Consider the following 497,409-nt stretch of genomic DNA (forward strand, 5'->3'; position numbering starts at 1 on the left):
GCCTGTGAAGTTTTACATTTCTTTAATTGGCTTGGTTAATCAATTAAGTGAAATTCAATTAATGAATATTCTAGATTGTTGCATTTGGCAATCTGACTGCAGTTCTTTCCGTAGCAAAGAAAACAGCTGTCATTACACTGCCTTTTGGAGTACCCTGAAATAAAGACACCGAATCATCACATTTGCTGTTGTTATTGCTGTTGTTGTTATTATTACCACTATTTTTGTCTAATTAAGTTTCTTAAATATTTCCTTCTGGGCAGAGCGTGTTAAAGTTACTTTTTTGGTCATGCTGGCTAGAGGATTCTGGAAGTCATAGTCTAAAGAAATACAACATTTCCAGACTCCACAGTTAAGGTAGAATCTTGCAGTAAGGATGTATTTGATCCAATACTTTCTCCCGAGAAAGCCAATGTGGCAGAAGGAGGAAAAATGGTGAAACAGGACTGGGAAGACCTCCCTTCACATGTGCAGCTAGTTCAGAAACCCATTGGATCATTTTGAATCAGTCATTCTCTTTCTCTTAACATTGCCTACCCCACAATGTTATTGTGACGACAATGTCAAGGCCAATAGCTGTGTTCACTGCCTTGAGTGAGATTTAACCTGAAGAATGAGAAAACATCTTGTTCTAATCTACACTTATTTACCAGTGACATGAGCACATAAGTCTTGTACAATGAGGCCTCTGTTTGGAATCAGCATTAGTGTGTTTGGCAGTGGTGGTGTTTTACTCTTATTCCTCTGAAATCATTTTTGTTCTGTGGACTGGTTGAAAAGACAGGTCTTCACTGCAAAAGTGCTGAAGGAGCAATATGAAAATCAGCTCTGCTGTGTCATGAAAAGCGGAGCCGAAGCCACTGTGCCAGCTACAGTCTTTTGTTAACCGTAGATTTCTTTGGCAGAAATGTGCATCCCATGGCAACAGGATCAATCACTTGGAAGATGAGGTTGTTATTGGGAACCTTCCCCTCTAGCAACAATCTCTTTCTGCTTAGAACTTATTGGCTGATTTGGTTGTAAGAAATGACTGTCAGTGTTTGTGAAAAAAGAAAATGGAAAAGAGTGAGGCAAAGGTAGGATACATTGCATGGACTGTCCCCAAATGATGAGATAAGCAGATGCTTGGCCAAGTATGCTGGAAACACAGGTAACATTCTGTTAGTGACATATATAAGTGTAAGTCCACATACATCAACATATGTCCTTTTCTGTGGTTGTTCTCTTCCTCCCCTTGCAACAACCAAAACCTCCCCCTCTCCAAGATTCACGATTTCACTGAGATAGCACCCTCTCTGGCCATTCAATGACTGGTGGAGAAGAGAGAGAGAGAGAGAGAGAGAGAGAGAGAGAGTGCAACAATTTGTGGCTATGTATAGCCCCTGTATAGCTAGGTGCAGAACACCTGTCACAGTTAGCATGGCATAATGGTTTCAGTGTTGGACTATGACTCTGGAGACCAGGGTTCGATTCCCACTTGGCCAAGACAGAGGAATTTATCGCACCGGGGATAAAACGTTCCCTGATGCGTTCTAACGAGCATGAGCATGGGGACGCACGGAGCATGATGGGAACCCGATGGGGCCCAGAACGCGACTTTACCGCACAGGGAACGCCGCCGCCACCGCCGCGTGTTCCCGTCGCGTTCCCATCGGGTTCCAGGGGACGCCATTTCTGGGAACGCTTTGAAACAGTTCCCAGAAATGGCGTCCCCTGGAACCCGATAGGAACGCGATGGGAACGCGCGGCAGCAGCGTTCCCTGTGCGGTAAAGTCGCGTTCTGGGCCCCATCGGGTTCCCATCACGCTCCGTGCATGCCCGCACTAGTGCTTGTTAGAACGCATCAGGGAACATTTTATCCCCGGTGCAATAAACTTCATACCTTCTCAGACTCAGAGGAAGGCAATGGCATACCCCCTGTGAACAAGTCTAGCCAAGAAAACCCCATGACAGGATTGTTTTCGGGTGACCGTAAGTCAAAAATGATTTGAAGGCACACAATACAAATAGAGAGAACAGTTGTCAATTACATCATCCACCAAGTCCTCAAAAAGACACCAGCAGATGGCAGATGATGTCAAAGGACGTTATCACAGGGGGCAAAATTGGAAGTTTAAAGGGGTGGCAATACAGGGTCATCCAGGGATTAAGGACAAATTCGCAGCTGCTTATCACATGATGCTGCATGCAATCAAAAGAGAATCCAGGGAGAATGTGAGGTCATTCAGGAAATAAGTAAATTTGCAAAACTACCGTTTCCATTTTGCTTGCGAATTGACTCCTCTCACGTAATGGCTGCTGTGTGAAAATGCAAGCCTCCAGATGTGTCTGCTTTCCTGATTTCCCAAGCTGCCTTGCTGTCCCTTGGAGAGACTTCTTAAAGGGATATAAACACACTTCTCTTGCCCTGTTCTCTCCTCTAATTAAGGGCATAGCTGGTGGGAGAAGGCAGAGGGAGGGCATTTTGGAAGTCCTCCTGGACAGGAGGACATGCCCTGGAAAGGGGGGGCATTGGGGAGTATCAGCACTCACTGGAACCAGGCAGGTTTATGAAACCAGCCCCCTCCTTTCTCTCTCTCTTGTGTGTGTCTTTGTGTATGGTTTTACGGAGTTTGCAAAGGGAAGCCTCATCCTGCCTTTCTCTGAGTCACCTTTTGGGGCTTCTGTGGCAAAGAGGATTCTCTCTCCTTGCCCCATTGTGTTCCATCCCGCTCCCTTTCATTCCATGCCAAGCCCGTCCCTGGAGGCTGTGCAGTAATCTCCCTAGTCCATCACTTGAGTTCAAAGGGAGTAGATTTCCTATGGACGCAAAGTGTGCATTCATAGGAAATCCGCTCTCCTTGCAATGATTCAGGATGCTAGAGGGAGCCTCACTTCCCTGATGATTGAGGAAGTGTGCCTGGTTTTCAGACATGTGCACTTCCTTCACCTTTTAAGGACATTTGAGCCACATTTGACCAGCAATGGAGCCAGGTATGGAAATCTTCATGAGAGAGAGAAGTGGAAATATCTTGAGGTGTGGTGGATGATGAGGCCTAGAAAGTCACTCAGTCAGCCCGCCTTGGAATAGCAAAGGGAAGGGGGAGAGCATGAAACTCATGCCCCCTCATGCCATGTCAATCTCCAATCTCAGAACTGCCATCAGAAGAACTTTACACACTTGAGGAAAAATGGCATAGCAGTGCATTTGGGAGCTTATTCATGGGTTTCCCTCGTGAATGAATAGCTATGTTTTACCCACACTTGGAAGGCACAGCAGCAATGAGTAGGAGGTGACATTGTGCAGTGGCTACCAGGCAAAAACACTTTTATCCTGTTAAGATTCTGGTTTTTATCTTGGTGTGATAATCTCCCTAGTCCAGAGAGTCAAAATCCACTACACCACACTGGCTCTCCCCTGCATACTTCAGGCTTAATGTAGTATCTAACATAGCACCTGGGGCTATAGACCTGCGATTTGTCCTGGAAGATGTTATTTTTCTTTTGCCAATAGCCAATGTAGGAGTATATGTGTAGTGGGAAAGATATTGAGACCGTGATAGTAAGGTTTTTTAAAACTCTTTATCTCCTGCATTGATCCCCTATACCTGCTGTTTTCACGGAGGAAAATGTTCAGTCACTCCAATGGAAGCATGTAAATAGCAGGCATGAGGAGCTCAATCCAGACCACTACAAGAGATGAAGAGCTAAAAAAACCCATCCCATCATCTACACCAGCAGCAAAATGGAGCTTTCTTCCCTCCATCCCAGTCCTGGCTAGGAAATAACAAAAATGGGTAGTTTAGCAAAATAAATAAATAACCTATTTTGGCTTCCTGTATGTCCTACTTACTGTAGAAATCCTATAGACTCGTATAGGTTCCTCTGACATCTCTGTGGGTAGTCCAGTCATCGTGTATATTAACAAAACCAATAACTTAGCCTGTTAAGTAACAGTGCTGAGAAATATGAAAACAGAATATTGGTCAAGGGGGGTTGGGGGGGAAATAGGCAAAGTACAGACTATCAAAGGGATAAATCCACTGCTGCTCAGCCATTTTAATCAGGAAGCAAAAGTTCAATCCTGTCAGCCATTCCTAGCTGATTCAGTTCCAAGCTATAGATAATGTGAATTAGGAGGCTGTCTTTTTTTCAGTGCCCAAGTTATGAAAATCCTGTGCCAGTCATGAATGCTGTCTCATGGAACAAGCACTGCAGGAATGATAGTAGCAACAAATGCAACTTTTACATTTTGCCAGATGGATTGAGGCAGTCCTGGCTCCTGATCCTGGCATCTCTCTCTCTTCTCTCCCTGCCCTTGCAACCAAAATATAAATAATCAACAGGCACTTATCCCTTTTTTATTATTAGAATTGGCTGGATAGACATTATAAAGATGCCGGATTAACATTTGGAAACCTTTCAAGGGCGCTTTGGCTCCTGTTTACTCCTAAATGAATAATGACTATCAAATGCATTTCCCTAAATTCTTGTGTAATCAACATATAAAATGCTTCTTTGTCTCTATACTCAACATGATGTATCACTGTTTTCTTCAGGTGACCCTCAGCTGAGATGCAGGACAAATGTGCTGGGGGTGGGTGGTGGGTGGGGGGGGGCAAAGAAATGAAATATCCAATAATTTACTGTTTGAGTGCTTTTCTGGCCAACTTCCATTTACTGGGTGGTGACTATCAACATTGGTGATAGATATTTGAAGGAAAACAGGAAGAAATCTTCTGGATCAGTGGTAACCTGTTGCTGTTTGGTGAATCAGATCCAGTACTGGATGCGAGAAAGCGATCTGACTCAGCCAGTGTGTAATCAAGGAAGTGGTAGTTCAAAGTCTGGATAGTGTTGTATATGGCATGAAAACAGTGATGGCTTTGAATGATAATAATATCAAAAAAACTGCACAGGCAGAATAAACCAGCCTCCCCCCATCCTCTGGGTAGGCAGTCCAGACAATGCAGGGTCTAATCCCCACATCCAGCACAAACAATCTGGATGATGTCTGGCCTGTTTAGCACTAAACCTGGGGTATACACCCCTTGTAACATATTTTTAAAACTTGCTATTTGCTCCATATCTTACCAGAAGGTCTGGAGTCCTCCATTCTGAGGCCAGGAAACTCTTTAAAACATGTCTCACTATGCCATCTAGCATGGCAACTGGTGCTGCACATCACTCATTCTCAGGTCAGAATGATGTGTCCAGCCATGGAATTAATGCTAGTTGCCTGGTTCTGGCCTCAGAGCAAGTGGTGCGCGGCAGTGGCAGAACATGTGTGCAAACAGCCATCCAGCACTGGAATGGTCATGTGGGGAGATCAGAGCAGTCCTGGGGCTAGGAAACTCTGGACTGCTCCTGGCAAACACAGACAACACTATAGAGTTGGAAGGGATTTCAAGAGCCATGTAGTGTGACCCTTTGCCATGCAGAAACCCACAGGTAAAGTATTCCTGAGAGATAGCCAACCTCTGCTTCAGAATCTCCAGAGAAGGGAAGTCCATTGCCTTCCAAGATAATCCATTCTACTGTTGAGCAGCCACTATGGAGAGGTTTTCCCCACATGCATGCACGCACATGCATGCACACACACACACACACACACACCGGTGGCTAAAATTCTAGCAAATCATACCTCTGCAATCTAACCAATCCAACAGCTCAAGTGGGTTTAGTACAAAAAGAAAGAAAGAAAGAAAGAAAGAAAGAAAGAAAGAAAGAAAGAGATGATCCCTGACCCTGGTATTACAATAAGAGACCTCAAAGACAAGAAAAATGGCAGGAACACCCAGAATATTTAAATTGGCTTCTCACTTTGCAACTTCATTAGCAAAAAAGTGTTCTGATCTTACTTCAGTATTCCAGTCCCTGGTCTTTGTGAGCCCCCCAAAGGCTACAAGTGTAAGCACACTTGCTAACTAGAACCTAGAGGAAAGGGAACAAAAAGACAACACTGCATAACATTAGCCAACCTTCTCCAAGCAAAACCGGACAGTCACCTAACCCTCATGATCCATTTAGCAGATGCAACACAGGGTTATTTGTGCCACTACGACATCATCCCCAGGGACGTAGCCAGGATTTTAGGAAGGGGGGGGGGGGTCCAGACTAAGTGCCACCATTATATTAGGGCTTGGGTGCAGCGGCGCAGCAGCACGCACCATTCATTTTTCTAACAGAAGGGGGGTCCGGACCCCAAGAACCCCTCCTTGGCTACGTCCCTGTCATCTCAGACCCAGAAAATGAAGACATTCACTTCTGTGTTTGTAGATATGCCTCTTTGTGATTAGATTTTTAAAAACTCCTATGAGGATCCTGTGTGGGGGAATGCATGAAATGCCCCTCTTAGTGTAATATTCTGTTTCTCTGTCCAACAAACTTCATCAAAAATGAAGAACAAGAAGGGGATATGAAGTAAGACATGGTGCCAAAACATTTACAGCAGGATTGTGTTGAATGCTGCTGCTGCTACTCCAATATCTAGTCACACGTGAGCATGGAAAACATTAACCACATGTACATAAATGTACACAGATAGTTAATTCTAAAGCACAATATACCTCATTTTATTTTAATCCTTACAACAAAGGAAAATCAAGCTAGAAAAGGCAAAACAATATTTACACATTCTAAAGAGATATTTTGGAGAGACATAGAGCCAGTCTACACGTAAGCGTATTATGTGAATTGCTGCAAATTTTTGTACCTTCGTATCAGTACTTAATTGCCTTCAATTTCCTGCACAAATTCACATCTATTCACTCTCCCTCAGATGAAAATGCACAGCCATGCAAATCCATGCAAAGTGGATGGAAATGCAAAGCAGATGGAAATGTGCATCACTGTGGATACTCTGTTAAAACCACAAAACTTTTTTCAGCAGAATTTATGAAATCCTTCTCCCTGCCCATGCAAAGAACCCAAATTCCTCCAAATCACACATGGCTGGATTGCAGTCTATTCCATTTGAATGAAGAGTATTTTAGTCATATAGGCGGGATACAGACGGGCAGGGGAAGACGTCTTGGAAGTGTATTCTGCTGAATATGGAGCCTCCAGACCGCCCGCCCCGGGGGCGTGGCTCAGGAGATGGGGCTTCCACATGGGGGGCAGTGAAGACGCCTCACCTGGGGCCGTTTCAGACCCGGAGTTTCCAAACCGCCGCCTCGGAGGACGCTGCAAAGAGAGAGGCAGCTTCCTCACGGGCGGCCAAAAACGGGGCTTTTTTTTCTTTTGCCGGCTGGCGGGTGCGCAGCTGCGCAGCTGCAGCGCTAAGCAGTGGCGGCAGAAAGCCTATGGGCACATTTAAAGTGCCCAAGCCCCTTTAAAACTTTCCCCCCCACTCTGCCCAAGAACAATGGTGGTCTCTTGCCAGCTGGTGATCAGCTGGTGTTGGCATCCTTGTCCGCTTGCACTTTGCCAGTGTCACCAGCATCATAGATGCCTCCTCTCCTTTGGTCCCCACGCTCTTGCTGAATCTGCAATGCACAGCTACAGCTGTCTCCGCTGCCACCGCTGTCCCCCTGCCATCCCCCATCACCTCCCTTGTATATATGTAAATATTTACAGTTTTAGCGTTTTTTATTGTTAGGTGAAAATGGCACAGGAATGTGTGTAGGGGTTCACTTTAAAGTCCAAACTTTCCCCAATTCTAGCAGCGCATGCGTACATGTTGCTCTAGGGTTAGGGTTAGGGTTAGGGTTACGAGTCTTAAAATGCGCTGCAGCTGTGCTGCAGCTTCCACACCTGCATGGCAGCTGACGCTGCAATTAAAGCCTGACTGCAAACTGCGCATGTTCCAGGACCCCGACTCATTATGCGACGCAGCAGACACGGAGCTTTTAAATGGGCAACTTAAATTAGCGGCGTAGCAATTCTGGCATACCGGTGCAGCAGCTTACAGACGGAGCTGTGCAGCTGCGCATCAAACGGAAAAGAAGCTGAGAAAAGCAGCACCTTTTTAATGCCGCTTCTTCCCGCTTGGGGTGTGCGGGGGGGCGTGTTCATGGCGGCATTCAGGTAAGGGCCGTCTGAAGGCTCTACCTTCATGACGTCATGAATACACCCCTTTTTGCCCGTCTGTATCCCGCCATAGACAAGTTCATAGTCAGAATTTGCTGCAATTGTAAATGGCCTTGGGAGTTTCCTCTATATGTAATGCATTATATTCCTTAACTATAACACATACTAATCAAGGTGTAGCTTTGCACCAAGAATGAAGAATATGTGGTCCTCTAGATACTGTTTATCTCCAACTCTCATCAGCCCCAATCAGCATAGCCAGTCATGAAGTATGATGGAAACTGCAGTTCGACAATATCTGGAGAGTAACGGATCCTCCACCCGTGTCCTGTATCTTGTGCTTGGTTTCCTCGTCCATATAGAAGAAATTCGCAGATACATGATGAATGCAAAAGGAAGTCACCATAGTAGAAGAAAGAAAGAGAAAAACTGTTTCGTATAAGCAATCATGCTACTTATGGAATTTAATTTTGCTGAAAGCTGACATGTATTTATGTGTAAATCCTCTGTATATTATAAAAATAAAATATAAAAAATACATGATGAATGCATATTGCAGGTACAGTAAGCCTCAAAATAACTTCTCACTGAGCCAGCATGAACTAGGAGAGTGTTCACATTAAGCTTCTTCAGTCCTGCTGCTTGAGACACACTGGAATTCATGAAAACTTTTTTGGGGGGTGACTTTGATTTTATCAGAAAAGATTATTTCAATCTTTATTAACTCTGTTGTATTCATTTCTTCACTCAGTTTTATTCCTTGGTGACTGACAATATATTTACACAGGAAGCAAGAGCCATCACTTCTTTAACCAGCTTCAAAACGGAGTTGAAAACCATCCTGTTCAGAGAAGCCTTCCCAGGCATTGCATAATTGTCGCTTACTATTTGATGTTCTTTTGTTGTCTGTTTATCAAACCATTTCCTGTATTGCTATGTACTGTATATGCATTATCCTACTTGAGAGTATGTATTTTCCCTGGAAGAAGATTAACCATCCATTATGAAGCCAAGCCCTCCCTCCAGTCCATCTGCCTTGGTCCAGGCCTTGGAGGTAGAGAGGAACTGCTGGACCTCTTACCCTTCCCTCCACCGCTCCCTTCTCCTTCTGTGTCATGTCTTTTTAGATTGTAAGCCCGAGGGCAGGGAACCGTCTAACTAAAAAGATTGCATGTACAACGCTGTGTAAATTTACAGCGCTTCATAAATAAAGGTTAATAATAACAATAATAATAATAATAATGAACACTCGCTTTATGTGGCTTCCTTTATGTATAATATCCAATGTGAGCTGATTTTTAGATATTTGCATGAAAAAAGAGTCGTTGCATTGTATATGAGTACCTCTGGTAGATATTTCTTTTCTCGTAATCTAGGGGAAAGAAATGCAGGGCCTTTTGCTTTCTTTTTAAGTAAATCCATGCTAGTTGATAAACAGCTGCCAACAGATGGAAGACACAGGAACACAGCTCCACAGAGCAATGTGAAGAATTAAGCTGATAAAGGCATCCAGCAGGTGGCACCGTTTTCTTATTGTTCAACCATCTTAACTCTTACACAGCAGGGAAATCAATCTTTTTCAGCACGGCTGTTTTCTAAGTACACAATGCATAGATCAAAATGAGTGGCAGTAATAGGCGGAATCTGGGGTAATTTCTGGCAGACAGAACCAAATACAAGCAGTCTGCTCATCTTCTTTAGAAGTGATAATTCATTTCCCACCCAGCGCTGTGCAGTGTTGCAGGTGGAGAGATGTCATTGCTGGCCTCCAATGGGGAATGTAAATGTGTCAAAGCATGGCTCACTGCAATGGAGAGTGTAGGGTCTTAGCTGGGCGATTTTATAAGTTCCTACAACTCTCTCCTCTCCCTCTTTGCCTGGATATTGTCGAAGCGATTGGATCAATTAGAGCGGATCCCCCCTTCACAGTTTGGCTGGATGACTGGATAGCTGGATTGCCATTGACAGGGTGACCAGACACCCTCCTTTTCCAGGACATTTCCTACATTTCAACCTTCTTTCCAGGAGGAATTTCAAAATGTCCTCCATTTAGAGCATGACTAAGAAGCATACATTTATGTTCATATTATTGTTTTCAGCTTTTATTTTTGTAATGTTCTACATTTTTCTTGGATGTCTAATATTTTGCAATGACTTGCCCTCCTGCAAAAGGATGGTCATTTTGCAGATGAGAACCATTTCAATGAGGAGGGAGTGAAAGAAAGCCAAAGAATGTACAAATGTTCAATAAAATGGGCCCAAAAGAGTTGATTTCATTCCACTGACAATGGATAGAAGCAGACATGGAGGTGGAAACAGGGAAATGAACAAATCCATGGATGCAGCCTTAGTAGATGACATTCCACATCTCTGTCTCAGAGAAAGAGTATTTCCTGAATAAGTATTGAACACATGAGTTTAATGCCTTCTTGGTGCCATTGATTGTCTCACATCCTACTGTATTGTTGTACATGCCTTACTTCCTTGGAAGTCATGCAGAATATGATGGCCTAGCCAGGGTACCTCAAAATTGTAGCATTCAACCATTCAGTTAAAACCACAGTGATTTCCAACCACTTCCGCCTGTTGCGAGATTGCTGAATTCATGTTGCTATAATAGATTGAAATCCAGCATAAACCAGCTTTTGGCACAACACCACAAACGTAATGATTTCTGTATGCTTGCAGTGACCATGTGACAAAATATTGCCAGTGAGAGGCAGCAAACATGGCTTTGAAGTCAACATTGTCAACATAAATAATCATGTAAATGGGCCCTTGATTTAATTCTGGATCTACCACTTTCTAGTTCTCATATAAACAGACCTGCACACAACAATTGCAGAGGCCAGAATCAGCCCTCAACCTATGTACAATCATTCCATCCAGATTGTAGCCTTGCTCACACAACCTGGTCTGTCTGGATGTCCTCTTACCACAAAAAAGTGAGAACAAAAAAAAGAAGCCAGATAGACAAACTTTTACCAAATGCATTTCATGCCAGTTCTGGGGGCAAACTCATATGCCACAAAGTAAAGACTAGGCAAAAAGAAATGTAGTTGCTTGTTAGTTTGTCAGCTCAGCAGAATGTCCTTTTACACAGGAAAAAGATAAAAAGTAATTTTATATAGGGTCAGAATTTAACACATGACGTGCTCTCTAATCCTTTACTGTTCAGGGATGGGCAACTTCTGCCAAGGTTAGGGCTGTTTTGTATATTCCTAACCCACTGGAGGCTGCACTGGTTATTTCTGTCAAAAGGTAGCAGTGGCTAGTAGATCTGTTGCTGTTGCAGTAGCTGCTGAACATCAGTGGCTACTGCAACCACTCACTATGATGCAAGGGTTGGTCAAAATGTCTTTCCGGATACTGCCACATGAAACAAAGGATCCACTCTTCTGGACGCGAAAGGAAGAACAGCTTTGGTTTTGGCAGCAGCAAATGGGTGCCATGAAAGATACCAGAACAAGTTCAGAGGACTACATGAAGCTCACGGCCTACTTGTTGTTTAGCTGGTTTTCTGCCCTATAGATATATAGATATATTTGTCTTGTGGCCAAAAGCTTGGTTGTAGCCTCTATGCCCACTTCCTTGCCTGATCATTTCAGAAGCAGCTGTGAAACCAGTTCCTCATAACAAGCTGAGAATGAGAAATATGTTAATTTAATTGGCTCAAAAAGACTATGGACATTCATTAAAACAGCTCCTTCTCCATACAGACAATACCTGGTTCACTCAGTGTGCATCCTTTAGACACTTTACTACAGAGTGCTACATTTTGAGAGGGAAACATGTTGACTCTTGGGTTATCTCAAGCTAACAAAATCAAAATGAAAGGCTGTGATACAGTGTAACTTTTTTTTTATTTGTTCAGCTCTTTGGCCCTAAAAATAGATTGAAAACCTTATTAAACAGTTAACAAGTTTCACTCTTGGGGTGTTAATTTACTCACCCATGAGGAGCCAGTGTTTCATCATCTGTAGCAAAGGAGTCAAAGACAGAAGAGCCAACACACAGGGGAAACAGAAACCCAAAGCATTCAACAAAGTGGGGAGGAGGAGGGTAATTCAAATTCATGGTCTTTTTCTCTCTCCTTTTTTTGGTCTCTCAAAATCCCAGAATGTTCATGACATCCTGTCCAGATGGTAGTTTCTAAACTGGGATAGTTTTGGTTAAAAACATTCTATCAACATCTCATTTGTAGACACAAGAAAACAAGCACACCCTTGCTAGTGTTGCATCAGCCATTTGTGATCTTTTAGTAAATCACTCACATTTTGCTGTTTAATTGGAGCAGAAGGCAAACAAAATGCTACACAGACTTGGTAGCTGGGAAGGAAGAGTTGATGTAGTCTATGGGGAATCTAGGCTTTCTGTTTCCAGATGTGCTCTGGTTACAAAAGCATAAACCCACAGAACTTGGGCTTTATCGTATGAGACCCATTCTCTTCGCAATCACACTTCTCAATGAAAACAGAATTGTGTCTATTTTGAGTAATAGTCATTACTACGCATCTTCAAAATTGTGCCACTGGAGCTGCTGCCACCACCATGGCACTCTCTTCCTGACTCCACTTTTACCCAGCTTCTATGCACTATATATCCTACCTGCATGCCTTTTAGGGTTTTTTAAATATTTTTATTTTTATTTTCACTTTTTCATGCAAAAAAAGAAGAAAAGAAATAAAAAACAATTAAAGGGAATCAGCCTGGTTGGGAATAGTGAGGGTGAGAGAAGACAAAGAAAGAGGAGGGCACACTTACATGTTGATTTTGTCATATGCACACTCACACACACTCACACACACACACATACACATACATAAATTCCAAAAGCAAAGCTTGATTTTGACATTTTATTATGCCATTAGGACTTGAGCATCCAAGGATTTTGTTATCCCGGGGCGGGGGGGTGTCTTCCTGAAACCAAACCCCAGCAGATTCCAAGGGCCCACTGTAATCTCCTTTGAAAGGGCCTTGTAGGCAGCTGGTGGCTTCCCCATTATGGGAATGCTTTGTTCCCAGTGCCACATGGCCAAGAGGAGGAGGGGTGGCTTGCATAAATATACCTCCAAAGAACACCAGCAACACTTTGAGAAAATGAAAGCCTATGACTAACAGTATTTAATTTATTTTGTTCTTGTGTATGATTCTTAACACCATTGCCTGATGGAGAAACCAGTGGCGCTTTGAAAGCTTGCATCGTGAATTTGTGCATTTTGGTTGGTTGATTAAAAGTATCACTGTTTTGTGAATTTGGAGTGTTACTGTACTTAGTTATATGGTCAACATGGAATATGTTTTCCAATAATCTACCACAGTAATGGGCTGTGATTTACCCACAGCTTTCAGTCTGGCTCTCATATTACTATACCAGCCATAAGGGATCAGGATAAACACGTAACTTGCAAAGGGCAAACATTATCATTAGGCTGAATCAGATGACTGCCTCAAGCCAAGTTGATCTGCATATCATGAGAAAGCAGTAATGTAAGGTCGAAGGCCTTCATGGCCGGCATCCATAGTTTTTTGTGGGTTTTTCGGGCTATGTGGCCCAGGAATACCCAGAGAAGTGAAGACAAGCAGCCACTCAAAGGGAAGGTATTTTTACCATACATCGAAGGAGTCACAGACAGACTAGGCAAAGTGGTAAGGAAGCACAACCTTCAAATGGTTTACAAACTGACGAAGAAAATCCAGCAAATGCTTCGCTCAGCCAAGGACCAGAGAGACCCTCTAACAGCCGCAGGAGTTCACTGCATACCATGCAGCTGCGGACAAGTCTACATAGGAACCACCAAAGGCAGTGTGCAAACAAGAATCAAGGAACACGAGAGACACTGTAGACTAGGCCAGCCAGAAAAATCAGCAGTAGCAGAACATGCCACAAACCATCCTGGGCATAAAATACTGTTTGAAAACACTGAAGTTCTGGACCATGCGAACCACTACCATGTCAGGATGCACAGAGAAGCCATTGAGATCCACAAACATCTGGATAATTTCAACCGGAAAGGAGAAACCCTTAAAGTGAACAAAATTTGGCCACAAGTCCTGAAGAAGAGCAAAATGAGGATTCAGCAAATGCAAATAGGAAACCATTCAGAGTCAGGGGCTTTCCCAGCAGATAATGATCACCAATTAGCAGACACTAATCCTCGTTTGCATTAGCCTCCCATCAACACAGAACAATACACATGCAAATCACTCCTGCATTCCCAGGCTCACACAGTATATATACACCCAATTTTTCCAGGCAAAGCATTCTCTGAAGATGCCAGCCACAGATGCTGGCAAAACGTCAGAAAGAAACTCTGCTAGAACATGGCCCGAAAAACCCACAAAAAACTATAGAAAGCAGTAAATCCACAACTACTGTTATTAATTATTATGTTTTGGGGTTTTGTTTTGTTTTTGCCAGGGATAGGGAAAGGTTTCAGTTTCCTACATCAGAAGCAAAAAAAAAAAAAAAAAATGACCACACATGGCTCCTACACACCTAGGCTTGAAATCATTAGTTTTTCCAAGTCAGGCAGCAAAATGTCTTGAACCAATGGATCTGAACTTCCTTTGTCTATTGGTTATTTCTAGTGCCTTACATTTTATCTCTCTCTCTCATATTCTCTCTCTTTCAGACTAATAATGCTAGCTTCTTGGAAGAAGGTTGAGATGCAAATGTAATAAATAAATCCATAAGTGGTGAGCAGGTGCAGTTTAAGTGGAGATAATGTTATTGCTAGACCAGAGAGAGCTAGATTTTAATCACTATAGACTCGGTGGAATTACCTGCTACAATTCAATGCCCAAATGTAAAATAGGAGAAACAATAACATATCTCATATGAAGGCGACAAGAGAGACTGATGACACTAAGGCATTTAAATTTCAAGTGCTCTACATAATATTTAAACTTGTCATATTTTGTCTGCAAATAGAATTGTGCTGTTAATGTGTTTGAATGCCACCTGTATAATCCCTGCAAAGCTTACCTTTTTATTTCCTGCAGCTGGCAGATTAGCTTTTAGTATGAAGCTGATATTTGTTTGCTATTTATAGAGCACTTACAAAGATGAAGAAAAGAAGGGTAGTTCCTTCTCAGTGTTTTAGAACAATCTAAAGTATAGCAGGTAGGAGGGACAGAAGAGGGAAAGCAATAAATCTCCCATTTGCCAAAACAGTCAGTTTGTGTATAATATATACATTTACATACACATTTTTAAAATACTGCCAAGTAAGGAAAACAGAATCTTCCCACAGAAAAACATGCAGTTGTCAATAATCTTTTTTTATTTCCTCAAAGAAAATTGTGATTTGTTCATGCACTGACTCCCTGGATATTTAGTGTGAAAATGGAGCACATGTAAGGGATTATGAGCATTGACACTGGTGATTTGGACAAACATGGATTTGCTCTGCACCCCAAAAGTGTATTCAAGAAGTGCATTATCTGATTCTTGCTGTTTCTGATATCAGGCTAAGTTGAGAATATATATATATATATATATATATATATATATATATATATGAGAAGCAAATCTTGGAGGTATGTCAGCAAAGTGTTATAATTGTCCCTTGCCTTGTACTCTCCCGCCCCTAGCAGAACTGTACATAAACCCAAAGATTACACAACCATCCCATATACTCCTTCCAAAAGACACAGGAAGTAGGTCAGCACTACACTCCTGAAACTTCTCAGAGTACTGGTGTGCATCTAACAATACTTGGCACAGAGGAAACACCTGTGGACACTCCAGTCAAGTTTCCTTATTCATTTCCTTCTTAAAACAGTAGCCATGGCCATCCTTGTTGGGAGGCTCTAGGCCAGTGGTTCCCAACCTGGGGGTCGGGATCCCTTTGGGGGTCGAATGACAGTTTCACAGGGGTCGCCAGGAACCCCCTCAAAGCACCACTTCTCAAACAAAGGGCCTCCAAGCTAAACCCATTAAATCAGCAGCCACCTCCAGGCCCCTCAGTTGCTTAGCAATTGCCCACAGCGTCCAGTTTCTTTCCTCTTTCAGGAACATAGAGTTCTGCAAAAAGGAAGAGAGACAGCACAGCCAAAGAGTTCCAGTTTCACTTTGAACCACTACCCCTCTGCCCCTCTATGATGGGGCTTTCTGTAAACGTTTCTTGCCCAAGGCTCAATGCAAACCTATCCTAGGGCTTTCTGGGCAGGTTTCTTTAGAGGGGGGCGGCCATTGCTATCCTCTGAGGCTGAGAGAGTGTGGCTTCATGCCCAAGGCTCAAGACAAACCTATCCTGGGGCTTTCTGGACAGGTTTCTTCAGAGGGGGCTGGCCATTGCCACCCTCTGAGGCTCTTTTTGTGATTAATCACTATGCTTTACTTATTTTCAACTTGTAACAATGAAAATACAATTCATAACAGTAGCAAAATTAAAGTTATGAAGTAGCAACAAAAATAATTTTATGGTTGGGGGTCACCACAACATGAGGAAATGTATTAAAGGGTCACAGCATTAGAAAGGTTGGGAACCGCTGCTCTAGGCAATGTTGGCTGCATCTACACTGCTTTAACTGTCATAGATCAATGCTATGGAATCCTGGGATTTGTAGCTTTGTGAGATATTTAGCCTTCCCTTTCAGAGAGTGCTGCTGCTACAACAAACTACAAATCATAGGATTCAATAAAATGGAGCCATGGTCTGCTACCCCAGGATGTGGAATGACATTTCAGAAGAGATACAATAGCTGAAATCACTGACAGCATTTAAAACAACTTTAAAGACACATCTCTTCTGGCATGCTATCCAGTCAATTTTAACCTATGGCTTTTTAGTTGGCATATTTAAAATAATGCATTATATGCATGTATTTTATTACATTTATAGTATTGTACTTTAACTGTTTGTTTTATGTGTTTTCTTTTTTAATTGTATTTTGTATTTTACCATGTTGTACCCCGCCTTGAGCTTTGGCCATGGCTACTGTTTTAAGAAGTGCGGGGGGGGGGGGGGAGTAAACTTTCCAAGTGCTGATAGATCCCAGGTCTCAATCTCAAAGTCTCTCAACATTTTTAAAAGAAAAGATAATAGCAACAGCTTTGAAAGAAAGGCTTCGCAGTCACACAATTTTCCATTGCATGAACATTTTACTTTTAGCTTTGTAGCAGTATATAATGCTGACTGTTCATTTCCTGAATTCAGTAAGAATCCTGATGCAGAATTTGGTCTATTGAGAATCTCTGCTAAATACCTCCAGGTATATCAGCTTTTCCCAACCTAGTAGTGCCCGCTACAGTTGTTGGGACAACAATTCTATCATCACCAAGCAGTTTAGGTTTATTCTAAGCTTGTTTAAGTCTGGATAATATACCTGCAGGTACAAGCACATTCAGTCAATAACATTTGAGCTTCAGTTTAGACAGACATATTTTTTAAATACATTAAAACCAAATATTGGTAATAAAGAATTAGATAGATAGATAGATAGATAGATAGATAGATAGATAGATTTAAAAAACTACATATTGTTTGGACAACTACTGTAACATATGACAGGATGAAACTTTCCACAAATAATGAGGATTGTCCAACTGATGGTGCAAATACATTTCTCTACCGCAGTTTTTGTGGAAATGGGAACAGGGGGGAATGGCTCCCAAACTACCTGACAAACACTTCCCCCTTTTGAAGAAGTTAGTAAATATCAATACAGATATTTTAGCCCACCTGCATGAAGATGAAACATTTTAGTCACCCAGAGTCCTTTAAAAAAAAGAATCCACAAAGAACTAGACTTATATTATAAGCATTATTTAATATTGTCACCCACAAAATTGTAAACAATTCCCAAAATTCCAGCCATTTGCTATATACAGATTTTTCTTTAATGAGCAAAAGAAAACAAACTAGACCCAGATGGGGCCCCAAAATAGTCCTAATAAAGCTTTTTATGTGTGTGACTGTGATACTTTTGTTGTTGTTGTTGTTGTTGTTGTTGTTTCAGTCAATGTACAGTCGGCCCTTCTTATACACGGATTTTTTATACACGGATTCAAGCATACACGGTTTGAATATGTTCCAAAAAAGTATAAATTTACCTTGATGTTCCATTTTTTATTAGGGACACCATTTTGGTATGTCATTATATTTAATGGGACTTGAGCATACACGGATTTTGTTATACACGGGGGATCTTGGAACCCAAACCCAGCGTATAACAAGGGTCCACTGTAATGGTACCCACATGAAATTTTACACCAAACCATGATGGAGTGAAGCAAGAGACATGTGGTTGTTAGTAGGTGGACCTATCTGTGGGAAATTCACATTTCTTCTGTTGCAGGACAGTTGAATTAAATGGAGTTGAGAATTGTCCCACACTGCAATAATTTTAATTTTTGTTCTGTTTTATCTGATTTTATTTTCTGCATTGTTTTGCATTTTCTGGCCTTGGATGTTTGGGTGCAACATACAAACAGTCCTTTTGATATTAACATTTGAATACCCTCCAATGTGTTTGAATTTTTGGTGTAGCCAGAAAATGGCCCACAGCTTCCCCAGTGCAAGCTTACTTTTAAAAATTCTTAGTGCACAAGGGTTAAGCTGCGTTCCCTGTTGCCAAGACCATGGTTTTGCAAGTGCTCCTGGAAGACGTCAAAAACTGGTAGAGCAAGATGTTTGGCATATAAATGTAAAACTGGAGGTTAATAAGAGCAAATATATTTGTTCATGAGATTACCTCTCTGTGGTAGAGGGAACAGAGAGGAGATAATATGACTAGCATGAGAACCACGGAATGATTGCAAAGCCTTTTCTGACTCCCAATTCACAGATTTCAAATGGGGGCAGGTGCAAATTCAGACATGAGATAGATTCTCAAATTGCATAAGAAGAACATAAATAGTGAGACTGGGAAAGGTGAACAGGCTGGTGCTTTTATCAATACCTGCCCTTCAGGTACTATATTTTAAAAAGTCATCTATGAACTATCAGGTCTGCTTTAGCAGTTGATTCCAAAAGTGGCTAACTGGATGGCTGAACTAGGTGAACCTTGGGGATACCTTACAATTATATATTTCTAAGAATACAATATTTATTCTGCCCAACAAAAGCAGTGCCTTTCCAATGGTCCAATCCTATGTGCATGAGGCTTTATAAGTGCAATGGGATTCACCCCCAATTACGAGTAAGATTTTAGATTAGATGTTATTTCTGTTTAATGTAGAACTTTGTGTGGATACCAGGAAACCTCAGAAAACTTCTAATCTCTTGTCATCATCTGCAAAAAATAAAAATAAAATATTTTATTGGGATAAAAAATAGTATTAAAAGAACATACATGATACATATAAAGGCAGAAATATAAAAATAACCAAAGAAAGATAGAATAGAGATTGAAAGGAAAATAAAACAATTACTTCCAACTTTCCTAACCATGGTTATACCAATAAAGTTTTATTTCTTCCACTTATCCATTTCATGTTTTTGATGATCATTTCACAAATGAAATATTTCGGATAAGAGCTGACTCAGATGTCATTGTTATACCAGAAGTTGCCAATGGGATGTCCCACAACTCCATAAACAGGATTACACTGGATTAGCTTCAGTTGGTGAATAGACAAACTGCTAGGAAAAGCAAGGAAGACAATTTGTCATCTCAATCCCACTCCTTCTTGACTGGCCATCTAAGGAGAAGATGCAATTTGATTTCAATTACAATATATTATTATTTAATCTCTAGGGGAGGAAAGTTTTCTATCTTGTTGAAAAGAAATGTTGGTACCACCACTACTAAAATATAATCCGCCCCGTACACTCAGGTCAGGGGGTAAAAATCTTTTGAGCATCCCCAAGACAAAATATGTATCAACTGCGCAAAGGGCATTTTCTGTGGTAGCCCCGCAATCTTGGAATGCCCTCCCTGAAGAGCTCCGCTCAGCCCCCTCCCTGGAGTCGTTCAAGAAGAACCTGAAGACTCAGTTATTCCGTCAAGCTTTCTCCCACATGTCCTGACTGTTCCCCCTATGTGTACTGTTGTGTAGTATTGCTGTTTTGTATTGTTTGGATTTTTAACTCTTTAGTAATTTTGATTGATTCTATGTGGATTTTTAATAGTTATGCTGGTTTTAATCGGGGTGTTTTATTGGGATGATTGTTTCTTTTAATCTGTATTATATTATATTTGTACTGTCTGTAAACCGCAGTGATCGCAGGAACGGCGGTATAGAAATAAATTTTCAATCAATCAATCAATCAATCAATCAATCAAAAAAGCCCTTCCTTGGACCCCCTGGATTTAAACAACTATAGACCAGTATCAAATCTCCCTTTTCTAGACAAGATGATTGAAGGAACCATTGCCTGCTGACTCCTTGGTGACACAAGTTAGCTAGACCCATTTTAAACTAGCTTCAGAGGAGGATATCAAGTTGAGACTGCTATGGTTACCTTAGTGAATGATCTTTGCCTGAGCATTGTCAGAAAGGGTGAGTCCCTACAGGTGTTTTTTAACATCTCAGCAGCATTTGATACCATCAGCCGTGTTATTCATTTCCACTAAATCCAACAATTTCCTTAGGCAATCTTCTTGCTTTGGCATCTCTGTATATACAGTGGAACCTCGCCATACGCGGGGGATCCGTTCCGGATCCCGCCGCGTATGGCGATTTCTGCCTATGCTCGAGCCCCATTGTAAACAATGGGGCTCGTGCACGGCGGTGCGGAGGTGTGTGGGGTGCAACGGGCGCACGCGCGGCGCAACATGCACGCGCGCCCTTTCAACTGAATGGGACGCGCCGCCCCTTCTGCCCCGCGCACGCCCAGCGGCTTGAGCGCGTACGCTCAAAGCCGCTTATAAAAAGTCTGCGTATGCGGAGGCGCCACTGTATAACAGTATCACTACCATAATCAAATATTGAAGTAATCTTCCGTACGTCTTCTCTAGGTGTTCATATAGCAGTCCTAATAAAAACATTTCTGGTTTCTGTAAATTCACTTTCAAAATCTTTTTTATCATCTTATGCTTCGGCTGACACACCAGCTGCGCCCTTTCCTGGAAGTAAAGGACCTAGAAACTGTTGTACATTCACTGGTAACCTCACGACTTGATTTCTGTAACGCGCTCTACATGGGGCTACCCTTGTGCCTAGTCCGGAAACTTCAACTAGTGCAAAATATGGCAGCCAGGCTGGTCACCGGAAAAACTAGGAGCAACCGAATAACACCCATCTTAAAATCTCTTCACTGGCTGCCTATTAGTTTCCGGGCACAGTACAAGGTGTTGGTTATAACCTTTAAAGCCCTACATGGTTTGGGTCCAACCTATTTGAAGGATCGCCTGCTTCCATATAATCCGCCCCGCACCCTCAGGTCCTCTGGGAGGAATCTATTGCAGCCTTTAAAAACCAGACTAACTGCTATCTCCCAGATGGCCTTCTCTGCAATTGCTCCCAAACTATGGAACGGTCTGCCAGACGAGATCCGTCAAATTGCCAGCTTAGACAGCTTTAAAAAAGCTGTCAAGGCAGATCTCTTCCGGCAGGCCTTTCCTGAATAAAAGTGCCCAGCCACGGAATGACTGCCCCCCACATCATGTATCAGCCCACTGCTCTGTTCTCGCTGTATTTTTTATTGTGTTTTGAACAGATGTTTTAATTGTAACTTGTTTAATCCTGTTTTAAGGGGGGGGGAATTTGGGATATAAATTTGTAAATGTGGATTTTAACGTGTTGTAAGCCGCTTTGATTGTCCTGTCACAGAAAAGCGGGATATAAATAAGTTTTATTATTTTTTTTATTTTATGTTGCCAATATTTATTTGCTTTGTCACAAGTCCATCACATGTGATAAAAAGTCCCATTTGTTCACACTTCCATCACCAACTCAACATCCCTTCATACATTTTAGGGAGTTTTCAAGAGTTAAATATCTGTACATCATCTTATAATAATCCTCTTTAAGATCATAACGCAAAGTGAATTTTAGTCCCTTAGCCACATATTTCCCCATTAATTCTAATTCCAACAACTTATACATCTAGCCAATCAAATGTTCATCAGATGTACATAACAGTACTCCTGGTCTGTTGCGTGTAACAGAACAAGTCCTATGCCTGATTACTGGAAGTATGCTCAGTGGAAGGTGTATCTGAATGTGTTTAGAGCTACACTTGCAACTTAACTGTGCAATCCAGTATGTGTACTCAGAAATAAGCACCACTAATTTCAGTGAAGCTGGCTTCCATGCAGAATTCAAAGATATAGCTGTGTTAGTCTGGAAAATTAGAATGCAAAGGGATCTTGTTGCACTTTTGAGACTAATTGAAAGAAAGAAGTTGCTAGCATGAGCTTTCCTAGACTTGAGCCTACTTCCCCATGCATGTGACGAAATAGGCTCAAATCTACAAAAGCTCATGCTACCTCCTTTCTTTCGGTTACTGTAGTCTCAAAAGTGCTACAAGATCCCTTTGCATACTTGCTTCCAGGAAGTTAAGCACAAGATTACAGCCAGAGGTCACTTCTAGCAGTGTCAGTTAAAAGATATTGTACAACTATTCCATCTTTCCCTCTGTAATGAATTTTCTGCAGTAAGAAAAAATAAATAAAAGAAACAGTGGGAAAACACACGAGAGTTACAAATTTTTATTTATTTTATTCAAATAATATCACACCTTTCAATATGGGATCCAAGACAGCTTATGGTATATGATCAAAACAAAATATAAAATTATGATATCTGGATAGCTGCATCCACCAAAAAAAAATAAAAATCTATGAACAAGGCAGGGCACAATGAAAGCCTTTTTGGAGAGCACCCAGTACATACCAGTTTAAAGAAGCTTATTGCATATCTGAATGTGATTTCTGTGGAAGTCTACAAACCAGAATAGCTGGGTTACCATTCAAGGACTTTATTTAAGGATCATGGCAATCTCAAGTCTAGTTTTCATGGTCTTACTGTTATGAAGGAGGAGGATATAAAACATTGAGCCAGAAAGAAGTATTGCCTGAAATGTCTCTAATAAATTCAAATGAAAGCAAGGCAAATAACTGGTGTTGTAAATGATCATTGTAACTTGACCTCTCTCATACCTACCAGCATTTTCTTAGGACAACAAAGCTAAGAACATTGTATTACTGCTAATTATATCCATTTGTTATCAGCACTATTTTTGAATTATTTTGCTTTCAAGATTTCTATAAATGTCACATCTATTGGACCTCTCCCATTTTAGGGCTATATGTTCCCCACTGCTTCCATTTCCTTGCTTGTGTGTCCATCTGTATATGTCACATATCATGCATCTGATGAAGTGAGAACTAATTCACAAACAGTCCAACAAATAAGTTTGTTAGTCCAAAGAAGGTGGATAGGTGTGTGTAAATTCTGCAGAACACCACAGGGTGGCTTGCTTGGAAAGATCAGATTTCCAGACAGCCAGTCTTTGGGGGGGGGGGGGGGTCATTACAACCTTCTTTTCATCACTCCTCTAAGTTAATCATCATCACTCATCATAATTAATGACAGCTTTGTCAAGGATTTCTGATAAGGAAATGTATTCCTTCTGTTGACTCAGCTTTTACTGGCAAAACATGCAAACCTTTAAACACCACTGCACTCATCAGAGGGATTCAAGAAGATAAATGGTAACTGTATTTCAGTTTCAAAACTGATTACAACAGTGGAACAACAACTGAGTAGGTCTGGATTACAGGATTTAATTCTAAATCTTGCTGACATTTGTAAAATACTCACACCTCCAGGTAAAGTGCTGACAGATCCCAAGTCTCAATCTCTCAAGTCTCTCAACATTTTTAAAAGAAATGATAACAGCAACAGATTTGAAAGAACAGGTTTGCAGTCACACAATTTTCCATTGCATGAACATTTTACTTTTAGCTTTCTAGCAGTATAATGATGACTGTTCATTTCCTGAATTCAGTAAGAATCCTGATGCAGTATAATAACAGTCTAATCTTTCTGGATTTCACTTCTGTGGGGAAAAGCCAGTTCACAGAGTAACTCAAAAGCTCAAACTGAAAGGCAAGACAAAAACATACTGTTTTCTCTCTTAAGGTACAACACTACTGCATGTTTGCGTGAGCCTTTAAAAAATAAGGGCAATAGTTCTGATAATTTTTTAAAATGACAGAAAAAGTATGCATCCAGTCAAAATTTGACAGATGAAAAGTACTTCTTCACAGAGCACACCAACTACAGATTCGCTGTTTCAACAATCATCACTGCCAACTTGAACCCCTTGAAATAGCCAGTTGAGTAAGAAAATAAATCCTGGTTAGACTTCTGTCAGCTAAGTGAACCTTTAAAATCAGCCCCATCCCCACCCTGTCCCATTTAATACATGTTGTAACTATATTATTCAGAAGCACCAAACATACATTGTATTACCAAGGGAGATTATCTACTGCCAACAAGGTAGGTAACTTGGGCAGGAGTCAGCATATCAACCATGTTATTAGTGTGCACACCCAAAGCAAGAGCTAATTTTTTTCTTTCTGATGGATAACAATTATCTTGTAGCTTTCAAGAACTTGACTGAGCAGTTTTTGGATCTAAATAACTAGCTTTCCCTTATATAGATTTATACATCGTCTATAGAATGCATTTGTTTTGCACTTTATGACAGTCAACACTCAGTTTTGGTCTACTTTTGTAAGGATGGTAAACAGATATTGAAACACCAGTACAAAATGTAAGGCTAAGCTGGTGAATCAAGGATCCAGTTTTATTGAAAGAAACTCATTCCTGACTCATATGGTGACTATATTTCTGTCATCTCACTGTAGCTAGCAGGCTTTATCTGGTTAAAACAGCTGACAGGTTGGAACAAGCAACTGACAAATATAGTAATCAAAACAGGACATCTGTAATTCTGGAAAACTATCCCAAACACACAGACTGTGGGGCCTTTTGTTCTTCAATGTTGAGGCCAAACCCTGCTGAGCTTCTTTGAGAGACTGAGGAAATTTAAGACAGTCATGCCTTTCCTCCACCCAGATGTGGTTTGTTTCTTGGGTGGAAAGACCAGAGTTTGGCAACTCTTTTGGAAAACCACGCAGCCCAGTTCTTCTTTATCTTGTCTAAATTCTGACTGTGGTAACAACAACAAAAAAGATACGTGCAAATTGATGTGCCTTTTCTTGACCACTCTCAAAGGCTCCAGGCCTCTGTGGTTGGCAGTGGTCAATGTGCCAGTTAACAGATCATCTCAACACCACAGAGCAGAGTAAATTCCCACCCACCCACCTCTCTTGGCTGCAAGTAGAGTGTAGCATATGAAGCGTGCCACAGAAGGGCTGAAAATAATATCCATGTATCTCATCAGTTCACACCTCTGAAAGACATCAATACAATTTACCAAGTAACTGGCACAATAAAAAAGTTGTTAGCTTAAGCAGCTTAGAGTTTACTCCTACAGTTCCAAGAATTAACTGAGACGGTATCTGAAATGAACAATACCATGGGTGGGGATAACATTTTCATTTCTTACTTTGTTTCCCACTCACCCACCCCCAATGTCTCTCCTGCCATCCTTACCTTATTTTTTTTCACTTTGAGGTGGGGTGTGGCAATAAACAGTAGAATGACAGGCAAAAAAGAACAGGAGGTAGGAAGCATAGGGAGACGTAGTCTGTGGTGCTCTCTCATACTGCAGGAGCACACATAAGAAGAAAGAAAGCCTGCCTGTGCAGAAAATGAGAGGAGGGTAAAGAGTGGGTAAGAAAAATTGAAGGGAGAGGGATACATGGAGGTAAAGCAGGAGTGAATTACATGTAAGACTGGTGTGAGTGTGAGAACAAGGCAAAGACAAAACAAAAAGGTAGGACAGAAAGAGATTGGGGGAAAGAAAGGAAGTGAAAGAACCTAAGAGGGAGGAAGAGTGGAGAGATGAGAGGAAGCAGCCTTAGGAATAGTATGTGGCCATGCTTTGCTAACCCCTAAATATAAATCTATCAAGTATCATATTTGACATCACAAATGTGCTGGCCATGTTTTATAAACAAATGTGTATTCTATGGCTACACTGTAAAAACAATAATCTGGATAGGAGGGATACAAGAAAAGCAATGCAAGATTGTAGCTATCGACTTTGTACGCCTCATGTATCATCATGATTCTGCCTCTTTAGACATTATTGTGTAAAAGTTCCAACATGTCGTGACTTTTTTGTAGCTAGGAAAGCTACATCTTGTACTATGCCTGTTCCTAAAGAAAAACAGCACATGGGAGTTTAAAGAAAACAACTGGTATCAATTAAATAATAAATATTTTATTATTTATTATTGAACTCTTATCAAAAGACATGCACTGATCTCAACAGAATTTTTAAAAGACAAATGGTGTTAATCAAAATTTATTATAAAGGCAGAAATACTAGTAAGACTCATATGAGACACAACAGATTAGGTAGAACATGGAAATTCAGAAGGTATTGAGCCAAAATAGATAGTGTCCTATTGTTTGGCAACTACTTTTATACAGCTTCAAGGAATAAAACTGTAAGAGATTTCAGTTGTTTGCCCTCTCCTACTTATGCATACAAATATGCAAATTTTCCTACTTATGCATACACATATGCAAATTGTTAAATAAAATCTTGATTCAAAATATGCTTACTATAGACAAGAATTTCCTCCATGTACAATTAACAAATAATGACCCACTGCCTGAAATTTTAAGTAAAAGGAGGTAGTAGAGAATACTCTGGACCCACCTAAAATAATGAATGCCAGAATCCTGAAATCTGAAAAAGCCGTATAAAGTTATGGCAAAAGGAATGCTGTTGAACTTGAAGTCAGAAAAATTAAGTCAGTTTTATTAAAGTTGTTAACATTCTTCTGTCTTTCTCTCTTCAAATGTAGTGCAAAACCAACATTTGTTCTTCGAGGGAAATGATGCCTCTTTAGAACACCACAATGTCCTCAATCATCACTGTCACTTCCAGTTTCACTCAATTGAAGATCATTCCCTAAAATTAAACAAGGAGTCACACCATCAGCTAAAGCAAATATTCTCCTCCCAAAAACACTAGTTTCCATTAATTTTAAGCATTATATGTTATGAAACACTAATCAGATGTAAGTCAGACATATGTTGAGAGCAAAACATGAAGAACCAATTGTCCTGAGCAGGACAAACAGCTAATGGGAGCATTTTTCACTGGGAAACTGTACAGATGAAAGGCTTGTTTAAAGAACCACACAGTACTTGGATCCTACCCGTTCCAGAAGCTGCTTGTTAAAAAGTTAAAAGGAATGATAGATCACATTATGAATCTCCAGTGCCCTACAATCCTAATTCATTATGCTACAGTCACATGATCCACCAGATTACTATTTATCTTTCAACATTGCCTGGTCTTCCCTCTTGAGAAGCTGATATTAAACTTAAATTTGCAAAATATTAAACTTAATGTCAATTCCCATATATGCCACAAATCTTCGGGAGAGTCACATGCTGCCCCTATTAATTCCCATGAAAATCATGCAAAGGGGTTGTTATATCCTAGTTACATTTATATTCATTTATATTCTGCCTTTCTCTCAATAATAAGACTGAAGGCAGCCAACAACATTTTAAAAATAAAAAATTTAAAACTATACGAAAACTTTGATAAAAGTATAAATATAAATGTTAATTAAAAAGCAATTAAACAATTTATAAAGTTGAAACATTAAACATTCAAACCACTGAAATTCATTAAAAGATTATACAAACCATAAAACTGTCTGTCCCCTGTTATTGTCTCAAGTGGCAATTTATGGGGGGAGGGGGGGGAGACAACTGCAGAAGATTGGCAGGACACCACAGTGACAAAAGACCCTCCAGATACAACTCTTATAACACTTTTCCAGAAAGAAGTAATTTATACTGCATTCTAAAAACAGCTTTCATATACACCTTGGTACTACTACAGGATATTCTCATGGATTACTCTGAAGAAGAAATCTGCTTTCTCTTTCAGTATCATGGGATGTATGAATAAAAGCAGATATCTAAATATAAAGATACAGAACACTTACTATCAGAAGGACAGAGCCTCTTGAGCTAATTGCCTTATTTTCCAATAAGTTTTCTGATGTAGCTTTTCTAGAGTCAGTTCAAGGGTAGTAAATGGACTGTAGGGTTGCACGAAAAGACAAAGAAACCATGTGGCAATTTATGGCACCTGCAGTTTACCCACTGCCAGCATGGGCTCGCCAAAGAGAGATGTCTGGACCTATCCTATGTGGAAATGCCATAGGAGACTGAGCTTGTGACCTTCTTTACACAAACCAGGTTCTCTACGACTGTGCTATGCACTGTACACAAAGGGATTAATACTGTTAAGGGGCCACTTGCTGGTTGGTGGGGTTGAAGCCCAAGGCAGATGGAACTGCGACTGAGCCAAAGTTAGGCAAGTCTCTCCCTTTTCTCCCTCTATGACCCCAGCCTCTCTTCTTTTCCTTCTATCAAGTTTCTAGGGAAGAAACAAATCATTTTTGCAGAAGCCTGAATTGATCGCTTGTTAGGGCTTTTTAAATTAGGCCAAGTGCCACAGGCAGTCTTATAAACACAAATTTCCAACATCTATTGATATGTAAGGCTGTTGCATGACATTTCTCAAGCACATTGCACAACAAGCACTGAACTTGGGAGAATAAGGGTCTATTCCCCCCCAGGACTCCTAGGGACATTTTGGGCCATTAACCCCTTTTCAACCTGACCTACCCTCATAGGATTGTTGAGAAGATTGCTATATAAATTACCTTAAGCTATTTGCAGGAAAGACAGGATATAAACAAACGTAACATATACATAATTGATGGAATGGCTTCTAAAGTCATAATGAATACCCTTTGGGAAAGGTTACTTGTGCAGAATCTCACTCCTGTCAGACTGGTTGCAAGATAGTTCAAAGCTTTTCTTATTACTGATAGGTCTCAAAGAAATAGTAAAACAACAGGTCTACAGTTGTCAAAGGAGCCACTACTCTTACAAGTAGTAACAATTCAATATGGAACGTTGACGTAGAACATTCAATCACAAGAACCTACATCCAAATCCATGTCCCTGTCTTATTTTTCAAACTTACGCCCCTAATTCCATCAAAATGACTTCATGGAACTTTTTTTAAAAAAAAGAAAAGCAGCTATTGTAGACTGTTGTAGCTAACAAAGATTTTCACAGCACCTTACAGATTGGGGTGAGAATTGTGTGGCACCCCAGATGTTGCTGGACTGCAATTCCCAGTATCCTTCAACAATTAGCTATGCTGGCACAATAGATGGAATTTGTAATCTAACAGCATCTGCAGAACACGCAATTCCCACCTGTCTCAGATTAATAAATTCATTGTGGCTAAAACTCAGAAAAAGTAATTAAATTCATTCATATCCTCCCTACACAAAACATGAAATCCACTGGCTGCCTGATTAACAGAGAAGGATTAGAATTGGAGGAAATGCATCACATGGCTCTGTACTGGTTAGTTTAATTTCAGTATGAATCTTGTATTTCAGAACCAAGAGAGTAAAGAAAAGAAACACTGAGGCCCTACCCAAAATGGAGAAATGGAATGGGCCATGATTTCTTTAAGGAAGGAGACGCTTAGGCAGCCAAGCCCCTTTTAGGTCATGCCTTTTAGAGCTAAAGCCTGGCATTCACCACCCACCTCTCTTTACTGACCAGTGTACAAGCTGGAATCTTTTTGGGTGGAGGTTTTGTGACTCTTTTCAATTCTCCTTTAATCGTTACTGATTTCATTCTAGTATCTATTGTATTATTTGTGGTGAGCAGTAATGAATCCCTTTATATTCCTTTGGTATTTTTTGTTTTGCTAAGACCAGGGGTAGGCAACCCTTTTGAGCCGGGGGCCGGGTTGCTGTCCCTCAGACAACCGGGGGGGCCGAAGCCAAAAAATAAATAATTAATTTTTTTTTTTGAAAAATTAAATAAATAAATAAACCGGGAGAAATGTAGGACAAAATTTTAAATGGAGGGCACTTTTAAAATAAAAAATGGAGGACACGTGAAAAAATTTGCTGATTTTTAAAAAAATGTTAAGATAAATGCATGTTTCTGAGGCTTCTATAGACAATTGCCCCACTGTGCCCCTCACGCGAGACGCCAAAGGCCCCGGCGGCAATCGGTGGCAGGACCGGGCTGGGGCCGGTCCCAAGGCCTCGCCGGGCCGCATCTGGCCCGCGGGCCGCAGGTTGCCTACCCCTGGCTAAGACAGTGCTGTGTACTTGCATAATTAGATTTTTAAAATCTCTTATCCCTCCCCCACCCAGCTTCTCCCCCTCACTTCCCTTTGTCCATGTCCCCTTCTGCTTTACACCTCCTTTCTCTTCAGTGGGTCACACATTCACTATAAATCCCAGGGCTTGCTCTGAAACTAATGATTTAACAATAAACATAATTCTATGAACTAAAAGTTTTCAGTTACTGTACTATGGGAAGGAATTAATCTTCCCTTTTCTAATTATTAAGATTAACAAGTTAATTTTCAGACCTAACATTCCAAGCTCCAAATGGCATAAGCTTTTATGGAAGCAATCACTTCAAGGATTTATGCCATAATAAATTTATTAGTCTAAGGTACCATGATAATCTTTGCTGTAAAGGGGGATGTGACACAAAGAACACAACGCACCATCTTTAGATGGTTTTTAAGATGGCGTTGGTTGTATAGTTAATAAATGCACTCGCCTCTGAGCTTGCATCACATCTTCAAAATAAGAATGGTGGGATACAGACCGCCCAAAAAGGGCAGTCTATCCACACCTTGTTTTGCTGCGCAAGGGAGCCGCAGTGGACAAACCGCATGGCTCCCTCACACAGCAAAAAGAACCCTTAAAAAGTGGGTTCTTCTTGCACCGCGTTTGTGACGCCACAGTGCGTCAATGGAGCACTTGCGGCATCACAAAGACACTAGGACGTGAGGCCAGTATGGGCGGTGCGCCCTCGGCCAACTCCTAGTATGTGACGGGGGCGCACTTTAGGCCTGTCTGGAGAGGGACAATAATCCCTGTCCCTCTCCCTAGCTTCAATTCTGAAGTTAGAATGAATAATGGAAGCTTTCTGATTTGATCCAGCAGTATTGAAACATTGAGCATCTCAGAAATGTAGCAGCCAAGTAATCCCCCATCTTTCTTCCAGTCTTGGAACTAGGAGACACCATACAACTGCAGGTAGCATTTTTCTATACCTTCAAGGTTGCAAAGATGATGAACCAAGGGTTCATTATACTTAACAGATAGCAGTGAAAAACCAGCAGCAAGTGAAAACATGGAACCCTATCCATTCAGCCTTTCTCAGACTGATGCCTTCCAGATGTTTTGAACTTCCATTTCTCATCAGACCAAGCCAACATGGGCAATGGTTAGGAATTTCAAAGCTACAGTCCAGATCATTTAGAGGGCATGTGATTGATGAAAGGATTCTGTATGTAATCTAGATCTATGTCTGAAGGTAAACAGTTCTTACCCTAAAAATAGATCAGGCATTTTACTGAAAGCTAGGTCATGTTGTAATGAAGGGAGTTGCTTTTGAGATGTTTGAATCCGTCCAGAAAAAATTACTGATTTTAATTGCAGTGTATACAATTCAGAGGCTGCCAGTCCCATCTATGACTGTAAATACTATAAGCTACAAATCATCAGTGGCTGAAGTACCTTTTATCTTAGCTTCTTATCCCAACCTCAGTAGGCCAAACCCTTTCAATACAGACATGATTTAAGTTACATGAAAAAAGCTATAAAATCATGTGGTTTCCTTTCACATTCCTCACATCTGACTCAATCATCCTACTCTCCTTCATGCACTTACGTAGTGTGTTCATCAAGTGGCCACTTCCCTCTTGACTTCTGTGGTATCCAGCATCCATATCTGGGAAGACTCGTTGTGATGCCATCATTGTGGGAGGCTGTAAGCATTGGTGTGACGTTGATGAGGGAAAGGATGGCTTTGCTTCTTCATCTTCTGAATCACTGGAACTATTTTCACTGCTTGAGGAAGAGGATGAACTCTTTGATTCAGAAGAACTGTCAGAGCTACTCATTTCCTCTATAATTTTAGCTTCTGCCTTTAGCTCTGAAAGTAAGATTTAAATGGAGAAACAAGGCTTTTAAGATTAAGAAGACATTCACCAGTTTAATTACAGTCAGCACTCCATATCCACGGATTCTTTATCCACTGCTTGAAAATATTCAATATATATATATAAATATATAAATTCCAAAGAGCAAACCTTGATTTTGCCATTCTATTTAAGGGACACCATTTTACTATCTATTTTATTTAATGGGACTTGAGCATCCACGGATTTTGGTATCCATGGGAGGCCCTGGAACCAAACCACAGCAGATATCAAGGGCCCACTGTACTTTATATTCACAAGATTCAATTTTCAAAACCTAATTAAGTACAGGGGAATGAACAGTATGTAAAGACAAGTTTTGTATGCCAGTGTGGTGTAGCAGTTAGACTATTAGATTTAGAATGGACATGCCAAGTTCAAATAAATTCTTTGTTAACAAAAAGAATACACCACATGAAGGAAGAAGAAAACACCCAGACACATAGGAAACTATTAAATTAAGCCTTAAATATTTTGAATTGGAATATTTCTCCTAGTTTTGGGGCAGTATATAAGAATAATCCTTCCAGGCGGAAGGAATAAGACCATCAGGCTACCAGACTGCTACATCATAATATTCTTTAGCCAACAAATTTTCTTCTAAAAACTACTGAACTAAATTCAATGGGAATAAAGACATTTGAAAATTTTATTGGTACAGATAAAAGAAAATTATTATAGATTGATTTGGAAATGGTATTTGACTCCAGTGAGAATACATAATATTGATAAGAATAATTCAAAAAATTGTTGGAGAGGAGGCTGTCAAGAAGTAGGGTCATACATGCAATGCATATGTGGTGGCAATGTAAATATGTACAAAATTTTGGGGGAAAAGTGATATTAGAAATATAAAATGTTATGAATATAAAAATAGATATAAGACCGAGTATAGTTTAGTTATCATTATATAACTTAGAGAAATGCAAAAAAGAAGAAAAAGATTTGGTAACAAGTTTGCTTACAGCAGTGAGATTAATTATAGCAAGGCGTTGGAAAACGAAAATAAATGTAGAAGTGGAGGATTGGTATAAGGAGGTATGGATATTAGCGATTAATGATAAATTGACATGTAAATTGAAAGTTAAAAAGGACTATGGAAAAGAAATGATTTTGAAGGGATTTGGAAAGAATTTATTGAGAAAGCATTGAGAACTAGGTTTATGTTGCAGTTTTCTTTGAAACTTCCCTTGACCTCAATGAGTAATGGAAATTAATCTCCAACTGACTAGTACCTTGAATCCTTTGCATTAAATATAGGATGGGGCAAATAATTCTACTGGCTCATTCAACTGGATGGAATTCTGTAAACATATCTGTGCAGAATACTTGGTTGCCTACACTGATGAATGTGAGGTTGTAATAAATGGTATCTACTCTGAATGCTTTAAACTTTGTGTTAACCACTTTGTAAAGGGTGCTCCACCATCATGTTGGAAAGTCTATTCCCAGAAAAATTACAGATACATATGACTGAAAAGGATGTGAAAATCTCAGTTTGTGTTTGCATGCATTGAAGGAGAAGTTATAAGCCAGAAGGTGGGGATATCCAATCCCACTCCAATAGGAATCTGGAGCATCAGCCTAGTTCTCAGAGATAGTAAGCTAGGTGAGAATCATGTTGCTCTCTAGATGCTGTTGGGTTGCAACTTGCAGCATTTTTCACTATTGGCTATGCTGAATGAGGCTACTAAAATTTGGAATTCAACAATACCTGGATGGCAGCATAATTCCCACCCTCATGGTAAGTTTACATCTGGGCTTTGTCACTTCAGTCTACAAGTAGGACCTCACATTGTGAACTGGTCCTGTACCAAGAAAAATCCCTCCAACCACAAATCTACTACATATAGGAGAAGGCTAAAAGACCTCCCCCCCCCCGTAGGCATATATATATATAGAGAGAGAGAGGGGGGGGCATGTGCACGTATTTATGTTTTACCAAGAGCCCCCACTATCTGAATGATGCAGCCCAAAAAGGCTTTCCAATGAAAGCTTTTCAATGAAAATTAGGCCATAGACTATTAACACAAAAACTTCAAATTACAGTGGTACCCCGGGATACGAATTGACCGCGTTACGAAATTTCCAGGGTACGAAAAAGTTAGATTTAAAAAAACTGTTCCGGGTAACGAAAGATTTTTCGGGTTACGAAATTAATTTCAGCGCGAAATTCAAATCGGAAGCCGCGGCTAGCGGCTTTCCAGCGCCTTTTCGGGTTGCGAAATGTATCGGGTTACGAACGGCGCCGCGGAACGAATTAATTTCGTAACCCGAGGTAGCACTGTACAGAATAACCTTAAAGCCTCCAGAACCCCTTAATCAACAGCCATTTACAATTTACCTCTTTCAATATCATCCATAAGACAAGGTGGGGACATCTTCTCTTTTTGTGGAGAACATTTAACACTGTTTGGAATTTTATTTGCATTTCTCATTAGCTGTTGTTGCTGCTCAATACGAGACTGGACTTTACTGCTTCCTTCACCTCTGCAAGAAAGGATTTTTTTTTTAAAGTCACACACCAGGATGTTGTGGCAATGGCTGTACTTTTGTTTCCAAATGAATTTGGTACAACTGACAGTACAGCAGTACAAATGAATAAGAAAACTCTTATGTGAACGACTTTAACTAGTGTCATCTTCAGAGGCCTATGGCTGGGTGCCTCAAATGAGAGATGGACTTAGTGATGTGCATCCCACTACTCAATTATGGTATTTCCTCCCCAGAGAATCTTACTAGCACTTTCCTCATGCTGTTTTGGTGTCAGGTAATAACAGTTTTTAAAAAAGATTTAGGGAGCTAGTTATGTTTAGCCTGGAGAAGAGAAGGTTAAGAGGTGATATGATAGCCCTGTTTAAATATTTGAAGGGATGCCATACTGAAAATGCAGCAAGTTTTTTTTCTGCAGCTCTAAAGAATAGGACCCGGAGCAATGGATTCTAACTAGAGGAAAAGAGATTCCACCTAAACATTAGGAAGAACTTCCTGACAGTAAGAGCTGTTCAACAGCGGAACACACTCCCTCGGAGAGTAGTGGGGCCTCCTTCTTTTGGGGGGGGGGGGTTAAACAGAGGCTGATTGGCCACCTGTCAGGGGTGCTTTGATTGTGAGTTTCTGCATGGCAGGGGCTTGGACTGGGTGGCCCTTGTAGGCTCTTCCAAGTTTATGATTTTATGTGTTTCCAGGCTTTACTTCCTTAACAGAAAATTTGGTACCAGATGCAGTAATTATATGGAAAGAATAGGTATAGGTTCCTATACCATAAAAAGAAGAGCAATTTAGTGTGTTTCAGTAAACTGTCCAAAACTAACAATATGCATGTGTCAAATGGAACAACCAAGAAACAACCAAACCTGTGTCAAATGAAACAACCAAGCTTTGCATAACTAAACAAAAAATATTATTATTATTATATTCATCTGTATCCCACTATTTTCCCAAAACTGGAAGTAGGAGCAGCTCAACAATATTAAAAGAACAATACAATTTAAAAATTGTATTTTGAACAATACAATTAAAAAGTAAATTATTTTGAACTTTTTGGAGACCTCTTGAAAGTTTCTTTTAAAATGCATCGAGGAAGGATTTATTTTTCTTTCACCAACCTTCACCTTTCTTATGGTTTCAGTTTTGGTGGCCAGACTTTAGAAAAACACACACACATATAAATAATGCTATTCAGTGGGACATTGGTATCCGCAGACTTGCCACCTGTGGATTTGAGCATCCCTGGATAACAAGCCCCCGTTGTCCCCAATGGTGTTCTATGTGGCCACGCTGCCATTAGGAACAAGGGGACTTGAGCATCTGTGGATTCTGGTATCCGTAGGGGGAGGGGTCCAGACACAGAGAATATCTGCAGTCAAGAAATTATAAGAAGACCAAGAATGGGGAGGACAGCTATAAGAGAACTAGAAAATATTCTAAAATGTAAAGACATACAACTGAGCACGAAAGTTAAAATCATACAAGCCATTGTACTCCCTATTGCCATGTATGGATGTGAGAGCTGGACAGTTAAGAAAGAGGATAGGAAGAGAATTAATTCATTTGAGATGTAGTGCTAGAGAAGAGTGCTGAGGTTACCATGGACAGACAAGAAATCAAACAAATGGGTCCTAGAGCAGATCAAACCAGAAATCTCTCTGGAAACCAAGATGACTAGTTTGAGGCTGTCTTACTTTGCCACATCATGAGGCATGACTCACTGGAACAAACAATAATGCTAGGAAAGGAGGAGGGAAGCAGAAAGAGCTGAAGTTAGATAGATGGACTCTATTAAGGAGGTCATGATATGAATTTGCAGGACCTGTGCAGAGCAGTGGAGTCTTGGAGATGTCTCATCTACAGGGTTGCCATGGGTCAAGATTGATTTGAGGGTGGATAACAACAACAACAACAACAACAATATGCCTAATGTAAATAAAATGTTATTGCTAATCTGCCTAGGTTCCTGTGAAATAGCCTTCAACCACCATCACCAGAATTCAGGCAAATAAATAAACATGCAATAGTCGGCAGGATTCAGGAAAGTTGCTAGCACATGCTCACACATATTACATGAAATCAGATTATGCAGATTTAAAGCAACATGAGAAAGATTTAGATCTTAATTACTCTGGCCTAAAACAGTCCACGACTTCCAAACTTAAGTGCATTTCTAATATTTTTAGCTTGCTTTTTGAACTTGCAAAGTTTTTCATGTGCATTTATGTCATGCAACAGAACCTGATAAAATTATTTACTGGTTAAAACTAACTTTATTTTTCCCTAACAGTAAGTTAAGGAAGAAGTAGAATCTACTGACATGAGTAGATTACAGCTCCTGCTACAAGGCCTCAGTTGTAATTATTTCATAGGAATAGATTTATACAAAATTTCAGCCTAATTCTGAGTTCTTAATGCACGGATATATATCTATATTTGTGTGAGATGGAGGCTTCCAAGGAGGCCTAAAGTGCTTTATAGATTTTTCAGATGCTTACTGAAGGGACAAAGACAGGTTTCCATCTTGTGATTCAATGGTCTTCAGCAGATAGACGTCACAGCAAAGCACTGATGAGAGGAACTAGCCTTGGTTAGCTTTGGGCCCCTGCACTACTTTTCTTCCTCTAGCAAAGCTGTGATGGAGATTTGAAGCTTTTTGCTCCCAACTGCAACTAAACATGGTTTAGCATTCAGTGCTCCCCGCATTGTGATCGGACTTGTGGGGAGGGAAAGGAGACCATTACAAACTCAAGTTTTGCCTAGGATGCTTCCCATGAAGACTGAGATGTCAACATACAGCTATTCTTTAATCCCATTGCTAAAAATATGGTACTCAGATTTTTGGTTTTCCAACACAGACACACCAACACTTAATCATTATGAAAATGTTACATTGAGAGGAACAGCTTTTCCAATTTTCAACCTACCTGGTTTTCTTCACAGTGATATTGCTACTAAGCTTTTCTAATCTACATTCTCCGGTATCATGGTTGATTATCAAGATGCATTCCTTTTGATATTGCTTCTTGGAACCCTTAAAAACCGTTACAGGTGGAGTAGAACCCTATTTTAAAATCAGAAGACAATTACTTCTGCTGCTGATTTTTTAATCAGTTGAAACAGCTATATATGTTGCAGTTAAGAATCCTGTACATTCCACAACACTTTGTCCCAAGAACATTTTTTCAGTATTATAAAAGGAAGCTCAGGTTACAAAATGGATTGACTTGTCACAACAAAACCAATGCTTTAAAAATCTTTCAGGGTTATTTGCAAGATCTTGAAGTCAGCCCAGGGGAGGTTTGACTCATTCTCCTAGCTCATTATTAGTAGTGACTTTCAGCCCAGCTGCGTAATTACCATGCTTCCTCATTAGGAAACAGTCAGAAAGTGATTCCTTGCTGGCATCAGCAATCACAAACAACTATTAGCACAGACTGAACTATCACCTCATTTTGAGGAGAGTTTTTACCAATATAACATGGCAATAGGAAACTTTCCTAAACTAGATGAACTTGCAATTGTCATTCAGGCACATACTTTTTCCAGTTACATTTGATTAAACATTAGCACAACTATTTTCTATTCCTAACCTATTATTCCTTGAGAATATTTTGGTATCTTTCAAACTGAAGATGAGTCTATTTCAACAAAATCATGGCCTTCAACAAATTCTCATTTGCAAAAAATGTGAACATACATCAGAAGACCACAATTCTTTCTACCCAGAAACTAAAGTAAAGAAAGGATGCATCGCCAAGCAAACTATGAGGAAGGGAAATATCCCCAGGCTACTGCTCAACTGTTCCAGAAACACATGCTAGAAATATTAGATTTTTCTGTACAACCATAAGTAGAAAACATGATATTTTATATTTTAACAAAAGATTCAAAAAGAATGGTGCAAAAGTAAAGCTGTTCTTACTCAGTTTTGAACCATTTTTAAAATCACCCTTTACACTATACTGGATTCTTCATTTCAAAGGCAAATTCCAAGATTTTTAGTACAATTCCAGTGAAAATATTTATAACTGTAAACATATATAGCACACCCCAGATTAACCATGTATAATAGTATAATTTGTCCCAAACACTTTGTTTTGGGAATTTATCATTTTATAACTGTCTCTCAGATACTTCAAATCTTCCTTAAGCTGTAAGGAGTTCATAATGGTTTAAAAAGGCTGTCTAACACAGATATGCTTTACTTAAGTCTTCATGCAATAAAAGTCACTGTGGTTTAAGACATCAGCTATGCCTCTCCTTTCAAGGAATGAAGAAAGCTTACCTCAATATTTGGTAAAGTGATTGTCACCTGTTCACCTTTACCAACCTCAAGGTCTCCTTCACAAGATGTATCAATTGATGCAGGCTTGAAGTCATCTAAGAAAAAAAGAAAACAAACACTGTTCATAATTTTCAGGATTGCAACACTGATCAGGTCAGAAGAGGGAGAGAAATGCTGGTGTCTTTTCTAGTGATGCATTGTGTGCCACGTGTAGTTTAGACTCTTCCACAAGAATATGCAGAAGCTACACAGCCCAGAAGATTTCCTCACTACCTATTGTTTTCAAGCTGTAGTTTTATCAAATTTTGTCAAGTAATTTTAGATGGAATACAGCTGTTGATCTCTAACACATTATCAAGTTCAGGAAAGAATAGCAATAATCAATATTCACGAAAGAAAAAGTCTACAAAAGTTGACACTGAGTAGAAACATAAATGACCATAAAAACCAGGACAAATCAATCCCCTAACAGTTACACATACAACCTGAATTTAGTCCTTTCCAAAGGACTGTAAACAAAGCTTGTTTACTGCTGGGGCAATGTTGCTTTTTTGTGTAACATCTGTTGTGGTATTGACTGCTAACTGAACCTGTTAAAATACTTTGTACAATGTCAAATGATTATCACGTTTTAAATAAATACACCTCCACATACTTGGGAAATAAACTATGTTTAAGTTTCAACCCAAGATTAGCAATTTTCTTATAAAACAAACACAACTCTTTAATGTATAACCCTATATGTATTTATTAAGGGGTATACCTCAGTAAAGACCATAGGAGTTACTTCCAAGAAACCTACAAAGGACTATGTAGCAAATATTATTTATTGGTACCCATGGAAGAATGTGCATAGTTTTAGAGATGTTAATCTTTGATCCTGCTGGGCATAAAAGCCATGATTTTTGACAGTCAGTGCCTGAATTACTCTTCTAAGAACAGTAGAGATTGCAGAATTAAAGTGTATGGAAGAAAACTACACAGTCTACAAAAATATAAACACAGAAAGCTTTTCCTTCTTTTATATCCTTCATAAGCTGAACCATAAAAGCTGGTGCTATTGCTAAGGTGCCTTTTTTTAGATTTATGTGGCACAACCTGTTATTGGGTAACATCTGGCAACTCTCCTGACCATCTGATGCTCCTTTCCCTGAACCCAGACATTATCTGACAGGTTTCCCCACTTCACTACTGATCACCTCCCATTTAGGTTTGTTGATTTTTCTTTTTTTTAAGTGTTTGCTTCTTAGAAACACAACAGGTTCTTGGAGATAGTGGAAACCACTGAACAAAACTGGTATTTGGTAGGAATTTAACATCAGCATAGGGCTAGCTCTTACAAACCTTCTTTGGAGTTTATCAGACAAGGGAAATTGGAAGTATAATGCAATGGCAATCCAAACGCAATCATGGGGTTTCACGTTATTGCGTGATATCCTACCACATGCAATTTTGGGCAACGGCAAGTCAATTCAAACGCATCTTGAATTCACATAAATTAGCTGAACTAGCGAATTCACATGAATGCGTTCTGGCCTCACTTCCTTTTCATTCAAAATTAAGAGAAATTCCTCCCATGTGATAAACTCCTTTGTGAAGGCAATAATTTTTTCCCCAATTATTGACTCCTCACTCCCTCATTGCTTTTGCAAAACAGAGAAGTACAACTCTTACTCTTTCAGATTAATTAAACAAACACACAGCCCAAAGTGTCCCTTGCTTCCAAAATATCCCACCCAGCATTATTTTAAGCACAAATGACATTATTCTGCACTTTTAAAGATTGATATCACAGGTTTTCGTGAAGTAATAAGGGTGGGGAAAAGACAGATCTTGAAGTTAACTTGTAAGACGATTTTTGATTCTCAGTTGTTTAGTTGAGAATCTAGTAACGAAACAAGGCCATAAATGGTATCCCTGAAATAAAGCCAGGTTGGGGCAATGCAGACTTATTTATTTAGTGCTTGACATTGTGAGTCTTTGGCACCTGGCTCTCCTTACAAGGTCTCAGGGTTCCAGTCATATACAAAGTAGGACCTGCCACAAAAATCTGTCCCACGAGAGCCAACTATGAGTCTTGTGTAGAGTTATATCCATTCAATCAATGAGAGAATTCAAAGATATAGCCTTGTTAGTCCGTAGAATCAGTATGTAGAGAGATCTTGTCGCAAAAGTCTTACAGTCTCCAAAGTGCTACAAGCCCTCTCAATCAATGAGAACTTGATTAGGATTTCTGCAAGCGCCACTGATGCAAGAGGTCTATCTGAGCTGGGTGTTGCAACTGGATAGGGCCATTTAAGTCTTTTAGTTTTTTACACAGGCATCCTTTATCCCCTACTAATATGACTGACTATGGCTCACTCAAACTCTTCTCAATTTTAGGCGTTAATGAAGGAAACCTGAGGATCAAACGCTTTGTCATACAGCGCTTTCTTCTACCTTCTGCTTATTGCCAGGTGCTGGTGCTGCCACACTGCAGAATTACAGCATCTACACTGCCAAAACAACACAGTTCGACACCCCTCTAAGTGCTGTGGCTCCATCCTGTGCAACCTGTACTTTTAACAAGGTCTTTAGCCTTCTCTGCCAAAGAGCGCTGCTACTTCACAAAACCACCAACACGGCAATTCCATAAGAGTGGAACCGTGGCAGTAAAACTGCATTATTTCAAGAGTGCAGGTGAGCCCTTAATGCGCCGCTTTAACAGTCATGGCTCCATGCTCTGGAATCCTGGGACATTATCCTCCTCTGCCAAAGAGTGCTGCTGCCTCATGAAACTACAAACCCTGGGAACTTGTAGGATGGGAACATGGCAGTTAAAGCAGCGTCAAGCTTCATTATTTCCCGTGTGTGTGTGTGTGTAATATATATATATATATATATATTTGTACATATATTATACATATAATACATAAATGTCTATATATATATATATATAATTTGTGTATGTAGTATATAATATATACACATATTATATATATTTATATATAATTAGATTACATATATATATATTTATATCTATTATATAATAGTGTATCTATATATATATATTATATATATATTGTATTTTATTATATATATATATATGTATAATATATATAGATGTTTTTCATATTAAAAGTATATATATATATATATGTATGTATGTATAGAATACTTGACAGAACTACATCCCAGAGCCCCGCAGCGCTGAGCCGTGGCAGTTAAGGCGGTGTCCACCTGCCGTATTTCAACAGTGCAGACGGACCCTTAATAAACCGCTCTGGGCCCCACAACAAACTCCAACTCCCAGAATTCCATAGCCTTGAGCCAGGAAAAGAGTTAAAGCGGTACCAAACCGGGTTATTTCTCCAGTCTGGACGCAGCCTCAGAGGCCCCTCCTGCGCCCGCCCCCCCGGCGCCTCTCCAGCCTGACTCACAGCGCACGGTGTGGAAAGCACAGCGCGGCTGCCTCTCGAAACTCTCCCCGAGGAGCAGGACGCGTTCCTTGCAGTCGAAGAGCGGACGGGGCGCCCCGTTCATCCCCCTCCCCTCGCTCCTGCCTTTGCCTTTGCGACCTTCCCCAGCGACGCCTCAGTCGCGACTGATGTTCTCCTTTCCTCGGCCAGCTCTCGCTTCACAAGGCAACGCCCCCTTCCTCTCTCATTGGTCCGCTGAGCCGAAGGGCCGGAGGCGCTTCGGCTCAGCGGACCAATGAGAGAGGAAGGGGGCGTGGCCTTTGTGAAGCTAGAGCTGGCAACACTCTGCAATGGTCCCTAAGGAAGCAGGGCCGGTTCCTGACTGAGCAAGTGGAGTTTGCCTTTTTCCTTTTTCTTAATTAGCTGCGGGAGTCCGGCTAGCCCCGCCCCCGCCGTCGCTGTCAATCACCAAGGCGACGGATTGGCCGGTAAGAGTACGGTTGGAATTATCGGAGCGCGAGCGAATGTCGTTTATGCAAATCAGGGCGGAGGGGGGAGGGGGCGGAGGGGGTGAGCGCGAGGCCCTTTTGTGACGTCACCGTCGAAAAACGGCTTCATCACAAGGTCCAAAAAACACACTGCAGAAATAATCCAGTTTGAGGGCGCTTTAACTGCCCTGGCTCAACGCTAGGGAATTCTGGGAACTGTAGTTTTGTGAGACATTCAGCCTTCTCTGTCAGAGGGCTCTGGTGCCACAACAAACTACAGCCCCCAGGGTTCCCTAGCACTGAGCCAGGGCAGTTAAAGCAGTCTCAAACTGGATTATTTCTGCAGTGTGTTCTTTTTGGACCTGAGACTGCAGTAATAACAATCCAGTCTGACACCCCTTTAACTGCTGTGGAATTCTGGGAAGCGTAGTTTGTGGTGGCACCAGATAATAATAATAATAATAGTAATAATAATAAATGTTATTAAATTGTTTGTGTCACACGGGTGCATTACTTAATGAATAAATAATGAAACAAAAACTTTATTTATTCCCTGCTTTTCTATTGCCAGGGAACCAAAGTGGCTTACATCCAAAAGTCAGTCCAATATACAATGCACTGTACATATAATATACCCGGTTCTCCCCTCCAAAAAAGGAATTAAACGCATTACAATTAAAATTTGTCAATTAAAATAATTGACATTTGAACCCTATGTAGCCCTTCAGTTCTCCAGTCCAGATTGTACTGTAAAGCAGGCCTTCAGTTGTGTGGAGTAGCGCTGTACCTCCTGTGTCGTTTTGTCAGTGTATGCAGAGCTGGGCTTTCTGTATAGTTCTTTTGCCCTTTCCCCACAACTGTTAATCCTGCAAAGGGGGATGGCTAGTGAAGCTGGTGTTTGTAGTGCAAAAGCAGTTCCTGCTAACGTTGGCATGTCTGCCATCAAGGTAATGCTGGATCGTGTTGTGTTGAGTGTTTCCCTGCCCCCTTTGAAACAGGTGGAGAGGGCTAAGTTCATACTGAAACCAGGAGGACAAAGTTGGGGCCTCAGGTGTCTCTTCTTGTGTTCAAAAGTATTACTGTCTAACATGTATCCTTACATACAAAACATTGAACCATCTGTCTGTTAAACCAAAGGGCTTACCTCATTAATTTATGATCGTGGTAGAGAGTTTTCCACTATCTCTCCTCACTTGTAAATGTGTTTCTCCTGGGACATATATATATATATATATATATATATATATATGGTAGTTCATTTCTGTAGTCATAAAACCATTTTAAAGATGGGTGGGCAGAGGTGGTTCATGTGTTGCCATATTTCTAGATATAACTTTAAAAGAGTCAGTTGACTCCCAGTAATTATAAAAAGCCACTTTGTTTCAGCTTTGCCAGGCATTTGCAGTTATATGATAATAACTCCACACATGGTGAATCATGATATAAGGAATATCTGGTACTGATGTATTGGCGATCCGGTGTGGGTATATTTGTTCTAACTGGCGTCTGAACCCCAGGTTCCCACATCTTTTACATGAGATCGCTAAACCTGGGACCTCAGAAGCTAAACTGGGACCTCAGACTAGGACCCCTGCCATAAACGTATGTTCACAACCTTAGCTGTGAGCAAAACAAAACACATACACATACCTGTATTATAAATGCAAGGAGACAAAGTTATCTTTCAAAAAATAGAATTTATTTGCCTTTGGAATATTTTGCAATGTGAATTTTATCACCTACATTATCTAACCCACTGTTGTCCAACTGAAGGCAAATATCTTGCTGAGTTATTATTTCTTTCTTTTTATTAAAATGCAGTCCCCATGTACGAAATGAAGCCATTACCTGTGGATTCCAGAATATTGTCACTGGCCGCCCAGGTCACTGAAAGCTTTGATCAGGATGTTCCTGTGTTACTGCTGAAGCTGAAAGGTATATAGATAATTTATTCTTTTAGCTCAGGAATTGACAATATTCAACTGATGCTTCCTAAATTTTCCAGTGCCAGATGTTTCCCTGCTGCCCCTGTCACAAGCAGCAGTGTCAGAAGAAAACGTTTCCCCCCCATTTACATCAAGGTGTGGACCGTCCCCACTCCACATCCTGATCCTCATTCAAATTAGGTTTTCTGCTTTTATAACAAGGCGTGCACCTTGTTTCAATAGAAAATTGCTCTCCTATTGGCAAGGTCTGGAAGGAATAAAAGGGCCATAGGGGCTGACTACAAAACTCAACTACATATATTCCATTGCGGTTTTAGACTCAAGACTAACGTAAATTAACAGAATAGCTGTGTGTACTGAGCTTCTTATATTATAAGTGAAACTGAGATTCAGTATTGCATTTATCATGGAGCTCTGTCTATTGGTGGTTCTGGAAAGACCACCTGTCCTTCTTTGATATTTTGTTCCAATTTTTTATTAGTGAGATACTTGATTTTTGGCTAGCAAAAACAAGAGAACTTATAAGCATGGAGTAAGTTGGCTACTTGTATGTCTTCTAACACAGCAGCTGTAGGAATGATAGTCATAAAAGGACCAAGATCTTACTCAGAAATCCCCTGCAGATAAGGTCTTTCCCATTTTTGGTCCTTCACCATGTTGCCAATTATCAGGTCATATGCAATTACACTAATTTTAATAAATGTATTTAATATGAATAGTAGATCCTGATTAGGAGATATGTGAGTTCCTTCACAGAACTTGTAAGTCTTTTCAAAGAATGAGATGCTGAAATGAGAAGAAAGGTGATGCAGTTCCGCAGCCATTTGAATTAAGCCCCAGAAGGACCAGCAAGGAGCCACATATATGTTTGCTAGATTTCAGATAGGACAAGGCTTTTGTGCTCTTAAGATCACCATTGTAAAAGTTCAAACCTTTGAGACTAACTGAAAGATAAACGTTAGTAACATGAGCTTTCATAGGTTTGAGCCTACTTCCTCAGATGCATATTGTGTGTGTATGTGTGTGTATATACCTCTTCAGATCTCCTATCCATTATAGTGATCCCACAAATTTCACAGAGTTTTCTTAGGTATGGTAAACTCAGAGGTAATTTTTACAGTTCCTTCCTCTGAAATATAGCCTATAGCACTGGGTATTCATTGGCGCCTCCCATCCAAGTACTAATGAACGTTGACCCTGCTTGGCTTCCAAGATCAGAAAGGATCTGATGCCCTCAGAGTATCTAGCCCCCTTACATTGTCCTTATCTAAAAACAGGTCTGTTACATTCCATTCTGAAGAGGAACTGAGGGTAAGCCACAATAGCATTTTAGTAAGAGCAACTGTCAATTGCTAGAGAGCTACTTTCCAGCAAAGGAAATGTTTGTGGCCAAAGTTTGCTAATTCTAGCTGTGCAGAAGAAGAAAGTCTTACCCTCTGATTAGCAAAAGCTCATTTCAGACTCTATCTTGGTTTGTGGACATAATTCATGCTTGTTTAAAGCTTTTTCTGAACCTTAAATCTCTACTTACTTGCATTTCCCATGATACTAAATTCTTTTCTGTGCCATCACATTGATTTCTTTGTTCATCCTATCTTGGCCATCAAATATAATCTGTAGAGCAGGGCTGGACAACTTGTGACTGCAGATGTTATCGAATTGCATCATCCAGACTCTCCAGCCATAATAACTGATGGGAGTTGTAGTCTAATAGCATCTGGAAAGCCAGAAGTTGCCTACCCTTGCTCTAAGCCTTCTAGATGTGAGTTGTCAACTCATCTTTTTTGGCTTTTTATATGGCCTACAAGGCTATTGTTCGACCTCACTGTTAAGATAATGGCTATAGTAAGAAGGCAGAAGCGGCAGCAAGTGGGCCTGTGTGTTATCTGTTCGTGTTATCCTGTCGGAGGGTGTGTTTTAAAAGAACGGGTTAAGAGGTGATATATGGTTTTACGTGCTACTGGTTTTTTTTTATAGTTTTTTAACCTTTAACTGTATATTAAGTATTGTGTTGAACTGTTTTAATACAGTACTGTGATTAATTTAATTCCATTTTAATGTTCACCTTTTGTTTGGTTTTAGTTTTATTATTTTTTTGTATGCAGCCTGTAGTTCAAATTCATTCACAGCATAATGAATTGGGAGAAAGGCAGGATACAAATAAAATAAAATAATAATTTTGATGTGAATGCAGACTTTGTTGTTGTGTAAATCAGGGGCATAGATATTACAATTTGTTTTTCTGCCCTAGATATTTTAAGAAGTGTACCCAGTGGAAGTAATGAATTACAAAAACTTAAGCAAGACTTGTACTTCTATGATCTGGTTCAATATTGCCTATTTGTCCTTAAGCAAGATTATACAAGAGTGTTGGGAGGTTGGACTACTGCTGCCCAAATAGCAGAGATACTAAGGTAAAATACATCTCAGTTACAGTGCTTTATTCCTGAATTGCTTCCATCCTTCCTCTTTAAATTGTTGTATAATTGACAAGAGATAAAGGTGTATTACCTACAAATGCTAAGGGGGAAAAGACGTGCATTTGTTTTATCTTCTCAGCCTATGTTGTGTGGGTCTTGAGGTGAAAGAAGAACCTGAGGAATTTTACAGTAAGCTACTTCCTTCAGCTGTAGACAATCTCCTCTTCTTAGGAAAGCGCCTTCAAGCACGATTTGTCCGTGCAATCAAGGTATTTCAACTGGCTGGCTTATTGTTACGTAGTGGGACTGTTTTGTAACTAGTGCCTGTATTCATTAATATTGGACTACATAATAAAGGCATCATTGGAGAGATTCAGTTAAAAATTTATAGAATACAATAGAAAAGAACCAGCAAAATTATTTTTAAAATACACATATGTTTAAATAAGCTTTGATGATCGCACATAATTGAATCAACTCTTCTTTCCAGATATGGAGGTGGGAACGGAATTACAGAACCTAGAATCATAGAATCCTAGAGCTGGAAGAGACCTCAAGGGCCATCCAGTCCAACCCCCATTCTCCCATGCAGGGACTCACAATCAAAGCTCTGCTGACAGATGGCTATCCAGCCTCTGTTTAAAGACCTCCAAAGAAGGAGACTCCACCACTCTCCAAGGGAGTGTGTTCCACTGTCGAACAGCTCTTACTGTCAGGAAGTTCCTCCTGATGTTTAGGTGGAATCTCTTATCCTTTTACTTGCATCCATTGTTCCATATCCTATTCTCTGGAGCAGCAGAAAACAAACTTGCTCCATCCTCAATATGACACCACTGTACGCGGGCTCACCATACACAGACTTAAAGTCATGTGGACGGCAAACCCTAGTAGAGTGAATAGGGTGTGCACCTATGGTGTGTGCTACACCGTGGTGCACCGCAGGGGCAAGCCCCATTCAAACTAATGGAGCTTGAGCACACATTGTATTTGTCTCAAGTGGGGAGAGCTGGAACAGATCCCGTGCATATAACAAGGGCAGACTGTATATGGCAAGGGCGGACTTAAACAGGGTTATCATATTGCCTCTTCTCCAGTATAAACATACTCAGCTCCCTTAGGCGGGTTATAGACCGCCATGAAAGTACGCGCAGAGTGCGTACTAGGGTTAGGGAGGTGCAGTGCTTCTGCACCTCCCTAACCCTAATATGCGCTGTGCGCGTAAAAAATGACGGCGGCCGTTCCAGACGGCCACCGTCATGAGGACATCACGGCCGCGCCGCCTCTACACGGGGCGGCGCGGACGTGACGTCCTCGCTCCGCACCAGGGCGCCTAGGGCGCCCTTTGCGTGAACCAGGAAGGAGCTCCGTTTCGGAGCTCCTTCCTGGTTTGCGGCACCGCTTTGCTTCGCTGGGCGCAGCCTTCAGATGGCTGCGCCCAGCGAAGCAAGGGAGAAAGGGACCAAGCGGCCCCTTTCTCCCCCTCACCGCCGCCGCAGGGTGTCCTTGGGGCTTGAAGCCCCAAGGACACCCCTTTTCAGGCTGTGGGGAAGCGGCGTTTTGCCGCTTCCCCGCAGCCTGAAAAGCGGCGGATCGGGGCCTCAGCGGCTGCCGCTCTACACACTGAGGCCCCGATACAGCGGGGAAAGGGGCGGGTGCAGCCTGCCCCAAATGGGCGGTCTATAACCCGCCTTAGTCTTTCCTCATAAGGCATGGTTTCCAAACCCTTCACCATTTTGGTCACCCTTCTCTGGACACTCACCAGTTTGTCAACATCCTTTTTAAATTGTCAACATCCTTTTTAAATTTTGGTGTCCAGAACATGATTCACTTTTATCTCAGAAACTGTTTTGAGTAATGTTTGGAGGAACAGATGCCGCTAATATACCTGAGTCTAATATAATATGGCAATTTATAGAATCATAGAATAATAGAGCTGGAAGAGACCACAAGGGCCATCCAGTCAAGAACTCTTAACCCTAGCCCTAACTCTAAAAGTTGCTAGCCACTTCTGCAATTAGATCATAACAGAGATATCTAGTGTTTAGCTTGCAATTCCTAATTTAGAGCAATATTGTTTGCCATTTTCATTTGGTACATCTTACTAATGGAACAGTTACATGGGTTCACTTGGAAAGCTCTGACATTTTAGGTGTTGTTGTGTGCCTTATAGTTGTTTATGGCTTATAGCGACCCTAAGGCAAGTCTATAATGGGGTTTCCTTTGCAAGAATTGTTCAGAGGGGTTTTTCCTTTGCAATCCTCTAAGGATGAGATAGTGTGACTTCCTCAGGTCACCCAGTGAGTTTCCATGGTCAAGTGAGGATTCAAACCCTAGTTTCCAGAGTCATATTCCAATCCTCAAAGTAAATAACCATGCATAAAACACCCTAAACATGTTTTGACTATAAGGTTTTCTTTACTAGTCTGACAACTTTTCTCAAAATTTCTCTTATAGACATGTGCCAATAATCCTATATATTTTAAAATTATATTTTTCCAGATACGTGCATATTTTAACTATATTTTTGGTATCGTTTCAAAAGGGAATTGTTGGAGCAATTTTGCAGGGAACAACTATTAAGTCAAGGATATTTATTTATTTATTTTTGCCTCATCAACCAAGCCAACTGAAGCTTTTAATGTCTCATAACAGTGATCAAACCCTAAATGGAATTAGATGAGGCCTTGGAAGCCTTCCTCACCCCCCTCTATTGAGAACTGCTTTCCTGCAGGGGTAATATGTTAAGCTGTATGGTTGTGATGTACAGAGTTTAAAGGTTACTTTAGACTCTGTCTGTCACCAAAGTTCCATCTCTCCCTCCTTCTCTTTGTCTCTCTCTTCCTTCCTGCCTGCCCAGTGGTTTGCTCAGATCTGGGCAGATCACTGGAGAGGTCTGAAGTGATTGCTTACAAAGGAACTTTGGTCATTAGGCCACAGACTGCCTACCACTGATTTAGATAACTTGCATCCATGTTTCACTAAAACAAGTGTGATAATGGACAGAGTGAAACTGATGTCAGCAAACATTTTGGAAACTGAGCCTTGATTTATTGGTTTTTTGTTGAATCTTGAATATCCCTGGTATGCGATCAGCTGTAGAGATAGCCTCAGTATTGTCCACTGGTGCAGTTTTAAATTTTAAAGTTTGTATTAACATATTACATTTTAATTCATAATTGTTTTAATTGTGTAATTGTTTTTTAAATTTTAAATTTATACATTTTAACTCTGTACTGTTTTTAAATTGTATTGTTTTTGAATTTGCTGTTAGCCAATTTGAGTCTCTATGCTGGGAGAAAGGTGGGATATAAGATAATGATAATGATGATGATGATGATGATGATGATAGAGGTGAGCAGGAAGTTTGTGCCTCAGGAGCAAGGGGGAATAATTTGAGGCTTTCTAATTACTTAGGCAAGTATTAGCTTAAATCACCTTCATATGTAGATGTAATGTTACTCTGGTTGTGGAACTAATAGGATTCCAATTTCCACTCCATCCTATCATACTCCAATTGCTTCACCTTTGCACCAGCATAATGTTACCTTCCATGATGAGGGGGAGTGTCAAAATTAGTTATCCTGTTCAGCATATATAGCAAGCAAGTAGCAAGGTCAAATCTGTTTTCAAAGTGCATGTTCCAGGGATTGTAATGTTGTAATAGTGGGAGGAGCAGATTTCTTATTCATTTATGTTTTTGAAGGATGAAGACCGAAGTGAATTTTCACAAAGTTTCAAGATAGTAACTGATGCCCTCTGCCGGCTGTGTGAGGGGCATGCTCAACTAACAGGAAAAGGTAACGGAAGGGAGAGATCTGGATGTCCATCAGTTGGTGGAAAGGGGAGTGTTCTGATCAAATATTTCTTGTTTTGTTGTTTTCTTTTATTTTTGCAGCATATTCAGGAATAATGCTTTCTTTTGTTTGAATTAGCTTTCTTGTTTTTCTCTTAGTGCTTCAGAATGGACAGTTTCATCAACTGCTGATGACTGATGATGCTGAAACTTCAACTGTGATTATGTCGGTTTTGCAGAAGATTTTAAAGACCAACATGTTAAGTCACACCTAAATTAATTTTTCCTTCTAAAAGTTTCTCTTAATGATTTTTAAACAAAAACTCATCTTAAAATGCTGATCACTTTTCTTAAATAAATTGGCTCATTTAAACTCTGAATTTACTTCCCTGGACAGTGGATAATGTTGTAAGTGAAGAAGACTAAAATTGCAGGAGATGTTTCTGTGGAGTCACGGGAGCTTTCTGGATTCCTATTTTAGCTCCAAATTAGCAGCCACATAAATCTGTCGATATTACAGATGAATATAGAATGATGATCATAGCAAACACCCAAGGTTCTGAACATGTAGACTTTTGTGTTCATTTCTCATTGTAGACAATATATGTGTTAAAGACTAAGATTTTGTTGGGGGAAATTTAGACCCCTTTAGCAGTAACATCTAAAATAATCTTAAATCTGAAAAATGCTGTTCTTCTCCTTTTTAGGACAACATTGCTCTTGGAATCACTATATGCTATGTTCTGTACCAATGTCTCCTGCTGGATATTTTTTTTCAATTGAATAAGTGATATAAGTTTACCTACATAATACAACCAGGTTTTTTTGTTTTGTTTTGTTTGCGGGAGAGGGTTCAGTGTTTTGCCAGCTTGATAACAGATACCATGTAGCTCCATACACGTTTGTATACAAGAACTGGCTAAAATTCTAAATTTAGACAAAACGCCTTTCATTGCTTATTGTCTTAAAAGACTGATAACCCTTTGTGCTATCTATGAACAATAGTATCTTCTTATTTCTCTAGAAGGCTTGTTGTCAAGTTAGGTTATTATTTTCGTTTATTTGTTTCTTCAGTTTTGCCCTTCTTCAGTAACCACAGCAGTGTCCATGGCTGTTGTCCCCATATTATTCTCTCAACAACCTTGTGAGGTGGATTAGGCTGAGAACAAATGACTGCCCCAAGCTTGCCCAGAAAGTTTCATTGCTTAGTAGAGACTTAAACTTGGGCTGTTCAAGTCATATTGACTATTGCAGGGGTGGGCAGTTGTTACCCTCCAGATGTTGTTAGACTGTAGTTCATGTATTTCTTCACTATTGACTGTTACTATATAGGTGATGGGAGCTGCAGTCTAACATCTGGAGAATCTGCCCAACCCTGTTCTAACCACTACATTTTTACATTTTTCTGGTGATAAGTCCTTGAGAAATCAGTCTTATTTTTTCTGCAAGACACTTGACTGAATGTCATTGTGTAGAGTACAGCATTGGAGACAGATTTTAAAGGAACTTCTTGTGTCTGGTGCGATATTAGCTAGTTGGCATAACCTACTGTTTTCCCAGCATTCTTGAATAGAATCCGGCCACATATCTTTTATTTTTTGTAATTTCAGTGCTGCGTTACTTGAACTGGATGAAAAGTCCCTGCACTGCATTTTAGATGAACTTGTTTATAAGCTTTCCTCTTCCACCAATCCTGTCATAGGAAATGCAGCTATAAAACTGTTACTGTTGATCACAGAATCTGATGCCCAACTGTTGATGACATTAATTATCCGCTACAAAGGTTTGGCGCGCTGTTTGTTTTTTTGGACTTGAGAAGAATTCTAGAAAAATAAGTATTGCCATATAAGGGGTAATATTTCTCTGTAGTTCAAAAAGAAACAATGTCCTTTGTACAATCCAGCCCTCGAGAATCCTTTATAAAAGGTCATAATTGTGTATCCACTGATAAATGATAAAATGAAGTTATAAATCAAATGATAACATACTATACATTTGACTGAGACTTCCATGGGACTTAAGTTCAAATAGCACAGTGTGGATCTAGCCCTCTTTCAAAGAAGCCATGTTGAGATTTTTTTTTTTTACTACAGTATTTACATTTAATACCATGCTACTTTCATTTGATGCAAAAGACAATATCTTTCTCAAGATGTAGCCCAAGAAACTAACAAGCAACAAAACTGTTTATTTTTCAGTGTTGCCATGACTGAGAGCCTAAATACACCGGCACAATAGGCTGGCTTAGGGGCGGTGTGGGAGCATGGCGTTTAGGTGCCCAAATGGCGGGCAGGGTTGCAGCATTCCAGCGGTGCAGTGCTCGTACACTCCATGCCACAAAAACACTGAAAAGTCAGTGCCATGGTGGAAAAGTCATCCTTTTTCCTCCCCTTCTTGAGCTGGAAAAATGCCGAATCGGTGCTGTGGCACGTGATTTCTGCAGCCCCAATCTGGCACTTAAAGGGGCGGCATCATGCCTCCCCTTTAGATCTATCTCTGCTGGTCCTGAATTAATGTATTTGGGCTTCCAAAATTATTCTGACTTAGCTATTGGATTGTTAACACTTGTTTTAAACCATTTAACTTTTGTGACACCTAAAATCACATACTTTTTGGTAAGCCTAGGGTAGCTCTACAAGTTTACCTGGAGTTGAATGTCTACATCCAGCAAATTGGTCACTCTGTGTAACTTAGTAAAACTTTATTTGGTCAGTGCAATTATCTTGGAGGGACATAACAGGTGCATTTGTAAGCATGCTAGATCCAAGTATAAAAGGTTGTGATTCTTTCCAAGTGTTAATCTGGAGGCAAATGTGGGTTTACCATCATGCCCTTGTGAGGAGGCCTTTAGTTGGTTCAGCTCTTTTTGAATGTTTTGGCCCTTTCTTTCCACTCATGTATTTGGCAAGAAAGCATCACAGTTGCCTGCTCCTGCAAATGCAACTATAATTCTTTATTGAGGGACTGAGGAAACAGTGTTTTTTCAAAGCACCATGTTTATCTTGTTGTATCTCACTAATTAAGGGCTACAGACTCTTCTAAGCAAGCAGTGGACTGGCAAAGGATTTGATAGGTACCTCAACCAACTTTTGGACTTGCTGTATTCTGAAAACTACAAAATTCACAAAACACAGGTTTGCCTGAAATTTTATTTACTTATTCATGTAGTAAAAGTATCTTACCTGGTTCTAATCCATGTGTTATTTCTAAGTTTCCAACCAGCACTTGTTCAGTAAGTATTATAGGTCCAAGAGAACTGCCCAGAGCTCCTCAAATACTTAGTTTAGAAAATGTAAGCTCCAAAGCTGCTCCAGTATTTATTTTAGCAAATTGGAACTCTGACATTTAGCCCACAAAAAAGCCTCCAAGGCAACTTCTAGATGAAAAATACAATAAAATTAAGCTTGTCAATTAAACAATTAAAAGAGCAGCATGAAGGAGCATAACATAACTGGGTTGGCTTCAAAATATATTGTCATGGTGGGAAGCTTAAAAGCATGGTGGAATGGGAACATCTTTCGTGCCCTCTTGAAACATGAGCAGGAGGCCTGCCTTAACCTATGGAGAGGCTGCTGTTATAGCAGGTGCCTGGGAGGCGGCACCCGTTGTTTGCTTCCCTCCATGTAGGAGCAGGGAGGAACCATCTGAAGCTAGCAATGCTGGCTGGCATCGCAAGACTGGTCGGGGAGACTGGCAGGACTTTTAAGGCCAGACACACGTGGCTACCGCCATTCCAGCCCCCAGCATCTGAGTGAACAGGTTGATAGTATTGCAGCCTCTCCCTTGAGCTGACTTGGTAGTTAGGGTTAGTTACCCCCTCCATGGGATAGCAAATGATTTATGAGGGGGTAATTCAAATTATTTATGGCCATTATGATTGATGTATGATCACCTGTCATGAGTGATTTATGATCTCAACGTGATTGATTTGTGGCAGTGCTATGATTGATTTATGGCCCAGATTATATTTAATTATGATTAATATGATTGATGATCATTTGATTGATGACCTGCTTGATTGATTTATGACCCTGTCTGCCGAATGATTTATGCTTGGTGGGATAAGCTATTGTATATACCCCCTCTATTATGATTATGCCACCACATCATTGGTCAAACCGTTACGCTGTACACATCACCTCTATGCAAGTATTAAAGTTGTGGCCAGTTTTAACCCATTACACAGTGTCTGGCTCCTTCAATTCCGCTATAAGGGCTGAGTCATTTCTCCACCAAATACATTTGTAACAGGATATCATTTTTGACTCAGCAAAGTAGAAGCTTGATAAATTGAAAACTTCTCCAAAATAATGGTCTGATCACAAGGTATGGGGCAATGAAAAGCATTACAGCTGGCTTCATATTTTCAGTGCACCCAGTGGAAAAAATGTGAGTGATCCTTTGCCTTGTTGATTTCAGGGACTACAACAAGCAGCATGCATAATCCAGGCAGTGTGGAGAGGATTTCAGACCCGGAAAAGATTAAAGCAACTTCCAAAAGCAGTAACTACCTTGCAGAGGAATTTTAGGTAAAAATCGGGATTTATTTTATTAAAAACCAGTAGGTGCAAGCATCAAGGATGGTGTTAAAGTGAAATGGGAAAAAATATTAAGACTGAGTGGCAGCTGCATTATGAAGTACAACAGCATAAAAAAAATTTCCACAGTTCTTCATCAGTGGTGTTTTCCAGGGTTAGAAGATAACCTCCATTTTTATAACAATTAAAATCAGAAGAATTATAATCCTCACAAAACATGTTCACATATATTTGTATAATGTTGCACATGAACTCCACAAGATTTCATGTATGCATTATCATCTGTATGTTTTTCTATGTGGAAATATCCCACAGTCTGTAGTTTGTTGTATGAATTAATGTGGGCTAGATTCAGTATTCAAGCCTGAATACATAGTTTGTCCCATTGTGTAAAGGTGAAGACTTGATCTCATAAGGAATCTAGAAATGTAGATTTCTTCTTTAAATATACTTTCCTTTCTGATTCAGGGACACTTACTCTTTAAAAAAAATTATTTACATGGCTTCTGTTTTTATGGAAACGTATTTTGCCATGAAATACGTTTGATGCCTATTTTAAAGCTCCATAGTCTCATTACTGGCCTTGCTGTGAAAGCAACAGTGGACTGTTATTTTACTCATGCAGTTTCCATTCTAGCAGGAATGAATTGTAGAGAGCCTGTGCCCTTTTAGCATAAGAGCTACTAGAAAACTTCACTTGATAGCTGCAAAAAACAAAATTGTGGAGGTACACTGTACTAAATTTTTGCTTTAAACAGAGTGCACACCTTTTTAAAAAAAGTTCAAACAGAGGCTAATGACCACCTGTCAGAGATGCTGTAATAATGGATTAGCTGCATTGATAGGACTAGACCAGTGTTTCGCAAACTGTGGCCTTCCAGGGATTTTGGATTTCACCTCCCAGAATCCCAGGCTATTGGTCAATATGGCTGAGAGTTCTGGGAGTTGAAGTCCAAAACACCTGGAAGACCAGAGCTTGGGAATCACTGCACTAGTTGATCTTTTAAAGAGTCTTGTGGTTTGATGGCCAGCTGTGATTCTCCAGCTGTGTTTAGTCAGTGCTGCAAAGGAACATATTACAACATTTTTTGCCAGGGTCAGATTTTTAGCTGTGTTAGATTGCTCTGTGTTACAGTATTTAAAACTGGAAACCAGTTTCAGTGTGAAACTCACAGAGCCTCCAGTAATTACTAATGCTTTGTTGTAGGGCTAAACGAGAACGGGAGTTGCAAGATTTAAAAAAACAGAAAAAGGAAGAAGAGCTCCAACAACAACTGCAACTTCAGAGACAGAGAGCCATGAGGTTGTTTCATGAACGACAGCTTACAGTGTTGGAAATAGTCCATGCAGGTATAGGCATTGCAGTAGCACTTTTTTTTTTCCAAATCAAAGCTAATGTTCATTCTCCTGAAAAATTTTGTTCTCCTGAAAAATTTTATATATTCTGTTTCCTTAACAATTAATAATTGATGCACTAAAGGGCTTTCTTTAAATCTGGGTACATTATTGTCATAGGTTAATAGGCAGCAGAGAAACCTAGGGGTCACACCCTCCTTACTGTGTTCCCCCAAAACATATATTTCAAAACAGATTTGCTTTTTCCATTGTTCATTTCCTGTTTCCTTTGCTTCTGGGAGGATGCTTACAAGTGAACTGGGAAACACTTGTATCAAAGGGGACCCTCCACATTTCCTGGGGTTAGGGGCACTGGGCCCAGTGAAAGTGGAAATAAAAACTTTTTTTTTACCAGAGAGAATGCCTCTCTAAAAATCTCTAGGTCTTCCAGGGCAATTCTGTGGTCAAGATCTTCCAGACTTTGACCATGAAATTGCACTGGAGGACCTACAAATGCCTAGAGAAGTGTTCTCTCTAAGCATCTTTAGGTCCTCCCCACATGACTTTTGGCAGACTTTGACAAAAGAGTCATGCTAGAGGACTTTGAGATTTCTAGAGAGAACATATTAATCAAATCCATGAATAATCAAATCTGCAAAAGTCAAAACCACAAATTTGGAGGGCCAAGTGTAGTTTACTCTGTCCAGGTTTCTGGTGCATTTTATTATACCTATTTGCTTCAATAGGTGGCAGTCTTGACCTTATTTGCCCATGTCTGGAATGTATTCTTATTGAAAATTACACATTACTTAACCCAAAAGTGCTGTATGTAAACTGTTTCCTGTTATCTCACCTGTGTAACAGTTGAATGTGATGTACCATAAATTAATTTGGCCTCCCCCCCCCCCCCCCAAGGTATCTATGTGTTGATTAACAAAGAGATCTGTGACCTGCTATTTCAGCTGAACTATCTTGGCAACCACTGATTTTTTTCCTGTCTTGCTTTTGAGCAATAATGAAACCCAGATCAGTTCTGTTGCAATATTTGCTATCTTTGTCCTTTATCTCCTAGGTCAAGTAGACAAGCATATGCATGAAATGAAGGAGAAGTCCGCTATAACAATCCAAAGGTACTGGAGAGCATTTAAGGCAAGAAGAAATTTTCAGCAGCAAAAAAAATCTCTCCAGCAATATAAGGCAGCTGTCATCCTTCAGAGAGCAGTGAGTATTAAAACTAGGTGCTAATGTGAGACACGAATATTATAGACTTGTGTAATAATTTGAATTTGTAATTGTGCAGTTTGGGTTTAAACTGCTTTAATACTTAAAGAAGTATCTGTCTGAAAACTAAAAATGCAAATGACCTTTTTAAATGTAGATAGAGGAGGAGATGGCAACATCCTGGGGATAATAGCTGCTGATGCTTTCTAATCCTTTTTGCCAATTCATCAAAATATTATTCTATTCCATATGACTCTGGAAGCCAAGATTTTAAGTTGCTTTTGCAGAAACATATTCTCTAGCCAAACTGTGCTTTACTATAGGAATTCTCTTCCTGAAGAGAAGAAATTAGCATCATGCCTCTGCCTTTTCAGATAGTTGCAGTGGTTTGATTCTGGTAATAAGTACCTGAGAACAGGGTGCTGAATTAGATACCACATTTAACCTAAAGCAAGACTGATTTTTGATTTGTTTGATGTAGGGCTTTCTATTCATCCTGAAAACAAAATGAAAAAACAAAGGAAAAGATTGAAGAGTACAATATTAGAGAATAATTAGTGTCCATCTTTTCACCTCAATACTTGTTATAGTCCTGAGCTAAACTTGTGTAATTATGTCTTTGTTCAAACACAGAACACTGAACAGAGTGTTAAACTCTTGGTTTTGTGTCAGGAGGCACATACAAAGATAATGTTTTAAGACAGCTCATGTTTTAAACGAGTTGCAGAGCACCTATTCCTGAAAGATTCTGTGACTTTTTCTTGAAAGATTTTTCAGGTTCATCAGAGTGCGATTTGGTTATAAAAATGCAGATTGTCTAAATTGTTTTCGCCAAGTATCTTCTTATTTGTGTTTCTTCAGGTGCTTAAATTCTTGGAAAAGAGAAGGAAAAAGAGGGCCTATTCTCTCTGGAAGCAGCCCAAGTCTCTCTCAGATGAACAGAGGTTATCACTGCAGCAAAAAGTAGATGACTACATCAGACTGCACTCGGTACATTGTCTCCATCTCCTTACTCGCAGGACATTTTTTTCCACATCAATTTGTTGATATGCCCTGTATTATGTGGAGGATATTTGGCAAATACGGAGTTTATACCTGTCAGTGTCTGGATCCATAGGTCTCTGCTATTGTTCCACCTCTGCTGAATGTAGCCTTTAATTCACCCAGTGTTCTTCTACTGCATATTGTAGACAAAGACAGATGATGATGTTCAGTCAAGCTGCTTTCTAGGGAAACTTGTTTGCCATCACTGTTCTTCTCATTGGTGTGTTGAAATATCACAGTGAGGCATACCTCTTTAAAAATCTGGTTTATTGTGAATAAGGCAGAGTGGCAATGCATGCTGCCTAAGCATTCCTGCTGCAAACATGAACAGTTAAACAAATCAGACTCCCCCTCCATGGTACGGTTATCAAGTCATTTGAACCTGGTAATTCTGGCCTGTCTATCTCCAAACAAGCTGGTGAAGTAACAAACTGTGACTTATTTCTGTGGCTTGTCAGCAAAGAGACAAGCAGGGCCCATATGTCATGATAAGCATATCATAGATGGCAGATCCATGGTTCCCTTAACTGATAGGGCAATATGCACCAGTGTGCTACTTATAAATTATAACCCAGGTTACCTCTGGAATCCTAGCTTACCTAGTGGTGAGCAAACCCAGACACTGAGAAATGCAAGCCATGTGGGAATGTAGTTTGAAAGCCACCTTAGCACTAGTTCTCCTTCAGCATTAAACAGTACAGATGCTACAGGGAACTGAAAATGGTTCAATCCTATCCTAATGGCTACTCCTTTTTAAAATCTTATATGAGTCAGTGAAGTAGCAAAACATTAACAGTGGTTATAAACAGCTTCCAGACTAGCCTTGCTTCGTTTCTGATATTAAAAAGTTCTAGAAATGGTTGGGCATCTTTTTTAATTCCTTATCCAAAGTCTACATGAGTGTTCATATACACGCAGATTTAAACATGTTTAAAGAAATTTTTTAAAAAAGAACTCCAGACATTTAAGGGTTTGTGTGTGTTACCATTCAGCAGTACTGCCACAGGTACCACTATACAATAGGTGATAACAGGAGTTGTATATACATATGTTACCATAAGTTGTGATGCTAGGAGGTAGCTTTTTCCAAAAACTTTTTGAGCCTGAAAATCTGGCTAGACAAGGGGCCATGAGAGGAGTGATGAAATTAATGGGTGCTGAATATGGCTCTACAATATCATTTCTCAGTCTTGAAGAATTAAAATCAGTATGCAGCCTTTATTAGTTCTACATTCTTTCCCTAATATAACATGGAAGAAATGCATAAAAATCTGTGCTTTATATAATCTCAGAAAGTACCATGAATATACTCTTTTCTCTTTATTTGGCCTGAGAAACCTAAGATACTCGGTTTGCTTGGGGCTTTTTTTTAACCATTAATGTAATAATATGAATTTGCTCCTTCCTGAATTCTAATTAGGAAACTAAATTTATTCAGTGATGGATTGATAGCTTCAGGGAGAAAACACAGGAAGAAGCACAGTTATTAAATTTACAAGTGCTCAAGGAATGCAAATGTTGTGTTGCAGAGATTCACAAAGGTTTGAAGCTGATAACAGCTAATAGTGACAGGCGCCATCATTTTTCTCCAGGCCTCTGAGATGTCAGAAGAAATGAGCAGGGAACTTCATCATCAAGCCCAGGAAAAGCTGGCAAAGTATTTGCTGAGACAAAGCCAAGACCACAAGGCAAAGCAGCACAGAGAGGCGTTGCTGGCCCAGGTCCATACAGATGTGGATCAGCTGATGTGTATGTTTCCAGCTTCCCCCCCCCCCCTTTTTTTTTTTTTTTTTTTTTTTTTTTTTTGGTCTTGTTCACATCTTCTTTCCATGTGGATGAATAGTATTAGAACTAATTCTTACTTTTAGATGTCACTTCTCCGAGCCATAGCCTTTCTTTAGGGATCATCACCAGCTATGTGAATTGTGAACTACATAGCTGGTTGATATCACAACTCCTCTTTAAAATCTTTCTGGTCAGAAATGCTTAGCCATAGAAACCTAAGAAGGGTTTACCGGATCACACTAAAGGCCTATCTAGTCCAGTCAGACTCTTGGCCTGTCATATGCCTATGAGAAGCTGACATCAGGGCATGAGTGCAACAATATCCCTCCACTCATGTTCCACAGGGACTAGTAGACAAAAGCATGTATCTCTGATACCACAAGTGCTATATAGCCATCAGGGCTAGCCATATCCTCAAGGAATTTGTCTAAATCTCTTTTTAAAGCTCCCCACCCCACCCCAAGTTGATGGCTGTCACTATATCTTGTAGCAAATTCTAGTCTGAGTGTGGGCTGTGTGGAGATTTATGTTCTTTTTACTTGTCCTCTGTCTCCCTCATTCATTTTAAATTAATGCTGCTTGGTTCTAGTACTATGAGCAACGACTTAGGGAGCAGGGGATGTTTAGCTTGGAGAAAAGAAGGTTAAGAGGTGATATGATAGCCCTGTTTAAATACTTGAAGGGATGCCATATTGAGGAGGGAACCAGCTTGTTTTCTGCTGCTCCAGAGACTAGAACCCGGAGCAATGGATGCAAGCTCCAGGAAAAGAGATTCCACCTCAACATTAGGAGGAACTTCCTGACAGTAAAGGCTGTTCGACAGTGGAACACCCTCCCTTGGAATGTAGTCAATTCTCCTTCCCTGGAGGTCTTTAAGCAGAGGCTGGATGGCCATCTGTCAGGATGCTTTGATTGAGATTTCCTGCATGGCAGGGAGTTGGACTGGGTGGCCCTTGTGGTCTCTTCCAACTCTACAATTCTATGATACTATGAGAAGAGAGAAAAACCTATTTTCTCCATTTCATGTACACTTATATAATCATATCTGTCCTTACTCTTTCTTTTCTCACATGGTTTCTACACATGTAATCTTTCTTCATAGCCTTTGTCATTTTAGTTGCTCTTTTCCAGGTTTTTCACTGTTTCCAGCTCTATTCCTAACCGTGTATAGCTGGAAATAAACCACAGTACTGAGTCCTTTTGTGGGAATGGGTTTTCTGAAAAACAACACAAATCTTCACTATGCAGTACGGACAATTGTTTTGGTAACCTCACAAGACATTAAAATCCAAGGGAGCATCCCAGGGTAAATAATGATAATTTTCTGGGCTATAAAGATAAATCCAAAATCCATTTGCTCTCCCTCCCTGATAATTGTCCCAACCCATGCTGCTGTCGTTCCTCTATTACTTCTGTAGTCTTTAACCCAGCCTTATTATTTGTTTGTTTGTTTGTTTATTATTCTGATGTCAGCTGGCTTGCACTTCCAAAACATCCGGCTGCTGGAACTTCTGTGTTTCTGCCATCTTTAGGTTTCTCCGATTTTTACTCCCTCCTTCCAAAACAACAACCCTCCAGAAAAATTGTATAATCAATCTTTTCTGCTGATTTTTCTGTTCATGGAGACTGGGTTTGGAAATACCATGAACAGAAGCCTACAAAGGTTCATATTTTGAATGAGGAAAATGAACATGTTAATAGATTCCCCCATGCCTACAAAAACTGAACAGAAGAAAGTACTGATCTTCTTCAGACAAAATACAAAATTATGGTTTAGTGTTAAGAGACTGATGAGCTCAGGTTTGCTAGGTCCCATCTCATCTCTCCTCTGGCACAGCCAAGAAGAGACTGAAAACTTTTATTTCCATTTTTAACTAACCAAAATGTATTCTTATGTCTGAGTCCAGTCCAAGTGTAATTAATCTTAAGTATGGCTTTTGCATCACTTAATATACTAAGTGACATTCCCTATACAATGTCATGATAGAATACTGTCTTCACATCCAAAATCTGATGTATCAGACAAAATGGTGGGCCACTAGATTTGTTTCCCTGCTTCAGCACTGTCTCCATCTCTAATTCTAACAATGTGTACTTAGAAGTAAGCCCCAGTGCTGAGACCCTTTGTAGGAATGGCTGTTCTAATAAACATTGTATTCATAAACAACATGTGGCACATACTGGCCCTTTGTTAGAGCTTTTTGTTTTTTCTTTAATTGTCCTACAAAGCACAGAAGAAAAAACTGAAGCCACCGAACCTTGGGATGTTCAACCTTATATCCTATAGAAAAAATAATATTTGTAGCATGTGATTTTTTTCTCTTTTTTTACCATAGGTGCACCAAGTCTTGCAGAATCTACCTTGACAGATCTGAATGTCTTCGTGAGTAGATCTGTTCCTGTGGTAGCTAAAGCCAAACAATCACACAACAGCATGTTAAAATACACACGATGGCCCTGGTGGAAGAAAATTGGAGAAGAATTTTTTGATGAAGACGCCATCTCAGAAGATCTTCTGAATGTTGAATTGGGAGCTTTGTTTGTTGCAGGGAGTAAAACATAGTTGGGAAGAAGAAAACAAACTGTAGCTAATATGAGTGTGATTGTACCACTGTGTCTTCTGTGACAGAACCTATTCCAAGACATTATAGGGAGCAGTTCCCACAATATACTTAAATGAATGGCTGAGTGATTTATTGAATTAGTTTTGAGACCATTTCAAATTGTTACAAGTTTACCTTAAAAACAATTAAAGTTAACATCTTATATTAAAATAACAGAGGAGCAGAGTAAAACTATACAAATTAAACACACCGACCTCTTTGCACCACATTTTTCCTGAAATTCCCACCCTTGGATGCAAAGTGGGCCACCTTCAAAGACACAGAATGATTAGAACCACTGAAAAGAAAAGAAGTTTTTTTCAACACAGGCCAGTTGCTCTTACTGGACAGAAGGGGGCCCAGATAAAATTCCCAAAAGCTTGAATAACGGTGGCACTTGAATAAATAACATCTTTTGTTCTCTACTACTTGGGCACAGCATATACACAGCCTATGTGGAAGTGGAACACCTTTAAATCTTCCCTGGAAGAGCACTGAATCCATCACCTCAAACCAGAAAGGAGTGAAAGCAATGTGTATAACACACTTGAAAGGTTTCATTTTTATAAGAGTTCATTTTTCATATAATGGGTTTGTACTGAGGCAAACACAAATAATATTTTTATGTTTTTAAATTAAGACTAGATTTCTGTATTATAGCTGCAAAAGTTTGTACTCAAAGAATCTAAATGTTCAGTTCCACTAAATGGAAAATTCACTTATTAAAACTTGTATAATTCTGTTAAAGCAGAATTCTCAGTTTGATTATGGAGATAGGGGCTAGGTATTAAGAACGGAAAAGGAAAGAAAGAAATGGCAGCAACAATGGGAGATTATATTTTAATAGATGATAAGGGACAGCTTTGGAGTAAGAAGCATCAGTGTGACTTGGAAACATCTTAAACTCACTCTTGTTGGAATCTTGAATACTCCTTTTAAAACATTACATTTTTAAATGTTGAGAAAAATCCCTTTTTGTTTTAGTAAATTAGCATATAATGCTATCTTAGGTTAGATTCAGAGAAGGAAAAGGGATTTCAAGTAATTTGTGGATTGAAACCATATATATTCCAATGCAATTGGTACTAGTTGCATTTTTTTTGCTATAGGCCCAAATTCTGGGCAGTAGTAAGATTATACAGATTTCTCAAACAAAACATAAAAATACAGGAATTTTGATTTCATACGGCTTATAATGTCACATTTAGGCATTCATACAACTTTAAATATATGTAACAGGCAATCAGAGGTCCAAAATAAATTGTATATAACCCTTTTGGAATTTTCAAAGCACCATTGCTCTGCAAGCAAATGTTACAGCCTTTAAAACGGATGGGACCTGGCAGTCTTATGAATGTTGTTGCATTGCAAGTCCCAGCTGCCCAAACCTGCTTAGCCAAGGGTGCAGAGTGCTAAGAGTTGCAGTTCATCATCTGGTGGACTGAATAGTTATCCAGTTTGAAAAGCTGAGATAAAACACTGATTTTCAGATTCTAACCATTAAGCACACGAATGCATCTCCTGTTTCTCCTCAGTATTCCAGTTGGTTTTTAGTGCTAACAGATTTATTGAGTAGTGTGACCAAATCCTACTGCTGCTTCCCTCATCCCAAATTTGCCTGTTCTTCTCATCTGATTTAGTGTTGCAGTAAGCTTGGTACTACTTCTTTCACACTAAAATTCTATCTAAGAGTCCCTCACTAATGCAGCTTTTGCTAAATTAAGTTTTGCTGTAGGACTGCACATAGTCAACATATTCCTAAAAGATAAATTACCTGACATGAATTATATTTGCAATATATGCATTGTAAGAAGAGGGTAGGTTTTGACCAATAACTGCATACCTTTTTTGGTGAACCAGGCTTACAGTCTGAATCTAACATTTGATACACAACAGTTGTGATCGTGATTGTGGTAAGGCATAACAGAGATCAATTTTCATGGAAGCAGAACAGTACTTGCAGGGACATAATACCAGTAAAGATGTACCATGTTTCTTTTTAAATTAAAAAAATTACCAGGGGATGGGGAAGTTGTTATACCTTGCAGTCTTATAACTTATATGTGTATGGATGTGTGTGCCTTCAAGCCACCTGTCAACTTATGGTACCTGTTAGCCATAGTGCATTTTTCTGAATTTTATTGTGTGTTGTATTCTACATGACCCCCAATGGACCCTGCTATGCAGTCCGCCATAATCCCCAGAATGGCAGGACATGTATGCACTACACTCAGATGAGGTCAGCCTAATGGGACCTTTTGGGAACAATACCCCCAGGACTAGCCCAGCAGGTAGTTTGGGGGTCGCTAATGGGATCATCATCACCTCCAACAATCAGAAGAATGGGCTATGATTGTCTAAATGTCTCACCTGATGAGCCGACTAACAACTTAACTCCTTTCCCATTTCCCTTCTTTATTGACAGACCAGATTACCTCACCCCAGACAATCATACACCTTTGACCAGTGGCTAGTTTTAGCCCTTAAAAACCCCTAGAAATCTCTCCTCAGTGTGCTAGTTTAGATTTCTTGGGGACTCTGTCACTGTGATCTCTAGCCTAGCACCAGCACTTCCATTCAGCTAACGCTCTTGGAATGGCTGTGTCTCACCCTACTTCACCTAATTGGATTCCAGAAGCAAGCCTCGTCTGTAGTAAGTATCACATGTAGTTTTGCCTCAAACCTTTTCCAAGCTAACCCCTGATTTCCTGAGCCTTGAATGAATGAGTGTGTAATAGTGAATTGCTGTGTGATTTTCCCATTTAAATAAAAATAAATTTAGTTAGAGAAGTCTGCCTCTGTATTGTTTTTTTAGATCCACCGCCCACTCAGTATACAAGTGGGAGACGATTTCGTAGAGTCCTTGTAGCCCACCCCCTCAATTTGTGCTAAGTAAAATTCCCCTACAAAGATTTTGCCTACATGACCACAGATTTCATTGTGTTTTCTTAGGTAAAGAGTACTTAGGTGGGTTTGCCAATAACTTCCTCTGAAATAGTGTATAGCACCTGGTATTCTCCCATCCTACTTAGCATTCAAGATCATGGAGGATCTCTTGCCTTTAGCATCCTTTATAGTGGAGATGTGCCAACCAATATCCCAAGCTTTCCACTACCAAGTGGACTTCGCACCATTTCATATTCCAGACACAAAGCAAATGCTTATTTAAAACAGTGTAGCAAAGTACTCAAAGAGCTCAGCTTTTGTTTTTAGCATGTGTAAAAGCACTCTGAGAGCTGACTGGATAAGGACCTCCAGCAGACCTGATCCTCACTCCGCCTTTTGTGCTTTCTCTGTCTCCAGAGAAACTTGGCTGATTTCTTCTCTTGTCATGGCTTGTGTAGCCCACAGACTGGGAATCCTTGTTTTATGGATCTTTGCTAAAAGTACAGTGCTCTGTGCTCAACTCTTCATAATTATCCACATTATAGCATCTTTTTATCATGGGGAGATGTTCACAAAGGTGTCCTGCATTTTCTTGAAAGAAATTAACCCCTGGCCTTTGTTAAATAAATGATGAATTATAGCAGTGCCTCACCAAAAGGCTGTACATTGTATGCTAATAGCCTTTGCCACTTACCACTATTGAACTAGATTATAGACTTCCCCTTTGTAATCTGAGGTTTTCTGGATAATAGAGTATACATTTTTAACTCCCTTTGCAGTGCCTGATTAAAACTGCAAGAGTGTCAGTGGAGTTCACCTTACAGGACAATTTATTATTATAAACATGACTTTGCTCTTCTCCAAAGCCGTGTGGTCCCTACTGCCAAGCAGTGGCATTACTAAGGAGTGCAGGGGATGTGAACTGCACAAGGTGACACTCTAAAGGGGAGGGTGACACAACTGCTTCCCAAACACCTGCCTTTTGGCAGAAATGGACTGTGGCATTTACCTGTGTCCCTTTTAAGTGCTGAAGAAATGGGGTGATGCTCAGTGGGAAGAGAAAGGGGAGGCCCCGGTGTTTTGTTCTGTTTTTTTAATTAATTTTTAAAAATTAAACTTTAAAAATTATTCTTTTTTTTCTTTAGAAACATCACACTTCATCAAATTTTCATTTTAACCACATGAAACAATGTACATGTACATACAGGCGCATTACAGACGGTCCAGAAGGGGCCGTCTCGCACCACCACCGGTTGCAGCGTCCAGGAACCGCAGCAGCCAAACGGCGCGGTTCCCGGACGCTGTCAAGAAGGAGCGTGAAAATCACGCTCCTTCTTGCTCCCCAGAAGAGAGGCCGCGAGGCGCTAGTAGCGCACTCGCGGCGTCATTTCCGGGGCACAACGTGCGGACGCAGAGCATCCGTTACGTCAAGATGGCGGCGGCCGTGTGGAACGGCTGCCGCCATTTGTTACGGACTCAGTCCGTGCTAGGGTTAGGGGCATCTGGAAGAGACGCCCCTTTCTAACCCTAGCACAGACTGATTCCGTCCTAGGGTGCCCGTTTATAACGGGCCCATAGTTAGTCTGTGCATATGATACTGTAATTTATGCCATTACATTCAGTGATATACGGGAATTATGGTTTATGAGTACCATTAGTACAAAAAACATTACTAAGGATATGGTATGGTACACGAGAAGGTCAATGGGATGGGTGGCACAACTTGAGTTACCACACCGGGTGATGCCACCCATAGTGACACCATTGCTGCCAAGTAATCTTTGGAGCATCTTGCTTATATAACCCTTAATATAAAAAGATAAAAGTAGCTTTGCATTCTTGATCTGTTCAGTCTTGGATTACCTAGATTTAGTACCAACATCTTTCCTTTCGATTCTGCTAAATTCTTAATGCAAAATTCCATGCATGTATGTTGCACAGCTTATGTATTTTTGTGCCTCATCTTTCCAGCAAACATCTTTTTCTTTGAATCCACCACTGCAATGGAGAGGCTAAGAAAAGCAGAGAGACCTTCAAGGATGTCATAAAGAGGTTGCAATCCTGTGGTGACAGCAGTCATGAAGAATGGGAAGTCTTAGGGCAGATGGATATCCCTGAGGAAGAGAAAAATGATTGTTTAGATGGGCGCCATTCCATGGTGGTTGAGGGAATATGCTCTTCTGCTGAGGATAGGGGTTGGAGGGTGGATGTGGTAGTGAGATACAAACAATACAAATAGATAGGTCAGTACAAGCATTGGTTTGTAAAGGGTACACAGGTATGTAATGAATTGTCTGCCTGGTGTAAAGGGCGCAGGTGCATTGTCTAGATAACTTGGTAGAGAGTATTCTAGTCATGTAAGTGTTTGTAATTCACTTTGACACCAGTGTTGTGGGGAAATATAATTGTGAGGTCCTGGAAGCAGCATCTAGGTAGGAGTTAAAAACCAGGGTGTTGGAAGTAGCTTTCTTTGAAATATTATCTATTCCAAATGCAAGGCCCATTTAGATAGCAAAGTTGAAGATGTTTAATGTGTGGATGAGATGATTTTGTAAAGTGGTGGGATTCAGATTTGTTGGGAATGCGAATACTCTGAGAGAGGCTAGCCGTGTACAAAAGGCACAGACTTGATTTGAACTAGAATGGAACCAGACTGCTGCCATTTTAATGTTTAAAAGACAGAAGAGCATCTTTCACACTGAAGTCTCAGAGTTCATCCACCAAAATCTAGGAAGCATCATCCTTGAGGATGAAGGTGAACATGATCTGGTTGCTGGAATAGAAGGGAAGGAAAATGAGATTTTGAGCATGTGTTTGAATATGATTTATGGGATGCAGTGGCTCACGTGGCTAAGATGCTGACTCTGTTCATTGTAACATCGGCAGGTCGGCAGTTTGAGGCCCGAACTCTCATCACTAGTCCCAACTTCTGCCAACCTAGCGGTTAGAATGCATGCAAATGCAAGTAAATAAATAGGTAATACTTCAGTGTGAAGGTACATAGCGTTCTGTGCAATCATGTTGACCACATGATTACAGAGTAGTCTCGGACAATGCTGGCTGTTTGGCTTAGCAATGGAGATGAGCACCACTCCCTATGGTTGTACATGACTTGACAACCTTGTCATTGGGGAATACCTTTACTTTTTTGAACTTGATAGCCAGTCGTAGAGGTAAAGACGAAAGCAGCAAATGTATGCCCTGGAGACACCTCTAGGTATTTTTGTGTTAAAGCTAGAAGCCTGTGAACCAAAATGGGTGAAATGGAGTACTGGATATAATGAACATTATGTAAATTTAATGGAGTGGAGGTGGCTGGTGGGATATGGTCCTCTGGATACAAATTCTATAACAAATGCACGGAACAGAATACTACAGGTGATATCACTCTGCCATTGTGCCTTGTGACATATGAATATATTAAAAGCCTCAAAAAGGTCTTCTCAGAATCACTGAGTGTGTGACAATTTCACACTGTAAGTGACAATTTTCACTGTAATGATTTCATACTCACAAATGATTTAATACTGGAAACATCTCCCTGACTAAAATGTTCCAGGTGAGAATGAAATCAGAGAGCATCCAAAGAAGAAGGTGTTGCAGTAAGTGTTAACTTAAGTTATCCTTGCATTGGCAGAGTCAATATGTTTTAGTCATTAAAAAGCAAAAGATTCTACATATTCAGTATTTAGGAAAATACTGGGTGTGATCCATGATCAGAAATACTAAAAGAGAAGGGAGTTCATGAGCTATGGCGTTTCTTAAAAATGAAATATTGAAGACATTATTCCAAACAATTCCAGTGAGGAGGACAAATGGGAAGTGTTAAAGAAAGTTGTATAGATGTCTAAAGAACTTTCAGATGAGATAGGATTTAAAGGGGACATGCACAAGATATGGAAAAGGGGGAAAATCACTAAAGAAGAACTCAAACAAATAGCCGGCTCATGTAGGGAGAAAAGCTAAAGTGCAGAATGAACTCAGACTTGCTAGAGAGGTTAAAACCAGTAAAAAAAAAAGGCCTTTTTTGGTTATGTCTGTTGCAAAAGGAAAAACAAGGAAATAGTAGGGCCACTGCATAGAGAAGACAGCAAAATGCTAATATGAGAGAGAAAAGGCAGAATTATTCAATTCTTTGTTTTGGTCTTCTTCCAAAAGGAAAACAGTGCTCAGTCTGAGGAAAATGGAGCAGATGATGAAGTAGGGGAAATACAGCCCAGGATAGGTAACCAGGTAGTACAGGAATACTTGGCTACTTCTAAATGAATTCAAGTCTCCAGGGCCAGTGACACCAGATTAGGAGGGGCATAGCAATTATCCCAGAGGACATGATCAGAATTCAAAATGACTTTAACAGATTAGAGAGCTGGTCCAAAACTAACTTAACGAATTTCAACAGGGAGAAATGTAAGGTACTACACTTACCTGCAGTTTCTTTATCCTTTAATATTCCTTTTGCTCCACAGCCATCTTAATGATCTAACTACCGCCTTATCTAACAACTTCCTTATATTGGCACTGCTTGTTAGAACTGTACAATTGTATTCCCCATCACTGTGCATGGATATGAGAACTGGACAGTGAATAAAGCTGACAGAAAGAAAATCAACTCATTTGAGATGTGGTGCTGAGGATACCGTGGACAGCCAAAAAGATAAACAAATGAGTCCTAGAACTCTCCCAGAAACCAAGATAATTAAACTGAGGTGGTCCTATTTTGGCCACATCATGAGAATGCATGACTCATTAGAAAATACAATAATGCTAGAAAAGGAAGAAGGTAGTAGAAAGAGAGGAACGCTGCATGCCAGAAGACTAGACACAATCAAGGAGTCCTTGGTACTTCCCCACTTAGACATAATATTACATTGGATAGCACTATGGCTACCAGGGGCAGCTGGTGGTTTCCATGTCAGGGGGAAGTAAATCTACTCTAGGTTTCTGTATTAACTTTTAAAGATCTATCCAAGGTGCTGAACCCTATACCCCAAATAGCAGATTCACTGACCCATGGTGACACAGAAGCCACCAGCCACGACTGCTAACCATAGTTTCAAATTGTACAACAACATTCACATCTCACAATAGGTTCTGTTTTTCCCATAGTTTGAATCCATTACTCTGGGCCCCATTCTCTAGAGCTGCACAAAACAAAGTTGTTCCATTTTCTTTTCTTTTTCTTTTTAAATAAATTTGTATTCAGTTTAAAAAGAGTGGAAATGCATATACAAAGAAAGCATAGAGAAAAAAGAAATTACATACAAAGTGGAAAATTACTATACACACACACAAACACACACACTATAGTGTCAGTCTAGATATCGATATACTTTATATAATTGTATATATACATACAGACTTTCTTTGTGTTATTCTTGTGAGTTAAGGTGTCTTTGAATTCTTTATCCGTACCTTGCAATAAAAATTAATATAATTTAAACTACACCATATTTGTGTAAAATTATTTCTTACCTATCAAATTTCTATTGTATGCTTACTTGCTTTACGTAGTCTTCCCTTTTGATTTCAAAAGATACTTGATTTAAATAGTAAACTATTATCTTCCCATAGAGTTAACATAACCAATATAACCTTTTTCTTATAATTGATTCACCATTTCCTCTCTTATATCAATTTATATTTGATGTATGATAGATGATAGATAGATAGATAGATAGATAGATAGATAGATAGATAGATAGAAGCCTTAATAGGCAAACTTAAATCTATACAAGGCTCTGCTAATTTCCACTACAAGTAGCAATCTATCTTTGATATGTTAGGAAATTGTCTAGCTTGGCTTGCAAGGGGGGTTTGGTATCAGGACTGGAAGCACTAACTATACCAGTACTCACTGATGGAGACTCCGGGAGTGGGTGAATTAAGAGAACCTTTATTTGGAAAGAATATGAAAGAACACCCATAGGAGAGTTACTCATTCTAACCTCAAGCATAAAGAGCCAACTGAAATGGAAAAGTGAAAGGGGATAGTGGAGTCTGAGAGTCGGACTGAGGAGTAAAACCTACTTGTCTTGCAGAATGGTCCACTGAACGTAGCAGCAGTTCAGACAGCAGTCTGGGGGCGACAGTAGTTGCATGTTATGTGCATTCAAGTAATTTCTGTCTTATAGCAAACCCAAGGTGAACCTTTAACGGGGTTTTCTTGGCAAGATTTGTTCAGAGAAGTATTGCCATTGCCTTCCCCTGAGGCTGAGAACATGTGATTTGCCCAAGGTATCCCAGTGGTTTTCATGGGCCAAGCTGGGAATTGACCCATAGTCTCCAGAGTCATAGTCCAACACTCAAACTACTACACTGTGCTGGTTCCTATATTTAAAGCCAGCTATAGGCTAAAGTGATTTCATGGGAAACGAAGATTTGATAGACTTTTGGAAGGACAAAAATAGTTTCTGAGGCGGTGGATTGCTTTGATATCCAGAAGATGAAAAAGACTAATTTGATTGGTGGTAGCTTCATTGACTTTACAACACACCAACAAGACCTAGAGTAATTAAGGAATTATTTCCAAAATTAAGGAAGACATTCAGTACTCATAACAGTATACTATTGGCTGAGAAAAAGTGATTTACATGTTAATCTGTGTACTGTTCTCAGGGTGTCTATTTAATTAATGATCCATTGTCTGCTGGAAAATTCCCTGACCCTGGGTGGTTTTCATATGCATTTACTGGCTCTTGATTTGGGTACCAGTTTTTCAGGACTGGTACCCAAACTTTGTTTACTTTAAATGTTTCTTCTTTCCTGTTGAAGTTGTCCGGGTATTTATGGATTTCAATGGCCCCCCTGTGCAATCTGACTTGATAGTTGTTGGCCTGGTCTAGAATTTCAATGTTTTCAAACAGCATTTTATGCCCAGGATGGTTTATAACATGTTCTGCTACTGCTGGTTTTTCTGTCTGACCCAATCTGCAGTGTCTGTCATGTTCTTGATTAGTGTTTGAACACTGCATTTGGTGGTCCCTATGTAGACTTGTGGTCTCAACCCTTTTTCCATCTTGGAAAGGTCAAGCCTTATTCCAAAGGCAAACTGGGAATTTCCAATCCCTGGAAGAGCTTTTTACCTCAGACCAGTAAAACCAGTGCACTGCTCTTAACATGTCTTCAACTAAAAGTCATTTATTTGAACACAGAGCAACATTGAACTTTTAAGAACATACAGTTGGAATGAATAGATTGATAGCTGTCCTGGACTCTGAAGGGTGAACCAAACCGGTGTCTTGGAGTGATCTCTGGCTGCTCCAGCCCCAGTCGGCCGCTGATTGGCATGGGGCCACGGTGACCAGAAAGCCTGCTCTGAAAGTGGACCACCACCATGGTCCTTTTTGTGCCCTCTAAAGGGCATCACAGAAGCATTGGCACAGCTTTGTGATGCCCTTTTGGTGCTGCATCATGCAGATGCAGCGCCAGGACCACGCCATGATGCCACACACCATCTAGAACTGTGTGCAGCATCATGATACAGGGGGTGGAGTCACGGCATCCAGCGTGTGGACACTCTGCCGTGACTCAACCCACAGGCCGTCACTTTGTCCCTTTCTCTACCGGGCCTCAGCTGCTTATGAAGAATCTTCCTACTTAGCACATAACCAGGGAAGAATGATACCATATCATAAACCTGCTTCATCCAACCTGGTACACATTTAAGATAATTGGAGGTTTTTGTTTGTAATTAACTGGAAGAATGTATTGCTCATCTCTCCCACACCAAACCACCTCCTCTCAGTCTACTTAATTTTAAAGTAAGTGCTGCTGGGGAATTGTTCTCAAATTGAGCCTCTGAAGGACAGAAATTACAGCACTATATAAATAAAGGTCAATAATAATAATAATAAATTAGAGGAATAATAAACAACAGCTTTTCATTTGTTTGTGCACAGCATCTGAAGCAACATCAAATACATTTGGAAATTTAATCTGATCAGGCATGTGAAGTAAAGAGCTAAATTCTTCTTTCTGTATCAGGATCCAGACATAGTTCAAGAACAATTTAACCTAAAAGCTACTTGCTCCTCTCCGTGCTTTTTTTCCTAATAAGTTCCACTTCAGACCTACTCAAAGTTGAATTCTATGAAAGCAAAGGGCTCCCTGAAAAGCAAAGGGGACAATTCATGGAGATTATTTTAATAGACTGATGTCAATGGGAACAGTGTTCCATGCTCAAAATAACACTCCTCGATTATCACATTAGCAGGAGCATCAACAAGAACACATCTGTTTTGGAGAAATGACAACATTTTTCCAGGAAGCAAACAGACTTAATGTGTTGTAAATATTAAAGAGCAGAGAAGGTAGAATGATGTTTTTAACAACTGTTTTTGCAGCAGATATGTCATGTTGCTTCTCTTTTAACATTTACATGTATGGGCTTCTTTCAAAATTTTCTTTTGGGAAAATTGCAAATATTGGTATGATTACTTCAAAATAGCAACAGCAAGTACATTTCTATACCGCTTATCAGTGAACTATCACTCTATAAGCAGTTTACAATGTTTAAGCCAGTTGCCCCCAACAAGCTGGGTACACATTTTACCGACCTATGAAAGGATGAAAGGATGAGTGGACTTTTGAGCCCTCCTCTAGGACTGAACTTACAACCTTGTGGCTACAGTACTGGCATTTAACCACTGAGTCACCAATGGTTATTCTCTGTATGTCTGACAAAATGTTTGTAATACCCACTCTTCCTTTCCAACCACCCTTTTCAAGGGAAGGTCATACAACCAATTAATAATCAACTTTCCAGAAACCTCCTGGTCTAGTTTTCAGCATAGCACTGAACACTTGTAACCCTATGAACACTTCCCTCTGGATGCTCCGAGGAAAGCCATATTCTGTTAAAAGCAGAAGCTCATTCAACAGCCCTAAATATAATAAGGTAGTTCCCAATCCTGGCTCTGTAGACTCAGACACCATCACCAACCCCTGTCAGCATGAACTATACTAAAGGGTTTCTGGGATCTGTAGCCCAACTGTATCTGGGGATGCAGGGTTGGAAAACCACTGACAGTTAATCATGAGGTCTTAGTGAAATGGCTGTGTGATCTTTCAGACAAGGGCTCCTAGCTTTATCAAATAATTACTTTTCCAAAATAAGCTCCAGTTGGAATTGTAATGGACTTTCTAGCCATCCCTACTCTTTTGAAGTGTTTTGTGATCCATTCAGTCCACATCAGTACGAAAGGATGTAACGGGTCAGAAGAACAAAGGACATATCCTTTTCCCTCATCCCCCCCCCCACTTATTATTGGCTTTCTCAAGAGGCTGTGTTGGTTAAAGAAAGAATACTGTCCACATTGCAAGGGTGTCTATACAACTATAGTGGTACTGTGCTCTTTCCCTTATTCAGTAGGAACCAAAAGGACATTACTGTACAAAAACAAAACAAAACCTCCCCTCAGAAATAGAAAACCAAATTGTAATTCCACTCCTGAAACATGTCAAAGTTGCAGTGCCCCCCCCCCACACACACACAACTTATCATTACTTTAAAGGGAACAACCAAGATTTTCTCATCAGAGGAAGCCATATAACAAAATCCACTTTAATATGAAATTAAATATGGAATCCTGGGATTTGTAATTTGTTGTGGCACTAGAGCTCTTTGACAGATTTAGACTGAAAGAAACTGCCTGAGTTTCTAGTTTGCTAACCATACCTTTCTCATTCTTAAATTCCTTATTGCATTTGCCACTTCAAGGTTCTCTGTCCTACCCCATTCCATTTTGTTTCATTTTTTCCCCAGAGCTTTGTGGCTCATTGACTGGAATGCCAAAAAAAAGAGGAAACACTTTTTGCTCCATAGTCAAAAAGACAAGGAAAAACAGGTGGTCATCTGTGCACTTGCACAAATGAGTTGTCCTCTGCCTACCCAGAAAGGCTTGGAAATGTCTAATGCTGTTAAACATGCATGCCCAAACATGAATTCTGGATTTCCCCTCAGTTCTTTGTAGCCCATCACAGCAAAGATGTGGAAGAAATAAAAGAACACACAGGAGATGTAGAGCATGGGGTTCTGTGAGTTCCACTCAAAGGGTCATAGCAAAGGAGGGAAGTGTGTTACTGTATTACAGAACAGAGAAGCATGGGCTGACCAAACACTGCTTCTTGCCTTTAATGGAGGTGAACACGGTAGGAATGGATAAATGGTAAAAACTGAGTCCAAGAAACTGCACTGCAAATGTCAGTCAAGGACACCTCTGTGAGGAAGGCAGCTGAAGCGGAAAGTGCTTTGGTGGAATGACTTCATGATACCATTCAGCAAAATGTTGAAAGAAAACAAATAAAACTTTGCCAGGTTGCATCTAACCAAAATAAATAAATAAATAAATAAATCTTAGGGATCTATCTTCCTTAGGAATTTTTTAGTATGATCAAGGTAGAAGGCAAGAACCTTGACTTCTAATGTGTGGAGCTTGGTTACCAAAAAAGATTGTAGGAATTTAAAAAGTACCCAGCTTGTTGGGTGCAATTGGCTTACAGATTATAAACCGCTTAGGGGAATGCTAGTTCACCGATAAGCAGTATAGAAATGTACATGCTATTGCTACTGCTATAAAAAAAAGAACAGGCAGGACAATCTTTGGAAAAGGGGGAGAAGATGTGTCACACTCAGAAGAAAAAAGATACTAGGCTGAAGAACTTCCTTGTGAAAATATGTAAACACAGGATCATGATGGATTGCACAGAGCTCTCTGGCTCTCCTGGCTGAAGTAATGGCCAAAAAGAAGGCAGTCTTCTTTTTGAGGAAGCTAAGATTACAGGTAGCTTTAAGTTCAAGAGGCTTTGAAGTAAATCAGCACCAGTGCAAGTCCTAGGCAGGAACAGGGTAAGTACTGTATGTGGAGTGTACATATTCCTGAAAACCTTCGAAAAAGATTTGACTAATGAAAGGGCAAACCAAAAGCAGCCTAGAGAAGATGTGGAGTAAGCACAGCTGCCTGATACTTAGAATTTAAGAGAGGAAAGAGATAAATCTTTGTCTCTTAGGAAAAGAGTTAACAGGATCTGTCAATTAGTGAGATGAATTCTCAGCAAACCACTCGCTTCCAAAAACTGAAGGTACTTGATCCACTTCATATGATAGTAGTACACTGGGACCTTGGTATCCACTGGGGTTTGGTTCCAGGATACCAAATTCTGTAGATAAAAAATTATGTGGATGCTTGTCCCATTATATACAATGGCATAGCAAAATGGCATCTCTTATATGAAAAAAAAAACAAAATCAAGGTTTGCTTTTTGGAATTTATTTTTGGTGAATATTTTCAAACTGAAGTTGGTTGAATTCATGGAGGCAGAATCCTCCGCGTATATGGAGGGCTGAGTGTAATGTAAATTGTCCGCTTATGAGTGTCCCTCCATACATTGTTTAACATACTCAGGAAGGTTTAAAATCGACAAATTCTCCAAGCCATTAGATGGATAGTGTCCATGTTGCAAAGATGGATCTGCCTTCAAGACTGAATTAGAAGGTCTAGTATTGTGAGGAGACAAATATGGCAGTTGTTCAGAGAAGCAGAAGGTGAGCAAACCATAGTAGGCAGGGCCACCATGGAGTGAATGAGATACAGTTTGCACTGTTGAGGTGAAATTTCACTACAGTGTAAGAGACAAGAGGAAATGGGGAAAAGATAGAGAGAAGAAGACCATTCCAGTTATAGAGGATCTCTTCCTTGAGAGAAAATTGTCTTAAGAGGGCAAAGACCAGAAGCCAATTATTGACGTACAGAAACTCCATAACTTCTTGAGTGTGGAAGCATATTGTGACCATAAGCAAGGCATTTTGTAAAAACTATTGGTGCTAAGGCCACACTTAAGAGGACGATGCACTGCTGAATTGGTTAGATACAAGGAATCTGAGGCCTCTCCATGCTGAGGATGAACAGCAGTGTGGAAGTGCATGTCATATAGGTCCACCTTGGCAAACCAGTTAACCACTCAGAGGAAGGATGCTGGAGAACATAATGTTTTCAGAGTGATGGAGGTGTTTGTGTCTCTGAGGTTAGGAAGGGAACAAATACCATTGTCATGTTTTGGGAACATGAAGTATCTTGAAAAAAATCTTTCCCAGTACTGAGATGTGAGAACTCTTTTAATGCTCAAATATTGATAGAAACAGAGACTGCAGCCAGGAAATCAGAAGATTAAGAATGGGAAGGACAGCTATGAAAGAACTAGAGAAGATCCTAAAATGCAAGGATATACAACTGAGCACAAAAGTTAGAATAGTACAAGCCATTGTATTCCCTGTTGCCATGTATGGATGTGAGTGCTGGACAATTAAGAAAGAAGATAGGAGGAAAATCAGGTTATTTGAGATGTGGTGCTGGAGAAGAATGCTAAAGATTCCATGGACAGCCAAAAGAACAAACAAATGGGTTCTGAAGCAGATAAAACTGGAAATCTTCCTGGAGGCCAAGATGACAAAACTCAGGTTGTTCTTTGGAAACATTATGAGAAGGCATGAATCATTGGGAAAAAACCAATAATGCTAGGAAATGTAGAGGGAAGTAGAATGAGAGGAAGGCCACATGCGAGATGGATGGACTCTATTAAGAGATCACAAGCATGAGTTTGCAGGAGTTGGGCAAAGCAGTGGAGGACAGAGGGTCTTGGAGATGTCATCAGCAGGGTCGCCATGGGTTGAAATCGACTCGAGGGCAGTTAACACCAACAAAGAGTACATAAGACTGCAGAGCCCGAGAGTGTGAGCTAGGAACTCTTGTTTCAAATATTGTCTCAGCCAAGAACTCTGTAGATGAGAGCCAAGTTACTACTGATGCAGTGTACCCAAATTTCACTTTTCAATTTAAAGTGGTGTTCTTATTATATCTAGATTTTCAGCTAAGATTCTTGGCCTTTCAGATGTCACAGTTATACCACCATGATTTGTTTTAACTGCCATGGGTGCATCCTATGAAGTCCTGGGTTTGGAAGGGCATGAGGTGCTGTAGACTATGCACCTTACTGCACAAGGGCTCCAAGCACGGGACGAGAATGGAATAAAAGGGGCTGGGAACAAGCAGGGGATGAGTGGGGGATGCATTTTACTGCACACAGAAGTCCCCATTCTGTTCCCTTCCCTTCCCTTTCATTCCCAATTCGTTCCAGAGAACACAATATTTGAGAACTGTTCAGAACAGTTCTCAAAAATCGCCTCCTCTGGGACGGATTGGGAATGGAAGGGAAGAGAACAGAATGGGGACTTCTGTGTGCAGTAAAATGTGTCCCCCCACTCACCCCCAACTCGTTCCCAGCCCCTTTTTGACTGTTCTCATCATGGGCCTGGAGCCTGTGTGGTAAGGAACTGGAAAAACTACTTTTGAGTATTCCTTGCCTAAGAAAACTCTGTGAAAACTCTGGCAGAGAATGCTAAATACTCCTTCCTAAACTACAAATCCCATAATTCCAGACAACAGAAACATGGCCATCAATGTGGAATATAATGCTATAATTGTGTAGCATGAAAGGGCCTCTGTTTACTCTTCTTGATAGTCAGAGAAGTGTGTGGCTTCCAGGAACTGGATATTTTCCATGGTGGCATCTGGACCTTGCCTAATGCATTATGTTTTATGTGATAATTAAATATATATTTATTTGCTTAAGTCTTTGGTGATAGCTAGCCATTGTCATGGGTTTTAGCTATATTTTAATGCTTGGCTGTTGTTTTTGTTCTACTGCCATTTTATTGAAACATATTTTTAAGTAACATGCAAACAAACAAAAATCTTGTTAAATAATATTGGAGGGGAAGCAGAGTAAAAACACTTTGAATAAAAGCATAAAAATACATCATCAGATATCTTTGAACAATGTGAAGCAGTATGCTATGCTACATATTGGTTTCCCCCCAAAGTAAGATATGTCAGAAGAGATTTGTTTACAGGGTTGGGGTTTGAAAGTCCCTTAGTGACACTTAGTGTGGACACGTTCAGACAGTGTAAAGCCTTACTAGTGTTGGTTTTTTCCACATGCCATGGTTCAATGCTATTGAATTTTGGGGACTTGTAGTTTTGATGAGGCATGCCTAAAAGTGAATACTATACTGCAAATAGGTTATAGAACTAAAGGCTTCCTAGCTCATGTGGTTTGAGCACATTATAAACTTATTCAAACCCCGAGAATGAATTTTTTGTGTGATTTGTATCTCCTCTCTTGCTCCATCCTCTGATTTGTCAGTGTCCTCTCTCAATGTAGGCTTTTTGATTTGGGATTTTGGAAGCTTCCTGATTAGTACAGCCAAATTTTGAAAACCACAATCAGGGACAGCAAGCTTGTATTTTATCCAAATATTAAATTAGAGTATTGATTTCAGTTAACTCAATCTGAATCAGCGCTACATAATTAATACAGTTTGACAGTGCTTTAACTGCCATGGATCAATGTAATTGAATCTTGGGACTTGTAGTTTTGATGAGACATTTAGCCTTCTCTGTCAGAGGGTTCTGGTTGCCACAACAAACTACAAATCCCAGAATTCCATAGCATTCAGCCATGGCTGTTAAAGTGCTGCCAAACTGCATTAATTCTGCTGTGTACTACAGGCCTAGCAATGTGTATCTCTGTGAAATTAATATATCAGCCATATTCATAAATCACACATTGAGCACATTTCTGTCCCTATGAAAGACCCACACCCAGAAAAATGGTATTTTTGCATCTTGTTTCTTCCATATGAAAGGAAAAGATTTCCAAACCTCAAATAGGAGGTGTCCCTTCTAAAGCAAGGGACAAACATTCTGGCCTTCATGAGGGACATCCCTTATAATAAGGGACACCTGCCTGGCTATTCTAGAGAAAAAAATGTTTCAGATGAAATGAGCATTTGGCTAAAATACTTTGGTTACATATTAACATTAACAACCTAAGATATGCAGACAATACAATACTACTTGCAGAAATAAACAAAGATCCTGAACAAAGTCAAGGAGGAAAGTGCCAAGGTAGGATTAATACTGAACTTTAAGAAAACAAAAATAATGACAATGGAAGAACTACAAGAATTTAGCCTAGATAGCAGGAAATTGAAATAGTCAAGGAATTCTCATCCTTTTGATCAAATACTGGCTTGACAACAGTACATGTGAAAGGGATCTTGTAGACCACAAGTTGAACCTCAGTCAACAGTGTGATGCAGCAGCTTAAAAAGCCAGTGCGATTCTAGACTGCATCAATAGAGGTACAGTCACCCCTCCGTTATTGGAGACTTGGGATCTGCTTCCCACGCTTATCCGTGAGTGGCAGGGGGAGGAGGACAAAATGGGGGGTTGCTGCCATTCAAGCCAATGGGGCTTGAATATTGGCGGTTTTTGTTTTTGCAGGGGAATCTGGAAGGGATCCCCCACAAAAACAGACGGGTGACTGTATAGTGTCTAGATCGAGGTAAGTAATAGTGCTACTCTATTCTGCTTTATTCAGACCTCATCTGGAATACTGTGTCCAGTTCTGGGCCCCACAATTCAAAAAGGATCTTGACAGGTTGGAGCATGTCCAGAGGAGGGCATCAAAATGGTGAAGGGTCTGGAAACCGTGCCTTATGAGGAGAGACTTAGGAAGCTGGGTATGTTTAGCCTGGAGAAGAGATAATTAAGAGGTGATATGACAGCCCTGTTTAAGTATTTGAAAGGATGACACATTGAGGATGGAGCTAGCTTGTTTTCTGCTGTTCCAGAGACTAGGACAAGGAGCAATAGACGCAAACTATAGGAAAAGAGATTCCACCTCAACATTAGGAGGAACCTCTTGACAGTGAGAGCTGTTCAACAGTGGAACACACTCCCTTGAAGAGTAGTGGAGTCTCCTCCTTTGGAGGTCTTTAAACAGAGGCTGGATGGCCATCTATTGGGGATGCTTTGATTGAGAATTCCTGCATGGCAGAATGGGGTTGGACTGGATGGTCCTTGGGGTCTCTTCCAACTCTATGATTCTATTGATCAGAATGGAAATTGCTGTCAACAAAGCAGGAGAAGACTAGGACTAGGAAGGGCAGATGTGAAAGCACTAGACAAGTTCCTAAAGTGCAAAGATATACAGCTGAATACCTAAGGAAAGATAGTCCAAGCCATTCTATCCCCCGTCACTGTGTCTGGATGAGAGAATTAGTCACTGGAGAAAGCCAACAGAAAGAAAACCGGCTCATCTGAGATGTGGTGCTGGAGAAGAGTGCTCAGGTTTCCATTGATGGCCAATAAGACAAACCAATGGGTCCTTGAACAAAACAAGCTGGAACCCTTTGGAAACCAGGATGACTAAACTGAGGCTGTCATACACTTTGTTGTAAACTGAGATTGGTCACATCATGAGAAGGCATTAGAAAATGATGCTAGGAAAGGTGGAAGGCAGCAGAATGAGAGGAAGACTGCATGCCAGATGGATGGACTCTTTCAGGGGGGCCACAGTCCTGAGCTGCAGGATCTCAGCCAAGATGATCAAATTGAGGCTGCTGTCCTTTGGCCACATCATGAGAAGGCAGGACTCACTGGAAAAGACAAGGATGCTAGGAAAGGTAGAAGGCAGCAGAAAGAGTGGGAGACCACATGCTGAATGCCATTGGTTTCAAGTGAAGAGGCCATGGGTGTGAGCCTCCAGGACCCAAGCAGAGCGGGTGAGGAGAGGGGGACCAGAGGCACCACAAAATGGAGAACCTTCAAGAAAAACCGAGAGGGCCAAGGAAAAGCTCAGCCCACTCCTAGAAATGGAAATCCAGCCTTCTTAATCCTGCTCCAAATGGAGGGAGTTTGGGGATTCCTCCTGGACAGAAAATGGAGACATAGGAGGTGTATTGGAAAAGGACAAGGACAGGGGCTCTTGGAGAAGTCTCATCCGTCCCCAGGGTCACCATGAAGTGGGCAGCCAACAACAACAGGCTTCTGTAACCAACCTCAGCCTAGCCCTGCTCATGCCCTGCTCTCTGTCTGCCTGCCATCCCGGGAACCCTGGCTGCCACCTGCGCAGCATCAGCATCAGGTGCCTGATCCCGGCCCGAGGCCCAGCCCCCGCCCTCCTCGCTCAGCCTGGAAGGAGGCGAGCACCTGGCGGCAGCAGCAGCAGCACCGCCACAGTCCCCCGCCTTTCCTCTGCTGCTTTTGGGGGGATGGATGATTCTGCTCTTAAAGCCAGCCCTTCCAGCTGCCAGGAGCCAATCAGCGCTGCCTTCTCCCTGGCCCGGGGTTGCTGTGGCGACGGGCTAAACCAGGGGCTGCCTCTCCTCCGTCGCTCGCTTTGCAAAGACCACCGACCACCAGGCTCCTCCAGCCGAGGAGGAGGAGGAGGAGGAGGCGCCTTTGGCCCCAGCCAGGCGAGGCCCGGGGCTGCGCCGGAGAGCAGGGCCAGGGAGCTTGGGCTCCTGCGAGACAGGGGCCAGCTGGAGGAGGAGGAGGAGGAGGAGGCCCAGCCCAGGGCCAGGTAAATGTTGCTGAGGGTGGGGGCAAAAGCAGTGGGGAGGGGTCTGTCAAAGGGGGGAAGGGGAAGGCTGGCTTGGGGGTGCCCTGGTGCAGCAGCAGCTTCCTCCTTTGTGTGAGCTGTGCGCAAGCCATAAAGCCCCTCGGGAGGGAGGGAGGGGGCTGGGGGGGGTTCCCCCTTCCCCCCTTTTTTATGGCCAAAGGGGTGGGGAAGAGCTCAGGGAAAGCCCCAAAGTTGGCTCCCAGAGTTTTTCTCCTGAGGGAAGAAGGGAGGGAAGAGGCTCTCTCCCCTTGGGTTTCCCTGCCTGAGCCCTTGGGCTCAAGCCAGGCTGGCCTCCTCAGAGGAGAGCCAGTGGGGCAAAAGGCTGCCTGAGGCGAAGAGGAAAGGAAAGGCCAATGCCCAAGAGCTGGGGAAAGGACTTGGGGCATCCACGGGGGTCTGTGGGGCTGCAGCTCTCTCGGGGAAGGCATACGCTGGCTTGAAAGAAAAGGAGTGAAGAAAGAAAGAAAGAAGAGGCACCTGATGGCTCAAGATAAGCCCCTCAGCAGTGGGAAGAAATGCCCAGTGGTTTAAGCCAAGGCTGCCTTGCAGAGACACCAGGCATTGCATGCTCCACTGGGAAGTCTAGCAATACTTCGGAGAAATGCTTCTTTCCTTCTCTCTTGTTCCATGGCTTGGGTCCTTTCCTCTTTACCTCCGTCGAGTGTTTCTTAAAACACGCCAATAGTATGCTTTCCCACCCCCCACTCCAAGATTTTATATATATATATATATATATTATATATATTGTAATTTAGCCAGTCTTGTGGGAATTTACCATAAGAAGATTGTCAAAGTTGCCAGTGTGTTTCAGAGAAGAGCTTTGCAAGAGAAAGCAGCTTAGAGGCATACATTTTCCAGCCCCCCTCCCTGGCTGTATACTGACCCATGCTTGCCAGCCTGTAGCATAGGCTTTGCCACAAAGGCAAATGGCTGCATAGAGTGAAACAGAGAGCTGTGAGAGGTTAGTGAGCAGACCCAGCCTTTCCTCCTTTGCCTGCAGTCTGGGAATTGGTTTCTGCTTGAAACAGCAAAGAGAGAACACTTTTAGAAAATATTAATAACATCTTACATGGTTAGGGGTTTTTCCAGCCACCTTCCTTTTGCTATGAGGTCTGCTTCCTCACCTGCCATGCAGCCAACAAGGGCTGCATTCATATCGGATTGTCACATTGCAGAGGCAAGACCCTGCTTCTAAAATACATTAACTCCTTTCCTTGCTGCATCAACAGACTGGTTCTAGAGTCTAGTGACCAAGTTGTGCCTTTTATTCCTCCATTGTCCCCTTCCTAATGGCAGTTTCTAGCATTAATGACAAATTAATGAATGCCTAGATCACAAGCTACAGCTGAAATGACTACCAACGGGTGATGCATTTTCATTTCCTTGCAAGAATTTGCATGCAAGTGTTTGTCTAAGTACAGAATTATTCACACTGGTTCTATCAGTGTGAGAAGCACTGTTCTTTTCGGGTCCATTAAAAATGTGCATTTTTGTTCCGTTTTTCCTTTGCTCGACTGCATAAAGACTTAACAAAAATCGTGATACTTTGCAGCCACTCATTGAGGCATTTGCAGCTCAGTGTCTGTAGCAGACCAAAAAATACTATACATTTGCAGAGCGGTGAAGCAAAAAAATTGCATTGCATTTATGAATGATTGTCTCACATGTAGGATAGCTGATTTTGTACATGCAATAACTGGGATTTAAACAGGGCAGAAAGAGAAAGAAAGCTGAATAGCATCTCGCCCTTTGAATCAGCAGGATGTGAGTCATTTTTGAAAACCCATTCACAATTCTGATTCATAATATATTTTCCTCTCTGGGTGGCTTCTTTATACATATGGATACATATGGATTGGAAGTTCTGGAATGAGTTGGCAAGGTCATTTGTTTGACTGCCTGTGGGTAGTTATTTCATTGCATTATTTCAAAATGTCAAGTATGAATTTAATTTCAAAGTGAATCTATAAATAAGTAGCCAAAGCTAGAACTGCAGTTCTTCCTCTGTAGTTCCATAGCAGAACCTTTCATTGTAATTTTGTTGTTTACCAGGAGGCTAATATTTTCATAAAACAGGAAATAGTCTGTGATTGAGGAGACCCAAAATAAAGTCTCATGTCAAAAATAGGACTTGTAGGATAGCTTGGGGAAATTCCTGGCTTCCCATTCTTGTAGTTTTGTTTGTCATACAGGAATAACGATGGAGAGAGAGGTTTGGGATGCTAATGTAGCTATATAATAAAAATGTTAATAACAGTCATACTTTGCACTGAGAGTGTCTTCTCCTAATATCATTTTTAGGTATAACAAATCATGGTATTAGATAGTGAGAGGTTGTCTTCTGGTATGTCTATTACATTCTGGGCTTTCAATGAGTTCAGTTTTTATTTCAAGGAGCAGAACATAGTTAAATGATACCCAGATTCTGCACATAGACGGTCCCAGTTTAAATCCCTGACATCCTCACCAGAGAAGAAGAACAGGTAATGTGGAATGTCTCTGTCTAGGTTCTTCAATAACCACTACCAATTACAATGTACAGCTTTGGCCTTATAGAGAATCCAGTAGTCTGACTTGGTAGAAAGTAGCTTCTTATGTTCATTTGCTCATGATAAGTTATAGTAATGAATTCCTTGATGGTTGTTTTTCCCCTCCATATACTAAGAATAAACATCTTGTAGAGCTATGGTATAATGCTTTTCATATAGGATATTGCTGTAATTATTTGGGAGGGGTGGGCTCTGAAGAATGGGACTCATTTTTGCAGTTGTGCATGCTGCAGATCAGAGACAAGCAAGTCTTATGGTATATATATGTGTACTAGCTGCATTAATGCATCTTCTGCCCTCTTCTGCATAGCAGATGTAGGGAGTATATGCTTTGGAATGGTATAAAAGACCGAAGGTTCACATTGTATCATCTGTGTACAAGGATGGTGAACCATGTTTCTGGTTAAGTGCTGTCCTGAATTGTGTTATGGACACATCTGTATGGATTCAGTTATGTATCCCTTGCTTTCTGAGAATATGAAAGCTGAAGCTTTTCTTTTAGTACAATTTTGCATACCATTTGAGTGCTATACTTAGATTCACTGATTTTATTGTACAGTAGTGTCTTGCTGGCAAGAATACTTTCCATACCGATAAAATAGAAAATGTGGTGTGCACATTTGTGGGAGGCATATGATGAGGAAATGTGGTTTTAGAAAAAACAATTTATTTACTTAAAGGTGAGAGATGCACAATATTTTTGAAAGAAAGCAAATGCAGAGAAAGTCAGAATATAAGGTCTAGTACTTAAAGCACAGCTGATGGAGTGTTTGACTTATACAGCACAATACAAATAGGTTACCTGCGTTTTGCTCCAAATTCACACATTATGGAGATGTAATCCAGAGTTTGCCAGCAATCCCTCATAGAAAACATGATGATAGTTTCTCATTCAGTGTATGTATATGGTACGTGTTTTTGTGTTAAGATATATATTTAAGTATCTTAGAAATATATCTGAAAATGTAATTTGTGAAATGCCCCTGACACAAAACATTTATACATTACCATATTCTAAAATTAATCAGGAAGCTGCCTCTCATTTCTAAATGTTATAGATCAGTGATTCCCAAACTTTGATGTTCCAGGTGTTTTGGACTTCATCTCCCAGAAGTTTCAGCCGTCTTGGCCAATGGTCTGGGATTCTGGGAGCCAAGGTCCAAAACACCTGGAAGGCCATAGTTTGGGAATCACTGTTTCCTCTTCTCTTTCTATTTTCATTTTCAAAAAGTGTACTTTGTTTAGGTCAAGCTTTCCTAACCTGTAGCCCTGCAAATGTGAGGCCTGCAGTAGATAAATCTAGATCACGAGTTCCCAACCTTTTTGACTCATGAAGCCCTTATTTCTATGGCAGATCCCCTAAGAGGCCTACCCTATGTCTTACAAGTTAATGGTGCTTAGGAATATATATAAGAATATATTCTTATTCTTTCATTTCATTCAATTTTTATTTCTTTCCTTTTCTTGGGGCAGTCGCAGAACACCTGGGAAGTGTATATGGAGCCCTAGGGGCTCCTCAGGGTGCAGGTTGGGAACCCCTGGTCTAGATCTTCCTTCCCCTGTCCTAATACCCTTCAGATGTGTCGGAGTACAGTTGCTAGAATTCTCGGCCAGCTGTTAGCAGGAAATTCTGCTGGTTGTATTTGAACACATCTGGAAGGGATAATAGACAGAAGAAAGATGATACAGGAGATACTCATTTTCAAAGACTGAAAGTGGAATAATAGTTTTCTTTGGTGAGTAGACATACTGGATTTTATCCAAAGATTACTTTGTGCTAATGGAAAATCTTCCCCTAGTGTAGTGTGGGGACCATTTGGCCCTCCAGATGTTTTGGACGATAACTCCCACAGTCCCTTACCATTAACCATAGTGGCTATGGCTTCTAAAAGGCCAAACATCTGGAAGGCTAAAGGCTCCCAACCTTTGCTTTTGTGCAGTGGTTCCCAGACTTTGGTCCTCCAGATGTTTTGGTCTTCACCTCCCAGAATTCCCAGCCAGCTTGGCCAACAATCAGGAATTCTGGGAGCTGAAGTTAAAAACATCTGAAAGTCCATAGTATGGGAATCACTGCTTTAGTGCAAGATGAACTGCTCAGTTTTTGTTGATGCCTTGAATCTATTTTCACCATTAGTTTGTTGTGAATGGTCCCTCAGTCCTCAGTGTCAGTTTTTGGTGCATGCAGGAGGCTATGGGGGATTGGCCAAAAGAAAAAAAACGGTATCCTGCCTTGTACAAGTGGAAGCGTGCTGCACTAGTGGACCACCATCATGGCATTCAGGAAACCACCCCCTTTTTAATATCTTGCCTTAGTTTGTGTTGGTTTTGTGAACTTCTGTTCTTCTTCAAGCTACGTTCTGTGAAATCCAGAACAAACGTTTAGATTGTGTGATAAGCACGAGTAGAATAGACCTGTATAGATTCTAAGAGTGCTTACAGGATGCTGTGTATGGCGGGCTATAGACCGCCGCTTTGCGACAGTCTGCCGCCACCGCCGCTTGCTCCGTGCGGGAGCCGTAGCAGTCACACCGCGCAGCTCCCGCGCGGAGCAAAAAAGGAGCTCCATTCTTGCGGCGCCTCTGTGATGTCGCGAGGCGCCGCTGGCGCATTCGCGACATCATAGGCGCCGCGACACGTCTGGACGCTATGCGTCCGATACGTAAAGATGGCGGCGCCCGTATGAACAGGGCGCCGCCATCTTGTACGTATTCTATACGTACTAGGGTTAGGGGAGTGCGGAAGCACCGCCCCTTCCTAACCCTAGTACGTATAGAATACGTACTAAATGGCAGTTTGTAACCTGCCTGAGATACCAAGACCTACTTGCCAAACCTTATGTACTTCTTTTAAAAGTGAAGAGGGAAGCTATCTTTCTCTCAGGAGTGAATTGATCAGAATAGAAATGGCTTGTAATCTAGTCTAGTCAATTGCCTCTTGCCTGTTCATTCCAGGGTTGTTATTGTTGCATTCTTTCAAATAGTTTCTGACTTATGATGACCATAAAGTGAACCTATCACAGGATTTTCTTGGCAAGATTTGTTCAGAGGCTGAAGACGTTATCACATAGGGAGCTATGTTCGTCCTTCCCAAAAATGGTTAAAGTGGTGACATCCCAGAAAAGCAAGCTCATTTGCTAATGGTTATCACACACAGAGCACAACAAGAGATTAAAGCAATATTAGTTAGGGTCAGATTCGAATTTTGGTATCAAAAGGAAACAAACAAATCCCCATTGCTTGCTTAGAAATACCTTTTCTGTGCATGTTCAAAGCTCAATTCCACAAGTGCACACATACACATGCTCCAGAGAGGGAAGGGGAAACCAGGGGGGATCCTCTTTGACCCAAAAGCCTCAGAAACTGTGTGGGAGAAAGGTAGAATGAGGCTGCCTTTTGCAAACTCTGTAAAACCACAAAGAGAGACAAACAGACACACACAAGAGAGAGAGAGAAAAGAGGGTGCCTGCCTGATTCCACAGAGGGCTAATAAGTATCCTCCCTCTGCCTTCTCCCAGCAGCTGTGCCTTTAATTAGAGGAGGAAAAGCAGCCAGGGAACCTAAAGAGGGGAGTATGTGTGTATCCCTTTAAGGAGCATTCTCCCACTTTGGCACCGCAAGGCACCCTGGGAAACGAAGTCATCTGAGGCTTGCTTTCCACATGGCTGGCATGATGCAAAGGGAGTCAATTCGCAAGCAAAATAATAATAATATAATAATAAAGATTTATTTCTAGCCCGCCCAATCACAAAGAATCTGGACGGGTTACAACAATAAAATACATCAAGTTACAATAGAGTTATTTTTTAAAAAAATCAAACCCTAGACCTACCCCCCCAGACCTACCGGAAATGTAAATCCGGTAGTTTTGCAAATTTACTAATTTCCTGATTGACCTCACATTCTCCCTGCAATCTCTTCTGATTGCATGCAGTGTCATGCGAAAAGCAGCTGCGAATTTGTCCCTAAACCCTGGATGACCCTGCATTGGCTCCACTTTAAACTTCCACTTTTGCCCTGTGTGATAACGTCTTGAGGGAGTGTGACTTGCCCAAGGTCGTCCAGTGGGTTTTCATGGCTGCACATGCATTTGAACCCTGGTCTTTCAGAGTCCTAGTCCAATACTAAAACCACCATATCACACTGGCTGTGCATGCTAGAGCATGGGATTCCCAAAGTTTGGTCCCCAGGGATTTGTTGACTTAAACTACCAGAAGACACAGCGAGCAAGGTTAGCCATTCTGGGATTTATAATCCAGCAACATCCGGGAACTCAAGTCACTGAAATACAGGAAATTGCTGACTCACATAAACGATAAATAGGCATTCACTGATGCTTCCTCCTGCCTGTGTCTATGTTATCATTCCTAAGGTACTGATGCTAGTCCACATCTAGTACCATGAATGATGGCAGCAAGGAGGCAGTAGATTTTACTCAGGAGAGAGTAACAGTGGTAGACATGGGATAGGTTTTTGCTTGTTTTGAGTCTGACTTCCATAATTGGGATCAGGATATCTCCAAGGTCTTTTCACATTACACAGTTAGAGTACTATGATTCCAGTTTTACTCTCATGGTTACATCCTATGGAATCCTTGGGGGTTGTCAGTCTCAGCCTCTCTAGTGCCTCTGACCAAACTACTTATCCCAGGACTCCACAGGATGTAGCTGTGAAAGTTAAAGCAGAATCAGTGCCACAAAGTGAAAGATTCCTTGGTCTCTTTTTGGAGAGCTGAAGTTGCTTGGTTGGCCTTTGCCTTTCTTCCACTGAAACACTTGGTGTAGTTCTTATTTGGCAGTAGGTAAAGCATCCCTTCTCAGCCTGATACCAGCCTTTCTGGGGAGGGGGCATTTTTGTAAGACTGTAACATGCAGGAGGGAAAAAAAAGGTCATTATGAAGGCACGACCTTGTGAATATCTTGTTTATTATTTATTTCTTAATAGGAAGTTAGAAGATGCATATAATATCTGTGCTTTGGTTAGCGCTGCCTGTGTTGTGTGTGTGTGTGTGTGTGTGTGTGTGTGTGTGTGTGTGTGTGAGAACTGATCTGGATTTGGCACATGTTGCATACCTGTAGTCTCCCACTGTGGTATATGTTGTGAAGCTTGACATCTGAGGAGCAGGTGCCTGAATGGGGCTGTCTTTAGGGAATAACACAAGGCAGTAGGCAACCTTAGTGACCTTGTACAATTCTATAAATCCTTTATTGATTCTTACCGAGACCTATCCCAGATCAAGTGACAGTAATATTAAAACATAAATGCAACCACAAATAGCAAAAGGTCAGTGTGAATATAAGAGGGAAAAAGAAGAGGTTATATAGTGAGGGTATAAAAATATGCAAAAATTTGTTTTGTCATTCCTTCTGTATACTTGTTTTTAAAAATTGTTCATGGTAAATCTCTCTGCTTTTAATACTCCCATATCTATCTCCTTCGTAATGCTCCTGTTTTGAGCTCCTGTAGGTGCTTACTCTGAAATAAATCTCATTCAGTTCAGTTAGAACTTAGGTCCTGGTCTTTAGGATTTCATTCCTATTTAGATTGTTATATATAAGAGAAAGATATGCCAAAGCAAACAGATACATCTTCTAAACTCTCTGCTCAGAAAAGAAGCATGCATATGCACAGAACTATGCTATCTTTTTAAAGAAACCGTTAATGCTGATCGTGATGAAGTCACTACACACCTACTCAGTAAAATGTTGTCTGGCACAGTAGGACCAGCATACGTAAGAGCAAGACAGAAAGCAGTGTTTTCTCCAAAGCTTAGTGTTTGTGCATAATCCCTAACTTCCTAATAAATAATAAATGGACAGCGAGATGTTCCACCAGTCTTGTATTAACAATGATCTGGTTCCAGTGTAATGCTAAACTACAGGTTCAGTGTTACGTGAGCATGCTTTTGGCTTGTGTGGTGTCCCTACTGCTCATCTCCTCCAAGGCAGCCTGAGGCTTGCTTGCATGGCATAAAAACATAGTTTAGCATTATGCCTGAAAGAAGCCCAGCATATGTTGTGCTTGGTAATCTCATGTATTCCTTGAAATATGGCCAGACATAAGGTGCTACTTGATAGTTAAGAACTGTGCTTTAATATGGTCAGCATGGAATTTGATCACATAAAACCTTGCATTGAACAGAAGTGTTATCCTGTGATTGGGGGGAAGGGACTTTAGCTTTACAGTTGTTGTAGCCTACAACTCTGAAGGCTTGTGGGATCTGAAGCCCCAAACAGCTGGAAATCCAAGAGCTCGCCATGCCTACTATAAGTAGTGCCCAAAGGATATTCAGATCAGGGTACACATACAAAAACTGCTATTTGAGTTTACCCCTTAAAAATGCTTTTACTGTCATTTGCTGGTGGCAGCAGTGATGCTTATGATTTTTCAGACCAGTTTGTTACAGTGGGCTCTTGGTACCCTCTGGCGTTCAGTTCCAGGACCTTCGTGGATAACAAAATCTGTGGATGCTCGTCCCATTAAACACAATGGCATAGTAAAATGACACCCCTTATATAAAATGGCAAAATCAAGGTTTGCTTTTTGAAATTTATATATATTTAAAATATTTTCAAGCTGTGGAAACTTGAATCTGTGGATATGGAGGGTTGGGCTGTATAATTTTGGGGGATGAGTGGCTTTTTGGAAAAGTTCAGTGCTTTAGGACTTTCATCAGGGTGTAGTAGCAGCCGCATCTTGTCACAGCTCGTTAGTTCTGTGTCCTGTTATCACTCATTTAGCATGTGATGCAAATGCAGCATGATGGGCTCATACTATTGACTGAATTATTTTATTCACAGTCCTATAATTTAGATAATTGGAAAAAAAGAATTTTGAATTATGAAATCGTGGGGGTGTTATTTCTCCTCCTCCCCTTTCCCATTCTAAAGCAAGTTCTCTTTTTGTCAGTGCAATCTTTTGAAGTATTTATGAGAGTATGTTTTGGGCAATTGAGTGAATTTAATTAAAATCCATAGTATATTCTCTAGTGTTGTTTCACACTGATGAGATTTTTGGGAGATGAAAATAATAAAACTCAGCAATGGCCATGGCAGGAGCTCTCTGCTGGGGCTGGTTGGGAACACATTTTTTCCTAAATAGAAACAGAATGTAATTAAATTTTTGTGTACTAGATATTGCATATTTAATACTACAGGGCATAGTGCTAAAATAGCATTTTGTTGGGTATGGAAATAGATCTCTGTTTCATCTCAATTTCCGATCATTGGATTTTTGGGTACACTAGGCAACCAAGCTTCTGGGTGCATTTGTGCACATATTTTCCTATATTTGAATAATGGCAAAGCCATTTTTTGTACAGTTCATTTGAACCACATGGTCTGAATGGTTTTCTGATTGGACCCTTATAACTGGAAGCAGTATCTCAAGAATACATTGATCTCCTAGCCTTTAGCAAATACTGCCAATACATATTCAGAGCGTCTATCTGCAAAAAAGGCAGCTAGTGTTTTTTATTGTACAACAAGTGCTGTGATCTTTAAAAATCTAAAATGAATGTTATCTGCCCTTGTGCAGAATGGAAGCAGCTCTTCCTCTAAGACATTGACTGTGGCAGTGGAGTATTCCACTCAGGGACATCAGAAATGCACTGCATTAAAATAGAAAACCCTATCCATTTAAAAATTTTAATATTATTTGTTGTGAATGTGTAAACTGCTCTGTAGGAGTTAATGAGATCCGAAATTGTTCCTGCTCTGTCATTCCCCAAACTAAGAATTCTGTGTCTTTGTTGAGTGATAGTTGACCTGTCAGATCTGTGCCCTTTGAAATCGATACAGGACATAATAACAGCCCTCCTAATGAATGATGATGTCTATAGTACCTTGCTCAACATGTAAAGGATTTTTAGTGAGTAATTTTGGCAGAGCATCATTTTCTGAATGAGCAATTTGTTTACTTAACAGAGCATGTAGGTTCCGTCTTATAGCAACACTTGAGGCACATCTTGCAGAGAGCTTTCCTGCATTCCTGATTTGCCATTTTAGCATTAATGTAAAAGTTTTTTTAAAAAAACCCTGATGATTGTGCTGACTTTGCTTCTCTGTCCATACAGAGTACACCTGCTGAGCTGATCACATATAGATGCATGACTGCAGTGCAGATGGGTAGAATATTGGTAAGAGCAGAACACAGGCATGGGCTTAATAGTGGAAGTTGAGGATCAGATACTATCTAATATCCCAATTTAGTGGCAGTTTTATAAAACACTTTGAGGTCAAAGTTGTTTGCATAACTATTTAGCTGAACTCCCAGATTGGTTGGTCTTGCTGAGGTCATGAGGTACAGGACCAATTTTAGTTACTGAGGCTTTAGGATATATATATGATGCAGATAAGATGCTTTAGTGCAGCTTTATGCCTTCTTGAATCCTGCCCTCCTTAACTGGTGAAATCTAGCACAGATGGGTTGGCTGGATGGCTATAGGAAGTAGCTTATTCCTATAGCACATAACAGGAAGTAGTGCTTCCAGTTGCCTTGAAGGTGGCAGTGGTGTACTGTTTTTTGAAGAGTCCCAACTTGAACCTAGAGGACCTTGGACCTCTTAAACCATTACTAACCATGCAGGGTGATTAAAAGTGAGGAATTTGACTAGTGGCAGAAATATTGGATGCGTTTGGTGGTCCCTATGTGGTCTACAAACCAACGAGGAAAATCCAGCAAATGCTTCACTCAGCCAAGGACCAGAAAGACCCTCTCACAGCCACAGAAGTTTACCGCATACCATGCAGCTGCAGACAAGTCTACATAGTGACCACCAAACACAGTGTCCAAACAAGAATCAAGAAACACAAGACACACTGCAGACTGGGTCAGCCAGAAAAATCAGCAGTAGCAGAACATGTTATAAACCATCCTGGGCATAAAATGTTGTTTGAAAACACTGAAATTCTGGACCATGTGAACAACTACCATGTCAGGATGCACAGGGAAGCCATTGAAATCCACAAACACCTGGACAATTTCAACAGGAAAGAGGAAACCCTTAAATTAAACAAGGTTTGGCTACCAGTCCTGAAAAATAGCAGGATGAAGACATGCAAATGAGAAATCTGCCAGGGTCAGGGGTTTTCCAGCAGACAATGAGCACTAATCAAGCAGACACTAATCCGCTTTTGCAGACCCTCCCACCCTGAGGCCTGCCATCAGTAACAGAACAATACATATGCAAATCCCTCCTGCCTTCCCAGGTCACACAATATATATACCCAATTCCTTTCCAGGCAAGCATTCTCTGAAGATGCCAGCCACAGATGCTGCCCAAACATCAGGAAGAAACTCTTCTAAAACATGGCCACACAGCCCCCAAAACCCACAAAACAACTATTTATTTATTTATTTATTTTATTCATTTTTATCCTGCCTTTCAATATTGGGACTCAAGTTGAGTGACACCATATATGAGTACAAATTTAAAACAATACGAAAAGTAATAATACAAATATAAGATTTAAAAAACAATTAAACAATTTATGCAGTTCAAACACTAAACATTAAAGATATTAAAATGCATTAAAAGACTATTTACTATCCTTAAAACAGAACTGCACAGCATTAAAAGCCCAATCCTATTTAGTTTGTAAAAGCCTAGTGGCACTGAAATGTTTAGACCTGCCATTGGAAGGGGAGTAAGGGTGAGTCCTTTCTAGGAAAGGAGTTCCAAAGTTGGGAGCAGCCACCCAGATGGTCCTCCCTTGTTCCCACCCAATAAGCCTGAGAGAATTGTGGGTCAGAGAGAAGGGACTCTGCAGGTAATCTTAGTGCTCCTAAGGATCCTTCAAATAACTGGAACCCAAGCAATATAGGGTTTTATAAGCCATAAATTGCACTCAGAAATAGACCAGCAGCGAATGGAACTGTTGCAACAAAGGAGTTGTAGTCTCAGTTAAAAACCTGGCTGCAGCTCTTTGGGCCAACTGAACTTCTGAACACTTTTGACATGTAGCCCACATAGGGTGCATTACAGTAATCCAAACAAGATATAACTAAGGCATGTACCACTTTGGCCAGATCCAACTTCTCCAGGAATGGACACAATTTGTTCACCAGCTTTAACTCTGAGAAAGCAATCCTGGTCACTGCTGAAACCTGGACCTCCAAGATCAGAGCTAAATCCAGGAGCACACACAGACTGCAAACCTATGTTTTCAAGGAGAATGTAACCCCATCTAACACAGGTTGAATCCCTATTTCCAGATATTTCCCTTGACTGACCAGGAGCACCTCTGTCATGTCTATCTGGATTAAGCTTCAGTTTGTTTACCCTTATCCAGTCTATTAAATCTGCTTGGCACCAGTTTAGCACAGGAACAGCTTCCTTGGAATTTAGTGGAAAGGAGTAATAGAGTTGGGTGTCATCAGCATACTGGTGAGGCCTGGCTGCAAAATCCAGGCAATGGCTCCTGATGTTTTCATGTAGATGTTAAATAGTTTAGGAATGAGACTCAGGCAATGGTCAAGAAATTGAACAGAACCCAGCACCAGACTCCAAGGGTACCTCTCCAAGAAAGAACAGATCCACTGTAGAACAGTTCCTCCAAGCTCCATCCCAGAGAGGCGACTCAGAAGGATACCATGGTCAATGGTATCAAAAGCCACTGAGAGGTTCAGTAGAATAATAATAACCAATAAGGACACACTCCCCCATCCAGTTCCCTGTGTAGGTCACCCACCAAGGTAACCAAAGCTATCTCTGCCCCATAACCAGGTCAGAAACCTGACTGAAATGGATCAAGATAAGTCGCCTCATCCAGGAATACCTGGAATAAGAAGCCACCACACACTTTAGTAACATGGCAAAAAATGGCCATTTGGGGACTGGCCTATAAATATTTAGCATAGTAGGAGTCAGGGATTTTTCAGAAGAGGTCATCCTCCTTCAGGTGTGTCAGGACCCTGTCTTGTTGTAAAGAGGCATTCATGACTTCCCTTACTCACTCAACCAGTCATCTTCTAGCCTATTTGATTAGCCAGGAAGGGAAAATGTGGTGGCTCTCACCTCCCCAAGGATCCTATTCATATCCTTAAGATACACAGACTGAAGAGTATGCATCAACACTGGACAAGAATCAGACCAAATTTAAAGTGTTACTGTTAAGATATAGAGCCCTAAATGGTTCAACATCTATGTACTTAACTGCCTGATTGAGTAATGTCATCTGGAAAAGCTCTGATTGTGGTGTGGCCCATCTGGTTACCACACAATGTAGGGCTTTCTGAGCAATGGCATCCTGAATATGGAATTCCTTCCATTATGGACTGACTTGTCCTTTACTTGTTTATCTTTAACGTGCCTATTAAATGCATACTTGTTTGTATAAGATATCAGTTAACAATGTCTTTGCTTCTGCTTGTTTTATTGTATTTTAGCAAGTTGTTATTTTAAGTGTTTATTATTCTTAAGACTTGTGTAATTTGTAATTTTAAACTTGTGCTTTTAAGTGTTTGATTTGTGACTTAAAGTATGTGCATTTGTTTGTTTATTTATTTATGTATTTATTGTTACTCTTGCTGGGCTGCCTATGAGGAAAAGTGAAGTGTAAATCAAATAAATAAGTGTTTTTCTTCTCATGGTCAGATCACATCCTGGCAAGGCTTGGGTGTTCAATAGTTTTCTCTTTCTACAGGGTGAAGGACCTGATGACATTCTGTGCTCCTGGATGTTAATGGGCACAGTGGAATTTTCTGCTGGTAGGGTAGTTGCTTCTGCCTAGGGTTGCCATAAGTCAGGACCTCCAAAGTGGGACAAAAGTAGGACAACATTTTCAAATGTAGGACACATTTTTTTAAAATGGAGGACACGCGAAAAAATTGATGCTTTTTAAAAAATGTTAATATAAATGCATGTTTCTTAGGCATGATCAAAATGGAGGGCATTTTGGCATTATTCCTAGGTGGATGGCAGAAATGTACTTCCCTTTCTGGCCAACCCCCCTCCCCCCATTCCAAAACACACAACAGCACATTTGGGCATTTGCAAACTGACTCACACAGCTAGGTCTTTGCATGCTAATAATAATAATATTGATAATCATGGAAGGTCCCTTTGCAAACTCACTCACACTGGGGGAAGCCGAAAACATTCCCCCCGGCCCAGAGGCCTACCTTTGGTCCTCTCCTCTGCTGCCTCAGTCTGCCACTGTGCTGCTTCTGCTGCTTCTGCTGCTGTGGTGGCTGCTGCTCCTCTGCCCGCCACCTCAGTCCCTCGCCGGCCCTCATGGCCGCAGGAAGTAAACAGAGGAGAGTTCCTCCTCTTTAAGCTGGGTGGCCGGTGGGGTCAGAGAGCTGGAACAGACTCCTGAAGCAGGGGGCAGGCTGTTCTGCCTGCCAGCCAATAGGAGGAGCTCCAGCCTCTGACAGAGCCCTACATGCGCCCGCACAGAACTGTGAGTGTGGGCGCACCGGGCACAGGGCCCGGTTTGCGGAGCTGAACCGTGGTGGCTAAGGTGGCGGCGGTGGCCAGAGGAGTGACCGCAGCAGGCCACACAGCAACAGCTGCATTGGTGGCAGCGGTGGGGGCCGCTGCAAGAGCAGCCAAAGGCACCGCTGCAGCAGCGCACTAACAAAACCTGGGGGCAGGGGCAAACCTAGGACAAATGCCAAACCAGGGCGGGACTATACAGAACGGTCCAAAACCGGGAAATTCCCGCCCCCCCGGCGGGTTATGGCAACCGTACTTCTGCCCAAGTTTTGGCTGCTCTTCCGGGATGACATGGGCATTTGTTATAGTTGCACCCAAATGACCCCTCCCTTTCTTCAGAACTGAATTGGTTACTGTGGATCACCAATAATAATAATAGTTGTTGTTTCTTGTTTCCTGTGTTTTTAAAATGACATAACTGTTAGTAACTCAGCCAGCTAGCTATCTGGACTACAGTAACAAGTGCTAGCCTGTTGGGTGATCAGAATAATGAGTAAAGTAACTAGTTCCCTTCAAATAGTAACATTCGAAGCTCTGTCCATGTAACATTACCTCAGTTGAACTATCTGCCTAAAATGCTACAAAGCATTACTAAAACTGTCTCTGACTGAGTCTCTATTTGCAGTTTGGAAAGCTACTGTATGATTAAAATACATTAGCTTTAGCAGACTTCTGCCCCAGTAATAGTAACATCTCATTAATGTTTGTCTTTGCTCTAGGATGTTTTTAAAATCCACTGTTAATACTCTCATATACATTTAATATTAAGCAAGAGCTGAAAGCAAAATCTCCAGATTCCAAATAATTCTGGTATAAGACGACTTCAGGAGCCTGTATCTCTTCAGAGAATCCCGCATTCCATGGGCAGTGGCCTTTCACGCTCGCTTTGCATGAATCTGCACTATTTTAGCTTGGAGCTTTATTACAGTTGTTCTGTATAAGAGCTTTGTTAATGCCTTTTGGAAACTTCTTCTAGCAGCACTAATGTAGAAACTTGACATTTTCTGTACAGACAGAACTCAGAAGTTGGAGCTGATTTAAACACTGCAGCCTACAAGTCGTGGAAGCTGCCAGAAAGCATTTCCCTGTGGTAGTTCTCATAGTAATGTAATTTATTTCCCTTTTTAATCTCTCACCTTACTTATTGGCCCAGATGTGGACAGCAGCCCTCTGACAGCAGATGCTGGAAGACTGTGTGACCTTAGTTGGATGTGATAGAAGGAGCATCTCTTCGTATTAAAAGGAGAACCGTGCACTCAGTCTTTGCTATTTTCATAGTAAATGTGTAGTACTGGGGAACAGGAGTTGGAATGTTTCCTTCTCTAAATGAGTTTGTTCCCTCTCTTTTTTCACTTGTTCTCAGTGCTTGTCTATTTCTTTCACCCACTCAGAATTTTAGTGAAATAATGTGGTGGTGGTGATGATGATGATGATGATGATGATGATGATGATGATTCCATTATATTAAAAACTGGAACTCAAGATTTTTTTAAAAAAATGAAACAAAGTTAAAAAGCATGTGCAGAGAGATAAGCAAAAAAAAAAAAAATTATCCTGATCTTGTCTGATATGGGATGCTAAGTGTGGTCAGGCCTGGTTAGTACTTGGATGGGAACTACCAAAGAATACCAGGAGCTGCAAGCTACATTTCAGATGAGGGTAAGGATAAACCACCTCTGAGTATTCCTTGACCAAGAAAGCCCTATGAAATTCATATAGTCACCATAAGTTGACAAGTGACTTGAAGGCACAAGCACACACATGTTGAAATTTGCTAAATGCAGTTGAATTATCATTTCCCATTAATACTTTATCATTGTCTGCAAAAAGTTACTAAAGTTTCCATCACAAAGGATAGCAGGATATGTCTTCTCTCCTCTCCTTGCAATTTAGGAACTGCTTTGAAAGAGTATTGTGGGGAAAACAGTTTCTGGATGCTATATTGGACATGAAATGTGCCAACGTGGGCTTAATGTTGAACATCAAGGAAACAAAAATAATGGCTATGAAAGAACTACAGGAATTCATCCTAGATAATGAGAAAATTGAAATAGTCAAAGAAATCCTGTATCTTGAATCAAATATTGATCGGAACAATGACTGCAATCAAGAAATTAGAAGACTAAGACTGGGAAGTGCAGCTAATTCCCCATCACCATGTACACATGTGAGAGGTGGACAGTGAAGAAAGCTGGTAGAAAGAAAATAAACTCATTTGAGATGTGGTACTGGAGAAGCATGCTGACCATACAATGGATGGCCAAGAAGACAAACAAATGGGTTCTAGAACAGATCAAGCCCAAACTCTCCCTGGAAGCCAGGATGATTAAATTGAAGCTGTCATACTTTGGCCATATCATGAGAAGGCCTGACATTAGAAAAACCAACAATGCTGGAAATGGTAGAGGGCTGTAGAAAGAGAAATACCTCATGCCAGATGTTAGGCCCAATCAGAGAAGCCACAGGTCTGAGCCTGTAAGACCTGAGCAAAGCAGTGGAGGACAGGGGGTCTCAGAGATGTCTCATCCATAGAGTCGCTGTGAGTCAAGGTTGACTCTTGGGTAGTTAACAAACAACAAACTACTAATCTTCACTATAACGAGCACAGGACCATGCTCTTTATACAGGTTCTGCTCCTAGACCAGCATTCAAACTGCTATAGAAGAACGGTTTGTGCGGCTTCCTGACAACTGGCCATGACACCTAAGGTTAGCAATAGTGGCATTGGTTGACTTTTGTGTCAGAGGTGCAATGAGCAATAGCAAGTACATGTCTATATTGCTTATCAGAGGACTAGCACCCCCTAAGCAGTTTACAGTGTGTAAGCCAGTTTTTTGTGGGTTTTTCGGCAGAGAATGCTTTGCCTGGAAAGATTGGGTGTATATATACTGTGTGAGCCTGGGAAAAACCCACAAAAAACTATGGATGCCAGCTATGAAAGCCTTCGACTTTACATTGTAAGCCAGTTGCTTCCAACAAGCTGGGTACTTATTTTACCAACCTACAAAAGGATGGAAGGCTGAGTGGACCTTGGAGCCCTGCTTGGGATTGAACTCACAACCTTGTGGCTGCAATACTGGCATTTCACCACAGCGCCACAACTGACATGGAAGCCACCAACCTCCATTAATTAACAGATGTCACACAAATAAAAATCTATGACTGTGCACAGAAAACCAGTAAAGTGGTTGTAGTGGTGATGGATGGAAGGAGAAACATCGATTTTTTTTAAAAAAAAAATGGCAGTTTTTTTAAGCCATGAAGTCTGCAGTTTATAGCTTAAAACATCTAGCTATCTATGCTTCAATGCTTGTCTTCTGCCTCCTTTTTCCAAACCACCAAAGGAGAGAACTTTCATTCCATTGTGGAGTGGACATTTGTCCATTTTTTACAATTTGTGTTTAATTTTGTTTGTGCAGATCGATACAGCTACATTAATTTTTTGAAAACAATAGCATACAAAGGAGTGAGCAAACTCATATGAATACAAAGGTGTAATTAGCCAAATTTTGTTCAGAAATTTGGCTGCACAGAATAAATCAATCCTTGCTGGAATGTTTCGTCTATGTGAAGAAATGTGTTTTGCCTTTCTAGAAAATAAAATGATAGCAGCTTACTCCCACGTTTAAACAAAGCAATTGTTATCAAATGAAAGGGAGTGATCAGGGTTCTTTCTACTTCTGCTAATACAAAATTACTGCTGCAGTGGCAGTCCTCTTTCAGGCATGGCTCTCTCTTGATACTGTCAGTGAAGACCAATTTTCTGCTGAAGACCAATTTCTAGTTAGCCTCCATACGCAGGACATTTTTGAAAGTTCATGGCATTCAATCAACATTTTTTACAGCTTTCCATAACATGTGCATTTTTAAAATATACAATTACATATAAAATCAGTTATTTACTATATAAATGCACCTATGGTTTATTCTCACTGTGTGAAGAGAAGGGGCTTATTTTCCCTTGTCTAGCATATCAGATGTAATTGTGCCCCTCAGGAGGAGGATAGGTCTTCTGTCTTTTCTTTGCAGGCAGATATAATCTCATGAATGAGTGGGCGACTTTCATATCTGTGCTAAGCATAGGCGGAAAAGACCCCCCTCCCCCATCTAATATTGCCAGCTGCCAACCCAGAGATCCTGTTTGTGCTTTTAAGGGCTCATTCACAGAAACTCGTTTCCCATCTATTTTGTTGTGAATTTCACATTCTGCCATGAAAATGTGAGGAAAGGATAAGAGAAGTTTAGTTTCCCACAAGCAAAAAGGCAGTGGCTTATTGTTAACCAGATAGGGCCATCAGTGATGATGTTATGCCCAGCCTGTCTGAGTACTGAGGGGAGGACTCTGAGTCTGAGCTGGAGCCTCAGCCTGACCCTAGCTCTGCCCTGAGAACTCCAGCAGAAGTTGTGGCTTTAGAAGACAACCAGGAGCCAAACCAAACCCAGCAGCAGGACCTTCTAGTACTGTGGACATGGAGGCAAATCATACCTACCTTCAGCCAAAGAAAATCAGAAAGGCAGGGACGTAGCCAGGATTTTAGGAAGGGGGGGGGTCCAGACTAAGTGCCACCATTATAATGGGGCTTGGGCACGGTGGCGCAGCAGCACCCACCATTCATTTTTCTAATGGAAGGGGGGGGGGGGTCCAGACCCCAAGAACCCCCCCCCCCCTTGGCTACGTCCCTGAGAAAGGGCATGCCTCTGGTGCTCAAGGAGGCTTTATGAAAAACACCAGCTTATTCAAACCACCTGCACTAATGAGGACTGATGATAAAAAGCCTGAGAAGGATGCCAGAGCTTTTGTCAGACGTTATCTGAGTTCCCTGGAGAAAGCACCTTGCTTCCTGATGGTTCTGATTTCTCAGCTTGAACCTTTGGACTATGGACTGATCTGACCATGTTGCTCTTCTGGAACCCTTGACCTGGACTGCTTGACTTCTCTCTTAATTGACCTTTTGGCTTATACAGTGTGTCCGCGTCATATGCGGCTTTCAGCTGGAAGAGGTAATGGCACATGCATTGCAGGCACAAGTCTCATTGTTTTCAGTGGAGCTCCATCATATGCGGTATTTTCCTTACGTGGGATGGGTGGGTCCGGAATTGGTGGCGCAGTGGTTAAATGCCTGTACTGCAGCCATTCACTCAAAGGTTGCGAGTTCAAGACCAGCAAAAGGGCCCAAGCTCGACTCAGGCTTGCATCCTTCCGAGGTTGCTAAAATGAGTACCCAGACTGTTGGGGGCAAATTAGCTTACTTGCTAATTAGCTTACTTGCTAATTAGCTTACTTGCTGTTCACCGCTATGATCTTTGGAATAGCGGTATATAAATAAATAATAATTATTATTATTATCCCGCACGTAAAGGAAGGGCACACTGTACTCGGACTGATTCCTGACTTTGTCTGCCTTTGCCTGTATGTCTGCCTTTCGAGACTTAACTTGCTCCACAAACTCTGTGTGGAGTTGTCGTGTCTTTGTTTGGACTTGTTATCAGCTGTGACAGGTAGAGGAAATTATTGGAGTCAAATGTCCTCCCCCATATTTGTTTTACTAGAACTCTAAAGCATTGCAGTTGTCAGTCAACAAAGTGGAGATGGTTGGTGTATCTGAATGCTCCTCCATCTTGAAAAGATCAGTCATGGGGAGAAATCAGAGCAAGGCCCAAGAACATTTTTTTTTCAGGGATGAAGGCCAAGGTGGCAGTCCTTTCTGTTTTCACTGGTGGAAATAATCCAGATTAGTGATTGACTCTAAGGCTGCATCTACACTGCATAATTAATAGACTTCGATACCATTTTAACTGCCATGTCTCAATGTTATGGAATTTTTGAATTTTGTAGTTTTGTGAGATATTTAGCCTTCTCTGACAGAGAGCTCCATTTCTTGTTTGTACCACAACAAACAACAAATCTCAGGATCCCATAGGATAGAGCCATGGCAGTTAAAACAATGTCAAACTGCATTAATTCTGCAGTGTGGCAGCAGCCACAGTGGATTTAGTAATTTGTTGACAATGGGACAGGAAACTCTACTGTACCCGAAGGACCATTGAGCTGGTTCTGTTCTGTTTTCCATCCAGAGCTTGCAGAAAAGGTACTTTCTTGGACTAAACCTTCCAGAATTCACCAGCTAGCAATTCCTCTGACTTTGCTGTGTTTTTGGGAGCTATAGTCAAGAGAGGTAACTTATTTCCAAATTCTCCTTCTAGCACCTTGCTGCCATTTGGCTAATAGGCTTACCTGATAGTCTAATTGGACAAATGCTAAAGTGTCAGGTTGTCCTGTGGGTGCAGAATATTGCACATGCACACACAGGGCCTTCTGGAGCACAAAGTTTGGGCTTCATGCCTCTCTCAACCTTCTTGGTTGAACAATTGCCTCTCCCACTGTGCTTCTAATATGTTTACAGAAAGAAAGTACGCAGTGAGATCCAACCAACAAAAAAGCAAACACTACTGTTGCTGGGAGAGTAGCTTGGATGGATGGGAATGGCTGGTCAGGATAATCTTCAGGCTGGATGGAGGGCAAGGGCGACATCTGCTGCCATCCTCTCCCCCAAGTGTGCACTGTCTGAGGTGGCTGGGTAGCTCATCTTGGTCAATGATGGGATATAGCTAGAGGACAAGAGAAACAACTTGAATTCTGAGTTCTGACATTACCTTGCAACATGTCACTGGTGGGGGAACAGCAAAGGGAGTGCTGTTGCCTGGGTTCTAGGTTGCACTTTCAGTTCAGAAGGGGAAATGGTGAAGCCCCAGGAAGCATGGTCAGCATCCCACATCAGCAGTGTGATGCACCTAGAACATGCCACAATTGGCTCTGCACTGTTCAGGGATTCTGTGGCAAATGAATCAATGTGGAAAGTAAAAGTAGAAAGTCTTTTCCCTGCCCACCACGTGGTCAGGTGACATTAGTTGAGATAGATTTATTCACTGTTCACGTGGATATTGAAGATATTGAACTTGTTTCCTGAACATGTTGTTCAGCTGCTACTTTGTTATAGGCACAGTTTGTGTTCAGTGTAGTTCAGCAGCAATGGAAAATACTAGTGTGAACATATTCAGAGAAGTAAAGAGTTTGGGCCACAATCATTGAAGGCAGCCTTTGTATGGATGCTTTGGCAAAGAACCTCTGCCAAAAAAGAAACAGAGGGTTTTAAAAGTGCCCTTCTATAAATGCATGGCCATGCAAACGCAGGCCATTCACTTCTTTGGGTGTTGAATTGCTCAAGTTGGAGTGATAGAAGGGTACAAAGAATAAAATAAACTGAGAATAAAAAGGGAGTGCATGTTGAATCCCTGGGAGGTTGCTAAAATTACTTTATTTTAACTTTGACTACTGGAGGGGAGTCCTTGGGATGAGAACTGTGGCAATAATGATCTCATTTTGTCATGCTGTTTGGAGGGCTGTCAGCAGCGCTGTGGTGCTGGGAAAGATGAAGCACAGGATGACTCCCCTTATGTGCCATCTTCCTTTGCAAAGTCACATCAGTGGCAGGGGAGAGGACTGGGTGGTAAGGCAGAAGCAGCAGCTTCAACACATGCAGCAGGCAACACAAAAGATCCCAGGAGGCCACATGTGGTGTATGGGGGGTATCACTATAGGGTTTCATCCTATTTCCTAGTGCTCTTACCACATCTGTAAGAGGGGTGGGAATGATATAGGCTATATGTCCTTTTGGCAATGGTAATACTATTTCAACATTTTGAGAAGTGTTTGTTGGAGAATGTGCTTTAAGGCAGTAGTGCCCCCATCCCTGGTGTTACCTGGTGTTGGAGTCTGCCATGGGGAGACCAAAAGGGCATGCTGACCCCTTTTGACTTGTTGCAATGGCAGTCTTCCCCTGAGGAGACTGTCACCACCACAGCAAAGCCAGGCCAGGTGTGCTCTGCTTTCTCTTTGACTGTGGTGGCCTCCTTGTGACTGATTGCTGTCAGCCTTCTCTTTCACCATGGTGGCAGCAGCCTCCTCCTAGCAGCAAAGTCAGGAGGGGTGCACTCAGCCCTTCTCGCCTCACAGTGGGAGGAGGGACCAATCAGGTTTCACCCCTCTTCTGGGTGTCACTCAGTGCAGGCCACACCTCCCTATTGACACCATGGCCTTAAAGACAACATGGAAGCTGCAGGTAGTGCAAAATGCAGCAGCTAGACTGGTGACTGGAAACCACCACATAATATAATTTGTAAAGGTTTTGCACTATGGGAGGAAATGGGGGGGGGGGGCTTCTCTGCTGTGGCACCCCATTGATGGAATATCCTCCCCTTAGAGGCCTGATTGGCTCCATCACTGTCGCCATTCAAGTGCCAAGAGGAATCATGACCGTTTACTAAGGTTTTGGGGACATAATTGATTTAACCCAAATCTGCACATGTTAGAGGATTTAAATTGTTTAGACTGTTTATAAAATGCCTGTTTTAATCGCTGTTTAATTGTAAGGCATCTTAAGTCCCAGCATGGGAAAAAGGTGGGGTATAAATAAAGTGGTGGATGGCTTAAAGTGTTTTTAGCCTTGAAATTATTTTTATTGTTCTAAATTGGTTTAAACTGTTCAAATTGATTCTATTGTCCACCACCCTGAGCTCCTTGGATATAGGACAGGATATAAATGTTTTAATTAATTATTTAAAAGTAGCAAAAGGATCTGATGAGGCAATTAAAAGTAAAAAGCATATGGAAATTTCATGGTTATGACTTTTTTTCTTTCAGGTCATCCTTTCTCACTATGTTTGTAAGTCTGATACAACTGTTGTCTATAATAATAACATAGATCATAGTTAATTAGAATGATATGCCTCTTGAAAGAAATCTATATCACATTATGAATTATGCAGCAGTATGGTGTTTTTTTTTAAATAAATCACTGTAATGAAGTAATTGTATATCAGTGCTTACTGCGTGTGATATTTATTAACCAGTGTTTTGCTGCATTGATATCGATGGGGACTTTGCAGTGGGGAGTACTGAACATGGGATATGGGTGAAGACAGAATGATCAGAGAAGATGACCCATGGTCTTTAGAAAGCAGTGCACCTTGTATAGTAAAGGATGACTTCCTCCTGTAGTTAGATGTTCATTATAGTCTTCCTCGGATGTTCTTCTTCAGATTCCCCTGCTATCTGAACTACACTGAGGGATTACCTAAAATATAGAATCTTATCCAAAGAACACAATATTCTTGGAAGTTCTCCTAATTTATATCCTAATTTTCTACATCACAGATACAACCACAGACGTTCATAACAAAAATGCTCAATAAAACAAACTATCAAATAGATACATTAATACTTCAGTACATTACTTCATTTATTCATTTATTACCACAAAAGGAGGGGGAGATGAAGTAGTAGTAAAATGTGCCTTGTAGTAAAAATAATTTCACATCACAGGTATACCAAACAGTGAGATGCAGAAGTTGTAACATAATAATTTCTACAATGTGTGGCAATAGCCATTAACTTGGATGGCTTTAAAAGAAAATTAGTCAGTTTTGTGGAGACTGAAGACTACCATGGGTACTAATCAAGATGTCTCTATTTTTCTTTCAGGATTTTAGCCAACATACCTCTGAATAACAGTTGTTTGAGGAACAGTAGTAGGAGAGGGCTATATGCTTTGCTTATGGTCTTTCAAAGTGGTTAGTTAGGCACTGTAAAAAACAGAATGCTATCCTAGATATGCCTTTCATCTGATCTAGCAGGTCCCTTCTTAGGTTCATAATGTCTAATTTAAGTATCTCCTGCACATTGTTCAGGCTACACTTCACACGTTATGACAAAACATGTGTAGTTCTAAACAGACATACTTTTTTCATGTAGAAGAATAAAAGAGTGTGATATGGTCCTCAGAAAGCCACAAAACCTCTTTTTCATGTAATCATTTCTGATACAGGTTGAGTATCCTTATCTGAAAGGCTTGGGACCAAAATTGTTTTGGAGTTTGTTTGGGTATTATCATTATTATTATTGTAATTTGGGAATACAGACCTTCCTATGTTCTTGCAGCTATGCAATCTGCATCCCTCACTTATGCGTGAGGGATGAACGGAGGGGGAAATAATGGGGGGGGGGGGTGCCTGAGGCACGCATGCATGCTTTCTCATGGCCGCATGCCTATATTCAAGTCCATAGGCTTGAATATATGCAAAACTCCATTTTAACGGGGGGGGGGGGGTTTCAGAATGGATCCCCTGTGAGAAAGCAGAGGGTCAACTGTATTTCCATCTACATATATCTTGGATATGGGATCCAACTCTAATTATGAAATTCATTTATGTTTCATGTACACCTTATACACATAGCCTTAAGGTAATTTTATACAGCATTTTAAATAATTTTGTGCATGAAACAAAATTTGTGTACATTGAACCATCAGAAAGCAAATTTGTCTCTGTCAACCACCCATGAAAAAAGTTCTGGATTTTGGAGCATTTCAGATTTTCGGATAAGTGATACTCAACCTGTGCTCAGATGTAGCTGCTTAGCAATCACATTACAAGGTCCTTATCACCACAACTCACTGATAAGTCTTGGTTTATTTTTTTCTTGCAGCTGGCATTTTATATCATTTGTGAGACAACTGCAGTTCCAGTCTACTTGGATAATAGGCTGTCTTTCCGCAGAAATCAATCTTGCTAATTTTGTGTTCTGGATGTGAGCCCTGGCACAAATTAAACTCTGCCATTGTGGGACCTAAGATCTCTGCTCAGTTGTGTCATGGCCTCCTACTCATCCACTCCACAGAATTATATCAATTTCCAGCTCATCACAGAGGCAGTAAAATTTTCTATTCATTATATCCTGAAAATGGAATTGACCTCTTAACAGAAAAATCAGATGACTACTTCACCATCCAGCCGCTTGTAATTGGAAACCAAATTAGCTGACCAACATAGCAGGATGGTCATAAGAATCAGCCTGCAATAGTTCCCTGGTGGCAAAAAGTAGCCTTCTGCTCAGAGCACTTAAGTTCAAAAGTTTTGTTTCCAGTTTGAAGTAGATTTTGAACTTCTGTTAAAATTTCCAAATATTGGGCTTTGAAACTCATGTGGCAGGATGAAATTAACCCTTTTATCCCCAGCACCTCAGTTCAGATTACTTCTCTTGGAAAACCAGTGTTTGAATCCCAGTGAAAAGCCACTGGGTGACCTTGAGCAAGTCACATATTCTCATCCTCAAAGGGAGGCAAAGGCAAACTCCCCTCTGAACAAAACTCCCCCCCCCCAAAAAAATTAAAAATCCCATGATAAGTTAACCTTAGGTTTGCCATAAGTTGAAAACAAATTGAAGGCACAGAACAACAATACCAACAAATTAATAAAATAATGGTGGCTTAGTGGTTAAGACACCAATTCTGATTATCGCAAGGTTGGCAGTTCGAGGCCTGAGTGCTGCATGATGGGTGAGCTCCTGTCACTAGTCCCAGCTTCTGCCAACCTAGCAGTTTGAAAGCATGCAAATGCAAGTAGATAAATAGGTACCACTTTGGTGGGAAGGTAACAGTGTTTGGTGCAGTCATGCTGGGCACATGACCACCGGAGTAGTCTTCAGACATTACTGGTTCTTCGGCTTAGTAATGGAGATGAGCACTTCCTCATACAGTCGGTTACGACTAGACATTCACATCAAGGGAAAACCTTTACCTTTACTTATTATATACTCATCTCCTTCTTAGATCCTAGTTTACATAGATGTTTTTAACATTCCACAATTATAGCACTTCAGTATCACTTTAATTGCTATGATTTCATCCTGTGGCATCCTGGAATTTGTAATTTGATGTCATAATAGAGCTGTCTGGCTGAGAATGCTAAATGTTCTTTCCTAAACTGCAAATCCCAGGATTCCCTAAACTGGAGCCAAGGCAGTTAAAGTGGGATCAAAATACTATAACAGTGTAGTCTGAAAGAGATGTTGCTTGGAGCATTTCAAGGGTGGTTGTGCTTTCCCCTCAATTTTAACATTGTATTCATTCTTCCCCTTTGCCTTAAAGTAAGTGCTACTGCTAGTGTCTATTGCTTGTCTTGGTGATACAGGTCTTGATGCTCCAGAGTGATGTTGTTTCTGATCCTGTAGTGATATATTAGTACCAGTCCTCATTGTAGAGGGACCAGGGAACTATGATCAATTCAGAAGCTTTAACAAAAGCATAACCAGTAGAGCTATTGTTAAACAATAGGGCTTTTGTTTGAAAGGACAATGCTCTTTTAGTAGGCTTTCAAGATCTTCTACAGGAAGCTTCTCTATAAAGCTAAGTAAGGGCTCTTTAACACTATACGACCATAGCACTATGATCCCACTTTGCAAAATCCTATGAAATCCCTGTAGTTTGGGGAGGCAAAATCCTTTGGAATCTTGGGATTTGTAGTCTAGGGAGGTATTCAGAATTTTCTGCCAGAGAGTTCTTCTAGTCCTTAAGTAAACTTCAAACCCTAAGATCTCATATGATGCAGCCGTGGCAGCAGTGCTATAATTGAGTATTGTGAAGGGGCACCTAGTGGAAATCAGGTGATGGGTTCCTCATTAACTGAACCTTTCAATTTCTATTCCTAGATTCCTGTTTTTGAGATAGCTTATTTACCTGTATCATTTTGCAAATGGTACCCACAGTAGTATCACAAGGGGGTATAGGAAGTGTGGACAAAACTGGGTGACATCTCAGAGGAGGGGTGACATCCGGTTGGATACTGCCTGCTGGGGGGAATGTGAGTGGTGCTGGTGGTGCTCACCCCTGTTTCTTCCCTGCCCTGGTTCTCCTTGCTGAGGAGGAAACTAAAGCAGTAGAAAGGCAGAGCAAGCACACACTTCATGGCTTCTCCACTGCCCTAGCTTTCTCTACTGAGGAAGAAGCCAAGGTAGTGGAGAAAGAGGAGCAAGCTTACACCTCTCATGGCTTCTGTTGCCCTGCCTCTCTCTACCAAGGAGGATGTCAAAGCCATAGAGAAGCAGGGACGAACACACTCCTTCCATCTTTTCCCACTGCCTGACCCTTGGCATCTCTGGACGGGTGTCTGAGCAGCCAAGCAGCCAGGCATTCTCAGCGGAGGGGAGTGAGGGGGGGCTGCTACAACTGCCCAGCAGCTCTTTCTGGTCTGGCTGAGCGACAGAGGAGGGGCAGACAGGTGAAGCAGTGGGAAGCTGCCACTTCTCCCAGGCAGTTGCACTGGATTGCAGTGTGTGATACCAATCCTAGTGATTCCATTGGGTGATCATGACATTTACTAATTGTCTTTGTTTTGAATAACTTGGACAACATCCACATTGTATTACTGCACTATATTTCATATAGGAGTGTGTGTTCCTGGAGTGTTTGAAAAGCCCATTTAAATCAGAATGCAACAGCTGAGGTTTTTGTCACACCGAATATATGTATTTTATGCATAAATATCTGTGCTGTTTTTAATCTGTTTCCAATTCAGCATGTTTTTTACATGCTCTTGAATAAAGGCTTAAAACAGCCTGGAGCCAGGGTTTCTAGAGCTATATTTTCCCCTCAGTGAAACTACCTGTTCATTCAGATAATTGTATGAAGTTCCACTCTGAGTGGCCTTGTTTTTGGAAATCAAATAAGTGGCTATCAAGAAAATGTAACTGGTAGTGCTCCAAGGATAAAATTCCTCCTTCAGTAGCCATTTGCCAATACTTCTCTTTTTTGTTTTATTTATATTTTGCCTTTTCCCCAGCTGTCAGACTCCAGGTGGCTTACAGAATTTAAAACTGAAACAGATGAGAGCTCGCCTCAACAAGAACATATAAAACTTAAAATATATAAGCTATCAATATAATTAAAAGCAATTTTGAAGCATATCCATTTTAAAAAAGACATACAAACACTATAGCAGCATACTCTTAAAAGCCTTTCCCTCATAAACACTTAGTTCCCAAAGGACTTTTCAATAAAAAATATTCACTTGCTGTTGGAAGAACACCATGAAGTGAACTAAGTTTTAGGACCCAAGTTCAGACCAATTTATTATCTCATGATATTGATACACCATAACTAAAAATATATATAATCTCATCCCCCCCCCCCCCCCCACAGCACCATCCTGCTGTTACTGGATCCATAGGTGTTGAATGTGAGGTTTTTTTAAAGACTGATTTCATTTTAATGAATGTGAACTGTGTTTGATAATGTTTGGATCTAGATTGTACATCAGGTTTAAAGTCCTGTGAGTGGAATGTGCTGTGGATGCACAGTATAAAGTTTTTAAATAAGACCATATAAATCATTACAGCTTTACTACACAAGATATTCATGGTTAAAATGTGGTAGAATGATCACTGATAACCAACCACAGGAAGTGAAAATTATATGGAAGGATTTGGGATTTAATAAAACAAATGAGAACATGGGGTAGCCCATGGATCTGCCATAGTTGGCAGCAAACTCACTTTGTTGCTGCTCCTCACACATCTGTTTCCATCTGAATGGCAGATCTGCTAGTGCCAAATTACAGTTTAATGCTAACAGAGCTCCTATATAACTGGAAGAAGAATGAAAGTAAAATCCTGAGTTAATTTGCTCCCACTGTGGCAAATCCACTGGCTGCTGCAGAGAGGACATGCAAGAACATGGGTGCCGAAATATCTTTAATGGTTCCCAGTTGGCAAGGGAGTCAGGCAAGGCTGTATTTTATCACTCTACTAGTTCAATTTATATGTGAAAAATATATGCAGAGCAGATTTAGACTGTGAAAAAGGAGGAGTGAGATAGGCAGCAGGAACACCAACAATCTTAGATATGTGGATGACACCATGCTACTAGCAGAAAATTTCATAGACTTGGAACAATTACCAGGGAAGGCGAAATAAAAAAGGGAAAGGTGGGCTTAATGCTGAACATAAAGAAAACAGAAATATTGACCATGAAGGATCTACATAAGTTCAACCTAGATAATGAGGAAATTGAAATAGTTAAGGAGTTCTCACACCTTAGATCAAACATTGATACGAACTAGGATTGTAGTCAAGAAATCAGAAAAAAGACTGGGAATGGGAAGGGCAGTGATGAAAGAACTAGACAAGATCCTAAAGCATGAAGACTTACAGCAGATCACTAAAGTCAGAATAGTCCAAGCCTCCATATAAAGTCAGAATTCTCCATCACCATGTCTGAATGCGAGAGCTGGGCAGCGATGAAAGCAGATAGGAAGAGCATCAACTCATTTGAGATGTGGTGCTGGAGAAGAGAACTGAGGATACCATGGACAGCCAAAAAAACAAACAAATGGCTCATTGACCAGATCAAGACTGGAATCTCCCTGGAAGCAAAGATGATGAAACTGAGGTTGTACTTTGGCCACCTCATGAGAAGGCATGACTCACTGGAAAAGATGATTCTAGGGAAATTAGAAGGCAACAGAAAGAGGAAGACCATATGCCAGATGACTAGACTCAATCAAGGAGGCCACAGGCCTGAATTTGCAGGATCTAAGCTGAGCAGTGAAGGACAGGGCGTCTTGGAGATGTCTCATCCACATGGTTGCCATTCGTTGGGGCCAGCTTGGTGACAGTTACCAACAAAAGGTTTACCTGTCCTTTCCTCAGTGTGAAACAACTTATTAGCCTTCCTTGGTGCATTATCCTTGTGGGAGATGGGCATAATAAGGTCATCTGCTTTTAAAACACTTTCCACGAAATACGAAGGTAGTATGGCAAGAAAGAAGAATCAAAAACAGTAGGAAGGTTTGGATTAGGAACAAGAAATAAAGCAGGAGCATCTTATAGAATTCTGTGAGGCCATCAATCTATTCATTGCAAATACCTGCTTCATACAACCAGATAGGAGACTATACACCTGGACATCACCAGATGGTAAACACAGAAACCAGATAGACTATGTAATTGGAGAAACTCTATCCTTGTGGCCAAAACCAGACCAGCAGCTAACTGTGGCACAGACCACAAACTGCTCATAACAAAAATCAGAGTTAAGCTGAAGAAGAAAGCAATTAATTATACCAGAATATGACCTGAATAACATTTCAGATGAATTCAAGGACAGTGTAAGAAACAGATTTGAGCTACTGAGTAAAATCAATCGGGAACCTGAAAAACTAGGGAGAAGCAGGGACGTAGCCAGGATTTTGGGAAGGGGGGGGTCCAGACTAAGTGCCACCATTTTGAGATGCTAAGAGCCCCCCAAGACACAAAATGTAGGAAAAATGTAGGACATGATGCACAACAAAATGTAGGACAAAATGTAGGATGTTCAAAAATGGAGAACACACCCAACTAAAAGCCAAAAACATTAATAAAAGACAATATAAATTCATGTTTCTCAGTCATGCTCAAAATGGAGAACATTTTGACATTCTTCCTGGATAGGAGGTTGGGATATAGCTTTGTGTGTTAGACTAGGTCCTAGGAGGAACTTCCTGAGAGTAAGGGCTGTTCAACAGTGGAACACACTCCTTCCTCGGAGTGCAGCAGAGTCTCCTTCTTTGGAGGTTTTTAAGCAGAGGCTGGATGGCCATCTGTCAATGGGGATGTTTTGATTGAGAGTTCCTGCATGGCAGAATAAAGGAGTTGGACTGGGTAGCCCTTGCAGTTTCTTCCAACTCTAGGATTCTATGACTCTGGAGACCAGGATTCAATGACAATCTGATTCTCTCCAACAGAGAAGGCTAAATATCTTACATGGGGTACGTGTCGATGACGTGGCTTATGCATCATGTCCAAAGTGTGCGGCGCACGAGGGACATTACAGCGCTTGTCACACTCTCTCAGCCTTAAGGGAAGGTGAAGGCAAATCCCCAAAAACCATTGGGCAAGTCACATTCTCTCAGCCTCAGAGGATGGCAAAGTCAAACTCTCTCTGAACAAACCTCCCAAGAAAACCTCTTGAAGGCACACACTCGCACACACCCAAGTCACCAAAGGCAGGCTCTCTGAACAAACCAAGAAAACCCACTAGGCAAGGAAGTCACACACTCTCAGCCTCAAGGAAAGGCTGGCAAAGGCAAACTCTCTGAACAAACCAAGAAGACCCACTAGGCAAGGAAGTCACACACTCTCAGCTTCAAGGAAAGGCTGGCAAAGCAGGATGTTTTGAAATTCCCCCTGGGCAGAAATGTAGGACGTATCCTGGATAAAGGATGATGTCTGGTCACCCTGATAAAATGGAGGATGTTTTGACATTGCTCCTGGGCTGAAATGTGTGCCGTATCCTGGATAAAGGAGGACGTGTGTCATCCTACCAAAAATGGAAGACATTTTTACATTCATCCAGGCCAGAAGGTTGAAACATTGGACACATCCTATAAAAGGAGGACATCTGCTCATCTTACAAAAAATGAGGACTTTTGAAATTCCTTCTAGACAGAAGTCTGAAATGTAGGATGTGTCCTATAGCCATGAGCCAGAAAAGAGCCAAGCCTCAATATCTGGACCCCAGAACATACTCTAATTCCCAGAATTCCATAGCAATGAGCCAGAAAGGAGCCAAGCCTTGATATCTGGACCCCAGAACATACTCTAACTCCCAGAATTCCATAGCAATGAGCCAGAATAGAGCCAAGCCTTGATATCTGAACCCCAGAACATACTCTAACTCCCAGAATTCCATAGCAATGAGCCAGAATAGAGCCAAGCCTTGATATCTGGACCCCAGAACATACTCCAACTCCCAGAATTCCATAGCCATGAGCCACAAAAGGGTTAAGTTGCTGCCAAACCTGGTTATTTCTTGAGTGTGGATGCAGCTTGATGCAGCCTCTTGTCCCTCCCTCCCTCCCCTCCAGGGCTTTTTGGCTCCTCCCCCTCAGGCCCCGCAAAAAGTTTAGGGGTGGCACTTGCGCTCCTCCTGGCTTTGCTAGGGCCGGGAAGAGAGAAAAGGGTGCTTGTTGGAGCATGCGTGTGCACGCGCACAGCCCCAAACAAACGCCAGGGAGAGCGCCACTTCTGCTCCTCCTGAAGCCTAGAGGAGAGCAAGACTGGTGCTCTCCCCGGCATTTGTTTGGGGCTGTGCGCGTGCACGCGCACGCTCCAACAAGCACCCTTTTCTCTCCTGGAAGGGGGGGATCCGGACCCCTGAAACCCCCCCCCTTAACTACGTCCCTGGGAGAAGTCAAAGATGTAATTAAGGATGAATGAAGAAAACACTAACAGTGGTCAGAAAGAAAGATGACAATGGATGGCAGATGAAACACTTCATGCAATAAAAGAAAGAAGAAAAGCAAAAGCAAAGGGGGATAGGAACAAAGCAGAAGTATGAACACAACTGTCCAATGCCTGACACGTAGGGATAAAGAGAAATACTACAATGATCAATGCAGAGAAATAGAAGACAATAACAAAAAGAGGACAAGAGAGCTCTATCAAAAAATGTGAGAAATTAAAGCCACGTTCAAACTGAGGGCAGGGATGCTCTATGGAGAAAAAAAGAACACAATACAGGAACAAGAAGAAATAAAAAGATGCTGGAGGCAGTACGCAGAAGAGTTATACAAAAGAGACGAGGGAATGAATGATATTTTGAATGAGGAGCCATATGAAGATGAACCCCAAATTCTAAGAAGTGAAGTGGAATCTGCAATAAAGGAAATGGGGAAAAATAAATCGCTGGGAACAGATGATATCCCAATTGAACTGCTACAGTATTTACAGACAGCTGCAACTTTAGTGCTAACTGAAATATGCCAATAAATATGGAAAACAAAGTGGTGGCCAACAGACTGGAAATGCTCGATATACATACCAATCCACAAGAAAAGAGATACAAAAGACTGCAGCAACTATAGGACCATAGCACTTACCTCACGTGCAAACAAAATGAAGCTCAAAATTCTGCAGCAGAGATTCCATCCATACATGGAGAGAGAAATTCCAGAGGTGCAAGTCGGATTCAGAAAAGGAAAGGGCACTAGGGACCACATTGCAAACAGTAGATGGTTATTAGAATGCACCAAAGAATTCCAAAAAAGAATCAGCATGTAATTCATAGACTACAGTAAAGCATTTGATTGTATAGATCACAAAAAACTATGGAATACACTTAGGCATGCCACTACATCTGATAGTCCTGATGAGGAATCTTTACCAAGGACAAGAGATCACTATCAGAACAGAACAAACAGAGAAACAGAGTTGTTCCCAATAGGAAAAGGGATCAGGCAAAGCTGCATCCTATCACCCTACTTGTTTAACTTATATGCTGAAAATATCATAAGAAAAGCAGAATTAGAAACAGAAAAAAGAGGAGTGAAGATAGGAGGAAGCAGCATTAACAACTTAAGATATGCAGATGACACCATAATATTAGCAGAAGACATTCAGGAATTGGGACAGTTAATAAGGAAAGTCAAAGATGAAAGTGCAAAGGCGTGTCTCATGCTGAACACAAAGAAAACAAAAATAATGACCACAGAAGAAATACACAAATTCAATCTAGACAACGTGGAAATGAAATAGTTAAAGAATCCCCATATCTAGGATCAAACATTGACCAGTATGGAGACTGCAGTCAAGAAATAAGATGAAGACTAGGAATGGAAGGGAAGCTATGAAATAACTGGAAAAGATACTGAAGAGCAAAGACATACAACCAAGCACTACATCAGAATCGTTCAGGCCATTGTATTCCCAATTACCATGTACGTATATGAGAGCTGGACAATGAAGGAAACAGACAGAAAGAAAATCAACTCATTTGAAATGTGGTGCTGGAGAAGAGTACTTAGGATACTATGGACATCCAAGGCAACAAACAATAGGTTCTTGAACAGATCAGACCAGGGCTCTCCTTGGAAGCTAAGGGGCTGTGCAGACTGCAGATCAGCCCTGATCTGACCTTTCTGCAGCACAAAAAGGAGCTGGAAAAAGTGGCTCCTTTTTGTGCCCTGGAAAGGTTGTCATAGGCGCTGGCGGCACGGCATTACTGCACACCTAGAGACAGTGCCAGAGGAGCACTGTGATGCTGCACGCCATGTGGTGTGGTGTGCAGCGTGTGTCATTTGGATACCATACCCCGACTTCGCCCCCAGGCTGGACTTTTTTGCTGGTCTGCACAGCCCCTAAAATGATCAAGCTGAGACTATCGTACTTTGCCACATAATAAGAAGGCACATATAATTAGAAAAAACAATAATGCTAGGAAAGGTAGAGGATAAAAGAAGGAGAGGAAGACCACAAACCAGATGGATAGACTCAATCAGGAGGGTTATGAGCAAGGGCTTGCAGGATCTGGGCAAGGCAGTGGAAGATAAGGATTCTTGGAGATAGATGTCTCATCTACAGGCTCGCCATGAGTCAGAACCGATTTGAGGACAGCTAACAACAACAATGTCCATGTGCGCTTGTGCAAGAGGGAAGCAAGCAGGAGTTAACAGCTCCTCTGTTTTTAAATAGAGTTTTCCTCTTCCTTGTTGTTATTGCTGCTCTTTGCAGCTATAGCTCAACAATTAACATAACAAGGTGAACTGATCTCTGCTGAACCTCTTCTGGCTTCTACAGAATTATGCTCAGATTGAATTTGGCCTGTGGATTTTAATTATCATCCAATAGAATAATGGTGAGAGGCAAGGAGACTGTGATGATTGCATTTTCTTTTTAATTTGCTGCAGCGCTCTGGGTGCAGATTAGCTGTCCCTGCTCCACGTTTACTATTGATCTGCTTTGCTTTGCCTCTCAGGGAAAGCAGCATATAGTGTGATAAATAGGTGGCAGCTTCTGCTGTGGGTTTGGTTTAGTCTTTTTGTGAGACTGGACAAATCCTTCCACTCATGCTGGAGTAAATCATATCAGGATACATCCCCTAACTCTGCAGTTCTGACAATGGAGTGGAAAGCATTATTTGAATGTAGAGTATAGATATGCTGTGTATGTTTGTAATACTTTTATCAAACATGTCTTTTACAAATGATTTTGAAATACTAATAATGCTCTTACAATTCAGTGTTATGCACATGGCTTGATATATTTTCCAAATACTGTATATACTCATGTATAAGTCTAAAAATTTTAGTCAAAAAATTGATCCCCAAAACCTAGGTCGACTTATCCATGGGTCAATGTAAACACTATACTTTAACTCTTATTAAAAAGGGAACTATCCCCTGGTGAAAGGTAAGATTGCAATCTTTCCTGGAAGCCATGACCTCCCTCTACTCTTCCATCCATTCTTTACCCAAAACAGTTATACCTGCCATAATTTTGTAGGTTCTTTGACATTGTTTTCCTTTGCTTCATCATCTAGAACCTTTGTTACATGTCCCTAAATTTTACCCTCGACCTATCCAAGGGTCATATCAAGAACCATAATTTTGCCCCCAAAACCTGCCCTCGACTTATACATGAGGTCGACTTATAGTCGAGTATATACGGTATGTAAGATTTAATGCAGTGATTAGAGTGCTGGACTAGGACACCAGGAGACAAGGATTCAGTTGCACACTTAGCCATGGCAACCCACTGGGTGATCTTGAGTAAGTCGCATTCTGTTAGCCTCAGGAGAAGGCAATGGTAAATCTCCTTTGAACAAATCTTGCCAAGAAAACCCCATGATAGGATCACCTTAGGTTGCCATAAATCAGGAATTACTTAAAGGCACAAAACAACAACAATAATAGCAATAGTCTTGAACCTCAATATTAGGACAAAAACAGAATGTAAATGAATAAAATAACCAAACATAACCAAAACAACAACAAGTAGTTTCAAAATTTTATCTGCGGGTTTCTATACATGTTTCACTTATGTATAGTAAACATGCATGGAGGGAGCAGTATTGAGCCTGCAAAGCTGGCTGTGTTTACACCTAGGATTCTCCATCATGTTGGCATAATACCTACACATATGTATATTGTATCTCTGTAAGGTTTTGTCAATACACTTGGGAATCCTGTAAAACCCTGATCACTTATCCAGAGTTTATTCATTATGTATGTTCCTGAAACCTTGCTCTTTTTAAGTGTTCCTTTTTTGTGGATATTGAAAACGTGTGCATACCATCATTGCCACCATACACATACTTGTCATCTGGGATCGTGAAATATGATACTGTTCACCTGCTTACTGCATTATATGTGCATCCATGACCCTCACTTGAGTTGACCTCAGTTCATATAATTCATTGGTGATAGCTTTCATAAATGCAAGTCACTGACGGAAGAATCTGCATTTTGAATTGGACCCAGGATTGAAATAGCTGAGAGATGTTCTGCATCCTAGAACCCAACATGTATCATTGTGACATTTTTATATATTAGGAGACAAACTCTGCAACTGAGCTTGAGAACTGAACATCCCTGGAAATGCCATCACTAGATTGTTTTATTTATCCATTTCTGTGATGAGCTTTGTAAAGAATAGTGAGAGTCTGTAGCCAAAGTCATTTGCAAAAGGACACTGACTGGTAAGCTTCTGGTAAAAGATCAACATAGGATATACATCTATCACTGAAATTATTTTGTTTCTGTTTCTTAGTTTTGTTTTGTTTTGTTTTAGGGTCTGGAATGAGCGTATAAATAAACAACAAACAGGCTATCTAAGGCAGGGGTGGGCTGAATGCACCTCAGAGGCTGCATGTCACCCCTGGAGCTCCATCAGTTCTTTCCGCAATTGCTCCCACTTTATGGAATGGCCTGCTGGACGAGATCCGTCAAATTACCAACCTAGAGAGCTTCAAGAAAGCTGTCAAGACGGATCTCTTCCGACAGGCCTTCCTGGAATAGAACCCGGCCATGTAACGCTCCCCCCACAGTCATATACAAGTGAAGACTCTGCCCACCATTATTTTATTATTGTATTATTGTTTTTAGATTTTATCATTTGTAATTTTAATGGATAGAATTGTTTAATCCCTTTTTAAGGGGGGATTGTATATATTGTATTTTTAAACGTTGTATGCTGCTTTGATTGTGGTAACAAGAAGCGGGTTATAAATTAAAGTTTTATTATTATAAAATCCTCCAACTCCCCCCCCCCCCCAAAAAAAAAGGTGCCATTTCAGGCATTTGTTGCTTCAAAAATACACAGTTGATCCTCCAAATGTTTGAAAACATATGAAAACACCTCCACACAATCCTCATAACCCCCAATGTTTTCCTCTATAGTTCTTCTCAAAATAGTGACAGGAAGTGATGTAACAACAACAGCAACATTTATTATAGGGTGGTACATCAAAGCATATACAATACAAAGTGAACAATAAAATGTGACTTCCCCATAGCATGTAAGGTACTACAGAAGAAAATTGAGTTTGGGCTTTCTGGGTGGGCATGGCCCACAGAAGGATCTGGGGAGAAATTGGATCCTGTTGCTCATGCATTTCTAGGGGTAAGATGCCTAACTGATGGTATTTTTCCCCAGCATTTGAGTTCTTGATGTGCATATATACAAAGTGTAGGCTAGTGGTGATCTGTAAGCATCGTTCAAGTGGGTTGTAAAATCATTTTGTGCCATAATGAACTGCTGCTTCAGTTTACTGATTGTTCTCCTCTTTAACCCCCCCTCCCAGTTAATGGCAGAACATGGAAATTCTTATGTTAATTAATTTGTTGATGTCAAAACATTAAGAAATTCACTTTGTCATGTTGAATTGTTAAATAAAAATGACATTTAAAACTACTGAAAATAGCAAGGAATGAATTTAAATAATGAGGACTAATCATTGCTCAAAAATAACGTCATTGGTCTTGAATGATTAAAACAATAAATACTAAAATATTTTGATTTTTCTAACAAATTAGGAGTAACAAATTAATGTTTAACAATTTGCTCTGAAACCCTGGGTAATGGAGTCTTTCCCACAGCCTGACCTAGGACCTGACATTTTGCTGCTATGATTGTGGTTATGAAGTGCTGAAGAATAGGATTTATAATTGGTTGACCGACCGAACCCAAAGGGTGCTCAACAATGGCTCCTTTTCATCCTGGAGTGACCAGTGGGGTCCCACAGGGTTCTGTCCTGGGCCCAGTGCTTTTTCGACAACTTTATCAATGACTTGGATGACAGAATTGGGGGCATACTCATCAAATTTGCAGATGACACCAAATTAGGAGGAACAGCTAATACTCTAGAGGACAGGATCAAAATTCAGAATGACCTGAATAGACTAGAAAGCTGGGCCAAAGCTAACAAAATGAATTTCAACACAGAGAAATGTATGGTACTGTACTTAGGGAAGAAAAATGAAATGCACAGATATAGGATGGGGAATACCTGGCTGAATGAAACTATATGTGTAAGGGATGTAGGAGTCCAAGTAGACCACAAGTTGAACATGAGTCAACAGTGCGATACGGCAAATAAAAAGGCCAATGCAATTTTAGGCTACATCAATAAAAGTATAGTGTCTAGATCAATGGTAGCAATAGTGCCACTGTATTCTGCTTTGGTCAGGCCCCATCTGGAATATTGTGTCCAGTTCTGGCACCACAATTAAAAAAGGACATTGAAAAACTGAAGCATGTCCAAAGAAGGGTGACTAAAATGGTGAAGGGCTTGGAAACCATGCCCTATGAGGAACGACTTAGGGAGCTGGGGATGTTTAGCCTGGAGAAGAGAAGGTTAAGAGATGATATGATAGCCCTGTTTAAATATTTGAAGGGATGTCATATTGAGGAGGGAGCAAGCTTGTTTTCTGCTGCTCCAGAGACTAGGACTCAGAGCAATGGATGCAAGCTACAGGAAAAGAGATTCTACCTCAACATTAGGAGGAACTTCTTGACAGTAAGGGCTGTTTGACAGTGGAATACACTCCCTCTGAGTGTGGTGGAGCCTCCTTCTTTGGAGGTCTTTAAACAGAGGCTGGATGGCCATCTGTCGGGAAGCTTTGATTGAGAGTTCCTGCATGGCAGGGGGTTGGACTGGATGGCCCTTTTGTCTCTTCCAACTCTATGATTCTGTGAATTAGAGGGGTGGTATGTATATGCTTTGATTTCTAGAACAACAACAACAACACAAAAGGTGGTTATAAAATGGTTTGTTGAAGAGTATAGTGATTTTAAAGTGGGCTGTAGGGAAAAGCATGAGAATTGCTGGTACAGTGCGCCCGCGTTATATGCGGGTTTGAGCATACGGCACGTGGGGCAACGCATCCCATTCGCATGAATGGGGCACGCTCCTGTAGCATGCGCCCCGTGTGCTGCTGCCGTGCCACCACGGGCACAAGCCCCATTCGTTTGAATGGAGCTTGAGCATCCGTGTTTTTTCTCTTACGCAGGGGGGCTCCGGAACGGATCCCCCACGTAAGAGAAGGGCAACTAACTGTATAGGTCAAACTAGATGTGATGTAAGCTGTGCAAATGCAATCAATATGAACATTTTTATGTAAATAGTATCCAAGGGAGAGAAGTGTCTGAAGTACGGGCGGGGGGGCTAGAGGGGGACACTTTTGCCCTTTCTTTCATTTGGATAAAGATCTTCTATCTTATAGCAGCTAATTTGGGTTTCAAGGCAAGCTTCAACTGGTGTACATGGAGGCTTCCCATGAAATGCATATAGTAGCTTCTAACAAGTGACTTTCGTAAGGATTGGTGCATATCAAGTTAAATTCTAATTTGGTAAACCGCGAGTTCACAGCAGGCAACAAAAACCTTGTGGCCACTGTTTAAGTAGTGTACATGTTAGATGTAATTGTGTGTGAAGAATCCATAACAGCATTTTTTTTAAAATGGTGGGGGCCATTTGAACAGACAAGAGCTCCTTCAGATGAGACATCTTCAAGATTCCCTGTCCTCCACTGCACTGCTCAGTTCCTGCAAATTCATACTCATGACCTCTTTTATAGAGTCCATCCATCTAGCATTTGGCCTTCCTCTCTTTCTACTTCCCTCGACCTTTCCTAGGCGGGTTACAGACGGGCAAAAAGGGGTGTGCTCATGATGTCATGAAGGTATAGCCTTTAGACGGCCCTTACCTGAATGCCGCCATGAACACGCCGCCTGGACGCCCCAAGCAGGAAGAAGCAGCATTAAAAAGGTACCGCTTTTTTCCGCTTCTTTCCTATATACTGCGCAGCTGCGCATCTCCGTCTGTAAGCTGCTGCACCGGTACGCCAGAATTGTTACGCTGCTAATTTAAGTTGCCCATTTAAAGGCTCCGAGTCAGCTGCGTCGCATAATGAATCGGGGTCCTGGAACATGCGCAGTTTGCACCGAGGCTCTAATTAGAGCGTCAGATGCCATGCAGATGTGGAAGCTTCAGCACAGCTGCACTCTATTTTGATGCTCATAACCCTAACCCTAGAGCAACATGTACGCATGCGCTGCTAGAATTGTGGAAAGTTTGGAATTTAAAGTGAACCCCTACACACATTCCTGCACCATTTTCACCTAACAATAAAAAAACGCTAAAACTTTAAATATTTACATATGTACAAGGGAGGTGATGGGGGATGGCAGGGGGACAGCGGTGGCAGCGGTGGCAGCGGTGGCAGCAGCGACAGCTGTGGCTGTGCATTGCAGATTCAGCAAGAGCGCGGGGACCAAAGGAGAGGAGGCATCCATGATGCTGGTGACACTGGCAACGTGCAAGTGGACAAGGATGCCAACACCAGCTGATCACCAGCTGGCAGGAGGCCACCTTTGTTCTTGGGTAGGGCAGGGGAAAAAGTTTAAAGGGGCCTGGGCACTTTAAATGTGCACATACGCTTTCTGCCGCCAGTGCTGACTGCCGCAGCTGCGCATCCACCAGCCGGCAAAAAAAAAAAAGCCGCATTTTTGGCCGCCCGTGCGGAAGCTGCCTCTCTCTTTGCAGTGTCCTGCGAGGCGGCGGTATGGAAGCTGCGGGTAAGAAACGGCCCCAGGTGAGGCGTCTTCACTACCCCCAGTGTGGAAGCCCCATCCACCTTAGCCACGCCCCCGGGGCGGGCGGTCTGGAGGCTCCGTATTCAGGGGAAGACACCTTCAAGACGTCTTCCCCTGCCCGTCTGTAACCCGCCCTAGTATTGTTTTTTTTCCAATGAGTTGTGTCTTCTCATGATCTGGCCAAAGTATAATAGTCTTTGTTTAGTCAGCTTGGCTTCCAGATTGATTTCATTATACAGTAGTACAAATCCAGAGTTCTTAGGTATAGTTTATTTGTAAAAGGTACTGATTAAGAAGTATCAGGCAATATATTTTGTAATCTTCCATACAATAAGTCAATATACTATGGAAAACTATGCAGTGAAGAAAGAATTAAGCATCCTTCTCTGTACTGCATCTCTGCTGAAAATGCCCTGCTTCTGATGGTGCAAAAATGCTCTGTGTCTTTCCTATGCCTATTCTTATGTAATGTGTGGTTGAATACTGTATCTGTCATATTTTATCTTTTTGGCATAGAGTGAAAACTTCTCAAAAAATGAGTAGTTTGCTACAGTCATCTTGTGATATGCTGTATAACCCCCCTCCCCCCATATGTTGGCTAGGGGAAAGCCAACTTCCAGCGCAATCTGGGGAGAAGTTTACCCAGATGCAGCCAAAACAGTATCATAGCAGAGTTCAAATACAAAAATGCCCAACTTTTGGTATTGGCAATGCACTGACCACTTTCCACACCCAAAAGAAACATTCACAGACGTAGTTGATTCTTTCAAAGTTCTGGAGGCTTTATCTTCAGCTGCAATGTGTACAATATAATACAATAGATATATACACACTCCTCTCCATCAACTTCCAACCAACTACTCCAATGCCTGCTCCAAACAACTCTCTAACTTTCCAAACTAGCCCAACTAACCCAAACGTGACCAGCATCTTGGTTCACTTACATAGAAGGTTGACTCTGAGTGCCACATAGTGCAACCTTGCTGTAACTTTGCCTCATGCCATGTGCTCCTGACTCAGCAGTCTATGATTGTCCCATGGAATATATGTCACCTGTCAATCAGAATATTTTCATATTGTTTCATGTACAATTACTTCAACACAATATACTGGGAATGACATGTTTGTGCTCCACTGGTTAAAATCTTTCCTGGAAACTTACCAGGGACCAACAGCTAATGGCTCAACGACTAGTGCCATTTCGTATAGTGCTAGCTTACAGTACTTCATATTCCCTGGTGGTCTCCTTTAAAATACTAACCAGGCCTGACACTTCTTAGTTTCCAAGGTCAGATATGATCTGGTACTATGGGGGAGGTGACTAGGGAGGTTCTATACATGATGTGAAACAAATGCATAATACTGATGGCAGAATTACCTTTCAAACATGTGGTCTGAGTAGCAACATTGCCTGCAATCTTAACTATTTTATTCTATATTTTCAGGATGTATATTTCTTCTTTCTCCCACAGTGGGATTAATAAAATCATGCTGCTGTGAAATGTGTGTGTGTGTGACAATTGCAGTGCCAGTCTGTGTTCCTGTGTTGTTTCTGAGATACGGTTACCCTGTAATTTTCTTTCTCATGGGTACCTTTGCAGTGGTCATATTCAAATGTCCACAAGGCAGACTGAGAGCACTTCCCCCTTCCCTATTGCCTGAAGTCACTGAACAAAATGGTGCTTCTCTCCTTACTTGAGAGGAAGTCTGTGAGACTGTCACTTGAAGTAAGATCTTAGTAATTTGACTGGACCTGAGGGCAGCAGCCTAGTTTAGCAGGCACCTGTTGGCTAAATGGCACACGCACAGCAGTATCCTGATATTTTGCTGATTATTCCCTGTCCTTCAGTGTTTGCCTGCTGAGGCCCTTGCCTCAGTGGCCCTAATGGTACTGCTGACCCTGCTTGTGAAGTAATCAGATTGTATTAAGTCATCTCCTCCCTCACCATGTAAGCTTCATCAACCAGAGGCAAGCTTTCCACAGTCCAGTGTTTTTCCATGTATTAATAAAACGTAGTTGTGTTATGCCACACCATACGATGTCACATGGAGGGACACCAGGTGCCTCATGTAAATGGATGATGTAACTGTCACACAGAAGATCATTGGTGTCAGAGTTTCTTTATTGTCATTACTGCAAACCCTGCAATTTTGCTAATTATCCAACTCCTGGTCATCAGTGCCTTTGGGGCACATGTTTTGGCTAAATCAATAGTAGTTGCTTTTCATTTTTATTCTGCAAGGAACCAGCCAAAGAAATCATTTCAAACATAAAAATGTTGTCTCTTTCTCTCTCTCCAGTATGTTTGTGCTGTCCATATGTTATCAAGCTGATAAGAGAGATAGAAGAGATGAAGTGTAATGTATTATTGACGTCTGGCCTTCATCTTGTTGACTCCATTGCTATAACTGAATTTATGGCTCAGGGTTTTCCGTCTAATTAAAACAACTTCAGAAATTACAAAGATTTTACATTTAAAACTACTGAGTTCATATTATCAGTTGTAGTGAATGGTTTTAGGAACAGCTTTGTTGTACCTGCCCAGGTTTTGCTTAAACCATAAAGGCATGCTTACAGATACATCTTAAGCTTGTTTTGGAGGGGAAGAAAACTCCCTTGTTGCTAATTATCCCCCATTTACATCAGGTCTTGCAATAACTTATCACAATGAAGAAATTATTTCTGTCACCCTAGTTGCTTACCACATTCTTGAAGGTGAGTTCATATCCATTGAGTCCTGCTTCATTTGTTGCCTTTTGCAGTTTACCCAGCTGTGGGGACAATCAGGATTGTCACCATGTGCCTAAGGTAGGCACTCCTAGAAATGGCAAATCAGAAACAGATGGGCTTTGTATAAACCTCTGTGGCCCCAGGACTGTTTAAGAAAATTGAAAACTTCCTAAACATAAGGAGGAACTTCCTGACAGTAAGAACTGTTCAGCAGTGGCATACACTGCCTCGGAGAGTGGTGGAGTCTCCTCCTCTGGAGATTTTTAAACAGAGGCTGGATGACTGTCTGTCATGAGTGCTTTGACTGTGTCTTCCTCCATGGCAAGGGGTTGGAATGGATGGCCCCTGATGTCTCTTCCAAATCTATGATTCTGTGGCCATCCATCATTTGACACAAGAAAATCATCCCTTTATTTCCCATTAATGAGTATTGCTCAGAGTGTGTTGGTCATCAATGTGAAATAGCCTTGTAATTTATGCAGTACCTTCTAGAATAATCATAGGTGTATATGTGGGTGTGGTTGTTGTTGTTGTTGTTGTGTGCCTTGTCATTCCTAACATATGGCAACCCTAAGGCGAAACTATCAGGCGGTTTTCTTGGCAAGATTTGCTCAGGGAAGGTTTGCCATTGCCTTCCCCTGAGGCTGAGGGCATGGGACTTGCCCGAGGTCACCCAGTGGGTTACATGGCTGAGCTGGGAACAGAATTCTGGTCTCCAAAGTTGAAGTCCATCGCTCAAACCACTACACCACATGGACAGGGAATTAATTGATTCACCACTTTCAAATCCCTGCACTTCTAAAGCTGGAGGTGGAGGGCTTAAAAGGATATGTCCAGTGGATTTTTGTTTTTGAAAAATTCCTAGTTCCCTCTAACATTAACTGTTACATTGGTGGGGTGGGAAAATAATGCCACCCTGAAACTGTTGTAGTGCCCAAGCCTAATCTCAAAGTTGAGAGAGAAACCTTCAAAGCTAATGGATCTATCTCAGGCTGCCATTTTGGGGTGTACCACCAACAAAAGCACCACTAGCAATAGAACTATGTCCAAAAATAACTTTTTTGGGGGTACAGCTCCCGGAATCCTCTATGTGAATGTGCTCCTCCACAAGCAGTAGCAGTAGAACTTTGTCCAAAACTTAGAAAATCACTTTTTTGGAGTGTACAACACCCACAATCCTTCAGGTGAAGGCGCTCCCCAATGAACAAGAAGATATATATGACCCATCTTAACCCACCCCAGCCAGTGGTTCTACATTGGTGGTGGGAACTGTATAATTGAGTTGGGCTGCAATTCCCAGCAGCCCTAGCCTCAGTATATCCAGTAGTGAAGAATGCTGGCATGACAACCTGGTTGAAGGGTTGGGCTGCCCTCCTTGAAAATTGAAGAACAAGAAGGGGCTCATCGGTAGGGACCTATCCTTCAGGCCAGCAAAGGAGATGACCTGGAATACCAGGGGAAGGATCAGCTTGAGGGCTGGAATTGACCAGGGAGGGTGGGTGGATTTAAGAGCAAGGGCGAGGTGACCATGGGGAGGAACAACCATGAGGACCGGGATGGAGGAAATGTGGCTGGGGAGAGGGCCCAGGAGAGGTGGGAGATGCCAAGGCAAGAGGGAAGAACAGCGGGGATCCCTCAGATAGGGAGGGGCAACACCAGACCCTGTGGCAGACAAGGGTGAGGTCACAGCTGGGAGTTGACGTTCAGCGACATATGGAGTGCCACACATTTCCACTCTCTGATCTACAGAGTGGGAATTTTTGCACCACCCCTACAAAGCCACCCTCTCCCCCTCAGTATCATAAGACACTATCATAACAATTACTGTCTGCAACAAAACCAAGTGAAGTTTTGGAGAAACCCATTTTAATGGACATACAGTTGTTGACAAATTGACTTTGGAACCAATAAAAATACATCAAAGTATTTAATCTGTAGCAAAAGCATAAAGGGATAAATGAAAACAAGACAACAAAACATATTAAAGATTAATATTATTCACAGCTCTTTGTGTTGAGAACATACTCGCATGAATCTTGATGCATAGCTTTTTTTGTATTGTTGCTAAAATTTGAAACTAAAATCTTTTTAAAAAGCAAACCTAGAGGTAAAACCAGTTGCTCAGCAAGTCTAAAAATACACATGTAAACAGTGTTTTACAATTCAAAGCTTTAAATACTGATTTTGAATGCCCAAACCACTCAACTTCCTTGAAGATTGCCTTTTTGTTGTGTACATATTGCCTATTCTCAGCTCTCAGAAAATAGTGTTCACCCATCCCCAACCCAGATAGCTCCATGTATTGCTTTTTGAAATATAGTAGTAGCGTATGTCGTGCAGCTCACTAAATAATAATGGTTGCAGTATCACTCAGCTTCTTTTCCCAGCTCCACGCCTCCACTATTTTATAACTTTTAAAATATTCTCAAAGTGTAGAGTCCTTCAGTGTGGAAGTCCTAATCTAGAATTGTATTATATATGTATTGGAGAGCTGTGGTGCTACTACCTGGCACCCACCTCTTGCTCATGAGGAAAAGTCGCTGTGTAGTTGTTGCCTCTTCCATTATGGTGTGAGGGAGCACATTAGTAACAACAATTAACCATGGTAAATATGACAGATTTCTACCTCATTTTCATACTTCTCTGCATTGGAATTTAAGTGCAGTTTCGCACAAATTTGAATTTAAAATATATACACAGAGAGAGAGAGAGATTTTTCAGACTTTTCCATTTCAAACACTGCCATGTTTTGCTGCTGAAATTTTCATTTGGTGAGTTCTTTAAAAATAGCAGATAACAATACTCCAATTTCAGCAAGAATGTGTGTGACTTTGAGTAAATTATGTTATCATTTATGTTTTTAGATTGTAATATTAGATGGTAAATATTGTTAGGCATGTGTATGATGTTTAAGCAACAGGAGCAGGAAAGGTGGTAAAGTGAATTTGCTTGTTGGCTGAGAGACTGGTGAGTAGCTGAAAGACTAGATCTGCATCCACTCTGCAGAAATTATCCAGGTTGACACCACTTTAACTGCCATGGCTTAGTGATGTGGAATTGTAGTTTGTTGTGGCACCAGAGCTCTGTGATGGAGAAGGGTAAATGTCTCACAGAACTACAGTTCCCAGAATTCCATAGCATTTAAGCATGGCTGCTAAAGTAGTGTCAACCTGGATTATTTCTGCATTATTGCTGCAGCTAGGAGTGGGCAATGCTATTGCGAAAAGGAGTGAAAAAAGGGAGTCAAGACTAGAGCAGGGATGAAGATAAAAAGGGAAAATGGGGAAAGTTTTGGGTTCTGGAATATGAGGTGGAAAGATTTCTAGTACTATAAGCTTTTTTTTGTGTGCCTTCAAGTCCTTTCTCATTTTTGGTGACCCTAAGGTGACTCTGTCATAAGGTTTTCTTGGCATGATTTGTTCAGAGAAAGTTTGCCTTCCTGAGGCTGAGAGAGTGTGACTTACCCAAGGTCACCCAATGAGTTTCCATGGCCTAGTGGAGATTTGAACCCTGGTCAGAGTCCTAGCCCATAATCAATTCACTATACAGTCAGCCCTCCTTATCCACAGATTGAAGCATCCATGGCTTGAAAATATTTTTTAAAAAAGTATAAATTCCAAATAGCAAATCTTTATTTTCCATTTTAAATAAGGGGCACCATTTTGCTCTGTCATTATATTTAATGGGACTTGTTATCCACGGAGGATCCTGGAACCAAACCCCAGTGGATACCAAGGTCCCACTATACCATGCTGGCTCTAATTACATTAGCTAAAAAGTAAAAGCTGCAAATAATGTGTTGGAGAGTATAATGAAATACCTAAAGCTTCCAGAATTGTATTAAATAAAAATGTATTTCTTATTTATCCTAACTGTGCCCACTGCTTGGCCACTATGCCCAGTGTTAGCATAATGCAGAGCTTACAAAAGCAGCCTTATGCACAAACGTTAAGTGAAGATGATCTGATGGTAGCAGTACCCTTAAGAAAGAGTGTCTGCCATGGTGTTTAGGTTTGCCACTTGTGAGCCAAGAGAGTGCCTAAATTGAGCATCTGATGCAGGATTGCTACAGGCAGTGCTTAACCATGTGATTATCACAGTGGGATTGCCACTTTGAACATCTGATGTTCAACACTATAGAACCTCTATGCAGATTTCCACATTGGTTTCTATGTAAGACCACCAATTAGATCCAGTGTGTTTTCAGAGCAAAACATATTGATGCTTATGTTCAATATATTTTCACTCAAAGGCAGAGAGACTGGGATCTGAGGGGTCTTAGTATTAAACATCTAATCCCCATGGTAAAGTATATTGCTTAGCAAATTAATATTTGACACAGAAATTGTAGCAATTTCAGTATTTGCCTGTATAAATACTTACATTTTAAAGTGTAATATGTTGCTTTTACTTTCTCTTCCATTTGTATGCTTTTGCTTCTGTTGTGCTATAATATATAATTGAGGAACCCATTAATGAAAAGTCTTTTGAAAACACAGCTATAAGATAATTCAGTTTTTTTGTCCTTGGGCTGAGTTTCAAGGTGACCGATTACACATGATCAGAGAGGGAGACAGAGACAGAGAGCAAAGGATGACACCGATTTGCATAAAATCTGCATGTGCTGATTTATATATACACTGGCAAATTTAGGCATAATTGACATAATATGCATAGAAATACAATACATCACCCACAGTGAGAAACACATATGTTTAGTCTGCTATCTGGGTATTAGCTTCAAGGTCCCTGTTCTTCCTCTTTATGGATTTTTATTTGGACCAGATAACCATTCAAACAGAGAACTAATCCTTTTCAGAAGAGGACTCCCTTTGTTAAGATAGCAGACATGGCCATTCTGAAGTATGATACTTTTGCTTTTCTCTGCTCAAAATGATCAGATTTTCTTTTTTTTTTCTTCAAACAATTAATCTTCTGTCTATTACATTATGCCCAGTTGTTGTGCATGACACCAAGCATAGTGTCTCATTGCTCGGAGGATGTGCTGTAAATTATTGATGACTTCTTATATAAACAGTAACATTACATCATGTTTGTATATGGGAATATACATATACATACATACATTCATTGTCTTGTAAAGCAAAGTAAAGTAAGAGGCCAGTAAAATTATAGGCATTACTGAACAAGCCCCATCCTTGCCAGAGTTTGGCTTGTTACAGAAAATGGAATAATACCTATTTGTAAGCAGCCATTATGACCATCTCAGTCATACGACTGGAGCTGTTTCTGCATTGCACTCTCCTCCTGACTGCCCCTTTACTATGCCTTCCTTCCCTATGCCCTACCCAGTATGTCTTTTGGGAGTTTTTCATTTTATTTGTATTTATTTTTATTTTCAACTTTTTCACACACTTATGGAGCTCTGCTACAATGATTTAAGATTTTAAAAAATGAAGATAAGAAATAACAACAACAATAATAGGAAGCAGGCTTGGGAATAGGGTAGTGGGACGGGGCAGGACACTGTTACCATGTGGCTGCCAATATGGCACCTGCCCCAGAAACAATGTTTTGCAACTGAGGACTAGTGTGATTGTGAGAGGGTTTCCCCATCAGTGTAAAAGGACACTCTAATTGTGCTTTGGAACGCAGCAGCTATGGGATGGAAGTGGTATTGTGTGATAAGTATCACCAAAGACACTATTTTTCTGGCTCTAATCACAATTTAAAAGCCATGTGGCTTAGATTATCATTGATCACTATGGTAAAGTATTGACACTTTTTGGGAATGTATAAACCTTTTACTGAATTCCAGTCAAAATGGACATTATGGGCTAAATCCAATTTTTAATCCCTGCTAGAAGAGACTATTGAATCAGTGCTACACTTATGTATATCCTGTTTATTTAGTGGGCCTATTCTAGTTGTGACTAACAATTGAATTTAGCAACTAAATGATACTTGTATTATACCAATAACTTCAATACTTTACCAAATTTAGAAATAAAACATCTCCTTGACTCACACAGCTACAGTTTTAGGTCTGCTTGGGAACATATAAATATTTCTGAGATGTCAGAGCCCATGTAGTGTGAGGTAAGCTTTGACTGATACATTCCAGTTAGTTATATCTCAGGATGAATGTACAACATGAGGTCATTGGAGTGAAGTCATCTCTATAACTACTAAGATTTAAGCATCAGCCTTTGGAATTATTGCTCCTCATAAGAAGTTGTCCATTTGGATTGTAGAAGGCTTTATAACTGTATTTTTTGGACTGTAAATGGTTCTGTGACTTACTGGAAACTTAGCTGTTTCTTACATGATCTTGCTTTTTACTGATCAGGCAGTTTTGATCAATCAGAAATTGTACTTCCATTTTTAGCTAATGTATCTGAATGTATTTTACTCCTTTCTCTAGATGATTATTACTTTAATTACCACCAATTTTCTGTCCAGTCAATTTTAGTTTTATTTCTATTTTTATAGTTCATTGATGGTTCTATCATTGTAATTGTTGGTGAATGTTTGCTTTGTTCTCTACTGTTAATAAGAAATACGGATGTCTATACACCAAATTATTTACTTTGGTTAATGATCTTGCTGTTCGTAATGGTTTTAATAAGGAAATATGGCTGGCAGGAGGAAGTGAATTTCATGGGAGTTCATTTATAAGAAAATTAGCTGTCATACAGGCAGGCAGAACATTTTAGTTGATTTGTTGCAGAATTTACACAGAACTAAACAATTTAGGCATTTGATTACATTTTTACCTGAAGAGATGTAAATGGTATCCTGGGTTTCAGCCACCTGGCAAGTATAGTTTCCCCTCCAGAAAAACAGCAAGGGCAAAAATGGACTGAACAAATCTATTCCATTTATGTTGGCTGACAAGAAGAGCTGACAGCTACTCGAAACAAATGTACCACCTCATGTGATATTCCCATCAGACCTCATCTCTAGGTGTTTGAATATTGTGGAATACCTTTGATTCTGTACTCACAAACACTCCTGTGGATATAGGGTGTTTTTATATCCCACAATGCAATGGATTTCTCTTTACAGTTAAAAAAAAAATCTAGATTAAGATTTTTTTAAAAAAAATCTGTCTTGATCAGAATTAATATGAGGAGGGGGGCCTAAAAAGGAGAGTCTTAAAATAATTAAACATAATCAAACCAACTTTATCATTGTATAAAAAGCAGTGTATAATTACAGGAGAAATGGTTTTACAATACCTTCTTATTTACAAAGAGGAATTTTAGGCTGCCTGTTCTATAAGGTCAGATAGTCAGTTGTGAATACAGAAAGTCCTCTGTGAAGACATCCATAACCAACTCAGCCATTGCAGAACTATATCCTGTGTTTCCTGGAACAGAGGATGATCTTTAGAACCAATATGAAGTTTGTCATCTAGATATGGTCCTGAAAATTACTAGGCCAAATGTTCTTGTTGGTGTATTGTGAAATATCCTTTGAAAAGATGCTCTATTGTTATGACCATGCATGGCTGTCGATATGTTAAATGTTTGCGTCATTTTTTTACTTTTCATGTCAAGTTAGTTTTGGACACAACATAGCACAGAATCGTTTCTTCAAGTGATCTCTTGCTGTGCTCTTATTACCGCAGTGGCAGCTGATGATAAGTAGTGAATTATTTAAGAAGCAGTTCAGTCCCTCATTAAATTTAATAAGCCCAGAGTTTTCCACAATACCCTTCTAGGCCAGGACCACTAGCTGAGGCACCAAGAGGTGCTTTTGCCAAATGCTGTCTTGTACTTTTTAAGTTTGGAAATAGTGGGAGCTTGTATCTTAGCCACTGAAAAACAAGATGCAGATCACAATGTGGCTAGCCTAGCTTGATTTCAAAAAGAGCTGGGGGAGTTCTTTGAAATTAATGACATTTCTCTGGAACCAAACTGCACTTAGTTAAATTTGACACAGCTTCACTGGAAGCTGGCAACACTTGAAAATGTAGCTGTAAGCTTGAGGTGGAGAACCTTTGGCCCTCCAGATATTTTGGACTGCAGTTCCCAGAGGCTTTAGCCAACTTAGCCCATGATAAGGCTACGGTTGTGGTTCAAATCATCCAGAGGATCAAGCAGTTCTTACTTCTGCTCACTTGTAAGACTTGTTGATTTACACCTTTACACCAAATGTGAATGTATGGAATGTCATCTGTTGTTAGCCTCCAGCTCACTTTGTCCACAGCCAGAATATCAAATGAGGATGGTAAGAGATCAGTTGGAAGGCCATGGGTTACCCAGCCCTGCTTTATATTGATTCAGGCCAAAGCCCAGTGTGCCACACTTAGAGAGGGGTGAGAATTTCATTTCAGTTACCAAGGTTTGCAAAACCTGAGTGATGGAAAAAGCAGAATTTAGCAAATCTGTTCCTAGTAACAGCTGCAGGAATCTCAGAGAGTCTCTGCTGGAAATATGGGAAAGTGGTTCCAGCTCTTTCTCTTTCTCTTTTCTTTTCTTTTTTTTAGTTTCAGACCGTATCAAGGTGCTACTATGAAATACTATCCTGTGATCAAACTTGACATAAAGTCTGGGTGCCCAAATGAATATGCCTGTGGTAGTAGCTCTGAGAGTTTTAAGCAACAAGTCACAGCCACATCATATATCATAGTGAAAATACATTTAATTTAGTATTGACAGTGGCTTTCTAAGAGGTCATTCTGAGCTTTACTACTTGAATTCCTTCTTAATCAGAATTGCCAGGGATTGTACTTTGACTTGTCACATGTACTGCTACCCACTACTGTGGGTTTTCCCCCCTGAAAAGTTGTGGCACTGTGATTAGTGTGGTATTCTGTGATATTGATCAATAAAACACACCTCTTGCACACTTCCCACTGTAAAAGAAAAAACTTTTCTTGTTCCATGTTCAGGAGGACAGGTGCTGCTGTTTACAAGTGGCTTATGCTTACATGACACAAGAGGTCAGAAATGCCACTTGAGTATTCCTTGACCAACCATCATCACTTGGTGCACATCCAACAGGCCAGTGGCCACAGGAAACAAAGGCATCCTTTTCTCATTTTGCTGTTAGTGTCATCACACTGTGCCAATATCTAGTTGCTTGTAAAATAGCCATCAAATTATATACTTCTGTCATTCCTATGGAACAAGAAAAGCTGCTAGTATTTACAGGGCAAGTACTGTGCATTCTCAAATCAGATCTCTATTCTTACCCTTAATTTTCCTCTAGGGCTCTGTATTCGGTGTCTGTAGCATGATACACAGATTGCAGCTCTGAGGATGCCACATTTTAAATCCCTCAGGTACAATGACTGGCTATCCATCACCACTGATTGCCTCTGATCTTGTACATATGGCTTTGGCAGCTAAAGTCTCTCTCCACCTCCCCTTCTGCCACCCACAACATCCCTCAGCTGCTGAGGCAGCAGCCCATGTTTAATAGTGTTGAATGCATTGCTACGCTCTAGCATCACCATAGGTATCTTCTGTCCATAGTCTAACATCTTTGGCACATCATTTACTATTCTGATAAGGGCCACCTCAGCCCCACAGGAAAGCTGGAACCCAGAGTGGAATTATCTTGAGATGTTGTTGGAAATGGAGATGTTGGAGCAGTTGTATTGCCATAGGATAACAAGTTCGTGATTTTAGAGGTTCTCTATTAAAAAGAGATGGGGAGGGGGGTTAGAGAGTGGATTATAATTGTTATATCTTTCGGTGTTGCAGAATACCTTCTTCCAAATGATGCAACATGGGTGTATTTGAAGTCTGGATAGCATTATTCTCTCTCTCCAGAAAGGACAAGACCCAAAATTGAAGTACTGAAAGTGTAGAAATGCTCTCTTGATCTGGTAACTTTAGGGTGACACATAAAGAGAAAACATGGGGTAGAAAAAGAATAAAGGCAAGAAAATACTTGCTTATACAATAGTTAAAGCTAGAAGTAGATCACTAAGAAGAAATCCACCCACCAAAAATATGGAAGTAAGAGACCAGCAAAAGAAAGAGAAGGATAGTTCCTTCCTAGAGATGTTACAAGACATCCTAGTGCCAGTAGCAAAACATCAAGCTCATCCATGCAATTTAAGAATACACAACAGTTTATGTAATAGACAATTTATGATTGTTTAGGAGTACTCCCATTTCTGTGTCTGAGCCCAACCATCTCAGTTTGCCGGATGAGCTGGCCTTGTTTGTCCTAGCTGTTCTTACTGGTCTGTTGTCTCCGCTGCTAAACATAGACCATTGGACAATGGTGGGGGCAATACTGTATCCTTGCAGATTGGTCTCTCCTACCAGTCTACATTGTTTGTGTTTTACCAGTTCTCTTTGAAGAATTGCTCACCTCAGTTTGGGGGCAAACTTGAGTACTGTCAGTTGGACACTGCCAACCAAACAGACCCTGAAATACTCTATTGTTAGCCTTGCCACAGTCTGTGTTTTCAAATGCTTGGTACATTTACTGTTGACTCAAGAATGATTCCCAAATATACTTGCATATGCAGGATCTTATGCAAACATTACACCCATCAGGTGTACAGCAAGCAGGACAGCTGTGTCCAGTGCATCCAGTATCATCATAGATATAAAAATTCTCCTGATTGTTTCTTACCGATGAAAATGAAAAAAACCCCAGAAATTTTATTTATCCTGGGCATGATTACAAGAGATTCTGTGTATTTTTCTTTCTCCTTTTTTTGATACTTGCATTTCAGAACATTTTTGATAAAAATGTCATGATTTTTGTGCAGGGGCAAAAAAAAATCTCACAATGATTGTCAGGTTGTTGCTTTTTCTGACAGAGTGTTTGTATGTGTTGAAGTACCCTTCCTTGTTGAGGATGCAAAAATTTGTGGATATTCTTTACACCCCCTTTCCAACATCATATCTGGTTAATAGGTTCAGGGCACTTAACTACATGATAGGGAAATGAACTCCTCTTCACTTCATTAATATAAATTCAAAACTCCATGGTCATTCAATTGAGCTTCTGAAATTCGTTACTTGCAGGATATTTGTTCAGATTCACCACCAGATAACACTATTTGACAAAAGAGCAATGTTTTGGCACTTGGTTTTACAGTATATGGAGAACAATTATTGGTGTTCATTGTAGTGGCACACAAAATGGATGCAGCTAAGGATAGCACTTTTGTACTACAAAATAAATTTTCAATAATAAAGCCATCTGATGGGTCAAATTATCTACAGTCAGCCCATCTTATATACGGATTTTTTTATACATGGATTCAAGCATCCACAGTTTGAAAATGTTCCCAAAAAGTATAAATTTCAAATATCAAACCTTGATTTTCCATTTTTTATAAGGGACACCATTTTGCTATGTCATTATATTTAATGGGACTTGAGCATACACGGATTTTGTTATACACGGGGGATCTTGGAACCAAACCCCAGCAGAGAACAAGGGTCCACTGTACTTAGAAATAACAGAGTAAATTTGCAGTTGTATACACAGCCAAAGTGAAAGAAGCTTGTTCATTCTGGGGTGATACTCATGAAAATATTTACTAGGATATAATGCTGCAGTCTTGTTCCTGGAGTAAGTTTCAGTGAACCCAGTGGGGTCTACCTCTGAGAAGGTATGTACAGGATTGTACTCTTCAGTTCTATTGAGCCTAGTGGAATCTTTTCCTGAGTAAAAATGTGCATAGGCTTGCTGTGTTACTGTGTGTATCATTGTAACCAAAGTCTGCAACAATAAGCATATTTACCAGAAATATTTTAACATCAGTGGAGCTGACTACTGAGGAAAAAGCCTACTTAGTTGCAGGCTGTTCGTGGCATAATAAAGTTTAGTTCGGTTTGGGGTTTGTATAGAGATAAATTATAAACAGACAGTGCTGTCAATGTACCAAGGGCTTCACAGTTTTTCAAGCAAAGGCCCATGCCCTGACAGCGAGTAGACACTGTAATAAGGGATGAATATGCAGTTATATCAGTGTGTAGTGAAATTATGCAAGTGATTTCTGCAGGAAGTACACGTGTGTTCAATGGAGCCTATTCAAGGGTAAGAGTATACAATTTTAAGTTTAAGCTTTGTTTCCGTTGTTATGAAGATTTCAGGATCAAGCTGCACAGAAAACGTTAATGCAAAGGACAGATTATTTCTGAAGACCAGTATGAGGAACTTTTCTCTTAAAGCTATTGCTGTGTCCATTGCATGGATACGTGCAACTTGATGATTCTGCTAGGGATGGCATTTTCTGCTCTTCTAGATGTTGTTGGCCCTAGTCAAGTCTATTCAATGGTGAGGGCTGATTGGGAGAAGTGTTCCTACCAACATCTAGATGGTTGCAAATTACCCATATGCATCCACCACTATTCCAAATGAATTCTAGAGTGCTTGGTGCTACTGAAAATATCAACTACAGTAGTCTTTAGTTAAAATAAATTGTACAAAGCCCTGGGAAGGACCCCTGTGTTAGCCTGTTGCAGCAAACCCAACAAGGAGTCCAGTTTATTTATTTATATATACAGCATTATCAACATACTTAATTGTTTTCCTGAACTTGAATCCACTTTATTGGACATACGGGATTGAGCCATGTGGAGGCTCATTTTGAATATGTACATGGCAAACATCAGCATATGTATGTGTTCAGTATTGTAGAGCTGTCTTAATATGGTTCAGATTTAAAGGTTTTTTAATGCCTTTGGTGCTTTCTTATCTGTATATATGTGAATATATGATGTTGGGATTGGATCAAGTCATTCCAAAATGATAAAGCCATGGCATTATCAAGATATGAAGCAAAAACTTTAAAAGAGAAGAGAAAATGCATGCTAGGTGGTGAAGGAGGGAGAACATTGTAGCCTGAGAATGTAGGTTTCAGATGTAACCTGTTTTGAGGTGTAGCTGTTTTTTTCACGTGAGCTTGCAGTTCCAATCTGCTGATTTCATGAATATTTAAACCACCTCCAGTCTATCTCTGGCTTCTGTTCCAATGAATCAATGAGAGTCAAAGCAGAGCAGCTCACCTGCAGTCCTGACACAGGGAAGCTTTTTGATGGATAGATCAAAGGTAGGCCTTGCTGAAGGGACTTAAGCCATTGGGATAGTTTTAATGATCTGGCCTCTGGGAATAACAGATGAAAGAAGACCACCATACAACATGTCTACAGCAATCAGTGATATTGGATAATCTTTATAAAGAAAGATGGAGGAGGAGAGGCTAAAAGAGATGCCTGTTTATATGGGTGAGACCCTAACTATGAGAGTAAAATATGCAGAGAGAGCAAAAGTTCACATTTTGACAGGACAAAATCTATGCAGATTATCTATTGTAGATTTGGGCATTAGAATAAAGGCTAGTTAAAAGTGCTCTGTAGCCTTTCAAAATACATACAGATAGTGAGAGATGTGTGGACACCACTCATGTTGTTGGACTGCAGTTCTCATCAGTCCTGACTTGCATTATGAATGGTAAGGAATGCTAGGAGTTATAATTCAGCAACATCTAAAGGGCCACAAGTTGCCTTCTTGTAATATTGAGAATTTCAGTATATTTTAGCTCCATGGTCCTATTAGATTGTGCTAAGATCTGTGTGGCTTTGTGATTTCAGGGTTTGAGGAAACATACAATGGAAAGTGCATTGGGCTTGTGCTGATTGCTCAGCAATTCACCTCTCAGAAATTGTTCATTCTACACAGCTGGCTCACACACTGGGCAATAAAATCACCAGGCAACTCTTTGTGTTCCTATTGATTGAATTAAGCCTAATGAGGAGTGCATGAAGTTGTCACCTGGGTCATCCCAGTGCTTTCTACACGTGGATGAACCTTTTTACGGTTTCTCCTTTGATGATAGACTGATAACAGTCTGAATTCATACTGAATTCTCCAATATGAAGATCTAAAGTGTTGAAAACACACAGACACTGAAGTAGCATGTGTATAGTGGCTGACATTCTTTCTTTCAGATTCAATCCCCACTTTGATACTAGGTGACTTTAATATCCACGTTGATGATTCCAATAACCCTACAACATCTCGCTTTAACTCTCTGCTAGCTTCTTTTGGCCTCCAGCCACACTCCAATGCTTCAACTCATTCTCTTGGTCACTGTCTTGACCTGGTTCTTGCTGCAAACTGCGCCATTTCTGACTACCTGGCACTTGACTTTCCACTATCTGACCATCATTTAATCTCCTTTGCTCTCACTTATACTCCACCTCCTCGTCATACTGTTCAACGCCATTTTCGTGATCTTCAATCTGTTGACTCTAACCATCTTGGTCTGACCCTGGATTCTTCTCTCTCTTCCCTAAATCTTGGGGATTCTGCTGATTCAGCTATGTCTTTATTTAACTCCACTCTTTCCTCAACTCTTGACCATTTTGCCCCTGTCTCTGTACGCACTTCTTCCTCTAAGACTAGACCTCAGCCCTGGCTTACCCCCAACATTAAGTTTCTCCGGTCCTGCTCTAGGGCGGCCGAACGTCTTTGGAGAAAGTCCAAACAGTGGGCTGATTTTATCCATTTCAAATTTGTTCTTTCTTCCTTCTCATGGGCCCTCTCTATGGCTAAACAGAATTATTACAAATCATTGATGTTTATCACACTATGCTCTTAAAGAGGTACTATTCCAGTGTGACTCCTCTAGCTGCCTCCTGTTGCATGCTGGGATTGGCAGTTTTAAGGAGGGGTATTTAGAATTCTCAGGCAGAGAAGTTCAGCTCCTTAAAACTGCCAGTCCCAGCATGCAACAGGAGGCTGCTAGAGGAGTCACACTGGAATAGTAGCTCTTTAAGAGCATAGTGTGATAAACATCATTGATCTCCGCCAATGAGAGGTGCCCGCAGCGTTTGTTCTCCACCTTCAACACTTTACTTAAACCTCCCTCTCCTCCTGTCTCTTCATCATTCTCTCCTAATGACTTTGCTAATTATTTCATCTCTAAGATTTCCATTATTCGCTCTGAGATAGTCCCCCCCCCCCCGATTCTTCTTCTGCTCTTAATCTTCTATCACCCTCACCTGACAAATTTTCTGTGTTTCCTCCTGCCTCTTTGGATGAACTCTCTTCACTTCTGAACTCTTCCAAACCTGCAACCTGTTCTCTTGATCCAATTCCTACTCATCTTCTAATCTCTATAGCTCCCTCCTTTCTGCCCTCGCTTCTCCATATCTTCAATCTCTCTCTCTACAGGCTCCTTCCCCGCGGACTTCAAACATGCTCTCATTTCCCCAATTCTGAAAAAACCTTCTCTTGACCCCTCCTCCTTGTCTAGCTATCGTCCGATTTCTCTTCTTCCCTTTCTTTCTAAGGTTTTGGAACGGGTTGTCTATTCGCGCTGTCTTGAGTTTCTTGAAGCCAATTCCATTCTCGATCCCTTTCAGTCTGGCTTCCGCCCAAGGCATTCTACAGAGACAGCTCTCACCAAGATCTCGAATGACCTTTTACAGGCCAAGGCTAATGGCCTTTACTCTGTTCTCATCCTTCTTGATATGTCTGCAGCCTTTGACACCGTTGATCACTGTCTTCTAGCTGATATACTCTCTGACTTTGGGTTCTCAGACTCTGTTCTCGACTGGTTTAGATCTTACTTGTCTGGCAGATCCTTTGCAGTGGTTGCAGGAGGTCAGACTTCATCTCCTGTTCCCTTATCTGTTGGAGTTCCCCAGGGCTCTGTTCTGGGTCCCCTTCTGTTTTCTCTTTACACACTGTCCTTAGGAAAACTCATCAGCTCTTTTGGCTTTTCCTACCATCTGTATGCCGATGACACCCAGCTGTATCTTTCCGCCCCTGACCTTTCTCCAAGGCTTGAACAGCAAGTTTCATCCTGCCTCACAGCTGTCTCTCAGTGGATGTGCCATCGGCGTTTGAAGCTCAACATGTCCAAGACGGAGCTTCTTGTCTTTCCTCCTAAGCCCACCCTTCAACGCTCCTTTTCTGTCTCTGTGGACAACATTTCTATTCAACCAGTCCAGCAAGCCCGCAGTCTTGGTTTTATCTTTGATTCTTCTCTGTCGTTTATCCCTCAGATCCAGACCACAGCCAAGGCTTGTAGATTCTCTTTATACAATATTGCCAAAATCCGACCATATCTCTCTGCCTCTTCTGCCAAGATCCTGGTCCATGCCCTAGTGATCTCACGACTTGATTACTGTAACATCCTCCTGGCTGGGCTTCCTCTTTCTCACCTCCGTCCTTTAATCTCTGTTCAGCGTTCAGCTGCACGCATTATCACTTCCACCCACCGCTCTGACCATATCTCTCCTGTGTTGGCATCCCTTCACCGGCTCCCCCTCCCTTTCCGCATTCAGTATAAGCTCCTGCTGTTGACATTTAAAGCCCTCCATGGACTGGCCCCTCCTTACTTATCAGACCTTCTTTCTCCTCACCTTCCCACTAGGGCCCTCCGTTCTGGTAGTCAAGGTCTGCTGTCTCAGCCCAGGATTTCCTCTGCCCCATCCCGGATTCGCCCCTTTTCACTCGCTGCCCCTCACTCCTGGAACCTTCTTCCCCCACAAGCAAGAGCCATCACTTATTTAACCAGCTTCAAAACGGAGTTGAAAACCATCCTGTTCAGAGAAGCCTTCCCAGGCATTGCATAATTGTCGCTTACTATTTGATGTTCTTTTGGTGCCTGTTTATTGAACCATTTCCTATATTGCTATGTACTGTATATGTTTTATCCTACTTGAGAGTATGTATTTTCCCTGGAAAATGATTAACCATACATTATGAAGCCAAGCCCTCCCTCCAGTCCATCTGCCTTGGTCCAGGCCTTGGAGGTAGAGAGGAACTGCTGGACCTCTTACCCTTTCCCTCCACCACTCCCTTCTCCTTCTGTGTCTTGTCTTTTTAGATTGTAAGCCCGAGGGCAGGGAATCGTCTAACTAAAAGATTGTATGTACAGCGCTGTGTAAATTTACAATGCTTCATAAATAAAGGTTAATAATAATAATAATAATAATAATGAGTATTCATCATTATGTGGCTGGATGCCACAGACACCTGACACTCCACAAGGTTGTAATTGCTTTATTGAGAGTTAATAAATGGATTGCATGTGTCAGTGAATGACGTAAGACAATGTCTTACACCTCCATTACATTTTGGGTGAAGCTATGCTAAATCCAGAGCATCAGCCAACTTCCTAGCAGGCGCAAAGTAGTTCTACATTTTGCTTTTCATAATGCCCTCAAGACATCAGGTAGCTCTCCTTCTTTATATCTAGTTCAAACTCAGTGGCTGTACCCCATCTCAGCTGGAACATATTTGTTTTCCAAGATCCCAGCAGGACTGTTAGTGACCTTTCTTGCCAAGAAGTAATTAGGCCTCTTATTTGGTAGTAAGAGATTTAGCTTCTGCAGACCAGATTAGATGATGGACACAGAGCCACGTGTATCATTTTCTTTCTAGAAGCAGCCATAGTTCTGTTAGTTTCACTAAAGTACCAGTAGAGTAAAAGTGAGGTTCATTAACTCTTTCCCTCTGTTTTTTTCCCATGTAAATGACTGCCACAGCTGTTTTTTACACCATGGTGGCTACATTTGCATACATTCTCTGAAGATGCCAGTCACAGATGCTGGCAAAACATCAGGAATAAACTCTACTAGAACATGACCACATAGCCCCCAAACCCCACAAAAACTGCACATGTAAGCCTTGGTAGTCAAGTTGTGCCGGGGTGTGTGTGCCCTTTTTTAAAAAATCTGTTTTATTGTGATCTGCGAACACATCTCTTCTAAAAAAACTATGGTGTTTTAATGAGCTATAAAATTAAATCATAGTTTATTGATTCTTGAAGTCTGGTTACTTAAAACCATAGTGTATGCTTTAATCATTAGTTGTGGCTTGTACCAACCTTGAAAGAAGAGCTGGGGGAAAAGGTTGGGAGATAAACAAACCAGAGATGGAGAAGCAAGCCATGATTTATTTGGCTGTATGCTAGGTAGTTCTTGGCTTACGCAGCCAACCATGGTTAAAGTAAACTGTGGCTTGTCATCACATGAGAATCTATCCAATGGGTCTTTACAAAGGAAAACTTGGTCTGGGCTTGCAATTCTTAGGGTAGGAGAAAACAACCAGGGAAATGGATGAATTAGTAGCCACTGCTTCCTTATTCCCTGCCTCTGAAACTCTCATTCTCTGATGCCAATTTCATTTTTCCCCCCAGAGACAGAAAGACCATGGAGAAAAGATATACATGGCTGGATACAATCTGCAATTTGACCAAAACGTTCAGATTAAAAGGTCAACTGATTTGAAAGATCTGACAATAAAAGAAAATTGATTATGCCCAGTTTTGGTATCAGTTGCAACACAAGTCTAGTGGTCATTATACTGCTTGCCTCTTTAATGATGCTTTCCTTCATTTACATGCTTCAGTGCCACATTAAAATAATGAGATAGAGCACTATGTGGTTCTACATAAATGGAAGAGCTACTGAAAATCTGCATACTTTTGCTACCTATCTGAGGAAATAGATGGGTTTGAATGTCACTTGGTTCTGTGGAGGGGAAAGCAGGAAGATATATTGTGCTGGCTTTCATCCATCCATCTGTTCATCTGGCAGGCCTAATGTTCAGTTTCTCGTTGTCCCAGTTGTCTTAAATAATGCTGACCTACAGGATATGGGATGACAAAGGTCACACAACTGATTTTCCCATTGCTTTCAATACATGATGATAATTAAGCTCCCTGAGACATCATAACGATACAGAGTGATGACAGCTGGATGTTATTTACCTAATGGGCAAAGCCTTTGTCAGATGTACAAAAATTACCTTAGGAGCTTCTTCATCCACAGAAGAATTCATCCATAGGGTCACTTCTTATGGGTAACTGGCTGCTTTCAGCAAAAGCTGTACTTCAGAGGCATACCCAGCCAATATCTTGCATTATGTAATGCTGAATTCCCTGACAAGTGGTACAGTGGTACAGTATTTTGTCTTTGACAACCATAGGAAGAGCAGGGATCTCTGAGGGACAACAAAGACCCATCTTAGGGTTGCTAGATAGGAAAAATCTAAAGACTGCCAGTTAATCTCACAGCTCAGCAGGAGACACAACTAGTAAGGTGCGGTGTAAGTACCATTTTGCTACAGTCACTGGGATGAGATCAAGGGAGACAGGTCCTGCATAGCCAGTGGATGATGCAATTTGGAAGGTAGAGGTTTCTGGGTCATCTTTTTGCTGATTCAAAGATGGTGTTTGGGCACCAGCACTCTTTACCTGATGTCCATGGCTTTCTGGCCACAGAGCAAAGGTGCATCTGTACAGCTTAGTCTCACAGTCTCTCTCCCAAGTCACAACATGGCTCCCGTTTCTTCTCTTTCAAAGGTGGACAAATATTATTTTCCTCCCTCATCTCACCAGCTATACCTTGTCTGACTTAAAGGCAAGAGGCATCTCCACATAGTCCTCTGGTAGTTTTCTCAACACCTAACCAGAACTGTTGCATTTATCTGCACATTAACTACAAGGGTGTGTCCACTCTGCAGAAATAAAGCTGTTTGACACCACTTTAACTGCCTTGACACAATGCTATTTAATTCCGGGATTTGAAGCTCTATGAGATATTTAGCCTTCCCTGTCAAAAAGCTATGGTGCCCCGCCAAAATACAGATCCCAGAATTCCAGTGGTCATGCTGGCTGAAGGTTTCTAAGCATGAGCATCCAAAAAAGTAACTTTTACAAGCTCTGCCTCTGACCAATGATAAGCAAACTTAGCTCCTTCCTGTAACCTCTGAGACTCTTACCTATCATTGCTGGTCATTTCCTCCCTTTGATGGCTTTGAAAAATTACCTAGTGTCCCTTCTGTATGATAGTAGGCAACTTTACCACCCAACAGCTATCAACTTATTGCTGAATTAAAAGACCAATATCTGTCCCAAACAAGGATCGCTATGGAGCACTAGAAATCACATTTGAGTCTTCTGTCTTAAGGTTCCCTACAAGAGTAAACAGATCATTTCTGCTTAGTTTCGAAGTAAGATCAAAGCATGTCTGAATTTTGGCCTATGAACAGTTCTCACCCTGCTCTACCAAACAGAGGAGTCATGGAGTTTTTAATTAAATCATGGGGATAAAATAAAATAATGGGGGAGCTGGAGAGCTTTTTGCAGTAGCTGGATTGCTTGTTTAATTTATTCCCTTTGCCCATTCCTGACAGTACCATTAATCACCAAGCATAAATTAAGATTTGATTGCAGTAAAAGCCAGCTATTGTTTTGTGGGAGGTTTATTTCTTACTGCAATTTGACACCAAGAAGGAAAAAAGATCTGTTTCTCAAAAAAAAAAAAAGTATGATTCATGATAACTCTTCTCACACCATTCCCTCCCCAAGTGGTGCCCAGATGTGCTATCTTCTAGTGCATAGTTCAGCTGGTGCGCAAATGGGATTAGAGCTCTCACATCTATACATGGTAATAGGGAATACGATGGCTTGTATGAGTCTAACCCCAGAGGATAAATGGACATAAATCAGACACTCGGAATGAGAATACACAAAACCAGTGGCAAAACATTTCAATCTTCCTGGGCATTCCATCTCAGATCCCAGAACAGCAGTCCTTGAACAAAAGAACTACAGAGGCAGATTAGAAAGAGAAACAGCAGAATTGGAATTCATCTACAGACTACAGTCCCTCAGCAATTGATTGAATAAAGATAATGGCTTCCTGGCATACTACACACATTTCATAACTATCTGACCCCATCCTACACTCATCTATTCTCTTCACTTACAAGCTAGTTTCCAGTGGCAAACTGGACTTGCCACTTCATTTTCACACACAACGGCTAGTTCCCAATGCCTATGTTCACGAACAACCATAGTTAAAACTGGACGTACCACCTTATTTCCATATACTAAGGATTTTCAATATAAATTGACATTCTCACACAGCAATTATTATTATTATTATTATTATTATAATTATTATTATTATTAACCTTTATTTATAAAGCGCTGTAAATTTACACAGCGCTGTACATACAATCTTTTTAATTGGACGGTTCCCTGCCCTAAGGCTTACAATCTAAAAAGACACGACACAAAAGGAGAAGGGGAAGGGGATGAGGGCCAACAGTTCTTCTCTACCTCCGAGGCCTGGATCAGTGGAGATGGACTGGAGGAAGGACATAGCAATACAGGAAATGATTCAATAAAACAGGCAACAAAGGAACATCAAATAGCAAGTGACAATTATGCAATGCCTGGGAACGCTTCTCTGAACAGGATGGTCTTCAACTCAGTTTTGAAGCTGGTTAAAGAAGTGATGGCTCTTGCTCGCGGGGGAAGAAGGTTCCAAGAGTGAGGGGCAGCAATGACATATATAGGTTTGTCTGTGGCTTCCACTCCACCAAATGCCTCTGAGGAAGTAGACTTCAGTCTATGAAGTTTATCACATGGGCCCTGAAATGAGGGTGTGCACTGAATGGGATGGGGCTAGGAATGCATCTTACTGCACAAGGGAATGCCGCTGCTTCTGCCCGGCATTCCAATCATGTCCTCCCTCTCTTCCAGAGGGCGCAATTTCTGAAAATGCTTTGGAACAGTTCTCAGAAATCACGCCCTCTGGAATGGATGTAGGACACGATTGGAATGCCTGGCAGCAACGGCAGCGTTCCCTTGTGCAGTAAGATGCGTTCCTAGCCCCATCCTATTCCATGCACGCCCTCATTTTGGAACGCAACGGGCCTATTTCAGGGCCCATGCAATAAACTTCTATGCTACCTCATACTGTCAACTTCTTTCTTGCAGTTAGTCTCAAAGGTGCTACAAGATCTCTCTGCATACTGATTCTACAGACTAACACTGCTAGCTCTATAGTGCACCCATACCATATGTAGCTTTAGCCTTGCAAGGAAGGTTAAGCCACAGAAGGTATAGTGGTGTGCATGCCATACTGCATGCAGGAGTGCTCCCCCATTAAAATAAATGGGGGTTGAGCATGTGTGCTTTTCCCCATAGACGGGGGGGGGGGGTCCCCCACATATGGGAAGGGCCCACTGTATCTTTGAATTCTAACATGACACAAACATTTCTGGGGTATATTTTAGGTGTCATGTTATTTGCAGTGCTAACCAAAATGCTTTTTTTCTCTGTATGTGTAGCTGTTTTCCACTGTAACTGCAGTCTAATCTGTGTGCTTCATAAGTCTTAGCTATCCATGTATGTGTCTGTCTTGGAACGTTGTTCCTTCCTTTGCATAGAGGACCATACTCCATCTGTGCAGCTGAGCTCTGTAAGGGAAACTAGTGGATAGTTTTGTCTCCTGTTTTCCGTCTCCTAGGAACACCTTGATAAAGATCTTCCTTGACCTTGTGACTGGTGAATTTGTCTCCAGCATTTTATTCTAGAGAGTGAGGTTTTTGAGGCTTGTTAACAGAAAAAAATATTAAAGTACCCCCCAAACACATTGTTGTACCCCAGTAATGATAAAGGAGCTATTCACAAGCTTTTAAAGTCAAATCCTCTGAAGAGATACCTTTGAATTTCAGAGACGTGAGCAGTTTATTAGCAAGGAGACATTGTCATCTTTCCATTCTCCCTCCCCAGCAGTGTTTCTCTCCTGCCTCTCAGTAAGTGTGAAGAGTCTAGGTTTTTTTAATCACTCTCCTGTTATATCTAAAAAGAAAAGGGCTTTATAGCTCTTCTCATTTGCACATAAGGCTAACCAATTAGAGAGAACCTGGCTCTGTTTTGTGAATATGAAGAGTCTTTTTGTGTGTGTCGTGTCCTTCTGGAAGGCTGTGATGTAACGGTCCTCCAATAGACTAGCAGGGAATGATATAGTGAATGCTTGCTTGGCTAGTATTCTGTGGGATTCCTTGTCTCCCTTCTCCATCTCTTGAATTCGGTTCATCCTGTTTTTGCATTCAGGGAGAGTGCCACTGCCACAAAGGTGACAGCAAAATGGAAGATGGTGTCCAATATAAATTGCTTCCCTCCCTGTTGCTGCTCTTTTTATTAATTTCCACGCTGGTTGATTTTATAGCTTTTTGAGCATTTTATTCCACCCATGCACCCCCCATTTTTTGGAGGATGTTTCTGACTGCAGAATCTTGTTTCTGATTTTCAAAAGGAGCATCCTAGCATTCTGATGCTACTTTCGAAGGTTTATTACTAAAATACCCCTTCTTGACATACAAACCATTGCAGCCTGGTCATTGTGCTATGTTTACCAGCATGTGATGCAGTTGAATTGCAAAATGGGGGTGGAAGGTCTGTTCAAAGGGACCATGGCAAGTCTCTCTCTTCTGCTACTTGGCATGGACCCTGTTTACCTTTTGCCAACAGAGCTAAGATGCACATCCTCACTTCTCATTTCCAGAGGAGGAGGGGCCAGTCTGCTAAACATACCCTCCCCATACCATCTTAACTAAGGACAGAAACAACAAAATGCAGGCATCTTACATCTCTGTTTTTTCTTCTATTTGGTATGTAGCATCTTGCCTGATAAAGAAGCTAGTGGAGCTTCAAAAGCTTGCAAGTAGTATATTGTGCATTTCGGTTGGCCAATAAAGGTATCACTGTTGGGTGGATTTTTGTTTGAATTTACTCAATGGCCAACACATCTGGCCCTGCATATCTTCATTTCTCAGTTACTGCCAGTGATGACTGTTATGTTTGAATGGAACTTGCAGTTACCAAAACCAAAAAAATTTATTACATGAAATCCAGTGCTTTTGAGTGGAGTTGGCTAACATGTCCCCCTTTTTAGTATCCATGAATTATTGTTTGGTAGCCAATTATAGGTCAGTTACATGATGTACAAGCATGTATGCCATCACTGACTATCAAAGTTTGCTAAATCTGATTAAGTGTGGTTACAGCTGGCAACATGAGCTGGACTCCTTAACCTTTTCCAATGAAGCCCCCACCAGATATGCTGTACTACAGCTGCCATCATCCCCAGCCAGCAGCAGCAGTGGTCTAGGGAAGGTGGTATTACATCAGTGCATCTTAGATAGTGCCGAACTGGAAAAAGCTGCAGTAGTGTATGATGAGGTGGTCAGAAGAGCCAGGGCTATAGGTATGGCTGCTATATAAATCCCGTTTGGTGTATATCTGGTGGTCCAACATCTGCAATTGGGAGAGAAGGGTGTTAATAGTGTGCTTCCTGTGTTTTAAAAAGTGCAATCTTTGCTTAAAACCCTGTTTTAAAATACTGTTTTTCTTAAATAAATTCATCAAAACACCAGTCAGGTATTCATAGAATTTTTCACGGTATCACAATTATAATTATTTGATTCTTCCCAAAGTAAATGGAGATGAAATCTGTCATTTGTGTTATTTCTACCACAGATGGCCAATATGTTTAGAGGAAGAAGTGACTGTCCTATTCTTCTTTACTGGATCTTAATGGGAAGCTGAGTTTAGAATTGTTGATCAAAAGTGCAGGTTTATGTATAGCAGTTTCTGCATTCATGATGGTATGTCATAGAAGAAAATCCCAAAATGGCATAACAGAAACAATATTTTAGAATAAATCATATTTTTAAATCAAATCATACTTCGATATATGCAGTATATATATAACTGATACTGATTTGAAGTAAATAGCAATGATTAACATTGCTCTTCTACCTTCTGTCTGTTATAATGTGCAAAATCACTTTTCTATTATAACAAGTAAAGAATGTAAAACCAACCTGACCCTTCAGTAAGACAGTGACACAGCTTCTTCAGTCAGCTGACATGAGATGTCACAAAAGAGCAGCAAAATGTTACTGAATTTGTTACCGTTGTATTTGTATTTAGAAGGATGAGCACTTGTGGGATTTTCATACTGAAATAACTTGTGTGCAACTGGGCTGGGTCTTTTGGGGAAGGTCATTACTGACCACTTTGCCTCAGGCCGCTAAATATTTGGATTAGCTGTGACCCTTGAATGGGTGCAGCATGCTGTATAGCACATATGGGCATGTACACAGGCACACAGTATTTTACTTTCTCACAAAATGGCCCTTCTGGATATTTACTGGATGATAGCATATATTTAAAAGAAGCAGCAGTATGCTGCAAGATACAAAGCTTCACAAATGTCTTTAGTCAATCATTTCCACCTCCATTTATGGGCAAATTTAGGCCTTTCCCAAAGGGTTTTATGTGCTGAATTTTATTATGGCTTTCCTTGAACTCCTCGCCATCTCACTTCTGTCAGTCAATAATGTCATAGCAACAAGAAGTCATTAAATAGGTCATTGCCTATGGGGAAACCCAGTCCTGCTAAATACTGGACTCTTCCCTTTGAAATCCTGGACACCTTTTGCTCCATGATCTTTTGGGGGGAACAACAGAGCCTCAGCTGCCTTAAATAACCCTCATAGACTCAGCTGCCTTAAATAACCCTTGCAGACATTGTAATAGAGGCATGTTCCTGATTTTTCACTCAGTCTCTCCCTCTATCTACTCAGCCTAGACTTGGGCATGGGTATAACTATTTTGAGAATATGGCCCAAAGGTTAGCAGGAATGGAGTCATCCATCAAAGCTCTCTTAGGTTCGTAATGCTTGGGTACAACAGAAACATAATTGTTTGGATTAAGCTCAGGAAAGCGAGTAGGTATAGAATAGTACACGAAGAATAGTCTTTTAAAGCCTTAAAATGTTTGAAGGAAAAGAGAATGCTGTAAGGCTTAGGCAGGCAAGCCAAAGAACAGGCCCATTCACACTACATATCTATAGCACTATGATTCCACTTGAGCTGCCATGGCAACATCCGATAGGATCATGAGGCTCCCTGGCTGCAATTATAAATGTCCTCAGTCTCAGGATTTCATAGGACGGAACTGTGGCAGTTAAAGTGGAATGATAATGCTATAATGATGTAATGTGAAAACATCCCAAATTAAAGTATTTCATCTAATAACAGCTGAAGCCTGCGTGTGTGGTACTGGAGCCACCAGGTAGAAAAAGAAGAACCAGAGGTCACAATAAGGTTTGCTGCTATCCAGAAGTATGGAGGGAGGGTAGATCCCTAAACCAATACAGTCCCATGAGGACATAGTGGCACAGAATAGCAAGTGAGTGAGGGGGAAATGGGAACTATCTCATTATCTTGGTTGGTTAGTTCCTGGTTTCTGCTGGAAAGCTATTTTGTAATGTCCCTAAGGACAAATGTAATTGCTGCCAACTGAAATGAAGGGAGGAATTTCAAGATATGAGTGTAGCTAAGAATGAGCATAAATATCACCACCCCATCCTTCTGTAAATTAAATGGTGGGGGGGATGCCCAGACAGACAGACCATCTGGGATGTAGAAAGATCAGTGACAGACTGATTATGGAGTGAAAGAAAATTCGGAGCATGGGGCAAGAGGAAGGAGTGATTGCTACCCTGTCTACGGTGCAATATTTTGTTTGCTTCTAGCTGCTATGTTGAATTTCTTTTCCTTGGTCTTAAATCAATGGTGGGCAAAGTGTGTACCCCCCAGGGCTGTTTTTGTGGCCCTAGGGGTCAAAAATATTCTGAAAATATTTTTGCTCGATAATGCCTCCAGATGTACTCTAGGGGGTGTGGAGGGCATTGCCAACATATTTAGAGACCCAAAATGATACGTTATTTTTGCAAAAGTTTTCAAACATTTTTTTAAAAAAACCTGAAATGTTCCAAAATGTCTGCTAGGGGGCATGTGGGGGCATTTCCACCACATTTTGCAGACTCCCTAGGCCCAAGAGAGGCCTTTTTTGGAATCCTAAACAGCTATGTTCAGTCTTAACCCTTAAACCAATTATGTTCCCTTATGGATTCAGGATTTGTTATTTCACCATACAGGATCCCAGATCAGAAAATATCTATATAGCATTCTTGCCATATCTTCCTGAGCCAACATGACAGGAGACAGGGTATAGAGTGTGAGTCAGACTGTGTTGCTGTTTGTGATCTCAGGGTCTTGCTTACCTTGGACGAGGCTGGTGGCTGCAATCTCATTTGGAGGGTGAACTTCCTCTGAACTTGGAAGGAGCTACCCAAGGTACTTTACTGATTCTGGGGACGGCATTCCACACTCTGGCTAGTCTCCTTTAATGTTTGTATTAAAATGGAGTGCATTCTCTGTTCTGCTGGTATCAATACCACCAGCATCCACCATTTGCATATATGGTGAAAATGGTAAACAAATGGTAAAGGGAACGATTTGCACCCTTTAGCTTCTCTCTTGCCCTTTACTACCAGGTTCTAGGACAAACTTAGATCATATCAATAATAGATAAATTTAAATGAACCAAATACAGTTCTCAGTTTTCAGCAGTAGGTGTCTAGTATCATTGATACACATATATATGCACGGCAGATACATGGATAGGAAAATGCACGTTTTAAATAGTTTTTTCCCCTTGCTGCCTAACAACATAATAGTCAGGCATCTCTGTTGTAGTGCCTTCCAGATGTATTGAATCATATTGGGTAGAATCAGTATGTAGGGAGATCTTGTAGTACCTTTGAGACTCACAGAAAGAAAAAAAGAAATTGGCGATATGAGCTTTTGTAGACTTCAGTCTACTTCCTCAGATGCGTTTCGTGGAGTGGAAAGGTTAAGAGAGTGGTAGTCCAGTACATCTGGAGGGCACCAGTTTGGGAAACCCTGGTGCTAAATCCATCTATTAATCCCAACCAAAATATTCTTACTGAATCAGTTGCTTTATCCTTATTCTTGGAGTTAAGAATGAAAAGAACTTCTTTTTTCTTTTATGACAACTCACCAGATTTAGTAATCCATGAAACTGTACTTTCCCATAAAACTTGCAACTTTTTTTTACAGGAGACTATGCACTGTAGAAACTTGACTCCAACTTTCTTTGTTTACTTTTATTATAGAGACTTCCCTGGGCTTGTCTAATACCACAAATTATTAATATTCTACACAGCTGCATCTGACAGTTTACTCCCCCCTCCCATTATGTTTGCTAATGAAACAGAGAACTCTTAATGAAATTTGTCTTCTTTGGGTGTGGGTTTAGATAAATTATTATCTTGTTGCACTGCAAAGGACCATGCTGCACTGCAAAGGACACTCAAAATGTGTGAATGCATAGTGTATGCTACAAAAGAGCAGAAATGATAGACTTGGTCTCAAATCCAAGTATTAGGCACTGCTATTCCAATAAGGCTGCTTATAGCAAAGGAACTGTGGGTCTCCATCTTTTTGCAGTGTAGTCTAGTGATGGTTTTCTTTGGCGTTGTTCCCACTTAATATTTGAAACGATTTAAAATACAACTTTTTAATAAAACCGATTCAAAATAACCCTGGTGTTATCTCACGTTCCGAAACGCGTTATTCTTCGTTCCCATCTGGTTATTTAAATCGAAGTTTTTACCTGCAAGCGTTCCTACTTGGCATGAAATCGGTGTTTAAATAAATCGATTCTTCTCCTCCATTCCTTATTTGGGGCTGTCAATCAATAGTACGTCAGAATGACGTAACGTTAATCCGGAATATTTGGAAGCGATTTAACTTTTGGCATCGTTTCCATTTCATTTCCCAAGACAGCCAGGGAGAATCCCTTCAGAGAGCCCAGAGATCAACGGGAGAGGCTTCTGGCAAAGCGAATTTGAGGAGCCCAAGCTGTTTCCAGAGAAACTATGGGGATAGGTTTTGCAGGACAGCATCCCCTCTTGATGTCTCCCAAGACAGCCAGGGAGAATCCCTTCAGAGAGCCCAGAGATCAATGGGAGAGGCTTCTGGCAAAGCGAATTTGAGGAGCCCAAGCTGTTTCCAGAGGAACTATGGGGATAGGTTTTGCAGGACAGCATCCCCTCTTCATGTCTCCCAAGACAGCCAGGGAGAATCCCTTCAGAGAGCACAGAGATCAATGAAGGAGGCTGCTGGAAAAGCAGGGAGGGAGCACTCTTCCCAAAGATTCTCTTTCCAGGGTTGGAGGAGAAGGCAGATTCCGTTTGAGAAAGAGAGGGAGAAAGGCTCTATTCCCCCCGCCCCCCATTGATCAGAGCCCTTCCCTGCCTGGGTGAGATCAGATGCCTCCTCACGAGGAGCTTTCCCTTCCCTGCCTGGGCGAGATCAGATGCCTCCTCATGAGGAGGCTTCCCTTCCCTGCCTGGGTGAGATCAGATGCCTCCTCGCGAGGAGCTTTCCCTTCCCTGCCTGGGTGAGATCAGATGCCTCCTCGCGAGGAGCCTTCCCTTCCCTGCCTGGGTGAGATCAGATGCCTCCTCGCGAGGAGCTTTCCCTTCCCTGCCTGGGTGAGATCAGATGCCTCCTCGCGAGGAGCTTTCCCTTCCCTGCCTGGGTGAGATCAGATGCCTCCTCGCGAGGAGCCTTCCCTTCTCTGCCTGGGTGAGATCAGATGCCTCCTCGCGAGGAGCTTTCCCTTCCCTGCCTGGGCGAGATCAGATGCCTCCTCGCGAGGAGCTTTCCCTTCCCTGCCTGGGTGAGATCAGATGCCTCCTCGCGAGGAGCTTTCCCTTCCCTGCCTGGGTGAGATCAGATGCCTCCTCGCGAGGAGCCTTCCCTTCCCTGCCTGGGTGAGATCAGATGCCTCCTCGCGAGGAGCTTTCCCTTCCCTGCCTGGGCGAGATCAGATGCCTCCTCGCGAGGAGCTTTCCCTTCCCTGCCTGGGTGAGATCAGATGCCTCCTCGCGAGGAGCCTTCCCTTCCCTGCCTGGGCGAGATCAGTGCCCAAGCGGGCAGGGAATGCCTCTTTGAGAGGAGCCTTCCCTTCCTGCCTCTCCTCCGTTAGAAATGGGCTCTCCCCACACAGAGGGGAGGTTGCAATCCACCGGGGGAAGCCTTGTACTCCTTTGGCAGATGCAGGCGCTTGAGCAGCCGGGACTTCAGGCGCTTAAAGCGCTGAAGAGATTAAGCGCCTGTAAACCATTAAAATAAAAAATAAAAATAATCCTTATCTCTTATTGAAAGACCACAGCGGACAAAGGGGTGAGGGAAGCAAAAATGGCGACAGCCACGACGGATGGGGACAGAAAGGGCAACTCCCCCAAGGCCAGCCCCATCGCACTCTGCTCCTCCCATCCAGCTAACCCGATTTCAAAGGCTGTCGTTCCTATCTAAATGCTCCGATTCCTAACTCGAATCAAGGGAAAAACGAAGGTCAGACACTACATCTTTTTTAACGCGCGTTAAATGACAAAAACTCGATTCAAAATTTTATTCCGCTCTACGATTCGATTTGTAGTGGGGACGATTGCGGGTTGCTCTAGAACCGTTCTAGGTTTAAATCGGATCCTAATAGGAACGCCACTCCTTGGATTCGATTCAGAACGCGGGGTTTCCCCTAGTGAGAACAACCTCTTTGTTGAAAACACCTTTTTCCCCTCAAAGATCCACATTATATGCTGCTTTTTATAGGATTTTTCAGACATGCTGATCTCCTTTTGCAACTTTTTTTTTGTACCAGAGAAGTAATTTTTTTATTAAAAATGTATTTTCTGGATGCTAGTCAACTAGTGTGGCACATAAAGATAGTATGTTTTGTTTCATTTAGGGATGTGTTGTTTCTGATGTGGGTTGTGATAGGTAATATAGGCATGTCTAGTCCTTTTGCTACTCCCATATTTTCAGTCTATGGATTACTTTGCAATCAGTGGTTCTTCTCTCGGTGCTTTCTTTTTGTTTTTTAAAATCTGTCTACTAGATTAGTGCTAAATTGAAATTGGACTATTGCTGTGATCAGAAAAGATCACTGCCACATCTTGGACCAAAATGAACCAAAATGTACTGGGTTTAAAAAAAAAGGTGAAAATACAAGCAGTGTTTTAAAGGGTGAGTGACAGTAGCTGACAGTAAATATCAATGAACAATGCAGCATAAATTGCTCTAAAATGCCTAGTCTGGGTGACCCCTTAGGCACTGTGCTTGTAAATGGGACCTAGCCCTGAAACTACAGAGGCTAATCTTGATATGATTTACTTTGCTTTTTTCAGTTTCATTTATCAGCTCAATCCTTGCAAGCAAATATTAGCTGTCATAGCAATGCTTAATAGACTTCAGAAGTAGAAGTAGTAGTTTGTCACAATTCTTGTGTGCAGTTCTTGTCCTGTGTTGTTTTGGAATATTTTGGTATATTTTACTGTTCAGGGTTATGTGCAGCTGCTTATAACATTCTCCTAGTATAATAATAATAATAATTCTCCTCCTCTCCTTGGAAAATCAACCTTTCAGACGTCAGGTTTGAACTCCTTTTCCATCAGTCATTATTTTGTTTCTTGATCAAAATGAGGGCCTTTGTTTGTTTGTTTTGTCCCTCTACCAAAAAGTCATTGGAAGAAGGGATTGGCTGGAAAAAATGGGGTGGAGAAAAAGACGGTTCTGCTGTCCCTCCTCCAATCAAACCTCTTATTCCCCCCCCCCAAAAAAAAAAGATGCTTTTCAATTTTTAAGAAAGAGGTAGGAAAATGGAGAAAGCAACAAACATGTCTGTAGTGTCTAGCTCAATCCTAAGATGGGTACTAAAAAAGAATGACAAGTAATGTGGCTTTTCAGTCTGAATATCTGTCAATGACAGATCAAAGGACAGTGGTGGTTAAATGTACTTCAGAGGGTCTGGATATGTAAATAGAGCAAACCATGTAAGCCCAGCTGACCCTACTTGTGGCCCTGTGCTTGATAAAAGGCTTCCCTCTGGTCACAGATGCAGAGAGCTTAAGCAGAATTAATTTGTGGGATGTTTGGCATTCTGTCATCAATGCTGTTGGAAAGGGGCTCTGATCTACTGCACGTATCTTAGATAAACCGCTTAAAGAAAGGAAACTGTGCGTTTCTATACAAAAATGCTGATGAATTCTGTATGTCAGTGAATAAAAAGAGGCATGCTGATTGACAACACAATCCTGCATGTGTCTGCATGTAATTAAGAACCATTGGGTTCAAGGAGTCTTACACCCAGGTAGGTGATTGCAGCTGAAGGTTTCATGATGGTATTAAGATATCCATTTGCCCTTTCAACAAATCCCTTGTCAAAAACTCGTGTGGTTTTAGCAAGTTCTCTTCACTGTGAAAGCTCCTAAGAGCCAAACTGTCTGAGGAGTTAAAAGTGTAATTTCACAATGGGGCCCAAAATACGTTAAAGGCACCAGATCTCGTCTCATCTTGAAGCTAAGCTGGGTCAGCTCTGGTTAGTACTTGGAGGAAAGACCATCGATTAATACCATGTGCTGCAGGCTATATTCCAGAGGAAGGAACTGGCAAAACCACCTGAGTATTTCTTGCCTAAGAAAACACTATGAACTTCATTGGCCATAAGTCAACAGGTGACTTGAAGGCTACACACACACAAACCTTTTACAAAAATGGCAAACAGCAGCTCATGAAGGGAATTATGAGAATCAGGACTGTTTTGATAGAATCATAGAGTTGGAGTGGGCCACATGGCCATCTGTTCCAACCCCCTGCCATGGAATGCTAGTATTGTACGGAGGGGGATTTAATTCTCCCCCTGCCAACCTTAGGCCCCGTTGGGGGGGGGGAATCCCACTCTTCCAGTATGTTGTAATGTTATCCCAGTAGGACGATGGTGTGGACAGATGAAGAAGAAGAGAAAAGGACCCTAGAAGACAAGTAGAGCAGTGTATGTACCACAATTGTTAATAAAATCAAGTGACATGAGTTTGGGTGCCATGGGGAGAAGAAGAGGATCAATGTGGTACAGCACTGCCTCTGCTCAATTTGTGTTTTAACATCATGTGATGTGAAGGTGAAGACGTGCAAGTGTAGTTTGGCCTTAAAGATGGTTATTAAATGTCCTTGCATTCAGCCACACATCTGAAATATCATTATTTTTTAAATGTTTTACTTCATTTCAAAATTGTTTTTTTAATTTTATATTATGTCATATATGAGTTTTAATATGAGTTGTTTGAAGATTTCATAGTATTAAGTGATGTCTATGTTATAGCAAGAAAATGAATTATTGTTTGGGGGAAAGTCTCTTTGGCAGAATAGTATAGCAAGTCAGTTTCACCCAGGAATAGTTTGGCCATATGTGTAGCCGAGACATTTTCTATCCTGGAAAATCACCAGCTGTTACAACTACCAAAATGTTGAGATTCATTTTCAAGGGTTGACTGAATACTGCTTTAAGCATTACATTATACAGTATATTTCTTTAAAAGAAAAGATATAGCAAGCTTCATCCTATCACTTTTTTGTAGCTGCATATAGTCAACTGCACCACAAAACAATGAAACAACTGAAGAAATCTGACATGAAGAAAATTTTATTAAAATTCCTGGCTGAATAATAAGATATTCCTTTGGTGCTGAAAGGCAAGCCATTTTAAAGAAGGTGTGCCATAGTTGAGGCACCCCTGCTGACAAAGTTCACTCCCAGCATACTTCAGGGTTGTTTTATAAATGAACTTGTCACTTTGTTACTGCACCCACAAATTTTGCATTTCTATGGCTATTCTTACAGTCTGAATATAAAGGTCCTTCTTGGCAACAGTCCACTCAATGCATCTGAGGAAGTTGGCCAAGTCTACAAAAGCTTATGCTACAACTTCTTTTGCACAGTTTGTCTCAAAGGTGCAACAAGATCTCTTTGTTTTCTAGTTACAGCTCTGGCAGACACAAGGTTTTCTGTATAACTTGAAACACCCACATCAATTTCCAGTGGCAGCTGGATGTGTAACGCATTGCGATATATACATTCTCTTAAAACATCTTAAGGTTTGTGTCTATTTTAATGGTGTACACACACACACACACAGAGAGAGAGAGAGAGAGAGAGAGAGAAAGAGAGAATACATACACTATTTTTTTCTTCCTTTACTTCATATCATGTAGAAAATCATTCCAGATAGCTAACTAAGGTTTTTAATGTTACGGATAGCAGAGTATATCCCTTATTAGAAGTGAGAAACCCTCTGATGTTTTTAAGGAGAATGTTTCTGTGAAAATATGAGATACCAGAACTGACCACCAGTTCATATGACCAAATAGCCATGTTAAGAATACTTGTTGAATGGATCATGTAAAATCATGTGCTGGTAAAGCATCCGTATATTCTATAACTACAAATTAAGCACAAAGTTGCATATGTAAACAGCATGTAATTTTTATGAGTACTCCCCAAAGTGGGTAGATTTATTACACAATGAAGGGGAGTTGAATTAAGAAACAGGTTGTTGCTTAATGATCTTACCTCCCTGTTGTTGACATGCCTGACTGTTGGTTATTTTCCTCAATCAAGTCTTTAGTTATACTCTGAGACAGGTGAATGCACTTTAAAAGGATCAATAGCATTCATGGTGATTTTGTTATGAAATCTCTGTATCAGTTCTTAAATCTACAATTACTAGTAGAAACTGTATTGAATAATAAGTGATAAATGGGTTGCTGCTTATCCTGTCACATGGAATTTCCAGTATTTGACCACAATCAGCGGACAAGCCCAATGTGATCTGTACTTATAATGGGGTGTGTGTGTGTGTGTGTGTGTGTGTGTGTATGTATGTATGTATAGATAAAACCCTATACTGCTCCTTCATCTGAAAGGGATCTTAGGGTGCTGTACATACAGGGTAGAAACAGACAATACACAAAGCAGTTGTTTGAAATGCCAGAGGAAATGAAACTTGCTGCCAAAGGAAATATAAAACTAATGCCTTTTATATTTTCCTTAGGAATACCACCACAGAAAACATCCTTGTGCTTGTAAATGTGTGATGAAGTTCTCCCAGTAAGGGAATTCAGAGAAGAACCCCCTCTGATTATCTCAGCACATGAAATTTTTGGAGGGATTTTTGTTTCAGAGGCTTTGTCATAACATTTTGTCTATTTTAGGAATACTCTGAAACCAACTCACACATCTCTTTTTTTCCTTTGGCATCATTCTACCGATTATACTTTTCTTGGAGCCACTGATGGTTATTTGGATGAGTTGCTTAAACAAACCATTAAAATGCAATTAAGAGAAAGAAAGCAAATGTAATATATTGTAATACATGCTCAATTCATACCTACAGGCAACCTTGCTTCTGTGCATGTGTTGAGGGGTTGTTTTATTTGCCTCAAATCTCTCCTGTAGGGTGCTACAGGATTCCTTTATACACTGTTAATCTTTATATACTAGGTTTAATTTAAGCTAAGCTCCTCAAGAGAGGGCTGTATTATTTGTAAAGCAGGTTCAATTTTTAAACCATTTGGACCAGGCTATTTAAATGCCTTCCTACAGCCGTATGAAAATAACACTAATTTCCTGTAGAGGTACCATTCTCTGGTTCACTCTGTGTGTGTGTGTGTGTGTGTGAGAGTGAGTGAGAGAGAGAGAGATCACTTTCATTCTCCTCTTGTGTTGATTTTATTCTGTTTTCTTTTGTATACTATTTGCATATTGTATTATATTGTAAAAGGTTTTCCAGTCAGACCCACACTCAGTTTCTTCCAATCTTGGCTTCTCTTACACTTTCCCTTTTGCCTTATTTCTGCTTTCCATCTACCCTGTGATTGGGTGGTACATACTTTAAGGGCATCATGGAACAATTAATTTGGAGGCAAATGATTAATTTAGTGAAACTCATGTACTCCTCAGGTCTGCTCAGAAGTTGATCCTGTTAAACCTCTTTATATTTTTTGTGTGTTTATTATTGCACCAACAATATTGGACACATTGATAATTACCATTGCCTTTGCTCTTGGCTTTTCTTTCTGTCTCTCCCTCCCACTATGCTTTTCACCTACCCCCTTCTTCAGTGGATCAACACTTTGAGAGGATTGGTAAGAGTGGAGCCTAGAACTAAAAGATACAACTAGCTAAGTGCATGCTTTCCTGGCTGTTCAGAAGTAAATCCCATTGATTTAAATATGTAAAATATTTTCTGTGCCAGTGATCTTTGCAGATTACACTTTGATGGGAAGTGAGGAGGCAGAGAACATGCAGTAACTCAGTTGTGTAGAATTTTTTTCTATATATGCTCTGAAGCACTCAAAACATCTCTGCTTTAGAGTTTTCCATCTTTGTAATTAATCACTTATTGCTGCACTTACTGCTATGAATTAGTGTTCTGGAGCTGAAATTAATACTACAGTTCTTACTCACCTTTAACACTGCTCTTTATTAAACTTTAATAAATGTGATGTTTAAAGGCGGCATGTAGGGAGTACATGTTGGCAAGTGTGGGAGGGGTAGGAAAAAACAGGTAAAGATCAGTGCTGAAACTTAACTGAATAGCTTGTTAGATGAGATACTATAATTTAGGACAGCCTTTCCCAATCTCATAGTTTAAAGGCAGGCTGAACTTCCACCATCCCAGGCAAAAATCATATTATGCTGTTTGTAATTTGGAGGGAAATCAAGTTTAAGAGGAAGACAAGTTTATAATTGGGGGGGGGGGGAGAGAGACATTTGAAGGTGCCAGTAATAAATGTGCTCTTAGAACCAAGTGGGATGACCTTGATGCCATTCTTTGTAAATTGCCTGGTTTGTTTTGGAAATCATCATTTTCTATAATGAGTTAATTAATGATAACACGAGTAATTAAAAAAATCAGTGAATAGTGTTGGTGCTAATGAATTAATTTTCCAATATCCCATGGTGGTTGAATAAGTTTCAAATCTAACATTCCAAGCTCTTAGACGGATGGATACTTAGAAAAGATAGATACACACGTGTGTGCGTGCACAGAATCGATTTCCATAAAATTGGGGACCCCCTGCTGGATGTTCTAAGTGGTGCTGTCCTCCTGCCAATTTACTGCTGAGATTTGAGAAGACTCAATTGTGGGTATTAAGGGAGGCAGGAGCTGATGCTTTCTTTCTCCCTGTACTCCCTGCCACTGCTAAAGCAGAACTGGTCCCTCTTGGCCTCTGCTCCTTATGCTGCTCCCTGGAGTCTCATTTGACATTATGTCGTAAGTCACAAGGTGCTTTGTTCTCTGCTAATTGGGAGCTATTATTGCAGGAAGTCAAAGAGGGAGGGAAAGAGGATTGGGGGTAATGTGCCGTGGAACTGCCTTCCCCCCTTCCTTTCCTACGTGGGTCCCTTGGGCTTCTGCCACTTTAGCAAAGGATTAAGGGGCAAATGCATGAGTAGTGGGGGAATCAGGCAAGCAGGGGTTGTCTGCTGAACTGGAAAAATACAAACAAAGCTGCTTTTTTTGCAGGGCTGGAAGAACAACCTCCAACCTGTCAGTCCATCGGTCTCCAGAGCCAGATCTCTCCAGGACCAAATGCCATACTGGCTAATTCGTATCTGGTCAACACAGAAAGAGTGAGCAACCTTTCCCTGTGTAGTGATGATAGAGGTTGTGGGGAGGAGGAAGAGGAAGAGGAAGAAGGTTTTACTAATAGATTGCCATTTCTCCTCCATTCATTAAGCTCCTGAAATGCCAGTGCAAACTTTAGGAGAATTAGGCATATTTTCAGTTTGTTTTTTATAAGTGTTCTTCCAATCCACGTTGGACTGTGTCTGTGTAGTCCTTTTCCCCATCTTATTTGTCTTTTTATCCTCCACTAATTCTCCTAAGGCAGAGTCAGGCAGGCAGGCTTGGGAGGAAATGATTGATTCCAGTAAAGCTTAATCCTCTAAATATGTCAGATTGTTTAGATCTGGGTTGGGGGAAGTGGGCAGGCTAGGGTTATGAACAGAAATGAAAATTACCAGACAGATGAGTGGATATCTCTATAGAATAGATCCTGGACTTGTTGCATTTTGGGACCATATGGTTTCTGAAAAAAGTTGGAGCCCAGTACAATAGGCCCTTGGTTTACTGCTGGGATGTGATTCCAGGGCATCCCCCTCCATGAATACCAAGTTCAATGGATGCTCAAGTCCCATTATATACAATAGCATAGTAAAATGGTGTCCCTTATATAAAATGGCATCTGTGGATGCAGAATCTGTGGGTACGTGGGGTGACTGTAATTACTTTTCTGTGGTCTTTTCCAGAACCTTCTTAGCATTATATTTTCCCCAAACCTGAGAGGTTCAACACACGGATTTCTTAATAATTTGTTTTATAATCTTCTTATCACACCATAATACCTGAAATGATAATGAATAATGGAATGTGGCTCATTTGTTCATGATTTTTACAGCCAGTTTGATCATTTCGTCCCAGGCATCATAGTGTTTTGAAAACTGTTAGATTAATTATCTCACTCTTCTGTAGATGCCTTAATGGGCAGTACTATTTTATGATGATTATTTAACCAAATGAGATTTTTGCCAGTCTTTCAGCTTGGAATCTTTAGGTTTCAAGGGAATTGTTGGCAAATAGAAAAGGTGGCTTTCAGTTAAAAAAAATCATTTTAACTAAAGAGTCACTTCCCGTCCATGATAAATGGAGTCCCAACCATTTATTTATATCTAGCTGAAGGTGTTGAAATAATTTCTTGTGATTGTTTCACTAGCTCATCTACATCCTCTGTTACCCAGATACTAAGTATTTAATTCCTGAAGGTTTATACTTTATGACAGGCTTTTTAGATAATCTGTCTTCGCTTTGTTCTGATAAATTAAAGTCTGTCCAAACTGATTTTGAAAAATTAATTCTTTATCCTCACAGTTAAAAAAAGAATGTATAAGATCAATTAAAGAAAAGCACTTCTGGAACTCAGACAATAGTACTGTACTGTACTGTATCATATTTTTTTTTATTTTGAAAATCTGTACCTTGAATTATAGCTTGCTGTTATAGTGATAACTAATTATTCAAAACAAATAATCAACATAGTTGGAGACAAAAGGACTGTCTTGACATTGTATCCTTGCTTAGATCAATATTGGTGATAAAAAAGTACTTACTGCAGCTCTTGTCATTGGATTGGTATGTGCAATTTAGCTTAGTTGTGTATTTAGTCACAATACTTAGTTTTTGACATTTTGTGCAGCTCTTCCCATCCTGGTTGTTGAGAAAGCAACAAGATGAGACTGAGTGGGTTGCATAGATGGATATGTAGATCTTGTCCATAACATAGTTTATGAAGCCAGGATTCTAACGTACTTTATTAAACCAGGCTTACCATATAGAATTCAAAAGGGCCCTAGGTCCAGTTCCCTGCTCAGTGCAGGATCTCCAGCTAGACCACACCCAGCAGGTAGCTGTCCAGCCTCTTTTTGAAGAGAAGGAGAGCCCACAACCTCTCTACGCATTTGATTGTATTGTAAAACCACAATGTCCAATCAAAATTTATCTTCCTATATCATAAAATCTTGATGCCTGTTCTACCCTCTGCTAGGTAGTAGAGAACAAGTTTGCACCCTCTTTTCTGTAACAGCCTTTGAGGTATTTAAAGAGTATGACCATGTCACCCCTGACCTTCCTTTCCAACTCCCATTCATCCTTGTCTCAATCTTCCTCTCTGTTCTCTTGCTAACCTGGAATAATAGTTTCGAAATCAGTCCAGATTTACAACTACATACGTAAATTATAACCTTTATTCAGCTTTCTCTCTACTTGTGTTGTCCATGATATGCTTTAGATTATAGTTGGCAATTTTATTTTATTTTACCTTAACCTGAAATGCTGTTTCAGTCCATCACAGCAGGTGCTTTTCATGTGTCTGGGCAACAAATATATTCATGATGTGACTTTTCTTGGTTGTAGTTGAAGTGAAATTTTGCAGAGCACTATGCAGTTACTTGTTTTCCCCTTTTTCAGATTGTAATCTCTTATTGTTATGACCGCACATGCTGCTGGCCCTCGGAAACAGAGCTCCAAAGACTGAGGCAGCAGTTATATGGAACTAGTGTCTGCTCAGAGACTCTCTCCTCAGTCATCCTCTTAAGAATGGTAGAGGGATTTGGTAACATATTCACTGACCTGTGGCAAATTCTGGAAGTGAAATACATAGATTTTCCATATAGTTTCAGAAGAAACTTATTATTCCTTTTACTGCTTATTGCATGGAAGTTGTAGTCAGCAGCTATTAACCAATACATGTGTCATCACCAAAGGTTTCAACACCAAAGGTTTTCTCTTTAGTTCCAGAAGCAATTATCGTTTAATGTGATGGATGAACACACATATCGTATTTACACCCATGTATAAATCAACGTCATGTATAAACTGATGGCAGGTTTTGGGGCCAAAATTATGGATTTATGTATGACCCTTGGATAACTCAAGGGTAAAACTTAGGGACAAGTAACAAGGGATGTAAAGGACGAAGACAATGCCAAACAACTTACAAAATTGCAGCAGATATAACTGTTTGTGCTCTTACTAAAGACTTGATGTATGAGAAAATAGGGGGGAGGGTCACCACTTCCAGAACAGATTACACTCCTTCCTTTCACCAGGGGATGGTTTCTTTTTTAAATAAGAGTTAAAGTACAGTACTTAACTTTGACTCGTGGATAAGTCAGCTCAATTTTTGGGGCAATTTTTTAACTAAAACTTCAAGACTTATACATGAGTATATACAGTATGTTTACTGTGTGCATCTTCAAAAATTAAAGTTAGAAATTCTACCCTGTGTGCATGAAGGGATGGGGTTAAGATGGAGAGTTCACTCATTTACCTATCCAGCTCCCACGAAGGAAGTATTTACCATGACTGCCTCAGTGGCTGCACTCACGTCTGCACTTCCCTGGAAACAAACCCTGTTGAATACAATGGGATTTCAATTAAGTAAATGTGGATAAAATTGTGATTTAACCTGTTTCAATGGCTGGTGTTTTTCTTTCTCCTTCTCTCTTACCATTATTTATTTCATAGTTGCACTGTGTGAGCCATCTCTTTTCCCCCCCTGTTACATGTTTCTCCTCATGCTGCTTTTATTTTCTCTCTCTCCCCTGCCAGATCAAGTTGTAACCTTTGATCACACAAGAAATGCTTCTTTCTATTACCTGCAATCTTCTCTGGAGAGAGCAGCCGAGGAGAAATAATTAAATCATGAACAAAATCAAGTATCCCAAAACAAGCCCTCCTTGCCTGGATGAGGACCAGGTGAGACGGTGGGCTAATAACAGAAAATACTTTGGGAAAGCAGCGTTCATTATTCATCTGTATTGGACACGCTCCATTTTATGATTTTTATTAGCCCACAGCAGTAGCTAAAGCACCTAGAGGATAGCTCTAGTTTGTGAAAATTGTTGAATCAGTATGCAGAGAGGAGCAAGTACGATTCATACACTCATTTATCTACAGTTCCATAACTCTGCTTGTTGTTTAGTAATGAGCCAGAACTGGAGAACTTCCATAATATGTTGAGGCTTTCCATACAGTTTGGAACCCTAAAAATCAGTGTTTTGGTTGTTTGAAAAACACCCATGTGTAAGAGAAGCTATCTTATGAAAGCTCATGGAGACAAGTAGAGCGATGAAACTGGAGGGAGAAGTAGTGAGGTTACCACATACCTCTGTTTCCATATTGATGCAAATAAGCAAATTTAGGTTAATGCAATATTTACATAACTTCTTAAAGAGCATTTAAATTCTAAGGTACAGGGACTTTTGCACAAAATAGAGTGGGCCATTCTCATCCATGGAGCTTTGGTTCCAGGTAGAATTGTGCATGGCAAAAAATACAGACTGCCGTGCCCCTTGTTACTGAGTGATAGTGATGTGTGTGCAGACATTACAACACATCTGTGTGCATGCCCCATTATTGAATATTATGGGGCATGGCAGTCCACAGGCAGTCAATTTCTCAGGTTGGAGCACTGACCTTGAGGCCAAGTGGGAATCATAGGTTCAAGTCTCTGTTTATTTTTATTTTACTTATTTTATTTATTCTGTTTATGTCCTGTCTTTCTCCTGCCAAAGGACCCAAGACAGTTTACAGAATTTTAAATGAAAATTTAGCTTAAAATGTTCTATTAAAAATTTAAAACACATATTTAAACCATTTAAAAATATACAGTATTTAGAGCATAATTTAAATATACAAAATAATACCAGAACACCACCTTGGCACTATTCTGTCATATGATTAAAATATTATATTTAACCATGATGAAACTGCTTGAGTGGCCTTGAGTAAGTCACTGGCTGCTTTTATGGACAGTGACCTTCCAGAATTCTCTGCTTGTTGTGAATGGTTGGTATTCTCATGCACATAGGGCATTCACTCTTTCTTCATGTGAGTGGCTAAAAATAGGCAGAAAGGGGTAGCTAAAATGGTAATGCTGTAATCTAGGGTCATGGTTTGTTGTTCCCAAACAAGCCAAGACTGGTTTCGAAGTGATTTACAATTCTGGCTTTTTTGAAAGCAACAAATCAGTAACAAATAGTTTATTGTTAAGTGGAAACCTGTCTGTCTCACCTAATGACTCCTGGAAAGAGGCAATGCTCCTAAAAGTAGCTTGCACCAGCCATTACTATTTTTAAAGTCACAATTCAAGTCATCATGCTCATAATTTTTTGTTTATATAAAGAGTAAGAGCACTGGGACAGACTGGCCTCCAGAAGAACTTTCCTGAATCTTGTCATAAAGCTATTTCCCTTAGTCTTTATGAAGCGTTCAGTTAGACAGAGACAGAAATGTAGCAAGTGTGTTTCTTCAAGTGTGGAGTTTGCCAAACAGTAGTGATGAGTGGAGGGTCACCTTTGGTTACTCTACTACTGTGATCACTGGCTTTTCATCTCACTTATGTGAATCTCTGAGTGGTGTGTGTCTTCTGTAAGTTCCTTTTTCTTCTTTGCATTCCCAGGTTACTTCTCTGCATGTCGGCCCACACTGATGACTCTGGAGACGTGCCTGCTCTTTAATGTGAGTACCCAGAAAGCAGAGCCCTGCTGCTTGTGGCGAAGACTTCCAAACATCATCTGAGCAGTCTGGCAATTCCTTCATCCTTTTGCCCTCACCCTTCTAAAAACGTCAGTCTGTTAGATCATCCATGTCAATTTGCTATGACATACATCAACGCTGATGAGAGGCAGGAGCACTGTCGGGTAATTTTGAGCTGCCAGAATAATCAGCTGTATGCACAACATGGCTTAAAGGATTTCTCAGTTAACAACATGCATCCAGTAAAGAACTTAGACTCTTGTATTTTTACTGGTGACTTCAGTCCTGTAAGAAAGATAGACAGCAACTCAGGGGCACATCTGTATCGGAGTATGGAAAACCTGCACTGGGCCACAGTGGCTGACTCACATGGCCATCCCCGATGTGGGAGTGTTGACAGTGAACTTGTTTTCCATTACAGAGGCACAACCCATTGGTCCAAGTATTCCATGGAGGGCACCCCATCCCCCTGCTCACCTGAATGTTGCCGACATTTCCCCCTTCTCTCAGAGCGAATTCCATCAGCAATGCGAGATGTAGCCCTTCCTCCTTGTGCTAAAGTGCCTCCATGGCTTTTCTCCTCAATAGACAGGGATGCCAAGAAAACTCTGAAGGAAAAGCTTAGAACTCACAGTACTAAGGTGGCAGAGGTTTGCAAGCCTCTCAGACCACAAGCTTCTTTGAACAACCTACTTGCAAGGGAATGTTCTGAATGTCAAGCATGCCAGCAGTATAAAAATGGTTGTTCAATTAACTGCTGTACCATATTTGTGCAGCATGCAAACATTGCTCATGAACGATGGATGGCACTGGGGAGGCAACGTCGATGTTTTTCTCACAGATTAACTAGCCCAGAGGACATCAAAGAGGAAGCTCAAAGAAGGTTGCAGATCAGAAGACAGAACAGCTCACCTAATTTGACTCTGCACTGTGCTAGTGATGGCCAGGAGATGGCCAAATCCCAAACTACTGGATCCTTTAAATGTTATAAGGGGGAAGGAGACACGAAAAAGTCTTTGGCACCAAGCAGAAAAGGAGACTGTAAAGAAAGACTCTACATTCCAACTTTTGAAGAGTTCAAAAGGATGAGAATCAAAGGCACATGTTTTCTCAGTGGAAGCAATGAGATAGCAAAATATATGAAGGAAGAGGCTCCAAAGTTAGAAGAAGGAAACCAAAACCTTTGTTCAGGTGCTCAGGAGGATCTTGCCAAAGAAATGGTTTCAACACTGGATGACTATGATGAGGTATTCCATGAAAATACCCAGAACACTTCTGGTCTTGTTAGCTATCCAGACAGCTCATCCACATGGGACAGGAGTTTCTGCCTGATGAACACACCAATAGCTAAGGACAAGAATGATGAAGTGTCATCTTCAGATACAATCCCAGTCCCCATTTGTTCTAGTCCAGTTCCAAGACAACTTCTCCAGTCTTCTGCTGTTCCTAGGGAAGAGGGAGAGAAAACCTTTGTCGGAGGGGAGAAGCCAGGATTGGATGCAAGACAACTCAACAATGTCCTTCAGCATGGTGGGCAGTCCCTTGCACCCGAAACCCAGTCTTCTTGCTGCCCAATGCTATTAGAAGTGACAGATATATCCAGCTATGGAGCTAAGCTACAGAAAATGAAGGATGAATTTATAGGTTCTGCATTGGACCTCATTAAAAAGAGGTAACCGATTCTGTTAGAGTTCCTGACAGCAATTTTAGTTGAAAGATACTTAACAAAGATACTTACAAATTCAACTGGCATGAGTAATTTCTAGAGCTTTCTCTTTCAGTTAGTATGCTGGAGAGATAATGTAGTTTTGCTTTCATTAGCATAGGAACTCTTGGCTTTGAGTAGTTCTAACAACCATGGAGAGTTTCCTCCTTTGAGGCAGTAGATAGTTGTAGTCAGAGACACAATGTTGGGGCATGTGAATTAATACAAGAGGATAATGCATTTTTCCCCCTTCAGAGAATTGACTGGTGTATGCTTGCTTATTTGCTTGAGTCAATTGGAATAAATAGATTTGAGAAACTGTTGTAACAAAAGTAAACTATGATTTGATGTTTGCATGTTTTCCCTAAATATTGACAAGAGTAACTTCAGTTTGCCCAGACAGCATAACAAATTGAAGTTAACTGAAAATGAAACTGGAAGCTTCCAGATTTCTCACAGCTGTAGCAGGGCTAGTATGCATGCCTGTGAGGAAGCTCAGTTCATGATAAAAACCTTAAACTGTGGTTTAACACTGTGTCTAAACATACGCTTTTGTCATTCTTATTCTTATAGTGCATTACCTTACATCTGGGTTATCATAGGCAAGGTTAGTTTCTGGCTTAGGGCAGTGAGCGGCAGGATATGATGTCTAGGGCTGCATCTGCACTGCAGAAATAATCCAGTATGAGATCCTTTTAATTGTCAGGGCTCAGTGCTATGAAATCCTGGGATTTGTAGTTTGTTGTGGCACCACAGCATTCTGACAGAAAAGGGTACATGTTTCACAAAACTACAATTCCCAGAATTCCATAGCATTGAGCCATATCAGTTAAAGTGGTGTCAAACTGGATTATTTCTGCCATGCTGATGCAGCCTAGGACATTATCAGCTACAGTTTCTGAGCCACTGTCAGTGAATTTCAGAATGATCTCCGAGTCACTTCTTCAGTTGAGGGGACAGAGAACTTTATCAAAGTATTATGTATACTCATGTATAAGTCTGGAAATTCTAGTCAAAAAATTGACCCCAAAAACCTGAGTCGACTTATCCATGCATCAATGTTAGTACTGTACTTGAATTCTTATTTTAAAAAAGGAACCATCCCCTGGTGCAAGGCAAGAATATAATCTGTCCTGGAAGCACTGACACACCTCTATTCTCTCATCCATGCAGCCTTTAGTGTGAGCACAAACAGCTATGCCTGCTGGAATTTTCTAAGTTCTTTGGCATTGTTTTTCTTTGCTTCATCCTTTAGATCCTTTGTTGTGTGGCCCTAAGCTTTACCCTTGACTTTTCCATGGGTGATATCAAAACCCATAATTTTGGCCTTAAAACCTGCACTCGACTTATACATGAGGTCGACTTATAGTCTAGTATATATGGCACATCACAGTATCTGGCTATTCAATACCTCAAACAATCAGAAGTTGGGACCAGTGTTTCCAGAATGATTAATTTAGCAGTTACTTGTGGATGTAGAAATAAGCTTGATTGCTAGATTTCTAAACCATGTGTTGGAGGCAGTGTATTTATACAAGCTAAGCAGGATGAAACTTTGGCAAGCATTAAGAGTACAGTTGTAGGCATTCCTCAGAAGTAAGGCCTTTTTCATTCACTCATTTGTACTTTCAGAAAAGTGTAAAGGAGTGTAGACTACATTGTATTGTTAGGAATCCTAGGATTCACAATTCTGTCATTATGTGATGAATTCAATAACATCTCTATGTGTTTGTTTCTTTAAAATATTGATGCTGCATATCTGTATTGTCACTACAATGAGAGCGAAAACATTTGCAATATCTAATTTTGTGTTCTAATAAGGATAGATATAAGAGTAGGATTGGGAGCCTTTGGTCTGCTTCTGCAACAAACAACAGGATGGCTGCTTCAAATTATGATCCTGTGCTACATATGAAGTATCTGTTTGCCATGTCTTGCTGTGTTGTTTGCCTTTTGCTACCTAGTTTGACCTGGTTCTGTTGTTCTAGGTGTAATTTCCCAATATCAACAGGAAAACTGGAGGGGATCCACTCTTATGTGGGGAGTCCCTGCATGTCAGTAGCAATTCACACAGAAAAGCACAGTGCTGCCCAAAATATTTTCCTGCCTGAGCCGAATTATAAAATGGTGCCCCTTCCCATTCCAGATTCAAAAATTGAATAGGATGATCATTGAGCCTTGGCCATGAGACAATGCCCTCCACCTTGCCTCAGGATGGCCAGATGTCTTAGGGGATTCAGGATTGGTTGCATAGCACCCACAGCTTTGCCCTCCAGCAGGTCCCATCCAGTTCCCAAGCATATACCACCTGACACAGTTGCCTCACTCTGCCTAATGGCAGGGCTGGCCCTGAAGCAGCATTCAAGCCACAGTTTCAGGTAGCATGCATTCATTCATATGAAATAGTCTTCAAAGAGAATCCTTCTTGGGTTAATATTCTTGATTCTTACACTGTACGATGGTGCTGAAAATCTGCCCATTTAGATCGACACACAGCAGTCCTGCCCTTTATTTTTTAATTTCCTGCCTCATAATCCACCATTGCTTACTCAGCTCATTATGAAAGCAGCTTAATGTTTTAATTCTGAGCCCCTGAGTTGTCATGTTGATCATCAGAAAAATCTAAAGCCTCACATAAATTGCTTAATGTTTTTGACTTAAGCAAAAAGCATGACTGAAAAGGGATACTGGTTTATTATGTCATCGTTTGAATGTGAATTGTGTTTACCAGGCTATCTAAGCCACCTGTTCCTCAACCTGGTGCCCTCAAGATGTATTGTTCTCGAATTGCCATTATCCCTAACCAGGAGAAAAATTGGCTGTGGTGACTAGACATAGTGGGGTTTGCAGTCTAGTTCATTTGGAAGCTACTTAGCTAGGAAGGCCAGTCTTAACAATCTGAGTTCAATGGCAAGAAGCAGAGAAGGGTAGGAACTGGAGCAATACTAAATATGTCTCAGTAAATGTCTAGGAAGCTGGAGGTAATGATGTATAAGGAAAATGTAGGCAAAATTTTAGGGTGATATGGAAGGTGGTGGAGGAAGGAGGAACCCCAGGGTTAGAGGTTCTTTAGTTTTATGCCTGTAAAAACAATAGGAGATACTGGTTGTGAAAAAGTATTTTTTGTCAAGCTCAAGACATGAATTGAACAAGACAAGAATTACCAAGGATTATAGGGAAGATGAGAAGAGTTGAACAGTAAAGTTTATTCTAATATTTTTCTTCTACTGCACAACCATCTTGAAACAGAAAATTTTGACAGGATTAGTGTAGTATATGACACATGGCAGAATCGTGTAGTTGTCTCTTCTGTGTTGGTACGGTGAATGATTGTTGCATACCAATATACATCTTTTATTGACAGAATTCAGTATGAATAGATATGATTGGTTTAACTAGTGAGGTACTGTAGTTAGTTGGTCCCTGTAACATACTATGGTATTAATATAAAGGTATGAAGACTGAAAAATAATAGTGATTCTTTTAATTATCTACATCTTTTTCTTTTTTGTTTGTTTTAAGAAGTAACCTAGTTCCTTAGGAAAACTCATAGTGCCAACTGTATAAAATCCTATTTCCTCCTGCACATTTTATTTTCTTACTACACAAAATGTGTCCAGCTCCTCATTAGAATAATGCCTGGATAAAGAGCAGTTAAAAATACAGGTATTAACAGAAAGCCCTGGATTGTACAGAAAATGGGCAGGTGCTAGGTGGCAGGGCGTCTCGGGAAGAAAATCTTGTTCAATGATCGAAAGATGAAAAGACAAGGTTGCTATAGCAAAATAACAAAGGAATTGGATCTCTAAAGATCTCCACCACAGGAAGAAGTAAGTGGGGTGCAGTATCTGGCCTAGTTTTATTCACGTGAAAGAGGTATTTGGACTACATCCCTGCTCAAACAAGATTGTTACATGTTCAAGAAAACTGAATCCACCCAAAACCATCAAGTACCTGCATTTTCTCATATAGTACTCATCCCAGTGTTTCACAAATTAGGCAAACTTCTAGGTGGGCCACTTCTACTACAAATAGCAGCTTTGCCATGTCTAAATTTTCTCAACTAGAAGTCATATGTTAGTCCCTTACTGTACTGCCACATTTTATCTCCTGAATAGAAGGAGACAGAAAAGATGAAAACACAATGGGCTTAGGAGTAGTAGGAATGATGCCGTGATAAGTAAAGAACCGAGATGAGTAGAGAAATAACCAGTAAAAGTACAGGGATATGTTTGTGTACACACATGCTTGAATATAAAAACAGGTCTTCTGCAAGGAAAGTTCCCATTAGTTTCAGATAATGGGGTAATTTTCTTATGTCTGAAAGTAGGGATGAAGAACATGTGCCCTTCTATATGTTATTGGAGTGCAAGTTCCATCATTCTCATGGTTTGCTATACTGCCCTAGAGCTTTTGGGAATTGTATCGCAACACTGTGTAAGGTCACATGTCCTCCATGCCTAACCTAAAGGCACCTATGCTCCCATGATCATTCCTTAATAGTCAGTAAGACTAAGGGTGACTAAGGAATTCCTGGCCCTCCAGATATCATTGAACTCCAGTAGCAATCTGTTCCAGCCAGCATGGCCAGTGTTCAGAGACATGGGAGTCAAACATTGGGTGTGCCCAGGCTCTCCTTCTCCTGTGCTGGAGCACTATAATCACAGAGCCATAGAGTTGGGCAATGCCAAACTGTCATCAATTCCAGACTCCTTTTCCTCCCCACAAGGCAGGATTATCCATGCATCAACTCTGTACAGATCAATCCAGATCACAGAGTGCCAACAGCTGAAAACAGGAGTGAGCAAGTTACATTGCCCTGAGCTGTCTGCAAATCAGATAATGTCAAATGATATATAGAAGGGAGCCAAGACACGTGGAAAATGTATATATGCATGTATGCATTCTTCAAGGTCATGAAACCAGTTCAAATTAGCACTGTTGAAATAGCGTTGTTGCTCATTGTTCCTTTTATATACACTATGGAGGCATTTACACACTACTTATGAGGTTTCTCATTACACAGTTGGTAGTTCTGTTTCAGCTGAAATGGACAGAAAAATGAATGAAATGAATCACTCTGTCTTTGAGTGTAAAGTACAAGTTCAGTTTCTACCAAAACTTTACTTCATGTGTTATTTGTATATTGTAGGGCTGGGGAAACATGACTGTTGATGAACTCCTGCTCCCATCATACCTCACCACTGGGCAGGTTGTCTGGGGCAGATGGTCCCCATCTGATGTCTAACAGCTTCTGAAGGGCCACAGGTTCCCCAACTTTGGTATCCATTGCCCTAGCCAATATTATCCTACATAATCTTAACACTCCTCATACATAGATACATGCATATATATCTCTTGTGTCTTTTTCAGTATGTCTCAGATTCTTCATTATAGGGGGGAAGGTCTTTTGAAATAGCCACAGTCTGCTAATTTATTTCCACACCCAATTCAAAGTGGTGGTTTTGACTTTCAGAGCTTTAAGCAAGATGGGTTCTGAAGATGCCAGCCATAGATGCTGTCTAAACATCAGGAATAAACTCTTCTGTAACATGGCCACATAGCCCTAAACACCTACAAAAAACTAAAGATGGGTTCTGGTTATCTTTGGAAATACAATCGCCGCCCCAAGCCCACAAAAATCGGCAAACTTGACAGTCCATGGAGGGGTGACCCGCCATTGAGGCGAACGGGGCATGCTCCCGTGGTGGGTGCCCTATGCTCATGTGCAGGAAAGCACTCCATTCATTTCAGTTGAGCTTGATTAACTGCGATTCTCCTAACTTGCTGGGGGTGGGTGGGTCCAGAATAGATCCCTGTGAGTTAGGAGGGGTGACTGTAATTCCTTTTACCTGAAACTCTCAGTAATTAAGGGCCCCTACAGACAGGCCAAAATAAAGCTGCTTCAGGTCACTTTGGAGGTATGCTGTTTAAATTATACATGAATCCTAAGAAGCCAGAAGTCTCACCAAACCCAGGATTCAATCCTAAGGACTGGAGCGCAGCTTTGGTGCAGCTTCTGGCCTCTTAAGATACGTGTATCATTTAAACAGCATGCCTCCAACATGACCCGAAGCAGCTTTATTTTGGCCTGTCTGTTCGGGCCCTAAGACTGGCAAATGCTTGAAAATCTGTTTGGGGATTGTTATACAGTTGAGCCTCGCCTTACGCGGGGGATACATACCGGACCCCCCCCCCCGGCGTAAGGTGAATTTTGCCTATGCTTGAGCCCCATTCAAATGAATGGGGCTCGTGCGTGGCGGCGCAGTGAATGGGATGCACCGCCCCTTGCGCCCCGTGTGCTCCCTGTGGTTTGGGCACGTACGCTCAAGTCTGCATATAGCGTGCCTGTGTATAACGCAAGCACACAGTATAGATTAGATAGAGTGTGAGAAATAGGGCATTTGTGGCTTGTAGGTGTTTGATCTAATTTTTTGTGTGATGCAGCTACTTCACTTCCATCATTTGGATTTTGAGGTTTTTTTTTAAAAAGTTTTAATTTATATATAATTTCTATTTTAGCAAGCTTTGAAGAGTATATTTTTAAAAAACTAAATATATATGACTCTAGAGAACAGGGTTCAAATCTCCGCTTAACCATGAAACCTACTGGGTGACCCTGGGCAAGTCACGCTCACTCAGCCTCAGAGGGTGGCAATGGCAAACCTCTTCTGAACAAACCTTGCCAAGAAAACCCCATGATAGGTTTGCCTTAGGGTTGTTATAAATCGGAAATAAAAAAATAACAGCAACAATGAAATACTGACCTGTTACAGACTGCCAAAATAAAGCTGCTTCAGGTCTCTTTGGAGGTATACTATTTAAATGATGCATGCATCCTAAGAATCTGGAAGCTGCACCAAATCTGCACTCCAGTGCTTAGGAATGAAGTGTGGCTTTGGTGCGACCTCCAGACTCTTAGGACCCATGCATCATTTAAATAGCATACCTCCAAAGAGACCCGAAGCAGCTTTATTTTGGCAGTCTGTAACAGGCCATTGTATGTATCTTGATGCAGAGATTCTAGAACAGAGGCATTCTAGTTCTTGAGGGTCTTAGAGCAAGAGGATTATGTTCTTTCTTTCTTTTTTATTTGTGAAATAAATAAATCACTAATTGAGATTTTTTTGTCCAACCTCTCCTTCAAAGTTTATAATTCTTTTTGTAAAGATATATGAAGCAGTATTGATAATCAATGAAGACATATGGAATACCCACAACATAAAGAGTGAGGGACCAGTTTTGGGTAGAAGGACAGTATGGAGAAGGGCTTGCTGGGATGTTTTCTTCCACTCAGTACAGGTTGATGAGAAACCTATTTGGGAGGGAGTGCTTTCCCTGCTTATTGCCTTTCTAGAAATGCAAGGAACTGCAGTGATTCAGGCTGAAATTGTCTGCCCCTGGACTCTCTAAGGACCACTAAAAATATTGAAATTGAAAACAAACAACAAACCCAGAAGTGGTCAGAATTCCACTTCTGGTTTTGAAAAACAAGTACTTTTTAAATACTGTTTGTTGGTGGGTGGGTTGCAATCTGTTTGAAGGATTATAATAACTGCTTCTGGAGGCATCCAGGAGATGCAATTCACTCCCCCCCCCCGGCCGCTTTTTTTTTAAAAAAAAAAAATTTGGCCATGGAAAGGTGGTCCAAGGAAGTTGGTGGAGGGGTCAAGTGCTGGAGGGGGGAAGCTGGCCAAGGTAGTCATATTTTGGCCACCCCAATCCACTGAGTAGGTGAGTGTGGGAAGCAGAGTGTTAGCCAAAAAGGACCTTTAGTCTGATTCCATGGGCTTCATCTCTCATATTCTTAAGACAGCATGTCACAGTTTCATAGTTCCTCTGTGATTAGCAAGAACATCCCCCAAATAGAAACCTTTTCTTTGGGGGTAATGTCTGACTCTCAGGCAGCAAATGAGCAAAACATGCATATTTTGTGTTACTAACAACTAGAATGGCTCTTTAATTACTGTATCCACTCTTGCCCTGTATGCACTCAGTGCTTGAAGAGCCAGATACTTGCTGCTGCTGCTGCTTCCTGTGTGTGATGGCCACTTTTGAACAGAATATTTCCTCCTCATATCTAGATGACAAATTATACATAGCATCTAATAAATTTGAGTGCACTTGCTTACATTTGTGCCAGTGAACAGAAAGTTGGTCCTCATCTGAGTGAAAATACAGCAGACATATCACATCCACTGGGGTTAGGGATACAGGACCCCCATGAAAATGAAAAACCACAAATTAAAAAAAACACACTTTTTAAAACTGAGAAACAAATCTCTTGGAATGTCAGGTTCTCCAGAGCAACTCTGTGTTCAACATCTGCTGGAAGCTGACCACAGGATTGTGCTGATGAACCTACAAACGTCTAGAAAAGTGTTCTCTCTAGGAATCTCTGCATCCTCCAGTGCAGCCTCTGGAGGATGATGGTGAGAGAGTTATGATGGAGAACCTCGAGATTCCTAGAGAGAATATATTAATCAAATCCGTGAATAATCACATCCGCAGAAGTCATAGCTGTAAACGTGGAGGGACGACTGTAAAATATCTGAGGAATGAAAGGGTTAAAGAATCAATGCAGTTTCAATCATTTTTGATTGACATCTTAAGGGGACAGATTTTAAAATTTACTAATAAATGTCAGTTAAGTAGAAGAATAAAGGTATAAGATATTCTTAATTTTACATGACTCAAGAGTAACCCATAGAATCAGGGTTTGCACTTGTAATCCACATGTGTAATGTGTAAATCAACTGTACATTTTTAAGGACATATCTTACTTTCAATCACCAAACATGGCTCTAGATTTTTGTTTGTGTGTGGTATTGATCAAAGCTGTCCCTTACCTTGTAGCTGCAGTGCTGAAACTGCATCTGATCCCTCCTCCAAAGGATCATGTGAACCTAAGAAGACTGATTTTTCTTTTGTGGAGGATTCTCATCAACCCACAGTGAGTTACCTTTCTTGGGACACAGCAGTTTTAGAAATCTGTCTGTCTGTTCATTCATTTATTACATTTATGTCACACCTTTCCCTCCAAGTAGCTCAAGGCACCTCCTCCTCCTCCTCATTTTTATTTTAGCAGTTACCCTGTGATCTTGGTTAGGTTTGAAAGACTATGATTGAACCAACATCATACAGTGACCAACAGGGAAGCTGAGATGGGCCTCCCTAGTATGAGTCCAGAACTGTAACTGTAACATGCCTTAACTTGCCATTGCCATTTTTAGCTGTTCTGTATTTGGGGCACACATCTCCTCCTGGCTCTGGCTCTCCTCTATGTTCCTTTCTGGTTTCAGTAAGAATAGACAGATGAATAAAAGAACTAAGCCTTAAGGCATAGTCTCTATGGCACAAATCCTGCTAAAGTTCTTTGTGACTAATAGTGTCATCCTATTCAGAAGTAATGTTTTAAGTTCAGTGGAGTTTATTTACAGGTAAGTGTGTCGGGAATTGAAGTCTCAGTGCCATTGGAAATGTCAGCTTTGTTCTGTTGGTTTCAGTAAGACTTAAGTCACTACCAACATTAGCTGGACATAGCCTGCTATATTTTTTGTCTGAAAGCCATTTCCATGGCTTCACTCAACAAGTCCTGTGTGAACTATAGCTGTGTGAAGAAGCTGAGAGTTTTCTATTATCAATCTAAAGATCCTTTCCAGAAACAAAGTAATGTCTTTAATGCATTGAGATTCGTGACAAACCAGTTTGATAGTGGTTTAAATGAACAATATAAACATCATGCTCAACCTTCAGAAAGTTTACCAGATTAGATGAAACAGAAATTTCACTTGTATCCTGGAAAGTCCCATTTCATCATGGATCAAATACTTACAGGTTGAAGATAAGGATGGAAAGAATATTCACCATTTATTTTATTTTTCTTATCCAGAAAATGGTTTTCCTGACACTGGGCAAACCCAATTATCAAAAATCTTGTCCTGATATTGCACATCCCAAAGAGTTTTCTGAAAATGTTCAGTGCAGAATCTGCATGGGTTGTTTTTATGTGTTTTGTTTTGGGGGTTTTTCTTGGCATGAGAATTGTGCAATTTTGCACAAAAAAAAACTCTTTCCAGGCAGCCACGTGCCTTTTTAAAATAGAAGATTGCTATTTTCTAAACAAAAAACCCAGCAATCTTGCACAGCTTACAGTAGATCTTGTACAAATAGCAACAGTCTTGCTCAACAAAATATTATTAAAATCTTGTGCAAAAACCAGCAGGTTGCATAAAAATAGGCCTGTTGTTTCGTTGTGCAAGCTGCTGTTTTCTGTGCAAATTTTTTGTTGTGTGGTTTTTTTATAGAAAATTTCAATTTTGCACATAAAATACATGTTGCTGCCTAGAAATAGTGGTTTGTTTTATGCAAAAACCCACAGTTTTCGTGCAAATAAATCAGTTGTATTTCAGCACAGAGTAAATTCCCAAAATGCTTTATGGTGTGTAACTACTGGATGAAAATTGCACAGAAATACTTCTTTTCTTTACAGCAGAGATAAAACTTTGGGAATTATTTGTTCTGCTTGGAGAATACATAGAATTAAGTAACTAATTAATATCTGATAGTTCTCATGAATAAATTCAGTTTAGGACATGTCCAGAAACATATGGCATAGTGTGTTGCCATTGTATGTATTTTTGGCAGCCTAGAGGTGCTGCTATTTATAATGTCCATAAGTTGCCATATTTGATTGTTCACCCTGCAAACTTCCATCCTCACATTCTAGATAAAAAAATGCATGTCTTTTGTTATCCCCGATTTTTGCCATACTTGTGTGATATATATCTATAGCCTCATACAGAGTATACAAACATGGAATTTAATACAGAGTAGGAATATGAACCTTGCCTGCTTAGTTGAGTGTGTGTGATCCTTCACTGAACAGGAAAATGAGCAGAATTATGGGATGGAGGATAGGTTGCTGGTGGAGAGCCTGGCCAGAATTGGCCAATTTTATTCAAATAGCCCATATTTTGCATAGCAAAAACAGATCCCTAATTCAGTTTGTTTTCCTTCCAGAGCTCCAATCCAAACTGCCGCAGATCCAGTTCAGACATCTCCCATGAAACTTCAGACTGCACCAAAGCTCAGCGGGAATGTCGATTACGGCCTCATTTCAGTGATCCAATGCCAACAGATGCTGTGAAGAGGAAACAACTGGAACTGAAGATAGCAGCAGCAGCCCGGCAGCATGCCCAGAAGCGCCGACAAGAGAGGGATCCCAGTATGTCCCTTGCCTCTGACGTAGTTTGTGTTTGTCTTTGACTGTCTTTGTCACTCACAGTCATGAGAGTGTTTTATCACAAGGTTGTCATTTATCATCCAGAGCCATTTTGCTTAACTGGCATATGTATCTCCATACTTTTCCCTTCAAGAGTCATGGAATGTGCTCATCAGTCATCAACTATACTAGCAAAGGGGTGAAAATCATATGACTGGGTGGTGTGTATGGCCCTGAAAAACATTTTTTAAAAGATTGGCAAGGGGTGCATTTTTATATCCCAGTTTCATGGATATGCATCCTAAAATAGAACCAAGTGTAGTCCAAAAATGAACAAAGGTGATCAGAATGTCACTTCCAGTCATGGAAATGGCAGCAGCAGCAGTGTGATGTAGGTGGTATGGTCACTGGACATGCCAAAAATAGCTCTCTGACTCCCGGTATGTCCCTTCTCCCAAAGGACTGCTTTTTTGGAATATTCTTCATCCCCTTCATAACAGCCTTTGCTAATCAGGAACCCTCCAGAATGTTGGCCTATGTCCCCATTCTCACCCAGCTGGAAAGGTTAATGTCCAGGAATTCATTTGGCTTAATGATGGATTGAATTCTGTCCCCCTTCCTCAGCTTTCATGGAACCATTCATCCCTCGAGAAAGAAATGGAATATGGCTAGTTTCCAGGGGGTGGGAACAGGTTGATTTCTTTGCAGTTTTGTGAGGTGAGGGGTGGCAAACCCTAGTTTTAGTCAAGATGGCCAAGGTCTGGTTCCCACAAACCTTCCCATTGGTCATAAGAGCTGATGTGGTTCTGCAGTCTCTTGGTCACATTTCTTGGTTCCCCATGGCAACTATGTTATGTCCTGGTAGGGGAGCCAAAAAGCCAAAATAATATTTTAATTGATGGATCAATAGGACTGATGGCTGGAATACTTTTGGGGGAGTTACGAATGTGTAACCTGGATTTATACATTCATAACTGTGTGGTATTCATGATCCCTTCACAGCCCCTGGTTTAGAGGATAGTGATCATGAAAGACCCTCCAATCCCCACTTACTGGGAAGCAGCCATTGTATTCAGTAGAGGTCTGTTCTGTTGACTGGGAAGGAGCTGGCTGCTGTTCCCAGTCATCCCCATGTGTGAATGATCTGTGGTGTGAAGAGGAATTTTGACAGGAGTCCTACTTCTTCCTGTTGCAAAGGATATCATTCGCCATCTGTCAGCTGCTTCCCAAGTAACGAGAATAGATCCTTATTGATCACAGCAACTGTTGTCCAGTAACTGTGGGTTGTGCAGATTGGGATGGGCTTCATGGTGTAGCTATTCATAAGTGTCATACAAGATTCCAGCTGACATTTCTGCTGAAGGAAAGAAGGGCCTCTGGGATGGCCAGAGCTTGATGCCAGAGCACATGATTTGGATGCAGATTCAATCCCTGCTATTGCCAGGTGGGACTGGAAAAACCTCTCTAATTCTTGAAAAGCTGCTGCCAGGCAGTGTTGGCTATGCCAGACAAGATGGCCTATGGTTTAATGGAGTACAAGACAGATTTCCAGGTTTCAAAGTAATTGAAAGGTTCATCAATACTGAGAAAAAGTGATGCTCATTCATTTTTTTCTTCTGCTTAGGCTCAGGACTTCCAAAAACAAACAGCAACTACAGCAGCAACTATGATGAGAACCGCCATGTTCTGGGTGGCTCCTTCCGTTCCAAACACCGCTGGAGCAACATCAGCAGTCTCAGCACTGACAGTGGCATTGTGGGTAGTAATGATGAGAGGGACAATGCTGATGCCAATAGTGGAGGTACACCAAGGATGAGGTCAGCAGTGATGGAGCGGGCAGACAGTGGCATCAGCCAAGCACTGAGCAGGAAGTGGAGGAGTCGAGCGTCTGAAACATTAATGTCTTTGCAGGCCTGGGAAGCCCACCAACCTTGCACCGACTGTGGTGGGAGAGATTTCCCACTAGAAACAGATGTTCAGAACCAGAACAAGAGACGGGCCACTCTCTGTGAGAAGTGCCTGAAGTGCCGGACAGAGCGGAAGGAATCAGTGCTGGAGTTTGTCAATACCGAAGCCAGTTATGGGGAGGACCTCCGCATCATCAAGGAGGAGTTCTATCTTCCCATGCAAGCTGCTGGTCTCCTAACACAGGAACAGCTCATGGTGGTTTTCAGCAACATACAGGAGCTTATTGACCTCAATGAAAACTTTCTGGAGTATCTTCAGGAAGAGATTGACCAGGCCTTTGAGCAGGTGATGTGCGGTCTTGGACTTCTCCTCCTTTTCCTTGTGCAACATTAATTTGTTGTATTGTGACTTATGATATTTGCAATACGGTGGGCCTTCAATATCCACAGGCTTGCCATCCACGGTTTTAGCCATTTGCAGATGGCAAGTCCCATTGCTTTCAGTGTGTGTGTATGTAGTGTGGATGTTGCACCTGCCATTAAAATCAATGGGACTTGAGGTCCCACACATTCTTTTATTCGCGGGGGGATCCAGAACAGATCCCTTGTGGATATGAAGGGTGGACTGTATGAGTAACCCACAGTGATTAATGAGTAGGTGGCCAAAATGAGAACCCACATTCCTCTGTCACATTTCTACATGTCTTCCAAAGGGGTCTCCCCAATTGTTTTTCTCAGGATCCCATGACTGTATTTTCCCCCCATCATCTTAAAAATATACAAAATCCTTAGTTTATAGGTTTATAGCCCTGAGGATTGGATCCACTCAGTCTGCCACAAGTTGTCTATTCTTTCCTGAAACCAACAAAAAGATGAATAGCTTTACTAAACACAGGATAATTGTCTTCCAACTTAGGCAGTTCTGTCTTAAGATAAACAGGAGGTTTATCATGGCCTTCCTCTAAGATTGAGAGAGTGCGACCTACCCAGGGGCACTCGGGGTTTCCATGGCTGAGTGTGGTTTCAAATTTGATCTCCTATAGTTCTGTTCCAGCACTCAAACTATTACACCATGCTGGCTCTACCAGTGGCTCTCATCTAACTGGGAGACCTGCACCTGGATATTTTAAAACCCAGTCTGACTCTCAAACCACTACATAATTTTGGGCTTTCATTCCTGGCTCATTCCTCAATGCATTTGTTGCCAGGTGGGACCCTGACATCAGTTAAAAAATTGAGCACATGTCTATGGGCTGGAGAGAAACAATGTGTGCAGGTGGCTGGTTCTGCTAACACCTAAGCAAAGCTAATGGCATTTACACGCCACTGTGTTGCTATATTATGCCGGGTACTTTATTACTGGGTCTGAAAGGGAAAAAAAAAACCAACAAAAACTCTTTTACCATGAAATTAATTCTTACAGCTACATCCAAGAAAGCCCCTCATGCCCATGGGAGAGCAATTAAAAGCAGCTTTGCTTGCCAACCATCACTGGTTGCCAAGAACAAAGGCAAGGCTAGTTAAGTCCTTAAGTGGTATTAGAGCCACACGCCAAACTGGCCCTCTTTCGTGAATGTGCTCAAGGTCATTTATAATTTGGTGGAAGAGCTGTTCTTGCAAATTCATTGTGGCAGACCAACACCCCGTGTGCATCACAGAACTATGAGCCTGTTGCTTAACTCTGTAAATCCACTGGGGCATAAACTTTTATTTTGAAAGCAGTGCAGTCATCTGGGGAAGGGCTGTAGGTTCCAGGTTCCAGTCTTGCCATTTCCATGTAAGGCTGAACTTTACCTGAAGAGATGCCCTCAGCTGCAGCATAGGCAACCCGTGGCTCCATGGATTTGCCTCATCGGCCATATTTCGCCCCGGTCATCAATGCTCCTGCCACTTGCATTGAATTTGTAGTGATACCATTGCTTTGTGCCACATTTGGGCACCTTTAAAATCTGCACTTCTACTTTAAAACAAGAGACACAAGGAAAAGATACCTTGTTTTTAAGCATGTTAGCTTTCTTGAAAGACCCCTGGAAGAGGTAATTGACTTCAAAACAAGGCACACACTCTCTGTGTACCTTGTTTTAAAATGAAACTGCTTGGCTTTTTTTGCTTCTGCTCTGCCACCGGACTAGCAAGATACAGCAGTGGTTTGCAAACCTTTTACTCCTGTTACTCCTTTTACATCCATATCTGGCTGTCACATTCTCACCCCCGCCCCCCATGCTTGACATAGTATAAGAATTAAAATATTTTGCTTGTTTTAGTGTGAGTATTTTCATTCACGTGCTCATGGATATTCATATTTTTACATCTTATAAGGAAATAGCTCTCTCCCTCAGGCAGAGGCTCCAAGTGTGCTTCTTGCCTTTCTTTTCTCCTACAGGACAGGAAAGGTTTGAGAAGAGGATGAGGAAGGGTGATCAGGGCCTCCAAGTTTCAGGCCTTGAGCATGCCTCCCCTGAGGGTCCTGCCCCACATTTTGAGAACCATGGTTCAAGGGGGTGGCCCTACTCCTGTATGTTGCCCACTCCTTGTGTAGAGCATATTGAGTGACCTGGCACAATGTTCTGTCAACAAATAAGTAGAGTATGATCCTTACTAGCAGGAATTGAGAATGAATCATTGCATCAGATGAGCAGCATGGATTACTGTTGTACCTCTCCACCTGGTTTCACTCCTCAGGACTAGAGAATTCTTTTTTAAAAAAAAATAAAACATTTATTTATTTGTTTATTTATTTTTCCCCACACCTCTTCAGACTAGTACAAAACCAGTTTTGGGAGCCTTGCCTGTTCTCTGATACTTGTGTATCATGAAATACTAGATAGATTTGAAAGCCTCAGCTGTCCTTTGGGTTCTCAGCTGCCTTCCACATCTGTGTGGTAATTCACTGCTGCCAATATCCAGATTATTTCTTCCTTCATTACTGTGTGAGTTACCTAAATAGCTTGGCCAAATAATCAGGAATGGTTGAATAAATAATTTTTATTTATGGAACAATTTGTAGAAAATATGCAATTTGATCTGAAGGGTAAATACATAAAAGCTTGTGGATGCTGCTTACTATTCGTTACACGTTGCATTTCAACAGATCTCCTCACATACATATCTTCTCCCCACAAAAAGAACCCCCTTCCGCTCCAAACTCCACAGTGCCTGTCATTTTTACTTTTTCTCTTAGCTATCATGTTTGTGTTTACTACAGCCAGTCAGCACCCAGCACACTCCAACATCTATTGCAATCATGCATTTCTCCATTACCTTATTTCTTTTTCTCTATGCCTACAGTACCATTTACCCTACATTTTCTAGGCAAACCTGTATAAACAGTGGCTGCTGCCATACTGTAGAAGTAGTGCAATTTGAAACATCTTTAACTATCATGGCTTCATCCTATGGGATCCTGGAATTTGTAGTTTGTTGTGGCACCAGAGAATAACAACAACAACAGCATAGAAAAATAAATATTTTTTTAATATTTCCTACGTCTCCTCAAGGCTTGAGGTAGGGTACAACTTGCCAAAACACAATTAAAGAACACATAAAACCAACAGTTAAAATAACAGTACTATAAAAGTATTAAAATACATTTGTGTAATAAATTCTTTAAAATACACCCGATTAAAAAGTCATGATTTAAAATTGACTGGGTAGGCCTGCCAGAAGTGATATGTCTTTAGAGTTGTTTTAAAAGCAGTCAGCATTTTCAGCTGTTGTATGTCCTCCGGCAGATCATTCCATGGTCTGGGAGCAGCAGACAAAAAGGTCCTCATATCTCACAAAACTACAAATCCCAGAATTCCATAGCACTAAGCTATGGCCATTAAAGGGTGCCAAGCTGCATCAATTCTGCAGTGCAGATGCAGCCAAAATCATGAAGCAAAGACCACAAGTACCATGATTCAACAGTGATTATAAGAAATATGGGCCATCATCCTGTTAGAATTCATGATGACATAAGCTACATTCACGATATTGTAAATATTGCGATTTCCATTTCCGTTTGTTGCACCTTTGCCCCAACTTCAAATGATCTTCCCCAAACCCACCTTTGAAGCCAGACAGCTGCACCAACTGAAGGAGTTTGTAAGGATCAAATTTTCAGATGTAGCTACACCTGATAATGCAGCATCTTGCCCATAGTTCCCTTCCTCTTGGGCTATATTCAGTACAGAATTGGGCAAGGTGATGCTTGTTGGTTTTAATCAGCTAATGGACATACCTTGGGCTTGCACTTGTATTTTCAAGTAAGCCCAATTTTTTTTGATCTGAACATGCACATGAGGTTCTTTTAAAACTGTAAGTTAGGTATTGGCATTGTTGCCAGGGTTATGTAACCATGAAGGGACACTTCTTTGGAATACTTACTTTTACTAAGAATTGTGGAATTCCCTCTGGTTGGAAAGGTATCTTGACTGCTCACTCAATAAATGATTTATGAAGCCTTCAGAATCAGGACATAATGACCCATAGGAAGAGAGTTCAAGCATGGAAAATTCTAGTATAGGCTGACTAAGACGTTACCCTTTTTTTAGCATTAGCCCATGGCCCAAAGAAGAGAGTATATCTCTCCCCATCACTATGAGGTTAAGTGTTCCCCACTTGTGTTTCAGCTGTGGGCCATGAACACATTGGTTTGATTGGTAAATTGGCAAGTGAGAACAAGAGCCCAGTTAGGATGCTTAGATCTAAGCATACTAAGTCAAGATATGAATAAGCCTTCTGCTTGCACACAGAGCCCTTTCCTAACTCTCAGTTTTTCTTCCTCCCTTTATATATGCTAAATTTGGGGCTACTTGATAATAAATATTATACCATAGTCATGCCCAGTCTATGATTAACCATAGTTTCCTGTTATATCAGAAGTGGGAAACTATACCAGATTCAGAAGAAACCAGGATCTGAGATGAGTTTTGAGATACGATTTAAGGTCTTGACATAGATCAGCTCTGAGATATGGTTTAGGGCAGGGGTAGGCAACCCTTTTGAGCCGGGGGCCGGGTTGCTGTCCCTCAGACAACTGGGGGGCCGAAGCCAAAAAATAAATAATTAAATAATTTTTTAAAAAATTAAATATATAAATAAATCAGGACAAATGTAGGACAAAATTTTCAAATGGAAGACACTTTTTTAAAAAAAATGGAGGACACATGAAAAAATTTGCTGATTTAAAAAAAAATGTTAATATAAATGCATGTTTCTGAGGCTTCTATAGACAATTGCCCCCCAACGGCCCCGGTGGCAATCGGCGGCAGGACCGGGCTGGGGCCGGTCCCAAGGCCTCGTGGGGCTGCATCCGGCCCGCAGGCCGCAGGTTGCCTACCCCTGGTTTAGGGTCTTGTTCTAAATTTGGCTAACCATAATTTTCAGTTTGAGTATAATGAGACATTTTGATTAATTGAAAACTTTCTGATTAATCACTGTGCCAAGAAAGAATATGTCATGTGAGCATAAAGCATACCAGCAAAATAACTGTGTATACCTTGGTTTGTTAAACCAAGATATAATAATTTGAATGAAGTCAGCATGGGAATAGAATATATCATGTTAGATAGGTAGGTGCTGAAGATAACAGTAAGGAAATAAATAACAGTTCGGAAGCTGAGGGTAAGGGACCACAGATATGCAGTATTCTGGGGACCATGTTCAGCTCTATCCACAATGAGAACTACACAGCTTTGACACTGAAACACAATTTATATTGAAGAAAAGCCATCTGTGTGTAGGTTTAAATCCGACAATTACAAACTGGTGGAATGGATCTTTACTTTAGCATTATTAAGTTTTTGCCTTTCTTTGTTCATTTTCAGCAAGAGTAACCCTCAGTTTACAAAAGCCATGGAATATGAAACAAATCATAGAATCTGTATGCCACAGTGCCTCCTGCTGTCCAAAATGTAAATAGTCTTATTCCCATTTTACAAAATACAGTTTGATTTCCAGTAAGATACAAGTTAACTAAAGGTCCTCAAATTTATGTATCAAGAGGAAGCATCATTACAAGCTTTGGAATAACATTCTGATCAAACTAAAATTAGCACAAATTTTTGTGCTATGTTTTGTATTTACATGTAGGAGAATCAACACCCATTTGCATCTTTCAATTTGACAGTGTATTATAATTATTAAATAGCAATTCATTTACTATATTTGAATTTTTTCTAAATTTTTTGGATTTTACGTTTTGCAATCTTAGACAGTCAATTTAGCTAAGAATTCTTAATCACATTATGTATTTTTCAGCATTCAGCACTTGAATCAATGGGTATACTCTTGTTGGAACTGGCCAATATGGTTCAGGCCATTTTTGTTGTTCCTTTTTTCCTCCATAATCAGTTTCTTTAGAATGGAAAATCATTCATGATATTCTATAAGTGTTGCTTCTTAAACTAGCCTTCAGCAGGATCTTGTGTTCAAAGGCATTTTCTTTTCTGAACTTCTTTTGTTGCATCTTCTTTCAACACGTAATGCTTTCTTGAAAATATTGAAATAAAGGCACTCTTGGGCCCTGCTTAATCCTTTGGAATCACTGCTTAATCCATAAAGTGTCTGTTAATCCATATCTCCATCCATTTCCGTGGTGCTAACTTCATCCAATAATAGATATAACCAGATAAACCATGAGAATCAAAAAATTTAATTGAAAGAGCACCCCAGTTAAACGGAGAAACTTCTGGACTAATTGGTTATACAGATGTATAGCTTTAGCAAATCAGGAAATTGAATAATAGAAAGCAGGCTTATGCTGGCATCTGGTTGGAGTCTTGTATGCCTTCAAGTGATTTCTGACATGGCAACCCTAAGGGGGCTCTATCATGGGGTTTTCATGGCAAGATTTGTTCAGAGGAGGTTTTGCCATTGCCTTCCCCTGAAGCTGAGAGCATGTGACTTGCCCAAGTTCACCCAGTAGATTTCATGGCCAAGCTGGGAATCAGAGTCATAGTCCAATCACAATCACATCATTCGTGGTGTAGTGGTTTGAGCATTGGACTATGTCTCTCCATAGGATTCTCAGATCTAAGCATAGTAAGTCAAGATATGAATAAGCCATATACCTGCACACACAGCTGTTTCCCAGCTAAGTATTCCTACCTCAGCTTTGTGATCAACACACAGTGCTGTGTGTTAGAGTCTTACACACGCATAAATCTTCCTTCGGAAGCAGTTTACCATTTTTGTTCAATGCAAAAACGCCATATTCAGTTCAGTGCTGCAGAAACACAGTTGTGAATACAATGCCATTTGTGCATGGTTGTGTATTGGGCATTGATGCATATTTGCATTGTGCACTGCATGTGCAGCATCATCATTCACTAATAAGGCAGCTTTATGCTACTGACATGTAATTCCAGGAGCATAGTTACACTCAGTTAATTCAGTGTAGGAAATCCACCCCCTATGCCAAATCTATTGGGTGGAAGGTGTTAGGAGTAGGTGGAAGTGCTCATCTGCTGGGGGGGGGGGGGGATCCAGTCACAAAGCATAAATATTCCACATTATCTAAACAGTAGGTCAGAGGGCTGTTGTTTTTCCCCTCACTTTAAGATGGTTTCCCTCAAAGATGTATTTGACTAACTATGCAAATTTTGATACAACCACAAACTGTACATTTATCATGGTGGGTACAAATCGTCTATTAGACAATGGTGAGAGCACAATAGGATGTGAAAAAGATCTATGAAACAAAAATATGAACAGACTTAATTTAAAAGCAGTGATGCAGTTGGACTGGATTTTTTTTCCTGCACACAGAGTGGTGTACCCATAGAGTGGTAATTTGGGTAACTTTTGGCTGGCGATTGAAGTTTTATGGGATTATGTCCAACTGTTGCCTTTTGGAGCATTTTCAAGAGTTATGTGCAGGATTGCAATGATAATGAAATGTAGGGTTGGCTGCCATATATCACGTTAAGACTCATGGATTGTGATGCTGTATGCTGTTTGCAGAACAGAGTGCAGAAGTTCACCTGTCATTTTTATATCTACCTTTTGGATTTTATACTTAATATATAGCTGTGTACACTTATAGGTAATGCTCAGCTTTGCTCCAGAGCTCTGAAACTTTACTGCTAGATACTGACAATTTCGTTGTAGAGAAGAGTTCTCCTGGCCTAAGGACCTCATTTGCAGAACAGAGTGCATAAGTTGGCTATCCTGATACAGGTTCAAGGAAGGAATGTACAGTAGAGGAGATCTGATTGTTGATTTGGCTGTTGAAGCAGTTTCATTGCTCAGCATTCACCCAGGCAAGTCGCCCTGGGGAAGTGTGCCATGAATGAACTCACCTTTGCAGTACACATAGGATACTTTCATTAGGGATTATCACCATCAACTGGCACTGATGTTAGGCCTGTGGCTTTCAGTGTCCTCAAACACCTCCATTGTAGTGGCTGATGCTTTTCTCACCTTGTGTGTTGACAGGGCGATGATGACCTCATGACTGTGTGCATTGGTGAAATATTCCTTGAATTTGTTAATATGCTGCCTGCCTTCCAGACATACTGTCTTCAGCAGTCCTCTTCAGTGAACATGCTCAATGCGTTGGAAAAAGAGAAGGAGTTACTTAGGTAAGGAAATCCTTAAATCGTGGGTAGGTCACGATACTCAGGAGTTCCTAGAATGGGCAAATGTGTCAGGACAAGCATTTTTTGGTGGAGAGGAGGGGATTTTACAGAAAAACAAGATCAAGCATCAGGATCAATGGCAATGATTGCTTACTGAAGAATGGGATTTTCTAGGCTGCACCAACAAAGTGTCCTAATCAATCTTATAGCAGGGGTGGGTAACCTCTTCTGTGGTCAAGGGCCACATTCCCTTGCAGATAGGTTGGGGGACATGTGTTATGTGAGGGCAGAGCCAAAAGTGAGTGCCCCCCCCTTTTTTTTCTGCCCCTCCTTTTTTCTTGGTGTCATCCTCTTCTATTTCCTCTTTTCCACTTAGCAGTCTTCCAGGAAAGGGACAGGTGGCCCTTGTAGGAGCTCTTAACTGATGGCTTCTAGAGGACCACAAGTAGCTCGAACCATAAATCCCTCACCCTAGTCCAGAGTACACCAGTGAATCTCAGCACTGATGTCATAATTTTGCATCTGGCAACAGGGCCATAGCCAGATGCTTCTCTGATTCTGCCCGTCCCCCACAGGGCAGAGAATGGCCATGAGGGGCTTGAAGGGCTTTGTGGTACGTTTGCCACGGTTGTGTCACTTGGCTTATGATGCATAGAAAATGAATGAAGTACTAATTCAGTGAATGTCTGTAAATCCATTAAATAAATCAAAATATGAAATTAGCTGAATGATATGCCAAAGGATGAATGGAAAAAATGTCTGCATCCAGTGCCTACTAAGCCACTCTAACAGCATTTCTGAAGAGTAGGGTAGAAATACAATAAATAAAAATGTAACAACCAAAAATAATGATGTCTAGCATTTCTTGGCTCTTTTTACTGAAAAGGTTCTTTCTGAAACCCCTGCAGGATATTCCTCAACGTTTCACAAAATGACAATACAGCCCTCCGACGAATGAATTTGCGGTCCTTCCTCATGGCTCCATTGCAGAGAGTCACAAAATACCCACTTCTGCTGAGCCGCATCATCAAAGCCACCATTGAGTACCACCCAGACCACAGTAGCCTGAGGGAGGCCAAGAGCCGCATTGAGTCCCACCTGGAGCACATCAACATGAAAACCAAGCAGGAAGGGAACTCTTGGACTCTGCGTTCCTTCCGCCAGGACAGCAAGAAGAACAGGGAAGTCATTAACATTGAAATGAGGGAAACTGCTATCAAAACTGTGGGCTGGCTGAGGGAAGAAACCCGTTTTGTTATGGAAGGGCCCCTGCAGCTTGCCCAGCCACCTGATGGACAGTGGGTGAAAAAGGGCAGCAAGACTTTAAAATTCCAGAACATGCAAGTGCTCCTCATGGTCAACATCAGACGTGCATCTGAGTCTAGCTTTGAACCTGGGGAGCCAGGGCTTGTGAAAGATGCAGTATTGGTAGTTATTAGGGACAAAAACAATGGAAAGTTCAGTCTGCTCAGGGAGCCCTTGAGACTGAGTAATTGTGTGGTCTCTGTGGATCCTGACTGTGATGATACATTTGAACTTCTGGAGATTAGGCGGGAGTCTTTTGTGTTCCGAGACAGTGACAAGGCACGGACTCACCACTGGTTCAGACAGATACGGAGGTACTCTCGGGAGCTGGGCTCCTGGAAGAAGCGGCGTAATGCCTTGCCCAACATCATGATAACTGCATCTCACAATAGGTCATGAAACAGTGCTGACTGTGTAAGGACTTGACTAAGCTCAGAAATTCCACTCAACCTGCTTTCAGCGGAAAAGCACAAAGGATGTTCATCACCTGGCCAAATAGAATTAGAGCTACCTATGATGACTTCATTTTCTACTAAGTGACATTTTATAACAAATACTATTTAAACAGTGTTTCTCAAATCCAAGGAAAATTGTGCCCCATTAGAAAACTTGCTAGATCTTCCACATAAATCAACCTAGAAACCTCATTGGGTATACCTTCCTGGCTCCTACCACCTTTATGCCATTTTGCTTCCTACTGTATGTCTACTTTAAAAATATATATATAATATCAGTTGCTCCACTTCACACATTTCTCTTTTCGGCTAGTATCAGATCCCCTCTGCACCATTATGTGTAGCTTGAGGTAACCCACAGCAACTTCAAACATACAATTCCACTCCTTTGTTTCAGACAAATCATGGAGATAGAAACTAGGTATGGGAAATCTTGAGCTACCAACAAGACATACAAAATCATGCCATTTCTTTTGTAGATGTCACATGAGTTCTTTCCATAGTCCCACTTCCCTGTTTTGAGAAACACTGTCTGAGGGGATGACAAAGGAGTTGCCATCTTGAAAGCAGACTGATAGCCATCCAGTTATTTGCAGTGATTTATATCGTTGGTAAAAAGAAGGAAAATGCTATTAGCTTGAAAACTACCTGTTAAGTGTTGAATGATGGTTATGTACATGGGGCATCGCATGAACTGTAACAACACAGCGGGCTCATCTTTGGCTATCCAAGAGAATCACTTCACCAGAATTTGACAACCAGCCCAAGGAGTAGCCTTGATTCTGTGTGGTAGAAATCTTTTGCACATTTTGTAAATAGGCAAAGCAGCAAAGACAAGGAAATGTTCTGGGCTGGGGGCAAAGAGGCATTCAGCCTTTGAAGACTTGCTCAATGGGGTGGGGACAGGCTTTTTGGATATGTGGCCTGTTTGGGATGATGTCTTCTATGGCAATATGGATTATTAGCACTGGATTGTGAAGAGCAGGTCTCTGGGGAAAAAAGTATATTGAGCTAATACTGTGGGGAATAAGATAATGACTGTGAGATGTTTGACACTGCATGATTGTGATGGGGAAAGGAATCTTTAACAATTTATGATAGAGGTCTCATTGTGCGTATATTATAACAGCATTAGGCAACATCCAGGTCAATTTTAGAGCAGTATTAACACAATTAAGGAGAATGTTTAGACAGTATAATTATCTTCTCATTTCAGCTTGTTCTCCCAGGAAATATTTCCTTTACTAATTGTTTTGAATCTCCTGCTTTTTTTTTCTAATGTAAAGAAAAGCTGTGAATTTTCCACTTCTACCCTCAAGCTCAAGTAGGTGAACGTTTATGGGGTTTTACTTTGCATTGAATGCATGTAACATGTAAGCTGAAAAGAAAGCCAAAATATAGTCATAGTTCACCCATAAACATTCCAGAATAGCTATAGATTTCTGTGGCTAAGCAATACTCTCTTCTTTTAAGGATCATTAGATATGTTTGTAAATGGTTAAAAACCCATTGTAGAAACACAAGGAATGTGACACACCAGAAATAGTTCTGACCTTCTGTGCTTTGGTTAACTAAGGCTCAATTACCTCTTCTAAATTGTGATTATTTAAATGATGTAATCTAGTGTATTTCAAAATTTTAATGAAAAAGGAATCTGTTATGTTATACTGTAGAAAACATAAAATGTTTTAATAATTATGTTTCTTTGAGCTTTAATTGGCATTGAATTTTCTTTTCATAAATTTCTACTTTATTGACAGTATTGAAATCAGGAGACACTACGAAAAAAGGAACAAAGTCTTTAGCAACTGCCCTGCATTTTCCTGTTTTATTGATAGTAATCTGCTATCCTATCAGTTTTCTGCCAATTGATAGCAAGGTATCCTACAGTAACTGTGAATTCTTTACTGCCTATTTGACATCATTATCCAGTTTTGAATTCATCGGATCATCTTTCTGCAATGGCTGTACTGAAGTCAGGGGTTCCCTTTCGTTCACTGCTGTCTGTTATGAGTTTAAACCTAAACCAGTGAATGCTATTAAATGGTAGTATTCTGGTGAAAAGGGGGTGTTCATCAACAAGAAGGCATTTGGCCACGTTGCTGCATCTTCATTGACTGGACTTTCTTCCAAGTGACAGAAAGTGGTGGATATGTCTCTCTTTCTGCTTCCATTTTGTCTTCACAACCAGCCCGAGAGGTAAGTGTGGTTGAAATGAGATGATTGCCATAAGGATCAGATGGGCCTAGATTCATATAGTCCTAACTAGAGTAAACCCTATACTCAGCTTCCAGAATCAGATGGGATTTGGTGCCTTTAGGATTGACTTGAACCACAGTAAGATTACCATCCATTCATATGAACTTTTTTCCATTTAAAATATTACATAGCCATTGATAACAATAAACACTCTCCATGTAGCTCAGCAATATTTTGGCAGAGAACATGCTCCAAGGGCATGTTTAGTACAGGTCACCCTTTCCTTATGCAGGGATCTGTCCTGGAACCCATGTAAGGGAAAAAAACACGTACGTTCAAGCCCCATTAGAAGTAATGGGGCTCATGCACGCGGCACGGTGCAAGCGCGCCTCCCATTACTCCTTCCAGAGCACAGGTTTTTCCAGTGCAGCTTCCAGCATGCTTGAAGCTGCGTATGGTGTGCCCATCTATAACACAGACGCGCTGTAATTGACTAACACTTGCTAATGTAGCAGCCAAACCATAATTCATCCACTATGACCGTGCCTCCATTTCATGCATTTCCCCCTCTCGTTGTTTTACTTCCTTCCACTTTTATGCAAACAAATTTGCCTGTAGACCAGAACTGAAGGATGGGTTTCAATTCTGTTTTGTAATCACATAATGGGTTGCCCCATCCACATGGGTTATGTAACATTTAAACCCAGAAAGCAAGAGAGAAAATGTACACAGATCCAAAAGACGGTCTCAAGAACCAAATGTTTTGGATGTCCAGAGATGGACAACTCTGCAGTTGTTCTTGGAGTGCAGTTTCCGTAATCCCTTACCAATTAGGGTGAATGGGAGTTGCAATCTAATAATATCCGACACCACAACTGCATACCGAAATATAAAGAAGTCCATTGTCTATGTTGTCATTGCAGAATATCAGTAGACAGACATGGAAATATACCTAACACGTCTAATTTCTGTCCCCACCTTGAAATTAATGCTAAACAATTCAATATTTTGTTAGAACTCACCTTAGCTTGCCCGTTTCATTGCAACTAGTACTTTCTTCTAGGATCTGTATGAATTTACACCTCCAGGTCGTCATTTCTTTTTCTTATATTTTTACTGTTTTTGCCAAGAATGAAATTCCTTGACTTTCAGAATGTGCTGTTCAGCCAAGAAAACAAGTTTTGGTTTAGATGCATCTAAATTTATAGCTACCTTGTTTGAAGTTATACATTGTGCATTGCAAGTTTTCTGGCTGTCAAAACGTGCCTTTTATAAAGTGGTATCTTACAGTTGTCTGTATGATATACATCAGTACATATGAGATGGTGTATGTTGAATTCTTTCAATAAAAAGATTGAAATCCCAACAATGAAAATTCATTTGGGATAGTAAGGACAGAAGACAGCCTAGTCCCTCCTTCCCAGATAAATCACCTCCATGCATGTAACCATAGCTGTTGGGCCAAAAGCAGTATGCACCATCAATTTGTACATAGTAGTTTCTCCATCCATGTGGAAAATACATGATCAAAGCAGTACTCCTTGCTGGGTTCCAGCACAGTTATGTAAGAAGATAAGAGTCATGTTGGATTAGACCAAGAGCCTATGCAGTCCAACATTTTTTGTTTACACGATAACCAATCACATGGGAAACCTATGAGCAGGACATAAATGCAACAGCACTCCTGTATACCCCAACAACTGCCTCTGATATTGGAAGTGATACAATAGCTACTCTTACCATTAACAACGGATAGCTCTACCTTCCACAATTTTCTAATCCCCCTTCAAAGACATCCAAGTTAGCAGCTCTCTCTATAATTATCTAGATTTTTTCACTTTTATTAAAATCACATAAAGAGAAACAAACAGAAATAATACAAGCAGCATACCTATAGACACAAACAAATATCTATACAAACTTGCCATCGTTCATCTGATTTCATAGGACTCAGATTTTTCATTATTTTGGGCTTGATTCAATACGTTGTCTTTTCATTGTACCACTTAAATAACTCATTGATATGACTCTGTCTTGTTTCACATCACATCTTTTTTATTACATTTTTCACCTGTTCTTACAAAATTCCATAATTGTATACCAGTAGTACCTGGATACTTTCTTTTGCTTTGCAGTTTAACCAACATGTTAATTTGTCTCATTCAGTCATGTCAACTAACTGACATGGCATGATTTTTATTTCTAAAAATTAACTCCAAAGGAAAAACCAAAAGGTGACCAAAACTCACCATTTGTTATCCTGTTATCAAATGTGATACTGATAGAAGTATTCATTTCTCGAACTTCTAATGTGAATCCCAGGCATTTCCCATTTCCTTAATGGATAGTAGTACTGTAGTATGGTAATCCCTTTATTAACAGATCTGGCTGCCCCCCTCAATGAAGGTAAACAAATGTATATAGGTGGCAGAAACTGAAAAGCATTTTGTAGCTTACAGTGAGAGGAACAGGGAAAGCAATGATAAAATTAATTAAAATTTAACTAGGTAACCACCTGCAATTCTTTGTGATCTGGACTCAGTTACACATGGAACTGTCCTATAGAGATGATCTAATCCAGGTATACAGTTGTGAGCCTAAATCCAGAAGGGATGTCCTTTGGCTTTCCAAAAAGTCCTGAATTTAGGATTCCTGGAAACCTATTTCCACTCGATATACTTACGTATGTGCTTTCAGGTTGCCTATCAATTTATGGTAATCCCATCAATTTTATAGGGCTTTCTTAAGCAAGGAATACTGAAGGTGATTTGCCATTACCATCCTCTGAAGTACAGCTAACAGCACCTGTTATTCCTTGATGATCCCCTATCCAGGTCCTTATCAGGCTCAACCTTGCTTTTCTTCAAAGGTCAAACAGCATCTGGTGCTGTCAGGGTACTTAGGCCTTAATTCCACTCTAGTTACCTAAAATACTTGTCAGTTTATTATAAGTTACTGGGTATTATTTGCAATGACAACAAATCACACTAGTTGAACAGTGTTTTTCTTTTATTTATCCACGCTGACAAAGTATTTGCTTCTCAGTGAACAATTCTTTAAAAATGTAACAAGAACAAGGCTAAGGTTTACAAAGATACTTACAGCCACTAATATTGTAAAATACAAAGAGTCTCTGTAATTCTTTGGAGGTGATCTTTATCAAACAAAACTTTAGGACAAGGGGAGAAACATAGCTGATGAAGTGTACAACATAAAAAAATACTCTGACACAACAAGACTGCATTGTAGAAACCAATTTCACATCGATGAAATTCACAAGAATGCTGTTATATACCGATACAGTGGATGTGCAGAGAAAAGCCACCTGTGGCTTATAATGCCATACATTAAGGCTGTGATCTTATGTACACTTACTTGGAAAGAAGCTGAGAAACTGTTTTAACTCAAGTAAGTGTATTCAGGATTAACAGTAAAAAATAGCAGTTTTCTTCTTTTGATAAGGCCCACAACTTTTTCTGCTGCCTAATTTACCTAGATCTTAAAACAAAACAAAGGAAATACAAAACAGGCCACTTGAAACTCAAAGAATCTCTAACATCCTCCCTCTTACATAGCTACTGGCCTCACTGAACTTCTGTGCTTGATTCCTCCTGCCCTCCAATAGCCTCCTAAATATAGTCTAAGATTTGAACCTTGAAATGGGATATAAATATATATGTAGGTGTTTAATGGCTACGAGGAACCATTGAAGTTCTACAGTACAGATCCCTCTTCCCAGACCTAAAATTCAGCTCATTGAAGAATACAAACATAGCCACATAATGCATAATAAGTGTTTGAAAATATGAGTTCCCAACAATATGTCCACAAAAGTAATTGTTCCCAGACTGAATTCTTAATTTTAATTCCAGCAAGCAGTCTGATATACTTGTAGAAAAAGAAAATGGAGCATTTTGACCAAATTTGAAATTATATTTACATAGTAGCTGCAGCCAAGTACTACATTTTGATGTGATTAAACTGTACTAAAGGTGAATACTAAATGACGTGGAGATCCAGAAAGGTTAGGCTTACTAGGGCCAAGATCAAAAACAAAACTTGTGACAGACTGGCAAAATAACTGGCACTGTAGGGCCACTGTACAACAATGGCTGTAGTTGGCAGATTATGGCCTGCTTACACCATGTTGACGTACACTGCAGAGCCCATGAGATAGGCATTCACAGAATGGGTTTGAGTGCTTTTACTCAGACATACTGTATGAAAGTCAGTTAGGAACACAGTGGTTTGCAGCATGTGTTCCTCTAAACTAGTGCTGGAGACCTCAATTCAACTTTCTCCTTTGGCCAAGTCTGAGGTATTCACTAATTCAGTTCCACAGCCCCTTTTCTATTTCTCCCCACCAGCTGCGTCTTTGTTCAGCCCTCTGATTGACAAGTCATAAACCACCTCCTCAATCTTCTTAACATCATACTTGAGGCCATCATAGCGTTTCCTTAGAGAGTCATTCTTCAAATTGAGAAGGCGAAATCCAGAATCTAATTCATTGATGAATGCAGAGATGCGGAGTGGACGAGAATAGTCGCCGGCTGTGACGCTGTTGACTGCCAGCCTTGACTAGGGGCAAAACAGAATTGTAAAACCAAAGTGGTCATGCAAAAGCCAGGAAAGGCTTTACATGCTTCACTAGAGCCCCTTAATAATATTTGTACCTCAGTAAGACATTAGCATGTAGTTTTCCTTTCATATTTTAACTAATTTTAAGATAAGGCGAGGATAAGGGTTATATGGTTTTGCAGCTGTTGTTGAACTGCAGTTCTCATCATTTGTTGGTATACTTGCTGATGGGAAGTGCAAATCAACAATATTTGGACAACCACATTCCTCACACCTTCCTTGAGAGTATCTTTGATGAAATTCCAGTCCTAACAGCCTTTATTTATACTACAGTAAGATGCCACTCACTTTAAAAGGCTGCCTTCAAAAAAGCAGGAAAGATCTTAATCTTTTTTCAAAAGGAAGATCCATGCCTGTGATTCTAGATTTGTCCATGCATTCATTTGCTCGTCTTCCAGTGAGCTAGGTCAGCAATGCTGGAGTAGGAGCTGTACAGCCTTCCAGATGTTGGGACTTCCAACTCCTAGCAACTCCAGTTAGCACAGTCATACCAAGGAATGCTGAGAGCTGGAGTTCAACAATATCGTGAAACAAAATGATCTTGTAGCACTTTTGAGACTAACTGAAAGAAAGAAGACAGCATGAGCTTTCATAGACTTGAGACTTGCATCTGAGGAAGTAGACTCCAGTCTACAAAAGATCATGCTACTAGTGTATTTCTTTCAGTGAGTCCCAAAGGTGCCACAAGATGTTTTGGAATACTGATTTTCCAGATTAACACAGCTACGTTTTTGAACATCTGGAAGGACAGATAATTCCCACCCCTGCTTTACAATATTCTTTACTTACCAACTCACTAGCAAGAGTCAACACTCCAGAGAGGTAATCCTCAATGTCCAAGTGAAAACCTTTCTCTCTGTCAGCTTCAACTGCAAAAAAGAAAAAAGAAAGAACCAATTTGAGCTCAGCTCCAGTTAACACTAGTAACAAACCAAACCAACTATACTCTCCATAGATTCGGAAGACACTAAAAATGCAAGATCCTCATGTTAATAGATGTTAAAAGATGTTAAAATATTTGCCTCAGTCAAGTAATCTCAACCACATATCTGAGTACCAAAGCTAAAAGAGTCATAGCCCAGCAGCAGATCACATTTGCAAACAGGAGGCCCCAGATTTCATCCCCAGCATGTAACTAGGATTTCAAATAGCGGGGAGGGGGGGACCTTGGAAAGCTGCTGCCATTCAGAGCAGAGAGTCCTGAACAACTAAATAAACTTACTGGGGAATAAGCCTCATTAAATAAAATGTGACTTCTCAGACTGTATTGTGTTGATGAACCAAATATCTCAGGCAACATGGAAACTTCATATTATTAGTTTTGTATGTAATACTTAATTTTCCCCATTTTCCTCTACCATTTGGTAAGGACCTCCACAATTTTCATAGAGCATTTTGCCAACATAGTGACTATGCAGACTTTTTATTAATTTTTCAAAAAGGGGGGGGGGGAATGTATCAGAGATAAAGCAAGACGTCTCGCTTTTGTAACAGCTGCAAGAAACATCACAAGTTTTTGGATGTAATGCCAAATAACATTTTGAAACCCCATCCTGTGTACAGTTTTATAGAAATCTCTAATCATGCAAGCTATGCTACATTCTTAAAGCACTTACACAATTACTTACTTCCAAGTATTTCTGTAACAGCTTCCCGAGTTACTAAGGTTTCTGTCTCCAAGTAGACTACAAATGCTGCTAAGAATACCAGACGCTGTAGAACAAACCTCCAATGTTCATGAAATCTGCAAAAAGACACCTCAATAAAGCACAGATCTCTTATACAAATTTGAAAGTGATGGAGGCTATTTTAGACAGCAGGGTAAAGGCAGTAAGTGTAAAAACACATGACGTTTGGATGGTTCTCTACCCAAACACACTACCAATTAAGTATTAATAATATCTATTGTTATTCTTTTACCCAAGATGCACAAGGCACTCTCTGAGACAGGTTACAGTGGTTGCTCATGACCAGCCTGGGGTCCCCCACCAGCTTCAAGACCAAGTAGAGATTTTAATCCTGGTTTTCCCACTTCAAATACAGCAAATGATTCATCATGCCCTGCATCAGTACCAATGGAGAAGCACCTGCTTTTTCTAGCTCTCACCCATGCAATTGGGGTGAGAACTACTCTGACATTCATGTGTATACAACTGGCCCTCCATATCCATGGATTCTTTATCCGTGGATTCAAGCATCCACAGCTTGAAAATATTCCCAAAAAGTTTAAATTCCAAATAGCAAGCCTTGATTTTGCCCCTTTATAAGGGACACCATTTTACTATGCCATTGTATTTAATGGGATCTGAGCATCCAAGGACTGGGGTACCCACAGTGGCATGGGGGTCTTGTAATCAGACCACAATGGATATCTAGGGCTCAGTGTAGATTTAATATATCAGTCACCTCAGATCCCATTTTGGAGAAAGGTGGGATGTAAGTATAATAAACAAACAAACAGTTTAGGTTTCAGCTTTCTGCCAAATAAATTATTCTTCCTTACAAGAGATACTCTTATTTTCACCTAATGCCTGAAGTTCTAGAATGGAGGTAATTCAGTGGAGTTTTACTGTATTAACAAATGGCTGAAGCCAGCAGTTTACTAACCTGTAATATTGATCTGCAGGGAACTTTATTTTCAGAGAGGCCAACTGTGTCCTGACAGTGCCAAAATGTTCTCGAGCCTTCTGACATTTCTTTGGTACTGAAATTAAAAAAGCAAAACAAAAACCCAGTATCAGTCAGGGGAGAATAGTTAGGATTCGGGGGGGTGGGGTGGGGGGGAGGAACCAAAACACAATCCATTTCATGAAAAAACAACAACAACCAGCAAGCAACATTTTACATTGAAGCAGGGCTAGGAATCACACAGTCCTCTAGATACTGTGGCACTGCAATTCCCACCATTTGTCATCTCTGACTATGCTGGCAAGGGCTGCTGGAAGTTGCAGTCACACATATGGCTGGTTGAGGATTCAAGGCATAGTTTGACAGACTGGATTTATACAAACTACTGCTTCAGTCTTGCTGACATCAATGGAACAAGGTAGTCTTTACTAATTTGGATCCAGCGCCTGTTTTAAGCTTTCACAGGTGAGACAGTTCTATGTTATTTAATTATACGACTGGTCATGACCCAGGACATCTGACATGGTCATAAGCTGCTATAATGGTGAAGCATGGATCAATTCCCTGCATTTTCAATTCTCATCAAAGAAACAGTATAATCTCTTTAGTAGGGAGATTCATTGTTCGGATAACATGTAAGCATTTCACAACCTCAACTGGGGGCCTTAAGTCCATTTCTAATCAGTGTATATTTGTATACAGTTGGCCCTCTGCATTCAACCATCCATGGCTTGAGAATAGATGGACGCAAATAAAATCAAGGTTTGTTTTTAGAACATATATACTAAAAGCAAACCTTGATTTTGCCCCTTTGTCTAAGGGACACCATTTTACTATGCCATTGTATATAATGGCACTTGAGCATCTGTGGATTTGGATATCCGTGTGTGTGTCCTGGAATCAACCCCCAACTGAGACCAAGGGCCCACTGTAACATGGCTGCAACTCTTCCTCCAACAGGATGGCACACACATAAGGCTAATAAGCAAAGCAACTTAGCCTTACTATCCTGGAATCCAGAGCCCTGATGGACCCCTTGCAGTACTGTCAGGATTTCCCGGGCTGTTTGCTCCAGCATTTGGACAACCTTCCTGATCTCCTGCAAAAGGAAAGGAAACGTTCAGGACAACACACAGCGCTCCTACTCTCTTGCATTCCTCTCTAGTCAATCCATGCTTTAGGGACTGTTAGGAGGGGCTGCTCTGCAACAACACTCACACACACACACACACACACACAGAGACACACACACACAGGGGCCCCTTACAAACATGATCACACAAAGTGCAGAGGTATTCATTTAGGCCTCCTCTCTGGGCCCCGCGACAAGCGCCAGCTCCCAGAATTCCATAGCCTCCATCCAAGAGGCAGTTAAGGCGGTGCCAAACCGGGTCCTCCCTCCCTCCCTCCCTCCAGTGTGGCTGCAGCCTGGGACCCGATCTTGCCCAGAGTGCCAGCCCTCATGACCATTCCCCCTGCAACCCATCAGCCCTGACCTCCCGGATGTCCTGGTCGGCGGTGAGCGCCCCTTGCAGACTGATGAACATCTCGCTGACCGACATCGTGGCGCCCAGAAGGAGCCCGCTCCGACGGCAAGGAGAAAGGACCCTCAGTCGCGCCAGGAAACACCACGGAGGGGTCCTTCGACGCCGCCGTCGCTCGCGGGGCTGCCCCGCTCTCCGCCTGACTGGAAAGAGCTCCATGGCCCCCTCCCCATGGCCACCTTTTCAGGGCCTTTTAACTACCATTATTGCCTTCACCTTTCCTTCATTACGGCAATTGTGAAACAAGCGACATTAAGAACGCGGAGGCTTAGTAGTTAAGATAGAGTCTGAAGAGACCGCAAGGGCCCTGATCCAGTCCAACCCCCTTCTGCCATGCAGGAACTCTCAATCAAAGCATCCCCTTTGACTGAGGGCCATCCAGCCTCTGCCTAAAGACCTCCAAGGAAGGAGACTCCACTACACTCCGAGGAAGGAGTGTGTTCCACTGTCGAACAGCCCTTACTGTCAGGAAGTTCTTCCTAATGTTGAGGTGGAATCTCTTTTCCTGTAGCTTGCATCCATTGCTCTGGGTCCTGTTCTCTGGAGCAGCAGAAAACAAGCTTGCTCCCTCTTCAATATGACATCCCTTCAAATATTTAAACAGGGCTATCATATCACCTCTTACTCTTCTTTTCTCCAGGCTAAACATCCCCAGCTCCCTAAGTCGTTCCTCAATAGGACATGGTTTCCAGACCCTTCACCATTTTAGTCGCTCTCCTTTGAACATGCTCCAGTTTCTCCACATCCTTTTAAAATTGTGCCCATAACTAGACACAATAATCCAGGTGGGGCCAGACCAGAGCAGAGTATAGTGGCATTATTACTTCCCTTGATCTGGACACTATACTTTTATTGATGCAGCCTAAAATTGCATTGGCCTTGTTAGCTGCTGCATCACACTGTTGATTCATGTTCAACTTGTGGTCTACTTGGACTCCCAGATCTGTTTCACATGTAGTTTCATTCAGCCAGGTGTCCCCCATCCTATATCTGTGAACTGAATATGAAAACAGGTCCTCACAGGATCTAATGAGTTCATGATGGGGGTGCCCCTTTTGACTAAGGATCCAATGGGGATGTGCTAGGTTTTTTAGTTGATATGTTCAGGCATATTTATGACACACGAAATTTAAGTCAGGCTGATAGTTTCAGGTAACAAATGTCAGTGTTATGTGAAATGCTGCTAGAAGGATGTCCTGCCAAGCAGAAAAAAGTAAAACCAGAAATTGTGTTCTTAATGTACAAAGACATAATGTATACATTAAAGGTGCCATATTTTAATGCTTTCTCTTGGGGACTTAGGGGCTGTGCAGACCAACCATTAAGGCTGGCCTGGGGGCGGAGTCTGGGTGTGGGTCCATACAGCACATGCCCCAACTTTGCCCCATGGCAGTGTGATGCTGCGTGCCACTCCACTGTGCTCCTCTGGTACTGCATTTATACAATGCCTTAAAAGCTGTGGCAGCGCTGTGGCTATCACACTCTGTCCAGAGCACAAAAAGGAGCTGCTTTTTGTGGCTCCTTTTTGCACCCTGGAAAGGCCAGATTGGGGCCATGGTGTGTAGTTGCTGCAGCCCCAATCTGGGGAAGATAGAGGCAGTCTGCACAGCCCCTTCAATTCATGTACAACATCACTCTGTACTTAATATGTACTTAATATTTTTAGTGTCACAAAAATATTTTGTTGCTTCGAGGAATATCTCATGTGGTGACAAACCTTAATTTCAGCATGAGACACTATGAATTCAACATGCAAGTGTCTGTAACATTAACAGAAATCAAATCTGTGAAATATCTGATACATTAGGGACAGCTAATTTCATTAACATGACATAAGCAAGGCCTTTTTGCAAAGTACAGTGGATCCTTGTTATACGCTGGGGTTTGGTTCCAAGATCCCCCGTGTATAACAAAATCCGCGTATGCTCAAGTCCCATTAAGTATAATGACATACCAAAATGGTGTCCCTAATAAAAAATGGAACATCAAGGTAAATTTATACTTTTTTGGAACATTTTCAAACCGTGTATGCTTAAATCCGTGTATAAAAAATCCGTGTATAAGAAGGGCCGACTGTAAGTACTTTTTTCTAAAAGTAATATACATCCTTTCTATCTGCATTATATTTTGCACAGGTGGAAATTATTGTAAGAGAATACCACATTTTCTCACTAAACACAAGTTTTTGTACTGAGGAAAATAAAATTTTTCAGAATGGCATGCTGGCAAGTTTTATAATTGCAAACAGGTGTGAAAAGGGCACTGGTAAAACTGGGCCAAAGCTAACAAAATAAAATTCAACACAGAGAAATGTAAGGTACTGCACTTAGGGTGGAAAAATGAAATGCACAGATATAGGATGGGGGACACCTGGCTGAATGAAACTACGTGTGAAAGAGATCTGGGAGTCCAAGTAGACCATAAGTTAAAAATGAGTCAACCGTGCGATGCGACAGCTAACAAGGCCAATGCAATTTTAGGCTGCATCAATAGAAGTATAGTGTCTGGATCAAGTGAATTAATAGTACCACTCTATTCTGCTTTGGTCAGGCCCCACCTGGAATATTGTGTCCAGTTCAGGGCACCACAATTCAAAAAGGACATTGAGAAACTGGAGCATGTCCAAAGGAGGGCGACAAAAATGGTGAAGGTCTGGAAACCATGCCCTATGAGGAATGACTTAGGGAGCTGGGGATGTTTAGCCTGGAGAAGAGAAGGTTAAGAGGTGATATGATAGCCCTGTTTAAATATTTGAAAGGATATCACGTTGAGGAGGGAGCCAGCTTGTTTTCTGCTGCTCCAGAGACTAGAATGCGGAACAATGGATGCAAACTGCAGGAAAAGAGATTCCACCTCAACATTAGGAGGAACTTCCTGACAGTAAGGGCTGTTTGACAGTGGAACACACTCCCTTGGAGTGTAGTGGAATCTCCTTCCTTGGAGGTCTTCAAACAGAGAATAATAATAATAATAATAATAATAATAAAATTTATTTATATCCCGCCTCTACAAAAAGCAATCAGGGCGGCTTACAAAGTTAAAATATACAGTCCAAACCCTCAACCCCCCCTTAAATACAATTAAACCGTGTGGAATTAAAAACATAAAATATACTTAAAAAACAATACAATAACTGTGGTGAAGTCGGAGGTCAGCAGTTAGATTTTCCTTCCGATGGCCGGAGAACTATTCAGGATAGCAGTCTGGTGCTATCAAAAGTGTCTCATTGTTAAGGAATTACTTGGGAAGATTTTTGTAGCCTCCTCCTTTAATGTGTTTGTATAGATACATCCTCAAACATCACCTCCCTTCTAGTCCTTGCAGTGCCAAACTGCTCATAAAGAATTGCTTTCTGGATTGCTCAGGCCTTGCTACAGGCTCATCCCTCTTGCTTTGGTTTATCACTCTTCACTGTGTTGTTGTGTCTAATTTAGAAAGTTAATCCGTGTAGGCACCAATTTATCTTTGTCCGGAAGGGCCTCTGCATTCTTCTGGCACTATACAAACAAAAACAATTAATATATTACCATAGATCAAGCCAAGCTGTGCAATAAACTCCCAGGTCCAGAAAGGAATTACATTGCTGTTGTAGTCTTTAAGCAGCCTGGGTTATTAATACGCAGATCTTCCCGGCGAGACACATGAGCGGATATCTGGACACTTGATACTTAACCAAACATAGTTTCCATAGCAAGTGGACAGACATGCTGTGTCATTACTTATGTTTTAAGCACTCAATGCAAGGTTTTATGCTCTGGGCCCTTCTTACTGAACTCAAAGGTTGCAGAAAGCATTTCACTATGATTTTTATCCTGTGTGCAATTACTTTGCAAGTAAACCCCATCAAAGTCAGTAGGATTGATTACTTTCTATGTAAATACATTTAGGATCAGTATAAATCCAAGAATTATGATACAAAGAGGATGGAAGAAATATATTTACTGTAAAGTTCCTGTGCTTACTCTATCAAAAATACCTTTAACAGACATGTGACATGTAGCAATTGTGTTTATTAAGGTTTCTTGTTATTGTATCTTGACGCCTGGCAAAGCTTCAGTTAGGATTTGGGGGGGATTTGTTTAGAAAAAGAAGACAACTCTCCTAATTTCACGCATCATGTTTGCATGCTTGAAGTCGCCTCTAACTTCTGACCACCATCTCATTGGGGTTTCTTGGCAAGATTTATTCCAAGGAGGTTTGCAATTGCCTTCCTCTAATGCTGAGTATTACTTGTGTGTGTTTCCATGACTGAGTAGGGCTTTGAATCCTGGTCTCCCAGAGTTCTAGTCCAACACTAAAGTGTTGGCTCAGATTTATTTTAAAAAGTGTCTTTAAACCTCTTACTCTAATAGTATACAGAGAGATTGTAGTTCTTGTTAATACCATCTCAAAGTAAATTAATGGTCTCTTGTTGTTTTTTGTCTCAAGCGTCTCAAGTGGGAAAAGGAAAAACAGAACATTTACAAAGATGGAAGTTTATTTTTGTAGTTTGCATCTGAACAACTTGTACAAATTTGGGTGGAAGGAAGTTTGAGACACTGCTACCTTTTCCTCGCTAGCTAGTGGCAGATAGTACGTTAAACCAATACTGAATCAATTGGCTCAGCTTCATGCCCATTTCTATTATGTGTCCGGAGTGACCAACCAGTTTATTCACCACTGCTGCATATAATGTGGCCTTAGGAGAGAAAGGCAGGGTATAAATCAAATCAATCAATAAATTCATTTTGATACCCAACAGGGTTTTTGTGTGTACGACAAAAGATTGTACAGATGGGAAAACTTTGCATGTTCTCTATGCATGGTCCCTCAATAGTAAAAGAAACAGAGCAACCTAAATTCTTACTTCTCTGTGGTCAACACTGCGTGAAAGAGTGTTGCCCAGACATTTACCTAGCATTCTTAGCACCTAAAGTGGCTTTCTTCACTGTATTTTGCTGAATCCAATTTACTGACAAAAATCTGTCAGCTGCCAGAGTAAGGAAATAGTTATTAAGTCCTAAGAGAATTAAGTGTCAGCAAAGCCTCTTCCAGGCCCTGACAAATTCTTAGCCTCTCCTCTTTCCTCCAAGCAGAAGAATGTGGATAGAGCAAGAGCTGTCAAGTTGTTCCTCCAGCCTGGGAACTGGAATGAATTGCAGTCACACCTGCTCTGTGGTGTGATATCAGAGTACTAGCTGCTTATTGCAAAATGCACCAGACTTCTCTCCTTGGGGGTGTTGTCAAATAGAATTCTACAAATAGAAAGAAATTTCGGTGTAAAGGCGAGGGGGAAGTGGGAGCTTTGCCCCCCAAAGGAAAGTCATTTTGACTATGGCGTACATGCTAGTGCAAAACATTGGCACAAATTTACAGCGCTTTATAAATAAAAGTTAATAATAATAATAATAATAATAATAATAATAATAATAATAATAACAAATTCTTTTTGTACCCTTGCTTAGTCCCCAAGTAAACACTACAGCATACATAATCCCCTAACTGCCCCAATTTTTTATATAGTGCATTTATGGTGTAGAAGAGTGGGGCTACTCAGGCCATCTGATGGCTATTGTGGGAGACCCACAATTATTTTGTTCCAATGTGCCAGGAACCAACATCCCATTTGTGCTCATTGGATGCAATTGTTTCTTCCTTTCTTGGAAATGTAGCAGAGGTTGGCAGTAGTCAAAATGCTTTGAGCAGCCTAAAACACAAGTGGGTCTGCTGCCATTTCTGAATACTTTGCTGTTAATTGCCATTGAGTTGGCTTCGATTTATGGTGACACTATGAATGAAAGACTTCCCAAAAAAACCTTGCCATTAGCAGCCCTGCTCAGGTCTTGCAAACTCAGGCTCGTGGCATACTTTTTTTAAAAAAAGTTTTATTTATTTATAGAATTTAAAGAAAAGTAACAGAGGTTTCAATAGATTGTGACCCAAACCGCTGATAACCACTAATACATTTTTTCACATCTAATCTTAAGACCAAAGTTTCGAGATTCTCTCCCATTTTTTCTTATGCTGTTGAAATGAGTCTCCTTTTTCAATTATAGAAAGTGTGTCCATTATTGCCAGCTCTTGTACTTACTTGATTGAGTCTATCCACTTGTAGTGGAGTCTTCCTCCCCCTTCCCCCCAATTGCCCTCCACTTTACCAAGCATTATCAACTTTTCTAATATCTTATTTGGTTATTCTGGCATCTAGGAAGAATTCAGGCTTGATTTACTCTATGGCCTATTCAAATGTCTTTTGACCAGTCCATGGTATCTGTTGAACTTTCCTCCAGCACCAGATTTCAAATTAGTGGATTTTCTTCCTGTCTGCTTTTTTTCACTATCCAGCTTTCACAACCATACATAGAAATCAGAAGTATGATGGCATGGACAATCCTGACTTTGGTAATCCATAATATATCTTTAGAAATACTTAACTGCCATACAGAAATGAGTCAGTAGATGTCTCTAAACCTGCATGGGATTCTGTGCGCATGAAGGAGATGTATTTCCGCAAGAAATTGCCTTGGAGACAATTTCATGGTCCAAAAGGTGGAAGAGGCAACAAGGGGATCAGCTATTTTAGATCTTATCTTAACCAACAAGGATGACTTGGTTAATGGGCTGCAAGTGGTGGGATCATTAGGTGGAAGTGACCATGTTCTCCTGGAGTTTGTAATACAGTGGAAAGGAGAAGCCAGGCAGAGTCAGACACGCATCCTAGACTTCAGGAGAGCGGATTTCAGTAAACTTAGAGAAATACTGGGGGCGATCCCATGGTCAGGAATACTAAAAGAGAAGGGAGTTCAAGATGGATGGGAGTTTCTCAAAAGGCAGATACTGAAGGCACAAATTAAAACAGTTCCAGTGAGAAAAAAAAATGGGAGGTGTCGCAAGAACCCAGGATGGATGACAAAGGAACTTTCAGCTCAGCTAAGTTTTAAACGGAACATGTATAAGAAATGGAAAAGGGGGAAATCACAAAAAAGGAATTCAAAGAAATAGCAGGCATGTGTAGGGGTAAAATCAGAAAAGCTAAAGCGCAGAATGAACTCAGCCTTGCTAGAGAGGTTAAGAACAACAAAAAGGGATTTTTTGGATATGTCCGCAGCAAAAGGAAGAAGAAGGAAACGGTAGGGCCACTGCGTGGAGAAGATGGCAAAATGCTAACAGAAGAAAGAGAAAAGGCAGAATTACTCAACACTTTCTTTGCCTCAGTCTTCTCAGAAAAGGCAAAGGGTGCTCAACCTGAGGATAATGGAGCAGAGGACAGAATAGGGGAAATTCAGCACAAAATAAGTAAAGAGATAGTACAGGAATACCTGTTTAACCTAAATGAATTTTAGTCTCCGGGACCAGATGAACTACATCCAAGGGTATTAAAAGAACTGGCAAATGTCATATCGGAGCCATTGGCAATAATCTTTGAGAACTCCTGGAGAACAGGAGAGATCCCAGCCGACCGGAGGAGGGCAAACATTGTCCCCATCTTCAAAAAGGGGAAGAAAGAGGATCCCAACAATTATCGTCCAGTTAGTCTGACATCAATCCCAGGAAAGATTCTGGAGCAGATCATTAAACAGAGAGTCTGTGAACATCTAGAAGGCAATGCCATAATCACAAAAAGTCAACATGGGTTTCAGAGAAAGAAGTCATGCCAGACAAATCTAATCTCTTTCTTTGATAAAATTACCAGCTTTGTAGATGAAGGGAATGCTGTGGATATAGTATATCTTGATTTCAGTAAGGCCTTTGACAGGGTTCCCCATGACATTCTCGCAAACAAGCTTGTAAAATGTGGGCTGGACAAGGCAACTGTTAAGTGGATTTGTAATTGGTTGACCGGCCGAACCCAAAGGGTGCTCAACAATGGCACCTTTTCATCCTGGAGAGAAGTAACCAGTGGGGTCCCACAGGGCTCTGTCCTTGGCCCAGTACTGTTCAACATCTTTATCAATGACTTGGAGGAAAAAATTGGGGGAATACTTATCAAATTTGCAGATGACACCAAATTAGGAGGAATAGCTAATACTCCAGAGGACAGGATCAAAATTCAAAATGACCTGAATAGACTAGAAAGCTGGGCCAGAGCTAACAGAATGAACTTCAACAGGAGAAATGTAAGGTACTGCACTTAGGGCGAAAAAATGAAATGCACAGATATAGGATGGGGGACACCTGGCTTAAAGAGACAACATGTGACAGGGATCTAGGAGTCCAAGTAGACCACAAGCTGAACATGAGTCAACAGTGCGATGCGGCAGCTAACAAGGCCAACGCGATTTTAGGCTGCATCAATAGAAGTATCGTATCTAGATCCAGGGAAGTAATAGTGCCACTATCTTCTGCTCTGGTCAGGCCCTATCTGGAATATTGTGTCCAGTTCTGGGCCCACAATTCAAAAAGGACATTGAGAAACTGGAGCATGTCCAAAGTAGGGTGACAAAAATGGTGAAGGTCTGGAAACCATCCCTATGAGGAACGCCTTAGGGAGCTGGGTATGTTTAGCCTGGAGAAAAGAAGGTTAAGAGGTGATATGATAGCTCTGTTTAAATATTTGAAGGGATGTCATATTGAGGAGGGAGCAAGCTTGTTTTCTGCTGCTCCAGAGACTAGGACCCAGAGCAATGGATGTAAGCTCCAGGAAAAGAGATTCCACCCCAACATTAGGAGGAATTTCCTGACAGTAAGGGCTGTTCGACAGTGGAACACACTTCCTCGGAGAGTAGTGGAGTCTCCCTCCTTGGAGGTCTTCAAACGGAGGCTGGATGGCCATCTGTCGGCGATGCTTTGATCTGGATTTCCTGCATAGCAGGGGGTTGGACTGGATGGCCCTTGCGGTCTCTTCCAACTCTATGATTCTATGATTCTATGATAAGAGACTCCCTTTCCCCCCACTGTTTAACATATATGCACACTAATTTCCTTCTTTGCATTACTGTCATTAGAATTTCCTTTCAAAAGGATGCAAAAATGAGTCCTCTAGAAACTTGACTAACAAATCTACCAAGGCATGTTAACTCCCACATTGGTGTCATAATATGATAGACAAGTAGCTAACAGAACTGAATACAGGAATGTACTTTGTTGTAGTGTGCCTGCGAGTCAGTGACAACCCCATCATGGGGTTTTCTTTGCAGGTTTCTTCAGACAGAGGTTTGCCATTGCCATCCTCTGCGGTTGAGAGACTGTGATTTGCCCAAGGTCACCCTGTGGGTTTCTTGCCATAACATTTTAATCATTTTTGTTGTTTTTATACAGCAGGCTGAAATATTCCACCCCCTCTATTTCACAATTTACATCCCCTTTCTTACATTTACTGACTGCATCATACACGTGTTATTTAAAAATGTAATAAAATCCCCTCTAATCTTGAAGCATAACAAAAATACACGTAAAAATACAAAAAATAAGCCATGCTGTATAAGCAAAACTTAGAAAATTAATTTTCTTTGAAGTACACCTCTAGGTACTCAAGGCAGCAAAAAAAAAAAAGGTTATTCTGCCTATTTGCATGTGGCATTTGGCTTGGTCTGATCATCACAAGTAGGTAATGGAGAGGAGCTCAGAACTACTACACACCTCCATTCTAGCAATGACCCAACAGATAAACCTATGCTCCTGACCCATGCCTCCCATGACCATCTAAGAAATGCACATGTCTCCATTCCAGAACTACAATGCTCACTTTAAGGAACAAAGACTAGCGAGGCTATCTTCCAGGGGCCCTTTCACACTGACTAAACAATTATAGCATGGAAGGTGATTTGGATCTCTCAGCGAGAGTGTTCCTTAAGTGCCTTTGATAAAACTACCAGTCCCAAGTTTCCATAGGATGCTGCTAAGAAAGGTAAAGTGGAATCATAGTTCTATAGTCATGTAGTGTGAAGAAGCTCCTGCTGTGGGTGGATATCATCAAGGAGTGGGTGACAGTTAAGTATTTTCCCCTAAAAATATTTTGCCTCTATAATGACCATTGAAAAGATCTGCCCAGCTCAATGAGACTATTTTCCAGGAAGCCAAAAGGCTATTAATAATTATGGTGTTTTCTTGAGTTTCCTTCCCTTCAGAATCAGTTGGCAGAGCAAGAACCTGGACCTTATTTTCCCTAAAAGCTTTTGCTTTTCCTAATTATATGAGATTTGCTTTGCTCTATTGTTCATTATGGAACTTTAAAAAATATTTTAGAATTGATGGGTTGCTGACTCATAGGCAGCAAGCAACCCTTTTAGAGTCAGTGGCCACATCACATTCAGATATGACCTTTTTTGCCAGCCTTTTAACAAAGCTAGTCCACTTTCTCGGTTTCTGATGGAAAGAAAAAAAAACCTAACAACAAAAATACTTGTAAAAGTACAAAAAATAATCCCAGTGCTTTTCCAGGTGGGGCAAATGTGTTAAAATGTGCATTATGTGTTGCTGCCCTTACTACCTTTTCTTTTTTCTTATCCAACGGACATTTTGCTAACCATGTAATGTTTGGAACTACTTCCCTTGCTTTTTCCAAATATTTTGTTCCTACCAGAAAGTCAAGGTTGTTACCCATGCTGCTCCATATAAATTTTGGTATAAATGATAGCCCTTAATGACCCCTAGATGAACTCTAGTAGCCTGTCCACCATTGCCAGCAAGGCATGAGAACATGTACACACACCCCTGAGGGGCACCCACATCATCATATCTAGAGAGTCACATAAGAGGATTATCATATGACCAGGAAGAGCAAATGTTTGCCTTGCCTGAGGCTCTTGCCCCCTCCCCAGGTCTGTTGTCCGAGCAGCTTAAGACCACTAAGACAATCAGACAAGGACATCCAGGTGAAAAGCAAGTAATTCAACACCTTTGTTCTCACCATCAAGCACCTTTGCCAGAAGCAAGATTTTGCCTATAAATACTCCCAGATTTGCTTGTTCACTGGGCCAGTCTGGATTTCAGGGGGAAGCTATGTCCCTTTGAATCCTGGCTCCTGGCCAGTCATTCCATGGCTGAGCCTCATGCCATCCTCATATTCCATTTGGATTCCTGGAGGGAGTCTACATTCTGCTACGTATCACCCCAGTGATACCTAAAATCCTATTCCATGCTAACCTATGCTTTTCCTGAGCCTTGTATGTGTGTGTGTGTGTATGCTAGTGAATCGTATACTCCAACATCCACAACATTTTTCATGGATGGCTGAGATAGTGACACCTTTGCTTTCTGAAGGTTCAGTGAACACTAACTTCAATGCACAAAATGATTTAACACATTATGTATAAAATTACCTTTAGGCCATATGTATAAGATGTATATGAACATAATATTTAGACTTGGGTCCCATCTTCAAGATAGCTTATTATATATATATATATGCAAATAGTAAAACTCAGAAAAAATCCAAAATCCAAAACATTTCTGGTTCCAAGCATTTTGAATAAGGGAGACTCAACCTGTACTAATAACTAAATGCCTTCAACAAATTATATAGGCCAAGTTACATCAATGTACAAGTTAGTGTGACATTTGATAATTTTGTAATGTTAATAATAATAATAATAATAATAATAATAATAATATTTATTTCTATCTTCCCGCCTCTCTCAATGGATCAAAGCAGGATCACAACAAGGTTAAAATTACAATTACAATATAGCAACATTAGTTACTGCACCATTAAAACCACAATTAAAATAATAAAAGCATAAGAACATACATCATATACTGTATAAGCTTGAATCATCTTGGTAGACACAAGGAGAGTATTCCTATTGAGTAAATGGAGTTTAGCTACACATTGACTCCCATTTAACAATTTATTCTATGGGTTTATTCTAGTTTGGATTTACAACAGGATTCAGGGCTATACTTGTTACTAAATGTCCATCTAATTTCTGGGTTCTGCATATGAAAACTGATGTACTCCTTCAAATATAGAAAAAAATAGATAGTAGTAGTAAAAGCAGTAGTAGTAAAATTTTATTCGGTCATTGACCAGTACAAAAACTGACAATATAACAATTACACAGTACAGTTATTACTACTAGATATAACAGAACTAGAGTTTAAAATCCATATTTTCTTCATGTAAGAAAAAAGTCGGTTCAAGCTTAAAAGCTGTGAATATAATTTTAAAAAATGCTGGGAATGTGTTAAAATATTTTTTGAGTGCAGGGGAAAAGGTTACTTTCATGCCACGGAAGATCCATGATGGAAAAGTGGAAAAGTAAAAGTACAGTACCCTTGTTTTGCTGACCTTTGTGTCACTTATTCCAGATATTTAATTTTTTTTGCTACAGAAATCGCAGAGACTCTCAATGTAATTCTGTGCATGTCTGAAGAAAGTCAAACCTATTAAGTTCAATTTACGCCTGCTTAAGAAACATGTATAGGAAGGACAGCAGCCTAAATTAATCCACTGGACTATCTCTCCACTCAGGGAAATGAGGAACACATAACAACTTCACTCCATAGTCAAAATGATTAATGCAGCTTAGAATTGTTAACCTCCTCTGTACACATTCCTCAAAAGAAGCGGAGAAACACTTCCTCGTTTTGAATGTAAGTATAATGACAGTGTATCCATATGGTCTTCTTAGGAGATAACTAATCTGCACTAGTTGTCTGAAGACTACTTCACTCTTTACCATTTGCTTATTTTAACAGCATAATACAGCTACCGGTATTCTGGAATAAGTCAGAGAGATGATGTGATCAAAGTTTTACATCCAACAACAAAGTATACCTGTATATATTTTCAATATATAGCAGTAGTGCATTCCTACAAAGAGTTCAGTGTCCACTGTTTCACATTCGTTTAGTTATACTGAAAATATGTACTTTGTTGTTGTTGTTGTGTGCCTTCAAGTCCTTTCTGACTTATGGCGAACGTATCATGGGGTTTTCTTGGCACATTTCTTCAGGGGTTGGTATTGCTGTCCTCTGCGGCTGAGAGAGTGTGCTTTGCCCCAGGTCACTCACCAGCTTTACACAGGATATAGATATACTGCATTGAAGTAAATTAAGTGAAGTAAATCGGCTGAAGGCAATAGAAAGTAAACAATGACATACATTGGGTCCAAAGACAATGGTCTTCCTCCTGCCTTGGTCCCCAAAGGCCATTGTTAACACTGAACTTGTCACCTCATCTCCATACATGCCAGGTTTTGAATCTGAGTTGACATTCGCACACGCAACCGGCTTAAATGGGTGTCTCTCTGGACTCTCCACTCCAAACACGCATCTGAGGAAGTTGGGCTCAAGTCTAGGAAAGCTCATGCTATCAGCTTCTTTCTTTCAATTTGTTTGAAAGGTGCTGCAAGATCCCTTTGCATTTGCATTGCCCACAACAAGCATACACTCCATAGCAAATACAGTGGTGCCTCGGGTTACGAAATTAATTCATTCCGCTGTCAATTTCGTAACCCGAAAGGCTTTCGCAAGCCGAATCCCCATAGGCGCTAATGGGGAAAAGCCGCGATTTGGTGTAAAATAGCGCCGAAAAGCACCAAAAGTTTTTTCGTAACCCGAAAAAACTTTCTTAACCCGAAACAGTTTTTTTAAATTAATTTTTTTCGTATCCTGAAAATTTCGTAAGCTGGGTAATTCGTATCCCGAGGTACCACTGTACTGTGGTCTCAGAATCATGCTGGAGGGCCTGCAAATACTTAGAGAAGTGTTTTCTCTAGGAACTTCTAGGTTCTCTCACACAACTCCCTTATGGTCAACTTCAAGCAGAGTTGCTCTGGGCCCACAACAGACTCCAACTCCCAGAATTCCATAGCACTTGAGCCAGAAAACAAGTTAAAGCGGTGCCAAACCAGGTTATTTCTCCAGTGTGGATGCTGCCCTAGTCTGCATCCACACTGAAGACATGATCCAGATTGACAGCGCTTTTAACTGCCACGGCTCAAGGTGGTGGAATTTCTTCCTTCATAATAATAATAATATGTATTATTTATTTATTTTAAATTTATTTGTTGTGGCACAAGAGCTCTCTCTGACAGAGAAGGCTAAATGCCTCACGCAAAACTACAATTCCCAGAATTCCACAGCACTGAGCCATGGCAGTTGAAAGCGTTGCCAAGCTGGACGCAGCCCTAACTTAGCCTCCCTCCAAGGGCCGCCCCGCCCCTCATCTCATGAATATTAATAGAGGAATGCAGCAACCGTCGATAAGCGCATACGTCATCACTAGACTACGACCGGTGGGCGCATGCGCATTATATACGCTGATCTCATCGCTCCAGACAACGCTTTAGAGAGGCCCATCTATCTTGATCCTCGTCACCATAGAGATGGCGCGGCTAGCCTTCCTTAGACCTCTATGATTGACGGGTGGCCAAGAGAAAGTCTAGAGGGCGCATGCGTGGCGGTTCCTGAATGCCTCGGAAACACGAGGCGCATGCTCCTTAGTTGTGCCTGCCGCGCATGCGCGACACCGGTCTCTTCCCCCCTCTCTCCCTGCCATAGTCTTCCCAGGGAGCTTCAAGTGCGCATGCGCGAGAGGCTCCCCATTCTTACCCAGCCCAGGCTGCAGCTTTTCTCAGAGAGCATCAGCCATGCATTGCAGCAGCAGGGGCTGGAGGCAGTGGCTCTTGCTCCTCTGAATGCCTCTTCCACTAGTGGCCCTAGTATTGCCACCACCCCTGCCACCAGGTAAATTGATAGGCTGATTATTTATTGATTGATCAAACCAGCCACCAGCCTTCCTTGGAGTGCCAGGTTGCATGCATGTTGCATGGAGTTTTTTGCAAGGATGGTGGGGCAGAGGGAAGCAGGGAGGATGCATGGGATTAGGGAGCATTGTCTGGAGCCACCAGGAGGCTGCAAGGCTGTGGGGGGTGGAGGGAGGCAGGCTCTGATGGGCAAAGGGATCCCTTTGAGGAGTCTGGGGAGGGTGGGACCAGCCTTGTTCTTAGGAACTCTGCTTCCAAAAGGCTTGAATTCTCCTCCTCCTCCTCCTGTTCTGTGCTATGGATGGGGTGGGTGCAGGGTGCCAGACCTTTCCTGCCTGCAAAGGAGAGGACAAGGCACTGCAAAAATAAACAAACATTAAAAAACGGAGGACCTTAAAGGGGATAAAAAAGAAGAAAAGAATGGAGGACCTTAAAGGGGGTAAAGAAAAGGATGGAGGACAGGACACAGTAAAAGCTCAAAACACACCCCCAGAAAGAAAAAAGAGGGGGGAAAACCCATGCTTTTCAGTCATGCACAAAATGGGAGGACATTTTGGAATGCCTCCTCTGAGATAGAAAAGATAGAATGGAGGACTTGTCCTGGAAAAGGAGGACCCCCTCCTCTGGTCACCCTTGAATTGGGTGAGCAAATGGGGGGAGGAATGGAGCTCCTTAAGACAGTGATCTGCCAGATTTCCCATCCTCTCCTTGAGAAGATTTAGAAGAGAACAAAGCAAATCCTCCCAAGGCGCCCATATGCAGGCTGGGAGAAAGTGGGTTGGGTGATCAATGGAGGATCCTCTTATTTTATTTTTATTGCTATTATTATTGTTATTTTGTGTGTCTTTGGATCTAATTTGAGGGAGGAGGAGGAGGAGGAGGGGGGGGGAGACCAGGGCAATGCAGCTTTTGTTTTAACTCCACCTCTCCCCATTGTGCTTAAGCCTGAGATTAAGGCTTGACTGTGCAGCCATATACAAAGGATATAGTTTCCCTTTCAGTCTTCATCTTAGATTTTATTCCCCCCTAAATCAGGTTTTCAGGGATTTTAGTCATTGCTTCTTTGGCAAATTTTGACAGTATCTTTTGGTATACTGATGCAGCAGCTTCCGTAAGTGATCTTTGTTTACATCTGACTATGTGGATGAATGAAATAGTACAGATCCACTTACAAAATGATGCTGATGTTATGAGCTCTACATCTACTGAAGACATTGCTGATTTTTTCAGTGCTGGTCTGAAAACCTCAGCCTTTTTAATGACCAGTGATCCTAAAGATAGCAAGGTGCTGGGTGTAAACAATTTGTAAAAAGTTGAATTTCTAAGGAACGTGGGATTAATTTGTGTCAATGAGAAATGACTTTCACTATCTTTCCAAATGAACAATTTATGCAGCAACTGGTCAGTTCCTATGTAAATGAAAGAAAGCAGAATTGTCATTTTCTGAAAGGAGAATTTTTGTTTGCTGAGTTGTAACCTTTTGAATCCATAGCTTGATGTACATTTTCTCAATAGCAGTATGATATACAATCTTTGATAGTTGTTGTCACCCTGAATCTATCTATCTTTCTTTCTTTCAACCATCTTTGAACTAAAATATCTCAGAAATGTAACCTCCTCCACTAGGTCAACAACAGTAGTGGGTGCTCTGTGAAAGTGCTGTTGTTGTTGTGTGCCTTCAAGTTGTTTCTGACATTTGGCAACCCTAATGCTATCCTATCACGGGGTTTTAATTGGCAGGTTTCTTCAGAGGGGGTTTGCCACTGCCATCCTCTGGAGCTGAGAGAGTGTGATTTGCCCAAAGTCACCCAGTGGGTTTTTATGCCCGGGTGGAAAATCAAACTCCAGAGTTGTAGTCCAATGCTCAAACCACTACACCACTCCAGTTACTAATAATTAATTCCTTTTCCCAGTAACTAAGATACATGGTCGAAACGGGATTCGAACCCTGGTCACCAGAGTCATTATCCAACACTGAAACCACTACGCCACACTGGCTGTTTACAAGTATTATAGCAGGAGTATTTTGGACATCTGCCATGCACTTTGACACCATTCGGAAGGAGAGACATACCCTCCCAATCATGCCACTTTGCTCATGTTTTATTTATTTATTATTTATTCATGGTATTTTTATCCAGCCCTAAAGGCTCTCAGAGCGGCTTACAATTATTATTATTTTTAATTAGAGTGGTTTTGGCCTTTTTTTAAAAAAAATGAAGAGGATGAGTACTTCTCCAATGTATCATTAAAAAATAATAAACACTAGTGAGGAAACAGATCTCCTTGTTTTAAATCTCTTTTCCCATTACTCTTAAGTAATCTCATAAATCATTGGTATATGTTCTGACACTTCTCAAATATATGAGCAATATATGCTTGCTTGCTTTCAGTGTGCTGCTGTTTGTTATTGAGATTCTGGTTAAGAAATGTTTATAGGGATCCAGAGCAATAGAGTCAACAGGCCTAGTTGTCCCCCTCCCCATGTTTATTGGATGCAAAGAGACAGATTCTGCCTTTTTCTTAAGTACTGTTCAAGGAAGGTCTACTGCACACCCGAAGGGTTAGCACCTGCTATATTACTGGGGGTGTGTGCTAAATTCTGTCTCCAATACAAATGAGGCGTAATTTCTCCTTGGACATTTTGTAAAATACTTTAAAAATTAACTTCAATTTGTTGCCTTAGTTCCCTTGGATCGATATTTATTGATCTATGACTGCAAGAAATCTTTTTTTAAAAAATTAGATCTTAGGATAGTTATGTTCATCTTTCTCCTTTGCAGATGGCTAACTCCAGTGCGTATGTTTAAAAAATAACAGATGAGTGTGTGGGGAGTGTTTATGTAGATCGAGACTTAACTACGGTACATATAGAATAGTTCAGTTGAAATCAGGACTTGTTAGTCTTAACTAATTTCACTTCCACTGATTTCAGTGGGCTATAATTTAAGTATGAGCCTGGATCAGCCCATGATTTACACTCCACAAGGTTGGCTTGTTTTGAGGAAATATAACTACCTAGTAAGTGTGGACTGTGAGCCAGCCTGGTATAGTGGTTTGAGCATTGGACTGTGCCTCGGGAGACTAGGGTTCGAATCTCAGCTCGGCCATGTAAATCCACTGGGTGACCTTGGATGAGTCACATTCAGCTTCAGAGAAGGGCAATGGCAAAGCCCTCTGAAAAAACTTGCCAAGAAAACCTCATGCCTTAGGGTCACCGTAAGATGGAAATGTTTTGAAGGCTCAATAACAAAGTGTGTACTGGATAGCATATTGCTGTCTTTGAAATGGATCTTCTGGAACTATCCTATAAATTTGAGATACACAACATTGAGCCTATGGACTCATTCCAGTTTTTTTTTACTATCATCTCCAGATTTCTGGGCACAGATTTCTGTCCCCTCCCTGCCCAATCTCTTGTTATGGCATTAAATACTGTAGTTATGTGTTGGTTCTTCTCTCTGTAGCTTCAGTGGCATGTTCTTTTACAGTCACCTATCTTCAGTTTTGTCCCTGAATTTTCACTTCATTATGAAAGCGGGTGTTAACGGTCAGATAGAAAAAGAAGAGGGCTGTTGAGTAGGTAAAGGCTAGAGTTGCCAACATGTTCACTTTATCATTGCCTCAACATAACATCCATCACTGAGCACAAGACAAAAGCTACAGCCTGAGCCAACATTTGATCCAGATGATTCTCCTCCTCCATCATTCAATGACACTACTTTAATGACAGAGATCATTTAAAAAACCAGTTACATTGTAATAGGGACGTTATCCCTTGTTAACCTACAGTTGTAATATAATACAGTTATATCTTAGTTATTGGGAAAAGCAATTAATTATATGTAACTAGTAACTAGAACCAACGTGGTGTAGTGGTTTGAGCGCTGGACTACAACTCTGGAGTTCAATTCCCTGCTCAGGCATAAAAACCTACTGGGTGACCTTGGGCAGGTCACACTTTCTCAGCTTCAGAGGATGGCAATGGCAAACCCCCTCTGAAAAAAACTTGCTAAGAAGACCCTATGATCTTAGGGTCTTAGGGTCACCATAAGTCAAAAATAACCTGGAGGCACACCGCAACACCAACATCAAACTAGTACCTACTTATCTGTAGAAAGCCACATTGTGAAGTGCGTTGAACATTGAACTGTGAATCTGGACACCAGGGTTCAAATCCCTGCTGAGCCATGGAAACCCACTTTGGGAAAATCACACTCTCTAAGCTTCAGAAGAAGGCCAAGGCAAACCTGCTCTGAACAAATCTTGCAAAAAAACCAAACCCAACAAATGTGTGATGGGTTTGCCTTAGGATTGCTATAAATCAGAAATGACTGGAAGGCACACAACAATAAAGTTATATGTACTTAGCTACTTGCAAACTTTATGTCAGTGGAATGGGAAATGAGTAAGATTATCCACCTGGCCCATCATACCCTTAATGTGTGTTTTGTAGAGCTAGGAAACCCTCTGGAGCAGATCTCTGGGTGAAGTGGAAGGCTGTGGTTGGGGAGGAGAGAGAATGTGCCTTTAGTCCAGTGGTTCCCAACCTTTGGTCTTCCATTTGTTTTGAACTTCAGCTCCCTTATGTCCTGTTGACTGTTGGCCAAGATGACTGGGGCTTCTCAGAGCTGAAGTCCAGAACAAATGGATGACTAAAGTCTGGGAATTACTACATTAGTGTAATGGTACATCCCCTGCCCCCATGTCAGCTCTCCATATATTGCTGAAATATCTACCCTGGTGTGTTTTTAGCCATCCAGAGCAGATTTGGGGGAGGAGAACCTTCACTTCCCAATTCTGCTGACAGAAGTATTTCTGTCAGCAGAATGTCATGGTTGGTTGAATGCCACTTCCACATACTTGGGAACAAACTCCATTGATACAAAGAGAATATGCTTCTCAGGAAATGAGTTTAAGAGTGTGGTCTTCAGTTTGGAAAGATCAGTTTAACAAAGACCCTTCTTTGGTTACTTACCATTATATGGGAACTAGTTCCCAAGTAAACGGTTGGTCTGCAGAATCAGTATGTTGAGAGATCTTGTAGCACCTTTGAGACTAACTGAAAGTAAGAAATTGATAGCATGAGCTTTCGTAGACTTCATTCTACATCCTCAGATACATTTGGTTAGTTTTAGTTAATATTTGATTCCTAAATGGTGGGAAGAGGTTATTTTTTTTTTAAAGAACAAAGTATTACTATTTTGAATAAAGAAAAAGAGACCAATCTTGGTGGACAATATCCTGTTGGCCCTAGCACTTTCAGCTGCGTAGGGATCTCCTGCTCCTTGAAATCATTCCACCCACTGTTTCTTGTGTCCAAAACTGCTTCTGAGAACATCTTCATGCAGTCTTCTTCCATCCCTTTTCAAAACTCAGCTGTCTGAGGATCATTTCTTTTGCCCTTTTCCTTACTGTAGCTAACACAAAAGTACAGTTGGCTGTCCACATCCACAGATTTAGCCATCCAAGGCTTGAAAACATTCAAATACATATATAAATTCCAATAAGCAAACCTTGATTTTGACATTTTATATAAGGAACACTATTTCACTATGCCATTGTATTTAATGGAATTTAAACATCTATGGATTTGGGTATCCATGGGGTGTCCTGGAACCAAACTCCAGTGATTACTAAGGACCCACCCACTGTTTATGCACTTCATCCACTTACCAGTTTCTGCCATCCTTTCTCTTTTGTTTCCTTGCCTCATTTTTTAGGGTGTAAACGCCTTGGGGAAAGGGATCAGTCATACTTGTTTTTTGTAAATTGCCGAGTACATCATAATGGACTGTATTATCAACAACAAGAACAGTAATAAAAAAATAAAATAAAAAATAGCATAAAGCTTGATAAAGCTATTTATTTGCACTTTGAACTGCGGTCTGCAGAAAATAAAGATCTTGGGTCTATTAGTTAATGCTGTTTACCATTAAGAGATGTGTTTAATGCATACTGTACAGCTCTGCATGATTTCTGCTGCCATCCAAAAGTAAGTAGATAGAATTTGGATTGGTATTAGGATGCATTGTGTTCCCCAGGGCTGTAGCTATTGGGGATGGGGGAGTGAAAGCATTGCCCTCCCTAAATAAGAATTCTGCCCCCATGAAATTTTTCTTCAACCTCCAAATTTTTAGCATCACAGAAGCGTACAACTTCAGTTGAATATTTAGAAACAGAATTTAGGTATCCAAAGAAAAGGGGAAGGCAAAATTATCAAGGAAATATGAACAAAGCAGAAATAAAAGTTCTAGGTGTGAAAAGTTTTCAGCTTGTTACTCTGCAGTGCTGGAAATGTAGGGACTGATGGAAAATTTCATTTCTCTTCCCCACCCCCATTTATATTGCTAGTCACCCTTTTGCTGAAAATCAGTCCACCTATAGAACAGTTATCAAATGGAAACAAAAACAAAGCAGTTCCTGTAGGTGTGGACACATGGAAATTGAAACATTCAGCAGTTGTGACAGTGACCTAAAGAGCCAGAGGTAATTAGATGGTATAGAACTTGGTGCTAGTATTTTTTGGGGGGGTTGTTTAAACCATGATTCCATTTCGCAGCATTGTCTTCATCCTTCAGCAGTTTTGATGGCAGCTGTACTTCCAAATGTGAGGAGACAGGAACATGTTTGTGCGAAGCAAGGTTAAAATAAGTTTTGAGTCTTGAGTATATGACACGCATATACACCCTGAGGGACGGCGGCAGAGGGTGTTCCTAAATGAGCTGAATTGCTTGTCTCAACCTTTTACAGAGTTTTAAAATCTGAGCTGATGTCTGACATGTCTGTGTCAACAAAGGATGCCTGGCTCATGTCGTCTTGGCTCTCACTGGAATCTAGCACAGGGCTGGGAATCGTTCAGCTGTCCAAACGTTGTTGAACTGCAGCTCCCAGCAGGCCTAGGCAGTGTACCTCCCAATGAAGAATATTGAGAATTACCTACCTTTAGTCTAGAAAGTAAAGTTGTTTTCTAACATCTTGTGTATATGTGAAAGACAGAGAGAGAGAGAGAGGGAACCCGTGAAGTGAACAGGGGAAAGGATTTCCATGGGGAGCCATCTTGGCCATATAGCAAAGTACTGTAGTGTATCATCCTAAATCCAAAAGACAGTGATACCTTTATGGGACCAGCCAAAATGCACAATATACATGTTGCAAACTTTTGAAACTCCACTGGCTTCTTCATCAGGCAAAAGATCCCTTTCTTTCTAAGGTTTTGGAACGGGTTGTTTATTCATGCTGTCTTGAGTTTCTTGAAGCCAACTCCATCCTCGATCCCTTTCAGTCTGGTTTCCGCCCAAGGCATTCTACAGAGACAGCTCTCACTAAGATTTCGAATAACCTTTTACAGGCCAAGGTTAATGGCCTTTACTCTGTACTCATCCTTCTTGACTTGTCTGCTGCCTTTGACACTGTTGATCACTGTCTTCTAGTTGATATACTTTCTGACCTTGGGTTCTCAGACTCTGTTCTCGACTGGTTTAGATCTTACTTGTCTGGCAGATCTTTTGCAGTAGTTGCAGGGGGCCAGACTTCTTCTCCTGTCCCCTTATCTGTTGGAGTTCCCTAGGGCTCTGTTCTGGGTCCCCTTCTGTTTTCTCTCTACACACTGTCCTTAGGAAAACTCATAAGCTCTCTTGGCTTTTCCTACCATCTGTATGCCGATGACACCCAGCTGTATCTTTCCGCCCCTGACCTTTCTCCAAGGCTTGAACAGCAAGTTTCGTCTTGCCTCACAGCTGTCTCGCAGTGGATGCGCCATCGGCGTTTGATGCTCAACATGTCCAAGACAGAGCTTCTTGTCTTTCGTCCTAAGCCCACCCTTCAACTCTCCTTTTCTGTCTCTGGACAACATTTCTGTTCAACCAGTCCAGCAAGCCCGCAGTCTTGGTTTTATCTTTGACTCTTCTCTGTCGTGTATCCCTCAGATCCAGACCACAGCCAAGGCTTGTAGATTCTCTTTATACAATATTGCCAAAATCCGACCATATCTCTCCGCCTCTACTGCCAAGATCCTGGTCCATGCCCTAGTGGTCTCACGACTTGATTACTGTAATGTCCTCCTGGCTGGGCTTCCTCTTTCTCACCTCCGTCCTTTAATCTCTGTCCAGCATTCAGCTGCACGCATTATCACATCTGCCCACTGCTCTGACTACATCTCTCCTGTGTTGGCATCCCTTCACTGGCTCCCCCTCCCTTTCCTCATTCAGTATAAGCTCCTGCTGTCGACATTTAAAGCCCTCCATGGACTGGCCCCTCCTTACTTATCAGACCTTCTTTCTCCTCACCTTCCCACCAGGGCCCTCCGTTCTGGTAGTCAAAGTCTGCTGTCCCAGCCCAGGATTGCCTCTGCCCCATCCCGGATTCGCCCCTTTTCACTTGCTGCCCCTCACTCCTGGAACCTTCTTCCCCCACAAACAAGAGCCATCACTTCTTTAACCAGCTTCAAAATGGAGTTGAAAACCATCCTGTTCAGAGAAGCCTTCCCAGGCATTGCATAATTGTCGCTTGCTATTTGATGTTCTTTTGGTGCCTGTTTATCAAACCATTTCCTGTATTGCTATGAACTGTGTATGCATTATCCTACTTGAGAGTATGTATTTTCCCTGGAAAATGATTAACCATCCATTATGAAGCCAAGCCCTCCCTCCAGTCCATCTGCCTTGGTCCAGGCCTTGGAGGTAGAGAGGAACTGCTGGACCTCTTACCCTTTCCCTCCACCACTCCCTTCTCCTTCTGTGTCATGTCTTTTTAGATTAAGCCCGAGGGCAGGGAACCGTCTAACTAAAAAGATTGCATGTACAGCGCTGTGTAAATTTACAGCGCTTCATAAATAAAGGTTAATAATAATAATAATAATAATAATAATAATAAAAGTATTAAAAATCATACAGAAGAAAGAAAGAAAAAGTTGACCATGTTAGTCATAGATGAGGGGGAATGGTGTTTTGGCTACTCTTGCACACCACCGCTCCTAATTTGACACCATCCCTTCTTTAGTACTAGAACTCTCCATGAATATGAGGTCAAGTCTACACTAAGTGGAAAAGTTTGGATGGACACCCCATCTTTTCTTCCCCGCACCCCCCCCCCCCCCGCCCAAGCCACCTTGAACCTGTTTTATCTGCAGCACTTGTCTACATTGTGGATCTTATTGCTGTGTTCTGCTGTCTGCTTCCTTGGCTACTACCTTTCTTGCAGCTCCAGGACAGATTGCTGCCAAGTGCCATTTACGGTCCCTGCCTGGAATGACATTAAAAATGAGATTTTTCCTGCTTGTGATGTGTCTAGTGCCTTGCTGTAACCTCGAAGTGTGCTGCTAGGAGCATTGCAGAAGAGGGAAAAATCACCTGGAACAATGGTTTTTCCACCTCTGCACTGCTCCTGGTGGTGTGCTTTGAGGTTACAATAAGGCTATGGGTGCCTCACAAGCATTAAAAATCATTATTTTAACATCATTCTATATGGGGAAGGTAAATAATGGCTGGCAGTGATCTGTCTGTGGGAAACACAGCGGTGGCAGGAACTGACTTAAAATGGCGTTGCCTGCCAGGTGATCTGTTTCCTCTCCCTCAAAATTCAGCGCTAAATCAATGGGAAACATGCAGGAAACACTGGAGTTTCTTGGAACCTCTGTAGCAAACTGTGTATTTTAAAAATCTTCATTAAGATGTTTTTACTCTTGAGTTTGGTGCTGATTGGGTCCTGCATCATGTGTCCTGATCAGCCCAGGTTTGAGGGGAAATGGTTTTTCTCCTTTTATGTAGACTTGGCCTGCATCTGTCTGTGTGAACACCTTTTAAGAGAATATCCTCTCAGATACCTGACTATGAAGGTGTGCTGACTTGGACTCCTCCATGTTCTCTTTTTTTTTCAATGTCTGGAAGGGATTATAAGATAATTTTTGATAATTGATAGAAAACAGCTATGGACTTGAATTATACTTAAAAGTAAAATATAATAATAATAATAATAATAATAATAATAATAATAATAATAAAAATCTATAATAATGTCAGGATAGCACTTTTAAGTGATCAAAATGCTTTACCTCCATGACCTAATTTTAAGTGCAAGTTATAATCTATAAATCCCTTTACAACTTAGGTCCAGACTATCTGAAGGTTTGCATCTTCTTGTGTTATGCTGCTGGAGTTTTTAAGAATTTAGGGAAGGGCTTTTTCTTGATCTCATCACTATCACATACACATGTGATAAGGATATGAGAGAGAGCCTTCCTGGGGGGTTGCTCCCATGCTGCAGAAAACTCTTTCACAGGGGGCTAGGCTGTCTCCCTTCTGCCAGCAAGCAAATGTATTTCATTATTTTGAGTTAAGTGATTGCTGAAGATGTGTCTTTTAATGTGGTGCCTCTCAGGCTATTTGATATAAGGGTCTGACAATTATTTCCTATGTGCCAGCCACTGGAACTAAATTTGTGCTATTGGTTTCAGTTCCTCCTTTCCTGGAAACTTAACATATACCAGCAGCCAATGGCTTGTGGGTCAGGGCTGATGCATGGACCATCATATTCAGTAAAAACTGTATAAATGGATGTGTGTACTGTATTTTGACTCGCACAGCTACATTTCAAACACATTTAAAATTACATCCTTGCTGTTTTTCATAGAATAGTGTATGGAATTGTTTTTAAACCTTTTTTATTATAATATTTTTTTAGCTGTGATTTTAAAAATCCATGTTGTGATCTGCCTTGTGCTCCATGTTGGGAGAAAGGTATAGAGTACAATAAATAAAAATATAAAACCATTATAGCAACCTTGAAAGTTAACAACAAGGATATAGAGTAAAATAAATTATATATATATATATATATATATATATATATATATATATATAGAGAGAGAGAGAGAGAGAGAGAGAGTGAGTATCACAGAGAAAAATAAATAAAAATATAACCATTACAGCAACCTTGTAAGTTAAGGCAGTTCTGTCTTCCATATTGCAGTAGAGAGAGAACAGCTGAGGAGAATTCTTAAGGCAGCCTAATAACACAGCAGTGAAGCGGTTGGATGAATACATGTGAGATACACATGCACATACAAGATCTCTTGGAGGCATCCATCCTTTGGCCTCAGCTGGTGGAATCCTTAAAACAATGTGGTGAATGAGAAAAATGGAATAATGTCTGTCCTTGCAAGGAACTCTTCTCTTACTTTTCTCTTATGTGCTGCAGTCTGTGATTTTGATGCACATAGAAGAGCCAGAGGAATCTAGAAGGCCAGAAAAACCTCATCCCCAAATACGGCAGGTTTTGTTTTGGGGAGTCAGATAGCATGTGCAGGGACTGAAGAGTTTATCTCGGAGGAGTGAAAGACCAGCCATATCCAGCAAGAATGAAATTCCACCAGAGGAATGTGACCATTTGGGCACTGTATACTTTTGGAGGAGTAGGTGTGAAAGATCCTTTCTTGGACTGAGTGCAGTATTCATTTTTCAAGAAAGTGACTTGTTGATCTGACACTAGTCTTTCAAGGTGTGGGGCAGAGATTCTTCACTATTAGATGTACCTTTTTTTGCTTAGCAGCCTTTTCTTGACTGTTTTTTGACCAAAGCATACAAGTTAAGCAGGCTTTAGTCTTAAAGATGCTTAGGGTCTCAGGGCTTTGCTAGCCTGTCAGGGGTTTGTTATCTCATGTGTTTTTTCCTTCTCTCCCCTGCCTTTGTGATGGAAAGTGAAGGGTTGGTGATATTAATTAATATAGGCAAACTGCTTTATATGCAGTTGGATCTTTCCCTTTATTGTGTGCTCTGACTGGCTGTAGCTCTCTAGGTCAGGAATCTTTCTTACCACTTATAAATTGATGAAGAGAATCAGTGTGGTGTAACGGTTTGAGTGCTGGACTATATCTGGAGACCAGACTTTGAATTCCTGCTTAGCCATGGAAACCCAGTGGATGAGCAAGTCAGTGTCTCTCAGCCTCAGAGGAAGACAAAAGCAACCCCCTGCTGAACAAATCTTGCAAAGAAAATCCCATGATAGGTTTGCCTTAGGGTCTCCGTAAGTCAGAAATGACCTGAAGGCAGATAACAACCAGGAAGTGATAGCAGGACCTCTGCATACAAAGTATCTCATCTGTCATTTTGTGATCACTTCATTCTCCCAACTAGTGTTAGATGTTAGATATGAATCTGATTTGTGATAATATAATTTTTAACTACCCCCCCCCCCCCCGAAATTTGAACGGAGGCTTCTTGCTTCATGTCAGAGGGTGGATGAAGGGGAGGAGTTGGGTTGGGGTCCTGCCTCTGAAGATGACGTGCTGGGGGACCCTGGTGAAGCCAGAGAAGATGGGTCCGTGGTGGCTCAAGGAGCAACAGCTGGTGCCAGGGCGGAGACTGGGGAGGCGGGTTGCTGGAACGTAGAAAAGGGATGGAGGAGGGCACTCTGGGAGGGGAAAAGGAGGAGTGGAAGTGGACGCCGAGCGTGGAGGGAGACGCAGGGTATGAGGGCGAGATAGTGGCCTGGGTTTGGGATGCTTGGACAGCAGAAGCCAACCACGGATATCTACAGGGATGAAGAGAGGGAAGTGGTCAGGGAAGTGACCGGGAAAACCCAGCCGAAGGGTTCTTTGCCACTCGGGTTCATCCCCTGTCCCTGGAAGAATCCCAGGAGGCCTTCCAGGCCTGTGATTAACCCCGGTCCCCGCTTGCTGTGGGACATACGGGGCCGGTGTTGGCCCACTGAGAGGGATGAAGGGAAGGGCGAGAAGAGTGGAGGGGCCTGAAGCCCGGGAGCGGGACCAGAGGGCTAGTTATCAGGATGGTGAAGCAACCAGTTTAAGTTCCTGTTGGCACATGAACCAGTTGAAAGTTACATTAAAGAGCACATAGCATCCGTCTGCGTCTCTCTGTTATGGGCCCTCAATCCATCTTATCTGCCGGTGCAGCCAGGGGCCTGGCGACACTACATCTTTGTGGTTCATGAGAAGACAAATATGTGGTGTGGTTACAGACAAACGACTATTAGTTTAAGGTAGTTGTTTCTGCTTTGTGTAGCCTTTGTTCATAATCTGTAGCAGTTGTGTATATATGCACCTCTGGTATTTGCCTGATTTGTTTTTCTTGAATCTGGGAGAGAAATTTTTGTATGTTCAAAATATAATTTTGAGATAGATCATGTAAACTGGGTTGACGTATGAAATCTTGCCATGTTTTTGTCACAGTAAATTGCTGTTGTTGTAAAATTGTAACAGTGTCAACAAAGAAGCTAGCAAAACAGGATTCTGAGAATCTTAGTTGTTTCAAAAGGCAAGGTTGTGTTTTCCAGAATACAAGATGACTGTGGAAGGAGGAAGAGCATTAATGTACACAGCCTGGTACTTATAGCAGTAAGGAGCCGACTAGTCACTTAAGGGCTCTGGAGTATTAGCTCCAGTTGTCTCTGATAATCTGATCTTGGTCATGGTAGTTTTCCAAAAAAGACAAAAAAAGGGTGATCATAATGGGAGAGTAATTAGAATTTCTCCTTATTTATTACTGTTTAGTTTGCAAATAAAATACATCATGTCTAGTTTTTACATGAAATGTTGGCAGCAGTAACACAACATCAAAGAAAGATGCGAGTTTGTGGCTTACTGTATATACTCATCTATAAGTCAACGTCATGTTTAGGCCGAAGGCAGGTTCTGGGGACAAAATTATGTATTTTGATATGACCTGCGGCTAAGTTGACGGTGAAACTTAGGACAGTGTAACAAAGGGTGTAGAGGATGAAGTAAAGGAAAACGATGCCAAAGAACTTAGAAAATTCCACCAGACATACTCATCCATGGTAAATGGTGGCTGTGCATGGACAGGCTAAGAAAATACACACACAATGGCAAGAGTTAGGGTGCAATATTAATTCTTATCAAAAAAAGAACCATCCCCTTCTCTGAGTAGAGTACTGACAAGCGAGAGATTAGTTCATCCTGAGAGAACCAAAAAGAAACTCCAACTCTGTCTACTCTCTTGGCACAGTCTTTGAGGGAAAGTGCCTAAGAGCTGCTGCGGCCACTATTTTCTCAGTCAGGCATCCAAAAAAGCCAGAAGCAGCACCGTGGCTGAGAGAATTGAGAGGGTTCTTTTAGCTTCTCCTGGGATGGACTAAGTTCTCATCTTTTGCCACTCTTCTCAGAGAAGGGGATGGTTCATTTTTTTTGGGGGGGGGATTTTTTTTTTGGGAAAAAAGGGGGAAATTCCTTTTTTGAAAAAAATTATAAGGTACAGTACTTTGACCTGTGAATCAGTTGACCCAGGTTTCTGTGGTTGATTTTTTTGACTAAAATTTCTAGACTTATACATGAATATATACTGTATATATAAAACATCCTCGCGTATACCTTACAGAAGTCAGAAGGAAGCTGCCTTGTTAATAATAGTTTTCAGTATTTCAGTCCCTTCTGGGATTTCTCATCCCAGTAACTATTTTACACTGAATTAACACAAATGCAATTCCTGTTATACCTCCACTCCTAGTTGTCCTATTTAGATTTATCAGGGTAGGTGTGTAATGGGGCCATATTTCACGATGAAGCAGAATCATTATGGGAAGAAAGTCAGTGGAGGGTGGATGGAAAATAGAGGAACTGAACTGTCCTTCCTTTGAGGGAAGACTGTGTAGTGATCATGGTGATCTCTAAAAGAACACTGACGTTCCATACCTGTTTATTTGGGGTAGCTTGTTGGGAAAACATGATGATAGGGTTGCCGTAAGTTGGAAATGTATTGAAGGCACACAACACTAACAAAGGCCCATTAAATTCATTGCAGCTTACTTCTAAAAGTTGCACTACGGGTCTGTGGTGCCAAAACTGTTTTAAATGCAAACAGGTTTATTGTTCTGTAAGTATTCTTAGGCCTGAGGTTTATAATGATGACAAATGAATGTTGCTCTTTATTCAAGCATCTCATGATAGTGTAGAACTTCCATTTCTTCTTTTTCTCCTCTACCCCACCCACAGAAAGTACAGTTTTGGGGCAGTTCTCTCCCCAAATGCATGCAAACATGAGAAAATACCCCCACTCCACCCTCATAAGCATTACAGAATAAGACTGCTTGTTGCTATTTTGAGAGGGTCTTGTTGAAAAAGAGGGGCACTTTTTACTACTCCATCCCCCTGATAGGCCATACCAATCCACCAAAGGTCTCAGATCCCCTCCCCATTTGATTCCCCCTGATACTTTGCTCAATGCAGCCCCAAAGGATCAACACTGTTGCAAACACACAGTTCTTTTGCCCCACTCACCCCAATCCCCCCACATATTTTAAAACCTGCTGGAAACCCACCCTCAGATTGGCTCAAAATAAGATAAAATTTAAGCAGGACGTGAGCAACATTACTTCTGGTTTCAATGTTGACCAATTTTCAGCCAATTTTGGGTAGTCTAGTAGGTTTTTAGGTCATGTGGGAGGGTTGGGGGGAGCAAACCCACTGGTTTTTATGGGTTTTTTGGACCATGCTGGGAGTAGGGCAAATACAGCCTGAATTCTAAGAAAAGCTTTTTTGGCTGGGGTTGATGGCTTTTGGGGCTTTCAGGGGCCATACTGTTCAGCCCTAAGGCCAAGCTGTACTTTGCCCTAGTTCAGTGATTCCCAAACTCTGGCTTTCCAGGTGTTTTGGACCTCAGCTCCCAGAATCCCAGACCATTGCACAAGATGAATGAGGCTACTGGGAGCTGAAGTCGCAAATATCTGGAGGACCAGAGTTTGGGAATCACTGCTCTAGATGTCAAAGGAGTGCCCCAAGTTGCTTAACCAATTATTTAGGATTCAGCACCTTGGACAGGTCTTCCAAAGTGTGGAATAGAACCCACAGTGCATTTGCTGTATCCCAGATGTTGAAACCACCAGCAAGCCCTACAACCACCATTACCAATTTACCATGGAGAAATGGAGATTGATGGAGTCCTTTGACTGTGTATTGCTGCATGGCAGGGAGTTGGACTTTATGGCCCGTGCGGTCTCTTCCAACTCCTTGATACTATGAAGGCTCCTGTGTTATGCACATCCACCTGTGGCTCATACTGGAATTTCAGACGTTACTTATTTAGTTTCAGTCACCTTCATGTTTTTCCAGTATAACTTGGAGAGTATTAATTCATTTCTTTTTGTGTGTGAGAGAATAAGTGAATGTTGGAGACAGGGTAGGTTCTGCCTTCTTCACGTGTTGAGTGAGAGTGAGTGGCAGAAAATCCTTGGTCAGGGTTTTACTTCTGAATAAATGTGCATGGTTTGTGATTTGTCCAGGTAATTCCTATGGCCCTTTGAAGCATTACTCTTCTTCTCACAGTTTTACCAAGGGCAAGACAGGATCTTCACATCATGAAGTCTGACTGTCCCCTATTCCTTCTGTCATTGAGATCAGAAGATAGTAACAATGAAGGGATGCAGTGTATGAACCTAAGCACCCCCTTCCCTGTTCGTGAGCTAGTCTTGGTGGCATCCTAGTATGCATAATGATATTTGAACACTTCTAGCATTTTCCAACTGAATAATTTCCTGACATCTTCCATTTTCTCACTGCTTTTCAACAATTAGAAAGGCTATGGCGTAGAGCTGTCAAAATGAGTACTTCTTTTGGTATGTTCTAACAAAAAATTGCAGGGGTTGCTAAAAATGATGCCTTTGTTAAGATTAAGAAATAACAGTGCAAGAGAAAGACTTTCAAGCTGCCTATTACCTCTCTGTAGCTCAGAATGTTTAAGGGGGGAAAAGAACTAGGGATATATATATATATATATATATATATATATATATATATATATATATTTGTTCATGACATATTCCTAAATGTACACACTGCAGCAGTAGCACTGTGTTGGAGCCTTTGTTTGCTGCTTTGATATTTATCCCACAAAACTGCAGGCCTTGTTTAACTCTAGTGCTGTGCAGAGTTAAATTTTTACATATTATCAAGCTGCCTGTTTGTTCATTATGGAATGACAAGTTCTCAGTCCCAAGTGCAGTTACTTGGAAAATTCATTATTTCTAATAGCCCAGTTCTGTGACTGTCAAGAAGCAAAGACCCATTGTGTTCAGTCAGACTTACATCATGGCTGCAATCCTATATTGAACTTAATGTGTGTATTGGTGGATGACTGAATATATGGGTATAGGATTAGGTTAAATAGGTATAGGATTAGTGTATGGATATAAGATTAGGTTAAATCTGCATAAATTCTAGGTATTTTTTAAAATTAAATTTTTATGAAAAGGGTTTTTGGCACAAAATACATCATATCAGTCTACTCTAGAAAGAGGAATAAGGTGACACTACAGCTGTATTTGGACTATAAAACCCACAGTTTCTCATCATTAGCTGTGCTGGCTTGGGCTGTTGGGACTTTTAGTCTAATAGTATCTGGAGAGCTGCATAATTCCAACTGACATCTACCTAAATGGGGCTTGACCAGTGAGTAAAAAAATTTGGATTAAAGTGCTTGAACTGTGAAAAAACAGTGAACCAAAAATAGTGGCACAAAATCCCACATAATACCTTTTAAAATGTTAGGAAGCATAAACAAAATGAGAAAAACGATGAACAAGACAGAACAATAATATGCACACTGTTATGGTTCATCCTAGATTGCGTTTATGTAGAAGTAATTATCAGTACTTTGTGTGATTAGAGATAAACCACACAGAGCATTGATCAGTACTTCTACATAAATGCAATCCATGCTACCCCGAAGTGGTGGTCCCTCGACCGGTGCCAGTCCCTGGCAGGTTTCCAAGAAAGAAAGAAACAGTGGTAGCCAGTGGGCACAAATATGGTGCCAGTCCCTGGCAAGTTGAGGGAGGCAGGATGCCAATCCCCCACATCAGCTAGGAAACACTGATCTAGATAGACAGAACAGTCACCTGTTCAGAGGAAGCTATTTCAGTCCTTTCAAGTCTGTCCATGCATTTAACAGTAAAGAATGGTAGCCTGGAGCATTTTTCTCCCCTTCCTCCCTTGTTCAGTGTTCCAGTCAGGTTCTTGTATTTCATCTGTCACCCTGGTATCTAAGGGCTGGCATGGTTGCCTGGTGCTCTTAGGTTGGTGGGAGTACTGTCTGTCTACCAGGCTAACGCAAACAGCCTGCAAAGTCATCTTTTTAAACCTCTTAAATGAACTGTTTACAAAGGAGTGATTGCCCAGTAGAGCGGATTACACAGAAAGTTGCTAATTCTCTTTCCTCCTTTTTGGGAGCAAAAAACCCTATGTTTTAGACCTTAAACCTTGGACAAACTTAAGATAACCTAAGTGTGGGTGCTCAACGTTTTAAATAAGCTTAAATCTTGCATCCCTTTTGTTGCCTGAGTAGTGATAAGTCAGCCTGTTTTATCACATTAAAAGGCACTGATGTATTTGTGTTCATAGGGTCCCCTCCCAAAGGTTTAATATGGAAAATCATGAGCCATTTAAGTGTTGAAAAGACAATTTTGATAGCCCTTACAGGATAAGGATAAAGGCTTTGATGGTGTCTTCCTGCATGGCAGGGGGTTTACTTGGTGGCCCCTTAGGTTTCTTCAAACTCTATGATTCAGTTATATATCATATACAGATTTGAAAATAACTTCCAATATACTTGTAAACTATTCTGCTTTTCAAATACTGAATATGATGCTAATTATTGAATATGATACCCAAGAACATTTCCATTTACTTTGCTTGATCGGTATTTAATGTGTTATTTAAATGAGCAAAACTTGAAAAAGTTACTTTTTGGGCTACAATTCCTCAGCTGCTGATTGAGAAAGTCTGAGAATTGTACCCATGATGGTGCAGTGGTTTGAGTATTGGACTGTGGCTTTGGAGACCAGGGTTTGAATCCTATTCGGCCATGGAAACCCATTGCGTGACTGTGAGCAAGTCACACACTATGATAGGGTTTGCCTTAAGGTTACCATAAGTCAGAAAATACTTGAAGGTGCACACAACAACAACAAAACAGGCAGAAGATGCATGATAAAAAGTACACATGTAAAATTATCAGGATGAAAAGTGCCATATCTTTCTTCAACCTCTCATTTTCTTCATGTTGCTGCAAGAACAGTATTATGGGATCAGACTGTTACAGATTAAAGCCATAGGTCATATGTTGGGCTAGGCTGCTTTGAGACAGGTAAAGCCAATACTTTTCAAATGCTTGATTAAATCTCATGGCTGAGTTGCTGATATAAGCTGCTATTAGTAGATTTGGAATACTGTAAAGCCTAAACATCTAAAGCAGTCTTCCACTTTGGTTGGTCCAACTTCCAGGAATGTTGTCAGCATAACCAGTAGTGAGGAATACTGGGAGCTGCAGTTCAACAGCATCTGGAAGGCCACAGTGCAGCCACCCTCTGATCTAAGACAGGTTAGGTGGGGTGGTTTGTTTGTTTTTTACCCAGTTGCAGCACTTCTGTCCAAGCATCCAAGCAAGAATTACTGGGTCTCTATTGTACTCATGCCTCATTTATTGAATTAAGATGAACTACTGTAGGGGACAAAAAAAATTCCTGTTCCTGATAAGGGAAAAAACAAAGGGGAGAGGCTAAGTCCAGTAGAGCTGGTTTCTCAGGTGGGCAAGCAGTGGCCTTGTTTACCTTCTCTTTCTTCCTCAGCTGGGCAGAAGCGCTTGGTTCATCTCCGTTGGCTGTATTCATTTCATGGCACTTCTGTGTGTGTCTGTCTCTACTGCTTCCGTTATCTTTTTTTTTTGTCTGAGTGCAGATTAGCATTAATCAGGCAGCACTGTTGAGAAGGTCTGCTTCAGGAGGCGGATGGCTAAAAGATCCATTTCCCAAAAGCTTTCTTCTCTGTATGCCTAATTCTTTCATTTCAGTGCCTGAATCATACTGACAATTCCAAATAGCTTAGACCTATTGGATTAGTTGTTGGATAGTGAGTCAACATTGCCATAAATCGCATTGAATCAGTGAGTCTACTCCCAATACAGTTCAGGCTGCAGTGGCACTTCTGGGCAATATTATTTATTTATGCTATTCATTTATCTCCTATTTTCCCCTCAATACTGGGATTCCTCATTTAGCCATAATGCTAAGCCTCCTTTCCCAAGGCTGGTATCTGCTAGATGTTTTGGTTTTCAACTCATGTCAGCCCCAGCCAATATGGCTAATGAGATTGGATGAGTAGAGTGGTAGTTCTAAATATTGAGAAAGTATCACATTTGGAAGGCTGCATTAAGCAGACAATGGTTTTACTTGTCCCTTTATGGATGTGAGAGCTGGACAATGGAGAAAGCAAATAGAAAGAAGATCAGCTCATTTGATATGTGTTGTAGGAGAAGAGCGCAGAGGATACTGTGGACAGCCAAAAAGACAAAAAAAAAAAAAGGTCCTGATGTTTCGGCCTGACTGTGTGGTAACCCCATTTTCATGCCCTTCACTGTGTTTACATTGGCCCGTTTCAGTTACCAGGAACCATGGAGTCCTGCTGGATGATTGTTTCTCCCTATGCCCCTTTATTGGTGCAACTGCTAAGGCATGTAACTTCCAACTTTTGAACATACATAGGATCTATAGGTTTTTGACCATTGAGACTGCCCGTTTGCTTGTCCAGGCCTTGGTTATTTCATGCCTGGACTATTGTAATAGCCTATTGGCAGATTTGCCTTCATGCTCTGGTTTTAATCCAGAAGAGTGCTGTTCGGGTTGTCTTAAATCTCCTCAAATACTCTCACATGCCTCTTCCTTTCATAAATCACTCCACTGGCTATCAGTTTGGGCCAGTGCACATTACAAACTTTTGGTCCAGTTGTTTAGGTATCTGGCAGCTCAGCTAGCATGGTATATACCATCTAGGATTATTATACAGGCAAAGGACTGTTGGCAGTTCCACCAGTGCATATGGCTCTATCAAGGCTGTGAACCTTTCAGGATCTGACTCCGCATTTGAGAAACAGTTTTCCTTTGCACCTCTGGCTGGAGGAAGATCTTACCCACTTTCGTAAAGGGTATGGACGCTGCACGGCAGTTACGTAACAATGGCGGCACCCAGGTATACAGGGTCATCACGTGCGAGGGTTGCGGGGCTTGTGGGCGCTCCGCCCTCAGCCAACCCCTAGCATGTGACGAGGGCACCTAAAAGGCCCGTATGTACTGGGCCATAGGAAGGTAAAAATGCGCACAGAATACAGCAACAAAGTAGCTTTGTTTAACTATGCAGAGTCATCCTCATGCAGTATTTAGAAAGCCATAGATCTGTCTCAGCAAGCTTATCTCCCAAAATGAAGCCTATAGCAGAAGCTTTCTTTGGAACTGCTGACTTACTAAGAAAGCTAAAAATGTAAAAGCAGCAGTCAAGATACTAATAGATTTCTAGAGTCCCCCTGAGGTTCTGTTCTTATTTCTCGATTGTTTAATCTGCCAAAATAACCGCAGCACTCAATTGGGATTAAAATGGGGCATTTTTCTTGTGGGGTGGAATAGACATTCTGATATTTTGTTAAAATGTCAACATGGTTTTAAGAACTGAGCTCTTTCAAACTCTCTGAGTGGGAAATTCTCCTTAATAATCAATTAAAAAGTAGAAAGTTTATTATTCTCCCCACTAGCATGAAGATTGCTGAGTACACACAGTCATGCCACAGAATATACTTTTTATGATGAGAAGGCAAGTTGCATATTTGGAAATGGAATACCCCAAAACAAAGGGTATTGTACAGTGTTGACATTTATATGAGCTCATGTGATGGATCAGTTCTGGTGTCTGATGGCTTCCAGGTCAGGGGGGCTGTTAATCTGCTCAGGGCTTCAGCCTGAATGTTGAAAGGAGCTATCTAAGGTGCCAAGCTCTATTTCCCAAACAAGTTTGACATTTTTGGAGAGTTTTGAAATTCAGACAAAAACATGGAGTAGATTTGCTGTCCAACTGACATAGGAACCACCAACCACCACTGTCACCCCACTTTAGGAGCAATGAGTGGATAATGATCATGCTGGAGACAGAACCTACTGAGAGACGTGTGTGCTTGGGAAAGGAGTTCATATGTGTGTAACCATGCACATGCACGCATGCTTGTGCAGCTTCTGCACTTCCTTACCTGATATCACATATGGCCCTCAAGGGCTGAAAGGTTTGTGGCTGATGAAAATGTCCTCCCAAAGTGCTGATCCCTGCATGGGGAAAGCACTCTTGACCCTATTTAGGATACAAACAGGACTGTTGTTGTGGTTGCCCAGTCTTCCCTGCCTGCAGACTGAACTGAATGGGGGAAAGTTTGGAACATGCTCACCTACTGCATGTAAACCCACTAGGTGACCTTTGGAAGTCCTGTGATAGCCTTAGGGTTGCCATAAGTCAGAAATGACTTGAAGGCAACCATACACCTACTTGAACCTTCACAGACATAGCCTGAGAAGCCAGAAAGCTTTCATGAGATGTGAGAGGAGAGGAAAGGACCAAGGAAGCAAATTAGACACCAGATGTGCCACACATGCTTTTAAGCTAATAACTTACTGAGAAGGATGGGTGGGAAAGCTGTTTTAGGTTCTTCCATTAGAGTAGTGCATCTTTGACTGTCCTCTGTATCTTACTGCATTCCAAGCGTCTTGAGTCAGAAACCTCATGCAGCAATAAACTAATTTTGTGACAAGCTCTGCCTCCTGGGCTGTTTGGTGTGAGATTACAGTCCTTGAACTTTGGGTCCTTCTCATTTGCTTCACTGGCTATATATTCATGGTGGGGAAAATCTCCTAGAGCATTTACAGAAATAAAAACCATGATGGATATCGGTTATGTCCCCAGTCTGTGTAGAGTGAAAAACGGATTATACTGTGATTAGACATGACCATGTGCTTCTCAGCAGGACATTGCTTTCAAATCTGATCCTTTCCAAAAAACAAAATTGTCCATAGAAACTCTACACTTGTGGTGATAGATTGAAAACACAGGGTGGGAAACATTTGGGAAACAGGAGACTGAATTTCCCCACTCTCTAAACCCCTTTCTGGGGTCAGGTTGGTAATTCTGACCCTGGACATTTCAATAGGCTGGAAGAAACCAGGGGATGAGGTTGAGCCCACTGACACTGGGTCTTCTGATAAAGTGATCCCTGGAGCTTTTTAGGATGGTAATTTGGGACCATGCCTCTAATTTCAGCCATCATTGTGAAGCTGTTCTTGTTTCAGCAAGCCATAGTTAAGTTCGCCTGCAATGTAGAGTTCAGATGACATACTAAACTGCAGTTACTGCATATACTCATGTATAAATCTAGAAATTTTAGTAAAAAAATATACCCTAAAGACCCGAGTTGACTTATCCATGGGTCGTGTAATTACTGTACTTTAACTCTTTTTTTTTAAAAAAAAAGAACCATCCCTCAGTGAAAAGCAAGAGTGCAGTTTGTCCTGGAAGAACTGGCCTCCCTCTAGTCTCTTGTCCATCCAACCTTTAGGGAGATCACAAACAGTTATGACTGCCAGAATTTTGTAAGTTCTTTGGCATTGCTTTCCTTTGCTTCATCCTTCAAATCCTTTGTTACATGCCCCTAGGTTTTACCCTCTATGGGTCATATCGAAATCCATAATTTTGGCTCCAAAACCTGCCCTCAACCTATACATAAGGTCGACTATGAGTCTGTATGCCAATCTAATCTAATAATAATAATAATAATAATAATAATAATAATAAATATTTATTTATATCCCGCCTCTTCTGATTGAGGATCGAGGCGGGTAACAACAAAGAAAGTACAATATACAACAATAAAAACAAGCCCCACAAAACCCCGACCCAACGTTCCCTCCCAACTATAAAATTAAACAGTAAAAAAAAATGTTTAAAAAATACATAACAATACATCAAAGTTAAAAACAAATCACAAGTAAGAAAAATAATAAAAGGGGGATTCAATTGGTTCTGGACATTATCAATCGGGGAAGTCCCCCAGCCACTTACTTACTTACTTACTTACTTACTTACTTTATTTATTTATTTATTTTAAAGGATTTATATCCCACCTTTCTCCCACAGTGGGATTCAAGATGGGTGTTACCTGCCATTCCCACCATTTGATTTTTTAAAAAATATTTCCTATGCACTGTTTCAGGAGTAAGGCCTGTAGAGTTCACTGTTGTAAGTCTTCAGGACATTTCTGACTTGTGGTCACTCTAAAGCAAAACTTTCACTGGCTTTCATGGCAAGATTTGTTCAGAGGGGTTTGTCTCACCTTCCTCTGCCTCTCCTTGCACAAGATCACCCAGTGCGTTTCCATGGCTGAGTGAGAATTTGAACCCAGAAATCCAGAGTTGTAGTCCAGCACTCAAACCACTACACCATGCTGGCTCTATCACTGAGATTTGCTCCTTGGTAAATGTGTGGATTCAGATTTTAACCTGTTCTTGTGTCCTCTTCAGTTTGCTCAGCTCTTTCCGTTTTCTGTATTTGATTTCTAAGGTTGTTCAATTTAGAAAATACAATACATGTGTTGTTTTAGTTTGTTTTGGTTCTAACAGAGCAGTGCATGTTTAAATGTATAACAAAAGATTATCAATATATAACTATCTACCATGTATTATTTTCAAAAAATAATAATATGAATGTATTTGAAATGATACGAAGTATGCTCTCCCAAAAGTGCAAAAGCTGAGTTTATTTATAACCTACACATTTGGCTTGTTAGATGAAGTAGTGGCCACCACAATTTAAGTCATGGTTTTAATTCATCCATTGTTTCTGTACAAAACAACCATTATTGCTATTTCATATTTATGCAGCTCCTTTTGAATAGCCAATTCCATGTCAACTCAGAAGTAATAACAACCAAGTACAATGGAATTTATTCCCAAGTAAGTGTGTATACACACGGCTGAGGTTCAGATTCGAACATCTGTTTCTGGCTGCAGACTAGATTTTAGTCTTCTGGTTGTTCCTGCTGTGAGCAGGGTGAGGAAATGCAATTTTTGCCACTCTGCGCTTTCCCCTATTCCTCCTTCCTGTGTTGTTCTGGAGGATCCTCCAACCTTCCAGATATATTTTTCAAGAACTGCAGGAGAGAGAAGAAATGATCAAAAATTACTTCTGCCTCTCCCTTTTCCAGTTCAGTGCCCTGGAGCACAGTGGTTAAATGTTGGTACTGCAGCCACAACGTTATGAGTTCGATCCCAGAGGTTTCCAGGTTGACTCAGCCTTCCATCATTTCTAAGGCGGGTTACAGACCGCCTATTTGGGGCGGGCTGTACCCGCCCCTTTCCCCGGTGTATCGGGGCCTTAGCGGCCAGAACGGCAGCTGCTGAGGCCCCGATCTGCCGCTTTTCAGGCTGCGGGGAAGCGGCAAAACGCCGCTTCCCCGCAGCCTGAAAAGGGGTGTCCTTGGGGCTTCAAGCCCCAAGGACACCCCGCGGCGGCGGGGAGAAGGAGAAAGGGGCCGCTTGGCCCCTTTCTCCCTTGCTTCGCTGGGCGCAGCCGTCTGAAGGCTGCGCCCAGCGACGCAAAGCAGCACCACAAACCAGGAAGGAGCTCCGAAACGGAGCTCCTTCCTGGTTCGTGCTAAGGGCGCACTAGGCGCCCTGGCGCGGAGCGAGGATGTCACGTTGGCGCTGCCCCATATAGAGGCGGCGCGGCCGTGACGTCCTCATGGCGGCGGCCGTCTGGAACGGCCGCCATCATTTTTTACACGCGGAGCATGTATTAGGGTTAGGGAGGTGCTGAAGCACCGCACCTCCCTAACCCTAGTACGCGCTCTGCGTGTACTTTCATGGCGGTGTGTAACCCGCCCATGTCAGTAAAATGAGTACCCAGCTTGTTGGGGGCAATTGGCTTACTTAGAGAGTGCTTTGTTCCCTGTGAAGTGGTATAGAAATATGAATGCTATCGCTGCCATAAACAGCTCCAGCTATAAGAAACACAGAGGCTAAATGTTTTGGGAATCAAAAACTGATTTAACAGTCACCTGTAAAGTCTAACTTAAAATCTGAGCCAAAAAGAAGGGAAATGTGGGAAGAGAGAGTCCCTCTGTACTGAGTAGACAACAATATTGTAGACTGAATGTTGAAAAAAATGCAAGTGGGAAAAAGTTTTTTTAAAAAACCAATTGTTTTGTAGGGGGATGCAAGTTGTAGATTTTATAAAGTGAATCCCTATGTAAGGAACAGATACTAGTAAAGACGGAAGGTTAAGTTCACTAACATTTTTTAAAGAAATGTTCCAAGTTATTGTTCCAAATGTAAGTCCTACTGATTCTGATAAAAGTACAAATACTGTATTTGTATTGTAGACTTATTTTTGTATTGTAGATTTATTTTATCTTATGTTTCTTATAATATTTATAGTAAAAGTGATTTTCCTTCAAATGACCACTAGTGCTTCTGAGGTGACCTAGTTGTCCCTTTGTATTTCATCTGGCACCATCTTTTGATCACAGTGGGATCCTATTGCTAGTGACAATAAAATGATGGGAAAAAACCCCTCTACATAAAATATTAAAATCTTTAAAAATGAATCATGGACTTTTAGATATACCCAACATACGGAGATAATCTTTTCCCTGTGATAAGGTATTTCCCCTGTGATAAGGATAGGCAGTCATTTTTCTCTGCTTCGTTTTTCTTCAGAGCTCTTGTTGACAAAGTGTCCAACTTCATTTAGTAAAAGAATGCTTAGATACAGAAATCATTATGCAAACAAAATAGGCAGAAGAAAATATAGATGAAAAAGAAGGGTCATGGGCATAATGAGATTGATACAAGGGCTGTATTAAGGTTCTTCTTCCAAACAAAGCGAGCTTCTACTTGAACTTCTTTTGGCTAGATTCTCTGAAATGTCCCCAAGCAGCCCTAACTTGGAGAGCACTTCAAAGAACTCTTATTAAACAAGGATGCTTTAGGGCTAGATATCCACAATGAAGCTTTAAAGTACAAAATACTGAACAAAGCTAGTTATTGTATCCTGCCTATTGCTTGTTTTTTGGGTGAAATCTTCAATTATTATTTGTGAGGTGTTATATAAGTAGTAGTAGTAGTGAAAATTTGACCACAGTCCATTTACAAATTGGATGTGACTGTTTGTTTATTAAAACATTTTAAAATTGCTCAACATTCTTGTAGATGCCAGGGAGGGATGCAAAAGTAGAATTAAAATCAAGTGGGATATAATAATACCACCCCCCCTCCCGAATATAATGAAATGCAGAGAAGACAGGAAATGCAACATGTCAGATATATGCTATATCTACCTGCATCATTTCAAACAAATCTTCTATATCAGGTGACTTCTTTGGCTGTAAATCTGGCAAAGGCAACCCCCCCCCCCCCCGAACAAATCTTAGAAGAACCCATGATATCTTGACTGGGAAAGCCCATCCTTTGGCCTTAGAGTTGCCATAAGTAGAGAACAGCTTAAAGGCACACAACAGCAATAAATCTTGACTGATTTTGGAAACTAAGTAGGGTCAATGCTGGATAGTACTTAGATAGGAGACTGCCAACACATACCAGGTATTGTAGGTTACATTTCAGTGGGTGGAACTGGCAAAACCACTTCTGGGTATTCCTTGCCTAAGAAGACCCTATAAAATTAATGGGGTTGCCATACATCAACAGGCGACTTGAAAGCAAATACATCACCCCCACTAGGATAGATTACAACCTGATACCTTTGCTTCTACTTTTATAGTGTGTGTGTGGGTCTTCCAGTTGCCTGTTGACTTATGGCAACCCCATAAGTTTCATAAAGTTTTCATAGGCAAGGAATCCTCAGAGGTGGTTTTACCAGTTCCTTCCTCTGTACTTCTTCCCATATCATACTGTCAGATAGAAAGTTAGAAGCAGCTGCTGAATTTAGCCAATGTCACTGGATGTACAGCTTCCAGCTAAAAATATGCTAATGGGTTAGGGAAGATAAGAGAGCACCACAATTGTACCAGCTATAAAAACTAGACCCCCCCCCCATCAACCTAAAAGCCTCCATAGCATTTGTGAGTTTTGGGCTAAAAGAAAGAAGTGCTCTCCGTGCTCTGTGTCCTGGAGTATCTGAGAGCTTTAGGTCACTGGATGCTGTGTTACGTTCAAATATACAAGAAAGCTGCATACAAACAGTGTAGGCTAAAGCAGACACATTGCACATTTCAGTTCATTTGCTCTCACTAGGACTTAGACCTGCCTAACTTCCTTTAGTAAAAGGCGAAAGATTTATACGATCTGAAGAGAAACCAGAGTAACTTTCTCTCCATTTTGTAGCTGTACTAGTTTACTTCTGGGAGGGGATTTAACTACTGTGTTAATAGGTAGACAAGTAATATGCAAACACTGTTTTTAAAGTTTTAGCTGAGCCAGTCAAACAACCTTAGTATAGTGGTTTTGGCCTGATATCTCATAATTCATAGTCTGCTGCTATACTGTCAGCTTGGGTTAGGATTTGGGAACATTTTGTGTATAAGGTTGTGGGTTTTTTGGAAGTTTTTTTTGGACTAGAACTCCTGTAAACCTATACCAATATCCAGGGTTGGCTGAGATTTTTGGGAATTGAGGTCTAAACCATCTGGAGGTGCCAAGCTACCCTGCCCCTGGCCTTAGAGTTATTCTTAAACTTAAGTTTCTTTACTATTGTTCTAGACACTGGTGACAGCTTTTGTTTCTGGGAGAGAAGCTGTTCATTCCTCAGGCTGCATTCCCTATGTCAGATCAGTGAATTAAAGTCACTTCCTTCCCACTGTACTCCTTGGTGTTTTTCACATACTTTTGGGGGCAGCGGCAGTGGGAGGATGTCTTCCCTAGCGCTCTGGGATGTGTTTTACGATCCAGTGGGGGAAGCTTGCACATGGTTTGTGTCGTTTAAAGAAATAGTCTATCTTGTTTAACAACTTCGTTGATATGAAAAGGGAAGCCTATAAACTTTTAAAGTAATGTGCAAGCATTCCTGGTGGAGGAGTTTTGTTACTTTGCTGTCTTTTCTCCTTCTTTGCTAAAGAATGGATCCAGAATAACGCTGACCTGGAAATACAGTCTGTGCGAGAAAGGAATTAGACATAGGTCATACTCTGTGGAAAGAAGTCAATTAGGGCATGCGGCTATATTGTTTTGGATGGATGATGCCAGTAGCCGTTTGCTCTGGTTGTTTACTTAGCAAGAGATCTGCTTTGCAGCCCTCTGATTTTTCTACCCACCCCCTTCTTTTACACTGAGCTTGACCTGCTTTCTTTCAAGTATGGCCTAGTTTTCTGTTCAACCCTGAGCTTTGTATGTTATTATTAGAATCCCCTCCCTGCTTTTTAAGTTAAAGGGCAATGTGGAAATATAAGGTGCTTCGAGGTGGGAAGAATTTTAATATTCACGCAAATTGTGTTTCATATACCATAAGCGATTGCACATGGGAGACTGTACTTGGAGGGCTGTAGTTAGTAGAGGTGGAGAAGCTAGCAGCGACCATCTGCCGGAATTAATGGGAAGAGTACTATATTGGAATATGTGTAAGTGAGATTCATTTCATTATGGAGGGGGAAGGGAATGGAAAGGTTGCAGCTGCTGGTAAACTGATACAGAAGGGCTGGCAGCATTGTCATGGAGGGAACCCACCAGCGTGGACTTCCTTTATTGCTTCTTTGCAAAGCTGAGAAGTCCTGCTCTGAAAACAAGGAGGTTTTTAAGGGCACTTTTTGTTACGTTATATATGCAGGGAAGAAAAACAGAAATTATATATGTATTTGTGTATGAAAGAGAGATACACATACACCCTTTAAAAATGTACAGGGATTTATTGCTAGCTGTAATAATAGCTTTGTCATAGCTGCTTTCAACACATGTGGCTTATGTTTATTATGGACACCTGTTTCAATGAAGCCAAAGAAAAATGAATGAATGATGTTTGTCCTAGGTAAAATGGATTTCATCTTTTAATCTGGTATTAGCAAAGAAATCTGGTATTGGCAGATAAATTTGATTTCCATCAGCACCTGGTGCCAGAGCAGTGCTGTCTTATGAACAGCAGTAATCACGTGTTATTTGTTGACACCAGATGCTTGTGACGTATCTGCTGTGAGGTATGAGGGCATAGGTTGTTGTGGTACACATATACTCAGAGTCCCTGTTGCATCTCACTACACATTGAAGACTATATTCAAATATAGTTTCTCTTAATGTCTGGCAGAGTAAGGGGCCATTACTCCAAGGATGGCAAGCATGCCTGAAGCTGGTCTACATTTGGTCCATAGCAAGTATTAGCCTCAAAGGGTGAGGCTGGTACAGACAGTTCCCAGGAGGACATAGGTTCCCTCCCAACCTTTGGTCTGTGTCTTGACTGGGAATGCCCATCCCTGTCTGGGCATACTGTTTCAATTATTTATTTACAAAAATTTATAAACCACTTAAATCGGAAGGTTACAAAGCTGTGGACAAATGAACTAAATATATACCATAAATTCAACAAACAAAATTAACAACCCCTCCCACCCACTACTTACATTGTCCATGCAATAGACCACATGTGGTTGGACTGCAAATCCCATGTTTCCTCACCCTTGGCTATGCTGGCTAGGGCTGAAGAGAGCTAAGGTCCAACCACTTTTGGAGAGCTGCACCATTCTCACTCCTGCAATAGATGGTAAATTTGATAACTCAGGAAGGCTTGCAAAAATAAGTTTTCAGCAGGCATCTAAAAATAGACATTGTTGGCGCATGTGAAATACCAGAGGAAAAGTATTCTACACAATGGGTGTTATAGGCACGTTACAGACTGCCCCTTTGGGGCGGCCTGTAGGCGCTCCTTTCCCTGGTGTATCGGGGCCTCAGCTGCCACAATGGCAGCCTCCGGGGCCCCGATCCACCACTTTCCAGGCCGCTTCCCCACGGCCTGGAAAGGGTTGTCCTTGGGGCTTGAAGCCCCAAGGACACCCGGTGGCGGCGGGGAGGAGGAGAAAGGGGCCGCTTGGCCCCTTTCTCTTCTGCGTCGCCGGCAAAGCCATGTAAAGGCTGCGCCCAGCGACGCAAAGCTGGAAGGAGCTCCGAAACGGAGCTTCTTACAGGGCCGCAGAAAGGGCGCTCTATGCACCCTCGCGCGGCCCCACTACGTCACAACCGCGCCGCCCCATCTAGAGGCGGTGCGGTCGTGACATCATAATGCCGGCAGCCGTGTGGAACAGCCGCCACCATTTTGTGCGTGCTCTACGCGTCCTAGGGTTGGGGGCATCCAGAAAGGACGCCCCTTTCTAACCCAAGCACGCGCGGAGCGCACACTTTTAGGCCCGTCTGTAATGGGCCATAGTTTCATTAATTAATATCCCACCTTCCTCCCTGCACAGGATTCAGGTTGTTTACAACCATTTAAAACAAAGTACAGCAGAAAACTATTAACACAAAAGTTAAACGACAATGAAACTGTTGTTTTTTTTAAAAAAATGCAAGTTAAAAACAGTTTCAAAACAAATGTAAAACATTGTAGAATGGAACCCCCGCCCCTTTAAAAGCTCCATCTGCATTTAAAAACCAATGCCTCCCTAAATAAAAGAGGTCTTTGCCTGTCAGCGGAAATTCAAGGAGGGGGTCAAACGAACCTCCTGAGGATGAGAGATCCACAACTTGGGAGCAACCACTCAGAAGGTTGCCTCCTGTGTCCTCACCAAATGTGTCTGTGATGTTGGTGGGAGAAAACCTTTCCCTGAAGGTCTTAAAAGTTAAGGAGGCTCATAGAATGAAATATGGTAGCTCAAATGGCCGGGACCGAAGGCATATGGGACTTGGAAGGTCATAACACTGGACCTTTGAACTCTTCCCCCTAGTAGCCAGAGGGAGCTTGTTCAGCAAGGAAGATATATGCCCCCTATAACTAGCCCCAGTGCAAAACTAGCCCCAGCGCTAAACTTCAGGGGTGCCAGAACCACCAGAACCTTTCAGAATGACCTTAAGGATTTAATAGATTTATAATGGAAATGGGGGTCTCTCAGGCCCCAGATTGTTCCCCACTTAAAGCAGGTGTGGGGAAAGTGTAACTGTAGTTCTGCATGTGGATTTTTAAAGTGGGTTTTACAGCTCTTGACCTGTTGTTGTTGTTGTTTGTTGTTGTTGTTGTTATTGATGTGTGCCTTCTAGTCATTGATGACTTATGGCTACCCTAGGTGAACTTTCATGGGGTTTTCAGATGCTGAGACTGTATGACTTGCCATAGGTCACCCAAGGAGTTTCTGTGACTGAGGGAGGATTCGAACCCTGGTCTCCAGAGTCATAGTCCAGTGCTTAAACCACTATGCCATGCTGGCCCATTTTCTGTTGAGAAGGGGAGAGTGGGAGAGATAGTGAATTCCTTCTCTGGAAGCACCAATTTACCTTTTTTTAAAAATGCTGCAGTCCCTTTTTCATTTTTTAACATTAAAAAATACCAATTTTTCACAAGACGAGAACTGGATGTCAGGCTTTTTCCAGGTAGAGGGATGTTTGTGTGTATGTGTTTATTTTTCCACAGTCTTTCTGATTGTTGTATAACACATTCAGATTTCCACTTGATGATGAGCTAGTTTTAATTGTTAATTGCTAATTGTTATTTTATTTTATCAATGTGCTCTTCTGCCGGGCGGTCCCTCCCGGGGTGTCGGAGGTGCGCATCTGCGCACCGCCTCGGGAGGACCGCCCACGGACTGAGGAGCACCCCAAAGGGGCTCCTTTCGGACTCTGCAGCCGCTGGCTTTGGCGCTTGGCGGCCAGTTTTAGGCGCGGGGGGCCCTTTAAGGACCACCTGGGGGGAAGCCAGGGAGGAACTCCGCCAGGTGAGAGCGGCGGGGATAAAGCCGGGCAACCGGGCCCTTCCTGACACGCCCCCTCTCGCCCTCCACGCCGGACCACCGCTGCCGCTGCCGCCGCCAGGACTGCTCTTCTGCCGGGCGGTCCCTCCCGGGGTGTCGGAGGTGGGCATCTGCGCACCGCCTCGGGAGGACCGCCCACGGACTGAGGAGCACCGCTACTGCGCATCTGCGCAGTTGCGCAGCACTGTCGTGGGAGGCTTGGATTGGCCCTGGGAGCAGAGGATGCCTGTAGTGGCTAACCTCTGCTCCTCTAGTAGCCATAGAGGGGCGGGGGGAGGATAGGGATGCAGGGGATGCCTGGGCCGGGGATAACACCTTGGTGGGCGGAGCTCCAATTGAGGTTGTGTGGGGCAGGGGGAGGTATGGCGGTGGGAGAAGGGACTTGCGTTCCAGGGGAAGGCGTGATAGATGCATCATATCCATCTCGCCTTCCTGTCCCCCTCCCAACCTGAAGGACCTGAGGGTCTCTCCAACCGTGCCACAAACCCTGTCGCTGCTCCTGTGCAATGCCAGGTCTATTAACAACAAGTCCCACATCCTCCAGGATCTCTTGGAGGACTCTAAGTGTGACCTGGCTTGCATTACCGAGACCTGGCTGGGGCCTGAAGGAGACGCTGTGTGGGCTCAGGCCCTGCCTGCTGGGTACTCGGTGAAGGACCAGCGCAGGTTAGGTGGGCGGGGGGGGGAGTGGCTTGGTACATAGGAACACCGTGCCCCTCTCCAGGAACCACATCCGACAGACTTCCTATATCGAGTGTATCTACCTGACCCTAAAGGCTAGGGACAGTCTAGGGATTCTGTTAGTGTACCGGCCACCCCGTGCATTAGCGGACTCCCTTAACGAGCTGACACAGCTGGTCGCTGAGCTGATGCTGGAGACGCCCAGGCTTCTTGTCCTGGGCGACTTCAACATCTCCCTCACGGCCAGCCATGTTCCACCCGGTGCGGCTCGGGAATTCATGGAGACCATGGCGGCCATGGGCCTGTCCCAGCTGATACAGGGTCCAACGCATTGTGCGGGTAATACTCTCGATTTGGTCTTCTGTTCGGAGGCGGAGAATCCGTGGGCGGAAATAGCTAATGTTTCCCCCCTGTCATGGACGGATCATTTCCTGGTAGAGGTGAAACTCAAGGCCTCTACCCAGATCCCCCCCGGGGGTGGTGGACCTGTTAGGATGGTCCACCCTCGAAGGCTGATGGAACCTGAGAGGTTCCAAGAAGCCTTAGAGGGGCTCACGGTTGGAAATGACGGCGACTCTGTTGATGCCCTCACCGGTATTTGGAATACCGGTCTTTCTAGGGCTATACACAGGATCGCTCCCAAGCGCCCTCTCAGGCCCGCTTCCAAGCGTAAGCCCTGGTATACGGAAGATCTCCGGGCTAGGAAGCGAGCTCTGCGACGGCTAGAGTACCGTTGGCGCAAACACCTTCGCTTAGACGACAAGACTCTCCTAGACCAACTATTAAAGGACTACGGAGAGGCAATACGAGCAACAAAGAATTCGTTCTATGGTGCTCGGATTGCGTCCGCTGAGTCGCGTCCGGCAGAGTTGTTCAGGGTGGTCAGGGAGCTAACTCAGCTCCCTCCCACCCTGAACCAGATCCTTGAACCTTCTAAGGCCTGCTGTGACTTGTTTAACGACTTTTTTGCGGATAAAACTTCTCGTATAAGCGAAAGTCTGAACGCCGACATTATAGCAGAACCTAGGGTAGAAGCGTCCAGAGCCTCCGTGGACTATGTTAAACTGGATCAGTTTGAGTTGGTGAGTACCGAGGATGTGGACAAGATCCTTGGAAGTGTTCGGAAGACAACCTGTTCTCTCGATCCCTGTCCCTCGTGGTTAGCGGCCCAGGGGGGACCGGCGGTAACATCATTGTTGCGCCGGATAATTAATTCATCTTTGAAGGATGGGCAATTTCCATCGGATCTCAAATTGGCCATTGTAAAACCGATCCTAAAAAAGCCCTCCCTCGACCCCCTGGTACATAATAATTATCGGCCAGTTTCGCTGCTACCATTTTTGGGAAAGGTGATCGAGAGGGCGGTTGCTATCCAGCTTCAGGCGGTCTTGGATGAAACGGATTATCTGGACCCATTTCAAACTGGCTTCCGGGCGGGCTACGGAGTTGAGACGGCCATGGTCGCCTTGGTCAATGATCTCCGTCTGGGCATCGACAGGGGAAGCGTGTCCCTGTTGGTGCTCTTGGACATCTCAGCGGCTTTCGATACCATAGACCACGGTATCCTTCTGGGACGCCTGGCAGAGGTGGGAGTCGGGGGCACTGCGCTCCAGTGGTTCCGCTCCTACCTCTCTGGGAGGTCCCAGATGGTGCAGCTGGGAGACGTGTGCTCCGATGAGAGGCCCCTCAAAACCGGGGTCCCTCAAGGAGCCATTCTGTCTCCCATGCTATTTAACATTTACATGAAACCGCTGGGAGAGATCATCCGGAGACATGGGGCGCGGGGTTATCAGTACGCTGATGACACCCAAATTATTTTCTCTATGTCTCCGACTGATGCAGTGACTGGGGATGGCGTCTCTCCTCTCGTGGCCTGTCTGGAGTCAGTAATGGGCTGGATGAGGGAAAACCAACTCAAGTTGAATCCAGAGAAAACGGAGGTACTAGTGATAGGTTCTCCTGGTCCAGGAATGACGGTGGTTCCACCTGTCCTGAACGGGGTCACGCTCCCTGTGAAGGACTCCGTGCGCAGTCTGGGGGTGCTCCTTGATTCGTCACTTCACCTGACGGCTCAGGTGAATGCGACGGTCAAGAGCACCTGTTATCAGCTTCGGCTGATTCGCCAGCTGCGCCCATACCTGGCCCAGAGGGACCTAGAAACTGTTGTACACGCTCTGGTAACTTCGAGACTGGATTTCTGCAACGCACTCTACATGGGGCAACCCTTATACCAAACTCGGAAGCTTCAAATGGTGCAGAACATGGCGGCCCGGCTGGTCACTGGTGCTCCCAGGACCAGCCACATAACACCGGTTTTAAGAGGTCTCCATTGGCTGCCCATTCGTTTCCGAGCTCAATATAAGGTGTTGGTAATCACCTATAAAGCCCTAAATGGCTTGGGCCCAGGATACCTAAAGGACCGCCTCTCCCCGTACATTCCGCCTCGCACCCTCAGAACGTCTGGGCAGCAGCTACTGAAGGTGCCTGGGGCTAGGTTAGCCTCCACTTCGCGGAGGACGTTTTCCACAGCTGCCCCAGCCCTTTGGAATGCGCTGCCCACAGAGCTCCGCTCGTCTACCACCCTGGCCCAATTTAGGAAGGACCTGAAAACCTTCCTATTCCAACAGGCATTCCCCGAATAGATATCCTGCGGGCCTCCCTCCTCTTTCGTGGCCAAGAGGTTGGGCCATGGGGCTTTTTACTGTTGGGCATGAGTTTGTGTATTTGTGTATCTGTGTATTTTTATTGTATTTTTTATTGAATTGTATTTTAAATTGTTTGTTTTTATTGCTGTAAGCTGCCCTGATCGAAGGAAGGGCGGCATATAAATAAAAATTTATTATTATTATTATTATTATAATAAATAATAAATAAAAATAAAAACTTTATTTATACACCGCCTTTCCTGTAGATCAAAGTGGTTTACAATACAACAGTTATGTGACACATGTCACAGTACAAGACAGTAAAAATTACGTTAATTACAAATCACAATTTCATACAGATTGCATAAAAACCTGAGCCATATACAGACCATTAAAACCATCAGTTATGGGGGGGGGCTTCCTCATCTAAACAGAGTCGGAAGGGAAAGCAGCTTGAAAGAGGTGGGTTTTTAATGCCCTCTTAAAGGCTTCTACTGTGGAACAGAGTCGGATCTTTTCTGGGAGTGCGTTCCAGAGGGTGGGGCCTGTCGCCATATAGGCCCTCCGATGGGTAGCTGCTAGTTTTACCCTGGGGCAATCAAGTAAAAGCTTCCCTGTTGTTCTGAGGGTGCGGGGCGGATTATGTAGGGAGAGGCGTTCCCTTAAGTAACTCGGGCCCAAGCCATATAGGGCTTTATAGGTGACGACCAACACTTTGTATTGCGCCCGGAAGCTGATAGATAGCCAGTGGAGAGATTTTAATATAGGTGTTATATGGTCCGATCTTGGGGTACCTGTAATCAATCTGGCTGTAATCCCACCTTGATCCATTGGGAGAGGCGGGAACATATAAATAAACTATATTATTATTATTATTATTATTATTATTATTATTATTATTATATTATTTAAGGGCTTGGGAGCAGGAAATAGGCTCCCAGACTCACCATAATGGCTCACCACTGCCTTCAAACTGTTTCCACTATTGTATCATGTTGGCTGTCACTGCCATCTTTCTCTCAAAAGTCTATCCCTTTGGTTCACCAGGGAATGTATACTAATAATAATAATAGTATTTATTTATAACCCGCCTTTCCCTGTGTTGGATCAAGGCAGGTAACAGTATATAAAAAGAGAAAACAGTAATATCAAAAGTATTCAAATTGGTCTGAAGAGAAACAATTTAGGCATGCAGAGAGTGAAATTAGGGGATCAATTTGGGAAGGCCCGCCAGAAGAGATCTGTTTTTATTGCCTTCTTAAAGGCCTCAAAAGATGTTAGTTGGCGGATCTCATATACTATCATGTGATTTGACTGTTTCCTCTTTTCTTCTGGGTAAATGAGAGAAAGAAATGGCAAAGCAAACTCGTTGTATTTGCCTCTTGCACTCTGTACCTAAATGCTGCTTATTTTGATGTTAGTTCTACTGACTTAGATGAGTAGGCAAGCATGCCTTGGATGACTGCCATGCCTACCCTTACTGAGAAAGCTTGTTCAAAGTTTTTCCTGATTTGGTTAGGCTCTGTTGGACAGTCTGCACCCATTGTTCTAACAGGCACAGCTGCGTGGCTTTTGGTCTTCATCTAAGCAATACAGTTGTGTGTGTGCGTGTGCGTGTGTGTGTGTGTGTACGGTTGCCCCTCCAAGTCCACAGACTTGAAATCTGTGGACTTGAAAATCCGTGGAGGGGCAACCGCCATTAATCTCAATGGGGTGCACACCCATGGCATGTGTCCCACATGCATGTACCCCATTCAAGCCTCGCGGGTGGGGGGGAGGTCTGGAACAGATCCCCTGCGGGTTCCAAGGGGTGACTGTATTTGTTTTAGTTATAGATTCCAAACTTTTAGGTAATTTGGAATCATAAGAAAAAGTACCTTTAGGTACAGTATCTGTTTGCTTTAGAAACAGATGTCTGGCTGTGGATGTTCCCTTTTCCCTTCAGGTGAGACTCTTAGGATTCCAAATTCTCAACCTAGGAGGTTTAGGCAATATATGGGACCAATATCTTTGGCAAAAAATTCAGAGTTCCAGTCACCTGATAATACATTTTATTGGTGTTAGTGGGGCTTACTTTTGAGTAAGCCTACACAGGATTTCAGTTCATGCATTCCAATTGTGACTTCACAGATGCAGTTCATATATGAATAAAGTTATGTTATATGCATCCTAGGTACAGGTAGCATTCTGGACTACTTGTGACCATATTGTTGTTGTTGTGTGCTTTCAAGTATTTCATTTCTTATGATGACCCTGAGGCAATCCTAGTAGAGGGTTTTCTTGATATGATTTGTCCAGAGGTGGTTTGCCTTTGCCTTCCTTTGAAGCTGAGAGAATGAGACTTGCCCAAGGTCACCCAGTAGGTTTCCATGGCTGAGCTTCAAACCCTAGTCTCCTAGTGTCCTACTCCAACACCCAGACCACTACACCAGGTTGGCTTGCTGATCATAAGGCAACTGTTAGTTTAATCACATTCTAAACATGATGCTGGTTTCAAGGCTCACAATATAGTTATGCAAACTTACTTTCTCTTAAAAGGATAAAGTCCTAGGCCAGTATAAAAACCTTGCTGTCACTTGAGAGACTCACAAATACAACCAGAGGAATCTTCTTCCAGTGCTTTCCCCACACTCCTTTCTCTTTCTTTGAGAAACTTCTAATGGGGACAAACAGGTCCTGTGGTAAACAAGCACTGTAGAAAGTGGACTGTTAGAAATCCATATTAGATTTCAATTGCCACTTGTATTTTCTTGTAGAATAAATTCAGGGGTGGTTAATACGTGTTTTCAGACCCAGGGAATGTTACATTTTAGACTACAACACTCACAGTCCCCCAGTCAGCATGGCCAATGATCTTGCTAGCTGACGACTTTCAGGAGTTGTATGCAATAAATAAATAAATAAATAAAAATTAATTTTTAAAATTGAAATTCTAGTGTTTTTCATAGCAATTGACACCCCATGTAACAGAGTTAGCTCTTTGTCTTTGTAGAAGACCACAGAAGACATGAGAAGGGAGGATTATCAACTTTTTATGGCCCATTTGCAGAGTCAAATTTACTTGATCCCCATTAGAACTAATTGAAAGGAGATGATAGAGAAAAGTTACTTTAAAAAAACAAAGTGTGGAAATGTCAAGCGTTTTGACTTACGCTTTTATGCTGTTTGAGATTTTGCTTCTTAGTTTTGTTTCTAACCTTTGTCTCTTGATTTTTTGCCTCCCAGGATGGACTGTTGAATCCGGAAGCATTGGAGACCTGGTTATACAGCCCGGCTGGTCCGCTCTCTGCTTTATTTATCTATTACTAGTTATTTAAATTGAACTTTTAATAACCTGCCAGCTGCTCTTCAGACACACATGGTGCATTGTTGCCATTCCCAGAATCACGTCTTTGAAATCCAGGCCCTTGGTAACCTTCATCAAACAAAGAGGCGACCTAGAGGATACATCTCCAGCAGGACTGTTCAAACTTGCTGCCCTCTAGCTTTCTCATTGCCTGTGCTATTCTTCTAGCATATCATGGAGCCCACAATGGAGTATTGTTTGGTTCAGGTTCTGCAAAAGGATGTTGGAAAGAGACTTCAGGTTGGCCAAGAACTAATAGACTATTTCTCAGATAAACAGAAATCTGCTGATCTTGAACATGATCAGACCATGCTGGATAAAATGGTTGATGGTCTTGCTACCTCCTGGGTAAATTCCAGTAATTATAAGGTAAGATTGATTTGCAAAGGTGAGATGGCTGAGTTCAACCATGGTTTCAACTCTGGTTGCTTTGCACAGGCTTCTTAATCAGTTACAGAACAGGCGCCTCTTCGTTTTATTAGCTTGCAAATCCTGCTGATCCTGTGTGTTTCTTAGTGATCAGTAGTATCATTTTGTGACATTTCACAAAAATGTATGCATATATTCTTGATAGAATTTAAGAGATTAAAATGAAAAGCTTAGCTCTTTGCTGGTGAAAATGAAAATAGGAATGGCAACATTGCAAGGGTGGAGCAGTGTTCTTTCTTGCTTACTGTTTGTGATATTTGCCCAAATACATATACCAGTACAAATACCAGTGTATGGCAGCATTGGTTTTAGGGAAGTAGGATATCTTCAGAAGGGTGGGATATCCTGCCCCCTAATCAAATTAACAGTCAGTGTCTTTTTGGTCTTCCTTAACTATAACTTGTCACAATAATATTTCTGTAAAATTGGACTTGAAAGGAGTCTATTTTTGTTAAGAAGGCTGTGTACCGGGGCAAAATATGGGTTCCCACATGTCCAGTTTTGTACAGGACATCCTGCATTTGAGGACTTGAAACTAAGTCCGGTATTGGGGTCTGATGGGACATCCCAAATCCTGTATTCCTTGAGTAGTTGAGAGTAGCCACCAGTCATGCTGTTTACAGACCAATTCAAAAGCATTTGCTACACAGCAAAATAGGATTAGGCCTAAATGCCCTAAAGGCACCAGATCCTGTCTGATCTTGGAAGCTAAGCAGGGTCAGCCTTTGTTACAACCTGGATGTGTAATGTCCATGGAATACCAGATGCTGGAGGCAGGAACTGACAAAACAGTATTCCTAAGAAAACCTTATGACATTCATAGGGTAGCTATAGATCAACAGGAAACTTGAAGACATATAACAGACACAAAATAGCATTACCTAGTAAATGTTGGAGGAGGGCACCTGCCAGGATCTTGGATGACATAGTGCTGCTCTTATCATCCCCAGCCAGTGAGGCACAACACCTCCAAATCATGCTTCACTTGCTACTTCCTCAGTTGCTTGTAGAGCTGAAAGCCATCCAGCTGTGTACCATATGCTGTGGGGTCCATCTGTTGCAAGTGTGTGGTATCTTTGCTCAGCAATATAGAAGACTAAGGGAGGAGTATGTGAGGCAGACCTATATAAGATTCACCTCAAGTCTTTTGAGAGGAGGACATCTTGCAAGGTCCCAGGCTCCTGTGAGATCCCTAATCTCATGGGAGCATGGGCTTTCTCCAAGATGTCCTCCTCACTTGAGACTTGAGTGAGCTTTAGAGAGACCTACCTCAATGTATACTGGGCATTAGAAAGAGAGCTGTCCCATGTTGGTGTCTGAAGAACCTGGCAACTACAGCTGGACATCATTTTACAAGGAACATGGAGTTGTTCCTTGAAACTTCAGCCCTGAGTCATTTCCAGCTCTCCTCTTCAAAGTGTACCAGAACTTTCCATGTGACCTTTCTGATGCCACTGTGGTGCAAGCTTTCCTCCCGTACTGTCCTCTACATAGAATCATAGAATTGAAAGAGACCACAAGGGCCATCCTGTCCAACCCCCTGCCATGCAGGAACTCACAATCAAAGCATCCCTGACAGATGGCCATCCAGCCTCTGCTTAAAGACCTTCACGAGCAGCTGCAAAGATACAAAGATTTTTTTTTAAAAAAAATAGTATTTTGAGTTGCCCAGAACTTCGTTGTACAGTGGTCATTAGAACTACTGTACAACCACTTGATATCCTCTGGAGTTTGGTTCCAGGATCCTTTGTGGATACCAAAATCCATGGATGCTCAAGTCTTGGTAAATATCAAAATAAAGGTTTGCTTTTTTTGCAATTTCTATATTTTTAATGTACTTTCAAACCATGGATGCTTGAATCTATGGATAAAGAATCTGAAGATACAGAGTGCTGACTGTACCACAGACTAAAATTTGTATTGTTTGTAACATGATTTTGTGTGTGTGTGTGTGGGTGTGTGTAAATTATATCTGCTGTTTATAGTCACTTTGGATTCTTCTGTAGTAAGGCAGGACACAAATAATGAACTGAATGAACTGTTCAGGATTCAAAAATTGTTCCTCTTAATATTTTATTTATTTTTCATTACCTCTTGTGTTTGTTCACTGGCTCTGTCATTTTACTAGCTTCCCATGATCCACATATCCTAGCCCAGGGATGTAGTTGGGGCCCTCCCACAGCTATAGGACAGCAGCGTTGTCACTGCTGCCTGTGCTGGCTAGAGATGATAGGAATTGCAGTCCAGCCTTATCCAGAGAACCAAACCTTCACCACCCCTGTGCCTGCCCTTTGCCTCTTCTTGCAGTTTGGTAAAATGTATACTTCATCTTTCCAGTCTCTCTTTCAACGACAACACAGTCAGATCAGGGTTGCTTTACTGACAGGTACAGCTTGCTACATTGTGCTACAGTAATGTTGTACAGTGCACACAGAATGCAACTCTGTCTTTATTTGCTAAGGATGTTTTGTGAAAGAGCAGTGATTGCTGCTTCCTTGTACTCTCATCCCATTACCCTTTGGTAACATAGGAATGCAGAGGCCTTATGGGAGAGTCAGGATCAAGTACCTGGGGAAAATCTGCACACAGACACAGTCACACACCACTAACTATACCCTGATGCTGGTCTTGTTCTTTGTCTGTAAAATGAGGTGTCACCAAAGCTCACAGTGGAGGAAATACAGAGACAAGCAACACAATACACAGTACACACAAGCAACTTAACATCTGTATTATTTATTACTCTGAGATGCTGGAGGTTTGTTTTGCCTTTTCTAGTTGAGGGGTGGAACAGATGGCTTGAGCTTAGTTTAAAGTGGGGGTATCCATTAAAATTACTTGTACAGAGAAGCATACTCGCTTTCTGAGTTATGTTTTTTGTCTGCTTGAAATTCAGGGTCAACAGAACCAAATGAGCAGGAACGCTAATGTGAAATGAGTTATTTGGATAAAACTTTGTTAAATAGCATGCTACGTTATGAGGATGAGAAAGGGTGACTTTCTTGAGCCAAGGCACAGTTTGAACAGAAACTGGCTATTGCTGTTGAACGAAGTATAAAAGGATGCTAGGTGATCTCTGTTTGTCCCACAGTATAAAAAAAGGCACCACCACTTTGAATAGCATGGGAAGACAAAATGAGGGTATTGGGCTTGCCATGTGAATTCTACCCCCCCCCCCCAATTAATTTTTCTTTCAATTTCCCGTGGACATTTTTCAAATTTCTAGAATTGCAGAATGAGACACTGAATATTATACACACCTGGAAGTTTTATTTACTGTGTTTGCTTTGGTATTTCTGCCTACCCCTTTTGTTTAGATGCCTAAACTACTTTTAAATGTGGAATTTTAAGTTTTTGCAATGCTGGAAATTTGGAGATGGAAGGAAAAATTCATGGTTGGGCTCAGAATTCCTATGGAGGGCAATTACCCAATTTTGACCCTCTACTGTGTAACTATACCCATGGAGTAGCACTGACCTAATCTACATATCTGGCAATTTAAATTACATAATGTTAGTTCATTAATTCACTTGAAAACAACTTTGACAACAGGTCTACTGCTATTATGGGTTTAGTATCCCTTATTCAGAATTCCAAAATCCAAAATCTTCTAAAACTCAAAACTTTTTTCATGAGTGGCTGAGATAGTGGCACCTTTGGTTTTTCATGGCTCACTGTACACAAACTTTGTTTCATGCACAAAATTATTTAAAATATTGTATAAAATTACCTTCAGGCTATCTGTATAATGTGCATATGCAACATAAATGAATTTATGCTTGGGTCCCATCTCCAAGATAGCTCAATATATATGCAAATATTCCAAAATCTGAAAAATTTTGCAATCCAAAACACTTCTGGTCCCAAGTATTTTGGATACAGAAGATTAAACCTGTAGTACCAAGTCATTTTTGAGTCAGATACCAGAGCCATAATAAGGCAGTGGAGTGTCTGCTTCAGTGCATGTGTGACTATTGTCTTGCCTAAAAATATGTCAAACAAAATGCACAGTAGAAATACAGGTTTCCACCACTGACATGTGTCAGAGAGTTAAGGTAATTCGTGTAGCTCACTGTCATTATTCTCCTGAATAGAAATGAAAAATAATTGTGATCAGACAGACAAGTTGATAGGAAGAAATTAATAAACATTCTTATCCTTTTACCTATACTATTTCACTGTGTATTGAGGCCTGTAAAGTAACACCTCTCTAAAGTTGTCAACACAGCCTTTTCATTTTATGTGTCTGCATTTAGCACAAATATACTGGTGTGATTTGCATTTGCTGTGTCTTCTGCAGGGGTTCCTGACCTAAATTTTCTACTGCCAGCTTTAAAAGGTATAAACAAACTTGCACAGACTTGATGACAAGAAAATCCCAAATCTTCCTTTAGAAAAAAATATTATGTAAATTTATGTACATATGGATAAATGTGCTCTGTTTGCATATTCTGGTTCCTTCCTTCCTTCCTTCCTTCCTTCCTTCCTTCCTTCCTTCCTTCCTTCAAAATATTTGGGAAAACAGGGAGCAGAAACAGAGGCAAAAGAATGGGAGCTAAGAGCGATAGAGGGCCATGGGGCAAGAAGTGTACCTGTACAAGGCAATGAAGGGGCCTACTCACACTATGCAATTATAGTACAGTGGGTCCTCTGCATTTGCTAGGGTTAGGCACACAGGACTCCTGTGAAAGTGGAAAAACCACAAATAACAAAAACATTATTTGTTTTTACCTGAGAGGACACCTCTAGGTCCTCCAGCACAACTTCTGGTGGATGTTGGCCATAGAGTCATGCTGGAGGAACCAGAGATACCTAGGAAGAAAAATCTCTGAAAAAATCTTGCAGAGAAAACCCCTTGATAGGTTCACCTTATGGTCACCGTAAGCTGGAAATGACTTGAATGCTGGGATGTTGAGAAGCTGGAGCATATCTAAAGGAGGGCGAGTAAAACGGTGAAGGGTCTGGAAACTATGTCCTATGAGGAACGACCTAGGTAGCTGGGGATGTTTACCCTGGAGAAGAGTAGGTTAAGAGGTGATATGATAGCCTTGTTGAAATATTTGAAGGGATGTCATATTGAGGAGGAGCAAGCATGTTTTTGCTGCTCCAGAGAATAGGACCTGGAACAATGGATGCAAGCTCCAGGAAAAGAGATTCCACCTCAACATTAGGAGGAACTTCCTGGCAGTGAGAGCTGTTCAACAGTGGAACACACTCCCTTGGAGAGTAATGGAGTCTCTTTCTTTGGAGGTCTTAGAACAGAAGCTGGATGGCTAGGGATGCTTTGATTGTTAGTTCCTGCATGGCATGGGGTTGCACTGGATGGCCCTTGTGGTCTCGTCCTACTCTATGATTCCATGAAGGCACAACAATAACAGCAAGCTATAAGGGGTATATTAGACTTGTCAACTTGACCTTCTTGGTTCAGGTGCAGATGCTTGCCACCTTGGTCCATATTTCATTTGTGCACGATTTTGCTTTCTATCCAGTTGACTTCTGTGTCTTCCTCACACCCTTTCCCCTTTGTTGCTGTTGTGGTTCCCCCCCCCCCTGCCTGTTGCTTTACAAGGGGTATAATATCCAGTAACTTGACCTTTCTGTGGTTCTGTTGGCATTGCCAGTATGAGGAGTGCCACAGGGTGGGTAGAAGCCAGCCGTGCAGAGCTACAACAGCTGTGCAGCGTCAGCATTAATTAATAATGTCCGAAACCCCCTCATTGAGTTATGATAGAAAGTTGGCCTTTCTGCTGTACTTTTACTTTGTGGCAAACACAGCACATAAAAGGCCAAGGCTGCATTTCCATGGTTGCTTACAACAAGGAGTGGGTTTCAGGCAGAGTCAGGGTGAGAATATTAACGTTTGGTAGCTTTCAAATATGCATAATAGAGTAGCCTTCAGAAAAGCATGCTTTTAATAATGAGCCGACCAAACAAGGGTATCTTTCAGCTCTTCCTTGCATCTTGCCAAACATGTTATGAAATTCCAACTTGGAGACCATGTACTTTGGAGGGAAGGACATGGAGAAAAGAGAGAGACCTTGTGTAGAAGCCTTTGAACCAAAAATGTGACCCTTGTTTGCTGTGTTTAATTGGGCATTAAAGCTTTGTGAAGAACAAAATACCTATGTGCAACATTTTATCCTATCTTTTAAGAACCATGATGGGTGCAAGACATGTTTATTTTACTTGTTTTAATTTGTAAGCCACCTTGATTCTTAATTTTGGGAAGAAGGCAGAGTATCAATACCACTCTGTGAAGAAATAGTTCTACTCTATTCTGCTTTGCTCAGACTTCACCTGGAATATTGTGTCCATTTCTGGACACCACAATTCAGGAAGGATGTGGATAAGCTGGAGTGTGTCCAGAGGAGGGTAACCAAAGTGGTGAAGGTTCATCTGGAATTCATATGCTTTGAGGAGAGTCTTAGGGAGCTGGGTATCTTTAACCTGGAGGTTAAGAGGTGATATGATAACCCTGTATACATATTTGAAGGGATGTCATATTGAGGATGAAGCAAGCTAGTTTTCTGCAGCTCCAGAAACTAGGGCACAGATTCAAAGTATGTACAGGAAGAAAAGATTTAATCTAAACATTAGGAAGAACCTATTGATGGTAAGAGCTGTTTGACAATGAAATATGTATGTCTCATAGTGTGGTGGAGTATCCTTCTTTGGAAGTTTTTAAAGAAAGGTTGGATGGCCATTTGTCAGGAGTGTTTTCATTGTGTGTGCCTACATGGCAGGGAGTTGGTGTGACTGACCCTTGACGTCTTTTCCAATTCTATGTTTCTGTGATAAATAAAAGTAGAAAACCTAGCAATAGCAGTGGTAGTAATTCTGGAAATGTTGGCGCCATGGGTGGTGGTTTTGAAGGCTTGTTCACAGAGGTCATTCTCCACAATGGAAGGGGTAACTCAGCTGGATTTCAGCTGGGGCTGGATGTTTTCACAATATTTATTTTCCTTTGGTATCCCTAAATGCTCCGGTTTGTTTTCATTTTGTCCAAAGCTGATATAATTACTTGGGAAATCTTGCCATCAATACATAATTGTGAGATTTGAGTTTGTTTTGTGCAATGGCCAGACAAGATGCACTTAGTGGATAAGTGTAATGATACTGCCTCACAATACCAAACTTGTCTGTGAGGTTTTTGGAACTGACATAATCATCACCACTACAGTTTTTCTATGAAATTGAGTACCTGTTTGGAGTACTCAAAAATAATGGATACAAGGGTGAGAGTATAAACATAGCCTTTCATAGCCACTGGTTTGTCTAGCTCAGTATTGTGATTTTGAGGTGTGTCTGCTATATTGCATATCATGTGACAATAAAATGAGTATTCTGATGGCTATGAATTAATTTTGAGCTACTGGCTTAAAATGTACAATGTGTTTACAATGTGTTACTTATCCTTCTTAGTTATTATCCATTGATTATCTCTGAGAATCTCTATGGTCGTATTTGACTAGATCTTAATATCTTGGGGCTGCTTTAGTTTTTTTTTTAGTTTTTAAAATTCTTTCCAGTGAGGTATTAGTGGTTTCAGTGTTGGGCTATGACTCTGGAAACCAGGGTTTGAATCCTGGCTTAGCCATGTAAACACACTTATGGATTGCCATAAGTTGGAAATGACTTGAAGGCGCACATTTTTAGGGTGAGAAAGCCTATGAACTGAAGCACTGAAATTAATCCTAAATAATTTTACATAGTTCTCTTGCACTCAGTCAACTGAAGGCCATGAACAGGAAAGGCTATTGCTCAATCCTGACCTTATCTATTTAGGAGAAAACGCAGCAATAACAAATGGTTGTTACCTGTCCCACGTTTTTAGGATGAGAAAGCCTGTGAACTGAAGCACTAAAATTAATCCTAAATTATTTTACATAGTTCTCTTGCACTCAGTCAATTGAAAGCCATGAACAGGAAAGGTTATTGTCCAATCCTAACCTTATCTATTTAGGAGAAAAACAACCCCATTGATTTCATTGGGAAATCTTCATGTAAATATGCTTAAGATGCATAGTTGATTATACTGGTTTTAGGGGATGGGGAATGGAATCAGCTATATGAATTTTGTGTACACGTTTTGAGTGCTGTTGTGCTTGTGTGAAAAGACAAAATAATTACTCCTTACTCTTTTTTTCTTTGGCATCCAAACTGTTATAAAAGTATTCTATTAATTTTCTGTTGGCGCTGCAATTCTTAATTTGAATACATTCTTTTACCTGCTGTCTTCATTGCCTGAAATGCTTTCTTGTGATATAGTTGGTTGGTTATCTGTAGAGATGGGCAAAATCTGTCAGCTTCATCATCTCCTACATTCAAAGTTTGGTGAATTCTCCTGGGAAATGAACTGGGAAAAAATTCTCATCTATTTGTAACTAGAGAATTTTGTATTGTGGTGCTCAGTTTCTTCAAAGCACAATTAAAGAAGCTGAGCACCCCAATACAAAGTTCTCTTGAAAGCTGTGACATTTTCTTTCATCTTTTCTGGCTATTTTTTTTTCTAAGATGAGATGTTGCTGCCGTACTGGGGAGTGGTTAAGAAGAATCCAGATGGTTTACAGACTGTAACAATGACTATAATTTCTTTGCCTGTCTATGCTGATGGAATCAGGTCTTCCTGTACTCCTGGTTCTTCATGGTTACATTCCTTCTAGTATACCTGCTATCTGATGTTAGTCTGATTATTATAAGGAAGCTGGTGTTTTTAGTGATTGTGCCCTGAATATGGAATGGCCCTCAAGACATTTGTCAGGCAACATCTTAAAGGAGCAGAGATGGAATGGCAGGTTCAAAATTCTTTTAAAATGTTCAGGCTATCTGCCATGATTTGTAGCCAATCTGTTGTATTTTTATGGCTGATTATGGTTCTTCAGAAAGCCAGCATGGTGTAGCGATTTGAATATTGGAGTACAACTCTAGAGACTAGGGCTCCATTCCCAGCTCAGCCATGAAACTCACTGGGTGACCCTGGGGAAGTCATATGCTCTTAGCCTTAGGGGAAGGCAATGGCAAACCTCCTCTGTACAAATCTTTCCCAGAAAACTCCACAATAGGTGTTAGAGTCTCCATAAGTCATTAACGACTTGAAGGCACACAACAATAACAATATAAAGATCTTCCTGTTTACATTAAGGCAGAAATAGAGTGGGCCCTTGGTATTGTAGTTGGTTCCAGGCCCCCTCGTGGACACCAAAATCCATGGATGTTCAAGTCCCATTATATACAGTGGCGTACTAAAATGGTGTCCCTTACAGAAAACAATAAAATCAAGGTTTACTTTTTGGAATTTGTATTTTAAAATATATTCTATTTAAATTATATTTAAAAAAAATATTTTCAAGCTGTGGATGGTTGGATCCATGAGTAAAGAATCCGTGGATGAGGACTGACTGCACCTTTTAATGGTAAATTTCAACTATCTCTACAACAGAAGACAAAATTAGGAGATCCTTTTCTTCTTGTTGTGGTTGTGAGCCTTCAAGTTGTTTCTGACTTATGGCGATCCTGAGTTGAATCTATCATGGGGTTTTCTTGACAAGATTTGTTCAGAGGATTTTTGCATTTTCCCTTCTCTGAGTCTGAGAGCATATGACTTGCCCAAGGTAATCCAATAGTTTCCATGGCTGAGTGGAGATTTGAACCCTACTCTCCAGACTCATAGTCCAGTCTTCAAGCCACTATGCCACACTGGCTCCTACAGGATGAGAGCAGTACAGGGCAAGTGAAACTAATATTTTATTAGGCCAGATAATATTTATAACAGGATTGAAAGTTAGCCTTGTGTGGCAAAGGGGCTGATTCAGTGCTTGCCAGGGAACATATCTACAGCTGGACTTGTTTGGAAGGAAAACAGAGATCTGGAAACTGTAGTTTGGTGAATGAGCCAAGAATTTGTATTAGGTGATTTGCAGCACCTTGTCATATTAGGATATGTGGGAATCCATGACTGTTCAGTGGTTAAAAAACATTTAAGTTTGTTTTCTGGATACAGCCTCAGTTTGATCTTAGAAGGATGGTGTTTCTATCTGCTTAATTAATTCATAAGGCACAAGTACACCTTCTTGATGTTCTGGGTCTCTGAAAGTTGTTAAGCTTTTGTGTGATCTAGGATGTGATAAAGTTCCGAAGAACCCTGGTGCCACATACTATATCACACCTTTGTGATGGATTTTATAAGACAATACAATCAGTATATTAGAATTTTATACTCTTATTTCTAAGAATAGCAGCTCCTTTTTGCGTCCTGCAAAGGGTGTGATAGCTGCTGTGCTGCGGCTTTATGACGCTCCGTTGGTGCTCCGTCGTATGGACACACACCAGAGGAGCACGCTGCCCTGGGAGCGGAATCGGGATGTGCATTATGTGGACGCCATGCCACGACCTTCAAGCCGAAATGAAAGTCATCCCAGAGTATTGAAGGATCTTGCTCACATACTTGCAGAACCATTTGCCATCCTTTTTTAGAAATCTTAGAGAATGAGGTGCCAGAGGAGAGGACACATTGTCCCTTATTTTTCCAAAAAAGGCAAATAAGATCCGTGAAATTACAGGCTAGTCAGCCTGACCTCAATACCAGGAAAAATATTACAGTGGAGTATACCGGAGTTTCTGTACATTAGTACCTTGAGGACAGTGCAGTGATGGAGCCAGCATGGGTTTGTCAAGAACAAATCCTACCAAACTAACCTTATTTTATTTTTAATTGGGTCACTAGTTTAGTAGACGGCGGGACTGCTGTGGGTGTCATTAATTTGGATTTTAGCAAAGCATTTAATAAGGTGATATTTTGATTAGCAAACTGAGTAAATATGGAATAGATGGAAATACCATCAGATAGATCCATAATTGGCTGGAAGAACATGTTCAAAAAGTTGTGATCAGTGGCTGTGCTTCAAATTGGAAGGAGATCTCAACTGGGGAGCCAAAGAGTTCTGTTCTGTGGCCAACACTCTTTGCTATTTTTTTTAATCACCGATTTAAATGATGGGGAATCCTTATCAAATTTGTGAATAATATGAGTCTGGGAAGGAGTAGCTAGCACTTTGGAGGATAGGAACAGAATGAAAAAGGACCTTGATAAATTAGAAAACTGTTTTAATAAAATGAAAATTCATCAAAGAATAATGCAAAATTATACATTTAGTGCACAAATATCAAATTCACTGGTATAGGATGGATGATATTTGTCTCAGCAATAGTATATGTGAAAAGGACCTTGAGATGATTGTTGATCATAAGATGAACATGAGCTAGCAGAGTAATGCTGCATGCTATCTTAGCCTTAGTTTCCAAGTCAAGGGAAGTAATAGTTCCCTTATGTTCTGCGCTGCTCAGGCCTCCTCTGAAATAATACATTCAGTTCTGGGTGCCACATTTTAAGAAATCCCCCTCCTGCCACCAGTATTTTAGGTTCTTTTCATGCTTTGAGTTTTCTAGCAATTTTAAATCTTGTTTGTTTTAAATTTGTTGTGTGTGATACCAGCCCATCCTAAATAATCTCACCTCTGTCCTCTTGTTCATTGCAGTTCCTGACTCTTTAATGACAGGAAAGGCATTCCTGACCTTCTTCCTTTCCAACACCCATTCATCCTGTTTGGAGTTATGGCTGCAATCTTTAGTAGTTCTCTTGCTAACTTGGAATAATAGTTCTAGAATCTATCCAGATTTATAGCTACATAAATGTTAACTTTCATTCAGTTTTCTCTCTACTTGTGCTGTCTACAAGGATGCTTTAGATTATAGTTGACAATTATTTTTGAAAACATAACATGAAATACTGTTTCAGACCATCACAGCAATTGCTTTTCATGTGGCCAGGCAACAAATACATTCTTGATGTGACTTTTCTTGGTCGTAGTTAAATTGAAATTTTGAAGAACATTGTGAAAAACTGTCAGCCTCAACTTAGTATACAGTATACTGTGATTTTTGTCTAAACTGTTACATTAAGAATTCTGGAGTAAGCCCTGGAGGTCTCTCACACCTGTTTTTGTTTGCTCTAAAAAAAATCTGTATAAGAATGAAATGTTTCCAGCTGTTATAACAAAAATACAGGTCTTCTGTTTTTTCTTGTGCTTTGTTCCAATCCCTTCTGCGTTCTCTTTTTCCTACTACAATTTATATACTGAGAATAAATGAGCATCAGGTGTGGCACACCTCTGAGTGAAACCTGTATTAATTTTAAACTTGCATCAAAAGACCAGTATAAAAAGTCTCAGTCTCTCTCTCTCTCTTTCTCTCTCTGTGTGTGTGTGAGAGAGAGAGAATGAGAGAGAGAGAGAGAGAGAGAGAGAAATTGTTAATATTTTATAACTTTGCAATGCGTTTATATGTTTATGAATGTTCAGTCTGTGAGCTGAATCAGTATTGAGTATAGAGTACTTGGCTTTCTTCGTTGGATGACTAGTGTCTAAGAATCCAGCAAGATAAGGAGATGTTTTCTAAAAGAACAGAGAATCAAAATCAGTCTATCTAGTCATGGTTTGTATCTTGATGGGTAACTGCCTGTGATTGACTATAGGATGTTGATGATTAATTGAATCTGGTTCTTATCACAGTGAAATTTTGACAAGCAAGTTGGTATTCCACATGATCCTCACTGCCTTTCTCTTCTTGTTCACTAGATGATGGTGGTGGTGGTAAACTGGTCCTTCATCCAAAGTTTGTTGAACAAGTGAAAATTTTCTAAAAGCCACAGATCCTGTCTGATCTTGGAAGCTAAACAGTGTCAGTCCTGCTTAGCACTTGGATGGCATACCACCAATCAGTTCCATGTGGTGTAGGCTGCATTTCAGAGGAAGGAACTAGCAAAAACACCTCTGAGTAAGAAAACTGTCTGAAAATTATGGGGCTGCCATAAGTAGACAGGCAGTTTGAAGGCACATACAGATACCCCCAAACACAAAATCTGTGGCATTGAAGAGTAACTTTACAGTAGTAACCCGATAACTTGTGAATGAGAGAATATAGATATCTGCCTTATAATGAGTCAAAGCTTTGGTCTGTGTAGCTAGGGATTGTTGATGGTGCCATTCAGTGGCTATCTGAGGGTTTCAGACAGGATTTCACATTATGATGCCAGAGACAGAATGAAGGATTTTCTGTAGGCTAAGATACAGCCTTTCCCTATTTTTTCAGCATTGCACTACTTGTCCAGTAGCACATGATTGTCTGTTGTACTGAGTGTCTGTTATACTGGCCTGAGAGATTGGGATTGAGAGCCTCCTCTGATAGTAGCAGTTCTTCAGGCTCTCAGCTGTGATGTCCTTGAAGGTGGTTAAGATACTATCCTATGTGGCCTGAGTGGCCCCAGCTGGTCACAGCTCTTTTAATGCTGCAGAGTTCGAATGACAAAAGGAGAAGGACATGAAAGGAGAATTTAACTGTACGTTGGTCACAAAGGGCAAGTTGAAGACAGAGCAAGGGATGAGATGAAAATAGAGATTTTAGACGGAGTCCTAATGGAGGAAAAGAAACCTTCCAGCCCCATTCTTGCACTGACTTGTTCAGATTATGCACGGGGCCAAAACAGGTGGATCAAGGGCCAAATCCACATTCCATGGCTATTCTCAGGAGTAAACAGAATCCTCTTTCGCTCTGGATTATGGTGGAAACTCTGTAGAATCTCCTGTGCATGTGGACTGCACATTGGTGCAAGGACAGGGGGAGGAGTGTTGACAGGTTGACAAACTGACCTCTTCCCAGCTGGAACTTCCAGCTGCCAGCCATAGTACTTTCACTTTCAGGTTCATGCCATTCCTTTTGCAGATGTGCAAATTGAGTGCACAAGTGCACATTGGCATGACAATACCATCAGTACAACACAATTCCTTTTGCAGACATGCAGATTGAATGCACAAGCACAACCTCAATACTATCAGTACAGCGCACCAATGCTCAATAGGATGGCTATTGTCTGGGGAATGTGTGGATAGTGCTGCCAGTATGGGCCATTGTGGGTGCTGGTTGTGCAGACAGCTCATCCTTCCCACAGACCTGGAAGCCCCAGTAGTAAGATGGGTCTTCCTATCAGTGTAAACATGGCCTTAGTTGGGAGCTGAGGGGGTAAAGAAGCGCTGAGTCCAGGGGAACTCTTGTTATCATTGATTTTACAAAGGCTGATACATTGAATAAATAACAGGGTCAGTTCATATGCTTGATGTTTGTATCTTTTGTTATGGAATAAATCTTTGTTGTTTAATTTTACATCTTTGCCTGTAAGGATTTATTGGAGAAAGTGCTCATGTGATTGTAACCCCCAACTGAACATAAACCACATTTACTTGACCAGAATTGTAGTCATATTAACGCCCCAGGTACTAATGGGATGTATGATTTAGCATAGCCCAAATATGTATTATTGTTTTGGGCTGACACACTTGGCAGGCCCCTGTGTGTGCACACATGAGCTTTGGTCCAGATGGGGTATCAGTGTCATCTGAGAGAGGAGCATCTCTTTGTTCTGGGGATGTATGACTTGGGATGGCCAACATTTGTGGTTTAGATGCCTGTTCCAGTACAGCATTTAAGCTATATTTTGAAAAAAATGCACAAATAAGGAACTGGGAATAAGAACTAACTTCAGGCTTGTGCTGGAGGAGTGGTTTAGAGGTTGTGGGACCAGGTGAGTGACAGGAGCTCTCAAGGGTTGATGTCTAAATAAGCAGCCTAGAGAGGGGATCTCTCACAGTGTCTCCATTTTCTACCTGATTTCTTTTCCTTTTTTAACTGGAGACACCAGAGATGGAACCTTTGACCTTCTGCATGAAAAGCATGTGCTCTGTCTCTGAGGCGTTGGCTCTCCCATCTCTCAGAAATAATGGAAAAAAAGGAAATTCAGGTTTTGAAAGCTAGGAGTCATAATAAAACTCCTGGCCTCAATATGCCATAAACCTTTTTTTTTTTTTTTTTTGGTATTGTAAAAAGCAAAGTAAATAAGCATTTGTTTACTGTGCTGAAAAATGCCCTATAATTCCAGCTGGGAGAGACTGTTCACATAGCTTGCATCACAAATGCTGTTTCAAGTTCTTTGCATCTTTGATGCTAGATCAAAGGAAGTAAGAAAAACTCTTTTCAGGAGGACAGTTCTAATAAAAAATATATAGTGTTATTGTCACGCAGCATGATATATATATATATATATATATATATAGGTTACGGGTGTGGAGTCTATACCTGGCTTTCAGAGCATATAGGGACTATCTGGAGATGCTAACTGCTAATAGAACCAGGGTGCAATAAGCACTTAAAAAGCAATTGTATTGGCTGGCAATTTGATCCCAAATTTGTGTCTCGTTGTGCTTTAGGATGCAGACTTGAATGTTTTAAAATATTTAATGTTTATTGTATAGATTCTGGGTTTTCTGATTCTGCTACTTTTGTTAATTTTCCTGACTTTTCAGTCTTGAGAGTTAAAATATCAGATGTATAGATACATATTTTAAAAGGGTTGCACTACACTACATTTTTTGTAGTGTTTTGGGAGCCAGTGTGGTGTAGTGGCTTGAACATTGGACTGTGACGTTGGAGTCCAGGGCTCAAATCCCTGTTCAGCCATGGGTGATATTGGGCAACTTTTACTTTCTTAGCCTTCTAAGGCAAACACAAACCCCTTCTGAACAAATTTCACCAATAAAATCCCATGATAGATTCACCTTAGGGTCACCAGTAGTCCAAAATGCCTTTTAGAACCAACCTCTTCTGTGACATCTTTGGCATTTATATATTTATATCTGATGAATCAAACAAAACAAAACCACAAAACCAACACCTAAAACCAAAACCCAACATCAAAAACCAACCTCAAACCTCCAGAACCCAAAGCCCAAAACAAAAACATGCCTTCTGCCCCCAGGAGCAGTTTGCTACCTAACCAACATGGGTATCTGTAAACAGGCCAGGGCAGATTTCTTACTGGGACCATCTGCTCTTCCCTCTTAAGAACCTTTACCTCTCAAGCTGGTGGGGAGATACAAAGCAGAGCCAGGCACAAGGATAGGTCACCAGTGGTAGGTTGACTCCTGTGGGGTCGACACCAAAGGAGAAGTTTTCTCCTTTGATGGGGCAAAGGGGATCAAGGGGCGGCATCTCTTCTTAGTTGAAGATGGACAACAGACCTTGGGTGAGAAGCAGGGCCTGGTAACAGTCTGTCCTACATTGAGAGTGTGGGCTAGCTCTGTGTTGCCCAACTCCAGAATCCATGGGTGAGAGACAAGGATGTGTGAGAAGAACAAGGGTTACTCAGATGAGAGCTTGGTATGGTAACTGCTATGTCTTACTATCAGCAGTGATACTTTCCTTCAGTTTGCTTTATGTTTGTCTGTTTTGTCTGTACACGCGCATGGGTGACTCTCGGGGATGGGGAAGAATGGGCTGCCTCCATTGATGTAATCTCAGACAGAGGGAGGTCTGGTGCTGGGGACTGGACATGCCAGGTAAGGAAAATACAAGATGGATATTTGAAATGTATCCCAGATTTCAGTCAATCTTCCATCCTTCAAGATCCAGATTCCCCTCTTGATGCTGCTGCTAGATGCCAGTCTGTAATCAGCCCTCTGTATCGGTAGGCAATCCATCCACAGATCAGACTATCTGCAGATGGCCCTGCCCCATTATTGTCATTGGGAGTGCATGTGCACAGCCACTGGCACATCAGCATCCTTGATGATAATGGGACTTCAGCTCCCACATTTTCTGATATCTGCAGGGGGGATTTGAACCCCTGCTGATAAGGAGGGTCAGCTGCAAAGGAACCATCATCCATGGCCTGGTTATGGATGAATGAGCTGACCTGGGATGTATTACATAGAGCTGGGTGTTTGAACTTGGAGGTGTCAGCTTGTCCCAGCTTTGCTCCAGTGTTCAAACCACTACACCACACTTGCTTCATGGTGTTTGTATAATCAATCTCATCTGTGGCAGGATGATTAGCATGCAGTAGCACACTGCGTCATCCCTAATAAGATAACCCCCTTACTCTACTCCCCCTTGGGTCAACAGAGCAGTATAGTTCCATCTTCCACATGGCATTGCTTCAGAATTTTTTTAAAAAACTCTGACTTAGCATGACCTTCAAATGCACCCAATTGATTTTACTTGGCAAATGATGTGCTGCAGTGTCACTTATTTTTTTATTAAAGGGGAGAGGAAGCAAGGGAGTATCTTATCTGAGATCTAGGCAGGCATTACCCATGCACTTCAAGCCACTCTTTATAGCCCTGAGGGCTAGGATTATTCTGCTTTTTGGAACTGAAAACAGAGATTCTGAGAAAAGTAAATTCTGTTTCTGTATACGGCTAGTTTTTGTTTTTTGACACTGGGTTATGGCTTGTGCAGTCCTGATTGTGCCTATTAGGGCACATCCCTATCATTAATGGGTCTTCTTCCATGTTTGTAATTTTGGTGGTGAAGTGCACAGGTGAAATACTTATCTCCATCTGAGAATCTGTGGAACAAGGAGGCTTGTTGGTTCACTACTATCAGAAGACATTTCTTAATCAGCATATATTATGTTTGACCTTTGGTGGTGCAAATGAACCATGATCTCTCATGAATCGTTAAGCTTCTTTAGAAACCTATCTGCTTCTGTAAAGTAATGAATGTCTGGAAGAGAGAGAAAGAGAGAGAGAGAAAGAGGTTATAAAGATTTGCAAAGATGTAGCTGTGAAATTTTCCAAAATGTATCACTCTAGCGATGGGATTCACTTTCTTTTCAATTACAGTGCTGTCTTCTTAGCGCTACTTCTGTATTCAGTCAAATATCTGCTTATGTTCGCGTACTCAAACTACAGCGGGCCCAATGTCATTTTAACTTACTTAGAGATCCTTACTATGCCTCTCATCACTGATCATTCTTCTGTCTTCCATCTCTTATCTGCTCACCCCTGAGCTTACTGCGGAAGGTCAAGAAGGTTAAAAATAGATTGGAAAGTGAAACCTGTGTATGGATTTATTAAAGCAAAGCAGTATGTGCCTGAGGATCTACCTTGTTTCTCATCTGTGGCAAGGCTTTCCTGGACAATTGTTTTACTGTATAATAAATGTATGCTTTATTTCTAAGGTGTGGCCAACCAGCACATGATTCAAGACTTAATAAAACAAAACAAATAAAACAAATTATTATTAATTAATTTTGTTGCACAGGCTTACTGTATCTTCAAGCAATTTTGTACTGAGAGTGGGGGAGAGGGAATGTAGTTCTCTTCAGGACATTCAAAGGAACTTCTTGATAGTAAAAGCTGCTTGATGAAGGAACAAATTATCTAGACATGGTGGGGTCTTTTTCTTTGGGTATCTTTAAAAAGAGGCTGGTCAGCTACCTGCTGGTGATGCTCTAACTGCAAAAAGGCTTCTTAACTGGGACATGGTTTAAAACTGCTGTACTGCTTCCAAACCTAGTATAAAGTGCTGTTTTCCCCCTTTTAGAATACTTGAATGACTGAAGACCAAATTTCCTTAAGGACTGTTTCCTCCGAGATGAATTTGCCTGGAGAGCATCCTTAGAGGAATTTCTCTGTATCTCCACCCCGTTATAAGTGAGGTGGCATGGACAAGGGCCATTTCAAGGAAGACTTGCTTTGCACAGAATGTGATATACTTCTGTCTCCAGGCAAGGACCTTGTTAATGAGATTAACCAGGTTTTTCAGCTGTTGTATTTTAATCTAGCAAGTACATCTGCTATGTTTTTAACTTGAGTGTATTTATGTGCTTTGTTGCTATAAGCAGCCCTGAGAGTTTTGTCTGATCAACTAAAAGCAATACAATAAGTAAGTAAACAAAAGAATTTCCTGTATTTTGTTTGTCACCACTGTGTCAACTACATACAAACGTCTGTTTCTTATTCTTAACAATTTCCATTGGAAGACAATGGTAAATCCATAAATTCTAGATGGAGAAGTGGACAAAGTGCCATTTTACCAAATTAAGAAACTAACTGGCAAATCACAAGTTTATGCTAAAATGCTGCTGGCCAGGACTGGGGAACCTCTGGTCTTCCAACTGCTTCTGGACTCCTAATTCCCATCAGCCTTTGTCAGCCTTGGCCAATGGGAATAGTAGATTATCATTGGACTCCACTGGATTATCCACCACTACTCTTGATTGAGAGATGTTACCATTTTCCCAATCAAATCACTCCACCAGCTAAGAATGGCCATACAATGTTACTGCATTTCCTAGCTATTCCCAGTGGAGTAATTGAGAGTCAGTGGTTTGATCATTAAACCACAACTCTGGAGAACTGGGTTTGAATCCTTGCTCAGCCATTGAAACCCACTGGGTGACCTTGGGCAAGTCACAGTCTCGCAAGCCTCAAAGGAAGGCAAAAGCAAACCCCCTCTGAACAAATCTTGCCAAGAAAATACTGTGATAGGTTCACCAGAAGTCTCAAATGACTTGCAGGCACACAACAACAAACAGTGTTCACTGGTTATATTAGAAATAATCAAGTCTTGTGGCATTTCAAAATGTCAACATACTAATTGTGGCACAAGCTTTTTATTTTTGTATTCATTAGGGGACCTACTTTTGCATAGAGAATGAAACTGGCAACATATTACAAAGCTGATGATTAAAAGGCAGTGGCGGGGGGGGGGGGGAACTGATCCAGAACAAAAATTTGTATGGTTAGAGCCGAGCAAATCACCAGGTAGAAACACGCACTTAAGGTCTTGTGCCAGTTTGCTTTGTGTGGAGCATAAATAGCTGTCAAGTGGAAGGATGCCAAGTATTTCAGCCCCAATCATGAGGGCTTATTCCTTGAGCAAAATGTCTGTTCCTGAAATGGTCTTAAAAGCTACCATGAAATGACACAGTTGTTGTGTGAGTCTGGAAGAGAATTTTTTTTTTTTTTGCCTATTACACTGTACTTCCTTTCAGCCTTTGTTTCACCTGAAGATTACAATAATTCTGCAAGTAAACATTGTTGATGTTTTGTGCATTAAGGCAACCCCATCACAGAGTTTTCTTGGCACGTTTCTTCAGAGGGGGGTTACCATTGCCATCCTTTGAGGCTGAGAGAATGTGACTTGCCCAAAGTCAGCCACTGGGTTTCCGTGGCTGAGTCAGAATTTGAATCCTGGTTTTCTAGTCCAGTGCTCAAACCATTACATCACACTGGTTACTAGCATGGCAGTAACCATGGTGTATTTTACAGTGTGTCTTAGAATGATCAAGAGGCTTCATTGTTTTATGTGACTTCCTCCGACACTTACTTCTGTAACTCAATTTTATTTTACTTTGCATTTTTTGTACTCTTGTGTGTTTGATGAAAAGTCAAATTTGTTAAGATGTGTAACTGATTGAATGTTGTTGTTGTTGTGTGCCTATTTCCGACTTATGGTGACCCTAAGGCGGCCCTATGATGGGGCTTCTTTGGCAAGATTTGTTCAGAGCAGATGTGCTATTGCCTTCCCCTGAGGTGGAGAGCATGTGACTTGCCCAAGGTCACCCAATGGGGTCCAGTGGGTTTCATCTTAGCCTATATACCCATGGTGTTCTAGCCATTAAAATGTTATGTGATCAGAGAGACTTCTTCTGACTTTACAAAGACTCCCATCAATTGGGTGTTCAGTCATCCAGGATCCACTGGAGTGACCTTTTGTGTCTGCCCATCCAAAACTACTCTCGGTGTACTGTGCTAAAGAAATCAGGGTTATATGAGGTTCTTGGAGTTTGTATAGTATGCAAGGCATTTTTGGATGATTAGAAGGAGGTACTAGACTTGGCACAGGTGTACCACTGGAAGCGCTTCCTTATTTTTTGAGCAACACGAATACTGTTTTAGATTGTTTTTAAGGTTCTGGGGGCTTTTTCCCCATGTAAAGAAAGGCCTATCTAGCGTCCATTACCTGATATTCTGGACCACAAGCCACATAAGATTCATCAGGTGGGATCAGTGGGAGAGGATGATGGCAATTATAGTCTCAAACATCTGGAGGGCACCAGATTGCCTATCTCTGTTCTAAAGTATTGCACACATGGGCAACATTTTCAGCAGCTAAATGTTGGTGGTAGAACTTCTTTTCAGAGAGGCAGCATGATCCTGAGCATGATTTGAGCATTGAACTATGACTCTTGAGATCAAGATTCAAATCCCTGCTTGACCATGGAAACCTACTGGATGATAGAATCATAGATGACTTTGGGCAAGTCACACACTCTCAGATGAAGGCAAAGGCAAACCTCTCTGAACAAATCTTGCCAAGAAAACCACATGGTAGGTATACATTATGGTCACCATTAGCTGGAAACAACTTGAAGGTACACAGCAACTTATTTTCATCCATCTCATTTAGTTTAATTAGGGATATTATTTGAGATAATATGTGAGGTGGCCTCCTTTTCACAGTCCAGCCATAAATGATCACGGATTTGGAAGTTTCCTGTGTTTATGAAAGATGAGCTTCTTCTCAATTTCTCTGATGTTTTCCTGTCAGAAGATGGAGAGAGTGGGAATGGGGTCAGGGTAGAAGAGGCTTATATTTAATTTCCCTTATTGTATGAGAAAGTGCACAAGCATGCCTAAAGCTGCATTGATTTTTTGCTTCTGTTCAATAGCCCTCTTTCTCTACTGCTTCAGCCCCCTCCTACTCTCTAGGGTTGAAAATAATCCTAAACAGTTGCCTTTCCATTGGCCCTTATGCTCCCCAACAAAAGTTGCAGAAATCTTTGAAAGTACAGAAGTTTGGAAGCTGAAGCAGTTTGTGCAAGGGGATGATACACAGGTTTGCTTCTCTTGCACCATTGATCCACATCCTTTGGTATTTCATTTGAGATGCATTTAGGCCAATGGTCCCCAAACCTTTTCCAGCTACCATCCCCTTTCCTCTTGGACGACAACCCTAGCGCCCCAGCCCTCCATGCATATTTCTTGGTAGAAGGTCTACACCTCTACTGCAAATTCAAAACAACCCATCTACATCCCTGCTCCCTTTGCACCCAGTCACAATGGGCCCAGCAACTGAACAGCTGGCTGAGCAGCAACTGAGAAGCCTCCTGCCTGTGCTGGCCTTGCAGCAAAGACCAGACTGGGGAAGAGGTTTCTCAGTCACTGCTCAACTGGCTACTTGGTTGCTGCTCTCTTTGCACCCAGTCACCTTGGGACCAGCAGCCAAGAAGCATCTTGCTCATGTTGCCCTTCCACAAAAGGCCAGTGTGGGCAAGATGCCTCTTGGTCACTGCTCAGCCAGCTGCTCAGTTGCTGTTCCCAAGCTTCTCCCTGGCAAGGAAGGACTCTCAAACTTTTTTTCTTGGAGCAGAAAGAGGTATAGCTGGTGTGTGCATAGTGGGTTTACAGAGATTGGAGAAAGGTATGGACGAGGGAAGGGAGAGATTTTAACTACAGGAGCCACTCCAAGGTGAAAGACTCTTTCCAAGAATTGACCCCAGATACTCCCCGCCCTTCCCCAGAGACATGTCTTTCCCACAAAGCTTCAAGTGTTTCCTCCCCACACACAAATACACAAGTGTTGTTTCTTTTGCTACCTTTTCTCTCAGCCTGCCCAATGAAAGAAAGCAGGAGCAACCATGCAGCTCCCACCTGCCAGCCACGTCCCAGTAAAGCTCACAAAGCTTAAGTGGGACCCCAAATTTGAAAGCTCCTTTTTGTCACCACTTCTCCCCTGCCACTATATCCTCTAACTCCTTGCTCCAGTCAATCAATCTGTCCCCAAACGGTGCCACTCTGCGCCACAGAAGCAATGCCCTGTGCCCAAACCCTGTAGGTTTTCCAACTACCACTGCGATTCCTAGCAAATGATGTGGCTTAGAGAGTGCGCTTGCACAGTCAGGTGAAGAGTGGGAGACACAACCACACAAAACAGTGACGCTGTGAGGTAGTTTTAAGGGAAAGAGGCTATATACAACTCTCATTCCTACCATAGTCCTAAAGGTTGATGGTTCACCTTGTCTTTCTTATGCATCAGTATTTTGACTAAAGGTCCCCCTGCCACTCCCCTTTCCCCTCACTGCCCCCCTGGATCTTTCCACTACCTTATTTGGGAATCACTGATTTAGGTTGAGGTACCATTGTCACTGAACATGATGTTTTGAAATGTGGCTCTTCCTGTTTCTTTGGCTACCAAGTGATCTCTGGAGCCAAGTGGTCCCAAACTGTGCCCTTTAATAGATTTTTGACCTCAGTTCCCAGAAGCCTCAGCCATGTTGGCCAGTAGTTTGGGATTCTGGAAGCTGAGGTCCAAAACCCCAGAAAGATCACAGTTTTGGGACCACTGAGTTAAACCAATCATATGTCTCTGCATTAGGCTGGCTTGCTGCAGGTATCTCTCTCATTTGCCATTTCCCCTATTCTTTCCCCTGTATTGAAGGGATGACATTTTCACACAGCCTTTTTGAAGTCTTGTGTTTTAATAGCTTTTGAAGGCAGAAAGGGAAAAGGAAGGAACATCCCCTTTCATTGTTTGGAACAGGAGGCAGGGAGGGATATGAAACACTGGTAGCTGAATTGATGCCATTACAGTTGGAGAGCAAGGTGGCAGAGGAATGTGTTTGCCTCTGGCACTTAGTGACTGTGGGTGATGCTCTTAAAGATAACAGGAAAAAAATGAGAGATCTTGTAGCACCTTTGAGACTAACTGAAAGAAAGAAGTTGGCAACATGAGCTTTCGTAGACTTCACTCTACTTCCTCAGATGTTTTTGCTTTTGGAGGAAGTAGACTGAAGTCTACAAAAGCTCATGTTGCCAACTTCTTTATTTCAGTTAGTCTCAAAGGTGCTACAAGATCTCTCTACATTCTGATTTTACAGACTAACATGGCTGTATCTTTGAATTCTACCACTAAGGAAAAAATGAATCATTTTGAATGGTTAGACAGATTTTAAGACTCCAAAGCAACCTAAATACCTAAAGGCACCAGATGCCATCTGATCTTGGAAGCTAAGCAGGGTCAGCCATGTTTAGTACTTGGAAGGGAGACTGCCACTAAATACCAGATGCTGTAGGCTGCACTAGTTTATTTACCTTATCTGGAATTCTAAAATCCAAAATACTCCAAAATTGTACATATGGGTGGCTGATATAGTGACATGTTTGCTTTCTGATGGTTCAGTGTACACTTTGCACAAAACCTTCAGGCTATGTGTATAAGGTTGATACAAAACATACATGAATTTCATTTTTAGATTTGAGTCCCACCTCCAACAAAATCCAAAAAACCCTGACATTCCAAACACTTCTGCTCCCAAACCTTTCAGAAAGGGAGACTCAATCTGTATTTCAGAAGAAAGAAGTAGCAAAACCACCTCTGATTATTCCTTGCCTAGAAAAACCTATGAAATTGTTGAGATTACTGTAAATTGACAAGTGACTTGAAGGCACAAACACACACCAAGAACTGTGACCCTATGGTAATAAGATAAAGATCCATCAGACAATTAATTTAACTGTAGTTATATCTTAATGAGGTAATAATAATAATAATAATAATAATAATAATAATAATAGGTATGGATGGATCAAACCATTCATCCTCCTGGCATCAAGTGAAAGCAGTTCATGTTGATATGCAAGAAAGATAAGCTTGCAACTGTAGAACTGGTCAATTTGCCACATGGATTGAAAATTATTTCTGACTTCCTTACACTGAATTATTTTTGTGTAGTCCCTTTATGTGCTTCTGCACTGTTCATTCTCTAGAGCAATGGTCCCCAAACTGTGCCCTTTAAGGGATTTTGGACTTTAGCTTCCAGAAGCCTCAGCCATCTTGGCCAATAGTCTGGAATTCTGGGAGCTGAAGTCCAAAATCCCTTAAAAGGACATAGTTTGGGAACCACTGCTGTATAGTTTGGAGTTGTTTATTCAGGAGTGGGGTTTTGGGCGGTGGGATTAGGGACTCCCAATAAGAATTCCTATGAAATTTTCCTTTTGCCTCCACATTTCAGTATTATAGATATTGAATATTATTCACACACAGAGGTGTCATATTTGCTATGTTCACATACCCTTGCCCGCCTATGTTGTATTTCTCAATGCTCAACTGATGTTTTGGCTTATTACAATGCTAGAATTTTGGGGACTCAAGGAAAATTTAGTGGTGGGGCAGAATTCCTATGAGCAAGGTAATCCCTTGTAGCTTATACCCCTGTGTTTGTGATTGGCAGCTTACAATTTATTAAAAATAATACAATCTGAAAACATACAAAAACATCAGTGTGTGTGTATACAAACATCCTATTGAATTAAAATAATTTAAAATTCATTTAAAGACAGAATGTTAAAATTGAAAAATGCAGTACACTTTTAAAACCTATTGCAGCCAGTTCTTTAAAAAGTGACAGAACAACAAAGTTTTCACTTGCTAGTGGAAGAAAACAAGGAGGTAGGTATCCGTGCCTCCCTGGGGAGGAAGTTCCAAAATTTGGGAGCAGCCACCAAGATGACCCTTGTTCCTACTAAACGTAGTGGAGAGATACATTAGAACTTGAACCAGCTCATGTAGGGAGATATGTCACTCAGACTTTTAACATGATGTCTCCACTGTTGTTTATTTTATATCACTAACAGTGTTGTTGTGTAAAGGTGCAGTCAGCAATATGATGTGGCAGCCAAAAAGCCAATGCAATTCTAAGCTGCAGTAATAGTAATATAGTGTCCAGAGTGAGTGAAGTAATAGTACCACACTATTTTACTTCAGTCAGATTTTATTTGAAATACTCTTCTGTTCTGTTCTTCAAGCTAAACATGCCCAGCTCCCTAAGCTGTTCATGGCTTCCAGACATTTTACCATCTTGGTCCCTCTTCTCTAGATACCTTCCATCTTGTCAATATCCTTCTTGTGCTCAGGGCACCACCGTTCAAGAAGGATATGGACAAGATGGAATGTGTCTAGAGAAGAGGGACCAAGATGGTAAAAAATCTGGAAGTCATGAACAGCTTAGGGAACTGGGCATCTTTAACTTGAAGAACAGGAGAGTGAGAGGTTATATGGTAGCCCTTTTTAAAAGTCCGATGTCATGTAAAAATGGAGTGGACTTGTTTTCTGCTGGTCCAGAAACTAGAAGACTAGTGAATTCAAGTAAGAAGAGATTCAGCATAAACATTTGGAAGAATTTGATGGTGTACCACTCTTCATCAGTGGACTAGACTACCTCAGAGGTTGGTAGATTCTCCTTTTTAAGTCTTTAAATAGAGGTTGGGTGGGTATCTCTCAGGAGTGGTTTAGTTATGTATTCCTGTTACTAGATAACCCTGTGGTCCCTTCCAACTCCTATGATTATGTGATTTTATGATTTAATGATTCTAGGTCTATTCCAGGTATATCTGCATAGGCTTTAAAAATCTTTATTGTGCAAATAAAAGGTCACTTAAACTTTAAGGCATTTTTGTGTGTCCTTAAAAAACATTTTGTCCTAAAATGTTATTTGTCTTTTTTGTGGTTCACAACTATGGATTGTTGATAGGTATAGGTGTCTCATCTTCAGATATTTCCTGGTCTAAAGAGGTTTGACTTAAAGTTGTGGAGAGTTATCTTCCTGGCTGTAAAGTAACAGCTTTAGGTACAATAATGATATGCTAAGTTGTTGGCAAGCCTTCTTAGAGTACCTTGCACTGGATCCATCTTTCTTAAAAAATCAGAAACTGTAGAATCATAAAATGACAAAGGTGCAGGAGAGAAGCTCTGGTGTCATGAAGTGTTACACAGTAGTGTTACAGTCTCATGGTTCTCCAGACATTAATATGATTTTTTAAAATGCCCTATCCTATGAAGCCTACAATTGCGCTGTTTTTAGCGTATACACATTTGATATTTGCCATATTCCATCTGACATTTTCCACTACAAGGATTTTTTTTTTGTTCTGCTGCCCATGTGGTAATATCCCATCCTTCTCACAGTGCTTCCTTCCGTACTCTGTCTGCTGAAGTCAGGCAAACCTTGGCTGAGGAATGGTGATAAAATATCATAAAAGGCCTATGAAGTAAAGCAAGCAAAGTCTATTCTAGCCAGCCAGCATGGTGCTTTTTATGCAGGAGCCATGTGTTATGCACTGCGCCACTGATGATGGCTCTGTTGGAGGCCCAATAGCCTGTATGCAGAAAGAACCCAACAGGGATAATCTTTTCCTGATCTCCAGAAGTCAGCCAGTAGTCCAGGGTTACCCCCAATTTTGCTTGTGTGGAGTAGCTTGATAATTACTGTAGTGGCCTTGAGCCCCTTGGCTAATTTTAAATGCTGATTAGACAGGCAAATAGCTAAAAAGTCTCTGAGGGCTTAACTGTTTCCCCATTGTCTGATCCTAGGAGCTGAGAGTGGGTTGGGGAATTTAATCGCATTTATATTTAGACTCTGGTTGGTTTCACTCTTGCTTTACTGAACTCACGAAACAGTCATTGCAGTTGGAAAGAGTCGCTGTCCTGTTTCACTCCTTTCCTTTGGGTTTCTTATGCCCCTGGTCCTTGCTTCTATATACTCTCCTCTGGCACCATATACAGGTTTGGTGTTTGCCAAACAACATGCATATTCTCTAGTTCCCAGTAACTAATATGGGAGACTGTTTGTCAGATATGTCCTATCTCCAAACAATGCATCAACATTTTTGTGTCATATAGGAAATCTTGGAGTATTGAAGGAGGAGACTCAATTTTCAGTATCCTCCAAGATCCTAACCCTCAGTCTCTGGCGGTTGCCCATCCCTACTTGGGGAGCCCAAGGTCTATAAAAATATAGTTGTACATTTAGGAGAATTACACGTTAGTGATATTAAAGGCTCATCTGGGCGGTCTGCAGTGCATTTGGGAGACAGATGTATTAATGGTATCAAGGGTTCAGTTGGGCATTCCATAGGACATTTGGGAGACATATACATTAATGATGTCAGTGGTTCATCCTGACATCCAGTAGGACATTTTAACACAGACATTGGTTGTTCAACTAAGGGACAGCTGGAAGGTAGCAAATCATTGATGGTCTTTCTTGTGGTTCTTACAGACTATAACACTGATTTGACGGTTTCCAATTTACACAATATTTGCTGTTGTTCTTCTAACGAGAGAGTGCCAAACATCTGAGCGAGTTCTCCTTCATCTTCTGGGAGGGTGTCTGGAATTTGTATCGTTCTTTTAACTTCATCAGTGGGTTTACGTCTCTGTCGTACATCCTCACGTCTAGAGATGGTCTTTAGCAGCGGTTGGAAGTTGATATTAAGGAAAAAATGTAAAGGTGTAATTGAGAATTTCTTTAACAGACTTCTGTTGTCAAAAATCATTGTGGGTATAGTAGAATTGGTCAACGATAATAGATAGAGTTTGACTCTGCTGTACGCTCCTCGAATTGAATTTTAATAATAGTTAGTAATTGTGTTGTACAATTATTATTTTATTGGTTTTTATTATTTTATATTGGTCAATGACTGAATAAACAGATTGAATTGAATAGTTGTACTCATTCTTGTCTCATAAACTCTTTTTTTTGTACTTGCAAATGGGCAACTCTTCTAACTTGATGGTTACTTGAAGGACTTCCTTCTATGACCAAACAGGGCACAGATTGTTATCAAGTCCAAAACACACTGCAGAAATAATCATTTTGAGACCACTTTAACTGCCCTGGCTCAATGCTAGGAAATTCTGGGAACTGTAGTTTTTTGAGACATTTAGCCTTCACTGTCAGGTAGCTCTGGTGCCACAATAAATTACAATTCCCAGAATACCTTAGCACTGAGCCATGGCAGTTAAAGCGGTCTCAACCTGGATTATTTCTCAGTCTGTTTCAGATCATCAGAGACCTTCTTTTGGTTCCTTCTTGAAATGAAACAGGTTGTGACTGTATAGACAGGAACTTCTTGCTCCTGTCACCCTTCCTAAGGAAAATTGTCTAGTGCCAAGTTGGCTGTTGTTCTGGTGCCAGGTTAAGACTGTATAGTTAGCTCAGGGATTTATTCCAGCATGTGCTGTGAATTGCTGTTTAGCTATGTTTCTGTTCTGCTGAATTTTAGTGCTTTGGTTTTTCTGCTTTTCTGTGATTTTTAGTTATGCACATGATGTTTACCATTTTCATTTCTTCTTCTAAATGAATACAGTACTTAAAATATAGAAGAATAGTGTTCTTGTTTAGTTTATCAGGTAACTGGGCTCCTGGATCTCCCCTAAGAGTCTAAATTTGGATTGCTGCCCTCCATAGCCCTTGGCAGGCTTGGGAGACAACCTTCTCCTTTATCTTCCAAAGGACTGTATTTTTAAAGTAGCAGCTTTACAACAGACCCTGGGCAAGTTTGTCTCTGTTTTTGTTACTGTTTGAGACACCACAACTTTAAAACATCCTTTTGTTTATTTGCTTGCTTGACACGAACAATCCAGAGTCTAAATTATTAAAACAAAAAATATCTTTTGGCTAGATGAATAGCTTTGTTTAGTCTCTTGAAGCAAAAGCAACAGAAAGTGTCTTGACTCCTTAAAGGCCACAAAATACAAATATTTTAGTTTTAAGATTTTTGCGGGTACTTCTCATGTACATATTTGGGGGGGGGGGGGATTCTCTGAAGGTTTTAGGAGATTTCACATTCATACATTTATTTATTGGTGGACTATGACTCTGGAGACCAGGGTTCGATTCTCGCTTGGCCATGAAACCCACTGGGTGACCTTGGGCAAGTTACACTCTCTCAGCCTTACAAGATGACCATGGCATACCCACTCTCAGAAAACTTGCCAAGAAAACCCCATGATAGGTTCGCCTTGGGGTTGGAAACAACTAGAAGGCACACAGCAACAACAACCTATCCACAAAAAGCAGACAAATTCCTCGGCAAGTGAAGGCTAGTTTTCTAATTAGATTAACTAATTATTAGAATTCTCAAATTTGTAGAGTTTGTTACGTCAAAGGAAACAATCCAAGCCACTGTATGACTGTTATGGCTCTGATTCCCTGCATGGTGATGTAGCAGTTACCTGCCATTTTCTCCCACAGTACCTCCATGGATACCCAGGGCAGCTTTCATGGGAATCCATTTTACAGCAGTCCTCTGCAGTAAACTAGGCTGAAAGAGTGACAAGTCCAGTGTCAGCCAGTAAGATAGGCCTGTTACAGACTGCCAAAATAAAGCTGCTTTGGGTCTCTTTGGAGGTATGCTGTTTAAACGATGCATGCATCCTAAGAATCTGGAAGCTGCGCCAAAGCTGCACTCCAGTGCTTAGGAATGGAGTGTGGCTTTGGCGCGACCTCCGGACTCTTAGGACCCATGCATCATTTAAATAGCATACCTCCAAAGAGACCCAAAGCAGCTTTATTTTGGCAGTCTGTAACAGGGCAATGTATACGGTGTGTATACATTGATAAAAGTATAGTGGGCCCTTGGTTTCTGCTGGGGTTTGGTTCCAAGATCCCCCGTGGATAGCAAAATCCATGGATGCTGAAGTGCCGTTATATACAATAGGGTAGTAAAATTGTGTCTCTTATATAAAATGGCAAAATCAAGGTTTGCTTTTTGGAATTTATATTTTTTAAAAATATTTTCAAGCCATGGATGCTTAAATTTGTGGATAAAAAAATACCCATGGATATGGAGGGCTGATTGTCAATAAGTTGATTTGCATGGGCTGTAAGCCAGTTGTATATATGCAGAATGCCATGGTAAAATGGGCTGTTGGAGGAAGAAAGCGAGTATTTATTGAATGTTGCCCTATGACTAAAAATAAGAAGCCATAACCTCTGCAAATAAGAAATAATTACAGCAAGCAAAGAGCTGCAATGAATCCCTGTGTTGGTCATTTCTTTGGAGAGCGGTGCTTTATTGTTAAAGTGGCATGGGAATACAGGGTATCCCTCATACATACTACAGTAGGCCCTTGATATCCATTGGGGTTTGGTTCCAGGACACACACAAACCGTCCCTTGTGGACACTAAAATATGTAAATGCTCAAGTCCCATTCAATTCAATAACATAGTAAAATGGTGTCTCTTATATAAAATGGAAACATTAAAGTTTGTTCTTTGGAATTTGTTTGGTTTGAATATTTTCAAGCCCTAGATGCCTGAATCTGTGATATGGAGGAATTGTACTGTGATGTGTGCCACCTACACCTGTTCCTGGAGATGACCACTTTGGCAATGGTGACCCAGGTCCTTTTGTCCCATTTGGATTGTTACAACATCCTTTATGTGGTGCAGCCTTTGAAAACTTCAGTAGGTCCAAAAGACAGAAATACCTTAAACAAACAAATAAGTAAATGCTGCGACCAATCTGTTGGCTGGGATTACTTGTAGGGAGCATATACGTCCCCTGTTACAAGAAGTTCACTGGCTGTCAGTTTGGTTTTCTTAGCACAATTTGAAGTACTGCTTTTGAGCTCTACAGCCCTAAATGGACTATCTGAAGGACTGTATTTCCTATCTGGTTGTATTCCAAGAGACAGCTGTGTTAGTCTGTTTTAGCATAAAAAGACACAACAGAATCCAGTGGCACCTGGGAAGAAGAAATTAACAGCATAAGCTTTAGTGGACTCAAGTTGCATATGGTGACCTGTATGGGAGTTCATACATGCTTATGTTAAAATTTTCTCCTTCCCAATTAGTTTCAAAATTTCCACTTAATCCCAACATATGTGTTTATGTATCTCCCTGTATGAGGGTGGCTGAGTTTTGAGATACTTGCCTGGCCGCATCTGCACTGCAGAAATAACCCAGTTTGACACCACTTCAACTGACAAGGTTCAGTGCTAGGGAATCCTGGGATTTGTAGTTTGTTATGGCTCCAGAGCTTTTTGACAGAGAAGGCTAAATGCATCACAAAACCACAGTTCCTAGAATTCTGCAGCATTGACGCATGACAGTTAAAATGGCGTCAAACTGGATTATTTCTAAACATGACATTCATGTACATTTTCTATACACCTTACATACATAGCCTGTAAGAAATTTTAATTAACTTTAAATAATTTTGTGCATGAAACACATTGTGTGTACATTTGAACCATCAGAAAGCACAGATGTCACTGTCTCAGCCACCCAAGTGGACAGTTTTGGATTTTGGAGTATTCATTTTGGAATTCTGGATAAGGGAGACTCAACCTGTATTATTTTAAATGTTTTAAAATTGTTTTAAATTAGTGTTGTTGTTTTTTTGAAAGAAGGATAGCTCATATGATTGCTGTGAAACTGTTTTTAGTATTATGATTGGTTCTTCGATGTATTTTTTTTTAATCTAGGTTGTGAGCTGCCTTCGGTTCCATGCTGCGTAATATATACATACATAACCTCATTCTGTCAGCTCATCCTGTTTCATGTGTAGCAGGGGCTGGGAACTGTGTGGCCTCCCACATGTTCACGAACTGTAAGTCTCAGCATCCCTCACCACTGTCTGTGCTGGCTGGGACTGCTGGGAGTTGCAGTTTAATAACATTTGGCCAGATATGCAACTGCCACACCTCATGTATGTGCGTGTGATTTAGTCTGAAGTAGTAGTCCCCAAACATTTGTCCTCCAGAAGTTTTGGACTTCAGCTCCCAGATTTCCTGACTGTTGGCCAAGCTGGCTGGGGCTTCTGGGAGCTGAAGTCCAAAACACCTGGGAGGCCAAAGTTTAGGACTCACTGGTCTACAGGCACACATAGGGCGGGCATGGGCAAACTATGGTCTTTGGAGTGCACCACAATGATGCCTCACCTTTAGCCATCCTGATGTGAGTTGCAAGCCACTGGAGGGGCACATATTTATGACATTTATGGCCACATTCTTACTGCTGGCTTTGAAAACTTCAGCTGGAATTTCATTACAATCTGCTTCAGGAGAACAAGTGCTGTAGATTTATGAAAGAATTCACTGGCATTACAGACCTATACCTTGTATCTGGGAATAAGTCCAACTGAACTTGCTTCTGATATATTGAATTGTGCTGTTAAGTAAATAGTGGCTGGATCGCTGGGTGTGTGGGATGGGTTGTAATCTGTTTAAAGGATCAAGCAGCAGCAGCAACAAAAAGGTTTCAAGTTTTATAAACAAAAAAGTTCCCAGGAACTGATTCCTTTTATACTACGCATTTACACTGTAGATCTGGCACAAGTTTTAGTTACCATGGCTGCATCCTTAAAAAAATCCTGGGATCTGTAGTTTGGAATTCTCCGCTAAAGAGTCCCTTTAGTGCTGAAGGTCAGGGGAATAAACCCTGTTGGTCAAGGGACTCCATTTACCTCATTAAACTACAAATCCCAGGATTCCATTAAATTGGTATCAAAACGGTATAACTGGGATAGGCATATTCTGTGTTTTGAGATGTGTGAATAGTAGCTCCTTTCCATTAAATATGAAAAGAGGCAAATTCAGTTGGCCCTCTTCTGTACCCATGGATCCAGCCAACCGCGGCTTAAAAGTATTCCTATATATAGTCTGCTTTTTGGAGTGTGTGTGTGTGTGTGTGTGTGTGTATTCCAAAAAGCAGGCCTTGATTTTGCCATATTGTATGAGGAACACCATTGCCAGGGAATTCTGGGATTTGTGGTTTGTTAGTGCCACAACTACAATTCCCAGAATTCCCTAGCATTGAGCCGTGGCAATTAAAGCCGTGTCAAACCAGATTATTTCTGCAGTGTGGATGCAGTCATTGTCTATGGCGAATCCTTGTATTTCTTCTGTGGTCATCGTTTTTGTTTCCTGTACGTTCATCTTTAACCAACCTTGGCACTTTCCTTTTTGACCTTCTCCAGTAATTATTGCTGCTGTCCGTCTTCAAGTCATGATCGATACAGCACTCCAAAGTTTGCACAGTGCTTTGCATAGTAAAATCCCTCCCATTAGCTGTCAGTAAAAATAAATAGCCAGCATGGAATAGTGATTTGAGTGTTGGACTACGACTCTGGAGAGCAGGGTTCGAATCCTGGCTAGGCCATGGAAACACACTGGCCTTGGGTCAGTCACACTCTCTCAGCCTCAGAGCATGGCAATGGCAAATCCTCCCTGAAGAAACTTGCCAAGAAAACCCCATAATTAATAATAAGAAAAATAGTATTAATAATTATATAATTAATTTTATTTTAATATAACTTATAATAAGTGATATTATTATTATTATTATTATTATTATTATTATTATTATTATTATTTCTTCTGTTAAGGATTGCCGTGAGCTGGAAATGTTTATAGGCACCCAATAGCAACAAATAAATCAATCAATAACGAAGCATTCAAGGCTGAGTTTAATTGGAGGCATTTTTTATGAGGGGGAAGGCATGGCGTAGTCTCTAGCGCCCTCTAGTGGAACTTGAGGGGAAACGAGCCCTTAACGGTGGGAAACGGCGGCGGGTGCGAGAATGCAGCTTGCTCCTCCTGCGTTTTGCGTGTTGCTTTTAGGCACTGCGTCAAAGGAGTGGTTGGGGCGGTAGAAGCAAGGTTCCAAAAATTGCACCTCGTTGGGGCCGAAACCCCAGGGATGCGTATGTGTTGCGTAGGCGTTAGCAGTACTGTCCTCACTAGGCGTTCATTGGACAGTAGCGCAACCCCAAGACAAGGACGGTTGAAGGGAGAGGTGCCCGTGGCAGGCGGGGGAACCCTCGGGACGCCCCTTCAGCTCACGGCGAGCACTTTCAGGGGGCGGGGTCCGCCTCGTTTTTAAATTCGGGTGCCAACGGCCGCACCTTAGCGTCACCGCTAACGCTCGAGGCGCGTCATTTTTTTTTATTTTTGACATAGAAGCCGCTTATTAGCCTCTTTTAGACCATGCCCACAATGCATCGCGGCGCTTGGTTTGCTAATTTGCATAACGGCTGCGGAGGGGCGGGGCTTGTCTGCCGGGCGAAGCTGTTGCATCCACTTTTTCTCTGAAAGGGGGCGTGCGCTTGTGTTACTTTGGGAGAGCCCGTTTGAGGCGCTTTTAGGTCGCTCCACATTCCAGCGGGCGGAACCATTTTCTTAAAGAGGGGTGGCAAACCGTCATTTTGCAGGTCTCTCGGCCAACTCACAGAAGCCTCAGCGAGCACGTTCCCCGCAGCGAGGGATTGTGGGGGATGTAGTCCCCAAATCCTCTGGAGAGCTGAATTGCTGCTCTAATAGCAGAGTGTGTGTGTGTGTGTGTTTGTTTGTTTTGCAATTCAACTCTCCAGAGGGGAGATACATATATATATTCACTTACACAAAACGAAAAAAGTAAAACAAGAAACAGTAACACAACCCACACAAAACACACACACACACACAAAACAACACTTTCCACAGTCAGTGCCCAAAGTAACCACCAAGACTAATAGAGTCTCCCCATCTTCTAGCCTCCTTGACTTCCCACATATTCACTGCTTTTTTAAATTTAATGTCAAGAATTACTCCTTGTTAACCTTTAATCCAGTGTGTGTCTGTTTACATATGTGTACCATCCGTTAAAAAGCATCAAGTAAAATATCAATACAATGAGTAAAATCAATTAAAAATATAAAATAAAAAATCAGTGAAATGTAGCATCAGTTAAAAAAGGTAAAACTATTAAAACAATTGCAGCTGCTAAAAATCACAGAAAGCATCACAATCATCACTAATCAAAACACCTTAAAAGGCTAGGTGAGAACAATATACTGTACTTTGTTTATGTGTGTGTGTGTATATATGTATATGTATGTGTATATTTATGTATATGTGTACATAAATACAAACACACACACACATATATGTTATACACACACATACATAACACTGGATACATACATACTAGGATAAAGTTAATACAATATAATATATTAATTAAAACTAGAATAAAGTCGATATATTATCTTTTATAACTATATATATAAATATATAGTTCTGTGTGTGTGTGTATGTATGTATGCAGACACACACACAAATATATATTTAGGTAATATATTAACTTTGTGTATACAGACACAAACACGTTTAGGTAATATATTATTATAATAACAATATATTATTAATAAAGATAATATTTTAACTTTGTTTTAGTTTTATATTATATCAACTTTATCCTCGTTTGTTTGTGTGTGTGTGTGTGTGTGTGCGCGCGCACATGCATGATGATAATATATTATAATGCATGCACACACACACACTAGGTCAGGATAAAGGTAATATATTACCTTTTATATAAATGTATTACCTAAAAATAACACACACACACACACACACACACACACACACATTTTGTTCTCACCTAGCCTTTGAAGGTGTTTTGATTATTGCTGACTGCAATGATTTCAGTGGTTTTACTTGTTGCGATTGTTTTAATAATCTTGTATACCATTTTGTTTAAATTTCTTTAATTAGCCCATTGTTGTTTTAGTGAAAAGTCAGGATAGAAATATGTAAACCAAGCACAATAATAAAAATTTCCAAGTAGCTGTGCATGAGATAACACTCAATGTGTAGTGGTTGCTCTGATACCTCATGAGGATATAAGCGACATGAAATAGCTACTTTTATGGTTTTCTGAATTAAATTTACCAAATTTCTTTTGAGGTTTGAGTACCAGTTTTATAATACACCTTAACAACAATAAACACTAATGCAGAAAACTTTTTTCTGTGTTGTGCCATTATTTGCAATTCATGCAGTGAAAAATTAAATGATAATGAACTTATTTACGATAACTGTATCAACAGGGGGAAAAACAAGTCAGAGGCGAATATTTTGGTTTGATTGCATTGTGGAACAATGTCAGTGAGGAGAGAGAATGAAAAAACGCTTGAATTTATGACAGTCTAACTATAACAATTAAGCTGGAAATTCAGCAAGGAAATAATTGGACAATGTTTTTCCCCTCTTGTTCGTATCTGCTACTGTTCAAAATCTAGTACATGGCCTCTATTTTTTTCTTGTTAAACTCTTTAAATAAGTATTGGCTTATTAGGTAACTACAGTAATTTGGGACTTCATAGTATTTCTGTTCATAATAGTGCACATGCAGGCTGGCATGATATGTTTTGTTATTACTGCAGTCACTGCTAACACACATTTTCTGTAGCACATAGATATCACATCAAAATGGTAAGATTATACCATATAACTGGGGGATGGCAGAGTTGCAGAAGCTATGACTTGCCTGATTTCATCTTTGCCCTGAGGTGAAGTTTTGGATGGTGTACTAATCTGGAGACCAGGGTTTGAATCCCAGCTTGGCCATGAAAACCTACTGGGTTACCCTGGACAGTTTGTGATTTAGTTCCCACCTTGCCAATCCATATTTTTACAGCCAAAACCAACAGTAACAATAATAATAATGATTTATTTATAGCCCGCCCAATCACAAGGATTCCGGGTGGGTTACAGGAATAAAAATACAGAGAATACAATACAATACAATACAAGAGAGCAATGTAAGTCACAACATTCACAGCTAGAGACCTGATAGAATTGGGCCTGTCTTTTTCACTCCCTCCCAGGTCTGATGATGACAGCTGGTACAGAGGGAGGACTAGATACATCTCTCCCTTCCCTTCAGCACCTTGCTTCCTGAGCACTTGCATATTTCCCGGCTTAATTAAATGGAACAAATTGCTCTGTCTGACATAGAGAACTGTATTTTTATGTCAGTTTAGGGAGCAGGATCTCAAAGCACTCATTTAATGCTGAGGAGGCAAGATGGGACAGCAACCCATTGCTCATGCTACAGCCTTTTCTGCACCTGAAAATGGTGTGTGTAGGTGGTAGCACTGGCATAGCGTATGTAAAGGATGCACTTCTGAGCATACTTGGGAGTCATAGCTATTGAATACAGTGCAATGGACTTTTAAATGTGCAGCACCTTGTCTTTTCTACATCATACATCCCATTCATTCCAGTTAAATTTGTGTCAATGACAGGCTCATCTGTGGCTTCTGTAGACTAGTCCTATTACTATCAAATCAAACTAAACGTCATTTGGAAGATGTGTATCTTTTACAATCTTTATTTTTGGAAATTGTGAAAAGTAATGCAGTGGCCGGGAGCTCCATTCCTTTATTGTCTCTCTGTGTTTACTTTGCATACTCACTCTCTAACTTACTGTGGCTCTCTCTTTTTGTTTTATTTTCAGGTTGTCCTGCTGGGCCTGGACATCTTATCTGCACTGGTGTCACGCCTCCAAGATAGGTTTAAAGCCCAAATTGGCACAGGTGAGTTTGTTGAAACAAACCTGAGCCAAATGGCTTGTAATATTGGATTGTGTGCCTTTTTGCTTGCTTACCACCCTGGACTCTGCAGATGTTATTTCAAGACTGAAGCAAAGAGTCAGCTGTCATAGTTATAAGGAAGCAGCAGTTTGTAACAACAGTGGATGTAAAACCTGGTTGTCTACATGGAGACAGAGAAGCAGTTACCTTTGGGTTGTTCCCAGAATGTAAAATAGTGATACAGATCAGGAGCCAAGTTTGCTACCCTTTCTAGAACATGTGTAAATCTGCTCTGACATTTGCAGTCATGAGCTTGGTGAATTCTTTTTTTAATTATTAGCCAACTGTGAAGATAAATGCATCTTTGGGTTGCTCTTTTGGCATTTGCTCTTTCAGAGAGTTGGGAGCAAGAGAGGCTGTGTCTGTATCCACCTTTGAGATTTGCTTGCAGTTGAAGAGATAGGGTTGCAACCTGGAAACTTAGCATTTCCATTTTGAAGCTTGTTTTCACAGTCAGAGGAACAGAAATTAAAAATTAAGTTTTTCTTTGATAGATAAAAACTGAGATGCACTGATTTTTAATTCTGCATGCATTACCACTACCTGTGTGGAATTTGTGGCAAGTGTTTGTTCTTTCTGGGCAACACTCACATACTTAGATATAGGGGCTAGGTGGGATTTGGGGTATAAAGACTCTTTTTGCAAAGGACACAAGCAACAGAGAAAGCCCATTGCTGTGAAAGCTTTATGGGTGTTCTAGATTGTGATTATGTATTCTTGCAATTTGTGTTGTTCTACTGTACACATACATGTTGCTTCTGGTTTGCTAACATTGTCTGTGGGTAGGTTAGCAGGTATGGCAAATACACTTAAATACAGCTGGTCACCCTAGGAAAACTTGCATGGAAAAAGCCATCTTTTATATGGCTTGTAATTTATTGTATTTTATAGGTTTTTTTATCATTTCATATAATAATGTCTCTAAGCAGGTTATATTAAAATAGCTATACTGTACAATGTAATATTAGAGCAGTTTAATAAATAGTACATTGATGGTACTGATGGTAAGTCCTTCTTGTCCAAGGCAAGTGTTTGTTCCTTCAGTGGGAACTGCTTAGCAAAGTCACTGTTCAGGTTGTCTGGAGACATGTGGTAGGCTTTGAGTGGGTAGACAGAGGTGTGTGTGTATATATTATAGTATCTATCTATACTTCTAGCTCTATTCCCATATTCTTTTCTCTAATTAGCCTTGCTTTACCTTTTTAGTGTTGCCTAGTTTAATTGACAGATTGGGAGATGCAAAAGACTCAGTGAGAGAACAGGATCAGGCACTGCTGCTAAAAATCATGGAGCAAGCTGCTAGTCCTCAGGTGAGTTCATGGAAATACCTAATTACAGCATGTAAACAAGTGGTGTAGATATTGGGAGCATAGTTTGTAATGGGTGGTGGTGGTGGTTGGCCTGTGATCATTTAGTAATTTAATAAATTGTGCTTTTCAAATAGACTGGGTGCTATCTACCTAACAAAAATATAGCTGTAGTATTTTTTCTCAAACTAGTGGGAAAACAGCACTATATAACTTCGAATGGATGTGTATGAATGGATGCCGCATAATTATAACAATACTGAGGTCATCAGCAGAATTAGAATCTTTTTTTCCAATTTTTATTAAATGTATACACGTATATGCACACATAACATAGTTACATACATATTCTACACACAAACAGACAATTGTAAAATATAATTAACAAAATGAACACATATACAACTACAGTGGGACCATGTTATCCACTGGAGTTTAGTTCCAGGATCCCCTGTGGATAACAAAATCAGCGGATGCTCAAGTCCCATTAAGCACCCTTATATAAAATGGAAAAATCAAGGTGTGCTATTTGGAATTTATACTTTTTCAGAATATTTTCAAACCGTGGATGCTTGAATCCTTGGATAAAAAATCCATGGATAAGGAGGGCCAACTGTAATATAAAAAGCTAATATATTTCTTTTACTTAGATAGCAAAATTATTTCCTAAAGAAATATATTTATCTTCTCCAATTGCATATGGAAATTAACTACAGTAGCTTCCTTTCTTTAAACTTAACCGTATTGTTCTTTAAAACGTCTGTCTCTCTCCACCTTGCTCTTTTCCCTTATAGTTCAACTGCACTATGTTCAAAGCGATCTTTCAAAAAAAAAGAAGAGGAAAATCTGATAAAGAAATAAAAAGAAAAAATATAAATGGGAGTATGTTTAATATCCAGATATCCACAATTATTCAAATGTTTAAAGTTTCTCTCCACACTGACCACTCAGAGGTTAAAAGATAAAAATACAAATGATAAAAACTACCACTTGAGGTTGAAAGCAACCACTGTTGTGCATTCAGTGAACTACCAGTTCATTATTGTGGATTAGACAGAGTAACTACAGTGAATATTGAATCTAATTTAAACAAGCAGTCTTGAAAGGCATTTTTTAGTTCAAAGCAGTAAGTTTGGAAACATTTTGCTTGTCTTTTTGCCCATTTACAAGAAGATCCACCATTGTTTTCACTCAAGTTTCTATTTTGTAAGTACTATGTAACATCTTTCTCTTCTACACATCCTATTATTGTCCTCAGCCACTTAAAGAGCCTGCTGTCAAGTACCAATCAGCAATTTGCCTTATTTCGAGAGGCAACATTTTCTCTAGCACAAAACCCCACTTCTGTTTTCCACTCTATCCTGCATAACTACATGTTCTTCTAAAGCAGTACTTCTCAAATAGTGGGGCGGGCCCCCCAGGGGGGGCGCAAGGCTCTGTTATGCAGAGGTGTACATATAACAATTTTATAGACAAATGATACTATTTACAGTCGCGCGGGGGTGTGAAATGTTTTCTTCTTCCTAGGGGGGCATGACAGAAAATAATTGAGAAGCACTGTTCTAAAGCAATCAGTCATAATTCCTTATGAATGTCTCAATTTGATTCCAAAGAAAGTAGATAGGAGATAAATGCATGGAACATTTATAGCAATTTTACATGGGTTTTCATGACACCCCCCCCCCCCAGCATATTTAGTTTAGTAACAATACAAATGAGAAACAAACATATATAATGTTCATCTGTCCCGAACATGTATGTGATGAGTGTTCAGGCCTTATTTTAGTGTTTTAATTTAACATTTTTCACATTTGCACGTGGTTTTTTTTAATTTCCACTAAGGACTGGCAGAAACATGGCAGAAACATTAAGCTTCATATTCTTAACTATCTTTAACATTAAGAGGAAAATCCACGGTTACTGTAAGCCCCCCCCCCCCTTCAGATGTTGTAGATGTTGGCCTCAGGTTGGTTGCATGCTGCAGGGGCAGGGCTAGCAACAGGAGTGGCCAGTGGATCCATGGCTGTGGCAGATGCTCTTTTGAGTTTGTTCCCACTCTTCCCGCAGTGGCTCCAAGTTGTTTGGAATTTCTGCCAGAGCCAAATCTCTAGGCAGCTGGAGTCCAGCACTGGCAGAACTTCTGTACCACATAGAAAAAGTGAAGTGTGGATTCACTGCCACCATAGTGGTGAATCCATCTGCCATCCCGGGCTAGTGGGGTGGCTTTGCAGCTTTTTTCACCTGTGCCCTATTTCTTGCACATAATATGAAAAGGGAGTTAAAATGTCAATGATATTAAATACATTTCTAGAACCAGCATTAGCACTGAGAATTGAAACTGGAGAACCACTGTAAAGATTATTGTTAAATGAACTAACAAAGCCATCATCAGTTGTCTGTAAAATCCCATTAAATGGCTTTTAGGTTTGTGCCATTATGTATTTTGACTCCTGCCTGCAACGTCCTGCCCCTGCAAACATTCCTTATGAAGAACTTTTAGTCCTACTGAGAGATAGTCATTCCCAGGTGGTAGAATTAAAATGCCTTTCTGACTGCATATTTCCTGTTCACCTGTTGCAGTTCTGGAAGCTGGACTCACAGCGTTTTAAATTTGTATTGTTTGGAAGACTGATGGAATCCTCACTCAGGGCATTATACCTATTTACCCTTTTGTCAGTCAATGGTCAGCATAAGGCTTTCTAGAGGATCAGTGTGGGAATGTGATAGGAGTGAGCCACACAAAAGCAAAATGAGAGCAGCATCCACTAACACAGTAAAAATGCTCTTTTGATGTGTGTGTGTGAGTGTGTGAGCTATTCCCACTGTTACTTATGTCTATGTATGTGTGTATATGTACATTTGATTAAACCTACATACAAACACACTTTTGTTGTGGCTACAGAATATTCAAGATCAAGAAATGTAACACTGTAGCTCGTGTGGGTTTATTTTTCTATTTATATTATTTTTGTCTCCCTGTGGCAGTATGTATGGGACAGGATTTTGGGAGGATTCAAACACAAGAATTTCCGGACAAGAGAAGGAATTTGCCTCTGCCTTATTGCAACGCTCAATGCGTAAGTTGGGCTTTATAGCATGTTTTGAAACTTGCATTCATATTTTTTTTAAAAAAAAATGTGGTTAATATACTCTTTTTTTCTGTTTCTCACCCCCCCACTTTGCTCATGCCTATCTCTCGTAGATCTGGAGCTCAGAGTTTAACACTGAGCAAGATTGTGCCACATATATGTAATTTACTTGGAGATCCAAACAGCCAGGTGAGTCTTTAATGTTCAAGTATTTTTCTTTGCAGAGGGATGATTATGGTGGGTAGAAAAGTCTTTTTAAAAAATGTTATTCCAAAGGTGTGGCATAAACCTGTCTTGGAAGGTTTTTCACCTTTTGCTGAAACTTGTATGAAATTCCAGATATCAGAATGTGTCATTCATTTAACTTACAGTGTAATCATGTGTCCTCCTGTTCTTTGTGTTACAGTACCACTGTTGTATGTGCTTATATGAATGAATATCCATTCAATGTGGATGTAATGTCATACAGGTTGAGTCGCCTTTATCTGGAATTCTGAAATCCAAAATTGTCCACATGAGGGGCTACCCACCTTATCCCGGGAATAAATAGGCAATAAACAGCAACAGATCATTCACAGGGAAATCCTGTGAATGATTTGTTGCTGATTATTGCCTGTTTATTCCCAGGATAATAACATTTTAATCGTGATGTGTGTGAAAATGTTAATCGCAATTGCTCGATTTTCATGGGATAATCAGTGTTTAAATCCCCTTATTTTCCCAGTGCAATAAAGTCCTGAGGTACTTATGGATCAGCAAAGGCTTTAGGCATGTAATATTTTTCGTCACAGTTTGATCCTGTGTGTTTTTACAGTTGCCAAATGACTTATATACTTCCCTTTTTTCCTTTCCTAGCTTTGCAGTTATACTTATAAAAATCCAATAAAATATCTTTAAAACCTTTTCACCACAATATAACCATGCTTTTGAAGATCTCTTTGGTTTTCAACAATAGTATGTGATATAGCATTGAGTCCACAGGACAAAATGGAGATATATCTCAAAATGCTCAATAGTTGGCTGTTTTATTTTATGAATTTTGCTGTGTATATATTTCTGTGGTCTTCTTCAGGAGCCATATTAAATCTAACTGTGGAATCTCATTTCACTTCATTTCATTTGCTGAACAGAAAGAAATACTTGAACTAGGCTCCATTTTTCCCCTGACCATCTGCTAAAATTAAAAAAAAAACCTGAGTCTAGTTCACATGATTCTATTAGGTGTTCTCCAGCCTTTGTCTCCTCTTAATACTTATAGCATGAAGGGCAGATACGTAATAAATTAAAGCAACATATGATAATAAGCATGTTAACTAGATGTAGTTACTTGGTGACTGTAAAACCATTGCTTTGCTTACAATGCCAGCTTATTTTTATAGAGGGGACAATTAAAAATTGACGTCATCTACTTATAAATATGAAATACAGTTTTGTTTTGTTTTTAAAAAGTCTACTGTCCAGTTAAAATATCTAAATAAAGATAGCTGTATTGATCCTTGAGGCCTCCCCTTCCCAATCAACAGTGTTGACCAATATGTTTATTAGGACCAATTAACTTGCCACACAAGTGTGCAAGTGTTTCATTGCTCCAGAACTCTTCATCAGATTTGGTGATGCAAAAAGCACAAGAAGAAAGAAGAAATGGAAAATCCCCAAACTTGGGCAGACATTATGGTTCTGGACTCTGTAGTTCAGAACCATTCTCAACATGGAGATTTGCAAATGTATGAATAAATGGTAGGTGTTACAAGATATTAGATTGTATCTGGAATAAAGAGGGAATGGCTGATCTTCCTTTCTGAAAATATAGAGGCCGTCTACAGCTTAGGTCTTTTGAGTCTTCTGACCAGATTCCTGAGTTTCTCATGCCCAACTGTTGAATTACCTTTCCCCAAGTATGTGATGCTCCTGGCATAAAATATCGTTTTAGAAAACTAAAAAGAGTACACTAATTCCCTTCTGCTCAGTTGGACATGAGTTCACTTTGGGGCTTCCTTGACTGTACGTTTGTATCTTCTCACCATTATATGGAATAATATAGAGCAGGGATGAGCAAAGTGCAGCCAATGGACTACATACAGCCCTTGGGGTGCCCCAAACCCCTAAAATAATTTTTCCAGATGATTTTTATCCAGGCTTTGCTCTCCCAGCCACCCAGATGCTCCACATACCTTAAAAGCATTCTAGAACCTCCCCAAAATTAGCTGAAGTAGAAACCAGAAGTGACATCACTTCTTGTTTCAGTTTTGGCTGATTGGAAGAGGCAGACTGGCAAGTTTATAAATTATGTAAGTCGATTTTGGTGTGATTGAGGGGGAACAAAACATAAAATATTTCATTTTTAAGGGATCTGGGGCTTTGGTATGCAAGTGCAGCCCTTTGGAGCCCCCCAGGGATGAAACATTCTCTCTCTTCCCTTCACAGTTGCCCATCCCTGTTTTAGAGGAACAGTTTGCTTCCTTCCAAACTTCGTGTCGTTTAGACAATGACATATTTAATTTTCTGCCCAGTGGTGAAAGCTTCTATATAATCTGGGTTGTAACAGGAAGGAAAAGCTTAAAAAAAAAAAGCACCATAAGACATTTTGTGCTGCTCATGTTGAGGACCAAACTCTGCAAACATTATTGCTATCACTTGTAGAAATAGATATATTTATGCATATAAAAAGAAAAGTGAAATAGATTTGTAAGTCATATACAGTAAAACCATTTTACAATTGTTCCTAATTTTTGTTACTGGAATTCAGTACAAATTGTATTGAGTAAAATAGGGGAAATCCCCAGACATCATCTTCATGTTCATTTTTGGAGAAGGGCTGAGTGCCATTAGGGGGGTGTGAGCTGCACCAGGTGATACCCTGTGTGTGTGGGTGGGTGGGCATGACAGCATTGCTCCCCAGACATGTGCCTTTTTGCAGAAAGGGGCTGTGACATTCACACATATCCCTTGAAAACACTGAAGAGATGGTGTGCTTGGGGTAAGGCTCAGTGGGAGGAGAAAGGAGAGGCTCTAGGTGTTTGGTTTTTTTAAAAAATAAAATTAAAAATTAAAATACTTTAAACGTTTCTTTAAAAATATCACAACTTACCATATTTTCACATTAACCATGTGAAACTATGTGCATGTATATACATTCAGGCTGTGCACATGATATTTCCATTTAAAGGTATAATTTTAATTTTGCTAGTTGTTTATGTCACAACTATTATCATTACATTCAGTGATTTACAGGGATTATGATTTATGAGTAACATTTGTACAGAAACCATTACTAAGGATTCTGTATGGTGTGGTATCGGAGGAGATCATTGGGGGAATGATACCATGAATTGCTGCAGTGGGTGATACCAGCTCTAGTGATACCACTGGAGAAGGGCAGATGAGAGGGATGACACAAAGCATCACACACGGCCCTGTGATATGCAAAATATGGGGAAAAGCCCCACCTATTACCTAGTGATATCAAGAGCCAGTATGGTATAGTGGTTTGAGTGCTGGACTGTGACTCTGGAATCCAGAGTCCCGGCTTGGTCATGGAAACCCACTGGGTGATCTCAGGCGAGTCACACTCTCAGCCTCAGGGGAAGGCAATGGCAAATTTCCCCTTAACAAATCTTGCGAAGAAAATCCCATGATAGGTTCACCTTAGAGTTGCCACAACTTGGAAATGATTTGAAGCCACACAACAACATTACCTGGTCCAGAAACTGATACAATGTAACTTCTGTTTCCTGTGTACACAATCCCCCTTCATGCTTGACTCTGTGAATACATGGATAGTCCTGTAGTGAGCCAGCAGTAGGATCCCTCCCCCATTGACTGCTCTATGCCTCTCTACACACTTTTTACAATTCACGTAGAAAGAGAACGGTTATCTCTTTACCTTCCAAACTACCTTTTGTAGTGTGTGCTGAGAAAAAGGATTTGATCCTTGCTAATGAGAAATATGTCACATAAAACCATAAGTTCATTGGAGGCTGGTGGAATGCCTAAGGCCAGTCAGAGGAGTCCAGGTTCCAGAACTTTGCCAATGGGCAGTTATGCTCTTGGACTGCGACAGTTGAAAAGGTATATGGACGGGTTATGGGGGGGTGGGGAGATGTGTAAAAGCACACTTGATCACACCTGTTGTGCTCCCTGCATTCACTTCCTTGCAGGGGTGGGAGCTGTGCGGCCGTCCAAATTTGGTTGAACTGAAACTGCAACTCCTAGCAGCCCTAGCCAACACTAGATGAGAAATGCTGGGAATTGCAGTTCGGCAATTTCAGGTGAGCCGAATGATTCCTACTGCATCTGTGTAGAGCAAAGGGTGGGGAAGAAACCTCTCCAGATTAAGGGCCAAATTCAGTTTAAGAGCAGTTGTTTGTGGCTCTATTCCAGCAGATAGTGAGGTCAAAGGCAAAAGGGTGGGTCTGAAAATACCAGCATATTTTAGCTTGAAGTTCATACTACTGTTTTGTTGTGTACGTTCAAGTCATTTTTGACATGGCAATCCTATCACAGGGCTTTCTTGGCAGAATTTGCTCAGAGGCAGATTGTCGTTGTCATCCTCTGAAGTAAGAGTGTGGGATTTGCCCAAGTTCACCCATTGAGTTTCTGGGTTTCATGGCCGAGCAGGGAATCGAATCTCAGTCTCCCAGTGTCCTAGTCCAGCACTCAAACCACTACACCATGCTGGCTCTCCATCAGTAACTAAATTTTTGGGGAGGCATTTCATCAGTTTAGAATGGGGTGGGGAGAAACCTGTATGAAAGCTGAAGATGCCATACCATATCATGAGGAAAGGGAGCACGGCCAAGTGGCAAACGCCAGAAACCCAGAAGGAGTCCCGGGTTTGGATGTTCCTTAGCCCTGCTGTAGAGTTTGGGGTCTTTGTTTTTTGGGGCCAACCAGCCAGCAGTCTTGCAACACAGTACTTGCCCTTTATGTGCTGTTGCCCTGGAGACAGAGGGAGCCTTGAGCCTGGCTGGACCAAGGGAGCAGAAAAGGAAGGATGTGACAGAACTGATCTGAGATGGAAGAAGTAAGGAGAGGCCTCCCAAGGAAGGTTGGCAGGATGGATGAGGATTTGACCCGTGGGGGACAACAAAGGAGAGAATAGAGGAATGGTTAAATAGGTCGGTGGTGTTGTGAGGATGGAGAGGCAGAGGTTAGGTCTAGAAATGGTGCTTGTTACAGTTGAACTCTTCCGTGTGTAATCTAGGAGCCTTTTTATTGTTATTTTAAGCTTATTTTCATTTGGAGCCCCCCCCCCCCCCCCAAAAAAAAGTGTTTTCAGTAATAGCCAGGATGATGATGATGATGATGATGATGATGATGATGATGATATTTCCCTCTTTTCCTCAATGTTAGTCTGTTTATAAGCATATTCACAGAGTCATTAAAGTACAGTCAGCCCCCCCCTTTTTTTTTAAATCCACAGATTTAACCATCTAAGGCTTGTAAATATTTTTAAAATATATGAATTCCAATAAGCAAACCACAATTTTGCTACTTTATGTAAGAGACAGCATTTTACTATGCCACTGTATTTAATAGGACTTGATCATCCAGATTTTGGTATCGCCAGAGGTTCCTGTAATCAGCTGATACCAAGGACCCATTGTAATACCCCTTGTTAAGACAAATGTGCCCACAATCCCATATATAAGCTTTCAGTTTACACAGAGCTCTTCCTTGAATTCACTCATTTAATTCATTCACGTAAACCATTTAAAAAGTCTAAAGTTGGAAAGTAAGGATATTAGATGTTTCAAGATCATGATTTGATGCTGAGGTTGAGATCTTATGTATATCAAGCAGGGAGCCTGTGTGCTATATTGCTAAGCATCAACCAAAGAAGGAAACCAACTTGAAGATGAACAAGAAAATCCAATTTAAATCAGTTGTCCAGAACCAGATTGCTAGGTCTCTTTGTAGGATTGGTGGGGAACCTTTGTCTGTTAGATACATTGGACTACAACTCTCATCTGTTGCTATTGACTTTGGTGACTGGGACTTCTGGTATGAACTAAAATGAGCATGGGATGGAGTGTTTCTTTCCCTATTGGATATAGTGACCCTGAAGTTATCTGAAAGATTATCAAAGTCTAAGTCTTTCCTTTAGTAGGAGTCTTTAGTTGACTTTGTAAATTGGGGTGAGGAACCTTTTGGCTTTCCAGATATTGGTCTGCAGTATCCATAATCCTTTAACATTGGCTAGACTGGGTAGGACTGATGGACACCAATAACGTGTGGAGGACTACAAGTTGCCTATTTCTGGTGAAAATACTGCTTTCAATAGAGTTTAAATTCATACTTTGCCTATTTTACAGCAGCCGGGTGAAAAAGACCACAACAGTAACTATCTTGCAAAAAAACAACATACTTTGATTGTGAGTTCCTGCATGGCATGGAATTGGATGGACCTTGTGGTCTCTTCCAACTCTATGATTCTGTCTTTCTGAGGAGGAATGGAGACCTGCAGTAGCCAACTATATTTTTATGTTGGTTGTAGAAGAAAAACGTCTTCCTTTGGTATTCAGCTTGATTTTTATATTGGGCTTATCCTTTGCCAAAACATTCACTCACCTGCTTTGGAGCTCTTTTGTCATGGCCCCCAGGCTAGTGTTTAAATAACAAGTTGTTTGGAAGCTGAGAAGCTCAGGGTTTTTGTGAATGTATTCAGTGAGTGTGGCAGTAAATCATGAGGTAATCACATACCCACAGAAAAATCTGTCACCCTGCTTGTATTACAAATCTGTCACAATAGCAGATAAATTCCTTTGTGTAAGGGGATAAGAAGCAATTGTTTCTATAACTGGGCAAGATGCTTGAGTGCCTTCAATTCCCACCAATCTTAAGTCATCATTTCTGTCCCCCCACCTCTCTCTTCACCACCCCCCCATGTCATTTTCCCCAGGATTAATCAGATTTACCCATTTTATTTCATTTGCCTTGCCAGCAATAGTGAGTAATGTAGAGAAGCTGCAAAGCAATGTAGGGGAAATGACACAGGCAACGCATGGATGGCGCTTGTAAGTCTGCAAAGAGGGCGGCACTGTTTGGCTTGCTCATATTATTATCATTATCTTAGTCATTTTATTTCATCGAATCACAGAAGGGACAGCAGAGGGGAGGTTAGGTGGCTGTATTGGCTGCAAACCCCTTTCCATTTCTATAGTTTCCACTTCCCAAAGGGTTTTGGGGTCAGAATCAACTTTTTGTTTTTTCAAATGGTCAGGAGTAGTCTCTGACAGCCTCTAAGATGGTCCTATTGACCATTTTAGTAACTTTTCAAATGTTCTGTGTCCCACTCACCTTTTCAAAATAGGAATTGACAAGGCAATCATTTCTTCTTTTTTAAAAAAAGGTTTGCACTGGGGGGGGGGGGGGAGTTGAGCCACTCCAATGTCCCTAAATGTGGCAAAATGTCCAACAGCACCTCCAGAGACTTGAGGGATGCGACTGCTCATGTAAGGGCAAAACCCTCCCTGATGATGCAGCTGTCATTCAGTCAGTGGCTTCCAATTCTTGACGTAATACATGTTGCTCTTTGTCTGGAATGTCTTGACCTGCATAAAGAAGAGATGTGTGAAGAGAAGTAAGAGGAGAAGCATCCATTTACTGTGGCCCATCTCATATATAATGCAAAGGCAGCATTTAGCACTACCCATACAAATTAAATGAGTGTGAGTGAAGTTTTATGCTCACATACTTCTCCTTCCCTCTCTTAAAGGTACAAAACAATCTGCATTCTGAAGTTGATTTGCTTTGAAATTTACCAGTTTGGGATGATAAGTTTGGGAAGTGACAAGAGCCACTGTATGAAGTATAATTACAAGCCAGCTTCTTAATTTGGTTTGGTGGCAGCCTGTTCCCTAACTGGATCATGGATATATGCAAGAGGGGATGTGATTGTCAGCAACTCAAGTGGCAGAGTCCACAGTGTAGGTTAATGGTTAGAATTTTGGTGTTGATCGTTAATCATGGTAGCTGTTTGAACAACATTATGGGGTATCCTTTATGTAATATATGCAGGTAAAACCCTTTTCAGAGTCAGAAACAACTTGAAGGCACACAGCAACAAAGCACTTATCTCCCATTTATTTCTCTTGGATCTTTAGGTTCGCGATGCAGCAATAAATAGCTTAGTAGAAATCTACAGACATGTAGGTGAACGTGTAAGAGCCGATCTCAGCAAAAAAGGATTGCCACAGTCTCGGTGAGTGAAGAAGTTTGTTTGTTTGCTTTGGAGTCTATTTCATCTGCTGCTGAAATGAGCCTCTTGAGGAGATCATACATTCCTACTTATTTATTGAGGGCAGTGCTTGGAAGTAACTAATTACAAAAACCATGACTATAATACTACATATTGTAGCTAATTCCTTTTTCACTCTTAACTGTAATGTAAAGTTCATTTCATAGTTATAGGGTGTGGCCTTATTAAATAGTGGTTGAGGAGCACCATATGCTTCAGTTGGTATTTAATGGTGTTCCCTCATGCTCTGAGGCGGGCTGGAAGAGTGTGTGTTTTATACAGTAGCCTAAAATCTTGTAGCATTCAAGTGTCTCACCTCCCATAACTAGATTAAAGTGATACTTTTAAATGTAATTATAATGACACTTTAATTTTGAGTTTCTCAAGAATAGCTATTATAGTTATTTTTATTTTCTTTTAATTCAGATTAACTACTTTTTGTGGGCTGCAGCTAATTACTTTTAAAAGTAAAGGCTCAAGGTCTGATCTAATTAGAGTGAATTTAACTGGTTAGAATGCATTTATATATATATTTTAAAAACCCCACAACTAAGCCATAGTGGATAAGATTGATGGCCTGTCTGTCTCAACTTTCTGTTCTACTATTGACCAGATCTCCAGTGTACAGAAACAGGAGCAGATTTGAATGATAGCACTTGTTTTGATAATGCTTTGGTGAATTACGGGTGTGGATAGGATCAGAGCCTATTAGTCTGTTCCACAGTCTAGTCTACTTTGACCAATCAGATGCCTGTGGGAAGATCACAGGCAGAACATGAGCACAATAGTATGCCTCCACTCATGTTCTCCTGAAGATGGCAAACTAACTCTGATCTTGGAGGTAGTCCATAGTCATGATCATATTTGGGTGCATTTGTATAGTCAAGTTAAGCAAAAACATTCTTAGCATTATATTGTAGGTCTGGAAACCATGGCTTCAGTAACACAGTAAACACTATCTGTGAAAGAAATATAACTCACATATTGTGTGCAAATTTTAGATGCAGCAACCATTAAATCTGTTTTCTTTCTTCTCATTTTCCATCTATACATAACTGAATGGCTCCCAAACTTTGGTCATCCAGGTGTTTTGGAATTCTCTTCTAGAATCCCTAAACATCATCCAAATTGGCTGGGTCTTCTGGGACCTGATATCCAAAACACATGGACAACCTCAGTTTGGGAACCACTGGTCTAATAAAATTCAAATGAAGGATTTCTATTCCTCCTTACCATTAAAATTAAAGGTACAAACATGTGCTGTCTGTTGTCAATGGGGTTTTTGCAATTCTGACATATTATTTTCAAATCAGGTTGAACATTATCTTTACAAAATTTGACGAGGTTCAGAAATCAGGAACCATGATCCAGGGATCAGGTGGTGAGTAGAGATGTTGTTAGCATTTTGTTTTGTTTTGTTTTTTTGATTCACTTTCAAATACGATGGAATCTCTCTCTTTCTCCTTCTCCTTCTCCCCACCCCCTCCCTCTCTCAGAAAAGCAATGTTTTCCCTTTTGTGATACTGATTTATTATTACATGCAGCAAAATGTCACAATTTCCTAATTCAGTCACTTAGCAATTTGGTGATACTGTATTTTGTTGGACTAACGAAAAGGAAAGCAAAAGAAAGCAAAAAATACCATGAAGCAAGTCTGGCTGAGTCTGCTCACATTCAACAGTGATACTGTGGTGCTATAGCAACAAGTTCTCTTCTCATATACTTCTCCTCCTCCTCCTTTCACATTCTGTTTTGATTAGCTACTCCATGTATTGCAGCAAGCCATAGTTTGTCATTACATTTGAAACTGGCAAACAATCACATCTTAAAACCCAAAATTTAATGTTTATTAATCTGATTCACAACTGCTTAGCTTCAGCAACTCTGCAGCATCAAATGGCTTAGGAACTGTACACTGAACTGGTAACAGCTGAGTTTTTCTAAATTTCCAAGATGCTTGTGTCAGAAATACCATAATGTTTGGTTCTGGGCTTCTGGCAAAACCTTCATTGACTGATTGATTTGCTAGCTGATTTGGAATCTAATAGTGTTGCTGTTAGTTTCATGCTAGGGTTCTGTTTGAAGGGCATGGACAGTGGTGGCATTCTCTCTTTAAAGTTAGAGGAGTTATCTAGGGATTGCTTGGGAACAAAAGACCTAATGCAAAGCAACGTGCTCAGACTCCATTTATAACAATGGCTATTTTTGTTAACACTGTAATGTTTTTAAGTACAGTATTGAAAGATTGGATTGTGGCTTCCTTATAGGCTCATAATCAAGAAGACAGTGTGCAATGAACAGAATATGAAGAGAAAATCAAATAGTACATAATTTAGGGCCTATTAATTTGACTGGAACTAAATGAAGTTGGATTGTTTTTTTTGTTTGTTGAAGATAACACTCCTATCTTTTTAAGTGTGTATGGTAAATTACTGAAGAACTGCTCTTAATAATTAGATTAGGATTATTTTAATTACAACTGTATTGTATGCAGTATTGGTGTTGATTATTTAATATTTGAATACTAAAATATTTAAATAATGGCTTACAAGTTAACAATGATTAAAATGCTGTGATGATATGTATTGACTGGAAGCTGTTTTGGCAGCAGTCAGTACAGAATGAGGGTGACCAAATTGAAGAGAATCGAATAAGGGAGATCCTACATTTCTCCAACCTTGTGCCTTTGAAATATGCTGGATTGTAGCTTCGTTCACCCCTTTTATTTGTGCTGCAAGATAATGGTGGCAGTTTATGTTCCAGCACCTCTGTAGAATACTAGATTAGGGAAGGTTGTTCTAAATAATGCATTCAAGTATCACTTTGGAGAAAGAACTACTATAAAAACAAAACAAAACTCTACACCATTTTCTCTCAAGCTGTGATATTGTAGATCTCTCATGTTTACTTTTGACATCACTAGCTATGCTGTGACGGTTGGCTTTGCTGAAAAATAGAGAAAGGAGCTTTACATGATACTCCAAACCTGGCTTTTTAAAACCTCTTAGTTCTCCAATTGACATCAAGTAGCAAATGGAAGGGTATTTTATTTAATGATGAAACATAGTTGCCATTGGACATTGGTCCAAAACACACTGAAGAAATAATCCAGTTTAAGACTGCCCTGACTCAGTGCTAGGGAATCCTGGGTATTATACGTATTGTGGCACTAGAGCTCTCTGACAGAGAAGGCTAAATGCCGTACAAAACTCCAGTTCCCAGAATTCCCTAGTATTGAGCCAGGGCAATTAAAGCTGTCTCAAACCAGATTATTTCTGCAGTGTGTTTTGGACCATAGTTGTTAGCTTCTGAGGGGCACATTAAGATTTCTAGGTAATGTAAACACTGCGTTCATTGCAGTGCATTATTAGCCTGATACACGACACACATACAGTGGTGCCTCGGGTTACGAAATTAATTCGTTCCGTGGCGCCGTTCGTAACCCGATACATTTCGCAACCCGAAAAGGCTTTCCGTTAGCGCTGGAAGCCTATAGCATTTGAATTTCGCGCCGAAATTAATTTCGTAACCCGAAAAATATTTCGTAACCCGGAACAGTTTTTTCCAATCCAACTTTTTCGTATCCCGGAAATTTCGTAACGCGGTCATTTCGTATCCCGAGGCACCAGTGTACTGAATTTGATGTCTTTGACTTTTTTGAAAACAGTTGTGTCAGTATGCAGGGGAAGATAAGGCAGTCAGGGTTGCACTGTCTTGGAGTGTATTCATCCTGTTCATATAGCTGCCTGGTTATGTTGATCTATTCTGCAGGAATTCATGGGTGTTTTGCTCTCACTGATGATTTTTGTGGTATTGAAGGCCACCTTGCTCAAGGGATGGCAGATTTGAGAAATAGTAATTTTCCTTTTACTGTTAGTGGAGAAGATAGATGGTTTCTCACCTATGCATTAATTCATGATCCCAAGTCAGTGTGTGTACCCAAGAACAGCATTTGGAGGAAAAGTATATCCTTTGTAATAAGGGACACCTAATAGTCCACCAAATGGGATGTTATTAGCTTCAGAGTAGTTAGTATTCCACAGCTATGCAATCCTCGAAATATTATTCCCACTGCATAGTGTAAATTTACAGCGCTTTATAAATAAAGGTTAATAATAATAATAATAATAATAATAGTGAAGTCTGAAGGTGAGAAAACTAGCTGGAAATTTGTATTCCAGCATGAAGCATGTTAGTTTTATGCCATTAATTTTGTCATATTACATCTATAAATGAATATATTATAATCCCCTCTCAGTTCTTGGAGTAGGTGAACCAACAGTCTTTAAATATGAAGGTTTCTCCTCCCCCCTCCTTTCTTGCAGTGCATCAGCATTTCCTCAAATAGATCTTTAAGAAATACCAGCTTTAAGATTCTTATTCCTGGGGGCTTAAAAAAAAAAACTTTAATAGTATTATGAACAAAGTGCCAGTTGGAGGGGGCAAATTGCAACTTGAAGTGGCCTTTACTTTATATAACAGGAAGGAGGATTTCATTTTGTGGATATGCTGCTTGTTGCTAGGTTACAAGAAGGTCTTTTCAGTCCTTCATAGCCAGAAAATGGAGCTAAGCTACATCTTGGATTTCTTGTTGGTTTTCTGTGTTAATGAACTATCTATAAATCTCTGGAAGTAGAAATTGCAAGCTCCTCTTTCTTCACAACAGGCTTTTGGAAAGCTAATTATTTTTTTCTACAATGGTTATTTTTAAATTAGTGAAATCTGCTATGCTTACATTTCCTGGAAATATATTTTCCAAACGAAGAAAAAATTAAGATAATCTTGTTGTGGTGGTGTGGCACATAGAACATTAATTGACTGTGAGATGAAGGAAGATAAAGCCTTTGAGTATGAGTTACGCTCCAGAGCCAATACTGTTCTAGTTCTAAGGTTGCTGATTCCCAGTCCAGTGGAAGGGACACACATACAAGGTACTTCAGCTATACTCATTTATAAAGTGAGTTTTTGGAATGGTTATAGTAATGAGTGCCCAACCTGGCATTATGATTTAATCAAACCTTATAAGAGTTCTCATCTTAAAAAGCCACTCCCATTCTCTGAAGGATAAAGGATTCCTTTATTAACTGATGGAAAACTTTGGCCATTTGACAGTGTTTCTGGTGCAGTGTTATTACTGTGCAAATGTGTATTTATGTGTCCTAAGCATCTGGGCTGGTTGGCCTATGAGCAAGTACATAATAATATATTTGAGCGATTTCCTGCTTCTCTGCACACCAATGTTAATGTTTTAAATTTTAGAATTGAAATGTGGTCATTCATTGTTGCATCATTCTTAATAGTTTCCCATGAGGTAGCACTTGCATCAGGCAAATGAAGCAGAAGGTAATACTAGGGTATTTCAAATGTAGTCATAGCAGTGCTCCCAAAATGCAGAAATTGTCCTTACTTTACTTTAACTGCCATGGCCCAGTGCTATGGAATTCTGGGAATTGCAGTTTTGTGAGCCATTTAGCATTCTCTGTCAGAGCGCGCTGGTGTCACAGCAAACTACAATTCCCAGGATTCCAGAGCATTGAGCCAAGGCAGTTAAAAATAGTTACAAGCTGGATGATTTCTGCTGTGCGGATGCATCCTAAACCAAGAAGCAGCTCTCCAACTCTTTCTAGATGCATATAATCTGACTGTATTATACAAAGCTGCAATTCCATGAAGTCAAGAAGTGAAATGGCAGAGTTAAGTGGGGCACCTCTTAAACTGCAAATGGGGAGGTATGGGTTGACCTGTTTCACATAGCCATTCTAGGATCCATAAATTATGGTTTATGAAGCTGGAAATGAACATCTGGGATGGGTGTTCCCCTTATTTCTCTCCCCTCTTCTTCTTACTCTCCATTGTGTACCAGCTTTGGCGCATTAGACTTGGTTTTCATTCAGCCAGAGTTGCCTTGCATGTCTGAACCAGGGAACTTTGTGAAAGTGTCAGCTTTTGAAGCCCAGAACGATAATCCAATTTAAGTCCATATCTGTATTGAACCCACTCCAGAAGAAGGCAACATGGTTGTAAGCTGTGCAAGTTAGTTGTAAATTAGTTGTAAAATGCCTCAGCATATTTATGTTCATGAAGAGATACTGTACATAATACAAGAATGGAACAAGTGAAGTAAAATGAATGGCAAGTAATAGGTCTGTAAAGTAAACCAAAGATTGTTCGCTTGTTTGGAAACGGATTCTTGTTTTTTTAATATCCAGATGTAAATGAATGAGCTAAATCATATGGTTTATAGATGTTTCAAAGTGTCTTGGAGAGTAATTAAGTAACAGACAAATACATTTTGGTTTGATTTTCATTATACAGAAAGAAGGCCAGTCTGGTTCTTGTCATAGACTCAATGGAATATAGTTTAAAGGTTTTTTTTTTTTTTTGGGGGGGGGGGAAGACAAATAATAAAACACAGATATCAAGTGCATTTAAAGAAATATACTTAATTCGAAATGCATATTTTCAGTCACATATCTTGACTTGGAAAAAAGAAAAGATTCCTGAATTCATTGTGGCTGAATTTACAATATTTTAGGTTACTGAATTAGCAGCACTTGAACGTAGAGGATCAGTGGTGTGTTGTGATCCATGTCTATCTGAATTGCTTGGGTCTTTCAGTACTTTGCTGGAAATAAATACAAGCTTGAAATCACTCGGTTTCTGCTAGGTTTCTGTTCATAGATGTGAGAGTTGGGGGAAATGTGCTACATTTCGGATGAACTGTACTCTCTTGCACTGAAGAAACTGTGCTAGTCTTGCATCTCTAGCTGCAGAGGAGGCTTTTATTTTGGAGTAGAAGAGCCAGCCCTCCTTGCACTGGGCTAAATTGGGTGGAGAGTTAACTGGTTGGTGCTTTAGTTGAGGATAGACTGCATGCACTTGCACAGGGTAGGATTGCCTTCAGATCCAGTCCTTGGCTTACATCACAGGACCACAGCACATCATGACTGCCCACAAAGGTAGGCATTTTGCTTAATAAACAGGGGTCAGAATACAAAGTGTGCTGCAGATAAGTGAGCATCCCTTGGGTCACCACAACAGAACAAGGCATGTTGCTCTGACATTTAGCATACGGATTTGCCCCCCTTTAGCAGCACTGGCATGACAGGAAAAAAAAGTTTAGGCAAACAGCATCTTTGCAGTAGCTGTGGATGGGAAGTAAACAGCAAGAAATAGGTCTCTGTGTGAATACAGATCATCTGTACTGGAATAAGGTAATTACAAACCAGAGAGCTGAATTCCTTATAATTTGTGGGGATGGTTTTTGGCATGTTTGCCTGTCTTCTTCAACCAATGTGACAAATTTATTTAGGGGAGACACTGGCAGCATAATAGCTTGCTGCAGCCTATGACGTCTTTTCAACAATACAGTGCTGAACATGTTTATTTAGAGGACTCCTACTGTGTACAAATGCTTTCTACCCCTAACAGTTTTGTGAATTAGGCTGCAATCCTAATACATTGACTAGGGTCAATATATTAGGATTGCAACCTAATTCATAAATATGTTAGGGGTAGAAAGCATTTAGGATGTACATATGAATAACAGCCAAACAATATGTAAAAAGGTGGTTCAGGGTTTTTTGTGAATTTTGGGTTGTGCTTTTTTATTTTCCTGAGTCCAGTTTCATAGCATCAAGCATATGTCTTAAAGTTGGATGTGCAATGTAATTACAGAGGGGATACAATACTTAAAGCATCTTCATGTCTGCGAAGCTTTAATTTATAGGGAAGGCATACAGATTGCTGGCTCCTGCCCCCCTCCCCTCCTCTTTTCTCAAGGCTGCATTTCATTTCAGAGGCACCATTCATGTTAGCCATCTTTGGCTTAAGAAAACTGTGCTTTTATTTCCCCATCTTATTTCAGAAAATTGCTGTTTTTCTCTTGAAACTGGGTTTTATTCTTTGTTCTGCTGCTGAAGCATGGTTAATTTCTCTTTAACAGGTTAAACAGAATTGGAGAACTGATGTGTTGTGGATGATAATGATGTGAAGCAGAAACCTTTGCTGCGTATCAGTTGCTTTTTCTTATCTGCATGTAGAGAGATCTTGTAGTACCTTTAAGACTAACTGAAATAAAGAAGTTTGCAGCATGAGCTTTTGTAAACTTCAGTCTACTCTCTCAGATGCTTTTTTTAATCTATATTATCTACCCAGAATCTGCTCTCATGTTTTAGGAAATAAAAATGGTACTCTTGAACCTGATAACAGCCCTTGTTTGTTCTCTGTCATTGTAGTCAATAACATTATATGATAACGGTATCTCAGTGTCAGTGCCATTTGATCTGGTTTCTCTTAACTAAATGGTTCACAGAAACAATGCGTTGTTTAGAAAATCAGCTGGGTAAATTGACAGGAAAGAACTCATAGGTGGTTTGCAGTAATGGTTTATAGCAAAGTTAATAATTTAGAACCATCTTTTCAGTCTTTCTAAAGAGTCTGATTAAGAATCTAGTGGATAAATTGCTTATAATTATGAATCACTTAATACGTTGCACCAGTGGTTTCGTTTAATTCTTGGTATAATAGCTGCTGAATTACTACTAATTCTAAGATTTCATATTATCCAGAAATGGGTCAATATCCTGTTACGTATGTCTAGTGGCTGGCCTTGGCCTCAGTTCTTTGTCTGTACAATGGAGTTAATTACGAGCTTGATAGGTTATTGATGTACAATAAGTCTGATCACTGATCCAGCATGTCCTATAGTGTCTATTCAGATCGGCAACAGCTCTTCATAATTCAGCTTCATTACATTGGAGGAGAATGAGAATAATTTCCCTCTTCCACTTTCCCCACACTGTACTTAATTTTATACATCTCAGTCACTCCCTCTTGGCTCTCTTTCATTCTAATGGGCAGCTTTGGGCAGATGTTTTTGGCCTATGTTGTTGACATTGTTTTTAGTTTTGGTATTTCTATGCAGGTCCTGCTTATGTGCAGGGAAAGTGCTTGCTTCAGATGTACATTTTCTGGTCTGCTGCTGAAATTTTGTGATGCAATATGATACTGAACTTAAATGCACAGACGTGTGCAGTCTACAAGAGGTCTTAGGGGCCCCATTGCTGCCGGAGTTGCTCACCTCTGATCTAGGTTACCTCTGTTTTCTCAAGTCTATTTGTGTCTTTTTGTAGGAAATTAAAGCTGAATCTACACTGCAGAAATAATGAAGTTTGGCACCACTTTAACTGCATCCTCTGGAATCCTGGGATTTGTAGTTTGTTGTGGCACCAGAGCTCTCTGACAGACTAGGCTGAATGTTTTCTAAGACTACAAACCCCAGAATTCAATAGAATTGAACCATGGCAGTTAAAGTGGTCTCAAACTGCATTATTTCTGCAGTGCATATTCAACCAAAGAGACCAGTCTGAATGACCAGATTGGCTGACTCGAAGAGGTTGGCATGGACAGAAGTAACCTGTTTACTATCCAGGACAGAGCATGCCTGTTCCAGAGGGTATAGTTACATTGGCAAAAAACTCAGTGAGGATAGGTCTAGCAAAGATGGTGTTTCCATTGGTGGTGGGTTTTGAAATGGAGCATTCTAGAGGTAGGCTGGAAGTAGCTTTGGCTCCACTGCATCATACCCAGAGAAGACCCTGGCCCTTTAGGTATGTCAGCCTAGAGATGATATAGATCATTTCCCTCCAGACTAGTAAGCAGTATTTCAAGCAATCAGCAGAACTAACTGGAAATAAGAAGAATCCCTCCTTCACTTGGTCAGTGTGAACTGGCAGGGCTTTAGAAGTGGTGGATTTTACTGTCCACCCATATCCCTCACCTGCCTCACCTGCATTTAATATGCTGTTTAACTCTTTAATGTGGGATGTGGTGGCTTAGTGGTTAAGACGCCAATTCTGATAATCGTAAGATTGGAAGATCAGCAGTTCAAGGCCCAAGTGCTGCATGATGGGGGGAGATCCCATCACTAGTCCCAGATTGTGCCAAAATAGCAGTTTGAAAGCATGGAAATGGAAGTAGATAAATATGTACCACTTTGGTGGGAAGGTAAACAGTGTTTGGTGCAGTCATGCTGGCCTCATGACCCACAGAGTAGTCTCTGATAAAGCTGGCTCTTCAGCTTAGTAACCGAGAAGAGCACTGCCCCCGAAAGTCGGGCACCACTTGAAAATCTTGTCACATGGGAATACTTTACCTTTTTAACTCTTTAATAAGAATTTCCAGTCTTAGTGCTAAGCAGGGCATGTTCCTGGGTTAAAAACTGAAGGTTCAGAATTCAGTGGTTTCTTATGATATAGTCAAAACAGGAAGCCTCTTTTTCTCTTCATATGAGTCTCAACTGAGCTTGCATAATCTTTATCTTGCTTTTTCTGGTTGTATTAATGTGATGCATACCACAGCTTTCTTTATCCTTGCTGTGCACCTGTGCACTCTTAGTTAGGAGGAGATTAATTAATTGTCCTTCACAAGCATCTGTGGAAATTTGAAATCAGCCTTTGAAATCAGACCAAAGAGCAATGCATTTGTATGTAGATACCAAAAAGTATGAAATAAATGTGTTTCATTCAAGTTAAACAAATCCCCACAAATACACAGGATACTGTTGTGTCGGAAGTCAATTATCAAAGAATTTTCAACTCTCCCATTAGCCACATTGAGGCCTTTGTCTCTGATGATGGCGAGGAGTGATGAACCAGATCCACTGGTCTGTCTGCCATAGTTTTCCTGCCTCCAGCTGCTGTTCTGTTTCCCACTGTTACTTACGCTAGTCTGCCCCACCATACTGATCCTGATAGACTCCTGTTTTTCTTCCAAGAAAGCCAGCAGGCTACCATTGTTTTTCCTCTCCAGCAAGCTTTGAGAGGAATGGTTGGACTGGAGAGCACTCTCCAGATCCATGTTGTGATGTTGTTGTTGCTACATGCCTTTGAATTTTTTTCCTATTTATGGTGACCCTAAGGTGACTCAGTCATGGGATTTTGTGTGGCTGAGCATGTGTGACTTGCCTTAGTGAGTTTCCATGGCCGAGTGGGGAATTGAGCCCTGGTCTCCAGAGTTGTAGTTCAATGTTCAAACTCCACTACACCACACTGGTTCTCTTACACTTCTTGTAATTACAACATAAAGAAAGAGGCAGGTTAGGGAGCACAATTGTGGTGTAGATGTGTGGAAGGAAGCTGGACATATACCTGCAGAGAGGGAGAGTTATGTGGTGGTAGATCCTGAAGTAGAATGTGAGAGTAAAAAAGAGAATAGAAAGGCTTTAGTGTTTTCTTTTCAGCCCTGGACATATAACTGGCCTCTGACCATGGGAAGGTAGTGGTGATTGTGCTCCTTTTGTTGCAGTCGCTGAGCTTCTGTGGGCTCATGTTATTGCCGATTAGATTTGGGATCCCATTTCTCTGATGAAATGAGACTGCTTAAGATGGCTTGAAGGGAACACATACCTTCTCCATTCCCAGATTTCACTCTCTGTCTCTCTTCCCACAACATCAACCTGTACATTCCAGGTTGTGCTCATGCTGACAGGCTTTTGAACTGACCCTGGTCCCTAAGAAGATGGGCTTGCATTGTGAATAACTACTGAGGTTCTCTAGTGAGCCGAGTTCCATGGTAAGGATAGCAGGAAGCACTGCTGGCCACTCAGATCGAGTCAGCAAAATGCCTTGGATTAATTCTGAGAAGGACATATATAAACACAGTGAAAGGTGCTGCTTTGGTTGTTATCATTCTAGAGAATGTATGAAAAAATGAGATTTAGCATTCCATTTAATGTGTTTGCTTCAGTAGTTTAAAAGAAGGTGATAGGGATAATTGTGTATTGTTTAATTGCTTCAATTAAACTATTGAAATAAAATCTACAATAAGTAGAAATGGCATTAATACTTCACTGTGATACATATAATAGAGCACTAGAAGTACTAGGGGTGTTGTGTATTTTGGTTAAGAGATCAAGAGCTCATGGCACAGAGCAAGCACCCCAAATTTTTTGTCTAGCAGGCAAACAGTATTAAATGTGGCACTCAGTACAGAGAATTGGGTAACCACTACATCCCTGCTGGCTTTCTACCTTTGTAGCTTTATTTATATTTATTATATATTTAAACAAGGTATTGTGAAGAAGGGTTAAACTATTAATATCCATGGTCTGAGTAAAGCCATCTAGTCACAGCCTTGAGAATGCTGGATTCTGAGGAGCAATTATGGCAGAAATATTCTAAATCTAGAGGTTTGACTTAAATAGAATCATAGAATCGTAGAGTTGGAAGAGACAAAAGGGCCATCCAGTCCATCCCCCCTGCCATGCAGGAACTCTCAATCAAAGAATCCCAAGAGCTGGCCATCAAGCCTCTGCTTAAAGACCTCCAAGGAGGAGGACTCCTCTACACTCCAAGAGAATGTATTCCACTGTTTGAACAGCCCTTACTGTCAGGAAGTTCCTCCTAATGTTGAGATGGAATCTCTTTTCCTGGAGTTTGCATCCATTGTGCCGGGTCCTGTTCTCTCGAGCAGCAGAAAACAAGCTTGCTCCCTCCTCAATATGACATCTCTTCAAATATTTAAACAGGGCTATCATATCGCCTCTTAACCTTCTCATCTCCAGGCTAAACATCACCAGCTCCCTAAGTCGTTCTTCATAGGACATGGATTCCAGACCCTTCACCATTTTAGTCACCCTCCTTTGGACACGCTCCAGTTTCTCAACATCCTTTTGGAATTGTGGTGCCCAGAACTGGACACAGTATTCCAGGTGGGGCCTGACCAAAGCAGAATACAGTGGCGCTATTACTTCTCTTGTTCTAGACGCTATACTTTTATTGATGCAGCCTAAAATTGCATTGGCCTTTTTAGCTGCCCCATCACACTGTTGACTCATGGTCAACTTGTGGTCTACTTGGACTCCCAGATCCCTTTCACACGTAGTTTCATTCAGCCAGGTGTCCCCCATCCTATATCTGTGCATTTCATTTTCTGCCCTAAGTGCAGTACCTTACATTTCTCCGTGTTGAATTTCATTTTGTTAGCATTGGCCCAGCTTTCAAGTCTGTTCAGGTCATTTTGAATTTTGATCCTGTCCTCTGGAGTATTAGCTATTCCTCCTAGTTTGGTGTCATCTGCAAATTTGATAAGTGTGCTCCCAATTATGTCATCCAGGTCATTGATAAAGATGTTGAATAACACTGGGCCCAGGACAGAGCCCTGTGGGACCCCACTGGTCACTCCAGGATGAAAAGGAGCCATTGTTGAGCACTCTTTGGGTTCAGCCAGTCAACCAATTACAAATCCATGTAACAGTTACCTTGTCCAACCCACATTTTACAAGCTTGTTTGCAAGAATGTCATGGGTAACCTTGTCAAAGGCCTTACTGAAATCAAGATATACAATATCCACAGCATTCCTTTCATCTATCAAGCTGATAATTTTTTCAAAGAAAGAGATCAGATTTGTTTGGCATGACTTGTTTCTCTGAAACCCGTGTTGACTTTTTGTGATTATGGCATTGCTTTCTAGATGTTCACAGACTCTCTGTTTAATGATCTGCTCTAGAATCTTTCCTGGTACTGATGTCAGACTAACTGGACAATAATTGTTGGGATCCTCTTTTTCCCCTTTTTGAAGATGGAGACAACATTTACCCTCCTCCAGTCTGCTGGGACTTCCCTGTTCTCCAGGAGTTCTCAAAGATGATTTCCAATGGATCCAATATTACATTTGCCCGTTCTTTTAATACTCTTGGATGTAGTTCATCTGGTCCTGGAGACTTATATTCATTTAGATTAACCAGATAGTCCTGTACTATCTCTTTGCTTATTCTGTGCTAAAATTCCCCTATTCTGTCTTCTGCTCCTTTATCCTCAGATTGAGCACCCTTTCCCTTTTCTGAGAACACAGAGGCAAAGAAGGTGTTGAGTAATTCTGCCTTTTCTCTGTACCCTGTTAGCATTTTGCCATCTTCTCCACGCAGTGGCCCTACCATTTCCTTCTTCTTCCTTTTGCTGCGGACATATCCAAAAAAGCCCTTTTTATTCTTCTTAACCTCTCTAACAAACCTGAGTTCATTCTGTGCTTTAGCTTTTCTGACTTTACCCCTACACATGCCTGCTATTTGTTTGAATTCCCCTTTGGTGATTTCCCCAATGTTCCATTTCTTTTACATGTTCCATTTAAAAGTTAGCTCAGTTGAAAGTTCCTTAATTATCCATCCTGGTTTCTTGAGACACCTCCCATTTTTCTTTCTCACTGGAACTGTTTGAAATTGTGCTTTCAGTATCTCCCTTTTGAGAAACTCCCATCCATCCTGAACTCCCTTCTCTTTTAGTATTGCTGACCATGGGATCACCCCCAGTATTTCTCTAAGTTTACTGAAATCAGCTTTCCTAAAGTCTAGAATGCATGTCTGACTATGCCTGGCTTCACCTTTCCACTGTATAATAAACTCCAGGAGAACATGGTCACTTCCACCTAATGATCCCACCACTTGCACCCCATTAACCAAATCATCCTTGTTGGTTAGGATCAGATCTAAAATAGCTGACCCCCTTATTGCCTCTTCCACTTTTTGAAAGGGTGGAAGATAGGGCCAGGTAAAAATATAATTCCATTTAGGAATAGTTAAAAGATTAGTGCTAATAATGGAAAAGAATAGTTATTAATAGAAAAGAATACATTAGATGCTTGATGGTAGCTGAGGGTGAGGAAAGAGCTCACTGGAGAGTGTTATTTTGTTTTACTTTTTTTACTCTTTGATAATTAATGAGTAGAATTGATCATATACTACCAAATTGACCTGAACACATCTGCTTGGTGTCCAAATTTTCATCTTAAAGCCCGAGTATCAGATCCAGGAAAAAGGATCTTAAGGGCAAAAGGACAAGATAAGTGACGGAAGGTGAAGGGTTGGAACTGCCAGCTTGGAAGGGGAACCCATCACTATTTTATTTTATTTCATTGTTGATTTCTTTCCCTGGAGACTACAGTCCGTCTTCGCCTTACGTGGGGGATCCGTTCCGGATCCCTCCGCGTAAGGTGAATTCCGCCTATGCTCGAGCCCTATTGGAAACAATGGAGCTCGTGCGCGGTGGTGCGGGCGCGCGCAGGGCGCAACGGGCGTGTGCGCCCATTCAATTGAATGGGACGTTCCGCCCCGCGGCTTGAGCACGTATGCTCAAGGCCGCGTATGGCGCGCCCGCGTATGGCGCAGGCGCGCTGTATATACGAGCAGAAAGTGGAGGAGGGTTGTTTGCCCTATCCTCCTTGCCCTCTTGCTTAAATTGCACATATGTTTAATTGATATGGGTGCTGACCTTACATTCTCTTGATACCTTTTGACTAGACCTGGGATGCTTCATCACTTTGGCTTCCTTGTACTCATGTCATAAAAAATAAGTAGAATTTACATTGTTGTGGTGGTCACTTGAGTTGACACTAATATATTTCTTGCCTTGCCAGCTAAAATTTCTAGAAATCTTTGTCGGACATTCTGGCTTCCATTCAATCTCGTTCAAGTGTGACTACGAAGAAAATCTTTTGACTTAGATCACAATTTCCCTTCATAACTTGACTGAAAACAAATTTGCTAACACAATCAATGTTCTGATCATCCTTATTATATTAAGCTATTCATAGAGACTGAACCCTTTTCCTGAACACATTAAAACACATTAACAATAAAAATGTTCTCTGCCATACATCCTTGTAAAAGGAGGTGGCTGCACTATGTAAATTCAAGGAAATCTTTAAAAATACAAAGCTAAAATAAAATGCCTTTACATTTTCCACAAAACATCTACGGTATATAACTGAGAGTTGAAATAATTATCTTTATTATCAGATACTTCCTTCTAATCTCTTGCAAGGAACAAAAATCTCCTCACAAGCCATGCACAATATTATCCAATTATTTTTGTGCAACTCTGCTATTTCGGCCACAACATTAAAATGAAATAAAAATTATGACTATGGCATAGAAAAATATTTATGGAAAGCTTTCTCTTTTCAACATAGGAGTATCTTTGCTCCATGCAATTGTTTAATCCAAAAATAATCTCTACAAATCAGAACTGGATTGTGGGGGAAAGCCCTATGTTGTAAAAATACAGTCGCCCTTCCTTTCTTGTGGACTTGAGGTCCATGGTTTTGAATATTCACGGAGGGGTGACCACTGCCATTTTCAATGAGTCGTGCTCCCGTGGTGCATGGCCTGTGCGCACTCATGGACATGTGCCCCATTCAAGCTAATGGAGCTTGAATATAGGCAAGTCTCCATTTTTGCATGGGGGAGGGGGTTCTAGAACGGATTCCCCATGAAAATGGAGGGCCGACTGTACATAATTAAGGTGAATTAGTCCAAATAAATTTCAACTATCCTTTTACATATGTGGTTACTGAAATGTTAATTGGCTCACACTGAGGTTCTTTTGTACAACTTTTTCCTGTGGTCTGTACTCAAGTTATCAATGTATCACATTCAGTGCTCACTAATATAATTCAGCTTTTTCACCAGCAGAGTTGAAAAACATGTAAAATATTGTATTTAGATTTGGTATGGGAAATGTGCACTGCATAGTTACAATTTTTTGTTCTTTCATTCTTTTCTCTATGTTTTCACTTCAGTGAAAACTGCATATGGAATTAACTTGCATCATTCCAGCAGTCTTTCTTGAGCAGCTGTACTTTAGGTTTGGGCTATAGCTGGTTTACCTAACTAAGAAACCATCTTGACAGTGAAAGAGAGAATCCTATTTTTTTCCATATAGCAAACCTATGTGACAAAGCATCTCACCCAACAAAGATAAAAAGGGAGTAGTATGCAAAAAATGGAAATATTTTTCTCCAAAATCTTACGTTAGATTTTAAGGCCAGGATTGGAAATGTGTGACTTTGCATATGTTTTTGGATTCTAACTCCCAGAATTCTTCACCATTGGTTGTTCTAGCTAAGGCTGATGGACAATGGAGTCCACAACATCTGGAAGGTGTTCCACATCTGGATGGCCACAGAGTCTTATTCAACTCAGTGGGATTTACGTGTGGGAGTAAGAGCAAAATCTGCCTGTAAACCAGAGTTCATGTGCCTACCGTATAGTCAAAATCATTATTTTGTAATGTACAGCTACAATCTCTATCATTATGTTTCCCTATTTAGGCCTTCTTAATTATGCATAATTATAAGCATATCAGCTGTTCTTTGCTGTATTGAGAGTTGGAGCATCTCCTTAGTTAATAATAAATAGTGGTCTGCTATATTTCAAAAAATAGAGTTTAACAGCAAATATTATTCAATGGCTGTCCTTTTTTCCATAACTTACTGTGCTATCAGAGGAGTCATTCTGTTACCTTGTGTGAATCTCTTCCTTGTTTGCTTCCCTAAGCCAAATTACTGCCTTGCTTTATTTGCATGTCTAGCCTCTAGTCAGTCCACTGTAATGAAGGGTTTTAGAGAGGAACATTCCCAATGGCTCTATTTTTCTTCTCTCCCCGTTAACTAATTCTGAAATATGGGAGAACCACAATCCTTTTGTTTTGTATAATAAAATGTGTTCCCTGTGCAGTATAACATTTGACTAACTTTTTTGTTATCCACGAGGCTTGGTCCGGAATGGATCCCCCACAGATACAAATGGATGACTGTACTGTTTTGTGTAGATCCAAAGGCCTTAGCCTTTAAGATGGCTTGCATGTATTTCTCTTCTTTTATAGCTGTGGCTCCCAAACTTTGGTCCTCTGGGTGTTTTGGATTTCAACTCCCAGAAACCCCAGCCAGTTTGACCAACAGTTAGGAATTCTGGGAGCCACAGTCAAAAATATCTGGAGGATATTTTGCTGGATTGTTTGGAATGCCACTTTACTTGTATATTGTTAAAACTATATAGAATTATAGCCTAAATCCAATTGCAGGACCTAGTTATTGGCCCTGAACCAAGTGCTGATTGGTAATGTACATAAATCCATCCATTCAGTAGTTGTATTCTAAATGTATTCATGCTGATATTATTGCAATTTGCTTTCTTTAGGCCTTGGTACATTATACAGATGTGCTGTGTCCTAATCCTATATTCACATTTTTGGTTTGTTATTTCCTAAGGCATTTTCAGCAACTGTAAAATTTAGAAGAACAGTTTCTGTTGTGGTTCTCTGTTACGAACTGGTCAAATCTATTGTTCTACATTTTTATGGGGTGGGTCTGGTGGTACATCATCGCAGAAAATGGCTCGAGGATTGGTCTGAAATTTAGCGTTGCAGGAGCAGTCAAGTCCTACTATTACTTTTCTTATTACAAACACTAATCGTACTGATAGGAAGCATAATTAGACCCATTCTCTCTCCCGTCCCCTCAGCTTGTAAATCAGTTAAGTCTTTTGAGTTTGAGGAACAGTGGGGCTTATCTGAATCTCCTCAGTAAGAAGATTGATCATAGTAGACAGGTTCTTTGAAAGAATATGTGCCTCTTAGTATCAAGCTCATCACTGTTTCCAGAATGGCTGGTAAAAATCACATGCATAAATGATAATAATAAGTATAAAAATAAAAAAGCAGCAAGTTAAAAAAGAAGAAAATTAGCTTTAATAAAATTAACCATGATTTGTAAAGGCTTGGGAAGAGAAGCCTGTGCGCAATGTCAAAAGGACAGAGTGGATGGAAGATGAACCTCTCTGGAATGTGATCCAAGGTGACCAGCCATTCTCCTTTTCCAGGACTTGTCCTACATTTCAGCCTTCAGTTCAGGAGGAGTTCCAAAATGGCCACCATTTTGAACATGACTAAGAAGCATGAATTTAGTATTTCTATGAGTGTTTTTAGCTTTTATGTGATCATGATCTCCATCTTTCTTGGAAGTTCGTTTTAATTTTTGTGAACTGTCTTGCGTCCTAGTTTGGGGACAAGACAGGAGAGAGAGAGAGAAAGAGAGAGAGAGATAAGGTTCTGTGGTTATTTGTTTTGCTTCAGAAAGTAGAGCTTGTGAAGACTTTTTTGTATGGGGAGATGCAAATTTGGGAAGAGCCAAATTATCTTTTCCATAATTTTTAAAATTTATCTCACACTTGTTTTTTCATCAGGGAATTTGTTGCTGAAAGATTTATTTTTTTCAGCTTTCACTGCCATTAATCTGCAATGACCGGTTGTGACAGTTAGGTCTGACTGAGCTTTGAGATGGTCTTGCCTAGAAATATTAAATTTCCAGAAATTTTGAAGCCAGAGGGAAAGTGTTCTTTTTTCATTTGTTTTCCCAGATGAAAACAGACATTTTCAGAAAAATTAAACAATGAAATATTATCACTTTTTACAAATTGAAAGTCACTTTGTTACTTTAGGAAGATAAAAGGTGTTTGGGATATAGTTATCATGTTCAGTGTATTGAAAATACAGTTTGTTAATAAAGTTATTACAACTTAAATTTGTATTTCTTCTTACAAATGGAGTTACAATCCAACCAAAATACAGTGGGGCTTTGGTTCCAAGATCTCCATGGATACCAAAATCCATGGATGCTCAGGTTTTATTAAGTGAAATGGCATAATAAAATGGTTTCCCTTACATAAAATAGCAAAATCAAGCTTTGCTTTTTGGAATTTATATTTTGTGGAATATTTTCAATCTGTGGATGCTTGAATCTATGTATAAAAATGTTTGTGGATATGGAGGGCCGACTGTGCTTCTTTAAAGGTAGAAATCATTTGCAAAGCAAATGCAGAAACTACAAGAAGTAGTTGAGAAATGTACCAGAATTCAAGAATGGTAGTCAGTTTCAATGACTTTGCTAGCTGCATTCTTTAGTATGTGGGCATATTAGTTAAATAAATAGTTATTGCCACCAATAATTTTAGCAAAATATTGCTACATCTTTCTTTGGTTTGAAAAGAGGTGGTTTAAACTATGAGTGCAGACCTATTGCTTTCTTTTCCTCTGGTTGTTTTTTTTAAAATTTTTATTTATAAAGCTTTATTGAAATAAAACAAGCATACAGTTGCAAAAAATTAAAAATTACATAAACAAATATACATAGTTACATACGTTACAAACTGCCCAAAACCATACATGCTGTATATACTCATGTATAAGTCTAGAAATTTAGGTCAAAAAATTGACCCCCCAAAAACTGACTCGACTTATCCATGGGTCAGTGTAAGAAATGTGTCTTAACTCTTATTTAAAAAAAGGAACCATTTCCTGATGAAAAGCAAGAGTATAATATGTGAAGTACTGACTCCCTCTACTCTTATCCATCGAACCTTAAGAGTAAGCCCAAAGAGTTGTCTGCTGGAATTTTATAAGTTCTTTGACATTGTTTTGCTTTGCTTCATCCTTTAGATTGTTTGCTATATGCCCCTAAATTCTACCCTCGACTTATCCACGGGTCATAGCAAAATCCATAATTTTGGCCCCAAAACTTGCCCTTGACTTATACATGCGGTCGACTTATAGTCGAGTATATATGGTACTTACATCATACCACTTTTCTAATCCCTCTAACCCTAGTCACCCACTACATCGTATTACCTTAATTCGTAAAATTATTTAATCTTTCTGCAATCTCCAAATCTTACCCCTTTAATTAACCTCTTCTTTCTTCTGTAACCATCTTACACACCAACTTCCTATCTACCATCTTTGTCAAAACTTGTCAATATTTGGCTATCTTATTGCCAACAGAACATAAAAACTTCTTAAATGATCCTAACTGTCAGATAATTTTACCTTATTACCCTGATCCACCTTCAAGGAGAAGGTCCTAGAGTTCATACCAAGTAAAGATAAATAACTGCTGATTTGCCCCATTCCATTTCAAAGAATTTTATGACTTTCCTCCATTGGGCCGTTGGTTTAGTGTCTAGATAATTTCTCAAGGCGTATGTTGGGATATCCATACCCATACCTTCATACAGTTTCAGTTTGAAACTGTCTTTTCCTCTGGTTGTAAAGAACAGATGAATCTAATGAACACTCTGCAAGATTTCTGAGAGCTAATTATATCAAGAGCAGTAAATTTTCATTAACACTACTCTCTGACAATAGCACACAAGTTCACAGGTCTGGTGGTGGAGCAGGTGTAGATCAGGATTTAGCCATAGGGGAAATTATAAGTATATTTAATGAGTCATACCGCAGGGCACAAGGTTGAACTATGTGATCAGTGACGTCTTCCTGTCTCTGCTTCATACCACTCAAATATGAGCAGTTGTTTGATTTTAAGTTTGCAGCAATAAGAAAGTCCCACAAGCAGTGAGGTACAGTTCTGCCATTAAGCCATGGAGTGCCAGTGCTTGTTACGGAGACATAATTTTTTTCCAACAATGGAGGCAGAGACATCCTCATGTGGGTTTCTCCTTCCTCATCGCTGAAGCAGAAAGGAAGTAGACTTTAGCTTTATTACACTAGTGGGCAAATGGGATTTAAACGATAATTAAAACTAGAGAAAATCAGGAAATGCCTGAAGTTTATCATATGACATTTCCTGGCTTTCTCTAGTTTAACTCTTGTTTAAATCCTGTTTGCCCGCTAGTGTGATAAAGCTCTTTGAGGATGTTACCAGAAGGGGGGACCAACCTCTGCATATCACCCAGTCTAATTCCTGCCTCTGCACCAAGTAGGGGATTCTCAGCCATACTCCCTGAATTGAGAAACCCCAAACAAGCCAATTAGGTTCAGTGACTATGCAATGTCTACTGGCTATTGAGATACATTCATGCCAAGGAACTAGGGCCTTTTTGTAGTTGTGATGTTATGGAATGATCTTTTCTTCCTTTTAAAGCATTTCTGTAAACTGTCTGTAAACTCAGCCCAAAATGTAGGACATTTAAGAAAAATGGAGGATCTTAAATGTCCTACATTTTGGGCTGAGTTTTGTCCTGCAGTTGTCCTACAGTTTGGTCTAGAATTTGTTCCACTTTTTGTCCCTGGTAATAGTGGACAATTATGGCAACGCTAGGACAACAGCAATTACCACAAGTCTGACTATTATGCTTATACTGGTTCTTATTTCTGTTCTGGTTTTGCAGTTCTAGACTCTAAACTGTATTTGTGTTGCATTGTTGTAGTTGTTCTCAAGTTATGTGTGCCACTTCCAATACTGTCTCTGTGTGTGCACATAGTAGAAATATTCCATGTAAAAAATACAACAGAATAAAAACAACCTCTGTAGGAGTCACATAGTTGATTTCTCATCATTGTTGACAAACACTGCAGAAATGAATATGTGTAGCATTTCTTGGAACAAGAAATATATCTGGATGTGTCAGAGGGTGTATGGATGCAGTCTTGTGTGCAGTCAAGCTACTGCTGTTTCCTTGTGAGGAGAGATTGCATTTTCAAGTTCCTGAACAAGCTACTAACAGCGTTTGACTGCTGACTCTGCCTACTGTGTTTGCATCTGTAAAGCTGCCTATAAAATTAAGGTGCTATTTCCACCTCTGTTTAAATCTAGTGGTTAATTGCTGTGAAATACATACAGGTGACAGCTTCATTTGGGAGGTTTCTCATATCGGTACAGATGCATTCAATTGTTAGTGAAATAATTCAGATGAATTTGAACTTTGGCCACCCACAGCATCTATAGCACAATCACTGTTGTGAATGGAACATAGGGGGATGGACAACTGGACAAGTTCTATAACGCCACATCTTCGGTACAGCATTTATGCGCACTGCAATGAAGAAGTGGCGAAAAGCTGCGGTGGCAGCTAGGGCACCATTTTGCAACGCAAAAAGGAGCTGCTTTTTGCAGGTTCTTTTTATGCTGCGGAAAGGCCGATTGGGGCCACAGCATGTAGTTTCTGCAGCCCTGATCAGGCGAGGAAAGGGGTGGCACGGCATCCCCCCTTAGGGGCGGACTTTTGAGCCCCCAAGTCTTCTTTTTCCTTTTCAAGCTTCTGTTTTATTGGACTATTAATGTATTTGTTTTCTTCACCACTAGGATTCGTGATCTCATCATCTCTTATTTGTTAATTTGTTTGTTCATTGTCTTTTCTAATGGTTCATTTTTCCTCATGATGTGGCCAACAGCCTCAATTTAGTCATCTTGGCTTTCAGGGAGAGTTCATGTTTGATCTGTTCTAGGACCCATTTGTTTGCTTTTTTGACCATCCATGGCCAATTGTTTACAGGATTATAAATCAGAAAATGTGGGTGAAATTCAGCAGTGTTTTCATTAAAGTGGACAATTCCATAAGGATGATCCAAAAGGATGATATACATTTTTCTTAAACCTAGGTGAAAGTAAGTTATCTACAGTGCTTTACAAGAAAAGGTGCCTTTCATTGTTTTGGTGAAGTCCTGAGCAGCAGTTCCTAAGGGTTTTTTTCCCTGTCAGTTAAAGTAGAAGTGGGGAAAGAATGGCCTTTGGAGTCCCCAGGGTTTCCCACGTCTTTGAAAAAGGTTTTTTGGGGACAGGGAATTGACCCCACCACCCCATGCCCCTAGGGCATTTTTGTCCCACCTGTTTTTGTCTCAGGAAAAGCCTTTTTTCCGATAGGAAGTAATATGGAAGTTGACTTTTTGATTATTTCTTGATGTGGAAAAAGGCCTCCATGGGGCCCAACATAGCTCAGAGCAGCAAAATTCAGGAACATTTCTACCCCAGTTTTTTTCCCTTTTAGGGGATGCTGCTCCTTCACGGCCCCCTGACAGGGCAAGGCAGCTGCCTATCCCCTGAGAGTTGATCACCCTGTGCTAAAACCTGTGACAGAAAGTCCTGACAAAAATTTGTATTGTGAAGGTTTACTCTCATTCTGAGGCTAGAATGCTGCCAGATCTTCAAGGTTTTCAGAAGGCTGAAATGCATTCAGTGATTGTCTGTTCTTTTCAATATGGAATATGATCTCGTAAATCAGACTTCATATTAACTGCATGGATTGAATCCTTAAATATTTATCTGTTTGGGGGATAGGGAAACTATAGTTTTCTCCTTGCATCCTAACTTCTCTATTCCCTTCCATTAGATCTTCTAGGTAGCTATTAAAAATACTGTCTGCTGTACATCCTACAGTGGGGAAAAATAAGAATTACTGTGTTGGATCCAGGAATGTCTCACAGGACAACCCTGACAAATCCTGATTTTTCTATCACACTGCAGCCCTTTTGTGCACCATCTCAAACCTCCTGGTAACTGAAGAACAGCCCAGATAGGGAAGGAAAGTATAATGTGGGGGACAGGGAGATATATTTGGGGAGAGAAGGGAAAGCCGTGGAGGCCTCATTGCACAAGTAGAGTAGCACAGTATCTTCTCTGGATCCAACCCATTGTATTTCATCATTGTTAATCTATTGATGTTCAACAGCACATACTAGTTTCCACACACATAGTGCTTTGATATAGTGCTTAGAGTGTTTCTACTTTGGGAAGGCTGTGGGTTTTTTATGCCCAATGTTTGGGCTGAAAATCAGCAGCACATTTGTTAAAAAAATGGATCATAACAAATTTCAGAGGAGACAAAGCAAAATTGTTAGTGCATTGAAATAAAAACAATACAGAGAATTGTGACATCTTAAAGATGGAGAGATCATGTTTCTAGAGCTCACCTTTCCACAGCTTTTCCTTTCAGTGAAAAAGGGAAACACAATGCCATAATTTTAATTATCCAAGAGGAAGAAAGTATTTTGGACTTTGATTGTGCAAAAGTTGGTTCATGTATTTGTTTGGTGGCACAAGTATTCTGACACAGCTTTCTAGCAAGCCCCCTAGAGCCCCAGGTTTGGAGGAAAGATGGGATATAAATGAGGAGATGAAAGATAACAACAACAATAATCTATAAATTTCATTAGACCATTAATCCCATCCACATTTCTTTTTTATCTGTGTAGAGTCTTGAATTCCTGGAATACTAATTATTACTTCTGATTTTACACCTGATACAGATCTGAAGTAGTTATTCTTTCAAAATAAATAATGGCAAATGCATTTGTCATCAACAATTGATGACATTAGACTTCCCCCAAGGGATGAACTTGGACTACTTCCTTTTCTTAGTCAGACCAGCTATAGTGCGGTTCCCTGCTCCAGTTGCCTCTAAGAACCTGCCTCTTTTGCCTTTTGGAACAATCTGGGATCTACTGGGGTTGCTCATCAGATATACTGGGCTCTCTATTCTGATGTATCTAAGCAGTGCTGAAGCCTGGGCTGACTGACTGTGTGTGTGAAGACAGCATGCTTAATGAATACGAGGGGCCGGGATTGATTATATCCTGGACTTGGAAGCTGCAGCAGCCTGTGAGACCGCGTTATATCTAGGCTTGTGATGGAAAATATGAAGGGATGTTGAAAAAGCTTATTTGCAAAAGGATATGTACTTGTAAGCAAACCTCATGATTTTTCTCTTTATTTAGAAAATATGGAAGGTCTTTTTTAAAAGCATTTCTTTCTTCTTTAGCTGGGAGTAGTGAGTAGACAAAGGCCTCTTTATGCAAGACATGTGTCTGCATGTTGCTAGTCTTCATTCATAAATGAGCTTTGGATCACAGAACTGAAGAATTGGAGAATGATACATAATAAATAAATAAATAAATAAATAAATAAATAAATAAATAAATAATTGCTAAATATATGAAACTGTATGCTGCTTTAATAGATCTCCAGTGAAATCAGTGGAAGTAAAGTAGATTTGTATGTAACTTTATGAAATGTAAAGCCGACATGCAGAATAGAATGCTTCTTGTAAACCATAACTGCACCCAATAACTGTTTTACTGGGATGAATAGCAGTTTTACTTTACTTTACTGTGTTAGTTTATTTGCTTCTCATTTCCTGAAATCCAGGGTCACATTTTAACCTTGCTTTTGTTTCTGTTTTTGCTTGGCACATATGCTGCTTGAAGACCAAGTGTTTTGAATGGACTGTGTTAACTTAAAAAGAATAAACTGGTAACATGAACATGGGATACTAGTTTATTTAGTGTATTGATTTGAATTACACATGTTTGAATATCAGTAATGGGGGAATATCTTTTCTTGTAACTTTTCTGCAGAATACTCATTCTTTGTGCCCAGTGCTTAAGCAGCTAGATATTTTATTGACATTTTATTTAAAAAAGTCTCTTTGCAGTGTCAAAAAATGAATTATGCATCTCAGAAGGAAAGAAAATGTAAATCATGCTCTTTTTGTTTGGTATGGTATGCTTACGGGATAAGAAGCCACACCCTTGGTTGTGTATATCTGAAAGTGACAAGTAGTGTAAGAGAAGGCAATTGTGTTTTTTCTGCTTTAAGTAAAGGGTTTCCCTTTGGCAATATCTGTGTTTCCTCTTATAATAGCATAGAAGAATATTTTGTAGCACTGTTTTGATGTTCATAATTAAGTCTATCATTAGGATGGAATTATTAACCTACCCTTAACAATTACAAAACTAAAGCTAGTGTTCATGTCTGTCTGTCTTGAGTCTGCACCCTGCTGTGAAAGCATGGCCTACTCATTTCCTTGTGAAGAAATGGTATGGAATTTTGCAGAGGATTGCCCTTCATATTACTAACAATTAACTAGGGCCATGCAAAACCTGAGGGACTGGTCTGCCCATAGCCCTGCGTGATTCTAAGTATCTCTTGATCTCAGTCCATAGTTAGAAAGTGGTTTTTTTTTCTGCCAGAAGAACATTCAGATAAAGCAAATGAAATAAAACATAAAATAGAGATGTAATTATTTGCTATTTTTCTTCTTTGAAAAGAGACTAAATACATAGAAATTTTCTATTCTTTGCAAGAAAGTCTTCAAAAGCTCTGCAGTTTTTGAAGACTATTCACTATCTAGGAGTTATTCTGTACAAATTTAACATGTTATGCCGAAACTAGCATTTTTTTATGCAAAAAACATTTCTGTGCAAAAATACCAAATGTGCAAATTTTGTTTAGAATAAGTCCCAACCTGCAAAGATTCTCGTCAGCCCAGGATTCTTCTCATAAGGATTTCCCAACGTTAAACAGACAGCAAGGCTCCCAGTCTGGCAAGTGGCAATCTACCAGGCAATGCCTTGTTCCCTATCAGTGACACAATCTTCATCTGCATTGTGGAATGCTGGAGGGAGACTTTCATATGCCATGACAGTGATCAGGACCCTTCTGTCAGCTGACTGCTGAGATGTGGAGGACCTTCTCTTAATTCATGTAGGACATAATAATGAAAAAGGAAAAACAGTCACATAATTTGGAAGGATTATGCAGGACCTGACTTATATTTTCAGACAACAGTTGAATTGAAATACAGTTGGACCTCCATATTCATGGATTCAACTATTCCCAGCTAGAAAATATTCCAAAAATATATAAATTCCAAAAAGCAAACCTTGATTTTGTTGTTTTATATAAGGGAGACCATTTTACTATGCCATTGTATGTAATGGGACTTGATCATCCATGGATTTTGATATCCACAGGGGGTCCAGAGGATAACAAAGGCCCACTGTACACAAAATGAAGCCGTCAAAATTCAAAATAATTTTTTTCCTGTTTTTAGAGAGCTATCTTATAAATTATTCTGCCACTAACAGCAGTCAATTGAAAAAACATGGAAGATAGTTGTGAATATTATTAACCGATTAGTTCAATATATGCATCTTCATGTCTGCAGTATTTCTGAGCTCCAAGCCTTGTCTTGTTGGAAATATAATTAGATGGCTTATGCTTCTTTGCACATCTATTTATTTATTTATTTAAAGGCTGGGATGTTGGACCAGTTTAAAAATTCTTTTTAATGTACATTTTTTAAAATTGTACTGTTTTTTAATGCTGTGAAGCCTCTCTGAGTCCCAGTCCTGGGAAAAGAGCGGGATACAAATAAATAAATAAATAAATTTGTACCAGAATTTAGGGAAGTTGTTTTTATGACTGCACATCCTAGAATTCCTCCTGCCAACACAGCCACTGGCCATGCTTGCTTATGAATTCTAAGAATTGTAGTCCAAAATAGTAACTTTCCCAGGCTCTCATTGTGCATTGTGAACTGATTTAATCCATGCTTGATAGACAATGTGGGATAGGATCTTTTTATGTTAACCTTATATTGTTTTGAATAGATTATTTTAATTGTTTTCAAATTGTTACAGTGAAGTATTTTAGATGTTTTTATCTTGTAAGTTGCCTTGAGTCCCTTCCTGGGAGAAAGGTAGCATAGAGATTAAATAAATGAAATAAATAAATTACTTGACAGTCTTCTCTTGCCTGTCAAAGAAATATAAGTGAAAGTGTTATGTTTAATCACCATTTTGAAAGTTAATTAGTTGGTACAGTGCGCCTGTTCCATATGCGGCCACACCATACATGACTTCCTGTTTACGCATTGCCATTAAATAAATGGTGTGTGTGCCCACTGCACGTGTGTGCCACACCACCATGAGCACAAGCCCCATTATATTGAATGGGGCTCAAGCTTACGTGGGATTTGCCTTATCGGGGGGGGGGGGGTTCGGAACGGATCCCCACGTAAGACAAGGCTTCACTGCACAGTGGTTGGTTGGAAATTCTACAGCAGGGCCTCAATATTCATGGACTTGCTGTCCGCAAATTTAAGCATCCGCAGATGGCAAGCCTACATTGTCCCTAATGGCGGCGTGTGCATGCAGCCATCCCACCATTAGGGACAATGCGACTGAAGCCTGCCCTCCCTCCCCCTTCCTTCCTTCCTTCCTTCCTTCCTTCCTTCCTTCCTTCCTTCTTTCCCTCCCTCCCTCCCTCCCCTCTAAGGCTTCAGGCTTGGCTTTGGCTGGAGCCCTCTCAACCAGAGGAAGCTGGGGCCAAGGCTTGGGTCTTGGAGCCCAGCGGTTCTGTCCCAGTTGTTGGGCCTGGGAGCAGGGAGCCTCTTAGACACAAGCCATAGCTCTGGTTCCCTCCAGTGTCAACCTCCAAAGCCAAGCCTGGGCAGAAGCCTTGGAGAGGAAGGAAGGAAGGGGAGGGAGGGAGGGAGGACTTCAGTTCCATTGTCCGTAATGGCGGTGCACCCATGTGGCTGTGCTGCTATTAAGTACAATGGGACTTGAGCATCCATGGATTTTGGTATCCTCTGGGGGTCCGGAACAGATCTCCCATGGATACTGAGGGCCATCTGTATTTGTTCCTGAAATTAAACAAATTGTTACTCTCTTTTGAGTAGTTTGCTCCAAAATGTGTGGTGGCTATTAGCAAATTACTGAACTGCATCTTTTGCATTTTTTTTCAGATAAAATTTTTGATGATGATGACTCTGTGGATGGGAACAGGCCTTCCTCAGCCAGCTCCTCAACGTCTTCAAAGGCACCTTCATCTGCGCGAAAAGGTGGGGTGGGGACTACCCGGAGGGTTGGAACAGCAGCTCTAATCTCAAAAACTCCAGGTAGGCCAAGTTTGGGCAAAAGCCTGTTATCATATTTGTAATATCATTTTGTTTTTGTTGTGTCTATTTTTATGTTAATTGATGCAATAATAGAAAATTGCATCCAAGACACAAGGTTGACTTGTTGATTTGAAGAACATATGCTACTACATTTCATATTTATAGAGAAAATCCTTCCAGCCCACAAAGGTTTAACCAATTACATTCAAATCCTTATGTTCAAATCTTCATTCATGTGCAGTTAAAAGGGATACCCACAAAGCTAGTGTTTTTTCAGACATCCAGTCTGTCTTCCTGTATAAACTATATGTTGTTTTTGAAGGAGGAAATAACTAAGGAACATATTTCCAAATGGTATCTCTGCAGGAAACCTCCAGAATTTCTCAGTCGAACAATAGCCCTTATCTAATTAATGTTTTAAAGATTTTCCTTGTTCAGTCCATCTGCCTGTCTTCATCATATGTAAGGACAAGGGTCAAGAAAGCCACACTTCTCATTAATTATAGACGGGGCCTTCTACTTTAAGGGAAAAGGAATTCTTCTAAATTAGGGTAAATGCTGTCTTACCTGAGTCTCTTTTAATGCTCTTTTTTAGGAAAACTCAGTGTGTACAGGTTGTTCTTTTTTACTTCTCTATTTCTTTTCTTTTTTCTTATCCTTATTTAAGTCATATTTTGTTTGTAGCTATTAAGGTAATTAATGACTTAATTAATGAGTTTGTTATCTTGTTTGATCTATTACTTTCTTATTCTAACATTGGCAAATAAAAATCAATAAACGCTACTTTCTCTTCTGCACTTGACAGCAACTAAAGAAGGGGCTGGAGCTGTTGATGAAGAGGACTTCATTAAAGCTTTTGAAGATGTCCCAACAGTTCAGGTAAATAGTGTCTTGGTCAAAATGGCTGTTAAAATTGTAGCATTTGCATACATGTCTGTTGCTCCAAAGTTTCTATTATTCTGCTTAAATGATAAGAAACAGAGCAGAGCACTTAATGGTACCAAAATGCTAGGCAGACACTGCTGTGCAAAAACTTCAGTAGGATTCCTCTCTTCCCCTATGCAGTGAGGTAAGCTTACTTGCTTGCATTCATTCCAGCAAGTCTAGATTTCAGAACAACTGTGGTTAAGTCAATCCATTTGTTTTGCCAATACTCTGTGTTATGTAAATTTGACTTTCTGTTGTGCAAAACAGGGAAATAAAGGCCAAACATAGCCAGAATTAATTAGCCTATAGAAAGAGCAAATATTTAGGTTTTTCAGACAAAAGACTTAAATGACATGTTAACACCAGGATGCCTTGTGCATTGGTAATTGGCAGATGTTGGATAGGCTTCCCTGGCATATAGGGGAGAAAAACTAGTGCTTGAAAAGCCCCAGAAAATGCGCTAAGTTTAACAGTGAAATCTCAAATGTGAAGAAATAGACATAAGGCTCATAAATATATCATAAATGGACACAAGATTAAGTTTGATCACAAAAACAAATTATATAGACAAAAGGTGATACTGGGTTTGCATTCCCTTATATTCCATCTGCTTACAGAAGCCTCTGGTCCAACAGAAGCTTGCATAAGCAACAAGAGGAGAGGAGGTTTATTCCTTATCTGCAGCCTGCTGTAAACCCTCCTTTTTCTGAGGAGTGGAGTCCATTGGGTGGGAAGTGGCTTGGGTAAATTGCAGCCACAAGGGCAAATTACATAGATCAGAAAGATCACTTGCTTTCTATCAGCAGGAGATATGATTTACAGTGGTACCCCGGGATACGAATGCGCCGCCTTACGAAATTTCCGGGTTACGAAAGAAATTCACTTAATTAATTATTTCCGGGTTACGAAGGTTATTCCGGGTTGCGAAAGAAATTTTGGTGCTTTTCGGCGCGATTTCACCCGGAATCGCGGCTTTCGCTATTAAAGCCTATGGGCTTTTTCGGCTAGCGAAAGTTTCCGGGTTACGAAGGGCTCCGCGGAACGGATTACTTTCGTAACCCGGGGTACCACTGTACTCTACTCAGCATCTTTCAGAATTGTGTTTTAATCAATTCTGGACATTGGTAAAAAAAACTGGGCAGGCGGCAGGCTCCAAGGCTTAGAGGACATTTTTTTATTCTCCCAAGACACCCTACAGTGGCAGCCATCATTTTGAACAAATGGAAAGGATATTCCATCACTCTTGTTGGTTTTCTCTTTCAAGGGCAGATTGGGCCAAAAGAGCATTTTCAAGTCTGAGGAGAGTGCTTTTAAACGGAATACTTTTGGTGGGGCCAGTGGAGGTCCAAGGGCTGAAGCCCTCTCTTCCACAGGCTGCACAAGGACTGTGGGCTGCATAATTACCACCCTGATCTAGAAAATGTTTGTTTGTTTATTATATAAAGTATTTCTTTATCTCCTCCCGGTTCACAAGGGCTCCTGAGATGATGAATATATAAAAACCAATTTAAACAATACAAAGATGACAACAGTTTTAAAACACATTAAAATACTCTTCAAAAACTCCTAAAAGCAATCTAAAAACAATAATCAAATCTAGTTTTGAAACAGTTAAAACAACAATTGCAAACATTGAATGTCATGCAGAAAGGCACTGTTTTGGCTGCTTGCCAGAAGTTAAAAGAGATGGGGCCAATACCTTATGTAGGTTTCACAGTTGAGATGCTGTTACAGAGAAAGCCTCATTACTTCTATTCACCAACCTAACTTCATAAGGGCCTCCTCTTAAGATCTCAAATTTCTGGTAGGCTCATATGGATTATCAGGGCTCCAAGTCATTTAGGACTTTATAAGTCAACAGTAGCACCTTGAATTGATGCAGAATTTTCAAGCAAATTGAAAGCCAGTGTAGTTCTTTCAGGACCTGTGTTACATGGTTTCTGAAATACAACCTGACACCAGGCTGGATGCTGCATTTTCTACTAGCACCTTGCACTTTTTAAGGGCTGCCCCATGTAGAATGCGTTACAGTCTAGTCTAGTCAAGACTACGCTAGTCATAACTGCATCCCATTTAGTGGAATGTAAGTTTGCTACCTGCCTGCTTAGCAATTTGAATCTCATTTGTCATGAGCTATATGATTGCTTGGTAGGAAGTTCATTTCATCTTAACAAAGTCATGGTGTAAATTATACCGTGCTTTGCTGTAGGCATTCCATTATGTGGTGGCTATGTGTCTGAGCTGCTTGCAGGAAACATTGGGGTTCAGTCATCTCCTTTCAGCTTGTACTGGTTTGAAAGACCTTGAAATGAGCCTAAACAATCCCACTGGCTGGGTTTGGACTTCGGTAGCCAGAAAGACAAGTAGTGAAAAGTATCTGTAATTTTAAAAATCAATCTGAATACCTTTTAAAAATATTAAGTACTTAATTTATTTTTATGTAAATTACAGAGGTCTTTTAGCTGTGCAAAGGTTCTTGGTGTTCACTTGAAAAAAGATTTTTAAAAACTGTGATTAAGTGTATTAACTGGGTTCTAGAGTCCAGAATTTAAATCCATGTTAGTAACATTTTACTCAAGGTGTAATATAAAACATATTTTAAAAGACGTTGTGAATAAACGATGTAACAAAGAATTTGATAAAATGGAGGAAACGAATATATTCAGCATCTAAGGAAACATTCTTTGTGTCTTAATAAACTCTTCCTCCTTGTAGATTTATTCTAGCCGAGACCTTGAAGAATCCATAAACAAAATCAGAGAAATCCTGTCAGATGATAAACATGATTGGGAACAGAGAGTAGCAGCAGTAAGTATTTGATTTTATATGAACTCTTACGTAAGATAATCTACCTAGCAGGTATTTTATCATTAATGACTATATGTTACTTGCAGATTTGTCTGGAAGTATGTAATATAATGAAAAATAATGCATTTGCTATACTTATATATATTCATGGAAACTGAAAAACTCTTGCATTCAAGATTATTATGGTTTATCCTGGAAATAAAATTAACAGAAAAAATAGCCCAAAAGAGAACAATTAATGTTTTATTTCCAGGGTTTTAGAGAGAAATTTAAAGAAACTGTATTTTCCAGTGTACCCCTCCATGTTAGAATAAGTCATTTACCACTATCCTTAAATCACTCTTCAAAACCAAATGGAATTTAAATTGGTTTTATTTAAAATCCCAAAGCCTAAAACCATGTAACATCTGATCAGATCATGGAACATCCTTCCCTACCCTCACTGCCCATCTGGCTCTGCAGGATTACACAGTTCTCTGGAGCTGGTTTTTTGGGCATTTGGGGGGCTGTAGTGCAAAAGGGAGCTATCCACACCCTATTGGATTTTACTATATGTGTGAGTGGATAGCCAATGCTGGAAACAGCCCCAACAGTTTTCTATTTGCCCAGGCTTTTAAATGTGCTTAATGTTGATTCTTATATAGTAATTTATTTTATTTTACTTTATTTTTGTGCTTTTTATCTTGGTTTTTTTACCTGTTTTGAAAGGTTTGGTAAGGGGCACTACATGAATATTTTGGATACTAAATAAATATTATCACATCACTGAAACGCTGAGCACATTTGTGTTTCCTACCACAAATCAGAAAGATGCTCACCAATATGACAGTCTCTCTGTTAACTGTCATTTCTAAATTCTTGTTGTGCAACAGCTAAAAAAGATCCGATCTTTATTATTGGCTGGAGCTGCTGACTATGATACCTTTTTCCAACACTTGCGTCTGCTTGATGGAGCATTTAAGTTATCTGCTAAAGATTTGCGGTCCCAGGTAGTGAGAGAGGCTTGCATCACATTGGGGTAAGGAATGCAACTTGCATCTCTTGTATCATTAATTGTTGTAATAGGAAAGCTGCCTTTGTCTAGTTTCTTTTATTCTAGGAAAGGTGAGAATATCCTGACTTGAATTACTGGTTTTTGCTTTCTTGCTGATGCAAATCTTTGATTCCCAATTGTTTAGAAACTAAGATCACTGAATAACTTTCTTATATTTTATTGTGAAGAAGGCACAGCCTTGTCTTCTGTATGAGAAACTGCACAGAGATTATTTCTAATTCCAGTGACCTTTTGTGATGCCCTTGTCACGTGCTAGGGTTGCCTGGGGGCAGAGTGTCCACATGCCCTGCAATCCTCTGACGAGGGCATAACAGTGGCAGTGCCCTGTATACATGGGTGCTGCCATTGTTACATAAACGCCATGTGGCGTCTGCATGGTGCTGTGTGGTGCTTACATACTGAGTGCGCCAGTGGCGCACTTGTTACACTGCCGCCGCGGGGTAAAAAGAGCCTACTTTTAGCGGGTTCTTTTTCCTCTGCAGGGAAGCCACACGGTTTGGCGGCTGTGGCTTCCTTGTGGAGGAAAAACAGGTGCTGGCAGGCCTCCCTTTTTGGGACGTCTGTACCGCGCCTATGATTCTATGCTATTGTTTTTTCATCAGTCTGTGACCTTCCATAATAACCAGCTAATGGGTGGTCTTCTATTTTTGATGTTGGCATTTCTAATATCCTGTTGTATTCTATCTAAATGCACTTATACATCATTATGATTGCTGAACAGTTTAGCATGTGCATTGGGTGTTAATTCAAATAAGAGGCTTATGTAAATAGGAGGAGATATTGGACATACTGAATCCTTCTCATCTGTGGGGATTCAGTTCCAGGCTCTCCCATGTATGGGAAAAACATGGATGTTTGCTCCCCATATTATTCAGTGGGCAGCAACTTTTCCGTGTCAGTGTCCACATGCACGTACCATCCTTGAATAATATGCTGTTTTGCTTTGTGGGGGGGGAGAGCTTACGGACATGGGAAGTACGCAGTTGGGGCAGGTAGTGGGTGATGGTTTTGGTGCGAGCGGGGCTCCCATTGGAGTAGTGTGGGGCAGGGGGAGATATAGCGGTAGGAGAGTGGAGTTACATTGGAAGGGAAGGCGAGATCGATGCGTAATATCTATCTCTCCTTCCATCCACTCTCCTAACCAAAGAGATCTGAGGGTCAGTCCAACTGTACCACAAACCCTGTCTCTGCTCCTGTGCAATGCCAGGTCCTTAAAAAAACAAGACCCACATAATTTACGATCTATTAGATGATAAGAGCTGTGACCTGGCTTGCATCACTGAGACCTGGCTTGGGCCTGAAAGCGAAGCTGTGTGGGCACAGGCCCTTCCTGCCGGGTACTCAGTCAAGGACCAGACCAGGTTAGGTGGGTGGGGAGGGGGTGTTGCCTTGATTCATAAGAACACCCTTTCCTTAACCAAGAACCATGTCCGGCAAACTGCCCATATCGAATGTATTTACCTGACCCTGAAGGCCAGAGATAGTTTAGGGATTCTGTTGGTCTACCGGCCACCCCGTGCGCTAACAGACTCCCTGGCCGAGCTGACACAGCTGGTCTCGGAGCTGGTGTTGGAGTCCCCAAGGCTTCTTGTCCTGGGGGACCTCAGCATCCCCTTCGAAGCCAGCCATAGTCCAACTGGTGCGGCTCGGGAGTTCATGGCAACCATGACTGCCATGGGCCTATCTCAATTGGTCTCAGGGCCCACGCATTCTGCTGGTAATACACTTGATGTGGTCTTTTGCACAGACTTGGAGATTTCGTGGGCGGAGGTAACTAATATCTCTGCCTTGTCATGGACAGACCATTTCCTGGTTGAGGCTAAATTCAAGGCTTCTACCCAGATCCCTCCCGGGGGTGGCGGACCTATTAGAATGGTCCACCCTCGAAGGCTGATGGAACCCAAAAGGTTCCAAGAGGCCCTAGAGAGGTATATGGTTGGAACTGACGGCGATTCTGTTGATGCCCTGACTAACATCTGGGACACTGATCTCTCCAGGGCTATACACAGTATCGCTCCCAAGCGCCCTCTCAGGCCTGCTTCCAAAAAACAGCCCTGGTATACGAAAGATCTCAGGGAAAGGAAGCGGGCCTTGCGACGACTAGAGCGCGACTGGCGAAGACACCAGCACTTAGCCGACAAGGCACTCCTAGACTCTCTTTTGAAGGCCTACGGAGTGACGATAAGTGCAGCAAAGAATTCGTTCTATGCTGCACGTATCGCGTCCGCGGAGTCGTGTCTGGCAGAGCTGTTCAGGGTAGTGAGGGAGCTTACTCAGCTGCCCTCCTCCCTGAACTCTATTTTGGAACCATCCAAGGCCTGCTGTGACGAGTTTAACAACTTCTTCGCGGATAAAACCTCTCGGATAAGGGCTGATCTTGACGCCAGTATTTCTTCAGAATCCAGAATAGAGGTCTCCAGAGCTTCCGTGGACTCAATTGTACTGGATCATTTTGAGTCTGTGAGTACTGAGGAAGTGGACAAGATCTTTCGAAGTGTTAGGAAGACAACATGCTCTCTCGATCCCTGTCCCTCTTGGCTAGCGGCTCAGGGGCGCGCGGCTGTAACCATTATGTTACGCCGCATAATCAATTCATCTTTTAGGGAAGGGCGATTTCCATCCAGCTTGAAATTGGCCATTGTAAAACCGCTGTTAAAAAAGTCCTCCCTAGACCCCCTGATTCGAAGTAATTATCAGCCTGTTTCGCTGCTGCCTTTTTTGGGGAAGGTGATCGAGAGGGCGGTTGCCATTCAGCTTCAATCGGTCTTGGATGATACTGATTTTCTAGACCCATTTCAAACTGGCTTCCGGGCGGGCTATGGAGTTGAGACTGCCATGGTTGCCTTGGTTGATTATCTCCGTCTGGGCATGGACAGGGGTAGCGTGTCCCTGTTAGTGCTCTTAGACATCTCAGCGGCTTTTGATACCATTGACCATGGTATCCTTCTGGAACGCCTGAGGGAGTTGGGTATCGGGGGCACTGCACTCCAGTGGTTCCGTTCCTGTGCAGCTGGGGGACGTGTGCTCCGATAAGAGGGTGCTTACATCTGGCGTCCCTCAAGGAGCCATTCTGTCCCCCATGCTATTTAACATTTACATGAAACCGCTGGGAGAGATCATCCGGAGACACGGGGCGCGGTGTTATCAGTACGCTGATGACACCCAAATATGTTTCTCTGTGTCTCCGACTGATGCAGTGACCAGGGATAGCATCTCTCCTCTAGATGCCTGTCTGGAGTCAGTAATGGGCTGGATGAGGGAAAACAGGCTCAGTTTGAATCCAGAGAAAACGGAAGTACTCGTGATAGGTTCTCCGGGCCCGGGGATGGAAATTTGTCCACCTATCCTGAATGGGGTCACGCTCCCCCTGAAGGACTCCGTTCGTAGTCTGGGGGTGCTCCTGGACTTGTCGCTCCACCTGACATCTCAGGTGGATGCGACAGTCAGGAGCACTTGTTATCAGCTTCAGCTGATATGCCAGCTGCGACCCTTCCTGGGCCGGGGGGACCTTGAAACGGTGGTACATGCTCTGGTAACCTCTCGGTTGGATTTCTGCAATGCGCTCTACATGGGGCAACCCTTGTACCATACCCGGAAGCTTCAGTTAGTGCAGAACATGGCAGCTAGACTGGTCACTGGATGCCCCAGGACCAGCCATATAACACCTGTTCTACAAGATCTACATTAGCTGCCCATTCGCTTCCGGGCGCAATACAAGGTGTTGGTTATCACCTACAAAGCCCTAAATGTTTGGGCCCAGGGTACTTGGAGGACTGCCTCTCCCCATATAATCCGCCTCGCACCCTCAGGTCGGCCGGGAAGCAACTGTTGAGGGTTCCAGATACGAAATATGTACTTCTGTGTAACCCGCTTTGATCTGCAAAGGAAAAGCGGGCTATAAATAAACAGTTTATTATATTTATTATTATGGGCTGTGGTGAGCCACAGATGGTCCACGTTGCAGATTGCTAGCTGGCCAGTGTGGTGGGCCAACTGTATCACAAGGAAGGTATGAATGGCCCACTCCAAAGCTGCTATATTTGTGTGGAATATGAGTGTACAAATCTCACTGATTCAGAATATTAGTGTGCATAAGCTTTTCAGCAGGCTGCGTAAACCCAGAGTCCCACTATTTTGTATCTGCTGTCACCTGGATTATATTAGTGTGTGACACATGACTCAAATAGTGTAATCCTGTGCACATCTACTCAGATCTAAGCCCCACTGAATTTGCTGGGACTTAGTCCCAGGTAAACAAATTTATGATTGCAACTTAAATGGCAAAATCCTAGCTTTTAATCTTTGAATTAAATAGGCACAATTGTTGGTTGATTATTGATTTTTATATAGTAGTTCTGTCTCTCTACAATTTTCCATTTCTATTCATTTGGTTAATTTTCTTTGAACCATTGTGACAGATGTCATGGAAGAGGGGCCCTACATGAATTGTACTTATAACAGAGGTTAGCTCCATTTAATTCTGTGTAATTCCTTGTCTACACATTTACTAATATGTAAATTGGAGCCAGTTTAGTGTTTCAATAGGACTCCATAAGAACAAAGCTTGAATTCCTGCTCAGCCACTGAAATCTACCACATGATGTTAAACAAGTCACACACTCTTGGCTTAGTAGGAAGGCAATGGCCAACCTCCTTTCAATAAATCTTGCCAAGAAGACCTTAGGGCAGGGTTGCCGTAGGTCAGAATCAACTTCAGATTACATAATAACACAGTCCTTGTCTGTATATAGTAAAAAAAGTGAAATAAAGTAATAGCAAACATTTTACTGCGTTTTTGAAAGACATATTTGTGACATCTTTTATCTTGAGAGATGGAAGAACTTTTGTACAATGAAGAGTGTTATCTCTTGGTCATTCAGAGAGCTCAGCATAGCTTCATAAGTCGGAGGAATTTGGACAATGTGATGATAAGAACATAAAATAAAATGTTCCCCACCAATAATTTGAACAATGAGAAAAATATTCAGACTGAAAGGAAGGATGCAGATCTCTTGAGCATGGCTGACATTACTGTTAAAGTTGCTTCTAGAAAGACATGGCTGTTCCTAACTTTAGTGGCTAAAAAGCTTTCTTGTTTATCTATCCTTAGGCTGCATGCTACCAAATTACTAGCAGACTAAAAATTTGTTTTTTTTAAATGATGTTGTTTAAAAAAAAGAATTAAAAAAAACCCTGGAAATCTATAATATAGTCTCTAGGTTCAAACCAAGTTCAGGGTGACAGTTCAGATAGTCCCTCTTGTCTGGTGCTCCCATTGGTGGCAAGTGTATTCTGGAGTCTGTGGAAGCACTGCAGTTGAATGAAGATCACTAAGACACTTTTAATAGCAGCTCTAAAATTAACTAATGTCATAGTGAGATGGAAAGCTTATGAGAAGGCCTGGGCTGAAACTGGCAATGCTAGGAAGCCAAGCAATTTAGTTATGCCCTCTGGGCTATTCTTTAATAGTGTTAACAGTGACCTGGGCCAAATTTCACACATTAAAGCAAATATAAAAAAATAAATCACATCAGATGTGATGGTGGTGGTGGGTGTTTTAACACAATTCCTGGATGTGGTGGTAATGTAAAATTCGTAATACCACACAGAATGAAAGTACAATGCAGCCATTTTTATCTTCAATATTCTGCTACTATTTTGTTATTATTGTTTATTTCAGGCATTTGTCGTCGGTCCTGGGTAACAAGTTTGACCATGGGGCAGAAGCCATCATGCCAACCATTTTTAATCTCATTCCCAACAGTGCCAAAGTCATGGCCACCTCTGGTGTAGTAGCTGTTAGATTAATTATTCGAGTGAGTATCCCTCAAAACAAATACAAGTTATGTCATTTGTAAAGCACTTTGATTAGAACACTCAAGCAGATACAAATATGAAAATCCTTCTACTTAACAGGCTCTCTGACAATTATAAGCAGTGTCTGGCAATCAGTAAGGGCTGTTTACCTGCTGCTCCCTTTTGTTGCTTTGTATATGCACACAACACATACCCATGTGCTAATTTCCACAATGTTCCTTGTTAGGACGTAACCAGGCTGAAGACTGGCAAGCTATAAAACCTGAGTAATTTGGCCCTGTCATCTGGGCTGTTCTCCTAATAATATGATGGTAATCTGTACTAAAGTAATTTTTTCTTAAACTGCACCGTAGAAAAAACACTTCTCCATCTGTTGGAAAGCATTTTATTTATGTATTTATTTTTGGAAAAGTCAGCTCAGAATGGGAAACCAGGCATGCAAAAACATCTGTTGTTACAAATTTGGGTTTAATTAATGCTCCCTGCCAGATTTGCGAAAAATTAACTTGTATTTTCCGTGTGTGAAGGACAAATAAATCTATAACCATTTCCAACATTAGCGTTTAAAAGAGCTGGAATGGTATAATCACAGATTCTGTGGATGAAAAAGTAAAAATGTAGGACTATAACTGAAGTCTGTGTGTTTTGTTTTGTTTAAATCTTTGCCACGAAAAGCTGAATTTTGTTTGTGTTAGTTATATATATTATTGCTTATGTATTTCATTCTGTTAGCCTTGAGGCAGGGGAGCAAAGGGTTACATTTGATTTTAAAGTCCTTTTAGTGTGTTGGTTTGAGCAAAGTTCAGTATCTTATTTTTAGCATCTAGTTTGTTAAAACAATTAGGTTATAATGGTCCTCAGGTTTTTTTTGTTCTTCTTGCTGTTTCCATTCCCTAGCATACGCACATCCCTCGACTAATTCCCATAATCACCAGTAACTGTACCTCCAAATCTGTTGCTGTTAGAAGGTGAGTTTTTCTTTTTCTTGATCAATTAGTAAAATGAAATTAGCATTAGAGCCTGAAAAGTTCTTCACTTTTTGATGTGCATTTTTATCCCTTTCTTAGCCACTTCTGTTAAATCAAAGTTTTGGTGTCATAGAACAAATACTTTAGAAATATGTGGATGATACCCTAATTTGGATCTGTTAGCACTTAAAATGTGGTCTGTAAGGTTCTGATGTCAGGCATAAATGTTTAGTATGGCTCAAGTTTTAAAATTAGGAAAAGGGATGGGAGCATAGTGATTTTGATATTTTCCGAAGTGATCTATTTTTCCTCCTGGGACTAAAGTTTTATATAATCTGAAGAAGTACTGTAGATAAGAACTCAAAGGATACCTTTGACCATTTCAGGTGACTTCAAGCTGTACTTACTGCAGATGTTTCTTATTGCTTTCAAGCTTGGTGTTGTCCAGACCAGAAAACAGAAATTATTGGTGCCTGGAGGGCCTGCATTTTAATGTATACAAAAAGTCATGCACCACTTATCCCTTGGGCAGATTCTTGGACGTTGCTAGTGACAGGGATCCAATTGATCTCCCCTGCTTTTCAGGGGACTGAAGAAGTGAAGTGAGGATATCTCATTGGTTAATTAAGTGTGCAGACTTAGAATGATTATGGATCCAGAACTTAGTGTAACTGTGATAGAAGAAAGATTTTTATTATCTCTGGTTGGTGAAGAAACTTTCTTAGTAATTCATCATCATCATCATCATCATCATCATCATCATCATCATCATCATTCCTTTCTCCCAATTCAGAATTCAAAGTAAATGACAAAAAATAAAAAACATATAGTTAAAAAGTCACAAGATTCAAAAGTTAAAGTGAGATTATTACATGTACAGTGGGCCTGCCTCTTTTTTAACTCTATTGTAATTTGATGTATTTTATTGTTGTAACCCGCCCGGATTCTTCGTGATTGGGCGGGCTAGAAATAAATCATTATTATTATTATTATTATTATTAGTGGGGATCCATTCCAGAACCCCCTATGTAAGGGGAAATCCACATATTCTTGCACCCCATTAAAAGCAAGGGGGCGCGTGCTCACGGCTTGGGGCAGCACATGTGCCATGGGAGCACATGCCATTACTTTGATTTGTGTGTGGTTTCCGCATAAGCTTGAACCCACGTATAGTGTGTCTGCATATGGCGCGAGCACACTGTATTGCAGTTAACTATATATTATTTGTATTATATGTTGAGATGCATGCTCCTCATTTTGTTTATAAATACCATTGCTTCAGGATGTGCTTCTTCATCTTGTATCCTTGCAAGCATGCTGTAAAACCCTAAATAGTCTAGATTCACCATACAAAAATACAGTGTGCCCGCATCATACGCGGGTGCCTTTTACGCAGCTTTCAGCTTAAGCTGCAAGCCCCTGCCATTTCCTGAATGGCACCTGCACTCGCGGCACCTGCACGAGCCCCATTATTCTCTTGCTTTACGAAGGGGGGCAGAACCTATCCCTCACGTAACGCAAGGGACCACTGTATATTATGCATACTTTAATATTCTAGATCCCATCTTCCCTACAAGCAGTCTCTAAGATCACCCAGAGTGACCCATTTGCTATTACGATGCAAGCTCTCACTGAAGAAGAGCATGGGGGTTATTATGGTTGCTTCCACTACAGCTACAGAACCGATGTTATCCAGGAATCTTTCAAAGACTCAGCATTTTCCCGCATGCATGCATGCATGCATGTGTTCATCTACATAGCAAACATTTAATGACCTTTATATTAGTCTACATACAATAATAGAAATGTATTATTTGAGATTGTTATTTCATAATACTTAAAAAATTTTTTTGTCATTTCTACTTAACATTTAGGGTAACAATGTTCTTTTCCTTCTCTTTTAGGCGCTGTTTTGAATTTTTAGATTTACTTTTACAAGAATGGCAAACACACTCTTTAGAAAGGTAAGATGTGGGTCTTATAAAAAGATGAAGTATGTTTCCTCTCTAGACTCATGTTGTGTTTGATGGACTTGGAAGAATTTAGGGGGTGGAGATAAACTCCATTTGGCTTTTGTCTTCCTCAATTGCCACATTCCAGTAAGTCACAATAGAGTGAGAGACAAGAAACACTCGCAACACCTGTAGTAAGAAACTAAATAAATATGAACATTACCAAAAATACTAGGTAACAACAAGAATTGGCACCTGCACTTCCCAATTTTCTTCTTCCCTCATCCCTTGTTCATTTTGTGACATACCTTTTTTAGTGTCTTGGCAAGACTGTCCTGCTTTTATTGAACTTATGTAAGCGACTCTGAAAAGTGCTTTAGCTGAAGAGTGGACTAAAATATATTGATATTTTTTATATTTGGTAACCTCAGGCAAGAGGGGGAAATAAAGAAATGGAAATCAGAGAAAGAGAAAAAAATGTTTAAACCCTTTAAAAATGTTTAAACCTTTTAAACCCAGAGCTTTTGGTGGCATATACAGTATTTGAAGCTGTGGATGGTTGAATCTTTGAATATGGAGGGCCAACTGTATAACATTTAAAGGTTTTAAAGCCAATCCTATGATTATTTGGTTTCAGAAAATTTTATTGCCTTAGTTTACAGCAGCAGTTCCCAACCTTTGTTGGGCCGCGACCCCCATTCCGGGCGAAAGTCCCACCCACGACCTCCCTCATTGCTTGGGAGACGAGGAAGGGGCGGGACTTTTGACTGCCTACAAGCCCCAGTGGGCTTTGTGGCCGGATGTCCCGCCCCTTCCCAGCCTCCCAACCAATCAGGCAGGCCACCGGGGAAGAAGGGGCGGGACTTCTGGTCGCAAAGGCCGCTGGGGTTTGTAGTCCCGGCCCTCTCGCCTTCTCCTCGCGGGTGCCTTCGAGGGCACCCGCTGGGAGGAGGCGACCCCGGCTCTCTCGCCTTCTCCTCACGGGTGCCTTGGAGGGCACCTGCGAGGAGGAGGCGAGGGGAGGAGGCGATCCCGGCCCTCTCACCTTCTCCTCCCGGGTGCCTTCAAGGGCACCCGTGAGGAGAAGGCAAGGGGAGGAGGCGACCCTGGCTCTTTCTCCTTGCGGTTGCCGGTGCTAGCGCCGGCACCCACGGGGGAAAAGGGAGGAGGGGGAGGCAGGGGGGAATCCCAACCTGGCGACCCCCAGGTTGGGAACCTCTGGTTTACAGACTATAGATGGGCTCAGGTATAATTGAGTCAGTTGCCAAAAAGTCGTGTCACATATGTAATAGCTTGACATTTCAAAAACATGCTGCTAACTTGGGTACATAGATGAAAGCTGAATTATGTTCATCTGCAGGGATGAAGGCCAAGAGAGGAAAGCATAAGGAGATTGTCACAACAGTTAGAAAGATGTTACAGCAGGGGTAGGCAACCTTTTTGAGCCGGGGGCCGGGTTGCTGTCCCTCAGACAACTGGGAAGCCGAAGCTGGGGGGGAGTGTCCACCCTCCAGGGTGGGGCCGTGTGCCAGGGGTGGAGCTTCCACCCTCCAGGGGCGGAGCCGCATGCTGGGGGCAGAGCTTCCACCCTCCAGGGGGCTTGGGCGCCCGTCCCAGGCCCTTCCCTTCAGCTGAAAGGGCTCCAAGGGGCTCTTTCAGCTGAAGGGAAGGGCTTGGGCACCCGTCCCAGGCCCTTCCCTTCGGCTGAAGGGAAGGGTGGCCACCGGAGCCCTGCTGGAGGGCTCCGGCGACTGCAGCGGGCCTCCTACAGGCCCGCCACATGGCCTCTCGCACTAGGGCGCGGGGCCAAAGGCCAATCGCGTGAGGTCCTGCCGCCGATTGTCCCACGCCGGCGGCAATCGGCGGCAGGACCAGGCTGGGGCCGGACCCAAGGCCTCAGCGGGCCAGATTCGGCCCGCGGGCCGGGGGTTGCCTACTGCTGTGTTACAGTTTTCAGCCAACTTACAGGGACAGCATCCAAACTTCTTAGCCTTAAAATGATCCCATAGGGGATGAGACAGCTTGCATATATTACATCATGCTGATAGACGATGTCCTTGTGTTTTAGAAGATTGGGTGAAGCTTCATTTGCCTGATGCCTAATAACTTGTGGCAGGGCAGCTCTACTTTGCTGTCACAAAACATAAAGCATAATATGTTTCTTAATTTTGTGTGTGCTGGCCCGAGAGCTAGTTTTGCTAAATTTGGCATTGCATGCACCCGGAACAAAAGAGAGAGCAGCTTGCAAGATTTTGGAGATGCTGCATTCAAAGTTGACTTTGGTACATTGTTCAATTTTGACTTTCTCCATGAGTCAGGGGAATGGAATTTGAAGGTAAAGATTTCCCCTAGAGAGCTATAAGTAAATCTGACCTTTGTGGTCATATCTCCCTGTCATTTTGTACATCACCAGTGTTTGTGCCTAGAAATGGGTTCCTTTTCCTTTGGAAAAGTCTGCTCCTTGAAAACTGATCACTTCCCTTTCCTCACAGAAGCTGGACAGCCTTCGGTGAATCAAGTCTGACAAATTTGTTCCCTGAGCATTTGGAATATGTGGACTTTTTGCCCTGTTATGCTAGTTCAGTCAATTTGTTTTACAATTAATATAGAATGTGGTGTTGAGGTATTTGTTCCATTGACACCCTATGGATTCTTGAATGATTTTGGTGGCACAAATGTTCTTTAGCATATCTGTGTTTATTCTTCAGTGGATTTTAGGAGTCTAAGGAGTGACCTCTGAAGAATGTTCCCTGGAATTTCTTACGCAACAGAATTGGAAGCAATAAAGCTAGCTGAAACAAACAAACAAACAACCAAATCCTCCAAAAGGATATTGTGCAACAAAGCATGGTCTTTTTATACTGGAGGCTGAATAAATGTCTCTTGAACCCAAAGTACAATGCTTTAGTAGTTCACCTCCTCCCTCTTTTAAAGTATAAAATATTGTCTTCTAATCTCAGGCACATATCAGTAGTGGCTGAAACAATAAAGAAGGGAATCCATGACGCTGACTCTGAGGCACGGATAAAAGCCAGAAAGTAAGTGGGTACATTTTGTTTTCCATTGTTGGTTCCATCACTGAGCAAGAATAGTTATTTGCTATGCAGGTGAAATAAAAGCAGTAACACATGCCTCAGGTCCAGGAAACACTGGATATTTTGGAACTCTGAACAAGCACACAGCAGAGGGACAGACTGTTGTCTTAGTAATACAGTAATATTTAGAGACCTATTAGGGATAATCTGTGCCCTATGGCAGCCAGGGCAGTTCTTCCCACAGCCATGGATGAGGTGCCCTGCTGGCTAGTCTCATACACATTTACTTTGGGGTAGTAAATACACATTTACTTATTGGATACAGTGGGTCCTGCTTCTGAATGGACATACCTAGGAAGTTGGCAATTGCTGAGTCTCATTTTAGCAGATTGTTCAAGCACTTAAGGTATGTTCTCAGATACACAAGAGTATGTTGTCGGTTTTTAAAATCTTGTTGTTCGATGGTTCTAAAGTGTCAGATATTCTAAGGTGTTGTTGCTATTTTCAGAGTTACAAATCATTATACAAATCTGTTGTCCACCTCCACTCCCGAAATCCAATTTGTGTAGAGGAATATAAATAATTAATGTGAAAAACAGATGTAAATATGCCTATCTTTATCTCCCAGTCTTTTCATTTAGCCCTTTCTCAGGGTTGGGTTTTGTTACACTATAATGTAATGAATATAATTATACATTATATAAATGTATAATTATATATAGACTATATATACTAGACTATATATATATATATATAGTCTAGAAATTTTAGTCAAAAATTGACCCCCAAAACCTGAGTCGACTTGTCCATGGGTTAATGTAAGTACCATACTCTAACACTTGCAAAAGAAAAGGAACCAGTATCTGATGAAAGGCAAGAGCTTAATCTGTCCTGGAAGCACTGACTCCCCTCCATTCTCTCATCCATCCAATAGTGATGTCTGCTTGAATTTTATAAGTTCTTTGGCATTGTTTCCCTTTGCTTCATTCTTTACTTCCTTTGTTACATGCCCCTTAATTTTAGTCTCGACTTATCCATGGATCATATCAAAAGGCATAATTTTGGCCCCAAAATCTCCAGTTATACATGAGGTCAATTTATAGTCGAGTATATACGGTATTATTCAAAAATCATTTAAATTTTTATTTTCAGATGTTACTGGGGCTTCCACAGCCATTTTAGTCGAGAAGCAGAACATTTGTTTAATTCATTGGAATCTTCATACCAGAAGGCTCTACAGTCTGACTTGAAGAACTCTGATAGCATTGTGTCCTTGCCTCAATCAGATCGCTCCTCTTCCAGCTCCCAGGAGAGTCTCAAGTAAGACCTCGGAGCCACATTTTTCTTGCTACCACATAAAAGCTTAGCAAAATATGAGCTACCATTCATTTGTTAATTGGTACTCTCATTTATAAGGAATACTTGTTTGTCTACAGGTTAGTAAAACTTGATCTAATCGTCCTATTGTTACATGAAATCTAGAGTTTGGTGTACATTTGTTTATTTATTTTCATTTTTGTTTGCTCAGTTTTTCTTTAAGAAAAATTTCTCTGATCACTTATTGGCTCAGTTGTGGGAAATTAGACTGAGACCTCAGTGTTGATTAGAATGTGTAATAAGAGATGTGTTGGAGAAGGTGCTCATTGAAATACCCCAAACTGCAGCATCCAGAAACTGATTAAAATAAAATCTTATGCCCAGATCATCAGATTACTTCTCCTATTGGTAGACATTTAAAAACTTAGGGAACAAGATGAATAATTTCAGCAGTCCATAAACCCATGACTTCAGTTGGAGCAGCAGTCCTGCATTGCCATTTTCTGGCACCAACTTGCTAGGAAGGACCAGAGAAACCTCATAGCTGTACTCCTGTTTCTGTTTAGCAACCATGAAGGATATTATTTTTATTTGATTTATACTCTTTCTCCCCAAATGGGACTTAGGGTAGTTAATGAATCAAATGGTGCTCAGAGGTTATGAAGAATCAGCAGATCGGCATTCCCCATATTCGTCTTGTGCAACAGGGCAAATCATTCACCAGGACAACTGTAACAATTTCTGGACCCGAATTATGCTGCTAAGAGGGGTAGATGTTCTTGGTTCTAGGGCTGAATTTTATAAATCAGAAGTTTAGTTTTCTTCTATGCAGTACTGCACAAGTTGGGAAAATGTGAGATCTGGCTATAATTCTTTTATTCAGTAAGGTAAAACAAGGTAACTGGAACGAAGAGGATCAGAGTTGCTGTGTATCAAGAACAATGGAAAAATGATGAAGGATGAATACCTCATCCCATTTGAGCTTCCCATCAATTACAGACTGATTGTAAAGAAGTTCGCTTAGTAGAAGGAACAGAAAAGAATGCATTTAAATAATTTCACTTGTTTCCCTTCAGTTTTCAGATTTTGTTCATTTAGCTCTCTTCATGTAATGTGAGGACTTGTTTTTCTTCAATAGATTGCTACTGTTTTGTTCAGAGATTGACAAGAGCTTTTTAAAACTGATTTTAAAGATGGTAGTGTGGAAAATGTGTTCTTGGATTCTTAGACCCAAGGAGTACAGTGCCTCAGATCTGTTTTATTTTTCCAGTCAATTAGAGCACACTCAGAGTTAGAGCAGACTTTTAGAAGCATGGGCATGGGTGCTAAAATAGGTTAATTGGAGAAAGTTTAATGAAAGAAAGGGTTAGAGCAGACAGGTGGGAAGGAACAGCCTGAGCCTGCTCTGACCAGAAGAGGGTCAGTACCACATCAGCTGCAAAGCCCATTGGCACTTCTGCAGGACCCAACCCATGCCACCAGGGGCCCAGTTATCCTGGGTTCTGGTGCTTCCGTCTAAGGGACTGGAGTGTGGCATTGGGACACTTTGGAAGCATGCATTATTTGAACCTCCAAAGTGGCTGGAAGCTGCTTCATTTGGCCCATCTGTTCTGGGCCAAAGTTTTCCATCCTGTCCTGTATAACTTTCCAAACTTGAGAAAGCCAGGCTCCTCCTAAACAGTGTGGAATTGGCCATAGTGGAATGCTTTAGTGGGAGAAGGGAAAAGCCAAAAATCAGACATGAATCAGTTTAGGACTCATGTCTGAGTTTTGGCATTTCCCTGCTCCTACAATCGAAGGAAGTCAATGAAAGAAAAAAAATTCCAACCCTTGTTTCCTAAAGCATCCCGCCCCATTAATCCCACGTTGTTAAGTAGGAAGCTCAAATTCTTCTCCCCATAGGTGAGAGGTAATATTTTTGATGCAGAGTTTATGTTAAGAAACAGAAGTTTACAGAAGGAAAATTTTCTTTCCTTCTTACGTGATGCACTGATATGTCCAATCCTCCTTTGAGGCCCTTTTTTGGTAGCTGATTCCATATTATGCACCTCCCTTTTGAAGGAGATTAGGCTGCTCCCTTTGCCATGTTGTACTAATGACAAATGAAGATTTTTTTTATGGAGACTAGCTTTCGAAAAATTATTGGCTGCCGAGGAAGAGGTGTGTACTGTTTATTTTCTCCCTGACATGCTTTTTACTTGTATTTAACTTTTAAAAATTCAGTTGTTGTTTTAACATGATAATTTGTATAATTTTATTTTAAGAATATTCTAATTGTTATCATATAATTGTAATAGTATAAGAAGAATTTTAAAAAATGTGGGAAAAGAACTTTATAAATAAAAGAGAGCCTCCTAAATTATTGCACAGGTTGTAAACGGTTAGCATTTATGAAAAACCAATAAGTGAAACCATTTTGTTCTATTACCTTTTAGTCGTCCACTGTCTGCCAAAAGAAGTCCAACAGGAAGCACAACATCACGAGGTAAGATAAGAATAAAGGACCTGAGCTAACATGTGTGTACAAATGGAAAGATGAGGAAAGACTTAAGAGTATTCCTTTACCTGCCAATGCCATTCCAACCTGCATATATGTTATGCCTTTGAGTAACCCAGGCCTGCCAGTTTAATCTGTAATTCCTACTAAAACCTTGGAGATACATAGAACAGGGGCATCTAAACTGCTGTTGAAACTTCATTTACCTAGAAAAGTTGTGGTTTTTGAAACAGCTGTCCAAGTATGAATAATTTCGTTAATGCTCTGTGCATTTTTATTTTTCAAATGATTGTGGTAAATCCAGCAGAACACTGAGTGTAGACTAGTGGCCTCAAGATACAGAGACTGGGATGCATGTGTGAGTTCTCCTGTACTACCTTCTACAAATATAAAGGAAACCTATGAGAAAATATTTTAATGCAAAATATTAATGTTGCACCTCACTTTAGTAAATTATGTGGTGAGCCTTGAATGCACACAACAACAACAACAACAACAACAACAGGGCATGAAGGCACTGACAATAAGGAAAGTAGTATGAGTTGTGGCTGCTTTGCATCCAGATTTTTCTTTTCAATGCTGGGTCAGTTGGTATGAATGATTCTACTTCTGTACCCTGTCCCCGACACATACATTTGGGGCAGGGCCTAGAAACGTTATAACTAAGGAAGCTAGCAGCAATTGTCGTTGCTCCTGTTTCATGCAGTTCTATAAAGACAAGTCCTAGGCAGAAGGAAGCACCAAAGCTGATTTCCTACTTTCACTGTGTCTTGGCCCAACATGTCTTTTCCCTAACCTTTTCTGGCTTAATATAGTTATGTGTAGTCCAGTGCATAGAACTAAAAATGAATGGCTCCTAAAGAGAACACTGTCTAGCAGCAAATGTTAAAACAAAAGTATTGCAACTGTCAATATTTTCCATGGTTTCTCCAGGATATAGACTGAGTCGATTTCAGTGTTGACTTATCATTATGACATTACATAAATATCATTAGACAAACATTGTCTTTCAGTGCTGAATCAGAAAACAAGAGAATATGAGTAAACATTATCATCAAATGTACTATTCTAGAAAATAAAAATTCTCCATGTTTCAAGCTTTTCATTCCCTCCTCTTACCATTATATAATAAGTCAGTTGCATCGTTTTTGCAACATTCCATATCTTAAAGAAAGACAAGGGAGCGATGCTTTTTCTTTTTTCCCAAAACAGAGTGATTTTATTTATTGTTTTTCAGTCAGTCTGTCAGAGTTCCCAAGGCAATGCACAGCAAATAAAAAAACTATTTAAAGCATTTTAAATTATTTAAACATTTTAAAGCTAATATTCTTTCAGAAAATATTAAAGCAATCCCAAATGCTAATGATAAAGCTGGCTGTAAGGACCAAAGCGCATACAAAATAATACAGTCTTGCCATTCTGCCAGAAGTTTAATAATAAGTAGAAGAGCTGCAATGTTATCTCATTCCCTAGGTTGCTTTGTGTGTTGTGTGAGTTGGTCTGTACCTTTTCACCTGATCTTGTCTGTCTAAATTAACATTGTAAATGTAACTTTTTTCTACATTATACGGTACTTCTATGGAAATGAGTTACAAGAGCACTTAAGTGCCTAAGAATTAATTGGGGAGGCAAGAAGGAGTGCTTCTAACATTCTTAATTTCCCTGGAAGGAATTTGGACCTGTACTAAAGAAATCGTTCGAAGACAGTTTTAAGGCAATATTAACCTTTTAATGATGCAGTTTTTCCTCTTTCTCATAGCTTCTACAGTAAGTGCAAAATCTGTGTCAACATCTGGGTCTCTCCAGCGGTCTCGCAGTGACATTGATGTGAATGCAGCAGCCAGCGCCAAATCAAAAGTAACATCTTCCGGATCAGACATCCCCTTCAGCTCTGCTGCAGCTCTGCCCCCCGGCTCATATGCATCTCTAGGTAAGCTTATTTGCTGTATCATTAATGAGATCAACAGTGATACAAGAATTTTAGAGAATAAGGAGGAAATGTGACTTAGAGGGAAATAGTTTTGAAAAAACAGCTTTTTCATCACCCAATCCATTAACGTTTTCAATGTGGTTTTAATTTTTGTTGTTTTAATTGCAACATCCCAATAGCTTTTTTGAAAAGTAACATTTAACTTTTCTTATCACATCATATAATAAATCAGTTAATAAACTAACCAGTCAGTTTTATGTAATCCTCTTAATGTCACCAAAATATTATTTTTAGTGCCTTACAGCTAGTACGTAATATTTAAGGCTTAGAAATAAATTAGCTGGGTGCCAGAATAATTTTGGAACTAGGTTATCTTTTGAATTAGTTTTGTTGTTCTCTCCCATCTGTGAATTCTTTACCAAAAATTGCAGATGGTATAATATCATTAACAAACTTTCTGTGAACTGCTGTACAAGATACAAAAAAAGGAAAGTTGACACAGTTTGTTACATTTGAATTGTCAGAACTGTCAAGTGTAAGTGTAAATAGTATACTTTGGTGCTGTACAGATCGGCGCTTTGCGCCGGCCTGCACACATACTAGGGTTGCCTCGGGGCGTCCTTTCCAGATGCCCTGCAACCCTAGTATGTTGTAATGGTGGCACCCTTTCTAGATGGGTGCTACCATTACAACGTCATGGCCGCGCTGCCTCCAAATGGGGCGGCGCGGATGTGACATCTTGGCGCCACTAAAGGGCACCTGTGGCACCCTTTCAGCTGCGCCGGAAGGAGCTCCGAAACGGAGCTCCTTCCTTTGCTTGTGTTGCTGGCACAGCCTTTACACGCCAGCAACACAAAGGAGAAAGGGGCTGAGCGGCCCCTTTCTCTTGTTCCCCGCCATTGTCGGGGTGTCCTTGGGGCATGATACCCCAAGGACACCCTTTTCCAGGCCGCGGGGAAGTGGCCTTTTGCAGCTTCCCTGCGGCCTGGAAAAGCGGTGGATCGGGGCCTCAGGGCTGCCACTGTGGCAGCTGAGGCCCTGATCCGTCGGGGAAAGGGGCGGGTGCAGGCTGCCCCAAAAGGATGGTCTGTACACCGCCTTTGATACCAATAGAATTAGATTCAGTAGATTCCAGTACAAATAGAAAGTAATAGGAAGAGGTTCGTTATTCTATATTTATATTACTTATTTTTAATGGATTCTTCAGTAACAATTGTATTATGCCAGTAATGCTGAAGAAAGCTTTTTGACAAGTCTAATTTTAAAATTAGTGTTAACTTGGTTTATCAAAGGAAATGACTAATTTTGTAGTAGGGTTTTTGTAGGGAGTGTGGTAAAATGAATATTGGTGGAGCATGTTTAAAGATTGCTAATAGCAGATGTGTAGAATGTCACACCATTATGCAACAATTGCCAGTGTGCACTTGCTAATGTTCTCTTTGTCTTGAGAAAGGTTTTCCACCAGTATGAAAACCTGCAGCAACCATCAAATTCTGCTTAACATTTTGGGCAGGCAAAATTTCTGAAAATTTGGGGTCCTTTTGCAGAGGGCTACAAGGAAAGATATTTTGAGTTTTAAAAAGTTAACTGGATCAAAATAGACAGCCCGGATGGGGAGGCATAGGGAGGATTGGAACCATGACAGCCACATGATCCTGCCTCAGTCTGCTGTGGCGCTGGCCGAAAAAGGAATGGGTTTCAACTGCTCCCTTTTCTGCCACGAAAATGCCACTTTTAGCAGCTCTTCTGTGGCCCCGTGGCGGCTTCCTGTTGTGTTGGGGGCTTGCGGCGTTTAACCTCCATGCCCACAAGATGCTTGGAGGCTGGCTGACATGTCGCTGCTCTGGGCACCTTCAGGGCATCCTGGGGTCGTGCAGTGTGTGCCTGCCAGGTCCCCCAAGCTGCCTGCAGCCTCCCAGAAGGTGGCTTTTAGTGCCGGTCTGTACCAGCCCTGTATCTCCTAAAAATTGTTCTTAGTGAACCAGCTTGTTGCATTTTTTTTAAAGCAGATATCTTATGGAGTTGTTCATGTAATCATTAAATCTGTGTAACCTTTCCTATATTTATTTGTTTGCTTTTCTTTTAACTAATTTTGTAGTCCTTTTCCTGATTGAATTCAAAGGAATAGCATCTTCCCCAACTGAAATTTTTAAACACACACACAGACCCACACACACACCCCTTACCAGTTTTTTTTTTTAATTTCCATTCCTTTATATAATGTCAAAGAATGGTTCTATTAAGCATAAACCTGTATCTTACTGGTTTTATTTAGCAGTGCTTAGGTTGTTAGGCTTTCTGGGTAGTTACTCTCTTGTCATCATGGCAACTTGGCTCCTTTTACTCTAGAAACTGCAGAAGAGGCCTGAGGTGATTAAATCTGGGACATCTGTATTTTCACAAACAACATGTATCTATGACACAAATACATAGGTCCTGGAGGGCAGAAAAGCAGAGGCTAAGAAAAGTGGTTTTCAAACAAATCTGTATTTATATGCATACACTTTGGCTAGTTAACTGTCTGGAGCGACTTCCCTCTCCCCTCATGATATACAGAGCTGTATTTTCTCAGTCTGTCCTGCCTATTTAAAAACATTAATACTTACTGCAGTTAAAGAACATAGGGTTCTTTTCCCTTTTCATCCAGCAGAGAGGAGCACCCATGAATGGATTAACTCCTGTCACCACCCAGGCAAAGCAAGGGATCATGTGTAGTTCTTGTTGGATTGTTGGCTCCTCCTCATTTGTTTCATCTTGTCTCATCCAAGAATGGTCCTATACGCCACTTCTCTGGCTTTCTTTTGGCTATTTTCCCCCCCCTTCCTTGCCACTTCTTTTCTTTAAAGTGGCCTCACTTCACTAGCTTTCTTCTTTATTCCCCCTCTCCTTCACGTCCGTCCTTTTTTCACTCTGCATGGTCTTTTGGGGTGTAGATGGGAATGGGGAAAGTTAAAATCAAATGTAAAGGAACCTCCATTGCTCAGCCCGTTAGCCCACAAACTTGTCCAAATTGTGAGAGACATGCAAGCTGTCATATTCACCTCCCCTGGTAGTTGGAAAGGTGTGTACTTGCCAGCAGTGACTACCTCATCTGAAGCAGCCATTGACCTTAGTTCTGCCTCGAGCCTCAAAGTGGCCAAGGCAGCTGATCTCACTTCAAGACCCCTGGCAGTGTACTTCATTCCCTGCTAGTGCTGATAAACAAAGAGAACTATGGAGACAGAAGAGAAGTCTGTTTTAAATTCCCAAGATGCCTCTCCTCATTTGGTTGAGATTACTAGTTCTCCCAAAGTGCTCCCAGACACAATCACCTAGACAGGCACAAAAACTAAACAGCCATCCCAAATAGGTACAAAACCCAAGCACCCATCCCAGAAATCATGCCCTTTTGTCCTTTGGCAAGGCAACAACCATTTTGAGAGCAAAGCAGATGCCAGCCACTTTGAAGAAAGAACCAAATGCTTCCAATATCTTTTTTTAGTTCCTTTGTCTCTGCCTGTGCCATTAAAAAAAAAAGTACTCATAGCTGCAGTGACTTTCCTCCATAGTTGCTAATGAGCTTCAGCAGTTGTGCCAGCTGCCCGCCCCCTCTCAGCCATATTACAGCAAAACAACCTAGAATTCTCTCCCTCGCCCCCTCTAATTCCATTTTTGCCCCCACCCCTCTAGTCCTTCAAAGGAAACATTGCAGGGATAAGGCTGACATTACAACTGCTCAATCAAATACAGAAGTAAATTGGCTCATTCCTTAGATAATGTCTTGACTTGGAGGTCAGCCAGGGACAAAGTACCAAATAAAGTCCATCAGAGATAAGACAGAAGGAGCCCCAATTGTGTACGGGAGCTTACCAAATCGGCATACACAGTTATCAGAATCTAGACAGTTTAGGTCAGTAGGTACAGTAAAAAATCCAAGGCATCAATCCAAGGGAGTGTCCAGTGGTGTGGTCATCTTACAATGCAGGGCCCAAGGTTCGTTGGAACCATAAGTCAGGAATCAAGAGATGATGGTGTTGCTTCCACCAGAATGGTTGGTTGTCAGCAATGATCTGAGGGAGATACTGGGATATTTATGGTCTGGCATCTTCTTGCAGCTGTTGCCTGATTACTATTTCTTGTTTAAATGATCTAAGTGTTGCAGCCCTTCCCTTTCTCGTTTGCATTTAGCTGCACTAGGTACTTTTGAGTCCATTTCTGTGTGCTGTGGTTGCTGGGGAATACACTGGTGCCTCGGGTTATGAAATTAATTCGTTCCGCCATTCCTTTCGTAACCCGAAAATTTCGTAACCCGAAAAATAATCCGTTAGCACTGGAAAGCCTTTGCAGCATTTGAATTTCGCGCCGAAATGAATTTCGTAACCCGAAAAATATTTCGTAACCCGAAACAGTTTTTGCCAATCCAACTTTTTCGTATCCCGGAAATTTCGTAACCCGATCATTTCGTATCCCGAGGCACCAGTGTATCACTGTCTGTCTCAAGCACTGTAATTTCCACCTAGCCTTCTGTTTCCCTGTCTATGTCATTATTTGAACCTGGGTCCCAGGTACTAGGCATGACATCCTGTTCTACGTCACTGTGTGTATCATAGTCTGAACTTGCCTCAGGAACAAGGCATGAGAGATAAGGAACCAGCCTCCTCACCAGAGATAGGAGCTTCTGCCCTCTCTTCTAATCAGTCCTCCTCTAGAGATGTTGATATAGATTCCTTCATTCAGCTTCTCTCAGTTTACTTGTCTGAAACAGAGAAAGGGAATTGGTCAGGTTTAGGGGACTAGGAAAACCTAGCCAGAAGGAGAAATTTCAGTCAAAATGATTACTTCCTCTTTTATCTAAAGCAGTAGCAGCATCGGGTTTGCAAGACAGCTAGTCTGATTCTTCTAGAGCTCTAATCACTGACTATTCCAGCCATGGGGCAGCTATGTTTCCTAAACCAAAATACTCCTCATGGGTTCAGCCTTTTCTATCTAACTTCAACAAACTGCTAAGATCAGAATGGACACACACAAAGTAATAAAACCATTAATGTGGCACAAAACCTGTATACAATTTCTGCTGAGGCTATGAATCTCAAAACTGCTATCATGGATGGTCCAATTTTGGTGCTTTAAACAAATGCCTTAGGAGTTTATCAGACAAGGGAAATTGAAAGTATAATCCAATGGCAATCCAAACGCAATCATGGGGTTTAACGTTATTACATAATATGCAATTTCAGGCAATGGGAAGTCAGTCTGAGCGCGATCATGGGGTTTCACGTTATTGCGTGATAGACTACCACACGCAATTTCAGACAATGGCAAGCTATTTTTGGACAATGGGAAGTTAGTTCAAACGCAATTTGAATTCACATAAATTTGCTGAATTATCAGTGAATGCATTCTGGCCCCACTTTCTTTTCATTTGAAATTAAGAGAAATTCCTCCCATGTGATAAACTCCTTAGTGCCTAGGGAATGATTCTTCCCTTTAGAGACTTCAAGATTCTAACGAAGGAGGACACTCATCCCTAAAGTGGTCCTATAAGGCCTGTCATTGTGAAGAGATTTTTAACGGGGGCTTCTCTACTCAGTCCCTTGGTTGCTCATCGTTTTCCATCTTGAGATCTTCACAAGGTATTAAAAAACCTTTTGAGGCCTCCATTTGAATTGTAACAGATAGTTCCACTCTGAATTCCGTCCATAAAAGTACTCTTCGTCATGGGAATTACCTCAGCTAGGAGGGTCTCAAAGCTAGCAGCTCTTTCTATGGACTCCTCTCATTACAAATTTGATACACACTCCGTCTCTCTCTGGCTTAATCCTGGCTTTCTACCTAAAGTAAATTACTCATTCCATAACCTCCAGCCCATCATACCATCCTTCTGTCCTCATCCAATCCACCCTCTAGAAAAGCAGTGGCATAAGTTGCATGTCAGGTGGGATCTGAAACTGGATATCAAGTGTACCAGACCCTTTAGGAAATCAGAAGCACTCTTTGTCTCCTTTTTATCCACCTACCTAGGGAAGGAGGTATCTCCCTCTAACTCAGTGAATCAAAGAATGTATTTTCTGGCTTACAACCCCCTTGCTTTTCCCAAACCACAGAACATGATGGCACACTCTACCAGATCAGCAGCCATGTCAACTAATGCTCCCCTGGTGAAAATTTGCAGAGAATCAACTTGGGTTCTGCCTTCAACACTACAGGCTAAACAAATTTGCCTCAGTTACGACATCCTTTGGCAGAAGGTGCTGCAGCAGGTTCTCTCAGATTAGCTAACTTTCTTGCTACCGTCTCTCCCACATTATATTAATGCTAGGATGGCTCCCATTCTTGGATTGCTTGGATGGCTCCTTCACTGATGGCTAGGAATGGCATATTTGGAGAACCTACTGTGAGGGTCCATTCTAGGTAAAGAAAATGAGCCATCCAGCCCCACCCTAAGGTGGCAACATCATTTTCCTTTCTCTAGGGATTTTCCTTTTCCATTTTCTCCACTTGGGGATAAATTGAGGAGGAGTCAGGGATCCAACAGGAAATACTTTTTAAAAACACATGATTCTTTGCCTCACCTGGGTGGCAACAGGAGTTAACCCATTCATGTAAGGCTCATTCTCCTTGGTTAGAAAGGACCTCCATGGTATGTTCTCCAATGAGTTTTGATGCATGGGAAGCTAATTTAAGAGCTGTTTGCAGCTCCTTCACAGCCATTCAGAGGCCAGAAGCTTTTGCAAGATCTTGGCTGGGGTGTTTGGAGGGAGAGGGGAGAAAAGATTATTACTTTACATTAAATCTGTTCCATACTTTATGTGATAATTTCTTTGTGTCAGCAGATGGAGCTATTGTTCCAATTATATCTGCAGTAAAATGCAGTATGGTTATATGAATGCCCAAAAGTTACTGATAATACTTTTGTACTACTCGTATAGGCCTGTATAAATTGTTCTATGTGAAATTTCAAAACAAAACAATCTATAAAATGTATAGTAGAATTAAAAATGATATAGAAGAAGGCTAAAAGTCAGGTAAAGTTCAATAAAGGGTAAGGAAATATTATTAAAAGATCAGGAAATACAATAAAAGGCAATTGGCCGTCTGTGTCTCATGCTTATTCTGCCTTTTGGTGCATAAAAAGTACATTTCTGTTTAAAGAACTAACTGACTAACTTTATTTAATCCAACTGGTGGTGTCCATTTCTGCTGATATTACTAACTGTTCCCTATTATCCCTCTCCTTATTTCTTTTTAAATTTGCTTAAAGATGGTACTACCAATAAAGCAGAGGGTAAGCAGTCTCTGTGTGTAACTGAGGTCTGTCTTTGGCTTTACCAGGTTTCTTGTTATCACCCAAGTGATCCCTGGTTTTCATCTGTGTTCACTGGTGCCTTTGCATGACCTCTTGCATGGTGCTCTCTTCTTACTCATGTTAGTACCGTTGATAGTCTTCTCTGTGTCTCACCCTTGTTGTTAGGCACAATACATATAGAACATCATTTTTTCCCTATCAAGTTCTGTGAACCTAGCTTGGCAGTGTTGAACCACTTTATGAACTCCATTGCACATTTGAGATTAATATGAGATGCATTTGGTTTGTATATATTTGATATATATGAGATGTATTTCATACAGATTTTTAAACAAATATAAAGCAATGGAAACGTATCTAGTTTGTGCAGTTGGAAATGTTGGACTGTTTCTTTCTATAGCAGAAATCTTTAAAAGAAAATATATGTAAAAACCTTGTATTACTGTGTTCCTTTTCTTCCCAAGCTCTCCGTTTTATTGCTTGTGAAGAACTTATAAATTCTGCAATAACAAGTATCTTCCATTTCATTGTAGCTCTTGGTTCCCATATTACTTCTTACTTTCTGCAGCCAAAATGTGATTCAGCTGTAATGCTGATCTGACCTTTGGGACTGGAATGGCATTTTCATGTCAGTCCCAGTCCCTTTCTGTGATGCAGATATTCTCCCCCACTACTCCGTCGGCTGTTTCAGAATTACTGTATATACAACTGGCATTGTCAGCTGAGTTAAAAAAGAAACTTGGTATGCTCCTAAATTAATTTTAACAATCCTAGATTATATCCAAATTCTGAAAGTTGGCTTCAAAATATTTTGATATGCATTGGGCCCTTTGGGTTTGGTTCCAGGACCTCAGTAGATACCAAAATCTGTGGATGCTCAAGTCCCATTACATGCAATGTTATAGTAAAATGGTGTCCTTTATATAAAACAGCAAAATCTGGGTTTATTTATTTTTTAATTTGAAGTCATAGATGGTTGTATCTCTGGATGCAAAATCCATGAATATGGAGAGCTGACTATATAGATATAGATATACAAAAGGATAGGTAGGAAAGCATCCCTTCCCGATCTCTTATTTTGGATGTTCACAGCTGCTATAGCCTTACTTTAAACTGCTAATTTCTGTAACTTTTTGGTGATGTTTTTTGGTAATTTCAATGTGTTAACAGCACAATATGATTTCAGAAATATTGCAGGACTTGAGGGAAAATGTGGAAGGGATAGTAGTCAAAAGGAATGAGGTGTCTTTGTAAAAGTCCATTCTGTTATATTCTACTCATATTTCTACATTACAAGTACAAACATGACAAATGTTGGGAAAAGCTAAAGCCAGATAGATAATTTCTGTGTCAGTTATTTTTAATCTAAACTAATTGTTGAAACAGGAGACAGCAGCAATCTAGAAGCATAATAGCTGATTTTGCTAAACTTGCTTTTAGTACAGAGTACAAATATGATGTTAAACTATTTTCATTTTTATTTGAATAATATTGACCATGCTCTTCTCAATTGTTGCCAAACATTTGCTTCTTAATGAGTCAATATCCAGGTTATATAAGGAGGCAGTTTGAATATAATCATTCCAGAAGTGTGTGTATGTGTGCGTGTGTCTCCATGTCCCCATGATCACCTTGTGGGCCACGTCCTAATTTTAAGCAGAGCTTCCAGAAGTAAATTTTGGGATTACAACTCCTAGAATCCCCAACATTAACCATGTTGGTCTGCAGCTTTGCAAATATGTAGCCAAAAATAATGTTTCCCAGGTCTGATTTTGTCTTTTAGCAGACAAAATAAGTGAAAAAAGGAGAGCAGGAAGAGGAACAGTGTGTTTTAACATACTGCAGCAGACTAAAGTTTCACTCCCAGAACACAGAATACTCAGGAACAATATGACGCCTGGAAGAAAACAATGTGTTCCCTTTTGGTTTTTCTCCAAACTTGGGCCCAGTACATACCTTCCATGTTGTCCAGGCTGGCGGCGGTGTTTTTTCCTCTGCAGGGAAGCCATAGCCGCCAAACCGTGCGGCTTCCCTGTGGAGGAAAAAGAACCCGCAAAAGCGGGTTCTTTTAAAGCCGCAGGGGTGCCATAACAAGTGCGCCCACTGGCATACTGGTTACGTAAACAGCACGCAGTAATGTGCGGATGCTGCGCGGCGCTTACGTAACAATGGTGGCACCCATGTATACAGGGGGCCACCATTGTTACAGCACTGCGCTGTACTAGGGTTAGGGAACGTGCAGTTGCTGCATGGTCCCTTAACCCTAGTACGGCATATCGCACCAGTACTAGGATCCTACTCAGTCCTACCAAAAGTTCAGCTCTAAGCCATTTCCCCTCCATCATGTTCCTAAGGAACACTCTTTTAACAATGCTGGGCTTTTGTACGCCTTCCATATTAGGTTTCTAATTACAGCGCTTACCTTCCATAAGATATCCATTTATGTGCACTATTCATGTATTTAATGAATTTGTCACTTCCTTCTGGGACACAATCCTCCAAGTAGCTCACAACATTACAAAAATGAAATTGAATACATGAAATACAATATGTATAAAACCAAACTAGTGCAGCCCAAGCTGGCCCAACAAGAGCAGGCGCTAGGCACCATCTTTACCTGTCACCTTTTCTCTTCTGTTCATTCTCATGTGCCAGTTGTTGGTTGATGTTCCTGAAATAAGGTCATTGCTGTTGTCTTTTGTAAGGGCCCTCTTCAAGTGCTGGTTAAACAGTTTTATTGATAATAGTTGAGGCTGCTTTTTTTCTTATTTATGGGGAAGGAAATTGTTCCTGCTTTCCTTTGTATTATCATCATAAAGGTACTACTTTGTTAATGTATTACCAGAGGAAACACTAGTTCCAATAGTACTGCCTTGAGTTAGTTCTGAAACTGTATTGTCAGAGTGCTGAGAAGAGTATATATATGTAATGGGTATAACCCTTCATAGTTATGAAACAGCCTGGTATTCCTAACCTTTATGTGACTCTCACTAAAAAAAGAGAGCACCTCACAAAAGAAAACAATTGAACTGTCTCTCCAACCCCGTTTATACAAAAATCCAAATCATGATTTGGATTTGGATGGTATTCTCTAGCATGCATTAAAGTTATTCTTTACAGAATAAAGCTAGTCATTGATAAACTCCACTTGTGGGGGGCAGTGTAGGTGCCAACTTTGTGACAGAAAAAATTAATTGTAGTTGAGGACACATGTGCCGAGTTTGTCAGAAAAACTGGGAACAAATCTTTTAAAAAGCCACTTTAAATACAATAGTTAACTTCTTTTTTTCTGTGTGTGTTCCCTAGGCCGGATTCGCACAAGGAGGCAAAGCTCTGGAAGTGCCACTAGTATCACCTCAACGCCTGCTGACACTCGCGGCCGAAGCCGGGCTAAAGTAGTTTCACAATCCCAGCGTAAGAAGCCATTTAGTCTTGTTTTGTGCAAAAAGCTGTATGTTACCATCCCTGAACTTGTCCCTTATCTTTAGAGACATTTTTATTCAGTCAATTTTCTTTCAATATTTTTTATTTGGTGAATCAGTCTGTAGAGGCCTACTCCAAGACTATGAGCCCAACATGTTAGACATAATACACAGACTTAGAAAATATTATGAAGATATTAGTTGGCTATAGCCAAATTTTGATTTTTCCTGTGGGTGAGGGGCCAGTCACAGTTTTCTCAGCCCATTGCGGGCCACTCCTCCTGCTGTTGTGTTGCCATTTTTGTGGTGTGTCAGCAGTAGGTGGGGGAAAGGTCCTCATACTTCTGGAAGCGTAATTCTGATTTATGATGAGAATTTCTGAGAGAGGCATATTCTCTCATATAGCCTTCTTAAAAGAAAAGTATTGCTTTACTACTGCCATGCCAAATTATATCAGCACAGCAGCATTGTTGGTGGCAGGGCAGGCACTTGGTGTAGCTGTAGTAAAGAATAATAAGGCTGCATGTGTCGTATGGGTAGTGTGTTGCCCACTCTTGCTCAAAGGTGGTGATAGCTACCACCTCTTACACCTTTTGCTTTCATAAACTTGTACTCCTTCAGGTACCATTTCATATGAACACATATGTTCATTCTTTCTATGAGCTGCCTTAATTTTTGATTTGTATTTCACACATGCATGAACTCCTGTGCACACACTGTGCCTAAGTCTGGGAAGCATTCCTTTAGGTTTAAGTTGCTTACTCTTGTCCATTATCTACTTTGGTTCTGTGCCAAAACTTACAGATAGAAGATGTCCCTCCTCTTTTCTGCTTTAGGATATGGCCCACATCATCTGGGACTGACCCTATATTGGGGCAATTCATATAGTTTTCAACAAATAACATTTTCTGTACCATGGGAGCATATTTTCCTAAGAGCACAGTGAATATCCACGTTGCTGGAATTTTTATTTGTTGCTTGATTACTATCAGAATGTGAGGAAGAATGTGCATTTGTACTGATTGCGTGTACAGCGTAAACAAATAAATGAACAAACAATGCTACCTGCACATAAAAAAGGTAACTGTTTGCTGCTTTCTCCCTCTTCTATATAAGCTACTATTAGTGCTCAATTAGGCCCTGGTGCTTTTGATTCCCTACCTATTAGGGCAATGGGGAATGAGTTCTAGTTTACTCTCCCCCCCCCCCCCCAGATTGATACTCATTATGACTCCTCATGCAAGCTTCTCTCATTTAGGTTAGCATATCATATACTAGACATATAATTATACTTATATACTAATTATTGCTAAGATATGGTATAGAATTCTAGGAAATGTTTTTAAAATTAGTGGTTAGAGGGAAAATAGATTTCTCTCATTCTGTAGCATGAAGATGTCCACTAATCCTGACAGATTGTCCCCTTCTTGATGTTTTTCCATATTATGCAATTTTAAATAGATTATTAGAACCCAAATCTTTCAATCCTGCAATTCTTAAATTCTGTTTAAGAAGGAATTAACTTTTAAAGATTTACTATGGCAGGGAAATACTTAAATCCCCTTGGGTCTAGTTGATATATAAGAGCAGGAGTTAAGAATCAGTGGCTGTCCAGATGTTCTTGAGTTCCAGCTGTCATCATCCTTGACCATTAGGCATATTAGCTGGGCCTAATGGGAAATAGTCCAACAATAATTGGGGAGCCAGTTTTTCCATCCCTGCTTTAGAGTCTGAAAAGATGCAAAGCAATGCTTTAAATAAAATCAGAAAAGTGGAAGATACGACTTTAAGAGCAATTCCATGAAATGCAAGTGGATGGGGACTTTGATGAAAATTATAGAATTTCAGTTTCCTAATTCTTGTACAAGGTACTACAACAGAGTATCTATTGCATGGGTCTTAAACAGACAAGTTTAGTCTTATTATTTCTATATATCAGTCTTAGGAGCTGAACAGACAGCCTGGAAAAGCCAGCTTCCAGGTGGCTTGGGAGCATGGCACTGGGGCTTGGGAGCATGGCACTGGAGCCCCCTAAGGCGGTCCTGAATGAGAAATAAAGAGAAAATTTGAATCACAAAAGAGGGAAGAACATGTTTAGCAATGATCATTTTTAATAGAAGAGGAAAGGAGTTGTTTTAGTAAACTGGATGTTTTGTAAACTGTTTTACTTTTCTGCCTTGTTCGGAAAAAATGCAATGTTTGTTCCTCTGCTTCTGGGAACATTATGTTGAAGAGACAAGGGGCTGGATCTGTGACTTTTGATCATTTATGTAGGGGAAGAGGAGAATGGATGATGATGATGATGATGATGATGATGATGATGATGATGATGATTTATTTATTTATAGCCTGCCCAATCACAAGCAATTCAGGCGGGTTACAGCAATAAAAATACAAAGAATACAATAAAATAAAATACAATAAAATAAAATAAGATAAAAGACAGTGACGTAAGTCACAGAATTTACAGCTACACCTGATGGAACTGGGCCTGTCTTTTTCACTCCCTCCCAGGTCTGATGATGACAGTAGGTACGGAGGGAGGGTTCTTCTTCTTGATGCAGGAATTTTATTTTAATTAATTTTAATTTAATTCTTTTCATTAAATTTAAGGGAAGAATTGGTGGACAGAGCGACTTGAGTCACAGTAAATGGGGAGAGGAACTAGGTAGGGAAGGCCTGCCGGAAGAGATCCGTCTTAAGAGCCTTCTTAAAGGCTGTAAGAGTAGAAATGTTGCGGATCTCCTTCGGCAGGTCATTCTATAGCTTTGGAGCAGCTTTGGAGAAGGCCCTCTGGGTAACTGAGGTTAGTCTAGATTTTTTTGGATGAAGTCGATTCTTCCCCGAGGACCTTAGAGTGCGGGATGAACAGTATGGAAGAAGGCGTTCCCTTAAGTATTCTGGACCCAAGCCATGTAGGGCTTTAAAGGTAATCATCATCAACACCTTGTACCTTGTCCAGAAACTAATTGGCAGCCAGTGAAGGGATTTCAAAACCGTTGTTATGTGATCATTATGAGAAGTACCTGTAATTAACTTGTCTGCCATATTTTGTACAAGTTGAAGTTTCTGAACTTGGCACGAGGGTAGCCTCATGTAGAGTGCATTACAGAAGTCTAATCGAGAAGGGACCAGTGCATGTACTACTGTTTCAAGGTCTCCCAGTTCCAGGAAGGGGTGCAGCTGGCGTATCAGCCGAAGCTGATAACAAGTGCTCCTGACTGTCACATTCACCTGAGCTGGTAAAGCGACGAGTCGATGAGCATCCCCAAGCTGCGGATAGAGTCTTTCAGGGGAAGTGTGACCCCCATCCAGAATTGGCTGACATAACTCCATATCCGGGCTCGGGTTTCCTATAACGAGTACCTCCGTCTTACCTGGATTCAGCTTGAGTCGGTTTTCTCTCATCCAGTCCATTACTGCCCCAAGACAGGCATTCAGAGGGGAGATGCCATCCTTAGTCACTGCATCAGTCCGAGACATAGAGAAATATATTTGGTTGTCCTCAGCATACTGATAACACCCTGGCCCATGTCTTTGGATGATATCACCCAGTGGCTTCATGTAAATGTTAAACAGCATGGGAGACAGGATGGCACCCTGGGGGACACCAAATTTTAGCTCTCTTTTAGAAGAACAACTGTCTCTCAGTGCCACTATCTGGAATCTACCCGAGAGGTAGGAACGGAACCACTGTAGAACAGTGCCTCCAATACCCAACTCTCTCAGGCATTCCAGAAGGGTGCCATGGTCTGTGGTATTGAAGGCCGCTGAGAGGTCCAAGAGTACTGAAATACGAGATGTTCTTATTTGTTACTTTGAAAAGGCTCTTCCATCTTTACGTGTTCATTTTCATGTTTACATGGATGTTTAACACATTTGTGAAGAAGATTCAGTCTCTCTTGGAATGTTTGTAGTTAAAAACGTAAATTCAACCTAATTTGAATTCAAGCTAACAGAAGGCTTCAAGTGATCAGCTCATCCATAACAGTCATATTCCAAGCTCCAGATAGTTGTTTCAAACCAAAATATTTGGGTATACCAAAACAACAGAAATGTATTGCAACAAGTCATTCATTTTTCCTCTTACTAGTGCCATAATCCTGTTGACTTCTGCACTACATCCCTCCATATTTGCGGCTTTGATATTTGTGGATTTGATTATTCACGGATTTCATTAATATGTTCTCTCTAGGACTGTCTAGGTCCTCCAGTGCAACTCTGTGGTCAACTTTAACTAAAAGTTGCACTGAAAGACCATTTGTAGCTACTCTAGTGCCATTCTATGGTCAATGTATGTTGGACATTGACCACAGAGTTGCACTGGAGGACCTAGCGATTCCTAGAGAGGTGTCCTCTCAGGTAAAAACGGTGTTTTTGTTATTTGCGGTTTTTTCATATTCACGGGGTCTTGTTCCCCTAACCCTAGCGAATATGGAGGGACAACTGTGGTTTCATGTTGAAATCTAGAATTGTATGAAGAAGATTAGGCTGGAAAAGCAAGCACTCCTGTGCCTAAATATGTACTGCTGCTTCTGCAGTAGTCTATAAACTATCATACACTCAAATGCAATTTCTATTACTTGGCAAGACTGTATAGATATTCTGTCTTTTTTAGTTGCAGTTCTATTACAAGGAATTGCTAGTGAGCAGCATTGCCAAGGCTGCTTTTTTCTTGTTGTTTCATCTTGTTCTTACAATTCTCTTTCCTTCTGTTCTGCATTTTAATAAAATTAATAAGTTGTTATAAGGGCGAGTAGGAAGTATGAGAGGAATACTAGTATATATTAGTCCAATAGGGCTAGGACAAACCTGCTGAATACAAGTTTACTGACATTCCTGTTCGTTGCTAATGGGTACATTGGTCATTCTTCACCAGTCCCCCTACATCCCATGCTGATATATGTGTTACTTTTCTAATGACCTACAGTAGATTTGCATATGCTTTCTATGTTGCATCTGATGATATTGCTGTTGTCAGCATGGACATGCTAAAGACCTATACAGCCACTGTATTCTGGGCCTACACATGGTATCACACATCATGGCTTTATGTAGTCACTGCATTGCTTTATTTAGTGATTTACCAGCTCATGCAATGGATGTCTGTGTAGAAATACCTTGCTATGCATTAATCCATAATACACTACCAAGTGTGAGCAATGATGCATTTGTCAAGAAGCAATTGTCGTTGTGTGCAACAAGCAGCGCTTCTTGGAAACTCTGTGTTGTCTTGCTTTCTCTGATTCACTTTCTGCCTGTCCTTTCATCTGCTGTCCTAATCCAGGATCCAGATCAGCTAACCCTGCTGGTGGTAAGAAACTCTTTTTTCCTGTTTTTACCCTGTTTCCATGTCTTTGCTGTCTTTCCTGTTACTGTTTTTAATGGTTTAAGGATATTTGCTCTCTTTACCTCCCTCCCAGAGGTTGAAATGATAGTACTATTAAAACAAAAAATCAGAGGTGCTTTTGGCAAATACCCTAAGTTACTTTGTTGAACTACCTGTGCCACAAATAGAAGATTTCTTAATTGCTGTGACTTTAATATCAAACTATGCTGGTCCCCCTCTCCCATTCACTTGTACTGGCTTTTGTGAGATTAAACCAACATTTGTAAAGAAGTTTGGTTTTTATAGAGCAAAGGACATTATTGTCACTTACACTGCACAGAAAGTCCCGAGAGCATTTCCTGATTTTTTCTTTCTGTATTTTAAATTATTGACTAAAGTTTTAGAGTATTTTTAGCCAATGTGTTTTTTGCTTTCATTCCATCATTTTTCTCATGTATAGTTGTGAGAACTGGACAGTGAAAAAACTGATAAGAAAAGAATCAACTCATGTGAAATGTGGTGCTGGAGGAGAGTTCTATGGAAACTACAAACTGCAAAAAAAACAAAACAAAACAAAACACACACACACACACACACACACACAAAAACAAATTAATGAGTTCCAGAGAAAATCAAGCCTGGACTGGCCCTAGTAGCCAGAATGATTCTTTGGCCAGATTATGAGACAATATGACTCATTAGAAAATACTATAATGCTTTGTAAATTGGGAAGAAATAGGAAAAGAGGAAGACCACATTACAGGTGGATAGACTTAATCAAGGAAGCCGCAGCCCTGATTTTGCAGGACCTAAAAAGGGCTATTGGTGATAAGATCTCTCAGAGTTCTCTCAGTTATAGGGTTGAAAGTTGAAACTGACTTGATTGAAATTAACAACATCTTTTTTACTACGGAGTAGGGGTAGGGTGCAAAGCCCTGCAATAAATCAAAAAACACGTTTTGGGAGGAAGATGTGTATACAAAATAGGAATGTGATTATTTATTTGGTCATGGGTTAGTTTATAGTATGATTTAGCACAACAGTTGTATGCACATTTATTCAGACATAACCACCATCTTGTTCTATGGAATTTACTCCCCTAATCAAAGTGCTTTGGAATTTCAGGTTCAAAAGATGAAAATGAATTTGATAATCTCTGTAACTGCCTATAGAGAAGGAAAGCAACCTGTTCTGTTGAATGCTTTCTTGATACTTTTTACTAAAATGTTTTAAGAGTTTTAAAAATAATGAAATGTTTAATGTTTGCTCATCCAATAAGACAGGAAGGATAGGTTTATGGTACAGTTTCCTTAGGTGCTTGGAGAGCCCTCTCAAAGGAAAGCTTCATTAAGCAGATGTGCAAGATGAGAAATACTGGGACCTATAAATGCAAAATCAAAGGTCCACAAAATCCTGCAGCTAATTTGCTGAGGATGAAGAGGGATAACAGTGGCCAATTCCCTGGCAAGGTGAACTGCTTTTGCAGATGTATGTTGTGATAATGGAGAAAACTAGCCTGAAATTGCAGGTGTGAGAGTGAAATTCTACCTCACTTGCTGCTGTACTTCACTTGCAACTTTTGGATCCAGCCCAGATTTAAACATTTGAGTTGGGCTTGTTGGGAGCCCAAAGTCAATTTGCTGCTCAAATGTCAGTGAAAATTGTGGTTTAGGAAAGGAGATAGTATTTTCCAAGGTAGTATGTAAGCTTATGTCTTACATCTGCTTATTATTTAAGGGAGCTAGCTCCCATCACTCAGGCCTGTTACAGACTGCCAAAATAAAGCTGCTTCGGGTCTCTTTGGAGGTATGCTGTTTAAATGATGCATGCATCCTAAGAATCCGGAAGCTGCACCAAAGTTGCACTCCAGTGCTTAGGAATGGAGTGTCGCTTTGGCATGACCTCCGGACCCATGCATCATTTAAATAGCATACCTCCAAAGAGACCCGAAGCAGCTTTATTTTGGCAGTCTGTAACAGGCCTTAGTTATCATCTTCAAATCTTTCATCTTTATATGACAATAACCAGGTGTTTTTATTAATTTATGGTCAGATTCTGGAATTCTCTGCCCTGTTCTATTCTAATTGAAACTTCTATAGCTTATAATTGAATTCATATGAAGTTTATTGTTTTGAGTTACTCAAAGTGATTTGTATTTACCTGTGGTTCCTTTCTAGCTGGGAGTCGATCCAGCTCCCCAGGGAAGTTGTTAGGAAGTGCATACGGTGGACTGAGCAGTGGATCGTCCAGAGGACACCCAGTGCCATCATCAGCTGACAAACGCAGCAAAGTCCCTCGAAGCCAAGGATGCAGCCGAGAGACCAGCCCAAACAGGATAGGTCTAGGTAAGATTCTCCGTAGTGATGGTATGGAACCCAGAGCCTGTTTTTTTTTGTTTTTGTTTTAAACTGAGTATTGGCAAAAGCAGTTGTAGTAGAAAGGTAACATTGCATATAGGTTTACCACATTAAAATGATGGCTGTGATTCCCACCACATAACATTGTATATTAGTAGAACTATAGGACCTAGATGGAAGCTAGCAGGAGTCGGGGTTAATTTAAATTTTCTATGTTTAATTATGACTTCAATTTGAGTATAATCCTTGTTTTAAATCAGTGGTTTAAGTTCTGTTGCCAGTCATAAGATTTGATACTATCCTGTGACTTTAGATGTATTCCATGGAGCATAAAATTGAATCATTACCCATGGAATATTTGTTGATGATTTTGGTAATTGCAAACATTTCCTTCCCTAGTCATATCACATTTTTCTCCTTTAACTCCCTTTTCAAAGTATATGTTGTCTATGCTCAAAAATTGCACTTACGTCTGTCAAGTTACCTATTCAACTTATTCTGTTTCCCTCCAAGGAACCTACACTAGTACTATGGTGCATGTCCCATAACACTTTTTAAACAGGTGTCCTGTAAACAAAAACATTTATGATACATAGGTATACACCCATAGGCTGCCTTCTTATATGTAAAATTTGGTAGCTAAATCTCAATTTGAAAATAGAAGTTACAGTTTGCAAATTTTCATTGTGAAACTAGAACATGCTGGCCAGGGTTGGAACTGTGTTTTCCCAATAAACAGGTGGGCTAGGATTGAGTAATCAGTTCTACAATCAGTCATCAGGACTTCAACAAATAAGAGAAGAATTGGGGAGGCAGGAGGAGAAACAAGTATTCTGTCAAAGCTCAAGCTGTAGGGTTGAATGGCAAAACCAAAGAGATACAATTCTGGGTGGAAACTTCAGATGAGATCTAATGAGTGGCATAGGAATGGGGTGAGGAGAGAGAAGGGGCTGAAAGCTTTGTAGTAATGCAAAGGGAAGCTTACCTATCTGTAGATCTCCAGGGAGATACTCCACAGTTATATGCACAAAGAGGCAAGGCAATATAGAGATTGGGAAATCAAGATTAAACAGGCATGTATATAATTTAAAATAAATAAATAAATAGATTATTTTGCCAGAATCAGGCCATGGGTAGTGCAGTCATAACAATGTGAAACTTACACATGGTCTTTTGTTAGCCAATCAAGCCAAGAAAAGTACAGTGTGCAGTCAAGTTGAGCTTGGATGAACTACAGTTAAGACACTCACAGTTTCTTGTTGGCTTACCAATCCTGACTATTTGAGAGCCAAAAACAAAGATGCCCAAAGATGATTAGTTTTACATACTTGTGTGAAGGGAAAAATAGTGAGAGCATAACCAGGCTGCATGTATCAACTTAATTGCTTATTCACTGTAAATCAGAATAAATCAGGAATCCTTTTTTATAGTGATGTATGAACATCACCTTGATTCCAAGATTCATGCTTCCTCTTTCATAGCAGTATATTACAAACAATGTCTTATTCCTGTTACCTGTGCTGCAAGTGCACAGGTGTTACCTGTGCCACAAGTGCAACTCAAAGATGGGTTTGTGGGGAACGGGTTGTATAAGGGAATGATGCTCTAGTTGTTTAGTATTCATCTTCAGTCAATATTCCATATGCACAAAGTGAAACGCTCTATGCTATTTTATATGACATTTTTAAGCTGCACTGTTGAATGGGGTATTTGCCTTTTTATTTTATTTTATTTTATTTTTAAAGGTGGCAGCTTGAGACATTCTTCTTGCTCTCTAGGAATTAAAAAAATAAATAAATTCAGAACTGTAAAAGTACATCCATTCCATATGCAAACCTGCATATGTGAAATTGTCTTAGAGTCATATTGCTAAATTCCTACTAAACATATATTTCATCTGTCTCTCCAATGTAGACAACTTTCCCACGATGCTTCTTTTCACCTCAGTAGTTTGGCATGCTTTTTGTTTCTGTTAGTCTAAGCTTTCCTTCCAAATAAGATCTTCTGACCCTTTAGCACTAATTAGGACTGTCTGCCAGGCAGGCCTCTCAGGTGTACTGATTTGTAAGAACAAAAAGTGCAACTTGGCATGCATTTCACTTGGTTTGTGCCAAGCCAGAAGCCAGAATGGGTGACTGCTGCCAGTGATACTTACTAATGTCAATAATGACCGTGAATGTGACTTTCCTTTCTGAGCGTTGTGTCCTCATTAAACTTGTGTTCACCTTCTCTGAAACCCTCCATGCTGCATGCTAGCACGGAGCAGCCGTATCCCCCGACCCAGCGTGAGTCAGGGGTGCAGCCGCGATACCAGCCGTGAGAGCAGCCGAGATACAAGCCCTGCTCGGGGCTTCCCTCCACTTGGTGAGTACCAGTAGGCACTGGAGCTTCTAGGGGCCCTTCCCGCTTCACCTTCTTATTGCCTAGTTAAGACATCACTAGGTGGAATGAGCTTGTTTTCTTTACTCTCTCTCCCCCTATTTTTTAACCACACACCCCCTTTCTGGTCCCTACATTTCCTCCGTTCCTTTCTGCATGCTGAAATCCTGCTTTTCTTTAATATGAAGGCCCATTAGTTTAAAACCTATTTAATGGTTTCTAAATTTTGCAGGAGTATTTGAACAACATTGGTTTTGGTAAATACAACCATTCTGAAAGCAGCTAGCTTGCACCCTTGGAAGGAAGGGTGGTGTTATCATAAAGTATGACAGTTTCAATATAATGCAATAAAGATTTGGCCTGGAAGGAAGAAATTTAAACAGTGTCCCTGTAATTTAATTTATTTATTTTTTACTTTTCACTGTATCCTGTGGCCTGTATGCATGCCATATCACGGCTGTTATGCCAGGCTAATTCTTTACTGCTCTCTAATTACAGTAAAAAGATCCCTTATTTTAAAGTGTTGCTCCTCAATTCATAGAGCACAATATATGCATCCTAATTTCACAACACAGGAGTTCCACAGTCACTCTTTAAAAAAACCAAACCTGAATCTGCTGCCTTTGTCCAAGTAGAGGTTAGTTTTCCAAATCAGTAACATGAAACTTCGCTTTTTTTATATTTTATGCTTCTTTATGTATTGCTGACTAAATAGTTGCATGACATATTCTGAAGAAACCTTTCCTCCAATCTGAGCACCCTATCATCTTAAAAGGCAAGAATATATTTCTATATATGCATCTAAGCTTGGCATAAAACCCAATTATCAGTTTGAAGTGTGACATAAGGTACTTTTTATTCAAATCGAAGCAGTGTGCAAAGACTGTATAATTTTTACTTGTAGATTTCTTTGTAACATATCACAAAAGATATGTAAAGAAAAAGCTATATACTATAATGTCTGTAGTGACAATTCTAGCAGTATCTGCTCAGTACCTGTTGGGCTTTCAGAGTGGAGGAAAAAATCTCATGAACATGAAGCTGTCTTATATAATGTCTTGCTTTGTATAATGTCTGCAGAGGCTAGCTTTTAATAATGCTGATGCAATAATACTGTATGAAAAAACACTTGACATATATAAATTGAGTTTTGCTAGGGAAGGTTGGGGAATTGAGGGAGGGCAGAGGTTCTAAGAGAATTGTAAGCGACCATTTATTTGACAGTTTATTCTGTTTCACTCTTCCTGTTAGAAAGCACAGAGCAAGTTATATGGGCAACTCCCTCTAGTCTCCAGCCCAGACATTGATCAATTTATACTTGTTCAGTTCTAGCGGTGCTAGATCATAATGGAGCACTCTATTTATACTTGACATGTGTATAAATGTAATAACAGACAGTAAATGAGATTTATGTGCTATAAATCAGAAACAGTTTAGCATCAGTCCAACTCGGTCTACTTTAGTTTTTTCTCTTCTTCTTTAATCCCCCTGGGTTGGCTAGTGTGATTGAAATTTATAAAGCAAGAATCCATACCCAGGAATCTGGTGTCACTTAAGATATAATTGGTGATTCCAAGTATGCTCTGTGCACTCGAGGTTTTTTTTTTAAAAATCCATTATAACAATATAGTCAGCTACCTGTGGCATAGAAGACAAAGATGAAGGATGCTGCTGGTACTGGTCCCCTTGTCATTCAGGAACAAAATGTGTTTGCATCATACACTTAGCATGGGTATCCAAGGCCTTGTTCCCACTTACAGAGAATTTGGTGTCTGATCTGAACTGAAGAATCGACACAAAAATAGTTCCTGGTTCCCACTAAGTTTGTGCCGATTCTACCAATTCGGATCAGGCACCTTGGCCTCCCCTAGCCCCGACTGTCCTCGGCCCAGTCTCCTTATGGCTACTTCTGGCCTCCTTCGGCCTGTAACGGGCTTCGCCAGCTTCTCTGTGGTCGGGGAAGCTTGCAGAGAAACCTCCCCAGCTTCTCTCCACCCTTCTTTCCAGCTTCCCCCTGACCTTCTTCCGTTCCCCGCACCCAGGAAAGGTGGAAAGGAGGTTTCAGGAAGTCCAAAGAGAAGCCGGTGGCCCAGGTATGGAGAGGAAGGGAGGCTGATGACGGGGAGATGGCCAGGGCCATTGCAGCTGCCCCCTGTCACTGGCGGCGGAATTGAATCCGCCCCGCCTAGTTACCACTTGGGCTGGGGCAGAATCGAATCCGCCTGTGGTTCCCACTGGGATAAATTGATTTACTGGTATTTCAGAATAAGTCGATTCATCCCAAAAAACACCCCTTTAACTCTTTTTTGACGTGTGTTAAATGGATAAAAACCATGGCCCCCCTTTCTGAATCTCTTCAGTGATTTGAATTAAGTGAGAATCCACTTAATTTAAACCACAGTTTAAACCATAGTAGGAACAACCCCCAGAATATAGTCTCCCTCCACATTCGCGGGTGTTAGCAGACCCCCCCCCCTGGAAACCATTTCCAGGGTGGGAGGAGCGGGGGAACAGGAACGCTCCTTTCCTCCACCCCTCCCACCTTGGAAATGCCAGGAGAGAGGCTTTCTCGGGTGGGAGGGGTGGAGGAACAGAGCACTCCTTTCCTCAACCTGTCCCACCCTGAAAAGTGTCCCTCAGGCCTTTCCAGGGTGGCAGAGGCTCAGGGGAAAGGAGCAGTCCCTTCCTCTGGCCCCTGCCACCCTAAAAGGCTTGGGAGAATAATCCCTCAATCCTTTCCAGGGTGACAGGGCCCTTGCCGCCCACCCCCCCAACACTTTCTCAATATGATCGCTCTGTGGACTGTCCAGGGAGTGATCGAGCAAGGAGAGGCAGGAGGAGCCTCCACCCCACCATGGTCCTTTCTGTGCCTGATCACTCCCTGGGCTGCCCACAGAGCAATCATGCAGAGAAAGGGTGTCGGAGGGTGGTGGCTCCTCCTCCCTTTCCCTGCTGGATTGCTCCATGGCCAGCCAGGAAAGGGATGCGAGTTGGCTCCTGGGCTTTTTCTCTCAAGGGGAAAAGCCTGCTAGAGAAGAAGGAATGCCCACATTAGTGGTCTTGACCTCACAAATAATCAAAACCACAAATCCCAAGGCTGCAGATGTGGAGGGAGGACTGTATACCAAGTATAGAGACTATAGAATAAATTATGGCTGCTTAATAGGCTCAGAGCACTTTATGTAACCTATCTATTTTAAAATCTGATAAATTCACATTTTTCTGATATTAGTGGCTTGTACTTCGTATACCTAAGATGTTGACTTTGGTATCTATTCTATTATCTTTCTAAGAGATCTCATTGTTTGATCCATTGCATATTCTTGGTCTAAATTTCGAGAGTTTATCTACCTGGGTTTTTTTTTAAAACTGTACATTTTTATGACTGAGAGGATTCCTTTAGGACACTTTAATTTGAAACAAATTACCCCGTGGACTTTAGTTGGAAAAAGAAAGTTCAAGAAGGGATACCCTCCAGCATTTCACAGATGAAAACTGGGACATGTGTGCTCAAGTAACATCAGAAGGTGGTCAAGATGACATATGTTATTAATGACAAAGAAGAGACAAACTAGGAAAGGCTGCACCAGTTTGTTTTTACCTGAGCTTCCTGGGAAGAGCAAGATTCTGCCCTCTCCTCTCTTCCCGAGTTGAGTGCATTTGTACTTTGAGCTTAGTTGGCAGTAATTGAAGTAAACTGGGGACAAAGGTGGAAAGTGGGACAATCGAGAATTAATCAAGATGTCTCTGCCAAATCAGGTCAGTTGGAGGGTACAAAAAGGGGATGCTGCCCATAAGAGGTTTCAGTAGAGATTTCCTCTTTCATATTTTTCTTTCACTTTGGTATATAGCACAGTTGAGATACTCTGCTTGTTTGCTGTTCTTTCACTACTCTTTCTGTGGGAGTTTTGATGAGATATAAGATCTTTCTAGTAATGGGTGGAGTACTGACAAAATTATTAGCTGAAAAAAGTAACAGCTGACTGGCAGTTTCTCAGTAAGCTAGAACATGTACTAAAATGTACTGTAATCAGCAGTACTAATGCTAAAAGAACATCTTTCATCCCTCTCAATTACTGCTAGAAATGAGTTACTAATTCACATTCTAGCAATTCAAAAGAAAGCACAGGTATTTTTTTCTATTACATCGGGACCTTAGTAGCTTTATTTTATTTTATTTATAATTCAGCTTTGTACATATCACATAAAAAAGACATGACTACAGTTATTAAAATAAAGAGTTGAATATGTGTTTTTCTCTGCTTTTCTACTTTTCAAAATGAATATCAATAACAACAAAAAGGAAATGTAGAGCTACCATCATAAATATGAGTCCTGACTGTTTTGATTGGTAGAACAAAATTATAGTTTATTAAGTAGTCCACCATAGCAATGTTTGGGATGCGCAGACTCTAATGCAGTGGCTTTCAGTCTTTTTTCATCTTACATTCTCACCATCATCAATCAAAGAACTGGATCTTACCATGCAATAAACAAAACAAAAAAAACACCCTACTTTTTATTATAACATTTATACTTTTATAGACACTCGGTTGTTATATTGATAATTTATGGAAAGCTGGGAGGTAGAGGGAATGGGACTAGAACAATTGTTTCTACTAAAATGCACAAAAGTCACAGATTGAATCATCTATGGCAGATGGGGTCAACAGGAAAATGGTACATTACCCTTGCAACAGGACATGGGAATTAGGGAGAATAAACACTTAGTAATTGTTATGAAAGCCCTTATGGGATTGTGTTATTATTTTATTACGTTTTATTTTGATTGTAACCCATCCTGATCCTCCGGGGAGAGGCGGGCTAATAATAATAATAATAATAATAATAATAATAATAATAATAATAATAATCTCATCTAAATTATTCCCCTATTAGTGGCACATGTCCCACTGGTTGAGAACCACTAGTTTAGAGGATGAACTGAAAAAGTTTTGAGGAAGCTGGAGCCAAAATAAACCCGAACTTCTCAGTCTCATTTGAAGGTTACAAAGGCCCGAGACAGAGGGCCAAAAGGGGCGTAGCTGCGGCAATACTAGGGTTCTGGACCATGCAGCAACTGCATGGTCCAGAACCCTAGTATGTAATGGCGCCGGCCTGATGGCGGCATCCCATCCACAAGGGCACTGCCATCTTGATATCAGGGACCCACAGCATCCACATGTCGCTGTGTGTCTGTTACATCACGAGTGCACCATTGGTGCACTCGTGACATCCACCCAGCGACTGAAAAAGAACCAGGTTTTTCTGGGTTCTTTTTACTCCAGAGGGACGCTGCGTGGTTTGGTGGCTGCGTTGTCCTAGACAGAAACAGGCTGCCGCCAGGGGTGCCCTTTTGGGGTGGTCTGTCCCAGGCCAAAGCTTCTCCATACTAACAGTGTCATTGTCTCATCCTTTCATCAGTACTTAATGGTGAGCTTTGAAGGTGGGCAAAGTGTACCTGTTACATTACAGAAGGAAACTTTGCTTTGAATTGCCTGGCAGTGCAGAAGCATGGGGAAATACCTCTATTTTTTTCTAGGGTTTAGGCCAGGAGTGGGTAACTGTCAGGGCACAGGGGACCACATTAGCACCCAAGATAATCAAAAACATTCCCTCCCACAATTGAAGGGGAAGAGGCATTTTTACCACATTTCACCCCCTGCCCAGGTGTTTTAGGCTCAGGAGAGGCATTTTTTACATCAGGAAGTGACCAGGAACTCAATTTCTGGTTGTTGTATTTTTTTAAAGGCCTCTTCTGAACAATTCAGCCTTGCAGATGGGGAGTGGAGGAGGATTTTGTGCCCCACAATATTTTTCAGTCACAAAAAACACCCCCTTACTCGTGCTTCATTTATTTCCTATAATTAAGACAACAATAAATTTTGATAGTTTTCATGTTAATTTGACATTTCCTAACTCATGGAACCAACTATTTATGATTTTGCCCCCAGACATATAACTGTCCAATTAGACATAAATAGTTATGAAAACCTAAATAGGGTGTACTGCAGCAAATACCTGTATAAGATATGTACAATTCTTAATACTTTTGAAATGTAAATGTAAAGCTATATATACTTCCTGACAAAGTGAACAACCAATTGTAATACATATTCCTACCGATTTGGGATATTTTTTGCAAGGTATCTCACTACTTTTTAAAGGGAAAGTGGAAGTTTGATTTCTGTTCTGGAAAGAAAAGAGATCATGTGCATTTGTGTTCATTCAGATGGAAAGGCTAGATCCAGATGAACTATTAAAGGTACAGTTATGTGTATAATACAAATTTGGTGATTCAGTAGTTTAATTATGTAAACTAAAACTGAAGTACACTTTTCCCAGCTGTGTCTTCTTTCTCTTTGGATAATGCAGGCATGCATAAATACGTTTGATTGAGGATGAATTCTTCCTTTAGCCATTTGGCATTGTATGTAGCATTTTTTTGGCATCTGTCAACATGTTATTATCATACAAATGTTTTATTGTCCTAGATTTAAAGGTAAGTATGTTCTGGCCAGATGGCTTTCCTTGCAAATGGTGAATGTCTACCAGTCTGCAGCTGAGAAATTGCCTTATCTTTTCATTGAATGACCAGCTCTCGCATATTCATTATAGATGTAAACAAGAAACATCAATGTATTGGAAGAAAGTTAGTGCAGAGATTATTATTACATTAGATTTACACCAGAGAAAATCAATTCTCATTAGAATATATTTTTAAAATGTTGCTAAATAACATTATATTCTGATATTTTTTTATCTAAAACTTGTTTGATTGATTCAAGCAGGACCTTTCATTGCATCTAGTATCTTGATTTCTTCTGGATCACTATGCATATGTTCCTTCCACCCTTCTGCTATTCATCAGTTTAAAAGCCTAGACAAGCAAGTAACAGATTCAAGGCAGTCTCACTCTTGGAATTTTTCTGATCTTTTCCAGTATATTCTGTAACTCTATTACAGACTGAAAGGTCATCATAACCTCTGATAGTAGCCTGATTTGGGTTAAATAAAAAATGGACTTGTAGAATTTCAATGACCTTGAGAAATCATTTGCTGTTGGATCTCTTACTCAATACTTGTACATAAGATCTGGTTTAAGTGATTAGGGGGAGAATCAGATGGACATTAAAGAATTGCCTCTGGCTGAGATTGGGCCGGCACCATAGCAGCTGGACAGCCTGCTCCCAAAGCAGGCCACCACCGCAGGTTCCAAGCTGCGCTGGCCTGGAGTCGATTCAAATTGACTCCTTTTTATCTGGTCCTTTGGACAATAATGCAGCCTCGGTGCAGCTTCCAGCTGCTTTGGGGGTGTGCATCATCTACACACCATACCCTAAAAGCATCCTCAAGCCACTTTATTTGATCCATGCATTTCGGGCTTTGGTGTTAGTTCTCTTAGATCTTTAGGTACTCAGTGTTACCAAGCTACTAATACTAATTGTAGATTGTTTCATATTCAACAGAACATGTGTTATCAGTCCTTAATGATCCAAATCTATTAATTCAAAACCACTTTTTTCCATATTGTAACTGTATGTATAAGTTGTTTGGGCCATATAGTTGTATGAAATGGTACCATTGCATTGAACTGCTGGTAGATTCCACATTCAGACCTTGATGCCTACAGTTAATAGATCACAGTTGTCAGGTGTAGCAAAGATGTTCTTGACTGAGGCCTGGGATTGCTGCTGCCATTTAAAATTGATGGATCAGATGGACCAGTATTCTGAATCTGTTTCAGGTAGCATTGTATATTCGAACTGATGTAGATTGGGTAATAAAGGTTGGTGTGTGTATGTTTTGTGTGGGAGGGCTGCTTATAATGTATGAAGTAATGTATGTAACAGAATTAATTTGCCTTTACTGTCTTTTTAATTTTCAGCATTTGGGTAGTTTATCCCTAACTAAAAAATTCCTTTTTATTGACCATGAGTTTGCATCTGTGAAAGAGAAAGCTGAGATTTTGTACTTACAAGCACAGTTTCTAATTATTCATTATGGCTCTACCATGGGATTTGGATTGATCACATCTAAATCCTGTTGCTACTGAGTTGATCACTTCATGTTCTCATAGCAATTCTCCTGGATATGGCAGGTGATTTTGACTTGCCGATCTTGGCTGGAATGCATAAACCTGGAAGTCTTTTTAAAAATTCCTATCGTTTTTCATGCATTGTGTCCTGTAGATGGGATGGGAAGGAGGTGGCAGAGGGATGGAGGGCAGGCTGATGTTGGTGCTTCCATGGGGCTTGCACTTGATCTGTATAGCCATTCATATGCAATGCCATTTCCTTTCACTGTGTAACACCAGTGGTGGTATTAAATCATGTGCATCCCCTTTGGATTGTGGCGTGGTTTTTTTTTTTTGTCTCAAGTACATGTGTGTTAATTCTGTGGGTGTTGCCATTCCTTCTACTTGCAGCCTCTCGACGTCATTCCAGGTCCACTAGTGCTCTCTCCACTGCTGATTCTGTTGGGCAGTCAGGTGAACAAGTGCTAACTGCATGAATCTGCTTCTTAATATCATCTCTTTTTATTGCCATTTTAACATTTGCTTTCACAAATGTCACTCAGCACTTAGCATGTGCTTTCCCCCCCCTTCCCACCCACCATAGGATTTCTCTTTGTTTCAACATGCTTTTGTCATTTTGTGTTTTGAACGTATTTCATTTTCCTTTTTTATGTTGTTCCTGGAAAGGAAACAATGTTAAAATGGCTACCCAGAGCATTGTGATGTAATTTCCATATATATCTGTCAGGTACATTGCATATGTAGTACCAGGATATAGTGACTTCTTTGTACACTCCTCTTGAAAGCAGCCACAGTGACTGTATAGTGTTTCTCAATGCTGCAAATTTCTATTGTTTCATAAATGGCAGAGCTGGCTAGTACCAATAATGATGAGATTCAGCATTCACCTGTAGAGTTTTCATTTTAATATCTCACTAATTTCTTGTGTAATGCTGCACCATATGAGGTGAGAAGAAATTGCCAGTATCATGTAACTTCTCTCTTTTCTTCTAGAATGACTGGGAGGATGAATAATCCAAGAATGCTTTCCAATGTGGCTTGTTCCTAGACTGTTACATATGAAACAGGAATCATGGTTTTAAATAAACTATTCAGTTACATTTTACAAACCTGTGACACAACTGAAGCTAGCTTCTATACTAATTAAAGTTGATTTTAAACCACAATTACTGTTTTGTATAGTATGGTGGGCCAGAGATAGTGGAAAGTAAAATTGAATCCTGGTTCATTCCTCCTCCTGGCCATGGGAGTCATGAAGAGGACAGGTTGCATAAACCCAGAGCTTTAGTCAGGCTTCTTTCTTTTCATGTATATAGAATCTGGTGTAGCATTATGTGCATGGCCTCTGCTGTGATGCAAAATGGTAATCGGTAGTAGAAGAATTTGTGTTCTATACAATATTTTATGCTATAACCATGTATTCTACACATAAAACTCTTGCTTTTGGTTTATTTAGCAGGAAGGGTGGTGTTTTCTTGTATTTCTGCATTTAACAATAAGTTTTAAAAACCCACTTGCTACGAACAATATTCCACATTTTGATTGAGAGTTCCTGCATAGCAGGGAGTTGGACTGGATGGCCCTTGTGGTCTCTTCCAACTTATGATTCTGGGACCAACAATTAGACCCCAGTTTCTTTAACAGATAACTGAGAGGCAAGATAGAGGTAGTAATACACTATATGGACTGCAAAACCAACAACTGAGAGTTCTTTGCTTTCTCTCTTTTTATTGTTTCCAAGTTTTGCAAATGATTTCATGTTGAATAAAAGCCTAGATGCACTGTGTGGTTTACCTAACCATTGCTGAAGCAATAAAAAATTAAGTCATGTAATATTCACTGCATTCACCTGCATATTGTCCAGTGACTGCCAGATTATGAAACCTGGATAATGAAAGACTCAGCCCTGTGCACTGTGTCTCTCAATTATTTTGAAACAATGAATGTTGTGTTTCATTGCTCATACTACGTATCTAAAGCCAACATGTTGTTTGATAAATTTCAACCCATGCAGCCCAATCCCACCCACACTATCTAGTTATCAGTTGGTCATCCATGAGAGACTCACTTCCCTTTCCACTTCACTTTCTCACTCATTTCCCACTTCCTATCTCTTTTTACTAGCAAAAAATGCAATGTAATTATGAAATGGTGGAAACATATTTTAAAACCCACTTTAAATTTGAAACTGGCTGAAGGGGGAAAATATATATTCGTGTATGTGCCTTCATCTTGCCTGTTGACTTATGGCAACCTCATGAATTTTATAGGGTTTCCTTAGGCAAGGAACACTGAGGTGGTTTTGCCAGTTCCTTCATTTGGAATACAACCTACAGCACCTAATATCCATTTGTGGCCTCCCATCCAAGTTATAACCAGTATTGGAGACTGCCACACGTGTATTAAACAATGCCACCAGTATCTAGATACTTAGTTTTAACATGTGATAGCAGCATATGAACAAACATACATCCCTAATATGCTAAAGCTTCACACAGACAGCAGCAGCTTTAAAAACAAAATGACATTAGGAATATGGAACTCTGCACTGGTAGCTTTTTTAAAACCAAGGCTCTGGTGACTATAGACCATAATAAAAGTGACAACAAATGATGACAATAATATGTCATGAAGTATTTGTCCTAGATACACTGTGGGCTATTTTATGTAATGCTAGTATTCATCAGAAACACATTAATGAGCTTTGCAAATTGTTTCTTTCCATGGCTGATTGGTCTAGAAGCCATGCAATGTCATGATGTTCAAGGGAAATGCTTTTCAAAGCTTGAAGCACGTCTTCTTAGAAAGTCAGGTTGAGCTGAGAGGCATAACGCCACCAGCTTCTCTAAATCTATAGAATAGAGCAGGCCATGAAGAGCCTTGTACAAATCTGATCTTCATTTTTGACACTATAATAAGGGAAACATCTGCAAGTCCTTGCTGTAGACATGTGACTGAGTGTTGGTTCTTCTGAGTGTTGGTTCTTTGGGTTTTTCTGGAACTTAATGCTCTCTCATTTGAGCATTAATTGGTGAAAGCCTTTATCTTCCTAGGACAGAGATGAAAAAGCATAGACCATGATATAATACAGAGATATATCATAATCAATCATCTCATGGCTACTGTCTATATGCTAAAGTAGTACATACAGTTGCATGCAAGACCATACATAATGTGATTTAATTTAGTTGTTCCTGCTGGTATTTTAAAGGTTTATAACTTGATTTATTTTGTCATTCTGATTATTCACATCTTTTAAAAGCTGTCATCCCTTTCTTAATGCATTCTAAAATTTACTTGAAAACAAATGACAACCAGAGCATAGTTCTGGTTCTTTTGGCCACTCTAAACATTTCAGTTGGGATCGCTGGAGCTAGATTTGCACCCTTTACAAGCTAATGTATGTCATCTGGGATAAATTTACTGGGTTACTATGTTTTTTTTTTTTAATTTCAGGTAAAATAGTTTTTCAGTGTAGCAGCAACAGAGACATTTCTTTTTCATGTGTCAGATCAAGATAGTGATTACTTTGGTTATACTTATTTATACTTTTTCTGGAACAAATTGACCTGCACATTCATCCTAGCTCACTAGTTTGTTTGTTCACAATCAGCTGCTTTCACTTGTCTTAAATTAGTGTAACATGCTGCACATGGACCATTCTGAGATCAATTTATTATGTACGGTATGTACATAGGGCCTGCTACTTGACATAATTACTGTAACTTGTCATGTACCCTGGCAATGAGTACATTGACCAAAAGACATAGTTTATAAATGTTGTTGCATGTCCTTCAGTACAACAAAACTATAGTGATAATATGCATACTTCTCTGTCTATGGGAAGGAGACAGTCAAAAGGATAGGTTTAGGTCTTCTTCACATGTCAAGTTTTGATCTAGTTGTGGTGATCTTTGCTGTTTCCCATTTGTCCCTTCCTTCACCTGAATAGAACAACTTCTGGGACTTTATTTTATCTGTCCTGCTCAGTCACGCAAACCACACTGTGCAGTAAGTGACTCAGTTGCTGAAGTATGGAAACCAAATTTCTGCCTGTTTGCACTAAATCCAATTCTGAAGGAGGAGAGAGGATCTTGCATTTGACCTTTCCTTCCATTTGTATACAGTGTCATCTGTCCTCTTCTGTGTTTCTTGTGTTATTCTCTAACATGAGCTGAGACACTGATGGAACTGGAGCAGCAAAAGGTCATTATTGCTAGAACTCTTGGCCCAGTGATACTTGCTTTCCTGTGCTGGGAGAGAACCTAAACATATCTTTTTAGATGTGATTCACAATAGACAGCAAGGGAAATTCCACAGCTTCTCCCAACTTACCAATTTCATTTATGGGTTTTCCACAAATAACAGAAATGCTATGCAGTACTCTTCTTTTTAAAACTGTGAAGGGTGAAATTTCACTTTAAGTGAGACTGATCAATGCCACTAAAATGAGGCTATATCTATAGACATAAAAAGTGAACCTATCCTATTATTTGTAGCATCTCCAAAAATTCCTGCTGAAATAGTTTTATTGAACAGGGAACTTTGTTAAAGTTAGGCAATTTTATCTTTGTGTTTTTTTTATATTATACCAGATAACTTACTTAAAGTTGTATTACATGAGTGTTACAAATCTACATAGCAATAGAATTTGGCTTGTCACATTCTATGTGTTGTCATCTTTCATCAGAACATGACTTGCAGCAAAAGAGATGTTTGAAGCAAGCATTGCTTTGTGCTGTTTCAACAGCTTTGTGCATTAAAAAGGGGGATAGTAATAACATGTACACTTTTTATTTCTTTTTAATCATCATCAGTCATTTAATTTTGGAAGCAGTTTTTCATTTAAAATGTTTTTGCATGTAGCATATTTTTAGTTTTAGAAAATGTGCTTGTTGAAATTTAAAATGTCTAATCTTGGTAAAATATTTGAAAAATAGAAAATATTGGAAGTAGCATTGCCCTAATGCTTTAGAATGCTCTCTTTAATTTTACTCTCTTTACATTAATAATGATTTTTCTCTTTTATCAACGTTGATACGGTTTTTGTTTCCTTAATGCAGACCTAAGTGAACACATTGAAACTGATTGCAATTTTTGTCTGAATGAAAATTTCAAAGCCTTAAAAACAGTTCACCAGGTTCTGAAATGCTTGTTCCCAATAGACTTGTTCTAGTTCTGTCTAAGTTCAATTTAACCTTTAATAGATTTTGATAAGAATTCATGGGCATAGGTTAAAAGAATGAAGCTATTTAACCAAAATGTTTTTAAACGAATGTACCCTAAAATATTTGCACTTACCTTTATAACGGGGGGAAAAATCACTCATCATATAGTAGTAAAGGAGAGTTAATACATTATTCAGTTAGCACATGTTAACAAATAGTCATTAATAAATTATTCACTTACCACATAGTAGCAAACACTAGTTGTAATATAATAGTTAGCAAATAATTTCCCAAATTCGACAATAGAGATCTGTGCAGCAAAGCTGCATTCTGCAGATCTGTAAGTCCAATATCCATGAAAGTGGATGTTCTTTTCAGAGTTTGGGAGAGTGGGGCTGCAAAAGAAAATGGGAACTGTTTCACTCCCCATCTCATTGATGGAAAGTATTCCACCTGAAAGTGGGGATAATTGGGTATTGCCCTAAACAGTTATCTCTGTTACTAATCTGACTGGACCCTGCTAAACATATTTTGATATGTATGGGGATGCACTTGGTATTTGCCACCTGTAGTTGTATAATTGTCCACATTTAGAATTGAATTGGGGTGCTTTTGAAAAATGCAAATTTTGGTTGTTCCTTAAGCATTGTCCCCTTGCCCCTAATCTCTCATGCTACTTTCTGTTACATATAGCACCCAAATAGCCATTAAAAAATTCTCTTTACATAATGCATTTGAGTTAATTGGGGGGAGAGATCACAGCTGCAGAGAAGTAAGACTGCATCCTTTGTTTAGAACAATTTTCTGGGACAACTGTATTTCAAGAGATAAGATTGAACAAATCTGCAACAAATAAACTAATGTATTATGATAAGTTGGAAAACTGCCATACTGTTTCACAATATAAATGTGTGTCCAGAACTTCATGGTTTGAAGACTACAATTGTTTATAGTAAAAAATTAAAACAAAAAATACATGAATTATTTATTATCTGACAGGTTAGGGACCAGAGCACTGTCAGAAAGTGGAATCTGTTGAAAATTGGAACCCGACTCTTTTAGTTTGCAAATGCATTTTGGTTGCCAAAAACATATATAACACACTGTATATCAGTTCTGAATGCAAGAAGGGGTCTGCTCTTTCCATAGGCAAGCCTTGAGACCATGTGCACACATACAGATGAGCTGTCCCAAATAAGCCTCATAGACAAAAGAAAAACTGATGAAAGAGTGGAACATTTGTTTAATTAATGGAACTTGTCTATAATTTGCAGGCATCGAAAGAGCAAGTAAGTTATTAAAAAATGAAATGTCAAAAATGGGAGCTTCCTGTATATGGCTAATTCCAAATATCTAAACTTGTGAATATCTAACAAATCTTTATAGGATGGTGGGCAGCTTCTTTCCCTGTACCAGAACCCACTACCCTTTCTTGCGTAAGTGGAATACTGGGGTGCGTCTCTCCCCTAGATGTATTTCATTAAAATTTGTGGTATTTAGTGGTTTTATAGCCTGTGCAGATTTGTAAAATCCTAACTCTGCGTGAAAAAAAGAGTTGCCCTCAAAATTTATTGTAGACAGAGAGTGGAGTCTTCATTCTACAAAGTTGCTGGTTTTTTGTTTTTGCTTAGGCAGCTGCTAAAACTCCCCTATTTGTCATGGACTTGGAAGCTGAACACACTTCAAATTGACTGGCAAACTATTGTCAGAATAATTGGAACTACTCTGATGCATGTTCTAAGATTATTCATAAAATTAAAGACTTCAAGACCTGATTAAAAACAACAATTCCCCAACAAGTTAATGAAATCCTATTGGCAAGTTTTTCTTTGAATTTTGTCATAATGCTTACAAGTCCTTCTTAAGAATTACAGTATGACCAGAAGCTTTTTCATTTAAAAGTCACCATGAAAGAGATTAAAATCCCCTCTCCACTATACTCAGTAGGAAAGTGTAAAGCATGCCAACTACCTGCCAACTGCTGGGTTAAGGATCCTAGCTTTATAACAGAACTTGGTGATTTGACTTTCTGTTGTAGCCCTAAAATTCTCTCATAGTAACCAATAAAAAGTGTGCCTAATAATGATTAAAAACCACGAAAACATCTCCCATTCTTTGTTGGTGAATTCCAGGCCAGCAGCCTGATTAATATTCTAGGGGACTATTGAACTCACTTAATGATGCCTTTTCAATATTGTCTTTTGTGCAGACCGGTTTGGGCTTGGACAGCCAGGCAGGTTGCCTGCCTCGATGAATGCAATGCGAGTTCTCAGTACAAGCACAGATCTGGAGGCTGCCGTGGCAGATGCACTGGTAAGAGGGAAAACACAAAATGCTTCCAACACCAGAAAGTCGCTTAAAGTTGCCTCCTGTACGTACACTCTCCTCTCTCAATTTTATTGGTGTTCCTTTTCAATATGCCTGTATGCGTGATTCTGTGTAAATGTCTTTGTGGGATTTCAGCATATGAATATAAAGTTTGCTGAACTGCAAAAGAGACAGAGTGGATGTAAATTTTGGAATTGCGACTGGGAAAAGCCCTTAAGACACTTGTAATCTCTCATATTGGTGAAGAGTTACAAGGTTTAACACTTTGATTTTAGCCATGTTTTCTGTAGAACTAAGTCACTGATTTGGATACATCATAGTCACTTAGGATAGCAAAGCTGTCTACTATGTTGAATAACAGAATACTGCACTGATGTTTTTGTTATATAACTTGCCCAGAGAAGACGCTGTGATGAATTTCTTAGTCTAGATTCCAGTATTGGCTATTTTTCTGTGTTGTGTGCATTTGTCTGTAGAGGGGGCAGGTATGATGTCTCTCAAATGTTATTTGCTTTTATTGTATTTCCATATTTGAAGAATTCTCTTTTTTTCCTATTGGAACACCATTCAATAATAAATTGGCGTTTTTGTCCCAGCAGTGATGGTGAAGAATGGGTATAAATGTCACAAGTTGCACCTTTACACAGTTGTTGCCTTTACATCTTTAGAGCTTTAACAACTCCTTTCTTTCTTTCTTTCTTTCTTTCTTTCTTCTTCTTCTTCTTCTTATTTTTTTTTTTTTGACTTAATTTAATTTCCAGAGTGGATGGTAATAGGGGGGGCAGAAGGAAGATCTTCATGAAATGCCATAACTCTGAGTGATTTGCAGTAGTTCATTCAGGATTTCTGAGCCCAGTTATTTAGCAAGAACAGCAACAAAATGACTTTGGATTCTCTGTGACCTTAAACATTAAGCATTCTTGAAACTGATTCTATCAAAGCTTATTCAGTCTACTCAGAAGGCAAACACTGTACTAATTAACATTTACATTTCCTTGCTATTTCCTATGTACCTTTTCTACCGCCAGGAAGCTGAAAGCAAAAGTATTTTTGCAACTAGTTTACAGAACGCTAGCCTTGTCATTCTTGTCACAGAATAACACCTTGACAACATCATAAAAAATGGGAGGAAGATATCTAATTGGTTTATTACAGCATAAGCTTTCATTGCTGTTAATCTCTTTAAAATGCACTGATGGAGTACAATATACAACCCAGGTATTTAAATACAATTGCATGGCTGTTGGAATCAGACCACAATGTAATAGGATAGAGAAAGATACAGATTATGACCCAAATAGTCCAAGATGATACAGTTTTTCAAATATCAAGTTTGTAGCATAGAGGTGTGAAAACAATAAATCTGTTTAATAATGACCATTTACTTTGAGTCACAGACTCCTTTGACGAATTTTTTTTTAGTTAAATTGCTGTTGTGAGAACCTGCATATAGGTGTGTGCCAAGAAAAAATTATATCTGTTCATACCCAGAGTAATGTATTGGGATTCGTGAATATATCCCAACTCAGGTGTTTCTCTTTCCAGTCTTTCTTGGTTCTTTTGTTGTTTATTTTGTTTTGTTTCTGAGAACTGCTACTTTTAAGGCAAATCTTGTATCTCCAGGAAGGTTGAAATTCTCTGCAGCTGATTTTTGCTTGTTGCTATTTCTAATGTCAGTGACCCAGCATTGTGTGGTGGTTTGAGAGCTGGACTATGATTCTGGAGACCAAGGTTTGTATCCCTACTTGTCCGTGAAAACCCCCAGGATGACCTTACGCAAGTCATACTGTCTCAGAGGAAGGCAAAGAAAGGCCTCTTTCAACAAATCTTGCCAAAGATAAAATCGCAAGGTTGTGGCAATTGATAAGGGAGGAATTGTTGAAATAGGATTTCAAGAACCTTTGATTGAAATTTGGATTAGCCAGGGAATCGGAAGATAAAGATTAGGAGAAAGATGAAGTTTTAGGGAAATATATGGGACCTGATATGGATGACCAAGACAGAGGAGCCAGCTGGAAGAAGTGTTAAGAGATGTTTACAGACAGAGATTTGTGCTTGTTCGGGAGTGATGGGAGCACTGGAAACAACATAGAGTTCAAGAGTGACAATCAATATGGAGAGGATGGTTTTATGGGTAGAGGGCTTGGGAGGAGTGACTGAATGTTTATCATGGAAGATTGTCCACATCGACTCCACCCCAAGATTGGAGCAATTTGGGAATTGATGCCCAGTTTGGACAACTTCTAAATTTATTTTAAAACAAACAAACAAACAAAAACAAACCCAAAGTCAAATGTAAATAGGAACACTATAGAAATTAGATTTGGCTTCTTTGAGTTTAAGATATCAATAGTGGGGCTTATTATTTGATTTGTTCAAGGTAAAGATCAAAGATGTAGATTTAAGGATGAGGTACAGGCTATAAAAGAGATCATCTAGAAGAAAAATAGAAAAATACTTATTAAGGCTGATTTACATGAATTTTAGTAACTTAGATGTGCAGGAAAATAATTTAAAAGTCTGTGGTAAATGGAAGATCGGTGAACTGTTAATTGTCTTTTAGAATGAAGGAATGATGTAATCTTTTGAAGTGTGGAGGTTTGGAAGACACAGCTGATATTATAACAGATGGATTTTAAATGAGAAAATGTAAGGGGTTATAAAGTATTTTTAAGAAGCAAGATGTTATAGTTTTCTTTAATGTAAGCTAGGGGAAAAGGAATAGAGAAATATTTGATAGTGATTATTACTGTTTAATACTGCATATATTAATAATTGGGGAACTTTCTCTAGGGAAGATGCCTTTATGGGCATAAAATTGGATTTAGATTATCAACAATTTCATACTGTATAAAGAGGATGAGGAATTATTGTGCATTAATGGAACTTTTAGTACGTCTTAATTTAATATGGAAGGGATGCAGGAGTTTTAGTAATGTGCAAGCTGAACATGAGTCAACACTGTGATGTAGCAGTTAAAAAAGCCAGTGGGATTCTAGCCTGCATCAATAGGAGTATAGTGTCTAGATCAAGGGAAAGAATACTACCACTACATTCTGCTTTGGGCAGACCTCCCCTGGAATACTGTGTCCCGTTCTGGATATTGACAAGCTGGAATTTCTCTTGAGGAAGGCAACCAAATGGTGAAAGGTCTGGAAACTGTGTGGAACAGCTTAGGGATCTGGGTATGTTTATTCTGGAGGAGAGAAGGTTTAAAAGATTAAAAGGTGATATGATAGCCATGTTTAAATATTTGAGAGGATGCCATTGAAGATAGAGCAAGACTGTTTTCTGCTACTCCAGAAACTAGGACACAGAACAATGAATTCAAACTATAGGAAAAGAGATTCCACCTAAAATTTAGGCATAACCTCCTGATGGTAAGAGCGGTTCAGTTGTGGAACATGTTGCCTCAGAGTGTGGTGGAGTCCCCTTTTTGGAGCTTTTTAAACAGGCTAGATGGCCATCTATCTGGATTTCTTTGATTATGTATCATGGCAAGGAGTTGGACTGGATGGTCCTTCTAGTTTCTCTTATGTATTAGTAATTCATTTAATGAAGAAGCAAATCAGCATATTAGCCCAAAGCTTCAATTCACTGTAGCTGAAGTTCTAAGTGAAGTACATTTAGCCATAAATGTAACCTTTGAATTTGCTGAGAGCAAAGAATAGAGAGCTTTGTTTTTGTTTTTAATTTCCATTTCAGTCCACATCAGAACACATTCTGGTTCATATGACTCAAACAAGTTGCAAATGATGTCAGGATGGTAGCCAAAGTCTGTTGACATATAAATTTTCTTGCACTCAGTGTAATTAGATCCACAAGGCTTTCACTTCAGCCTGGACTGAGCAGGGAGCCCCTATATGTAGTATGACAGAATAGGTGTTTTGGGCTATAACTCTCATTAACTCCATTCAGTACAACTGGCTGGAACTCTTGCAGTTGTAGCTCAGTGCATATGGATTGTTCCAGACAGTTTACATGATATCATAAATGATATGATACTATGGCCGGTTACAAACTGGCACTTGGGACGTCCGCAGGACGTCCCATTTTAAAAAAGGGGCGTCTCTTCTAGACGCCCCTGGGTCTAATACGGACTCTGTCCGTACAATATGGCGCCGGCCGTTCCACACGGCCGGCGCCATCTTTACATATCGGACGCTGTGCGTCCGAACGTGTCGCGGCGCCTGTGACGTCGCGAATGCGCCCCTGGCGCCTCGCGACGTCAGAGGCGCCGCAGAAAGAAGCTCCATTTTGGAGCTTCTTTTTTGCTCCGTAAGGGAGCCGCGCGGTGTGGCTGTGACGGCTCCCTTACGGAGCAAGCGGCGGCGGCAGCAGACCGCCTCAAAGCGGCGGTCTATAACCCGCCCCCGTTTCTGCCTTTGGATTTCCTAGATACAACAAAGTGTGTGCTTCTCAGTCTCTGAGAAAACACCCACTAAGTGTCTTTCAGTACAATATAGTCATTAGAAAGGATGTGATTCCATCCCCCTTGATTTAAGAGTCTTGCAGTACAATGTAATTAGAAAGGACTTGAATCTATCCCCCTTGATTTTTTTCCCTTTCTTTCATTACCATGTATAGATAACTGTCAAGGTTTTTACTGCTTCAACACAATCTGTTGCTTCTCTCTGCTGAGGTTGGGGCAGATGCTTAAACTTCTTCATTTCAAAGTGGTTTTCTTGATTAGGAATATCTCAACCAAGAGAATAATTGAACATTTGACATATAGACTGTAAACCTCAAGATCATTAAGAAAAGATAGTGGTGAGATTTGTGCTCCTATTTTGCCCAAAGATAATCTCAGTTTGCCATAGCAGTCAAAATGTGCATTTGTCCATTGTCTTTCTTAATTTGAATAATGATAGGGAAATGGTCTTCCCATCATTTAACTACGCAAGTAGATCATAAAGGTAGTGATAAATGTCTTGCCTATTGGCAAAATGAACTGAATCCAAAATAGCAAGAATAAGTCCCAGAAACAGGGAGAGGACAACCTTCCAGTACGGACAGTATGCAGAGCAGCATCTTGGTCATCTGACCCATTGAAGCACAGAGTGATGGGTATTTGGATCTAATTAATGACTGCAGTAGGACAAGGAGTTTCTTTAAACCTAGATCAAGATTCTGAAGGAGACATCTGAAGAAGAAGAGTGCGTTATTGAAGTGTTAAGTGTGCAGCTGTCCAGGAACTCAGGGAATAGTCTTAATTTAGTACTGGACATCCATTTTGTCTATGTTTAGTTAACTATTTAGTATCTCAGTGTCAACTGTGGGCAGTGCTATATATAGGAATATGGATATGTAGGAAAGATAAAGAATGCAGTGATTAATATGGAATTGAAAATCTTTGAAATCACTACTCTTTCTATTGTTTTGAGATTGTTTCAATGTGATGGTTATTCTAATTATTTTAATTAAAACTTTTGACAACTAAACATTGGGCCCAAACAGACAGACCAAAATAAAGCTGCTTCGGGTTACTTTGGAGGTATGCTGTTTAAATGACACATGCGTCCTAAGAGGCCAGAAGCCACACCAAAGTCACGTTCCAGTCCTAAGAACTGGAGTGCAGCTTTGATGCAGCTTCTGGCCTCTTAAGATGCGTGTGTCGTTTAAACAGCATACCTCCAAAGTGACCTGAAGCAGCTTTATTTTGGCCTGTCTGTTTGGGCCCATTATCTGGAGTCACTGAAGCATTTTGTCCATTACAGAGGCCAATTCAAATGTGCTATGACTCAACAGAGAACTATATCGAGTCAAGGCTTCCCAAATGATTTTTGGCCCTTTCACTGCACAGTGATAGCACTATGATTCCACTTTAACTGCCTTGGCTCCGTTGTACAGAATCTGGTATCTGGAGTTCAGGGAAAGGGTGCTTAGAATTCTCAAGCAGAGAGCTCTAGTGCATCACTAAACTAAACACCCCAGAAGTCTATAAGATGTTGCTGTAGCAGTTAAGGGTGGAATATAGTGCTGTGATTGTGTAGTGTGAAAGGTTCCTTTGTCACAGTGTCATCTGCCTAAAGTATTTTATATTTTATATGTATCTCTACAAATGTGGTGTGTGAAATAATTCTTGATTTTCAGGTTGAGTTTTTCATCCTCTAGATCTCTTTTGCAGTTGTTGCTGACAATACTTTGACTTTCTGTAGCCAGTCCACCTGCCCCTTTCTCTTCCTCATTGAAAATATCTTTGTTCACAAAAGAACTGTTTCCCCTCCTGAACCCTCATGTTCAAGAAGTAGCAGTGTTATTCTTTATCCTGCCAACTAAGTTTTTGAATAAAACTATGGAGGTCAGATTCCATGTCATGGCACATGTTAATTTTTGTAACTGTAAAAAAGGATACCTGAACCTGGTACAAGGAAGCATCTTTATTCCCAATAAACAAATTTGAGACTAGTTTATCTGGCGGGAACTTTGTTGATCTGAAGGGCACAGGGAAACATGAGAACCTTTTGGGATAAAAGATTTGTCAGGTAAATTGCACAAGGGTAATGCACATCTCGATTATAAGAGGGCTGAGTTGTTAGAGACCATTGTGTGTTTGATCAATCTAAGGAACAAACTGTTTATTCAACTGTTCTTTAGGTATAAGTGGCTAGAATGCATGTTAATATCTTCCCAGGTTTTGGGGCTAGCTCTTCAGTGTCACCCTGTGGAGAAGTGATAATCTGGTTTGGGACTCTTATAGCAGTATCAGTATGGTATAAGGTGCTGGTATGTTGGCTTTAGTGTAGGCAAAATGCCAGCTGCACATTGCAAAAGGACTTGGCCTCTACTATATTTGGAAGCCAAGAGTCAAAGAGCAATCACTTTGGTGCTACACTCTGAAACCATTTTAATTTTATGTTGCTTGAAGATAAATTGGCTGAATTTGTATTTTTAATTTGCTAAATTATTTATTTATTTAAAGGATTTATATCCCACCTTTCTCCCACAATGGGATTTGAAGTGGGTATTTGCTAAGGCACATTTGCTTGTATGTTTTTGTTGCAAGAGCAATCACTGCATAAGCTTCTGACATAATTCTCTATGCTTTCTCCCACCCTTCAATATTTTCCTGCATACAGCTTTTAGGAGACTCCAGGAGCAAGGTACCAGTGCTGTTTTACCCTTTTGTTTGTTTGTTTGTTTGTTTGTTTCTTTCTTTCTTTCTTTCTTTCTTTGGTTTACTTCCCAGTTTTGCGCTCCTTATTTCAAAATTCATATGGTGCTACAATCATTTTAATATGTTAGAGTCTAAGTTCTATCAAACTACAATTTTATCAAACATTAGAAATGGCATCATTCATTTGACACATGTGGAAAACATGGATGTATATATATATGTATGTGCTTTCAGCCTACCTTGGGGTCCTCTGGGTTCTCTGTGTCAGGGATAACATGCTTTTCCTGCCATTTGAGCTTTAGTGAGACTAGTGATTGGCAGCTCATTTCACCAGCCTTTCCACCAGAGAGAGGTACCTTTTTCACCATTGCAAGCGTAGATTAATTTGTAGTGAGATATGTTGAAATTGCATCAGAGTTTATTTAGTATAGCTTTCTTTATTTGTTGACCTGTGCATTAAGGTAATAGTTGCCAGTGAAAGCCATTAGTTCTTTCATTATGCTTTGTTTGTTATATCTGCTTGCTATCCCATTTGGCTCATTTCTTATGCCCCTGCAGGATCTTGATGCAGTTTAACTGCCATTTTTTCATGCTGTAGTTACCAGGCCTTTTGGGGGAGGATGGGAGGGTGGACTGAAACAGAAAATATAGTTGTGCAAAATGTACTAATTTCCCTTCCCACCCACCCCAACAGAAAAAACCAGTGAGACGAAGGTATGAACCATATGGGATGTATTCTGATGATGATGCAAACAGCGATGCTTCAAGTGCTTGCTCAGAGCGTTCCTACGGTTCCCGCAATGGAGGCATCCCCCACTACTTACGGCAGACAGAGGATGTGGCTGAGGTCTTAAATCACTGTGCTAGTTCCAACTGGTCTGAAAGGAAAGAAGGGCTAATAGGCCTTCAGAATTTACTGAAGAGCCAACGGACACTGAGGTGAGTGCTTGAGCAAGTTTATGGGACTCTTTATTTTTAACTCATTCTTGGTGCAGCTGAAGAGCAAATTAAGGAAGTAAAAATATGGCCCCATTCTTAATAATCAGGATGGGGAACCACATGGCCCTCCAGATGTTAGAACAATAACTCCCATCAGCCCTCACCAGTTTGACCAGTTGTGAGGGATTGTGAGCTGTAATTTGGAAACATCTGCCAGGCCACATTTTCCCCACTTATGACTTGTATGTTCTGTTCACACTGGCTAATATGTTAGTAAAGGGTATATAATAGTAGTTAGTAAGAACAATATTTATTATATGTTTATTTAAAGCATTTATCTGTCATCACTCAGGCCACCATGAAGATGTGCACCAGATAAAAAGCATTTAAAACACTGGATTCACAAATAAAAACATTTAATAACATACCAAAAAAAGGGTAAAGGTCTCCCCTTTGACAAGGTTGTCAAGTTGTGTCTGAGTGTAGAGAGTGCTGCTCATCTCAGTTACTAAGCTGAAGAAACCACTGAGCCACTGTGTCCCAAACATACAAAACAACTCTTTAAAATATTTCAAAATCACAAGTCAAACTGTCTATTGGTGTCCTCAGAGTGTATAGTTTAAGATAGTTATAGTTCATTACTACAATACTTACGGTATGATAAAGATTTTAAAATGCCATCCTGAAAAAGACTGACCATATGATTTTTCACATCCATCAGGGAAACAGAATTGGTGAGATTGGTGCAGCCAATATGTTGGATTGCTTTTATTTCTTGATTTTTTTTATTGGATGTGTTTTAAATAGTTTTTTTTAAAAAAAAAAAAACTCCCAATGATAATTTGATTACATTTTAATAATAACTCTTTGTATGTTTTTACCTACCTGTATTTTTGGTGCTTTCCAGACCGGAGCTTTGCGCCGGCCTGGATACATGCTAGGGTTGCCTCAGGGTGTCCTTTACAGGTGCCCAGCAACCCTAGCACGTACCTGTGGCATAATAATAGCGGCGCCCTGTATACACAGGTGCTGCCATTATGATGTCAAGGCCGCGTTGCAGCCAAATGGTGCAGCGCGAGCATGACGTGCTCGTGCTGCTGCAGGGTACTTTGGGCGCCCTTTCAGTGGCGCTGGAAGGAGCTCCGAAATGGAGCTCCTTCTTGGGGAGCACCTCTTTTCCGCAGCCACCAAATGGCTGCAGGAATGAAGCCGGAAGAAAGGGGCCAAGTGGCCCCTTTCTCTCCTGGCAGTGGCTACCAGGTGGCTCCTGGGGTGTCCTGGGGCATGAAGCCCCAAGGATACCCCTTTTTGGGACCAGGGAGAAGCGGTGTTTTGTCGCTTCTCCCTGGTCCCAAAAAGCACCGGACTGGGGCCTCTGAGCTGCCGCTGTGGCTGCCCTGGCCCCAATATGTGACACTAAGGGGTGGCTGCAGGCCGCCCCAAATGAGCGGTCTGTATTCCGCCATTATCTATTTATGTTTTACATTGTGTAAACTGTCTTGAGTCCCAGTTTCTGGGAAAGAGAATTCCGTGCGTGTGCATGTGTGCGCATGCAAGTGCATCCATGTGCACACATAATCGCACAAACACACATGTGTTAAAGGAGATGGTGGGATGCAAGAGAGTTAGACAGAGAGGAGGGGGAAACCATTAACATAAGGAGGTGCTGGCAAGGTAATAATGCTGATATTGCAGTCTCTGCACCCTTGTAATAGACTCTTCTTCTGGAATAGAGCCTCCTTGTGCAGGTCCATTCTTGTAGGTTCTGAAATAATGTTAGTGTTTTTGCATTTGGTAGCAGGTATGACCTGTTTGACAAACTTTTTTTTTGTAAATTTTATTAGTTTAAAAAGACAAACACTACAAAGACAAATAAACAAAAAAAGATTAGCTACAGTATCCAAAAGCTTTCTGAAAACAATACAAATATATATAGTATTAATAATACATAAAAAACATAAAAATCTTCCTGCTATTACAGTCAGACCTGTATTACTCTCACACTTCTTAAGAATTAGTTAAGTCTTTAAATATGTTCCCCTTGTTCTTAATTTCCTTTTCTCATGTTGAGATATCATCTTTTTTTAAATTTCAATCTCATTTTGCTGAGTAGGGGTATCCATTTTTCCTAATGAGTTTTGCCTAGCAAGAGAAAAATTTCTTTCATATCTGAAAAAGTAAAATAATGAATTAACCAATGTGGAAATTAAATCATATTTCTCCTTTTTTAACTGTACCATTTATCTTAGCATTTTTACAACTATAGTTCATCAAATTTTTCACCTTATCATTGTTTATTCCATTAAATTTTATTTCATTACCAATCTTTTAATATTTTAATTGTCTGTTTTCCCCAATTATTTTCTATATATTCAAATACCTGTTTCCATTTTCCCAAAAAATTTGTCAGCCTGTTTGACAAACTATGGCCTAAACATTTTCTTAGGCCATGTAGATAACAGGACTAAAGTAGAGACTTTGAAGCAGTGGGATTCATCTACATTTTGACTCACCATTCAGCAGTTGATTCAGTTACTGTAGCTGGGACTAACCAACCAGATTACAGCTAATATCTGATGATACTATAAATGTTGAAGTTCAGATATAAGTAACAAGGATTTGCTTACCCTTTCCAGATACCTCCTACCAGCTGTAAAATAATTTATTTTATTGTTTTGTGTTTCAGTCGAGTTGAGTTGAAAAGGCTGTGTGAGATCTTCACGCGCATGTTTGCAGACCCCCACAGCAAGGTAAAATCATAAGGACATCTTTAGAATAAATGTCTGTATTCTGTGAAGAAAATATATTCATAAAGATTCTGTTATGTAGTACAACTCAGTTTTCAAAACTTCACTTATTTGAATATTTGTGATGTTGTTATGTATTGAGATAGGTTTGACTTTAGGCAACTTTGTGAGGAAAAAACTACAACCAGATATTATCTCAAAAGCTGACATAGCATGTTTTTGTGGCCTACATCCCACCACATCAGATGCATGAAGTCAAAGTTAGGGTATAAATAATTAACTCTACTCCTATCAAGAATACAATATTTGAGCACAGTCCTAAACAGTGCTTCAGACTTTGCAGGCTGTGATAAATATTTGCAACTAAGCATTGTAAGTGTAGGATGATACCTAGAGCAGAACATTTCCTTATCATAGAATCATAAAATGGGTTATTTCAAAATATGTTCTTTGTATTGTGTTGTAAACACTTGCCCTAGCCTATTATGCTCTTTGATAATTTTGTCTTAAATTTTCTGTGAATAATTTGGGTGCTAGGGGAAACTGCCCTAGAGCAGTTTACTTTAAATTCTATACAACTGTGTACTAATGAATGATTTGTTTTGTTGCATGGCCTGTTTTGCGGTGGAATTCACAACAGAGAGTAAGTGTATTCTCCTTCCTCCTCACCCCCATCTCCCAATCTCACCTCTTTTATCTCTTTAAAATGGCACATCTTAGAGTTTTACAGTGCTGATAGTGGTGTTAGACATCCCTCGTTGAAAATATATTTTGCTCCCCCCCCCACACACCATTTATTTGTGGTGTTTGCACCATGATTTTTACCTTGGTCTCCTTTTCATTTACAGGTTTTCAGCATGTTTCTTGAAACCCTGGTAGATTTCATCATTATTCACAAGGATGATTTGCAGGATTGGCTCTTTGTCCTTCTGACCCAGTTACTCAAGAAGATGGGTGCTGATTTGCTGGGGTCAGTGCAGGCAAAAGTGCAGAAAGCTCTGGATGTAACAAGGTAGTGTATCTGCCGATAACAGTGGATAACTGTGAACTTATCTGCATGCTAGTTTCCTGTCTTGGGAAAAGAAGATGTAGTGGCCCACTTTTGCTATAATGCTAAATATCCTTCTTTGACATGTGTTCTCTCAATATATTAAGCTACAACTCACCTACAGCCTGTATGGAATTTTCCCTGGCATATTGTGTGCAGTGCATCTGGAATTCTCCAGTTTTTGAAAGGCATCACTACATTTATTTAGGAATTAATCTACTTGATACGAACATTTCCTATCCCCTGTTTTTTGATGCATTGATGAGGATGCAATTGGGAGAAAATGCTTCTTGGTTTATTACATTTGTTACAGTTTTCACACCTAAACCAGTCCAGATCATAATTACACTGGGCCCTGGATATCTGCTGGGGTTTGGTTCCAGGACCCCCTGTGGGTACCAAGATCTGTGGATGCTCAAGTCCCATGATATACAATTGCTTAGTAAAAGTGTATCTCTTACATGAAATGGCAAAATTAAGGTTGGCTTTTTGGAATTTGTATTTTTTAAATATTTTGAATCCATGGATAAAGAATCCAAGGATATGGAGGACCAACTGTAGTGTTTTAGACTCATAGAATCATAGAGTGGAACAGACCGCAAGGGCCATCCAGTCCAACCACCTGCCATGCAGGAAATCTCAATCAAAGCATTCCCGACAGATGGCCATCCAGCCTCTGTTTAAAGATCTCTTAAAGCAAAACAAGAATTGATTGAGGTTTCTGTTATTAACTTACTTCATTAAACCATGAAATGCATGCCTCTAATCTCCTCACAGCTGTCCCAGCAGAATGCCTACTTCCTCAGGGAGCCTTGACTGATAATTTAAAATCACTGTAGAGGCTTGAAGTTTAACCAGTATCTGATCATCACAACAGATAATACCTCTGATTATTGTATGTGATTCAGCAGTCAATAACTGGAGGTTTATGCTTAGATTATGTAATGTATGAAACACTCGTGTGTCCTTCCTTTCTTCCTTTTGCAGAGGGCTTGCAAAGCTCAATGAAGGACTGCTCAGTATCTCTGTGCATATGAGGCATTGGTGTTTTGTTGTATTCTGTTCTCCCTTGGATGTGATTGGCAGATACTGTATATTTTATTTTTCCTCTTTGTAGATCAGATATTGCAGGGAAAGAAAGTACATTGTGCCTGTGCCAAGTGTGGGCTTGCCACCCACAGTTTTAGCTTCTGGGGACAGCAAGCCCTTGAAAATAATAAAATAAAAATAATGCTTCAATACACTACTAAAACCTTCCTCTCCCCCTGTCTTCTCATCATTTTCCCCCACTGACTTTGCCAACTACTTCATCACTAAAGTCACTACTATTCGATCTGAAATAGTTCCTCCCGACTTGCCCCTTACCACTAACCTCCTGGTACCTTCTACTAATAAACTCTCTGGGTTTCCCCCTGTTTCTCTAGATGAACTCTCTACGCTGCTAAATTCTTCCAAACCTACTACCTGCTCTCTTGATCCTATTCCCTCCCGTCTCCTAATCTCTATAGCCCCTTCTCTTCTGCCCTCGCTCCTCTATATCTTTAATCTCTCTCTCTCTATGGGTTCCTTCCCTTCTGACTTCAAACATACTCTCGTTTCCCCAATTCTGAAGAAACCCACTCTCGACCCCTCTTCTTTGTCTAGCTATCGTCCAATTTCTCTTCTCCCTTTTCTTTCTAAGGTCCTAGAACGGGTCGTTTATTCTCGCTGTATTAAGTTTCTTGAAGCCAACTCCATCCTAGACCCTTTCCAGTCTGGCTTCCGCCCACGGCACTCTACAGAAACAGCCCTCACCAAGATCTCAAACGATCTCTTGCGAGCCAAGGCAAACGGCCTCTACTCTATTCTCATTCTTCTTGATTTGTCTGCGGCCTTTGACACTGTTGATCACTGTCTCCTGGTTGATTTACTTTCTGACCTTGGGTTCTCCGGCTCTGCTCTCGACTGGTTTAAATCTTACATGTCAGACAGATCTTTTGCAGTGGTCACGGGTGGTCAGACTTCATCCTCTGTTCCCCTATCTGTTGGAGTTCCCCAGGGCTCTGTCTTGGGTCCCCTTCTGTTCTCTCTATACACACTGTCCCTAGGTAAACTCATAAGTTCTTTTGGTTTCTCCTATCATCTGTACACCGACGACACTCAGCTGTATCTCTCCACCCCTGACCTTTCTCCAAGGCTTGAACAGCAAGTTTCTTCTTGTCTGACTGCCATCTCTCAGTGGATGCGGCTTCGGCGCTTGAAGCTCAACATGTCTAAGACTGAGCTTCTTGTCTTTCCACCTAAACCCACCCTTCACTATTCCTTTTCTGTTTCTGTCAACGACACTTCTATTCAACCGGTTCATCAAGCCCGCAGTCTTGGCTTCATTTTTGACTCTTCTCTGTCATTTATTCCCCAGATCCAGGCCACTGCCAAGGCCTGTAGATTCTTTCTCTACAACATTGCCAAGATCCGTCCATTCCTCTCAGCCTCTACTGCCAAGACTCTAGTCCATGCCCTAGTGGTTTCGCGACTAGATTATTGTAACCTCCTTCTGACAGGACTTCCTCTTTCACACCTCCATCCTTTAATCTCTGTCCAGTATTCAGCTGCCCGTATTGTCACATCCACTCGCCGCTTTGACCATGTTTCACCTCTTTTATCCTCCCTTCATTGGCTCCCCTTCCCCTTCCCCTTCCGCATCCGGTACAAGCTTTTATTATTGACTTTCAAAGCCCTCCATGGATTGGCCCCTCCTTACTTATCTGACCTTCTTTCTCCTTACATTCCTACTCGCACTCTCCGCTCTTGTAGTCAAGGTCTCCTGTCACAGTGTAGGACTACCACTGCCCCCTCCCGAATTCGTCCCTTCTCGCTTGCTGCCCCTTACTCCTGGAACCTTCTTCCCCCACATGCACACCTCATCACTTCTCTACCCAGTTTCAAAACTGAATTAAAGACTATATTGTTTAGAGAAGCATTCCCAGAGGTGAGCCCCTCTCTGACCCAGGAAGCCTCCTTTTAACCATCCTTTAAGAAGCCAAGCCCTTCCTCCAGTCCGTCTGCCTTGGTCCAGGCCTCGGAGGTGGAGAAGAACTGCTGGACCTGATCCCATTCCCCACCACCACTCCCCTCTCCTTTTGTGTCGTGTCTTCTTAGATTGTAAGCCTGAGTTGTTAATAATAATAATAATAATAATAATAATAATAATAATAATATTGACAATATTTAAAATATGTAAATTCCAAAAAGCAAACCTTGATTTTTGCCATTTTAAATGTGGGTCACCATTTTACTGTCCATTGTATTTAATGGGACTTGGAACATTCATGGATTTAGAACATCTTGGAACCAAACACCAGTGGATACCAAGAACCCACTGTATAATGTTAACAGTTTGCTTCTGCTTCTACCTAAACCTTGCAGGTGGAAATAGAATGTATTGTCATGCCTTTTCTCCTATTCTTTTCACTCTAGGGATTCTTTCCCCTTTGATCAGCAGTTTAATATTTTGATGAGATTTATTGTAGATCAAACTCAGACACCAAACCTTAAGGTAAGTAATGCCTTTGTCATTTCATAATGAAGTGCTTATCTTTCAGAGCAAAGTGAACATAATACTTGACAACAGAAAAGTGGGGAATGTCATAACTTACTCAGTGAATATATTTTAAAGGCTTCCAGAAAATCTAAATCTGATTTTTCCTTAGATGATCCCTAGGTATGAGGAAGGGATGTTGGGCTTTATTGTGAGGTTATCTTTTACTTACAGAAATGTCTCACTCACTTTAGGTAAAAGTGGCAATCCTGAAATACATTGAATCCTTGGCCAGACAGATGGACCCTACAGATTTTGTAAACTCTAGTGAGGCAAAACTTGCAGTTTCTAGGATTATTACCTGGACAACAGAACCAAAGAGCTCAGATGTGAGAAAGGTGAGTGAAAGTAATGAGAGAATGGTAGATGTTTCCTTTAAATAATTATAATAATTATGAAATGGAACAATAGAAATACATTGATTTGGATCTATAATTTGCACTTCCTTTCACCCAAAAAAGCCATTTTCACTTATTTTCCCCTCCCCCAAGTCAAGGGGCCTTGTGCTGCATTTTGAGAAATGGTTTTTGAGGGGACAAGGCAATCACCAAAAATTGCCTCTTTCCCCCTTCTTTCTGTTGAAATTCATAAATAGCCTTCAAAAATTACAGGATTGCATCCACTGTTTCCTTTTGCCTGGAGCAACATTGTTAATCAATGCTCCTCCTGGCAGAAAGAAACAGTGAATATAACACTGGGAATTTTGAAAGACTGTGTCTGAATTTGTCATATCAGATAAATCTAATTTTTGTCTTTGAGAGCACGAGTGGTCGGACAACAGTAAGTTATTAAGGTTTTGTGCTTTGCCAACTGACAGATGTCTAAATAGTATCTTATTGAGAAAACGGTGTAGTTTGGAAACATGGTTCAATTATACACCTTCAAGATTTATATTTGATAGGACAAGAGTTCATGCTTAGCTTTCTGGTTAAGTGAAAACAGGATCTAGCAGCATATTGCTCTCAGTATCAAAGACTTGGAGAGATTTGTTTCTTTGAATAATTTCTGATTCCAGGATGGTGTACAACATACTGTACTAACTGTAAATAGAACAAACAGCAGTAAGATGTAGAACAACATAAGTGAAGTACTAATAGTAGTAGGAAGAAGTCTTCACAAAAGTACTTACAATACTTAAAAGACCTAAGGGAATAAAAAAGTATCTGGTATCTAAAAGTTAACAGGGTAGGTGAGCTTTCCTGCAGAGAGCATGTTCTGTATAAAGAAAGCACTTGGCCATTTTTGCTAGTTTTCAGCCTCTAGCAGTGGTGTACCCAAAAGACAGCCTCACCAGATATTCCTTCTCTTCATCTCAGCTGTTCAGTACATAACCTATTTGTACTTAACAACTGATTCTGTTTACAGAAATAATACTGGTTTCATAAAACCACACTAGTCATGGTTTGAAACTTCTTTCAAGAAGTTAATAATCTTTCAGTAAATATGTAAGGTGCATTATTTCACTGTTAGTTTTACTCTGAAAAATTGTGTTCTGTGCTTTCTTTTCCTCCTGTTTTGGTATGTATGCAGCAGATCTCAATACTTCCCATGCCTTCTGTACAGTTAGACCTTCTGGATTAACTAATGAGAAGAGTTCTGCATCAGGGCAGTTTCCAGAGTGGGTGTCTTTCATGTATAACATGCTTGCCATTGAAATGTGTCACAAATGACACTATAAAATCAGATCTGTAGTTCTAGGGAGTTCTCAGCTCTGCCTAAAAGGTGCCATGGTTGCTATGTACAAGCCAAGAGGAATAGCATCTTGGCAACTATTGAGAGCAGAATACAGATATGGAGAAAACAATCCAATTTATGGAGAAGGTGAGAATAACAAGAGTATAGAAACTAATAAAAGGGAGACAGATGGGCGGTAACCCTACATAGCACTGGAAACTATGGTTGGCAACCTGTTAGTGACATATGCAGGTGTAAATCCACCTTACACCAGCCTATTTGGTCATTGCAGAAATTGGTGTTGTCTTCTATTCTCCTCAGTGACCAGACCTATCCCCGCCACTCATTGTTTACTCTCTGGAGCCTCCTCCCAGTGGCTGGTGGAGAGCAAGTTGGGAATCAAAGAAGTGTTTGGCTATGCCTTCATAGCCAGGTGGAAAACAATGGCATCATCTACTGAGACCTGCAGACACTGTTGCACTAAAACAGTCTAGTCAACAGTCAGATTAGTTGCTTTGCTGTTACTGTTGCTTTGCTGCTTCAGGCTGAAGTCCTGTGTGCATCTGCCTAGGAGTAAGGCCTCACTGAAAATTATGGGATTTCTGAGTGTATACACTTACTTCTGATTTTTAGGGCTATGCACTTAGACATATGGGGACATTTTGCATTTACATAACATTTATCTAATGCAAAATGATTTCTGAGTAAAGTGACTTCAGTGACATTGCAATAAATCCTATTATTTTTTTCCCAATAAAAAAAGAAAAGGTCAAATAGTACAACTGACCCTTCACAGATTCTTTACCCACAGATTTAACCATTCACATCTTGAAAATATTTTAAAATATCTAAAAATTCCAAACAGGAAACCTTGATTTTCCCATTTGATATAAGGGACACTATTTTACTATCCATTATATTTAATGGAATTTGAGCATCCACTGATTTTGATATCCATGGTGTGTCATGGAACCAAACCCCAGTAGACACCAAAGGCCCACCGCATGTAGTAGTGGGTATTCCTGGAGAACATTATAATGCCTGAGAGTACCAGTGTGTGGTTCACTGGCAATTGTATAATTTGAATAATACTGACTGGCAGTAAAATAGTATCTAAGATCCCAGGTAAGATGACAGTGATGGTTTTGGTGACATTATTTTCAAACTGGAGAATTATCACCTGCTTTGGAAATGCAGCTCTGGCAAGAAACTTAAATACATAACTGCTTTTCTATATTGGTCATTACAAATTGTCTGCTTGCTTCTGCTAAACAATGTTCCCTTTCCTATTTGTTGAACTCAGACCATGCATAGTTGGGTAGGTGAGGATATGCCAGCTAGATCAACAACTGCCTCGTCAGGTCCTGGTGAAGGAAACTTGGAAGAGAAGTGTAAACAGGTAGACTAAAAGTAGTGTGCACTAATCATAAGACATTACTCTGCTTGCAGTCTAGAGTTCTAATCTAGTCTAGATCTGAGGAAAGAAGTGGACTGAGAGGGCCTGACAAAAAATGCAGTGGTGACTCTGTGTGTGTGTGTATGTATGTATGTATATTATGTGTGTGTATTAATGTATGTTTCCCTTTGCTCTAATACTTGAATTAGATTGAGACAACTGCTGTCTAAAGAGACTCTGCAGGTAGTTGCAGTACCAGATGAATTCACATCTTAAAGTTGAGTGGAAGATGATCAGATTCCCAATCCAGAATTAGGATATCCTTCTGTATTCAAGTTGGCCCTTCACAATTCTCCAAGAAACTAAGAGCAAAGGAATTTTGTCTGTACAGAGAGACAACCCAGATCATTCCAAAGTGCTTACACCACTCTTCTCTGTCCACTGAAGAATGGCATACACACTCAGTTCATCTACCTGAGGGAATATTAAGTTCAGAGACATACCATTAGCATATTCCTGAGGGAAATAAATGTGCATTAGAAACTAATGTAAACTGTTACCTTCTAAAAGAAGTGAATAAGAGTCAAGGAACAGAGGCTGCACCTTGGCCCACATGTTCTGGTTTAAGATCAGATCTACTGGGCAGTTAAGAAATGGAACTGGATTTTTGGAACTTGGAGTATGTTTTTCCCCCTGCTTGTACCACGGATTTGCATGTGGGTTTTCTCAACTGAACTAAAATTAGAACACAAGGGTGTGCATGATTTTTCTGAGTGTTTCATGTAGTTTGGCATGATTTTCTGCTTTTATTTTATTCACCATGATATGTAGTATTTTCCTGGACCTTTGGCTTGTGATAATATTTTCAGTTCAGAGAATGTGTACTTTGACAAATGTTCTACAGTTCTACACAGTAAAATGGACAGGACTATCTTGTCCTGGATATTGGATAGTCCCTACCCAGCTAGAAGGTACTGTGCTTAGCAAAAAGAGGGGCCAGTTAGGCTTTTGCATCCAAAAGAAATAATTTTCTTTTTCCAGTCTAGAACTTTGTTTTTGACAAGTGGTGCTTCCCTTAAGGAGAAAGAGTCACAGTTCATACATTGAATCTTGTCACCTTTTCTCATATCCAGTTCAGCCACTGAAAGTTTGTTCCCACAATTGTCTTCAGGGTGTTTATAAACAAGTAAGGAGATAGCAATTTGATGGTCATGTTGGATGTGGATTACTTTTCCCAAGCAAAATCCACTGTCTGCCTACAAGCATCTTGCCTAAGTTTGCTAAATACATCAATACCATCAAAAAATTTTGCACAACTGAAAGTCTACTTAAGGACAAAGTGGACACAATGTGTGGCTAATATATTAAAACAAGGAAAGTATTTGTGACTGCAGTCATGTAAGAACAGACTAAGAAGGCTGTCTCCTTTTGCTACAGACTTTCTTCTGAATAACCACACTTATATTGCATAGCATGTGATGGGGTCTGTAAAACCAAGGTTTATTATTTAATGAAGATGAGATATTTGGACTCGGGGAATAAAGTGCATGACTAATGCAGTCCCACCTGATTATGAACTACAGGATTCAGGTCTCACTTCAGATTGTTAAAGTCCTAAAATGGTTTTGCAGGGGCCAAAGGATTTTTGAAAGAATATCTAACAAAGCTGTGGGATAAACATTATTTTTATCAACTCTTTTGGTCTTGTATTTATTACAAGGTTCCTTTTTAATACTGGGTCATGGTGGGAGGCAAAATGATAAATAGAGTAGATGTACCTTTTTTTATTTTCTTAAACCATAATACAGTGAAACAAGAAGCATTTCATTGAAACTGGAAAATACTTTGTGCATCTTTGACTGTAATACTTGCAATGTATTCACTGGACTGATTTCAGCAATTTATTTATTTATTTATTTATTTATTTATTTATTTATTTGTATACCGCTCTTCTTCTTCGTGGTCTCTGCGAATCACACAATGGGTTATTTCTGCGCATGCGCAGCAAACTCGGAAACTTCTAGAATCTCTGGGCAGAAAGTCATGTAGCTTTCTGCAGACTTTTGCAACTTTTTGGCGGTAGCCCCGCCCATCCCGTATAAAAGGCCCCTGGTGGCCCGCTCCTCTTCAGTTCCTTCATTCCGCCGCGTTTGCAGCTCGAGGAACTTCGCTCTAGCAGCTTATAGAATCTCTATACTGACTGACCATTACTGGCTATCGACTTGGACTGGACTTCACTATTCTTCAATCACGATTTCAACACCGTCGACTCTGTTTGCTGGACGCGGGTAACACAGATCCTTGCCCCAATGGCCTCCTTTAAGCAGTGCGCCAAATGTGGGGTCAAAATCCCAATGTCCGATGGGCATGACAAATGCGTCCTCTGCCTTGGCGAGGGCCACATCACGGGGTCCTGCAGACATTGCAAGGCGATGACCGCTCAAGCCCTAAAGAACAGGGATCAGAAGCTCAAGGCCTCCCTGTATGACAAGGTTTTTCATCCCGCCCCGGCCGAAGCCCAAGCGTCCACGTCGGACACTTCCAAAGCCAAAGCCGACAAGGCTCCCAAGAGGGCTCATGGCGATAAGCAAAAGCCCTCTAAGGCCAAAGAAGGGCGAGAATCGAGGAGGGCCAGGTCAGCCTCCCCGCCACCAAAGACCAGACGAAAGGGGCCCCCAAGCACCATCTCAGTGCCCCCGGCAGAACCGCGGCCCGTACCAACTCCTATACCGGAGTCCGCTTCTGTTTCGGCGCCTCCACCCTTGGAACCGAGGGTGCTTATCTCCTCCAACTTGGCTGTCCATCAAAAGGATTTGGACATAGTCCAGCTAGGCGACTCTTCCGAGTCTGAGGGCGAGATTCCAGACTCGGACGTCCCACCGTCTCCACAAAGACAAAGGCACCTCCCTCACTCACAGTCCCGTTCTCCACGGAGACAAACACAACTCCCTCGATCACCGGCCCGTCCTGTGCGGGACAGAGTTTCACCACTCCGGAGAGATCGAGGCGTTCTGGGAACTGAGGCAGACGAGGCCCTGGATAGGGACCACCGTGATCGTTCCCCACTGGATGGAGACCCACCGGACAGTGATCTCTTTGACACCTACCCGGATTTGATGTACGACCGCCACACCGGACAGTATTTGTTGCCGGTGGATGTCGACCACCTGCGTCGTAATGCCCCTAGCCAAAGGGGAGTGAGGCCTCGCTCTCCACAACTTAGAGCCTCTCACTCTGGGACTTCGGACCGGGACAGACGTCTGTCTCTCTGTAGAGAAGGCCGAGAAAGACGCCGCTCTCTTAGTAGAGAAATCTCCCCTGTATACCGTACGGAGAGCAGATCTCGCTCCGCATCACGTTCCTGTTCAGCTTCCCCGTCGCTTCAGATCCTAGAGGACCAACCTCTTACCTTCGGTGAGCCGGATGCCCCATCACCATCTGACGACGTCCGTTCTTTCTCGGATAGAGTCATCCAGATGGCTGACGCCTTGAAGTTGGAGGTCGCCCACCCCGAGGAGGACGCCCTCGACCCGGTAGAGCGCAGGATCCACGGCTGTGCCCCTGCACCACCTTCCCTGGCCTTCCTACCTTCCTTAGAGAAGATTGCCAGACGATCCTGGGATGCACCGGCTACCATTGCCTCCACCTCCAGAAAGATTGAAAACCTCTACAGGGTCACTCCATCTGGACCCACGTGGCTGTTCAATCATCCCAAGCCTAACTCAGCCATCGTCGAAGGTTCGCAGACTTCCTTCGCCGCCCGGCCTTCTTCTTCCCCAGTGGATAAGGAGAGTAGGAAGATCGACGGCCTGGCGAAGAAGTTCTATGCCTCTGCTGCACTGGACATTAAAATTGCTAATTATGCAGCATGCATGGGAGCGTACGTCCAGCTGTTGATGGAAAGAATGGATCCTGTCATTAATGAGCTCCCAGATGACAAGAAGAGAGTTATGACCGCCATCCGCAATGAGGTCCATCTTGTGGGTGGCCAACAGATCATATCAGCACGTCACTCTACGGATTGTGCCTCAAAGATACTCTCTGGATCGGTGGCCCTCCGTCGGTATGCTTGGCTGCGTTCGTCAGACCTGACCCCACAGGCCAAATCTGCCATAGAGGATATGCCATTCGACAATTCCGGCTTATTTAATAAAGAGACCGACGAGAAGCTGAGCTTCCGCTACAGGATGAAGACAGCTGCCAAGAAACATGGCATGTCGGCCTCCGCGTCTAGACCATCCAGACAGCGCTACTCGGGTCAGAAGAGTTGGTTCCACCATGGGCAACAGCGGTTCCACCAGCCCGAGCGCCAATTCCAGCCTCAGGACCAGAGCCACCAAGGAGGACGCCCCAGGTCTCCATCACACCAGGACCGTCGTCAACCGTCCCAAGGCCGTTATCAGCAAGGCTACAAAAAGAAAGACAAGCGAGGCAAGAAGAGGTTCTGAAACCCTTCTGCGCACTTCGTTCCCTCTCTTGCTAACACCTTAGGGCCCTTCATTAACACCTGGGCCGCTATTACCTCTGACTCTTGGGTTCTCAAAATAGTCCGAGAGGGTTATGCCCTAGAGTTTTCTGAGCTCCCCGTCACCGGAGCCGTTATTACCACCGTTCCCTCGGACACCCTCCTCGACGAAGTGCGCTCCCTCTTGGACAAGGATGCCATTGAGCCTGTCCATCCTTCCAACAGACACCGCTGCTTTTTTTCCAAATACTTTATAGTACCCAAAAGACCGGATGGGCTTAGACCCATCTTGGACTTACGAGCATTAAACTCCTTTTTGGTTTATAGACGCTTTAGAATGATAACTCTTGCCTCTATTCTGCCACTCTTGCAGAAGGACGCCTGGTTTGCCACGTTGGACCTAAAGGACGCCTACTTCCATGTCGGCATAAGGGACGACCACCGCAGATTTCTTGCCTTCGCAGTGGGATCGGACGCCTACCAGTACAAGGTCCTTCCCTTTGGTCTCTCCTCAGCACCAAGAGTTTTTACGAAATGCATGGCTCCTGTTGTCGCCTTCCTTCGCCAGAACGGAATTGTAGTCTTCCCTTACCTAGACGACTGGCTGTTCACCGCCCCGTCACGGGAGGACTTGACGCGCCACATGGTCTTCGCCCGGAACCTATTGTCATCACTGGGTCTCCGGATCAACCAGGACAAGTCAAACCTGACCACGACCAAGCAGATAGAGTTCATAGGAACTGCTCTGGACTCGGAGACGGCCATGGCCTTCCTTCCACGATCCAGGTTTCTAGCCCTTTCGTCGGCGGTACGGGCTTGCCTCAGCCGCAGACACCTTCCAGCCCGTGTGATACAGGTGGCAATGGGTCACTTGGCGTCGACCACCTTTGTTACGCTATGGGCAAGGCTAAGACTCAGACCGGTACAGTCCTGGTTCCTTTCCGTCTTCGATCCCGTAAAGGACCATCCCGACAAGGCGCTTGCCATCCCAAGGAAGGTTCAGAACTCACTGCGTTGGTGGCTCCTTCCAGACAACGTCTGTTCAGGCATGCCGTTTACCCTTCCACAACCAGAAATTACGCTGACGACGGACGCGTCTCTACAGGGTTGGGGCGCCCATACACTAGGATTGACTGTCAAGGACAAATGGACCCCCATGGAATCAAGTCTCCACATCAATGCGTTGGAAATGCTGGCGGTGGAAAAAGCACTCAGGGCATTCCAAAACCTTCTCTCCGACAAGGTGGTGCTTCTCCTAACAGACAACACGACCACCATGTACTACCTCAACAAACAAGGAGGTACCAAATCAAAGACTCTCCTAAAGATCACTCTCCGTATTTGGGACTGGTGCATCCAACACAGCATTTTGCTCCAGTGCATCCACCTTCCAGGCGACGACAACGACCTTGTGGATCAGCTAAGCAGATCCCAGACAACATGCCACGAGTGGAGGCTACACCCAGAAGTGGTCTCCCTTCTTTTTCATCGATGGGGCACGCCAGAGGTGGACTTATTTGCGTCCCCCGACAATGCCCATCTCGCCAGATACTGCTCACGGGCTCGTGTAGCCGATGCTCTGGGAAATGCTTTCCAGTTTCAGTGGACAGGTTGCTTCCTTTACGTTTTTCCCCCCTTCCCACTGATCACCAGGGTGCTGGCAAAGATAGGGATGGACTCATCAGATGTGATAATCATCACCCCGTGGTGGCCGAGACAGCCGTGGTTCGGCCCCCTTCTACAGAGAGCACAAGACCACCTTCGCCTCAAATACCGGCCCGATTTGCTCTCGCTTCACAGCGGCCAGGTCCACCATCCCGAGATGCAGTCCCTCCCATTGGTGGCATGGAGGATTCGATCCTGAGCTCGCTTCCATCCGGAGTACAGGACATAATCAGAGCAGCTCAAAGGCCGTCTACCCGGAGAGCCTATGCTTATAAATGGGACAAGTTCCTTTCCTTCTTACAAGCCAAGGAAATCCCACCATCCCGTGTCTCCATCCCTGTAGTCCTGGACTTTCTATTGACACTGACTGAAGCAGGCCTCTCTTTGAGTTCCATAAAGTGTTACCTGTCTGCCATCTCGTCCCACTATTTGATGCAGGACAAGCCTTCCTTGTTTCGAGACCCGCTCATAAAGAGGTTCCTTAGAGGATTTAATAACTTACATCCGCCGGCCCTTGATCCTCCCCCACAGTGGAGTTTGGACACTGTTCTAAATTGTCTAGTTTCTAAACCCTTTGAACCCTTGGCTACCACTGACTTAAGACTCCTAACACGGAAGACAGCCTTCCTGGTAGCTATCACATCAGCTCGTCGGGCTGGTGAATTATGTGCCCTCAGAGTGGACCAACCCTTTCTCCGTTTTCACAAGGACAAAGTGGTCCTCCGTACGGACATTTCCTTTTTGCCAAAGGTGGTGTCTGCCTTTCATATCAACCAGGACATTGTTTTACCGACTCTGGCTCCTAATCCGACCACGGACTCTGAGCGCCTGCTCCATGCCCTAGATGTTAGAAGGCACTGGCGTTCTACTTGGACAGGACAGCTGCCTCTAGGCGTTCAGAGAGACTCTTTGTGTGTTACTCTGCAGCCAAAAGAGGGCTACCGGTTTCACCGCAGAGATTTTCCAAGTGGGTGGCCAACACCATTCGTCTCTGCTACGAACTGGCTGGTAAGCCCCTGCCTGGTCGGGTTAGAGCCCATTCAACTAGGGCGGTAGCAGCATCCTCGGCTTTCCTGACGGGGATCTCTCTCGAGGATGTGTGCAGGGCTGCTGTTTGGTCCCAGCCGTTGACATTCATAAAGCATTATAGGCTGGATGCCTGGGCCAGACAGGATGCAGCCTTTGGGAGGGCAGTGTTACTCTCTGCCATGCATTGACTTGTTCTGCTGTTAATAAATAACACAGTTGTTTGGTTTATATACTTTATTGTCTTTCTAGTTTGTTGGTTATTGACACTCCCTCCTCCACTGACTTCAGCTCGCTAGTCTAACCCATTGTGTGATTCGCAGAGACCACGAAGAAGAAGGACAGGTTGCTCACCTGTAACTGTGTTTCTTCGAGTGGTCATCTGCGAATTCACACAATCCCGCCCATCCATCCCCTCAGTGTCTGCTCAATTGTTTACGCTTGTTGTCACGCTGATTAGCGGCTCATTCGGAACTGAAGAGGAGCGGGCCACCAGGGGCCTTTTATACGGGATGGGCGGGGCTACCGCCAAAAAGTTGCAAAAGTCTGCAGAAAGCTACATGACTTTCTGCCCAGAGATTCTAGAAGTTTCCGAGTTTGCTGCGCATGCGCAGAAATAACCCATTGTGTGAATTCGCAGATGACCACTCGAAGAAACACAGTTACAGGTGAGCAACCTGTCCTTTTCCCAATAATGCTTCACTTTTGAATATTTAGAATGTACCATACTCTTCACATCTGACTGAAGCCTATGACAAACTCTGTCTTTATTAATGGCTCTGACTTGCCAGGTTTCTCCTGATAAGACCTCCTCACCATAGGACATAACTGATTTCTTTTTAATGGTCCTGGTACTGATTCAGTTTTTCTCTTTTCTTCCTAGGCAGCACAAATTGTCCTGATTTCTCTGTTTGAATTAAACACTCCTGAGTTTACTATGTTACTTGGTGCCTTGCCAAAAACATTCCAGGATGGTGCTACCAGGCTACTACACAACCACCTCAAGAACTCCAGTAACACTAGTGTGGTAAGATTATTCACAACTTTCCCTTTAAAACAAAATAAAAACCTTGTCAGCATTAATTTCTGTACTAGCTGCCAATGTCTGTAGTCACATCTCTTCTAAAATATGAAGCCTTAGTTTTACATGATATTATGAATGTTACTTTTTAACAATGTAGTTTCCACTGTTATAAATGTACATATGTGCAGGTGTCAGTTTTTGGAGCTCATCATGATCCTCTCAAAGAGGAGCTGAGCATCAGATGCCAAAGTCTTCTCTAGCAAAGTTGAAATCCAAGCCAAATTACAAGATTACAAAGGAATTACAAGATTTTGCCACTTTTTATTGATTAAATGCTCTCTTCCTTTTTAATCTCAGGCTAGGAGTGGTGGCAGCATGTTAGTCTAGCCACTTGGACAAGGCAAGAATTCTTATCATTGATCCTCCCTCTACTTTAGCACTCTGGTGTGTTCCATGTCAGCATTCTGTAGCAAACTGTTATTGTGTACTTGGGAAATGTAGTTTTCCTAGGAGTTAATGACAGTCTTGGCATACTACTAGTACTCCAGGCATGCTACTACATGGAGAAGAATGGAACTTTCCCTTGCAGTTGGACCACACTGCCTTAATGCTCCTGGCAGATAGCGTAAGGTGAATTTAAACAGGAGAGTTTGGGAGAAATGAAGGATGTGGAAATGGGGCAGAGAAGCAGGTGCTAAATTCTGAATTAGCTTGGAGGATAAGCTGAGCTGTTTAGAAGACGTTTGGTTTGCATCACTCAGAATACCATTTTGGTTGTTTTTGAGCTTTTTTGACACAATTTTTCTTATAAACCTGCAAAATCTTGAAACCATTGACATTTGGTTAGTTCTTATTTAGATAAGTGCTTATGCTTCACAGACAAGTGCCTAATTAAAAATGGGTTCACTGTAAGTCATACAATGTATAAGGTATAAATTATATATGGAAACATTTATTTCATACTTTGGCTAACCCCCTTCTTCCTGTGACACATCATTTGTTCCCCCTCCCCTCTTGTTCGTTTGTTTAATAGGGTTCCCCTAGCAATACTGTTGGCCGAACTCCTTCACGTCATCCTAGCAGCAGAACTAGCCCCTTAACTTCACCTACCAACTGTTCTCATGGAGGCTTGTCTCCAAGGTAATGTAGTTTAATTTAAAGAGGGACACAAAATATGAAAAACTGTCTGTTAAAAATAAGTTTGTTTAGATTGTGTCTCTTCAAGAATCACATTATCAGCAAGTATCTAATACATTTCCTTAGCTCTGAAAGTAGAGCAGAAATGGAGCTCATTTGCACCACAGTATAATGCCAAGCTGTCCCTTTTAATAGCAAAAGTACTAGTTTATTTTTAAGACCATGTCTAAAAAAACAAGGCAGCATCTACATTGTTGAATTATACAAGCTTATGTATGTACACACGTAAACATGACATAAAGGCAATCCATTTATACATTCCTCTGAAGAATGTTTCCATCCATATTTTTGTACTGTATTTTTTATTTATTGAGTTTTTATTATTATTTGGTTTATTAGTTTATTTTAAGCAGAAACCAAATATGAAGAAAGATTTGCTGGTACAACACTGATAATGTCTCTACACATGACATTAGAAAGTAGGGCAGATTAGAATATAAAGAATGTTGTTCTTAAACCTGTAACTGATTCTAATTGGGTGTGTTATCTGCACATTGTAACACAGAACATTTTGAAATGAGAATGAAGGTAGAACTTATTTATTACCTTACTGTTTTGTTGCTGTATTTGTCTTGATCCAGTGGGTTTGTATTTTATGATAGTTCAGGGGAACTAAGGATGAACTGTGTGATTCTTTGTGTTTAGTCTGAGGAGGTACTATGGTTCACTGTTAAAGCACATGGCCTTGATCTGGTCGAGCTTGAAAAGATCTGGAGAACAACTGCCAATTAATAGATTATACTGAGCTAGACGGACCAGCATTCTAACTCAGTATCAGGCAGTTTTACATGTTCACAAAATAATAATTCTCCGAGAAATAGAATCCAGCTTTAGGAGCATTGGAACTTAAAAACATTAGAATGGGAAATCACAGGTATTAACGCAGCATGAAGGTATCAAGCTTGATACCAAATTTGGTACCACATACCAAATATTATATTTTTACGATGTTTATCTTAACATGTCCTCAGTTAGATTGGTGTGTTTCCAACTCTCCATGTGTTTTGGCATATGTAGAGAAAAATGTAAATATTCAAGTTTTAATATTGAAGTCTTGTATAGCGAGAACATAGTGACATAGATGTTGTTGATCTCATCATGAAATGCTTTGGCTGTCCTGTTTGGATAACTTGGGACTTGCTTTTTTCTTAGAGCGCTCTCAGGAGATGATGCTAACATAGAACCCACTCCAGTGCTGTTAATTCTTAATAAATTGCTATTTGTTGGTTTACTCTTTAATATACCACTTTGGGATTTTTAAGGCCTCTCCTAGGCCCAAAAGCAACCCATTGGGGCAAAAGGACATTAGAAAATTAACCCCCACATCCCTTGGAAATGTGATGACGTTTCCTTAAAAATATACTGTATATTGGAGGTGCTGGAGTCCCTTGGGGTTTCAAAAATAACTCTAGGGAGGCTGCATACAGTTTGCAGACTACAGCTTCCCTACCCCTACAATGTGATGTAATCCTACACATGTTTACCTAGGAATAGGTTCATTGGGAGCTTCCTCTTAGATGAGTTCTTAAAGGTTTGCAGCCTGAACATGTCTTTTAAGCATCTCTTCCAGTACAGAATGTTTATGTTGGGCTTAAATGGAATGTTTATTATGAACTTTGTGGATCTTACTACATTTGCATTACAGATGTGAGGAAAGGAAAACAAATATTGTTAAATTTATGTATAACTATGATTAAAATCATTAATTTATAATTTAAATAAATTATAAAGTAGAAACATCCATAATAAACATTAAATTGTGCTCAGAGATTTCCAAAATCTGAAGCGAGTGTTGTGCAGGAAAATTTGAGATGTCTCGTTGATCTAATGACTGTAAATTCTTCTAGCTACTTAGAATTTTGTCATATTCTTTATTTTGAAGAGATCTAGTCAGTCCTGTTTTACTGCTTCCATGCTTCCATATTGTTCATATACAGAGATGAATATAATAATGTCAGACACGTTTTATAAAAATGTGATATCCCTTTGTTAGCACTTCTCATTTCAGTCAACTGCTTTATTATTTCTGGTGCTTCTGTTCAATCATCTTTTGCAGTTTTCTTATTCACATTCTAAATGACCATAATATTTCTGAATTGCATTATGATTTGCTTGGTTCTGGCTTTCGCTCTCTGTTTCTTTTTTTCCTAGTTCCTTTGTATTTCTCCTTCTCTTGAATTTTAAAAACAAACAGAACCCCCGTCCTGCAACCACTAGGTATATTAAAAACAGAACTTTGAAAACTATGAATGAATGAAATGAAATAATGAAATGAATGTCTTGTACTATAGCTGAGTTACTTTTGGATTTTTAAACTACATTTCTTAGAACTCCAGCAAAGTATATGTCTTTAGTTTAAATTGTTGGGAAATTGCCTGAAAGCTGTGGTTTGGGATTATAAAATTGTGCACTGGTATAGTTACACTTTGGTAGAATAGGTGAGTTGGTCACATTTTGCCCATGTATATGAGAATTCTTGAAAAACTGGGATTTCATGTTTTGGGATGACCACCTCACAGGTACGTGAAAATGGAATTTGTAGGGTTTTTTGTTATACTTCATTTTCCTATTTTGGTGTAACAGTATTATGCAGACATTACTACTATTTCTGTCTTTCTTCTTGAGTGACTTTCCTGAGGGTGCTGCTATGACATAGCAGATTTACTTCTGACTTTCCATTTCCAGTCTTACAGCATTTTTCATTTATTTATACACCAGTGTGATCTTTGCCTATATAACGTATTTAAAACTCAGTAGAAACAAAGTAAGAGACTGAATACTCCGGCAATCCCAAAAATAAAATCTGTTCTATAATGCAAAATTATGTGGGGTTTCCCCTTACAATGATGACAGGTTCTCTCTACATCCTTTCCACAAGATAGTGAATCAGAGGAAGCACTGACAGATCTAGGTCTGGAAACTGGGCTAACATGTTTCATGTTACCTCTGTCTACATCTTACTGTTGTTAGAAATGTATGGTTTATGCACCCTGCAGAAATTAAGCAGTTTGAGACCACTTTAACTACCATGACAGTCTAATTTACAGAATCCTGGGATTTGTAGTTTAATGAGGCAACAGAGCTCTCTGACAGACCAAGCTGAATACCTCACCAAATTACAAATTCCATGATTCCACAGGATGGGGCCATGATAGTTAAAGTGATGTTGAACTGTTTTATTTCTGCAGTATGGCAAATCTTATAATTTTTAAATTGACCTTGATTTACAACTGACATCAGCAGGGAACCTGCATAGTGGCTTACATTGAGAATGGATGGGGGTGGTGAGAACTGAATAAGAAAAAAAGTAGGAAAAAGAGGGAGGGGGGATGTTTGATCTCTTGGGGTTTCCTGATCTCCCAACATAATTATCTTTCTTTCTTGACATTTTCAGCAGAATGATGACAGAAAAAATAAGTAGGAACAAAAAAGGAAGAAATAATGAAATATAAGCTGTAATACGATACGTTTCTGTCTTTCAACCTTCCAGTCACATTTGTGATAGAAATAAATATGAGCTTCAGCTTTTGTGAAGCATTATAAGTGCTAGTAAGGACATATGAGAAACTATAGCATGTAGGACCTCAGCCTTCTATAGTCAGTTAAGTTAAAATGAAACTGGACAGCAGAATATGTACCACTCTTATTAGAATGCAAAACAATAAGAATTCTATTGAGAGTCTTACTGCTTTTGAATTCTCAAGAGCAATAGCTTTGGATGACAGAACTAAATTAGAGTCATGGTTCATTATTGGTTAAAATAAAAAGTGACAGCTTTGTTTTTATTCTACAGTTTTGCCCAAGGGTTTCCCTGATCACCATGGTCCATTCAATTTCAGCCTTTCTTTTGTAGAGACTGCTACTAGGCCTGCTAATGAAGTGTAATAAAATATTAAGCACTGAGATTGTGTGGATTAGAGGAAGCACAAGACAACCAGTCCTGTTACCGTTCCTATTGATAGGTATTTTCTGATCTTGTTGGGTATATTGTGGACAGTGGCATCACTAGAGTTGGTGTCATTCACTGTTGGGCACACTCACAGAGTCACTGCCCCCATTGACCTCCTCCCATATTACACCATACAGAATCTTTGGTATTTTTTTTGTATTAATGTTATTTATAAACCATAATTCCCATATATCACTGAATGTAATGGCAATAGTTGTAACATAAACAATTAGCAAAAATTAAAATTATGTCTTTCAATTACAATATCATATGCACAGCTTAAATGATTTATATGTACATATTTTCATGTGGTTAAAGTCCAAATTTGTTAACATGTCATGTTTTTAAAGAAAATGTTTAAAGAATTTTAAAATAATTCTTTTAAAATATCTTTAAAAAACATGAAATGTTAACAAATTTTGACTTTAACCACATGAAACTATGTACATGTAAACACATTTGTATTTGTACTATATGTACACACACACACACACGAGGCATTTCCTTTCTCCTCCCACTGAGCCTTGTCCCACCGATACCATCTATTCAGCATTTCAGAGGGATTCAGGTGAATGCAGTAGCCCATTCTGCCAAAAGGGAGATGCTGGGGAGCACTTGTGTTGCACATGTCACTTTGTGTGGCCCGCACCCCCCTAATGATGCCCCTGATTGTAGGAAGAGCAAATAATTTTCACTGATTTTAATTGCAGGATATCATACTTCGTTTATATTGTGAAATATGGAAATACTAACATGTTCTGATATTAGATATTACTGAGTGAATAAATGGAGTATTCCAGTCTGACTTGTTTCTATTAAGTTTCCTCTTGCTGAGAAAGCATGAAAAGACTCAGCCACTCAGATTATAGTTTTGTTTTCTCCCCCTTTTCTGTTTTTCCTCTCCTTTTCTCTTTTTTCTTCCTGTGATCACTGCAGTCGTTTCTGGGGTTGGAGTGCAGATGGGCTCTCGAAGCACCCCCCTCCCCTTTTTCAGCCTAACTCCATCCCCGCTGCTCCTTCTCACAAGACTTTCAGGCGTTCTTATTCTCCCAGGTAACAAGCTACCTGTTAATACAACCTGTCTGAGGTGTCACAATGTTATTTACCTTTTGGCTCAGTAGAGTGCTTTCAAACCAGTAGGCCTGGGGAAATGGCAAGGGACAGCAGGACAGCACCTTTTTTCCGTATGCTTTTTATCTGGAAGAATCATCTCCATTGCACTGTTCCAGAAGTGTTAACGCATGAGACATCACACAGATATGTCAGAAAGTATTGTTCCCTCTTCCTTCATTTCTTCTGCTGGAAGCACTGCAATAAAAGCAAGGTCAGAGCTTATTTTACACCACCAGATATGCCAAACCCAGATTCTAAGACGTACTTCCCACTGAGATATGTGCATGCTGATTAAGGGCTTAGGTAGAATCTCATGCTAGAAATCAGATGGCCATCTAGAAGGTAGTAAACAGGGGTTAGAAGGTATTTAAGGCAGTGTGACCCTGTGGTCAGCTGCATGGATGAATTGTTACTGGTGAATTATATTCTCTGGTATGCCAAGGTGCTAAGCAAGTTCTCAGCACCCTTGGGCAGAGTTCAATCATATTCTTCATTCAGTAAACATGTGGCATAGTGCAGCTTATTGTTTCAGCTGTATTGAGGGTAATCATTCTTTCAGCTACATAGAATCTGATTCACACTCCACGTGGCATGTTTGTTTTCTCTGTATATAGTGGTGGGCAAAAGTATCTGGTGAAAGATAATAGTTTATGCCATTTCTCAGCATCATCCAGCATCTAGAGCCGCTTATAATCCCATCACTTGGGAGAAAGGGAGAGCTGGATTGACTTTAACTTCCACACAAAACAGTCAGTTGATGAGACTCCAGCTTTAATAGTGGCTTGTATGTGCATTCTCTTAGCTCTTACATGCTTGCTGTATTCATTCGATGCCATTAACTATAGATTGACACTGTTAACTAGAGCTAGTTAGTGCATCAAAAGCACCTCCCTTTTGAATAGATGCATATGCAGCTGAGAATTGATGTATGAAGGGATGATGTGTGCTTCTAAAAACTCATTAGGTATATGCTGGGGGAATCTGGCCAAGTCAAGGCCCTGTAGCTCATGTTTTATCATTGTAGCCTTATGTCGGAAAGACACATTTTCCTTCCAGCTAAGGGTAGGCTAGTGCAAACCTCTTCAGCTCATATACAGTATTTCACTGGATTGAAGTGAATAATATTAGCACTATGTTGGTCCTCCTCTTTTTCCCCAGCATGGAGATGTCTTCTCTCAAATTATACCAATACAAGTGGCATGCAGTTAAATTCTCCTGCTGACAGAAATGCTTCTGTCAGTGAATAGAGAGCAATTCTGCCCCCTCCATTTGGAGAAGATTCTGGGGGCCCACAAGGAGGGTGGGAGAAAAAGAAAGGCTGTGGGTTTCTGTTTGCATATTAGATTTCACCCAGTGTAAAATGTTTGCAATGATATTCATCCAACACTGCACAAAAAATAATTGACCAGCAAGAACACTTTAATGGATAGAAAATGTTCCCAGTTATTTTATTGGGAAAGATTTCAGTACATGCTACAAGTAATTTTTTTTTTACGATTACAATACATGCAAGCGAGTGGCAACAGCACAACATGAAAATGGACAGAGGAACATCATGCAGGGTCCAGTTCTATCAGACAACACACAGAGAGGGAGAGTGTTATTTAGAACTTTTCTTCATCTTAGAGACCAACCTATTTTACATTCAGAAATACATTAAACATTTCCAATATTAATGATCTCTGTATTCAAAAGACTGTGTTTGTTGGAGGCTGTGGCAGCTGGAAAATAATATTGTGACATCTGTAAAAAGTCACACATTTCCCCTCATCTCTTTGTTCAACTTGTAACTCTTCCAGTTTTTGGCATGAATCCTTGTTTTCTGTTTTGTGTGATTGCTAGGATGGCTTTCTTTATTGTAAATGGATGTTTTTCATCTTTCATTTCTTTCTCTCCCCCCTCATATTATCCATATATCACACAATTCCTGTACTGGCTAAATGTATTTTCTTGAACATGTGGTTACTCTTTTAAAATAATAATAATATTCTAGAAACTGTTTTCTTTTGGTGAACTATTTTATAATTCATTCATAACATTCATGGGTTATAAAAATAGGTTCTTCCCTTGTGGATTTTGGATGCCACTGATATTTTTAATATTTCAAATGAACTCAGTTCTGTAAAACAAGTAATGTGATATTATCCGGACATTTGTGTAATCATGATCCTTGGATATTATTGTTTTACAATGCATTCTATCTGTATTAACTCTATGTGAGCACCTTAATTCCAAAATGTAAATTGTTAACCCCTTCAAAAAACAGAGCCAACCTATAAAACAGTGGTCCCCAAACTGTGCCCTTTAAGAGATTTTGGACTTTGGCCTCAGCCATGTTGGCCAATAGTCTGGGATTCTGGGAGCTGAAGTCCAAAATCCGTTAAAGAGCACAGTTTGGGGATCACTGCTCTAAAATCATGTCTTGCCATTCTTGACAGAGTAACAAATGGACTGATGCAAATAGGATCTCTAGCAAAAGTTACAGGCCCACTGTATAAGACACTATATGATGGAATTAACAGCTGCTTACCTCAAGGAGTTCACAGTTACAGTGATGGAAACCACATAGCCTGTGTGCTGTATGTAGCATGTGGGAACCCTCCAAAAGTCTCCAATCCAAAGAAAGGTGCAAAAAGTTACCCTCCCCCATCTGTGACACCTGGGGGCTGCAGTTTAACCACAGATCACTATTGGGGAGACATCCCCAGACAGCCCTAAAACATGAAAAATAGTGACTGGAACATCATTTCTGGTTTCTGCATGTGGCCTGTATGAAGTTGAGAGGACCCAGAATGGCCCTTCAGCCCTTCATGCATGCCCACCACTGATCTAAGTGTGTACTTGTAGAGGGAACAACAGAAGCAAGCAAGCAGAGAAGGGGCAGGGGCAGATGTAGCAAGGTGTGTGTGTAAACTGCAGCAATTATTTGTGCTAAGACTTTGTTTCTGTGACATGTAATGATTTGTGTTACATCAGAAACATTACAGCACAGGTGGATTTTGAGCAGGGTTTTTAAGGAAAAGATTCCAAGTAAATCAAGGTCCGACCATATAACACCTGTCTTAAAATCTCTTCACTGGCTGCCAATCCCTTTCTGGTCCCAGTACAAAGTGTTGGTTATTACCTTTAAAGTCCTAAATGGCTTGGGCCCGGGTTACTTAAGGGAACGCCTCTCCCTGCATAATCCACCTCACACTCTCAGAACAACTGGCAAATTACTACTCAATTATCCTAAGGTGAGATTGGCGACTACCCAGCAAAGGGCCTTCACAGCAGTAGTGCCTTCTCTTTGGAATGCCTTACCTGAGGAGATCCGCCTTAGTGGAACGGTTGAAGCCTTTAAAAAGGCATTAAAAACCCATCTCTTCCTACAAGCCTACCCTCCCAATTCCTTGTAATAATGTTTTCCCCCTATTGATTGTGATGTACTGATATTTAGGATTTTAATGATGTTAAATTATATGTTTTTTACCTAACATTTTGGATTTAATTTGTATTAATGTGTATTCTTAATATGTTATTCATGGTATTGTTTTTTATTGATATGTTGTACACCGCTTTGATCCTGGGAAAAGCGGTTTATAAATAAACAATTTATTATTTATTTATTATTAAATCAAGCCTTCAGAAGGGAGAAAGGAAAGATGAAATGTTCATTCTTGGGCATAATGATCTTAATGCAGCAATATAACATCTAAACAACACTGTCACATACACAATAGGAAATGTAGAACTGGATTAAGGGAGTGAAAGTCTGAGAAAGAATTATAGAGTGAGGGTGCAAGTAGTATTGAGTCATAAACTTGAGCTAGGCTGTAAAGTTGAAGGCTTGAGCTAGCAGTGATGGCGAACCTATGGCACATGTGCCAGAGGTGGCACTCAGAGCCCTCTCTGTGGGCACACACGCTGTCGCCCTAGCACAGAGTTTGCCAGAGTTTCTTACTAGAAAGCCAGAGAGACATGGCACTTTGCAATAAATAAGTGGGGTCTGGGTTGCAGTTTGGGCACTCGGTCTGTAAAAGGTTCACCATCACTGAGCTAGGCTGTCTAAAAACAAGAGTGTAGAGAGAGATTAACAGAAGTCTCTAAGTGGCAGAGACGTAATCAAGTGGAAGCACTGAGTAAGCTGGTAGGAATAGGTATGTGATTGATAGGAAGAGGAACAATCAAGAACAGTATCATGAACAGAGAGGACCATCAACTGATCATGGAGCATGAGATGGCAAGAGAGAAGACAATCAGTTGTGTTGAAGAAAACAGAAAAACAAAAGAGGACAATTCAGAGTCCATAAATACTGTATTTGGATATGGTTGTTAGAAAGAAGAATAGAGTATTAGAGAATATGACAACATTTTGGGAGACTGGAGATAAAGAGTAAAAGGAAAACTAGATTTGACCTTTATTAATTAGAAAACATGGTGGTATGCTTGAATATGGCAAGGAAGAAGTAGGAAGAGAGGGATCGATCTAGTATATGGTAGAGTGGTTGGGATAATAAGTGTCATGTACAATAAAGGCACCGTATCGCATCTGATCTTGGAAGCTAAGCAGGGTCAGCTCTGGTTAGTACTTGGATGGGAAGCCACCAACAAATGTTAGGTGCTGTGGGCATTATATTTCAGAGGATGAAACTTGCAAAGCCACCTCTGATTACATTATCTGCCGGTAGTTTATTTCTGCAACCCTAAGGGCTTGGGTTTTCACTGTGCTGAAAACAAGTGCATGGTTTTGCTTTTATTTATTTATTATTATTTTTTTGTGCCTTGTTTCTGAGCAAAGGTTTGACATCTATCTGGAAGTAGTTCTTCCATGATTCAGTGATGTGATTTCTTTTTGTCTTCAAGTCGCATGGAAAGATAATGGGGAGGTGTATGTGTGCCTTTCTACATTTACCTTGCTTACGAATGGAAAACTTTGTGATATACCAATAGTTAGTTAGCTTTTTGAGATGTTTGTTTGAGACCTGTTTGAATGAACACAAAATCATAATATTTGTCAAAGAGGGATTGCCAAAATCTTGTCTCTCATATGTTAAGAAACCACTGTCTCATATATACCTAGAGCAGAGTATGGCCTTGTCTCATGTTATAAATGCTAAAGCAGCTACAAAATAATTGTATTTTCTAATACAATTAGAAGCCTTCAGTGTTTGCAACTAGCATCTCTTGTTTGTTAATCCCACAGTTATTTTTTTTTTTTTGGGGGGGGGGCGCTTCTTTCTTTCCAGATAGACCATCCTTCCAAATCTCTTACTGTTTAGTGTTTGTCTTGAGCTGCTTTGGTGAAAGCACCATATGGATTCATTCCTGATGGTGCTACCTGGTTTAATGTTGTAGAATGAGTACACTGGCAGGCTTCGAGGGAATATCTGTGTTCCCAGGTTTCATGGCACCCAGAAGCTTAGAAGGCATCAATCTTGTCTTTAATTAGCAGTTCTTGAATCCGTTCTCTCCATTTAGATAAATTTCTTGCTTGGGTGATTTAAATATTGATGAGAAGCCATTCATAAGACATTTCCTTTTTATGAAATTTTTCAGTGGAGGTACTATTTCATTCCTGTGGTGAGAAGATCTCTTTACCACTGTGATAGTTTTCTCTGACTTTTATTCTGACATGATCTTGCCTCATTCATAGAATTTAATGGGGTGGGAGGTTGCCCTGACATCTTCCACTCACAGCCCTCCTGTGTTTTGCTATTTCTTCTTCCATCTTTTTTCTCATCAGAGAAGATTGATTAAAGATTGATTAAAAACAACACATGCATGGTTTGTACAACTTGTGTATTTATTTATTTATTTTATTGGATTTATATCCTGCCTTTCTCTCAAAATGAGATTCACGGTGGCTTGCAATAATCTTAAAAAGATAGAACTAAAACATTAATTACAAACGTTAAAAATAATTAAATAATATTAATATTAAAATATAACAGTTAAAAACACAGCACAGTTTAAACCATTTTTGAAAAAGTAAAAATAATAATAATAAAGCATTAAAAACAGTACATCAATTGCACACACAGTACATACTTAATATTAATACATCAAAAGCCTGCCTAAATAAAAATGTCTTTAGCTGCCAACAAAAAGAGAGCAGGGAAGGGCCAACTTGACCTCCCATGGAAGGGAGTTCCACAGTCTGAGAGTAGCCACAGAGAAGGTTTTCTCCCAAGTCCTCACCAACTGCACTTGCAAAAGTGGTGGGACTGAGAGAAAGCCCTCTCTTGCCGATCTTAGTGCCTGGGCTGGCTTGTATAGGGAGATACGGTCCTTCAGATAGTCTGGACCCAAGCTGTTTAGGACATTAAAGGTTGTAACCAGCACCTTGATTTCCCCCCAGAAACAGACTGGTAGCCAGTGCAACCATTTTGGCAGGGGATTCACATGATCCCTGTATTTTGATCCTGCTGAAGTTTTCGAACAGTTTCCAAAGGCAGCTCCATGTAGAGCACGTTATAGTAATCCAAATGAGAAATAATCAAGGCATGTGTCGCCATAGCCAGATCAGACCTCTCAAGGCATAGGTGCAGCTGGCACACTAATTTTAACTGTGCAAATGCACTCCTGGCCACAATTGGAACTTGGTCATCCAGACTCAGTTCCAAGTCCAGGAGCATACCCAAGCTGTGAACCTGATATTTCAGGGGGATTGTAACTCCATCTAGCATATGCTGAATTCCCTGAGCTGCCTTCAACTAACTGGGAGCACCTCTATCTTATCTGGATTAAGTTCCAATTTGTTCACCCTCATCCAGTCCATTACTGACAGCAAACAATGGTTTTGTACAGAAATGGCTTCCGGTAGTCTGGAGAGAGGAATGTGAGCATTTTCTAAAAGAGAGTACGTAAATTAGCAGAAAGAAGGCAAAGGACTAAACAGCCCCAGCTGAGAATCTTCAGGAAAAAAAACTTTAGAAGTTTAAACAAATATCGGTGCAAGAGACTGATTTAGTTAAAACCCACTAGGGGTATAGCTAATAAAGTTGGCATTTGAGTCTGGTATTCTGGAGACCAGGGCTCAAAATTTACCACAAATGTAATGGAGGGGTAGAGACATTAAGCAATTTGAAGAAGAAGAGATGGTGATGATAATTCCACCAGTCTTGTTTTGCAGTATATTTTGGAACCATCTGTGCTCCACATGGTTGAATGCTCTTTATGGTAACAGAGTTTTTAGTGGAATGTTGTTCTGCTGTTTTTCCCCCCTGTAATGATTTGTTCACATATTACACTTGTATGTAGCAAATACTCTGGTTTTTTTAAAAAGAAAGAAAGAAAAGATGGACTTTCTCTTCACTTTTTATTCCACTAATCTGCTCCAGTTCTCCAAACGTTCTGGTCATGCACTCTATTGGCATCACTGTTGCTTGCTCTGATGGAATACTTTGGGCCACCTGGGAGAGACTAGAATAATCCTGAGATAGGATCAGGTGTCCAGTTGTAACAAGGAGAAATAATTTTGCACCTAATATTTAAATGATGGTAGCAATTACACTTCAATTAAACAGGTTCAGTTTTAGATTAGGTTTTCTTCTGAAATTGATTAATTCATAGTCATTTTTATTAATTGAAATAAATTGCTTTCAAGCTAAAGTTTAAAGATAAAACATAAATTTGTGTATTCCAAGCACTAAATTCATGGTGGTACAACTGTTTGACTTCCCATTATCACTGATGTCTATTGTTGATTCTAACCGTTAATAATTACATATTTGAAGTTACACTTTAAGAATATTATAGTGCTTGAACATCTTATTGAAATAATGGATGTTTCTGTTCTTTTTGCTTTACAATACTGTGGGATAATACTGTTCAAAGTCATGGATAAAAATACTGTTTTTAAGTATTTCTATCATGCTATGAAATTGGTTCAGCAAGAAGGCTGAGTTGACATTCATGTTCACCATATGAATGTGGGATCACAGTCAGTATCCAGTTGTGTGTTGGCAGCTTTTATGTATTTCCGAACCAACTGCTGAAATCCCCTGTTTGAATTCATGACTTGTGAAAGTTAGCACATACTTTCAATTCATGGCTCCCCTGATGAGCTATAATAAACTAATATCTCCTTGGTTTTAACATTTCATATATGTTCGGTCTTCAGCATGCTGGATTACGACACAGAGAACCTAAATTCTGATGAAATTTATAGCTCTCTTCGTGGAGTCACAGAAGCAATTGAAAAGTTTAGCTTCCGTAGTCAAGAGGATCTAAATGAACCAATCAAACGTGATGGAAAGAAGGACAGTGACATTGTAAGTAATCTTTCTTTCTTTCTTTCTTTCTTTCTTTCTTTCTTTCTTTCTTTGCTTCAAAAAGGATTCCTATTTATTAGTTTATTTGCCAGTTAGCATTCAAAGTTCTTTCATGATTTTGAATAGCATTCCTAACTGAAAAAAAACCAAAACATTTTCATCCAGTTGATCTTTGGTACCCCCATATCTTCACACTGTACTTTCAAATTAGCTGTTCTTAGGACTGATTTACATGAGTGGCCACAGTATACGAAGCTATGGCTGCAATCCTGCATGGCTCAGAGTAGTGTAATAGTTTTGCATATGGATCTTTCCTTAGCAAACTTATGTACAACCCCTGGACTTACTGTACAGCTTCTGAATCCACACCCTGCATGGCCATTCCATGCCTCATGGGGAGTGGTCAGGATCAGAGAGGCATCTATCTATGTCTCCATAGTCAGCCATGAAATAATTACAGCAGCGCTGAGATCTGCTGGGATCCTCTAGTGAGCTCAGAGCTGCTGTAATCATTTCATGGCTGGCTACAGGGACATAGCCAAAAGCTTCTCCAATTTTGTATGCTTCCCACAAGGAATTGGAATGGCTGTGCAAGAGGTTTAGAGGTTGTATAATAAGTCTGAGGGGAGGGCTTTGGGTACTGCAGCAGGAGGGAGGGAGGGAATATTGTCCTCTACAGTGCCTACAAAAGAACATCTACAGGTGTAAGGAAACGTATGTGTGTGTATGCCACTAACAGGATGCCAACCTTTTTACGTGAAACAGTTCTTCACACAAATAGTTTGGCATCTTGTTATAATGACATAGGCGCTGTAATTATAACCTCATCATGGCAGATCCACCATGTGAGTTTGATATTAAAATGAAATGCCCAAATCTTTGTTCCTCCTGATTTTCCTTTAGATGACCTAGTATGGCTCTAGTTCTGTGCAGATTATCAAATGTAAAGATTGATCAGAAGTCCATAGCCAAACTAACTGGTGAATTGGCCTTCTTGTTTGAATAATAATAACATACAGTTTATTTATATTTTCCCGCCTCTCCCAGATGGATCGAGGCGGGATTACAGTTCACTAAAATACACATAAAACACATTGATAAAATAGAATACAATTAATATTAAAACTAACTTATCAATGCAATAGAGTTACACAACAATCAGAGGATGGGGGATCTCTTATACAAGGTCAGGTGGATAAGCTCGCTGGAAGAGATCCGTCTTAAGTGCCCTCTTAAATGCCTCCAAGGAGTTATTAAGATGGATCTCTTCTAGGAGACTATTCCATAGTTTCAGAGCAGCCACAATAAAGGCTCTTTGGGAAGTCAATATAAGCCTAGTTGATTGATGTTCTGACATGCTCTTCCCAGTTATTCTGAGAGTGCGGGGTGGATGTAGGGAGAGGCGTTCCCGCAAGTAACTCGGGCCCAAGCCATATAGGGCTTTAAAGGTGATAACCAACACCTTGTAATGCGCCCAGAAGCTAATCGGCAGCCAGTGAAGAGTCTTTAAAACAGGTGTTATATGGTCTAACCTGGACGAACCGGTGACCAATCTGGCTGCCGCATTTTGAACCAATTGAAGCTTCCGAACTTGGTACAAGGGTAGCCACATGTAGAACGCATTACAGAAATCAAGACAAGAGATTACCAGTGCATGTACCACTGCTTCCAGGTCCTTTTGGTCCAGAGAGGGACACAGTTGGCATATCAATCGAAGTTGGTACCAAGCACTCCTGGCTGCCACATCTACTTGAAATGTCAATTTTAGCAACGAATCCAGGATTACTCCCAAACTGCAAACTTTGTCCTTTATGGGAAGTGTGACCCCGTCCAGGACTGGTTGACAAATCTCCTTCCCCAGACGTGGGGTACATATCACCAGTACCTCTGTTTTCTGTGGATTCAGTTTGAGTTTGTTTTCCCTCGTCCAGCATAGAAGCCCACACATGTAGAGTTCAGCACATATCAGTTCTATCCATGTGACAGATATGCACACATTAGCGCACTGATGTCTGGAACCATCCCAATCTCACATCACACATAGAATTTGAGAAGCCACATAAATGTTCTGATCCTCCTTGTTTTTCCTATGGCATAGAAACCAAAGGCAACAAATTCAATTCATGGCTCTATACAAAGTCATCAGGCAGCTAGATATCCAGTAACATAATGTTTTGGCACTGGAACAAAGTGTTACTTTTTAAAAAAAAAATGTTTCTGACAGGTATTTAGTCTCTGTCAGTTTGAACATATATGACCATTGGAAACAAACTGAGCTTATTAAAAATTGTAATTAGCCCTCCTCCAAAAGCTCAGGGTGAGTAATAGTTACTGCTTGATAACATTGTTAATACAGCTTCCCATTAAACTGTAATATATTATTGAACTAACAGTGCCCTCTTCTGGCTCAATTCCTGCAGGTTTCTCGGGATGGTGGAATAGCATCACCAGCAACTGATATGCGTGGAAGCAGTGATGTTGTAGAAGGAGGAAGGATGGCTTTAGACAATAAAACTTCCCTACTTAACACTCAGCCCCCACGTGCCTTTTCAGGACCCCGAACTCGAGAGTATAACCCCTACCCGTACTCGGATACTATCAGCTCCTATGACAAAACTGCTCTCAAGGAGGCTGTGTTTGATGACGATATTGATCAGCTTCGGGATGGTTGGTTTCACTTTGTTTGTTTTATGCTGATGCAGTGCTATTTTTGCTCTAAACTATGAAAGTCCATATTTAATTGTCAAGATACTGTCATATTGAAACTTGCTTACATTCAGTTTGCATCACCTCATAGCAATCCTCAGTGGACGATGCAACATAGTGAGTAATGTGATTTGCATAATTGTTTACTGGGAAATCCTAGTATTTCAGTTGGGTTTCACCCCTAAAAGTAGTTTAGTCATGAGGTGGGAAATGCTAAAATAAATGAGATTTCCTCCCATTAGTTATATGAATAGAAAACCTGGTGTAGAAGGAACAGACTGGCAGAAATGTCAGAAATATGTTGGTGGCCAGGAAACCAATGCCAGCTTATTTGTTTGAGATACTCTGAATGGTGTGAACAGGCACAACATTCCTGGTATGAGTCAAACATATGTTAGTCCACAACATCTAGCATTTACTCTTTAGTGTGTTTCCTGCAGCAAACAGTGGCTTACTCATTGCAGTGACTTGCCAAGTTTTAGAGCTTCCTCCGAGACGCAGTTGAAAATGGCATCCCATTCTGCTATTGTTGTGTGCTTTCAAGTCACTTCTGACTTACGTTGTCTCTAAGATAAACCTAACATGGGGGTTTCTTGGGGAAATTGTTCAGAAGGGTTTCCCATTGCCTTCCTCTGATCCACTGTCAAATTGCAAAAGTAGAGTAGAGTTTCAGAAGGTTTTTCTCTGGATAATTCTAAAAATGTTCAGTGGTGGAAGGTTTACTGGGACCAACAGCAGCAGTGTTCTTTATTAACTCTTTTTTTTTAATTGCTCTCATGCTGGGATCAGTGGCTGAGAAAGACACCATGTTACCCTAAAATGCTCTGACATAATGTGTGGTGCTTGGCCCAGCTCTTCGGCTGGTGGCTTTGCAGTCTCATATTCAAACTTGTCCTCCAACTCTGTGTAAATGGACTTTGGCATTCACATGTCTGAGGAAAGCAGTTTCAGAATAATACACCTTTGGGGGAACCAAAGCTGTGCTCTGTGTTGGGCTTATTAGAAAAGCCCTAAGAACAGAGGCTCCATGTGTTTTCAATACTTGCCTACCTGCAAAGAAAAGAAAAGCTTTATGGGTACATTGGGTTTATCAGTAATAAGAAGGCATAATAAGAAGGCACAACTACTGCTAAGGACTGATGGCCATTGTGGTCTCTTCCAACTCCACAATTCTTTGATTCTATGTTTATTTTCTAGATAAATCTGCAGTCAAACAACTGGAGAAAAATCATGTTTATAGATGCATTAGCAAGAAATACAATGAGTGTACCCCATTTTCAGCCATTTACAACAATTATTGCTTATTTGTCTTCACTGTGTACTGACTAGCTTTCCACTTGTTCCATCAGTGCCCATTGATCATTCTGATTTGGTGGCTGATCTTTTAAAAGAATTATCCAATCACAATGAGCGGGTGGAAGAACGGAAAGGAGCCCTTCTTGAGCTGTTGAAGATTACAAGGGAAGATAACCTGGGAGTTTGGGAAGAACATTTCAAGACCATTTTGCTTTTATTGCTTGAAACACTTGGAGACAAAGATGTAAGATATTGACACAGGATTCCATATGTTTGGGGTGCTTTCAGGTGTCATCACAACAAAGAATCATAACATTATTATTTTTATCTGTGATCCTTTCCCCTTTTATTAGGAGAGAAAGTAGACATTCCAGACTTGGGATGTTTCAGCATAGTCATGATATTACTTCTTTTCAATAGCCTTTGGGTTTCTTATTGTTGTTCCAGAAGCAGCCAGAAACAATGAAAATATTACTTAATTGTTGAACAATATGTACTAGTATCAACCAACACGAATTTCCCTTGCCTTGACAATACAATTATTGTTGTTGTGTGCTCTCAAGTTGTTTCAGACTTATGGTGACCCTAAGGCAACCTTATCACAGGGTTTTCTGTAGGTGAGAGTGTATGACATGCCTAAGGCCACCCAGTGGGTTTCCATGGCTGAGTGGGGACTCAAATCCTGCTCTCCAGTATTACAGTCTAATGCTCAGACCACTACACCACACTGGGTCTTACAGAGTGATACACTGGATCAAATTAAGTACTAGGTTCATATCTGTAGTTTCTGCCATATTTTACTTTGTTGTATTTGAAGATATACGGTTGGAGCTTAACATTTTATTTCTCTTGTATGAAAAATACCCCTATCTTAGATATGTTAGCAAATAAAAAGTATTTTGGCAACTGATTTTTGCACACACACACCATGAAAAGCAAAGTAAAAACTAGTTCTTTATCACTACATGCTTTATCTATCTTCCTATTTTATGTATACTTAAACTGAGATGTCACTAAAATATGATTCTTAAATCAGCTAATATAATTTTGTTGCATGGTTCTTACTGTTTTCTATTTGTGCCAAACAGCTCTTGCTGTTAGTGATGCATTGGAAGATTTAATCAGGAGACAAGTCATGTGCTAGCACATGAATTGCGCAGGTGAATACCAAAGCATCAGGATGTACTTTAAAAGTTCAGTCTGGAGCAAGTTAAACTAAATACTCTGTGTTGAAACTATAGGCACTGTTTGGAATGGCTGTCATTCAAAAATGCAACCCAAGAGTTACATAACCTGAGAAGTTGTTCCAGTATTCTCATTAATAACAGCCTTCCAATGTAAAGGCGTTGGTTGAATGTCAGGAAACTGCAGTACTGAATTACAAGAACTTTGATAGTTATTTCCAAAAGTGTTGCAGAATAAACTTAGAACACTGTTTGAAATTGCTGTGCTGATGATAATTGTTAGAATTACCAAAGTTCAGTAAGAGCAGAGTAGCTGAAACTTAGTTTTGATATCTCTGTCAAAGGAATTAACTGGATTATTTTTCTGTTATTCTGCATTTCAAAGCCATATACTGTCAAGACTTATTGTCTTGAGCATAAAAATTGGTCTTTGATTATTAGTATCCAACTGATTCTAATACAAATGTGTTATAGAATTTTGCAAATGAGCTGCAAACCCATGTTGTGTTGCTGCTGTGATTTTCAGTGCTGGCCAGGTCCTTCACAATCCTAATAACACTCATAGGTTTTGACTTGGGGTGGTCCGTACAGCATAATTAAATTTAAAGTAAGTGAGGCACATTACAGGTTGAGTATCCCTTATCTAGAATTTAAAAAACGAAAGTACTCCAAAATCCAAAACATTTTCAACTATATCACAAGTAGCATTATATGTACCTGTACTGTATTTGCAAGGCTGGAGAGAGATATGACAGGGGAGAGACACAATGATTTGTGAAATAGTGGGAATCCACTCCTTTCATAGATTCTCAGTCTCTCTTCAACCTCAGTCTCTCTTCAACCTGTCTCTAGGTATATGCAAAAACAGGTATTCCAAAACCTAAAAAAACAAAATATGGAACACTTCTGGTCCCAAGCATTTTCGATAAGGGATGCTTTATCTGTACTTATGAAATAGGCTTTCCATCTCTAGCAGGGAGTAAATATGGACCCAAGCAGAGCAAGTGCAGTGCAATGAGGTCTCTGATACGGTATGTTCCTGCAACAGAAGGGGAGATGAGAAAGATGTTTAGGGTGGTCTAACATGTACTGCTTCTTTTTATTTAGCATTCAATAAGAGCTCTGGCGTTAAGAGTGTTGCGAGAAATCTTGAGGAACCAGCCTGCAAGATTTAAGAATTATGCTGAACTCACTATCATGAAGACCCTGGAAGCACATAAGGATTCTCACAAAGAGGTGTGTAATACTGGTTATCTTGTTGCTCCTTAGAGAATGGATAATACCCCTAAAAAATCCAATGCAGAAATCTTGTTTTAGTTTTTGTTGTCAAATGATGTGGGTCTTAGGATGGTCCCCTTAGTGCTCAAATTTTACACTTCTAAAGCTTATATAATTGTTTGTTGTAAGAAATTTATTGGAGCATATATGTTGACCACCCGGGAAAGTATTAACACAGAATCCATGTCTCACTCTTACCTTTAATTTCACCTTAATAAAGAAATCAGAATTTAGCCAGCAGATACAAATGGCAGTGGTCTGAAATAATGGTATATGTTGGTATCCGTAATTTGTAATGGTAAGTACAGTGTGCCCGCATTATAGGCGGATGCGCCATACGCGGCTTCCAGCATATGCTGGAAGCTGCACTGGAAAAACTCCTCTCGCACCCTGGAAGAAGTAATGGGGCATATTTCTAATGGGGCTTGAGCATACACATTTTTCCCTTGTGCAGGGGTGTGTGTGTGTGTGTGTGTGTCCAAAACAGATCCCCACGTAAGGGAAGGGCGCACTGTACATAAAAAAGACTCATTCAGCATATTATATAGTTTTCAGGGCAAGTCTGAAGTGTGTTTATGAATACTTTAGAGATCAAATAATGTACCAGGCAAGGCCACAGGTAGAAGACATAGCCACAAATGGGCTGAAGATCAAATTCCAGATTTAATATATGAAGCAAAGAATGGTAAACTACAAGTTACTCTACAAGGCAGGACAAGAAAAACTGCATTATCAGTATGATGCATTACTAGCCTATAAGTAAATGTTCAGTAGGGTCTAGCTAACTCTTGGTCTAGGAGTCAGATAACCATCTTCAGGCTGCAGGGTCAGCTGGCAACCCTTAAGGGAGAATTGCCATCTAATGAGTGGCCTTGCCCTTGGCCTCATTTTGTGCCATCATCTGCATCATCTGGCTTTCTCTGGTGTTGCAGTATACTCATGCTCTAGATATGGCTTCCACATTGTATCTGTGTCTGTGCATAAACATGGAAGAGGCAGAGAAAAGATGAGATGGCACAGAAACAGAGTGAAAGGTCTGTACAATTCTGCCATGCTGCAAACTTCTCTTACTTTTGACTGGCTTCCTTCACTTCAACATTTGATTCTGTCAACCGTTTGATTTGGCAGTACCCACTGCTGGCTGGAGCCCCTGATCAGCTTTTCCCATGGGTCCATAGTCCTTTGTAAGAAAAAGGATATTGTCCCCTATAGAACTTAGTCTGACAAACTGGTTGAAGACCCAGAACTCTAGTGACAGTCAAGCTAAGGCATGAGAGACTGGAATTACCAGACTGAGACCCAGCTCGATACTTTCCATCTTTTGCTGAGTTCTTGCCAACCCATCTACTCCTTAACTTCATTCCTCAACCATATTTTGTACACGTCCAGTTGGATCCTATCTTTGTCCATAAATAAACCCCTCTGTGTTCATTGGGACTTACAAATAAATAAGTGTCCATTGAACTGTTACCTTTACTACAATGAAGTCAATGAGTTTAAGTTTCTAGAACTGTGGCCGGTTACACACTGGCACTTAGGACGTCCGCAGGATGTCCCAGTTTAAAAAATGAGTCTAATACGGACTCTGTCCGTACAATATGGCGCCGGCCGTTCCACACGGCCGGTGCCATCTTTACGTATCGGACGCATAGCGTCCGAACGTGTCGTGGCGCCTATGACGTTGTGAATGCGCCAGCGGCGCCTCGCGACATCATAGAGGCGCCACAAGAAGGAGCTCCTTTTTTGCTCCGCGCAGGAGCTGCGCGGTGTGGCTGCTACGGCTCCCGCACGGAGCAAGCGGCGGCGGCAGACCACCTCAAAGCAGTGGTCTATAACCCGCCCCCATGTACTTTGTTGGCTTCAGAATAAAGTATAAGACCATCTGGTATGGTAAAAAGAAAAGAGCACTCTTGGCTATGGAATGAGAGTAATAGGAGACTAAGCTGCAAAATATAGCCATGTAACTAGTGTAGCATTATGTTTGGAAGTGCAAGGTGGCACCACCTGGTTAAGCAACCAGCAAGGGGGGAAATGTGTAAGGACTGTCTTTAAAAAGAAGGGCCAGGAAATATTTAATCCATTTAATAAATCAGCATGCCTGTACTATATTTCTTGGAACCAGAGTCTCAGCATGACACTCTTTTTTTGTTAGCAGCATTTAGCAGCAGTTTTGTTAGCAGCAGATTTCCAGATAAAACTGTTGGACAAAACATTTTGTTCTAAAGGAGTGCCTTTATTGGCAGGCTTCTCTTGAGTGCACATTCTTTTTGTCTCACCTTGATTCTGTGTCCTTGTTGTTTTCTTTCTAAACCACTTCCACAATTGAATGGACTGCTTGCCATCATCAACCTCTCCCCCCACCTCTAGAATTTTCTATTCAGACCCCTTTTCTGGGGGTGGGTACAATTGTATTCAGATTGTGGGCAACATTTAAATTGCTTCAAACTTATTCTTTTGCCTGAGTTTGTTTTGGATGATGGGCATATCTTCTTTTGGCAGCATTCTTCTGCTAATTTTATTACAAAGCTTAAATTTGAAGAGGAAAGTCAAATTGAATGATGTCTCTTGTTTTATGTTCTGATAAAATTGGTGGTGGATTCTATAACTTGGTTCCTGCTCCATGAGCTTTTCAATACTGGGATCACATAACTTCAGTCATTCCCACTAATGTAATTTTAGCAAAGGTCTTTTCAAGATACATAACTTCCTTTATGAGATACGTGTGTCTCCCATGTTCATCCTGATTCTTTATTCTGTGTGGCTGGCAGGTTAGAATACATATCTTGGAAAGATAGGTAATACCTCTCTCCAACATCTCTCTCCCTCATCCCCAAACACACTTTGCCCAATTTAAATATGACAGTTGCTCAAATTCAGCAATAACCAGTGGATCCTTACGTTCTCCTTAGAACTTATGGTGGTTTCCCAAGTAAGATTTCTTTGAAGAAGAATTTCCTGTTGACCAAATCCTCATGTTCAAATCTTGTTGAAATCCTTGAGGAAGAGACATTGGTGTTTGTCATTGTTATCCCCAAGTGGATGGAAAATTATAGAGACATCCATGATCAGATATAACTCAATTAGTTTCTGCTAAAATGCATCTGGAAATACTGTGATGTATGTTCAACCATTAGACTTTCTTGCCTATGTGAACCTCACAAAAGCATATTTTTACATGCCAATTTCACATTGCTACTGCAGTTTTTCATTATTAATTTTTGAACAGTTCTAATACATCTTTAGACTTGGCTTTATTCTGTTTTTCCTAAGACTCGTTTTAACATGTTCCTAAACAATTCTTTCTTTCTACATGGAGTTAAACTAGAAGGCAAACACACAACTGCACTTCCTCTGTGACACAGAACTCTTTTGAATGACAAATCAGCTTGGAAATAGTGCTAGTGTCCCAGGCCAGAGAGCACACTAGAGTGGGGTAAAAACGCTAGAGATCAGCAGGGCATTCAACTACTGAGGGTTTGAAACCATCCCCCTCAATTTATTTCAGATGTTCAAAATTATAATCAGTGTTAATGGAAGACAAGGGAAATCTTCAGAGTGGAATAGATAAAGGTCTAAGAGGCAGGTTGCTGCTTTGTCATCTACTCTGGTAACAAATGGAAAGCTTTTATCTATCTATCCTTATCTCAAGAGATTTTTAAGAAGATTGACTTTATAAGCTCAACCAACTATTCATAGATTCCCTGCATAGATTTGAATTTGGTATTTTGAGCCAGTTTGTGAGGCTTCTGTGAGGTTAATGACTTTCAGAGTATCATTTCTTGTAGCAATTAAACCAATTGCTACACTCCACTCCACTACACTCTGAGGGAGTGTGTTCCAGGGCTGTTCGACAGTGGAACACACTCCCTCGGAGTGTAGTGGAGTCTCCTTCCCTGGAGGTCTTCAAACAGAGGCTGGATGGCCATCTGTCGGGGAAGCTTTGATTTGGATTTCCTGTATGGCAGGGGGTTGGACTGGATGGCCCTTGCGGTCTCTTCCAACTCTATGATTCTATGAAAAAGGAGGGTATCAGAAATAGCATCTCTTTCAGTAAATCCTAACTTGTGCAGGTTTGAGAAACACAAATTATTTTTTTACCATTATTTCTTCTGAAGTTTATGTTGCACATAAATATGAGTCAGACTGTAGAATTACCGACATTTTGCCTAAATCCAACACATCTGCTAGCAAGATGGTGACATTCATTGGATGTTAGAAGGGCAGAGAAGATTTACATAGAAAGGACAAAAGCAATTAGGCATACAGAAGCTTTATTTGTCTCTTTCTGTCCTAGAACCTTAGGATTCAAAGCAACTAAATAATAGTTTCCAGATGGTTGAAAAGTTTTATTTACCTATGCTATGATTACTCTTGCATTCTGAGACCACACATGTATGAGTCCATTCGACAAGATCAGTGAACATGACAACAGCATTCAGGGTAACATCTTTATTGGAAGAAGTGTATAAAGCACTTGGATGGAAGGAACCACCAACATTATAAGACATTAAAAAGTGGACACATTTAAGTCAGGACAGGGTGAACTATTTTACAAGCAATAATTAAGGAAACAGGCAACCAGTCCCACCCATAAGGAGTTCATCTTGGGTTTATCCCAATGGTTATGGATTGCACCTTCAGTTCTCCTGAGAATGAGAGGTTGATATGTACCATAAATTATCATTCTAGGAAGGTTGGAGGAGTAATCCACCACCCATGGCTGCTAATGAAGAATATATACGTGGAGAGCTATTCTCAGGAGTACTGAAGAAGCAATCCACAACCATTAGGGTAAAATGGTTACCTCCTAGAATGATCATTTATTACAGTCATTGTAGATTTTTGCCCTGCCTTTCCTCCCAACCTTGGTGAAGCCATTTTAAAACGGGTGTTATTGCACACCTCTGTGCCCAGTACAGAGGCATCCTGTACCCGAACTGGGCATCCCATACCCAATCCAGACTTCTCCCATACTTTGCAAAGAACAGGATTTTGCAAGGTATGGGAAAAGCCATGATCAGGTATGGGATGCCTCCAGATTGGGCACGGAGGCATGCGATAACATCCATTTAAAAAAAATTCACCCTGCCCTGAGGTTGGTAGGAAAGGCAGTGCAGTGCAATAATCTCAATTGAGAAGCACAACCATTGGGATATTCTCTCACTCCAGCTGATCAAGGCAGGGGACCAAAATTCCAAATTTATTTAAACAGTTGCCTGCTTCTCTCTCCCCTTCCGTTTTTCTTCTTGTGTCTTGCCACTGGTCCAGAATCTCACTCTCATTCTATAATACTAAAAAAAAAAAAATTAGACTATAGCTAGTTGGGCATTAGGTTACACACACATACACATATACGCTGTACTCTGATTCTTTCTATGACTAACTCTTAAGGATAAAAGCATGACATGTTTACTGAAAAATAAAAGCTTAGAAAAATACAGAACTGAATGGCAACCAGTCATTAACTATCTGAAAACTGAGAATGGTCTTAATGGTGTAATAGCTTTTGAAAAATGAAATCTGTGCATTAGTCAACAATAAATGAGAACTAACTAAAAATAAAAGGAGATACCAGGAAATATATCATGGTAAGAGAACAAATTAGAAATACAAAAGAGAAACTATACCCTCATGTAGGATATAGCCAAAGAGGTTACAAGAAAAAGGGGAAATATGAAGGTCATATTAGCCAGTGTAACTGGAGATCAGAAATAATCGCTGCAAAGGAAAGGAAGTTTTTTGTGCCTGTTTTTATGTAAATGTAATTAGTGTAAGATGTATGTATGTTTTGTTGTATGTTTGTTTATGGAATTTTAATAATAAAAAATTTTAAAAGAAAAAAAAAGGATAAAAGCATGCAAGGCTATATAACAAAACTGAAGGAGAGGGAGAAGCAGGCAATAGTTTAAACAGATTTGGAATGTTGGGCCCCTGCCCAGCTAGCGTGAGGAAGTATCCCAATGATTGTGGATTCAGCCTTCCTAAAATGATTATCCATGGTAGGTATCAACCTCTCATGCTCGGAGGTCTAAAATGACCAGAATACATGCAGCTGTCTAAGCAAATCTATTGTTCAGAGAAGCATGACACATCTATCTCATGAACCAATGAACTAATTAAACTATTTTTGGTCACACCTAATGTAATAGGCAGTCTCCCAATATGGGGATCATCAGTAGACATTAACTGTTTTGTTCACCAGATCACCTGTATTTTGAGAAACCAGGTTAGGCAACCTCCTTGGATTGGGAAGGAATCTGTGATCTCTCTGAATTCACTGAAATCTGAATCATCATATCAGTGACACAATTTCTGTCACCACAAAAGCCCAGCAATTCAACTGGGAAGTACAATTCAACTGGGAAACACAGGGAGATTTTTGCAGCAGTAGAGGAAATTTTGACAGTGGTAGGAACACAAGGTGTGTTACACAGGTGAATTTCATGTGTTTGTATGTGGGTGTAGGTGCTGCCCACCCATGCTTTATATTTACTTTGTGAAATAGTTTTCTTTCTTTTGAGTGATATATAGGTGTACATGAATTAAATCATGTTACCCATCTTAGTTATTTTACATTGGATGTACACTCACAATGTTGTTATGCAGCCTGATCAGTATATATCCTATGATGCAATGGGATATAATACACTGAGAGAAAATATACTGGTGCCTTAACTTAAAATGAGGATATGATCATGTTGAATAGACTGATGCCCATCCAAATTCATCATTTGACTTGGCAGCATGAATGCTATTCAGCAAACAGAGCAATAATTCCCAGTTTCTCCAGCAGATTTTGCACATACATATAATATATCATAAAGAGAAAATCCTGAGAGTAACTCAAAAGCATATCATTTTGAGAAGTAGGGTATCATATATATTTGCTGTATCTATTGCAGCCTGCTGCTGTATCTCGGAATTTACATATAACAAATTTTACCTAATGGAGTATTTCATCTTAGTTTGATTTTCTTAGACAGACCAAGAACACATATTTTCTATTCATTGCAAAGATATCTGTACAGCTGCCATCATGGTCCCAAAATGTAGCATTTACACATCTAAGAGATAAGTCACTGGCATACAAAACCTATGAGGTCCACTGTATCCTTCATGCTGCCGTTGGCAGTCCATTATCCTGTCATGTTTTATCTGCCATGGTTTGTGTATAGTAAAGAAAGAACTGGAAAAGGTCCTCTTGTGTCCACCATTTTTGGCAGAGACATTAGCATTTGTGGCTGTCGTTCTGCTACAAAAGTGAATTCATAAATATCCAGTCTCTGAGGAAATCAGCACAGTGTCATAAACCTAGAGACTCATGGTACTGACCAAATCCATGACTGTTTTTAGATATGGTGTGTGTGTTCTCCGTAAAGTACAAATCTGAAAAATAGAAATCTCTTCTTCTCTTTCTACATCCAGGTTGTGAGAGCTGCTGAAGAAGCTGCTTCCACTCTGGCCAGCTCCATCCACCCTGAACAATGCATCAAAGTGCTTTGCCCCATCATTCAAACAGCTGACTACCCAATTAATCTGGCTGCTATTAAAATGCAGACCAAAGTCATTGAGAGAATCTCAAAGGAATCTTTGCATCAACTCCTTCAAGATATCATCCCTGGGCTGTTGCAGGTGTGTGTGCCCTCCCTCAAGATTTTCTGTTGCTGGAACAGTTAACTTTTGTTCAGTATTTTGTTATATTGGCTTATGTGCTGTTCTGCTGGATGGAGAGTAGCATATAGTTGGGACTTAGTGCAATTCAGTGAATTGAAAAATGGTTTTTATTTTAGGAAAAATGCCAATATGGCTAGTTCCTGGTAAATAGAAAACACAGGAACATTTCTTATACCCATAACTCCCTTCTCCTCCATCACCAGTTTCCCGGATGACACACTCTCCAGCTCCCACGAAACTTTTTTAGAGTTTTGGGCCACCTTCTATTTTATGGGGGTAGATAGTAAACCAAAAGGTTTAACATGTAAATCACTTCCTCTCTATAAACAGTATACATACCCCACTGTCTTCCATGCCAGCATTCTCTGAAGATGCCAGCCACAGTTGTTGGAAAAGTGTCAGGAATAAACTTTTCTAGAACATGGGCTCATAGCCCAAAAAATCCACAAAAAACTACCAAAAGGTTTCATTTACTACCTTCAGCTGATAGTTCACTCAACTGTCTTTTGGCAAAGGAAACTCTGAAATTAAGGCAATGGGATGCATTCTGAGCATCAGTCTGGAAATGCTCAATTCTCCCAGATGTTCATACAACCAAACTAGTGAGGTACTATATCCCAGTGATGGTGTTTGGATCACATTTTCCTGCACCTGTGAACAGTTCAAGGTGTATGTATGTGTATGTTTGAGCTGCACAAAGCTTTATACAATCTAATAATAATAATAATAAAAAATTTATTTATATGCCGCCCTTCCTTCGATCAGGGCGGCTTACAGCATAAAAACAGACATTCAGGGCACAATTCAATAAAAAATACAATAAAAATACACAAAATACAGAATTACAAAAACTCAAACCCAACAGTAAAAAGCCCCATGGCCCAACCTCTTGGCCACGAAAGAGGAGGGAGGCCCGCAGGATATTTATTCGGGGAATGCCTGTTGGAATAGGAAGGTTTTCAGGTCCTTCCTAAATTGGGCCAGGGTGGTAGACGAGCGGAGCTCTATGGGCAGCGCATTCCAAAGGGCTGGGGCAGCTATAGAAAACGTCCTCCGCGAAGTGGAGGCTAACCTACCCCCAGGCACCTTCAGTAGCTGCTGCCCAGACGTTCTGAGGGTGCGAGGCGGAATGTATGGGGAGAGGCGGTCCTTTAGGTATCCTGGGCCCAAGCCATTTAGGGCTTTATAGGTAATTACCAACGCCTTATATTGAGCTCGGAAACGGATGGGCAGCCAATGGAGACCTCTTAAAACCGGTGTTATGTGGCTGGTCCTGGGAGCACCAGTGACCAGCCGGGCCGCCATGTTCTGCACCATTTGAAGTTTCCGAGTTTGGTATAAGGGTTGCCCCATGTAGAGTGCGTTGCAGAAATCCAATCTCGAAGTTACCAGAGCGTGTACAACAGTTTCTAGGTCCCTCTGGGCCAGGTATGGGCGCAGCTGGCGAATCAGCCGAAGCTGATAACAGGTGCTCTTGACCGTCGCATTCACCTGAGCCGTCAGGTGAAGCGACGAATCAAGCAGCACCCCCAGACTGCGCACGGAGTCCTTCACAGGGAGCGTGACCCCGTTCAGGACAGGTGGAACCACCGCCATTCCTGGACCAGGAGAACCTATTACTAGTACCTCCGTTTTCTCTGGATTCAGCTTGAGTCGGTTTTCCCTCATCCAGCCCATTACTGACTCCAGACAGGCCACGAGAGGAGAGACGCCATCCCCAGTCACTGCATCAGTCGGAGACATAGAGAAAATGATTTGGGTGTCATCAGCGTACTGATAACCCCGCGCCCCATGTCTCCGGATGATCTCTCCCAGCGGTTTCATGTAAATGTTAAATAGCATGGGAGACAGAATGGCTCCTTGAGGGACCCCGGTTTTGAGGGGTCTCTCATCGGAGCACACGTCTCCCAGCTGCACCATCTGGGACCTCCCAGTGAGGTAGGAGCGGAACCACTGGAGCGCAGTGCCCCCGACTCCCACCTCTGCCAGGCGTCCCAGAAGGATACCATGGTCTATGGTATCGAAAGCCGCTGAGATGTCCAAGAGCACCAACAGGGACACGCTTCCCCTGTCGATGCCCAGACGGAGATCATCGACCAAGGCGACCATGGCCGTCTCAACCCCGTAGCCCGCCCGGAAGCCAGTTTGAAATGGGTCCAGATAATCCGTTTCATCCAAGACCGCCTGAAGCTGGATAGCAACCGCCCTCTCGATCACCTTTCCCAAAAATGGTAGCAGCGAAACAGGCCGATAATTATTATGAACCAGGGGGTCGAGGGAGGGCTTTTTTAGGATCGGTCTTACAATGGCCAATTTGAGATCCGATGGAAATTGCCCATCCCTCAAAGATGAATTAATTATCCGGCGTAACAATGATGTTACCGCCGGTCCCCCCTGGGCCGCTAACCACGAGGGACAGGGATCAAGAGAACAGGTTGTCTTCCGAACACTTCCGAGGATCTTGTCCACATCCTCAGTACTCACCAACTCAAACTGATCCAGTTTAACATAGTCCACGGAGGCTCTGGACGCTTCTACCCTAGGTTCTGCAATAATGTCGGCGTTCAGACTTTCGCTTATACGAGAAGTTTTATCCGCAAAAAAGTCGTTAAACAAGTCACAGCAGGCCTTAGAAGGTTCAAGGATCTGGTTCAGGGTGGAAGGGAGCTGAGTTAGCTCCCTGACCACCCTGAACAACTCTGCCGGACGCGACTCAGTGGACGCAATCCGAGCACCATAGAACGAATTCTTTGTTGCTCGTATTGCCTCTCCATAGTCCTTTAATAGTTGGTCTAGGAGAGTCTTGTCGTGGCCCTATACATCATATAAAGTATTTCTTAGAGTCGACCTTCCCTTTTCTTTAGGACCTGCTGGTTAGGCCCTTTATTTCCTCATTGCTTCACCTTTCTGTCAAGAGCTTGAGGCAATGTATGGTGCAATTCATCAAAATACATACATCACTGAGGTTTTTTTTTTTTTTTAAATTCATGCTTATTAAAGGCTAATCTAAAGTTTAAATATATGAGTTTATCCAGTGCTATTATGTTATTTTCTCTTCAGTCATGCTTTTGGAAGATATGCTTGTCTGTCTTTCCTTGTCCTTTCCCCTCAGGGCAAGTTGGTTTTCTTATAAGCCTGAGATGGCAGTTGCAGGAGAGAAGAGTCACCCCACCCAGAACCATTAGGAGCTTTGGTGACAAGGAGAAAACTCCCCCCACAGCTTCTCTGTCTCTTTCTCATTGCAAGCTTCAGAAATAATAAGAAAAAACAAAATCACATGCCCTCATTCAAAACTGTACCTAGAGAAGTCTTTGGGGGTGCCTCCTTATAACCTGGCACAAATGTTTGTTTTAGACAGGCATTTTAAAAATTGTCTTTAATTTCATGTTAGCTGTCAGAATCTAAACAATCCAAGGTCAGTGAAAATGCCTGTGAAAATGCTATTAGCTAGAGATTATTCATTTTCATGATAATTGGGGCTGGCAGTGCTAACTGAATGCTTAAATCCAATAGCATCCTAATAATTATACCTTTATTGTGCCAACCAAAATGCATAATTACATGTTGCAAGCTTTTGAAGTCACACTGGCTTCTTCATCAGGCAAACAGGAGAAAAAAAATTGAAGATGTTAGCCATAGGCCATGCAAGCTACAGGAAAAGAAATTCCACCTCAACATTAGGAGGAACTTCCTGACAGTAAGGGCTGTTCAACAGTGCAACAAACTCCCTCGGAGTGTAGTGGAATCTCCTTTCTTAGAGGTTTTTAAACAGAGGCTGGATGGCCATTTGTTGGGGATGCTTTGATTGTGATTTCCTGCATGGCAGGGGGGGTTGGACTGGATGGCCCTTACAGTCTGTTCCAACTCTATGATTCTATGACAGTAAAGGCTATTTGACAGTGGAACACACAGAGAGTGGTGGAGTCTCTTTCCTTAGAGGTCTTTAAAGAGAGGCTGGATGGCCATCTGTCGGGGATGCTTTGATTGTGATTTCCTGCATGGCAGGGGTTTGGACTGGATGGCCCTTGCGGTCTGTTCCAGTGCTATGATTCTATGATTCTATCTAATGTTTTTCTGATGCAAAACATGAAGACTTCTTGAGAAATTCAGTTTTCCCTACCTACATGGGAGCCTGTGGCTTCACAAAGGAAGAAGACATGATGGATTCCAAGGAGACATCTTTGAATTGTAAATGGGCATTAAATTTCCTTGACTTTGAAAATCTACTAGTGCCACATGGCCAAAGGGAGAGGTGCCAGCATGTAGATAGCCCTCCCTACCAGCTGAACTAAGACCAGAAACAGAAAATGCATGCCTATGACTAACGTCTTCAATTTTTTTCTCCTGTTTGCCTGATGAAGAAGCTTGTGTGACTTCGAAAGCTTGCAACATGTAATTGTGCATAAAGGTATCATTGTTTGGGATGTTACTGGATTTGCTATATGGCCAACATGGTGTTTTGTTTTGTTTTGTTTGAATGCTTAAAGGTTGGCTGATATTTGGGGTGGGTTTCCATTCTTTTCTTTTTTGGTTTTTTGAGTTCAACAGAATACAATAGACAAAGAATAGAATAGCCCAAATGAATTCTCTTGTCCTAACTGTGCCTTGAAACAGCAGCATGAAGTGGGCAGCTAAGTTTTATTAGTGCTCTTTCCTTTGAATGTTACTAGATCCAAAATCACATTGTACAAGGTCAAAACTAGGTTATGCCTTACAGACACAGCTCTGTGTTTGTGGCAAAGAGCCATGTTACAGCAGGAAAGTCTGGCAGAGTTCCAGCTGAGTCACTCAGCATCCCTAGTTGTCCTTAGGAACATGTGCTATCATATCACATTGTCTCTGTGCCTAAATATTCAGAGCAGCATGTCTGCTGTTCGATGTCCAGCTCAACCACTGTCCACATAGGCAGCCCAAAGAGATACATACAGTTTGTAACAAAGACAAAATGCTGTTTTTAAATGTTATTCTTGCCTCCTCCCAGCAATAAATTGAATCTATGTTTTAATGTGCTCTATATATAAATATAACTGCAATTCAGACAACATTATGAAAAGGAAATTCTGTGTTCTCCGACCTATCTGCATACTTGGAAACTGATAGCATCTGCAAGTTAGTTTTCTTGTAGATACTTATCACACTCCCTGAATTCCCAGAATTTGATGAGTGATTTACACAGTTCAGAATTTGCAAAACAAACATTGATGTCTTTGGGAATTTACAATTATTTCACTATGCTGTTTCTAAGATTAAAATAAATCCACAAAATGGCATCCTCGGTCCACGTACCAGTAAATGTTTGTAATGAAAGGCTGACAATTTATTCTGTAATTCTCAGCAGAAAAATCACTGTTGGGGAAAAGCCTAAGCACCCATTCTTCCCTGCTGCACCATTGAAATCACAACGTCCTGAAGCTATTTTTCATTGTAAAAAAAGAACAAGAAGGCATTGAGTCTTCATTTTATATACATATCATACAAGCGGTACTTAATCCTGAGCTAATGATGCAATCATTCGTTCATGATCACTCTTCTCTTTGATCTTGAGAGAGTCTCTTTAGAAAAGAATACCATCTGAGTTAGGAAAAGTCCCAACATTATCAAGGAATATTGCCTTTTTATCCATAATTCCCAGAATCCCTCAGTAAACAAAACTACTTGGCCATATTGGTTAAGAGACTTGAGAGCTGTCTAAAAAAGTAACTTTTCCAGGCTCTGTTGGTTGCAATGATACAGTCAAATCTAGTGGTACATTGGGAGAATTTCCTTACTAGAAAGGGTGACTATCAGAACACACATGCTAACTTATGTTTCTGCTTGCTTTTGTTAAAATGTTGGCTAGTGCAGTACCCATTTGGAGTTGCCATTCTGTCATGGAGCAATGAAATTGTTTTGAGGTTGTTCAGTGTGAGGAGATCTCTGTTAGATCCCACACAAGATGCTAAGCCATACTCATACTGGTCTCTAGCTAGATATGAGATATAACTGTCATGCTTTGGAGCTTTATAATGCCTGAGTATTACATATAACTATATTTAGTACTCATGAAGAGGATGGAAACTCAGCACTTCAGGATCTTAGAGGAGCAGCGGTTGCCAAAAGACAATTTTGACAACAAAATGAAGAAAACAGAGAAGAAATGGAGGAGCTTTTCCTTTGAATAGTTTTGGCTATTGAAGAAAGAAAAAAAACAGGGGGCCACTGAAAGTCTCAAAAATATTTTTTTCTGCAAGTTCTGTACTGGAGGTCAACCCCTTGGTTTTTGTGAATTATCACATTCTCTAGATTGGTGGGAGGATGAATCCACCCAACTTGTGTTTCTGTCACCACCTAGAGATACACAGAAAGAAGAACTGAAGCCTTGCATAGCTGAAACAAATAGACTTTGCTGACTCTTCCATTTTAAAATGTGACTCAAGCCTTTTCTTCTCTGTAGGTTACAAATTATGCTTTATCATAGTTCATGGTGTTTTTTTTAAAAGAAACTATAAATTAAAAATAGCATGAGAAAGGCATGGAGTTATATAATGCAGGTAGGTAAATTGTCTTGCCAAAATGGAGGAAAATATTATGATTTATAGTCCATTTTGTTGTTCTTACAAGATTTGACTTATCCTTTTGCCTAGTTGTGAGAACAGTGTGCTTTTTTTCTAGCTACCCTGCTACAGTAATTCAAACAATGGGAAAATGTTAAAATGCTAAGATTAACCATATGTTTAAAGGCTAGAGATTACCAATCCCTTGTCTGTTACAGTTGCCCAACAATAAGATTTTACGTATCCATGATGTGGAAAACAGAGCCTGGGAATCTGACGCTATCACACATCTGCTCTGGAAATATAAATTGATGATGCATGGTATTTTAGACTTGTCTTCTATTTGTAAGGAGAAAACCTATCACATACACTTCAGCATTTCACAGATGAAAATGGGGACATATCTGGTCAATCAACATCAGAGTGTGATCAAGATGGCAAAAGTTATTAATGAGGAAGAATAGATAAGCTAGGAGAGGTTGCAGCAGTTTGCTTTTACCTGAGCTGACTCAGAAGGGTGAGATTCCACTTCCTTCTCTTATCTGCTCCCTGCCAAATTAACTGATACAAACAACCTTTACCTTTTGAGTGCAGTTTGCAGCAAGTGAAGTGAGTTGAGGATAAAAGGAGAAAGAAGGAGGAGGAGACCGAAATTGGGATATGTTATAAAAAGCTGAAAAAGTGGATCAACAGATGATTACATGGGACTGGTCCTGCCAAATATTGAAAGTTGGAGGGTATGCTATCATGGTCTTTTCACAATCCTTATTTCCCCTTCTGGGCTGACCTAGTGTTACACAGTAGCACAAAGATTAGAAATATGGGCTGAAGCTCCTTGTAGCATTTTCCCAGCAGAGGTCACTCTGATCTCAGGGCACAAGCAAACCATAAGCTCCATACCACTCTCTTTCCTTTCTGTCAGGGCCTTTCCAGATAGTTCTTTTAATGCAGTCTGCTTCCCAAGCATTATCTTGTTGAAGATATCTTGCCCATTTAGGTATGAATTTGAGGCAAAGTCTGCAAGGGCTCAGGTGCCGAATTCACTGATGCCCCCAGTTCTTTCAACCACAGGTCTAATTATCTAAATTTATAATATTACATTTTATAGCACTCCCTCCAATAGTGATCTCAGCTGTTGAATGCACACAACATCCAGCATTCCACTGAGAGCAAGTCCACTGAGAAGCAAGAGGAAAGGTGTCTGCATGCTTAGAGGACTTCAAAGTGTGCAGAAATAGTGCTATCATTGGTAGGAGTGCTAGATAATGCTAAATGCACACATACCACAGCCAAGCAACCTAATGGAGGCTGAGTGTGTTCAGTGTCTACAGAATGAATGGGTGGAGTGGAAAACCAGGGTGCAAAAAAATCAAATTGAATATCCTGGAAGAAGACTGCAGTACCAAACAAGAGCACCACACATGAATGGCATTTGTCACACATCCCTCTTTTATCTCCTGATTCCCCCCCCCCCCTTCTGTTCACATCTATATTTACATCTTAGAATTAGTAATTGTTTTATTGGTCAAAGCTGATTCTTGTTTTATTTTAGTTGTGTTTCAGGACATCTTTTGAGAAATGCAAATATAGGAATTCCTTTTGTTCATAAGCAAGTATGGCTTAGCGCCTAGGGAATTTATTACCTAACATATTCTCTTATAAAACTGAATAACCTGCTTCTCTGCTCTAAATTAGCAAACCACATCCTAGCCCTTGGTTACTAAACACACAGTACAACCCTACGGGGCTCAGATGGACACATGGGGTTTCTTGAGCACAGGGACAATCACTGTTGCCTACCTGGTAATACACTCTCTGTAATCTGTAAAGCCATATCTCTATTTTTCTATCCCTTCTAGGGGTTTCTGGGAATGCTAGCTTTCAGGGGAGAAAAGGAGGGAAAGCCCCTTTCCAGGTCACAGAGATAAGCTTGATATGCAGTAGTTACTAAGTAAACGTAAATATCACATGTCATCCAGAGTTTTCCTTTCTTTAACATTTTAGGTCATTTCCCCCTTTGATTAGATTGTAAATGAAGCACTCGCCTTCTTATGCTTTGCTGTCTACTAATATTTTATTAATTTGGCGGAAGTAGTTCTTTGGATTTTTAAAAAAATACTGTCATAATCTGATGAACTATAGGTGATTGTTTTAATGCTCCTTGTGCTGAATCTAGGAATCAGGGTTCCTGGACCAAAACAGGGAGTTTTTCTCCCGGTCCAGTCCAAAACAGATTACAGCAAGTTTGTGAAGGCGCGCCTAAATTCCTTCCCGCTGCCTAACAACAAATTACACTTCTTTTTTTCCAACATACATTTATTTATTTATTTCACTTCTATTCTGCATTTCTCCCAAAAAGGGACCCAAGACAAATTAAATATATTATTAAAACAATCACTTCTCAATTCCTTAGGGTTGGAGTGAAGTCATATTTCCTAAGTATTGCTTATTGTAGCTAAATAATTTTTGGCATCTCCTCTTGTAAATAAACATATTGGGGGATTTCCTTTGAAGGTTGTTTCACATCTCTAGATTGATTGACAGAAGCAAGTAGACAAATAACTGATGCTTTCAGGCCATCCATTGTTAAGAAAGGAAATATGCAATTAATATTCATTCATTTGACTCTTTGTTAGTTAAATACACAAACATACACACACATATATATTCAGGTGGATTCTGCGTATGTATGTCTAGATCACTGGTCAGTATTAGTTCTAAATTGTATTACCAGATGGGATGTTAGTGTTTGCAGTGCACCAGAAGACCTCTAACTAATTTCTCTTTTCCTACAGGATAGCTTCCAACTGGTTTAGTCACTTGCAAAGCCTGTTGCAATGATGCAGCTGTTCAAGAGTTTTAACACATTTGGGCTTTGAACCAATGTTGTCACCTGCCCCAGTGAACCTTTTGAATGTATACTAGGAAAAGAAGAAGACTCATGAAGAAACCTTTGATTCTCCTAATTCTCTCTTTTTTGTTATCTAGGGCTATGACAACACAGAAAGCAGTGTCCGCAAAGCCAGTGTATTCTGCCTTGTGGCAATCTATTCAGTTATTGGTGAAGAACTGAAGCCTCACCTTGCACAGCTCACTGGGAGCAAGGTATGTACACAACTCCATGTGTGGCTTGCTTTGGAAGCCAGAACATTCTATCTGGGGTACATGCAACTTTCAAAACAACCACTGAACAGTATTTAGAGCAGTTGTTCCCAGAGAGTGTGTTGGCCTTACAAGTATTCAAGAGCACTGTTGGTCTCGCAGTTCCAGCTGCATGACTTACCCTGCTTCTGCTCTGTCATAGTAGCTTTTGAGAGTGTAAATAGGTATCGTTGTGACATACGCAAAATGTCAAAGGCTAGGAAAAAATTGGGAAACATTGTCATAGATATTAAAAATCAATCTTTTGATCAGGAGACAGTTAAATGAAGTTATCAGAACTATGTAATTATGGGTGCTTTTATTAGATGAAGGATGGAATGAGTTCTTGCCTTTTTGCTGTGGCTCAAGGCAGCTTTAAAAAACCAAAACAGAAAGCTATAAAAACACATATATAGTTATAATTCTAAATAAATATAATTAAATTTAAAATGTAAATAACAATGTATGGTGTTAAAAACAATTTAAAACATTCAAAAAACATATCCATTAACAACATAAAACATATTTCTTAAAATGGTAAGAAATAAAATAGTTCTATGCACTATTAAAAGGTATTTCCTGAAAAAGAATCAGTTATACAGAATCCAATTTTTATTTTAAAAAGTCCTCACTTGCTGACAGAAGAGCAAGGAGGGAGTCAAAGCAGCCTCCCTAAGAATCTGAGCGCTGCTACTAAGAAGGCCTCCTGCATGCCCACCTGACACCTATGTGATGGGATGTCCTTCCTGAAGGTTGAGGCTGGTATAAACCCCGTTTTTGCATTTTTTTAAAAAGAATGTCTTTTTAAAAATTCCTTTTTAAAAAAAAGTATTTAAATGAATTGAAAGTGTATGTATTCATTTTGCATAGATTTAAATGAAAGTGTATATATTCATTTTGCATGGATTGAAACCGATGGCTGGCATCCAGAAAGAATAATAATGTAAGAATGATGATGATGTGCAAATTACCCTCATCTTGGTTCAGAGTAGACCTAGCTCATACCAGCTATTTATACCCACACATACACACACAAATTGGAAAATAACTTGTTTTCAAGTCTGTTCTGAATTTCAGACTCTGACATGCTTCCTATAACATTAGCAGCATAAGTAGGGGAGAACCAAGTGCCACCTTCAACCCCTCCTGTAAATGTATGACTCTGCTTCTCACAAAATATGCCTGGCAATGGCAGTGACAACAAGAGGGAAGTGTCCTAGTTTGAAGAGATTGGCAACTTCCAAAGGTTCAGGAGCTAAAAAGAGTTTAGTTTGAGCAGAGGGAAGGCCCCACCTGGCACTTTTAAAACATAACAAAAGCGACCCCTGATGCTAGGAGAACCCATGAGCTTGAAGTTTGGGTTTGGCTTCTGTTCAGTTTTCAGGGAGTCAATTTCAAATTTACATTATGCTCACATTTTCACAATCACTATGAGTTCTTCTTGTGAGCCTAACCCCACAAAACTGTGAACTTTTTTGCCATTGCTTTTAATGAAATAGTTGTTGTAGGAGGCAAGTAAGATGGAAACCATATAGAAAGGATAGAGCAATATCACACATGTTATGAGAATTACTGTATTGCAATCAAGAAACAAGTAACAGATATATGGATTTTCTCTCTAAAGTTCTTGACTGCTAAACGTAATAATGGCATAAACAGGAATAAATCTAAGAACATTCTTAATGTTCTTGGTTTTAAATTGTTGAGTAAATAAAAGAGTAAGTCTTCATTAGCTATGGCATGAGAGTAATCTGTGTAATACATTTAAAAACTGACTGCTTACTTGAACTATAGTAGCAATGAATCCACAGCAGGGGGTCACTGATCATAGTCAGATTACGTGTGCACAGGTTCCCCGCAGTGATGTACTCTGAAATGGGGAAATTTTTTTGAGAGAGAATGGGTATTACTTCTTTTTCTCCCCTACCTTTCAGATGAAACTCCTGAATTTGTACATAAAGAGGGCCCAGACCACCAACAGCAACAGCAGCTCATCTTCAGACGTTTCCACACACAGTTAATGGAAACCTTGGGACATGCCTGTAGACATAGAAGCAATCAGCTGTGCCTCTCAGAGACCCTCCCCTCATCAGCACACTCCATCGCTGACGGAGGCCATGCAGAAATTTATTGCAATCAGTATTTTAGTCCTTTTAAAGCTTTTTATGGTAGGATCTACTTGGTATTGAATGTAAAGGAAGCAAGGCCTGGGTTGCAGTCTTCATTTTAAAAAAAAGAGCAGTAGAATGCTGTAGGTAAAAGACATTGCACTCACCTGTAGTGTAGTCATTTCTAAACTTGAAAAAGTTCCAAAGCTATGTACATCCATGTTTTACATCAAAGGAATTTCTACACTGTTGACAGAGAATGGGTTTATATTAGCCTACAACTGTCTTAGTCAAACTTTTGACTATTTCCTTCACTTTCTGCAGTTTCTCAAACATTTACAGCTGAGTTTAAAATGTGAAATAGTCTGGCTTTTTTTAAAAGAGAAAACATGTACAGGTTATAAAATCTGGCTCCTCAACTAGGAGGTGCCGGTGCTGGCATTTTCTTTTTTTTAAATTTAATAATACCATCATCTGAGTAACACAGGTTGTGGAAATTTCCCCAGAAACCCTCATCAGATTTGAAATGGCACTGTTTATATAGGGCAATACATAATTAGTTGAGAGTAGCTAATTTAAGAACTGCTTCTGTATAGCTCATTCAATTATTTTTCCTCATTGTATTTCAGCATTTTTTTCAATATTTTTGAAAATTGCTTCCCCCAAAGGCTGTGCAAAATACTATAATGTATTCTCCATTATTGCTTTAGAGATGGTTCTGCCCATGTGGCGCAGCTTACTCTCACGCTGCCTTTTATTTTGATTTTTTTAATGGAACTCTTCTGTTACAGTCTTCACTGGGAATTGTCAATTCCTTCTATAACTAACTTTATCTAGCATGATGAAATCTGTTAGTATGCACTGAGAGTGAATGCACTGTACTGTCACTAAACTGGTCAAGCATCAACACTGACATTATCAGAGGAACTGGTAACCTTCTCCTAAGAAATATATGTGAAATTTGCTCATACTGCTGCTTCAACCCTCCAAAAGAAACATGTATTTTCCAAAGCTTGATTGGCTTCCTGAGAACTGCAACTCATATAATCAGGCCTTCCTTTCTTAATAAAATACTGCTTTTGTTTGTCAACAGATGTTCCTCAGTGTGACACTTGTTCTGTTAAGACTCCCTCCCCTGTCAAAAGTTCCCCATCCTTTGAGTACTCCCAAGAGTATGTTGCCCCCTCCCAACCACCATACAATCTGGCTTATTTATGATCTTCTTTTGTGTCTAATGTACATAGCAAATGATTTCCCTTCTCTCTCAGCATTTTAGACAGGACCCTGTTTGTTAGGTAGTACTCAAAGGGCTAGCTCAATCTGCACCAGTTGCTTTCTTTGAAGCTGTACAATCTGGGGAGGGTGTGGGTAGGCATGTGTAAGTACTCTGGGCACAAGGACCCTTTGGCTACTGATCGCATACATACTGGTGGAGATAAACCTGCATATTGTTGGTTCTTCACTGCCAGATTGGGTAGATCTCCATCAGCACTGTCCAAATGTCTGCAGCTAGCTTCCCACCCATCCCCGCTGCCTCCTTATGCAGGGCTTTAACTTTTCATGAAAATGAAAACAAAATATTTCTTTTCTTTGTATTCTCCTCCTACTCCTCCTTTATCTTTTCCTGTCCCCTTCCCTCCCTAGCCTCTATATCTGAGAATCCGCACAGAACAACCTTGCCTGCTGTCAGGTTGCCTTAGATGGTGACATCCATGCTCTTAATGGGACACCAGCGTTCCCAGGACATACGCAAACAAACCAATGCAACCCCTTTCACCATCTGGAGTCCTGTAGGTCTCTGATGTAGTGCTGAATTAACTGAGGAATGTGGCTGTCTTTTTAAAGGTACACTATGTGTGCGTGCCTGGATTATAATACAACACAAGACTTTTCTATCGCTTCCTACTAGCTTCTCAATAACCTGTATAAGTAATGTAACTTGCAACATTGTCATATAAATCTTCTTTCTACCACCCCTCCCAGCCCCTTGATTTATCAAGTGTAATAGTTCATATTAAAGGACAACAGAGAAATGTTTGTAGAATGCAGCAGGACTTTGCTAACTGTAATAATAATGTTTTAAATGGGAAGGACAGGCTTATCAAGCCTTTCAAAACAGTCAGCCATCAGAAACAAGTTTGTTGGCACAGTGTTCATGCGCATGTATTTAATTTTTATTTTTGGGTTGGTTATTTTATTTTAATTTTTTTGCGCTTTTGTCATGTTACATCCATATCTGTATTTATATCTTATTTGTTTCACTTTTGAGTGTATCATGGCAAATGTACAGATGTTTTTATGTTAACATTTACATGATAGAATTTGCTAAAAAAAATTAAATAAAACCTTTTGCGTTTGCCCTAGAATAAATGAAAGTTACCTTTAAGTCCTTATGGGAGCTTCTTTGCACGGCAACATGGTCATAATGAACAATCTCTACAATCATTGTGGATGAAGTGTCTCCACTGAAGCATGATTGCTGAAACCCCAGGCAAACTTGTGGCACCATCCAGTTTTATATCCATAAAGTAGCAGCTTAAACCTGTGTAAACACTCAAAGTGTGTTCATGGGGATCAGGGTAATCATAATGGCTCCAACATAGCCTCTCACTATGGCCAAACATGCATTGGAAGACCTATCTACACAGTGGGAAAATGGGATTTTGAGATCACATGATTGGCATGTAGCCAATAATATCCAAATATTTTGACAAGGTCATACTGCTTACCTATCCTTGACCTGCTGCCTTCTGTATACTTTGATTGTGTATATAGGGCTCCTTATTACATTTCAAGGGGCCTCCTACTTGAGGGATAATCTGCTGTTCATGTTTTTGACCAAGATCAAAATTAATACAAGACAATCATTGTCTTAAATTACTTAAATTTATTGGCACATTTTATCCAGAAGAGCTCTTTGAGCTTCAGCATGTACTTAAAATAAAGCTCAAGTTGCTTTCCTTTGTCTTTGCATTAATGTTGACACAAAATGTCCAGACTGTGCCTTCCCTCTTTCTCTTCAATAATATCTTGCAAATACTTTTATTTATACATTAATGGGACTTGCTTTCAGATTTTGTCCTTGAAAAAAGGCAACTAAAGATCCCTTTAGTGGTGCAAAGTGGAGATTTCAGGATGCTTTGAATTCCAAAGAGTAGCTGCGTCAACAACTGGGAATCCTAGGATATGTTAAAGCATAATCCTAACCAGCACTGTATATCAAGCAAGGCAATACAACTGAAAATACCCTCTCTTGTTGCCATGTATGACACTTCTGGTGGTGAAGCTGTCCCTAGAAGAAATCAGCAGATTATCTCAATACACAGGCAAGCTGATATGGAAGTAGGCAGTTGTTTAAGGTAGCTGTTAAAATGCTTCATCATTAAGTACACACACTGGAAATGTTTGGAAATAAAACAAGTAATGAAACACTCTTAATAATGACAGCATGAAGTCCCAATGTTCAGTCTCTGTTAGTGATCTGGTTGCTGCATCATGTACTAACTTGGCCCAAGGAAAGCTTGTTCAGATACATGCTACCAGTTTTATTTAGAGATGGGATGTAGCAGGTCTACTTTTTCTATTTTAAAAAAATATTGCCCAGGGTGCTTCTCATTCTGGTTTGTAGAAATGTGTACAGGCACTGTGCCAAAAGTGTCTTGATGTGATCTGCCTGTACTGGGTCAGATTGGTTTTCAGCCCTGGAGCATTGTAGAAAGCTCAGAAGTTTCCGGCATTGCAAATTGCATGTTAGGCAAAGCATGATAGAAATGCAAATTTTGAATGCACGTGCTTAAGATAGACTTTACAATCTCCTTTATGTCCCATACAGCCAAGTGATATTCTAGACCGTCCAGGGAAAATGCTGGCTAATTCTGAAAATGTAAGGGGATAATACTCTTGTCACATTCCTGTGTTTGTAAAGGGTAATTTCGACAAAACATGTGAAGGGCTGTCAGTGCTAGTATAGCTTCCTAGTAAGGCATATTACATATTGTAAAGCAGACTTTAAAAATAACGATAGCCTGTAACACTGTGGATCCTATCATATAAATCCTATCTGGTTTCTTTTGCTATCTAATGTGTTGCTTAACATAAGACTATGAAACAGATGGCCAATCATTCAGTGCAGAGACACAATGGTCAGCACCTGCAAAAGCTTGCAGAACGAGTTTGAACAGAAATAAAACATATTGCAAGAGACGGAGAGGAGAAACACACACAAACACATACAGACAGAATGTGTATAACATATATAGATAGCTCTCAGCGCATAGTGGTTGTGGGGTTTTTTACCTTCTAAAGATGGAACAGGTAAGTACAATAGCATCATTAGTTTTTCATTTGGATATTGAAGCTGAGCATTTATTTGTAGACAAGGTGAAATCTGTCCAATTTAGTAAACTAGTAACTTCTCTGGCTTTGGTGCAAAGATCTATATTGACTATGGTCTTGTAGCTTCATGGAGCCTTCCAAACAAAAGGTAAACATACTTGAATGCAATGTCTTATTAGTAAGTAAGTGCCATCTTTATTTAAAATATTTAAAGGAAAAATTAAATGCCTGAGAGAATGAAAATGTTGGTGTCAAAAGATCAATAAAGTCAATGCCAGGCAGGACACAATTTGGGAGCCACTAGACTAGGATCTGCTCATGAATGTAGTCCCCTATCAAATCTCAGTATTACAGGCCGTTTCAAGCAGAATTTCAGATGCTGATCTCATAACATTTATATCTTGCCTAACTGGTACCTGGGGTAAGTATATGATGCTATGCTATAAAGAGAGACACAAGCATCCTCCGCTTATTTGACAGGTTAGAGACCAGAGCATATGCATTTTGACAATTTCCACTTTTTGACAGAGCTGTGGTCCCCAACCTGTTGAATATGCAGGGGCTTCCTGTAAAGACAAAGCTCTGAAGTGTTGCAATATGTGAGCACGGAGATTCAAGAGATAGTATATGAGTAGATGTGATCCTTTCAAGCAGCTTTAATCTTCAGAATCTGCATTAAGAAATACAGGCATAAATCAAATTGTTTAGTCTTAACTGAAGGAGAACCATTGAATAAATGCAACTTTCCCATTCATCTGACAGTTCTATTCAAGTTGTGACTAACAATTGGATTTACGCCATAATCACATATATATCGTCCCAGTGTCTGCTCATGGAAACACTGTATATTTTGTCTTAATAATACAAGTTTGCAATATGGAAAATGATGCAGAAAGTTCCACTGGTCCAATTAACAAAGGAGCTGATATGGCTACAGACTGTGTAGTCCTAACACATTTCATTTGTTGGGCAAGCTGAACTTCTTGTGTCATATATCGCAGGGTAGACACATTGAAGGATCTGACAGGCAACACACTTACTACAGAAAAAGAAGGTTGTACAAATCTTTGGCTGGCATCCAAATGGATAAAAGCCAGAGAGTTCTATAAGCAAAAGAAAGTTGCTCCCCTAAGGCTCCAGAAAAGTTGCGGGTAAAAGTATGCAAGAGAGATATGACAGACACACACACACACTTGCTAATGCAGCAGCTGAGCTAAAGAACAGCATCTTGACAATCTGTTATAGTCCAGAAGAAAATGCATTGAGCTTTGGTCAGGATTAGTTCTCCATCCACAGACCTCAAGGGTACAAAGGCTGGCTGCTGTGTATGCAAAGAACTCCTCTTCCTACAGTGGCAAGAAATCTTCATGAAATGCAGACCTTTGGGATCTCATGGCATCTTTGCTTATTTAATTCTCTTATTTAATTTCAAGTTTTTTCCATAATGGGTGAGACGATGAGAGTTTCTTTGGATTTTTTCATGATTCTTCACATCAAAACATTGGCCACTTTAGGGCAAAATTTCACCTATGCAAAATCTACATTCTCTGGATGGCATGGATAAGCAATCCACAAAGTTGGTATATATGTGTGTTATTCCCTACATGCCAGTGAACGTTGTTGGAAATTTTAAAAAGTATTCACTGGGATGTAGGGAATAACACACTCACAACCCTGTTTTGTGGATTGCTTGTCCAAACCATCCATAGTAGGTACCAATCTCTCATTTTATATAAATACAGTATTTTTCTGCCAAAAATACAATAAAATTAAATCTTGCATGAGATCTGGCATGCTCAGTATCATTCTCTACCCTGTTGAGGCAATTGCCAACCCTAGGGTCTGCTGCCATGACCATTTACTGGCTATGGGGCCAGAGATGCAGTCAAGCAACTTTGGCAGCTTTTTGGGGATGGGGAGAGCTCCTTGTTCATCTTCCAGCAGCTTGCTGCAAAACTGCAGCCAGCTAGTCAGGATGGTTGCTGTCTGGCTGCAGCCTCCTCCCTCCCCAGTTCAGTCCATCTTTATTATGGTCATAGACCAGCACTGGTAAAAAAGGGATGCAGAATTTTAAAAAAGGTAAAAACAAGGTTAAAAACAAGGCAAAAACATGGGTTAAAAACAGTATTTAAAATATCTTTTTTAAATCCAGTGTGGCAGGGTAAGATTGGTAATAGCCTACTGCAGAGGTCATTCCCTGACAGATTTTAACTGCAGCTGCAAAGAATCTGGCAACATTATATGTTATATCAGGGTTGGTGTCTGAATGCAACAAAGAAGTGTAAAACTGATGATTGTGTCCCTGATGTTTATACAATAGAGGTGAAATAAGGCCGAGGCAGATGTCACTGTAGTATGTGCACTGGAGTAATACATGCACTGTTGTCTCTATTTGGCCAGAGTCACAGGGGCATAGTCTGAGAAGGGGATCTTCTTATATTGGCCTTGAAGGGCAACTGAGGGAAGGGCATGGCATCGTGCCAAAGTAAAGGCTCTCCATTGGTTAGGTATTTCGGGTTTTGCCAAGTATGCCATAGGTGATGTCAAGTATCTGCTGGGGTCAATAACAATAAAAGTTGGGGTGCTAGCTAGGTCTAGCTGTCACTCTGTATCTATCACCCAGTGTTTGATGGTTGCTTTAGCCTTTTCATATACCATTCTGAGCAAAAGATCTGGAGAGAAACCCAGTGAAGAAATTTTAGTCATCACCGTCTATTTCCATGTAGATTGGAATTCATCAGTCAGGGTAAGTGGAGCAAGGCTAGTGGAGAAAAAAGGATACTCTCAGCCAGTAGCTGAGCATGGTCACCCACATTCTGGCCTCCATTTTCATAAAGCCTAACTCCAGTTTCAGAGCTGCATTAGAAATACATTTTGAAGCTTGGAATGCTGATCTAAAAAATTTGGATTGCCCAAGTTCTAATGGTGCAGAGGGGTCCTAGTTGGATCCCTAAAGCAGTTGTGCAAATGATCTGGCTTCAAAAAGTTCAAGTGACACTGGTATATAATGGCATCCTCTTGTCATTAAAATAATTGATGATGACTGATCATCCTCTGTGCATTACCAGAAACATAGTACCCATGCACTTTCCTACTACCAGTAGCATGAAAGATTACCCCCTGATATTTGAAGCATGAGACCTGTTCGATCTTGTGACCACCTTTCCAGTTTCAGTTCCTAAGGTCTTTTAGCAAATGCCATGATTTTAGTTTTTTGTAGTTAAGTTCTAGCTGATCTCTGCAATATTGTGTTAGTGTTCTTAGTGCTCTTTTTAGACCAATAGGTATTCTTGAAATTATTGAAGCATCATCTGCATAGATCAGATAGTGTCCCTCTTCCATTTCATTGCCTCCAAGATTAGCAAGCTTCTTGCACAACATTTTTAAAAATGATGTTCATATGTCAAGCCAAATGCCCTATGTTTTTGTCACTAACAGGATTCCAGCCCTTGTATTTTAGACAAAATTAACATTTTACATGAAATAGTTTGAACAAATTATATGTTTTTGTTACCAAAAACATCCCAAAATGTGAAAAATTGGCAAATGCCCAAATCTCTTGTGATAAGAAACCCTTCTCATAGACAGCAAGAAAACTGGTGAATATTCTTTCCAGCCCTGATTCTAACCAAACTGCCCCATCTTTTTTCTTACATTTATGGAATCTGCAACATCAACCCTAGTTGTCTGGAGGATGGGTAGTCAAAGGTAAAACCTTTATCAAAAAGTTCTTAATGCTGAAATTTGACATTTATATTCCAGGAGGACCAGCCCACCTTTATACAACCTAGCCTGTATACTTCCATATGAAAATAACTTCGAAAAATAAACACTATAATTACATGTGCTTAAGATTGGATTGTAAATGGCACAGCTTCTGGGCTGAATGTCATTGGTGCAAAACAGATTAGTCACATGAGTGGATGTCTTCATCTTAGACTGCATCTTCACTGAAGAATTAATGCAGTTTGACACACTTTTAACCAGGGGTCGGCAACCTATGGCCCACGGACGGCATGCGGCCCACTGAGGCCTAGGGACCGGCCCCAGCCCAGTCCTGTCGCCAATTGCCACCGGCGAAAGGCAGCCTCCCCTCTCCTTCCCAGCCTCTGTGAAGGCCCAAGCCTCCACAGAGGCCGGGAAAGGGCACGGGGGCTGCCTGCGACCGTGGCGATCGCGGGTGCTCTCCTCCCTCCTTCCTGGCCTCTGTGAAGGCCCAAGCCACAGGCAGGGAAGGGAGGGAGGGCGGGGGTCGTCCTCCTCCTTCCCATCCTTCCCTACCTGTGGCTGCCAGACAGCCGCGAGGAGGGAAGGATGGGGGTGGGGGAAGAGGAGGAGGAAGAGGAGGAAGGAAGGAAGGAAGGAGGAGGAGGAGAGAGGAAGGAAGGAGCAGGTGGAGGAGGGAGGGAGGAAGGATGGAGCAGGAGGAGGAGGGAGGAAGGAAGGAGGAGGAAGGAGGAAGAGGAGGAGGGAGGAAGGAAGGAGGAGGAAGGAAGGAGCAGGAGGAGGAGGGAGGAAGGAAGGAGGAGGAACGAAAGAGCAGGAGGAGGAGGGAGGAGGAAAGAGGAGGAGGAGGAGGAGGGAGGAAGGAAGGAGGAGGAAGGAGGAGGAGGAAGAAGATGAGACAGTGTGACTTTCCAAAGTGCATTTCTGTGTATTTTCAGTGCTTTTAATGCTAAAAGGTCTGCTTTAACTAGGGTTGCCATAAGTCTGGACCTCCAAACCGGGACAAATGTAGGACAAAATTTTAAAATGGAGGGCACACAGAAAAATTTGATGGTTTTTAAAAAATGTTAATATAAATACATGTTTCTTAGGCACGATCAAAATGCAAGACATTTGGGCATTATTCCTAGACAGATGACAGAAATGTACTTTCCCTTTCTGGCCACCCCCCTCCCCCCATTCCAAACAGCACATTTGGGCATTGAACATGGCTTTACTTAACATGGCCTCTTGCATATTTCAGAGGCTTATTCCATAACCAACCTCTTTGGGTTTCACACTGAATATGTCAAGGTGGTTTAACAAGAAGTGGATTTGCCCTTGGATTCAACTGTACTTCTCAGAAGTGTGTACTTGGTCAAGGGACTTTGGTTTTTTTTCACTGTGCATGAGTTTGTAAAAATCAGAGCAACTTACATTGGTCGTGCCTCAGAAGCTGGCTCATTTCATCATCATCACTATCCTCTTCCTCCTCCTCCTCTTCTTCCTCCTTGTCCTTCCTCCCTCCCTCCCTCCTTCCTCCCTCCTTCCATCCTTCCTCCCTCCTCCTCCTCCCTCCATTCCTTCCTCTTTCCTTCTTTCCTTCCTCCCCCTTCCCCCTTCCTCCTTCCTTCCTCCCTCCTCCTCCTCCCTTCCTTCTTCTCTCCTTCCTCCCCTTTCCTCCTTCCTCCTTCTTTCCTTCCTCCTTCCTTCCTCCTTCCTCCTCCTCCCTTCCTTCTTCCTTCCTTCCTCCCTCCTTCCTCCTTCCCTCCTCCTCCTCCTCCTCTTTTCCTTCCTCCGTCCTTCTACCTTCCTCCCTCCTCCTCCTCTACCTCCCAGCCCAGGCCCAAGCAAAGGAAGAGGTGGGTGGCTGCCTTGGTGTGCTCCCCCCCACCCGCGCGCCAAGGCAGGAGGCAGGCAGCCACCCGCCTCAGCCTCCTCCTCTGCCTCCGTCTCCTGGGCCCAAGGAAGTGCCCAGCACAGAGGCGCGCCGGGCGGAGGAGGCGGTGGGTGGCTGCCTGCCAGTGCCTGCTGCCTTGGTGTGTGCTTGCGCGCGCGCAGGGAGCACCAAACCAGGCAGGGACCTCTGCCTCCTCCGCTTGGGCCTGGGCTGTGAGGCAGAGGAGGAGGAGGAAGGAAGGAGGAAGGAGGGAGAAAGGAAGGGAGGCTTGGAACTGAGGAGGAGGAGAAGGAGGTGCGCCTCCTGCGCACGCCCGCGTCCCCTCCCCACCTCCCCGCCACCCTCCCCCCGCGCACCGCCTCCTCCTTTGCTTCCGAATGGAGGAGAAGGAGGAGGTGGGTGGCGCGGCCACGCGGGGAGGCAGGGGAAGGTGGGTTGGTGCTGTGAGGACCCCAAACCGGGGGCTGGGGGCCAAACCGGACTGGGACCAGGAAGGGGCCCCCAAAAGCGGGTTTGTCATGGGGGCTGCCGGGTTATGGCATCCCTAGCTTTAACTGATAGTGATGATGATGATGATGATGATGATGGTGATATTGATATCAGCCAGCTTCTGAGGCCCAAATGTCCTCCATTCTGATCATGGCTAAGAAACATGCATTTATATTAAAATTTTTAAAAATCATCAAATTTTTTCGCATGTCCTCCATTTTAAAAAATGTGTCCTACATTTGAAAATGTTGTCCTATATTATTTATTTATTTATTTATTTATTTTTTGGCTTCGGCCCCCCAGTTGTCTGAGGGACAGCAACTCGGCCCCCAGCTCAAAAAGGTTGCCTACCCCTGCTTTTAACTGTCATGACTCAATGCTACAGAATTCTGGGATTTGTAGTTTTGTGAAACATTTAGCTGCCTCTGCCAGAGAACTCTAGTGGTACAACAAACTACAAATCCCAGAATTCCATAGAATGGACCTATGATAGTTAAAGTGGTGTCAAACTGCATTAATTCTGCACTGTAGCAGCCTTAGTTGTACTGGAGGCTTCACACATCATTGGATCAATGAAATCATAAACATGTCATCAGTAAAAAAATGAAATGCAAAGACTATTTGACAAGGCGTCCAAATATTTAGGCACAATATTGGCTTTCTTTTTAAAGGGCAAAAGAAAAAAGGAAACATTATTCAAAGCAAATCAGCAAGTGCACCAATCACAGTACCAATGTAGTGGAGAAAGCTATACCTGCTGAGATCCTGCCTTTCATACAACTCTTAAAACTGTAAGAAACACAGACACGTGGGGGCTCTAGATGGTTTTATATTTTAATTTCTAGCAGAACAATGCCTTTATGCAATATTTGTCATCTCTCTAGAATTAATGTTACACAAAAGGTAATGGTGTGTATTTCTTCTGCATGAAGATAAAGTGATGGAAAAGATTTCCTCTTAATTTCTTCCCTATCACGGAGATAACAAAAACACACGACAGAGAGGGAGGGAAGCGGTGAACCTGTTTGACACCCTTGTTACATGTACAATTTTCTCTTGTGCATTCTTTGTATGCTTAAACCCTGAAAAATATTGTCACTAGATTTCAGGTTCCTCTTCTCCATCTCCTGTCCTGTTTTGGTCCAGTCACCTTTGGCTGACAAAGAGTTGCATATCCCTGCAGCATCTTCATAATGGGAGCATCACTGCATCTTTGTATTATGAGTACTAATATTATTAGCAAAGTGGGGAATTAAACACTGGGTATGCAAAAAGTCCATTAAGACTTGCAAACGGAAAACATTAAAAGCAGTCCAAACCAGAATGACTTAAGGATGGTCAAAGGGATTAAGGGTTGGGAAACAGGCTGTTTACAAATATATCTGGAGGCAAAAGAACAGTAAAGAGAAAGTAGTAATGAATAATTAGCGAGGAAAGGGTTGACTTGCAAGTGGCTGAGATAATGAACTCCCTTTTAAATCCAGTTTTAACAAGTAAAATTCAAGGGAAAAAGGATTTGGATCAATTAAGCAGCCACAAAAAGTACTGTTAAAAAAGTCCGTAGAAAATCTGGAGGTGGCTGCCAGGTTGCTGCCAAAGCAACCAGCATACCTTATATGTGTTTACTCGGACGTAGGTCCAAGATTGGTGAGGACTATTCATAGATAAGGCTGCAAGCCTCTCACCACTACATTTACGTAAATTTAGATTTTGGTCTTAATGGTATTAGAGAATTTCCCCCCCCTTGAGGTGTTGAACTCTCTTACATCTGTCAAAGTTTGAGGGCTCTCCCATTTATTTCACCTGAATGTGGCCTGGGACATCTTCCCAAAAGCCCTGCCCTGAAGGCATCACTAAGACCCCGGCACATTTCCATGGGAGTGGAGAAGACCCAGTGGGCAGTAGTGGTTTGAGTGTTAAATTATGACTCTGGAGAACAGGGTTTCAATCCCTGCTTGACCATGGAAACCGTTTGGGTGACCTTCGGCAATTTGGCCTCAGAGGAAGGCAAAGGCAAAGCCCCTCTGAACAAATCTTGCCATGCAGATCCCATGATAGGTTCACCTTAGGGTTGTTGTAAGCCAGACATGACTTGAAGGCACACATCAATCCTCCACTGAATGACAAAATATGCATCTCTCAATAAAAATGCATGGGACAGCATGCAGTGGTATGGTGGAGAAGGACTGCTGCCCTAGTACCTTTCTCAGAGCAGAGGTAATGTCTTCTGCTGGAGGCACGGGGTAAATAGGATAGCAAGGCTTTGTGATTTTTCTGTTGCGACACCCCATAGATTAATGCATTGTACTATGGCCAGCGCTTTCATGGAGTACACCCACTTCATCTGAGGCGTGGCATATTCCACAGTTGAAGTTTACACCTAATAAAAACATGCTAGCACATGACCTAGTAGTTTGAGTGTTGGTCTACGACTTGCAAAGTTTGATTCCCAACTTGTCCACGAAGCCCACTGGCTGACCTTGGACAAGTCACATACTCTCAGCCACAGTTGAAGGCAATGGCAAACCACCTCTAGACAAATCTTGCCAAGAAAACCCCAGGATAAGCTCACCTTAGGGTCACCATAAGCTGGAAATTACTTGAAGGCACACAACACACACACAAACACACACTGTTTTTAGAGTACCATACTACCTGTTGTTTTTGCTCCAACAGACCAATGTGACAACACTCTTGACACTGTTTTATTGTTGCTTGTGGTGGATTAGCACAAAGCAGAGTGAAAGAGTGAGGGAAATAAGTCAAGTACAGTAAAAGGATTATACAGTACTTCTTTTATATACTTTAATAGGGTTCCTACCTCATGTTAGTAGATTAAACAATAACATCATCCTTGGAAGATTGTTTGCATTTCTCATTAAAAACTAAAGGTTGTGTTTCAACCAGCAGAAGATTTTCTGTTAAAGCCCATTGTGTTCTATGATGAGTTCCTGTTAGGGATGTCAATCCTAGAGTATTTCATCATATGTGAAAACAAATAATTATGGTAATTAACAGAAAACATTTCCCCCTTCTGTGGAAGAAATGTAATATTCACAGTATTCTCCCCATATTCAAGTGTCCATAAGTGTTGTGGACAAATTATTCTGCAAAGAAAAACACACTTTTTGGGTGCAAATACATGTCTTATGTAGAAAACAGAAAGAAACAGGTTTGATGGGGAAGAAGATGTTTTCTCACCAGTAAACCAACTTTTTTGTGTGCAGAAAATTGTGTATTTTTTTCTCTCTCTCTCTAGAATAATTCCTCCACAATTCTTCAAGACATTTCAATTTTTTGTTGTTAACTACTGTCAAGTTAATTCAAACTTATGGAAACCCTATGAATTAAAGACTTCCAGGTCAACCTGTCATCAACAGCCCTGTCCAAGTCTTGCAGACTCAGGGCCATGTCTTCTTTGATTTGTCTATTTGCAATGTGATCTTCCTCTTTTCCTACTGCCTTCCACTTTGCCAAGCATTATTGTCTTGTTTATGTCTTCTCAGGATATGTCCAAACTATGACACTCTCAGTTAGTCATCTTGGCTTCTAGGGAGAGTTCAGGCTTCATTTTCTCTAAGACTCATTTATTTGGTTAATTGGCAATCCATGGTATCTGTAGATCTTTTCTGCAGCGCCACATTCCAAATGCATTGATTTTCTTTCTATCAACTTCCTTCACTATCCAGCTTTCACAACCATACATAGATATTGGAAATACTATGGGATAGGCAATCTTAACTTTACTATTGAATGATGTATTTTTACACTTCAGGATCTTGTCTAATTCCTTAATAGCTGCCCTTCCAAGTCCTAGTCTTTTTCTGATTTCTTGCCTGCAGTCTCCATTCTGATTAATGACTGTGTATGGAAAATCTTAAACTATTTCAGTGTCTTTATTGTCTGCTTTAAAGTTATGTAAATAGTCTGTAGTCATTATTTTTATTTTCTTAAGGTTCAACTGTAAACTTGGCCTTGCACTTTCTTCTTTGACTTTCTGCAGTAATCATTCCAAGTCTCTGCTATTTTCTGTTAGTAGTATGGAGCCAGTGTGGTGTAGTGGTTTGAACATTGGACTCTGGAGAACAAGGTTCGAAACCTTGGCCATGGAATCCCATTGGATGACCTTGGGCAAGTCACATGCTCTCAGTCTCAGGGGGAGACAATGGAAAATCTCCTCTGAATAAGTCTTGTCAAAAAACCCCAGTGATAGATTCACTTTAGGGTTGCCATAAATTGGAAATGACTTGAAGGCACACAACAACCAAGTATGGTGTCATCTGCATATCTTAAATTGTTGGCGTTCCCTCCTCCAGTTTTCATGCCTGCTTTCTCTGAGTCTGATCCTGCTTTGTGTATGAGATGTTCATCACGGACGTAGCCAAGGGGGGGGGGTTCTTGGGGTCCAGACCCCCCCCCTTCCATTAGAAAAATGAATGGTGTGTGCTGCTGTGCCACCGCACTCAAGCCCCATTATAATGGTGGCACTTAGTCTGGACCCCCCCCTTCCTAAAATCCTAGCTATGTCCCTATGTTCATCATACAAGTTAAGCAGATAGGGTGATCAAATGCAGTCTTGCCTAACCTCCTTGCTATTGTAAACCATTTTGTTTCTCAATTTGGTGAAACTATGCATTAAATCCTCATGACTGCTTTTGCTACATCTCTCCTCACTAGTAATGCCACCCCATTCTACTTAGATTTTCGTTTCCTGAATAAAATACTGTGTAATCTGACTCAAAGTGTCCCATTCCTGTCCACTTTAGCTTGTTCACCTGAAATATTGCAATATTCATACATTAGGTTTCTTGTTTCGCTGTCTAGCACCCCCTGATTCTTGCTTCTCACATTCCATGTTCCTATAATATGTGCTATACAGTTTCAATTTTTTCTTTCACTTCGGAGGATGTAAACAGCTAAATGTCCTTTCAGCTTGAGTTCGATTGAGTCATTAGGCACAGAACTACTCATAGTTGTCCTCTGCTGTGCCCCAGTAGCTTATTGAGTGCCTCTGATCTAGAAGTGTCATCTTCTGGCACTATCTCTTGTTTCATTTTAGTTTGTCTCATCATAGGGTTTTTGCAAAAAAAGACATTCAACCGGGGTTCACTGTACCCCCTTCTATGCAGTACTAACAAGTATTAGCTATGGTGCCACTACATTCCCTCTGAGATTCTCTGCTGGTGTTACCTTCCGTTACTGTTACAGCCCAGTAGCTATTTGGTACACATTAGGCTGGCTCTGCAGCAAAAGTCTGTCTGACATGGGAGATCCTATTAGTATAGTCTCTTGCCTCATGGGAGTGCCCAACCTCACCATCATGGAAAGATAGCTCCAGGAGAAATGTGAGCAAAATTCTGAACAAAATTCCTCTTCCTAGTGCAGTTTCTCAATTGCCAGGAAACCTGTTTTTCCACATGGTAACTTTGGCCACATCATGAGAAAAAATGAATCATTAGGAAAGGCAATGATGTTAGGAAAGGTGGAAGGTAGTAGAAGAGAGGAAAACCACATGCCAGATGGTCAGACTCAGTCAGAGAGGATATATGCCTGACCCTGCAGGACCTGAGCAGAGAGGTTGAGGATGGGGGTCTTGGAGATCTCTCATCCACAGGGTTGCAAGGAGTTGAAGTCGACTGGAAGGCAGTTAACAACACCAACAACAAATCCTTATGAATATTATTTGCATTCCTGATTCCTGTACTTTAAAGTTATACCAATATTAATGCCTGTCTGTTAAAATGTTCAAGAGCCCAGCACCCGAAACCTGCTGGGTAACTTTAGGACCTGGACTTAATGGTTTTATAGTGGTGGGTGGAGCTTTAGATGCTCATTGATATCACCCCCCTCCATTCCTCTCCTTCACTATTCCATGTTTTACAACTGCTTCTACACTGCTGATAACATTAGCACAAAAACTAAAATTGCTAAAAAGTGCATGTGTATCTTCACAACTGTGTGTGTATTTGTGCCTTTAAGTTACCTTTAAGTCACTTGTTGACCTATGGCAACCCCATGAATTCATAGAATCATAGAATCGTAGAGTTGGAAAAGACCACAGGGGCCATCCAGTCCAACCCCCTGCCATGCAGGAAATCCAAATCAAAGCATCCCCAACAGATGGCCAAGACCTCTAAGGAAGGAGACTCCACTACACTCTGAGGGAGTTTGTTCCACTGTCGAACTGTCAGGAAGTTCTTCCTAATGTTGAGGTGGAATCTCTTTTCTTGTAGCTTGCATCCATTCTTCCAAGTCCTGTTCTCTAGAGCAGCAGAAAACAAGCTTGCTCCCTCCTCAATATGACATCCCTTCAAATATTTAAACAGGGCTATCATATCACCTCTTAATCTTCTTTTCTCCAGGCTAAACATCCCCAGCTCCCTAAGCCGTTCCTCATAGGGCATAGGGTTTTCTTAGGCAAGGTTTCCAGAGGTTGTTTTTCCAGTCTCTTCCTCTGAAATCTAGTCCACAGCACCTGATATTTGGTACTGTGTACAGTAGACTACTGAATATTAAGTACATCCTTACCATAGATCCATGGAATAAATGGAATTTAGAAAGTGTGGATTAATTTTCATTTGATTCCAGCTTTTTTTGTAGATTAAAAAAACACATTATGTTTTAGAAAATTAAATATGGAAATAAGCATCTGTAACCCTATGTGCACTTAGTATGCTGCCTCTGAGTATAAGGCAGGTTTTAAAAGAAGAAAAATAGTACACTATTTTTGGACTTTGTCAGGCCCAGTTGGGCCAAGTATTGACACTGGGCCTGTTTTCCACAGCGCTCTTTATGTACAACTGTATTGGTGACCATTTGGGAAGACCTTTGACTTTATCTCTAAAGTCCATCTATAGCTGCATTACTGCTTACCTGGGAGTTAAGTCCCAAAGTTAATTGCATTCAAGGAAGCAGGGAGGATCAGACAGACCATGGCTGACTATTGTAGAACTGTGCCTTTTTCTGGCAATTTCACTAGGCAAACTAATATGAATAGTGGTTTGAAAAATATTTCCGTTCCTTAATGGCCTAGAAATCTACCTCCCTTCTTTTCAGAGAATTACTAAGTGGCTGAGAAACACTTTGTAGTTTCTAGTGCAAGAGTGGCTGATGTGGGGGTCTCCATACATTTTCAAGTTAGAGCTCCCCATATCCCTTTTTACTGACTAGACTGCTTAGGGCTAATGGAAGTTGTAGTGCAGCAGCATCTGAAAGTTCCTTGTTCCCGGTTCCTTTTCTAGAGAAAAAGAGAGACAGTTATTGTTGCTTCTGCTATTATTTTATTCATTAAAATTAATTTAGAATTAAAATTATGATTATTTTGTAACAAATTAAAAACAATACAAAACATTAATAACAGTATAAATATAAGGTATTTAAAACAATCTATACAGTTAACACATTAAACATTCAAAAACATTAAAATTAATTAAAATACTATGTATAAGCCATAAAAACAGAACTGCACAGCATCAAAAGCCCAGCACTAGTCAGCTTGTAAAAGCCTGATGGCACAAAAATATTTTGACCTGCCAACAGGAGGAGAGTAAGGACAGCAGCATCCTGGCCTCTTTAGGGCAGGAGTTCCAAGTAGCCAAGAAGTAGGACCTCTGCCTTGCTCCCACCAAATGAGCCCGAGAGAGTGGTGGGACAGAAAGAAGGACCTCTCCGTATGATCATAGAGCTCTAATGGGATCATAAAGAGAAATATGGTCCAGTTTAGTTGGACAGGTGTGTCTGTGTCTGTCTTTGGAATCTATGCAGGAGGACCAATGGTAGAAGGATCCATTTCTTTCCATATGATTTGATTGTACCATTCCAAATTAAAAAAAAAAACTTTGACAACTTAAACCTCTAACAACCTGTCATCCAAAGGAAAAGAGTAAATGCTACCCCTTTAGTGATTTCTCAGAATTTAGAGGAGGACTCTTGAGGATGTAAACATTGCTCAACGTCAAAGAGTAAAAAGTGTAATAAGTAATATCTGTGATGTTTGGCTACCCACCTGTCACTAGGAGAAATCTGTGGTCATCAACTGCAAGCACTCGAGTCGGATTCTGTGCACTCTCCCAACCTGTCTGATTACAGACAGACAGACATGTTTTATTCGGTCAATGATCAGCAAGATTTAAAAAGATACAAAGCATGATACATAAGTATGACAACCAACAAATAACGTAAAATAGAATACAGTAATATAAAAATACACTCTCCTGTGATTTTATACATTTCATAATTACATGAAAATAAAATATACTAACGTCCTTTATACAGATAGGAAAGAAGCATCAGCCTTATTTTAGGGATGCCAGCTTTACTATGTCCCTTCTGAAGTATCATCTCCGCATCCCTTGTATTTTGCGAAGATGTCTAGGGGCAACATGCTGACTAAAGGGCCGCATGGAATAGACAGACATATTTTATTTGGTCAATGACCAGTAAAATTTTAAAAGATTTCAAGGCCCAATACATAAGTACAGCAATAGGTTTTAAAGTGATTCAGTACAAAAATGTACTATAAAGTAAAATAAATTAAAATGGAGTATAAGGTTTGTATATCTCCTGACAATTTTTCTTTAAAACTTTAAAATTAAAGTGATAATAATAAAATAGAAATATATTTAAGATAGGGAGATATTTTTAATCTGAGTTTGTCTTATTTTCATTGCAGCAACACAAAATTTAACAACTCTACTTGTAATATAAGGGTTTAAGTCCTGAAGTAGGTATTTCACATAGAAATTATCTGGATGCCCTGGCCATTTTTCTACAAAAGGTGTAATATAAATTGACCTGGTAGCCTCATAAAATTTACAAGTTAACAGTACATGTGAAATAGTTTCTACTTCTACTTCAACACATGGACAAGTGTGCTTAGTTATGGGAACTTTACTGAATCTGTCTTAGAGTAGTGCAGATGGGAGAATGTTAAATCTGGCTTTGAAAAAAGCAATTCTTAATCTGGGAAACATTAATTTTTGTAGATAACGTGTAGGTTCCCATGCTCCCTTATTTATCCAAAATCTATTATGTTGTGGAAGGTCTGATTACAGAACCTTCTATAATATTGCCATCCATGCCTTTTAATCATATTGTATAACATTTCTGCTGGGCTGAAGCGCTTACACAAAACTTGAACATAAGCCTTTTCTACAGAAGCTTATTCACATCAGTCTTTTTTTTTTAAAAAAATATTTTGTTCCATGTCTAAAGTCATCTGAAGCCAGGATTTCAAAGGGTTAAGCCAACACTGACATGCCCCAGCGGCTAATACTCTTGATGATTTTGTTGCTATTCTAAATATAGGAAGCTAGCTTTCTAATCTCCTTGCCACTCATTTCCACTTCTTGCCAGTTTTTTCCTGCTTTTTCTTGCAGAGGGGCATCCGCAACACAGAACTGTCTGTGACCCTAAGCTTCTAGAATGATTACCAGGGCTTTAAAAGACTTGCACAGTCCAACATTTTACAAACCTTAACCTATCAGTGGGTTTCCTAACAGAGTTTCAGCAAAGTAAAAACCAATTGTTGGGTATGTTCCTTTTTTAAAGGATGCACAAGCTAGACATCCTAGCTAGAAATTAAAATGATACAGCTGAGCCTAGGCATGCCTATGTGAATCCAGAGTGAGCCTCCTTAAGGCAGCCACAGGAAAGGTGATTTGACAAATACCAAAGGCATCTGTGTGTGCTTTGCTTTAAAGATTCACAAAACAGAGCCCTTCCCCCCCTGCCCCTTGCATTTCATTTTACAACAGGATACCAAATTTCCATCAAGATGTTACATATATTTCTTCATCACTTTATGAGCAGGACTGGCCCTATCATTCGGCAGAGTCAGTGCCTCAGCAGATTCCTGTGGGTGTCAGAGGATCCACATGAGTTGGGTGGCCTTTGTGGTCTCTTCCAACTCTATGATTCTATAACCTCCTAGCTGTTTTCCCATGTCTGTGGACAGAGCTATGTGTGCCATGCGACCTGTCTTGGATCCCCTGAACTCAGGTAACCCCTGTTGTGGTAGGATTCAACCATCAGTCTAACTGGCTTCTCCAAGTGGAATAGTGAGAGGGTGCACCATCTCGCCTTGTCCTTAACCCCAAGTAGCCAATGTCTTTGGATGGCCTTGTTTGTAAGATAGGCTAACTTGTTTGTTCATGGGTACTCAGAGGTAGACATGAACATTTGATTTGTGTGGGGAATTCAGCCAAATCTCCCCATCCAATAATATTACACTTGCACATAATAAGAAATCTCATACCCCATCTCTCTTCCCTTCCTTCCCCAAAAATGATTTGCACAAATGAGGGACAAAAGATAAATTTGACATGTGTTTATACCCCTGATTCCCTGCCCTATGCCCTTCTCAGAATCCCTTTGTGTCTGCATTTATTTTTATTTTAGCACAGTTGTGCAATCATGGGAATCCATGAAGTAAAGATAAATATTCTGCATAGAATGGAGTTGGACTTGATAGCCCTAATGGTCTCTTCCAACTCTATGATTCTGTTCTAAATCTCCCTCGATGCTTTCAAGAAGAACTTGAAGACTTTTTTGTTCTGCCAGGCTTTCCCCCCGTGAGCCTTGTGGTCATTCTTTTCCCCGTGGCAATGTTTTTGTGTATTCCAGTCTACACAGCCACTTGTATAGGGTGTTGTTAGGTTTTTTTTTTTTAACTGTTCTTAATTATTAACTTTGTATTATTTCATGCTAATGTTTCAATTGTCTTACTCTTTGATGTAAACCGCTGTGATCGTTGGAATAGCGGTATAGAAATAAAATATTATTATTATTATTATTATTATTATTATTATTATTAAATAAATAAAACAAATGAGGGGGTCGGCGGAGAAAGAAGAAAAACATAGGCGGGTTACAGACCGCCCATTTGGGGCGGGCTGTACCTGCCCCTTTCCTCGGAGTATTGGGGCCTCAGTGGCCAGAACGGCAGCCTCTGAGGCCCCGATCCGCCGCTTTCCGGGCTGCGGGGAAGCGGCAAAAGGTCGCTTCCCCGCAGCCTGGAAAGGGGTGTCCCTGGGGCTTCAAGCCCCAAGGACACCCCGTGGCGGCGGGGAGGAGGAGAAAGGGGCCGCTTGGCCCCTTTCTCCTTTGGTCCGCTGAGCGCAGCCGTCTGAAGGCTGCACCCAGTGGACCAAACCAGGAAGGAGCTCCGAAACGGAGCTCCTTCCTGCTCCGCGGAAAGGGCACATTATGCGCCTTGGTGCGGAGCGAGGACGTCACGTCCACGCTGCCCCGTATAGAGGTGGTGCGGTCGTGACGTCCTCATGGCGGTGGCCGTGTGGAATGGCCGCTGCCATTTTGTGCGTGCGGAGCGCGCACTTGGGTTAGGGGGGTGCGGAAGCACCACCCCTTTCTAACCCTAGTGCGCGCTCCGCATGCACAAAATGGCCCGTTTGTAACGAGCCTCAGTTTTTGTGGGGGTTTTGGGTTATGTGGTTGTGTCCTGGAAGAATTTATTCCTAAGGTTTCACCTGCATCTATGTCTGGCATCTTCCGAGAATGGTGGCATGGAAGTGTGTGGGGGTATATATACTGTGTGATCCTTGGCTGAGAGGAAGCCATTGAAATCCACAAATGCCTGGACAACTTAAACAGGAAAGAAGAAACCCTGAAAGTAAACTAAGTTTGGCTACCAGTCCTGAAAAACACCAAAATCAAGGTTCAGCATATGCAAATAAACATCACCTAGGTCAGGGGGTTTCTCAGCAGATCACTGATTAAAGAGACACAAATCCTCCTCACATACCCTCCCACCCTGAAGCCTTGCCATTCACCAACAGACCAATACACAGATTAACATGTAAATCACTTCCTCTCAACCAAGAGTCAGATAGTATATATATCCCCCACACCTCCATGCCACCATTCTCTGAAGGTGCCAGCCACAGATGCAGGTGAAATGTCAGGAATAAATTCTTGCAGAACATGGCCACATAGTCCAAAAAACCCACAAAAAACTATGGATGCCAGCCATGAAAGCCTTTGACTTCACAAAAGAAATACAGTCTGCTTGGGAATAGTGAGGGGGAGGGAGGAGTGGGGAGAATGAAGCAGAATCACACCCAGTCACACCACATGACTGCCTGCATATCGGAACTGCTTCAGGAGGAACTTATCACACATGCATCAGCAGTCGAAAAACAGTGGGATTGGGAGCACATTGGTGGGTTTTACCCATCAATAGGAAGGAGCATGCCAGCAATGGATGGACTACAGATCAGCAACTGGACAGAGACAGCATCATGTGATGAGGTACAGCCATATACATTTCTATCCTGCTGTAATTCCACTTTTCAAGCCTCATGTAATACGTCCCAGGTTGGGGAAGGTAGAGCTTAGGGTTTCTTGCATTTTAAGATATGTCTTCTTTTTCTGTTATTTTCTTCCTCATAGCAAGTTCCTAGTTAGGCAGGTGCATTACACTTCTCCAGTGTTTCTATAAACCCATTTGTTCACTGGTATTGCGGAGGGAAAGTTAAGCCAGACTGGTAACTTCTCTAACTATCACAACAGTCCTAAGCACATTTACTGCTTGTCCCAATATTTTCTTGATGGTGTAGGCACAGGAATTGCTGCAATAAGGACCCTTCCTCTAAGTCGTATGCTAACCTTGAGATTATACTGGAGCAGTGTTTCCCAAATTTTGGTCCTTCTAAATTCCTGACTGTTGGCCAAGTTGTTTGGGTTTCTGGGAGCTGGAGTAAAAAATATCTGGAGGACCAAAGTTTCAGAAACACTGTACTGGAGGAATCAATGGCATGACTACTGTTTCTGATTCCAGTATCCCAGAATAGATCTTTGGAGTCAGGTCACATAGATCTACTTGTCAATAAAGAGAATATTAACCCCAACCATCTTGTCCAGATGATGTGAAATGGCAAAAACATATGATTTTGTAAATGACTGGTAGCCCTGATTCCTTCATGTCCAAGATAAATTATCTGCATAGTGTACTTGATGAGCAGCAACACAGTTTCCTTAGCTGTTTCATTGCATCTCAGTTATTTCATACTGTGCTAGATCCAAACCAGTTAATTGTCTGTTGGAAACCACAGCTGATTTTTATTTTATTTTAATTTAATTTTTGCTCCATACTGTGAGAGGTGGCCTGGTTTAAAAGTTGATGCTGGGGATTATGAATGAGGAGGAAATGAGTCATGTTGACACAGACTTTTTTCTTCTTCACTAACAGTGTTTAGTTTATTGGGTGATAAAGGACAGCCAAAGCTATCTCAGCTTCTTTTGTCTTATCTACATTCAATCTGAGATGCAAGAATTTTAGGTTGGATCATTTACCTGGCCACAGTTTAGCATTAATGAGGCAAAGAGACTGTCAAAAAGAAAAAAAAAACTGAAGAAAAAATGAGTGGCAGGACATATCTCCTCTCCAAAAATTTTGGGTAAAGTTTACGTCAACTCAGGGAGTTTTCAAGCTGTTTACTACAAAGCTTTTTCTGGGTCAGTTTCCTAACAAACAAAACAATCTTAATATAAAAGAGACAGAATTTGGAAGCAAGTCAGAGGCTCTAATCCAAAGCAGTCGCCACAGCACACAAAACAATCTTTGCGACTGGCGAAACATCTGCCAAGGAGGGTATGCCAGGGAATCAAGTATTCCGCAACTTGGAAGGCCATACTCTACAGACAGAATTAGTTACACAAAATTTTCAAGGCAAAATCAAAACTCCACAAAAATATTCTGAAATTAATCAAAAAGCTGATTAATGAGCACCAACGCCATTCAACAGAGAGAAAAACAATAGTGGCCACACAGCACGCCTCCAGATGACAATGAAGTGCTTATTTTGTTAATGCTGTTCTAGGGTGATTCCTGTTTTATAGCAACTGTGCACAAATATCCATGTATTAAATGCAACATTAATAGCTTGTTCAAGTTTCTTGAAAGAAGGCAAACAGCCCCAGCAAAAAAGAAATGTCAAAAAGAGGTCTGCTGCACAGACATATTTGTCTGAAGCGCACTGGAAGGATTTTCCAAGGAGAAGAAGGAAGTGGCAGCTGCAAGCAACTTGATTTGAGGCAAAGCTAGGAATTGCTGGGTGTCATTTCTGGGTGTGCCTGCACCTCTGGATCAGGTGCATAGTAACCTGCAATTCATCAGAAGGAAGACATACTCTCTACATACTCAGTAAATCACAATTTTAGAAGTTAAAACTCATAACATAACCTTCCACTCAAGCATGTTCAAAAACCTGAGAAAAAATAGTATGCAAAGGGATCTTGTAGTACCTTTGAGACTAAATGAAAAAAGAAGCTGGTAGCATGACCTTTTGTACAAAAGCTCATGCTATTGGCCTTTTTCTTTCAGTTAGTATCAAAGGTGCTACAAGATTCCTTTGTACATTAACCGTCCAGACTAACACAGCTATGTCTTTGAATTCTGAGGAAAAATAATGAGAGTGCTGAAACAGTATCATAAGAAACTCCAGTTGGTCACTGGAAACCTCATGGCTACCTAGGCCTCCCCAGCTGTTTCTGAAATGCTTAGCCATGATGGTTTTTACATGCATATTTTGTTACAATCACCCATCCGCTGGCCTGAGAGGAAGGAGATTCCGCTCTCCATAACTGCCATCCGCCAGCCTGAGAGGGAGTTCACCAGGCAGGTCCAGTTCCATCAGGACTAGCCTGGAAGAAGGAAGAGCCCTCCCTCCAATCCATCTGCCTTGGTCCAGGCCTGAGAGGGAGAGAAGAACCACTGGACCTCATCCCCTTTCCCTCCACCATTCCCTTCTCCTTTTGTTTCGTGTCTTTTAGATTGTAAGCCTGAGGGCAGGGAACTGTCTGATTAAAAATAATAATTGTAAGCCGCTCTGAGAGCCATTAGGGCTGAAGGACAGGGAATAAATAAATAAATAAATAAATAAATAAATAAATAATAAATAAAATCTCCTTCTCTAGTGCATATCATTAGATCAGCTAAGGAGAAGAGGGCCTCAGATTTACTGGCACCTGATGCCCTTTAATGTCGGTGACTTGTATGACCTCTGCTCTAATTGAGTTAGCAGGAGTGGTCTTTTCTGAGAGCACCAGTGGCAACCGGTGAGTGGTCAGGGTCACAAGAGGTGGTGCCAACTATAGCCACTCTGCTACCCACCCTTCTTCTTTTGTAAATGTCCTGAGGACACTTAGCGTGACCATTTTTTGGAGTGCAACTAAACTGAAGAAGCACTGAGCACAGTATCATGCAAGGAAAAATAAAAGAGAAGACACGAGTTTACATAATCTGCCAGGGCAGCCAGGATAACATAATACTTGATCAAATTTAAGTCTCAAAGGTACTACAGGACATTTAAGAATGAGATACCATGATGGCAGGGCAGAATAATTTGAAGGGAGCTTATTATGGGGTTTTCTCAACAAGATATGTTAAGGAGATTTGCCTTTGCCTTCCTCTGAGGCTAAGTATGACTTGCTATGGATGTAGCATATTTCAATTTTAGTTAGGACTTCAACAAGGTCCATGATATTCTTCTTAAAAAGCTAATAAAATGTGGGCTAGACAATGCAACTCTTAGGTGGACTTGTAATTGGTTGATCAACTGAACCCAAAGAGTGCTCAGCAATGGCTCCTCATTGTGACCAGTGGGGTGCCACAGTGTTCTGTCCTGAGCCAAGTGCTGTTCAACATCTTTATCAGTGATTTGGATGAAAGAATAGGGGGCATGCTTATCAAATTTGCAGATGACACAAAATTAGGAGGTGTAGCTAGTTTCCCAGAGGACAGGATCAAAATACAAAATTACCTTAATAGATTAGAAAGCTGGGCCAAAGATAACAAAATGTATTTCAACACAGAAAAATGTAAGATACTACCCTTAGGCAGAAAAATGAATGAAATACACAGATATAGGATGGGAGACACCTGACTTGAAAACAGCACATGTGAAAGCGATTTAGGAGTCCTAGTAGACCACAAGTTGAACATGAGTCAACAGTGTGATGAGGTAGCTAAAGAGGCCAATATAATTTTAGGCTGTGTCAATAGAAGTATAGTGTCTAGATCGAGGGAAGTAATAGTGCCACTCTATTTTGCTTTGGTCAGGCCTCACCTAGAATACTGTGTTCAGTTCTGGGCACCACAGTTCAAAAAGGATGTTGAGAAACTGGAGTGTATCCAGAGGTGGGTAAGCAAAATGTTTAGCCTGAAGAATAGAAGGTTAAGAGGTGATATGATAGCCCTTTCTAAATATTTGAAGGGGTGTCATATTGAGGATGGAGAAAGCTCGTTTTTTGCTGCTTCAGAGAATAAGACCCAGAGGAATGGAATCAAATTACAGGAAAAGAGATTCCACCTCAGCATTAGGAAGAACCTTCTGAAGTAAGTGCTGTTTGACAATGGAACGCATTCCCTTGGAGTGTGGTAGAATCTACTTCTTTGGAGGTCTTTAAACAGAGACTGGATGGCAATCTTTTGGGGTGCTTTGATTGAGTGTTCCTGCATGTCAGGGGGTTGGGCTCGATGGCCCTTGAGGTCTCTTCTAGCTCTATAATTCTAGGATTCTAAGGTCACCCACTGGGTTTCCATGGTGGGATGAGGATCTGAACTCTGGTCGCCATAGTCGTAGTCTAATGCTCCAACTATTATACCACACTGGTTCTCTGGTTTACTATTTAACCCACTGCTTTCCCATCAAGTGTGAGGCTCTGCCCAAACCTCCACTGTCACCAAATGTGAAGATTTCCACAAATCTCATTGTTACCATTAAAAGTGAAGTCATTCCTTTGTCCTCACCTCTGCCACCAATGTTATGACATCATTCTCTCCTTCTGCTGTAGCCACCAACAATGAGACCTCTTACATGTCCTCAGAGTATTTATCTGAGTTATGATGCAACTTATATCCCCACCAGACACCATCCTGTTTTATTCACTACTGTTGCCATAGACACCTTGTCTGAATCGAAGCTTTCTAATATATAGTGTTCCAGGAGGACAAAAGTGTATACATACAAAAACCATACTTCATTAACAGAAGTTAAACATAGCAAAACAGATCAGTTATCTACTACATTTAAAACACATGCCACACTCTCTGACACATTCCTCTCCTAGCTATCTCAGACTATTAAATACCACCCATTAATTCCTAAACTTCTTAATCCTAATCTTCACTTTACTCACTCCTTTCTTCTTTTTAACTAACTACTGTAACTATATTAACTGTCATGTTGTTTGTTGTTGTCTACCTTCTAGTAGTTTTTGACTTATGGTGACCCTAAGGTGAATCTCTCGTGGGGTTTTCTGGGACTGAGAGTGTGTGACTTGCCCAAGGTCACCCAGCAGGTTTCCATGGCTGAGAAGGCAATCGAATCCTGATCTCCAGAGTCATAACTCAAACCAAGCTTTTTCAAATCCACCCAGACATTCTACCAATCACCACTCACACTCTACATGCCATTCTCTCATCTCAGCATGAGAGCTCTTTAATTTACACATGGTGCATGCCTAAACAAATTACTTGAGTATTTAGTAAATCAGACAACATTTTACACCAAAAGACTATGACAACACATTCACCCACTTTCATGAAGGAGTGGATTTGAAATGGAGGTTTTTACCCCCATCTATTATTTTCTTTGCATCACACTGGCTTCCACTTTAAAATTGCAGCTCTGGAAAGTTTCAGATTGCATAATGGGATTTAAGAGCAAAAGGAAATGCCCAGAAAAAAGAAAAAAGTGAAACTTGTCCCTCTCTTCATAATATAAGAAGTGACTGGGGGAGGAGAGGGGGGAGGGGAGGGGAGGGGAGAGGAGTACTTTTTTAATAACACATGGCAAAGATGACAAGGATTATTTGAAGGCTTTTTCATGGATAGTCTATAGTTCTGACCACCAATATGTGCTTTCTAAGCCATTCCCTTGCAACAACTATTCTCTACTTCCTCAACCTAGCCTGCTTTACTCAGCCTATTATTCTGTACCAGTTCACAAATTACCATCATATTCATAAATGAATACCCTCCAACTGTTCCAGTTTGGCAGATACAGTTCGGATCAATCAGCTGCTTTTAAAATGTCCCAATTTTTCTTTCCTTTTCCTAGTTTGTCCTTAGCTTACTTCAGTTGCTGTAAACTCTGTCCAAAGTGCAAAAGTAGCTTTTGTAACTCCATGCAGTTACAAAGCCCTCTTCAGACATTTGCATTCAGCACATTGCAGTCTACTTTAATTACAGGTTCGCTGGGATGGGGATTACATCTTTCAGTCCCCCAATATCACCTGTGTTCAGATAAACACCCAAGCAGGGTGTAGAAGTAAACCCAGAAAACGTTGCTTCTAGGAGGGACTGGGCCTTCTGAGTGCCCAATGCCCGCACAGCCAATATGAGCACGTTGGCCCTGGAGAGTATGCAAAGCATGGGAAATCTAGATGTAGGCAGACATCTTCCTGAAAGACCAGTCAGCACCCTAATCAGGTAACCTACAAGGAAGTTTAAAATGGACTACTCTCAAGCCCTGATAGTAGATATTCTTAATTTCCGTAGTTTTCTCACCTTTAGATAAGACTGCCATAGCATCTCTTGTGGCCCATTCTGTTGTAAGAACCATCACCTCAGTTTTAACTCAGAGGCACCATTTTGTAATTTTTAACTAGATAGCTCAGATCCAATTATGCAGCCAAAAACCTGTCAAGGACTTTTATTTATTCCAGCAGGTAGGATATTGACTATTTTGTTTAAACCCACTATGAGCAGACCTGGAGTCAGTGTTATAATCTGTTCCTAACACTGTCCCAGCCTCTGGGACTGAGAGCATCTGTACAGGCTGAAGATGTTTCTTTCTGTTAGATCCTCTTTACTACTTTATCTACTAAGATTGAACTCTATACTCCATGAAGCACCAACCACTACTATTCCAGTAGTGCTGAACAAGAATATTAGGCACTCAGCTACCTGTGTGAAATCCTCAAGGTGCTTTAATACTGTGTACGCAATGACAATATTGAAACTACAGGCATTGAAACTACAGAGATTCAGGAGACATGTGCCTCACGGGGGGGGGGGGGGGGGAAGTGGTCTGAATGTGGGTCAAACTAGACATTAAAGGAGAAAGCTTTTTCCCTGTGGCAAACTAGTCACACAGCAGGATTTCTTCAAAGAGGCATGCTGTAGCAACCAGACTGCCAAATTAAACTTATGTTCACTTTCCAATTACCAATCACAAAATAAAACATACAAAATACAAAGTACTTCAGCAAAGACAATTATATTATATGGCAAACAGGCATCTTTCATCGTATGAGGGAACACCTCTTTCAAAAACGTACTTAACATATCATCTAATTTTGAAGAAAGGAAACACAATTGGCTCTCCTTTCAATGGTTTATTCCTGTTGGACCCAAACTAAGGTCTAAAGGGCATTTTTGCTAGTTTTTTTGCTGGCTCCTGATCCTGGTACATCTAACACGTAGGTGCCCCCTCTCTGCCTTCTCTTTTCCTTACCTCTCTTTATAAAATTGTGTGTGTGTGTGTGTGTGCTGGGAAGGAATCACAACACCATTTTTATGACTGATATTTCAGCATGTGCTTTAGTGGCTTTCAGCCCATTTCTTCAGATCATAAAAGTTCATGCTGAAATAATTAATCATAAAGGTGCTTCCCCTCTTCACCCTTTTTCATTTTTATAGTGAAACAGATTAACATGGACTAAGCCTGAAGGAAGGAGACTCCGCCCTCCACAACTGCCATCCGCCGGCCTGAGAGGGAGTTTGCCAGGCAAGTCCAGTTCCATCAGGACTAGCCTGGAAGAAGGAAGAGCCCTCCCTC

The 497,409-nt window shown here is 40.8% G+C and overlaps 5 protein-coding genes, 1 long non-coding RNA gene and 1 other non-coding gene across 31 annotated transcripts; 3 read left to right on the forward strand and 4 right to left on the reverse strand.

Annotated features, from left to right (window-relative positions):
* Positions 1-19,087: 19,087 nt before the first annotated feature.
* On the reverse strand, positions 19,088-42,506 carry LOC149313972 (ELL-associated factor 2-like). 2 transcript variants are annotated; one of them, XM_089520269.1, is made up of 6 exons: positions 42,315-42,506; positions 38,896-38,990; positions 37,535-37,671; positions 34,462-34,607; positions 31,808-32,071; positions 19,088-19,251 (listed from the first exon to the last, which is right to left on the reverse strand). In XM_089520269.1, exons 1-6 carry the CDS (start codon positions 42,415-42,417, stop codon positions 19,223-19,225), a joined length of 774 nt encoding a protein of 257 aa, XP_089376395.1. In that variant the 5' UTR covers positions 42,418-42,506; the 3' UTR covers positions 19,088-19,222. The 2 variants fall into 2 exon arrangements, with proteins under 2 accessions (XP_089376395.1, XP_089376394.1); XM_089520268.1 differs by lacking the exon at positions 19,088-19,251 and adding an exon at positions 26,245-26,963 and having other exon boundaries at positions 42,315-42,505.
* Positions 42,507-42,632: 126 nt separating this feature from the next.
* On the forward strand, positions 42,633-64,631 carry IQCB1 (IQ motif containing B1). Of its 3 annotated transcripts, none has more exons than XM_089520271.1 (14): positions 42,633-42,781; positions 44,603-44,716; positions 46,979-47,141; positions 47,287-47,416; positions 50,851-50,944; positions 51,100-51,199; positions 52,551-52,723; positions 53,965-54,074; positions 55,360-55,469; positions 56,686-56,828; positions 57,886-58,034; positions 58,896-59,024; positions 60,671-60,827; positions 63,200-64,631. In XM_089520271.1, the coding sequence occupies exons 2-14, from the start codon at positions 44,608-44,610 to the stop codon at positions 63,424-63,426; spliced, it is 1,794 nt and encodes a 597-aa protein (XP_089376397.1). In that variant the 5' UTR covers positions 42,633-42,781; positions 44,603-44,607; the 3' UTR covers positions 63,427-64,631. The 3 variants fall into 3 exon arrangements, with proteins under 3 accessions (XP_089376397.1, XP_089376398.1, XP_089376396.1); XM_089520272.1 differs by lacking the exon at positions 42,633-42,781 and adding an exon at positions 42,868-42,917; XM_089520270.1 differs by lacking the exon at positions 42,633-42,781 and adding an exon at positions 43,257-43,728.
* An 18,799-nt stretch (positions 64,632-83,430) lies between these two features.
* Positions 83,431-196,276, forward strand: LOC149313974 (uncharacterized). Of its 2 annotated transcripts, XM_089520274.1 has the most exons (9): positions 83,431-83,776; positions 165,284-165,390; positions 168,926-169,072; positions 170,778-172,526; positions 181,416-181,512; positions 183,582-183,786; positions 185,408-186,036; positions 194,112-194,257; positions 195,163-196,276. In XM_089520274.1, exons 4-9 carry the CDS (start codon positions 170,977-170,979, stop codon positions 195,956-195,958), a joined length of 3,423 nt encoding a protein of 1,140 aa, XP_089376400.1. In that variant the 5' UTR covers positions 83,431-83,776; positions 165,284-165,390; positions 168,926-169,072; positions 170,778-170,976; the 3' UTR covers positions 195,959-196,276. The 2 variants fall into 2 exon arrangements, with proteins under 2 accessions (XP_089376400.1, XP_089376399.1); XM_089520273.1 differs by lacking the exon at positions 165,284-165,390.
* A 4,928-nt stretch (positions 196,277-201,204) lies between these two features.
* On the reverse strand, positions 201,205-207,103 carry LOC149313975 (translin). Its single transcript, XM_089520275.1, has 6 exons — positions 206,976-207,103; positions 206,485-206,578; positions 205,459-205,555; positions 204,480-204,595; positions 203,641-203,720; positions 201,205-202,791 (listed from the first exon to the last, which is right to left on the reverse strand). Exons 1-6 carry the CDS (start codon positions 207,039-207,041, stop codon positions 202,564-202,566), a joined length of 681 nt encoding a protein of 226 aa, XP_089376401.1. The 5' UTR covers positions 207,042-207,103; the 3' UTR covers positions 201,205-202,563.
* Positions 207,104-221,519: 14,416 nt separating this feature from the next.
* CLASP1 (cytoplasmic linker associated protein 1) lies at positions 221,520-470,072 on the forward strand. Of its 21 annotated transcripts, none has more exons than XR_016280884.1 (43): positions 221,520-221,633; positions 260,922-261,411; positions 299,436-299,514; positions 300,778-300,881; positions 303,864-303,955; positions 304,081-304,156; positions 312,073-312,170; positions 313,520-313,587; positions 341,303-341,455; positions 342,261-342,334; positions 345,098-345,190; positions 346,063-346,208; positions 351,925-352,060; positions 352,959-353,029; positions 354,934-354,993; positions 357,942-358,019; positions 359,169-359,336; positions 361,769-361,818; positions 363,590-363,760; positions 371,001-371,024; positions 374,352-374,459; positions 379,755-379,781; positions 381,974-382,141; positions 384,410-384,517; positions 399,948-400,051; positions 407,146-407,169; positions 407,878-408,122; positions 410,809-410,872; positions 411,718-411,881; positions 415,374-415,452; positions 415,689-415,832; positions 418,472-418,567; positions 426,604-426,747; positions 427,778-427,884; positions 432,827-432,943; positions 441,108-441,258; positions 443,679-443,925; positions 445,314-445,504; positions 447,552-447,680; positions 455,148-455,354; positions 464,918-465,034; positions 467,005-467,238; positions 468,823-470,072. XR_016280884.1 is itself a non-coding variant. In XM_089520292.1 (43 exons), exons 2-43 carry the CDS (start codon positions 261,217-261,219, stop codon positions 467,089-467,091), a joined length of 4,827 nt encoding a protein of 1,608 aa, XP_089376418.1. In that variant the 5' UTR covers positions 221,520-221,633; positions 260,922-261,216; the 3' UTR covers positions 467,092-470,070. The 21 variants fall into 21 exon arrangements, 20 of the variants coding, with proteins under 20 accessions (XP_089376418.1, XP_089376402.1, XP_089376406.1 ...); XM_089520292.1 differs by adding an exon at positions 392,961-393,023 and having other exon boundaries at positions 467,005-470,070; XM_089520276.1 differs by having other exon boundaries at positions 467,005-470,070.
* LOC149313977 (uncharacterized) lies at positions 246,289-253,173 on the reverse strand. The gene is made up of 3 exons (XR_016281102.1): positions 253,129-253,173; positions 252,040-252,167; positions 246,289-246,630 (listed from the first exon to the last, which is right to left on the reverse strand). It is a non-coding gene; the product is annotated as an uncharacterized LOC149313977 (long non-coding RNA).
* On the reverse strand, positions 295,813-295,938 carry LOC149313978 (U4atac minor spliceosomal RNA). Its single transcript, XR_016281186.1, has one exon. It is a non-coding gene; the product is annotated as a U4atac minor spliceosomal RNA (small nuclear RNA).
* Positions 470,073-497,409: the final 27,337 nt, after the last annotated feature.

The sequence above is a fragment of the Sceloporus occidentalis genome, unplaced genomic scaffold (genome assembly GCF_023333645.1).
Source record: "Sceloporus occidentalis isolate IW3139 unplaced genomic scaffold, rSceOcc1.0.p SCAF_4, whole genome shotgun sequence".
Taxonomy (NCBI): domain Eukaryota; kingdom Metazoa; phylum Chordata; class Lepidosauria; order Squamata; family Phrynosomatidae; genus Sceloporus; species Sceloporus occidentalis.

What these genes read in the sequence shown, in the direction of transcription:
- IQCB1 (XM_089520271.1), top strand. Translation starts at nt 44,608, where the DNA reads ATGTACGAAATGAAGCCATTACCTGTGGATTCCAGAATATTGTCACTG. An exon ending in GTTACTGCTGAAGCTGAAAG is followed by an intron (nt 44,717 to 46,978) that starts GTATATAGATAA and finishes TTTCTGCCCTAG; the next exon opens with ATATTTTAAGAAGTGTACCC. An exon ending in ATTAATTATCCGCTACAAAG is followed by an intron (nt 52,724 to 53,964) that starts GTTTGGCGCGCT and finishes TCACTAATTAAG; the next exon opens with GGCTACAGACTCTTCTAAGC.
- LOC149313974 (XM_089520274.1), top strand. Translation starts at nt 170,977, where the DNA reads ATGACATACATCAACGCTGATGAGAGGCAGGAGCACTGTCGGGTAATT. An exon ending in CCGACAAGAGAGGGATCCCA is followed by an intron (nt 183,787 to 185,407) that starts GTATGTCCCTTG and finishes TCTTCTGCTTAG; the next exon opens with GCTCAGGACTTCCAAAAACA. An exon ending in AAAGAGAAGGAGTTACTTAG is followed by an intron (nt 194,258 to 195,162) that starts GTAAGGAAATCC and finishes AAACCCCTGCAG; the next exon opens with GATATTCCTCAACGTTTCAC.
- LOC149313975 (XM_089520275.1), bottom strand. Translation starts at nt 207,041, where the DNA reads ATGTCGGTCAGCGAGATGTTCATCAGTCTGCAAGGGGCGCTCACCGCC. An exon ending in CCGACCAGGACATCCGGGAG is followed by an intron (nt 206,579 to 206,975) that starts GTCAGGGCTGAT and finishes TTCCTTTTGCAG; the next exon opens with GAGATCAGGAAGGTTGTCCA. An exon ending in TGACTCTTGCTAGTGAGTTG is followed by an intron (nt 202,792 to 203,640) that starts GTAAGTAAAGAA and finishes TTTTGCCCCTAG; the next exon opens with TCAAGGCTGGCAGTCAACAG.
- LOC149313972 (XM_089520268.1), bottom strand. Translation starts at nt 42,417, where the DNA reads ATGAACGGGGCGCCCCGTCCGCTCTTCGACTGCAAGGAACGCGTCCTG. An exon ending in ATCACTGTGAAGAAAACCAG is followed by an intron (nt 34,608 to 37,534) that starts GTAGGTTGAAAA and finishes CCTTTCTTGCAG; the next exon opens with AGGTGAAGGAAGCAGTAAAG. An exon ending in TATGGATGATATTGAAAGAG is followed by an intron (nt 32,072 to 34,461) that starts GTAAATTGTAAA and finishes TCTTACTTTCAG; the next exon opens with AGCTAAAGGCAGAAGCTAAA.
- CLASP1 (XM_089520292.1), top strand. Translation starts at nt 261,217, where the DNA reads ATGGAGCCCACAATGGAGTATTGTTTGGTTCAGGTTCTGCAAAAGGAT. An exon ending in CTGTTAGATTAATTATTCGA is followed by an intron (nt 352,061 to 352,958) that starts GTGAGTATCCCT and finishes TCCATTCCCTAG; the next exon opens with CATACGCACATCCCTCGACT. An exon ending in TTGCAGACCCCCACAGCAAG is followed by an intron (nt 410,873 to 411,717) that starts GTAAAATCATAA and finishes TTTCATTTACAG; the next exon opens with GTTTTCAGCATGTTTCTTGA.